Source organism: Aricia agestis, chromosome 9, assembly GCF_905147365.1.
Source record: "Aricia agestis chromosome 9, ilAriAges1.1, whole genome shotgun sequence".
In the NCBI taxonomy this organism is placed as follows: Eukaryota; Metazoa; Arthropoda; class Insecta; order Lepidoptera; family Lycaenidae; genus Aricia; species Aricia agestis.
Window position 1 is genome coordinate 6,463,343 of NC_056414.1, and position 553,819 is coordinate 7,017,161.

The 553,819-nt window shown below is 36.5% G+C and overlaps 8 protein-coding genes and 2 long non-coding RNA genes across 22 annotated transcripts; 5 read left to right on the forward strand and 5 right to left on the reverse strand.

Moving 5' to 3' along the window:
- Positions 1–9,494: 9,494 nt before the first annotated feature.
- LOC121730337 (odorant receptor 46a-like) lies at positions 9,495–13,831 on the reverse strand. Its single transcript, XM_042119342.1, has 5 exons — positions 13,068–13,831; positions 12,443–12,542; positions 11,234–11,335; positions 10,109–10,264; positions 9,495–9,551 (listed from the first exon to the last, which is right to left on the reverse strand). The coding sequence occupies exons 1-5, from the start codon at positions 13,826–13,828 to the stop codon at positions 9,495–9,497; spliced, it is 1,176 nt and encodes a 391-aa protein (XP_041975276.1). The 5' UTR covers positions 13,829–13,831.
- A 26,684-nt stretch (positions 13,832–40,515) lies between these two features.
- Positions 40,516–44,915, reverse strand: LOC121730681 (odorant receptor 42a-like). Its single transcript, XM_042119823.1, has 5 exons — positions 44,176–44,915; positions 43,343–43,442; positions 41,828–41,929; positions 41,098–41,253; positions 40,516–40,587 (listed from the first exon to the last, which is right to left on the reverse strand). Exons 1-5 carry the CDS (start codon positions 44,913–44,915, stop codon positions 40,516–40,518), a joined length of 1,170 nt encoding a protein of 389 aa, XP_041975757.1.
- A 23,381-nt stretch (positions 44,916–68,296) lies between these two features.
- On the forward strand, positions 68,297–87,165 carry LOC121730506 (queuine tRNA-ribosyltransferase accessory subunit 2). Its single transcript, XM_042119578.1, has 7 exons — positions 68,297–68,624; positions 69,071–69,339; positions 70,169–70,350; positions 81,933–82,102; positions 83,343–83,545; positions 85,765–85,890; positions 86,813–87,165. The coding sequence occupies exons 1-7, from the start codon at positions 68,508–68,510 to the stop codon at positions 86,997–86,999; spliced, it is 1,254 nt and encodes a 417-aa protein (XP_041975512.1). The 5' UTR covers positions 68,297–68,507; the 3' UTR covers positions 87,000–87,165.
- LOC121730507 lies at positions 71,475–72,234 on the forward strand. Its single transcript, XR_006036115.1, has 3 exons — positions 71,475–71,652; positions 71,732–72,011; positions 72,170–72,234. It is a non-coding gene; the product is annotated as an uncharacterized LOC121730507 (long non-coding RNA).
- A 3,085-nt stretch (positions 87,166–90,250) lies between the features above and the next one.
- Positions 90,251–417,118, reverse strand: LOC121730503 (very low-density lipoprotein receptor). 12 transcript variants are annotated; one of them, XM_042119564.1, is made up of 17 exons: positions 416,709–417,111; positions 401,250–401,372; positions 128,878–129,000; positions 126,218–126,337; positions 125,448–125,570; positions 118,946–119,172; positions 115,483–115,750; positions 113,249–113,500; positions 112,085–112,385; positions 111,567–111,785; positions 110,211–110,355; positions 109,158–109,367; positions 107,685–107,883; positions 98,301–98,381; positions 96,251–96,366; positions 91,997–92,155; positions 90,251–90,690 (listed from the first exon to the last, which is right to left on the reverse strand). In XM_042119564.1, exons 1-17 carry the CDS (start codon positions 416,842–416,844, stop codon positions 90,646–90,648), a joined length of 2,847 nt encoding a protein of 948 aa, XP_041975498.1. In that variant the 5' UTR covers positions 416,845–417,111; the 3' UTR covers positions 90,251–90,645. The 12 variants fall into 12 exon arrangements, with proteins under 12 accessions (XP_041975498.1, XP_041975503.1, XP_041975504.1 ...); XM_042119569.1 differs by lacking the exons at positions 401,250–401,372; positions 416,709–417,111 and adding exons at positions 139,285–139,467; positions 152,117–152,231; XM_042119570.1 differs by lacking the exons at positions 401,250–401,372; positions 416,709–417,111 and adding exons at positions 139,285–139,467; positions 152,178–152,216.
- On the reverse strand, positions 142,368–163,906 carry LOC121730508. The gene is made up of 3 exons (XR_006036116.1): positions 163,893–163,906; positions 157,236–157,240; positions 142,368–142,510 (listed from the first exon to the last, which is right to left on the reverse strand). It is a non-coding gene; the product is annotated as an uncharacterized LOC121730508 (long non-coding RNA).
- Positions 344,906–349,277, forward strand: LOC121730505 (G-protein coupled receptor Mth2-like). The gene is made up of 8 exons (XM_042119577.1): positions 344,906–345,422; positions 345,884–346,037; positions 346,379–346,561; positions 346,713–346,791; positions 347,399–347,583; positions 347,789–347,957; positions 348,344–348,526; positions 349,042–349,277. The coding sequence occupies exons 1-8, from the start codon at positions 345,030–345,032 to the stop codon at positions 349,193–349,195; spliced, it is 1,500 nt and encodes a 499-aa protein (XP_041975511.1). The 5' UTR covers positions 344,906–345,029; the 3' UTR covers positions 349,196–349,277.
- A 51,474-nt stretch (positions 417,119–468,592) lies between the features above and the next one.
- On the forward strand, positions 468,593–492,445 carry LOC121730513 (facilitated trehalose transporter Tret1-like). 2 transcript variants are annotated; one of them, XR_006036119.1, is made up of 5 exons: positions 468,593–468,779; positions 487,185–487,325; positions 489,150–489,406; positions 490,569–492,052; positions 492,433–492,445. XR_006036119.1 is itself a non-coding variant. In XM_042119587.1 (4 exons), the coding sequence occupies exons 1-4, from the start codon at positions 468,734–468,736 to the stop codon at positions 491,526–491,528; spliced, it is 1,404 nt and encodes a 467-aa protein (XP_041975521.1). In that variant the 5' UTR covers positions 468,593–468,733; the 3' UTR covers positions 491,529–492,426. The 2 variants fall into 2 exon arrangements, 1 of the variants encoding a protein (XP_041975521.1); XM_042119587.1 differs by lacking the exon at positions 492,433–492,445 and having other exon boundaries at positions 490,569–492,426.
- A 19,823-nt stretch (positions 492,446–512,268) lies between these two features.
- LOC121730114 (facilitated trehalose transporter Tret1-like) lies at positions 512,269–531,945 on the forward strand. The gene is made up of 4 exons (XM_042118972.1): positions 512,269–512,734; positions 528,621–529,018; positions 529,775–530,536; positions 531,647–531,945. The coding sequence occupies exons 1-4, from the start codon at positions 512,683–512,685 to the stop codon at positions 531,833–531,835; spliced, it is 1,401 nt and encodes a 466-aa protein (XP_041974906.1). The 5' UTR covers positions 512,269–512,682; the 3' UTR covers positions 531,836–531,945.
- LOC121730113 (myrosinase 1-like) lies at positions 531,710–550,737 on the reverse strand. Its single transcript, XM_042118970.1, has 7 exons — positions 550,578–550,737; positions 547,890–548,014; positions 546,913–547,491; positions 545,523–545,617; positions 538,326–538,631; positions 537,426–537,667; positions 531,710–532,117 (listed from the first exon to the last, which is right to left on the reverse strand). The coding sequence occupies exons 1-7, from the start codon at positions 550,616–550,618 to the stop codon at positions 531,913–531,915; spliced, it is 1,593 nt and encodes a 530-aa protein (XP_041974904.1). The 5' UTR covers positions 550,619–550,737; the 3' UTR covers positions 531,710–531,912.
- Between the last annotated feature and the right edge of the window lie 3,082 nt (positions 550,738–553,819).

Here is a 553,819-nt window from a genome sequence, read left to right on the forward strand (position 1 = left end):
TTGATGCGTTTCGCGAGGGTGTTTAATGTATTAAAAATATTGTACAAAATATATTTAAGATAGAAAAAGAAAAAAATAAACCTACTCTTGTTAATGAAATCTTGTTGATACTTTAACGCCTATGCAGATAATAATTATTAATTACATTTGTGGTTTCTAAAAATTTCACAAAAATGTGATTATTAAAAGATCTATCAGCTTTTAATCACATTTTTGCGATTCTTTTTTCACAAAAGTCTATTTAAATTCGAATAGCTCGTAACTTTTTAAATTTTGGTCTTTTCAGAATAACTACTAAATACCCTTGAAATAGTAAAAATAATTGCATGTCTAATGAAAAGGCTCGAAGTAATACCAGGAATAACAATCATTCTATTCTTTTAATCCTTTTAAAACGATTCAAATACAAAGAGCGAAATATAACACCTCCAAAGGCCATTTATAATAAAATAATAACTGAAACGAGAGTACATTTCCGGAGCTCCGACTAAGGAATCACTAAAGAACACTCCATTCTCAATGTCAAAAAGCAATTGGTGTAACATTGTCACGAAATTGAGATTTCCTCATACTTAATTAATTTAGTCGAGTCGTCCACGGCCAAGCGAAATGGACCCTTAAGGGGTAGAAATTAAAATAGCAATGGGTTAAATTTAAATTGACCCAAAATATTTGGACCCTTTTATACCCGTAGTGCGCCGTGAATGCTAATAATGAAGGGTTGCTACTTCAAATTTATGGAATAATTAAAGTTAATTCTCTCGAATAAATTGTACAATTACATAATTTCTATTCAGTGTAATGTCCGGGGCAGTTGAGTTATATTTTAAATTATTAATGGCTTTTTTATTTTATTAATTACGGTTTAATGTTTATTTCAGTGAATTTTGAAGAGTGTTTCGGGAATAGCCTTGGAAATCAAATAACAATTTAATTTTTCTTATCTGGAGATTTTTACGTTGGTTAGGTTACGTAAATCCTGAATTACACATTGTAACTTTAATTTAACATACTTGTAGTAGGTATTATTAGATGCAACAAATATATTTAGTCAACGGCACGATTTAATTTAATTTAATTTACCAACCTATAACCTTTTTAGGATCGCGTTTAGCAAAACCCCACCTATTATTAAATAAGGTAAAGCTTAGGAATAACCAACCAGACTACTACTGTAATAATAATATTATACTCTATACCACCCCTAAATAATACATCTATAATCTATATATATATATAAAACTCAAAGGTGACTGACTGACATGGTGATCTATCAACGCACAGCCCAAACCACTGGACCGATCGGGCTGAAATTTGGCATGCAGGTAGATGTTATGACGTAGGCATCCGCTAAGAAAGGATTTTGATCAATTCTACCTCCAAGGGGTTTAAATAGGGGATGAAAGTTTGTATATAATAATACTTCTTAACGCGAGCGAAGCCGCGGGCAAAAGCTAGTTATTAAATATTTACCTTATTTAATAATAGAATGAATAATATACTCTATACCACCCCTACTTAATATATATAAAGATAAAATACCAAATACTTGACTTCAGCCATAAACAATGTTGAGCCGTTTGATTAGTTGAACCGGTTGAGCCGTAAGCCGGAGCCGGGGCTGAGAGGGGAACGATGTACTCTCACCGCAAAATGTTTGGATTGATGTTGAAAACTTTTACTCCATCCCACTCCGAACCTTTCTTTCGCTGTCTTGAGTGCGGAATACATGAATACAAGATAGTGTCATTAGGTTTTAGGTCAGCGCTGAGAGTTTGGAAAAGTGAATTGCTCAAATTGAAATGTAGATAATGAAATTCGATATTAAATTGATTAAGTAACTTCAATCGAGTCGGTAATCGATGCCGACTTAAACTTTTTAGTAGGTCTAAGAATATTGATTTTGAAATCACAATATAATTAAATCACAGAAAACCGGCGTGAAACAGCGCTTGCGCTGTGTTTCGCCGAGTGAGTGAGTTTACCGGAGGCCCAATCCCCTACCCTAATCCCTTCCCTACCCTCCCTTATTCCCTTCCCTTCCCATCCCTACCCTCCCCTATTCCCTCTCAAAAGGCCGGCAACGCACCTGCAGCTCTTATGATGCTGCGAGTGTCCATGGGCGACGGAAGTTGTTTTCCATCAGGTGACCCGTTTGCTCGTTTGCCCCCTTATTTCATTAAAAAAAAAAAATTTACTCATAACAAAAACAAGATCAAGATTCGAAACTCGAATATTACCACAGAATAGATAATAGTATATTACATAGAAGTCTCTCCCTTGAAATTAAAAGTATAAAGTCTGTTTTGGCGTAAAGAGAAGCAAAAGCTAGAATGCAACTTTTCTACCAATAATAATCGCTTTATAATATCTGATGTCCTTTTTCATGGTCGACTCTATATCTGTGCCAAAATTCACCAAAACCGGACAAGCCGTGTTTTACTTCCAATCAAGGGAAGTAAGGATCCATTTTTATACTCCTGCATAAAGATAAAGGTCTGTGTGAACACGCCCTAACCTACGTCTGTATTTAAATGTCCGTTTAAACCTTTATATTGAAGGACGGATACCGCGCATTGATTAGAGGCCCCGGTCCGGTGTGCCCGTACGGCCGGATGCCCCCGCTGTCCGGAATGGGCCCCTGTGGTTTCCGGAATTAGACGCTGATGACTTTTCCCGTATTTCTTTTAGTACAAATGGGAAACCGCTTATTAGTGCGACGATAGTGATTAAAAATGGATAGACTTTATAAAATTCTTCTTTTTTTTCGTTTCAAAAATAATAGCGATATTGTGCTTTCTTATTTATCTTTATGTTTGACTGTTTTCGCTTAAAGAAGTAACTCTATACGCTTAAACTTTTAAATTTCTTGACTTTTATTATATTTAAGTCCAGTATGGAATAGTTTTTATCCCGGAAAATATAAGTACAATTCTTGCGATAAGTGAAATTGCGGGCAAATCTAGTTACCTATTACCAAGAGCTTAAAAATTTTCTGAAACATGGTACGTGTATTAAATAATTAAATCGTTAAAATTAAGGGTAGGTAATAAAGAGAGATTTATAAACGTTTCTTTTGCTAATCCTTTCTCAATTACCGTTATAAATTGTTTAAATGTCTTTGTGAAAAATAACAATGCGAAACAAAATTCTTATTTTCTAAATAAACGTTGACTCAGCAACTTTAGCACAATCGTTTTTTTTTGTTTTTTTTTTTAATGAAATAAGGGAGCAAACGAGCAAACGGGTCACCTGATGGAAAGCAATTTCCGTCGCCCATGGACACTCGCAGCATCAGAAGAGCTGCAAGTGCGTTGCCGGCCTTTTAAGAGGGAATAGGGTAATAGAAGAGGGTAGGGAAGGGAAGGGAAGGGAAGGGAATAGTTGAGGGTAGGGAAGGGAATAGGGTTAGGGGATTGGGCCTCCTGTAAACTCACTCACTCGGCGAAACACAGCGCAAGCGCTGTTTCACGCCGGTTTTCTGCGAGAACGTGGTATTTATCCGGTCGAGCCGGCCCATTCGTGCCGAAGCATGGCTCTCCCACGTATAAATCGTGTTAAGACTACAGAGTCAGATCTTATAATATAATGTGAATACTAGATGACGCCCGCAACTCCGTTGCCCAAAGTCCATTTATCGCGCGAGAACCATACATTTTTCCGGGACTCAAAATATCTCCATACCAAATTTCAGCAAAATCGCTTCAGCAGTTTGGGTATGAAGATAAACATACAGACAGAGAGACAGACAGACACACGCATTAATAATATTAGAATGGAACCTCGCGGCCCTGTATACTGAGAAACCGGAGACTGAGAACCGGTCGAACTGACCGGAGGCTCGCGGATACTTAATTTTTACTAAATTTTTGACGACCTCTGTGGCTCAGTGGTGAGCGCGTTGGTAGTTCAAGCCGGGGGTCGCGGGTTCGAATCCCGCCGACGGAACAAAAAGTTTTCAATGTTCCCGGGTCTGGATGTGTACCTATTAAATATGTGTATGATATAATAAAAATCTTAAATATATGTATGGTATAAAAGTATTAAATATATCCGTTGTCTGGTACCTGTAACACAAGTCCTTTAGGTACTTAGCACGGGGCCAGACTGACGTGGTGTGAAGCGTCCATAGATATTATTATTATAATTACCAAGAAAGTTGTAGTCAATAATTTATGTCAGGCTCTTCGGTTCGGGCTTGCACATCCGAAGAGCCTGATATACCTAAACCAAACCATATCAAGTGCATCAATTTCATACCTTACTTTAAGAGGCTAACTATACCACTGCTGGGCAAATTAAGCCAACCAAGGTCTTCCATCTGGCTCGTTCTAACGCCAGCCTGTCCAGTTCATCTCGCCATCTTTTTCGAGGCCGTCCACGGCGGCGTTGTCTATCTTCTAGTACCCGCTCTGTGGTGACTGGTGACCTTCGCGCAATGGTCAGGATGCATGCGGCTGGTATGGGCGGGTCATACCAGCAAATAATAAAAATACGGGTGGCACTCGGGGACTGCCGCGGCAGTCCCCGAGTGCCGCGGTAAAGAATTCGCATACGTCTAGTCCATAAAGTTAATATACCTATATATTAACTTTATGGTCTAGTCGCACGCACACAAGCACATTAAACGATGTGTGCATCATTTAACGTGTTTGTGTGCGTGCGACGGTATTGTCGGAGTGGTGGGTGTTAGGTTTTTTCGTTACGGAATTTCTTGATTCAGTCGCCGCGCTCAAAGTCCGCGATAAAAGCTATGCAATCAGCGTTGCCATTTGGCAACTTTGGTTGCCATTTTGGCAACATTTGACCCTTCGTGGCAACCAAATCACAATAGACATAAGGACCAGTAGTTCGACTGCAAAGAGACGGACAGGTTTCAATATCTGTCAAATTCGTCGGGTTTCACTAGGATTATAAGCGGAATGTGCCTCGCGCTGGCTGATATAATTTATTTTTAAATATTTAAAATAAAGATTTCGAAATTGGATTCTGACAATTTTAATCGCATGCGCTAAAACACAAACAACAATACGACCAAAGAGGAACACGTCCACCGAATATGTCATAGTTTTAAATTCGTAGATAACAAGTTAACAACCCTAGCGACGATTTTCGTCATAATACGTCAAATTTAAAAATTTCAACATCAGTTCTAAGCCGGCATACTCTATCATTCTGTCTACTCTGACCAAATGGCAACCGAGCTCAAATGGCAACTTTTTGGCAACTTTTCGACTTGTCGAGTTGTCACGCGAATCGCGATCATCGGTAAAAAAATATCGAATATATTTCGCAGATGAACAGCTGAACTCATCGAATTGAACAAAATCAAAATCTTGAACGCATTTTTATTCCCATACCCATATTTCCAAACAAACTGTACCCATATTTCTACCAACAAAAGGTCTATTTTGGTGAAGCTAGAGATACAAGTAATTTTATGTAAACAAAAATGGAAGAAACTGTGACCACAGGGCAGATAATTAATACGTAGTGTTTTAAATAAATTCTTTGTGAATTGTGTGTGAAAAAATTTGTGGAATCAATTATTTATCAACCAAAAGGATTAACATTTTTTGAAAACATGATTTTTTTCCATTTAAATTTTTATCAACCAAAATGCAGAGCAATAATACAGTAGGTACTCAATATCTATACTAATATTATAAATGCGAAAGTATCTCTGTCTGTCTGTCTGTCTCGTTTTCACGCCAAAACTACCGAACCGATTGTAATGAAATTTTGTATACATATAGTCTAAAGCCTGAGAAAGGACATAGGCTACTTTTTTACAGGAAAAAAAGTTGTAAGGGGTGAAAATACGAAAATTTGTTCAAATTAAGTTAGTTCCAAAAATTCATACTAGATGGCGCCGTGCGTCTCTTACATTGCGCTAACGCTTGCTTAACATCTTTCTATAAGAGGTGGTATCATCATACATTTGGGTTTCGATTTTTTTCGATTGTTATTTCTTTTTTACGTTATTTAATAAGTCGGTACTTTATATTATATACAGTGACATAACCTTAAACCATCTTAAACCTATCAATGATAAATAGTTTATGTGTAAAGTTGTGTAATTGGGGGGCTAAATAAGCTTTAAAATTTGGCATAAAATATAAAGTTTAATTTTAAAAAATGAAATATGTGCACACTGCACAGCTGTTTTGATTTAAGGGGTACCAGGGTTTTTTTATAAAAGCTTTTGACACCAATTTTGTTGACATCGCGCGCTATAAACTGAAGTCCACGCGGACGAAGTCGCGGGCAACAGCTAGTAATAAATATTTTTATATTACTAAAAGGCACAGAACGTTTTTTTACAGGTTTTTTTTTCTAATGGCAACATTTGGTTTCAGATGGCAACATTTGAACCTACAAATGGCAACCTGGGCTGAGTATACTCTGGCAACACTGTATGCAATAGCTTAAAAACCTTTAAAAGTTGGCACGTATGAGCTTTACGGCTCAAGATCCATTTGAGCGCGCACAATTAGCCATGTTTTTATACGAATTAATTTAGATAGCGAGTGTAATGCCGGCTAATTTCGGCTTAGAGCAAAGGCGTGTTTTCATAGCGGAGATACTCCAAAGTTATTTAACTAATTTTACATGCGGGGTAAGTTTCACCCCACTATATATTTGCGTTAGCGCTACGAACGTCTTTCCTAAACGAATTTGAACTGCAAGATAAACTGGGACATCCTTTAGAATTAACATACGTCTCGTTTTTAAGCAAATATTTAGGTTTCGAACGTGATAGAATTTTCTAGTTTGAAAGGAATTGGTTTAGATTTTAAATTAAAATGCTAGAAGTGGGTCGACGTGTTAAATTTTATTTTAGGTCTTACCATATTATCTATTCTGTGGTCTTACGGAGATTTTCGTCATAAAGAATGACTTGTGCGAATAAAGTAAGGGCTAAATACAAACTTATATTATGGCACTAGCTAGCCCGGCCGTGTTTTTGAAACAAAATTAATATAACCTAAAAAACAAGCTGGTTGTGTTGTTATTATGTTTTTTAATCTTATCTGAAATGTCGCTAATTAATAATCCTTTTTTTTTTAAATATTACGTGTACGCTCGGTCTGGACGAACAAGTGTTTAGACACGTTTAGTACATAATATTGTACTTTATACGTGAAAACGTACAAGCAAAATTGTCCATTAATATAGAAAGACAATAATTATGGAATTTAGTAAAATAATCATTAAAATACAAAGCTTGTAAAACACCCAAACCTGAAGAAAAATGTTCGTAATATGGCGAAAAACGCGCACCACGTACAGTAGTTGTAATATAATAAATTCCAAGTTAAAGCACTAAAGTACTTACTATAAATAATTCCGAGCAATAAAATCCGAAATTGGATGGTTTCGAAAAGAATAATCGCAACACGAAAATGTAATTCGAGGGGCTATTACATGTTGTTGGGTATCGATGTCTATAAAGTGTTTGTGATCATCAGAGAATTGAAGACAGTTGGCGAGCTTACATTGTTTGGTCGAATTATGTCAATTCAATGTTTGTCGTGATCTATCGGCCAGTTTTGACATATTATGGCGACCAAATTACTCAGGTGATAGGTCCACCTAATGACTATAATTAATCAACTTCTATGATACGCCTAATAGATGTCGCTATGTGACATATCCATGTCGCTATGCGACAATAGTATGTACATAGTTTTGAGCTCTTACGCATTTTGTCGCAAGCTCATTTCTGACATTTTAGCTACTTTTCAGCGGCCTTGGTCACGGTTGGACCCTACGTGGTTGGACCTGTGTGAACTGTTTTAGACGAATTATGGTTTTTTAACCAAATGAAGCGGTTTTATTGATTTGACATGTCTCTCTGTGTGTGTCTCAATTCCAGTTGCCAGCATGCCAACATCCAAGGAATCGACTAATTTTGTACTAGTTTTTTTTTGAAGAAATTTCAAATATTTGAGAGTTACTTAGAAGTAATTCATCATCGTCAGCCTGCACTAAGCAGGGAAATTTGGGTTTATCTACTTCATTAATGCTTGTTAGCAATTTTTAGTGATTTGATCGGATCAATTTTTACACCATGATGCAGGGACACTTGTTACAGTATTGTTTTTCAAGTTTCCTAATTCAACGTTATATTTTTATGGACATTGGCCGATCACTGCAACACCTGTTAGCCAGATGCCATATCGATCGCTATGTTTACGTAGTAGTTCTATCGATGTCATCCGCTGAGCGTGTCATAATGTATGTTTTAATAAAAGACTCTCAAGGGCCAAGGCTTATTTTACCATATTTCATAGATAAAATGTGAGATTCAAACAGCACTTACAAAGTTCACCTTATAATAATTTTTGATAAGTACTAAAGATAAGTTGCTAACAGACTTTTTATTCTCTTCAGAGTTGTGTAGACAATCTGAATGGACTTAGAGTGGCCAATGGAAAATACGCAGATGTCAGCGCAGATGGCACTACTAGCACATACAGTAAATAATGCGACCAAAATTCGACACGTTTTACAATTCACACGTCGTATCAGAATAATGACAGAAATGTTAATAACTAATAATAATAACTCCCACACCGATTTCGGTGACGGTGGCCGATTTCATTGAAACCGAGGCCAGTTACGCAGGAGTAATTTTATAGTGCCCAAGTGTGTGCGCAGTACACAAGAGCACTCTCTATTCCTTTTACTCTCATAACTCAGTGGGACGGAAGATCGACACGACTGGCGAGAGATTAGGCGCAGGAAAAACTTTTTACATGCCCATCCAACGCATGAATCATCTTACTTGTCAGACAATCAGGTGATCAGCCTTTATTGTCCTAATCAAGCTTTGAAATAACATGTTTCCAACGCGGGAATCGAACCCACGACCTCCAAGTCAAGAGCCGAGCTCTGAACCACTGGACCACGGAGGCGTCTGGGGGGACAGAAAAAGTCATAGAAGCAGGAACAAAACTTTTTGTTACTGTATATTATATGCTGGTGCTGCCCCTAACGTTATAGACTATGGTATTGTAGTAATATAATATCCTATTCGGATTGGCAGATACTTCAAGATAATGATATGTAGAGTACATTTCACTTGACATAATCTTGTGCTGCAACATACAGTACCCGGACGTTCCCTCATATTTTTATCCAACCGCCGCTCCATGAGGTAACATGACGTCATCAATTTAACCCTTCATTAGTAACAAAAATAAGAATCACGTGGTCATACATCGGAGCGTGCACCCTCGTCATCGTGACGTCCCTCTTGTTTGCCCCGACAAAATCATTGTGTCCCTCTCCCCCGGACATTCCTTATTACCCGGATAACAAATGAACCGCTTTTGTTCCTTTTTTTCGCAACCATAATGATTGCCTAATTGTTTTCCTCTGTTTTTTCGACAATTTGACAATGAGCTAAATAAAAGAGAGAAAAATAATTAATGTTTATTTGATAAGAATTTTAATAATGTGTTGAAAATAAGAATTTGAAATGTTGATTATTGGTTTTGTACGTTTCGTAGTAGCGTGAAAAACGAGTAAGCGGAATTCATTATCTGAAACAAAAAAATGTACTTACATTATATTTTTACCCAACTATGTTATACATTATATTTTTAGTTTTTACCCGACTAAATACGACTAATAATTTAATTAGAATGAATGGTAATCTTTGTAAGTACTACTCGTATATAAACACGTACCGCTGTGTATCAAAATTTATTATACATATGCTACTATAACTATTAAATTTCAAAAAATTCTTGATTAAAACCCGGGTACAAATTTTGAGTCACGATATCTATCCAAATCATAAAGTGAATCTAGCGGAATAGAGAAACAAAGGCCTGAGCAAGAGAGACGTGTGATACATGACAGCAGCACTCTTTTTTTGGCGTCCAGTCGGCACGTGCCGCACGTTGACAATTTAATCTCATAGAATTCATGTTCAATCATGCTTGTATAAGTGTATACGTAGACATATTTTTCACACAGATGAAAACCAATTTTGGTGTCGTTTGACAGCTCCAGATTGTTGCTCTATTCCGCTAGGCATATTAACTTTATGATCCAAATAGACTTGTGAACCTGCGATATTTTTTTTGTGACTTACCGAAGTAAAAGTATTCAACGACAGCGGAAACATTTTCCATCCTGTGATGGACAGAGGTCTGTTGGCTCTCTCCACGAATAGACGAAGACTACTCTTGAACGGTCGACGTCTGTCTGTCCAATTACAGTTGTAAATAGCCCGGGATAGGAGACAGCTCTGAAATAATTTAGGTTATTAGAAAACCGACTAAAATATTCTAATTTATGAATAAAACTAGGTGATGCTCGCAGCTCTGTTCGCCAAAATTCGGTCATCGCACGGGCACCGATAATTTTTAGAGATAAAAAGTATCCCATACCAAATTTCAGCAAAGTTGGTTCAGTGGTTTGGGCATGAAGAGGTAACAGACAGAGAGACGGACACACTTTCGCATTTATAATAGTAGTATGGATACGTATGAGAATACAATATATCACATCATCATCAATTAATAAAATAATAACTAACACACCGGTTTCGGTGACGGTGGCCGCTTTCATTGAAACCAGGCCAGTTACGCTGGAGTAATTTTATAGTGCCCAAGTGTGTGCGCGGTACACAAGAGCACTCTCTATTCCTTTACTCTCATAACCGAGTGGGACGGAAGACCGACACGACTGGCGAGAGATCAGGCGGAGGACCGACTTTTTACATGTTCATCCGACGCATGGATCATCTTACTTGTCAGACAATCAGGTGATATACCTGCATTATAACCAAACTTGTAAAAAACATGTTTCCAACGCGAGAATCGAACCCACGACCTCCGAGTCAAGAGCCACGCTCTTAACCACTGGACCACGGAGGCGTTATTAATTAATAAGCTAAGCCAATAAGTAGACAGACCATCTGATTGTAAGTGATAACCGCTGCCCATGTCACTCTGATAATAAAGGAGTTACAATTATTAGGTACTAATCTCAGCAAGATTCCTATCTAGCTCAGATTAGTACCTAATACTTGTACTAATTCTCCATATCATAATTACAATTTGTAGGGCCTGTTTCACCACTTTCTGATAAAGTGCCTGATAGACTATTCACAACTATTTTGACAGAGTCTCCATACTTGATCTGTCAAGTTAATTGGTGGATAGCCTTATCAGGAAGTGGTAAAACAGGCCCTAAGTACAGTAAAATAAAATACCTTCTCCATAATACAGGTGCCGAACCAGCAGGGTATCATGATCTGGATAATCATGATGAACAGGTACGTGGCCAGGAACACGAGGTAGTTCGCTGGGGCCGGCTACAACATTAACATTCATGGAAATACCAAGATGCATTCGATACAATATTATTACGAAGCAGCTGTGAGACAACAGTGCCTGTTCTTAGGGTTCCGTACCCAAAGGGTAAAAACGGAACCCTATTACTGAGATTTCGATGTCTGTCCGTCTGTCTCCAGGCTGTATATAAAAAACCACTATATCTAGACTTCTAAAATTTTCACAGATTGTGTATATCTGCTGCCGCTATAACAACAAATACTAAAAACAAAATAAAATTAATATTTAAGGGGGGCTATCATGAGAGCCCCACTTAAATATTAATTTTATTTTGTGACACAACAAACGTGTTTTTTTTATTTTCACAAAGGCCTAAATAATATTATGTTGACTTCAATAATGGGCATTGTCCAAAAAAAATCACATGTACTTTTTATATTTTTTTTCGTTAAAATAGGGTATTTTAAGAATATAAATTAAATAATTTTGAAATTCATTGGCTAGTTTTTTCTCAATAAATTTTTAAAGTTTCGCTCTGACGTCATCATCGGCCGCCAATTGACCTCTGCATATGTTTTAAATTTCCTTTCAATCTTATTTATAACTAGCTGTTGCCCGCGACTTCGTCCGCGTCAGCAAAATGTGATAACGAAGATCATAATAAGAAAGAGAGAATTTTCCCGAACAAAATATATAAAAAAATAAAATATATCCTGCTCTGCTGCTATATAGATGTAGTAAGAAACGGTTCTTTCAATATTACAAACAGACACTTCAATTTTATTTATATGTATAGATGTATAGATGGCTAGTTCGTCAAATGCAAGTTCTCATTATGTGAAAGCTGATACGAGAAGCTTACCAAAAGTTCGAAACATAATATTGGTCGAATTTATTGCTAATTTAACGCCATTGAAGGTCAAACTAAGGTTAAACGTATTTGTTCAAAAATATAAGTAACTAATGGGTATTTTTTTCGTTTATATACAGAAAAACGATCACTGAACTTATTCCTCGAAATGTTTTTGTAATGAGCAAAATTAAAAAAAATGGGCAATCCCCATTATTAAAAATTTTTGCAAAGTTGGTTCTTCATAGGATAGACCCTAAAAATCGTAGAAACTCACCATAGTAAAGCGAAACAAACACACGCATATAATACAGGATGCCATGGTTAACTGCACAAATAAACTTTTACCAAATATATCTTGAATTAAGGCGCAGAATCTGAAAACATTTTTTTTATTTAATGACAAATCTGCCTATTAATACTAGTTGGTGCCCGCAACTTAATTGCGCTGAAATTTTTTATGGCTCGAGAATTGCACATTTTTCCGCTGCCATTCCCGGGATCGAAGGTTTCCTCATGAAAATCACTATAGCGACTACAACATGGAAGACGTAGACAGAGTGCAGACAGACAATTCTTTATAACAGGGGTCACCAATTAGTTTCACTTGGGGTCCGTTTTGAGAGATAAAATGACCTTCGCGGTCCACACATAATTACAAACGTAATTACGAAAATTGCAAAGGTATTTGTATCAATGAGAAAAGTTAAAATTTTTGTTGCTCCATGTTCATCAGTATGTCTAGACCGAAATTATTTTTTAACGAAGTTCATCTTCGAACATGCTTGGTCCGCAGTCCGCACACAATGGGTTAGCGGTCCGGATGCGGACCGCGGTCCGCCATTTGGTGACCCCTGCTTTATAATATTAGTAAGGATGGATAAGGAGATATCGGCACATACTCGCTTACGGCTTGATAATGATCAATAGCTTTGTTCAAATTAGCTATCGATTTCTGTTCAACTTCGTTCCGAGTGTTCTTATCAGTTGTACTTCCGATAGCAACAGCTGTATCCGTAAGCTTTTCTTCTAAGATCTCCAGCTGTGCGATCACAAAAATCATAAGCCCCAAGAAGAACGTGTCAATATTCAAATTGTACAGCACTTGAAAATGTATGCCGAGACATTGATAAATGTATATCGGGTATTGGAACGTCGCAAAGAGGTTTTCAGACAAAAACGAATAACTAGAGACCGGGAACTCCAATTTGGCTGATGCAAAAATATGCGCCAGCATAGGCGAAGACATATGCGTCAAGTTGGACGTAAAGGAGACGATCGCTACGATTTTCCAATACCGAATATTAAATTTTTTCGCTGCCTCCACTATTCGCTGTCCTTTCTCTGTATCAGGCTGAAAAACGTCTCCTTCTAGTGTCTCAAATGTCTCAACAATTTTGTCCTTTAAGAAGAACAGTGTAAGTACTTTGGACATCACAGAAAACTCTGTAAAAGTGAATAGCATGTCTCCTATAAATTGATCTATGTTTCTGGGTATGAAATAGAAGTTGATGACGGCCAGAAAATCGTACATTATAACGAAAGCAAGAATAAAAGCGACAGAGTAATGATAGTAGTAGCGATGTAGGTTTTTGTTCGGAGATACTCCTAGGAAGACCCAGAATTTCATATTGCGACTAAAGCAGTCAATTTGCTTTGCCATGGTTAGTATTAAGCCTTATTTCTACTAAATATGCCTTCGCCTTTTATACGGATAGAACTGGTTGATTAGAAGGCACATTAATTGTGCAATTATAGCACACCTTGTGCATTTATTTCGTTAAAAATTCACTCCCAGTGGATTTTCAAAAGAAACTCCAATAGGTTCTAGCATATGTTCAAACGGCTATGTGGGTTAATTGCGGAGCTGTTTTTTAAATGAGATGCAATTAGTGAAGGTGGCGGCGGCCGACCACGACTCGGCCAGGACCCCAATCATACTACTTTAATGCAACATTAATCCAGCTTAGATTCTTGTTCACTTTGATCCAGTCCGTTTCTATGAAAAAGTAAAATATTAATATAATAATATCTATATGGACGCTTCACACCACGTTAGTCAGGCCCCGCGCTAAGTACCTGAAGGACTTGTGTTACAGGTACCAGACAACGGAAATATATTTAATACTTTTATACTATACACATATTTAAGACTTTTATTATATTATGATACACATATTTAATACACATCCTTGACCCAGACACTTTGAAAACGTTTTGTTCCGTCGGCGGGATTCGAACCTGCGACCCCCGGCTTGAGCTACCAACAGCCCACCAACTGAGCCACAGAGGTCCTCATAATATATCAAACGAGCAGTACAAAAGAGTACGTTATTTCACATTTCATCTTTACTAATATTGTCTTCACGTTTAAACGGCTGAATCGATTTAAATTAACTTTGGTATGGAGATACATTGAGAGACAGCATAAGAAGAAAATTTGTCTGCAACGAGATAAACAGTTTCCACGCGATAAACAAACGGCGCAACGGAGTCGCAGGCATCATTTAGTGAGAATATAAGTAATATTGTTTCTGTTAATGTAATTTTGTTTCTACTTTGGAAATTGCTGCTTACCCAAGAAATAAAGCTGCATCAATGTTTCATTAAAATGGTGGAATCAGAGTACAGGACTTCGCTCCAATTACAAGGCATGTTTTAAAACCATTAATGTGAATTGTAGAGTCTATTCCTATTGTGCAGTCTGAGGAAGTAAATAAAAGAGAAGATACAAAAAGATTTAGGCTTGAAATATTATCATTTATCCTAATAATTTTGAATGGATTGAAAAACAATAATTATGTCAACCAACTTTTAATATACCATGCGATATAGAAAGTTTCTGAAATTGCCTATTAAATTACATTTTCAACGTATCATTTACCTTGTATAAGTTATAACTGATGTGTGTTATTTGTAAGCAAATATGTTTTCCAAATTTAATACAATTCAATATGTTATGAAGAGAAAATAATATTAGATTATAATTTTTCTTGCTAATAAAGATAACATCATAATATTGCAAATTGCTCTATTATGATTTAGGTTAGGTGTATACTGTATAGTATTATATACCCTATTCTATAATCCTACTAATATTATGAACGCGAAAGTCAGTTTCTTTGTTACTTTTTCACGTAAAAACTGCTGAACCCATTTTGCTGAAATTACTTTGAGTCCTGGGAAAGGACATAGGATACTTTTTATCCCGGAAAAAATGTGAGGTTCCCGCGCGATAAACAAATTTCGGCGCAACGGTGTTGCAAGCGTCATCTAGTATTATTATATTAAGTAAAAAAACTATTTTAATAAAATATTCATCTGTTTCGCTTATTCTTAGTAAGGCTGTGGTTTCATCCCGGAAAGTCTGTACTGCTCATTTATCGTGTTGTCTTTGCCGTCTTATTTTTATTGTTCCGTTTTAAATTTCCTTTCTCATGAAAATATTGTCGCAATCAGTTTCCTACAAACATGCCATGCAAATATTTAAATGTTTGCCGAGATTGCGAAGGCGTATTTATGTTCAATATTTTTGTGCTGTTTTTATTGTTATTGTTACAGAAAAATATTGCATATCCAATATGATGGAGTTAACTTCTATTTTATTGTTTTGGTGCCTGGTGGTTATAGAAACCGTACAGGAACTGTAGGGTACTTATAGTAAATAACCAAAAATAAGATTCGGATTAATGAATTAATTAATTTAAAAAATTAATGATACCAGTTCTCAGCTCTATAATTGCGCACATTCCCTATACAATGTCGTTCGTGTAGCATCCAAAGTTTTACTTGAAAGCTCTGTTACTGATAATTTATTTTTAACTAGATAACGCCCGCAACTCCGTTGCGCCAAAATTCACTCACGCGGGAACCGTACATTTTTCCAGGATAAAACTATCCTATGTCCTTTCTCGGGACTCAAAGTATCTCCATGCCAAATTTCAGCAAAATCGGTTCAGCGGTTCGCGCGTGAAGAGGTAACAGACAGACAGACAGACAGACAGACAGACGGACAGACAGACGGACAGACAGACAGACAGACGCATTTATAATATTAGTATGGATGATGATTATGAAAACTATATGCTGCATCGCATCCACATCCCCATGATAATTTTATTCAAACGCCAAAACATCCTGCTTAACCCATATTTGCTTCAAATTTTACTTTGTTTCAAAAATTTATAGCACATCACTCGGTACTGAAGTGTGTTTTAGTATTATGGATCATGTGCTAACTCCAGAGGTAACTTTTAGTAACTGGAATATTCCACAAGTTGGCAGCGTGTGCTATCGCAACAGGAGTTTAGCGGTTTTCAGTTTCGCCAACTTTGTAGAGCAAAAATTTAAAGACACATTTAGAGTTTCGAAGTAGTTTATTGGGTACGGTTTTGAGGTTAAATTTTTCGATATACGTGACATAGTGCCAGATCCTGTTAGATCAGATGATAAAGCATCTAAAAAATATTGAATTGACTTTTGTTCGACGTTTGACACCGTTTCTGTCAATATTCTGATATGACGTGTGCAACTTATCCAATTTTGGCCGAATTATATTTTACTGTATGTGCTAGTAGTGCCATCTGCTCCAACTTTTACGTAATATTCGCTTTTAAGACATGGTTAGAAATCTTATATTATGACAATCGATTTTACAGTATTACAGAATTACAGTATACGAAGAATAAACTTTGCGGGTGAAGTACTAGGAAATTTCTAAGAGTCGACGGTGTTTTTCCACTTTTAACCGACTTCCAAAAAGGAGGAGGTTATATGTTCGGCTGCAGATATATATATATATATATATATATATATATATATATATATATATATATATTTTTTTTTTTTTTTTTTTTTTTTTTTTTTGTTACCTGTAAGTAAAACGTTTCTAATTTTCTACATTATTCATACATTTATACGTGGGAGAGCCATGCTTCGGCACGAATGGGCCGGCTTGACCGGAGAAATACCACGTTCTCACAGAAAACCGGCGTGTTTCGCCGAGTGAGTGAATTTACCGGAGGCCCAATCCCCTACCCTATTCCCTTCCCTACCCTCCCCTATTCCCTTTCCTTTCCATCCCTACCCTCCTCTATTACCCTATTCCCTCTTAAAAGGGCGGCAACGCACTTGCAGCTCTTCTGATGCTGCGAGTGTCCATGGGCGACGGAAGTTGCTTTCCATCAGGTGACCCGTTTGATCGTTTGCCCCCTTATTTCATTAAAAAAAAATTCTACGATTGAACGTGAATCTATGAGGCATTGTTTTTAACGATAAAACAATAAAGAACATAAGTGTTATTAAAATCTAGGTATTTACCTAGAAACTGGGTTGAATTATGAGGATACGGGCATACGGTAAGGAACGTACGTACGGTATTCCTGCAGTATTTTCCTTTATCTGGGTTTACAATATTTTGTTACCACAAATGGAAAGTAATATTTTCTTAGTTAATTAGGCTCATCGGAGTATTTATTGATCTTCCTCTGAGCGCCGGCTGAGCCAATATTGACGGAGCCGTGCAACACAAATAGCTGAGAAAATCAGCACTTGCATTTTGTGTAAGTAGCTGCTTTCTGTGGCATAGATTACGAGGAACTAGAGACCAATGGTACAAATGGATTCGTAAACTTGATGCCTTCCCATAAGCACCTCTCCGAAGAACTATTATGCTGTGCAATCTTTTTTTTGATAGGTAGACTTAGGAGTCTTTTTTTTGAGAGGTAACTTCTCTTAACGTGCAATTCATTTAATGATTCATACTAAGCAATTCTTTTGTTTGACATTTTTCTATGAAAAGTCGTAAAAATGGTCCAATAAATCCGCAATGCTTTTCTGTCAAATAGCAGAATCATCAAATGTTACTAAAAACGTCATCTTTGATCTTAGAACTACTCGTAATAAATACATTATAGAAATTGTTTAACTAAAGAAATTTAAAATTACAAAGTCGGTTTCAAACATGACTAAAGTAAAAAATGATGATAGCATATAGCATGGCTTCATAACGTTATCGATTACTAGAAAAATTACCGTTACGTACCGTTATTTTTATAAAGGTAGCTTAACGATATTTTTAACGATATCTAGTAGGTAACATAATATTTAAATATAGTTTAAAAAATGCCGTTATTATTACCGGTAAAAATATGGTATGCGACGTTGCCAGTTCGACGCGACACATTTCTTTAATATTAATACAAGTCTGTGGGTAACATTTTTAGATACCTATAGGTATAAAAATAACGTTATTAATACTGATATTTTTAACGGTAATTTTTGGTATGCAACGATGCCAGTTCGACGCGACACCTTCCGTTCATGTTAGTAGACGCACGAAATCTCACTCAAAGCCCAACTTCGAGCACCAAAGTTTTTTCGCAAGATTTGTGCTTACCTACTTTTTAGGGTTCCGTAGTCAACAAGGAACCCTTATAGTTTCGGTCTGTCAGGCCGTCTGTCTGTCTGTATTAAATTTTACTGTGCCAGATGCGGACATCTATACTTACCGTCTTGTACCGCGTTTGAAATTACGCGCCATTCCACGCGAACACGGACATGTCATACTTGTTCTTATTTACAGCGAACACTGCACAGTGCACGCGGGTGTGCTCGTACTATTTATTTACGCGCAAGATTGTTGATTAATTTAATTATTCAGTGAACCGTGAGCCGTGGCCCGTTTGCTCGTTTGCCCCCTTATTTCATTTAAAAAAATCGACATGACGCATATTTTAGGGTTCCGTAGTCAACAAGGAACCCTTAGGGTGAGGCCAAAAGAGCGTAATTTTGTGAGTCGCGAGTCACCTGATGGAAAGCAACTACCGTCGCCCATGGAAACTCGCAACATCAGAAGAGCTGCAGGTGCGTTGCCGGCCTTTTAAGAGGGAATACGCTCTCTTCTTGAAGGTTTGCAGGTTGTATAGGTCCGGAAATACTGCTGGTGACAGTTCGTTCCAGAGTTTTACAGTGCGCGGCAGAAAGTTACGCAAAAAATGCACGGTGGAAGACTGCCACGTCTCATCAAGGTGATGAGGATGGTAAGTATATTTTTCGCGTGGGGCGATGGCGAAAAGTTGCAGGAGGTATGATTCCGAACAATTCCTCAGAGCACTCCCCGTGATACAACTGATAGAGGATGCAGAGTGAACCTACATATAGCCCGCCTTAAATATTTAATTTATTTTGTTTTTAGTATTTAGTATTATAGCGGCAATAGAAATACATAATGTCAGAAAAACAGATGGATGACCACATTGGTAGCTCAAGCCGGGAGTCGCGGGATCAAATCCCGCCGACGGAATAAAAAAAATCAATTATTTTTTAATATTTATAAAAATATAGATATTTTAAGAGAGCCAAAAACTAAAAGAGCTAAGAAAGCTTTAATAAATGTCATTTCCGATTAAAATTAATCAGCGACATCTTTGGGAGAATTTTGCAGTTTGTGAACATGTTTTAAAAATAGTCTACTAGATGGTGCATTTATTTATTGTATTTTTTATTTGTTAGGCTAATTAGATACACTCAACGCCATCTATCGTTCAGATGAGAACTAAAAACTGCAGACACGCTGTTTTTTATGGGATTCAAGAGTCTTATGTATAATTGGTCTGTGGTGTGATGGTAGTGATGATGGTGATGATGAATGTAATTTACATAGTAGCATAATAATATGCTTTCTTCGTAAAACAACGCCGGAACCCCCAAACTTTTATCTATAAGGAATCCGGAGTTCTCTTAGTATCTTCGGAACCATAGCATACCTTGGTGCAAAATCTTACTTTTTGGTAGCATAATATGCTTAGGATACTTCTCTTTAAATCAAAATCACCATTATCATGTTTCCATATAATTAATAATTTCAAGTATCGGTTAAATTTTCATATTGTTATATTGCGGCAGCAACGTTACGAAAATATAACGATATTTGAAGATGATGGTGAAATTATTAAACAACATTTTGTTTTTAGTTATAAAATGATTTTAATGAACAAATATACAATAAATGTACAGTTTAATACATAAAATATAACAATTATATTAAATATTTCGTGCATCATTCATAAAATCATAAATAAATGTAGAAAAAAACCGGTCATGTTCGTTTTTATGTTTTTCAGAATGGCAATACAGTTTCAATTATGAATCTGCTAATGAATTGAATTGCCATTGACGTTCCTACGTCAATGGCAATTCAATTCATTAGCAGATTCATAATTGAAACTGTTAACTAACTGTGGACGTTATTTTACAAAATTAGATGAATCACCGACGATATTTGCTCGTAATATCGTCGCTGAATTGATTGAGAGGAATTGCTAAAAGTTACCATTTTAGCCCCGCTGATCTCCGATCAGATCTCCGTCGCGTATCATCGAAGCGTATTAAAATGATACGCGTATCATGATACGCCACGATCGGTATATTAACCGCGTATCTGACACGTGTCGTACGTGGGAGAGCCATGCTTCGGCACGAATGGGCCGGCTCGACCGGAGAAATACCACGTTCTCACAGAAAACCGGCGTGAAACAGTGCTTGCGCTGTGTTTCGCCGAGTGAGTGAATTTACCGGAGGCCCAATCCCCTACCCTACTCCCTTCCCTACCCTCCCCTATTCCCTTTCCTTCCCATCCCTACCCTCCTCTATTACCCTATTCCCTCTTAAAAGGCCGGCAACGCACCTGCTGCTCTTCTGATGCTGCGAGTGTCCATAGGCGATGGAAGTTGCTTTCCATCAGACTCCTGCAGCCATTCTTTCGACAGCTTGAGTTACGTTAACTTTGTCTATAATTATGCATTTAAAAAAAAACATTCTTCTATTTATCTTACTCATTAGCTAGGCTCGTGATACATGCACTATAGTTTCCGCTTACGCCTTCGGGGCTTATGAAAATTCCGCGTATGTCACACAAATTGTTCCCCTCCACTTTTGTTATAGTGACAAGCCTCTCACCACGAGAGCACAACAAAGAATTAGATTGCTACTGTACTTACAGCTCGCCTAAGGCACACAGATATGAAAACATTGTCAAACGAGCATTGTAATTAAAAAATATATATTTTGATCATAAAAACCTTTGTGCGTGTTTTACATTTTGATTTATATTTGTGTGTTAGTCAGTTTATGTGGTCTTCGCGATGGCCCATCACTCATGAATCATGATGAGTGGCAGTCTTCCACCGTGCGTTTTTCGCGTAACTTTCTGCCGCACACTGTAAAAATCTGGAATGAACTGTCACCAGTAGTATTTCTGACCAATACGAACTGCAAACCTTCAAGACGAGAGCGTATTCCCTCTTAAAAGGCCGGCAACGCATCTGCAGCTCTTCTGATGTTGCGAGTGTAGTTTTCATTAGGTGATCCGTTTGCTCGTTTGCCCTCTTATTTTATAAAAATAAATGATGGAACAATACAAGCGATTACCCTCTAGGCCTCTAGGGCATAATATTCGCCTTAAATTGCCCATTATTATCGACGTATATTTTGAATGAGACAGCTTTGTAATCGTGGTGGCATTGCACGCAGAAAGAGGCCTTGAAAACAAAAGAATATTATATCATCTTTGCACATATCCTAATACTAAATACCTAATATTATTTTAATTCCAGGTATCAGAATTAGTTAGAAACCCCACCTTTAGCCTCACCGTTTCTTCAAATTCACATGACTAGTGTCAGTTACATAAAGCCTGTATCCAGACTTTCTAAATAAATTAACTCTTAAAATATAAAATAACATTTTACAAGTGGCCTGGAAGCGGTATTAAAAGGATAATACTATGAATATTTTAGGAGCAGTAACGATTTTTGTACAGCTGCGCCCTTGACAGTTTAAATATTTAAGGTTTTTTAAAGCTACGTAAAATAGTTTTAAATATTTATAATTTGTAAAAAGCAGATTGTGTAGGACTTAGGTACTTTGGATACTTTCATCATAATATCGAACTAGATGACGCCCGCAATTCCGTTGCACCTAAATTCGTTTATCCTGCGGTAACCATACATTTTTCCGGGATGAAATGTATCATAATATGTCCTTTCCCGAGACTCGGGACTCAAAGTATCTCCATATACAGGTAGAGGTAATAGACAGACAGATACACTTTCGAATTTATAATAATTGGTATGGATTTATCCGTTGCGAATGCAGCGTTGCAACAGTGCAACGCGCCATTTCACCATTTCCTTTCTTCTTCATCTCCTGTCCGCTGTTACGTCAAAAAACATCAATGCCACGTTGCCAATGATAAGCCAATGTGTTCCATATACCATCCTCATAACCTTGTTGAGTGTCAGTCTTCCACCGTGCGTTTTCGCGTAACATTATGCCGTGCATTCTAAAACTTTGGCGCGAACTGTCACCAGCAGTATTTTGAAACCAATACGACCTGCAAACATTCAAGAAGAGACCGTATTCCCTCTTAAATTCAAGAAGAGACCGGCAGTGCACCTGACGCCTTTCTGATGTTCAGAGTGTAGTTGCTTTCCATCAGGTGACCTGTTTGCTTGTTTGCCTCCTTATCTTATATCTTTAAACAAGCAATTCGTGTATATATATATAATTGGAATCTCGGAATCGGCTCCAACGATTTTCATGAAATTTAGTATAGTAGATATAGGGGATTTCGGGGGCGATAAATCGATCTATTTAGCTAGGAATCATTTTTAGAAAATGTCATTTTATTCGTGTTTTATCTAATACCGAGCAAAGCTCGGTCAAATAGCTAGTTTTATAAAAAACGCACTCATATCGCAACGAGAATAGGGGCCTATCCGAACTCCAACGTGACTTCAAGCAGTGTTCTCAAAAAATTTAAGCCTTGACACTTTGCCGCTTTCCTCACAGCGCTTGATAAACAAACAAAGCCTCCCTCGGCTCCTCAAAGGTGCTCCACGTTGTTCCAAACACGCACGCCGTAATGACCAGCCTCATTAGGCCAACTCTCCCGTGTCTTCAAGAGGAGTGACAGCGCTAATATACTGGATACGTGACCTAAATGAAATTCTAAGCGGGATGAAGTTATCTTGAAAGAAAGCGCGAATGAACACTGTGATAATATATTTTACTAGCTGTCCCGGCAAACGTTTCTTTGCCATATAAAGTACTAGCTGTTGCCCGCGACTTCGTCCGCGTGGACTTCAGTTTATAGCGCGCGATGTCAACAAAATTGGTGTCAAAAGCTTTTATAAAAAAACCCTGGTACCCCTTAAATCAATACAGCTGTGCAGTGTGCAAACAATAAGTACTTCATTTTTGTATGTTAAACTTTATATATTATGCCAAATTTTAAAGCTTATTTAGCCCCCCAATTACACAACTTTACCCATAAACTATTTATCATTGATAGGTTTAGCCCCAATTTCACCAACGTCTGTTAGTGTTAACAGCTTGTTAAAATATCCTGTCTTCTCTTTCATTCATATGAAAAACAAAACAGCTAACGTGATACTAATTCGAGCATTAACTTTAACAGTCGTTGGTGAAATTTGGTCTTAAGGTTACGTCACTGCCTGCACAGATAAAGTACTGAGTTATTTAATACCGTAGAATAGATATAACAATCGAAAAAAATCGAGACTTAAATGTAAGATGATACCACACCTCTTATAGAAAGACTTTTGAGCAAGCGTCAGCGCGATGTAGAAGACGCACGGCGCCATCTATTATGAATTTTTTGAACAAATTTACGACCCTTACAACCCTTTTTTCCAGTAAAAAAGTAGCCTATGTCCTTTCTCAGGCTTTAGACTATCAGTATACAAAATTTCATTACAATCGGTTCGGTAGTTTTGGCGTTTGGCGTGAAAGCGAGACTGACAGACAGACAGACAGACAGAGATACTTTCGCATTCATAATATTAGTACAGATTATGTGCACACTGCACAGCTGTTTTTGGGTATTTTGATTAATTAAGGGCCGCGCTACACCGGAATGGCAGCGGCGAGGCGAGCACTTTCAGCGCTGCCATTCCGGTGTAGCGCGGCCCTAAGAGGGGCACCACTTACCAGGGTTTTAAAAAGTTTTTAAATTTGACACACATTTTGTTGACACCGCGCGCTATAAACTAAAGTCCACGCGGACGAAGTCGCGGGCAACAGCTAGTTATGAATAAAAACAATAATATATAATAAAGTAAGTATGATTAGTTCTGTTATAATAATGAAGTAAAAAATAAAGCGCCATCTGTTTTCATATATTAGAATTAAAATGTTGATTGCATTGATATATTTTCTGGATGGAATATAGGCCAACACAACACACTCGAAGTCCTTAGAAATGCAGTAGGAGTTCTATAAGATAAGATAGATTGATTATTATTATAGCAAGTGATAATATTATTAAACATAATATTCTAACGTATTAAAAACTATAAACAAAAACATAATAACTAATAAGTATGATTAGTTCTATGTTCCAACGAAGTAAAAAAAAAGCGCCATCTGTTGAATCGTATTAGAACTAAAATGTTCATTGCATCGCGTCGATATATTTCTGGATTTTTTATAATATTATACATAAAATATATTTAAGATTTTTGAAATATTATTTTAATACACATCCAAGACCCAGGAACATTGAAAACTTGTTCCGCCTGCGGGACTCGAACCCAGGACCCCCGGGATGAGCGCTGGCCTGCGCAATGCGAATAAATTTTCATCGATATTTTCATGGAAATAAGATATTTTCCCACATCAAAATGTAGCCTATGTCCTTTCTCAGACTCTAGAATAACTGTGTACAAAATTTCATTGCAATCGGTTCAGTACTTTTGGCGTGAAAGCGAGACAGACAGACAGACAGACAGACAGACAGACAGACAGACAGACAGAGATACTTTCGCATTTATAATATTAGTATAGATTTCGCCCGTATTATTTTATTGAAGTGTCTAAATAAGTATGTCACCATGATAACGTCCATCGCTATCCCGTCGCACAAACGATGGTCGCCGTCAGTCTCGAGTTGTAATAATTTACTATTATTTATTCAACAAATGCACTTATCAATATAATAAGTAGGTACCCAGTAGCCGATTCTCAGACCCACTGATTATGCATATAAAATTTGGTTAAAATCAGTAAAGCCGTTTCGGAGGAGTACGCGCCACGCGGCCTAACATTGTGACACGAGAATTTTATATATAAGATTTACTTGTTCTCATACAGAGAGTCTTAGTGTTAAGGTACAATTAATATGTACTCACTACTCATATACTAGGGATGGAGGCCTGGTGTCTTAAAATACAAGCAGGACACTGCTTAGTTTGAGATTCCAGTCTCGCCGCAAAATACTGAACTATTTCATTGTTATGATATTATAAATGTAATATTACTATTGTGGTGAGAGAATAAATAAAATATTATAATAATTATTATTATCTATACACATAATAAAACTGTAGAAATGACAATTCTGTACATTAAAGATATCCAAAAAATAATAAGCGGGGGCTGTTACTACATCGCTATAGAAGCCAAAACTGTGGTTAGTTTTTTGTCTGTCTGTCTGTATGTTTGTTCCAGCATCACACGAAAACTACTGATCCGATTTGAATGCGGTTTTCGCAGATATATTTGTCTTCTCCCAACTTAACATCTGGTGTACAAAAATTTTTCCCCCCCACCTCTCCAAGGGGTCAAAAGAGGGGGTAAGATTTTGTACCAAACTTTTTTCTTTAACACGAAAACTACTGATCCGATTTGAATACGGTTTTCGCAGATATATTTATCTTCTTCCAACTTAACATCTGGTGTATAAATTTTTCCCCCCTCACCCCTCTAAGGGGACCAAAGAGGGGGTCAAATTTTGTATCAAACATTTTTCTTCAATGGACTAACTTCATATTATTAACAGTATTTTCCAATTTAACATCTGGTGTATAAAATTTTTCCCCCACCCCTTTAAGGGGGCTGAAGAGGGGGTCAGATATTGTATCAAACTTTTTTTTTAACTTGAAAAGTACTGATTCGATTTGAATATGGTTTTCGCAGATATATTTGTCTTCTTCCAACTTCATATCTGGTGTATAAAATTTTTCCCCCCCACCCCTCAAACGGACCAAAGAGGGGGCAGATTTTGTATCAAATTTTTTTCTTGTATAAACTTACATCATATTATAAACTGTATTTTCCAATTTAATATCTGGTGTATAAAATTTTTCCCCTCACCCCTCTAAGGGGACAAAGGAGGGGGCAAGATTTTGTATAAAACTTTTTTCTTTAACACGAAAACTACTGATCCGATTTGAATACTTACGGTTTTTGCGGATATATATGCCTTATTCAAACTTAGTATCTGCGCCGCCCCCCCTGGTAATGTTGCCAAGCAAAAACATGTTGCGTCGTTAGTGTTAAGTTTTAATTCTCCTTTAGGATCAAACAAAGTTATTTATTAAAAGTGAAATTAATCTAACCAAAACTAAACATACAGATTTTGAGTGTCGTTTGATTAACATGCGGGAGGCTTTGCCCCCGACCGGTACTTGGGGGGGCTGCCCCCCCCCCCCCCCCCCCCCCCCCCCCTCCTGGTAATGTTGCTAAGCAAAATGGTGTTGCGTCGTTAGTGTTGAGTTTTACTCCTCCTTCTTTAGTGAAATTAATCTAACCAAAACTAAACATGCAGATTTTGCGTGTCGTTTGATTAATATGCGGGAGGCTTTGCCCCTGCCCTTACTTGGGAGGGCTGCGCCCCCCAAACCCCCCGCTCCTGGTAATGTTGCCAAGCGAAAACGTGTTGCGTCGTTAGTGTTGAGTTTTAATTCTCCTTTAGGATCAAACAAAGTTCTTTATTAAATTGCAATTAATGTAACCAAAACTAAACATGCAGATTTTGCGTGTCGTTTGATTAACATGCGGGCGGCTTTGCCTCCGGCCGGTACTTGGGAGGGCTGCGCCCCCCCGCCTGGTAATGTTGCCAAGCAAAAACATGTTGCGTCGTTAGTGTTGAGTTTTAATTCTTATTCCTTAGGAACAAACTAAGTTATTAATTAATAGTGAAACATACAGATTTCGAGTGTCATTTGATTAATATGAGGCTTTGCCTGGATATGGACAGACGGACAGGCTGATATTATATATTTGTACTCGGGTCCCGTTTTTTACCATTTGAGTAAGGGACCATAAAAAAGAGAGAATTATCCATTTCCGTTATTATACTATGCTAACGCCTACGAAGTCGCGGGAAACAGCTATCCATACTAATATTATAAACGCGAAAGTTTTTTTGTCCTTTCTTCGCAGCCTAACGAAGCAACCAATTGACTTGATTTTTGGCATCGACTTAGTTGAAAGGATAGAGAGTAACATAGGCTACTTTTGGTCTTGGAAAAACATCATGTTTCAAAAGGAGATTTGCAAGAATATTCGTATTGTACACGATTTTCGAATTTCACGCGAGCGAAGCCGCGGGCAAAAGCTAGTTGTCTATAAAACTATTTCAAAATAATAAAAAAGTTTATCAATTGTCATAGAGCTAAATTTAGGAAATCATTTATATTTTATTCCTTATTTGAGGTTACTAGAAATACATCCTTCGTAATAACAAATTATCTGATGATTAAACTAATGATAGTATCCTCAAGTCCTTATAGCTCAAACCAGCAAATTACCTCTCATCCGCCGCCACGATCTTACCTCGAATGACGCTTCAATCTGTAAAGGAGTGAGCACACTGAGACGGGCCGTGCCGGGGCTCAGCGTGCCGGGGCGCATCGCAAAAATCCGCCTACATACAATTTGTATGGAAGCGGATGCACGTATCGCACACTGTGCCGGAGCGCATCGGCGCGGATTTTTTCTCGGCGGATTTCCGTCAATGCGACACGACCCGACAAGACCCGCTGCGCCCTGGCAATAGTGTGCTATAGCAAGCGGCGCGCTGATGAGATGCGAATGCGATGCGGCCCGGCAAGCCTCGGCTCAAAATCCGTCAATGCGTTGCGCGCCGACCCGCCCCGGCACGCCCCGGCACAGTGAGCGTTAAAATCCGTCAATGCGATGCGACCCGACCCGGCAATAGTGTGCTATAGCGCATTTTGCGCTGCTCTGCGCCCCGACCCGCCCCGGCACGCCCCAGCACGCGCCGACAAAGTGAGCGCGAACCTTAAAGGTGCCGGTTGGCAGCGGGCGACATGAAGCGGCGGCAGACGACGTGTCGTCGCGATACTGGTTTCTACGTATTTCGAAAAGTTTCGCTAGCTGCGGAGGGTATTTCATACGAATACATAGGAACCAGTAGTGTCGCGAGTCGCGACGACACGTCGTGTGCCGCCGCTTCATGTAGCGGCTTCCAACTTGTACCTTAACACTGAGACTCTCTGTATGAGAATCGGCTGGTAGGCGGTGATTCATGGAAGATAGTTTAGTTACATTCGATAATCATAATAATATTTATACGCAAACGAAAAACTTCGTAACCCTTTTTACGAAAATGGGGAAACGTAGGTGCATGAAATTTTGCACAGTTATAATTTTATTGGTGAAGGAGTGCATATAGCTAATATTATTTTGAAATTATACTTTTAGCATACATTTTTTTAACAAATAAAATATTACACACACTACAACACACACACATATAGGAAAGATGATAGATTTTTGAGTGACAAGCCTGTACATACGAATTATACTCTTTTATTTATGGTTGAAGTCTGTTGACAAATTGAAAATGGATTATAGTTTTTTTTTATTGAATCTATGATACTATTAGACAATGCTTACACGGCCAGTCTGAGATCACCTGAGTCCCAAAGACAAGAGTTGAAAAAATATGATAATGTCAATATTTTTTATTTACAAAATATAGGTAGTAGTCCTAACGTCGTTGAAACTAAGGTCGAATTTCGACCATTGGGCGATCTCTAGTATTAATTATTCGACAGCGGACCCTGCTTGACTCATAGTCAAACCGCACCAACAAGTAACAACGAAGTTTCATAACGCTTGTGATGCGAAGTATGTACAATATCATACTTGAGTATTGAGGTTACTATTATAAGACAAATCGAATACAACTTGAACCTCCCCCGAATACGACACTGAAGCTATACTAGCTAAGCTATAGTACGGGAGCCTAGAACATTTTTTTTATTACTATCAAGCTATTTTTTGTGAGTAGCTTCATTTTGATAAGACGAACAACATTTTTATTTAGGAAAAATCTCGAAAGTGTAACAGAGATAGAAAGTATTTCATACTTTGAATTGATGGTCCTAAATATGGACTGTTTTATTTATAGGGACAATGTTACTTTTAAATTATATGACTGAATCTATCAATATACAATATACATACAAAAAATCAGCTCGTTGGGGTTCCGTTATAGGGTTTTGTAATCAACAAAACTTAGTTGACTACTGAACCCTAAAACGGAACCCTAACAAGCAGATTTTTTGTATATTGATAGAGTAATAGTTATACAATTTACATTTTCCTACAAATAGAACAATCCATATATTTTTAAGTAACATTAAGTAACATTTTCCTACAAATAGAACAATCCATATATTTTTAGGACCATCAACTCAAAGTATGAAATCCCTTCTATTTTTGTTACCTACCACTTTCAAGAAGCTACACACAAAAAATTTGCTTGATAGTAATAAAAAAAATGTTCTAGGGCTCCCGTACTATACGGCAATATGGCTGCCAATTAAACAGGCGATTACTTAAGTAATTAGCGCCACTCGTTGCCGATCTCAGTCGTTTTAATAGACGTCAATTTGAAGTTCGCTAATGAGCGCTGCCAGCTGTTTACAGGTGCTACCAACTACTGATAGTTAGTAGTTACGCTTTTACGTGTTTGATTGCCGCAACTCCTAATTACAGCGTATGTTACGTCAAAAGGCCCTTTGCCTAAATGCATCTCTGTGTTGGCTTATGATGGAACACCATGCTTATCAGTTATCACCACGCAACCGACGTAGATCTTGGGAAGATTTATGCGGCTTTCCACGTTGGCTCACAAGTCATAGACCAAGCGATTACCTAATGGAATGGTATTTTCATCTATGATTAGAACTCGCCCGCAACTCCGTTGTCCCAATATTTGTTTATCGCCCGAGAACCATACACTTTTTCGGGTACAAAAAGTATGTTCTTGCCCGGGACTCAAAGTATCTCCATACCAAATTACAGCAAAGTCGGTTCAACGGTTTGGGCGTAGAGGTAACAGAGAGACACACTTTCGCATTTATAATATTATTATGGAAATGTGGATTGTGTTCAATACGATATTGGAGACAGCTGGTGAAATCATGGTGTCAATCATGGTAGGACAATAGGATAAAGAAAACTCATCTAGTTACTTATATTTCAACTACTTAATCTCCATTTATACATTTTGATCTAAAACTTTGCATTTCAAAGTGAAGTGTGTTCGTAGCATAGTTTTTGTTGCGAAACTTCCACTTTTTCTTTGAAACTTACCTGCTACGGGAACTTATGGAAACTTTCTTAAGACTTTCCATGTCTTTGTTTCTTGAAATGGGACAATTTGAGATGGATACTTTACAATGAGTTCATATTTTATTCCGCTACTAATTTTTCTCTATTCATCATTTCAGTTTTTACAAAAGAATGGTTTATAGTTATTCGTTTCTATCTTCTTAACCCATCGATCGTGGAATAACGAGACACAATAGCTTTTCCACTGTTATCGCGGCCGGATGCGGCCGCTTAGGTCTTCATGATCATCAATCCCTAAGCTAGCAACCCAGCAACCGGCTGCCGCGTAACAATTAGAAATCTATTGTACCTGCCATACCGATGATGGAGGTGTTAATTCAAAAATGATTGTCGTGAATGCTTATATCTTCTTCTCTAGCTCTTCAGAAACGGCTGGACCGATTTCACGAGTAAGTCGGCCAATCTAACTGTCATACCCCAAATAACTTATATATTGCAAAACAACCTTTGCCGAATCAGCTAGTCTTTTAACAATATTTAACTCTTGCGGTTACAATATGGCCAGCCAAGAAATGCACATTTTAAGCTCTGATGATGAACTAAATAGTAAGAAGTTATTACGAAATCTCAACTTGCAATAAAAGGGGCATAAAACGCTCCACCGAGTGCCGACTGCAAGAAAATTGTTTTTACAGCTATCCACGATCCACGACTTTTGAAATTAATATTTCAATCAAGTATAATGTTACTATGCGAATGAGACCGGCGTAGCTTGATCTGCGTTTTATACTTCGCGCTGCGTTATATCACAGTATAAATAGTGTACAGTAGTCAATTTTCATCCAAGACTGCCGTGATCGAGATCACCCACACGTTAACGTGATTTCAGATAGTTTGAAAAAGTAGAAATATGAAGTAACGGCTCGTTGTAGGAACAAAGATCCCGATGGCATCTTAGCATTGAAGGCGACATTTTTTCTAATGTGTGTGCAATATACGAGGACGCTCTATGTTCTTGCTGATCAGCTTACATAGTCGCGGTTAAAGATGAAAAACAACATTATTTGTGGTCACACTGCAGAAATCGAACCAACCTTCTCAGAGTAAGGCGCTAAAATACTAGATTGGCAAAAACAATTACAGTATCACACACTAAAATTGCTAGACACTTTCAAAAACATGTTTTAGTTGCTCTACGGCTGTATTTACACTGTGGTTTTATAGTGCAGGGGTCCCGTTATACTGGATGGATAATATCTGTATTACGGCTATAGCGTTGGGCTGTGTAGTAGATTAAGACAATGGACGTGTTTGCAATGGAGATGCACCCTTTGGGCGCGTTTTAATTGCAGCTGAGTTGGGGAAATGACTTAAAATCTTCCGCATTTCTTTCAGTTGATAGTATGAATGCTAATTTGTACATACGAGGGGTGAGACTAAAGGTCAGTTCACATAGCGACAGTCGTTGCAATGTATGTTGTAACCGGTGGTAGGCCCCAGTAGCAACAACGTTCGGAAAATGTTTGAAAAACCTTATTCTGAATAATTTTTTTTGACTTTGACTTTGACTTTGTAGTTTTGGCGCGTAGTCTTATTAGTCCATGTACTTGTGAGTGTATGAAAAAGAATACTCAGCTGACTTTCTTAGGATTTCCGAAACTTCCGAACCATGGTGTACCTCGGAGTAAAATGATCTTACTTGTTACTTTACACGAAACTAAAGTCACCACATGTTTCCATATACATTTTTAGGAGTTCCCTCGATTACTCATGGATCCCTTTATCAGATCACCACTTTTGTGAACATGGTACTAAATTTGGACTAAGCCACATTATCCACAAAAAAAATTTTGCAAATTTTATCAGTTAACGAACGGCGGAATAATCGATGAAAATACAAAAAAGAACATAACACCTTCTCCATTTTGAAAGTCGATTAAAATTGTAGACTTTATTTTATTCAGATGTTTAAGCTATATTATTGTAAAGTTTCATTCAAATCCATTTAGTAGTTTTTGCATAAAAGATAAAAATATCCATACAAACTTTCGCCTTTATAATATTAGTAGGATTATATGTATTTTTCTCCATCAAAAAATCGGTCACCGATTATCCAAGTGGGCAGTCACCCAGGCCTGGCCAGGTTAGGCCTTACAGCTGTTGTTACGTACTATATGACATTCTCTTTGCTTACAGTGTAAGTTTTAATTATACAGTGTAATGTAGCAACAAAACATTTACGTCGATGCATTAACATATTTTAACGAAGGGCTTATGAGAATTGTTGACACAACTCTGTCCCTCGCGTTGTCATTTAAATTGAATCATTCCAAGACTGTACCGTCAACTATTTTATAATGAGTTTCTGCAAATTATACATTTTAATTAATGCGACCTTTTCAATATTTAAGCGGGGATGTAAATATTTATTTGTATCGTTTCATTCATTTTACGAATGATCAATTTCGTGATAGAACAACGCAACTACATGTGCGCTTCGCACAGAAGCTTACCCCTTTTTTGGGCAGTAGATTAACGCTGTGAAGAGATTTATTGATGAACGAGCTTTTGCCCGCGGCTTCGCTCGCGTTAAGAAGTATTATTATATACAAACTTTCATCTCCTATTTTAACCCCTTGGGGTTGGAATTTATCAAAATCCTTTCTTAGCGGATATCTACGTCATAACATCTACCTGCATGCAAAATTTCAGCCCGATCCGTCTAGTGGTTTGGGCTGTGCGTTGATAGATCACCATGTCAGTCAGTCACCTTTGAGTTTTTAACGTTGTTCGTGGCGGCCGAAAAGGAAGATCTTCCGACCGAGCGAGATAGCATATTCGGTCAGGCCGAAGCCCACTGACGTCATTTCAGACGTTGTATATATCTTGCCGTTCTCCGAAACTTCGATAGCGCGATGCAGGAATGTTAGGCGAATTGTGGGTACCGCCACAAGTTTTATATAATATATAGATTGAAGATTGATATAAACTTCTAAATGATAGAATACATCGACTTCAATTTAGTGATAGAACTATAGAACCAACAGTGACTTAAATGCATCTGCCATCAACAAAGTTATACTCTTTCGCACTAAGAGAAGCTTACTTTCATGCCATATTTAATTAAAATCAATTATTTAGATTAAAATAAGTTTTGGTGAGGAAATAAAGTATATTTATACTCTTACAAACCTTATGATATTGGTGTGATCAAATTTGATTAGTGCGATAGAACGGGTTTTTAGTTTATTTGATTATTAAGAGGAGTCCACACCGCCCTTTTTTCCATACAAACGTTGTCCCCTGTTTCCTCCCTGGATAATGCTAGTAGAGTTATAATTTTTTTCCTGAATATCTACGGCCACTTATACAATGTCCCTATGTTTTCTTTTTTTTTCATAATTTAATTATTAAATAAGATATGAACGTTCAAAAACCCAAAAAAATGGCCAGATTATCCGCTGTGTTCAAACGTCCAGAAAACAGATTTGGCTAGATTATACAAAAAAAGCAAAACATAGGAACACAGCTCAAGCCTTTTTTAAATCTTTAATAAAAAAGGACTTAAATCGGTTAAGTTTTGGAGAAGGAATCAGGGGACAAGGAATCGTTGATTTTCTGGATTTTCTGCAGTTGTCTCTATCGCGTTCTGCGGTATAGGCTTGAGGTAAGGGAGACAGCTATAGATATTACACGTACTTTTTTTTCATTTCTCTAGCCCCTGGTGTATCCTCTTAAGCCGCCAATCTACCGCAGTGCACGGAGAGACTACGCACGTGCTTCGCTTTGTAAGAAAATATATGTGACTGTGTCCACTTCAATCCACGGACACGCTACGCACGAATTGACTCACGTAGCTTGCTCGAATATGGTGCACACGTAGCTCAACGCTGGCCACGCTACGCATGCTGTGCACGGGATACACGGAAGCGTGTACATAGTATTCAAAACTGTGCTGCGCTACAGTTGTACATAGTCGTAGTCGTGTGCATAGCGTGTGATGCAGTGGAAACGTTGACCCACGTAGTCAAACTAATAAATCCGTGCGCCGCGTGGCCGTGCACAGCGTGTGCCGCGGTGGAATGGCGGCTTTATTGCTTATCAATTTAGTTTCTTGCTATCCAGAGATTGTTGCTGAAGTAACACATGATTTATTTAACCACATGCACATTATTCAAACAAAAGAATAATGTGCATGTGCAAAGAAACCGCGTTCATGGGTTTATGTGTCAGCACGGTGCTGGTTGATTACTCATGCATAGCACGTACAACAACTTTCTTAGTGAGAAAGAGTAGATAGTTGACTTTTTCTAGAGTTCAGTAGCATTATCCATTATATAACTTGTATTTCAGGAATTAAAATTAATTATTAGGCTTATTTTCATACGGATTTTTTAAAATGATAACAAAAATATTTCCTTAGCATAGGTTTTCTTAAGAGATCATTAATATCCCATATGGATTAACAATACCTTGACGAATTCTTATGAATCTTATGATATTCTTCATGTTCATTTATTAGGATAGGTACTGATACAACAACACTAATTGATTAATTAATAAAATATCATGTTTAAATATCTTTCGTAACATTTAGGTATTCATGAAGACTCACTCACTCTACAAAAGTGTGGAGTGAAGAGTGGTGTAGATGTTTTGACTGCGTAGTGCGTAAGTCCCAATTGCAACCAAATTAGTTTTGATCGTTTGTGTCGTCATGAAATGAGCGAATAAAGATTCGCTCTACAAATTCTCCTATTTAGGAACACCAGCCGTAGAATTAGAAAGAACGTTCTGCTACACATAAGGCATTAGCTGGAGGTTCAATCTGACGATTTATTTCCGACTGCCAAAGCGATAGATGTGTCACGGCGTGATTGATGCTCGATGAAATAATAAAACGTCCATCAGAATGTATGCATTGAATCCAGTTGGCGATGATAAAATGATTTTTTCTAATCTTTGTATAAACAGCTACGAATAATAAAAATTAAATTAAGAAATTAAAAAAAAACCTCCGCCAAACAACTTTAAAAAGTAATGAAATAATATTTACTGCCTGTAAGTTCAAATAATTCCTAACTTGTGTAAAGTAATATTTTAGTCCATAATTGTTGTCACGGTGTGTCGGGGGACCGCCAAGTAAACTACAACCTAGAACCGCCAAGTCGCTGATTATCTCCATTCGATTCGCTGTGAATTAGTGTGAACAGATCCTTAAACTCTAATGTTATGTGAAATCAAACATCTACATTAGCGGTCCCCCGACACACCTTGACAACAATTATGGACTAAAATATTACTTTACACAAGTTAGGAATTATTTGAACTTACAGGCAGTAAATATTATTTCATTACTTTTTAAAGTTGTTTGGCGGGGTTTTTTTTAAATTTCTTAATTTAATTTTATTTCATACTTTTTAAACTTGTGTTGGTTATAGTGCAGAATAATTCCTATCAACACAATCATATTCTCATGATTACCATATTCTATCAATTTCCATTTCGATAAGGCCGTTAATATGAGACCAAACATGAAACCTCCACATTGGGTTCATACGAAGCTCGGTTCCTATAAAATCCAGGTGATGCTGCAGCAGCAGCATGTAAATATTTACTGTCTATCTACTTCTTACTGGTTGTCGCAATTAAAATGAGCCCAAACACGAAACCTCTGCTTTAAGTTGGCGAGGAGTTGGATATCCTATTGATTACCAGGTGATGCTGCAGCACCAGGTCAACTTTTCATTAATATGTGTATACGTATATTGTATATTCACAAATGTCACGAACTACAATGAAATATAAAACCCATCAAACGACTGCAAGTTGCTAACGGCCTTTCATGAACCAGATAAACCCTGATTGTCCAGCACTGAGCAGGCTGATAATGATGAATTATAGCTAAGAACACTCTCGATCATGTCAGCTTTCAAACAAAAAAAACTAGATCAAAATCGGTCCACCCGTTTAGATGCTACGATGCCACGGACAGATACACACACAGACAAACAGACAGACAGACAGACAGACACGTCAAACTTATAACACCCCTCTTTTTTGTCGGGGGTTAAAAACTAAGGAAACGTAACTCCCATACTATTTAAAACGTTTTTCAATCTGTCATGTAACGTCAGCCTGATACCGCTCAAGGCCACCTAAATATTGCAAATGTATTCAAAATGTGTATCTAGTGCCGGCACTCGACATAGGCGAACGCGTTGGCCAACGCGTTGGCAGACGCTTCGGCCCAACGTGTAGAACGGGCGTTCGCGCGTTGGCCGTAGGTATTTAGACGTTGGCCGACGCGTCTGCGAGCTTGCCGTGCGGGTCGGAAATGTCGGCAAAGATCAAAGGACATTTGTCGCAAGCTTCGTGCTTCATCCACACATAGGCCGCGCGATCAGTTCGCCCGGAGTTATAGTTATGATAATTATAATAATATGTAATAATTTAATAAATAATAAGTAGGTAATAAAATAAATACTTATATTATTTTAATATTATAAAATATTATGTAAAAGTGAGTTTATTTCTTTGTTTGTTACGTTTTCTCGCCTTTTATTTATTTATTTCGAGAATACCCTTTAAAAACTTTTTCTTGTCCATATTTACAAAGTAATTATATGCTGTGAATAAATATACAGCTACAGCTGTTAGCGACTCAACATCCATTTTGAATCCGTCCGCACATTGGCGCGATCCAAAGCATACTGAGCGACCTTCCTATGTGTGGATTACTCACAAACGCCGTTGCAAGCGCACTGCCAACGCGTCTGCGAACGCGTTGGCCAACGCGTTCGCCTATATGGGGAGGCGGCCTATGACCTAGGTACACTTTTGTGAAAAGTATTGTAAAAAACATGCTTTTGACCAATGAGTTTCTAAAATACTTAGTAACATAGAATATCATTGCTTTTGACGGAGTTAGATACTTTTTCTTAGTTTTTATTATTCGTAGATGAACAGTCTTTAATTAGACACACTTTAACGCTCTGTTTATTAATGACTAGCTATTTGATGGAGCTTTGCTCGGTATTAGATAAAACACGAATAAAATGACATTTTCTAAAAATTATTCCTAACTAGATCGATTTATCGCCCCGAAACCTCCTATATACTAAATTTCATGAAAATGGTGGAGCCGATTCCAAAATTCTATATATATATATATACAAGAATTGCTCGTTTAAGGATTTTTTTTTATGAAAAAAGGGGGCAAACGAGCAAACGGGTCACCTGATGGAAAGCAACTTCCGTCGCCCATGGACACTCGCAGCATCAGAAGAGCTGCAGGTGCATTGCCGGCCTTTTAACAGGGAAATAGGGTAATAGGGGAGGGTAGGGAAGGGAAGGGAATAGTTGAGGGTAGGGAAGGGAATAGGGTAGGGGTTAGGGGATTGGGCCTCCGATAAACTCACTCACTCGGCGAAACACAGCGCAAGCGCTGTTTCACGCCGGTTTTCTGTGAGAACGTGGTATTTATCCGGTCGAGCCGGCCCATTCGTGCCGAAGCATGGCTCTCCCTTGTATACAATTATTTTAGGGACTACTGGGCGTTAATGTCCTTTACGTCGATATTCGTAGTGACAGACATCGACCTGGTTATTTTAGGGACTACTGGGCCTTAATATTAAAATATTCGTGAAGGTTTATATTAGGAGGTAGGTAAGGGATTCAAAGTTCTCCGGGTCATCAGCTGCTAGTTAATTATAATAATTTAATTTAGGCACACTTATAAGTGGTTTATAAGCTATCAGTGGCGGAGGGTGAATATTTTCGGAAGGGAAGCCGGAGTAAAAAATCTACTTACCAAAACGCTCAGCACTGATGTTCAACAATGTTCGAGTTTCAAGTTTGATAATGATGCCTTTGAAAAATGCCTTCTGAGTTAAGTTGTATGCGTGACGGCACATATGGTCAATTAAAACTAAGTTTGGAAAAGTTTCCTTCGACAGCAAATAATCTGTCAGACAACAGTCTCAGCTGTACGAGTCAAAATTAACAAATCACAATACAAATTAATTTAAATTCGCGACACTGCACTCTTCTTAACGCTAAAATAAAATAACATTCGACAATTAAACACAAACCAAACAAGTTGTTTACAAACACTCATCCGCCATTTGACTCATAACAGTTTTACTTCATGAAGTTCATCTTTCTCGCTCGCACTTGTGCGTTGCTAATTAACCTTTCTCCGTAATAACTCGCCGAGTATCGGCTTATTTCCGAATATATTGGCGCGTGGTAGAACGAGACAGAACATGACGATCAGTTCACAGGAATGAAAAGGACAGATGCTTACTATGAAATATCGTTGTATGAAGAAATAACCCGCTAATTTATCGGCTTCAATCGGAGATGGCCTGCACGTTGCATTGCCTATATAAATTTGTAGGCGATTAATTATTAATTCAAACTATTTCAAGTGAGAGAAAAATTTATTGCATATCAAATTTTATAGGCGTTTAGTGAATTCAAAGTTTTTTAAGTATGTAAAATATTTATTAGATAAAAATGAATTTGGCCCATAAATTCGATTTTCCAAAAGGAAAGCCGACGGGAATCGGGTTATATGGACTCTTCGCCACTGTAAGCTATTTCATTATGCATAGCTTTTGTTGTTTATTCTTTCAAGAAAAATAACGAAAATAAACCTTTATTCGTCTAACGTCGTTTCAGTTCGGCAGACTTCGGCTCGGTGTACGTGAATTATAATTACATAAGTTAATAAAAATCGGCCAAGTGCGTGTCGAACTCGCGCACGAAGGGTTCCGTACCGCTATAGAGCAAAACTAGGGAAAAAATGTGTTTTTTGTATAGGAAAATATCCTATCTGTTGGCGACACGACGAACCCGGCGGGGCCGTGGTCGCCAGGTGGTGGAGCGGTGGACTGTATGTTGAGGGTGAAGGATGCCGGATGAGGGTTCTTCCTGGAGAAGGAGGTGCAGGTGGAGGAGACGAGAAGGAAACACAGGAGGAAACTTGGAGTTGCTTGGTGCGGAGTGTTGGGGTTGGTGGACAGAGCTTAGGCAGGCATCTGCTTGACTTGTAAATTGTGAATGTTTTTGCACCGAGAAAGTGCGTATTTATATATGAAATTTGTACCGTTAGAGCCCATGGGGTCTATCGGATGTTGCCGAACGAATGCAGTCCGTTTATTGAAATATAAAATTTTACACACATGACATCAAATGAGATTCTTATAAGCTAATACAATATAGTAAACAAACATTCTTATAAGATAAATTAACAATAAAATGTGTAAATAAAGTTATACAAAAAAGAGACAACAATAACGTTCGAGTGCAACTATGCAGGAAAGAGACAGCAATAACAATTGTGTGAAACACACTACGTTTCTGTGCGAAAGGGACAGCAATAACATAAAAATGAGACACAAGATAATACATTTTCCAATAAGAATTAATACGAAAACTTAAATCTATGTGTAAACGAAAAGGAGGGAATAAAACTAAGCTATTATTTACACTATCCTAACCCTTCAATTTTTATTTTATTTAAATATTATTATAAATAATTAAGTACACATATATTTAAGGCCTTTGTGAAAATTTCAAGTGCCTACCTGTTGCCATTATTGATATCGAGCAAAAAAGGAAAAAAAATCACGCTTGTTGTATGGCAGCACCCTTAAATATTAATATTATTTTATTTAAATTAGTATTTATTGTTATATCGGCAACAGATGTATATCTGTTGCCGCTAACATTACACAATCTGTGCAAAATTTCAGAAGTCTAGCTATAGCGGTTCTTGAGATACAGCCTGGCGACAGACAGACAGACGGACGGATGGACAGACGGAACAACGAAGTCTTAGTAACAGGCCGTTTTTACCCTTTGTGTACGGAACCCTAAAATATGCTATGCAATACCGCGGCAATACCCGAGTGCTACAAGTTTTTGTTTTCTTTAATTAGGTTTCACTTCCCGATCTTGTACGGTACGGATGAGAGTGAAGAACGAATACGCTGTTTTGATTATCTGAAACAAACAACACCATCTTAATAAAATTTCATAGAAATACATAAGATTAGAATATTATATACAGTTAGACAAGACTTTATTTGATCGTGGCGAGAAAAGGAACGAAACGATTCTATCATACAAAAACGTCATTTTTGACATGTGTTTGACAGTTCTCCTTTACCAGCAGCGCTCCCGTCAATGTCACCCACGTTCAAATAAAGTCTTGTCGAACTGTACTGTACTACCGTAGTCTACACTACAGTAGTCCTAAAAAGCAAATAAATTTTTATGCTCTATTTGTACTACAACAATAATAATTCAAAAGATATTAAAAAAGAACAGCAATCTTCCGTCACAAATATGGATCATAGATTTTTTTAATGTCCGGTATTGCAAAGCCATAATAAATGTATTCGCTCTTCATCAGGCAATCTGGTTACTCATTTGCCCCCTACTAAAAGCGCTTACAGACGAACGGTCGACACGTGCCGTTCGTCTGTAAGAAGCTTTAATATAAAATCTTACCGAAACAAAAGTGTTTAGCGACACCGGGAACAGCCTCCATCCAGTGAAAGTGATCTGGACCATGGACTGCTGGAGGAACAACTTCAAGGTGCTCTTGTAGCCCTCCGACCGGGGTATCCACTCGCTACTGTATGCTGCGAACGCCAGTTTCTCGCTCTAAAAGAATTAAATTCCAAATTCAAAATATTTAGTGCTTAACTATGGCCATGTTTGGCGATAGATAGCGGTCGGATGCGCTTGCTTGCGTTGGATGCGCTCTCTAGAGTTGGATGCGTTGCTTTCGTTGGATGCGCTTGCTTTCGTTATGCGCTTGCTTGCGTTGAATGCGCTTCCTTGTGTTGGGTGCGCTTGCTTGCGTTGGATGCGCTTGCTTGCGTTGAACGCGCTTACTTGCGTTGGATGTACTTGCTTGCGTTGGATGCGCTTGCTTGCGTTGGATGCGCTCGCTAGCGCTTATTTTAACTGACTTATGTCACGGCTGTTTACTGACTTCAATAGAGCTGACACAATCCAGCATTTTGATAAGCAGTAAACTGACAAGCCATCGCGATTACGAGTATGGTTAGAAACAAGTCAGGGCGCATTTCTCACTAAACAGCCAAAAATTCCAGATTAAAGTGTGACACTAAATAAAATCCGCTTTCACTATTCTAGGCCTAAGCAACAGCTCTCAAAACCTAACATTGTGATAGCACGAACTCTACATTTCTAAAAATATGTACAACCTTACCTCATAAGCTAAATAAGTGCCAAGCCATGCGGGCAAGAAGATCTCCAAAACAATCACCACCAAGTAGGTGATCATAAACATGAAATTTTCCACGGTAGATGGCTGAAAAAATAATATTATAAGTAAGTATATACGGGAGCCCTAGAACATTTTTTTTTTAATTAAGTACTATCAAGCTAATATTTTGTGAGTAGCTCATTTTAATAAGACGAACAACATTTTTATCTGCGAAAAATCTTGAAAGTGGTAGCTAACAGAAATAGAAAGGATTTCATACTTTGACTCGATGGTCCTAAAATATGGATTGTTCTATTTGTAGGACAATGTTACTCTTAAATTATATAACTATTAACCTATCAATATACAAAAAATCAGCTCGTTATGGTTCCGTTTTAGGGTTCAGTAGTCAACCAAGTTTTGTTGATTACAGAACCCTATAACGGAACCCTAACGAGCTGATTTTTTGTGTATTGATAGATAAATAGTCATATAATTTAAGAGTAATATTGCCCTACAAATAAAACAGTCAAAGTAGACATAATATTATGGTGTCTATACCGTTATCAGTATTTATTCAAATTGAAATTCAAATATCTTTATTTCAGACTACAGTGTTTTATTGGTTAGTATTACATAAATTAAAAATTATTAGGGTTAGTTAAAAAGAACAAAACATAACTTAAAGTAAATAATTAAAACTAAACTAAATCATGCACCCCAATTAAAACTATGAGCGGATGTAGCCTGGAGGTCCGCTCTCGAATTCGTTCATTATCTGCACATAGTTCCTCAATATAGGTTTTTTTTTATGAAATAAGGGGGCAAACGAGCAAACGGGTCACCTGATGGAAAGCAACTTCCGTCGCCCATGGACACTCGCAGCATCAGAAGAGCTGCAAGTGCGTTGCCGGCCTTTTAAGAGGGAATAGGGTAATAGAGGAGGGTAGGGAAGGGAAGGGAAGGGAAGGGAATAGTTGAGGGTAGGGAAGGGCATAGGGTAGGGGTTAGGGGATTGGGCCTCCGGTAAACTCACTCACTCGGCGAAACACAGCGCAAGCGCTGTTTCACGCCGGTTTTCTGTGAGAACGTGGTATTTATCCGGTCGAGCCGGCCCATTCGTGCCGAAGCATGGCTCTCCCACGTATAAATGCACGGTGCATGCGGATCATCTGCCACAATCTTCAGGATGCTGTTGTCACTTCCCCTTACGTGATTTATTAGAGATGTAGCTTTCTTGCGCATCAGTGCCCGGAAGCCATTCGTTCTTGCTTATGCAAACAGCCATTTATGAAAGTGAAGGTACTTTGACACAAGATTAACAATAATCTACACTGGCTCAAGTGGTACTTAATTAAAACTTTCATTTTATAAATAGTCTTTTTTTTTGCCAAACTCTTGCGAAAGTGCTGGACAGGTTTTACCAAAGATAGACATAGATTACCAAAGGTAATTTTTATAACAAAACAACGTTACACTAGATTACTAGAAGTTGCATAATAACAATTTTTATCTTACCAAGGTCAATCCAGTGAGAACAACGCAAATAATCATAGACGCCATGCTGAATTGCACAAACAGAGTTATACTTATGATATCTTGGAGTGTGGAACAGTATCTGGAAATTCCAATACCCATAGAGAAATATAATAAGTACACGTGACAATACCTTTCAAAACATAAACGTCTTAATAGCGGCTATGCAAAGGTCGCTACGTCTAAAATACTATTTTACAGTAGAGAGCTAGTAGGCTAGAGGTCAGTGCAACATACGAATACATAATTATTATATTAATAATACAAGAAGACGTGAGTGGAAGAATCGAACAAGTAACATTTCGTAACATACGGACAATAACTCATTTTTTCCCTAATTATTTTAATAAAACTTGTAAGTTATCTACTACATAACCTAGCTAATATATCTGGCTACACATGTAATCCATATTTTTTATATTTCAAATAATTTTTCCGACGCTAAAGCCTCCATTTAAGCAAAAAAACGGGAATTTTGTTACTTACCTTATTCTTCCAATCACGTCTTGATTATTATAATGACTAACTGTTCATTGTATCGTTATTTATATACTTAATATAATCTTAAAATTTTGATTTAATGGTTAATGGGCAAACGGTTGGTTGGAACAAAAATTTCCATTGGACAAAAAGACTAATTTTCCAAAAAAAACTGGTGACGACTTTTATGACCGACAACGACTACAAAAGTCGTTGTCGGTTTAATTCAAGTAAAAATATGTTAAAGTTTCTAAAAAAAAATATCCACAGCCGAATATATAACCTCCTCGTTTTTTGGAAGTCGGTTAAAAAGGGTACCAAAATAAAAATCTTACTGTTTTAGAACTTGGTAATGCTTCAAATATCTACGGAATTTAGTCAGAACTTCCTTCTCATCATTTATTTCGCTCTTCAGGTTGAGAAGTTTACGATTAAGTATTTTAACTTGAACTATAGCCATCAGTATGAAACCAGCCATCAAAGTATCAATATTCAAATTATACTGCATGTGACCGTATATACCAGCAGACTGGTAAAAGTACCAAAACGCAAAATATTTATATACCACTTCGTTGCTCAAAAAATAATACTTGCACACAGGTAGCTGCATAGTCTTATTCGGGAAAAAAGCAAGGAATAGAAAGGGACAGAAAACTAAAAAAGAGTAGCAGAAATTCGACCAAATTTGCAAAGCTTTCCATAGGATTTTGTATTTCGATATGTGTTCGGTCATAATTCTTCTAGATTCCTCATCTTTGTCATTGAATATTTCTCCGTCTAGTATATTCAACGCTTCTAGAATCTTTTTTCGCATTAATATTATCATGCAAGCTTTAGCGATAACTGCAATTTCAGTGAAATAGAATATAACTTCCCTGATCCATAGATCAACTGTCAGGGGTGTGGCCAATAGATTTAAAGTGAGAAAGATGTTATATATAATTAAATTAATAATAAGGAATATAACGGAATATAATTTGAACCATCTTGTAGATTCTTTACCGGGCCATAGAGCGAAAACTTTTAGTATTTTGAAATTTACGTTGAAGCAGTCTGACAATTTTTCAGTAGACATCGTGTTGTGATGGCTTATACCCAAATAATGAATAACTGGAGCGAAATGTGACACTAAAGGGTAGTTTAGGGTTCCGTTAGATGTTTATTTCTTTACGTTGACTAGTTGACGTTAGATAAAAAAATAATATCGACACTTTTTCATACATATTTTAATATTGTAAATGCGAAAGTGTGTCTGCCTGTCTGTCTGTTACCTCTTCACGCCCAAGCTGCTGAACCGATTTACTGAAATTTGGTATAGAGATACTTTGAGTGACGCGAATTTCGGCGCAATGACGCTGCGGGCAACATCTAGTTATATTTTGACGACCTCCGTGGCTCAGTTGGTGGGCTGTTGGTAGTTCAAGCCGGGAGTCGCGGGTTCGAATTCCGCCGACAGAACAAAAAGTTTTCAAAGTTCTTGGGTCATGGATGTGTATTAAATATGTTTATCGTATAATAAAAATCTTAAATGTATGTATAGTATAAAATTATTAACTATATTTCCGTCGTCTGGTACCCGTAACACAAGTCTTTCAGGTACTTAGCACGGGGCGTGACTGACGTGGTGTAAAGCGTCCATAGATATTATTATATACTAGAGATCGCCCATGGTCGAAATTCGACCTTAGTTTCAACGACATTAGGACTAAAAATATTGACTTCATCATATTTTTTTCAACTCTCAGACTGGCCGTGTAAGCATTGTCTAATAGTATCTAACATTCAATAAAAAAAAACTATAATCCATTTTCAATTTGTCACCTTGTTATCAATTATAGACTTCACCCATAAATAAAAGAGTATAATTCGTATGTATAGGCTTGTCACTCAAAAATCTGTCATTTTTCCTAGTGTGTGTGTTGTGTGTGTGTAATGTTTTATTTGTTAAAAAAATGTATGATAAAAGCATAATTTCAAAATAATATTAGCTCGATGCACTCCTTCACCATATAAACTACAACTGTGCAAAATTTCATTCACTTACGTTTCCCCATTTTTCGTCAAAAGGGATACAAAGTTTTTGGCTCACGTATTAATATATTATAGATACCCACATACTCTTAATTAACCCATATCATAGCTACCCAAATTTTCAACTAGAAATACTGCAATTTGCGCCTATGAAATTTCAACTTAGTAACTTCACTAGCCTTAATTTTCCGGCGAGCGCCACAATGGAATGGCCCGCAGTCATCATTACACTACTTGCAATCCCGGAGAATGCATAAAACTCCACCATTATTAACTTTTGTTTAAATAAAGTTTTTCATGTGTATTGTTTCGTATGCGGCGAAACTGGAAAATGTGATACGAAAAATTTTGGCGTTAAATGAGGTGATAGTGACGAATATTAAGAAAATGATCCGTCAACATCCCAAAAAATGGATTTAAATAATATTGTTTGGATGGCAGCAAGTTCGTATTTCGTCATGAGTGGAATGATTAAACTGTTTCGTCAATATCTTTCACAAGTAACGTCCGGTAAAAATATCTAAGTGTCTTCATACCTGACATTTATGCATATTACTACAAGAATATTCTTCTGCTTAATATGCTTAAAGCCCACAGGAATAAAAATAAGAATAAGAAAATTTTTATTTTGTCACCACACAACACATGTAAATCAAACAAAAACACAGCTGAAGTGCTTATTTCTACAATACCTACAATTCATACATTGTGTGATGTCAATATTGGCCCAGGCTCAGCTATACGCAGCAAGCTAGCTCGCTGCACTGGTATTCTGCCAGGGCCAATGAGTGACTTCACCACAAAATAAGGCTTAAAATCTATACTGTACCTATTAACAAATAAACAAAAAAAAACAAAAATAAGAAAAACAATACTCTGTAGCTAATACTGTTGACAACATTCTAAGATTTCAGAGTCTTACTAGCTGTCCCGGCACGTTGTTTCGCCATATAAAGTATTTTGCCCATATTATTTTGTTGAAGTGACTAAATAAGTATGGCACCATGGCAGCGTCCATCGCTATCCCGTCGGACAAACAATGGCCGCCGTCAGTCTCGAGTTGTAATAATTTACTATTATTTATTCAACAAATGCACTTATCAATATAAAAAATAGCCAGTAGCCGATTATCAGACCTACTGAATATGCATATAAAATTTGGTAAAAATCAGTAAAGCCGTTTCGGAGGACTACGGTAACTAACATTGTGACACGAGAATTTTATATAAGTAATATAAGAGATCAGATTCTAATCATGACTTCTAAATATTTCGCATTGTCATAATATTATTATCCTATTTGTTAAGGAACCAGTTGTATCATAAAAGGTATTTGAAAAACCTAGTCATTATAATATGACGAAAGTGTTTATTATTTTAACAAGCAAATTATTGTGAAATTGCTTAATTGAATGGTGTTATTTTATAATTACACACCAAGGAATATTGCAGTTGAAATAGAAATAACGGAGTATGAAAAAAGATAATTGGTGTTTTAACACTTTTTGTGACTAGAAAAAATGCCAAGTGTGTCTCGGGACATTTTTTTGTTTATACTTAACTAGAAGTTGCCTTAAATAACCTACCTACCTATAATATTATATATTTAAGCATTTTTTACCCGTCCACCTCAGTTATCAGTATGTATGTACAACAAGAGCTAAATTTTCTAGGTTCGTAAAGAAATAGATAATGACAAATTTTATCATCATCATTATTGTTCACACAAAAATTGTAATAATTATGTGTCCATTGATAGAGTTCTATGTGAAAGAAGCAGCGCTCAAAAAGATACTTTTTTAAAGATTGTGCAGGAAAATATCAAAAGATACCTACTCTTTCTGTGCGGCTACTTTCACAATGAGTTATCGCTTAGTTTTATTATACCATAAAAACAACAACCATATAAAACCGTATAATTTTTACAACCATAAGTAACTATATAATGTATATTGCAGGGGTTCCCAAAGTGTGCGCCGCTGCGTGGCGCCCTGGTGCGCCGTGCAAAGGCAAGAGGGGCGCCGTGAGTCGATCCTCCATTATTATCCGAAACCACAAATATTATAAAAATAAATTATAATATTTATTATGTAAAGCAGGTAGATAATTACATATTTGCTATTTATCTGCTTAACCTGACTATAATCATAATATTAATACGCGAACGAAAAACTTTGTAACCCTTTTTACGAAAAATGGGGAAACGTAGGTGCATGAAATTTTGCACAGTTATAGTTTATATGGTGAATGAGTGCATCGAACTAATATTATTTTGAAATTATGCTTTTATCATACATTTTTTTAACAAATAAAACATTACACACACTACAACACACACACATGAGAAATGAAAGATTTTTGAATGACAAGCCTATACATACGAATTATACTCTTTTATTTATGGTTAAGTCTGTTGACAACAAGTTGACAAATTGACAATGGATTATAGTTTTTTTTATTGAATCTAAGATACTACTAGACAATGCTTACACGGCCAGTCTGAGATCAGCTAAGTCCCAGAGACAAGGGTTGAAAAATGATAAAGTCAATATTTTTAACAAAATATATTAGGTAGTAGTCCTAATGTCATTGAAACTAAGGTCGAATTTCGACCATTGGGCGATCTCTAGTAACAATAATCATTAAAGGTGTTTATTAATGTATCTTTTCTAATAACTAGGTAGAGTAGGGCGCCGTGCCAAAATATTACGATGTCTAACTGCGCCGCAGGCTGAAAAAGATTGGGAAGACATGGTATATTCTATAATTATTTCTTTCGCGCGCCTTGTAATAAAATCTTTTTTAATTAAGTTTAAGTAAGGCTTGTGTTTTTTTTGCGGCTACCGCTGTTGTACAAATTGCCAGCATTCAGTCACTTGTCTTCCCCAACGCTTGTGTTCGCAAATGCTCGGCTTTAAGATGATTAATTTGTTAATTTCCATGAGTTTACTCGAATTAGGTCGACACTCAACGGAAAAAAGGTTTTAAAAAACATTTCAATTAAGTACCGAATTATAAATTATAGCTGTGTACCTGCTAAATTATAATTATTATTGTGTTCATTTTGTTCTAAAGTCAGAAAAGCTGTACAGAAGTGCTTTGAAAGGGTTGAGTTTTATCAACAAAGCGTTCTAGAAAATACTTTAATACAGATTTTGCCCTCTTAAGAGACTGACCCAAAAAATTAAAACATCGTCCTTCTCTCTTCACACTCACACCCGTCTTTTATATGCCAGGCGAAAAAGGACGACGTGGAATCATCGCCAAATTAGTTTTACTTGAATAAAAGACGAACTCTAATGATTATGAAAAAAGTATTTTGAGCAAATTTAGGTTTTATCAATGCTTTTTTAAATATTAAAAAATATTAAATAAAAGACAGCAAACTTCGAAGATCCGGGAAAAATCTGCGATCAAGGAATAGAATGAACTCCTCGAAACAACGACACAAAAGTGATTACCAGCAAAGGTTGACATCCTTATAACTTAAACATACATTCACGCAGACGAAATTGCGGGAAACAGCTAGTACTTAATATTATTAATGTATGTTCTTAAACCAATGGACCAATTTTAAAGAAAGGTATGTAGACTGTAGAGGTATTAAACGTAGGATAATTTTTATCTCGGAAAATCGTAGGGTTTCCCAATCGAGTAGCGTCAACAATTGGTAATATTAGAATATATTATAATGGTGTAAGTTGCATTCTTTAGTACATAAATGACTAACTGAGTAATTGAAAGACTGTAATAAACATTTTTGTAAAAAGAAAGTTGCGCATAGCAAGTGTATTCCTCTTCCCGCAGATCGGCCCAATGTACAAGATTGTCGGACAAATCAGTACCCCTTCTGAGCAAAATTTATTATCCTCCCGCTCCGAGTAATTACTCTTATTTTATGAGCAAATTGTTCATTGTTTCTAGTTGGAAACTGTAGCTTTTATTGCGTCCGTATTGCGCCATTTCTCAATGTGAAACATGAAATAAATAAATTAAAAGTTATTGGAAATTGGTGTTTATGTAAGTTTCATTGGAATCATTAGAAGTGATTAACGTGCGTATTATAAACAATAGTAAACGACATTAAACTCGTTTTCGTTTCGTTCAGTGAAAAAAACCGACTTTCATCATAGCAGTAGGTTTTATGATATACATTTTATAAAGTCTTAAAATTTCTTCAATTTTCTACCACATCCTATTAAAAAATAAGAGTAAGGGCCGGGACACATAAACACGATACGTCATACGACGTCGTGTCGTACCACGATGCGGCGTCGTTTCACGATGCGAACGAATCTACGACGAGCATCGTAAAAAACTACGTCGCAACTTCGTAACGTGCCACGATACGACGTCGCGTCGTAGAAACTCTCGATGCGTTAACAGGAACGCATCGTGAGTTTCTACTTTTGAGTTTCTACTTTCTACTTTTGTTGAATTTTGAATAACAATTACTGTGGCACTGACACAGGTCAGTGCCACAGTTGTTATTCAAAATTCAAAGATGACGCATCGTGAGTTTCTACGACGCGACGTCGTGCTATGTATCGTGGCACGTTACGAAGTCGCGACGTAGTTTTTTACGATGCTCGTCGTAGATTCCCACGACGCGACGTCGCATCGTGAAACGACGCCGCATCGTAGTACGACACGACGTCGTGTCGTGTTTATGTGTTCCGGCCCTAAGAGTCTACTATAGCTCTATAGCTCAAACGTAGCATACAAAACACCCCAATTTCCTCTCCACCAAACGGCGTTTCAGTACATTTAAATATCCTAATCCATGTACGGGCAGTAATCAGTCCGGTGCCCCTGGGATTTAGTATCAATCAGGGCGCCTGTGATTAATGCATACTAAGTAGAGTCATACTAGTATATATTCTGTGGTAGAGTGCTCCCAGATAACCTCACGACTTTTGCGCAAATGCGAAAGCAAGTGAGTCCTGAAAACTGGGATTTCGCACAAATTGGAAAAATGGAAAACTCACTTGTACTAAACTAACTTCAAGCTTTTTAACCCCCAACAAAAAAGAGGGGTGTTATAAGTCTGTCTGTCTGTCTGTAGCTTCGTAGCATCCAAACGGGTGGACCGATTTTGATCTAGTTAATTTATGAGTGGATTTGATTTTCAGAAATTAGGTACGTTTTATCGTAAATTATTGGTATTTTTAATATGCTTGGTATGTTATTGTTTGAATATAATAAATGCATTCTTTGTTAGTTAACAGGAATAACCGTAAGTTTTTAAGAATGCACCTGACCCTAACTTGACTACATACTTAAACCTAGATCTCAAAATCCGTAAGGTCTAGAAAACTGATTTTTTTACACAAGTAACTTGATCGCAGATTTTTTTTAATTTTCTCTACACGCTAAATAGAGCGAGCAATCGAAGCTTAAGCCCCGCATTGAATCTTTTCATGCATGTAAGCTAATTAGCACCTGTATAAATCAAAATTTGGCTCGATTCAGACACGAATCTGATCATTGGCTGCTGGGAGAATATTTTTAGCCTATTTTCTGCTGAACACGCGGGTGATCTATAGACTGCTAATGAACCCAGCTGCTGTTGTGAGTTTTAGATTTGAAAATAATGTATTTAGGCTTGCTGCTTGCAGGTATAATATAGGATCTGAAATTCTGTACCTAGATTGTATCGTAACGAAAACGTGTTTTATAAAGTACGTAAAAAGCATAGCATAGAACCTCCTCGTTTTTTGGATACCTAAAAATATAATATTCCAGAAAGAATACCTATGTTATATGCATACCTAATAATGGATTAACATAAGGCATTTCAATTTAGAATTTGGAATAGGTACGGAGATTTTTCAAATTACCTAAAGGATTTTTCAGCTTAAATAAAGGACTCTTTCGCCTCGCTAATGCAGACAAAGAACCATGCAAAAGAGCACCTTTTGTACACATACAATCGGTGTCCAAAGTAACATATTAAAGTTTTTCCGCAAGCGAGGAGTACTTTTTGTGAGACTGAAAAAGTGGAGTAATTTATTTTCCCCTGGCAATATTTAGTGCTGTCCATTACTTGAGTCCGACCGCCCATAACTCTCTTTTTCTAACGTGGTATATTAGCTTTTTCATATTCCGACACTTTATTACATTCCTAGTTATTGCGTAGCGATTGATTTTCGCCAAATGGATGATTTTTTGAGGTTAGGTTGAAGCTTTTAGTTTTTGCTGGTGAAAGATCGATTACACCCTTTTCCATGAATCTATAAACCTTCCTTCCTATATTTTTTCTATTAACGAATGATCGTTGGAACACTCAAAAGTCAATACTGTTGAAGAATCTTTACTAATATTATAAAGCTGAAGAGTTTGTTTGACCATTTGATGTCGCGATTTACTGGATAATTTTTTATGTAATTTGGCATAGATAGAGATCTGACCACGGGGATGGATATAGACTTTTTGCGAGATAATCTAACTACTGGTATCATGAAATTCAATAGCTTTGTCCACACTGTGCCTTTTTCTGCTCGTCAAGGGCATGCGTTATAACGCAGTCAAGAGCGAACGTGAGGCATGCCCGCGACGCATGCCCTCTGACGGTTGACCGTAACCAAAACTTTCGCTTTGTTATTACAAATGACAGTTGACGTTGCGTTCGTTGACGCATTCAATTATTGAATGCATAGACATAATATATACGTTATAGGTTTATGATTGAATGCGCCAAAACGAAAGTTGAATGAAAGAAGATGACGAAAATTTAAGACGAAAGCGCATAGTGTGGAGTGTGGACATAGCTATCTTACCTATAGTTTCTTGGATGGAACTGAACCGTAATTATCACAAAAACTACTCAAAAATTATATTACCTCTGATAAAATACTGGCAACATTTTGAAAAGCTAATAATTTTTAAATTTAATAACGTGGGGGCACGGTTGGGGCGTTTTAAAAAGGTAATATGCGGGGATGTTTGTGTTGTTAAAAGCTTGGAGTGTTGTTACTGCCAGGCGGACGTCCGCCGGCGCCGCATCACTAATGCGACTTGCACTTAGCCCGGTGCTGCCAGCTCAAAATCTACCCGCAAAATGGGGAAATTTTCAAAAAATATATTTGATTAATTTGACTAAGACCCAATTTCACCAACCTCTGTTTGTTAAATCCTAACAAGGCATTACTTAACGGACCTTGGACAATTAAACAGACTGTTAAAATACTTATGTCCCACAGTAAAAATTTAACAGCGGATTAGTAAATGCAATGTTAAGTGAACAACGAGTGAACAACTATCAATTCGTTCATTCTTGTTATAAGGCGATGAAATTGCAATGTACAAGATTAATACGACATGTTTGCTGCAATGTGTCACTTTCTTCCATAGTAGTATAATAGTAGATAAGTAATGCGACCAAATTAAAATATCACTAATCGCATACATTTGTTACGCTATAATAGTTCTTCTTAATTTACCGGATTATAATTATTATTTGTCAAAGCTGAAAACATGAATCATAATACAAACTTTTATTTACTTATTTCGGTTTGGTAATTTTGATACAAGTTAGTATATTTGCAATGTCAAGGAAAATCCGAAGGCTGAATTTTTGACAAAGTGAAAATAAGTAATTATTCATAACTATGAAAATAATTAATAATAAGGACGTAGCGTAAACATGGCGGAAAGACTCAAAAGTCAAAACAGATTCTTTTATTGATATTGCATATTATTGTCTTTGAAAGTTGTTATTTTGACTCATATAACAGCCTGTTAAATATTTAACGGACCTATGTGTTAAATTTAATTCCTGCTATGGAAGCAGGAATTAAATTTAACACCGTGTTAGGTGATTTAACATGACATTAGGGCATGGTGGAACGCTCGATAGCTCTAACAGGCCGTTAACTGATTTAACAAGCCATTATTTATTTAACATTGCTTGATGAAACTGGGTCTTAACGAAATAAATTAAGTATGTTTTGGCGTTGTACAAACTATGGATGGATTAAATATCCACAACACCGCGCATTATCAAAAATTAAAAAAGTAGTTCGTTGTTAGTTTGTTACATTGTCAAAATACAACGTTATGAAAGTTTGAAGCTAAAACAAATTTTGCAGGCTGCAGGTTTGAAAATACTTTAAAGATACATATTATTTATTTTAAAAATCCTTTCTATAATATAGAAAGGTTTTAAGAAAACAAAAAAAATCTTTGCGAATTACGTTTCCCTTCATGGCAACACTTTTATGTCCCCTCGTTTTGTGACATGCCTAGTGACATGTTAAAAAGCAAATATAAATAAATTATTGTGTATTATAGTGCTCCAAGGCTTTAAACGAACGTGGACGGGGCGCTGCCGGTAAAGGAGAACTGTCAAAAATGACGTTTTTGTATGATAGAAGCGTTAGTTCCTTTTTTCGCCACGTTCATTTAAAGCCTTGTCGAGCTGTAGGTAAATGCTACATAATAATATTATTCCAACTGTGAAACCACTTTCCTTGAATCGCACGTCGCATTGTGAGTTGTGTCATTAGAAAATAGTTTCATAGGCAGCGGAGAGTACGTTATATTTTAGTCGGGTAATGTCAAGTCAATATTAGTCGTTTTGTCACCTGGGTCCGACACAACCCGACCAAATGACGTAGGTCCTCCATCTGCTGCATATGAATCAATTCCTCTGAAAGTATATATCACTCGGTGACCTCGGGGCTCGGTCACATGATATTATATTAGCAATAAATAAAATTCCCAAAAAACATCTATTTTGGAACCTCATTTGCCGGGAATGTCTCGTTTCCGGATTGAGGCTTTTACGGTCTTGTGAATATTTCCAGTAAGACCGATGTTACATAAAATATCTTATTTTCCGTAAAAATAATAAATATTATTGTAGACTTTTTGCCTTAGAATTATAGCAGCAGCAGCAGGAATATAAGTACCTATCTATTTTATCATTTACAAAAGTTTACTCGTAGTCTTGTCACACGGTATTTGTTACGAAACTCCTCCAAAAGGGCTGGACGATTTTGATGAAGTCGCAAAAGTTGGTTGAGAATTTGCCAACATCACACAACATATTATGCCAAACTAAGTATCTAAATAGTCACATGGCAAAACAACGTGTAATGCGTCAGCTCTATATGAATTAGTCGAAGCAGTAAAATTATTCCAAGTAACATTTGACTTAAAAGTACTTTTAGATAACTACGAAATCGGTGGCTTTTGCGATTTAACTGACGATAAACAAATTTCTGTTCAAAACATTCCGGTTCATAGCGGCTTACGTAAAATCCAGGGTTGCCACTAGACAGACCGGAATTGCCCACAAAATATTATTAGGTGTAACAACACTAACTGGCAACTGCAGTAGGCCAAACATGGTCTATTGAAGCTAGTCGATGGGCTTTCTGTGGAAACATAGGTTGTAGGAAAACATTATTATGCAAAAAGTGTTCATTTAATCATTTTATCAAAATTGGTGCAATTTTTTAGGGTTCCGTAGCCAAATGGCAAAAAACAGAACCCTTATAGATTCGTCATGTCTGTTTGTCTGTCTGTCCGTCCGTATGTCACAGCCACTTTTCTCCGAAACTATAAGAGCTATTGAAACTTGGTAACTAGATGTAGTCTGTGTACCGCATTAAGATTTTGATACGAAAATGGAATTTTAGGGGTCCCCATAGGTACAACTGAAACAAAAAAATTTCATCTAACCTATGCGTGAGGGGTATCTAAGGATAGGTCTTCAAAATTATATTGAGATTTCTAGTAGGTATCATTTTGTTTAACTTTCATTAAATCAACTGAAATATAAAAATAAATCTAAATCCTTTTTAACCCCCGACAAAAAAGAGGGGTGTTATAAGTTTGACGTGCCTGTCTGTCTGTCTGTTTGTCTGTTTGTCTGTGTGTGTATCTGTCCGTGGCATCGTAGCATCCAAACTGGTGGACCGATTTTGATCTAGTTTTTTTTGTTTGAAAGCTGACATGATCGAGAGTTTTCTTAACTATAATTCATCATCATCAACCTGTTCAGTGCTGAACAATCAGGGTTTATCTAGTTCATGAAAAGCCGTTAGCAACTTGTAGTCGTTTGATGGGTTTTATATTTCATTCTAGTTTGTGACATATACAATATACGTATACACATAATAATGGAAAGTTGACCTGGTGCTGCAGCATCACCTGGTAATCAATAGGACATCCAACTCCTCGCCAACTTAAAGCAGAGGTTTGGTGTTTGGGCTCACTTTAATCGCGACAACCAGTAAGAAGTAGATAAACAGTAAATATTTACATGCTGCAGCAGTGTCAGTCCCCCGACACACCGTAACAACAATTATGGACTAAAATATTACTTTACACAAGTTAGGAATTATTTGAACTCAAAGGCAGTTATTTCATTACTTTTTAAAGTCGTTTGGCGGGTTTTTTTTTTTAATTTCATAAAAATAAACATTATTGCTGCTGCGGAACCCTTCATTGGCGAGTCCAACTTTTTTTCTATAAAATATATGTGATCTAAAGAAAAAAAAATAGTATAATTCGCAAGCTTTTTGCCAATCCCAAAATAAGTGCACGACGCGACGCTAGGTTTTTTTAATTTGACAGTTCGTAGCAAGATGGCGGTTCGACTGCCATAGTGAAGTAGCGATTTGAAGCTCTCATCAGGCGATATTATAATATTTCCCTGCCTGACCCATATCCGTAATATCGAGCTTGGCCGAGGTTGAGATTTATTCGGTACTTCAGGTTGACGATATTTTGTTCCTTATAAGTGGAATATTTACACAATAATTTAAGTATACTAATATCTATCATAATTATATTTAAAAAATAAATTTTGTTTGTCTCGCTAAAAATTGAGCACGGCTAAACTGATTTGCTAAATTAGTCTTGAAATATTCGTAGAAGTCCAGGCAAGGTTTAGAAATAATATTATACCGCTCATGAAGTGTAACGAAGTTCAGGGGATCATCGTGTATAGTTATCCGTCCGTATATTGTATGCGTTTGAGATTGCGGGGGTAATTATGCGGAATTTCCGCCGCGTAACTTCGGCACACGTTTTTAGACATATTATAAGTTATATAGATTGAAAGTCAGTTTGTTTGATACAAATTCGTTTGATACAAATCATACGTGGGAGAGCCATGCTTCGGCACGAATGGGCCGGCTCGACCGGAGAAATACCACGTTCTCACAGAAAACCGGCGTGAAACAGCGCTTGTGCTGTGTTTCGCCGAGTGAGTGAGTTTACCGGAGGCCCAATCCCCTAACCTATTCCCTTCCCCTCCCTACCTTCCCCTGTTCCCTTCCCTTCCCTCCCCTATTACCCCATTTCCCTCTTAAAAGGCCGGCAACGCAGCAGCAGCTCTTCTGATGCTGCGAGTGTCCATGGGCGACGGATGTTGCTTTCCATCAGGTGACCCGTTTGCTCGTTTGCCCCCTTATTTCATAAAAAAAAAATGTTTTCGTCATTTTTCAACACGGTCCATGATTTACAATAATTATTTTTTTAACATACTTACAAACTTAATTTTAATTTCAACTTATAAGCGTTCATTTTTTTTTAAAGCGCCAATGAAAACGTTAGAGTATTGCGATTCAGAAGTTTTTAATTAAACGAGTTATTAAAGTGAAAAACGACCAATTAAAAAAAATAAACTTGAACACAGGTGATTATTAAGTGATTACTGTAATATAATGTTAGTCGCCGGTTTCATTTTGTAGCTATGCGGAAGGAATTTCTATAGTGCCTAAGTGTTTGCGAAATACATTTAAGAATTAAGATACGTGGGAGGGCCATGCTTCGGCACCCTTCCTTCGCTTTCATAAATCAGTGGGAAGGTGAAGCCTTCCCAGGGAAGGCCAATGAACACGATCTATCCCTTAAAACCTAGGTTTGTAGTTATATCTATTATGACGACATAGTACTACTATCAACTATATATAATATAATTAATAATTATTATGTTAGTACTAAGTAGACGTGGGAGAGCCATGCTTCGGCACGAATTGGCCGGCTCGACCGGAGAAATACCACGTCCTCACAGAAAACCGGCGTGAAACAGCGCTTGCGCTGTGTTTCGCCGAGTGAGTGAGTTTACCGGAGGCCTAATCCCCTACCCTATTCCCTTCCCTTCCCTCCCTTATTCCGTTCCCTTTCCATCCCTACCTTCCCCTATTACCCTATTCCCTCTTAATAGGCCGACAACGCACCTGCAGCTCTTCTGATGCTGCGAGTGTCCATGGGCGACGGAAGTTGCTTTCCATCAGGTGACCCGTTTGCTCGTTTGCCCCCTTATTGCATAAAAAAAAAAAGTTCTAATTATTATGATAGTACTAAGTAAGTAACGTAAAAATGCTTTTTACGTTACTTGCTAACTTAGTTTATGATACACTAGTCACTAGACCGTCGCACAGGGCCTGGTTGTGTCAGATTGACCCACTGACAACAATGGCCTCAAATTATCCAGATGGGAATTACTCAGCTCTGCATCTGACTTCGAATTACTGAGCAACGAGTCATTTGATTCGAAGCATGTAATCGATTTAGTCGCATAATCATTATGCCATAATACACAAATGTGTGTAACAAAAATAAGTGATAATACTTTAGGGTGTGTACGTGTTCCTTGTAGAGAGTTCACTGTGAAAGTAGCTGCTCTGAAAGACGTTTTTTTTTCACTTTTGTATGGGCAAGGGCCCGAGCGTCACGAGTTTCCCCATATAAAAGTGAAAAAAAAATTGTGTGAACTCTCTACAAGGAACACGTACACACCCTAAAGTATTTTCACTTATTTTTGTTACATCCTGTATAATGGATACAATGTTTTTTTTTTTAATTTCTACTTGTTTGATACAAATTCTTTATTGATATTTCACAAGATGCCGCTAATTCTTCCTTCAAAAGCCTTCTACATCTGTAATTCTAAAATCTCAAAATTTAAAACGGCGTTAACTTTTAAAGTGTGATAATTAAAAGTTTATAAGTACCTCAAGAAATAACAAGTAAGAAGTATTAAAAGCATAACAAGCGTATGTATATCCGAAAGCTCAGTTCGTAGGTGTTACAACTTACAACTGCTTCAGATATCCAGGCCAACACAAAAGCTTTCAGACTTTTAACCGACCGAGCGAGAGGATATCTCTGTACAGAATGGACAACCGTTTTGTGCCTAACCGAGATTTTTTGTAAAACTACTAAACATTAAAAAATATAAATGTAAAGTTAGAAATTTTAATAAGCGCACAAATTTCTATATTAGTATTTGCAAAATAAGGAACAACAGACACTTGTAATGAGTTGTTAAAAAATAAGCAATCAAGACAAATAAAGAATTTTAACTAAGTTTTTAGTAAGCTAGTATTTTAGCAAGTATATTCAATGAATTTACTTATTAGCTATAACATATTATTATATTCCCATCTTCAAGAAACCGAATAACCTGCACTTCATAATATTTGTAGATATATTTTTGTACCTTTAACAACAAACGCCGGAAATTAAGCGGATATTGAGAATATTCAAGAGCATTTGCTTCTTCATAAATTTATAACTTAAGGTTATTACAGATATTTTGCGAAAGTTCAACCTTAATGAAATCAGGACATACAACGATAAATATTTATTGTTATTATTATGTGATCGTACCCTAATAACTTTAGATTATACTCAAAATACTAACTTTGATAACTCTTTAGGCTGCCTTCACACTAGTGTTTGTCCAGTGCAGCATAGGCGTTCGATGAACGTTCAACGTATGGGCAGCGCAGACGCCGCGACATCGCGGCGTGTGCGTCGCCGCTTCTCTACTGCAAAAATCAGTACGCTGCGCTAGCGCCGCGTACTGATTTTTTCTAAAGGGCCCATTCACTGCAGTCCGCCGGCTTACGCAGAATTGTGAATGGTGTCGCCGGCCTGCATGACGGCCGGCCTGTGGGCTGTGAGTCACAGCCTGTGACACCATTCACAATCCTGCATAAGCCGGCGGACGGCACGGCGGACTGCAATGCAGGATAGTAAATGGGACACTTGAAGAAATTGTGTCGTCTGCGCCACGCTAGCGCAGCGTTTAATTAATTCTGCAGAGGAAACGTTACGACAACGCGACGCACGCGCCCCGTTGTCGCAGGGTCTGCGCGAGTCTGCGCCAATGCGCATACGTTCATCGAACGCCTACGCTGGACAAACGCTAGTGTGAATGTTACAGTTATACTATAACATAACATTGTAAAATCTACCACCGCTCTTACCGCCGCACTCAGAAACGAATTTTTAAATGAAGATTTTGACTTAAGTCTTATTTTCCTGCCCACATTATCTGTCAAATTCATCATTAAATGTCTCTGAGTGCGGATTTTAAATAAAAACTTATCAGGATCCTTTGTCATCACTTTTAAGTGACTTATCCAATGTGTCAGACACAGACAAGCAGACCTAGTATAGGTTTTCACAGTAGGGGGCCTGTTTCACCACTTCCTGATAAGGCTATTCACCAATTAACTTGACAGAATATCAAGTATGGAGAATCTGTCAAAAAAGTTGTGAATAGCCTATTAGGCACTTTATCTGAAAGTGGTGAAACAGGCCCTAAATATTTTGTATTATACAAGGTGTAACACAACTAAGTGATAAAACTTTAGGGTGTGTATGGGTTCCTTATATTATAGATTTCGCCGTGAAAATAGCAGCTCTGAAAGAGTGGCTGGGGTTGCTTGCCCATACACTTGAAACGCTGGGGCACTTGCCAATATAAATGACATACTTAAAAAATGTTGCTCTTTCAGCGCTGCTACTTTCACAGTGAACTCTCTACTGCATGTACCCATACGTATTACTTCCCCTTAAGTGTTATCGTTTATCACCTAGTTTTGTTAACACTCTGTATAATATTAAAGGATATTAATTATTATCATATTTTATTAAGTTATCTACAGTAACATTAATTGACTGGCCACGCTCTATATGTCTAGATAAGACGTGTTTAGATCCTTTTTATTTTGAACCAACCTTCTGCTTTTTGGCTATAATTCCTAAAAGGGTAGTTATACTTTTTTATAAAAATTGTCGCCTCTACGATCAGTGTATAATCTTTGCGGGAACTCGTTATGGGCACGAGTGGGCGTGCAGGCTTGCATTAACTTCTATAAGGCATTAATGCAACGCGGTGTGTTAAAGCGGCCACTCATTTGCGATCGATCGTTTCGATCTATCGCAAAGGAACATCATCGTGCAAAAGGCAATAAATAATAAATTTCAATCTTATTCAATGTTAATTATTGTGATATGGGTTTGACGTAACGCGACCAAACTACGTAGGTCCCTCATCTGCCTAGGAATCAACTTCTCTGATAATAGGTACTATCTCTAAAACATCTATACATAATTATCGAGGAAAGCTATAGGCTATATTTTATCACGCTAAGACTAATAGGAGCGAAGAAATAGAGGAAAATGTGGAAAAAACGGGGGAAATTATTTGAAAGGGCTAACTTGAACGCGCTAATCTCAGGAACTACTGGTCCGATTTGAAAAATTCTTTCAGTGTTAGATAGCCCATTTATAGAGGAAGGCTATAGGCTATATTTTATCACGCTAAGGGAGATCGCAGACGACAGACTTTTTGTGCGATAGAAATAAAGACTAAGACTAATAGGAGAATGTGGAAAAAACGGGGTAAATTATTTGAAAGGACTTATCTCGCGAAGTACTGGAGCAATTTTTATGTTATTTGGCACAGATAAGAAGTAGACCACGTGAAGGATCATAGGCTATCGATTTTAATCATTTCAGTGGCTATATATTTTACACCCGTGCGACGCCGGGGCGGGTCGCTAGTAATATATAATCTTATATAAAATAAATCTAACTAAAAGGCACTAAGTTTGTATTTATGGACACTATTTGATTATCAAATTGTTCTTTTAAGTCTTTGAATATCTCCAATACTTATCGGTACGATATCGAATATCGTTATCGTATAATATAATATCGTATCGCACAATGTGAGAACGCTCTCAGTCCGTTCAACTTCCAACTTAGGCACTACTTACACAGATTCTACCCAGCAGCCGCCGCGCCGGCCACTGATTTACACAAATTAACGCTACAACATAAAAAGCAGTTTTGTCGTACGTGGTTCGCATTGTTCCAATGTCTTTGTGTGTCGCGACCTAAGGCTATATTAAAAATCAAGAATATGAGACACGGAAATTACAGTAGAAATGTGCACAGTAGAGTAACTAGTTAGGGTTCCGTACCCAAAGAGTAAAAACGGGATCCTATTACTGAGACTTCTGTCTGTCTCCAGGCTGTAACTTAATAACCACTATAGCTAGACTTCTGAAATTTTTACAGATTATGTATTTCTGTTGCCGCTATAGCAACAAATACTAAAAACAAAATAAAATTAATATTTAGGGGGGGCTCCCATACAACAAACGTATTTTTTTGGTTTTTTTATCGTAATCAATAATGGCAACAGCTAGCTAGCTAGAAATTTTCATAAAGGCCTTAGTTATATGTTTACTTTAATAATTAAGTAATAATAATATTTAAATAAATAAAATAAAAATTTAATCCCTTAAATTTTTATTTTAATATTATTTTTCCCATAAAAAAACTCAATTTTTGGCCTATTTTTCATCTATAACGGTACGGAACCCTTCGTGCGTGAGTCCGACTCGCATGACTGATTTTTAATAGACCGGTACAGGATGTCGTATATAGAAAACAAATAGGTATAGGCCAACAATGTCGAACTATCGACTAAATCATTTACCAGTTCTTTCGATAAATTGCGATTTAACAAGGGACCTACAGTGCGATGACCAAATAAAAGAATTTGCACAAAAATGCTGAAAGGTTGCTTTATAATTTATCTATACTTAATACTTAATATTATTATAAAGCGGAAGAGTTTGTTTGTTTGAACGCGCTAATCTCAGGAACTACTGGTTCGATTTGAAAAATCCTTTCAGTGTTGGATAGACCATTTATCGAAGAAGGTTATAAGCTATATTTTATCACGCTAAAACTAATAGGAGCAAGGAAATGTAGGAAAATGTGGAAAAACAGGGGAAATTATTTGAAAGGGCTTATCTCACGAACTACTGAAGCAATTTTTCTATTATTTGGCCTAGATATACCAGTAAATCACTACAGAAAACAGTTTCTTATCAAAATGGCCATTAGTTGAGTAACTAGGTAGAGCCCCTAAGCAGTATTAGCCCAGGGCCCCACAAATTCAAGATCCGCCCCTGCATGTGCGTACTGCGTTCGAAGTTTTGTGAGAACATAATGTGTGCGACATTAACGTGACTTTAGTTAACTTTACTATGCAATGAAATAAATTAAACAACTGTACCTACACATAGGCATTTCTTAGATTTAAGATCATGCCCACTTTGATCCTTCGCCAAATCACGTCAAAAAATGCATCTCATTATGCGAGTAAACCTTGTCTCTGCGTTCAGCGTGCTAAAATGCAAAGAGTCAACTGAGTTACTCTGCTGTATGAAATTTATATTGTGCTGAAACTGTGGATTTTATGCGGATATTAAAATATGAGAGAACAAAATGAAACCCTACTTATGAATGTTTTATTTTGTCGCTGCACATTCGTAATTTTGGCTCCGGCATTACTTAAAATATGTATAATTTCATGTGCCATTAGTCATTACTCAATATTCTCATGAATAACTCATGACATGATACACCATACAGCTATAATTATAATAATATTTTGTAGGGAACTAATTATTAAAAACTACTTATTAAATTCAAGATTTTTTATGCTGTATTTTAAAAAGATAAAACCGACTTCAAAATTATACGTAATTGAGAATTAAAACTACTGCACCGATTTTTATGAAACTTGCACTGTTCCCTAAGTCAAACAAAATCTAGTAGGTACAACAAAAAATGAATTAAGTACTGAAATCGGAATGGTAGTTCCAGAGATATGCGAACACAAACATAAAAACATACATACATACATATTATACATACACTTTTGAAATTTGACACATTTGTTCAGACGCTGATATAGACTAACATAATATAATATGAAAATTGGGAAGTTCTAGAAATGTTACAATTTACATACATACGCGTCGAATTGATAACCTCCTTCTTTTGAAGTCGGTTAAAAATAGGTTATACTTACTTCCATTACTAATAAAAATGTTTACACAGCAAATAGCTGCTAGTTACAACAAGGCCTTTTATTTTTTTTCTCTGGGGGAATAGGGTTTTAGTGGGTAGTCCCACTAAAACCCCAACGGAGTTCCTGCTCCTGAAGGTGGAAAAACGATACACGACCGCAGCACCACCACCTCTGCCTCAGCGGTTTTAGTGGGTGGGACTACCCACTCAAACCCTATTCCCCCAGAGAAAAAAAATAAAAGGCCTTGTTGTAACTAGCAGCTATTTGCTGTGTAGGCAGAGGTAGTGGTGCTACGGTCGTGTATCGTTTTTCCACCTTCAGGAGCAGGAACTCCGTTGGGGTTTTAGTGGGTAGTACCACCCACTAAAACCCCAACGGAGTTCCTACCCACTAAAACCCCAACGGAGTTCCTGCTCCTGAAGGTGGAAAAACGATACACGACCGCAGCACCACCACCTCTGCCTCTTCAGGCTCAACTCGTGAAGTTACAACATTAAGGCCTGCCTGTCTCTTTGGTATGTTGGAAACACAGGTTGGAAACGTCACATGACAACGCCAGTTGACAATAAAATTATTATTAGCAGAGGCGGCGTGGCGTGGGCGGTCTCGCGGTCCATGGGGATTGGGATTTGGAGCCTCTTGCCCCTTGGACCACGAGGATTTTTTTAAAGGATTAACGAGTTTTGATACTCATAATATTTTCATAAAATATAAAAAGTTTTATAAGTACTTAAGTAAGTACTTAAATAACAGATTAAGTATCAAGAAATTCTTTCTCTCAAAATCCGTCCTCTCGCAAAATATATTATTGCCCACATCAAATTTAGTTCTAGCCTCGGCCCTAGCCACATGATTATTATTAGTAAGTAATGTATTTATTTGTGAGAAAGGTAATTTTTACCTACTAAAATATGCATCGCTATAATAATCCAAATCACGAGGTCACAAAACTTCATAAAATTGTAGTCTCGTGATTCCGACCAAAAAACCCTAAATTAAGTTTATATTTATATACTAGCTGTTACCCGCGACTTCGTCCGCGTCAACAAAATGTTAAATACATAGGTAAAAAATAAAAAAGTAAAAAATGTCCTCTTCCTTTTTGGAAGTCGGTTAAAAAGTAGCCTAAGTTACTCCTTATTACATCAGCTATCTGCCAATAAAATTCCCGTCAAAATCGGTCCAGCCATTTTGGAGATTAGCCGGAACAAACAGACAGACATACAGACAGATAAAAATTCTAAAAATTGTTATTTTGGTGTAAGTACCGTATAAATATTCATATGCATGTAGTAAAAAACGGTTATTTTAATATTACAAACAGACACTCCAATTTTATTTATAAAAATTCTAAAAATTGTTATTTTGGTGTAAGTACTGTATAAATATTCTGCATGTAGTAAAAAACGGTTATTTTAATATTACAAACAGACACTCCAATTTTATTTATATGTATAGATTTTAAACGTTAGGTTATTATTTCTTGAGAAATTAAGCAATAAGTCTGTATCTGAATCTCATTGACGGGATCGAACTAAGAACTGCAAGGCTGACCGTTGCATAATTTAGTAAAATTGGGGTACCTACTGGTATTCCTATTTACCTTCTTTTCAGTAATTATTAACCAACTGTTTCCCATCCGTCAAACATTACCCTATTGTTACGTAAGGACTGCAAGTAAATATATCACAAAATTAATACTATGAAATTGCCTTGAGGAGAAGAAAATTTGCAGTGTTTCCAAATTGAGGCAAGTGTGTTAGAGTAAGAGCCAGTGACAGCCAGTGTTTCATCATTTTATTAAAGCTGAAAGTTTACCTGTTATGACCCCTATAGAGGTAAGAAAGATCAGCAACTATGGAGTTTCGGTCGCAGTTACCTTATAATCGGTCATAAAAAGGTAAACTTTCAGCTTTTATAAAATGACTAAAGTCTGGTTGTCGCTGGTTCTTGGGCTATGTAGTGTGTACGGTTTGAAAATGGAATGCTTAGCCTAAGCGCCTTCGATGACAAAGGTTCATCAAAATCGTGATTCAAGGAATCACTGTTGACTAGGTCTACCGTCCTATACTAACGCCTTTTCTCCGGATTTAGCTGTAGCTGTGGAATATTCTATTATTATTATTAGTTAATACCTGAGCCAATAATAATATAATAAGTATATTTTCACCCTGAAAAAACGTTCGGTTCCCGTGCGATACGGCGCAACCACAGACATATTATAGATCAAGATAGATACCGCATGTGTATGTACTTCTCGTGCCATAATATACCTACCGTTCCCAAACGACGAGCAATACTCGTCTTTCGAAAGTCTTTTCTTTAGTCTGCTATCGGAATCGGACGTCAATCGGAATTTTAAAAATGCCTAAATGCCTAAAAGTGCCGTATTGAGCTGTAGAAATTCAAATAGAAACGTTGGCCTTGATAATTGACACGTTTCTTATCATCGGTACGTTACAGTAGGTAGTAAAAAACGGTCGTTTTCATACAAATGGAGCGACATGCGGTATCTATCTTGATCTATGTCTGTGGGCGCAACAAAGTTGCAGGCAAAATCTAGTTTCATAAAATATTATGGCAATTAAAATTGACCAAGAGCACTGTCTTGCCATTCTGTGACTCTACTCGGTAAGTGTAATCAGGCCCTAATATCCTTTTATCCTCTAATACAAATACCTATTTGGTATTACAAAATGAAGTCGCGTTCGCCCCGCTATAAATAAACACAATTAATATCGTCTTTATTATGTCGGGTAATATTCGCTGAAACAATAACCTAGGGGAAACAAACCCTTTCGATATAAAATAAGGGTGAGATTCTATCGTAGGGTACTAATAATTAATTGAGAACGGATGACCGACTTCAAAAAAGGTTTGCAACTTTTATATTTTGAGTGTTCCATTCGGCCTCTGCAATGTAGGCCGTAGGGAGATTTTCGTGGTGCGGGCAGAAAAAAGTTGCTAGTTACCAGGTAGTCTCTTGAGTTTGAGTTTAATATTCATCCCAATCGGTAATCAAGGTAAGTTATAAACCCGAGGAATTCAGAGCTGGGGCCTGACTATACAGTGTGTAACAAAAATAAGTGATAATACTTTAGGGTGTGTACGTGTTCCTTGTAGAGAGATTTTTTTTTACACTTTTGTATGGGCAAGGGCCCCAGCGTCACGAGTTTCCCCATACAAAAGTGAAAAAAAAATTTGGTCTTTCAGCGCTTCTACTTTCACAGTGAACTCTCTACAAGGAACACGTACACATCCTAAAGTATTATCACTTATTTTTGTTACACCCTATATATTTTATTATAATATTATGTATTCAGAATTATATCTATGGGGCCTGCTGCTAGAGTGGTGGGGTGGGGGCTATCCGCTGGCACTATTACGTACTTACTTAGTTTATAATAATAGTATCTAATCTCTTTGACTGGCACCTTACTATTTTAAATACCTACAGTGATTCCTTGGAGCGTGCGCATAATTTAAATGGCAAATAGATATCTTTGGCAATTATTACAACAAGTAAGTCTACGAATAATAAAAACTAAGGAATCGTAACTCCCATACTATTACTGTTTAAAATTTGGTTCCTTTTGATCTGCCATGTAACGTCAGCCTAGTACCGCTCAAGGGCACCTAAATATTGCAAATGTATCAATGAAATGTGTACTTAATAAGGTAATAAGTATTGTGGAGCATGTTTTTTGACGGAGTTACTTTTCCTTAGTTTTTATTATTCGTAGAAGTAAACTTAATATTTTTTTTTTATTTTACTTAAATATTTTTTTATTATTAAATACTTAACTATAAGTTGCTGTAAAATATAGACTACTCAAGCAGGTGATTAAGTATTGAGTGGATTCGACTTAGAGTATTCTCTCTCGCATACATTTTATTTCGTATAAATTCATTTGATTGAAAATTGGATTGAAACAACGAGGAAACAACTTATCTACAAGTTAGTTAGCCATAATATACGTTTGAAAACTTGTAGACAAACACAAAATAATATTAGTATTATCGTGTTGACCATAGCATTAATGGTGTTCAGTGACTATTATATAGCTCTCAAAATATTATGGACCCATCACCGAAGGACAGAGGTAATACTTTTGTTGGCAAAATTCTTTGCTGTTTAAAACGTACAGAATAAAAAATAATATGTGTCAAATTTGTGTCGCCATTCGTCAAACTGACTTCTGACTTCTGGCGCCTGTTGATTTGACATTGACAGTTATGTATTGATTTAAATTATTATTTATTTCCCATGCTGGTTTTTGTTTGAATTGAATAATTTAAGGTTGCAGTGATAAAACATAATATTTCCGATAATTTAAATGCTGGACATATTGTTGTTCTAACAGAACATTGAAACATCATTTAAAGTCCTTAAATATTTTTACCTGTGATAAGTTCGCTGTGATACGATTTCCACCTGTTTTAGTTTATTTATTTTTTAACTATAAGTATCTTGCCCTTGAAGTAGGTAAGCATGCGGTTTATAATAAAGCATACCGGTCGAGGTGGGGAAAGAGTGGGCACACTTTCCGGCTTCCTAAAGTCTCCAAATGCCGTCATCGAAACACCCACGGCCGCTCTTGAAACTAAAGTAAGTTCTGTATATTTTACACATCAGATTATAGATTGTTTACGCAGATTTGCTATACTGTATACAACCTTTGTTTTTAAAAGAATACTAATGATGTTAAAATGATGATTATAGCGCATGATACTTTTTTTACAAAGTTTGTTGGTCAAAACCGCAGGGATAGTGCCAAAATTTCTTAACAATTTTTGTAATATTATGACTAACAGACAAAAAGGCGACTACCACTTATTAAAACTTATACGGTCTTATTACAAAAGATTTAAACACCTGTTGAACATTTGATTAGAGAAAAATTCAGTACAAAAATGGTCTCAGAACAACTGTTCAACAGATGTTTAGTTTTTTGTGGTAAAACCGATAGTATTTTTGAACTATAGAAAAAAATTATAGTGCTAAGCAATAATTATACACACAAAGCATTTACAGACAACATTTATTATTTTCAGGGTGGCAGTGTAATACACATAACCGCAGAAGTATTAGCCAAAATATTTACCGCTCCACAATTGCTATGGCTGCCACTATCAAACTCAATTCAGTTAGAAACTGGCTGCAAACTACAAAATGAAGGTGTGGCGAAGTTTGCTGGTCTTCCAGAGCATGTCACATTGGCTTCCCTCCAAAATGTAAGCGAGGAAACTTCAGAGGGTCATTTTGAGGGTGATAAGGTACCACTATGGACAAGACAAGGAAAAGTTATGATATCTGCTTCCAGGTATTATTTTACGTTCTTAAACTGACCATAGATGGACCGCAAGGTGGAGTCGGGACCAACTGCTCTAGAATGGTCCCTTTGAACAATTGCTCCGACCACTCAAGAACTGCTTGAGCGGTCCGTGTTTATCCGTGTATTACGGAATGATAACTGCAGATTGCCATGCAGTCTGTCTTTTTTTTATGAAATAAGAGGGCAAACGAGCAAACGGGTCACCTGATGGAAAGCAACTTCCGTCGCCCATGGACACTCGCAGCATCGGAAGAGTTGCAGGTGCGTTGCCGGCCTTTAAGTAGGAATAGGGGAAGGTAGGGGATTGGGCCTCCGGTAAACTCACTCACTCAGCGAAACACAGCGCAAGCAGCGCGCTGTTTCACGCCGGTTTTCTGTGAGAACGTGGTATTTCTCCGGTCGAGCCGGCCCATTCGTGCTGAAGCATGGCTCTCCCACGTCTATGGCCGGCCTCTCCTCTACAGTACATAAATTAGTTTTATGTAGTTTTTCCAAAAAACAAATCCATCTGCTTTAAATTATTTATGGGTTGTTCGCAGATAACCAGGCAAAAAAGTGAAGATTTTCATTTCAATTCTTTATTTTATATATACATGAAGTGTTATAAACAAGAATGGGAATCTTTTTGTCCTGAAAAAATTAACTTACTTGTAGGAGGTTATATACATAAAGATCATTTTTAGTATTGCTTATAATTTTATATCTGTTGTCATTTCTATAATATCTTCAACGTGTAGCTAGTGACTACTGTTCTTAAATAATGAATGCAACAACCTGTAATGACAATGTTTTAAATTATTTTGTCACCTGTTTTCAGATATATGGATGTGATGGAAGTATTCAAACCTGATATAATTTTGGCCATTGCAGATGGTCATACGTCTTTGGAGGAACCAAATAAGAGGATTGCAAAGTCCGTTGCTAGAACCAGTAATATGTTTGAGGTTTGCGTTGATCGATATAAGGCCTCAACTCAACTGAAAGATAGCAGTCTAATAGGTAAATTAATACTTCTATTGTGGATTCTTGGAAATGCTATTGTATTCTATTGTTGTCGCAATCACCGGTGCTCTTATGGGGTTTGAAGGAGTAATCACACTAAGTTAAGACTTGTTTAAAAGTATTTACTATCAGAGAAGTTGATTCCTAGGCAGATGGGGGACCTACGTATTTTGGTCGCGTTACGTCAAACCCAGCCGACAGATCACAATATTTAACATTGAATTGACATGATCTGACCAAATGACGTTGGTCTGTCAACTGTATAGGAATCAATTTCCTCGATGGTACATTATATTATACTAGCTGTCCCGGTGAACTTCGTGTCACTTAAAAACCTTCCCTGGACTTCTACTAATATTTTAAGACTAAAATTAGTCCAATCCGTTCAGCCGTTTTCGAGTTTTAGTGTTACTAACACAATTGGAAATCCATTTATATATATATATAAATATATATATATATATATGTATATAGATCTAAGGATAATTAAATAACTCTCTAAACTAAATAGCATAAGATAAGTAGGCAACAATCAACATTTTAACAACATCTGCATAAGTCTCTAGCCTAAAAGAAAACTTGTTAAGAGCGTTTACGCCGTTCACGCTCAATTTGGCTTAAAACTGTACTTTTAAAACTTGAATAAGTCATCAACCACTTATCTTTATAAAAATGTTGATTACTTATTTTTATAGGAAATTTCACTGTCCTTACAGTAAGTAGAGAAAAAAATACGATTTTTAGAGTATTTGTACATTAAATCTCGATACCTTAACAGAGGTTTTCTTAAATTCCGTTTTAGTATCAGTTTCGAAGCTTTTAATTTACGAAACCAGCGACAGATCTAATAAGAAAAAAATAATAACCTATTGACAAGATCTTTAAGCAAACAGTTAGGAGAAAAAATTTTTTCATTTTGTTATATTACTATAAGAAATTTCAATTCAAAGAATGAGAAATATCAAGAATTTAAAACCTTATTTTTACCTATTGAGCTTACTTATTTCAATATAATAATAGCTTCATATGATAGAAGAACACTTTAATTAAAAACATACATTTTAAAAATCAACAAATATTTTGTCATTTTTTTTCTATAAATATTTTAAAACTACTATAAATCGCTGCGCGCAAAGCAATTCAAATTAGTCCGCCGCGAGGCTTGCTGAAGGAAGGACGTATCGCTCCGTGCTGCGCATGACCTTTGTTGACCCTTGTCGCGCATACCAGACTGGTGAACATTTATAGCGCGATCGAAAAATCTTGGTTCTTTGGTAAGAAAAATATTTTATTTTGTTGGTAAGTAATATATTATATTTTATGTATGTATTTTTTATGGCGGAAAATAATTTTACTATTAAAATACATTACATTACAGAACTAATGGGAAACAAAATGAAGATGTTTTTAGCAAAGAAAAGAAAACGCAAAAATGTAGAAAATTTGGAAAGTTTGGAAAAGGCAAGAGAGGCCAAAATGTTGCTATAATTATCACTGTTATCCTTACTTCAACTTATTTTTTCATTTAATTACTTACTTAGTCTTACAAATAACATGTTTTGTGTGCTTTCTGTTTGTATTTCAGGCAATATAAAAGTAAATCAACTGAAGAAACAATAACGGAAAAAGATGAATGTGAAAACCAACACGCAGAAAAGGTACCTTTCGTATTTGAATAGCAGTATTTTGACCAACTTCCGAAGTTTAGTACAGTTAATAGAATAATATGTGCTAGTTTCATGCCTAAATCATATCTATCTGCAAAGCTGAAAGCTATAAGAAAACCTGAAAGTTTGCCTGTTTGTGACCTCTACAGAGAAAAGAACGACCAACAACTATGGAGTTTTGGCCGCGATTACTTAAGGAGGTATCCAGTTCTGATGGTCTACCTGACCTTCGAGGAAGAGTAAAGCTGAATTTCATAGCTTATATTATTTACAGTAAGTGTAGCAATCACTTCTTTCAGTGCCGGACATTTTTAACCGACTTCCAAGGAGGATGTTATATGTTCGGGTGTGGATATATATATTTTTTTAATTTTTATTTGTGTATGTTCAACGATTACTCCGCCGTTTGTGAACCGATTTTTCAAATTTTTGTTTTGTTGTATGAGGTTTCACTCCAATTTGGTTCCATTTTCACAAAAGTGGTGACCTGATGATGGAAACCATGAGTAATCAAGGGAACTCCTCGAAATGTATATGAAAACATACAGTGATTTTGGTTTTATAAGAAGCATCCTAAGCATATGCTACTAAAACGCAAGATTTTGCACCGAGGTATACTATGGTTCCGAGGATACAAAGAGAACTCCGGATCCCTTATAGATACAAGTTTGGGGGTTTAGGCGTTGTTTTAAGAACTGAAAGCATATGCTACTATGCAAATTACATTCATCATCAGCATCATCATTACTACGCTGTCGTAGTAATGATGATGCTGATGAATGCCGACTTCAAAATGAAGATTGAGTACAGAAATAGTTGATTTTTAGCCGAATCTGGAAAAAGGCACTATTAGATAGGAAAAACTATTTTATACTTTTTAGTTCATATAATATGGATGTTATTATTGTTTTTACTTTGGAAGTCGGTTTTAATTTTTTGTTAAAAATAATAATTAACAGTTGTTTCCCACTGCCAGGCACCCTTAAACCTTCTTAAAGTATTAGACTTTGAGTCATGAGGGTGTCTGGCAGTGGGAAACAACTGTCAAAGATGTCCAGCTCTGGAAGACGAGATTTCTCAACTAACTGCGAAGAATACAAACTATGATATTGAGCTTTACTCTTTCTCGAAGGTCAGGTAGACCTTCAGAACTGGATACCTCCTTAAGTAACCGCGAGTCGCGACCGAAACTCCATAGTTGCTGGTCATTCTTACCTCTGTAGTGGTCAGAAACAGGCAAACTTTCAGCTTTTATTAAATGACAAAAGTCTGGCTGTCGCTAGCTATTTATGAATGCTTCACGACACATCAGTCTGGTCCCGTAATTGAGTATTTCAGAAAAAAAATAATTATTGATTTTTTTAATGTATTTTAAAACCTTATTATTAATTATATTGATATTTAATGCAAAAAGCTTAAAAAAATGTTTACAAAAAAATGTTGTCAAAATACATCATATAAATTCAAAATAACCATATGTTCCTATTTGAATATCAAGGAGTCACCTCGATTTCTCATGGTTTCCATCACCAGACCACCACTTTTGTGAACATGGTACCTACTCGGAACAATACAATGTGCAACAAAAGAAAAAATTTGAAAATCGGATCACAAACGGCGGAGTCATCGTTGAACATACATAAAAAATATATCCACAGCCGAACGTCTAACCTCCTCGTTTTTGGAAGTCGGTTAAAAATAATTGTAAAAAAAATATTATGATATTTTATGATATGTATTTAATTTAAGAATAAAATATAATAAGTATACTATGTGTGTTGTTTACTTTCAATGTAAGGGCTGATTTACCAGATAGATTTTACCTGAGTAATAAATAAGTAACTTTATAATGTGTTATGTGTATATTATTTACCCCTATAAGAACCTCATGTCATAACATATCCGACGATTGAAAAATAATTCCAAACGAAAACTTTTCAATCGTCACCTTTTTTTGCCAATTAAAATTTATGATACCTAATTTGAAATATAAAAACTGTCAAAGTTGCATATTATTTATTTCTTATAGAAACTCAGGTAAAATAACTCGAACGGACTATACTATCGATAGCAAAATACTATACTATCGATAGTAAAATATACATCACTAGCACACGCACACATTGACAGATCGAAAATGGTCACGCATTTTCGGGTTATCAGGTGGTCTATACGACAGTATATACCTATTAAGTCTATGGTAGTAATAGTATGCTAAAATGTAATAGTAAATCATAATCAATAATAATAAATCGACTCGCATCGACATTGCATCCGCATTCCGCACGGATCAAAATCTTTTGATTTGACTATAATGAACCAACTCACGCACACAGTCGCACTTGCTTCTGTGTGAATAAAAGTGCACTGAATTACATGAAACTTGAATTTATGCGTACGACGTAAACGCTCTTAATTTGTCTGGGTCCAAGTTCCAACCATGTGTGGATTTCTTCTTAAAGATTTCCTTTACTGTATAATTCTTATAATATAGTACTCAAAATGTACAAAAAGTGTATGTAATGTATCAAATTTTTGAATCTATGTTAAAATAAAGGTCACAGGCCACAGCACACACACATATCAACTCGGAAAGGGATCGTCACCGTGTCGCCTTTCGCCTCGCCGTCAACCAGGCGTCAACCTATGCACGTAACCAAAGCGTATCAATAGCGCCTGCACGTCAACTCGGCCACGGCTAGGCGACGCCTCGCTTAAGGCTCGGGGAAGGGGAAAGGGGCAAGGGTGGACGAAGAAACGTAAGCTTGAGTACGGAGAGCCGTAGGCGGGTGGACGACGAGCCGTAAGCGGGGGGACTGCTAGTTGAGCACGCGTCGCATCCCGGTTCGGAGCCTGTTCCGGGGCGAGGCGATTACGTTACGGTTTCGCTTAGTGTGCGTTGCAGTAGAGAGTTTCATACAAACAATATTCAACGGCTCGAGGCGATACGGTGCCGATCCCTTTCCGAGTTGATATGTGTGCTGTGACCTTAAGACTGTTCAACTAACTTAAATTTTATTATAGTATATGTTGGAGGATTAAGAATCCTTACCAGAAGCCTAACTGGGCACTGCAAGCTCAACAAACACCTAAACAGAATGGGTTTTTGTAGCATAACAACTTGTAGATTCTGTGAGGAGGAGGATGAAACACCTATTCATCTTCTCCTCGACTGCCCTGCTCTACTACAGAGCAGGAAGGAACAGGCACCTTGGTCGCCACGAGTACTCGTCCACAGAGGAAATTCGTGGCACCAACCCCAACTTAAAAAAAAAAATGTTGGAGGATAATTTTGTTCAAAAAAGCAAAATCTTATATCTTTAAACGAGCAATTAACTTACTGTACCGTAATTCAAAGCCAAATAATGAGAGTGGCAACACTATTTTTCGTATGTGTGGCGGAAATAGTACCTAAACGACTTCTATATCCTCCTACGTCACCCGCTTTCTGCCTCCCTATTGGTTGACGTTTAGTTCTAAGTTTTTCCACCAGGTGGCAGAGTTGAGCTTTTAGCAGCACAACGGATTTGGAACCATTGGCGGTTATTTTTCGTGCTGTGCGGACGTGTATTAGATTACGCGTAATTTCATATCTTTTGTTTAAATTTGTGCACGTGGCACATCAATTTTACTTTTCGGTTTACCGAACGACTTCTTAATAATTCTTAAAATTAGAAATAATGGGTTCGGATAAAAATATTAGCTCGAGTTCCGAATCCGACCCTCTTGCGCGAAACAAAAGGAAGGCCGAAACGTCGAGGAGCAGAGACCAACGTAAGCGTCGCCGGACATCCGATATTGAGTTAAGTAAACTCGCTGAGCAGGTGAGTCAAATTCAAAGTTTTTTGGCTCAATCGTATTTTCAATCGACAGGCTATAATAATTACTTTCCAGCTTGGCAGCCGCTCGAAAACATACCCTCGCATAATAATTCCGATGACAACCGGTGTTTAGATGTTTGCGGCGAATTATTTTCCGATAATGATAATGAAAATTTAGCTTCGAGCTCCAAACAAGTTGAAAACTGTGTACATTTTTCGATTAATGCAATATTAAAAGAGTCCTCGTTGCCGAGGTCATTGCAAGATCATTTAGATTTGCTAATGTCGGCGCAACACTTCGACACTCCCGAATGGAGTGACGTGCGCTATTCCGATGTTAAATTATATTGTTCTACGCCCGGATTTCTCGAAGTCGAATCTAACGACGAAATAAAACCTTTCGATAAATAGGTACCCTAATTTGTGTATTGCCGAACGCAGCTATGCGACTATTTCGCAGGCAGTGCTAAAACAAAAAGATGCCGCGCAGGCAGGTTTTGAATCGTTTTTAAATTGGGTCGTGGAAAATTCCGTCGATTTGACTGTGTCTTCTATAAAAGATGTAATGAGATTTTTGTGGAAGGTATGTACACAATAAAATTTCTTGCGATATGTTTCAACTCGCTTGCGGGCTTAGGGCAGATATGATAGGACAAAGAAGGGATGCTATTTTAAGATCTGTTAAAGATACGTTTTTACGAGCGAGTTTACGCAAAATACCTCCGTCTTGCCATAATTTGTTCAAAAAAGAAGTTTTTGATTGGCTGTTGAAAAACCGGGCGGTAGTAGTAAAATTTGTTGGCCGATACAACCTACAATGCAAAAAACGGCCGCGCAGGCTAGCTCGAGCTCAAATTATAAAACACCCGCGCAGGGTGCTCGCTTTCACCCACCGTGGGGTTCATACGACAGATTAACATCTGTTTTTGCACAAAATGCACACCCGTATCAATATCAACCGATTCAAACACTACCTTCGGGACCTAATTTTAATAATTACCCGAATTCAAACTACCCACAACATGGGTACACACAAACTAAAAGGTTCGCGCAGAACCAAAATAAGTCGAGGGCCGATGCGATCGGATCGCGCCAGAGATCTAATTTTGACAATGCTAAAGGGTCAATCTAAGACCACACAAAATAAAAATAGTTTCAAATCGAAACGTAGTTTTTGACACGGACGAACGTGTTGCATGTCGCTTGCATGTTGCATTTTGTTCACGCTTGGCAAATTTTGTTCATCTCGGTGCTCCAAAAACTGTACTAAAAATTATCCAGGGATACAGGATTCCTCTAAAGAAAAAGCCACCGCTGTGGGTACCTTCTTCGACTTGTCAAAGATTTCACAATCGAAATTCAACTCAAATGTCGCTCGCTATAAGTAAAAACTTTACTACAAAACAGTGCCTTGGAGAGAGTACGCAACTCCCCGAGCTTTGTCTCCCCGATGTTTTTGACATCCAAGAACAACGGCAACCTGAGGCCGATATTCAATCTGCGATTTTTAAACAAATTTGTAATTCTAAGCAAGTTCAAATTAATAAACATGCAAAAAGTGCCCAATTTCTTACAACCATACGATTACCTTGTCCCCGTTGCGGCCTCTCACAGGAGGTTCCTGAGGGTGATTTACGAGCAAAAATTGTATCAAATGACCTGCCTCCCTTTCGGTTTGGCGACGGCGCCTCATGTTTTTGCGATGTTGAGCAATTGGGTCGCGCAGACCTTGCGAAACCGAGGAATAAGAACGATATCTTATTTGGACGATTATCTAATAGCCAATCAAGACAAGAACCGTACTTTCGAGTCAAATTCATTATACAGTAAATTTACTGAAAAGCTTAGGTTGGCAAATCAATTTAAAAAAAAACAGTTTTAACTCCTCAAAAGGCCCTGGAATTTCTCGGGATCTGTTGGGACCCATGGCTCGGCCTCAAATGGCTTCCTGTAAAAAAAGACGCAAACTTATCGATAAGTGTCGACCTATAATACAGCGAAAAACTGCGCATTTACAAGAAATCCAAAGCCTAGTCGGTCTAGTAAATTTTGCCAGCTTCACAGTCCCTCGAGGCCGCTTGAATTTTCGGGAGCTTCTGCGATTTTGCAATTACCTTTTAAAACTTCGCTCCTGTCGTCGCTATGCAGTCCCAAACGTGTAGTACTCCGCGATCTAGAATGGTGGATAAAGAATTGCAATGTTCAATCTCGCCTGCTTTACCCCGCGGCCGAGCATTTTCTCTCGACGGACGCTTCTGAAATAGCATGGGGCGCCCGAATAGACAATCACGAAGTTTGCGGTCCCTGGACATCTCACGAGATGATCTTGCACTCCAACCAGAAGGAGATGCTCGCAGTGCTTTACACATCAAAAGATCATTGTCTTTACCTAGCCAATTCGTCCACTATGCTTCAGACTGACAACAGAACTGTTGTAGCCATAATATTTGAAAAACGAAGGGGGCTCAAAATCTCCCGAACTCATGCATGTCGTTCGCAAGGTCTTCGCCCTGCTCGATACTTTCAATATAAATCTCGTAGTTCACCATATCCCCGGCAAGATGAATTGCGAAGCGGATCATCTATCCCGCTACCGAGCGGCTCCGGAATGGCACCTGCTACCGGAGATAACTCGAATTTTCAACAAATGGGGAACCCCAGAAATCGATTTGATGGCTTCGAATTCGGCTCATGTCGTTCCATCTTACGTGAGCCTCGACTTGAAAGACGAACACGCAGTGTTCCACGATTGTTTCAGCCAGCAATGGAACTTTCATTTGGCGTGGGGGGACCCACGCCAAATGAAAGTTCCATTGCCGCCTTTTCTCATCCCCAGAATTCTAGCTCACTTGAACTCGGAAAAAGGGGTCTATTTAATCGTTGCTCCTCTTTAGGAAAAAGTGTTTTGGAGGCCCGACATCAAACGACGAGCCCCGTCTCCACCGTTCACGATACATCGCCTCCATAGAGTGCTGGTGGACACGTCGACCGGCCGGGCCCCTCCAAAGGTCGACGAAATGACCCTACAAGTCTGGAGATGTGGGGGTGGACGTCATCATTAAAAGATTGGACAACGGAACAAAAGGATTTATTAAAATCAGGCTGGCGGCCTTCCTCTATTAAAACTTATGAGAACGCTTGGACAAAATGGCTAGAATGCTGTAAAACTAACAAATTAAATGCACCTAGTAGTAGTCCCACTGGCTCTCAATTTGCTAGATTTTTGTCGAATTTATTTCAAAAACATAAATTATCTTACAACACAATTTTAGTATATAAATCTGCAATATCGACGCTTTGTGATCCTGATATTTCTGAAAGATTAAGTTCTCAAATACTCGTAAAGAAAAAATTATTTTGTCTATCTCTAATCAACGACCTAAACAGATCAGTAAACTTCCCATTTGGGATGTCGATGACTTGAGCGCTTGGCTTCTTAGCAATGATACGAATCATAATAATTTGTACCAATATTCTAAAAGAGCAACAACCCTTCTGCTACTTTGTTCGGGACGTCGAGTCCATGACCTAACACTACTAACGCCAGATGACAGTCATTGTAATATTCCAGATGACTCTATCGTATTCTGGCCTAGACTCGGGTCAAAAACTGACAAGTCCGACGTAAGACAATCGGGATGGCGTCTAAGTAAAAATATTCAACATAGAAATATCGATCCAGTTTATTGGGTACAAGTTATTAAATTATCATCTGAAAGGAGAGCCCAGTGCAGTAGCGATAGGTTATTCATCACTGCTTGTGGCGAACCGAAACCGGCGTCTCGCGCTGTGATCGGTGGATGGGTGCGACGACTGCTGCATGAGGCCGGAATCAAGGCAAGTGCTGGCAGTGTCAGACCCGCAGTCGCGTCAAAAAACTGGGTCCTAAACTGTCCCTTAGATGAAATACTAACTAGAGGCAATTGGATATCACAAGAAACTTTCAAAAAGTATTATTGTCGTGAAATTAAGACAAAACAAAACCAAACAAATGTGGTATAAGCTATGTTTTCTCCCATAGCAAATTGATTGTTTGCTTAATTTAAGGAGATAAGTATATTAATTTTTTTTGTTACTGTATTGGAAAAAAAAAGCTTTTGCTTTTGTATTGGATAATTTAACAATCACTATTTGACATATTATTATGTAACTAATTAAGTGAAAGCGATAGTTAATTTAATCCTTGGATTGTAGATTTATGGAAACCACATGTTATTCTATTGTGTCTCGCTCACTGGTGACTGGTGAGCTAATGGGGCTTGATGGGTTAAAAATTAAAATAAGGTTAACCTTTCGTTATGGAATTTGGTTACATCACTATGCATCTTTAAGCTATAATTAGTAATTAAAAACTTAACATAACTAAAAGTTAAGTACTAAAAGCAAAAATTGTATAAAATGCCAGGCAGGCATTTGTTTTTATTTTGGTAAAATATTATCTTTTCTTCTTTAGTACCAAAATAATGATTGTTTGAATATGCTTAAAAACTACTGACAGTCTTACTGTATCTTATAATATGAAAATATATTATGTGTGTTTTCAATTACTTATCCATTTTGGTATTTCTTTTTATACTACAAAATCATTTCCATTCCATCACCTATGTAAGCTTTTTTATTGAATCAATTTAAGTTTAATTCAGTTATCTTATCTTCTTCCACCAGGCGATATCAGACAGCTCTCATTATTTGGCTTTGAATTACGGTACAGTAAGTTAATAACAGCGTTTTACCCTGCAATAAAACGCTTATTAACTATACTTACCTAATTCAAAGCCAACTTTAAATTCTGCCTGGAGTTTTCAACGCAATGGTTCCAAATCCGTTGTGCTGCTAAAAGCTCAACTCTGCCACCTGGTGGAAAAACTTAGAACTAAACGTCAACCAATAGGGAGGCAGAAAGCGGGTGACGTAGGAGGATATAGAAGTCGTTTAGGTACTATTTCCGCCACACATACGAAAAATAGTGTTGCCACTCTCATTATTTGGCTTTGAATTAGGTAAGTATAGTTAATAAGAGTTTTATTGCAGGGTAAAACGCTGTTATTCTTGTATATAAATGTTATATATATAAAACTCAAAGGTGACTGACTGATTGACATAGTGATCTATCAACGCACAGCTCAAACCACTGGACGGATCGGGCTGAAATTTGGCATACAGTTAGATGGTATGACGTAGCAGCGTTGCCAGACGTCCCGATTTTGGCGGGACGTCCCTAATTTTTCATCAAAATCAAATGTCCCGAGCGGGACAGGCTCAGTCCCGCTTTTCGGGGAAAGCCCGAACGTACGTGTAGCGTTCTGAGAAAGAAAGGTGCGTAATGAAGATAAGAGTGTGGGAGGTAGAGGTGTGGATTTTTTTTGGCTACTTTAGCTATCTATTGTCACGTAAACGTTATTATAACGCAAATTAAAAGATAAAAATTACAGAAACTTTGATTTTATAAGTTCCAAAGTCCCGACTTGGCACAAAAAAAATCTGGCAACGCTGTGACGTAGGCACAGGCGCGGTCCGAGGGGGGGGGGGGGCCTTAGAAATCTAAGGTCAAATTGACAAATCTCAAAATCTTGCTAAATAATAAAAGAAAATTTCTAGCTATCCCCTAACCACCACTGCGTCCTACCTTAGACAGCTGTCAACCTAGAACAGTCCGAGGGCGCAGATAAAACAAATTATTTAGTATAGTGACTAGTGAGTGACCCCCCCCCCCCCCAAAAATTTCAGGATGCGACCGCGCCTGCGTAGGCATCCGCTAAGAAAGGATTTTGACAAATTCCAACCCCAAGGGGTTCAAATAGGGGATGAAAGTTTGTATATAATAATACTTCTTAATGCGAGCGCAAAAGCTCGTATATATATATATAACTGGAATCTCGGAATCGGCTCCAACGATTTTCATGAAATTTATTTATTTATTATTATATAAGTAGGGGGTTTCGGGGGCGATAAATCGATCTAGCTAGGAATCATTTTTAGAAAATGTCATTTTATTCGTGTTTTATCGAATACCGAGCAAAGCTCGGTCAAATAGCTAGTTTATAATTTAATTGTGAAATAATATTTACTTAAGTAATTTAAAAAATTTCAGGTGTAGTAGTGGGTGCAGCTAATTTGAAGAAGTGCGAGGAGAGTCTACAGAGTGTGTTGAAGCATGCGGACGTAATACAGGGTGTCGCTCTTGAGGGTGTGACGGACGGGAAGGGGAAAACTATGGACATAGATTATGATGACTTGAAGGAGATATTCGAAAAGATTGGTGTAAGTATTTTAGATACGAAGCCTTCTAATGCATGCCAATATTATAAATGTAATAGGCTATTACTAATAGTCTTTCAGTCTCTCTGTTCTCTCTTCGAAGAGTGAAGACCATCCACAGGGTAATGTCGCAACAACTGTACCAATAATTTAGATAGAATGAATTTCCGAAACCGACACAAAACGTTTTTTGAAACCGAATTTCGACGCAACGAAATTTCAAGCAACATCTGTACTTAGCCAAAATATACTTTAACGGCCATTCCCAATATTCAATCTATCTCTGGTTTGACATACAACCGATCGCAGCTAACATTTAATTGACATAAAATATATGTCTCTAATGTCTAATGTGAGCTATTCCTATCTCTAGTAGGGCAAAACCAGAGATAGATCAAATATTGGGAACGGCCGTTAAAGAATATAAACTATTGATAACTCTCATAAAGCATGTTGACGTGTTCTCTTGTTCTGAAAGGCAAAGTTGCACACAAATAAATATGAGATCAAAAGTATCTCTTTTTTTATATATAATATCTATGGACGCTTCACACCACGTCAGTCTGGCCCCGTGCTAAGTACCTGAAGGACTTGTGTTACAGGTACCAGACAACGGAAACATATTTAATACTTTTATACTATACATACGAGTATATTTAAGATTTTTATTATAATATGATACACACATTTAATACACATATGACCCAGGAACTTTGAAAACTTTTTGTTCCGTCGGCGGGATTCGAACCCGCGACCCCCGGCTTGAGCTACCAACAGCCCGCCAACTTAGCCACAGAGATCGTCGAATCTCTATAATACTTTATTTGTTTGTTAGGGGGATATTAGATTATCATATATATTGGATCCGAGATCATTGATTCAATGATATTGGATAATGTAATATAGACATATGATTCATTTCTTCCTTGATCATAGATTTTTGACATTTGCTGAGAGATTGGATCCAATACGGTCATAGAAATAGGTGTTGCCAGTTATTTAATATAAAAAAGAGTTTTTACCTGTCAGCGTTAGCGCTCTCCATTGGCTATTAAAACCACATATGACGTAATATGCAGATATGATCAAATGATCATATATATTGGATCCTATATATGATCATAGAAATGATCATATATAAATGATAATGTAATACCCCCCTTAGCCATTAAAAGTGTAAAAGTTCCTTGACAGACAGACTCAGCAACCAACTTATGTAATAGAACTTAATGTACAATTACAGAACGCAATACCTAAACATCTACTGCGCATATTCGAAGGCGCGTGGAACCCTGCTCTAGTGGTGTCCGCTATAGAACAAGGCTGGGATGTTTTCGACGGTTCATATCCTGTCAGCCTGACGTGTGCGGGCTATGCACTGTGTCTAACATACGATATGAATAAGGAGAAAACGCCGTCGTATCTCCTGGATTTGAGTGATGAAAGGTAGGTAGTCTATTTGAAAGAAAAGTTAATTATTGATGAAATGTTATTGAAACTTGCCATAAAATGTAAGGCTTTGTTATATGGTAATGCACATTTGTCAGAAACGTACGCGCCGCATTTTAAAATTCGTTGCATGTAATGATAAAAACCTCGCACATTCACCCGCTCGACAATGCGGCGCGTACATTACTGATAGATATGGGATCACCTTTATTTATTCATATAGAAAATCTCATTTACTGAGCACCAGATAGCGTGAGGGCTACTGGCGTCTGTGTGCATTGCACATATGGTATGGTAGCTCTGCCAGATAGAGCTTTCAGGAACGCGCGAAAAAAGTATTGGAACAGGTCCTAAATAACATACCACTTTCGATGTCAAATACAATACATACATTTTTTATTGCTAAAAGTTAGTTCACATTGCGATGTGACGAGGCGTTGTAATACGGTGTCTGATAAATAAAAATTAAGAGCTTTATGGCTGTGTAAGGTAGTTACCATCGCAACGCGTTTATGCGATGTATTTTTAAAACTGAATTTTATTTAATATTCAAGACGATGTATACCAGGTGTAACAAAACTTAATGGGGGACCCATACAGACTTCAATATGCTTTAAAGTCTGTATGGGTCCCTTATACAGGGTGCAATTAAACCTTCCTGCCAAATTTTTTCCAGGGCTTAGGTATCAATAGGAGTCTATTTAACTTAAAAAAAGTTGGGTATTATATTTTTTTTATTGACATATTTTATCCAATTTAAAATCGTTGCAGAACGGTCACTCGCGGCGTGGGGGAATGAGCGGGGGTAACGCGGGGGAGGCGCGCGTGCAGGGTTTCATCACGCGCGGGCGTCGTGTCGTGTCCATTAATTGTAGTGTTTTTTAGGATAACTTTCGGAAGCTATTTCTCAATATTTTAGTACTGAGTGATTATAAAAGAAAAAATACGTGTATTTTTATTTTTAACAAGGATCAATATATCAAAATTTGGCAGGAAGGTTTAATTGCACCCTTTAAGTGGCAGCACTAGGTAGTTCTAATTGGCTTATAATTAACTGATCACCAGAAATAGTAACATTTCACAGACAAAAATAGTAAACGATCACCAAAATACAGACCACCATTTTAATGTAAAATGATAACCAAAGATTTAACATCTTAAAACCAAAAATAGTAAATGATCACCAAAATAAGTAAATGATCACCAACATTATACTATCATTTTAAAGTAAAATGATCACCAACATTATACAAGCATTTTAATGTAAAATTATCACCAAAGGTTTATTATCTCGCTATCCTATTTATGAAAAATTACTCCAAATAAATCATTGTTACTTAAACCAAAAGTATTAAACGATCACCAACATTATACGTTAGCATTTTAATGTAAAAATATAACGAAATATATTTTTATTTAGCAAATATCCTAGTAAAGAGAAGACAGATAGACGGACAGACATACATCGAAGTCTTAGTAAAAGAGTCCCGTTTGTACCCTTTGGGTGCGGAACCCTAAAGTGACTTCTATGTCTGTCCGTCTGTCCGTCCGTCTGTCTATCTCTAGGGCCTAGGCTGTATCTCAAGAACCCCTCCAGCTAGACTTCTAAAAATTTCACAGATTGTGTATATCTGTTGCAAGTACAAAATAAAATAATTATTTAAGGGGGGCTCCCATACAAAAACACAATTTGAGGTCTAAGTTTGTTTTATAACGGTACGGAACCCTCCATGTGCGGCTCACACTTGGCCGACTATTTTGTTAATAATGTGCTTGTTACATGTTTTGTCAATCGTAGTGATTTATTTGGACAATAATATCGCATTGATTTGCTCACAAGGATTTGGTGATCATTTACTATATTTGGTGATCATTTACTATATTTAGTGATCATTTACTATATTTGGTGATCATTTATTATATTTGGTGGTCATTTACTATATTTGGTGATCATTTACTTTATTTGGTGATCATTTACTATATTTGGTTTTCGATTACAATTATTTGAAGTGTTGTCATGACTAAAATAGCTGGTAGTATTGCAATTTTAGACTTTATTTTTTTAGTGTTATCTTTTTTTGGTAAACAAGTTTAGGGTATCAGTGCATTTTTTGGTGGTCATTTTATTTGTTCCCGTTCTAATTTTCACCGCGTTTCAACAGAGCCATATAAAGGTATTAATACCATGTAATAAACAGTGTCATATAACGTTTCAGCTACGCAGAAGACTTTACACCTATAGCTAAAGGTTGCGAATGTTTGTGCTGTCAGAAGCACACGCGCGCCTACATACGACATCTCATCAACACACGGGAGATGCTGGCCTCGGTACTGTTGAGCATGTAAGTATATTACCCGACTACAGCAAAGACGGAAGGAAAGGCAGTCCATGTACCATAGATATTCATAGACAGATGGCGGACCTAAGTCATTGATCGGGCTATATCAATTCAATGTCAGTCGTTATCAGTCGTCTTAGTGTGATATAACGCGAAAATACGTTGGTCTGCAATCTGCCATTAATCTTTTTTTTATGATTTATTGCGCACAAGAAACATTTACAAAAGAATAGTTAACACAGTAAGACGACACAAAGGATCTACTTATTTCTAATAGAAATCTCTTCTGTGCTTGTACAAAATATATTTGTTCAACTGCAGTGTTTAACTTCAGATACCCAAAATGTGTGGTTTATGTAGTCGACAATCTGGTTATACAATATAGGTACATTGAGAATAATGTTTTGCTACAGTTTATTCTACATCAATGCCAAATTTAATAAAAACCAGTTCAGTAAGGTTGGGTTGCACCAGAGACGTGGTTAAAGTTATGGTCAAAGTTATGGTTATAGTTAAGGCTAATTTAACTTTAATCTTAACTTTGACCACAGAATTTGACAGAAGGCGTTGCTGGTCCGACAAGGCTTTATAAGAACGTGGGGGGCGCTGCTGGTAAAGGAGAACTGTCAAAAATGGCGTTTTTGTATGATGACAGCGTTAGTTCCTTTTTTCGCCACGTGCATTTAAAGCCTTGTCGAGCTCTATGGTTATGGTTAAATATGGCGTCTTGATGGCGTCCATTTTTAACTTTCACCAAAGATTTACAATTTTGCATTGTAGTTACAGTAATAGTTAAAGTAAGTTGGTGCAACCCACCCTAATAAAATCATAACAAATAAATTGACAAACCTTGTTTATATACTAGTAGTGTTAAAACTCCTTGTTATAACTTTACATTTTACAATGATAACATGTTTCTTTACAGACACAACCTCTACCATTTTGACCAACTGTTCCATCATGCGCGTCGTCATATTGAAAATGGTACATTCCAAGACTTCAAGAATTACATCATAGAGCAATGCAAAAACTGCACAGCGTCTCTATACAAGTTCAAGCCTACACACGATAATAAAGAGAATATAAGAGATCCGAAGAAGTTACGTACTTAATAAAATATTATGCATATAATAATTAAGGTTACTTACCGCAACGCAATGATGCTTGAAGATGAGAATGATGGGCATCATTTTTAGGGTTCCATACCCAAAGGCTTTAAACGGCACCCTATTACTTAGACTTCGTTGTCTGTCCGTCTGTCTGTCTGTCCGTCTGTCTGTCTCTGTCTGTCTGTTTGTCTGTCTGTCGCCAGGCTGTAACTAAAGAACCGCTATAGCTAGACATCTGACATTTTCACAGATTGTATATATCTGTTGCCGCTATAACAACAAATACTAAAAACAAAATAATATTAATATTTAAGGGGGGCTCCCATACAACAAACGTGATTTTTTCCTCTTTTTGTTTGATTTCACAAAGGCCTCAAATATATGTTTATTTTAATAATTAATAATAATATTTAAGTAAATAAAATAAAAAAAAAATTAAAATTAAAAAAACACAATTTTTAGCCAATTTTTGCTCTATAACGGTACGAAACCCTTCGTGCGCGAATCCGACTCGCACTTGGCTGATTATTACTTATGTAGGATGTAACAAAAAGAGTGATTAATACTTTATAATTGTCTATATAATGTGCCCCATAATATTTAGTTTACTGTGAGTGTATCAGTTTACACTGAAAGAGTTAATAATTTTAACTTATTGTATGGGCAAATTCGTTACGTTGGGACTTGGGGCGTTTCTCACAGAATGGAAGTAAAAAATATACTTAGATAATAATATTTTAAGCTTTTCGGTCTATTATAAGACATTAACGTTCTAAAAAAGCTTCCACATATTTGACAGACAACTTTTTACCGTGTGTAGATGGACACACAAAAAAACTTACCTGCCTATTATTTATTAAGTTAAGTGCCTATGACATCCATCTATGGTTTTCAATCATTGTCGTTGCGTCTCAGTTTAAATATCCTTACAGTAGGTATTAGAAAAACTAACCAAAGTTATTTGATGTTTAGCTGGCTGTGTTTTCGGGCTATTATAAGTGTTTACCTTTTAGGTATATATTATCTACTATTCTTATTTTCTTTCATAAGATGAAAAGAGTATAAAAATTCAAAAGTAGATTAATTTAGTTTTCCAACAAATGCAGAAGGTTTATTGCATTTATTTATTAATTTTAAATTGTGCCTTCTTTCACGTGTTAAATAAAAAGATAATAATATTAGAGAAGTATTTTAAGGTAAGTACACAATTAGGTTGTACTGTACATACAAATAACATGATTTGTTACAAATCATTTCTAAAATATAAAATGTTTTACTAGTGTATGCTGTGTAAATGTACCCATACAAACTTTATAAAATGTGCAATATTTGTAAAAATAGTAAAATAAAACATAAGCGATTTTGCCATAAAAGATCATGATGTAAGTAATTGACAATTGTACTATTCATTGTGTTAAATATTAAGTTGTATTACTATGATTATATATTACGGAAAACCTTTGATGGCAAACATTTATCGGTGGATCCGAAAAAACAAATTTAATAGAGCAATACAATATCTGTTCCAATTTTTTTATTCTTTTTTTCAATGCCAGCTGACTACTATGAAGAAGAAAAGAGTATTAAATGTTAATTCCTCATCACCTTCAATCTCTTGAACTTATGCTCTCCTGGTACTTTTATCTGACATTTTGTGTACTATAGTTACGCGAATAAAAATCAATTGAGGGTAGTGTAATTTAATGTTTAGGCCGCATCACCGAAATCTCCTGCAGTTTGTACTCTCGGTACTTTCATCTGTCATTTTGTGTACTAAGGGTGGGTTGCACCAGAGGCGTGGTTATAGTTACAGTTATGGTTATAGTTAAGGCTAACTTAACTTTAAACCTTGTCGAGCTCTGCTTATAAGGGGTTCCGTAGTATATAATTATTTAATTTTCTTGAGGTATTTTGTATTTCATAAAGCGTCATCTAGGGGCAAATAGTAGATTTGCTTTTAACGTAAAGCTGGTCAGGCGGCCTTTTTGACATCCAAACAATTGATTGTAAAACAAAATTGTAAGGTTTAGAAAATAAAAGAAAATATTTGTTCATAATATTTTACTGATAATATTTACACAATTTAGTGACCACACTTATTGAGCTAGGTGTATCATATGAAAAGTGCATTAAGTATTGTAATTACATTACATTAATTTAGGATTTGGCAGGATTTTGTTAAAATAATACATGTTTCCACAAAAAATCCTAATATGCACATACAGAACATAAGTGTACAAAACAACAAAAAATATATATATCGGCAAATAAAATACAATTCAAATAAACCAGACATCAAGGAAAATAAAAAAAAATGTCATAGGTAATTTAAAATTAAAAAAGCATTTTTTCTAATTTGCACTGACAGCTTATAAGCTGTCAAAGAACATGCTTTAAGTCTACAAGAATAAAAGGCGCATCAAGCGCTGATAACTACTTACAAAATGACCATAATAGGAATCATGTCTAACATGTAAATAAATATTTTACTGACCACACCAATTCCTGAACCCCTGCTATACGTGTGTTGGACTCAAATAACATTGCCACAGATAGAAAACAAAAACCATTGCCAGATATAAAAAAGCCAAAGTAAAAATTATTTCTTTAGTGAATTGAGTAAAGTTAAAATCAATCATAAGACATATTTTATTCTGATGATTACTTTGTATTGGTACTTTTAACATAAAGTTTAATTTTGAACATACATTCACTGTCTTACCACAAAAAACGAAACATCTGTTGAACAGTTGTTTTGAGAAAATTTTGTACTGAATTTTTCTCTAATCAACTGGCATTTCAATCGTTTGTAGTTAGACCGTAAAGCACCAAATTATACTTATTGGTACCAAAATACACTATGGCAATGTGAAGTGAGTCCTTACAAAAAATTCCCTTTGAGCATATAATATACAATTTGGCGATCATAATCTAAAATTGGCACAGCTTTGTAGACAAGCCTATATCTAATACAAAACGCATTAGTTTATAAAACATTCACAATTTTAATAAATTAATAATTCTATTAAAATATTTAGGTTAAACAGCTCAAAATTATTTTACATTAATTTCATTTCGGAGTATATTGTATACATTAATAAGTACGTAATTGATATGAGCTTCATTAAATAGACATTTTATATTACAAAAGCGTTCTATTTCTAAATTAAAAGTGGAATATAAAATTTTATATTATAAACAATGACAATTTTAAAGCTATGAGGTTTATATTGCGAGTCGCATGTCATTTATTTTCAGAAGATTTGAATGTGTTGCCAGAACTAAAACCTAGTTTGTTCTTGTTATTTCTTACAATAGTATTTATTCAAAGATACATTATAAAATATTATAATTTAAGATTAATAGATTTGTTTATAAGCCCACAAAAGAGCGAAAAACAATATGGGTATATGGAAAATTTCTCGCAATACAAACCCAGTCCAGCATGTGATATATATCACAGACTAAAAAACCGGATACACTAATGTGATACTAATAACAAGCAAGATGTATTCCGTATTCGACATTTTGAGATCCCTTGAAATGTTCATAGCACTAACAGTTTGCACTGGTTCACTTGTATCACATGGTCCGTCTTTTTCTTTTCACATTTAACGCCATACTAACATATTTACTCCCGGCTCGAGCACTATACAAAGTCATTTGTACCGGGTGTGTTGAGCGGTTCTTGGGCCTGGAAAAGAAAAAAAAGATGAATATAGTTGAAAATAAAGAAAGAAAAAGGAGGGCAGGGACACGGTAAATATTTTTTTTTTCTTGTAGTGAATTTTTACAAGTACCAAAAACCTTGCTATGCCAAAACATAGTAAGTGTAAATTTGCATATTTAAAATTTTAATTTTGCCAAACTTATGTATTTACATCAGCTGAAGTCTTGTATCACATACATAATATGTGATAGAAGGCTGAAGTGTAAAATCTGTTTAGCTTGTTGTAATTTATTTCAATGATTATTTAATATAACGTAAACATACGATTGTGCGCTAACTCATAAATAATAATTGTGATTATGTAAGCAATTTAAGATTATTTTACAATTTACTTTAAATAATTCAAACATTATATTATTATTTTGTTAAGACATTGATAAATAAAAGTAATTACTTTATTTGGAAAAATTTACACAAAGAAAATCACAACTACACGTGCGTAATATTTGTCATACAACCTTATTCAAGTTTTCTTTTTATAGTAATCAGCTGCTTAACAAAAAACCGGATCTATTATACGAACATCAACAAAGTTATTTTTTTACCATATCAGCCGTGTTTTCGGTACAACTCTAATAGTTGCGTTACTCACCATAAAATGCCCTCGTATGTGCGTGAAAAAACAATCGACAATGTAATTATCACATATAACTATGCAAATTAAATAACAACGTTATATTCCATAGTGTTATTTACAAAATTACATCTATATAACATTTGGCAACTATTTTTTAATACTGATGCGGTAAAAATGTTTGGCACATCACTTACAGCTAGAGAAAATATTTTCTATAACTTACAACAATCCTAAATAGTCTAAATACATCAATTTCAAAACGTCTTTCGACTTAAATTTACTATTTTACTCCTTATTTACACATAATTTTGGCATTATCGGGGTTTGTATATTTTTTATAAAATTATTTGAAGCTGATTAAAATAATAATAAACGTAACTTTGGCACTATCCGACATTAGCATAATAATAATTTAAATAAGTAAATTAAAGGAACAAAATGTAAAATTATTGTAATAACTAATAAGTATCTAACATAAAAAGTACATTTGAATTTTTTGTGAAAATGTACTTATGACCTTGTCGTCATTGCCAGCGCAAACAAATTTTATTCGATTTTTATATAAAAAAATAATTTGAATTTCGAAAACCCGGCACAAATAGGGTTGTGCATTTAAAACCCCGTTTCGTTGCTGACTTATCTAAGACTGTTCTGTATGTTGAGGGTGCATTCCATAGCCGTCAGCGCTCTTACCTCCTCTCCCACGGTGCTGGGGTATAGTTTGCTGCCCGGTGCATAGCCATTCTGCTCCAGGGCGAACTGGTTCTCAGTGGTTTTGCGGTAGACAGGGTTGTCGAAGTTCATGGAAGTGACGTTCCTGTGCACGTAGTGGCGGTACATAACAACCGCGATCTGTAACAAGGGTAATGACGTGAATTGATGTCAATTGTGATCGTTATCGATGTCAATTTAGTGTCCTTCTGTCGCTAGGGTTAACGTATGCACGAAATTGGTTCTAGAATGATCGTTTAGTGAGGTCCTTTAGAAACACACTCTTTAATTCATTTTGATCTAAAGTATGTAAACAAAAAAATTTGAGCCGCTAAATTCATAGGTTATTTTTATTGCGCGGTAAAGTGTCATTTAAACTGATACCATAGCTTCAGCCAACGCCTCCGTGGTCTAGTGGTAATTGGTATAGAGCGCGGCTCTTGACTCGGAGGTCGTGGGTTCGATTCCCGCGTTAGAAAAATGTTATTTCCAAGTTTGGTTAGACAAGTAAGATGATCCATGCGTCGGGTGGGCATGTAAAAAGTCGGTCCTGCGCCTGATCTCTCGCCGGTCGTGTCGGTCTTCCATCCCACTGGGTAATGAGAGTAAAGGAATAGAGAGTGCTCTCTCTCGTGTACTGCGCTCACACTTTTGCACTATAAAATTACTCCTGCGTGGCCTGGTTTCAATGAAATCGGCCATCGTCACCGAAACCGGTGTGTGAGCTATTATTATTATATTATGCTAGATTCTGATCTTTGTTTACAATGTAAGTAGTCTGATATATATTCTACATTACATTATCTATGAGCGGGAGTTGGATGGAGTTTGCTATGGTGTTAAACTTGTTACTTCACTTTTACATCAAAATCAATTGAATAGTAATTGTCACTGTCAATTTTAAACTACCCACTTAAACTTTGGTACCCGGAAGCGTTCGTCATCGCAACTTTGGTCCACTTTGGTATGACAGGGTTTCTAATCAGACTACACAACTGTTTAAGGCCATGTAACTACAGGTCTGATTGTGACTAGAATTGAAAACGTGAGTTAAAGGACACAATAACTAACATTTTGTAACATACGGACGTTTACTATTTTTTTCCTTTATAATTGGAACAAACCTTGTAAGTTATCTACTTCATCGCGTGGCTAATATATCTGGTTAATAATAAAATGCAGTTTTTATTTTCAAATAAATTTTCCGGCCCTAAAGCTTCCACTTATGCAAATAATCGGCCAATTGCGAGTTGGACTCGCGCACGAAGGGTTCCGTATAATTATTATAGAGCAAAACTAGACCAAAAATTGTGTTTTTTGTATGGGCGGGCGCCCATACAAAAAACACCCTTAAATATTAATTTTATTTTGTTTTTAGTATTTGTTGTTATAGCGGCAACAGATATAAGTACATAATCTATGAAAATTTCAGAACTCTAGCTATAGCGGTTCTTGAGTTACAGCCTGGAGACAGACGGACAGACATCGAAGTCTCAGTAATAGGGTCCCGTTTTTACTCTTGGGAATCTTACGAGCATCGTAAAAAACTACGGCGCGACATCGTAACGTGCCACGATTTACAGCACGACGTCGCGTCGTAGAAACTCATTCCTGTGTCAGTGCCACAATTGTTCTTCAAAATTCAAAGATGGCGCATCGTGAGTTTCTACGACGCGACGTCGTGCCGTGTATCGTGGCACGTTACGATGTCGCGTCGTAGTTTTTTACAAGTTTTTTTACGATGCTCGTAGATTCCCACGACGCGACGTCACATCGTGAAACAACGCCGCATCGTGGTACGACACTACGTCGTATCGTGTATATGTGTTCGGCCCTAACTCGTTTCTATTTCGTGAAAATAAAAGGGACAATTTAGTTTGGAGTCACAAATTCTACGTGCACTACGGAGTAAGTAGGTTTACTAAATTTTAGGTGCTCTGGGACCAGAAATAATGATGATGAGTGATGACTTATAGAAAGTCATAATTACTTAACGTTCTAATCACATATTATGAACTTAAAACGCAAAAATTAAAATTAAAGTGTAGAACTTTACAAAAAGACAAACACTAAAGTACTAAGAAATTGACTAATGTACTAAATTACTGGTATCGATTGAAATAAAAGGATACAATGAATGTAACAAGACCCTAACCACAGGCAGCAACAACGAAACAAAACACCGCTGATAATATTACACAAACACAACTCAAATTCCCAGAATGCTATAACGCATTTAGTAATACTAATAGCGGGAAACATGGGTACACCGTACATCAGTGATTCTCAAACTTTTTTGTTGGCGAAACCTTTTTAAGAAGTGACATTTTTGACGGACCCAAATCCAGAAAAAATAATGTATATTGTCTTTGAATGAATAATTGTCTCCATGCAGGTGTCTCATGAGTCATGACTCATGAGTCAAGACAGATAAAAAAATAATGTATTATTTAAACTAAGTAAATAATTAATTTGAGAGATATACCTCCAACTTTATAAGATAACTATAAACAACAACAACAAAACAACAGCGACAAACACAGATTTAAACTATCCTGTGTCACACAATTCCCAGCTAAGCTAATATTTTTAGCAGCGGAAGCGAACGTTTATCTAATCTTTATTTTGAATAGCAACTAAACAAATATTAGTTAGGAATTAGCAATAATTAGATGACACACTTTGGTCTTTGCCAGAGCTATTTACAGAGTAATGGATAGTAAAAATATCGTTTTTTTTTTCTCGTTACAGTCTATGTTACAGTGATATATTTTTTTAATATTTTTTAGGGTTCCGTACCCAAAGGGTAAAAACGTGACCCTATTACTAAGACTTCGTTGTCTGTCCGTCTGTCTGTCTGTGTGTCTCCAGGCTGTAACTCAAGAACGGTAATAGCTAGAGTTGAAATTTTCACAGATTTATGTATATCTGTTGCCGCAATAACAACAAATACTAAAAACAAAATAAAATTTATATTTAAGGGGGGCAGCCCCCCTTAAATATAAACTTACAACAAACATACAACAAACTTTATTTTTTGCTCTAAGTATATCAATAATGGCAACAAGTAGGTACTTGAATTTTAACAAAGTCCTTAGTTGTATGTGTATTTGATTATTTAATAATAATATTAAAATTAAAATTAAAATCCCATACAAAAAACACAATTTTTGGCCTAATTTTGGTCTGTAACGTACGGAACCCATCGTGCGCGAGTCCGACTCGCACTTGGCCAATTATTTTGTTTTTAGCCAACGTATGTATTTTTCTATTGAAAACATAGTTTAGTACATTCCAATCACCTTTGGAATATACCAGTTATTGGACAAAGCACAAAAACACAATATTTATAAAGGTTGCTTTAAAAACTGCTTGTTTTTAAAGTAGTAAAACGCCTGATTTTAAAGAAAATAGGTAGTTTTTAAAGCAACCTCAATAGGTACTTAATTATAAGTACTTATGTTTTTTGTGCTCTGTCCAATGACTAGTACTGTCCAATCACTAATCATGTTCACCCTAATAGTGTTTCCTTCCGCGCAAAAACAAATTAAAGTAATGTTAGTAAAGTGTTTGTTTTTTTGAAGATGATTGCTTTGCTTCCAATGGACGTCACACTCATAATAATATTCTTGCCGGTATGATTCATAAAATGTATTTTTAAATAAAAATTCAAAAAAATTAAATTTTTGTTGTCAATAAATTAATTTTGTTTTATTAACATAACAATTAAGTAGCCAAAAATGCATAATATTATGGTACTTAAATGCAATGGAATTTTCCTCAACAACTATTTATTACCATAATTTGAATGGTTGCTTTGCTCAGTAGAACATAATATTATACAGCCTGTTTATATAAAATTGTGCATGTATGTTTTATGTTTCAATTTTTGACAGGAAATCGAAGCATTTTCCGCTTAATCTCTACCTACTGACATTAGGGGGATTACCATGTATAATCGATAATGTAGTCGTAAATTATGATATAATAATATATATATAAAAAGAAAATGATAATCGAAAATAATCTTCATATTACCAATATGTTGCCAATAATTATATTCTTAATTCGCTTAGAGCGATAAGGCCGCCCTTGCCCACATTAATGTCTTAGTTTTAAGTACGTTAAGTCTGATTGTATACCCATTTTTTATGTGAGCAATAAAGTGTTTATATATCTATCTTCTTAAGCCCAAATATGTATATTTTTTTTTAAATAATTAATAAAAATAATTACCAAAGCAGCAAGAATGATGATTCCGGAGACAACGGCTACCACGATACCAGCCACAACGCTGGCATTCTGGCCATTGCTTGAGATTCCTGTTCCTGGCTTGGTAGATTCTGGTACACCTGAAGAAAAATAAATTATTTGTTAATAAGGTTTACTCTCTTTGATAATATTATGGGAATTTTGGGATTTATTTTCATTTACTTTTATTGTCATGTATAGGTATTTTATGTACAAGAAAATGAGTTCCTGTTTAATTATAATGATATAAATATTCAGAACAAAAATTAGGAGTTCTCTTTGCACACTTTGTTAAACCTTAGCCTAAATATGTCATACCTAAATCATAATACATAGTTTGACTATGTCAAACAAAAAATTCAGAAATTATGGTATATATCTTTTTTGCAAGTCAGCAAGAATTAATTATGCTATTGAATAAGAGTAATTTAATTACTTATTATGCTAGTTTTTTAGTCACACACATCTTATTACAACGAAACTACTTTTCTAATAGTTCTAGATTTTTTAAAAAAGACTAACAAAAACAGTGATTGCCAAAAACCATTAGAAACATAGTTATGCTGTACTAAAATATATTAGTATACAATAAGTCTTAATTAATAAAGATTATTTACATGACCATCACCAAGCAATGTTAGAAAGCACAAGTCACCTTTTAAAACATAGTGCATAATTATTATTGTTGTTACTTCACAATATAGTGCTAAATAAGTTTTTAACGCTAAATTAAAACTGTCTATAACTTAAATTGTCTATAACTTTAGCTGTCTATAACCATGTCCATGTTGTAATTATGAGTGATTCTCATGTCCATGACAGTTGTGTTGTAACACCTTGTCGTAACTGACTTCTATTTAAAGACTGGCGTATGTGCCAAAGTTAACTAAAATATCTTCTAGCCTTTCTGCATTTATATATAATATTTTTACTACACCTGGCATAAAATATCAGAGCATTTTTCATAATTACAATGTTTACAAATACTTATCCAGATAAAAACAAGATTACTAAATAACTCAAATGAGAGTAATTCAATGGTTATAAATAAACTTATTAACAATTTTGTTGTACATAGTCATTATGATAACTGCTAATGTTACTGCAAATGATAAAATGATTGCTTTGAACAATCCAAGGTTTTTAATGAAAACCGTGCAGATATTTATCAGTCACTATATAATTTGCCAGACCTATTGTAATCAGTCTTTAGAAAACCACTGGTTAGAACACCATAACCACAGACTTTTTTAAATATGGAACAATGTGTTAGCACAGCATGCACCCAGCTAAATCTGTGTGTCTTCGCTAGCCAAGCGTGAACTTGGCAAATAAAAAATTAAAAATAATACTTTACCCTTATTATAGTTTTTTAGGCTTTCAGGTAAATAAACATTCCTTAACAATTCAAAGTTAAATGCAGATTCGTGTGTTGGCTTTTCAGTTACATCGGGTATCCTGTCTAGAGATTCATCTTTGAGGAACAAGTCTATGAAGGGTTGGTTCTTATCGTCGAACTTTTCCTTATCACTTTCCCAGTAAGCCTTCATTGGCTCAAGACTGTTGGTGTCGGTCGCGGGAGCTTCTTCTGGTACGTCCTTGGTGTTGGCCACGGCGTGCTGCAGTTTCAGGAGAAGGCGGAGCCCTTCTCGCGGTATATTCACCATATGTTACAAACAATCCTTTTATTTCCCTTGCGTTCACTATTGTCACATGTATTGGAATGTCCTGCGAATCAACGAATCCTAATTTGAAGACACACAGATAACTCACTACGACGTGTTAGTACGAGACCACAAGCAGAAATGACGTTATTTTCAGCCCACCACCAATTTATAGTCAATTAATGACAATCTTATCGGTTATCGGACAAGATGAATGACTCAACCCAATTTTATTAGACGGCGAAACCGGCGGCATCGGATTAAAATCAGGAAATAACTTGTTTATCACTCTCTTTCGATTGATTGATTCGATAGCCGCCGGTATCACTATTCACCAAATGCAGGGTAGTCTTGCTAAATAGTATACTCACTGGGCACAGCCTTTTCCGTAACTACTGGCTTTATCGTATCATTTGTAGCTTTGGGCACCTCCACATCTGGTTTAATGGTCTCTGTAGATATTGTTAAAACAAGTTTTTAAATCCTCTCGTAGCAAAATTAACATTACACTTTCGAAATTGAAACGCAAAAATAACAAGTAACAACACGCGCACTGCCGACGAGGACTGGAAGTGGAAATGACAGCTCGAAACTGAAACTCGTGGTCGGGTCGGTGGTCGCCCCCCCGCCCGCGAGTTCATTCTTGATTCTGCCAACGGTGCACGGACCATTCAGTGACGTTGTACGTAAAGCTTACTATTCACGCAAATTTTGGTCAACAATAAACTTGAGTGACAATTTATTGGCAGCTGAATGACGCAGTTCAGAAATAATAATATTATTATGTAGATACCTACTGGAGGTACGCCGTACACAGAACACCGTTATTATGTGCGTATTATGCATGATGCAAGAAAAAAATATTTACATTATCTTTTATATTTATCAATATTGTTACATTATAAATAATAGCTAAAATTATTGCTTTCTAAAAATAGATGTTGACAATAACTAGCCAACGCAGTGTTGACTGTCCATTAAATATTGTTTACAAAAACCCACGTAACCTTAATGAGAATAATAATAATATTTTTGTTTATATTATATACCTTTTGGTAAGTATCTAAAGATATACAGAAAAAAATCCCTAGTAGACAGACAGATACCTACGTAGTTTTTTCGCGTTACGTCAACGGTCAAACCCAGCCGAGCCGATAGAACACAATATTAATGTACAATGTACATGATCCAACCAAATGACGTTGGTCTGTCAACTGCCTAGGAATCAATTTCCTCGATGGTACGTATAGCCCACTATGCAATTATTCTGATTCAGAGCACATTACATTTAATTATTTTTTTTAGAAATAAACTAAATTAAGAAAAATTATTGGTCTTTAAGCTAAAGTACGAATTTTTATTTTTTATTTTATTTTTTATATTATTTTACCTTGAAACATACAAAATTATGTTTTTATAAAAACTATCAGTTTTTAAATAATATAATACAGAAACCTCATTAAAATATGGAATAATTTACGAGCTACAATTCTTTAAAGTAAAGTCGAATTAAGGGTTAATACCTAACTAAAGACGAAATAATTAGTAACTAAAACAAAAGTAGTTCAAAGTGATTCGTGAATAGCATGCTTTACGGCGATCACCGTCTGCAGGTCTAGCTGTCGGATAAATTAATTCTGCGGCCGGCGCGACGCGGCTTTATTTCATTATTTTAATTTATTTTCTTAAATTCCTTTAAATGCTTTCACATTTCTGTGTTATTTTAACAATAATAAAAGGCGCAGTCTATGTGTAATGTTTCATGTAATTACAATGTTTTACGATCGAGTTTGGCGCCTGAAAATAATTTGTTTCGCCGAGGTCGTTTCAATAGGAATTCCAAGAGGCGCGTCGCGCGATTGACTAACAAAAGGTGGCGTGATGTGACGTCACATCGCGTTACTTACGAAACGCATTCCTATTGGCGGGAAACGTGAACGCCATGTGAGCGCTTGTGACTTTTACCTTTGTAGTTTGTACAACGAAAAAATTGTAGACATAAAAAAAAATGAATAATCGGAAGACATAAAAGCGTTGTTTTATGTTTAAGAAGTTAATTATTTCTTGGGTACTTACATAAAATAAGTAAGTTCTTAAGTAAAGTAAGTACCTACCTCATTATTTGCCCTGGATATCTTATTTACTTACTAACTTACTTACTTAATTTAAAAACTTTAGTTAAACGTAAATCTAGATTCTAGAATAATCCTTGAAAATAAAAATTACTTACTTAATAGTTAATACTTACAATAAAAATTACTTAAGTAATTAATTTAGAATGTCCAATAAGATTACGAATAATTATTGTTTACAAGGAAACTTTTATACTTACTTACTTACTTACTTACTTACCTACTTACAGGTAGGGATACGCTTATCAAGTAAGAGTAGGTATAAACATAAATTATTTACTATTAATCACGCACGAGTACCTAGTACAACGATAGGAATTCGTTAACGTTACGTCGTTATTATAAATCGATAAGTTATCTTTGCAGCTGACGAGTAAGGTGACGTGTTCGATGTATGGAAATTCTGGCGAATGACGACGCGCGGCGCGGCAGCGCACCGTGGGATGTGATAAAAAATAATATCATACGATAGGTATGGCGTCATTGACAGGATGAGTATTAAAACAGTTTGTTTACAATTTATCCTTAGTGATCGGGTGACCTATTTTATGGATAAGACCGGAAAATGCTCATTTTAACATTGTAATAAAAACAACGGGATAACAAGTGCGTTGTTTTTATTTTTATCTCTCTGATTTCGAACTTTGAGCCTAAGTACTGATTACTTAGTACCTTACTACGTGTACCTACCTAAGTTTAGGTTGGTAGTTACCCTGAAACGCTGGAAGCCTCGAAACTCGAAACATAGTTGGACCATCCCTTTCAAGAACTTCGGTTTTTGATGAGACGCGTCACGCGAACGTGGTGTTGTCCGATTTTCTTTCATTCCTTGGACTTTATGCAATTATTGTAGTGCAAGTGAAGAAAAATAAATATGTAGAGATGTGCCGACAAGTCGCCGACGGCCGACTAGTCGGTAAAGTCACAGAATATATTATATTAGTTGGTAAAGTTGACTATCCGGCCACTTTTGTAGTCGGCGAATAGTTGGCAAAAACCGCCGACTATCCGGCTTTTTTTATTATTTAACCATTATTAAAATTTCATTTAAGAAAAACCTTGATTATGTTGAAATTAAATGAATTGTTTCTGAAATTACTTGCTGGCAAAGAAATTCGATATTACCTACCTACATTTAGATATTAATGAAAATTGTATCTTAAATACAAAACATAACGACATAATATCTTCTTCGAATTTCAATGAACATTTATAACGAAAATCTATTCTTATTTAAAATACATGTACCTACTTAATTATAAAAGATTCGGATTTTGTATTAACAAATGAGTTAATTATTAAAGCAAGATTGCACGTTGCACATGATGTACTTACATAATGTAGCTATAGTAAAAATATAACTGTATCATGATTTATGACGTGAACATAACCAAAACACGATCCGACACGTTCGCAGGCTGCGTATGCGACTTACCCCCGAAATTCGAAAAGCAGTAAACGAAGCGTACGTTACGGAAACATTATCGGTTAGACCGACTAGTCGGCCGATTAGTCGGCTTCTTTGCAACCGACTAATCGGCTAGTCGGCCAAAGTCATAATACTGTTATGTGCTAGGGTTAACTACGGTTCGAAGGATAGAATTTTGACGCAAGACTGAAAAAAAAGGTTGCATACGCACATGAAGCTAATATGGAGTAGCTTGAAGCTTCATGCATACGCACTTCTCACTTTGTTTTGACACAGTTCTTAGTAAAATAATATTCGCATTTTTTTTGGCATAAAAACAAAAGACCTTTCAATATTTTCAGCTGAGTAAGTAAGTACTTACTTAAGTTTGTTTTTGCGAAATTGACGCGCGTTCTTAACATACGTCAATTACCTACTTATTGTGTTAAAAATATATATTTTTAAACCAATTTTTCATTCAAGTAATTTTAGCCTATTAAAAGTATCTAATCCATATTTAATCGACAAATTAACATATTAATACTTATGTAATATGTATTTCCATTCAATACGAATATATTACGTTTGAAAATGAAAGTAGTAGTATTTGCGTAATTTATTTGTCTTACTAACTTCAGCTGTTTCTTTAGGTTAATTCCTACCTACCTACCTACTACCTACCTACCTAATTCATGCCATCATTAAGTACTTGACTAAAATTAATCCCAGTAACAAAAAATATTGGTTTCCTAGTAAGTAACAAAAGTTGGTCCCAGTAAAAATCGTCTCAATTAGAAGGAACGTAGAGGTTAAGTGTATGTGGGTCAATAAAAATCGTCACAAATTGTCAATGGCATCCGTGATTGTATTACTAATGATTGTGCGGGGCCTCTTGATAATATTATTATTTTCATCATCATCATCATGATGGGGCGATTTCCTATAAGTTAGTAGGTTGTCCAACGTCCACTATCAGCGCCTTATAAATTATAGCTGGCTTATGGCTATTGGTACCTACCGATTACCTGTATACTTATTACTACCTTTTCTATTAGGAATTATGTCAATAAATCTTAAAGAAATCATTAATTCCATATTAATATGACAATTTATTGAAAGCGCCACGCTTCACGAATCACGATGGTCGCCCAATCGTTTATTAAACATTTAAAACTTTAAAAGTGATCATGTTTTTCAGCGAAATTTAAATCTGACCATGTTTTTCAGCGAAATTCAAATGTGACCACGTTTTTCAGTAAAAGTTAAGAAGGTACGTGGCGTACTTACACACCTCTCGTTTATGAACGAAATCCTCTGCTTACATCAACGGTTTACACCAGGCTACCGGCTATGACCTATAAATGATCACATTGCAGTTAGCGATTGAGTCATCATGACCTCAGTATGGACCACAATATTTGTATTACAAAGCAATGACGAATATCGTACGATTTGGTTTCAAATGAGATCAGAGATAAAGTGGGCGGTACCACAGAATATAAGTATATTAGTAGTACCAAGCGGTACTCAGTTTCTAGTTTTAAAATTGAAACAGATTTAAACCTGACTAATCTTTTTAGTTCTGGTGTGCTGGTCTGTATAACTATCACAAAGTTAGTTCTAGACCAGTGGTACTCAACCTTTTTTTATATGGGCCACGAACACGTGTTGGTATTGGCACAGATTAATATTTAGTTATGGTATTGGTGTCGCGGACCGGAAACAAAATTTTTTTAGTGTTAAAAAAATAACCTTATAAATAAGCGTTAAGACGCTTATTTATAAGGTTATTTTCAGTCGAAAAATTTTCACGTCTTTCACGTCGATTTTGCTTCAAAATTCCACGCGTGTTACTGATAACTGATAAGTGATAAAGTGCCGGCGCGGTGGGCCGCAGCCCGCAAGTTGAGTATTAGCTGTTCTGACTATTGAAGTGCCAAACTTTACAATATTCTTGATAAACTGTTGCAACAATTTGACACCGAACTACCTAGGTAGTTCGGTTTTATCGCCAAGCTTGCCGTTCGGAAAGGTATACGAGGAAAATAGTTTAACTGTGCCTTTGAAATTTGAATCGCTTTTACGCACACATGAATTATTTTCGCGATTCGCGACTTATGAGTTACGAGTCACTAGGAAATACCGAAATACGTAGCTATGAATGTAGGTTGAAAATTGAAATAATTTGAGGCCAATTTTGAATATTTTAAAGCAACAATTTTACTAGTAGTATTTACCCACCTATTAATCCCACCAAAAACATGTTAAGTATAATAGGGCCTAGTTCCTATCGGCTAAAAAAAAGGCCAAAAATTAGCCTATAGGAACTAGGCCCTATTTTAGCAGGTATGTTTTTGGTTACCTATTTCTTTCTTTTTGTGCCATGGCCTGCCACGCCCAATATAAACAATACTTTCGATAGATGGCGCTAGTAGTATTTGTTAAACTATCAACAGAAGCCAAATTTTTAAGTAAAGCTTTATTCCTAGATAGAATTCTAATCGACGACGATGATGACGACTAGTATCTTATTTGTTTTATTGTTATGGTATCCTGTGGCTGAATGATGATGATGATGATGATAATGATTGTAATGTAAATGTTGTATAGTATTTTTATAGATATACTATTACAGTACAATAAGTAATAGTCACTGCCACAGCTGTTACCAACTGATTACTTATGTTAATTATTGTAAATATAGATTGATGAATAATACTGATTTACATTAATATATGTAAAACTATAGAAGTGGACGTCCTGTGACTGATATGATGATGTTAAACTGAAGTAATAATAATTATGCAATAGTTGCTTTTTATTGTCAAATTCATTTTTCGTAAATAAATAATTCACTACAAACAATTTTTTTTTCTTTTGACCCCTGGGATAGATTTTCGAGCGCTTTGGTTTACAGGTTAGGGTTGGCCTGAGGAACAAAATGCACCATGGCTTCATTGTGGGCAGCACTTGGGCCAACTTCCATATAAGGATTGGCAATGTCCTTTCTTATTTTTTATTAATATATACTTATAAAACGCAAACTGTGTGCCTAATTTTATAACGCTAGGATAATTGGAAGTGGCCTAGAAGTTTCGATTACCGTTCAGTGAGCGAGTGAGTGCTAAAATTAGCTATTTTTACAAGGATATATTATTTTAGGGTCTACCGAACATAGACCTATGAAATTGGGTATACTGCTTAAGTACTAGTACATATACAATTACGTTAGTATAATTTTATCTTTGCATTCGCTATAGACACTGAGCTACAGGAGATCAAAAGTGCGTCAAACGGTTCCTGTAAATAGTGCACGGCATGCGCGTGGCCTGCTGAAACTAGGCCTGCGCACTTCCGTGCGCTTTGATAGTTACCAGTCACCACTCACCGTTTGATGGAAAAAAAATTAGAAAACGTTTGAAAATTGACCTCTACTTGTACGTAAAAAGTACCATGGTAATTTTTATAAGACATTGGATTAGGTAGGTGCGTAAGAAGCTCTATTTCGTTATAAGTAATTATAATATGCGTACTTGTTTAATTAGGTACTAGATAAGGAATGATTCATTATATTTTCTTAGATTACGCACATCTGCTAGATTGAAAAACAAATTAAGTAATCAATCATTTCCCGAAAACATTTCGCTACAAAATGGAAAATACTATCGTATGGTGTAGGTAGGTACAAGGTACTTTTAACTTTGTTTATGTAACCAATTAAAATATTTACTTACTCGTGGGTTCCTAATGCGTAGGTAAATTATAAAATTTCCACGGTTGTTTGTATAGTAATTTAATATTAGCCAGTATAAAAAGTTAATTCAAGTATTATGTTGACTGGTTGGTTGACTGGATGACTTATGAAATACATGCCATCTGTCGGAGAGCTGCAGTAGTAAAGACAACACGTTTTCTTACTCTTTTACTAGATGGCGCTAAACGTATATTTTTAGTAATTCAAATTACAGTTGTTAGGGTTACGTACCCAAAGGGTAAAAACGGGACCCTATTACTAAGACTTCGATGTCTGTCCGTCTGTCCGTCTGTCAGTCTCCAGGCTGTAACTCAAGAGCGGTAATAGCCAGAGAGTTGAAATTTTCACAGATTATGTATAGGTACTTATCTATTGCCGCTTTAACAACAAAATACTAAAAATAAAATAAACATTTAAGAGGGGCTCCCTTAAATATTTAATTTATTTTGTTTTTAGTATTTGTTGTTATAGCGGCAACAGATATATACACAATCTGTAAAAACTTCAGAAGTCTAGCTATAGCGGTTCTTAAGTTACAGCCTGGAGAGTGGAGACACACACACAGACGGACAGACATCGAAGTCTTAGTAATAGGGTTCCGTTTTTACCCTTTGGGTACGGAACACTAAAAACAATAACCGTTTGCCTTTTGCTGCTGCTGTCTAAATAATATAATGTTGCATGTGTCCTTGGCTTTCGCTTAATTATTCCATCAGGTAAAACATCTTTTCGTAGATTGCCTAACGTTTTAACTTACATCTAAGATTATGCAACATGATAATATATGATACACATTACTTATATGCTTATTATATCATGTAATAACACTTCCATAATAATGATATTATTATCCACTTAGACCCAATAAATAGATAATGGGTATTTAAATTAATTCCTTAATTTTGTAACACCGCTTAACGCCGGCATTTATTTATTGATGCAAAGATAACTTATCTTTATAAACAACCAAATATTACGACTTAATTTTACCTAATCGTTAAGTAACGCTTGCGACTTTACCTAAAGATATGCAAAAATAATTATCATCTTTTTTGCGCATTATTTTCAGTGCATTTAAAAAATTCGCTACGCAATATGCGTTTCATTTTATGCATCTTAACCAAAGACTGTGTAATAAAATTATAATGTTGTTGGTTCCAGTTCATTACGTTATCAAGTCCCAAGTATATGAATACCTAGGAAGTAGGAACATTGTCACTTATCAGCTATGACTTAGGAATATTACGATTATTAAGAACACAACGTAATTATTATGTTTTACCATGCTAGATTTTAACAGTGATAGTTAAATTCGAGACGAATTCATTATGAAATTCAAGTTTTGAACTCGTCATGCCCGACGCGCCAAGTAGTGTAGAACAGGGTTTCTCAAACTTTCGGCTCCACGAACCCCTGTTAAAATTTCCAGGTGACAGCGAACCCCTTCCCCTTACTAACTTATGAAATCCCCCCCAATTTACTTTTGAAGAAAATATGGTTTCTATTTGAATAAAAGGTAACACATAAATTGCCAAAAGAAATGTCTTTCTAAATTAATGGGATGGGTTTGCTTGTTTCTTGTCGCAAATGGAATCAATGCTAGGAGTAATTTTGGACAATTTTAACCTTTATTCTGACTCGGTATCAAGTCGATTTCTGTATTTAGTTCTTACCAGTACTCATCGAGCTAGCACGGCCACCAGTAGAAATGCGAAAGTATGGACAAACTGTGGACATAAACTTAAGGTGGCGTACCAATCTTTACCGCGGCTACTTAAGTATGTTGTAGCAAGGGTAAAAGGAAATTCACCGCTTTGCGTGAGAGTTCAAAATACTGTGCCTGTCTAGCTGCCCAAAAATCAGTCAAAGACATCCTTTTGAAATCAGCTTGAAGAGTTTCATCTACGGACATTTATAATAATGACTCCTGTTGCTTGATACTCAAACTAGAAATTATGCTCTCGTTAGTGACCGCAAATGAGTAACGAATCCAGCCATCTTTTCCAGCCAGTTATCAAGCCATTATTACGTAAATCTTGTCGCGAACGCCCTGCCGTTGAATGGCGAACCCCACTTTGGGAAACCCTGGTGTAGAGGGCCGAGTGTAAACACTCACTCGAGTCGTTACTGCCGCAGAAGTATTCAGGGCAATATTGCCGGCAGCGGGGAGCAGCGGCAGTGGCTGAATATTAACGTCCCATATGGATTTTAGTAGCAGAGCCGAATTTATATTATTTTTTATGATTAAAGGCCACTTTAAGTTTGCCACCTCTATAATATGTACTAACTCTGCCTCCATCCCAGGACGCTTCCGCTCGCCCTAGGACGTCAGAGGACGCTGCCGCCAATAGGCCTATACTGCCTAATATGGGCGGCAGCGTCCATAGGCAGTATTGGTCTATGGGTATAAATCCACAGCTGCTTCGTAGTTATAGTGCAAAAGAACAAGAAAAGTACTCACTGTCTTCCGCGCACATCTGGTTATCGGGCAGCAGTCGTAAACCGGTGGGGCAGGCGCACGACACCCGCGGGGAGTGGGCGCCGATGCGGGGCGCGGGGAGGCACAGGTGGGAGCAGTGGCCGTTGACGGCGGCGCAGTGGTTCACGCCGTCCGGCTGCCGGTACGGATGGTAAACGTGGATCACCATGGGGTTCTGGAGCTGAGGGGAAGAAAATTACCATTATTATTATATATATACGAAACATTAGACATATTCTAATCCGGGCTAATGAGAGTGTTTGAAATTCTATTTGCTACCAGCAGGCGTAGCATGGTCACCATAGAAACAGTTTCTTTCTACGGAAGAATAGACAAAGTGACAGACAGGACAAACTGACAGTTACTCAATGGAAATCCGCCATTTCGTCGATAAAATCTGTCAGTATGTCGATTCTTTCCCATGTCCCTGTATCGTGTCAAATAGTCATATTATCGTGACACATGACAGCTATATCGTGAGTCGTGACAAATGGTATCAGTTTCACACGATAGACCCTAAGGTTAAATAGCGGCATCTGGTGGCCTGGTGGCTCACTAGTCTGGCACTAAATAATTAAAAAAAATGTTTGTTATTTTGGGAGCGCATGAAGTTTTAATCCTTGTTATCGAGGAAAATAATTAATAATTTTGTGTAATGTTTCTTTAATTCATTGAATTTCCCTAGTGATCTTATAGTTGTATCCACGACCCTAACCCTTACTCTTAACCTTAACACCTAAAATTTGACAAACAATTTGATCGCTTACAAGGCACTGTACTCGTTTACAAGTACCTAATGAGGGTTGCTGCGATGTAGGGCCGTCAGGTCTATCGCATCAAACCGCTGTCATATGTCACGATATAGCTGTCATGTGTCACAATAATATGTCTATTTGACACGTTAAGAGGATACACCCAAGGGCGAGAGAAATTGAAAATAGGTATTGCTGTCTTATCAATCTCAAGTCTCTCACCGTAGAGCGCGATAGAGACAACACGACAAAAGTTCTAATAAAAGAACAGAAAATCTTCGATTCGTTGTCCGCTGATTTCTTTTCCAAAACTTAACCGATTTAAGTACTTTTTTCATTAAGAATTAAAACAAGGCTTGAGCTGTGTTCCTATGTTTTATTTTTTTGTATATTTTAGCCAGTTTTGTGCTGGGTGTTTGAACACAGAGGAAAATCTGGCAATTTTTTTGGGTTTTTGGACGTTCTTATCTTTTTAATAATAAAATTATGAAAAAAAAAGAAAACATAGGGACATGCTAATAGTGGCCATAGATATTCAGGAAAAAAATCATAACTCTACCGGCATTATCCAGGGAGGAAACAGGGGACAACGTTTGTATGGAAAAACGGCGGTGTGGACTCCTCTTAAGACTATGTATCGCGGCACCTGGTGGCAAATAGAATTTCAACAACCCTTAATATGATGATAGCACTGATAGCTCACCGTATGCGTAGACGTGATAGCGACGACATCTTTCCCGTTGAACTTGTTGGCGCGGTACACTGCGGTTTTATCCCAGTCGGTCCAATACACCCAGTCTTCGAAGGTGGTGATGGAGAACGGATGGCGCAGCACGTCCGTCGAGTACAGGATTACCCGGCGACCGCTCCCGTCGTAATTGCAAGACGATATCGTATTCAGTTTCGCGTCCACCTGAGCAATAAAGATATATAAGTGATATAATAGATGATCAAGCTCTCATACTGATTACACGGTTTTCATGGAATTGCAGCGATTTGGTTGAAATATTCACAAACGATTAAATAATTATTAACCTTAACCGATTTGGTGTTAAAGATCTGTAGGCCTACTACGAAACCGTTTTGAGACTCAAACAATCGGACGAGTATGCCGCGTCCTGCTCTAACAACGTCATTTCACGTTTGTTAGAGTCACGCAACATTCTCGTACGATTGTTTGTGTCTCAAAACCATTTCGTGGTACGGGCCCTGACACTAAAATCGGATAAACTTAATAAATCTGTCCAGCGCTCTACGGTACTAAGCCTACAGCTGCAACCTCTACAGTAGGAATAATTTCAAAAGGGCCTATGACGTGTGTGCAGTACGCTTTTCTTCTCATAGTCCACTGAGGCTGGCAAGAGATCAGACACAGAAGTTAACTTTGCAGCTAGGTAGGAATAGAATAGAATAGGCTTTTCAAGACTGAAGTGGCTAATAGAATTTTCATTATCTATATATATATATATATATATATATATATATATATATAAAACTCAAAGGTGACTGACTGACTGATTGACATAGTGATCTATCAACGCACAGCCCAAACCACTGGACGGATCGGGCTGAAATTTGGCATGCAGGTAGATGTTATGACGTAGGCATCCGCTAAGAAAGAATTTTGATAAATTCCAACCCCAAGGGGTTCAAATAGGGGATGAAAGTTTGTATATAATAATACTTCTTAACGCGAGCGAAGCCGCGGGCTCGTACTAACATATTTACCAAAAAAATAGCCATAGCTTTAACTTACCCAATACACTCGTTTCCTCACAAGATCCAAGGTTAGACCATTGGGCCACTTCACATCGTACGACACGATAGTCTGCCGGTGCGAGCCGTCCATCCCCGCGCGCTCGATCTTCGGCACCTGGCCCCAGTCCGTCCAGTACATCCAGCTGAAAAGAAAATATAAATAAGATCTTTGTAGGTCTATTAATTCCTATAAATAATGTCGGGCGAGGCTTCTTTGCAGCTCAAGGCGCTGGTAATGTTAAAAAAAGGACGCCTGTGGTGCCCTTTTTTCTCTGCTTTCGGCGCCACTTTATAAGGTACCGGCGCCTTGGGTGAGATTTTTCGTCGCCCAGGGTAGAGTTAAAAAAAGGGAGCGGCGCCCCTTTCAGTCCGGCACCCTGGGCGGACTCCTAGCGTCGCCCCCCTTAACGCCGCTACTAAAATACTTGTAGGACTGCTGTATGGCCAAATTAATAAAAAAGGCGTTATTTATCTAAACTGTTTGGTCCATCTGTTATATTAATAAACCTAACAGTTGCAGATATTATTATGTAATTTAAATTAATTATTTACCTACATTTGAAATCTTCTTTGGTTCAACAAATTATTTTTAAACTTGTTTAATGTTTATAATATACAGAATACAGTAATTAATTATTATTTCCTCACTAGATTAAAATATATGAAGTAAAAAATAAAACAAGTGTTTGTTTATAAAAACAAACGATACTTACTGCATACCTCTGATATCTTAATATTCTTTTAATGATGTAAATATTTGTGTAGTTAATCATTAAACGGTCCAGATAATGACACGGGTGAATAATAAATGGAATAAACGATTGTTTATTTATAAAGATTTATCAATGAGGTAGGAACTTTTAGGGGCATTCACACGAAGATAGAAGCAGTAGCGGCGTTAGGGGGAGCGACGCTAGGAGTCCGCCCAGGGCGCCGGACTAAAAGGGGCGCCGCTGGCTTCCCTTTTTTTAGCTCTACCCTGGGTGCCGAAAAATCTCACCCAAGGCGCTGGTAGTGCTAAAACCGGCACTATGTGTTACCTAGTCGATTCTAGATACAACGCCTTCCGTTTCAACACAACTTATGTATCTACAAGAAAACTATTTCCAGGTATGTGAAGATAAGTTTGACATTTCTTTTTAATATCTCCATCCTATCCACGAGTGGCGACAATCTCTCACCATCACATCCTTCATTTCCTGATTCCAATAGTGGCAATGAGGGGGGCTAGGCGACCAGGGCGCTGGATAAAAAGAGGCGCCGCATGTGCTTTTTAGGCGAAGAAATCTCGCCCAGGGCGTTGGTAGTGATGAAACAGGCACTGCCTGATTCATTAAATAAAAGTCAAACTTACCCATCTAAAGGATTAAGCGCGATTGCCCTAGGCTCCTCTAGCTTGTCCCTGATCAGAATCTTCCTCATGTTGCCCTGAAGGTCGGACAGCTCAATGTGGTTCTTGCCGGTATCAGTCCAGTACAGATGGTTGTAGATCCAGTCCACCGCCAGCCCGTCTGATGTGATCAGCTGGTCGCCTATCACGACTGTCCGTTGGCTGCCTTCGTCGATAGGCGCTCTGAAATAAGATGGTGGTGCTTAATGATGTTTATAGACCGAATTTTCTGTTTCAGAACAGAGATTTCTAGGAATATAGCGATGTAAAAGCCGTCCTCGGCACATACAAGTGTTCAATTTCCCAATATATTTTTCTAATTAAAAAAAAACCAGGACCACGTCTCATTGCCAAAACAGATTGATATAAGTACTTATTAGTTATACCGTACTGAGCCGTGCTTGATAGATCGACGAAATTATACATAGCAATTGAGTAGACGCCCGGCATAACTGTTAAGTGATATGTAACAGAAAACTTACTTGTATATTTTCTCATCGGTGACATCACTCCAAAATATCATTCCAGTTCTGAACACATAGTCCAAAGCAGTGGCGGATTTAGTTTCGTTGACGATAGCGACCATTTCGTGGTGATCCAGACTGATTTTCCTGATGTCGAATCGCCTGGCGAAGAGGAGGGAAGGATGACCTTCCGTGGCCTTGCATCTGGTCCTATCTCGGGGGTCCCTGGCGTAGCCCTCGTGGCATTCGCACTTGAAGGTTCCCTTTTCGTTGATGCAGATTTGTGAACACGCCCCTGGGTCCATGCATTCGTCGATGTCTGAAAAAATTGTGTAAGTGACTTTAGTGACTAGGGTTGGGGAGTTAATGTAGATCGAATATCGGTATCGACTATCGATATATATTATTTATATTATAATTTACTAAATTATAATAGTGAATATTACGCAAATGTTTGAGTAGAGGGCGCTACTAGCACGTACAGTAAATAATCCGACCAAAATCCGACGCGTTGTCAAAACAGGATATTGACAAAAATCTTGTCAAACATCGAACAAAAATAATTTACTGTCTATGCTGGAGCTGCCTCTATGGTGAAAACATTGCTGTAATATGTCTTATTCAGTTGATTAAATGCAAGGAATGTGACAGATTACCTAAAATTATTATGGATTAATGAAGGGGTAGGCTAACAACTAAACAGAAACGTAATCCATACCGCGTGGATTTGAATTCAGTGAGCGTAGCTTATAACATAATATCACGAACTGTACTCTCTCGTTTAATCTCCATCCAGCAGCATTGGGTGACGTTTATTCTAAGCACTCGCCAATACACGGCTTAGCGTTTTGGATTGAATCATGCTAATTTCCCTCAATGCCTACCGAAGCGGCTAATACAACTCGACGCTCGTCTGAATTGTTCAAGTATCCCGATAAATAATTTACCATTCCTAATGAGCGTGGAAGTATTTTGTTTAAACATTTAAGAAAGAAAACTGAAAACTTTCGCGTTTATAATTATTGGAATCTTCGTTTAAATAAACTGTTGCGTTGAAAAGAAAACGAAACCAGGTCAATGACGATACAGAGCTGAAAAAGTCGGCTAGACTTTAATCTTTTAAAGTAGTTCACCTTGGGCTCACTTAAAGGGTAAGTTAGGGTGCCTAAGGGCCAATCTTACCTTGACAGGTGTTGTTGTCTACCAGCTTATATCCCTTTTCGCAGTCACAGTAGTACCCGACGGGAGTGTCGACGCATTTTTGCGAGCATCCGCCGTTGTTTTTGGCGCATTCGTCTTCACCGCATCGGCTGGCAGGTTCATCTTCGAAGTTTGGACAGTCGGGGTGCTTGTCGCAGACCTTCGATATCGGTATGCACATGCCACCACCACAATCGAATTCTGTCTTCTTGTCGCATAGAGGTCTTGGACGCGCTGAAATAAAAAAAATAAAATTGAAAAATTATGTTATGAATTTTATCGATAAAATGTTTCTACATCACTAAAAATAACACGAGACTAAAATAGCATTTAATAATTTGAACATTATTTTATGAGTCTGTACTTTTATCGCCCAGATAAAGCTAAATTTAATAATTTTGAAGGTCAGGTTTTAGAAATAAGTGTTGCTATTAAACTTTATACAGTAATTAATCTGAAAGACTTATATTTTATAGTCTAATAAACAATGAACATAATATTATAATTAAACTTATATTTAATATCACTTTGAGCAATTTACGTGCAATGTGCATATTTTAAAGTTTATATAGAACTTATTTAACATAATTATTATATAACTGAACACCAACAAAACACAATTTACGTGCACTTTTTTCCAGTATATTAAATATTTTTTTAATTAAGTAAGTACTTTTATATTTGACTTTGTAGTGGGAAAAAAGTGCACGTTAATTGTGTTTTATTAGTGTTTAACATGAATTTCCACCAAGAATGTACGGTACAATATACTTAGTAGACATAATACTTAGGTATGTAACCTACTAATTACTATACATATTTAACTGATTCTAAAAGATATAAGAAGTATAGTTATATTATGCCGTAAATTACGAAATATAATTGAAAATGCCTAGCATGGAACTGATTTTACATAGCTTGATCTACTTACTAGCTAATACCACAGAATAGATAATAGTACAAGTACTAATACTGCTTTGAACCAGGCGCGGTCCGAAGGAGGGGGTCACAGGGGACATGACCCCCCCCAAAATCTAAGGTTAAATTGAAAAATCTTAAAATCTTGACAAATTAAAAGGAAATTTCTAGCTATCCCCTAATCACCACTGCGTCCGACTTTAGATAGCTGTCAACCCAGAACCGTCCGAGGGCGCAGATAAAAAAATATATTATACTTAAGTGTAGTGACTAGTGAGTGAGCCCCCCCAAAATTGCAGGCTGCGACCGCGCCTGCTTTGAACCAGTTTAAAATGTATCATTACATTACGAAAGCGCTGTTATAAATTTGCAATTCTGCAAGTAAATTATGTAGTCTAGTCTATTAATTATGTATGAATTTAAATTGACTAACAAGACATTTAAATCTAGTTAGGGCATGTTTCACCACTTTCTGATAAAGTTCCGAATAGGCTATTCACAACTTTTTTGACAGATTCTCCATACTTGATCTGTCAAGTTAATTAGTGGATAGCCTATTTGTCACCAGGAAATGGTGAAACAATGGTAGTGAATTACAAATCTTTTCTACTTTGTTCTCTATCTTCAATCAGTCAGATATGAGTAATTCATATTCAATTCCTGGTAACGATGTTGACCCGACACTGTCTCTACTTTTTTTTGTCGTTCAACAACAGATATCCTAAAATCCGTGTCATTTTACAGTCACAAACTCACAACACAAAGTTTTGCCTGTGAGCATGCAAAACACCTGTCTTATCGACTCTATAGTCCGTGCAATCCACGAAGACGCGCCCCACCACTTTTTGGGTGAGCATCTTTCCGTTTTACCGTGACGCTTTTTCCATAGTATGCGCGTGCACTCATTTACAATAATTAGTGTGTACCGATAACACTCAAACATTGCGAAAGCTTGCACACGTCATATACTATAAACGATTAGGAGTGGGGCGCGTCTTCGTGGATTGCACGTCCTATACCTAGATTCTAGGTAGAGTCGATAGAGTAATATTCTAGGTCCTAGAATATTATCGTTACCAGCAGCAGTATTTCCGGACCAACACGACCTGCAAACCTTCAAGAAGAGAGCGTATTCCCTCTTAAAAGGCCGGCAACGCACCTACAGTACTTCTGATGTTGCGAGTGTCCATGGGCGACGGTAGTTGCTTTCCATCACCCGTTTGCACATTTGCCCTCTTATTTTATATTAAAAAAACTCAAATATTTTAGGATATATAGAAACATCCAGAAAAACTCACTGCAATTCAACTCATCGCTGCCATCCGGACAGTCCTTGTCCCCATTGCAGTACAGCGCCCCGGGGATACAGCTGTGGTCCTTGCACTGGAACTGGTCGAGCCTGCACGTGACGTTGCCCCGGCAGATCTCCGGGGCCTCGTCACCCCCGTCGGGGCAGTCCTTGTCCCCGTCGCAGACCCAGGCGCGGTGGACGCACGTCATGCGGTCGCGGCACTCGAATTCCGTGGCGATGCATGGGGAGGTGATCTTGGGAGTTGTGGAGCAACCCTGTAAAGATAGTTTTCATTGTAGTTGCAGATCTATGGATTATGTTGGAGTGTGTTAAAAGTTGGTTTTTTTTTTAGCACAAATATATCAATCAAGTTCTATTTAATTCCGTTATCCCCAACAAAGCGATACAGACATGATGACAAACACCTACGTATAATATAAAATTCTAATACATAATATTATGTTTTTGTCGATTGTTACCAATTTTCAATATTTGCCTGCTTGGTGCGTCATAAATATAGCAATAATAATAATAAATTATATGTGCTTATCTCCATACAACGCTAAGGAAGATATTTCATGTCTTTGAAGCCAAAAAGCTTGAAATAAAGCTAAAAATATAATATATTTGTATAATATCTCCCACGGCAAGTCATCAAAAGTTTATACCCCTAAAATTTTCCTCCCCTACTTCAATAATAACACTGATTGATCAGTTTGGAGCGTGACTTATAAATTACAAACTTCGGAAACTGATCAAATCGGAAGCTAAGAAACATCCACCAAATTGATTCATAAATAATGGACTTCCGAGAAGTTGGTCTGAGTGCTAGTGCGGAACTTTGTTACGTAAAATGTTATCTGAATTATGAATAGAGCTTCAAAGATTCAGAGCACACTATCTGCCGAAGGCTTCGGGTTCGGGCTAGTTGGGTCAGTCAAAGAAAAGGCAAGATGAGGCACGAAAATGCATTACAACCGCTTTTTTGATTTTGTGTTGCTATTAAAGTAGGCTATTTGACATCTCAATTTTGGGTTCTTTTTGCCTTGCTAGTTTACGTCTCGATTTATCTCTCTATCTCTATGTAAACTGATTATTGTACAAAAATTACAATTTTCAAAATAAAAATAATATTTCCTGACTACTGCGCTCAGCTTGAGAAGAAAAATATATTTATAGTTTGATAGGTTGATTTTTTGTTAAAAAGGTTACAGTACGCGGTCGCCGTATAAGTCCAAACATTTTGACAAAAAATATTAAAAAACATCATCCCTCGATGACCAAGCACAGTATTAACCGTTCTTCTGCCTTTAAAAGGTCACGTTTATTCCATTTTAATTCCCTCCACTTTTGCATTGTATTTAAAACGTTCCACTATTCTGAATTACCGCACTTTATCAGTTAAATTGGCAATATCGCTGCACAGTATTTACGTAACTTGCCGTTAAAAGCACCTGTATTGCGATCGGAAACTATCTTTTATACCCGATTTTACACCAGAAGATATTAAAAGGCATTTTAATGTGAAAAAGTTGTGAAAGTTAAATGTACTGTATTTTTATTTTATTAACAACAATTTCTTTTGTTTTTGTCTTTTTAGGGTATTTTTGTTATAATATGTGTAATAATAATATTAAAATAAAATAAAAATTTAAGGGGGCTCCCATTCAAAAAATCCAATTTTTAGCCTATTTTTGCTCTATAACGGTACGGAACCCAACCTTTCGCGCGCGAGGCCGATTATTTATGTGTTCGTGTGTTTTTTGTAGTATGTGCAAATAAATAATTTATTATTATTATTATTCAGCGTAAAAACGCTGAATAATAATAAGTATTTTTAAACACTATGTTTGGACCATGTTTGGAATTATGGTTGGTAACTTGGTACCTAACTTCTCAACGGATTTTGGTTGGTTCGAATAATAATAAAAACGCTAATACACTAATACACGAGTATTCTATTGGCGTCAGTAGGTAATCGCTTACCACTATGTGATCGGTGTGCTAGTTTGTCAATTGTCTGTCACAAAGAAAATTTACACGGCTTTTTAAATAATTCCATATCATACAGGGTGTAACAAAACTAAGTGAAAAAGACTTTAAGGGCGTTAAGGGCGTGCATGGGGCCCTGCTGTGAAAGTAGCAGCGCTGAAAAGTCAAGACGCTCGGGTACTTGCCCAAATAAATCACAAAAAAATTGCTCTCACAGCTCTGCCACTTTCACAGTGAACTTTATACTATAAGCGACACATACATAACCTAAGTCCTAAGGTATTATTCCTTAGTTTTGTTACATCCTGTTTATCTTCTGCTCATGAAATGCGGATCCGCCCTATTCTAGAATACCGAATTTCCCCAGACAGACTTTAATTCCGTTATAAATGTACCAAATTGTAATAAATTAGATAGAGCTCAATTAGGTACGCATTCCCCGCGGGGACAAGATACAGTACATTTACTATCTAGAATTACGTACATAATAATGTAATTTATGTTCTTTTAAATTAGTGATCATTTCACAGGGTTCCCTACCCAAAGGGTAAAAACGGGACCCTATTACTAAGACTTCGATGTCTGTAACAACAAATACTAAAAACAAAATTAAATTAATATTTAAGGGTGGCTCCCATACAACAAACGTGATTTTTTTCGGCCTTTTTTGCTCTATATCAGTAATGGTAAGTGGCATCAGGTAGGCACATGTTATTTTCACGAAGGCCTTTATTGTATGTCTACTTTAATAATTATTAATAATATCAAAATAAAATAAAAAATTAAGAGGGACTCCCGCCTCCCCTACAAAAAATACAATTTTTGGCCTATTTTTGTTCTATAACGTACGGTCTTCGTGTGCGAGTCCAACTCGCACTTGGCCGATTATTTTGGTCTCCTATTTTATTAAGACTAAGGAACCGAAATAATTTCTTCTGGACAGATAATAATGTACCTGCAGGTAAGAATATCTAGTACTAATTTTAATATTTCCAGAGAAAGCCAGAAAAAATGAAGAGTATATTGAATCTCTGGACTAATGCAATTGACTGAACATAGGATTTGACAACTAAATATTATAATAATAGGTATATACTTTTGTCGCTGAAACTCATGCGCTCGATTTTCAGCTCTATTTAACTTTCAGCTATATTTTCACATAGTTCTATCACACTGATTTTTTACTGGAAGCAACATTGATCGCTCGGAGCAGTCCAGTGACATACACACGTACAGTAGAATTATAATATTACGGGACCTATCAGACAGAGAGCGGTCACGCGGCCAAGCGTTCAAGCGGTCTTGCGTTCTTTGTGTTGTATAATGTATTACCAAATAATAAATATATATTCTGTGGTATTACGTTACGTTACACAGGGGGCCACATCAGAATTGCTCCTGTGCGACTGACAGCTCGAACGCTTGAACGCGTAACTGCGCTCTGTCTGATAGGTCCCTAAAATATATTTCATACGCACCGTTTCATCACTTCCATCCGGACAGTCTATATCGCCGTCGCACCGCCATCTCGCCGACACACAGTGTCCGTCGGCACACGAGAAGTGACTGTTGGGCTGACAGGTCGGCGTCGGACACTTGACCTCGTCGGTCCCGTCGCCGCAGTCGTCGTCGCCGTCGCACACCCATCGCTGCTGGATGCACTTGCCGTTGCCGCACGTGAACTCGTCGGACCGACAGGTCTCGTCTAAATATTGATTTTAGATGTGACTTCAGCCTATCTAGCATACGCCAACGAGATATCTCACTCTACATGTTTTCTCGATGTTTGATGGTTTGTCTCTTCATCTCTATTCACCCTAGCATGACAAACATTTTTCTCGCGTAGATTTTTATAGAGTTTGGTCGAGATCGAGATTTTGACATTATGAGACGAGTAACTACTCGTTTTATAATGTCAAAATTTAATTATCTCGAGAGTGAGATATCTCTATGCTACGCTAATGTGCTATCGAATAAATTGATTCATAGCCGACCTACTTTGGTTGGGTTATGTCAATTAAATGCTAGAGTACGGTTACACGGTAAGTCTGGCATCCGTTCAGTCCTGACGTCTAAGACTGACGCCAGAAAGATGACCGGACAGTACAAAAAAAAAATAATGATCAGTTCGTCAATCAACGGTTACACGATCATTCTCCCGACAATCTAGATCAGACTGGTGGACTGATCTGATGCCAGACTGACCGTGTAAACTATGTCTTAGCCTTGATCTGCTGGGCTTCGCAAGACGCGACTAAATGACATGGGTCCACTATCTGCCTATGACACTGACCTCCATTATTCAAGTACGCCGGACTTACGATACACTGTGAAATGACAGCTATTTTTTGTGCCTATTTGAAGTGGAATCAGCGCCTCCAATGCGGGGGAAGGGAACTAAATCTGACGTAAAAATGACGTTTGAAAGTCACCATATTGGCGCTGATAGCAGTAGTGGGAGTACTTGGAACTAATACTAGTTTCTACAACCAATAGCGATTAAGCGGCCATTTGCAAGTTATATCAGATTTAATTCTCTTCCCCCGCATTGGGGGCGCTGAATCCGTTTCAAATAGGCACAAAACAGTTGGGTATCATAAGTCCAGCGTACTTGTATAATTCAGCCTATGAATTTCTCTGACAGTACAATATTAGATGACACGCTGAATTACATTAGGGCGGCCGCTGATTTGCCGAATATACTGGTACGTACTGGCTTCTTAGAAAAATATTATGTAAGAAAATCCCCAAAAGGAACCACTTCATACCAGCCTTTACATAATTATGCCAAATATTTTGGAAGATTTTTACACAAGATGTCTTGTGATCTTTTCTCAGTAATTTCTTAAAAAATAATTCCCAAGCATGCAATACCATTCCCACAAAAGCTTAACAATAACGCTTATTAAATAACATATTGCAACGACAAAAAAGCATTACACAATGAGAAATTAATTTCGAAGAAATGGCTCGAGAAAAGGTCTGGAATTAATAAAGCATTACAGGCGAGTCAAGTGGCCGACAATTAGTGAGGAAATGTAGCATTAGAATGAGAAAAGCGAAATGTTAGCAATAATGGCCTTGGCTGTTAAGGTTACCTTACACGAACAATGAAACAACACCCATGTCATTATATAATATTCTTTCGTAAACGTCGCTTTCCAGATATTGTTTTCATATAATTATGCACTTGCATGCACTAAAATCTTACTCTTTTAACAGTAAGTTTTCAGTTGGAATGTTGAATAAGTGTACGTTTTCGGTGTTGCCATGCTACGAATAATAAAAACCGACAGTATATATTAAATCTATGATAAAAACTAAGGAAACGTAACTCCCATACTTCAACCGTTTTAAATTTGGCTCCTTTTCGAACACTAAAATATGACAATTCAGATTTTCGCCAAGGTCGTATCCCAGGTAACGTATCATAATATTGCGCGCCGGACGACAGCCTGTGCGGTTGTCATTGTCATAGTTATGAAACAAATAATTGTCAAAAGCGGAAAAGCGTCATAGGGCAAATGCCGCACGACAGTCGACACATCCCTGAAAATTCATGTAGGTTTTGCTTATGCACAGAAAATACTATAAAACATAGAGTAAGTTAACTAACCCCTTACAAATTTTGACATTCAGGGCCAATCCACACGTACCATAACCACACGACAACCGCAACCACACGCCAAACACACGACGTGGTCGAGCGTATATTTCGTATTGTAAATGAACTGGACCATTCACACGTACCACATTTTGCAGTCGTTGTCGACCACTTGTAAAATACCGACCACATCGCAACCACGTCGCAACCACGTCGCAACCACATCGCAACCACAAAGTTGCGTCGATGCAACGACACGCCGCCCGCGCTCTTCCAAAGCAAAAGTTGGTACTGAGTAACGGGTACGCCATTTAGTACGTTTCGTTACTCGCATTTTTCGTTGCCGTATATATTTTTTTATTTAATTTTTTTTTTAAATATAATAATAATAATATTATTATTATTATGATTTTTTAGGGTTCCGTACCCAAGGGGTAAAAACGGGACCTTATTACTAAGACTTCGATGTCTGTCCGTCTGTCAGTCTGATTCCAGGCTGTATCTAAAGAACCGCTATAGCTAGACTTCTGAAATAGTAGCAAGGATACGAACAATAATGTGTCCTCTTCGAAATCCATGAGTTTGGGCAAGACGTGTTTCCGCTATAAAAGCGGAGTCGAACTACAATAGTTCGACTTTCACACGACGCAACCACGTCGCAACCATATCGCAACGTCATTTTGTCGGTACCACAACGCAACCACAAAATGCTGCAGCGACACCATTCACATGTAACCACAGCTCGACGACATTTTGTCGTTGCGATGTCGTGTGGTTGTGGTACGTGTGGGTTGGCACTAAGACACGCCTTACAATGTCTTATCCTTGTCCTATACGTTGGCAAAACATTGTAAAAGATAATTATTAATTATTTATTGTTACTACTTAATCTATATACATATAATAAAACTGTAGAAATGACAATTGTGTACATTAAAGATATCCAAAAAATAATAAGCGGGGGCTGTTACTACATCGCTATAGAAGCCAAAACTGTGGTTAGTTTTTTGTCTGTATGTTTGTTCCAGCATCACACGAAAACTACTGATCCGATTTGAATGCGGTTTTCGCAGATATATTTGTCTTCTTCCAAATTAACATCTGGTATATATATATATATATATATATATATACTTATAATCAAACTTAGCATCTGTCCCCTACTTGGGGGGGGGCTGCGCCCCCCCAAACCCCCCCTCCTGCTAATGTTGCCAAGCAAGAAGTTGTTGCGTCGTTAGTGTTAAGTTTTAGTTCTCCTTCTTTAGAATCAAACTAAGTTACTTATTAAAAGTGAAATGAATCTAATCAAAACTAAACATGCAGATTTTGCGTGTCGTTTGATTAATATGTGGGAGGCTTTACCCCTGCCCCTATCTAAGATATTAATTAATAGTGAAACATGTGAAACATACAGATTTCGAGTGTTTTATCTTATATCTTTAAACGAGCAATTCTTGTATATATCTATATATATAATTGGAATCTCGGAATCAGCTCCAGCGATTTTCATGAAATTTAGTATATAGGGGGTTTCGGGGGCGATAAATCGATCTAGCTAGGAATCATTTTTAGAAAATGTTATTTTCATCGAATACCGAGCAAAGCTCGGTCAAATAGCTAGTAATTATTATATGAGGGAGGCTTTGCCTGGTTATGGACAGACGAACAGGCTGATATTATATCTTTGTAATCGGGTTCCGTTTTTTACCATTTGAGTAGGTAAGGGACCATAAAAAGGAGAGAATTATCCATTTCCGTTATTATACTATGGTAGCGCCTACGAAGTCGCGGGAAACAACTATCCATACTAATATTATAAATGCGAAAGTGTATTTGTTTGTTTGTTTGTTTGTCCTTTCTTCGCAGCCTAACGAAGGAACCAATTGACTTGATTTTTGGCATCGACTTAGTTGAAATAATGGAGAGTAACATAGGCTACTTTTGGTCTTGGAAAAACATCATGCTTCTAAAGGAGATTTGCAAGAATATTCGTATTGTACACGATTTTCGAATCGATTCGAAATTCGAGCGAAGCCGCGGGCAAAAGCTAGTTAATTTATATGTAAGGGGGTTAAATGTTTTTGTATTTGTAAAGGAAAATGTTTATGATTGGTGTTGTACGTATAAATAAGTCTATATAATATAATATGAGCCAGTGTAAGAGTTTCTTAATAACAAAGAAGTAATAATCAAACTAATAAACAGAACGTCATCAAGAGAAACAATTCGGGACAAATGTTGGCAATAATGATAAATAAGTTAATATTCAGCCTAATCAAGTTACTTTTATTTCGTCTCATTTCTCATCTATGAAAGCGACTGCCAGTTTTCGTAATTCATTCAATATACAGTATGTAACAAAAATAAGTGATAATACTTTAGACACCCTAAATAAGTGATAATACTTTAGACACCCTAAATAAGTGATAATACTTTAGACACCCTAAATAAGTGATAATACTTTAGACACCCTAAATAAGTAATAATACTTTAGACACCTAAAGACGAAAATTTTTTTTCACTTTTGTATGGGCAATGGCTCGAGCGTCACGAGTTTCCCCATACAAAAGTGAACATTTTTTTTGGTATTTCAGCGCTGCTACTTTCACAGTGAACTCTCTACAAGGAACACGTACACACCCTAAAGTATTATCACTTATTTTTGTTACATCCTGTATAACCCAAACCCGAGATTTATAAGGTCTTCGACAGCCGAAAGGAATTATTCCACAAAAATTTCTTAGAAATACTCAGGAAAACCACTCCGAGAAATTCTTTTGCTATCGACAGGTATAAAGCAGCATGAAAAATGTAAGGTTATATTACTTAAGAGTTTCCTTTGTAACCGCTTCGAAAAACAATATTAAGATTTCAGGAGCAAGTCCCCGACTTAAAACAACTTAACTCTTGCATAGGAAAAAGTCTATTTAAGTACTTCTCGGAACCGAGATTTTTGCTCAAACTTTAATGTAGTGGCTTTTTTGTGAAGAAAATGAGGCTACTTCCTTTTTATTACTTGCTCATAATAAAAAAGTTAATTGTTTTATCGCACAAAACAGCCACCGTCGATAGAACGAAGAAAAATTCTGACAAGGAAAATACATATACTGAAAATTGTATACAAAAGCTACGAAAATGTTTGTTTTCATGGGTTTAAAAAGCGAGAATCATTGTAAAGGTATGTGTTTATATTTGGTTTTTCTTACAAAATATTCACCGTAAAAGCCGTTTTGTTTTGTTACTTTTATGTAAGTACACAGTACATTATTGATGAACACTCTTATTTCTTTCATAAAGTCACAACATTAAAATCTTATTTACAAATCACTATCGTTTCTTATTATAAAATGTTTCTTAAAGCATAATAATATTATTCTGGCCTTCTCTCAACATTATGCTATAACATAATAATTACCGAAGTACAGAACTTGATACAAATATCTACTTTTTAAAGGAAGTTCGGGCCTCATCCGCTGTTGGAACTTTAAGCAGATAATATTATAAATAAATACACTTTTGAGTTAAGCCACGCTTTATTATAAGCCTTTTAAAATTCATCTGTTAATCTGACGACTGCCATCTAATCCAATTAAATTGAATTCGAAAACAAAACAATTTCTACTCAAATAATGTAAAGTCATTCAACACTTCATTTGTTTTGGAGTCTGTGGATTACAGCGAAGATTAAATTTAACAACCTCAAAACGTTAATAGAAAACCCGAGTTCGATCAACAAATCCAATGATTGATTGATACCCTCATTTTCATAATTTTCTGAGCCTTACTCTGTTGGTATAGGGTTCAGTTCGCGCTCGGGTAGGCATAAGAAGAGTAAACATTGTTGATCGAGTGTTGAAAATTGTAATTCAGGGTCTAATATGTTGGGGTTTCGGCACCCTTTCCACCATTAGAATATTGATGGCCTACATATTTTCATATTTTATGTGTCGACTATGCTACTTATCTTAACAATATTGCCAACTTTGTCGTAGTTGGATAAAAAGTACATTTTATAAGCTAAAAGAGTGCAAATTGTTGTTAATATGAAGTGAAACATGCACCGCAAGCAGAACTGAGAGTCGAAAATACCAGCAACGTTTTCTAGTCTTTGAATATTCTTCTAGACATAGTCTTGTAGAGTCTCTAAAGTCTCTTGAGTCTTCTAGAATCTAGAGTATTATAAAGAGTCTCCAAAGTCGTCTAAATGTCTCTATAGTTTTCTAGAATACTATAAAGTGTCTCTAAACTCATCTAAAGTCTCTAGAGTCTTCTAAAATATTATATAGAGTCTCTAGAGTGTCTTGATTATTCTAGAGTCTTCGAGGAAGATCTAGTCGACGTTACTGGCGTTTTCAACGAAATGAAATGGGTCTTACTGCAAGCCTTCTCGTCGGAGCCATCCGTGCAATCCATGTTGTCGTCGCACATCCACGTGAGAGGAACGCACTCCCCGTACTTCCCTCTGCAGGTGAACTCCTCTGGGCCGCAAGCCTCCACTTCTGTTGAACCCATGCACATGCTTAATACCCATATGAAATGAGATACCATGATTAGGGTAACTTTTCCAAAAACGACGCAAGAGGTCATGATAGTTTTACTAAAATATCTATAGGTAATCATGCTAAATCATGAATCCAAAATATGATTTGTTTTTGGAAAAATTACAGGCAAACGTAAAATCCTAAAGATAGTCCCTAGATGACAATTGACAACCGTTTCAGTTTGCCCATGAATGAAATCATACAGGCCCTAAACATCGATCCTTCGAGTCCGCATCGTGAATGAAACAAGACAATCCCTGCTAAGTTTTAGTACGTCTTGTATGTGAAATCAAGACAGGCCCTACTAAGTTTGAGTCCGCAATGAATGAAACAAGACAATCCCTATTAAGTTTGAGTCCGTACCATGAATGAAACGACAGGCCCTACTCAGTTTGAATCCGCAATGAATGAAACAAGACAATCTATGCTAAGTTTAAGTCCACAATCAATGAAATCAATACAGGCCCTGTTAAGTTTGAGTCCGCAGTGAATGAAACAAGATAATCCCAGGTAAGTTTGAGTCCGCTATGTATGAAACGCCCCTGCTAAGTTTGCGATACCAATCCTTGTTTGCATGACTTGATCCCATCGTCATGCTACCTTACCACAGCTGTGCTCGTCGGATCCATCTGCACAGTCCGGGGAATCGTCACAGTGCCAAGCTCCGGGTATACACTGTCCATTGGCACAAACGAAATTGTGCGCTGGACAGTCGCGCTTCGAGCCTGCGAGTTTACATAGCATGTTGACACAACTGATTGCCAATCGAGAGTTTATTGGGATGATATCTGGAGTAATTTTATTGGTTCATAATTTAAAATGGAAGTGTAAAATGATCTGAAGGGTATTTTAGATCCTATCACATTTTCATGAGTAATGGGGACTAAAGACAATGGTTACAGAACGTATTTTAAAAAATTAAGGCAGTAAAACAGCTCGGACCATTGTAGTAATTGAGACTTTAAAACAAATACAATAAAATGCAAAGTGGATAAACGGGGATGGTACTAATTTTACGTCTCCACTGAACTCGGAAAATTTAATGTAATTAATGTTACTAAATTCTCGTTATTTCTGGCATAATGTCGTTTTATGTCTTTACATTTAAATAATACAATCACGGGTTAAGCACTTGGGCTGTTTAGTAAATATATTAAAAGAAAACGGAGCGCCTAACGAGTAAGTACCTGGGTAAATACTAGGTAATTGTTATATTAGTCTTACCCTGGTAATTAGGTTTTCTTGTTGAGCTTAGAACATTATCTGTTAATCTAATAATATACTCAAGGTTTTAGCTATAAGCCTATTACAAGGTAACGTTTATATTGTCTTCTAGAAGCAATATTTTTCCAGGATCTACTTAAAAGTTAAGTACACCTCTTGTATCAAGGAGAGTAGCTTATGAAATAAGAAAGTTGAAGTGGAAAAATATTGAATTACTCTATGTTACTACTTAGTATTATGAGAATTTAGATGTAGAAATGCAAATGTAACGAACGGCCCTGGACAAAGTATCTTTCGTTAAAAACGATGACGAAATACTGTCTATCAAAAAAGTCATGAAATTAAAAAGTGGCAACATCGTAGTGTTTTTCAAATCAATCTAAAAAAAAAAGGGACGACACTACGATGTTGCCACTTTTTAATTTCATGACTTTTTTGACACACTGTACGTTATCAAAATGTATGTGCGGTTTGACATAAGTCATCGCTAAATGACATTTCGCTTGCGAAGACTAATGTCAAATTGTTAACGAATTTCGTCATCGTTTTTAACGAAAGGGACTTTGTGTTGTGTACAAACTTGGTAGTTTGGCATATTTTTGTATTTTATATTACTTTAGCTTTAACTTTATTTTATCACGTTATTAAGCATAAAGCAATAAGGAAAATGTCTACCTAATAAATACAGCGACTACCAAGGCGACTACAGTAAGTTCAATTTTCTTCGCCGACAGTGAAATATCATTCGTCGCCAACTGCTGTCTTCGCAATATCGCACTTTCGTACCTTATATTTATTTAGTACCAATCTAAAATTGGAGACTTTAAGTTGATATTCCAATAAATAACCTTTACAAAATATTGACTAAACTTAAAGTGTAAAATCAGTATACTATATAAAACACTTTAAAGCCTAGACTTCAGCTATCGAAAGTACCTAATAATAATTCTATTCATAATTTAAATTCATTCGAAAAAAGTAATTTTAAAATAGGAACTGTCAAATCCTTTGATTGACGTTTTGTTTTTTTATTAATATTGTTGGCTGAGACTTATGCTTTGTCGATTGGCAATTTAAAACGTTTAGAATGAAAGGGCAAAGATTATTACATTAAACGCAAACTTCCTGGCCGTAATTAAGATTTTAATCCACGTCGAGGGCGGCCAGAACAACAGAGGAACTTCCTTCATAAATTGTTAGATTATCATTTTTCGGGAGTACGTATTTTTGAACATACTTTGTGAAAATGTTTTTTCATTTTATGCCTCTTGTTTTTTCAACTTTTTGATTTATACCTCTTTTTGGGTTAATTTGGATATTTTTGCGTCAATTTAATTTTAGGAAGACGGATTGGCTAAGAAACAGAATACAGTGCGACAAGGCTTTAAATGAACTTCGCGAGAAAAGGAACTAAACGCTTCTATCATACAAAAACGTAATTTTTGACATGTGTTTGACAGTTCTCCCTTACCAGCAGCGCTCCCGTCAATGTCACCCACGTTCATTTAAAGCCTTGTCGAGCTGTACATCATCCAAACGCAGCGTTTATAAAATTTGGGGTGAAAATACGAGTGTGCTTGTCACTGGGCGTTTCTGAACGACGGAGGCCGAGCAAGGGGTAATCAGCCGGCATAGACAAAAAGAATTTCCCCGCATTTCCTTATTTGGGGAATTACACCCGAACCCTTTGTTTATTTACCCCAGTAAGTTACTGACGTCCCAGCAGTTTTAACAATTTTGGGCGTTGTCCGCAAACTTGGACGTAAATATTTGGAATATATTTTGAGGTCTTCGTTCGCCACTTTGCGTTGTATTTGTTTAGTAAGCCTATAAATTGTAAAATAAATATAATGGTGCTTTCTCCATCATATTAATCTGTCGCTAAAACGCATATACAGCGCAAAAATACAAAATCCTATAATAGCTAGACTAACTCGTTGATTGACTATGCTAGAATACTCAATGCTCTTCGAATACTTATTCTAGATTTCGTTGAATATTTGGATTAGAATATTCTCTCCTGGAATGTTCTAGAACTTACTGCATATGCTGGGTTCCTCGTCGGAGCCATCGGAGCAGTCCTTCTCGCTGTCACACCTCCAGGACATGGGTATACAGCGGCCGGTCTTGCAGCGGAACTCTGATGTTGTGCAGGTACGGCTCTCTGGAAAGAAGAAAAAACAATTTAAGTATCGTGAAACGCGTGAAACACAAAATTATTAGTAGTTAAAGAGTTTATACTTCGGAAAGTTTTTTTATTGGCAATCCCAGTATTTTCTGACAACAATCTAATTTGCGAAATTACTACCAACGATAGAGTTGTTGCCCTTATCTATTATTTGCCCTTAGGACTGAATAATATTATGTTAGGAAAAATTTCTGGAAAATTAATACAGTGGATGTGGAATATACCTACTATATTATATAGATAATAGAAATTGAGTTACCGACATAAAGAAATTATTTGTTTTGAAAGACTTGAAAAATTGCCAATAGAAATCAGACACCAAAATGATAGGAAAGCAATTAAAACAACCAAACAAGTTGCCAATAGGGTTGTCCAAAATTAATTTATTTTGTCAGTATTCGTAATATCTCCAAAATGCAATATATTTATGAATCACAGAACTCAATAATAGTACTTTCTTTGCATAATATGCAACATTAAAAAAAAAAACAAAGCGCACTGCGCAAATAAACTTGTGAATGGTGACGTTTTCGCAGAAAATTATTTCAGCTCTAAAAATACTGGCTGGTGTTATTCTTTTTATGAAAAATATCGTATGTTACTAACATAGACAACCTCTTTCACGTGTTTAATCCACCGGGACACGAATATGGGTCTTCCCAAAACTTGTGTTTGGAACTTAGCCTTGGATATCTTTGAATAAAAGCAAGGGCGCTTGTTATGGCAACGTTTTGAATTCAATAACAACAGTATTTTTAAAGCTTCTTTCGATAAAGACGTATAATAGAGCTATTTGATCCTAATTTAATTATTTTAACGAGGTTTCATGGCAATGCTTTTAGCTGTAAAGAAATTTACAAGGATCATTTTATTACCACAACAAAAACATTGTAAAAAATGTAAAAAACCTAATCTGTCATTGTGTTTTCCGGTTCAGATCTTATAAAAGCCAAGTCCTGTTCAATTTATTTTGTAGTTTTAAATCGACATTCAGTGCCTGTATCAATAATTTTCGTCATTTTATAATCATAGTGACTTAGCAATGACTATTGACTATATTTCAAATTTTGTTAGTCTCGCTAAAACTCAAGAACGGCTGAACTGATTTGGCTAATTTTGGTATTTACAAATTTGTGAAAGACCAGCAAAGGTTCAAAAGTAATAATATTACGTAGTTGTATATGTAGTTCACCGGATCATCTAGTAAAAAATATTTTTGCGCAGAGTGTAACTATTTAAAGACGTTTCCAATATGTCAGGCAACGACCAGCAGACCTATAATAAAATTTATTAGGTACTAATAAACATAATATTAAATATTATGTTTATTAGTAAAGGAGTTCGTCGTTTCTTTTCCTAACTTTATAACATTATTCCCAGTTACACAATAAGCTATAGTAGCAACCCTAGCATGTAATAAACCGCTACGTGTTGGTCGGCCATTCCCAGAACTTGAAACGTACCTACTTAGATTTTCACGAGTGTTGCCCGTAAACTTTACGTTATATAATTGTTCTCATGCATATTAATTCGAAACCTACAGATATTACACAATACTAGATGATAACCGAAGTTAGCTGTTAGAGACTCGGCAGTGTCTTCGAAGTTTGGGCATTTTTTTAAATCTTTACTTTCAAAATATCAATTCTTAAATAGAATTAAGTAATTATTTTTTTAATAAAATATTCGTACCTACATTATGGGGATTGTCCATTTTTTTTTTAATTTTGCTTATTACAAAAACATTTCGAGGAATAAGGTCAGTGATCGTTTTTCTGTATATAAACGAAAAAAATACCCATTAGTTACTTATATTTTTGAACAAATATGTTTAACCTTTGTTTGACCTTCAATGGCGTTAAATTAGCAATAAATTCGACCAACACTACGTTTCGAACTTTTGGTAACCTTCTCGTATCAGCTTTAACATAATGAGAACTTGCATTTGACGAAACAGTCATTATAAATAAGATTGAAAGGAAAAAAACATACTGCAGAGGTCAATTATTGACCGCCGATAATGACGTCAGAGCGAAACTTTAAAAATTTATTGAAAAAAAACTAGCCAATGAATTTGAAAATTATTTAATTTATATTCTTAAAATACCCTATTTTAACGAAAAAAAATATAAAAAGTGCATGTGATTTTTTTTGGACAATGCCCGTAACTCTGGTAGAGTGCCATAATAATTAACCATTAATAAACCATTGTACTTTAATCGCTCTGACATATTTTGGAATTTAGTCCTATTAATTAAAACTTATTTATTTAATTATAAGACAATTGCTTCTTTAGACGACCATTCTTAGAAATTAGAATCATTATCTCTCGCTTAGTAGCCTTTAATAATTTCTTTTCTTTTTAAGTCTTAAAACTTCGTAGTTCTTTTAAATACTCAAGAGTTTATTTTTTATTAGAAGATTTTTAAGTGCCTATTAAAATTTGTTACTGTTCTGTACAATCTCTATAATAATTAATTAATCATATTGTATTTAATATCAATTTTAAATACTATTATCTTCTGGCATTCTATTCTAATTAATTACTAATTAGTAATTACGAACAACTTAAATTTTAAAAACTAAATTAAAAAAAATATGCGTCAGCTTGTTCTTTTTATGAACAATATTTTAACTTTAAAACTTTTATGACTATTTAAATATATTGTTGTATAAAAATAACCGTAAAACCGCTGTAATTGTAACAATTTCGTTTATCTTGGCGTTTCACGCGCCCTATTTACAAGGAACGTGGCTTCTAATATTGGGAAATAGGACCCTTTACCTCGGAGCTTTTAGGAAAATGAACCTTATGTCATCGTCGTAAAGGTCTTGTTAGGGGTAAAATAACTTGGAACGTAACACCGACGTAATAAATTCAGCTTTGCCACCAAAGATTTGTGTACAAAACGCTGATAAGTTGACGTGAAATTTTTGCGACGTGTCTTTGCCGGAAATATCGCTGACGAAATGAAAAAATGTGGGTAGATACTAATAGAGTAAATAATGATAAGTAATAATAGAGTAAATATCTAATGATAATAGTAGTTTTTTTTAGGTGGTAACTGGTAGGTATTAGGTAGCTAGTAGATATCAATTTCTAATTACTGTACTTATAAGAAATATAAAGCTATACTTAATACAAAATATATTTACTCTGATGCAACGTTACAGAATAAATGATAAAAGTAAAAAATAAATTCAAATAAATCAGAACTTTCCTTTTAATGTAATATTTAGCTCGTACAAAACTCGTTAAATTTTGTATATCGTTAGACCAAAAAAGTGGAAAAAAACCTTAAAAAATGTAAGGTGAATATTTTTATAATCTCAATTTACATTCCAGCCAGACAGGTCGATGCACTGAGAAAACTCAACAGTATTCTTCACGGATTAGTCTATTTGACTTAGGGGTTACTTAAACTGAGGTGAGTATTCAGCTTGAGACCTCATTAAAAATAATCGGCCAAGTGCGAGTCGGACTCGCGCACGAAGGGTTCCGTACCTACCATTATAGTGGAAAAATAGGCGAAAAATTGTATTTTTGTATGGGAGCCCCCCTTAATTTTTTATTTTATTTTAATATTATTCTAAAATATTGAAGTAGACATATAATTAAGGTGTTTGTGAAAATATCAAGTGCCTACCTGTTGCCATTATTGATATCGAGCAAAAAAGGCCAAAAAAATCACGTTTTTTGTATCGGAGCCCCCTTTAAATATTAATTTTATTTTGTTTTTAGTATTTGTTGTTATAGCGGCAACCGATATACACAATCTGTGAAAATTTCAGAACTCTAGCTGTAGCGGTTCTTTAGATACATCCTGGAGACAGACAGACGGACAGACGGACATCGAAGTCTCATGAATAGGGTTCCGTTTTCACCCTTTGGGTACGGTACCCTAAAAAGGAATACTTAGTTTTAGTATGAAGATAAGATATTATGATAATAGTATGAAGTTTCAGTAAAAAATAGAGAAAGGTCTCTATTTACTTCTTTATTTATCACAAAGTCATATATAATATATATTAATGTTTTCGGGAGCGAACATTTTATGCCAAACGGAATCAAAATATTCAAATGTAGATCGTAAAAGAAAACTTGTGAGGTCAGGTCGTGCCCTTCTTGCCCTTAGCAGGTATGAAGCTCACATAAAAAAGTCATAATTCTCCGCGCACCGGTTATGGTTATTTCATGAAACATCTCTCAGGGGATTTAGGTGTGACGTAAAATCCGCTTTCGTTTCGTGTGTCAATTCGGCTCTAGGTTCAGTTTTAGACACATTTTGTTAAAAGAGAGTTTAGAAAAACCTACGGGCGTTAGTCCGACACCATGGCCGAAACTGCCGAAGGTAAAAGGAAGGTGGATAAACGTTGAAATTCTAGTCTTATACTCGAACTGTTGTTAGCCTAAATATTTGTGTAATGGGCATTGTCCAAAAAAAATCACATGTACTTTTTATATTTTTTTTCGTTAAAATAGGGTATTTTAAGAATATAAATTAAATAATTTTGAAAATCATTGGCTAGTTTTTTCTCAATAAATTTTTAAAGTTTCGCTCTGACGTCATCATCGGCCGCCAATTGACCTCTGCATATGTTTTAAATTTCCTTTCAATCTTATTTATAATGGCTGTTTCGTCAAATGCAAGTTCTCATTATGTGAAAGCTGATACGAGAATCTTAAAAAAAGTTCGAAACGTAATGTTGGTCGAATTTATTGCTAATTTAACGCCATTGAAGGTCAAACAAAGGTTAAACGTATTTGTTCAAAAATATAAGTAACTAATGGGTATTTTTTTCTTTTATATACAGAAAAACGATCACTGACCTTATTCCTCGAAATGATTTTGTAATGAGCAAAATTAAAAAAAAATGGACAATCCCCATTACGATCGATTTTGAAGTGCGTCTAAACTTATTGGCGTTGAATTTCAACTCCTTTTCTAGGCGAACAATTAGGCGATAGGAACTAGGCCACCTTTTTAGCAGGTATGTTTTTGATGGGATTGAAATTTATAAGTTGGTGGAAAAAACTTGACCTTCGGTTGCACACTGTAGTTTATAGAGAAACCACTTTAGTTATGTTACCATTTTAGCTCTAACGCAATATCTTATTTTACGACTCTTATAATATAGAGACTGCTTACATTATTAGTTCACATTCCAAAGGTTAGGGCTGTCAATAAAGCGCCAATTCACTTTATTCTGGAAAATATGGAAATATCGTGAATATTTCAGGGGACAATGTCTTCCGTAATTCGGCAATGGTGGAATTTTTTGTGACATCGTTGATGGATATGGGTAGACGTATGTCTTAATGTCGTCAAATGGAATGGTGGAACAGACACGTCCGGAAAACGTTTAATCGGTTATGTCTACCAAAATAGAAAAGAATTTCTTTTTGAAAAAAACCGAGAGTGAACTAGATTATTTGTTATTGATGTTGTAAATGAGAATAGTTGACTCTTTCGTCCCATAAATGTTAGTTCCAGTGGGACGAATGGCTAAAAGCAATTTTTTCTCACACGGCGATTTGTCCCACTTTTATATTTCATTGTTTTCTGACAAAAAACATTGAAGTAGTGTCGTAGTCGTAGTCGCAGAACATTCCAACATTCCCTCAACCAGTCATAGCCTAATCATTTGGTCTGGGGAAAAAGAGTTTAGCCTACTTGTGCGTATAGTTATTTTATTGTTAAGGGGGATACGGGATACCGGATAGTGTATAGAAAAAACGCAATAAAAAATCACTGACACCGATGTGTATTGTCACAGTTTTAATTAACATCCAATGTACATGAACTATGTATTTATGAACATGGCATACAAAAGCTACCCTATTGTGACGCCGCCATGTTTTTCCACATTCATTTCACTCTTTTTATATCCCAGCTTTATAGAGAGAACATTTTATTTTGTTTGTGTGATACGCAGATAAATATTATAAATGCGAAAGTGTGTCTGTTTGATACCTCTTCACGGCCAAATTGCTGAACCGATTTTGCTGGGTAAAGGACAATAAGAAAGTACATAGTATACTTTTTATCCTGGAAAAATGTAACGTTGCCGCGCGATGGACGAATTTTGGCGCAACGGAGTTATGGACGTCATCTAGCAGTTTTATATGTCACGGAAAAGTGTATAAATAGGCTAATATTTGCGAATAGTTTATGTAAAGTAGTAGTTTAAATATAATAAATAGTTTATTGCCACTTAATTTCTTTTGGGTGCATTAATCAAAAGATACGTCAGAGAAAATGTCGCGGCGACTTTTTTCATACACACGGCCTTGAATCGGAGTTATGTACGTAGTAAAGTGTGCTCGTAACATTTACACTGTAACGTACTCAGGGACAACTGGGTAATAGAATTTCCGCGAACCCAGCACCATCTTGGGAACAATTTCGTCTAACACCACATCTTCGTTGTTTCTTTGCATGTCCCATATTAAGGTTGGTTCATATTACGACGCGAGGATATTGTAATACTATGCATTTTTAATTTGAAACAGAACTATATCCATACTTAAATTATAAATGCGAACCACTGCACAGATTTTGCTGAAATTAGGTATAGAGATACTTCGAGTCCCAGGAAAGGACATAGGATAGTTTTTATCCCGGAAAAAAGTAAGGTTCCCGCGCGATAAGCTAATTTTGGCACAACGGAGTTGCCGGCGTCATTTTACTATGTAACAAGAAGTAATAGCTTACAGTAATAACACGACGTCGAACTTCTTTAGCATATTTTATTCAATTATTTTGGATGGGTAAAACCTAAAAAATGTAAAACTTGTCACGACACGTGACCCGATCGAAAATTCGTAAAACGGAGGAGAGTACTGCCGTCGTATCGTAAGATATAGGAAATTTACCGCGCGACCAAGTAATATTATGCCTGTTTTCATTCTGTTGACACTTTTGGCTAACGGGTCGCCAAAAGTTTTTTCATGTACACAAACCAAATCAGTAACATTAAAATAATGAAAGCGGCAGCAATTAAATATTATTGTTTAATTACAAAATCACAGCGTCGAAGCTAACGCAAACAATTTATTTTTCATTACAATCACTGCTAATGAGATGGCTTTATTTAATTCGGTTCTGTTAATGGATATAATCGAATAAAACCATTTGCTCACTCATGTTTTGCATATCGGGTTTATCCTATAATGGACTCTTTGAAGATCAAATGGAATGTGACGTCATAACAGCGAGAGCGAAAGAGTGTAAACTTTATATTATCTTGTAGTGTACTGTATTAGATTCTTATTTCTTTTGAAAACGCCTCCGCGGCTCGATAGTTGAAAAGTTGAGAAGTTGTGGGTTTGATTCCCGCGTTAGAACAAAACAAGCTTTATTATGATAACGCAGGCCGATTTGATTTTCTGACATTTAAGAAAACCCAGTTTACTGTCCTGACTACTCGTGTCAGGACAGACCTTCTGACCATATCGTGTCAGCCATCTGACCCACTGGGTAACGAAAGCAAAGGAAAGAATTAAAAATAATCGATTCATCCACTTAGATTTAAGGAGCTACAATAAAATTTAAGGAGCCACAGAAAGACAATTCAAAATATGCTATAGAAGACGCTCGCAAATCTGGTGAGCCAAAACTCGGTTATCGCGCGAGAACCGTATATTTTTCTGGGATAAAAGTATCATATGTCCTTTCCTGGGTCTCAAAGCATCTCCAAATCTAATTTCAGCAAAATTGTTTCAGTGGTTTGAGCGTGAAAGTGTAACAGACACACAGACAGACACATTAGTATAGATGTAAAAAATATGTTTTCGTTTTAACATTATTGCGCAATGCAACATATTATATTGCGTTCAACGAAACCAATACAGAAATGCAGCTGAGTTATAACGTAAGTGCATTAGTAGTTAATTGAGTTTTCTTATTTACTTAGCGAATTAGTTGAAATTAAACTGGTTTAAGTGTAAGTTAGCTCCATACGGAACTAGGTCGTGTTTCGATGGACTGAAAACATATTTCGAGTTGGGTAATTTGAATGAAATGTTAGGCTGTAAAACATTAATTGGAATACTTGAGTACATTCATATTTAATACATATTTCCATATAACGGGTTATACAATAATGTATATTATTAATCAATAATGCATAAGTCTAAACTAATATTGGCCATGTGAAATTGTATCAATTTACGATTACCGTTAAGCTGATTTTAGTGTCATTGATATTTTGAGTCCCGGAAAAAACAAAATCTAGTTTTTAAGGCGAAGTTCTAAGGTTTTGGAGAGGGAGGAGTTTATGTATTTACTAGCTACTTTTAGTTAACAATTGACAACGCTAGGCAAAAGATAAACTTATGTGAAAAAAACACATCATCACAATCACACATCACAGCATCTCATAATATTGACGAGAAACCTTTATTTACTTCAAAGGGATTGTATTAAGAGTAGGTTACATATTTATAGATTTTCATATACCTATATATATACTGGGACGAACATTTGTGGGACGAAAGACTCAACTACTTGAGTAGAAGTCCTCAGCCTTTGCCCTTATTTTGATGCGCTAATGATAAATTTTGATTTTTTTATTGCCAATAATATTATTTAGATTAGTCTCAGGACTCAGGAGTCGCTCAAAACACTTTTCTCTTAATTCAAAAATTATAAGATTCGAATGTATGGCCATTATTTCGCGTACCATGCGCATTTGTTTACGCTGTCGCGTATGGAAAAAGGGATGAAGAACATTTTCAGTATTTTTATGAAAATAAACGCTATTGCGAGCGTTTAGAGTTCAATTTAGGTTAAATTTGCCTCACAATGTAGCTCCATGCTATTGTATTCCAGTAGTTTGTATTTCAATAGTTACACAAGGGCTATTTGGGCTGAATTGGTTACACGGTACCAAACAACAGGTTACATGATGAACTAAAACTATTAATAGTTTTATTTACCGAATACCGCTTGGATTGAATTGTTGATTTGATTGGTGGTGGTGGAGTGCTTTTAAGGTCATAACAACTTTAAGATAAATTTAATTAGGTACTCGAGATGCAAAAGTAATATTAACGAGTCTATTGCCAGTTTATTCTAGGAGTTTAGACCTATTTTATGTAAAGAATTGTCTTCATCACAGTGGTATAAATATTCTAAATTTCTATGAACAAAATGTTAGAGCTTGTCTAATTTGAAATAACGCGCCCTACACTTAACTAGTTGATATAAATGAAAAAAAAATGTACTTTGAATACGAGGGAGAGGCGCGTTATTTTAAGTTAGACAAGCCATACTTGTGTTATTTTTAATACAATCCCATCTCGGCTACAGAAACGAAAAAGCTTTATCAAGGGTGGTGACATCTGTGGTTCAGTTGGTGGGCTGTTGGTAGCTCAAGCCAGGGGTCGCGGGTTCGAATCCCGCCGACGGAACAAAAAGTAAAAAAAAAGTTCCTGGGTCATGGATGTGTTTTACATAATTATATGTAAGTACATAGCATATACTTAATAAAAATCTTATATTTCCGTTGTCTGGTACTCTGGTACCTACCCGTAACACAAGTCAGGGTTCAGGTACTTTGCACCGGGCCAGACTGACGAGATATTATTATTATTATCAAGGACTTCTTTGGAAAGAATCAAAAACACCGCAGTGACATGTCCGGTTACTGCGAAGAAAATCATTGGTAACTTTTTTGGCAACCGTATACAAACTTATTGTTCGGAAAGTTAATCCGTAAAGTGCTTATAATTCGATGCAGTTACTGCTTTTCCTCTCATTATTATTTCAAAGCCAATCGTGATTCGTGTCCTTTTATTTCTTTCCTCGAGCTGAAACCGTATTTAATTCATTTCTATTTAATTTCCTTCTTTTATTATTTCCACGGATCATAAGGCTTCTGACTTCTTCACATCACAATAATCTTATTGAATTGTCAACATTTACTTGTCTCTAGTAGCATTTTGTCCTCTTTCTTTCCCACGCAAACAAAAATAACTTTTATGTTCCAAAAAATATATACAATTTTGTAAATAGCAAAAACCTCAGAATTATTCTTACAGATTTTGGTGTATTTTAGTTCTTACTGTCGATATGTTTCCCGAAAAATGATTAACATTCCGGCTTAATAATATTAAGGCTTATATATTACTTACACACATAATAATTACTAGCTATTTGACCGAGCTTTGCTCGGTATTCGATAAAACACGAATAAAATGACATTTTCTAAAAATGATTGATGATGATGATGAATAGATTATATTCTAGAACTTACCCGAACTTGCGTAGTCCGTTGCTTTAGTGTATGTGTCGTATTCGTCGTCGTATATAGAGCCTTCGATATTCATCAGAAGGCTGTAGATAGCCAGCCAGAACAACCACCAATACGCCATATTGCACTGTTTTTACACTATCACTTTTCACATAGAGTCACTGATCTATTTAATAAGTAAAGTACCTGTAGATGTGAAAATGTGTTTACGTATAATATTACATATCTACTTAACACTCTAGCAGTTAATTGTGTGTTTTGTATTATAAAAAAGGGCAAAAGTGCTTAAACTACGCTTTGATTGCCGTTACCATTGGTGAGGTAAAGTTTTCAGCATGAGCGTGATTTGCTATTTAAAAGATTTATAAGGTAATGGACCTTTTAACCGACTTCCAAAAAGGCGGAGGTAATATGTTCGGCTGCGGATATTCTTTTGACAACTATGGTAAATAATAAATATAGTATAATATGTATATAATTATAATAATTGAATGCCCGCTTTGATAACCATAATATAGAGTAAAATATTTTTGGTTATAATAATAATAATGGATCTTCCAAGACACAATTTTTAAGAGGATACACCAGGGGCTAGAGAAATGAAAAAAAGTACGTGTAAATATCTATAGCAAGCCCTTACCTCAAGCCTATAGGTACCGCAGAATGCGATAAAGACAACTGCAAAAAATCAACGATTCGTTGTCCCCTGATTCCTTCTCCAAAACTTAACCGATTTAAGTACTCATTTTTTCATTAAAGATTAAAGAAAGGCTTGAGCCGTGTTCCTATGTTTTATTTTTTTTTTATAATCCAGCCAAATCTGTTTTCTGGATGTTTGAACACAGCGGAAAATCTGGCCATTTTTTTGGGTTTTTGAACGTTCATATCTTATTTAATAATTAAATTATGAAAAAAAAAAGAAAACATAGGGACATTGTATTAGTGGCCGTAGATATTCAGGAAAAAAATTATAACTCTACTAGGATTACCCAGGGAGGAAACAGGGGACAACGTTTGTATGGAAAAAAGGGCGATGTGGACTCCTCTTAATCTCGGTTAGTAAAACAGCCGAATCGTGCTCGTAGACTCGTAGCTCTTTCATAGCAGTGCTACGATACTGTAGGCCTACTACGAAACAATTTTGAGACTCAAACAATCGGACGAGAATGCCGCGTCCTGCTCTAACAACGTCATTTCACGTTTGTTAGAGTAGGACGCGGCATTTTCGTAGGATTGAGTCTCAAAACGGTTACGTGGTACGGCCCTAGTTTCGTGGTAAGGCCACATACATTATTATAATACTATTTTCTATACCTATTTAAATATCACTTACAACTATGAAGAAAGGCGTTATTTTTTCATTGCAGCCTCCGTACTACCTACTTGGGCATCAATATAAATCAAACTCTTACCTGAATATTAAAAAAAAACATTTCAATTACGAAAAATAATCCTCTTTGTTTCGGCGAATGTATTTATTTTCAGTGCCGAGCTTTTGTTAAAAAAACATTTGCTTTTCCGTCATTCATTTGAATAGAAATTTAATCTCCTTTAGTGTGTTAATATCACTAGCGGTTCAAAATTAAAACTTCACTTAAATTAAGAGGATCTCAAAACATATCGTACTTTCTTTATCATTCTGAAGTTATCGGCAAAATGATAGAGAGAAACTAGAGTAGTAGCTACTAATTAGCCCATAAATCCTATCACGAAAGTCGCAGTACCTTTTTACCGAACTTCATCAAAATCTGTTCAATCAGTATCTTGACACTCTACAGACAGACAGACAGGCACTTTCACATTTAAAATATTAGTATGTATTATTATAGATGCTCTCCTTTTGTGGAAACGCATTATAAATTCACTAATACTACAGTAGATTAATAAATATTAACAGTCAAAATAAACACAGTCATAAAATAGGGGTTAAATATATTATGATCTAGTGAGCTATTTATGGTATTCAATATTCATGTATTATGGTAATTAGAGCCTACAGGCAAATTTAGTACCTACTATTACTGTGAACTACAGGGTGTAACAAAACGAAGTGATTTGACTTAAGAGTGGGATATGACGTGGGAGAGCCGTGCTTCGGCACGAATGGGCCGGCTCGACCGGAGAAATACCACGTTCTCACAGAAAACCGGCATGAAACAGAGCTTGCGCTGTGTTTCGCCGAGTTGCTTTCCATCAGGTGACCCGTTTGCTCGTTTGCCCACTTATTTCATAAAAAAGGGTGTGTATGAGACCCTTGTATAGAGTACATAGTGAAAGCAGCAGCACTTTAAGAGTAACATTTTTTTTTATTTGTATGGAGAAATTCGAGTAATATTTCTCTACTGTCCTCCTTTTTTCACAGTCGAGTAGTTAAGCGAAAGATTAAAAAGACCGTACTCAAGTATGAGTGTGGCAGCAGCTTGTAATGTAATATTTTTTTATCTATCTTATATTATTATCTCTCTATCTATCTTGTATGTAATATTTTTTTATCTATGGAAGCTTCACACTACGTCAGTCTGGCCCCGCGGTAAGTACCAGAAGGACTTGTGTTACGGGTACCAGACAACAGAAATATATTTAATACTTTTATACTATTAGATATGTTTAAGATTTTTATTATAATATGATACACATTTAATACACATCCACGACCCAGGAACTTTGAAAACTTTTTGTTCCCTCGGCGGGATTCGAACCCGCGACCCCCGGCTTGAGCATCCAACAGCCCACCAACTGAGCCACAAAGGTCGTCAAATAATAATACTACAAAGATGTTTTGTAAATGCCATTTTGTAATTCGTTACTTAAGACACTGTTACACACCCATGTCATGTCATCTAAGATGTTAAAGAGTATTTAATTAATCCTACAAGGATGTGTTGTAAATGTCATCTTGTAATTCTCTTGTACTTGAAAGACTATTTCACACTTTCGTTTTTGCCAATGTCATCTAAGTGTCATTTTGCGTGTGGCAAAATATTATTAACCAGCCCCTCTAGCATACGCCAACGAGAAAATTTTGTTTACACGTATTCTCGATGTTTGATGGCTTTTCTCTCCATATCTATTGACCCTAACATACATTTTTCTCGTGTAGATCTGTCGTCAAAATCTAGCGACATAATGTCAAAAAATGATTTTGACATTATGTCATTATCGACAATATAACTACACACGAGAGTGTGATATCTCGAGATTTTCTCGTTTGCGCATCTTAGGCCGGCTGCTTACACCATTTTTAGTGACATTGTCTATGTCGAATACGTTTTAAAAATAGAGTGACAGCCAAGTACAAATCATTAGCCTATTATACAGGACACAAAAAGTAAAAAATAAAATGTGTATTAATATATAGATATTATAGCAGCTTAGAGCTGCTATAATATCTATATATTAATACGCGAGCGAAAAACTTTGGATCCTTTTTGACGAAAAATGCGAAAGCGTAGGTGAACGAAATTTTGCATAGTTATAGTTTATATGGTGAAAGAGTGCATCGAGCTAATATTGTTTTGAAATTATGCTTTTATCATACGTTTTTTTAACAAATAAAACATTACACTCACTATAACACACACACCCTAGGAGATTTTGATTGATGAGCCTATACACACGAATTGTACCGTACTCTTTTATTTATTTATGGTTGAAGTCTGTTGTCAAATTAAAAATAGATTTAGTTTTTTTATTGAATTTTAAATACTGCACTAGACAATTATTACACGGCCAGTCTGTCATCATTAATTGACTTTACTAATCTGAGCCTGTCGCAAGAATTATGTCAAAAAAATTATAAAGTCTATTTTGATACTAGAATATCAATAGAAAAGCGTTGAAGTTTGAAACTTATAATTTAAGCCCAGTGTGAATCTTTTTATTCTTAAAGGGCGTAGAATTTTATCAAACACTCATGAAAGTCTTACAACAAATAAAAGCGTTAAAAATCTCTGAAACTAACACACCTTAGTCTTAAATTACCTTTTTTGATACAAAGGGCGTTACAAGGTTTACAGTGCTAATATAAACTCGATGTGAGATCAAAGAGAAACTGTACAAGTGTATTTGACGTACGATTTAGATGAAACGCAAAATTTCCTTTACACCATTAAAGCGTTTGAGAAATGGTTGATTTGTGCCGTCGTCATGTATGTAGAGTGAATGTCTTACAATAAATATGGATGTAGACTCTACATACAATATGTGACATTATTATTATAATTTACACTATTTATTATAATTTACAGCGATACACCTTGTTCTATACTTGGTTTTTATTATAATTAATGAAATTAATTAATTATTATAATAATAATATTGAGATTGTCAAAGACTAAAATTGATATTATCAATTAATGTATTTGACAATCTCTTGAGTTTATTTTGCCGCCATTTTATAAGTATTAAAAGTTTGAAATTAACATAGATGTAATTTTTACCTATATAAAATTTTCTTTCTAAATTCTATCTTATCAATCCTGACTTTTGAAATCTTTGATTTACTCTATCATAAAAAGTTAACTTATCAGATATCAAAAAGGCTTTCTAATTGAGTGGAATCGAGGGGCTCTATCTTGAATCGGCGATTCTCTGCCGTTCTGCCATCTGCCAAATAATTAATACCTTCTGTCAAATTCACACCAATCACAGCACGCCCCATTTGGGGTGAAACAAACGACCAAAGAGGTCCTTTTAATAGAATTATGATTAATGTGTATGATCGAAACGATTTATAAAAGAGTTTTTCTCTTATATAAATATATATTGAACTATTTGTGTAATGTTCAATGTGTATTTATTTTGCCGAAAAAAATTAAGAAAATAACAGATCTACAAGGGTTGAAGCGGTTGGATGACATCATTCATGGCGTGGATGCAAAACAGTAGACACTCAAAATGATGACATTTTACACCATTAGCAATAATTCCTGATTTAGTCAGATCATACATGCAAAATGATTATTGGATGACAATGTTGTTAAGAGGGCGTAAATGTGAAAAAGTTATTTTTTCAAGTGTCACTTTATAAGATAGTGCTGCTGGTAGGGTTATATTATATCACATAGTCAGACGACTGCTGACTTAATTTTTAAATAGATAGGTTCAACTACGCTTAATGAATGAAGTTAACTTGACAAACTATTTTCTTGCATTCTATTGTGTCTTTAAAGTACATTAACGATTTTTGTTGTCACATTTTCAAGAATACCATGTCATAGGTCGGATTGTGAGTTACAAATCGATAGTATTTACATACAATGACTGTATAAAATTTATGTACGTAATAATATACATTCTAATTAGTAATTACTTTGTTATATTAGTCACACGAGTATTAAAATTTCATTCAAATCGGTCATCCAGTCCACTAGTCTTCCTCTTCAAGTGTAACAAACATCTTTACATTCGCATATTTTTGAATTAGTAGGAGGATTAGTTACGAAAAACATATTGCAGAGTTTGTATCTTTTATTCTTTCTTTTAACTTATGGTTTCTATAAATATCATGAGCTGCCTAGGCGTCGGGTTGGCTAGCTATTTAATAAGACTTGAGATCGCCCAATGGTCGAAATTCGACCTCAAATAAAATTTTTTATTATAAGTTTCAAATTTCAACGCTTTTCTATTGATATTCTATTATCAAAATATTGGCTTTATTATTTTTAGATATAATTCCTGCGACAGGCTCAGATTAATAAAGTCAAATGATGACAGACTGGCCGTGTAATAATTATTGTCTAATGCAGTAAGTATTTAAGATTCAATAAAAAAAAACAATCTATTTTCAAATTGACAACAGACTTCAACCATAAATAAAAGTGTACAATTCGTGTGTATAGGTTTGTCAATCAAAATCTCCTGGTGTGTGTGTTGTAGGGTGTGTAATGTTTTGTTTGTTAAAAAAATGTATGATAAAAGCATATTTTCAAAAAATTATTAGTTCGATGCACTCCTTCACTGTGCAAAATTTTAATCACCTACATTTCCGCATTTTTCGTCAAAAGGGATCCAAAGTTTTTTGCTCGTTTAATAATTAACCGTATTAATATATAGATAGCTGCAAGGAACCATAATGTAATAGCCGTATTGTGCTATGTCTATTTATCAAGTATCGCTGATAGCTAGTAGTTCATGTAAGCCGAGCATAGATGTATTATATCAAGATTAATAGCGCACGGTATCAGTAACTTGCATTAGGACTTTACATATACAACATAGTCCAAACACTGTATCTCCATGATGGATCGACACTACCATCAATTCCAATGATATACTACTACTAATAATATCAATGCGAAAGTGTGTCTGTCCGTCTCCTCTACACGTTATTTGGAAATAGGAGCTTTAATGACCTTAAAATGTACAGTTGCTGAGAGTATATAAAAACTGGGGGCACAGATAGTATTGAATAAATTATATTCTTGCATAAAATATGTATGAAATCTAGGAAAATTAAGAGGAGTCCACACCGCCCTTTTTTCCATACAAACGTTGTCCCCTGTTTCCTCCCTGGATAATGCTAGTTGAGTTATAATTTTTTCCTGAATATCTACGGCTACTAATACAATGTCCCTATGTTTTCTTTTTTTTCATAACTTAATTATTAAATAAGATATGAACGTTGAAAAACCCAAAAAATGGCCAGATTTTCCGCTGTGTTCAAACATCCAGAAAACAGATTTGGCTAGATTTTACACAAATAATAAAACGTAGGAACACAGCTCAAGCCTTTCGTTAATCTTTAATGAAAAAAGTACTTAAATCGGTTAAGTTTTGGAGACGGAATCAAGGGACAACGAATCGTTGATTTTCTGCAGTTGTGTCTATCGCGTTCTGCGGTATAAGGCTTGAGGTAAGGGAGACAGCTATAGATATTACACGTACTTTTTTTTTCATTTCTCTAGCCCCTGGTGTATATCTTCACGCGTTCATAAAAATGAATGAGCATTTTATATGACTTAAAATATGTAAAAATATAATATTAGTGATACTAGATATTTTAATAAAGGAACGCCGAATTTTAGGTAAACATTTTTACATAATATTCAGTTTCTCTCAGACTCATAAAGAACTTAAATATTTGTGAATATACTTCATTTTTTACTTTATTAAAGCTTTCTAAAGTAAAACGCTATTGTACTGTGTTTTTGGCTTTTTCGTTATATTTATAAAATACTAGCTGTCCCGGTGAACTTCGTGTCGCTTTAAAACCTTCCCTGGACTACTGCGAATATTTTTAGACTAAAATCAGCCCAATCCGTTCAGCCGTTTTCGAGTTTTAGCGCGACTAACACATTTGAAAATCCATTTTTATATATAAGGAAATGCCTTAAATAAAAATTAAACTGGCCAAGTGCGTGTTAGGCTTTATAGCATAGTTATATTATGTGATTAAACTACGGAAAGTCCATACTTCTATGCTATACATGCAAAAGTGTATCTGCCTGCCTGTCTTTCTGTCTGTCTGTTTTTCTGCCTGTCTGTCTATTACCTCTTCCAGCCTCCAATCCCTGAACCGATTTTGCTGAAATTTGATAAGCAGATATCAGCATTTCACCCTGGCAAAATTCACGGTTCCCGCTCGATAAACGAATTTTAGCGCAACGGAGTTGCTTAATCGAAACCATATCGAGTTTGTATTAAGACCCAGTAGTTCCTAAAATAAGCAGGTCGATGTCTGTCAGTATGAATATCGACGTAAAGGACTTACGAGAAATATCGCTTGATAATAGGAAATAGGAGAAAAAACCTTTTGTTTTTAGTATTATACAAATCAAATAAGTATATCAAATAATTTAGGTTAGGTTACGACAAATGTACTATATTTTTTGTTTTTACTAGAAAGTGTGTAATTTAGCCATAAAATGATTTAATTATGAAAAACAGCGTTATAACAGTCATTTTTGAGATTTTCTTCTATCGAGCAGAATTTTTAAAATTGTGTACTGATATACCTTTGCGTTTAGGAAATTTTCTCAATTTTAAAATTGTACTTTTTTATACTTAAATAATGACATTTTCTTTACAAAAAACATTATTTAAAAAACTCATTTTACGTAGTTGCAACAACCACAGCGCCTTAATTTTGGATGAAACATCTGTTGGGCGCCAATATTAATGTTGCCAATAATTCTAATAATGATCTTTGCCGCTCTTTGTTCCTGGAACGGGAGTTTGAGTACTTCAGTTGGACACAATTGCCTTTATCAATCAAATGACACGTCTGTATCCATGAATCCTCGAAGGATTTTGCGAAATCTATACCAAGTCGGTCTTAACTTTGGTATTCAATTTAAAGTTTATATCTACCACAAAATTTTAGGGAGAGAACCTTTTATTGCAAGATTTGCGAACCACACCTACAAATTTTCTATTCAGTAGAATTATTATCATGTTAAAGCTGGACTGCCCTAAATTTTGGTTGTACCACAGAATAGATAACAGTAAGTACAAGTAGTTGTACACGAAATGAAAAAGCCTGAGTCCGGTTTTATTTAGAAGCCTGGGAAGCCTGGAATTACCATTATAGAAAGCTATTTTAGGTCTTATAAACGAATCTAAGAACATAGTACAATACCTATATCGCGTAGGGTAAAAGTATTGTACCCAAATAGAGCGTTGGGTACTTTACCCAAATAGAAGCTCTCGGGCACAGCTATTTGTTACATTCGTAACACATTACCCGTCACAGGAACCACAATATAACATACACAGTAGTTTAACACTGTCGAACATTGAAATAATTTTTACGCATGGCAAGATAAACTGTATGAATTTTTATTACTTGACGTTTGGACGTTAATTTTTTATTTATTTAATTTTTTATTTCTTTTAGCTAACTCGATAACAAACATAATATTTTATTCATTCACGCTCAGCATTCCATGAATATACTAAATGTACTTCGTATCATTTCCCTGCTAATATTCACCTTCCCTGGACTTTCACGAATATTTCAAGACTATAATTAGCCAAAATTTTGCGAGACTAACAAAATTCAAAATTATTTTTTAGACAGATAGAGCTCTCTAAAGTTATATTTCGTAATCATCATTTATGTGTGTGTGGATTCGATTTCAGCAATCAGAGGTTTAGTATGAAGATGGTATAATGAAGGATGGTAATACTTTTTTTTTTTATGAAATAAGGGGGCAAACGAGCAAACGGGTCACCAGATGGAAAGCAACTTCCGTCGCCCATGGACACTTGCAGCATCAGAAGAGCTGCAGGTGCGTTGCCGGCCTTTTAAGGGGTAATAGGGGAGGGTAGGGAAGTGAATAGAGGAGGGTACGGAAGGGAATAGGGGAGGGTACGGAAGGAAATAGGGAAGTTTTCTGTGAGGACGTGGTATTTCTCCGGTCGAGCCGGCCCATTCGTGCCGAAGCATGGCTCTCCTACGTCAGGCTTTACTTTTTGGAAACAACGTGGCATGGCCCTTTAAGAAAATTGGTGGGGTCATAAACGGCTATTTAATTATTTGGGTGTCCCGTTTTGTTTTAGTTAAAAATTCACGCCCCTTATTTGCTAAGATTTATACTCAAAATATATAAAACAATTTTGTGATCGTGGTCATATTATTGTATAGCATCAGTCATCACGTATCTCTCGTGTGGCACGCGTGTCATCTCCACTGCGGGGCTAAAATTTTCACATTTAGCAATTATCCCTTCTTCTTCTTTTTGATTATGGCTCCTTGGTGAGTTGCCAATGTCAGAGAAATTATTCCTCTCAATCAATTCAGCAAATGAATTGTCAAAACTGACAAATGTCAAACTGACAAATGTCAAATTAATACGAATTACTAGACATGAATTGCAAGCAGACTTGCATTTTGCAATTTAAAAAATTGTCTCCAAAGCGACCATTTTAGCCCCGCTGGTCTACTGTATACTATTTATACTGCGCAGGAACTCTAGCGATGCGGATCGAAAGCGCGTTTTTCTTGGCTTCGTAAGTAAACTAGGCGAACCTTACTTGACTTACCCTATATTATTGTAGGTTATCTTTCACTCGTATTTAACTTGACCTTTTTCATCAGTGTTTTGTTTAAGTTGTTATTGAGTTTTGATTGAGCTGTATTGAGCTGTCGTCCTTTGAATTAAAAAATCTTTGACAATAAATTTAAAACTTGAAGCCAAATTATGGAAAGAAAAGCGATATTAGGATATAGCGTATCTAAGCTGTGACACATAGGTGTATTTTTTAAGTCGCCTTTACATCCATAGCCACGAATTTGCTATCAAATCCTTATCAATGACATACTTAAACAGCCAGGATAGCTTACATACCTATTATCTATAATTTACAAAAAAAAATCTACAGCCGAAAATATAACCTTTTTAAGAAGGCCATTAAAAATAAATCCCAATCTCACATGGTCCCGGTATTACGCCTAAAGGGCTAAAACGATTTTGATGAAATTGGTCACAGAAAAATAATGGGAAAAGACATAAGTTACTTTTCGCGCTGAAATTCACGGTTTGTGACATTTTATTTTGGGCGGGAAACAACTGTAAATAAATATAACGAAAAATCCCTAAATATCAGTGAAACCTGTATAAAAGCAGTTTCCCCGGCGTAATTTCCAATTCGTTAGGCCGTCATTACTGTCGCCGTCATTATAATCCCGCAATCGGTTACTTTAGTAGGTCACCTGATGTGAAGTGCGGCCAGGCTCGCCGGTTCATTATAAAATTGTGAAATTTTGACTTGGCACATTTTATGCTAGCTGTGCCTCGTGGTGTTAAACGCGGTTTATTCGAGAAAGGGAAATCCCAGAAAGGGACATAGGATACTATTTGTCCCGGGAAAATGTACGGTTTCGGCGCAACACAAATATTTGCGCAGCGGAAGCGCGTTGTACCTACAGGATAACATACATAATATTATATAAATCCAGATAGACATAATATAATACTAGCTATTTGACCGAGCTTTGCTCGGTATTCGATAAAACACGAATAAAATGACATTTTTTAAAAATGATTCCTAGCTAGATCTATGTATCGCCCCCTAAACTATATGCTCATGAAAATCGTTGGTGTCGATTCCGAGATTCCAATTATATATACCTATACAAGAATTGCTCGTTTAATGATATAAAATACTCCACAGTTTTCTTTTTAATACGTACGCTAAAATTATTGTTAATATACTATGTAATATTGAGTACCTTATTTACATCAACAATCACTCTACACTATAACGACCGACTCTAAGGGTCCCCGCAGATATACAATTTCAAGTTGGCCGACCATCGTACAAACCACAGAAATAGATCAAGATAGAAGCGCCATGTCGCTACAATTTGTATGAACACAAGCGACATGGTGCTTCTATCTTGATCTATTTCTGTGGTTTGTACGATAGTCGGCCAACTTGAAATTGTATATCTGCGGGGACCCTAAATTGCCAGACAAAATCAATAAAGCTATAAAATAACGCTGCTTATAATGCTGTAGGCATCTGGCAAGCATCAAAATGAGTATTATAATAATGCACAACTATATTAATACTTAATATAACAAAATAATATCAGAATATAATATTATAAAACATAGAAAATATAATAAGATTTTGCTTTAATTTGTTCGCGAAGAAAGCGATCGCCTGCGTAGTTCTAGAAAAAAGTAGGATATCTTTTTGAAAATCCTAAACCGATTTCATTACAATCTGTTAAAATTAATAGTGAATATTTTTATAAATATTTAAAGCTAAACTATTATTTTTAAGTGTTAAGAAAATTTTGCGAAATGTAATGTGTTTTTTCTTATTACATTGTGTCTCTTACATAGCAAATTTTACTGTTAAGTGGCCTTACTTAGTAAGTATTAAAATTTAATTAACATTAGCCTATAGCAATGGACCAATGGTGCTCGTTGAATTATTTTATTGTCATTGATGACCAGCTAACCACGTTCATAGAATATTAATAGTATCATGATGATGCATTCAATATGTAGAGAATATGTTATTTTGAAATTAACAATTAAAATAATTAATTATTATAGTCCAAACTACATTTATTTTAACAATATGCCTACATTAGCACCGCTCAATTGTATTAATATTATTTAAGATTCGATTTTATAGAAATAAATAATTATACAAGCTTAAACCAATTGTTGACTTTAAAAAATTTTTAATCAATTTTATTTTTCCGATTAAAAATAATAGAAAATACTATTTCTATTATCTTTTAGTCGTAACGCATGCTTCATTTTTAATAGGTTTCTATAATTTATTATTATCAATTAGAGTTTGTTAGATTATTAATTTTGTTTATTCGTCCTTCTTGCTATTAAGTAATAACATTTGACGAAAATATGCTTTAACGGGGTTTACGAAAAATTAAAAAACTTTTCAATGGAGGCATTTTGAAAACATGATAATTGAAAAGAAAAGAAACAAAATTATTTATTCTTTAGGTTACAAACCTAAAGAATAAATAATTTTGTTTCTTTTTTTTTGGGTAAGCCGAATTTGCTACTACAAAAATACTGATATTTTTGCTTCAAAATAAAATAATACTCAGCACAAAAATATCAAGACGACTCATTAGCATTTTGTTGGTAAACAACCGAAATTTTAGCGTGAATTGTTTAGAAATAACAATTGAATGTAATAGAGCTTCTCCGTCGAGAAGCACTGTACTTCAAATAATATCCTTAAATTTCACAGCTCCGAAGCATTCATAATTATTCAAATCTCATTCGATATTGTTAAACTTGCGGATATTATACGAAACCATTTTCGCAAAACCTCTTTATATAACAACGAAAAACAATACAACTATTCATTTAAATCCAACTTTTTTGGCCGATTTAATACTTACGATTATACAAAACACACAATCAAAAAATCCTAATATTTTTCACAAACACAACTCCACATACACTTCAACGCGTAACGCTCGACGGCGGGGGAGCGTGTAGTCGCGTCGATGTCTCGGACGCGAATGCGGGGGCGAGCCTCCACCGACACCCGGCTATCCCCCCTCCCCCCTCCATCCCCGTGATAACCTGCTACTTCGGAAGTCACTAAACTCCGCAATGAATGTCACCCAGGCACAACTAAGTCGCGAAGAAAATGTGATTTTTATTGAAAAGGGGTCGGTATCACGATCGATCGCTCAAAACGATATAAAGTGCGAATAACTCCAGGGTGACTGGTTTACGTTTCGCGGTGAGCACGTACAAACTTAAGATGGGGATTGATGAAATATGTAAATGCTTTTTCGGGAAAAACAACTGGTTTAGATGATTAAATTTTAAATATTGGAAAGAAAATCGTGTCATTATGCCCTTTCTTGCGCCATACAAGCCTGAAGATGGCATAGACAGATACAATAATATAGACTGACGCACTTTATTCCACATACGTGGATGAATTGTCATAGCTTATTAATAAAAAGACATACTTTATTAATCAAATCATCCAAAACTCTGCATCAAACATAAAATATAAAAGTGAAAAAACCCTATCAAGATAAAAACAACGTCAATCCATCAGTTACCCAGAGATATATTGTCGGGGATTCCCCTAACTAATGAAAACTCCTTTTGTATGACGTATAACAATCGTTGGGAATACGCAACGTTGGCCAGCGGCCAATGTAGGTGAGGTCGCGGGTCCAGTGAAAATATACTTCAAGAAATAATTCCATCCTAACATTTAGATATATGCGTATATTATACAGTTTAATGCATTTAAGAGTATATTATATGTATAGATATAGGTGTAACAAAATTAAGTGATAACACTTTTGGGCATGTGTCCCTTATATTATAGAGTTCACTGTGAAAGTAGCAGCGCTGAAATTGCAATTTTTTGTGATGTGTATGGGCAAGCGTCATAGCGTCATGCATCACCCAATACAAAAGTAACAAAAAAAATTAGAATCGAAAGCTCTAGTGGAAAGATAAAATAATTTTGCAAGAAACCTCAAAAACATTAAGATAAATGTACATCCGAATGTTTAGTGGGTATCATTCCACTATTTACGCATTTTCATACTATTACGCATCCATATGGATCTTAAAATAACAATACAATCTTAAAATAATAATATTATTAACAATATTGTGTCCACGCATTTTCATATTTTGAGGAACATAATCTACTGCCAAATCTTTTTAACGCCGTCACAATAAAAACTCTAAGGGCCTGTGCACATTTCCACGTCACGACGTCGTCAACGTGGAACGGTACGGTAACGTGGCACGGTACGTCGACGTGACGTGCAAATTTAAGTTAACGTAACGTAAAGTGTACATCACGATATAGCAACATTATACGTCGCCATCAGCCATGGCCCATGCCTTGTGAAATTGCTACATTCTTCACAACAGAACTAGATGTGGACCGCACAATACGTATTCTGCTTTTGCTATAATTGTTAAAAAAGGAGAAAGAGAACATAAAAGACGTACATTTTTACGTTACGTTGACGTAAATTATTTACACGTCACGTCAACGTCGACGACGTCGTGACGTGGAGATGTGGACAGGCCCTAAGGTGTAATAAACGAAAGCTCTGAAAACTTTTTGAACTGTGCTTTCACGGAAACTTAAAAAGTCAAGAACCTCATTTTAAGCAACATAAACGTATCTATACAGTTTAAGAGCAAACTCTATTTAAGCTCTACGGATGACTGGGCTTTAAACTTCCAGTAAAAGCACAGTTTTTCCTACAAAAATTTCCATTGACTTTCCAACGTTTCCAAACACGACGGGACAGATAAAAATATGATGGACAATTTTAGCTTTCAGAACATTTTGACTTGTGAGTTGTGACAGGTTGCTCTACCTTGTTATCTGAAGCTGTAAAAGAGAATTTTTATTAACCGACTTAAAAAAGGAGGTCATCAATTCTACCCGTATCCCTACTGATATCCCTACTAATAATATTATAAATGCGAAAGTGTGTATATCTGTCTGTCTGTTAACTGTTCACGTCCAAACCGATTTTGCTGGGTATGGAGATACTAATGGACTGGATCGACCAATAACTGGGCTGAATTAAACTTTTTAATCGGGACTTAACGCGACTTATTTAAGTAGTAATGCTACTACGAGTACATACTTTTTCTCGACGTTTCGGCCGTGTTGCAACGGCCGTGGTCACGAGGGGACTGCAGGAGCGCGACGTCTTCGTTTGCACCGGGCGGTCGGTTCTACGACTACCCTCGAATTGTCCAATATTTGTGTTCCAATACACTGAAAGTCAGTAGGTTCACTGCGACACACAACACTAACTGTATCCGGGTTTACACTTATAGACAGAGGTGACACACGCGGTTTGCACTTATTGATCACTGGATTCCAGGCGGGCGACAATTTAAATCCGTCCTCACGATTGAAATTTTTGTACTTTTTAATTTCAATTGCTTCACGTATTACTCTCGTGTGGTAATGACGATCCGTAGAGAGGATTTTAGGGTCATGTAGCTCCATCCAGTGATTAGTCCCCATATCAAGCAGATGTTCTGCTACCGCGGATTTATTTGTCTGGCGATTTTTCACTGCGGCTATGTGCTCTTTCACTCTTTCGCCAATAGTCCGTTTCGTTTGGCCAATGTACGAACTACCACAGCTACAATCTATTTTATAAACCCCAGGAGTTTGGAAAGGTAAGGAATCCTTTGGTGACCGAAGTACTTGTGATATTTTACGTAACGGAGTATACACAGTCTTAATGGAGTATTTCCTCAGCTCTGTTCCAATTTTGTCCGTTACGCCTTTGATGTATGGTAAAAATGCTGCTTGACGGTTCACCTCTGGATACCTCGTTTTCTCCTTCTGTCTTCTCAATCCCCTCGACACCTTATACCCGTTACGTCTAAGTACCTCCTGAACATGTGTTAGCTCCTTGGGTAAATGTTCAGGGTCACAAAGGTTATGAGCTCTGTTTGTTAATGATGATATAACAGATTGAAGATGCCGAGGATGATGATGAGAAGATGCGTGTAGATATCTGTCAGTGTGTGTAGGTTTTCTGTACACAGTGTGGGATAATGTACCATCCTCCTTCACTTTGATCTCCACATCCAAAAATGCGAGGCATCTGTTTTTCTCCATCTCGTAGGTGAACTTTATTTTTGGATGGATTGAGTTAAGGTAATTAACATACTGTTCTATTTCCTGTTGACCTCCATTAATAATGCAAAAAACATCATCAACGTACCTCTTCCAAAGCTTCACAGCAGCATTTTTACCATACATCAAAGGCGTAACGGACAAAATTGGAACAGAGCTGAGGAAATACTCCATTAAGACTGTGTATACTCCGTTACGTAAAATATCACAAGTACTTCGGTCACCAAAGGATTCCTTACCTTACCAAACTCCTGGGGTTTATAAAATAGATTGTAGCTGTGGTAGTTCGTACATTGGCCAAACGTAACGGACTATTGGCGAAAGAGTGAAAGAGCACATAGCCGCAGTGAAAAATCGCCAGACAAATAAATCCGCGGTAGCAGAACATCTGCTTGATATGGGGACTAATCACTGGATGGATGGATGGAGCTACACGACCCTAAAATCCTCTCTACGGATCGTCATTACCACACGAGAGTAATACGTGAAGCAATTGAAATTAAAAAGTACAAAAATTTCAATCGTGAGGACGGATTTAAATTGTCGCCCGCCTGGAATCCAGTGATCAATAAGTGCAAACCGCGTGTGTCACCTCTGTCTATAAGTGTAAACCCGGATACAGTTAGTGTTGTGTGTCGCAATGAACCTACTGACTTTCAGTGTATTGGAACACAAATATTGGACAATTCGAGGGTAGTCGTAGAACCGACCGCCCGGTGCAAACGAAGACGTCGCGCTCCTGCAGTCCCCTCGTGACCACGGCCGTTGCAACACGGCCGAAACGTCGAGAAAAAGTATGTACTCGTAGTAGCATTACTACTTAAATAAGTCGCGTTAAGTCCCGATTAAAAAGTTTAATTATAATGCAACGCGAAAGTTTAAAATGTTAACTGGGCTGAATTAATGTTTTGTAATTAAATTGAATACATGTGCTGTTTTGACTATATAACAATTTAATTATTATTCTTATGTTATGATTTCTTGTCAGTCGAAAAATTGCTAAGGGTCTAAGCGCGTGTCACGGAATAAATTTTAAAGGATAGACGGTGCTTTTATAAATTGGGATCTAGCATGATTAAAGTGAAAAAATTAAACAGAATTATATTTAAACTTATTGTGCTAAATGAAAGTTTCTAAAATGACAAACCCAGCTATATAAGACGTTAGCGATCACGAAGGAATCGGGCACTCAAAACAAACTATTCTTTGTGCTTTCATAGAGCTTTAAATATGACTCATTTCATCAAAATCGGCTCAGTAATTAAAGCGTAATAAAAGTCGAATCTGTTTGTCTGTTACAAACAGATTCGACTTTTAGTACACTTTAATATACTTTTCTAAGTATCAAAATATATTTAACTAAATACGATTAAAAAAACCAACAATACCAGAAAATCGTAAAGAATATGGTACTACGTTGTAAGATGAATGTAAATGTTTTAAGCTCAGTGGAGTGTTGCATCAGGCAATTCACTTTTTGTAAGTGCAGGTTCGACTAAATATAGGTTGTTAACTCCAAGTGGTCTTATACGATTCCCAGACTACATTGCATCAGACTCTGTCATTAAGGGCTTGAAGGGATTTTCCTTGACTTCTGGAATTAATAAGCGAAGGTCAATAAATGAGCATGCGAATCACCTGATAGATCATTCGACGACCTCTGTGGCTCAGTGGTGAGCGCGTTGGTAGCTCAAGCCGGGGGTCGCGGGTTCGAATCCCGCCGACGAAACAAAAAGTTTTCAATGTTCCCGGGTCTGGATGTGTATTAAATATGTGTATGATATAATAAAAATCTTAAATATATGTATAGTATAAAAGTATTAAAATATATTTCCGTTGTCTGGTACCTGTAACACAAGTCCTTTGGGTACTTAGCACGGGGCCAGACTGACGTGGTGTGAAGCGTCCATAGATATTATTATTATTATTATTATTATCATTTTTGCTGCTTATTGTTCATGAATACAAGCAGTTCTAGTTCTCACAAGTAAGTTATTTGGCGAAAAAGAAAGATATTAGAATCAAAATAATGATGCTTAATAAGAGGATTCCACACCGCCGTTTTTCCATACAAACGCTGTCCCCTGTTTCCTCCCTGGATAATGCCGGTAGAGTTATGATTTTTTTCCTGAATATCTATGGCCACTATTAGCATGTCCCTATGTTTTCTTTTTTTTCATAATTTGATTATTAAAAAAGATAAGAAGGTCCAAAAACCCAAAAAAATGGCCAGTTTTTATCTCTGTGTTCAAACACCCAGAAAACAAAACTGGCTAGAATACACAAAAAAAATAAAACATAGGAACACAGCTCAAGCCTTGCTTTAATTCTTAATGAAAAAATTACTTAAATCGGTTAAGTTTTGGAGAAGGAATCAGCGGACAACGAATCGAAGATTTTCTGTTCTTTTATTAGAACTTTTGTCGTGTTGTCTCTATCGCGCTCTGCGGTGGGAGACTTGAGATTGGTGAGACAGCAATACATTTTCAAATACCTATTTTCAATTTCTCTCGCCCCTGGTGTATCCTCATAATGAACAATCCTGGCATCGGCGAAATTTTATCGAATAATTAGATGACGCCCGCAACTCCGTTGCGCCAAATTTCGTTTATCGCGCGCGAACCGTACATTTTTCCGGGATAAAAAGTATCCTATGTCCTTTCCCGGGTCTCAAAGTATCTCCGTACCTTTCAACAAAATCGGTTCAACGGTTTGCCGTTTGGGCTTGAAGAGGTAACAGACAGACACACTTTCGCATTAATAATATTAGTATGGATATTAGTGAATGTTATAACATTAAATGATATCCATTAGGCCGAAATGTAATATTACATCGAAGCGAAAGATTAAATTTCGAAGAATTAATTATTACAGCGAGAGCTATTAATTAATCACTCCCAATAAAATTACATGCGATCTCTTTATTGCGAACATTGCTTCTTCATTAAGAATTGTATGTTAATATTATTATTTGACTACTAGATGACAGTTGACACCCGCAATCCCGTTGCGCCAAAATTCGTTTATTGCGCGGTAACCGTACATGTTTCCGGGATAAAAGGTCCCATGTCCTTCCCCCAGATTCAAAGTATCTGCATACCAAATTTCAGCAAAATCGGTATATTATAGCGGTATGAGTGTGAAGAGGTTACAGATTGACAGACACACTTTCGCTTTATAATGTTAGTATGGATATAACTGCAATGTTTTCGTACTAGATCATAAAGTTAATATACCTAGCGGAATAGAGAAACAAAGGCCTGAGCAAGCGAGATGTCACTATCAGTAACACTGCGTGGTAAAAAGAGACGTGTGATACATGACAGCAGAACTCTTTTTTTGACGTCCAGTCGGCACGTTGACAATCAATGTTCAATCATGCTTGTGTAAGTGTATACGTACACATATTTTTACACGCAGATGTAAACCAATTTCGGTTTCGTTCCGCTAGGCATATTATGTATAGATGTAGCACCGGCACAGACAGTAATCAAACAGTTTTGTTCAACGTTTGACAATATTTCTGACTTTATTCTGATAACATGACGTGTGCAACATTTCTGATTATTTACTGTTTGTGCTATACGTCCTCTGTTCCGACCATAAAGTTAATATACCTAGCGGAATAGAGCAACAATCTCGAGCTGTCAAACGAAACCGAAATTGGTTTTTAAATGAAATTTTTTTAAAAATTTTAATTAAAAATATGTGTAGGTACGTATACACTTACACAAGCATGATTGAACATAAATTCTATGAGATTAAATTGCCAACGTGCGGCACGTGCCGACTGGACGTCAAAAAAGAGTGCTGCTGTCATGTATCACACATCTCTTTTTACCACGCAGTGTTACTGATAGTGACATCTCTCTTGCTCAGGCCTTTGTTTCTCTATTCCGCTAGGTATATTAACTTTATGATTCCGACCATTACGTGATATTTCCTATTGACGTAGTTAATGTAACTTTATCAAGCATGAGTATCTAGACACGTCATAGCTTATCCTAAGTTTTGGAGATCTAAGGCAAACTTTTGTTCTATTTTGTTGCAGACCCTACTTAGAGATGAATGAAAAAATACATGAAGGATGAGATAGGCGAAAAGGGATCGCATTCATTTGTAAACCTGAATGAAACATATTCAAATTACCTTGGAGAAGATACTAATACATACTTCAGAAACGCTATGTTTAGGCTAGCTATATAGTCTAAATGGCGAATCGTGGCACAAAACTTCAAACGTCAAAATTTGTACGAAATGTTGTGTCTTGTTATTTTGATCGTAGCTGTTTTAAAGCTTTTTAAGTAGGTATTATATAACAAAGTATGGACGTAAGAATTCATATTTAAATGCTTTATTGCTGCAATAAGTAGGTACCTAGTACGGATACCTATTATTAAACGTATTAGGATTAGTATTATAGTAGAGGATGCTATTTTTGTGGTCACTCGAGCGTCATGGAGACCTAGTAGGTTTTGTTCATTAGGTCAAGCTGATAAAAAAATAATAAGAGCGTTTTTTATTTTAGTGGTGGGTTCAGAAACTGCAGCCATTTTAAAGTTTTGAAAAAGAAAATATATTTAGAAAATTGCTTATTTATGTCAGTAATAAATATATTTTAGACAACAAGGACTAAATCACTTATTTTAGTGTAAAATAAAATATCTGCGAAGCTTAGGTAGGAAAATATGAAGCTTTATTTTTTTATATTTTAAAATTTCCCTACAGGCTTACTTAACCTTTGAATCGTCAGTGCTTTCTTCGATGTCTGGCCGTCTGTCCGTCTGTCTCCAGGCTGTAACTCAAGAACCGCTATAGTTAAACTTCTGAAATTTTCACAGATTGTGTATTTCTGTTGCCGCTATAACAGCAAATACTAAAACCGCAATAAAATTCATTTTTAAGGGGGGGCTCCTATACAATAAACGTGATTTTTTTAGGTTTTTTTCGCTCGTATTCAATAATGGTAACAGCTAGGTACTTGAAATTGTCACAAAATTCCTAATTGTATTTATACTTTAATAATCTGTATACATAAAACTCAAAGGTGACTGACTGACATGGTGATCTATCAACGCACAGCCCAAACCACTGGACCGATCGGGCTGAAATTTAGCATGCAGGTAGATGATATGACGCAGGCATCCGCTAACAAAGGATTTTAATCAATTCTACCTCTAAGGGGTTAAAATAGGGGAAGAAAGCTGCGGGCAAAAGCTCGTTAATAATAAAATTAAAATTAAGTAAATATTTAAGGGGGGCTCCCATACAAGAAACACAATTTTTTGCCTACTTTCGCTTTATACCGGTACGGAACCCTTGGTGCGCGAGTCCGACTCGCACTTCGCCGATTTTTTATTTAAAACATAAGTATAAGAAAGTATGGCTCAATTCTTTTGATTGACACCTCTTCTAACACCATAACAATATTGATTGTATAAGGTCAATGTCCTAGCACGTGTATCAAACTTCAGCAAATAAATCATACTAGTCAGGTCAATAACCTGCAAATAGTTACAAAGAAAAACAACAGAGCTACGTGAAATAAAATAGGAAGAAAACTTGAGCTGTTTTTCTAGATTTTATTGTAACAAACAAAGTAAATAAGTACTTTAGGTTTGACTGTGTCTTTTGTAAAGATAATACCGTGAAATTAGCGGTGCCAAAAGTGGTAGGTTGCAAGGTTATCGTCAAATATGGCGTCCATTATGGACTTTAACTAGGGATTTGACAGTTCATTTGACATTTTGTTATAGTTAAAGTTATAGTTAAAGTAAGTTGGTGCAACCCACCCTGTTTTAAAATTTTGTATGGGAAAGTTATTTACCTATGTCCTTGGCATAATATTTCTCATATAAACATAGAAGTCAAAAGTTACTCTTTTAGCGCTACTACTTTCACAGTGAACTCTATTTATGGGACACAGATACACCCCAACGTATTATCACTTTGTTTTGTGTATTATTTGGAAATTTTTAGGGTTCTAATATTAAAATTGGAGGGCATAATTGCCGAGTGAAATTTGAGTCTACTTAGTCTAGAGTCTAGACGCTAGAGACTTGATATTTTCTGTTTTAAAAGTATTTAAAAGGTTTTGTCTCATGCAATTTTAAAAATTTGATTTTGCTAATACAGGTACTCTTTTATTTAGTTACCTTTTTTATTTTAGGTGTAGGTACTAAAGAAAAAAGTATAGTTAAAACAGCTAGTAATTAGCTAATAATTATATAGAATTAAGATACGAGAATTTCCGATTCCAATTATATATATATACAAGAATTGCTCGTTTAAAGATATAAGATAAGATATTATATAGCTTAACTCTAAATAATTATAAACGGCCCAAGGCGAACGATCACACGAGCATGATTTCAGATAGATTGAAGAAGTTACTAGTACTACATTACTACTGCACTTCGCAAAGGTGTAACAGTTGTCTCTGTATTGAACTACTTTGATATAAAGGACCGGCTGATATAGTCTACTGAGAAACTAAGTAAAAGACAAAAAGAACAACAATACCTAGAATGGAGAGACGAGGCGTCAGCGATTATTGTTCTTATATACTTACTAACTGTCCTGGCAAACGTTTCTTTGCCAATATAAAGTATTTCACCCAAGTGACTAAATAAGTATGTCACCATGGCAACGTCCATCTCTATCCCGTCGCACAAACAATGGTCGCCGTCAGTCTCGAGTTGTAATTATTTACTATTATTTATTCAACAAATGCACTTATCAATATAAAAAGTACCCAGTAGCCGATTCTCAGACCCACTGAGTATGCATATAAAATTTGGTTGAAATCAGTAAAGCCGTTTCGGAGGAGTACGCGGCCTAACATTGTGATACGAGAATTTTATATATAAGAGATAGTCAAAATAATTTAAGGTGGCACTAGCAAATCTGTTAACTAAAGAAAAAAAAATTACTCTTAAATAAACACAGACTGTTATAGATTCATCGCAAAACCTCTTGGTAACTGTAAGTATGATAATCTCCAACTATTCATGAGTTCGAAGTGGTTATACTTCATTCTCAGTTCACATCGAGTATGCAAAATACGATATCGCACTTAGACTAGAAACATCTGTCACTTCATTATCAATCGCGGTTTGTATAGAAAACGATGAAATATGACAAGACGTTTCGCACGTGTCAAAACAGGGGTCAATGACCACTACGGACAGAATTCGACAATTTGAAAAAAGTAAACTAGAATGGAATAAAATACAACCCAGTAGAAATAATTCTTCACAAATTTAGATTTTTCTCTAGCGACAAAGACCTGCTTTCCCAACGAAAATGGGAAGCAATTCCCTATTACTCTTCACGAGATACTTTCTACGGCGGACCGGTTCGTAATTGAAGGCGCGACATTGCATCAGGTATAATTACTGCAGCTACCGGCTACTTTTCTCGTTCCTAGGAACTTTGCATTTTCTTTCATCACCATAATAGGCAAAGAATCTGGAAGACAGGATAAGTAGAGCATCAGAACTTTTCTTAAGTTTTGAAGCCCCTAACTAGTGCAGATGGATAGTTAGGGGCGTGAATGAAAATACTCAAAGAATACTGGTAGTTTTTTTTGTACTTAATTGTGTATTTTCTCGGTATTCAGGAATCGGTACATATCGTGATGAATGACATGGATGACAATTTTAATTAGATGACGCCCGTCACTCCGTTGCGCTAAAACTCGCTTATCGCGCGGGAACCGGGCCAAAGTATCCTATGTCCATTCCCGAGATTCAAAGTATCGCCAGACTATTAAGTCTGGCGATACTTTGAATCTCGGGAAAAAATTCGTCATGCCTATTAAGGCATGACGAATTTTTTTTCTTGTTGGTAAGTGAAGGACCATTCAAAAATAGGAATATCGGTGAAAAAATGACTTTGATAGCTTAAAAACTCTCCAAGATATCCATACAAAATGTTAACTGTGACCTCACGCTTAGGTAGTTTGTTCGATAGCTATGTTAAATATTGCGTTTATGACAGTGGTTTCATAAGATTTTTTTATATAAATTGCATAACTTATCGAATGGTATACAAAAATTAAGGCATTTTATAAAAAAATCGACTTGACTATCCAACTTTGAAGGCTCATAACAAAAAAAAATACATAAGTTATGAAGCTGAAATTTTGGAAATACTTATATTTTATAGCTATGTTTTTATTTTATTAAAAAAATCAGCTAATCTTTGACCTTGTCGTCATCCCTATTGCAAAATCGGTTCCGTGGTTTGGGAGTGAAAAAGGAAACACGAAGACCTTTCGCATTTATAATATTAGAATATCTAGACCACACTTTTCCATTAGAATACAACTAAGGACCAAGTATTACAATAACTATTTTACGAATGAACTGACACAAATTACGCGTAGCATATTATAAGTACAGAGGGATTTAACATTATGTTGTGATTATAATATTCCAGCAGTCATCGAAGATAAAGCCGTCAGAGCATAAGCCAAAATGAAAACGGTTAAGCCGAATATGTTTACGTACGTAAGCTTAAACCTGACAGCAAAAGTGTTTTAACGAGGATTTTTACATAATCTCAAAATTAACATAATGTGCGAAACGTGCGTTTTATTTTATGGAAGTTTCGGCACTTCGCTAATGCAAATGTTATCAAAATTTGAATCTTAGTTATTAAGATTCAAATCTTGATTGTGTGTAGCATAACGACTTGCAGATTCTGTGAGGAGGAGGATGAACCACCTATTCACCTTCTCCTCGACTACCCTGCTCTACTACAGAGCAGGAACAGGCACCTTAATCGCCACGAATACTCATCCACAGAGGAAATTCGTGGCACCAACCCCAACCATATAGTTCAATTTATGAGCAGTATTGGGATGGGGATGATACTCTAGTGCAAAGGAGTCACAATAGATCCTCATGGGTCGCAGACGTCAGGGCTACAGAGACCTGCCTTCTTTAAAAAAAATCTTGATTGTATTTTCTAAAATAGTATCAGGGTCTAATCTCATGACTAGAATACTATGTCTAATGTCAAATTTAATACTTTTTAAATATGTGTAATTCTTGTATTTATTCATGCCGGCGATCTCAGAAACTTTCTTGTCAAGTGGCGTTCGAGCGAAGGGTTATTTGAGCAAATAACATGGGATTTTGTATAAGAAATCGCGATATGTCTCTTACAGCAGCACTAAAAGACGAATATTAATTACGGATTACCTAACAGTAATTATATGAAGAGTTTGACAGATAATTGTTATGTCAAATTCTTCATTTTTAAGGAATTAATTAATATTTTTTTCTGAGTGCGGCGGATAGGGACTTATGTCATCTACAGCACATTTTTGATTTCCAAATTATTGAAATCGTCTTGACTAAACAATTAGGTTTCTTCATAAAGTGGTGAAAAATATCACCATAAGGACTCCCAAACAAAACACCGGATTCGCATCGCATCGTAATGTCATTTTTATGAACTAGCTGTTGCTCGCGACTTCGTCCGCGTGGACTTCAGTTTATAGCGCGCGGTGTCAACAAAATTGATGTCAAATTTAGAAGCTTTTAAAACCCTAGAACCTATTAGGCCTTAAATCAAAATACCCAAAAACAGCTGTGCAGTGTGCACATAATATTTCATTATTTTAAATTAAACTTTATTTATGCCTAAAACTTGAGATGGTACCACCTCTTATAGAAACACATAAGAGCAAGCGATAGCGCGATGTAGACGACTCTTAGCGCCATCTGTTATGAATTTATTTAACTAACTTAATTTGAACAAATTAATGCATTTTCACCGCCTTACAACCCCTTTTTCCAGTTAAAAAGTAGTCTATTTCCTTTCTCAAGCTTTAGACTATCTGTGTAAAAAAATTCATTACAATCGGTTCAGTAGTTTTGGCGTGAAAGCGAGACAGACAGAGATACTTTCGCATTTATAATATTATAGTATAGATTATGTCGCTGATATTAATAAATAAATATGCCATGCGATGCCAATTCGCAGTTCTGTGTCCGCCCGTAGCCGCAGCTCGCAGTCCCACTCCCACTCCCACCCCACGCGCTAAGACGTAAAGCTATTTTTGTACCAGTACCCCTGAAATCTAAATTACTTTACCTGAATTTTGCACGAGACAATGTAACAAATAGGCTAGTTTTCCTCACGTAACGGACTTCAATCAAACTGAGGCCGAAAGTTAATCGCCTTTTACGATGTCCATTTACGAGTAATCGAAATAGGAATCGCAAAACTCTTATAAACAACTAGTAACTAGATAAATGCGTTCGCAAACAATATATAAGTATGAAAACGTACGTTTTGTGTTATTTATTGCGGTAGGTAAATGTGTTTGCCACAATTATGATAAATCGACAATTCCCGTGGTATTTAACTCTGTGTCAAAAAAAAAAAAACACTCCAGGAGCGTATATGTAGATTCTTGTTGCTTATCCAATGAATATATTTTTTACATACAATATTAGATTTGTCCTATAGCATATTTTGAGGTGGCATTGCCCTTTCTAGTCTAGGAGCTATGTGAAAAATGCTCTCACTGTATTCTGATAACTTAAGAAATAAACTGATGTCTTAGACACAGGCTATTATAGATTAATTGGAAAACCTCTTGGTAATTATAACTCTAGAATGACAATCTCCAACTATTTATCAGTTCGAAGTGATACGAGTATACTTCATACTCAGTTCACATCAAGTATGCAAAATATGTCTATATCGCCCTGACTAGAAACATCTGTCACTTCATTGTCAATAGCAGTTTGTATAGAAGACGATAAAATATTATGACAAGTTTTTTGACAGTAGGTCTATGACCGCTACGGACAGAATTCAGCAAATTGAGAATAGTTTTTATAAACATGCACATGTAAAAGTATATTATTTAGCTACATTATTTTTTGCTTTAACCATCTTGTGTAGTAATTAGCTACACGAAAAACAGGGAATTTGGCAAATGGCAAAAGGTCAGCCATTTTTGTGGTCGTTAAAAGCGTTTCTTACTCGCAATAAATGATAATTTACCCAATGATAATGAAGACAAATTATAGTGGAGAACTGTACATTTATATAAAAATCTACTTAGCGTAACAAAATACTACTGTAACTTTGGACACAATGTTAATAATAAGATTATGCTTAAAAATCTTATGATAATACAGTTTCAATATAGCAGCTTCGATGCGACCTTGAAATAATATTTTATAGTGCCCAAGTATGTGCGCAGTACATACGAGTAAGTACTCTTTATTCCTTTAACTCTCATAACTAAGTAGGACGGATAACTGACACGAGGCGAGGAGAGATTTTTTTACATGCCCAACCGACGCATGGACCATCTTACTTGTCAGACAATCAGGTGATCAGCCTGTATTGTCCTAAGCCTAACCTAATTTCGAAGCCACAATCTGTCACTGGACCATGCAGGCGTCTTCTTATCTGTATATATACGAATAAAATGATAAAACAGGAATAAAATGTCATTTTCTAAAAATGATTCCTAGCTAGATCGATTAATGGCCCCCGAATCCCCCTATATACCAAATCATGAAAATCGTTAGAGCCGATTCCGAGATTCCAATTATATATACTTAATATATAATATACAAGAATTGCTCGTTTAAAGATATAAGATAAGATAATACAGTTTCGATATATGTATAGCTTCGCGGATGCTGTCTCGATATGATACCAAAGGATTCTGATTTGGCTCAACCGTAGGTAAGTACTTAGACAAAAATTTATTTTTGTATCGCTTACCTGCCGTATTAAACGTAAAAGGTTACTCAATACTCACGTCACCGTGATTTAAGTAGCGTTTGTATTTATTTACCTGCAACAAAAAAAAAAATTGTTAATTATACAACATTTTCCGAAAGCATAACAAAATAAGTTTTTTGAAATCATTACAAGATCGTTGTCCGAATACATCTTTATTAATTTCATCTTAAAATTTTCACGTTTCGTTCAGGTAGGTACTACTTAAAAAAAATCATCAAAATACCAAACTGGAACTGCAAATGATCTCACAAACAACCCCTCATGCAGCATACTATCTACACTAAAAGAACACTTTTCTCCCCCAGCTTACCCTCTTGGTCTAAAGTAGACAATAATAGACTTAAGTACTATGTATGAATCCTTACACATCTTCTCTACATTAACAGATGAAGCTAAACAGTCCGAAGGTCAGTTCAGACACTATCCATGAAAATATTATAAATTGCGAAAGTGTGTCTGTCTGTCGGAAACATGGCGGGCATCATTAGGTCAAGCGTAAACATTTTTTAGGGTTCCGTACCCAAAGGGTGAAAACGGGACCCTATTCAAGAGACTTCGATGTCTGTCTGTCCGTCTGTCTGTCTCCAGGCTGTATCTCAAGAACCGCTATAGCTAGACTTCTGAAATTTTTACAGATTGTGTATATCTGTTGCCGCTATAACAACAGATACTAAAAACAAAATAAAATTAATATTTAAAGGGGACTCCCATACTCCCATACAACAAACGTGATTTTTTTGGCCTTTTTTGCTCGATATCAATAATGGCAACAGGTAGTCGCAAGTGCATATAATTAAGGCCTTTGTGAAAATATCAAGATATTTTCACAAAGGCCTTAATTATATGTCTACTTCAATATTTGAGAATAATATAAAAAAGAAAATAAAAAAAAATAAGGGGGGCTCCCATGCAAAACACAATTTTTGGTCTATGTTTGCTCTATAACAGTACGGAACCCTTCGTGCGCGAGTCCGACTCGCACTAGGCCAATTTTATCTTAAATTATGTCAAGATAAGATTTCTGATTGTTAACAATTTTGTGAGCCAAGCTTCTGACATTGTATCATATAACATAGGTAAAGTTTCGTCGCATATTGCCTCGCTATACATCATATTATTATTATTATTGCCTCTGCATTGAGTTATCAGTTATTTATCGGTTCATCATCAACTTATACAGGATGCTCAATTTAAATATTCATGTTCGTTCATTTCACAATAATTATTATTGTCATGACTCATGACCTTCTTATTTTTAATGTTACATAGCATAAATTAATAATTATTATTGATGAATATTTTTTGTTACGCTTTATAAGTAACAAGTTTCGGAACTTCTTCAGACATAGGATACTACACCTATAATATAATAGCTGTGTAGTAGCCCATGTCCAAAGACCAAGTCCAAACTTCCAAAGGCATCTTATAATTTATTTGTTTGCATTGAATAAGCTTCCACATACAGCCTGACGACAAAGTCTAATTTTCAGTTCAATAATAGAAAACACTAGTATTGGTAGATCAACAAATCAACAAAAACTAGGTCCACATAGCCTACAGACGTCCATAAAATATTCGCATAGAGCTGATGAAACTCGCAAAAAGCTAGGGTCGTATAAGATACTTGGCTTATCAGTTATCAGGGCAACGACGCATGATAATAATACCAAGTGTCCTATAATTTAGCGAACAATAGGACTGGGTAGCGATTAACATTGGCTATAGCAATATGTAAAACCCCCAGAGAGGGACCCCAATTTCGGCGTATTTCGTTGCGAATTTTGATAATTTCCTTTGTACAATCAGATTGTTGGACGTAAATAATGAGGGTTATGAAAAACAGGCGCCATAGATAAGCCAGAAGATGATAAATTCACTAAAAATGCTCTTTTATACGCGAAAACACAAAAGTCATGAAAGATTTAAGCGTTTTTTCCAGTGTAAATAATGCTTTGGGATAATTTTGGTTGTGTTGTCTCACATTTATTTATATCAAATATTTTGTTGTTTATTAAGCAACTTTTTTAACATGTCAGACTAGTAAAAAACGTTATATTTGCAACTGCACTACGCATATTGTCTTAAGAGAGCCAAGTTCAACTAAAGACAAAATAAATTAAGCTAAATGAACGTCAAGTTCAGTCTTGACTCTTGCCTTCCAAAAACATGCCATATCAAAAAATAACCTGAATTTTTCCCTTTTTTAAGCCAAAAAAAAATTGTTTATCAATAAAATGTGGTTTATCCGTCTGTACAACGTAACAAAATAAACCAAGGATTAAAAATAGGTAGCATATCTTTAATTTGTTATCAGTACACAGAGGCAGCGGGGTATAAACTCGGCCAAAACGACAGGATCGGGACACTTGACTGACTCCCCCGTTAATTTGATACAGACATTTCGTATAGCACACGATTGTGAACCTTAAAATTTAAACCGCGGTACAGAAATCAGCGAAAATCCCGTGCATTGGATACTGCGTAATATTGCCCGACGTTTACGTTTCAGATAAAAATGTCTAGCTGGTGCAGGATCAACAGAGGTTGGGCTAAATGTACCGTCACTTGATAAAGAGAGTAATGATGGTTTTTCATGTTTTGAGTATGGTAGACATGAGTTTACAGCCATAGTATTTATCGATACTCGATACCGACTGCGTAAATATTTAGTATGGAGATTTTAGTTCCGCAAGTAACCGCTAGAGGCGCTGTAAAATTTGCCATACTAAAAATTTACGGTAGTCGATATCGAGTACCGAAAAATACTATAGCTTTAAACTCATGGTATAGAGCTACTGAGACGATCAAGATTAGCTCGACATACATAATATACAGGGTGTAACAAAAATAAGTGATAATACTTTAGGGTGTGTACGTGTTCCTTGTAGAGAGTTCACTGTGAAAGTAGCAGCGCTGAAAGACCAAAAATTTTTTTCACTTTTGTATGGAGAAACTCGTGACGCTTGGGCCCCTTGCACATACAAAACTGAAAATTTTTTTTCGTCTTTCAGAGCTGTTACTTTCACAGTGAACTCTCTACAAGGAACACGTACACACCCTAAAGTATTATCATTTATTTTTGTTACACACTGTATAAGTTTCCTCAATAAATAACTATTATCTATACTAATATTATAAATGCGAAAGTATCTCTGTCTGTCTGTCTGTCTGTCTGTCTCGCTTTCACGCCAAAACTACTGAACCGATTGTAATGAAATTTTGTACACAGATAGTCTAAAGCCTGAGAAAGGACATAGGCTACTTTTTAACTGGAAAAGGGGGTTGTAAGGGGGTGAAAATGCGTAAATTTGGTCAAATTAAGTTAGTTCCAAAAACTCAAAATAGATGGCGCCAAGAGTCCCCTAGATCGCGCTATTGCTTGCTCATGCGTATTTCTATAAGAGGTGGTACCATATTAAACTACGTTTTTCGATTCTTTCGATTGTTATAAACTCACCTACCAACTTAGATTAGATATCAAATTCAAAAACAACCGCGCCAAAACTACTGAACCGATTGTAATGATATTTTGTACACAGATAGTCTAAAGCCTGAGAAAGGACATAGGCTACTTCTTACTGGAAAAAGGGGTTGTAAGGGGGTGTTTATGCGTAAATTTGTTCAAATTAAGTTAGTTCCAAAAACTGGAACAGATGGCGCCAAGAGTCGCCTAGATCGCGCTATCGCTTGCTCATATGTATTTCTATAAGAGGTGGTACCATGTTGAGTTAATATTTCGATTCTTTCGATTTTTATACATGTTATTAAATAACTCACGTACCAACATTGAAATCAGAAACAACAGTCTACCAATAATACATACTAAATAGTTTATGGCCTATGGGTATTGGCTATTGGGCAAAGCTAAAGTTGTGTAATGCATTATGCAGCTAAGTTGTGTACCGCTAAATAAGCTTTAAAAGGTATAAAAAAGTTTAATTTAAAAAAAATCATATTATGTGCACACTACACGGCTGTTTTGGGTATTTTGATTTAAGGGGTACCAGGGTTTTAAAAAGCTTTTGACACCAATTTTATTGACACCGCGCGCTATAAACTGAAGTCCACGCGGACGAAGTCGCGGGCAACAGCTAGTTACTTATATATGTAATTGTAGGTAAGTAGTAAGTAAGTAACTTTGCTTCATGCAATGAAAAGTTAAAAAATAATATGATCTAAAATTTTTCTCTGGTTTGACAATTTTAACCTTTCGATCGCGGAAAAACGAAACACAATAGCTTATCTATTGTTATCGCGGCCGGATGTGGCCGCTTGGGGCTTCATGAATCTTACTTCAACGTAGTTATGTCTATTGTGCTTCAACAGCTCAAAAGGGAAGAATGGAATTTGACATAAAGCACGGTAGAGATGGAACACTCACACAAATGTTGCCAAAATAACCCTTATCTTTGTTATAAACAAGCAAAATATTATAGACTATATAGATATCTCCAGAGACCAACAATGGGGATTGTCCATTTTTTTTAAATTTTGCTCATTACAAAAACATTTCGAGGAATAAGGTCAGTGATCGTTTTTCTGTATATAAACGAAAAAAATACCCATTAGTAACTTATATTTTTGAACAAATATGTTTAACCTTTGTTTGACCTTGAATGGCGTTAAATTAGCTATAAATTCGATCAACATTACGTTTCGAACTTTTGGTAAGCTTCTCGTATCAGCTTTCACATAATATGAGAACTTGCATTTGACGAACCAGCCATTATAAATAAGATTGAAAGGAAATTTAAAACATACTGCAGAGGTCAATTGGCCGCCGATGATGACGTCAGAGCGAAACTTTAAAATTTATTGAGAAAAAACTAGCCAATGAATTTCAAAATTATTTAATTTATATTCTTAAATTCTTAAAATACCCTATTTTAACGAAAAAAAATATAAAAAGTACATGTGATTTTTTTTGGACAATGCCCATTATGAACTATCTGGAAGTTCGGAAACTTCTTCAAGTCCTTGACCTTATTTAGCAAAAAGACAAAGATGTTACAGAATATTCAATATACTATGGGCCTGACGAAAGATGGGGGAGTAAAAAATTCATACGCGTACGGTTAGGCCAAGCGTCTGAAAACTTTCGCGTACACGTTTCACACAAGTTCATAGTTATTTTGCCTATAACTTGGCTTTAATGCAGATGGCGTAAGGTTTATTTTCGTAGAAACTTGGAGACAACCCTGTATGTACTGTACATGAAGGACGACATTACGAGGGTTTACGAGCGAAAACAGAAAATAACGAAAATCTTGTTATATTCCCTGGATCAACTGCGAAGTCTTATGAGGTTTTGACAAACAAGATATTAAAAAGTTTCAGGAAAGCAAATCGAAACCTTCTAACCCAAGATTACTTCCATTCACCATAATAAAATTGATTCATATGCAGGTTACCTACGGTATTTGGTCGAGTTGTCAAGCCAATGTTAGTCGTGATCACAATTCACAGCAGTTGACATAACCCGGCCAATTTACATATTACTGCCATTTGCTATGAACTAAGTTTTCTTACAGTACAATGTCAGCAGCTTTTATCTTAAGAGGATTCCACACCGCCCTTTTTTCCATACAAACGTTGTCCCCTGTTTCCTCCCTGGATAATGCTAGTAGAGTTATAATTTTTTTCCTGAATATCTACGGCCACTAATACAATGTCCCTATGTTTTCTTTTTTTTCATAATTTAATTATTAAATAAGATATGAACGTTCAAAAACCCAAAAAAATGGCCAAATTTTCCACTGTGTTCAAACGTCCAGAAAACAGATTTGGCTAGATTATACAAAAAAAGCAAAACATAGGAACACAGCTCAAGCCTTTTTTTAATATTTAATGAAAAAAGTACTTAAATCGGTTAAGTTTTGGAGAAGGAATCAGGGGACAACGAATCGTTGATTTTCTGGATTTTCTGCAGTTGTCTCTATCGCGTTCTGCGGTATAGGCCTGAGGTAAGGGAGACAGCTATAGATATTACACGTACTTTTTTTTCATTTCTCTAGCCCCTGTTGTATCCTCTTAAGGAGAGGCTTCATTTAAGAATTTTAAGACGGAAGACCTCATCCAACAAAACTTTGTGATTCAAAAATTACACGATTCTCGTGAATTTATCCTACCAATAATTATCCCCCCCCCCCAATCTACCCTGCCAGAATTTAATACTACACAATTCATGAAATACTGTGGTATTTTTTCCGAGTTGCTTGGAAGTGTTAACATGATAGCCACGTCGATACCTGCTGAACACCCAGTTACAATATTTAGAGAGATTTCCACCGTACTCTATACCTTATATTCCGTAACTTGTATTACATTTTCTTACTCGAAATTAATTCGATTTAATTTTCAATAAATTGCCTCAAAACTTTGTTTTAAGCAAGGAAATATTTGTGATTTTTTGACTGAGTTACGTAGATTAAAAAATATATGGTCAGTTTCGGTAAAATTGGCACATAATTATATGGTCACGGAGGACATGGCTATTTTATAAAGCGATAAAATGTAATGTTCCTGCCCATCTACGACTAACACGAAATTAAAGTATGGTAAAATACATTTAAAATGGCATTACTATTATAAACGATAAAGGCAGACAATTATTAATGACTCTAAAATTAATCCTGTACTGTAAATCTTTTATTCTGTGCTGTGGATTTTCGAAAAACATTCCGGCTCTTTCAAAAAGTCCATCGAATTCCACATTACGGTTATTTTTAAAGCTTTTCAATTTATTAGCATAATGAAACGAACTGTTTTCCTGAGCAGGGATTCAAAAGGCTTTAAGGCTATCGCTTGCACTGCGGTGGCCCAATAAAATCTGTTGGGCTTACAATTCCGGGGTTTTCAGGGTTCCGTTCTATAATAATATAACGAAATTCTGCTGAGACTAGTATGTGTATATGTGTCTGTCCATCTTTCACGATTTTAGCCGTGACATTTGAAATATTTAAATAAAGAAATCTATTGTTATTCTATTGTGTCTCGCTCACCAGTGAGCTTATGGGGATTGATGGGTTAAAAATTAAAATACATTAAGGCCCGATTCGACCAAACTTGAAGTTACACGAGTATAACTATCATGAGAATAATTTTACTCCTTTAATTTACTCTAGGATATTATCGATTGCATTTTACCAAGTTACTGAAAGAGTATGAAATAAAATGTCAATTATAGTTCACAATGACACCGACTGTGACAGTTGACACCCTGTTGTGCAACTATTCTCAGTTTAATATTTACTCCACCAAAATAGCCCATGTAAATATTTACTTCCGTGTAATTACCTCATTCTTGGATTAGAAGTTGGAAAAACGCAAAACCAGCTTACTCTTAGATCAGGAAACAGTTATACTCGAGTAAAATTTTACTCCAGTTTGGTCGAATCCGCCCTAAATTTTTTTCTGTTGCCGCTTTAACTGTTGTTAAAATAATATGTGCATTAAGGGGGCGACTAACCAAAAATTGACGATTTTATAATTATAGATACCATTGTGCGTCGTTACCATATTTAGACTAAACATTATACATTTTTGTTAGGAGACTTTGAGAAGGGAGACAACGACAATTCTCGGAAAAATAATTGGTTCCCGGATTATTTAAAACGAATTTTAACGCAACATAGTTATTAGTTATATTAACATCTAATAGTAAAGGATATTATTATAATTAATATTTAGTTTGGGCTTGGGCTAAATGTTATACAAATATGGATAAATTTAAAATTTATCGTATTAAAAAAACCTTTTGAAACAACTATCTTAAATGTTTTTACCTACGTTTTTACGGAACTCTTCATGCACTATTCCAACTCACTCTTGGCCGGTTTTTCTTATATTAATGCATGAAATATGTTAGTAAATATTGAATAGTAACTATTCAAAGGGGGGATTTTGAATGCATAATATTTTCAAGCGCTTTTAGAAAAGCGTTACGGGTATTAGAGGTTTATTTTTGTTCAAAAGGGAAAAATATTGCTATGGAGTTTACATACGTATATTTTAGTTTAATTTTTCTCTATGTTATATTTATTTTACGACATAATTATGTAGTTCATTTATCGCGCGGGAACCGTACAATTTTCCGGGATAATTATGTATCCTATTTCCTTTCCCCGGATTCAAAGTATCTCCATACTAAATTTCAGCAAAATCGGTTCAGCGGTTTGGGCGTAAAAAGGCAACCGACAGGCAGACACACTTTGGCTTCTTAAATTTTTGTATTGATTGAATTGAATTAATCCTTCGATCGTGGATTCTTGGAAATCTACTGTTATTCAATTGTGTCTCGCTTACCGGTGAGCTTATGGTGCTTGATACCGAGCTTTGCTCGGTATCCGATGAAAATGACATTTTCTAGAAATGATTCCTAGCTAGATCGATTTATCGACCCCGAAACCCCCTATATACTAAATTTCATGAAAATCGTTGGAGCCGATTCCGAGATTCCAATTATATATATATATACAAGAATTGCTCGTTTAAAGATATAAGATTACAAGGAAAAAGTTTGTTTGAGATTGTTACTTGTTCCGGAAAACCTACTTGATGGATTTTTATAAAATGTAGTATAATTTAGTCTCTGGATTAATTCATAGTTTACTTTTTAACTTAGAAAAGTAATTACTGTAATAATTAAGTTTCATAAAATCTAGAAAAAGTTGCATATTATTATTTACATAATATTATTACAATAATTAGATACCAATTATTTTCTAGAGGTCTTAAAATATCTCCAAGTTCTTACTGAAATAGATTGAAAACACAACATACTGTTAAGAAGATTCGAATTTCGAAAACATTTACGTACTTAGTACGAACGAAACACTACATACTGGGAACTCTAGACCGCTTATGTCTAGTGTAGCTCCAACCTCAGGCTACAACTTACAAGTGATTAGACACTACACAGTATAAATAATACACATTAGCATACTTTTAAGGAGGACTGGCAAAGGAGAAAGTTTCTTAGGGGGCGTCCACAAATTACTTGAGGTGTTTTTTCACATGTTCTGACCCTCCCTCCCCCCTGGTGAGATTTCGTGAGATTTTATTCAACCCCCTCCCCCACCCCCCAATCTCACGTGAGATTTTTAAAAATGTGTGTTTCTTACGTAAACGCGTTGGATAGACGTGACGTTCTATAAGTGTTAACTTTGTTAAAACCTATTTAGAAAAAAATATTTTTGATTTTGATTGTTTGACAGTCAGTCGATGTACAACGTAAAAGTATGAATGAAATTATTTTCTTTCGAACGAATTAGTACATGATCTTAATTGTATTACGATTACGATTAAATCTTAAGCATACGTACAATCTGGATGAATGAACCAAAACAGTACATTATTTTTTGTAACAATGATTAAAAAAATACGTGAGATTTGCCGAGACTCTCTCCCCAACGTAAGATTAGATGAGATTTGACTTGACCTCCTCCTTTAAACATCTCACGCAATTTGTGGACGCCCCCTTACGTTTCAACTACTTTTCACGGCGACTGAAAAGTAGCCGAAACGTCAGCATTAAAAGTGTTTCTCGACAAAATCTATTAGCGCTTCTAAACTATAAACGATATTCACGTAAACCTAGAAAATCATTATAACGTACACGATCCTTATAATATACGTATGTTTCAGGCGCACATACACAGCGTGATTAAAGATTAGTTGAAGAAACAAAACAATTTAGGAGCACGCAGCGCGTGCGTAAAACTTATCCCTGTGTTACGCGAGTTTAATTTCGTAGAGACGCTAAAGTTACTTTACTGTATAATAATATTATTGTGTTAGACTGTATACACTACAGGCTACAGCTAAGTGTTTGAGCGTTCAGGTCGATTATATGCAAAGCTGTCTACTATTTTTAGACAACAATACAAATAAACGAGAACATCTTGGTTACTGGTAACCTCTTGATATAGGAATTTCAGTAGAGATAATATTTAGGATGAGGTAAGTATTGCCTAAAATTATATTAAACTAGATGAAGTCCGGAACTCCGTTGCGCTAAAATTCGTTAAATGCGCTGGAACTATACATTTTTCCGATAAAAAGTACCCTGTGTCCTTTCCCGAGAATTACTCTACTTGTGCTTTTTTTATATATGTATTGTATGAGCTCTATGAGATCTTTTCCTTATCCTTTCCCGAGACTCAAAGTATCACCACACCAAGATTTTCAGCAAAATCGGTTAAGCGGCTTTAGGGTGAAGAGGTAACAGACAGACAGATAGACAGACACACCTTCGCATTTATAATATTAGTATGGAAGTATGGAAGTATTCTTTTTTTTTTTTTTTTTTTTTTATTAAATAAGGGGGCAAACGAGCAAACGGGTCACCTGATGGTAAGCAACTACCGTCGCCCATGGACACTCGCAACATCAGAAGAGCTGCAGGTGCGTTGCCGGCCTTTAAAATTTATAATTCGATTGAATGGTGTCATTCAATGAATACGCTAGTCATTCAATCGAATCACAGATTAAACCAGATGACTGCGACATATCCAAAACTCATATCCTCTCTCCAGTTACTACTTATGACAGACTACATGACAGTTTTACCGGTATAAATCAAAGGGAACTTTAAGTTTCAGGATGTGTCGGATTAGTTTCAAACTCGGGCTTTTAATTATTAACATTCAGGAATGTAAACTTGGTGTTTACGTGTTAACATTGCATACGTATTCGCATGCATATTTTAAAGCATTTGTATCCAATGCTGCCTTTCTTTCGGTTTGATGGGACAAGCATAATTATACGCCCCACACCGATTTCGGTGACGGTGGCCAGTTTAATTGAAACCAGGCCATTTACGCAGGAGTAATTTTATAGTGTTCAAGTGTGTGCGCAGTACATAAGAGCACTCTCTATTCCTTTACTCTCATAACCAAGTGGGACGGAAGACCGACACTACTGACGAGAGATTAGGCGCAGGACCTACTTTTTACATGCCCATCCGACGCATGGATCATCTTACTTGTCAGACAATCAGGTGATCAGACTGCATTTTCCTAACCAAACTTGGAAATAACATGTTTCCAACGCGGGAATCGAACACACGACCTCCGAGTCGAGAGCTACGCTCTTAACCACTAGTCCACGGAGGCGTACAAGCATAATATGCATTATACAAACGTGTCGAGACTCGAGGCATATCGTTCTATGATTCCCCATGATTTACATAGATTACGCAGACAGCTTCGCAATTATGGATATTGGTTTTGGAGGAGGCCTTTAGATTCCAAAACATTGTTGTTGTACAGTGTACTGGAGACTATAGAGTAACAGTGTACTGGAGACTATAGAGTATTAGATGGATAGAGTCACGGGCATAATGGGCGTTATTCAGATGGATATTGGATAAAATAATATGTAAACTGTAGATACATAGATGGGAGAATGTCTGGGCGTTTTCGGCATCTGTCTGTCTGATCTGTCCATCTCTATTTGAGACGGATAAAGGAGTGAGCACACTGAGACGGGCCGTGCCGGATGTATATGCGCGTATCGCACACTGTGTCGGGGCGCAGCGGATTTCCGCTTCCATACAAATTGTATAGTGGCGGATTTTTGCGATGAGCCCCGGCACGCTGAGCCCCGGCACGGCCCGTCTCAGTGTGCTCACTCCTTTAGGGTGCGTTTCCCCCAGAGGTGCATTGTGAGGAACGTGTTTAGACCAGTTATAGAATCACTGCGCTCATCGAGGTCAATCAAATGAAACGATTCCATTGGTTCTCAAAATATATCCCTTGCATCGCTCCAGTGTAAGCGCACACTTGCACCTGCAAAATGCAACAGCATTTGCTCATGGCGCATCAAAGTCGTGTCATACAAACAATGTTTGTAAACACATGAGTAAAAGTGTAGTGCGTAGTAAGTTATCTGTGATCACCTCCGGATACGACCTACTTGGGCACGATAGCGGGGTCCCACTCTACGATAGCCCTATTCTGTGCTCTTAATTTCGGATTATATAATCACGCAATTAATAAATGTTTGCTGATGAAACTAAAACGTTTATTTCTAAGTCTAATTAAAGAAATCGGGTGAAGAGGACACCGATTACGTTTTTGTAGACCTTTATTTACAGCAATACACAGCTGCTACTAGACAACTCTATAAAATAGTCTTAGTCCACATCATATCTGCCTTTATGTCAGTAGATTATTTGTTTATCTAGAATTCTAGATATTAACACAGTAAAGCTAACTCAGCCTAGGTTTCATAGCCTAAATAATCTGGTAACAAAAAAAAAAATGAAAATTAGAATGCTCCGAACGAGTATTAAAATGTCAATTTGAATTTCGAATGCAATCGAAGAACTTCAATAATTCGATATCAGTGCACTATCGTAAGACAAACGAACTAAGAAAGTTCTGGCGAATTAATTCAAAGATAAAAGAACTCGCGGATGTCTTCTTAAAAGTTTCTTGGTTCTGGCTAATGAAAACCGATGTGCCTTTAACGAAGACGGAGCGACGCAATCGCAATATAACTTATCCAATAACTCAGAATTGTCTTCGTAATTCCGGTTTATAGGTTACGGGGCGGATTGAAAAACTCTACATTGATAGTCTCATAAAAGTTGACACGCGCGACGGAAAAAATATTGGAAAAGTTGTATGTGTATTTAATCTATCTATGATGTACTGTTGCTGATAACTTTTTGCGTCCTTTTATTTACCTTTTAGGTAATATTGCATAGGTCTTTAAATATTCACCTTTGCATCATTACGTACCCAAATTACTTTTAGCTTCATAAAGAGCTATTCGCTAACATATAAATTATTCCTACATGGCACTGCATACAAAAGCCGGAGCCATTTATCGAATAAAAAAAAAGCAAATTGAATAGTGCATGTATTCCGTTTTAGCTATCTGTCGGAAATAGCATGTGACCTATGACACTGCGATACGGTATCGGCTCGGAAACCGCCGGCATATTTACTTATCTACGTGCTTTAGGCTGGATTTGACTGGATCTTTAGGATAATTTGGAAATTGGGCGACTTATCTGGGCGAGCCAGAGACGTTTGTGAATAAATTGGTTTTTGCCTTCGCTAAATGAATTACACTTTTTGGTTAGGCTTAAAATGTTCGAATTTTGTATTCAAATTTCAAATTAAGAATCGAAGGGATTTTCCCAACAACATTTCGTTAATAGTTAACGATAATACTTTTGAAGTGGGCAAGAATACGCCATATTTAAAGCAAAAAATGCGATCTAAATTGAGAACCCTAATTTTCGTGGAAAAATATTCGAGGAAAATCGAGGGAGCAAAAGGTATAAGTTAAATTGAACGGTCACAGTACAGGCGGCTATTCCCAAAGATAATAAATTTATTTCCCTCCCATGGTCTACCATAATTTTGTATGTAGGTCAATGGTTCGGGCAGGGATTAGGTTTTTATGTTAACATTTATTATTATTAACAAAATGGAATGGTGTCTCTACGTCAATAATTTTAACAATCAGCGTCTAAAATAAGAACAATCAGTATAACATTTCATCAAACATGTATTATACTTAATAGTATTGGATCCGACCGTAAAATCCTGCAGGAATCGTTTTTTTCGATCAAATATATTTTAAAATAATCTTCAGAACGTATAGAATGGATTAATGTTGGGTTGCCTTGTCAAAAGTAGCCGCAAGTACCTTTAATTAAGTTTAATGTTCATGAGATAAATGCATAAATTTGAATGTATCTTTTTTTTCAGTAAATTTTACATCATTTGAAAGAAATGACGTGACAAAATAAGGTATAAATGGTTGCCAGCTCTAAGTCGGCCGCAACCTAGGGTTGCCAGCCCGTAAACAGACATAGTTATTCATCAATGTTCAGGCCTACAATTATTATGCCTGGCTTGAGGACTTGAGGACGTCGAGAACCCGCAGGATTGCTATTTTTATTTAACACGCGTTTTTATTTTTATGCGTAGTGTCCTGTCATTCCTCAATGTCATTCCTTCTTAGTTCTTACTTTTCTATTGAATTTCATTTTGCTCAATTAGAGGTACTTGCGGCTACTTTTAACAAGGTAACCCAACATTAATCCATTAACGAAGAAAAAAACGATTCATGCAGGATTTTACGGTCGGATCTTGGGATATAAGGTATCCCCCGAGCAAACCACCTTGACCATACCACAGTATAGCAATATTAGTTATGTCATATTGCTATACTGTGACCATACATTTGACGCGTTACCGAGATCGCAGAAAAATCCTATTTTGTTTACTTATCTGAGTTCAAAATTATTGATGTAAGTAACAAAATTTAAAACGGGGAATATGCAGTTAATTAAATTCTCTATCTATTGTCGTGTGTTTTAATAAACGTAATTTGTAAATACTAGGGAGATGCTGAAAGTATGCTTCCATTTTAATAAATTGGTATTACTTTGGAAGCTAATATCATGAGTATAATAAACAAAAATAGAAAATTTAAAACGGGGAAAAATGTTGATATATTGAAGATTATAGCTGTATTTTATTATAACTTTGTAGCTTTCAAATTATGAGTTTATAAGGCTCTAAATACGGTAAATAACGGAATCTCCGTAAGGGAAGGCCCTTAAGCTGCTAGCAAAGGCGCCTTAAAGTCGTAGGTAGTTAAACAAAAACCTAGACGCGGTTTTCATACATTATTTTGTATTCCACTTATTTCACTTTGTGGTTGTCTAATAGCGTATTATATGAAATATTTGGTAACTCACTATGATATTAAACACTCGTTATTAAGTTTGCGGGACATGCGTAGTAAATATTTAAACAAAAAGTAATTATATGGGTACTGCGGTTGTATTTCAGAAATATACAACCTCTCTTTCTAAAATACAATTTATGTTTATACTTTATATCTAATACATTAATAATATAAAATTCTCGTGTCACGGGGTGCGTGGTGGAACTCCTCTGAAACTGCTCAACCGATTTTCATGAATCTTAGCGAGCATATCGGCTAGGTTTAAGTATCGGACATCTACTTTTTATATTGATAAGTGCATTTGTTGAATAAATAATCGAGACTGACGGCGATCATTGTTTGTGTGACCGGTGACGGGATAGCGATGGACGTTGCCATGGTGACATACTTATTTAGTCACTTCAATAAAATAATATGGGCGAAAATCTAAATATTTTATACGGCAAAACAACGTTTGCCGGGACAGGTAGTTTATTTTATTATATAAACATTTATCTTTTAGATAACAATAAGTCCGCGGTGTTTGTCTATAATGTGTTTTCTAATATGCCAGACGGAGACAAGATGACTTTGAGTTATTCGCTGTGAAAATACTTTTGATGTTAAGTGATGAAACCATTGTTCATTTTAAATAACCTGCTTAGGGCCTGTTTCACCACTTCCTGATAAGTGCCGAATAGGCTATACACCACTTAACTTGACAGTTAAAGTATGGAGAATCTGTCAAAAAAGTTATGAATAGCCTATTCGCCACTTTATCAGAAGGTGGTGAAACAGGCCCAGTTTTAAAATTGAATTAAAAGGCTTAAGAGGCAATTACAAATTTGTGTTTGTATGGGCGGCGCCCTGCACTCCGGGGACTCATCAAACTCTGACGTACACCCTTTGTCCAGCCCGCATCGCATAAACCTTCACAAGTTATAATATTATTGTGGCGGTCCGCGGTACCCACAATTCGCCTAATCCTACATCGCGCTATCGAGGTTTCGGAGAACGGCGAGATATATACGTCTGAAATTACGTCAGTGGGCTTCGGCCTGACCGAGCATGCTATTTCTCTCGGTCTCGGATCTTCCTCTTCGGCCGTCACTAACATCGCTAAAATATCTAATTATTCTTCATAATCAACAGATCTATTGTCTGATCCTTGCCTATGTTTTAAGTCCCAAGTATGTTTGTTTAGAACCAACTGACATTACAAACACAAAGTAAATAGTGTCCTTTGAGGAAAAAGCTTTGAGACCACTGAACGTTGTCTTAACCTTTGAACGAGCAAGTTACATTCAATTTAATATAAAGAGCGTTCACTCACGGAATAGATATCAAATAATAAAAATATAGTAATAAAACACATTAAATTTTATTGTAATTTGTTGCAATTGATTTATACATAAACAATACACATTGTTGCTTTCCTAGGTTACTTTTCCTAGAGCAATAGTATCATAAAGTATGATTAGTTTAATTATATTTTTATTAGAGATGTGCCGAGTAGTCGCCGACTAGTCGGTAAAGCCGACTATCCAGCCACTTTTGTAGTCGGCGACTAGTCGGCGAATAGTCGGCAAAAAGCGCCGACTATCCGGCTTTTTACTTTTTAAATTTTTGCTGTAATTATTGAAATTACATTATAAAAACCTTGATTATTTACAATGTGTTCATATCACACTTCATAAGTCTTACACATTTTAAAATTAAATGAAGTGTTTCTGAAATTACTTGCTAGTAAAGAAATATTTTTTTAATATAGTTTTTAACAACAAATTAGGTATGTATTGATAAATCAAGATTGAAACAAGAATTAAATAGAACAAGAATTGTATCATAAAAAAATAACGTACGCGAAGTAAATATAACACGATCCGACACCTTTGCAGGTGGCGTGTGTGACTTACCCGAAACACCCGACTTACAGAAACTTCCGAAACCATGATCGGCTTGGCCGACTAGTCGGCCGATTAGTGGGCTTCTTTGCAGCCGACTAATCGGCTAGTCGGCCACAGTCACGATCGGCACATTTCTAATTTTTATTAACATCACAATAATTTTGTAAACAGTAGACCATCTTTATACTATGTATCCTGAATCGGCGCACGCATTTATGCGGGATTTCAGACACTAAAAGAAAGTTAAACAATGCAGTGTCTTTGGTCTCTGTGTATTTCGACCTCTCAATGTTGGCCTAAGTAGCACCAATACAAACAATTACGAACGTATACAGAGGTTTAATCATTATAGTCTCTGGTTGGCAATCATAGTATGTAATGGATTAATGATTATAAGTCAAAGTGGCAAAACATGGAAAGTGTTCTTTAAAGTGAGTTTGGTTTCAAGGACACGACTAAGTTAATTTACTGTATTTTATTTTATAAACATCGAGTAACGACTAACGAGAGATAACAGGAGCAACAAAACTATAATACGCGTATGACACCTTATCTACGCAAGAGGAAATGAATAATGCTTTGCTTAATCACATAACTATTACTGTAGGTTAAACAAATAGAAATAATGAACAAAACAAGGTGCCCGACTATGACCGCGACTTTTCAGTAGGTACTAAGTATAGTAAGGGTTATCTATATAGCATTATATAGATATAAGTATTTCACCTCAGCGCCTCCGTGGTCCAGTGGTTAAGAGCGTGGCTCTTGAGTCGTGGGTTCGATTCCCGCGTTGGAAACATGTTATTTCCAAGTTTGGTTAGGACAATGCAGGCTGATCACCTGATTGTCTGACAAATAAGATAGTCCATGCGTCGGATGGGCATGTAAAAGTCGGTCCTGCGCCTGATCTCTCGCCAGTCGTGTCGGTCGTCCGTCCCGCTGGGTTATGAGAGTAAAGGAATAGAAAGTGCTCTTGTGTACTGCGCACACACTTGAGCACTATAAAATCACTCCTGCGTAACTGGCCTGGTTTCAATGAAACCGGCCACCGTCACCGAAACCGGTGTGGGATTTATTATTATTATTTTAGTATTTCACACCTAAAGGAAGGAGGGGGTCGATGAAGGGTGGCGTTAAAACGAGACGGATATAACTCCTTGAGATCTTGCCTTTGTCAAGCAGTGGAAAAGTATAGGCTCTTGAAAATATATTTCATATTTAAATATTATTATTATAGACATTTTACTTATTCTACTTAATTCTTAAACCATATCTGGGTTTTCTAAATCTATCTTAATTCAAAATGTCTTTTTCGAGTTAATCGATTATAATCTAAACCCTTCTGATCGCAAAGTCCTCAATGTGTGACAAATTGAGGACTTTGTGACAGCATCAATCAGATTGCCTGTGTCCTGTGGGCGGACCCTTGTCCTACGGGTGATTTCATACGTCATGTAAGTGGGAGTAAATATTATGTGAGTTTTATGTACACTTGACTGGATTGTAGAGGGTTAGTTGCTATTTCTGCTTTCATCGCATTCCTTTTATTTTACCGGACTACGTGAAGCTTAAATAGATGGTTATTGTCAGTCTGTGTGTATAATATAATGTGTGTATATATTTTAAATCACTGGTTCGTATTAAATGTTTTGTGGTAAATAAAAAAATATATACGTATGTTTATTCCACTGTAGTGCCTAAAGTATCTGATCTGATTTAAATGGACGAGATGAAGATTCGTAAAAAAATGTGTCTACAGGGTGTAACAAAAATAAGTGATAATACTTTATCGTGTGTTCGCGTTCCTTGTAAAGAGTTTCCTGTGAAAGTAGCAGCGCTGAAAGATGAAATTTTTTTTTCACTTTTGTATGGGCAAGGGCGTCACGAGTTTCCCCATATAAAAGTTAAAAATTTTTTTCGTCTTTCAGCGCTGCTACTTTCACAGTGAACTCTCTACAAGGAACACGTACACACCCTAAAGTATTATCACTTATTTTTGTTACACCCTGTAGACTCGTAATAACATTAATTAGTATTCGTAAAAACAAATTTTGTTTGAACTTTACTAGAAATGCGTTAGCGTTTAATGCGCAAATAGCTTACTCTTGTACACTAAACTAGTAATTAGTAGGAAACAGCATAACAGCGTAATTTAACATGTCCCATTCTGTATGTCATTTGCACTAGTTGTTTGTTGTCTCGGGCCAGTTTGACACTTTGTTTCGGAACGGAACTTTTTCTCAATTTCGGAATTTCCTAACATGGGAATGTTTGAATTTAGAACGCTATTTTGTTTCGGAAATGAAGACATGAGTGGATGAAGTGGGTAACTCACAATTTGAAAACTGTCGATTTTTCCATAAATGGAGGCTTAGATCAAAAAATGATAAGAAAAAAAATATCCTATGTATATCTAGAAATATTAGCTAGATGATGAAGTAGATAAGTTACAAGATTTGTTCGATTTGTAAGGGAAAAAAATAAGTAATTGCTCTTATTTATATATAAAATTCTCGTGTCACAATGTTAGTTACCGTACTCTTCCAAAACGGCTTTACTGATTGTTACCAAATTTTATATTAAGTATGCTTATTCAGTGGGTTTGAGAATCGGTTACTGGGTACTTTTTATATACTTTTTATATTGATTTAGTGCGTTTGTTGAATAAATAATAGTAAATTATTACAACTCGAGACTGATGTTTGTGTGTGTCGACCATTGTTTGTACGTCGGGATAGCGATGGACGTTGCCATGATGACATACTTATTTAGTCAATTCAATAAAATATTATGGGCGAAATACTTTATATTGCAAAACAAAGTTTGCCGGGACAGCTAGTATTATTGTAAAATGTTAGTTAAGTACCCATTATGTCTTCAAATATTGATGTTAATTTACATTATCCTTCTGGTTATTTTACCGGTAAAAAACATTTGGGATGGAAAAATTCGTGCTGTTTGAGAAGTTTATAAACTACACTCATCAATTTTTGGTTGGTCTATAAATTTTTGTTCCTTTTTATGTACTCCTGAGAAGTTTGAATTTCCAGTTGTTTGTGCTTTTTTCAACCTCCCTTTCATAATATCCTAGTTTGTTTTGATAAGCCTACATTAAGTGACCTCATTTAGGACAAACAAAATTTGGTATTTTCTTCACATATTATAGCCGAACATGCCTGTCGCGGGGTTGGCCGGAAAGGGTAAAAAGCCAGACATCTTGCATTGAAAAAATTATGTTATCTAAACATAACGTATTTCCTAAACAAACGATATAAATTTTACATGTTTTGGTGGCAAAATTTTCCATAAGGATCAGGTTTTAATGCAAAAAAAAACCTTGACACGTAACAATCAAAATAATTTAATTTATGTAACTTTAAGTATTTGAATTAGATTTTAGAGTCTATAAGCAAGTGAATGACAATAATTAATAATTGACCATCTTGGCTTAATCAACGTTTGACACTCACTCTTAAGTCTTAGGGCCCTTCCACACGACGTTTTTTTACGCTCGTTTGTATCGATACAAGCGCAAGTTGCACGCTCAGCAAACGTAAGGAAGCCGACACGTTTAAAGCTTTATATAGCTGCCAAAACGCGTAGAAGACAAGCGCATCAGAAACGCGCGTCGTCAGTGCGCTAAAAATGCGTCGTGTAGAAAGGCCCTTATGTACGTTCACCAAATTATAAAAAGCCGGACAACCAAACAGCCTAGAATCCGGCTTTAGCCCCTAGCAGCCCTACGTACCTACTACCTACCTAGGTAGGTAGGTAGTAGGTAGGTAGGTACCTAGCAACCCTAATAATAATAGTATTATTCATCTCAAGATAAAGTGAACAAGAAACTGGAGTGTACCTAATCGATGAGTAAAATAACAAAGAGAAAAATCCTATGTAAATATCTCCATAATAAAATGTGCTCCTTGTTCCATATAAAACATATTTGCAGATCCCTATTGAGATGTTACGTAAACATAATCTTCTGGAAGTCCGGAGTCAATATGAATTAGTATTGGATGTGTACCAAATGTTTATGCTAATAATGAACAGTCTGCAAACCGCGTTTGCGGAATTATCAATATACTTTCAATGCTTGCAGTTCATTGCTGAGATAGAAAAGTGGCCAATATTCAGGGTGTTTCAAAAGTGGTATAGTAAGCCGAGAGGGGGTGACTCAGGGAGTCATTCTGAACAACTTTTGTTCAAAGACATTTGAAAATTCGCGAAAAAAATTTTGCTTTTCTGCTATATGTGCATTTCCTAGTATATAGCCTGGAGACAGACAGACGGACAGACATCGGAATTCTCAGTAATAGGGTCCCGTTTTTACCCTTTGAGTACGAAACCCTGAAAATGCGCCCCGTCACAATGTGCGCGAAGCTTTAACATAACTCTCAATATTCTTCCACAAAAATATCACATCAAACAAAAGCAAGGTTTGTACGAAAAACGGCAAACATGTTTCTCCCTTTGTAGTTCCTGCCCAACGATAAGGAAAAGGGGCCATTTGCATAATTTCATTTAATCATTATTAACCCTAGTTACCGCTATATATCATGCTTAATGTGCGCTTGTGGATCTAATGTCTTAATTTATACAAATGAGTGAGGAAACATTTTTTGTTTGCACAGGACGGGCGAACATAAAGTGATTGCAACGAGAGCTAAGGTTCAGTAGTTATTTAACTTATGTTGAACCTAATTTTCTGGTGTATTGTACATACAGAAAACGAGCTTTTACCCGCGGCTTCGCTCGCGTTAAGAAGTATTATTATATACAAACTTTCACCATGTCAGTCAGTCACCTTATATATATATATATATATATATATATATATATATATATATATATATATATATATATATATATATATATATATTTGCTCGTATAATGTCTGTCAAAGTTTTTCAAGATCATTTTGTATACGCCTCCTGCATCGGGTGGGTTGGCACACGCATCTCCCATAGAACACCGGCCACCGTTCAGATCTTGCCACATCACCATAGGAACTTCCCAAACACCTGAACATAAAATAATAAGAGCGATTGCTATTTGCTGGCAAATAAATTTGTAAAACAAATGACAAAATTCAAATTTCAGTTAAAAATAATCATAATGAACCCGTTGGAAAAATTACCTGGATACGATTTTGTGGGGCACGGTGGAATCATACAGTCATGGAATAATTTATAATCAAGAGTATAAGGCCAGCTCGGTGGTTTATTCTCATAGACCGGTAACGACGAATCATACGTGAAGTTGGAATCGTATAACATTTTGAACATTTTGTTTCCACCGACTGATAAGAACGGAGCTCTCATTCCTCTGACGTCCTCGAGTTTGACACCACCGTAAGCTGATAGGATTTCTCTTTGTCCTCCTACCTCTCTATTCCATTTCTTTTGCGAAAATTGTTCTCCAAAACTATGTCTGAAATCATATTAGATATTAAAATTTCAGAGATAACACAGGAGGTTAAGAGTTAAATGAAAAGTTAATTTGAAAGAACTTATAAAGGTAATAAATTAATTAAATATAAAGAGTTTGAAAGTTTAGAAGCTATTAAATAGTTTTTGCATGCAAATTACAAGGAAAGTAAAGTTACACGAGACACAATTAATTGTGTACAAAAATGTTTGATTCAATTTCGTCACAAAATATAACAGTGTGCAATTCTTGATCGTGTGCCGTAACAACTCTTAATGACTATGATCCGGACATTTTAGAAGTCAGTATGCTGTAAATGTGTACAAAGATGTCTTATTTTTATGTAGGCGCGCCAGCTGTTTTTATGAGTTTGCTCATAAAAAAGTTAAAATAAACGGCCAAGTGCGAGTTGGACTCGCGCACGTAGGGTTCCATACTATTATAGAGCAAAAATAGACAAAAATTTGTGTTTTTTGTATGGGAGCCCCCCTTAATTTTTTAATTTATTTTTATTTTACTACCATTTATTAAAGAAAAAATACAACTAAGTATTTTGTGAACATTTCAAGTGCCTACCTGTTGCCATTATTGATATAGAGCAAAAATAGCAAAAAAATCACGTTTGTTGTATTATTGGAGCTTGTTGTTGGGAAGGATGTTGTAAGGGAGTAAGAGGGATTAATGTTCTTACATTAACTAATTTAATTAAAGTGTAATGTTAAGTACTCACATGCGGTTTTGCTCCATAGTTTTACTCTAAATCGAATCGGGTTTTGCTCGACGTTATTGCTCGATCGAGCAAAACCGTATGTGAGTACTTAGCATAAATCATAATGTAGTAAAATGGTCAATAATTCCTTTTTGCGCGCACAACGGATGCGAACAGCATCAAGCAATAATTCCCGCTTCTAGGTATTATGTAAAGCTCTTGCAAAGCCATAGCCACAGTACAAGTAACACAAACAGTAGAGTAACTCAGCTGTGGATTTAAAAAAATCACTAAACGCATACAAGACGTGGTAGGTATTGAGTTTCGCTGCTTCAAGTTGTCTGAAATCTCGCCTATGTGTGCGTGCGTCATTTGGGACGGTCAAGTGTGTAGATGGATTCCATACTTCCTTTTGTCTGTTACCTCTTCAAATTCAAACTGCTAAACCGATTTCGCTAAAATTTTGTATGGAGATACTTTGAGTCCAGGAAAGGGAGTTAATATACTTTGAAACCCGCAAAAATGTACGGTTCGCACCCGATAAACGAACATAGCATCTAGTACTGTATATTTTTATATTGTGGCTGTATCGGTAACTCTATTGTATATTCATTGAAACATAAAACACGCCGACGCGATGACAATACTGTGCAGATTTATTTCGCACACTGACAATGACTGACATTCATTCAGCCGGGGAAAATGCCAGGGAAAATGTAGACTGATGCAGCTGACGTTATGATAGGCATTGTTAGCAATTTTCTCAATTCGACCGTATATTATATAATATATTTTTTTGGTTTAAACATTTAAAAACTCACGATATTGTGATACCTACTGCATATAGTTTTTAAAAAGGAAAATCTGAAAGTATAGTATACTTTTTTTGCATTAAAAATATGAAATCCACGTCTGATTAAAAATTGTACTTAATTTTAAAACAATCACGAAAAAAATATTTCATTAAAAACTCCATAAAACAAACAAAGAGCGCAGTAAAAATATATTTTGTAATTTCAGTGAACATAAAACAAATTGTCTATTTTTATTGAGGAATAAAATCGGGCGATAAAATTTTAACAGCAGAAGTGGAACATCAAATCGACAACCCATTGAGGATGTTTACGTAGACGATGTAAAGTTTAATCGGTTCTTTATTCATCATCATCAATGGTGCGAACTTGTTGATCATCAGCAGGGCCGGTTTTTGCACTACCAGCGCCCTGGGCGAGATTTCTTCGGCGCGGCGTCCAGGGTAGTGCTGAAAAAATTGGCGCCCCTTTTGTTTGCCTTCAGTGTCCCTTTTTATACGGTGCCCTGGGCGGTCACTCCGCGGAAGCGGCCACACTTTTTTTGATAGTATTCATTTTATACGTTTATTCCAAAGAATTCTATTTAAACTGTTTAAATAGAAGTCTTCTTCAATATTATTTAGAAATACAAGTCTGTCGATATTTCAGAATTAAATTTTTACAGTTAAAAAAATAAGTATCAGAATATTTTCAGACACCATTCACATTGTAAAGCACACTCGTTGCTTTTCTTCTAGACTAGATGATAAAGCAATAAGCGACATGAGGAATAAATTATAGTAAAATTCGTAGCACATAATGTATGACCTTTCAACACGGTCGCACTTTGAAACTTCAAATGGCAGACGATATAAAATCGATATTCTAAACGGTTTCGTATTAATTGTTAGCAATTATGTTTGATCGTAATTTTCGACTCAAAGGCATACCAATTTCAACATTGGTTCAGTGGTTTAAGCCTGAAGAGGGGACATACAGACAGAAAGGCAGACTTTTCATAATGTGAACGGATAGATCTATTAAATGTTTCTCCCAACTTTGTTCGCGAAGAAAGTCTTTCATCACGCAGGACTGCATTTTTTATGGCAAAAACTATCGCAGGGACTCAAAGTCAAAAACATAGTAGGGGAAGGGAAGGTGCTAATTAACCGACTTCTAAAAAACGAGGAGGTTATAATATATTCGGCTGTGGATATTTTTTTTTGTATGTTCGACCACTACTCCGCCGTTTGTGAACCGATTTTCAAAATTTTTGTTTTGTTATATTAGGTTTCATTGTGTAGTCACTCGAGCGTCATGGAAACCTAGTAGGTTTTTACAGTAGGTAAAACTGATAAAAAATAATAACAGAGTTTTTTATTTAAGCGGTGGGTTCAGAAACTGCAGCCATTTTAAAGTTTTGAAAAAGAAAATATATTTAGAAAATTGCTTATTTAGGTAAATTATAAATATATTTTAGACAACAAGGACTAAATAATTTAGTTTAGTGCAAAATAAAATATTTGCGAAGCTTAGTTAGGAAAATATGAATCTTTATTTTTTTATATTTTAAAATGGTTACCTAAACTTCGAATCTTCTGTGCTTCATATGGAAGCTTCTGGGGTATACTAAACATCCCCTATCTTAATCTGACAGATCCGATGACATTTCAATATTAAAAAAAAATTAACCCACCACGTGAGAAATCTGATTTTTATACCATGATAAGTAGAGGCATATCGGAAGCCTATACAAGCTTAATCTGACACGCTCGAGCTTGTCCCGAAATCCCCTCTTCCCCTCCCCAAATAATACCAATACCAACATATTATAGATAGTCCTCCGCATCTACAATATTACTATAAGGTTTGACCGCAATTTTTGAGGATTTTTGAGGATTTAGAAAAAAGTTTCCTATGTGTCAAAGCTTAAACGACCACTATGCAAAATTAAAAAATGAACCGTTCACCAGTTTTATATGAATGAATAACAAAATATATACCTACTCACAAAACGTACTACCTATAGTAGCTAGTATTAAATATTACTCTTCTTTTAAGTTGTCTCTACGTTATTATTGTACCGCGTATGGCATACTTTACGTGAGTGCAGAAAATATGCATTTAAATAATTTCTATAACATAAAGCTGGAGCGGACGGACGAGCTCTTTGTTACGGAATGAAAAGTTCATACATCAAGCGATGTATAGTGAACAAGGTAATTTCTAGGAAAATATCCTTTCATTAGACTCCTTACAGCGTTTGATGGATGGTGAGGAAGAAGAATTTACAGAAGTGAAATGTTAAAATAGCATAAACGCCATTAAATGTTATAAACTGTTGACTTTGAGAGTGATATTTTTTAATATGTAACGGCCAACGGGTAAAGACCAGTGTCATGTTATCATGTAATCTCTAAGAGAAGAATAAATAAAGCATGCTATTCTTTCCCGATTTACCTGACTATGACGTAACCGTAATGTATAGTTACGTTATTTATAATTAGTATGAAGTATACCTTGTTGCTTGAGCTGCTAATAAAGTGCCTGATAGACGTACGAACTAAAAGTACGCGGGTTTTAAGTTCGCGAACTTACTCGGCTCGCGTCGGTGACACACGAGAATCGCTCACCATGCCCCCGGCTCGCGGCTCTCGGCTTTTTGCTGACACACAGGCGATTAAGATCGTCGAGCCATAAGTCCGCGCACTTACTCGCACGTCTCTCATCCTTTTAAGAATTTATTTAATTAAGTCGGAATAGATTCCTTCTTCGCCATCCATACTTCCATACTAATTTACTAATATTATAAACGCGAAAGTGTGTCTGTCTGTTGCCTGTTCACGCCTAAACCGCCGAACCGATTTTGATGAATTTTGGTATGGGGATACTTTGAGAACCGAGAAAGGATATAGGATACTTTTTATCCCGGAAAAATGTACGGTTCCGCCGCGATAAACAAATTTTGGCGTAAAGGGATTATAGGCGTCATCTAGTGATATTGTAATTATTCGCAGGCACATTACACTTTATCTTGTGATAGCCAGCGGGGCTAAAATGGTCACATTTAGCAGTTCCTCTCAATCAATTCAGCAAATGAATTGTCAAAACTGACAAATGTCAAATCAGTACAAAAATACAGAAACGAGTTGCATTTGCGATTTTAGAAAATTGAATCATATTAAGATTCATATCATTAATGACGATTCTTCAAAGCGACCATTTTAGCCCCGAGGAAATTTCTTAGAACTCACCACACATCAGTTTGCATTACTGGGCATTAGTACGTTCCAGGAAAACCGCTTTTCATTAGCATTTATCTAAGGGTAAGGGTCTATCTCTCCTCTCTTCTATCTCTGTCTCTTTCCCTCTCGCCTCGTTTGCTCCATACAAATTGGACAAACGGCCGTCCGTGTTACGTAACTCCCTCGATCAATCAAACACATCCATTTATATCAATGGAACCAATGGAACTTACATGAATATTGAAGTGTTGAAATACGTTTTGGTACGGTCGAAAACACTTTGAAAGTGCTTGTGATTGTATTTGAGTGCCTGTAATTCTGACCGATTCGCAGAATCTGAATGTAAAGCAGAAAGAATATAATTTCAGTGCAAAATACTCCCAAAATGATTTTCGTCATTACTATGACGAAAATCATTTTAAGAGTGCTCGAAATTACATAGTGGTTATTCATATTAATTTGTAACTACGATAATATTATTATAAATTATCAATATGCTCAAACTCATGAACTGAAACGAAATGTTGAATTTTACGAGTGATACGCGAATTTGCGCTTTGAAAAAGGAAACAATAATTATTCTAGTAAAGTGTTATCAGTATTGGGGGGGGGGGGTCACTCACTAGGCACTACACTAATATAAGTATATTTTTTTATCTGCGCCCTCGGACGGTTCTGGGTTGACAGATGTCTAAGGTCGGACGCAGTGGTGGCTGTGGTGGTTAGGGGATAGCTAGAAAATACCTTTTATTATTAGGCAATATTTTGAGATTTTTCAATTTGACCTTAGATTTTGGGGGGGTCATGTCCCCTGTGACCCCCCCCCCCCTTCGGACCGCGCCTGGTATTTAAAAATCCATACCTACTAATATACAGTGTGTAACAAAAATAAGTGATAATACTTTAGGGTGTGTACGTGTTCCTTGTAGAGAGTTCACTGTGAAAGTAGCAGCTCTGAAAGACGAAATTTTTTTTTCACTTTTGTATGGGCAAGGGCCCGAGCGTCACGAGTTTCCCCATACAAAAGTGAAAAAAAAAATTTGGTCTTTCAGCGCTGCTACTTTCACAGTGAACTCTCTACAAGGAACACGTACACACCCTAAAGTATTATCACTTGTTTTTGTTACACCCTGTATATAATATTATAAATGCGAAATTGCGTCTGTACCTCTTCACACTCAAACCGCTGAACCGATTTCACTGTTTGGCATGGAGATACTTGGAGTCCCGGGAAAGGACATAGGATACATTTTATTCCGGAAAAATGTGTTTCCCGCGCGATAAAAGAATTTTGGCGCAACGGAGTTGCGGCCTGCGGGCGTCATTTATGGCTGTTTCACCACTTCCTGATAAGTGCCGAATAGGCTATCCACCACTTAACTTGACAGATGAAGTATGGAGAACCTGTCAAAAAAGTTGTGAATAGCCTATTCGGCAATTTATCATAAAGTGGTGAAACAGACCCTTAGTTTAAAATAAGCAATAAATAAGGCATCGTTGCGGCATATATCGCTTGAGTTGTACTATTATCTATTCTGTGGCTTGAGCAACTTTGCTCACTTGTTACTCACATAGTTGATTCTAGGACCAATGAACTTTGTCCTTTATTTAATTAAAGTGCCTAATTTTAACGTCAACAGCACGAGACTTTTAATTAAACGTTGTAATAACCTATTAATCAGAGGTTCGGTAATTACATTAATTGTTTGGAAACGCATTTAAAGCTGTATTGAAGTCGGTTTACGGTTTTATTTCAATATGAACAACACTGAATCATTTACTGACACGGTAAAAATATTTGTTATTTCTTTTAACATATCGCTGCCTCTTATATCGTTATATTATGGCTAAACTAGCGGGCCCGACGGACGACGTTCTGTCATATTATATAATAAAATATATTATATGAAGTTGAAAATTGTTAATAGTGTAATGACTAATGAGTAATGACATAATTCTATATGGTGGTAAGGTCAAATTCTTAAATTTTCTAATTATCCACGGATTTTCTCAATATACAAAGTAGATAAAATCCTATTCTCAGGCCTAAAGAATGCACATACAAAATTTCATTAAATCGGTTGTTCGCGCACAAACACCGGGACACAAGAAAGTAAATTCCCTTTCAACGTTGGAACAAGACCCAACCATGACCAAAGCAGGAGAACCAAGTCGGCAAATATCATTGTAGCGTCCAAAAAAAAACAAGCAGGTGTCATTATTAATTGCAATCACACCCTAATGACAGTGTCAGGCTATGCTTGTAGGTCTGCAAGCAAATCCAATTCAAGTAAGCTTAGTGTAACTAAATAAATATAACATGCAGGTAACTTGGAGACAAAGCCAAACTTCCTCACAATGTACCTTTCAACTCCACCTGCAAGTTATAATTCTTAAGTTTCCGATCAAAGTGGCTGTGATAATATACGACCGAACAGACAGACAGACATGAAGAATTTTATAACGGTTCTATTTTTTGGGGATTTAGCTAGCTAGCCTTAGCTAGTGATGCTATAATTGTTAATTGCATCGCATCTACATCCTAATGACAATCCATGCTTGTATACAAGCAAATCCAATTCAAGTAAGCTAGACTAAATTATACATAACATGCAGGCAACTTGGAGACAAAGGCACACTTCCTCACAATGCCCGTTAAACTCCACCTGCAAGTTACACAGTGTTCCCAACTTGAATAGGGAATACTTACAATCTTTTATTGATGGCTCAAACAATGCTTTAACTTCTCCGTGAAGTCCTACTTTATGACTTCGATATGTACTGAATAATGTGAAACTAACTAGACTGAATATGTTATTAATTTAATACAATTACAAAAAAATACACTAAACACACGCTATTAGATAATATTAGTTATTATGTGGGCAAAGGCGATCCTATCGCTAAAAGCGATTTCTTCCAGACAATCTTTGTGTTAACTGGAGAACTTTAATGTAAGCGGAAGTATAACCGGAAACGCACCTGCAACTCTTCTGGTGTTGTGAGTGTTCTTGGCCGACGGTAATTGCTTTCCATCAGATGACCCGTTTGTTCGTATGGCCCCTAATTTTATAAAAAAAAAGGAAGCGAAAAGACAGAGATGTCCTTTTTAGGGTTCCGTACCCAAAGGGTAAAAACGGGACTCTATTACTAAGACTTCGTTGTCTGTCCGTCTGTCCATCTGTCTGTCTGTCTGTCTATCTGTCTGTCTATCTGTCTGTCTCCAGGCTGTAACTCAAGAACGGCTATAGCTAGACTTTTGAAATTTTCACAGATTATGTATATCTGTTGCCGCTATAACAACAAATACTAAAAATAAAATAAAGTTATTATTTAAGAGGGGCTCCCATACAAGAAACGTGACTTTTTTGGCCTTTTTAGCTCGTAATCAATAATGGTAACAGCTAGGCACTTGAAATTTTCCCAAAAAACTTAATTATATTGTTACTTTAATAATTAATAATAAAATTAAATAAAAAAGTAAATATTTAAGGAGGGCTCTCATACAAAAAACACAATTTTTTGTCTACTTTCGCTCTATACCGGTACGGAACCCTTCGTGCGCGAGTCCGACTCGCACTTGGCCGATCATTATTTTTTGTATCTCAGGCTAATCGTAGATTGATCTGACATCGCTGAGTTTTTATCTTAACATAATAAACGAACCCGTTACTAAAATGGTTTTAGTGATAATAGGTACAAGCAGCCAGTGAATGTCACAGGCTATGTGTTTTAGCATAGCGCAAAGGAAAAAGTTAATTTAGAAAGTAAGCTATTAACTTTGCAAAAATATAGTACAAAATTAATTAAACAACCTAGTCAAACTGTCTCTAAAGTTTTGTCTACTATACTTTTTATAAATGGGCGCTGTTAGTGTAATATCCCGAAAAAAAAAACGTATAAAGATATGAATGCAGTTATGTTCTAAAATCTAAATCATCTAAAGAACAAGACTGCGTTTATAATTCAACGACCAAATATTTTGTGGATTAGTACACAAAATTAACAACGACCATAATACTTGTGTAAATTTTACATGTTATACTACTCTACATCTCTTTTCACATATAGTATAAAAAGAAACACATTAAAGTAATAAAATTGAGTAAAACCTCTTACATCTTACGTGAAAATAGTATTTCGCCGGAGAGCTTGTGACAACTTTTTAGGAAACCTTAAAGAGGCTTATAAAGGCAACTTCATTTGGACTAGTGAATTTAGTTTTGGTTCATTTAAATTCATGACTGTATTATACCTTCAGTTTGAGCATCCATGCTAATTAATAATTATAAATAAGAAAGTTTGTCGGTCTGTTACTTCTTCACGCCCAAACCACTGAATCGATTTTGCTGAAAATTGGTACGAACATACGTTTAGTCCCGGGAAAGGACATAGGATACTTTTATCTCAGAGAAATGTACGGTTCTCGTGCGATAAACTAGTTTTGGCATCTCGTTCATAATAATTACTAGCTATTTGACCGAGCTTTGCTCGGTATTCGATAAAACACGAATAAAATGTCATTTTCTAAAAATGATTCCTAGCTAGATCGATTTATCGCCCCCGAAACCCCCTATATACTAAATGTTATGAAAATCGTTGGAGCCGATTCCGAGATTCCAACTATATATATATATATATATATATATATATATATATATATATATATACAAGAAATTGCTAGTTTAAAGATATAAGATAAGATTAACAAACAGCTTTATAAAACGTCTGTATCGATCAAAAATGTGATTTAGTAATTTTATTTGTTTTAACGTAGAACATATTATGAATTCAGAACATAAAATGAATAATATGTCAGAATATTAAAAAAATATTTGCTGATTTCAAATGCCAATCAATTGCGTTGTGTTCAAATAGGGTTGCCATCACCCAAATTCCCTTCGCCGGTCAGGCACGACAAAATTCCCGGACATTTGGCCGAAATGTGGTTATTTCCCCGGACACCTCTTAAACAGTATTTACGATAACGTCTTGCCAATTTTTGCTTTTCCAACAAGAATTTGTAAAAATCTGCCTAACTCAAGTCCGTGCAACCGGACACTTTTCAAAAACCCGGCCGGACGCACCCCGGACGCCCTTCAAACTAGGACAAATTCGGGGAAATCCGGACGGATGGCAACCCTATGTTCAAACAATGCAATAGGAGCACACAAAGTAAAAAATTATGGAATCGGAGCTAAAAATGCATTCAATGCAATTCTTTGTATTGCTGTTTTAATTAAATGAGAGCTGTATGTGCTATGAATAGTTATGCAATTTTTTATTAATATGCTTTTATTATTTTTTCGTTATATTCTATACATTCAAAGATTTAAAAGTTAAGATTCCTACCACGTATTTCTGTAAAAATCTTTGTATATACTTACATTATAACGTACAAGTACATTAAAACTGTGAAACTCTCCATTTTAATTAAGTTTAGTCTTTATCAAATGAGTACGGCAGTAGTAATTTAACTATTTGTAATTGCAAAATCATTTTTATATCTACGTTGTACCTACATACGTGAAAAAAAACACGTATAAAAAGCTTTTATCGGTTTTCCGTAGATAATCGCGCTAAAAGTAAACACACCACAAACACACGCTCCTGAAAATTCTATAGTGGCTTTCCCTGTTGATTGGGCTATTGAGTTTGTTCGAGAATCTACTAATGAGTTCCTTTGTTTTCCGCACGTGCGTATAAGGTATTGTTTGTTTCATACCCGATAAATAAATGACAGGAAAATTGGCTGATAGTCTCTTTGTTTAAGGTAGGTTTTTGGTCATCGCGGGAAGACAAAAGTTCAAAACAAAAGCTACTTCAGGAACTAGGCTATACAAGGAGTAACAAAGCTAAGTGATAATACTTAAGGGTGTGTACGTGTTCCTTGAAGAGTACCACTGTGAAAGTAGCAGCGCTGAAAGACCAGAATTTTTTTTCACTTTTGTATGGGGTAACTCGCGACACTAGGGCGCTTGTCCAAAGATATAAAAAAGATAAAAATTGACAGCAAAGTTTTCATTAATATCTTATTCATTTGCATTATAACCTTATATAGGTTTCTAAAATGGACAGTACAAAACTGCTATTGTCAGCTTTAAGACAAAGGATTTAGATAATATTATTAAACTATCGAAATTAGATTAGATACGGCCCATATTTTAGTCGAAATTGTAGCTTTGAATAATGGAGAGGCTTATATTCAAAGTTCTAAGGAAAGTTAAGCAGTAACTGGACAGTGACTGATCCGTTTATCTCTAGATCCTTGATCCTGTGGCAAAATCCAAATATTTGACCATATTAATTAGATTTTTTTGTTAACAACAACGACTTTAAATCTGCTCTATTAAGGAGTGAGCACACTGAGACGGGCCGTGCCGGGGCTCAGCGTGCCGGGGCTCATCGCAAAAATTCGCCTCCATACAATTTGTATGAAAGCGGATGCGCGTATCGCACACTCTGTCGGGGCGCAGCGGATTTCCGCTTCCATACAAATAGCGCGTCAAGTTGTCAGACGGGTGTTTTGAAGTGTACATAACTAGACTTCTTTTTAAAACCTTTTTTATATTATTTTGTACAACTCTTTAGTTTATAATTTTTTGATTTGTTTACGTTTTGATAGATTGTGTCATGATATTAAGGCACCTACCACATGTGCATGCTTGAACACAGTTTTGCTAGCGCATGCTTCTCGCATGAAAAGATGTAAGACTGACTTATCTACCACATGCATGCGCAAGTTACATTCTTGCCGAGATCGTCGGCGTAGAAACAATGTTTCTCAATGAAGAACTATTTCTTCTGCGTTAATTTTTCCAGTGTTTGCTAGTGACAAAATTGATAATGCATAAATAAAATATATTTTTATATATATTTTATTTATGCATTGCATGCATTTTTTTTATTCCTGTCAGAATAATCTTTCGATTTGATCTTCCACAGAGCGAGCAGAGATTTTTATAATTCAATGAATTCAGTTGCAAACTGACGTTTATAATATGTACGTAAATCTGCCATTTTATAGCAGCGTGCGCGCATTTTAACACCATATTTTGACTGACAAAGAGCGGCTTGAACACTGAACTTCCAACCACACGCGCAGACAAGTCTACACGAAGGCATGCCTGAATTTCAAGCAAGTTTAAAAAACAACAAGACAAACTTTGGGGCTTGCGCGTACAGCGTACTACAGTTTTACCAACTACACGCACACTGTTCAGTGTTCAAGCCGGCATGCGCAAGCAAATCTGTAGTCAAGCATGCACGTGTGGTAGGCGCCTAAATTAATTCAACTTGACAATTGTAGACGTGTTTTATTCCTCTGCACCTTCCAAATCAAAAGCAAGCTTAGCATCTCGCAACCCTCATGTCCGTCCGTCCGACGCATCGGACTCTGATATTAAGTATGAGGATGTCATTACCACAACAGTTAGCATACACCAGATAAAGTCGCGCGTCTTCAGTGACTGTTCATTAACAAATGAAGTTTGACGGTTCGCGCCGTAGTCGCGCGTGTGCACGTCCAGTTTCGCGTTGCAGACGCTCCCGTATCGCGTATCGCCTGTCACTGACGCGTAGGTTTGTTCTATAGCATTATACTTTCATTTATATAAAGTTTACGTTTTAATTTGGTTCCAAAAGATGTTGTTTGCAATGGAATGCCTCAAAATGTCGAAAAAACTGCTATTGTAGCTGTTGAACTGTGTGTATTTATTATTTATATTTTACTAGATGACGCTGGCAACTTCGTTGCGTCAGAATTCGTTTATCGCGCGAGAACCATACATTTCTCTGGGTCAAAAATTATCCTATGTACTTTCCCTGGACTCTAAGTATCTCCACACCCAGCAAAATCAGTTCAGAGGTTTGGGCGTGAAGAGGTAACAGACAGACAGACAGACAGACAGACAGACAGACAGACACACTTTCGCATTTATAATATTAGTATATGGAAGTATAGAAGTACACGTACACGTGACTTAGTGTGCGTGGGGAGTGGGGACGATATATCTTCCATTGCATGCTTGGTCAAGCGATTTCGTGTGTAGTATAACTGTGTACCTACAAGTTTCGTGGGTGTTAGGTGCCCTTAACGTAAATGATAATATTTTTTTACTGGTTTTCTGAGCTAAGTATTTTTTTTTTAATTGGTCTTGACAACAATTTTTTAAGATGAATGCCCAAAATGTATGGACCAAAAACCCGTAATCGATTGAAACCATTTATATGTGGCATAGTAGACTACTTATACTGTATCCCAAATACAATGTCCTTTTTAGATTAAACAATCACCGAGTACTTTAAAAACGATCGTAAATAATTGACTTTTCTTATAGGAATCTATATGATATTCAGGACGACGCGATGCTACAAACGATAGTGTGGCGATTAGTTCGTAGTAAAAACATTTTTAATACAGATGTACAGTGTTGTAATTATGTATTTATGAATTTAATGTTTAAATATTTATCACTTTTATATCTGACAGTCACGGACGTAAAACTTTTTTTACGTCTGTGCTGACAGTATAGAATGTTAGTTTGGTATAGAAAATAATCTGTATACAATATGTAGGTACTGTTTTTTAGGATTATTAAGTACACGATATCGGTTATATGATCTTTTTTTTTTAATAAAATAAGGGGGCAAACGAGCAAACGGGTCACCAGATGGAAAGCAACCATACTGTCGTCCATGGACACTCGCAACATTAGAAGAGCTGCAAGAACGTTGCCGGCCTTTGAAGGTTTGCAGGTCGTATTGAAAAAATAGTGACAGTTTATTTTAGAGTTTTACAGTGCGCAGCAGAAAGTTACGCAAAAAAACGCATGGTGGAAGACTGCCACTCATCAAAGTGATGAGGATGGTATATTTTTTGCATGGAGCGATGGCGAAAAGTTGCAGGTGGTATGATTCCGAACAAATTCTTAGAGCACTCCTCGTGATACAACCGATAGAGGATGTAGAGTGAAGCCACTTGTGATTTAGTTTATTCTTAAAATATATTATATTTGACATACTTTTTTAGGGTTCCGTACCCAAAGGGTAAAAACGGGACACAGCTATTACCGAGACTTCGATGTCTGTCCGTCTGTCCGTCTGTCTGTCTCCAGGCTCTTACTCAAGAACCGCTAAGGCTAGACTTCTGAAATCTTCACAGATTGTGTGTATCTGATGCCGCTGTAACAACAGATACTAAAAACTAAATAAAATTAAGATTCAAGGGAGGCTCCCATACAACAAACGTGATTTTTTGCCCTTTTGGCTCCTAATCTATAATGGCTGTATTATGTAGACACATTGTTTTTTTTTTTACGAAATCCTCAATTATGTGTGTAGGTACTTTAATATTTAATCGCAAAATTAAAATAAAATAAATTAAGGGGGGCTCACATACAAAATACAATTTTTCCCTACTTTCCCTCTATAACGGTACGGAACCCTTCGTGCACGAGTCCGACTCGCACTTGGCCGATTTTTTTCTATTTAATTGTATATGTCTATCAACATCGCTATCTCGAGAAAGATCACAAAAACAAAGGAAATAACTAGTTGATTCGAAGTAGATTCCATACTGTGTATCTCAGATTTATTTTTTCAAATTATCGGTTTCCGTTTTGGTTAAGAAAAAAATGAATTGCATATTTTCAATCTACTACTTATGCTCTACTTTGCTGTACATCAATTATTTTAATCGACTATGGGTTTTTTTTTTGGGCATAGTCCTTTAAAACATATTTTCAGTCTTTAAAATTTGTTCCTATTCATGATCTAAGCATTATAATTACCTGAAAGGAATCTTGGCTTTACAGGCTTGCTCGGGTTTCTAGAATAATTGCTAGCGATTGCTCAGAAATAGCAATTACTCGAGAAATTACAGAAAAAGCTATTACAGCAGCCATTGTCGTCAAGCTGCACGATAAACCTTGCTGGATATACGAGCGGGCGCCATTGCAGCAATTTATTGCTCGCACTTAACCGCTAATAAATAGCCCACGTGATTGTTGTCGGTCCTAATGGCTAATGATTCCGGCTATTCTTCTTCCGTCTAATCATCCAGTCAAACGTTGTGATTAGTGTCATTTAAGAAGACGACTTAAGCAAAATTGTCGATTTTATAATTCATTTTTATATTTGAAAATAAGCCCCGAATTGTTTAATTTTTTAAACAAAGATACTACATTATATTTCCGAGGGTCTGACCTAGCGAAAACACGATATCTTAAGATTTTCTCCATAGAAAAAAAAATCACAAAGATGCATGTATTCATCTATCTATTTTTCACGATATTTTCATATAATTATGTATTGTCAAAACCGTGCATTAAACTGAGTTAATATTTTACATCGTTGTATTAAATTCTATTACCAAGGGACTGGCCTGGCGGATTTTTAAAATGTTGTGTATTTATGGAGTTATTAAGAAAAAAAACTACGAAAAAACTAACTTGGCGATGATTCCGCGTCGTCCTTTTTCACTTGGCATAGTAAATGAAACACGGGCGTGAGTGTGAAGAGAGAAGGATGATGTTTAAAAATTAAATTTTTGCTTTCGCCCTCTTAAGCTTCGAGGATATTGTGACGGAGCGCAACAAAACAAGGCGTATTTTTGAAGACAAACATGATAATATTTTGACCAAGGATATTCATTATTCAATGTGACGCATTTGGGCACAGAATACTATTAGTACAAATATTTTGGGTCTAAATCTTCGTGCACATTGTAACGTGACCAAGCAATAGCACCAAACCTATCGTGCATAGAAAATACTAATATTATGAATGCGAAAGTGTGTCTGTCTGTCTGTTACTTTTTCACGCAAAACCGCTGAACCGATTTTGCCGAAAGGTATGGAGATACTTCGAGTCCCGGAAAAGGACAAAGGATACTTTTTATCCCGGAAAAATGTACGGTTCCCACGCGACAAACTAATTTTGGGGCGGGCGTCATCTAGTTAGGTCATAAAACATGTATATTATCACAATGTGCAGAAAGTTCAAGACCCAAACGCGTCATGTTGAAATCGTTCGTCAAAATACTACACCTTTTCTTTTAAGGCGCTGTGGTTGTTGCAACTACGTAAAATGGGTTTTTTAAAACACGTTTCTAGTAAATGAAATGTCATTATTTAAGTATAAAATAAGTACCGTTTTAAAATTGAGAAAATTTCCTATACGCAAAGGTATATCAGTAGGTACTTACACAATTTGAAAAATTCTGCTCGATAGAAAAAGATCTCAAAGATGACTGTTATAACGCTGTTATAACAGTAAATATTTTCCTACCAAAAAAAAAAAAAAATTTAAATGTAAAACCTGTCATATAAACCTTTGATATTGATAAATTAATGACTAAAATAGGAGTTGTACTTAAATAGCAACCGAAATATAAAATTGGTCAGAAAATCATTAAATTAAAAAACAATAATTACATTAAATATAGATCAACAATTCAATTTAAATGTCCTATAACTAAAATAAATAAATAATAAAATTAAACAATTCATAAATGTCAATCTTTATATAAATAATGTCATAAGATAATAAATTCATATAAATCATGTCAAAATAATGCCAATGTCAATATATAAAAAAATTCTAATATCTAAATTAAAATGTCAGACTTAAACTAAAATTATGTCCAAAATATTAAATGTTAAGTATCCTGTAATAATATAGAATTTGAGAGGCATATCTGATCGTTAAGAAGATTCCCATATTTCTTGTGTCTATTTATTTCCAGCGCTTCTAATGCATCCATCTTCCTGCTTTTTGGTAAAACGTGCCACCTAAAAAATAATGGCCATTTCTTCGATCCTGATAAAGGCATTGAATATCTACACGCATTGAATATTGTTTTTGGTAGAAAATTGTACTAAATGGTAGAAATTTTTCATGACGCTGACAACCCTATTTTTGTTTACCAATTATTTAAAAATTTAAAATTACCCGCACTACACCTGATGATGATTTTATCGAAACCGGTCGTGTAAAACATATTTTTTTATTAATAAAAGTGGAAAAAGTGCATGAAAAGTGTATATTATTACTGTGAAACATGAATTTCCACCAAGAAGTTACGGTACATTCAATATCATATATAAAAGGTTTTTACTCCTATTTTCTATTATCATGGCACGCGGCGAGCGCGTAACCGCCACTGTACAAGGCGCGCTGATATGAATGTTATTTTAATGTCCTTAACGTCGATATTCGTACTGACAGATATCGACCTGCTAATTTTAGGGACTACTGGGCCTTAAATAAAAACGTACAATAATAGAGATTACTTGATACTATAAAGCTTTTATAAGGCGTATGTGGGCCTAAAGCTGATTTAAAACGGTTCACTCTAGATATTTTTTCGAAAGAATAAATATTTTTTCTTTGACTCCACTCTACGCTAATGTGTTCATACGCATTTGGTGTTTAGACGTGTCACTGGAAGAACAAGATACAAAATGAAAGAAGAAAATTAACAAAAACTTCCTTACGGAATTTTGTCAACGTCTCAAACATAAGTCAAGCTTACAAAACACATAACAGAAGCAATCTTCGTGAAAACCAATCAATTTTCTATTTCACCAGATACGTAAGGCCAAACCGCCTATGTATTTCCAATTCGGTGTACTGCTAAAGATAACAGCCTACGTTTACACAATATATTCCAGCAAATTTTCTTTTTTAGCTTTAAATAATATTAACTTTAGTTTCAGAGTGAGGAAAATTTGCTGCTTTTCTTCGTTTTTCTTGATAAATGTTTACTTAATTTAAATTTGAGTTTTATGCATAATTTCGATGTAATCTTGGAATTTTATATATTGTTTTTAGGGTGACAGTTATCTCTCATCATCAAGCGGTTATTCTCCTTACTAATATTATAAATGCGAAAGTGTGTCTGTTTGTTACCACTTCACGCTTAAATGGCTGAACCGATGTAGATGAAATTTGGTATGCAGATACTCTGAGAGACAGAAATAGGCTTATGATAGTTTTTTATTAGGAAAAATGTACCGTTTTTGCATAATAAATGGATTTCGGCGCAACGGACGGGCGGGCGTCATTCTATAAAATATCCTTTTTGTTGAAGGCGCCACTCCAAGCAAAATATTTCACTGGGGCTAAGCAAGACGGATTACACAAATCCCTTTACATAAAGTATGAAAATGGACAAAAACAGCCGCCAGCTCTAATAAGCTAAGGCCGATGCAAAAAAATTCTACGCATGTAATAAATGTAGGAGAGATTAATGCTTCAAGGTTTAATCGTGTTAGGACGTGGACTTTTTGTATCATGGTAGGTATCTCTTTCCAGATATTAGTTAGATTGCATTGTCATTTTATTAAACTAGTAATGCACTTATTTTTATGCGCAGTATGGATAGAAATCTATATAATAAATAAAACTCAAAAGTGACTGACTGGCTGATTGACATAGAGATCTATCAACGCACAGCCCAAACTACTGGACGGATCGGGCTGAAATTTGGCATGCAGGTAGATGTTATAATGTAGGCATCATCTAAGAAAGTACTTCGATAAATTTCAACCCCAAGGGATTCAAATAGGGGATGAAAGTTTGTATATAATAATACTTCTTAACGCGAGCGAAGCCGCGGGCAAAAGCTCGTCTATTGTAAGATTAAAAGTACGAAAGTATGTTCATGTAGCTATTTGTTTGTCTATCACATTATTTATGCTGAAATTGTCCAACCGATTTTGATGATACTTTCATTGCGGAATTGGCATGCGCAAGCAAATCTGTAGTCAAGCATGCACGTGTGGTAGGCGCCTAAATTAATTCAACTTGACAATTGTAGACGTGTTTTATTCCTCTGCACCTTCCAAATCAAAAGCAAGCTTAGCATCTCGCAACCCTCATGTCCGTCGGTCCGACGCATCGGACTCTGATATTAAGTATGAGGATGTCATTACCACAACTCAGTTAGCATACACCAGATAAAGTCGCGCGTCTTCAGTGACTGTTCATTAACAAATTAAGTTTGACGGTTCGCGCCGTAGTCGCGCGTGTGCACGTCCAGTTTCGCGTTGCAGACGCTCCCGTATCGCGTATCGCGTCCCCTGTCACTGACGCGTAGGTTTGTTCTATAGCATTATACTTTCATTTATATAAAGTTTACGTTTTGAATTTGGTTCCAAAAGATGTTGTTTGCAATAGAATGCCTCAAAATGTCGAAAAAACTGCTATTGTAGCTGTTGAACTGTGTGTATTTATTATTTATATTTTACTAGATGACGCTGGCAACTTCGTTGCAACAGAATTCGTTTATCGCGCGAGAACCATACATTTCTCTGGGACAAAAATTATCCTATGTACTTTCCCTGGACTCTAAGTATCTCCACACCCAGCAAAATCAGTTCAGAGGTTTGGGCGTGAAGAGGTAACAGACAGACAGACAGACAGACAGACAGACAGACAGACACACTTTCGCATTTATAATATTAGTATATGGAAGTATAGAAGTACACGTACACGTGACTTAGTGTGCGTGGGGAGTGGGGACGATATATCTTCCATTGCATGCTTGGTCAAGCAATTTCGTGTGTAGTATAACTGTGGTAGTACCTACAAGTTTCGTGGGTGTTAGGAGCCCTTAACGTAAATGATAATATTTTTTTACTGGTTATAGCGCGCGACGGTGTGCAAACAGTCTGAGCTAAGTATTTTTTTTTTAATTGCTCTTGACAATATTTTTTTAAGGTGAATGCCCAAAAATGTATGGACCAAAAACCCGTAATCGACTGAAACCATTTATATGTGGCATAGTAGACTACTTATACTGTATCCCAAATACAATGTCCTTTTTAGATTAAACAATCACCGAGTACTTTAAAAACGATCGTAAATAATTGACTTTTCTTATAGGAATCTATATGATATTAAGGACGACGCGATGCTACAAAAGATAGTGTGGCGATTAGTTCGTAGTAAAAACATTTTTAATACAGATGTACAGTGTTGTAATTATGTATTTATGAATTTAATGTTTAAATATTTATCACTTTTATATCTGACAGTATAGAATGTTAGTTTGGTATAGAAAATAATCTGTATACAATATGTAGGTACTGTTTTTTTAGGATTTTTAAGTACACGATATCGGTTATATGATCTTTTTTTTTAAATAAAATAAGGGGGCAAACGAGCAAACGGGTCACCAGATGAAAAGCAACCATACTGTCGCTTATGGACACTCGCAACATTAGAATTTAGAAGAGCTGCAAGTACGTTGCCGGCCTTTGAAGGTTTGCAGGTCGTATTGAAAATATAGTGACAGTTTCTTTCAGAGTTTTACAGTGCGCAGCAGAAAATTACGCAAAAAACGCACGGTGGAAGACTGCCACTCATGAAAGTGATGAGGATGATATATTTTTTGCATGGAGCGATGGCGAAAAGTTGCAGGTGGTATGATTCCGAACAAATTCTTAGAGCACTCCCCGTGATACAACCGATAGAGGATGTAGAGTGAAGCCACTTGTGATTTAGTTTATTCTTAAAATATATTATATTTGACATACTTTTTTAGGGTTCCGTACCCAAAGGGTAAAAACGGGACACAGCTATTACCGAGACTTCGATGTCTGTCCGTCTGTCCGTCTGTCTGTCTCCAGGCTCTTACTCAAGAACCGCTAAGGCTAGACTTCTGAAATCTTCACAGATTGTGTATATCTGATGCCGCTGTAACAACAGATACTAAAAACTAAATAAAATTAAGATTCAAGGGAGGCTCCCATACAACAAACGTGATTTTGCTCTTTTTGGCTCCTAATCTATAATGGCTGTATTATGTAGACACATGATTTTTTTACGAAATCCTCAATTATGTGTGTACTTTAATATTTAATCGCAAAATTTAAATAAAATAAATTAAGGGGGGCTCACATACAAAATACAATTTTTCCCTATTTTCCCTCTATAACGGTACGGAACCCTGCGTGCGCGAGTCCGACTCGCACTTGGCCGATTTTTTTCTATTTAATTGTATATGTCTATCAACATCGCTATCACGAGAAAGATCACAAAAACAAAGGAAATAACTAGTTGATTCCATACTGTGTATCTCAGATTTATTTTTTCAAATTATCGGTTTCGGTTATGGTTAAGAACAAAATGAATTGCATATTTTCAATCTACTACTTATGCTCTACTTTGCTGTACATTAATTATTTTAATCGACTATGGGTTTTTTTTTGGGCATAGTCCTTTAAAACATCTTTTCAGTCTTCAAAATTTGTTCCAATTCATGATATCTAAGCATTATAATTACCTGAAAGGAATCTTGGCTTTACAGGCTTGCTCGGGTTTCTAGAATAATTGCTAGCGATTGCTCAGAAATAGCAATTACTCGAGAAATTACAGAAAAAGCTATTACAGCAGCCATTGTCGTCAAGCTGCACGATAAACCTTGCTGGATATACGAGCGGGCGCCATTGCAGCAATTTATTGCTCGCACTTAACCGCTAATAAATAGCCCACGTGATTGTTGCCGGTCCTAATGGCTAATGATTCCGGCTATTCTTCTTCCGGCTAATCATCTAGTCAAACGTTGTGATTAGTGTCATTTAAGAAGACTTAAGCAAAATTGTCGATTTTATAATTCATTTTTATATTTGAAAATAAGCCCCGAATTGTTTAATTTTATAAACAAAGATACTACATTATATTTCCGAGGGTCTGACCTAGCGAAAATACGATATCTTAAGATTTTCTCCATAGAAAAAAAATCACAAAGATGGATCTATTCATCTATCTATTTTTCACGATATTTTCATATAATTATGTATTGCCAAAACCGTGCATTAAACTGAGTTAATATTTTACATCATTGTATTAAATTCTATCACCAAGGGACTGGCCTGGCGGATTTTTAAAATGTTGTGTATTTATGGAGTTAAGAAAAAAAACTACAAAAAAACTAACTTGGCGATGATTTTAAATTTTTTAAATAATTGGTAAACAAAAAATTTAAAATTACCCGCACTACACCTGATGATGATTTTATCGAAACCGGTCGTGTAAAACATAATTTTTTATTTATAAAAGTGGAAAAAGTGCATGAAAAGTGTATATTATTACTGTGAAACATGAATTTCCACCAAGAAGTTACGGTACATTCAATATCATATATAAAAGGTTTTTACTCCTATTTTCTATTATCATGGCACGCGGCGAGCGCGTAACCGCCACTGTACAAGGCGCGCTGATATGAATGTTATTTTAATGTCCTTAACGTCGATATTCGTACTGACAGATATCGACCTGCTAATTTTAGGGACTACTGGGCCTTAAATAAAAACGTACAATAATAGAGATTACTTGATACTATAAAGCTTTTATAAGGCGTATGTGGGCCTAAAGCTGATTTCAAACGGTTCACTCTAGATACTTTTTCGAAAGAATAAATATTTTTTCTTTGACTCCACTCTACGCTAATGAGCCCATACGCATTTGGTGTTTAGACGTGTCACTGGAAGAACGAGATACAAAATGAAAGAAGAAAATTAACAAAAACTTCCTTACGGAATTTTGTCAACGTCTCAAACATAAGTCAAGCTTACAAAACACATAACAGAAGCAATCTTCGTGAAAACCAATCAATTTTCTATTTCACCAGATACGTAAGGCCAAACCGCCTATGTATTTCCAATTCGGTGTACTGCTAAAGATAACAGCCTACGTTTACACAATATATTCCAGCAAATTTTCTTAGCTTTAAATAATATTAACTTTAGTTTCAGAGTGAGGAAAATTTGCTGCTTTTCTTCGTTTTTCTTGATAAATGTTTACTTAATTTAAATTTGAGTTTTATGCATAATTTCGATGTAATCTTGGAATTTTATATATTGTTTTTAGGGTGACAGTTATCTCTCATCATCAAGCGGTTATTCTCCTTACTAATATTATAAATGCGAAAGTGTGTCTGTTTGTTACCACTTCACGCTTAAATGGCTGAACCTTGGCTGAACCGATGTAGATGAAATTTGGTATGCAGATACTCTGAGAGACAGAAATAGGCTTATGATAGTTTTTTTATTAGGAAAAATGTACCGTTTCTGCATAATAAATGGATTTCGGCGCAACGGACGGGCGGGCGTCATTCTATAAAATATCCTTTTTGTTGAAGGCGCCACTCCAAGCAAAATATTTCACTGGGGCTAAGCAAGACGGATTACACAAATCCCTTTACATAAAGTATGAAAATGGATAAAAACAGCCGCCAGCTCCAATAAGCTAAGGCCGATGCAAAAAAATTCAACGCATGTTATAAATGTAGGAGAGATTAATGCTTCAAGCTTTAATCGTGTTAGGACGTGGACTTTTTGTATCATGGTAGGTATCTCTTTCCAGATATTAGTTAGATTGCATTGCCATTTTATTAAACTAGTAATGCACTTATTTTTATGCGCAGTATGGATAGAAATCTATATAATATATAAAACTCAAAAGTGACTGACTGACTGATTGACATAGTGATCTATCAACGCACAGCCCAAACTACTGGACGGATCGGGCTGAAATTTGGCATGCAGGTAGATGTTATAATGTAGGCATCATCTAAGAAAGGACTTCGATAAATTTCAACCCCAAAGGATTCAAATAGGGGATGAAAGTTTGTATATAATAATACTTCTTAACGCGAGCGAAGCCGCGGGCAAAAGCTCGTCTATTCTAAGATTAAAAGTACGAAAGTGTGTTCATGTAGCTATTTGTTTGTCTATCACATTATTTATGCCGAAACTGTCCAACCGATTTTATGTACCGACTACCGGCAAAGGACAAAATAATAGTTTCATCAGGAACAAATTGGCATAATAGTCGGGCAAAATATTGTACGATCTAATAAAATAACTCTTCGTTTCGTTGTTAGCCTGTTACCTGTTTAATATAGCAATCTGTTATATTACCTGGGTCAAGTACCTAAGTCTGAGGACTCGGCCATATTGTTACGTGCTATTGTTCTCAATAAGTCGAACAAAAAACGGCCAATCCCCGTCCGGCCCGGGGGAAATGAAGACCATTCTAAAAATGCAAATTTCTTTTGTTGATTCAGAATTAGCCTTTGTACATAAAGAATAAAATTATGCTCGAAAAAATGAAATAGGTCATTTTAGTGAAACAACAGAAAACAAGGGCGGATTGAAAAGAAAAATGTTTTGTGACGGCTCCATTAATGAGGTTAAAAACTGCAGTCATTTCACGTCTGACTTAGTTTGAACAATTGATGTTTAAAGATGGCGTGATTTTATGTTGAAAACTATGTAAGGTAAAGGACTAGTAGATTGGACAGTACCAGTCATTGGAAAAACACAAAAACACCATATTTATTAATGTTGCTTTAAAAATTTCCTGTTCTTAAAGTAAAAGAACGCCTGTTTTTTTTAAGAAAAACAGTCAGTTTTTAAAGCAACATTAATAAATATGGTGTTTTTGTGCTTTTTCCAATGAACTAGTACTGTCCAATCTACTAGTCATTTACCCTACTATTCGGAAAATTTATTATTATGTATTTAGGTAGAAGACAAACCAACATAGTTTAGTTGGTGTATGTCAAGACAAAGATTTGTCAGATTGCTGACAATCAGGTCACACTACTACATGTTCCACTCCTCCTATCTTCTTCAGATTTTTTTTCCGCGGGTCCCAAGAGAGCTTTAGCATGTCCCTCGGGCTCCTGGAGATCATAACAAAGGGTTTTCGTTATGATCTCCAGGAATCCTGGCGACTCAGAAAAAAAAATCAGGAGATACTCTACCAAATTACGTAGGTCCGCCATCAATCTATAAATAATTTTCTCTAGAAGTAATTGTAGAAAGAATTTTCTACAATAACGAGCTTTTGCCCGCGGCATCGCTCGCGTTAAAAATTATTATTATATACAAACTTTCGTCCCCTATTTTAACTTCTTGGAGGTAGAATTGATCAAAATCCTTTCTTAGCGGTTGCCTATGTCATATAATCTACCTGCATGCCAAATTTCAGCCCGATCGGTCCAGTGGTTTGGGCTGTGCGTTGATAGATCCCCATGTCAGTCAGTCACCTTTGAGTTTTATATATTATATAGATATCTAATTATTAATAGGTTTATCAGATCCAAAAGGTACTGAAAAAAAGGAAAAAAATAAAAGCACGAACAACATAAATTATTATTTACTTAAGCTTAAACTGTTTTTATACTGCAATTTTTTTTTTATGAAATAAGGAGGCAAACGAGCAAACGGGTCACCTGATGGAAAGCAACATCCGTCGCCCATGGTCACTCGCAGCATCAGAAGAGCTGCAGGTGCGTTGCCGGCCTTTTAAGAGCGAATAGGGTAATAGGGGAGGGTAGGGATGGGAAGGGAAGGGAATTGGGGATGATAGGGAAGGGAATTGGGCCTCCGGTAAACTCACTCACTCGGCGAAACACAGCGCAAGCGCTGTTTCACGCCGGTTTTCTGTGAGAACGTGGTATTTCTCCGGTCGAGCCGGCCCGTTCGTGCCGAAGCATGGCTCTCCCACGTATAAAAATTATCTAATTTAAGACTTTATTGTAGAGAGAAAATCTTACGACGTCACAATCTAAACGTTCTAGCGCCCTGCACGATATTAAGATACGTTCGCCTTTATGTCCGGGATTATGGCGTGACTCTAAACCCGAATGCAATATAGTTCGTGGAACAAATTCTAAGCTAGTTTCACTTTGGTACCGTATAAACTTAACACGATAAGCTTATTTTATAAGCAAGAGCTATTTTCTCTTACTTGCCTGAAGATCATCATCAGCTCTTTTATTGTGATATGGTACACATACTTTTAAGAAAAAAAATGGTAATATAAATTACAATTACCTACAATATTCAAATTACCTTCTATTTAAACAAATACTAGCTATTTGACCGAGCTTTGCTCGGTATTCGATAAAACACGAATAAAATGATATTTTCTAAAAATAATTCCTAGCTAGATCGATTTATCGCCCCCAAAACCCCCTATATACTAAATTTCATGAAAATCGTTGGAGCCGATTCCGTGATTCCAATTATATATTTATATATATATACAAGAATTGCTCGTTTAAAGTTATACTAGCTGTTTAACCGAGCTTTGCTCGGTTTTCGATAAAACACGAATAAAATGACATTTTCTAAAAATGATTCTTAGCTAGATCGATTTATCGCCCCCGAATCCCCCTATATACTAAATTTTATGAAAATCGTTGGAGCCGATTCCGAGATTCCAATTATATATATATATATATATATATATATATATATATATATATATATATATATATATATATATATATATATATATATATACAAGAATTGCTCGTTTAAAGATATAAGATATATATATAAGATTATGCAGTTGTCGCTGACAGAAAATCATAAAGGGAATAAATAATATTAAATTATTGAACAACTAGGTGATCCGGTGAACTTCGTACCACTTTCCTTCTAATATAAACCTTTTCTAGACTTCCACGAACATTTCATAACCAGATAATAAAATTAGTCAAATTAGTTTAGCCGTTATTGAGTTTTAGCGAGACAAACAAAATTTTAAATTCGTTATTATTTATTTAGATAACAGATATCTAAATAAATAAAAACTCAAATGTTAATTAATTTTATTTTCCTAAACTCCCATTTTCAGGGACTAGGGTCGAATGATAATGATTTGTGAGCTCTGTCATAAAGTCAATGACGACTGGGAATTCTACTGACAAGGGTCACGTAAATTATTGATCTGCACTTTCTGAAATACATTTTATGTAAAATAAAAATAAAAAATGCAACAAAAATTTAACCCTTGACAATTGACAAAATCAGAAAAGCGGACGAACTTCTCAGGTCTCTTCCGCTTTTACCCTGAATTGTGGAATCAGAAAACGGACGACCTCCTCAGATCTCTCCCGATTTGACCCTGGATTGTGTTAGGAGGGCACAAGGTTATGAAAAGAAAAGACACGAATTCTTTTAGTTAGCTACGTCAAAGCGCAAATAACCTACTTACATTTTTTTCCGCATTTATGACGTTGAAATTACTAGAAGAGCTTTCTCAACAAAACTCTGGTCTGAATAAAACCCATAAAGTTAATATACCTAGCGGAATAGAGAAACAAAGGCCTGAGCAAGAGAGATGTCACTATCAGTCAGCAGCACTCTTTTTTGACTTCCAGTCGGCACGTGCCGCACGTTGACAATTTAATCTCATAGAAATCATGTTCAATCATGCTTGTGTAAGTGTATACGTAGTACGTACACATATTTTTACACACAAATGAAACCAATTTCGGTTACGTTTGACAGCTCGAGATTGTTGCTCTATTCCGCTAGGTATATTAACTTTATGGTAAAACCCTAACATACTAAAAAGACGTAAGAAACTCGCAAATGAAATAAAGTAAAATTATATTACTGCAATTCAAATTAACACCACAACCGGGTCAATTGTAAGCGGGGCGTAACGAAGCAGCCACATAATTGCATGCTCTAAGTTGCCTTTGTTTTGAGGAGCTCCCTAAGTAACCCGCCGCATTCTTAAATTGTTTTCGCACTCTTTGTTTTGGAGCGTAAAGCTTTATGGAGTTAGTTGGAGACGAACCCTGGGGATATGCGAAATATTCGTTTGGTATGCATTTTCCTGCCTCCTTTATTTAAATACTAAATATTTTTTTGTGTTGCTGAAATTTTCTACCCAAACTTTTTTACACGTCTAGTGTCTACCTTTTTTTTGGTCGGGAAATGCTATTATGCATCCTCGGCAGCGCTGGGGAGATCAACCAGGGTATGGGACTCGCTGCGGCCGATGGATGGTAATTAGTGGCCGCAGCTCTACCCACTAAAACCCGATCGTGTTCCTTTCTGCGCTCCTACTGGCAGAGCCACGGGAAATGTGGGGCCACCGCAGTCCTATTACCGGGCGTCTGCCTGGTCGTCGGCAGACACGTCTGTGTGGGGGCGTTTAGTTGCCCCCCAGGTCGAACAGAGACCCTACTAGAGCTTGTCTAGACCATTCCTCGGTGTTTACGTCGACCTGCCTTTGCTAAGTGTAATGCTTATACACTTACAGATTTTTTTCGTGGGGCACTTATCTAATTCCCTACGTCACACGTGGAGCCGCCGAATAAATCATCAGGAATAAGAAAAGTGGATAAACGAGCAAATGGGTCACCTGATAGAAATAGCAACTACCGTCGCCCATGGAGACTCGCAACATCAGAAGAGTTGCAGGTGTGTTGCCGGACATTATGAATATCGCCTAAACCTGAGATTTGAGAAATCATTTTGCTATGTATACAGTATATTTTTGACGGGCTCCAGACCCCGAAGGTGGTGAATCGATATCTCCGATTACCAAAATAGATTCTCATATAGCCCTTACTCTGGTATGTGAACACCTATCCGAGTTCCCCACATAACTCAACAGGCTACAACAATTTTAATTACACAAGACCCTTACCTTTAATCAAACTACAATCACGGTGATTGAGAATCCTTTGTGCCAGTCGGAGTAGGGATAAAGCCAATTGCTAATTTGTTTCTATTTTCAGACCGAACAAAACTGTAAGTATACAATTTATGGAATGGAAAATGCTGAAGCAAATGTTGGTTTGAAAATGTGATACGCAAAATGAAAACTTGCAAACCATAAATCATCCTTTCTTTGAATTCGCTGTTTTTAATGCCCTGCCTTATTAAGCTGATAGACATTTGACATCTTATAGGTTTAGAATACCTTTATTCAGAAACAACCTTGTTGTTCCATTGAACTGCCCGATATATTCTAAATGTTCTAGGTTTAGCAACTGAATGTAATTTGGTTAAGCACCTGCAATCTCCCTTTTGTCCGCAACACTACTATTATTATATTGTCTGTATCCAGGACTTGATTTTCGTATCTTTTATGACGCTTAGTTTTTATTGCTCTCTCTACATTCTGTCTTACGCGAGAATGAGACAGCTTACAATGGACGCGACATTAGCCGGCCAATAGACAATCAATTGTGTTGTGCCATATCACGCTTCAATTTTATTGAACAGTTTATTTGACAATTAGATTGAAGGCGCGCGATGTTCAGTATCAACCCTAGACGATCAATAATATTACGCAAGACGTGATATTGCACAATAAAATTGCTCGTCTAGAGGCCCGCTTATAAAAACGAGAATCCGATCGTTGCGGTATTTGTTTTAAATATCCTTTTAGAGACTCCACTACGTGTGAATTGGCTTCCTTATTTTTCTCTAGTCCAGCAGTTTTAAAGCTAACAATTGTCTTGAAAACGGTGAGATATTAAGCTCATGTTTCACGTTTTTGTAACGAACACTATAGAGTGTAAACACCAGACTGCAGCGAAACGGACCGGCATACGAATGAGTGGACTTGAGAGTTCCGTTGCTTTGACCACTGACCGAAACATAAAAATGTGGCGATTATGAGATGTATGAGTACTTAGTACTACCACATTAGTACATAATATTATAATAGTACAGTGTCTTCTACTTGGTAGTTGACCTCAAAAACAATGAATGGAATATAAAGTTTCCTTCGTCTGTGCCTAGTGGTTGTTTCAACGCTGACGATTATTTATTATTATTTATTTATTGATTAGCTATGTTGTATTTCTATCCTATATTCCTTAATTTAACTAGTACATCAAAAGACTATACGCGGAGTATTTATTTTCACAACTAGCTACAAATTAAACATTCGGTTAAAACTCCAATCAACACAAGGGGTTGAATAAAAAACAGTGTACATAAAATCAGTGGCGGGAGTAATCCGGGTTGAATCGGACGAACCCCCATTACCTTGATTGATTCTCCGCACTATAGTCCTTGTTACAAACACAAAGGCGCAGCGTTTTGGGCTTTCAATTTGCGCTGAGCCGCTTGTCTCTATTTGCGGTCAAAGCGCTCTATCTTGACTGGCTCGAAATAGGCAGTACCAAATCTTTGCCCATTTTGAGTTAGGGTTGGGACACAACAAAAAACGCGACGAGACGAGACAATCTACTAATAGAAACCGGAAATGTCTGTCTATCTGTGTGTTACCTCTTCATGACCAAACCACAACCGATTTTGCTGATATTATATAGTATGGAGATACTTTGAGTCCCGGAGGAGGACATAGGAATTAGGATATAATTTTATCCCGGAAAATGAACGGTACCCGCGCGATAGACGAATTTTAACGCAATCAAAAAATTTGCAGGCGTCGACATTTAGTACAATCATAAAGAAGCCAGCGTTGGGAACAGTCGTTTCTCGGAGCCGAGCAGCCTGTGGGCAGTCGACGAATGTAGACAGATGATAGCACGACGACGTTTTAAGACGCGGCCTTAAAGCTCACACTGCACTCTACTCAAGGACACTGACCCTAATTTAGGGCAGTGTGATGGGATTTAGGGTAAGGCTTCCTAAATTATTCTGTAATGCGCCACGCTATGACGTATTATCGTAATTAAAACATCAATTGACAGGTTTTTCCTTATGCAGTAATAGCTAATTTAAAGGTGCATCGGTGCGATACGTTTCGATTCTGTGAGAACTCACCTTTAGATAGGAAGGTCCTATTAATTAATCAAACACAATTATGCTCTTATGTCGTCGTAAGCAACATCATCACTACAAAATAGTTTTTCTTAAAATGTTTGATGTTCGTGACCAAGACTATATTTTTACAACTTTGTATAGATCAAGACAGTAGAAACAAAAAGTATTATAAAAAGAATATACTGTTGAAACTTTCAGAAAATTGAAATAACATCTCTGTTACAGTTTTGCGAACTATTTTCAACTGTAACGTTTGACTTGTAACGTTAATCGGTCGACTTCACTTCCTGCATTCGTTCCACTGGCTCCGATTTCTTTGTACTTTGATTTCTTTGGACTTGGTTCGTTAACAGATTTGGAAAATGTTGTTTATTCAGGACTCACTTTTACCGTTCAGAGTTCGAAAACTTTTCTCTCGACTTTGTTTTTGACGAAAATCGAGTTAATACTTTTACTGGGTATTTAAATTTTAGTAATTTGATTACTAAATAGTTTTGTAAGTCGTTTTTTTTAATCAGGGGTCGTTCATAAATTATTATGCCAGAGGTTTTTAACATCATACAAACCATCCTCGAAGAGAATCTATTATGATAAATTAAAATCTTTATTCATATATTAATCAAATTTCTAAACAGAAAATTATATTATTAAACGTAAAATTTATTATCTTTGTACTCAATAGGTCCCAATATAACAGCTTTTCCTTTGCATAAATAATGTATCCCAACACGGTCCCAACTAATAATGGACAAAACACATAAAATTAATCAAAGAGACGCCCACTTTGTTATTATAACCGCAGCAAATTTCACAGCCATTTAATATCAAACGAACTAGCTATTATTATAGACTCTGGTATACTACAATTACGCGTTCACTGTGTATTATAGTATTGTACACTGTGTATGCCTGAGTATCTGAAGAAAAAGAAAAAATAAACATAGTGGTATAGGTCTACCAGAATCTGATGGCAAAAAGTGAGAAAACAAATTGACTCTAGCAATACCGGGGTAATTGGAATAAAACATTTTGATCATTTTTTTTCTTATAGCGGCTTATTCTGTGTGTGAAACATACAAATGTAAAAAATTATCCAATTATAATAGGATATTTTTTGAAAATTTGCCATCAGATCCTGGTAGACCTATAGCTACTTCTTATATTTTAAAGTAATAGTTGTACAGGTTCTACGAGTATCATAATCAAAACGTAACTTAGGGACATTTATCTCTACTGTTTGCGCAGGGTCTAATTCTATACACTGCAAAACATACCAAGAAACTATTGACAATCTGTACGGTTACCAAGTTAGGTACGTATCAACTTAGCAATTATTATAGCCGCATGAAATTGACTACTCGCTATAAAGAGAAAAGGCCATCGTGTGGCCAATAATCACTGTCTTCTAGTGTAGACCTGCAAGTCTGCCACGCACGACCAGAATTCTACAGAAACACACCTGCGGGGCTAAAATGGTCACATTTAGCAATTCCTCTCAATCAATTCAGCAAATGAATTGTCAAAACTGTCAAACTGACAATTTTTTTTTTTTATGGAAGAAGGGGGCAAACGAGCAACTTCCGTCGCCCATGGACACTCGCAGCATCAAAAGAGCTGCTGGTGCGTTGCCAGCCTTTTAAGAGGGAATAGGGTAATAGGGGAGGGTAGGGATGGGAAGGGAAGGGAATAGGGGAGGATAGGGAAGGGAATTGGGCCTCCGGTAAACTCACTCACTCGGCGAAACACAACGCAAGCGCTGTTTCACGCCGGTTTTCTGTGAGAACGTGGTATTTCTCCAGTCGAGCCGGCCCATTCGTGCCGAATCATGGCTCTCCCACGTATAAATATGTGTTTTCGTTTCGTATTCGTACTAATGTCAAATTAGTACGAATTACTAAATATTATGAATTGCAAGCAGACTTGCATTTTGCGATTTTAAAAGAATGAATCATAACATGATTCATAATATTATGATTCTTCAAAGCGATCATTTTAGCCCCGCTGGTTTTTCCTTTTATTCCCTTCACAGTTGGATAGGAAACGCTCTATCTTTCTTTAAGTCTATGGTACCCCGGATTCACTACTACCATAATATCTCGTGCGGATTAGATTACGTCAAGCTGGGGTGTTGTTGACACTGATGCTATTACTGACCAGAAGAGTGTTAGGGGACCTAATAGGGGACAGTCCTTAATTTGGTGCGTGCAGGCTTCGCCGGAAACTATGCTACATTTTAGTTATCATCGAGTAACGGGAGAAAGATACATAAAAAATTATGTTACGGAAAACGTAGAATTGTTAATTAGTATTTTAAGTGTTCATAACTACAGAATAAAAAGGTGACAATAATAGGATGACTGTCAACGGTGAGCTAGCTTGTCCTAATCGTCTGAAGACGAATTTTTTACAAAGATTTGGTAAGAAGATATTTACGTCATTAGATAACTTATAAAAGTATTAAAAATATTTACCTTTGCAAGCTATTTCAATGGCAGCTTTCAGAAGAGCACCAATGCTTTAAGTTTGAACGTACCTGTAATAAAAAAGAAACTTATTGTTTTTAAATGTAAAAAAAATCTACTGAGGTATTGAACATCTGTTTGATGTACATACATACATACAATTTGAAGACATCGGTCGAATAAAAAGGTGCCAAAAGCTTTTTCCACACTCTTTCTCTTTCCACTTCTTTGTTCCCAAAGGAACGAAGCAATAAACTCTCACATTCACCTCAGTAAAAGTGTCTGTTATACAGACGAGGCGGCATTTACTGCCTCAGGCGTCATTAGTCTAAGATTAGCTCTGCAAACAGCTACCATATTGATTATCCCTTACGCCAGATCAAGTTTGAGTTATTACGTAAAAGGTAGATAGACACTCAACAGAGTAAAAGTAAAAGTGAGCAATATGCTTATACTAAGGTAGGTACTTAAAGTTGTAGATTAAATATAGAGGCGAGGCTTAATCGTTTAATTCACTAAAACTTGAGATGTTTTAAATATTATGTCGGTTTTCAAAGCAGCGTTCGGTAAGGTACAGTGGGCCATTGACAATTTAATAAAAGAGGAAGCTAATTTTTCGCCCATTTAGCATTAATAGGAACAATATAATCAAACCTGTCTCTATCACAAATTACTTAAATGACGTCATCAATCCGTGTTGTCGCACACAAATTGCGTTGTTTCATACGCAAATCCTCTACGTGTACCGTGCAAACTGTCCTACGTACAAAAGCTGCTCTGAAATTCATAACATGTAAGGGTTTCGCCGTCTGATTGAGGCATTTCAGATATGTATTCAAACACTGCTGCAGAACGGAATACAGATGTTGAAGTTTTCGTCTGGTGCTTTGATTGGAAGTGTTGGCACAGCGGTTAATTGCACATTGTGCATGTAAAGCATGTTTTAAAAAGTTAATGACTCTTTATAAAGCCAAGTCGGTTATGCAGGAATTATATATAGTATGTGCAAAATAGTACTCTTTTTTCCGTTACTCTCCTAATATAATCTAGTGGAACGTATGGGATATGGCCGAGGCGACTATCGAGCTGATACTGTAGGCCTACTACGAAACCGTTTTGAGACTCAAACAATCGGACAAGAACGCCGCGGCCTGCTCTAACAGCGTCGTTTCACGTTTGTAAGAGTAGGACGCAATATTCTCGTTCGATTGTTTGAGTCTCAAAACGGTTTCGTGGTACAGGCCCTGATCTCTAGTAGCGCAGGACCATCGCAGGACCGAATTTACACATACCGATTCTCTCATGGACTTGATTGTCTTAATGACCATATTTTTTAGACATTAAGAGGATTCCACACCGCCCTTTTTTCCATACAAACGTTGTCCCCTGTTTCCTCCCTGGATAATGCTAGTAGAGTTATAATTTTTTTCCTGAATATCTACGGCAACTAATACAATGTCCCTATGTTTTCTTTTTTTTTCATAATTTATTTATTAAATAAGATATGAACGTTCAAAAACCCAAAAAAATGGCCAGATTTTCCGCTGTGTTCAAACGTCCAGAAAACAGATTTGGCTAAATTATACAAAAAAAAGCAAAACATAGGAACACAGCTCAAGCCTTTTTTTAATCTTTAATGAAAAAAGCACTTTAATCGATTAAGTTTTGGAGAAGGAATCAGGGGACAACGAATCGTTGATTTTCTGGATTTTCTGCAGTTGTCTCTATCGCGTTCTGCGGTATAGGCTTGAGGTAAGGGAGACAGCTATAGATATTACACGTACTTTTTTTTTCATTTCTCTAGCCCCTGGTGTATCCTCTTAAAGGTACAAGTTGGAAGCCGACTACATGAAGTTGCAGCAGGTAACGCGTCGTCGCGACGCTACTGGTTTCTATGTATTTCTAATGAATGAGTGTCGCTAGCTTCGTGTTGCTAGCTGCGGAGGGTGTTTCATAGAAATTAGAAATACAATATTATACAAACATTGCGACACGTCGTCTAAGCTACATGTTGCCCGCAGCCAACCGGCACCTTTAGCTGCTTAGGATACATTGTCCTATCCAAGGTTTCAAATAGCAATGCTGAAATCGAATGTATACGCCTATACAATAAAATGCCAGAAAATGTTCAAAATCTACCTTTAAAGAAATTTAAAAAAGCAGTTAAAGAACGTTTGTGTGCTAAAGCGTATTATAAAGTCAATGATTTCATCGAGGACAGCACACCTTGGGAATAGGGTGGCTCCATGCAGGTTACTTTTCTCTTATTTTTGTTACATAGCTGTAAGCCATAACATTGTTGTGTGTATTATTTTATTTTCAAATTGTAATTTTCCATTTTTTAGTAAAAGATGGCCCCGTGCGAGTTTTTTACGCCGGTTCTTCTCGGCGGGGTAGTTCCCGAACCGGTGGTAGGCAACGTAGTTTCTTCCTTCTTTCTACGACTTTCAAAAAGTCTATCATGATTCATGATATCCATTTTGAATAAAAATATATTTTATTTTATTTTAAACCTGCGAACTTCGATTATTATACATAGAGCTAAATCTAACCAAACAATGTTTAGGAACTTAAGGATATTATTATACAGACACTACTAAATAAAACGAAATACTGAAAATTGCTCTAATTGAATAATCCTAAAAAAATCCCCAAATGTGAATACAGTCCTAATTCAATTAACTCAGATTCTTCGAATGCGTTTCAACAAAATTGAAAGGGATTAAGCATGGAGTCACGTTCGATTTCACCTAATTTTCACGTTGACTGAAAATTAAAGAAGTCCCACGACTTCCAATTTCACGGAAGCTGTAATCTTGTTAGGGACGTCTGGCATTCATTAACATTATACGGTTCCGCTGGAGAAAACTCTGCTTTCTTGGAGTAAGCTGGAGCTTGAGAAACATTGCGATCTTTTGTTGCATTAAAGAATGAAAATTAAAGCTTCAGAGTTAGATAATACTAATTTTATTAACTTTGTTGTTTATAATTGTTAATTGTTAGTTAAAATTCGGACCTTCCATAAACTTTAGTTAATTTTGTCTGTGAATGATTGGTAGGCTCCAAGTGAGAAATAACGAGAGAACTTATAATAATTCGGGTATCCAAATATTTTGCTTATTTTTATATTTATAGAAATGATTAAATATAGCTTGATTTCCTTAAATAAATTATATAATAGGCAGGCGCACTAATAAAATAAACAACGTCTTTATTTCAGACGCTGTTTATTACGCTGATTTCAGAAACTTCAATAGTGCGATTCAAGATTGACACTGTTAATTCTCAATTTATACATACTACCACTACTTATCATCATCCTACAAGTGAAATATGAACCTACAACGGCTAATTTGTTACCCTATACTTAAGAACTTGGCAACATTATAAAATATAGGACCCATTCGAAGCCACGCGTGTAAAAGTTTGCGCTAATCTAAATTCGTATCTCTGAGTTGCAGCACAGGTGCAAGAGTAGCTTCATACACTATTTTGAAAGTTCCAATTTATGCTAAAACTTCGATACTTGAGTATTATTAATAGCTCGTACGGCGAATGAATCGTACACTTAATATATTTCCTTTATATTCTCAAATACTTCGGAATTCAGGCTGATTTATGGAGTTCCGACACGATACCGATTATTCAATGTATTATGTATTAAGTTTTCTAGTTGTAGGTCCACAAGCTTTAATTCGGCATGAATTCACATATTAATGATGCCGACGAAATGGTATAATAAGATCTTTAAATATTTTTTAGGTAACTCTCCTACATATCAAGCGGGGATAAAAATTTTGAACCCCAACATGTCGTGTGTCGTTGGATAGGTTTTTTTTTAAATATTAATTTTGGATTGAATACAGAATGTAGAATTGGATCCCTGAATGGGAAAATTTTAATTTTCTGATTTAGGGATCCATTTGTGAAATACTTTTTCCATATAAACCGCGATTGGCAATGAAGTGTCAGATATTGCCAATCGTGGTTTTATATGGAAAATGACAAGTTTTTGACAGGGAGTCGATGACCGCTAGCGACAAGTTAGCCCGAGTGGAGTATAGTGAAATATGAACTTTTAAAGTGGAAAAAATCGTTGGACTCCAGTATTTCCCCTTCCACCAGCTAAAACGTTGCTTCTGAAAATGTGCAAAAATTCACGGGAGTAGAAAATATGCTGAATATAAAAGGAAAACTAATAAAGGAACTTTCCGTTCAAATTCCTTTAAACGTAACTGAGATGATGTTGTTAGCAGTGTAAAACACGTTATTCATTGACCATTAAAAAATATCAAAAACTAGCGGTACTACGGAACCCTATATCGCACGTGGCCCGACACGCACTTGGCCGGTTTTTCAGTTGTAAGATTTGTCAACCACAACGCTTATACGGGTATTATGACGTCACTCTTGTTACCGAAAAATTTAATTTACGACATAATCCTTATTCATTAGTATAATACCGTCTATATTAATTTCACCCTTAAACCTCCTCTTGACCCATCTAAGCTTAAAGAACACTCATAAGGCTGCATTGGACGAAAATAGATTAAAATCCTTTGATGAATTGTCGCACTCGTATTAACTTGATGGTGATTATAACAATTTAATCGCACATTTTGTTGGGCCGTGGGTAGTTATTAAACAAAAATCATATAGCACAAAAACATTGAGAATCCATACTTACTAACTTTATAAATGCGAAAGTGTGTCTATCTATCTGTTACCTCTTCACGCCCAAACCGCTGAACAGATTTTGTTGAAATTTGGTATGGAGACACTTTGAGTCCCGGAAAAGGACATAGGATACTTCAGACACTAAAAAAGCACAGTAAGTGCAAAATCATGATTCGGAGAAAAACGCGTTTAAAGTTTAAAAACGTAAAAAATTGATTAAAATGTATTTGTTTTGTTCTTTTTCAACTTTATCTCAAAGGGAATAACGTAAACTTAATCCTAGACGTAAAGAATGTCCTGAAAACCCCATGAATAATTAATTACAGGCATTAATATTTTTGGGGCCGCTTTACTGCACAGAAGAAAAACGAGAATTACATATTAAAACGCAGTAAAAAAGGTGCATTACTGCACTTTAGTTAGTTTTGTGTTCTGGAACAAAAAAGAAGTAGTGCATACAAATGAAACAGCATAATAATTTAATTATGAAAATTTTATTTTTAATAATCAAATAGGATGCGTTTTTCATTTGAACTTCGTTTCTAAGCTTAAAATTTATTAAAAGTCTGCATTTTTGCATAAAAAACTAACAATTATTATCTTCTCTTAGTACGTTAACATCGTTATTTTGAAATAATGCTTAAAACTGTCAATACCTAGTACTATATTGAAAAAAATACCATTTTTATGTGCATTAGGAATACTAAGCACTTCATTATACAATTAATCAGTCCATAATTGGCACTGAAAGGAACACAAAAATCTATAAAATGGTGGAACTGAGAAATAAGTGGTATATTAATAAGTAACACATTTTTTAACTTATCAATTGTCAATAATAAGAATTAAAACCGGCCAAAACTAAGCGATTACACTTATCGTTAATTAATATGGTGTCATTTTAACCATTGTTGATATAGTAAAATCTAATATTGACCTCACCATGCAATAATAATCATTATAATTGAATATCAAAATACGATTTACAATAGCCTGCAAGTACTTATATCTTTTTGTAAAAGATAGTTGTACGAATTGCATACTGTATACAACTCTTTCAAAGAATACTATACAAATACTGCATTTTAGTAAGTAGTATAAATTATATCGATATAGCAATTAACTTTTTAAAATGCAGTATTATACCTAAATTAGTAATCACTAGTACTGATTAAATGCAGTAAAAACTGTTTGTATGGAGTTAACATATACTGCGTTTTAATTAGGTTTTCACGTGACTGTATGTGTATACGGAACTATTTAAAAAACAGTATTTTATTTGTATTTACTGCGTTTTAATCTGAAATCACAAAAAAATCCTTGCAGCAAGTGATTTTACTGCGATTTATATAGCAATAATGTCTTTTTAGCGGTAAAATGAGGTCGTTACTGCATTTTTATACGTGGGAGAGCCATGCTTCGGAACGAATGGGCCGGCTCGACCGGAGAAATACCACGTTCTCACAGAAAACCGGCGTGAAACAGCGCTTGCGCTGTGTTTCGCCGAGTGAGTGAGTTTGCCGGAGGCCCAATCCCCTACCCTATTCCCTTCCCTACCCTCCCCTATTCCCTTCCCATCCCTACCCTCCCCTATTACTCTATTCCCTCTTAAAAGGCCAGCAACGCACCTGCAGCTCTTCTGATGCTGCGAGTGTCCATGGGCGACGGAAATTGCTTTCCATCAGGTGACCCGTTTACTCGTTTGCCCCCTTATTTCATTAAAAAAAAAAAGAAAACTTTATGGTTAAAAATAAAATACTTCCATTTAACGTAGGATAATGTGAGTAAGCCAGAAATAAAGAGAAAAAAATGTAGATTTAGAATATATGAAAAACGGAAAATCACCAAAATGCGCCTTACTGCGCTTTAGTGTCTGCACGGCAGATATTCTCTTTTTTTATCACACATTTTGATAAAACAAAATTTTAGGTTTGGAACACCAAAGCGATATTATTTTTTTTACTCCGCAATAAGACATTCCCGCGGTATTTACGCGATAAAGGACAAGAGCCGTTTAAAAATGTTTAGAGTGATCCAGAATACTCGAGTATTCCACAGCGTGATTTATCTCACGAAAGCTCTTGACTCTCTATTTCCGCCAGATCGCTGTGTGGGGGAACCCCCGGTAAATGGAGTTTAGCTTCCTTTGTCTTATAGCTCTTGTTTTGATACTTTGGAGTAGATGCGCAGTATAAATTGTGTACAGTAGCGCAGCGGTCCTCATACTTTTATTGAGGTGCAACTCTTTTATGAACAGTTGTTGACATTGCATAATTTTAAGCTGTATCTTAACCGTAAATAAACGTACCATTGTAAAATTTATTTTAAAAGATTAATTTTTTATCTTACTTTTGTTTGGTAATAAAAGTGGGCCCCATGCGAGTTTCTTACGCCGGTTCTTCTCCCTTAGGAAATAACTTCTCCCTTAGGGATAGTTCCCGAACCGATGGTAGGCACCGTAGCTTATATCAACGTTCTGAAAGTATTTTCATAAAATCTACTCAGAAATAAAACTATTTTTATTTTTATTTTATTTATTTATTTTAGAAGTGACGTTTTTGACGGGCCACTAAAAAATAATATTTTGTCTTTGAATGCATTGTCTCCGTGGTGTCTAATGTCGTTTGTTGCTAAAAACAAATTTATGCATCGCTCGTCAAGTCCCTACTAGGCCTTTGCTCCGCGAAGCACACTTTGAAAGCGGTTGCACGAGCTCACAGCAGCTGTTGTTTTAGGGTTCCGTAGTCAAATGGCAGAAACGGAACCCTTATAGATTCTTCATGTCAGTCTGTCTGTCTGTCTGTCCGTCCGTATGTCACAGCCACTTTTCTCCGAAACTATAAGAGCTATACTATTGACACTTGGTAAGTAGATGTGGTCTGTGAACCGCTTTAAGATTTTGATATAAAAATGAAAAAAATATTAAAAATTTTAGGGGTCCCCGTCCCCATAGATACAACTTAAACAAAAAACATTTTTTTTTCATCTAACCTATGCGTGTGAGGTATATATGGATAGGTCCTTAAAACTCATATTGAGGTTTCTCATATAATTTTTTTCTAACCTAAATAGTTTGCGAGAGACACTCTTCCAAAGTGGTAAAATGTGTGTCCCCCCCTCTAACTTCTAAAGCATGATAAATCTAAAAAAAATATATGATGTACATTACTACAAAAACTACCAACGAAAATTAGTTCAAACGAGATCTAGCCAGTAGTTTTTTTATACGTCATAAATGGTAAACCTTAATTTAACTTTCATTAAATCAACTGAAATATGAAAATAAATCAAAGACCTCTTAATTTCATAAAAATAAACCTTATTGCTGCTGCGGAACCCTTCATGGGCGAGTCCAACTCGCACTTGGCTGGTTTTTTAAATCTAAGTTCAACTCAGACAATAATTTTGCGCGTTCAAGTTGTCTTTAGCAAACTAGGCCAAAGGTTATCTAAATCACGCTAATGTGTGCGTGCCCTCTTAGTTCGCGTTTTTTTATTAAAATGGTCTACACTCTACTGTATAATATTTTAAATACTGCGACAGGTACTCAGTTCATAACCGTTTATTATTCACCGTATAATTATAGTACCGTAACCATCGATTTACACATAAACACATAAATACCTTGTCTCGCTAGTACATTGCACTAAAAGTACAAACTAAAAATATTGTGGCTCCTACTACTTGTACTTTTATCTATTCTGTGCTCCTACAAATACATATTCATTATAAGTAACATAATTGATGAAATTCTACATAACTCCAAATATGAGAGGCAAAAGAAAATTCCATTGTAAATGTTAAAAAGAAATTGCTGAAATGGACTCCAATTTTCTTTGCACCGCTATTATCAGGCGTGAAACTGCAAAGAAAAGACAAAAGAAAGCTCGTTCTTAGTGCCATTTATTGAGACCATTATACCACTTTTTGTAACAATGAACAAAAATGTGATTGCTTAAAGCATTGTATGTTAGTGTAAGATTAGTTTTATTGTATTACTAAATGTTGCCCGGAAATTTGTTCGCGCAGTAACCGTTCCTACATATTTTGTGCCACGGAAAGGTCATGGAATAAAAAGAATAGAAGTTTAAAATGTTATGGTTTCTGCGAGATAAATTAATTTCAGTGCAATGAAGTTGAAGCTTATTGATAAGAATTTTGAATTTAGAATGATGACGTCACTAATATTAACTCTCCATTATGCTGACAAAGGTCGCAACAATGCTCTAAAAGGGTTATGAAATGAAAAGACTGAAAAAATGGAATTTAAATGAAAGGGTATGCTAATCACACAACACAAAGCGTTTTACTTTTTAATGTTGAATTAAATATGGCTGAAATAGACTCGGAAATGTTTGTATGGAGGCTCGACTTTTCGCTTTGTTTAGAGTTGTGTTGTTTCAAACCATTGCGGGTCCCATAGTAAACAAAACCCTTTTAGTTTCGGTGCGTCTGTTTACTTTGACTGTATAGATAACTGTAATTTGTTAAAGGTATAAGAAAACTATGTTGGGAAAGCGAGTTTAGTTTGACAACGACAAGTAGATAATGTATCTCGACAAAAATAGAGGTAAATTCTATTAATTAGGTATTCAAAGTTTTTCCAGAGCCTCATTTTATTATGAAACTATTTGCAAGTTTTGTCGTCATATTTTTTACGGTAGGAGCTTTTTACGGACCTATGTCTACACATTCTCATCATGCTACTCTTGTACGCCAGCCAGTCATTGCATACTATTGTAGTCGGAAAACCTCACTAAACCATTTAGAACCTTAGCACCTAGCCAACACGTTTTCTATATCAGAATCGTTGATCAAAATGTATGGTATTGACATGACACAAGTAAAATGTCGAATTTATATTATCGACCGGCGATTCTATTAAGAAAACGTGTTGGCTAGAGATCGGAAGCTGATTGCTGCGTAACGGCTGTAAGAACCGGGGCGTAGTATACTTTTAATACGCAATTGAGGGGATGCGGAGTCCCGCAGCCACAGTATAGCAATATTAGATGTCATATTGCTATACTGTGCCGAAGCGTAGTATACTTTTAATACGCAATTGAGGGGATGCGGAGTCCCGAAGCGTAGTATACTTTTAATACGCAATTGAGGAGATGCGGAGTCCCGAAGCGTAGTATACATTTAATACGCAATTGAGGGGATGCGGAGTCTCGGAGCGTAGTATACTTTTAATACGCAATTGAGAGGATGCGCAGTGTCAGATCGTAGTACACTTTTAATACGCAATTGAGGGGATGCGGAGTCCCGAAGCCACAGTATAGCAATATTAGATGTCATATTGCTATACTGTGCCGAAGCGTAGTATACTTTTAATACGCAATTGAGGGGATGCGGAGTCCCGAAGCGTAGTATACTTTTAATACGCAATTGAGGAGATGCGGAGTCCCGAAGCGTAGTATACATTTAATACGCAATTGAGGGGATGCGGAGTCTCGGAGCGTAGTATACTTTTAATACGCAATTGAGAGGATGCGCAGTGTCAGATCGTAGTACACTTTTAATACGCAATTGAGGGGATGCGGAGTCCCGAAGCGTAGTATACTTTTAATACGCAATTGAGGAGATACGGAGTCCCGAAGCGTAGTATACATTTAATACGCAATTGAGGGGATGCGGAGTCTCGGAGCGTAGTATACTTTTAATACGCAATTGAGAGGATGCGCAGTGTCAGATCGTAGTATACTTTTAATACGCAATTGAGGGGATGCGGAGTCCCGAAGCGTAGTATACTTTTAATACGCAATTGAGGAGATGCGGAGTCCCGAAGCGTAGTATACATTTAATACGCAATTGAGGGGATGCGGAGTCCCGAAGCGTAGTATACTTTTAATACGCAATTGAGGAGATGCGGAGTCCCGAAGCGTAGTATACATTTAATACGCAATTGAGGGGATGCGGAGTCTCGGAGCGTAGTATACTTTTAATACGCAATTGAGAGGATGCGCAGTGTCAGATCGTAGTACACTTTTAATACGCAATTGAGTGGATGCGGAGTCTCGGAGCGTAGTATAATTTTAATACGTAGTTGAGAGGATGCGCAGTGTCAGAGCGTAGTACACTTTTAATACGCAATTGAGGGATGCGGAGTCTCGGAGCGTAGTATACTTTAAATACGCAATTGATGGGTTGCGGAGTCTCTACTCCTCCTCCATCCTCTTAATTGCGTATTAAAAGTCTACTACGCCCCGGTCCTTACAGCCCTTACGCAGCAATCAGCTTCCGATCAATGACGTGTCTCGTGACGCGTGCGTGGGGTTATCACGGTGTTATCAGCGCGACAGACGACCGTCTGACCCATATCGTTATCGCTCAGCTGTCGATGTGCGTTGTAACTTCACGTAAACCTTGAACCCTGTTTGTTATGGCTGGAGCTGAGGAAATTCGGAGTTTTGATAGCGATGGCGTCAGATGAAGTAATTAGCAGAATAACCTTTACCTACTCATATCATTAACAACATTACCTAATACATTGTCAAGCACAATATAAATTATTCAGTTAATTTTATACGTGGGAGAGCCATGCTTCGGCACGAATGGGTCGGCTCGACCAAAGAAATACCACGTTCTCACAGAAAACCGGCGTGAAACAGCGCTTGCTCTGTTTCACGCCGAGTGAGTGAGTTTACCGGAGGCCCAATCCCCTACCCTATTCCCTTTCCTACCCTCCCATATTCCCTTCTCTTCCCTACCCTCCCCTATTACCCTATTCCCTCTTAAAAGGCCGGCAACGCACATGCAGCTCTTCTGATGCTGCGAGTGTCCATGGGCGACGGAATTTGCTTTCCATCAGATGACCCGTTTGCTCGTTTGCCCCCTTATTTCATAAAAAAAAAAATGGCAATATGCAGTATCTTTTAGATACTCTACCTTTTTTTATCAGGGCCACAAACATGTTTTAGTCTTGGTGTCGCAGGTTAGAACCAAAATTATTTAAGGTTAAAAAAATAATATTTTTCAAAAGTATCGATTCTTGCGGGCCACTGGCAAAGTGCCGGTGGGTCGCATGTTGAGGATAGTTTTTTCAGAATGATAGAACATCGCCAACAAAAACTAATTCATCTATGAAACTATACCTTTATGAAAAGATAATTGAAAGTCAGCCAAGTGCGAGTCGGACTCGCGCACGAAGAGTTGAGTACTGTTATAGAGGAAACATACACCAAAAATTGTGTTTTTGTATGGGAGCCCCCCTTAATTTTTTATTTTATTTTAACATTATTCTTAAATATTAAAGTAGACTAATAATAATTAAGGGCTTTGTGAAAATATCAAGTTGCCATTGTTGATATCGAGCAAACGGGCCAAAAAAATCACGATTGTTGTATGGGAGCCCCCTTTAAATATTAATTTTATTTTATACACGATCTGTGACAGAACTTTAGCTATAGCGGTTCTTGGGACACAGCCTGGAGGCAGACAGACGGACAGGCAAAAAGACATCGAAGTCTCATGAATAGGGTCCCGTTTTCACCCTTTGGCCATGGAACCCTAAAAATATATGAACCTACGGATAAAAGAGAACTTTTTTAAATTAGAGTCAGCGTACACTACATTTAGATATACGCTCACCCTATAATCGTTCGGCCAAAATGATACAGCTGCATGATATTGCTATCGTGGGTCACACATACGAGTGCTTACATAACAATATATTTTTTTTTTATGAAATAAGGGGGCAAACGAGCAAACGGGTCACCTGATGGAAGGCAACTTCCGTCGCCCATGGACACTCGCAACATCAGAAGAGCTGCAGGTGCGTTGCCGGCCTTTTACAAGGAAATAGGGGAGGGTAGGGAAGGAAATAGGGGAGGGTAGGGAAGGGAAAGGGTAGGGTAGGGGATTAGGCCTCCGGTAAACACACTCACTCGGCGAAACACAGCGCAAGCGCTGTTTCACGCCGGTTTTCTGTGAGAACGTGGTATTTCTCCGGTCGAGCCGGCCCATTCGTGCCGAAGCATGGCTCTCCCACGTATGTGGGAGATAATTGTTCTTGTCGAACTATAGAATATGTTAACACATTTAAATATTTAGGACTTTACGTTGATGTAAATTTTAGTTGGATAACGCATGTAAACGAAATCTGTAATAAACTTAGGTCATTATTAGGAAGATTTTATTCTCTAAGCAAAATAGTCAGTAAACATACATTATTAATTGTTTATCATGCTCTAGCTGAGTCATTAGTAAACTATGGTATGGTCTTATTGTTTATGGCCGTACTTTCAACACACATTTAAGTAACATTAAAAATTTAAAAAGTTAGACTCATTAAATATTTAGTAAGCAAAACAGAAAAACTTGAATGTAGCAAAAATTATGATCTATTATTTAAAAAATGTAATTTACTACCAGTACATAAAAAAGTTGAGTATTTAATAAGTATTGATCATTATTACGAAAAAAACTATAAAGAAACAGTTACACATACGCATAATACTAGAAAAAATACTTGTGGAATGCTAGTCCAACCACAAATTACTAATTACTATGGTGAAAGGACGAACAAATATCTAATACCCAACATTTTCAACAGACTTCTTTTGTTGAATCAAAATCCCAAGGTTAGTGTTAACATGCTGAAAAAGAACTTAAAAACTATGTTATTAGAGGAACTATAGTAAATATTATGTCAAAAATATATGAAAAAAATAGCATTTGCTGCCGCACTAAAAGTGGAACATTCATTACTTAAATGTGATTAATATATATGCCCCTGTATACATTGTCCGTCAAGCTCTTCATTAAATGTATAATGAAGAGCTTGACAGACAAACCTATTATTAACTATTATTAACCTTCATATAAAGGTTAATAATAATTAAATGTCTCTGAGTATGACGGTTTGTTTTTAAAAACATTTTATTTGATTTTTTTGTGTTTGAAAACATAATATATTTTTGTTTATCTTTGCTTTGTTGTAACAGGATATCGAGATAAATATTTGTGTAATAATATGCGATTAGAAAACTTAAATTTCTTAAGTAATAAATGTATAAGTACTAAAATATTACGGTTTGAAGTTTATTATATAATTTAGTTTTAGAGATATAGATTAGTTTTGTGTATTGATAAATTAACAAAATGTTAAGAGCGCGTACCTGCCAATAAACTTTTTAGTTTGGCGGGAAACTATTTTAAGCCACTTTTGTATTTTTGATTTGGAATAAACGTTTAAAAAAAAAAAGATCAGGCCCGACATGATTATGAATTTACGATACAAATATGAATAAAAAATTACAATACAAAAATAAAACTTAATTTTATCACGCTATTTAACCTTTCAATTTCATGTTCCTTTATTGCAGTGTGCATTGACCTTTGAATCTAAACACGTAACGGCTAAAACAACCCCCCCTGTGATAGCAAAATCCGCTTAAACGCACTCCGCGCGGCGGATTTGTCGGGCTTTGTGGATTATAGCTTCCTTTTTATTTTGTTTCTATTTTTTTTAAATTAAGAATATTTGCTCGACCTACGTGGAGCTTATAGGCAGAGCATATAATAATAGCTCCCACACCGGTTTCGGTGACGGTGGCCGGTTTCATTGAAACCAGGCCAGCTACGCAGGAGTAATTTTATAGTGTCCAAGTGTGTGCGCAGTACACAAGAGCACTCTCTATTCCTTTTCTCTCATAACCCAGTGGGACGGAAGACCGACACACGACCGACATCAGGCGCAGGACCGACTTTTTACATGCCCATCCGACGCATGGATCATCTTACTTGTCAGACAATCAGGTGATCAGCCTGCATGGTCCTAACCAAACTTGGAAATAACATGTTTCCAACGCGGGAATCGAACCCACGACCTCCGAGTCAAGAGCCGCACTCTATATCACTAGACCACGGAGGCAGAGCATAGTTAATACAATTAGTATCAATAAAGTCTGCACTCAGAGAAATAATTAAGAATGATTACTTAGCTTTAAATTAATGAAGAGTTTGACAGAAAGTATGGAATTTATGTAAAAATCAATTAATCATTATGTTCAACATATTATAATACTTGCTACAGTAACGAAAGCCGATGGAATAAACCAACTATCTAAAACACTGACCAAAACTCATTTCAACCTCCGTATATGTCAATGAATTTTGTCGGTCGGCCTAAACATGTTTCTAATTAAATCCACTAATTGCACCACCATAATGTTACCTCAAATAATATATTGTTGCAGTCATTGGACATCCATTAAATTATTACCTGAAACAAAAACATTAACTAATTAGTTCACGATAAAATCAAAACACGAGTAAATTTTATAGCAATAATATTAACAGGATTGTTGGAACGAAATTCCTTATCGCGCGTTGCGAAAGTTTGCTAAACAGAAAAAATTAAGACGAAAAGTTGTAACGACACAAAAGTGTCGTGTGTCGTATAGCAAAAATTGTAAGCCGTGCGGTAGCGCGTGTTTCTCTCTTTATATTTTTTTGTGTGTATACGTTTTTTGTACATAAGAAATAATAAACTGGAACTTCGTTCCATCCGGGTGTCCCTTGACACCTCTCAAGTTTCTTTTATTCTACCTCCAATTTTCAACCCCAATTATGCTAAACGTGTCATTTATCGAACGGAGAAAATCTAATGTCTATAGTCTAAACACACTAGGCCGAGGTTACGCGGCGTAAATTCCGCATGATTACGCCCGCAATGTATTTTAAATTACCGATGACACACTATTACGTCGTGTTCCGTCCGTATTCTGTATGCGTTTGACATTGCGGGCGTAATCATGCGGAATTTACGCCGCGTAACTTCGGCTTAGAGTGTTTAGACACGAGTGTAACACAAAATAAACTTTATAAGTCTTTAAAACTAAATAAGATGTTGCTCACAAGTCACAACTTCGTTTGCACCAAAATTCGTGTAGGTATTGAGCTGGAAACGTAAATTCTTTTAGGCTAAAAACCATTCTCCGTCCGTCCTCGGGATTTAAAGTAGAAAGTCAAGTGACTTCATTAAATAACAATCAGAAGCTTAAGTGAATAGAAGTTACGACATACTTTCGCATTTATAAAATTTATATGGATCTCGACGTGGTTTACAAAACATAATTTTTTCAATTAAAAAAAAATCTCTTCTTACTATCATAATAATTATTTTATATATTTCTACAAAAATAGGCTATAATCAAATCGAAGTACTTGTATCTAGGACAGTAGAATTGGACCGTTAAATTTGTATTACAATTTATTATCTTATTAGGTTACGCGAATTATTATTCTAATAATAGTCATGTTGAAATAAGCAAACAGTGGCCATTCTCGGATTTCTTCCTGTATTCCATAATCTTTCGACACGAAGCTATAGCGACACTTATTCATAGAAATACATACAAATCAGTTGCGACGACACGTCATCTGCTGCAACTTCATGTAGCCGGCTTCCAACTTGTACCGAGAGTAAACTGCCAGCGCGGCGAAGGGGAGGAAGTAATATTATCATCTTTCTACCGCATGGCGAAAAAGCCTGCAGAAATATGACCCGTTCCTTCTATTCCATAGAATAAACAGTAACATCTTGTATTGAAAGATTAGGCGCGCAATTTATTTTTGGGCTTTCGTGGGGAATTTTTAGCGGTTGGTGATCCGGAGCCATTACTCACCTCACGGCTTGTGGGCACTCGGGGCAGCCCCGACTAATTTATGGCCCTTTAAGTGCCCCTAAAGTGCCCCAAACGTAACGTCCAAACTTGAAAAAAAATCCGTTTCGTGAAAATGAAATAATATTTTTTAACTGTAATGTTTGCTGGGTTTGAAATAAAATTACAGAATTTAAAATACTGGAACCTTTGTAACTTTAGAAGTAGCAGCATTTTATTTTTATATTCAGTAAAACATAAGTAGAAAAAATAATAATAGTATAAGTACACATTGCAAAATACTGACCCCTAAAAATTTTTACCCCAATTACCAAGAAAGATTCCTTTAATTTAGTTTTTCGAAGAAAAAAGGGCGAGTTAAAAAGTTATTTGTCTCAAAAACGTTCTATTTTCTACTTTTACGTTCCAATTAAAATCTATTTTCCCGTCAATCTAAACATCAAAAGCTTTATTAGATGTTTTAAGTGGGTTACAAAACAAAGGCTGGTGAGCTATTCGCAATTTGCGAACCTTCTAGGGTTCGTAATAACATTATTTGCATTTTCTGTATTTTTTATTTAATAAGCCAGGCTCTACTATTGCATAAGAACGGGAGGAATGGAAAATCTTGAGGGAGGCCTTTGCCTAGTGCGTAGTGGGACAACATAGGCGTATGCAAAAACCATTCAGAACATTTTTCATGCTACATAAACAGACAGTGATTCTGTTGAAAGATATATCGCAATTTTTGCACAGTAAAACCAGTATATAGGTAATTATACATTCAAAATTTCTGATGATAATGATAATTTATAAGGCTATCCAGTAGACTTTTTAAGTACTTAATCTTGCCCTAACAAGTAAAAAAAAAACTGATAGGAAACGCGTTCAAATATAATATCGTTTCTGCTATACCTACTTTCGGATATATTTTTCTAACACAAGAAAGTTTATTCCCATTCGTAAATAACGAGATTTCTCAATAAGAAGATCGTATTCCGACCGACCATATTCTTCTTCTTACGAGAAGCCCAAAAAACTCTAGACGCGAGCGAATTTTTCTGCTGTAGTTTCGGCTATATTTTTCCAAAGACAAGAAAGTTTATTCCAATTCGTAAATAGCGAGATTTTTCAATACGGACCATAACACCGCCAGATGTGTGCTGGTACGTGCGCGACGTGAGCTGGTGGGAACAGTTCTTTGTTTATCTCGGGAACACTAATATTCGTATTAGGAGAATGTGCTGTATGTTATATATTATAATATAGCCTGTATTAGGTAGTATTAGAGAATAGGCATTACGATAATTTTAGAGAAAAAACGATTGGAAGCAAGAAGATATACATCTAAACTATCAAACACAAAAATTAACATTAAATTTTGTTTGCCTCGCTAAAACTCAAAAACCGCAGAAACGACTTGGCTAATTTTTAACCCGAAATATTTGTGGAAGTTCAGAGATTAAGACTTGTATTAGGTTAGCGATATGATTAAATATTATATACTTTAAATGTTGGTTATTAATTATTATCATTATGTAAAAAATATAATTTTTTACTCTTTTATAGACTCAGAATAATTTTTAATTCTTGTTTGGAATAGAATAACGTGATTCTTTTTCTCCAATTCAGATTCACGTATCGATTGACCAACGTTCAAACCACAAGGATTACCGCGGTGCTATAGCAATTTAGTTGATTGGGTATTTTATCTACATGTGTAAAGAATTTTTAAACTATTATGCTAATAAAAATCAAAATAAAGAATGAATAGTTACGAACACGCTAGTAAAGAGTACAGACCAAGTATAATACGTTTGGTAGGCCGAGTGGTGCTTAATTTATATTACTTTTTTCGTTTAGGTTAAGACCTAAAGGAAAAGTCTTAGGCAGTAATTCCCAAAGTGGTCCAGGTGGACCCACAGGGGTCCACGGGAGACTCGCCGGGGCCCTACATTGTGCAAAAACTGGGGGTTCACAATCGTAAGCTAATGTACGCCATACTGCATACACGCTACGGTTTACCGAAGAGGCCGCCTGTGCAGGTATGCCTGCGCAGGCATACCGGCACAGGCGAAAGAATTGATTTTCGACTTTACTCCGGTCGACTGCGCAGCCCTAAAATCTATTATTCCCACACTCCTTCCGGTCTTCCTGCGCAGGCATACTGGCGCAGGTATTACTCTCCGGTAAATCGTAGCGTATATGGCGTACATAAGAGTACTTGTGCTCTTCCGGATCCAGAACCATTTTGAAAATGGTCTTCAAAGTAAAGGCTCTAGAGTATTTTATATTTGATCCTGACAAAAATTACTTTAGACCCGCATACTGTCTTCTGACTGGTCTATAGCATTTTGTCCATAGATAATCTTGGATCATTAATAATATTTTATTTATTGTATGTAATAATTATATTCTTATTTACTATGACGGTAAAACCGATTCAATATTTCGTTTATTTACAAGCAAAATACCCGTAATAAAGCCAAATTTAATTTTAAATCAGCGTTACGAAAAACAATTAATTATTACTGCGTAGACTGCCTATTTCCCGAAATATAGCTTTGTAATGTAAATTTATCCTGTCATAAATAATAATTAAAATATTAATGTGGACATTAAGGCCTCATTAAAATATTTGAGAGCATCATAATGATGGCTCACACGGCCGATGGATCCGCGGTAATCGACGCTTAACGGCCGATTAAATAAATCAGCGGTCAGCGATGAACGTCAAAAAATTATTTAACGACGGTAAAACAATTTTTCCGGTTATTACGCTTTACGGCGCGTTCAGACGTACGCGTTTTCTGCTGTAGCATTTGGGAAAACACGCGAACTGAATCCGCGCCGCAGAAAATCCGGTGTTCTGCGTTTTCTGGAGATCTTTTGAGAAAATTATTTATACGGAGTCTAACATGACTACAAGTTATGTCGAGACGAACCGAGGTGCAATGAATATTATAGCTAATATTATATGCAATATGCATATTTTAACCAACAGAAAATTTTAATGCCAAAAAAGCGTAACGCACAATTATTATTAACTTCAGAACTAAAAAAAATCAGACTTAATAGATAATTAGTTACGTCAGACAAGACATAGTAATACTATTAATGCTGATATCAATTATAATGTACCTACCAACTGTAGCTGGCGAGTGGCGAGATGGCATACGGCATACAGTCGCTTTGGCCTACAAACACAGATCATACTTAGTTATAATAATTTATTTCTAAAAATAGTATATCCTCATTTAAGTAACAAAGATATTTAATTAAAAAGTATAAAAATAATGAGCTAGCCAATTATTTCAAATAGAAAAATATATTTTAGATTTTTCTACAGCGGACCTTTGGCTTCGAAGACCTGTATAAACACAGTGGGTGTTAAAGTGCTTCGGTGGGCGGGGCAACGCCGACGCTTTTCTAAACGAGCAAAGAAAAGTTACTTTAAGAATAAAATGTGTAAGCCGTAGTGTGAACATGAATATACGGTCGTAAAAAATTCTGTATTTAACATTATTATTGTTGAGGGTCGTCCACATATTATATTATTATACATATCAGGTATATTTTTCTGTTTTCTTGCTTTTAAGGGTTAGGTAACAAAATATTGTGTTATATTTTACAATTACTTTCTTTTAATAAAACGCCTGAAACTGGTACACTAAAGAGTCCGCTTGTTTTTTTTTCGTACACGTTCGCCTGTAGAGCTTAGACTACAAAAATGCCCTAGATTTTACAAAATCTTCGGACAAAGAAACAAGACAGAACATAATATTATAATATCATAATAATATGTGGGACGAGATTATTAGATGTTTAATATAGTTAGCCCGGCTGCCCTCTGACATATAACTCATTAGCCTCTTTAATCTCGGAGTCCTAATTAATTGACATCTTTTATCATATTGTTACAGAAACGGGACAAGACGAGAAATAGATTATGGGTTCCGCAGGGTTCCGTATATTGCGACAAACAAGCATTTGATGGACTTATCTATTAAAAACGTATATATACTTATACAAAATTTGCGATAGATAGCAAACATTGTGGAATCTGAAAATTTCGTAATAAATAATGTCCTTCTACGTGTTCCATACCTGTGTCGTAACTTAATAGTGATTACCTTAGTAAAATTACAGTGGCAAAATGGTGGCAAATGCCACTAACTGCCACTCTCAGGTAAATATTAATTAAACTAGACGTACTTAATTGTAATTAAATAAAGATTTTGACTTGAAAATCTTAAACGTTATCTGTCAAACTCTTCATTAAATTGAAGTTGAATCATCATTAAAATATGTATCTGGTTTGCGGCCGTAAGACAGCGACTAACCTTAAATTGTCGATTTTATAATTCATTTTTATACTTGAAAATAAGCCTCGAATTGTTTCATTTTCTTAACATAGATACTACATTATATTTCGGAGGATCCGACCTAACAAAAACACGATATCTTAAAAATTTCTCGAAGGAAAGAAATCGCAAAGATGCATCTAATTTTCACGAATCTTTCATTTATTGCCATAACCGTGCATTAAACTAAGTTAATATTTTAAGACATTGTATAAAATTCTACCATTGAAAAACTGACCTAGCGGATTTTTAAAATGCTGTATATATATCGAGCTATTGAGAAAAAACTAATTTGGCGATGAATCTGCATCGTCCTTTTTCACCTGGCATATAAAAGACGAGCGTGAGTATGAAGAGAGAAGGACGATGTTTGATTTTTTGCGTTAGTCGCCATCTTATAAGAGTTTTTCATAGTATGCCTACCACCGTGAGTGTGGCCCACCCAGTATTCATTACTACATAGTACATACATACCAAATAATGCTTATAATATGCCAAATTACAGACCCCGGTTTATCCTAATTCCTAATAAGCCAATTAGTACTTAATTACTAACGTAAACATTAATTTATACTAAGATCAATTTACAGTAAACCTTCGTTATATAATTAGGTTTCTGTTTGCATGATACATAATCCAAAGGCGGCACTTTCGATACATCGTTTAGAATTCACTGGTATTTACTGGTTTCTCAAAGCAAATAATAATAACCCCCAACACCGGTTTCGGTGACGGTGGCCGGTTTCAACAGGAGTAAGTAATTTTATTGTGGCCAAGTGTATGCGCGGTACACAAGAGCACTATCTAGTCTCATAACTCAGTGGGATGAAAGACCGACACGACCGGCGAGAGATCAGGCGCAGGACCGACTTTTTACATGCCCATCCGACGGATGGATCATCTTGATTGTCAGACAATCAGGTGATCAGCCTGCATTGTCCTAACTAAACTTAGAAACATGATTCCAACGCGGGAATCGAACCCATGATTGCCGAGTCAAGAGCAACGTGTTAAACCACTGGACCACACATACAACTCACCCTTAGTGGCAGTGACATTTATTCTGTTCATTAGGTGATCCAGCTGCTCGTTTGCCCTATACAAATCGTTAAAGCCGCTCGACACAACGAGAGTATTTTCAAGTTTCACCACTACAGCGGAGGTTTTAAGTCTTTAAGCATTCTCGACTCGGAGCGACTAAAAAAATATTATGAATTCAAGAGTATTGCGAAAAACAATATGTTGCAAGTTTTTTTTTTTTAATTTTAGGACATTATATAACTTTTTAGCAAGATAAAATATATATTGAGGTTATATTATTATAAGATCGCCCGGCTAAACTTCTTTGCAATTAACCAATAGGCACATAATATTTATATTTGCTACCAGTAACGTGTGATCTTCTGATCGCAATCTACCAATGAGGTTGGATTTATATGCGCCCGCCCGAACGCGCGGTTTGGCGGCTTTACCGCGAGATCACAAACAAATCTATGTAACGATATAGGCTGGTTTTATCCGGCGTTTCGGAGCGCCGCCGTTGGAGCGCGCGCATTCGAAGCTGCAAACGTACTGACGAACGGCGCTGCTCAAGCGCGCGACTTTAAAACGCTACTACAACCCCCATGGGGATTCGAAGATGTATGATGGATACATCTCTGACGACCTCTGTGGCTCAGTGGTGAGCGCGTTGGTAGCTCAAGCCGGGGGTCGCGGTTTCGAATCCCGCCGACGGAACAAAAAAAAGTTTTCAGTGTTCCCGGGTCTGGATGTGTATTAAATATGTGTATGATATAATAAAAATCTTAAATATATGTATAGTAAAAAAGTATTAAATATATTTCCGTTGTCTGGTACCTGTAACACAAGTCCTTTAGGTACTTAGCACGGGGCCAGACTGACGTGGTGTAAAGCGTCCATAGATATTATTATATTATTATTATTATCTTCGAACGCGCGGCGCTCCAACGGCGCTGCCGAAACGCATTTTTGATTTTATAATTCATTTTTGTACTTACTTGAAAATAAGCCCCGAATTGTTTCATTTTCTAAAATTAGATAGGTACTACATTATATTTCCAAGAATTCGATCTGAGCAAATACACGATATCTTAAAATTTTCTCGATAGAAAAAAAATATTTATAACAAAGATGCATCTAATTTTCCCGAATTTTTTATTTATTGCCATAACCGTGCATTGAACTAAATTAATATTTTAACACATTGTATAAAATTCTATCATTGAAAAACCGACCTAGCGGATTTTTAAATGTTGTATATTTATCGAGTTATTGAGAAAAAATTAATTTGGCGATGATTCCGCGTCGTCCTTTTTCACCTGGCATAATATGAAAGACGGGCGTGAATGTGAAGACTTGAAGAGAGAAGGACGATGTTTGATTTTTTGGGTTAGTCGCCTTCTTAACGATGAAACCAGCCTAATAAAATAGCGGCGCGGTCGCGCTGTACTTCATATAAATTTGGTTTTGATCCTGCGGTGTATCCCGCTAACTCTACTTATCATAGAGATATAAAAATTGCATACCTACTATTTTAAAAACAGGCAACATTTGTAATAAATTGAAATCGAAAACGGATTACAATTAGAATCCATGAACATTCGAGTTTGAAACAGTTGGTATGTAAATACCAGTGTTTTGAAGTTATCTACCCAAAGTGATTAAGTGGCATCATAAAAGCTCTGAACTGTTTAATATTGAGAATGGACCCAATTTCTTAGACCTTTGGGGATTGAAGCTTATATTTTATTGATCATTTATTTCTTTGTCCCTGTTTTTCTTGGCTAGTTCAAGTGTGACATTATGCAATAATTATTAAACACTAGATGACGCCCGCAACTCCGTTGCGCCAAAATTCGTTTATCGCGCGGGAATCGTACATTTTTTCGGGATAAAAAGTATCCTATGTCCTTTCCCGGGGTTCAAAGTATCTCCGTGCCAAATTTCAGCAAAACCGATTCAGCGGTTTGAGCGTGAAGAGGTAACAGATAGACAGACAAACGAACAGACAGACAGACAGACACACTTTCGCATTTATAATATAAGTATGGATGTGATTCTGTTCGATACCAGTAGGTTCGATTCCCGGTTTTGAAATTCATCACATAATTCTATAGTTTCGGATGTCACATAGCATAATTTATAAAATTATCTCTGAAAACAATGATATTTCTATGTATAACCTCTATTATATTATGTTTCGTTAGCTGGTGGTTTTTTGAATTTTAATTTAGGCACGTCATAAGCCTCTATTAATAAAGTGGTTAGCACGGAAATAAATATCCAAGACAACTGCAGCTCGATCATGATTGTTCAAGCTTAAATATAAACGTGTATATTGGATGAAAGGTTGTTATCGTTACCATTATACCGTGCAAAACTTTGTTAGACTAACCCTGAGCCCTAAGGTGATTCTCGCACAACTTAGATCATTAACACAGCCTACATTTCCAACTCAATATTAAGGAGCTCAAAATGGCATTAACGATATCAGTAGGATAATCCCGCGATTTTTTTAATTTTTTTTCATCATGATTCATTTCATTCATCAATTAATCCAATAAGAAGACTGTGACAGTATTTAAGTATAGTTTTAAATATATATCGTGTGGGTGCCATAAAATTTAGGAAGCATTGGGGAAATTGTTACGTTGGCAGACGGGAACCTACGTTATTTGGTTGGGCTATGTAAAGTCAATATCAGTTGTAATTTGACGTGGGCGCAGCTTTGTATAAATACCTTTTTCGTGTAAACGGGTCAATTTAGACGCAACGCGACGCGTAGATGCATTTCTAAATTTGTACTGAATTGCATCAATGCATCGTGTTGCTGTCTGAATAGACCCTAAATACATGACTTAATTTATTTTCTAAGAAGCACATTACAACCAATGATATTATATGAAACACTCAAAGCAGATATGTTACTACCGCGCGCGTTGTGAAGATTCAAATACGGGGCCGTAATTGGGTCGTCTGTTCTTTAGTCTGCATTGAGCGCAGTAACGAACGTGCCACGTCTTGTCTTACATAAATAAATGGAAAATGCCATCGTGTGTTTCGAAAATGTACCAATTATGACTCAAAAGTAATCAAAACACATAGAATCTTGTATGAAATAAATACCTCAATTATTTACATTTTCAATTATTTTTTCGAACAATCTGGAATAATTTAATTTTCGTAATAGCTCAGGCGAAGATAGAGACAGCGATACGATTTTGACGCAAGAACGATAAGGATGGTTGCGCTACAACATCTAAGAGTAGTTAGTGCAGACTCGCCACATGACTGTTAGACCGTGACTTAAATGCCTACAATTGCAGTTTATTTGTATTCTATTTTATACGCTATGCGATATCATATGCAACTGTACTGCACTGTTTTTTAGGTTAGGTAAGAAAATATACAAAAAATTTCTAAGAGAAAGAAAAGAAACAAATTAAATATTTTTGAAGGTATACATTAAATATGTATTTTATGTAGTATATTCCATTATTAATTATTTCGATGTTAAAATTTTCAATAAATAAAATTAAATCTTACATAAGTTATTTCATTTCTTACCTATTAATACTGGTTTTGCACTTAATTTTGTTATAATTTAATATATTATATTTCCTTAATTTCCTTAATAACTAAATAATGAGTTCTCAAATTACACTCTGGATTTGTGTTGTGTTTGATTTCCACTGTTGAGATGTAGCTCAGTTTGGGAGTTTCTGTTCATCAACCGTTGGATGAACCTTTTACATAATATGGCTATTCACCACTGTCGGAAGAAGACGAAGAATACATATCTTTGACACTTGACAGATGACAAGTGTTTGCTGGCCGCTTTTTGCCGCGGATCGGCTTTGATGGCATTCGAGAAAATTTTGTTCTGATAATTTTTCCTTGAAAAGGCTTAATCCAGCTGGAATTTCAAGTTTTTTTGTGGTCCTTTTGTGTGGTCGGCCGACCAAAGTGCATCAAAATTCAAGAGTACTTCAGCTACGCTCCGGAGCGGACCACGCGCTATAGAAGACAATCATCTTGCTCCTACAAGATCCAACGGGCTTGCTGCTACTGCAATTGCCTGATGAGCACCCCTGCTGACTATGGAACAGGTTAGTCGGGCATGATACGGATTCCGGAGTGTTTTTTATTTTGAGAACTTTGTATTATCCCGCGGGCAATTTAGCTATTTACACGCTATTGCCTTTCCAAATACTTTTGTATCAAGTGTCCACTCTCCGGCTATTTATGTTACTCTCTACGCACAAGAAACTTTGCAGTTCGACGTTTAAAAATAGAACTGTCTCTTTTATGTAAATAGCATTTCGTATCTTTTGTTTCACCTATCTGTCATTTTGCAATTTAGTCGATGTTTGCAATTTTGAACTTGAAAATTGTTCGGAAGAGATTTAAGCCGGAAAATAGTATGAACGTAACAGATCTATAATATGTAGAATATCATTGATTACAACCGTATAACATTTATACGTGGGAGAGCTATGCTTCGGCACGAATGGGCCGGCTCGACCGGATAAATACCACGTTCTCACAGAAAACCGGCGTGAAACAGCGCTTGCGCTGTGTTTCGCCGAGTGAGTGAGTTTACCGGAGGCCCAATCCCCTACCCTATTCCCTTTCCTACCCTCCCCTATTCCCTTCCCTTCCCTACCCTCCCCTATTACCGTATTCCCTCTTAAAAGGCCGGCAACGCACATGCAGCTCTTCGGATGCTGCGAGTGTCCATGGGCGACGGAAGTTGCTTTCCATCAGGTGACCCGTTTGCTCGTTTGCCCCCTTATTTCATAAAAAAAAACCATTAAAAACTTGTCAATTGTAATAAAATTAGCCGTGATTATGACTTATAAATTAAAATATAAATCGTCGTGAAACAACAGCTAATTTTAATAGCATATTCATTGCATTATAATTAATTTAATATAAGTAGCCATTTATATGAAACCGAAGCGAATATATTATGCATAAGCCAACTTTGTCCTCTCGCTGTATTTTGGTATTTCCTCGCGAGACTTAAACAAAAACTTCGGTTTTCTCGGACATTTTGCAACTTCAAATATAAAATGCATTTACTAGTCTCCGGGAACTATTGTTTCTCATTGTAGCTTCACCCTTTAAATAAAGAGAATGCAGAAGTTATGACTATGCAATGTTTTGCTCTTGTCTAATTTGTAAGGAAGGTGACTTGAAAGACATAAGCATAGGCGCAGAATAGATAATAGGCATAGCTAAAAAGTCTTAAATCTAGGTTTGTTCGCGTAAGAATTGTTTAACGCAATCGCACATTTTGACAACGATATCAACCTCATCTTTTTCCATTATCCAAAACAGTGCAGTAGATATTACACTAGATGATGCCCGCAACTCCGTTGCGCCAAAATTAGTTTATCGCGCGCGAACCGTACATTTTTCCGGGATAAAAAGTATCCTATGTCCTTTCCCGGATCTCAAAGTATCTCCAAACTAAATTTCAGCAAAATCGGTTCAGCGGTTTGAGCGTGAAGAGGTAACAGACAGACAGACAGACACACTTTCGCATTTATAATATTAGTATGGATAGCAGCTACATATATTATAGGGATAGGTAGACTCACTATCCTATTATTCAGAATAGATTACTTTAATTTAATTCTTATTGCAACATATTTTGTTCTACCCACCGCATAAGTTTCTATAACTCTCAACGTGCGCTTTGCAATGCAAATAAACTCCTCATTATCCTAATACGGTAAGTATACGGAACTTCATAACTTTAAAAACAATGTTCAAATAAAATTCTCAAAACGGAAGCACACATTTAACTAGACAGTTCGAAATGTGTGCTGTACTAATAAAGCTAAAACGCGAAATAGTCTCTATATTAGTTACTTCTTCAGTAGGAAATTATACATTTCAAGCTTTAAAGCACATCAATTCCTGTTACTTTCGTCTCTGTGCTTCCTTATTATTAACGTAAAAATCCATAACTTATTAACGTACATAACACAGAAATAGAGTAATTATCACCCTGCCAACAAACAAGAAACCCCTAAGTTTTCAATTATTTAGGCGCTTCCTTGAGAGTTCAAAGCAACTGTATGTAGGCTACATAAGGTTAAGAGCTCTACATTATTCAGGACATGAGTAGATGAAGTGGGGAACTCAAAATTTGAAAACCGTCGTTTTTTTGGCATAAATGGAGGCCTCCAGGGACCTTCTATTAGGATCGTGAAAACTATTTGAAATATATATTAGCTAGATGGAGAATGAGGTTTGTTCAAATTATGTGGGAAAAATGAGTAGGTATTTTTCCCACATAAAATCATCTTTAAAAAAAATGAGAGGTGTCAAGAGACACCCGAATGGTATTATTATATTTAAAATGATAGTATTCCAATGCGCCATCTAGTTGACGCACAGGAATACTATCAACGCCCTCTGCTCCTACCATGCAGGTACTAATAAAAAAGTGTCGAGGTCAAAATATAATTTCTATAAGGTATTTATAATATGGGCCAAGATGCCTGACTTAAATAAAAAAATAAAAAAAATAAATATGGAGGTCAAATATCGTTCTGTCTAGCCCCCTTTACGCCGAACGCGCGATAAGGAACTCCGTTCCAAAATCTACAAAGATTTATGCCATTCACATCGGTGCATACAAAATATTAAAAAAATATACACGTTTTGCGTGTAATTGCTCAAATGTTACTTACCAACTTCATCCACTCGTGTCTTCGTTCAGTGATTGAATTATTAACGCCTCACCTATTTGCTGATGCGTGAGTGATCAAAACGCCAGCGTTTTTGTACATCAAAAGCCTCACTATGCTATTTCGAAGTCGAACTTCTATTTAGTTCGACACGTGAATGGAATTCGTTAATCTCGGATTTTGTATCACCAAAGTTCGGGCGTGCTTATAGTTCGAGTAATAAGTTTTGAAGTTTCGGAAAATTAAAGTTCTAAGGTAGTTTGAGTTTTATATGCTAAAGTAATAAATACCTAATAAATATTTTAATATTGCATTATTTACTGTGCCCCCAACTGTCGGTTCTTTCATTCTTCATTTAACATTATTTAAAGCGGGCTCCACACTCGCGGCGCGAAAGCCCGCGAAGGCCGCGAACCGCGAGTGTGGAGGGATTCGCGGCTTCGCGATCGCGCTTCGCGGCTTTCCCCGTCCGTACGTCCGGTGTCGGTTTTTTGGCCCGCGACAAAGGGCTCGCGAAGCCCGAACACGAACATCATCCACACTTGCTTTTATTTTGCTTGCTTTTAGTCAGAGCAGCAGCAACAGTGACTTCAACGTCTATTTTAATCAAATGCGCGAACGTAAATGCGAAGATTGCGACTGTAGAGGGCCGTATTTGTTCGCGTCCTGTTCACGGCGCGTAGCATCCGTGAGCCCGCATTATGGTTTTTTGGGATTGACATTTGACAATAACGGAATTAGTCTAAAACAAAATCTACCTACGTAATAACGCAATGTAAGCTCGAAGGCGTAACGTATCATTATTACGGCAGTTACGTTTTTAAGAGCACGTAAACGTGAGTGTACGGCGGAAGCAATTTCGGGCCCCGAGCGGTTGGCCCCTGACATGCCATTTCCGGGGCACACTTTCAGGTTGTCAGGCCGTTCTCGTGGAGAGGCCGTGAGGAAATTGTCTGGCCTGTCAGCCTTTTCAACCAGGCCATATATAGGTTTAATTATCTAGGTAATTTACACGTTTATTTTTTGAGCGTTAGTGAGTTTTCTATATTTTGTAAAGGGTCATTGTAAGTTAACTTTTACTTGTTACATATGGTAACCAAATTCTATGAATATTGTTTTACTGAAACTACAGGACACAAACATATTAAATGCGAATTATTTCTCTTTACTAGAAAAGGGAATATAGATTATATTACAATATAGCATAATAAATTTTATGATATACTTACAGTCAAGACTCAAGATTGATATTTTCTTTGATGATGCTGCCGTTGGTGGTGCTATATTTATGTATTTCAATTTATCGAAAAAAAAGTACACGTATTAAATTCCGGCGGAGGTTCAAATTGATTTTCCATCTAGGACAAACATTGATTCAATTATTTCCATGTTCCAACGCGTACGTTTGATTTGGAGCACGAATTTAATTATATGTTGGGATAAATTGAGAAAAAAAATTTTTTTGAATAACTGGGAGCTGGGGACTTTTGAAATTGGAACTTCAAAATGGCTTACACATGTCTGAAGTAATTTAACAGTAGTGCCGTTTGAAATTGGATTAGAAAGAACAATCTATTTTTGCGACTCGCGTGGGCAATTTTATAAAAATAACAACATTCAGCCTGGCATGCATAAAAAGCTAAGTAAATTATTTTTGAATTCTATGCAATGTAAGTATGCTAAAAGGTGACCCCGTACGAGTTTATTACGCTGGTTCTTTTCGAATATTATTGAATAATCTGTTAGGAAACAAATATTTTGAATTCGTCAAAAAGTCTCATTCAGTCTAAGAAGGCTTATATACTTACTAATTTATACAAACGTTTCATGACCAAATCTTGCTACATAATTTATGCCACAAAACGTTTAATTCTCCAGTAAATTCTAATGAAAAACAAGTTTAATGCAACACTACAGCTTTAATGCCAATTTAAAAGAAAAGTAGCGTTGAACAAGACTAGTATTAAACGGACACAGTACAATTACAGCACTAAAACTCAATTGCTGAACAAATTTATTCACTAGCACGTGTAAGTGCCAACTAAAATGTTAGGACCTTCTTTTATATGCCCAACATAATGTGTTTGCTTCCCTTTAATTTCTCTTGTTATTTCAAACGTTTATCCTCAGGTGTATTTACATTGCCCAATTTTGCAAATAGTATCTACTATACTAAAACGAATGGGAGAAAAGTTTTTTTTTTCGAAATGTACCAGTAAAATCGGACTGATCGCCTGATGGCCACACATGGACCAATACGTGTAATTCTTTCAATGTTAGAAGTTACGGTCCTAGTCCTTAAAAAAAGCGGCCAAGTGCGAGTTGGACTCGCCCATGAAGGGTTCCGCAACAGTAATAAATTAATGAAATAAATATTTTTATGAAATAAAAAGGTTTTTGATTTATTTTCATATTTCAGTTGATTTAATGAAAATTACTTTAAGGTTTACCATTTATGACGTATAAAAAAAACTACTTGCTAGATCTCGTTCAAACCAATTTTCGTTGGTAGTTTTTATAGTAATATACATCATATATTATTTTTAGACTTATGATACCCCTACTTTAGAAGCTAGAGGGGGGGGGACACAAATTTTTCCACTTTGGAACAGTGTATCTCGCAAACTATTCAGGTTACAAAAACAGTATAGAAGAAACTTCAATATGATTTTTAAAGACCTATCCATAGATATCCCACACGCATAGGTTAGATGAAAAAAAATTTTTTTTATTGGTTTAAGGATTACCATTTATGACGTATAAAAAAAACTACTTGCTAGATATCGTTCAAACCAATTTTCGTTGGTAGTTTTTATAGTAATGTACATCATATATTATTTTTAGACTTATCACGCCCCTACTTTAGAAGTTAGAGGGGGGGGGGACACATTTTACCACTTTGGAAGAGTCTCTCTCGCAAACTATTCAGGTTAGAAAAAAATGACATGAGAAACCTCAATATGATTTTTGAAGACCTATCCATAGATACCCCACACGTATAGGTTGGATGAAAAACATTTTTTTTTGTTTCAGTTGTACCTATGGGGACCCGTAAAATTTTTAATAATTTTTCCATTTTTGTATCAAAATCTTACTGCGGTTTATAGACTACATATACTTACCAATTTTCAATAGTATAGCTTTTATAGTTTCGGAGGAAAGTGGCTGTGACATACGGACGGACAGACAGACAGACAGACAGACATGACGAATCTATAAGGGTTCCGTTTTTTGCCATTTGGCTACGGAACCCTAAAAAGGCTAATAGCATTAGCAAAAATACGAGGAATAGAGACAAGTATCACTGAATTATAATAAATATCTATGGATATCTATGGACGCTTCACACCTCGTCAGTCTGGCCCCGTGCTAAGTACCTAAAGGACTTGTGTTACAGGTACCAGACAACGGAAATATATTTAATACTTTAATACTATACATATATTTAAGATTATATCATACACATATTTAATACACATCCAGACCCGGGAACATTGAAAACTTTTTGTTCCGTCGGCGGGATTCGAACCCGCGACCACCGGCTTGAGCTACCAACGCGCTCACCACTGAGCCACAGAGGTCGTCATCGTTGAATTTCTACTAATATTGATATAATATTGATAATTATTGACGGTTAATTTTTCCGCGGATGTCTTGACTCTTGATGTTCCCTTGATGTACCGCCGAAAACTTGGGTTCTGCCACTTTCTTACGTTATCTCTATCTATTAGCTATATTATATTGTATGCGTCACTATCTTGAGTCTAGCGTTTGACCGAAGTATGGTAGAGGAACTGAAACTTGAAGTGAAACTGTCAGAACTTCTCAACTTCACATAATATTATGTGTATGAAGCGGGCAACTTGAACAATACAACCACAAATAAATAATATATACTTGATCTTCTTCATACTAGATCGACTATTTTACATACGACTATATTAAATATTGAAATTATGTCGATTAGCGCACGACTAAAAGTTTCCTGTATTAAGAGCTCACCTGACTAAAAATCAAACATCGTCCTTCTCTCTTCACACTCACGCCTGTCTTTCATATGCCAGGTGAAAAAGGACGGTGCGGAATCATTGCCGAGTTAGTTTTACTTGAATAAAAGACGAACTATAATGATTATGAAAAAAGTGTTTTGAGCAAATTTAGGTTTTATCAATACCTTTTTATTTAAAAAATATTAAAGAAAAGACAGCAAACTTCGAAGATCCAAGCAAAAATGTGTCTAAAACAAGGTTTTTTGTAAAAAAGAAACTATCGAGCATTTTTTAAGTAATCGTGTTTTCGTCTTGAGCATTTAATCTTTATGAACTGAAGTTACTTGTATCAAAAAATTAGTTTTCTAGACCTTACAGATTTTGAGATCTAGGTTAAAGTAAGTAGTCAAGTTAGGGTCATATGGGCTCTTAAGTTTGATTTTAAGGACACTGGGCACTGGCCATTGGGATTTGGGAGTTAGCGCTCAATCAAAACACGAAAGTCTTAGGCTGCGTTTCCACCAGAGATGTGTTGCGAGGAATGTGTTTTTGAGAACCAATAGAATCGCTTCATTGACGTGAACTTGCCATGACAACGCTCAGCGCGGCGATGCTATTGGGTCTTAAAAACACATTCCTCGCAACACATACCTGGTGGAAACGCAGCCTTAAGGTAGACTATGGAAAACATTTTTTTCCAATGTGATGATCTTCATGAGTTTTGTATAGCAATAGTCTGGCTAAAGACTCGAGAGAGCGATAACCATATTGTATTATATTTATACTATGTAACAGCTTTGCTGTCAGGGGTAATCAAAATCTCATTTCACATCAAACGCAGTAACTGTTCCCGACATCCTACCCTTTTCGGGATATTCTCAACGACTTCACCTCGACGAGAATACGAAATTCCACGAATACCCTACAATTTGCTCGGATAGAGATAGAATCTATTTTTACCATCTACAAAACAATAACGGGTTGCACTGTAGGTGGGCCGGCAGAAGTGAAAAGAAATACATATTTTTTAAATATGTCTGATTCACCAAACGTTTTTTCTTCTATCTAGGCCCTTACTTCTACAACAAAATTAATTTAAATTATACCAATATGTATATGAAACACCCTTTTCCACCTGCAAATATCTCATTCGTACCTTCACAACCTACGTACCTATGATGAAACTGTTTCATGGTGTCATTATACCATGATTTTGCATACTTAAATTATATACTACAACCTACTACAATATAGCTACAAACTTACCCACATAATAACTAACCACATTAATATAATTGCAAACTCTTGTCTACTCTATCACATCCATATTATATAATTTTAAAATAATAGAATAGAATATAATGCTAATATTAACGCCCTCTGCTCCTACCATGCAGGTACTAATAAAAAGTGTCGTCACAACTTTTTCGGTTTAGCCCCCGCAAGGCGCAACGCTCGGTGAGGAACTACGTTCCAATATTATCATCCCTTAGTACAATTACAAAAAACTAAAACAAAATCAATCTATATATATAAAACTCAAAGGTGACTGACTGACATGGTGATCTATCGACGCACAGCCCAAACCACTAGACCGATCGGACTGAAATTTGGCATGCAGGTAGGTGATGGCATGCAGGCTAGTATAACATAAATAAAGAAAGGCACAATAATATATTCTAACGACGACTAACACAAAATTTGAAAAGTTTATAAAGCGCTCTGGCGGCTGTTGAATTCGGAGAAGACAAAATAGCATTACAAAATTCGACTTCAAAATTATAATTAAACACGAAAATAATTCTCTGCCTCGGCCCAACACGCTCCATTCAGTACGTGATAAGTTTTTCTTCTACGCCGCTCTCATCCAAAAAGTGCATAAAGCCTAAAGAAGTTTTCATTAGGTGACTTTATTTTAGTATTGTGTCGTAGTGACGAAACTACAAAAGTTCCGATAGAACTATGGAACCCAAAAAATGTAACTCCATTTCTCGTGAATTTCGCCAGCACGAAATATAAAAAAACATACGTGATTTTTGTTATTTTTTGTGGAATTCTGAGTCCCACTTACGCTTGGATGGTTTTTATTTGGATACAATATAAACACAGCAACTAGAATTAAAAAGTTGAAGAGTTCAAATAAAAGCATTGAAAAATTTTACGTAAATGCGTAAAATTTTTCAATGCTACTTGAAATGTCTACTTGAAATACAAACTTATTTATTAATAGGGAGAAGCCCGACTTACTCGTACTTAATCGTTTTTAAAAAGCCTTGAAAATTAATGAAGATTTAACCTTCTCGTAAATTAACTTTTAAGCTAGAGATTTTTAAGCGAATTCTTTTTTTATAAGTACACTGCACTGGTCTGAAAACGACATGCTTCAAGATTTCAACGGTAAATTACTTTTTTCGTACATGGTTTTTATAGTCTTAAGAAGCTCTTATATGGGCAACAATTGCGGCAATAATTGCCCGGCGACACGAATGGACCGATCTGGAGCAATTAGTGGAGCAATATGGAGCAATTTCAATAAATTGCGGCAATTATTTCGGCGATATTGCTCCAGATATTTCGTATCGCTCAATGTCGCCGATACGAATTGACGAATATCCGATGGGCTCGTGTATGATAGTATTACCAGAGTAGACAGAATGATAGAGTATGCCGACTTAGAACTGATGTTGAAATTTTTAAATTTGACGTATTATGACGAAAATCGTCGCTAGGGTTGTTAACTTGTTACCTACGAATTTAAAACTATGACATATTCGCTGGACAAGTTCCTCTTTGATCGTATTGTTGTTTGTGTTTTGGCACATGCGATTAAAATTATCAGAATCCAATTTTGAAATCTTTATATTAAATATTTAAAAATAAATTATATTAGCCAGCGCGAGGCACATTCCGTTCATAATCCTAGTGAAACCCGACGAATTTGACAGATATTGAAACATGTCCGTCTCTTTGCAGTCGAACTACTGGTCGTTATGTCTATTGTGGTATTACCTAGTAACTAGTTGATGAAGTTGCGCCATTATATCACTCAATAGTATTGCGATGTATTGCGCAATGTAGAGCCTGCTTGTTGCTGCTTGTTGCCGAAAATTGATTGATGGAGTTGTGACGTCAAAGTTGACGAGAATTGACTGGAGTGGTCAGTGGAGCAATTTTAGTTGCCCGTATTAGCCCGGCCGCACATTGTCCGAATTCTGATCAGAAACAGTTGAATTTCGCCGGACCGCCACCCCGCACTCTATCCGAAATATCCTTCCGGCGAGTTCGAGCTCACTCGGCTCAGTACAAAATGTAAGAGACAACGCGGACGTTCAACTGTTTCTGATCAGAAATTTCGGACAATGTCCGGCCGGGCTTAGTTGCGAATATTATGCCAAAAAATTCTGGTGTTAAAAGAACATACATACAATCGAAAAATTTCAAGCGGTGTTAAAAAATATAAAGAATAAATAATTTCATACCGCCCCAGTGGCTGGCGAGGAGCCAAGTCTCTTCCATTACCTAACAATCTCATACATAAGTTCCTTCGCCACCTACTTTATTCAATCATATGTGTGCAGAATACTTGAGAAACTTACTCTACCATTTTTGTATTATTGGCCGTTATTACATTAGGTCTGTATTAATATAAGGTGTTACACCAAAGTAAAGCAAGCCTACGCGTCAGTGACGGAGCGTCAAGTTGCGTCAAGTTGACGCTCTGTCACTGACGCGTAGGTTTGTTCTAAGCTTAATAATACTTTAGGGTATGTGTCCCAAGTCCCAACCCAATAGAGTTTAGGGTAAAAGTAGAAGTTTTAGACTTTTTTTTTATTGCATGGGTAAATTAATGACGTTGTGGCATTTTTATAGACACTTAAAAGTCAAAAGTCACTCTTTCAGCGCTGCTACTTTCATGGTGAACTCTATAATAACTTAATAAAACCCTAAAGCCCGTCACAGACTTAGCTATAATATATATTATATTTCTTCGCTTCATTCTTCGATATATAATTAACCAGTAGTACCTTTGTATATCTGCTTGGCATACGCGTTTTTTTAAAGATTTATGTAGGTAAGTTGAAAAATTACACGCTCACTAGATCACACGGCGTTCCGGCGTGCCTCATTCTTTGTTAACGCGAGGCAACGCGAACACGTATACTTAGTAACCATGCCAAAGCGCAGCTGGTTATTATTATTAAGATAATTGAGTCAGTGTTGTAGGTAAGTAACTAAAGTCAATGTTATTTTATCGTGTAACAAGAAAATACATGTAAGTACTATTAAATACTTAAATAAACGGCAGGCACTACCGAGGCCTAGACGAGCCAATTATATTCAATACTAACCGGCTTGTACTGCGACCACAAGTTAATAAACGTACAATGTGATGGGACTACGAGTCTTTAAAATACACAATCTATAATATTATGTATGCTTTATTTGTTTTAAAAATAGAATTATAGAAATATATGTTTGCCGGATTGGGGGAAACAACTGCAGGTGATTACTGCAATTATTTAATTAACCGGCATGTACTGCGACTGTGAGTCAATAAGTACAGTGTGTTTGGACCGCGAGTCCTTTTCACAATCTATATTATTATTTTATATGCATCGGAATTGATTGCGGATCTCTGACGATGTTTTACCTATTCTAAAAATAGAACTATATTATGTTTGTCCGATTGAGGGAAATAGTTGTAAGTTAATTACTGCAAGTGTTTAATTATGTTAAGTTATTTTATAAACCGCCATAATGTGTGGATTGACCGCGAGTCTCTAAACACAATTTATATGCATCGGAATTGACTGCGAGTCTCTGACGATGTTTTATTTGTTCTATAAATAGAACTATACGTTGGCTGGTTTGGGGGTTAACAGGGAGTTATTTTATAAACCGCCATAATGTGTGGATTGACTGCGAGTCTCTAAACACAATCCTTATGCATCGGAATTGACCGCGTGTCTCTGACGATGATTTATCTAAAAATAGAAGTATAATGTGTTGGCTGGTTTGAGGGGATTAACTGCTAGTTAATTACTATTTAAATTTAAAATATATTGATATTTTTTAAATCAACATAATGTACGGATTGACTACGAGTCTCCGACAATGTTTAAAAATAGAAATTAGCAACTACCGCGCGTTTTTCCGCGCTCTTTGTTCTATAAATAGAAAAACATAATAATTATAATATTAATATTATCTTTGCCGGTTTATAGAGAACAGCTATTTCGAGTTAATAACTAGATTGACTGCGAGTCTCATCAGTTAACTACCAATGCGCGTCCCGCGCGATCCTTTTGTTCTAAATATAGAACTACGATTATAATTTACTATGTCTGCCGATATATAATTTTTATTATTAAATAAATCTTGCATCAATTTTGGGACTCGAGATACACCGCGAGTGTATAACGAAACTTACTTAATAATATCTACGTAACGAGATAGTTACTACCCTCAATATTTTTCGTAACATATTTTATCGACATATAAGTCGATTATAACGAGCTACCCCAATATTTAATTTGGTCCCTTACTAAAAGTGACAGATATAGGTACGGAACAATCAGGTTTCGAATGAACCCGAAGCTTTCCCGAGTACCTGCACCGATAGAACCGGTCCAGATCCGGATAGATCCAGGGTTCTCCTACTGACGTTAGGTGAACCCTCTTTGGATTCGCCAGATTATTGTTTTAAATGACCCTAAAAACGATTAAGATAAGCTACTGCTTATAAAACATTCCTGATAATAAGTATTGTAGATCGATTCCATTTCGATTGATTATTATCATTATAGATTTCACCTGACAAAGTCTCGATATTATCAGACTTATCAACAGTATCTGGCTTATCTCGATATAAATTAGTATCAAACTTATCAGATAATACAATATTATCAGTATAACTTTGTAACGCAAACCTAAAACACTCAAGACTCGATAAATCTTGTCTCAATATCAGACCGAGATTATTATTGTTTCGCTGGATAATTCCAGTATTTGTTCTCAGAGACAAATTAGTACAAGCCAATCAATCGGGTACCTTTTGGGCTCTGAAAAACCCTTCCCGCTACCCGTCAAAGAAAGGGGGGGGGGGCGATAACCGTCGGCTGGCGCCGCTAGTACTGTACCGCTACAATCAACTTCCTTCGAGTTCGAAGAGTGATGGAGGCGACTAAACGCTCAACACCGCAGCAGTAGTGCTGACAGCTATTTTTATAGATATTTTATAATTATATATTACTATTATAATTATTGTGGGCTTTACACAGCTACCCGCAACCCGCGGCCCGCGGGCCGCATGCGGGCCACCGGGACTTTATTTGTAGCCTATTAGAATTTGAAATTCACGCCCACGGGCAAAATATTATACAGTCAAAGCGAAAGTCTTTTGCACTTGTAAGTCGTTATTTTTTAAACCTAAAAATGTTTGTTGCGACCCGCGACACCAAGACCAAAAATGATTGCGGCTCGCAAAAAGGGTTGGGGACCACTAGCTTAATATATTATACATCTTGACATGAATAAATTATTATTAGAATTAAAAACTATATCTTCGTGTACCCTCACCGAAGGTTACCTTATTTCAAAGATTTTCTTTCCCCCAAACAAAGCGGCGGAAAATATTGTATTATATTTTAAATTTACAATTTTTGAATTAGTTTATTTCAAAATGACATGTTAATTTGGAAAATTAACTTTTAAGGCTTTCAAGCCAATACCCAAAAGTGGATATCTACCAAATAGATTTAAGAGCCTACTTCTTGGTTACTTCCTAGTAACTCACTAGTCGATCGAAAGACTTTAATTTACTGATTATGAGCCTTAAGTCTTAACGTACAGACTATCAGATGCGCTATTTTTTTTTTTTTTCACAAAAAATATAAAGAAGGAAACTAGACCAGGCGTAGGCTTTATCACTACTAGACTTACCACGCTTAAACAATATTGACAATGTTCTAGGCGAGAATTCTTCAGCCTCAGGCGCCCTTTTTTTTGTTAACGTTTTATTGTAAATAGTGCCATGGTTGTATTAAATCCACAACAAGTATATTGTAAATATTTAAGTCTTGACGATTATAAATATATATACTAGCTGTCCCGGCAAACGTTGTTTTGCCATTTAAAGTATTTCGCTCATAATACTTTTATTATTTTATTGAAGTGGCTAAATAAGTATGTCACCATGGCAAAATCCATGATTGCTATCCCGTCACACAAACAATGGTCGCCGGCAGTTTCGAGTTGTAATAATTTACTATTATTTATTCAACAAATGAATACACTTATAAAGATAAAAGAGTAGATGTTGTCTGATTCTCAACCCTAGCTCGCTAAGATTTACGAAAATCGGTCGAGCCGTTTCAGAGGAGTTCAAATACGCATACCGTGACACGAGAATTTTATATATTAGATATATTATGTAATAGTATATGCCTATTAAAAACGGAATAATATAGAACAGTTAAATCAGTGTACTATTCGTGAGCTAACTCAACTCATAGGTGTTTTGACACCTTCATATCCTGATTTCTGACTCCCGCCGCGGAATGCAACTGGTTTTCAGCGATTAAAATATTTAATACTAAATAAAATATGCAATGATAAATACGATAACAGAATCACACTTATTCTTGAATAATTGTTAAAACATTTAGCCTGGTGGACCGAGAACACAATATTCTCGACTTTCAATCATATTAATATGCATTACATTATATGCATACATTATCGACAACCTCAGAGCCGGACCCAGCTAAAGCAGTAACCTTAAAATTTATTCTTAAATACTTTACTTTGAATTAGATTTTAGATATTTATACTCTGTTCAATCTTATTAGTTAATAGACATATTACAGAGATCTTCGTCCGCTCCATCGGAACCTTAGCCAAACAATTTGACATATAATATCTTCTACAGCCTGTGCACTGTCATTGTTTATGAACAATGTTGACATTATTGGTTGGTTACATTGGCTCAGATGAATGTGTGAAGACTGAAGCGTCTTTCGAAATAAGCTTTCCGGTAAAAATATTTGTAAAATAAATACATACTTGAGGCGTATAGTACCCGCGATCCACTTACAAATTATTTGTTTTTTTTTTCTTGCACTCTGTACCTACTGAATACGGGTCATTACTCATTGACTTAAAACTTTCTGCCTAATAAAACTCGGCATAATAAAAAATTACGGTTTTAAATATCGGTATCGAAAATCATATTACAAAGACATCAACTCCCGGGCGTGATCGGATCGGTGATGATATTAAATTATGTAATTCCTTTTTATTAAAAAAGTTTCAAGTTATATTTAAGTTATTACGCCGTGCGATGGTTATTCAAGATTATATTAAATAGGATAATGGTACAGAACGGGTTATTATTGCTAACGTTTAACGCTCCGCATAGAACAGCCAACTCCCAGTCGGTTAGTCGCTGGATAAAGCAGGTGCTGTGCGAGAGCGGGGCAGCGTTGACACGAGCGTCGATACGAGAATCGACACGAGCATCGACATGAGCGCCGACACGAGCGTCGACACGGGGACTGAAACTGGACACGATCAGTAAGACGACAGTCGACAGGCAGGACTAGCGACTACAATATTTTCGATATTTTCCTTAGCCATCATTTTATCGACGAACAAAGTTTCGCTGAATCAGTTATATTATAATATTATGTATAATCACCATGATCCCAGTGTGTTATCATTTGAATCACAAACCATAGAGGTTTCTTACGTTTCGTTTCTACTGACTGCTATTATTATTAAATTCTTTCTCGAATATAATGATTACTATTCATAATAAATATTGTTTTTCGTAAAAAAAAAAAAAAAATCTTTCTTTCGTTACTCTGAAAATCTACTGGTTAATTATATATCGAAGAATGAAGCGAATAAATATAATAAATGATCAAACGAACTTACCAAGTGAAGTTCGATCATTATTATATGAGTCGCTTCATTCGAAGATATAATCTCCCTCCCACCCAGTCTGCACGAAACTATGTTTGCTGCAGTACCCAAAGAAAGAAAGAAAGATTTTTGCATTACTTCTCTCTAAACATAATGAGGCACGCCGGAACGCCGTGTGATCTAGTGAGCGTGTAATTTTTCAACTTACCTACATAAATCTTTAAAAAAACGCGTATGCCAAGCAGATATACAAAGGTACTACTGGTTAATTATATATCTTCGAATGAAGCGACTCATATAATAATGATCGAACTTCACTTGGTAAGTTCGTTTGATCATTTATTATAGTAGCTACCAGAAATATATACCTATATGACGAAAATTAGTATAGAAAATATATAGTAATATGCCTTGCTATAAAAATATTAATATAGATGTGATATTGAATGTACTGTAACTTCTTGGTGGAAATTCATGTTCAATTAAATAATAATTATACACTTTCCTTGCACTTTATTAGATTAGATTTATAACAAAATTATTAAATACGACCGGTTTCGTAAAAATCATCATCTGAATGTGTATAATAATTTTGTCATAAATCTAATCTAATAAAGTGCAAGGAAAGTTTATAATTATTTAATTGAACTAAGTATCACTTTGTTTTGTTACACCCTGTATAAAAACCCATCTCCAAGATGGGCTATGAAGAGTGCTTACTGCTTAACCATGATTGCGAAGCTTTTTTTTTCCTTGGAGGAATGCATTTACGCATCCCCGGGGCCTGGGGAGGACCACCGAGGTATGTGGGACTTCCCGGGGCGGACGTAATATCCGCACCCGGGACTACCCACTAAAACCCCAACGGTGTTCCTGCTCCTGTAGGTGGGACTACGGGAAACGCGTGATACACGACCGCAGCCCCACCACCTCTGCCTCTTTGGGTTCCACTCGTGAAGCACCACATTCCACACCACTCCGCGACGATGCGCTGGAGCACCTAGCGCATAGTGGCCTACCCGGGACATACGAAGCTGTTAAGTACGCATAATCGACGACGAATACAGTCCATGATCATCATACAAGCATATATTAAGGGGCAACACGTAATCATTTTTTACCTTACAAAAATGCTCTATAACAGAAATTAATGAGAATAGTAAGCAATTGTATAAACCCAAAGTTCACAAGCTATCAGAAAATGGACAAAACAGATGATAGGAAATTAAACATTGATATTACAAGCAAGTCAAACTATTAGTTAGTTCGAGTTGAGCTACTCCCGTGAGACTCTAGTGAGAATTTGAAATTTATTAGAACGATGGCTTTGTTGTTTGATCTGGAGTTTCATACCATCTTGGTTTATCTTCAGCATTCAAGATGGAGTACTTATTAAAGTAATTGTCATCAATATTTTAAGTTTTGTATGCTTAGGCGTATTTGCAGTAAAGGGTTAAAGTTAACGTTGTGTTAATATATACCAAGTTATTTATCTCGTGCGGGGTTTAAGTAAATTTGGTGTTTATTTTTTAACCTAAATATTTTACTTACATGAAAAATTACCACATTCATAATCTTATTATCGTAAACGCTAACAAAATGTATGCGATTTGACATAAGTCATCGCTTCGCTAGCGAATACTAATGTCAAATCCCATACATTTTGTGGCGTTGGCGTTTACGATAATCGCTTGCCGCTTGTTGTGAATCATTTTAGTATTCGTTAAATCTATTATAAAAATAATAATCATCTACGAGTATACTAATGTTGAATATAATTATAGAAAAAACCAACCTTGCAAATTTATATAACATTTACTATTAATTCCAATACCATCCTTATTATAAGTTATAACACATTTAATACTATTTATTATTACTTGATGTTTTGAAGCAATATTTTCAAACATAATTAAACAGTAAATTTACTTAAGATAGGTAACTTTAGACTCGGATATAATTAATACCAGCACGAAATAATTTACGATGAAAAGGAATACGAGGGAAGCGGGTAGCAGGTAAAATTAATACGTTCTAAACGTATGGTAACAAGGAAAATCGTTTCAGCTTAAAAATCGATAACTGTATGTGATGAGACGTTATTTTTTTAGAATAAGTATATGAAATGATCGAAAGGTATGCCTATACATAATATATAAGGACTTGTTATTATTGTGACTTTGCCCTTATAGTAGAGGAGGGGAGGGTGCTATTTTTGTAGTCACTCGAACGTTATGGAGACCTAGTAGGTTTTGTTCATTAGGTAAAGCTGATAAAAAATAATGAGAGCATTTTTAAGTTTTGAAAAAGAAAATAAGTATATTCAGAAAATTGCTTATTTAGGTAAATTTAAATATATTTTAGACAACGAGGACTAAATCATTTAGTTTAGAGCAAAATAAAATATTTGCGAAGCTTAGTTAAGAAAATATGAAGCTTGATTTTTTTATATTTTAAAATGTCCCTACAGGCTTACCTACTCTTTGAATCGTCAGTGCTTTATATGGAAGCTTCTTTGGGGTATACTAAGCATCCCCTATCTTAATCTGACAGATCCGACATTTCAATATTAAAAAAAAATTACCCACCACCTGAGAAATCTGATTTCTATACCATGATAACTAGACACATGTCGGAAGCCTATGCAAGCTTAATCTGACACGCTCGAGCTACTCCCGAAATCCCCTCTTCCCCTCCCCAACTATCATAATATTGAGGCGGAAAAAAGTTAAATTGTCTAGACTCTATGCCAGAAATTATCTGTGGTTATCGAAGTAATTTAGTTCTTGTTTGGTTTACGCATTGTCCTAGTAATACTGTACAGTTCCGACTGCATTCTGATTATTATTATTCAAAACTCCACAATCAGTCGTTTGACGTACTTACAGTTCACTACTTTGCTGTTTGATATGACCAGCGGGGCTAAAATGGTCACATTTAAGCAATTCCTCTCAATCAATTCAGCAAATGAATCGTCAAAACTGTCAAACCGACAAATGTCAAATTAGTACGAATTACTAGACATGAATTGCAAGCAGACTTGCATTTTGCGATTTAAAAAAATGAATCATAATATTATGATTCTCCAAAGCGACCATTTTAGCCCCGCTGGGTTGGGTTGAAGCTAATAAAGAAATAATCATTAATTAACAGAGCCCTTTTGCAAGACAAGGATGATACTATGCCTCTGTAGCATTAGTTGACTTTTCAGCAAGTCATCTAATTGGGGGCTTCCGTTAAAAAACATTGTTATTTTTTCACCTGTAAGTTTCGAGCAAAGGTTTTTCGAATCTTTACGTGAACCTTCAATAATGTACGCGAAGGAAACACCTCACAAACATCGGGATGGGAGCAGGATTTATGCAAACGAGGGTATACGCCGCAAACATATTATCAGCTTGCGGCGGTGTGAAAGGACGGAATACTGTACCTGTCCGGACGCGGAGCTTACGGATACAGATGTGACAATTCTATATTTGAATGTATTTGACGCAAATATACTCTTTTTAAAATCTTTGATAAATAACGTTGTGAATACAGTAAATAAAACTAAGAGCGCCTTCACATTACGTGCGGCAGCAGCGAGATGAGATGACGACTTCTATAAAAAAAGAGTCGCGCGGCTGCCTACTTGCGACGTAATGTGAAGGCAGCCTAAGGGCCTGTTTCACCACTTCCTGATAGTGCCGGACAGGCAATCACAACTTGTCTGACAGATAGAGCATGGAGTATCTCTCAGATAAGTTGTAGATAGCCTATCCGGCACTTATCAGGAAGAGGTGAAACTGTGAAGCTGTGAAACAGCCCCTAAGCGATAATTATTTAGCATGTGAATGTGTGCCGAGTTCACTATAGAAGTAGCGAAGGGCATAGCTATGGCAAGCAGCAAAGTTTATCCATGCTGCATGCAATAGCAGTATATCTTATAAAAAATTCTTAGCAATCTCAAACGTTATGACCGCCATGTCATCATAGTCAACTCTGAATCTCAGAAGTGGTCGCACGTTTTCGAAATAGACATGACAAAGTGCTCTATACTTGTCATGTCCATTTTTCATAGATCATAGTGAATTCAACATTAAGGCTGGTTTTATAGTAGAGCGTTTCGCAGCGCCGTTGGAGCGCGCGCGTTCGAAGCTGTAACAAACGTATGGACGAACGGCGCTGCTCAAGCGCGCGGACTTTAAAACGCAACTACTACCCCCATACATATTCGAACGCGCGGCGCTCCAACGGCGCTGCGAAACGCTCTACTATAAAACCAGCCAAAACTGCTATAAAATTGAAAACGTATAGAGTGCTATGTGTTGTCGATGCTAATCCTCGAAAATGTTTAATGTATGCGTTAAAAGTGGCGCAGAATGGTTTTCTGCATTAACGCTTTTGAATAAAATAAAAATTTGAAAATTCGTAATTTTTGTAGTTTAATTTTATTTGAAACGAAAATTAAATATCCTATTTTTAGCGCGCTGATGACTTTATGTTCGAAATTTTGATTAAACCGCTGATTAAAATGTTGTAGAGGAATTATTGTGAACGAGTAGTTCGTAGAATTTTCTTCCCGCTTTAATTGTTAGCGTCGTAGTTGAAGAACATAATAGATAATATACAATATTTCCTTTTGTTATTACAGTAACTACTTTTAAGGAAATAAAGATTTGTTCATTATATACCTTTTGTAGACCTTTTATAACTCTACGGTGACTGTATATTTCTTTCAGGTTAAAAATGTGGGGGAGGAAAAATAACTACTTATTATTTATAGTCGCTTCCCGCTGGCGTTCAAACTGTGAGAAACTAACATCGGAAAATCCCAGTGTAAGTAGTAAATAGTAAAGTAGTTAGGTGATGAAGCAAAACACAACTTTTGCTTTATTTTTAGCTCGCAACTTCCCTCGCAAAACTTACTTAGCGTATTCCCAAAGTCATTTCGTAATCTATAAGTTTTTGCTTACACTTCATAACCTTTGACTAAGATTAGACTTAGGCTTAGTATAAACCTAAACAAACTTAGACTTGAATTTGAATTTCAATTAGGAGCTTTATCTGAGCAATAACGTTATTTTCGTAATGAAATTCGTACGTCGCCCATTTTGATTGGTTTCGCGAAAGTGCTTTGTATTATTAATCGATGTTAGTAATAATATTCATTGGATTTATAAATTTACTTAACCAAACAACGGATAATAGAAATTGCGATTGAACATCGTTTTCGGATGATTTCAGTAAATAGAAAATGGACACTGTTTTATTTACCTACTAAAGGTTAGGTTATATACTTACCAGAATCTCATGGCAAATTCGGATGGGAGATTTTCAAAAAATATCCTTAATCATGGATCATGGATACTTTTTTTATATTTGCATGTATCACACACAGAATCAGACGCTATAAAGAAAAAAAGTAGCGTCAATTTCTTTTTTAATTTTTTGCCATCAGATTCTGGTTGACCTATAGATAGACACATTTAACAATTAAGGTTTTTTAAACCACTCATGTGTGTATCTATTGGCATAACTTATTGTTTTCAAGTTTGATTAGGACAATGCAGGCTGATTACTGAATTATCTAAGAAACAAGAGAATTTATGCATCAGAGGAGCATATAAAAAGTTGGCCAAGCTCCTGATCTCTCGCCAGTCGTGTTGGTCATCATTCTGAGAGCTGAAGTAAGAGAGAAAAAGTATATCTGTACTACGCCCTTGGGTACTATAAATACTCCTACGGTGGCCTCAATAAAACTGGCGACAATCATAGAAATCAGTGTGTGTTTTGGAAGTTACTAAATAATTTGCGTTTCGAAAACTTTCAGTCTGGCCTAAGCTCTACATACTCTGGCACAATTAAAAAACGGCGGTTATGAAAAAATCAAAATTAGTTTCAGTATCGAGGAACAAGAGAACAAAAGCGATGAACGACCTACACATGAATAGATACCCGCGACCCGTTTCGAAATATGATTTGAATTGCAAAATTGTAGCCGCCATATTTTTTCCTAGTCTGCTCTCCGCAGATGCGAAAATAACCGAACGCGAGTGTCCTTGTGTAAAATGAAATTCTATGTACAGTCACGAACAATAAGGCGCCAAATATAGCACGGATTAAGAGTGTTTGCAGATAAAAATATACTTTTAATGCATGGGTATGTAACTGAAATTATGTATGGGTTGAGAAGTATTGAATCCCAAAATGGAGTAGTTTTGACCATAGACATAATATATACTGTTTTGACAGTCTTAAACTCATTTATTAAAAACGTTTCTTTTGCTTCTAGCCAAGAAAACTGTCGTGAAAAGTCATCATCAATAGCTATGTCCACACTATACAATTTCATCTTCAATTTTCGTCTTCAACTTTCGTTTGGCATATTCAATAATTGAATGCGTCAAAATCCGCGTTGGAAAAGTGTCATAGCGTCGCGAGCATGCCTCACGTGCGATGTTGACTGCGCTATAACGCATGCCCTTGATGAACAAAAAAAGGCACAGTGTGGACAAAGCTATTCAGGTAACGGGAGGCTAATGAGAATTTAAGTGTTGTACTACAACATTGACTTTTCGCACTGCTGTTCTTGCAATCTTGCCGAACAGCGAATTTCCAGCTACTAAGAAATTTCCAGCACAGTCCAGGGAAAAAGTAGGACAAAATGAAGACGATAAGAGGCTATCCTACGGGAGCATTGTTATGGGCGCAAAAAACCAGTTTACGACGTGCACTGGGGACCGGCGCTTAGCAACTTTATCTTACAACCGATGCCTTCAACGCTCAAAAATGCATTTCTGAGAGCTCGCTGTCCACGCTTAAATAAAAGGATGATAAACGGGGAGATGGTTTTAAAAATCTTAGAACATTTTCCTCCGTACCGCTGTAATATTAAATGTAATATCTTTAAGGTACTTAAATAGTTTTTGGGGTCTGTCTACATTACAACGTGAAAATAATCTATTCAAAACTCAAATACAATATAACTACATAGTACACACTACTTGTAGTTCAATGTGTATCTTGTAAACTAGTAGTTCCGCTCGTTTTAACACTTTTGTACACGAAGAAAAGAATATTTTCAGCTGCAATTCCCAAATAAAATTGTGGCAACAAATTGCCAAAAAGTATGGCATTCGAAAACGAGGTGAAACATGTTAAGGGCAACCTTAATTTTATTACTATTGTAGTTAGTCTGGCACGTCGCCAGGTGAACAAATCCTGTTTGCCAACTACTTTTATAAACCGAAAAGGCAATAAATGTGACCAAATTTTGTTTTTGAATATAATAAAATATATGAAAATCTAGATACAAGAAGCTCAGATGAAGAACTAAATAAAATGCCTTGCTTATAGAGCTTAGCAAAAACACGCTTTGATGCTATCTGTTACAATAATAACAAAATAACTATTTGATTAGGTTAAATTACTATCCTTGTCACCTAAAAATGCGCTAAGTCTTGGGAGGCTTCAGCGCGTAATGGCTACAAGAGCAGTTCGCGGATACCGGACGATCTCAAGGGATGCGGCCTGCCTACTTGCTGGAAGCGTCCCTTGGGACTTACAAGCGAGAGCCCTCTCCGACGTTTACTGGCGTTGCGCAGAGGTCCGCGCCAGGGGTGGCAACCCCCTACCGGACGCTGTACGTCGGTGGAGGGAAGTGGCGAAGGAAAGGACATTGATCCTGTGGGAGGAGCGGCTTCAAGAGCCGCAGGTGAGCGTTGCCCTAATAACGGCTATACGCCCGCTCCTGAAAGAGTGGATCACCCGGACATACGGCGCACTCTCCTTCCGACTGACACAGGTGCTGACCGGGCACGGCTGTTTTGGTCGGTACCTGTGTGAGATAGTAAGGAGGGAGAATGACACTAGGTGTCATCATTGTGGCGACGAAAGGGACACGGCCGAACACACTGTGATGGTCTGTCCCTCATGGACAGGACAGCGTGCGGCCCTCGTGGCCGCAATTGGACAGGACCTCTCGCTACCAGCTATCATTCGAGCAATGCTGAGTAGCGAGACCGCGTGGACGGCAGTTGACACCTTCGCCCAGGAGGTTATAGCTGCCAAGGAGGAGGCCGAACGCAGCAGGGAAAGGGAGGCGATCGACCCCTCGAGACGGCTAAGGCGGAGACGTGCGCGACGCCAGCACAATGATCCACCCTAGCCGGGGTACTCGTGGTGGCGGCGTGGGGACGCCGTCATCAAATTCGAGTCCCAGAGTGGGTCACGATGCACAAAACGCTCCGTGCATCGTGACACCAGAGCCCAAGCAAGCCCCAAGTGGGGCCTCTGTCGGCCTGCGGGGCGAGAAGCGCCCCCAAAAGAGTGTGGTCTGACAAAGGTCGGACGGCCACTGACGGAGTTGCGGTGGGTGTGTCGTGCCCGTGGCTTCGTCTTGGGTGGCGAGAGGAGCGTCGCAGAGTTTTAGTGGGTAGGGTCGCGGCACATACCATCTTCGCCGCGACGAGCCCCACATATCCGCAGCGGGAGTCCCCATCCCCTGCGTCGAATGCGTTAATGCATTTCTCTGCGTGAAAAAAAAAAAAAAAAAAAGGTTAAATTACTATTCTAGTTGCTTTAGTCCCTTTTCATTGGGCGTCAAAACTGAAAACATTTTCACTTGTGATAACAATGGAAAATAGCCTATACCATGCAATGAAAATAATTTAGAATTCAAACGATGAAAAATATTAAAATTCAGCAGTACTTTTTCCGAGACATCGCAAAAAAACAACATTTTCTTTGTACAATTTGTCTAGATGTGAGTTCAAGACATGAACTTAAAAGTAACTTCATCGAATTACATGACGAAATTAAAGAGACAAATTTTAAATGGAAAAATGTTACCATCAAAATCATTGAATGTTTTAATGTAACTTTCAACCATGAAAAGATAATATATTTTGTCAAAACAACAAACGTTTTTAGGGTTCCGTAGTCAACAAGGAACCCCTATAGTTTTGGTCTGTCCGTCCGTCTGTCTGTCTGTCTGTCCGCGGTTTTGTTTGCTCATAGACTATAGGACCTACAAAGCTGTAATTTGGCATGAATGCACATATTAATGATGCCGACAAAATGGTACATGAAATCTTGAAAAAAATACCATAAAAAATGGTACCTTCCCTACACATCAAGCGGGGATGAATTTTTTTTTTCGCGTCCACCCCATCGTGTGGGGTGTCGTTAGATAGGTTTTTTAAAAATATTATATGTATTCATTGATCATTTTCCGATTTAGAGATCCGTTTGTGAAATATTAAGTTTTAAAGTGTAAAAAATCATTACAGTCCAGTGTCTCCCCCTTCTACCAGCTAAGCGGTGGCTTCTGGAAATGTGAAAAAAATCACGGAAGTAGGAAAAATGTTGAATTTAAAAGGAATACTATCACGGCTAAGAAGACTTCATAAGTTATTGAGTAATAGTCGATCAACTAAAAAAAAACCGGCCAAGTGCGAGTCGGACTCGCGCACCGAGGGTTCCGACAGCTTAAAGGTATTATAGACCTGAGTATTTGGTATGAATTTCAATTTAATACCTCTACGCGTTTATGAGGAAATGGGTAGTAAGTTTAAAATTATTAAAAAAAATATATATTATGTGATGTAACTAAAAATTTATGGTTTTCGTAATTTTTCCTTTATCTATGCTATAAGACGTTGCTTCGTACCAAATTTCAAGATTCTGAGTTCACGGGAAGCACCCTGTAGGTTTTGATTCCCTTGCAAGTGTCGAAAATTTGCGGCATAAACGGCTGTATCTTTTGATTGCGTTGGCTTAGAAGTTTGATTTTTTCACAGCTTCAAGGGACAGTAGACCTGAGTAATTGATATAAATTTCAGCTTCATACCTCCACGCGTTCCTGAGAAAAAGGGTCTTGACAGACGGACGGACGGACAGACGGACAACAAAGTGATCCTATAAGGGTTCCGTTTTTTCCTTTTGAGGTACGGAACCCTAAAAATGTATTGTACGTAGTATATAGGAACTTTTGGTTCAAATTCCTTTGAAAGTAACTGAGTTGATGTTGTTAGTAGTGTAAAACACGTTATAAATGTACATTCATTGACCATACAAAAATTTAAAAAGAAACTAGCGGTACTACGGAACCTTATATTGCGCGTGGCCCGACACGCACTTGGCCGGTTTTTGTACCAACTTTAACTCGTTTCACAAATAAAGCATGCCTGAAGAAGTGAGCACACTGAGACGGGCCGTGCCGGAGCTCAGCGTGCCGGGGCTCATCCCAAAAATCTGCCTCCATACAATTTGTGTGGAAGCGGAAATCCGCTGCGCCCCGACACAGTGTGCGATACGCGCATCCGGTTCCATACAAATTGTATGGAGGCAGATTTTTACGATGAGCCCCGACACGCTGAGCCCCGGCACGGCCCCTCTCAGTGTGCTCACTCCTGAAGATAACAGTGTCTGTTTGTGTACTTAATTCTAAGTTGTGAACGATAAAGAGCTTGCTTCAGCTCTATACTACAACCCTCGCTTGTAATTTACGCGGCAAACTTTACTATAATCGGCGTCGATTAATGAGGTTTGTTAATAATACGTGTTGTGTATAAACAAATTGCCTACGAGCTATAATGGTTCAGTGCTTTGCGCTGAAGATGGCGGGTTTGAATCCTGTTATGAGATTAGTGTTCTCTTCAAATAAAAATGTAGATTAAAGCAATAGTTACGTACGGTTTATTCTTCGAATGATGAAAAAACAATGTAAATAAAAGTTTAATGAGCGGGAACCGTACATTTTCCGAGACAAAAAGTATCCCTTGTCCTTTCCCGAGACTCAAAGTATCTCAATGCCAAAATTCATCAAAATCAATTGAATAGTTTACGCGTAAATCATAAAAGTATATTGTACAGTAATCGTACATTTTTCTGGGACAAAATGTATCCTATGTTCGTCTTCGGGACTCGAAGTATCTCTATGCCAAATTTCAGCAAAATCGGTCCAGCCGTTTACGCGTGATGGCGTGACCACGCGAAAATGGATTCATTTTTATATATAAATAGATAATTGAAAACATTTTGTTCCGTCGCGTCGGCGGGATTCCAACCCGCGACCCCCGGCTTGAGCTACCAACTCGCTCACCATCAGAGCCACAGAGGTCGTCGAATTTCCGCGGAAAATTAATTTCCGCGGAAAATTAATTTCCGTGGACAGTACCTCGTTTTAAATAATTAAATCGACTCATGAAAAGTCAGCGTTATTGACTTGGCCAATCCGTCTTATACACTTTAATTCGAAAGAAGATTAAGCTGTAATCCGTAAGTTGAGGCAAAGCGACGTTTCCATGTACATAATTTATTTTTAACGGAAGTGGATTGTAAGTTGACTATTAAGTTGCTTATTGCCGCACTCAGATACGAATATTACAGCTGTAATCAAATAAAGAGTTTGACAGGTAATAACCTATAACTATGTCCACACTATGCGCTTTCGTCTTCAATTTTCGTCATCTAGAATATGAAGCTAGCTTCTTTGTATTCAACTTTCGCTTGGCGCTTTCAATAATTGAATGCGTTAACGAACGCAACGCCAACATTGTCATTTTTGTTCAGTTGCAGTGTCTGTCAGCTTTGTAACATGTGCGACGAGAACGATTTACTGGGTGGAATATGTGCGGCTTATTTGGTCATAAGAAATTAAAAAAAAATAGAACAAAAAAAGAAGAAAAGCGAAATTTTTTGATACGGTCAGAGGGCATGTGTCGCGGGCATGTCTCACGTTCGCTGTTGACTGCGCTATGGCCTATGACGCATGCTCTTGATGAACAGAAAAGGCACAGTGTGGATAAAGCTTATAAGGCTGTCGAAATCAGAGAGTTTACAGATTGATATACTAAAGATAGATTTATAATAGATAGACATTTTTTTTGCATTTTTAATAAGGGTGCGCTACAGTCAAAACCGATAGATTTTATTGTACTTAGTTTCAGCTTGTTCTTTTGGCTTCTTTAAAAACGAGTTATCACAAGAAAAAAAATCGTTCAAATCTCAAATATTTAAAGATAATTAAATTGCCAAGTTACACTTTTCCATATAGGTACGGTTCTGTATGTTTTACTAATTATTTTAAAACAATTTCTTATGTTGTTTTTCATCCTTAACATATAAAATCTACACAGTGATCATACCTACCTTAAAACTATTTTATTTGCGATGGATCCAACCATCCATCATATTCAGACTGAAACGCAAATAAAAAAGTAAACGCAAATGAGTTGAGTACAGGCTTAGTACAACGCTTTTTTTAATAAACTAATACACATACTTTTTCGTTTCATGCGCTTTATAAGCATTCCGCATACATAAAAATTAGCCCCATAAAAATTATTTGTACTAGGCTCGCAGACATCATCAAAGGGTCGCGAAGAGTTGTACGCAAACTAATAACTGGCCGCATGTTCACGCTACACTCAACTCCGAGACGAGGGTTAGCATAAAAGTGGTTTATTATGGACAACCTCTGTGGTTGAAATAAAACCAAGTGGTTTTTATAACTGGACATGTAGTCCACGATTTGCTGGGGAAAATCCACTTAATTCTGTTGATGCTTTTTGTTAAAGTTTAGAACTAGTTGCTGTGTTTTGATGGAGTTTGTCTATTTATCTTTAATATGAGTAAGTTATATTATTGTAGATATCCAAGAAGTTTTAATGGCATATTTAATAGCTTTAATAAAATTTTGACCTCGTTAAGTAATACACAGCTTCGTGCTCGTAACGTTATCGAACATCTGTTAAATCATATAAATGTGTGGGAGCTGTCAAAATGTTGACACGATAATATTGACACGATGTAATTTGACATATCATGCGCGCGTATATTTTGCGCGGGTGCGAACACGAGGGAATAGGGTAAAAGAGCCTACGTGGCTTAGGGCGGTCTCGCTTAAAGCGAGTCTGTCCTAAGCGAGTCCGCTTAAAGCAAGTCTGTCCTAAGTGCGTCCGCTTTAAGCGAGACCGCCCTTAGGACAAACTTGCTTAAAGCGGACTCGCTTAGGACAGACTCGCTTAGGGCAGACTCGCTTAGGGCAGATTCGCTTAGGGCAGACTTTCTAAGAGCAGACTGCGGGTACTTTCGCTTAGGCTAGACTTGTTTAGAGCGGATCACTTAGGTCGCACTCGCTTAGGGCGGATCGCTTAGGGCAAAGTTCGCTCAGGGCGACCCCGGTACAAATAATGTTATTACAAGTTAGCGACCGTCAACAAATACCGCAGTACAAACAAGTTAACTATTGTTTTCTCCCCATTAAAATGTTTTGGGCATTGTCCAAAAAAAATCACATGTAATTTTTATAATTTTTTTCGTTAAAATAGGGTATTTAAAGAATATAAATTAAATAATTTTGAAATTCATTTACTAGTTTTTTCTCAATAAATTTTTAAAGTTTCGCTCTGACGTCATCATCGGCCGCCAATTGACTTCTGCATATGTTTTAAATTTCCTTTCAATCTTATTTATAATGGCTGGTTCGTCAAATGCAAGTTCTCATTATGTGAAAGCTGATACGAGAAGCTTAGCAAAAGTTCGAAACGTAATGTTGGTCGAATTTATTGCTAATTTAACGCCATTGAAGCTCAAACAAAGGTTAAATGTATTTGTTCAAAAATGTAAGTAACTAATGGGTATTTTTTTCGTTTATATACAGAAAAACGATCACTGACCTTATTCCTCGAAATGTTTTTGTAATGAGCAAAATTAAAAACAAATGGACAATCCCCATTATGGACTATAGTTTTGGCTTTCAATATGTTTGCCGTTCTATTTCCTTAGTGTAATTTTTACAACAAATTGTCCTTCCTTAACATGTTTACAAAACTAATATTTGTAATAACACTCAATTTCTTTTTTCATTCATTTCATTGCACCTAAGTCGATAACAAGCAAAAATTCATTCTGAATATATAAAGTGAATCTTTTGTTAAATTTTCAATAGTCCACAAAAGTCAAGGGTCAATTATATTTTCAATGCAATTGTTGGGTTATCTTTATAATGGCGACACACAGTAGCGGGCGAACAAAAGCCTCGAAATGATTATTTTGTATGAACATGAATGACGCTGCCAATAAAATATTTTCGAATATGAAAATAATAATATTAGATAATATACAGCGTTCAAGACTGAAAATATTCATAATATATTTACAGGGTGATATATTATAGCGCTTTGAAGCGGAATGTATACTTAATACTTATAGCTTATGATACGTGGGAGAGCCATGCTTCGGCACGAATGGGCCGGCTCGACCGGATAAATACCACGTTCTCACAGAAAACCGGCGTGAAACAGCGCTTGCGCTATGTTTCGCCGAGTGAGTGAGTTTACCGGAGGCCCAATCCCCTGCCATATTCCCTTCCCTACCCTCAACTATTCCCTTCCCTTCCCTTCGCTACCCTCCCCTATTACCCTATTCCCTCTTAAAAGGCCGGCAACGCACTTGCAGCTCTTCTGATGCTGCGAGTGTTCATGGGCGACGGAAGTTGCTTTCCATCAGGTGACCCGTTTGCTCGTTTGCCTCCTTATTTCATAAAAAAAAAAAGCTCCCACACCGGTTTCGGTGACGGTGGCCCGTTTCATTGAAACCAGGCAAGTTACGCAGGAGTAATTTTATAGTGCCCAAGTGTGTGCGCAGTACACAAGAGCACTCTCTATTCCTTTACTCTCATAACCCAGTGGGACGGAAAACCGACACGACCGGCGAGAGATCAGGCGCAGGACCGACTTTTTACATGCCCATCCGACGCATGGATCATCTTACTTGTCAGACAATCGGGATATCAGCCTGCATTGTCCTAACCAAACTTGGAAATAACATGTTTCCAACGCGGGAATCGAACCCACGACCTCCAAATCAAGAGCCGCGCTCTATACCACTAGACCACGGAGGCGTTGCACTAGTGACTATAGTTAGTAATATAAGCAACTTTTGCCATGGTAGCGACTTAAAAAATCCTTTGTTTCATACTTTGCCAAGACGATGAGGTTATTTGTATAAAACATCAGATTTTTATGAATCAATTAATTCTTCGAATGGGGAAATTAGGCAGTTGACAGACCAACGTCATTTGGTCGGGTCATGTCAATTCAATGTTAATTGTGATCTGTCGGCTAGGTTTGACGTAACGCGACCAAACTGCGTAGGTCCCCCATCTGCCTAGAAAGTAGAAATCAACTTCTCTGATAGTACCTTTTTCAAAAGGAATTTTAAAATGGCATCTAGTTTGCGATCCTATTGAAATAAATTCAAGACATTTAAATTTAAATTTTACCATTATTTATATTATTAAAATCGAAAAATGATAAACCTGAAAGTAAACCTATACTGTACTCGGCAAAACTTGTCATTTTCTATACAAAGCCTCGATTGACAACATCTGATACTCCATTGTCAATCGCGGTTTATATAGAAAATGACAAGTTTTTGTCAGGGAGTCAATGACCGCTACCGCCATGTTTCGCCGAGTACAGTATAGCTATATATTGCACAAAAAATTAAATCAATTAGATTATCTTTAAAATAGGACAATCTGAAATCTTTCTCTATCAAGATTTCAGATTGTCCTATTTTTAAAGAAAATCACTAGTTCGGAAGATATCAATAATGCTGTAAACTCGTAATTCCATTTTCACAGTACTGCACTTCAAGTCCGTCTATCTGAAGTCACACTAACTCTGCACTTGGCGAAAACTAGAGACTAAACTCACTACAGTCACAAATTATTATCTATGGCGATTTCTGAGGTCTATATGACACGACTTTATACTATCTTTAATAGCTGTTTTGATTTGTTAATGCAGGGGTTCCCAATCTGTGCGCCGTGGAAAGGCAAGAGGGGCGCCGTGAGTCGATCCTCCATCAGTCTCCGAAACCACAAATATTATAAAATAAAATTATAATATGAATTCTTCTGCCTGAGAAGATTAAATATTTGTTTATTATTATTTACTTGCTTAACATAACTAAAATAATCATTGCAAGTGTTTATTTTAAATGTATCTTTTGGTAATAGCTAGGTAAAGAAGGGCGCCGTGACAAAATATTGAACGTGTCACTGCGCCGCAGGCTGGAAAAAATTGAGAACCCCTAACATCAATACATTAAGTATTGATGTTAACACTTGATGCCACTATTCGTCTTCCTTTTAAAAAAAATTCGCGGCGATAGTTTTTTTTCCCGCAAGCGATTATGATGTGATGCATCATACAAAGTAGGAAACACGTCGGATCATAACAATATATGATACATTGTGCCATCCATCAAATATTCCCAATAATATTGTTATTTGCAGTATATGAAATTACTTTTCTTACATTGTATCACACATATTGCTCTATTCCAGCTTTCCCCTAGTGCCTTACGTGAAAGCATTTTTAATTCAATTTATGTCATTACTTCAATACAGTAATCAGAGAGATGTAAGATATTTCTCAGCACATTTCGAAATGTTATTAGCTGTAGCTTTTAAGTTTTATCAGTGCTTCGAAGTTTATGAAATAAATGATTTTTTACCATTCGAGTACGGTCTGTTTTCTTTGATGTATTTTTATTAATGTGTGAGCGGGAACCGTTTTTTTGCGAAAACTATCCAGTTATGTCTTTTCTAGGAACTCTAAAGTAAATACATAGCAAATGTCAAAATCGGTTAAGCTATTTAAAGGTAAAAAGAAAATTTCGTTTATTATTAATTTAATACTTCGTTCGTGGGAAAACCAGACACAATGATATTCAATTTTTGTTATGCTTTTTTGGGCTTGAGACGCTAAAACAAAAAAAAATTATAGGTATGCTCTACTTTATAAGCCAAAATAATACATGCTGGTAAATAAGAATAAAACAAGTACCTGCAATTTCTAGAACATAACAATAGAACATCATAATAATAATTATTGAGTACGAACTTTGTAACATTCACGAATCGCATCAAAATTCCTAACACGAATTCAGAATACAATAATCATTCCGGAACCACTCGAGCTATCGATTTTCTGGTACTTTGGGAACTGAGGTGACGGAGGGTTAAGTACGTGTGTTAGACCTATAGGAACTAGACTTGGAGATTCGTCTTTAGCATTCGTTACTTATAATGTACTAGCAGAGAAGTTGATTCCTAGGCAGATGGCGGACGAAGTAATTTGGTCGCGTTACGTCAAACCCATGCGACCGATCACAGCTAACATTGAATTGACATAAGCCGACCAAATGACGTGGGTCTGTCAACTGCCTAGGAATCAATTTCCTCGATGCTACTTACTGTTTTGTAGCTATTACTATCGTCAACATACCTGAAAAAACAAAAATGGTAAAGATCAGAACAAAAAGTGAAAATATTTTAATTCGGATGCCTTAAAGTTAACAACACAGACAGGTATAATCATCACGAAGACTTACAAGTTTTTACGTAGTATGATTTAAAATTGTAACCACCAAAATTCTTGACAGCTCACTCATTCCATTATTTTCCGGTTTGTGAGGTTTGCTTATGAGAAGCTTATCTTTTCAACAGTTAATCATAAGCGCTTTTATATAAATACGCTCCCGCCAAAAACCTCATAATTTTTTTTCAAAGGATAAGTCCATTCCACGGGTCACGATACATAAATCATAATGCATCAATCGGCATTGCAAAAATTGATCATATTGTGCATATAAAAAGAAAACTTATTAATACATTTTGCTTCAGTATGAAATTATAAGGTACTTATTCATTATTCAGCGAATTTTTCCGATACAGTTAGAATAATTGCCACTTATTCGGGAATAAATCGAATAACGTCGTGTTATTTTTGGAATAACAAGCTTAATATGATCGCGGAGTGAATGTGTATACGCTTTTATATTTTTTCGGAGACATAAATTACTTAAGCCGGGTTCAGACACGCGTAATGTGTATTATAACGTGACGTGTGACGATAAGTATTCCAATATTTTTGTAGCCGACTTGACTTTGAATTGAATCAGGAATTTGCTACGGAGATCCTGGAAAAAACTGAGTTCCTGCTAGATAAATAAATTCAGAAGTTGCGTTTAAAATCCAGTTTCTTAAGATTAATTGTATGACAAATTATTAAAAAAAAACTGGATACTGAACAAAAAACATGGATTTTTACGAACAAATGAAAATACAGCTAATGCTAAGTACTCACATACGGTTTTGCTCGATAGTTTTACTCCAAATCGAGCAATAACCACCGAGTGGACCGCAAAACTGATAGCTTGAAGGCTCGCTTCGAGCCGGCTCGATGGAATTAAATATGTCATTTCCTTCGATTCGGAGTAAAACTATCGAGCAAAACCGTATGTGAGTACTTAGCATAACGCTATTCAATACAACCTTCAAGGAAATATGAAGAATGTACAAAAATATTGGAATACTTATCGTCACACGTCACGTTATAATAAAGATTAGTATAATATATACTTTTATAAACCAAAGAATTATTGTTATACAAGTCCGTGTCACTATACCGTAGATATCGATCTGAAGTCTGAACCTCCTGGGGCTTGCAAAATAAGGGGGCAAACGAGCAAACGGGTCACCTGATGGAAAGCAACTTCGTCGCCCATGGACACTCGCAGCATCAGAAGAGCTGCAGGTGCGTTGCCGGCCTTTTAAGAGGGAATAGGGTAATAGGGGAGGGTAGGGATGGGAAGGGAAGGGAATAGGGGAGGGTAGGAAAGGGAATAGAGTAGAGGATTGGGCCTCCGGTAAACTCACTCACTCGGCGAAACACAGCGCAAGCGCTGTTTCACGCCGGTTTTCTGTGAGAACGTGGTATTTCTCCGGTCGAGCCGGCCCATTCGTGCCGAAGCATGGCTCTCCCGCGTATGTAATGATATTTTGTATGGAGCGTATCGAATACAATGAGAATCGTTTCGTGGCTCAGTTTAATAAACTATATTATACTAGTAACTAGTTTTATTGCTAGTTATTAAGTACTTTGAGATTTCTGCTGGGTGTATTTTGATGCTGTCGAAACAAATACGTGTCTTCTTATCTTTGTACAGCTGACAAAAAGAGGATCTGTACAGAATACAGGTAGAAGTAAAACTTCAGCCCAAAATCGTCACGACGAAATATTGTATTTTATTCAAACTTTTTTTCACGATGCGAGCTTAAAATATTACTAACAACGCGCCTAAAGAAGCTTCAATTAAAAAAACATACTTGTTTTTTTAATTGAAGCTTCTTTAGGCGCGTTTATTATGCCATACTATAATTAATTTTATCATCCAATTCTACCATATAGATCTTGACGTGTCTGACCGCGCGTTTCAATTTCTACTGTCTACTCTAGCAGCAGAGAAGGTCATGGCATAGTTTTGAGTCCAGAAAGAATTCATTCTTTCAATTATAGCTACATTACAAATTCAGCGTACGGAGTTGCGGGGAAAAAATTGTTTATTTTACTAGCTTAATATTAAGTTATACTAAAACAATGTGAATCTATATATATAAAACTCAAAGGTGACTGACTGACATGGTGATCTATCAACGCACAGCCTAAACCACTGGACCGATCGGGCTGAAATTTGGCATGCAGGTAGATGTTATGACGTAGGCATCCGCTAAGAAAGGATTTTGATCAATTTCACCCCCAAGGGGTTAATATAGGGGATGAAAGTTTGTATATAATAATACTTCTTAACGCGAGCGAAGCCGCGGAGAAAAGCTCGTTATATAATAAAACGTGTGGGAGCATTGAATAACATTATTAATATTCGAACTTCGTCTCAACGTGGGAAGAACATAAAAGCTTGTTTCTGTTGGCCTCAAAATGTTCATTATTCAACAATCGCAATATTAATCCAAACATACCTCATAATATTAATTTTTTTATGAAATAAGGGGGCAAACGAGCAAACGGGTCACCTGATGGAAAGGAACTTCCGTAGCCCATGGACACTCGCAGCATCAGGGGAGCTGCAGGTGCGTTGCCGGCCTTTTGAGAGGGAATTAGGTAATAGGGGAGCGTAGGGAAGGATCGGGCCTCCGGTAAACTCACTCACACGGCGAAATACAGCGCAAGCGCTGTTTCACGCCGGTTTTCTGTGAGAACGTGGTATTTCTCCAGTCGAGCCGGCCCATTCGTGCTGAAGCATGGCTCTCCCACGTATAAAATTGTGCCAGTTATAATGAATGAACCATTTATTCTATAAAAATTCGGCTGTGTTGTGCCCAATGTCACTCTTGCGACCAAGACAAATGTAAACATATGGCCTGAACCATAGATTTACATTTCAAGATCAAATCCGACTACCCGTTTAGGTAGGGGAGTTTACACGAAAAAGCCTCCACCTTGTAATGAGTCTGTAAGACAGTGGCAGAGTTGCGGTCGGTTGTTCGTGCACGGGACTAAGCCTGAAGCGGGGAGTGGAGCACCATGGAATTTAGTGGGTAGATCCTGCGGGGCGTCCCACATACCCATGTCGATGTCCCCAAACTACCGGGGATGCGCAAAAAAATTTGCCCAGTTAAAAAAAAGGTTCCGAAGCTTGAAAAATGAACGATTTTTCCTATAATTATTGTGCGCAAGAAGTCACAGGCAGTATTTAATATAATATTATAATAATTTATGAAGGTCTTACAAATTTTATAAAGCGAAGCTTTACTTTGATAAGTCTATTCATATTTTAATGGAAAGTCTAAAACGCTGATCGATTATGAGGTTGAAAGGATAACAATAGGGCTCAAATAACGTCCAATTAGCTTATTTAACAATGGCTGGTGAAAGAGTAGCACTTCATAAACGATAGATAATAATAAACTAAGCCTTTGATAATAAAGTCACCTAAAACAATGTTCTGTCGCCTTTTAATTAATCCATATCTTATACATAAAATTCTTGTGTCACAATGTTAGTTACCGTACTCCTCCGAAACAGATTTACTGATTTTTAGCAAATTTTATATGCATATTCAGTAGATCTGAGAATCGGTTACGGGCTACTTTTTATATTGATAAGTGCATTTGTTGAATAAATAATAGTAAATTATTACAACTCGAGACTGATGGCGACCATTGTTTGTGCGACGGGATAGCGATGGACGTTGCCATGGTGACATACTTATTTAGTCCCTTAAATAAAATAATATGGGCGAAATCCATACTTCCATACTAATATTATAAATGCGAAAGTGTGTCTGTCTGTCTGTTACCTCTTCACGCCCAAACTGCTGAACCGATTTTGCTGACATTCGGTATGGAGATACTTTGAGTCCCGAGGAAATACATAGGATACTTTTTATACTTACCGGAAAAAATTATGGTTTCCGCGCGATAAACGAATTTTGGCGCAACGGAGTTGCGGGCGACATCTAGTACTTTATATGGCAAAACAACGTTTGCCGGGACAGCTGGTAATAAATATAATTAATTTTTAATTTTGTTAGTCTCACTAAAACTCGAAAATGGCTGAACCGATTTGGCAAATTTTAGCCGTGAAGTATTCATGGAATTTCAGGGAAGGTTTTTATTAGAAGAGCAGTGATACGAAGTTCACCGGTTCATCAAATATCGGAGGTAGTTAGTTTGAACTAATTATTGTAACATTTGAAATTAGGCTTAAGTTAAGTCCCAACTTAATCCTACGTGATAATATGATGCTTATGGTTATGGAGGTAAAAGACTTAGCAATCCATCCGGGATACGGGGTACAAGAATTAAGCCCAAAGTGAATATACCGGTGATAATGATGAAACGAAGAAATAAAATGAATCGCCAAACGATCCGACTTTAGTCCCCCGACGCCTGGCTGAGGCCAGGACCCGCATAATAATTAACAAGATTCTCTTCCACGACTTATTCCTGGATTAAGGCTCATTAATTAATGCTATTTGGACGAAAGGAAAATCGTAAATCTACATTACTGTTTATACATTTCCTATTTGGACACTAACCAGGTACTTTAATTACATTGTCCTTTAACACATATTTACACTCTTAACTTTGCTCGCTACCTTTTTTGGCGGAAATTATTTAATCGTGAGGTTTTTTTAAGAATAAGATTCCTGGGACTCAAGTATCTTAGCGCTAGAGATTCTTTAAAATACTTAAAACATTCATAGTATTAACGACCAGAAGGTTTTCGGGAAATAAATCACAAATTCCCTGCACTTAACTTTTATTTTTTATATATTATATATTAAGTATATATAATTTATATTAACCTTAACTATTGCAAGTTGTTACTGCTTCAAGATATGATCAACGACTGACCCGCCAATATGGCGACACTGAGCTTTTATAACTAGTCAGTGGCGCCATTTTCACCGGAAGTTCCCCCAACAGAATAATCATTAAATTGGAATATTAAATTACATTTGAAAAATAACTTTAAATGATTATTTAATTGGTTAATACATTTACAATTTATAAATGCAACAGTTACAGAATATTGTAACTAAAAATTATTAATTAATATTAAATAATCTACACCGGATGTACCGGATGTTTCATTAAAATGAAATACAACGGAAGTGTTAAAAATAAACAATTTCTAACAATCGGCCATACTGACAAAAAGTTTGACCTCAAACTTACATACTTATACTTACCTATATCGCATAATATAATATTAAAATTAAACTAAAATACAAAAATAAATTTGATAATCATGTAATTTCACTTAAATTAAATTCATGAATAACAATACAATTTTAATAATTAATAAATAATTCACAATAAAATTAGTTTCAAATAAGTTATAATTTTATACATGCAATAAAATAGTAATTAAATTTTAAATTAACAATTAAACAAAATGTACTTCTAAATCAACAAACTTAATTATTCGTGATTTATATAATATTTTATTTATAGTGTACATTTATGTTGTTGTAATTATCATTTAAACTTTGTGAATGTGGATAGGAAAGTTCATCTATTCCACCTGATATTTTAATAAAACAATACAACTTGGAAAATTTATCAAGTAAAATAAAATATATTTCTATAGTTGGATTGGAAAGGTCATCAAGTCCAACTATAACTTAAATAAATGACTTGGAAAGTTCATCAAGTCCAATATAATTTAAATAGATGACTTGGAAAGTTCATCAAGTCCAATATAATTTAAATAGATGACTTGGAAAGTTCATCAAGTCCAATATAATTTAAACAAATGACTTGGAAAGTTCTTCAAGCCATTAATAATTATTTTCATAATAAAAATAAATTAATTTCGACTTCATTATGTTTTTTTTTTTGTTAATATTTTTCTCAAATCATTTATTATTCTTCTTCACTATCGGAACTAGAGCTTTTATTGAGATGTATGTTTATCCAGGGTTTTATTTGATCAACTGCCCAAATGTTACTATATTTACGTTTTCCCAATTCTGTACCAGGTATGGTGGAAACTTCATATCTGTCATTTTCAAGAATTTTCGTTATTTTATATGGACCTGAAAACTTGGGTAAAAGCTTTCTACTTTGGCCATCATTCGAGGACACTTGTTTATTTATTTTAACTAGATCACCGATTTTATATATGGTAGGACTCTTTCTATTTTTATCAAAACGTTGTTTCTGATTAACTTGATCTTTTTCAATGTGTTCCGTTATCTCTGACCTAATCTCTTCAATACTTTGGTTAGGATCACGGGATTTTAAGAAAAGATCGCTAAACATATTTTCATTCGCGTGATTTAATGTTCGACCAAATAAAGCTTCAGATGGGGTTTTGCCAATCCCTTTATTCAATGTGTTATTCAGTCCCCATTGAATTCTGCCTAATTCCTGATCCCATTTAGTTTCGCCAAGCTTATCAGTGTAAGAAGCTAAGGAACCTAGCACCGTTTGGTTATACCTCTCAACCTGACCATTTGAACGTGGAGAGGAAACTGCGTTTAGAATATGCTTTATTTTTGAATCAGTACAAAATTTTTCAAATTCTTTAGATGTAAACGTAGTTCCTCTATCAGATATGAGCCTAGTTGGAAAACCAAATGTAGAAAAGACATCATCGAGAGCCTTTACGGTAGCAGAGGTTTTTAAATTACGAAGTGGTTTAATAATACAAAATTTTGTATAACCATCAACAATTAAAAGTAAATACATATTACCTCGACTACTTTTTACAAATGGCCCTAGGTGATCAATGTGTATAGTATGAAAAGGGATATCTGGTTTCGGTATAGGATGTAAAAATCCTTCTTTTTTACCATTCGAATCTTTGCCATAGGCACAATGAATACAAGATTTTACATATTTGTAGACAAACTTTTTCATTTTCGGAAACCAGAAATCCCTTTTTATTCTAGCTAAGGTCTTCTCTACCGAAAAGTGTCCGACATCGTCATGGTTCAGACGTAATATTTGGAATCTAGCCCCCTTTGGTACAACCCATTTAAAATCGTTCTCTCCGACTTTTCTAAACAATTTATTATCCTTAATCAAGAAATTTTGCTTTATGTCTACTAATTCATTGTATTTAGGATCTTCTAAGACTTGACGAATATGAGATATTTTGGGGTCTGTCAGTTGTAAACTCATTAGCCAGTCATGCTGAGTTATAGTCAATGTTCGCAGCATTTCAGGTTCAGATTCTTCACAAACCAAGTCCACCGGATTGCGACTGAGTGCATCCACGTGCAACATATTACTGTTAGGTCGGTAAATAATATTACAATCATATTCCTGGAGAGTGAGCCACCATCTAGCTATTCTGGGTAAAATATCTCGTTTTGAAAAAGTTGCACGTAAGGCATTGCAATCAGTCACAATGGTAAAACTGGTACCTAATAAATATACCCTAAATCTATTTAATGACGTAATGACAGCTAATGTTTCTAAATCATATGCATGAAATTTTTGTTCATCAATAGTAGTTTTTCGGCTATAAAACGCTATTGCTTTAAGAGGAGAATTTTCCGACTCTTTTTGCAAAAGAATTCCAGCTAGTCCAATTTTGCTTGCATCAGTGTGAAGCTCGGTAATATATTTTGGGTTATACAATGCTAAAACAGGTCTTTGAATTAATTTTTCCTTAAGAGTATTGAAAGACTGTATTTGGTCATTGCTCCAGTTCCAAATTTGGTTCTTTTTTGTTAAATCAGTCAAAGGACGTGCAATTACTGAAAAATCTTTTATAAATCTACGAAAATAGCTTGCTAGACCTATAAATTGCCGAACTTCATGGACATTTTTTGGGATGGGGAAATTTTTGACTGCTTCTATTTTAGTTTTACCCGGCTTAATACCTTCATACGAGATCTCGAAACCTAAATAATCTATATTTGTTTTGAAAAAATTACATTTTTTAATATTTAAAGTGAGATTTGCTTCATTTAATAATTTAAAAGTATTTTCTAATTTTTGAACACCTTCATTAAAATCTTTAGAAACAACAATAATGTCATCCATATATGCTACTGCTGGTTTATTATTCCCATCTGCTGAGTTTAGTTTTAAGGCCTTATTAATTGTTCTTTGAAAAACTGCAGGAGCGTTTACTAAACCAAAAGGCATCCTCTTAAATTGATATAAACCATCAGGGGTAATAAATGCAGTTAAATGTCTACAATCTGGGGATAAAGGAATTTGGTAGTAACCACTAGTTAAATCAAGATTGGTAAAATACTTGCTACCATTCAATGAATCTATTTGATCTTCGATACGAGGAAGTGGAAAATGATCTTTAATTGTGCGACTATTTAAGGCTCTGTAATCAACACACAGACGTTGGCCTCCTGTTTTCTTTGAGACAAGCAGAATTGGACTCGCATAAGAAGAGGAAGACTCTTCTATTATTCCATTTTGCAAAAGTTCACCTACCATGTTTTTAACAGTTTCTCTATCTCTATAGCTCAACCTATAAGGCCTATATACAACAGGAGTATGGTCCGATAACTTTAAATCCATTTCGGTTAAATTAGTACATCCGAGTTCAGAAAGATTTTGGGCAAAAGTGCTACGATAAACTTGAATCAACTGATAAACTGCATCTTTTTGTTGAGGTGTAAGTTCATTATTAATATTAATTTCTTTATAATCTATTGTTTCAAATCTAGCTTGAGTTTGTAAACACATTTTAGGTTTGTCATCAGAAATGTCAACTTTTTCCGCCCTGACTAGAAGCGTATTGGATTTGAAATAAACCGGAGTAGATGGAGCGACCACAAAAACTGAAATTTTACCTTTGCTTACTGAATAAAGACCTTCTTGTATCCAATACTCTATTCCACTATAACTACGATAACTGTTACGGATAAAAATTATTCCATCTAATATATCCTCTGTGAAACAAGGTATTAATCCTATTTTATCAATATAGGTATATTCGCAAGTAACCAACCGAACTAATGATGCTTCATCTGTAATATCAGGAAACGTATAGTTTCTATTTAAAATCTCAAGGGAATCTTTGGTTTTTATTACTAAAATATGTGGCAACTCAGTGAAGTTTTGACCAATTAAAAGGGGCACATGTAATTGTAAAGGTGCAATTACGAATGCATTTATCAAAGATTCAACCTTATCTATAGAAATTCTAAATTCCGTTTTGCCTATTGGTATAATAGTTCCGTTACCGATGCCCTTAATTACTGGCACGTTGTCGTACTTTATTACTAGTCCGTATTCGTCTACCAATGCTTTGCTTATTAACGAACAATCACTTCCAAAATCAATAAAGGCAGTGATTATCTTAGAATAATTATTGTTGATATTAACTGGTTTATAAAATTTTGAATTTTGATTTTCAGATGAATCTATGTTCATGACACGTTTTTCTAAATTATTTTTGTTTTTATTTTTAAAACAATCTTCTTTTTTATGTCCAAATTTTTGACAAGATTCACACTTTATTACAGGTTGATTACATTGATTTACTCTATGACCTTGCTTTTTACAGTTAAAACAAAATAAAGCTCTACATTGCTTTAAGGTGTGCCCAAACTTTTTACAAAAGCTGCAAGTTATATCATTATTGGAGTTAGAAGTAGATTTTATTTTATTAATTTTGTTATCATGCCTATCATTACAAATATCTTTGAGAAAACAAAGCAAATCTTCGGGTTCTGTAAACCTTCCTGATGACGCGCTAGCTTTAAGAGTTCGATCTTCCAATCCGTGTATTATACAGTCGACGGCTTTTTTACCAACTATTTCGCAAGCATTCAATAGTAAAGTCTTATCATAATAATAATTGTCCAACGATTCTCCAGTTTTAAAACGCCTTTCTAACATTTCAGTTAAAAGATTACCATAGTTAGAATCAGAGGGAAAAGCCCTTTTTAGACATTCCTGCCATTGTAACCATGTACGATTTACAGAATATAAACCCTCGTACCACCTTTTAGCATGACCCATTAAACGAGGTAATGCAAAATGTGGAATTTGTTGTTCAGACCAATTATAAATTTGAGCACATTCATTAACCTTTGCGATCCAATTTTCGATTCTATGATTTTTTGCTGTAGGATCAAATTCCGGAATCATATTTTTATCAAAATGTAGTTTTTGAGAATGCTCCGATTTCAGGAAATTATTCATAAAGTTTAATAATGCCGATAAGTTTTCATTTGATGAGCTTAAGTTATTCAAAGTGTTGGCCATACCGGAAACATCCGCGCTGCCTCGATCTCTTCCTGGAGACCGATTAGGAGAACGAGAATAGCTCGATGAAGTTGATCGGTGTCGCGATGACCTCGATCTGACGTCCCTCGACCTTCTATGATGGACGGTAGGACTTCGGAGCTCGCGGTGTCGTCGTCGCGAAGGTGACCGTTGCTGCTTTGCAGATGTACTAGGTAGAATAGGACTGCGACTTCTTCGTGATGACCGGCTAGGCCTGGCCCGGCTGTATCGTGATCGACTACGTGTTCCAGAACGCCTCTCATCCATTATTTCTCGATAGCTACGATCTCGGTCCACTGACGGACGTCTTAGAACGTTTTCTGTAGTCTCATCCATACTTAATTTCGTGTGGCGTGAAAATCCTTTATCCAACTTCTGATATTAACGACCAGAAGGTTTTCGGGAAATAAATCACAAATTCCCTGCACTTAACTTTTATTTTTTATATATTATATATTAAGTATATATAATTTATATTAACCTTAACTATTGCAAGTTGTTACTGCTTCAAGATATGATCAACGACTGACCCGCCAATATGGCGACACTGAGCTTTTATAACTAGTCAGTGGCGCCATTTTCACCGGAAGTTCCCCCAACAGAATAATCATTAAATTGGAATATTAAATTACATTTGAAAAATAACTTTAAATGATTATTCAATTGGTTAATACATTTACAATTTATAAATGCAACAGTTACAGAATATTGTAACTAAAAATTATTAATTAATATTAAATAATCTACACCGGATGTACCGGATGTTTCATTAAAATGAAATACAACGGAAGTGTTAAAAATAAACAATTTCTAACAATAGTGACTTTATTACTACGGTAATAACGCTTTATAAGTATATAATACAATAAACATACAAAAACTTAAAAAAATATATACTTAAACTAAAGTTAAACTACAATAAAAATTGGTACAATAAGAAGTAAAGAAAAACAGTTTAAATATAAAATAGGTTCTCATCCAGGCTGCTGCCCTTAGGGAGAGTGCCTAGAATGTTGGCGACATTGCCCCGCGCATTCCCCGCTTAATTTAATTTAAACTAGTTCAATGACTTTAGCATGAAGATGTAAGACACATAGGCAGATAGACAAAAATATATAAATGTTATAGTATGTAAATTTTTTGCTGACGCACAAACATGTATATTTTGTGGCAACGATTTATTTTTCCCTATCCAGATTCTCACCACGTTCATACGAAAACGAGAAGTTACTTCTCAGTTCTCGCTTCCAATTTCTGGTTTTTCGCGTTAAATTTTTTAATATCATCAATCTCAGTTTATTCCATGGTATTTTACTCAAAAATCTATCTGAAAATGTAGTGTTTATAAAAATATACTATTAATAAGAATTACCATTGTAATTCTTGTTTTTAGATTTCTTTGAATAAACATTTTAACAAGTGTGACCTACCAAAATAGTCGAGATCATATTAAATAAATATTAATTTAACTTCTAAAAGAAGATACAGGTGACCATATAATAACAAAACAATAAATCTACTTGTGTAAACAGTACCTAAACAGTAACGAAAGAAAGGGAATTTCAACGTTATCACGTAAGCAATAGGGTTCAATTGTGGAGTACGATCAAAGCTATAAATCAGCCAAGTTTGGGTTCCGACGTACACTAATCTTATCAAACATCCTCGCATACATGACATGCGATTCGCGGCGAAATTATTTGACCGAATATTTCGGTACGGGTCCGTTTTCTAGCATAAGATCTTGGATAGATGTTTATTTTTCATTTTGAACCTTATCACGTTAGCATTCATTTCATCAATATTAGGTACATATTATAATATTGTGTTTGAGCTTACGTCGTACACGACACGAGTATTATTTTCATTTTTTTATATTAATTTATTTAACCTCTGACGAATCATATTATGACGTGTCTCTGAGTGTTTCAGTCCAAGGTCTTAGCATCTAAACGATTTTGTTCTAGTTTTTTTCGTTTGAAAGGTAATATAAATAGTCCCTGGAATAATTAATTATAATTAGCTCGCTCACTGAAAAAACATTCGGTGTTTCTAAATTTCTTAATTATACTTAATGCTTCATTTTTTAGATAAATATTTTTTTCCTTGCAATTTCATTAACATTTGTAACAAATCTAATGCTAAGTACTCACATACGGTTTTGCTCGATAGAGCAATAACGTCGAGCAAAACCCGCGGCTCCGGCTTTCGTCGTTTCGGGTGGACGAAATCCCGAGCCGCCGACGAAATTTTGTCCACACAAAAATAATTGCTCGATAGTTTTACTCTAAGTCGATATATTTAATTCCATCGAGCCGGCTCGATGCGAGCCTTCGAGTTGTGAGTTTTACGGTCCACACAGTAATTATTAAGTACTCGATTTGGAGTAAAACTATATCGAGCAAAACCGTATGTGAGTACTTAGCATTAAATGCGTGTTTTACACGGAGACGAAACTCGAAAGAAAAATATATTCGAGTGTCTCTAAAAGTTCTGTTGAAATATTGGACTGTTTAACGAAGCCACGTAAGTTTTAACTAGCCCGGGAGCCCGGGGCTCAAGTTTCGGCGTTTATACACAACAAAGTTAGCTCCTCAACTTTAACGGCGCGCTCAGAATCACTGCATGGATCGATTATGCTAACTATATTGTGTGAAACCATTGAATATAATGGTATATCTACTAATTTATAAAGAGGAAAGGTTAAATTGAGTAGGCTCAGAAACCACTTTTCAGATTTTGAAGTAACGCATATTAATGATATCGCGAGAAAGACATCATAATATCATGCTATTTTTCATTGCGTAAAAATTTGCTGTTCCCGTGCGATTTCATTTTGCGCGTGTGTTCAGTGTCGCGAGAAGCAGCTAGATATGTGTCACTTAATATATAAATATATTATAAACAAAAAACTTTTTGAAAAGAAAACTTTTATTGAAATAGTCTAAAAAGAAGAAAATAAATCAGCCAAATGAAAAAATATATAATATTATACTAGATGACGCCCGCAACTCCGTTGCGCCAAAATTCGATGATCGCGTCGGAACCGTACATTTTTTCGGGGTAAAATCTATCCTTTGTCCTTTCTCGAGACTTAAAGTATCTCCATGATAAATTTCAGTAAAATCGGTTCAGCGGTTTAAGCGTGAAGAGGTAACAGACAGACAGACAGACACACTTTCGCATTTAAAATATTAGTATGGATGTATGCAATAGCATTAGCAGGAGGCACACCTGCTAGTGTCTCTCAAGATACTTAACAAGATGGCAGCTAAGTTCTAATTTCAACTTCTAACATCCTTGTAGTATTGTAGGTTATTAAGTCATGCTCCACATACCGACGACCCTTTGAGATGTATTCGAAAATTGAAAGTTTTCCAACTATGTTATAGGTTATATCGAGAATCCCCAACTTTGAGATTAATCGATGGCTAGATAGCTGACAGAAGTTCCCCCGCCCTTGGACAGTGGCGGGGCAAGACCTAAATTTGATGTGGGCAAAATATATTTTGCGAGGCCCCCTGTTCACTGATGTAAGAGGATGGAAAAATTAGAAATTTTTGATACTTACTCAAATTTTTATTTATAAAAATTACAGTATCAAAAATTATTTATCTGGAGTCTGATGAATGACGTAAGAGGACGAATTTTGTTGAGAGAAAGGTGTTGTTTCTATTTTTCAAAACTTGAGTGCTCGTAAATCCTATCCTTGTGGTCCAAGGGACGCGAGGCCCCATAGACCGCGAGTCCCTTGGCGGTAGCCCACATCGCTCACGTCTTACGCCGCCTCTGCCCTTGGAGTTGTGCCTTTGATCGCCATGTTCGCGGTCGGACTTGGCCAGTATTTGATTAATTTCTTAGCGTAACAATAGGATAATGATAATATCATCAATTTGTCTTCTGGAAATGGTTTGGAAAGCGATTTATTACTCGACCACTAGTCATTGATATTCGTGTGTAATTTAATTTTAAGTTGAAATAGTTAAGGTTTACTGGTAAAATTTCATGGAAGTTAAGGATATATTATATACACACAGAATCAATAATTTTATAGGTAAAAATATATTTAAATAGATAGAGAAGAAGGTAGGTAAACAATCAAATCGTGATTTTTCGCCGTTCTATGAATAATGATAGCGTGAAGAGGTAAAAACAGACTGATACATTCATTAGTGTGAACGTATGAGTTATGGTTTAGGGGTGGTGTTTGTACTGATTAAAGTACCTAATCTTATTATCCTGGCACGGTAGTGATATGTGCAGGAAATCAATTTACCGCTCGGCTACGTCGCAGCACGTCTGCCATTTGACTTTTTAATATACTGCGTCGGGAATGAGCGCACGACTGAAATGCAAATTCCAGCCGACAAAAGCATCGGAGATAATTTCAACTATCTAGGTTCTAGCCCTTTGTTGCCGTTTCGAGAGAGATATTGGTTTAACTGTATGAGAGAATAAATGTGATCGATAAAGTTACGAATATTATGTACGACCCGGTCAGAATATCTTGAGACATGACCTAGCGATCAGACGTGCGCGTGTTCTGCGCGGGTTGTACTATAGCGTATGGGAAAACACGCGCGCAGCACGCGCTGAACCCGCGCAGAGCACGCGCGCGTCTGATCGCGCCCTACCAGTTGGGTATCAAGATATTTTGACAAGTTTATAGAAATTATGTTCTAATCCACAGGATATTTTTTGCGCCTTTTCTGATGAAATGTAGTGTTCTATAATATACACTTTACACTCTTACCCAGTTCTAATTTTGTTTCATGTAAAAAAATTGAACCAACTGTTTTTTTCAACTTAAAAATATTATAGCTTTTAGCATTAAATCCTTTTATATGTATTTTTAGCGGGGCAACTGCTTAAATTGTTTAATTTATGAACGAGGAAGTATTGTTTAAGCGTTGAAGTATTCTGCAGTTGACGCTCTTCGCGGGCGTAATTTCCTAGAACTAAAGAATTTTCGGGACAAAATCTTTTGTATAACTTTCAATGAAAAAATTAAAACTTTATGAAATATCGTTCTGTATTTATTTATAGAATAAGAAGCTTATGAATGTACAAAAAATGTACGGCATCAATTTACAATGAATGAATTAAATGATAGGCAAAACCTAATAGGCAAAACCTAAACAGGTTTTGCCTATCATTTGATTCATTCATATGTAATCTAAGCAGATTACCAAGATTAAATTGAGTAACATACATATTATACACACAAAAACAATGCGTATCTCCTGTCGCAGTTGGGTAGACGCAGAGTATGGTTCTCCCTCTACGTAACTGCTTTTGCATTGCATTCGAAAAAACGACTGTCACAAAGGAATTCAAAGAGCTAACTTCGTTCTCAATCGGGCTTCGGTAGTAAAAACGGTGAAGTCTAAATTAGAGAGTGACGTCCACGTCAGTCGGCCGCCGGCGCTGCAGTGCGCGGGACAGATTGATATGAACTTTTAACGAAACTCGACGGTAGATTGAAAAATTTAACCACAGCCAGCGGCCGACACGAGTAATCCGTTTGCCGGAAAATTGAGTTTCCACTGTTACCATTCACTTCGATATAAATATGAAAAGCCGATCTTCGAAACTGATTTCAGTAGGACCACTGGATTTCACAAAGTCGTATGCAAATTTTATATCGCACTTTCCAGTTCGATGTAAAATAAATGTTAAACTCTCGTTCCTTTTGAACAATAAAAGCTTACTTTAAAAATGTTTTTAAAGCAGTCTTTTTTGGGACTCGAATATCTTTCAATACAATTGAAAGGATAAGAAAGGTGTAATAGTCTTGGTATAGATCTCGGAAGTCGTAGAGATACCGTTAGGGTCGCGACTATAAGACTCCATGGGAGTCAGCATATTGTACACTTAATGGGGTAACAAAAACGAAGGGCAATATGGACCCAAATGGCGAAATAAAGACAAGGAATTTTAATAAAACCCCTATTACGTATTCATAGCCACCGTTACTTTTACGAGGGTGGCAACGAAAAGTCTTCGATTCTATGACGCAACTTCGATAATATTTGAACCGCTTTAATTACTGTCTTAAGGTTCGCGCATACTTTATCGGCGCGTGCCGGGGTGTGCCGGGGCGGGTCGAGGCGCAGCGCAGCGCAAAATGCGCTACAGCACACTATTGCCGGGTCGGGTCGCATTGCATTGACGGATTTTAACGCTCACTGTGCCGGGGCGGGTCAGCGCGCAACGCATTGGCGGAGTTTGAGCCGAGGCTTGTCGGGCACACTGTTGCCGGGGCGCAGCGGGTCTTGCCGGGACACAGCGGGTCTTGTCGGGCCGTGTCGCATTGACGGAAATCCGCTGAGCAAAGGTCCGATGCGCCCCGGCACAGTGTGCGATACGCGCATCCTTCCATACAAATTGTATGGAGGCGGATTTTTTCGATGGGCCCCGGCACGCTGAGCCCCGGCACGGCCCGTCTCAGTGTGCTCACTCCTTTAGAGTAAGGCCACATTGCTTCGGTGGGATGGGTTGTCGGAAGTTAATAACGCATGGTAGCCGAAGCTGCGTTGCGGCGACGCACGTCAACACAATACAACGTGACAGCTTAAGGGCCAATTTACACCGCAACGCGACCTGTGGATGCGTGATATGTATCTTTTTTTATGAAATAAGGGGACAAACGAGCAAACGAGTCACCTGATGGAAAGCAACTTCCCTCGCCCATGGACACTCGCAGCATCAGAAGAGCTGCAGGTGCGTTGCCGGTCTTTTAGTAGGGAATAGGGTAATAGGGGAGGGTAGGAAAAGGAAGGGAATAGGGGAGGGTAGGGAAGGGAATAAGGTAGGGGATTGGGCCTACGGTAAACTTACTCACTCGGCGTGAAACAGCGCAAGCGCTGTTTCACGCCGGTTTTCTGTGACAACGTGGTATTTCTCCGGTCGCGCCGGCCCATTCGTGCCGAAGCATCTCTCCCACGTATACTACGTCTACCTGTAATTTGTCTTTTCACATTCAATCGCTTAACTGTTTTAATAAGTCACAGAAAAAAATACTTTTATATTAAAGCAGCAATTTATGTAAAATAAGAAATATATTGTTTCCGCGCGTTAAGAGCTCACCTGACTCTAAAAATCAAACATCGTCCTTCTCTCTTCACACTCACGCCCGTCTTTCATATGCCAGGTGAAAAAGGACGACGCGGAATCATCGCCAAATTAGTTTTACTTGAATAAAAGACAAAAGTGTTTTGAGCAAATTTAGGTTTTATCAATACCTTTTTAGATATTAAAAAATATTAAAGAAAAGACAGCAAACTTCGAAGATCCAAGCAAAAATGTGTCTAAAACAAGGTTTTTTGTAAAAGAAACTATCGAGCATTTTTTGAGTAATCGTGTTTTCGTCTTGAGCATTTAATCTTTATGAACTGAAGTTACTTGTGTCAAAAAATCAGTTTTCTAGACCTTACAGATTTTGAGATCTAGGTTAAAGTATGTAGTCAAGTTATGGGCTCTTAAGTACATTCATCCATGACGGCGTAGTGAAATTTAGTTGTCATTAAATCTATTGAAAGCAGAATTGAATACAAATAGCTTTGTCCGCACTATGCGCTTTCGTCTTCAATTTTCGTCATCTTCTTTCATTCAACTTTCATTCAACAAATGCATCAACGAACGCAACGCCAACTGTCATTTTTAATAACAAAGCAAAAGTTTTGGATACGGTCAGAGGGCATGCGTCGCGGGGATGCCTCACGTTCGCTGTTAACTGCGCTATATCGCATGCCCTTGACGAACAGACAAAGGCACAGTGTGGACAAAGCTGTAACTCTTCGTAGAAACCGTTAATACTTATCTCATTGTATTGGACAGTTGCTACGGCGTAGCAGTGCTACGATAACGGATTAACTCGTAGCTCGTAGCTCTACGCGGCTACGAAATTCTCAACGCGTAGCGCGTAGGCGTAGTTTTGTTAGGCACCTAATTTCATTTACAGAACAAATAAAGAAAAGTTTATGGCCTCCAGCGCTTCTGTGATTGAAATTTTCTGATAAAATAAAAATATATAAAATAAAAATATCCATCATCATATATCGTATAACCTCCTCGTTTTTGGAAGTCGGTTGAAAATATCTTTTTATTCAAAATGGGTATCATGATGCACTTTTTGAAAGTCGAACGAAGATAATTACGTTATATGAAGTAGCTTTTTTTGGTAAGTACTACGAAAAGATACTTAAAAGTACGGCGTGAAAAAAAAGTTCCGTTTTCATAATTTCAGTCAAGTCAAAACCGTTAATTTCCAATAAAACATCGTCCCATAATGCAAAAATTACCCTAATAGCACCCGGCGACCCTAAATTTTTAATTGCGGTCTCCTCATTGGTATTCCTCGGAAGGACTGGAGCGACCTTCGAACAGGGTCTCTGGTAATTAACAGTTTAATTACAGGAACTCTGTTACTGATGTAAGTTACATGTAGATATGAGCAGTGAAAGGGTTTACACACAAATGTGTTAAGTGTGTTATATTTAATGCTCTCCGCTTCTTGGTAAGCTATTAATAGTCTTGGGAGTCGTGCCTTGCTTTATGTACGCCGTAGTAAAGTCCCTTTAGTTAAAAACGAGGACGAAATTCGATATTACGGATTTGATATTAGTCTTCGCAAACGAAATGTCATTTAGCGACGACTTATGTCAGACCGCATACATTTTGATAAAGAATTTCTTCATCATTTTTAACGAGAGATACTTTGTCTAAGGGAGAGTATTATTTTTGTTTTTCACGCAGAATTCGAACAGTGATTTATTGCAAATTATCTCTTTCAGACGCACACGAATTTAATATAGCTATCTCGCTCTTACAACGATTGATTCATAGAGACATGTAGGCCGTAGCGATAAGTCAGTAGCAGGATTTCCACTAGTTTTGTCAGGGCCACAGAAAGGTTTTAGTTATATTTTTTGCTACTATTTAGAAGAATTTTAGCAGAAATGTTATTGTTTTAAAAACAACATTTTGTGCGAAATTCCGAAACGTATTAAAGGTAACCCATTAAAAAAAAATTTAGAAGTGTCAGTTGGGACACCCGAATGGAACGAAGTTATTTCTTATGTTCAAAAAACCTGTATACATAATATTATACACTCAAAAAATTATTTAAAAAAACGCCATCTTTTGACGCCCAGGAATACTAACAACGCGTCGCTGTTTATTCTCAAAAAACGCCATCTAGTTGACGCACAGGAATACTATCAACGCCCTCTGCCCCTACCATGCAGGTACTAATAAAAAAGTGTCGAGATCAAATATCGTTTTGTCTAGCCTCCTTTACGCCGAACGCACGATAAGGAACTCCGTTCCAATATTAGGAAGATTACACCAGTGGTAGACATTTTATACTCATCTTTTAGTTTGAATATAGTTTGGTATTTATAAATACAGCAGTATTGGAATAGAATAGCTATGGACGTTGAGGGATGGGCCAATAAGTCTCGTTTCGCATTCCGCGATCATCCTCCATCTCCGTCGGCTGCGGCCAATAACGTCACTGTGATATACTAAACTATTTATTTACATTAAATCTATACTACTACTTATCTTCTACTTCTTTATATAATACTAGATGACGCCCGCAACTCCGTTGCGCCAAAACTCGTTTACCGCGTGGGAACCGTTAATTTTTTCAGGATAAAGAGTATCCTATATCCTTTCCCGAGACTCAAAGTATCTCCATGCCAAATTTCAGCAAAATCGGTCCAGTGGTTAGGGCGTGAAGAGGTAACCACTGAAACGATTTTGCTAAAATTTATTATGGGGATAGTTTGAGCCTCGGATAAGGGCATAGGGTATATTTTTGTACCGGAAAAATGTACGGTTCTCGCGCGATAAACGAGTTTTGGCGCAACGGAGTTGCCGCTGTCAGATAGTCTTCTTACATAAATAAAAATGTATTTTAAATTTTGTTAACCTCAAAATCGATAACGGCTAGACCGATTTGGCAAATTTTAGTCTTGTATTATTCGTGGATGTCAGGGTAGTTTTGTGTCGGGAGGGAAGTGATACCATGTTCACCAGGTTTACCTGGTATGTTATTAAGTTGAAGAGATTTTTTGATCTCTGAAGTCTAATTTTAACTAATTTCCATATAATTTGGCAAAAAATTTGAGTAGACCACGGGAAAGGACATAGGCTACTTTTGTACGGTAAAATATATGGTTTCCGCGACATACATTATTTCAGAGTATAAAACCGCGTGAAAACTCTTAATTAAAGTTAAGTATTCATTAAATCTTAGTGAGTGTGACCACAATGTTGTATGTGAATAGCGACAGTTTATTGTGCTTTCAGGGTAATGGCGAATACGTCCGGAAACAAATAGCTGAGATTTCGCAAATTAGCTAAATTTATTAAAGTAATCTTTGAAAATGTAGAGTTGTCACACGTCTCGAGATGGAGACGCAAATAAATCTCGTCTTAGCGAGGGTATACAGTCTACACGAGCCAGAATTCCGGACTTGCGGGAGAATTCACAGCATTGCTATTAGAATTTTATGTTTGGGCAAAAGGGTTGAGAATTAAAGTCAATTAACGCCAAAGCTGGAATATTCGATAAAAACGAATTTCTAGTCAATTAACGTCAAAACCTGAATGTTCGATAATGTTGATAAGGAACTTACATGAACCATAGGTAGTAGATATTGTTTAGTAAATAATAAAGTACAAGTTTCGGCTTTGTGAATCGTGACCCACATATATAGCACTCTATGTACAAGAAAATTTTGCTAGTGGTGCATATATTCAAGTAAATAAAAGAAAAGGTTTCAGGTTGGTGACTCCAGTTTGCAGGTACTCCTTACACATTTTTCCTACTGTACAGTCAGTTAAATTTTCATTAAACTGATTTTTTCGCAACTTCGGAAATTCGCGTTTGGCCCCGCCTTAGAGCATTATGCAGGCTGCTGGTGACACATGGCTGTGGACTTCATTATCTCGGAGTTACTTTAACAAAGCGCTTTTCCCGCGCGTAATTTTATTAAAATAAAAATGTTTTGTGGTTTTAACAATTGCGAGTAATAAAGGATTACCGTGTGCTAACAATTCATGTCTCTCGAAATGTCTTACATTTTTCTTGGATGCTGCGCGGCTAAAATGGTCACATTTGGCAATCCCTCTCAATCAATTCAGCAAATGAATTGTCAAAACTGTCAAACTGATGAATGTCAAATTAGTACGAATGGAATTACTAGATATGAATTGCAAGCAGAGTGAAAATTTTGTGATTTAAAAAAAAAAGAATTATATTAAGATTCTCCAAAGCGACCATTTCAGCCCCGCAGAACTTTCATCATCATCATCATCATCATCATCATCATATCAGCCTATAGTCGTCCACTGCTGGACATAAGCCTCTCTCAATGAATGCCAAGATGACTGATCTCCTGCTACTCGCATCCAACATGGGCCTGCAACTAAGCGGAGAACTTTAAATAAATTAAAATATTACTGGTGATTACGAACTCATAAATAGCAGACTCTAGACGTAATAACAATACGGCTGTCCAATTTCAAAACCTTATAGTTTTTCCGCGCCAAGCTTCGGCACGAATGGGCCGGCTCGACCGGAGAAATACCACGGGCTTACAGAAAACCGGCGTGAAACAGCGCTTGCGCTGTGTTTCGCCGAGTGAGTGAGTTTACCGGAGGCCCAATCCCCTACCCTTTTCCCTTCCCTACCCTCTCCTATAACTCCTTCCTTACTCTTCCCTATTCCTTCCCTACCCTCCCGTATTTCCCTTCCCTGCCCTCCCCTATTACCCTATTCCCTCTTAAAAGGCCGGCAACGCACCTGCAGCTCTTTTCATGCTGCGAGTGTCCATGGGCGACGGAAGTTGCTTTCCATCAGGTGACCCGTTTGCTTGTTTGCCCCCTTATTTCATAAAAAAAAATTAGTAAGGGCCAAAAACTAAATTTTACAGGAGAGCACATAAACGTAATATTGTTAAGTACTGGATAGTGCAATAACTTGGTATTGATGCTTAAATATGTCTACTTTTTTTTTTAACGCCTCCGTGGTCCAGTGGTTCAGAGCTCGGCTCTTGACTCGGAGGTCGTGGGTTCGATTCCCGCGTTGGAAACATGTTATTTCCAAGTTTGGTTAGGATAATGCAGGCTGATCACCTGATTGTCTGACAAGTAAGATGATCCATGCGTCGGATGGGCATGTAAAAAGTCGCCCACTGGGTTATGAGAGTAAAGGAATAGAGAGTGCTCTTGTGTACTGCGCACACACTTGGGCACTATAAAATTACTCCTGCGTAGCTGGCCTGGTTTCCATGAAACCGGCCACCGTCACCGAAACCGGTGTGGGAGCTATTATTATTATGTCTACTTTTAAGAGAGTTTTTAACGCTGGTGTTTTTTTTCGGTAGGTTAGAAACTGTATGCAATAAAACTAAATAAAACGATTTTTGTAAAAAGTGTCCCTTACTTGGTTTTGAAATGAGGCAGCCGATAACTTATTAGTTATGAATTATGATAATTTATTAAGGGCCTGTTTCACCACTTTCTGATAAGGCTATCCACCAATTAACTTGACAGCTGATCAAGTATGGAGAATCTATCAAAAAAGTTGTGAATAGCCTATTAGGCACTTTATCAGAAAGTGGTGAAACAGTCCCTTAGAATAGCAGGTCCACATTTACTATTCTACAAAATATTATTATTGACGATGATCTCTCCTTTCGGAAACTATAAATATTATATCATCAACAATACATATTAATACAGTAATTAAAGTGTTAATATTATATAGCCTTCCACGAACAATGAGATACTGAATACATTAATTCATAACAGATCAATCAAGTTGAAATTCAGGGTTGCTAAATAATTACTCGGTACGAGTAATCTTGCCTCGTGGCATTTCTACTCGTATTAGTACTAACAAATCGAAAAACAAAATAATTCTAAGTTTTTTTAAGCTATAGCATCACATCTTTTATCGCGGGCTTTGAGCGTGGTGACCGTATCAAGAAATTCCGTAAGGAAAAAAACCTAACACCCCCCACTCCAACCGGCACAGAGGTGCGGTGTTGCCAGACTTCGGCACGGTGTTTGTGTGCATGTGACTAGAGGTATGCAAATTATAATTGCATAAGTTTATAAAAGGTAGTCCCTGAGTGCCACACGTATTTTTTTAGTTAAAATTTGAATTCCGAGTGCCACACGTTTATTTTTTTTGTAAGAATTATGTTTGTACTTCTAGTCAGCATCCTTTTTTTATCTGTTATGAATTTATTTGTAATTCAAATTAAACTACCTTAGAGCCTTATTATAATTTATAACACTCGCTTTTGTATGTTTAGAGGAGAATTTATTGTTGAGTTTCCAAACAACAGAAGCTGCGAACATAGCGTTCATTAAAATTTTGTTCGAACAAAGCAATTAATAATACATGCTAATGCAAACTTCCAAGACCAACTGACCACCCAACTAATAAATACAGCAATAAAGAAAACATACCAGTTGGTCATAAAAACTACCTGCACAGATAGTAAATCCAATCGTATGCAAGCCTTTAGCTTATTTATGCTCAGAGAGAATAAAATTTTCCTATACCGAAGGCAGCGTCAGTGCAAACGAGCGGCCAACAGCTGTTGACTTACGTCTATTACGAAAGGAATTAGGAAACTCTGCAGCAACAGTTCTAGTAAGGAGAGACTACCGAGTTAAGACCTCTTTATACAAAGAGTCCGATCTGATCTGACTCGTTTTGGCATTTGTCATGATCACTGAGTATAAAATATATAAACTTTCATATTATATTAAAAAGTTCGAAGCCAGTTTATTATTTCTTATATACAAAAAACCTGTATACACTAAAAAAAAAATCGTCGCTACAACACACTGTTCAATGCGAGAGTGAGAGAGAGAGAGGGACAGAGAGAGAAACACGTGCTTACAACTATAACATTTTTGCTATAGTCGTTACAATCACACGTTCCTAAACGTAAAATAACAACAATGTATGTTATATTTTTTTCCTCCGCTACGATTACATCGTTATAATATGTACTGTGTTGCCGCTACTGAGTACAGAACTAAATTCTACTACATAATGTTATATTGCATCGTGGCATATACAGGGTGTAACAAAAATAAGTGATAATACTTTAGGGTGTGTACGTGTTCCTTGTAGAGAGTTTACTGTGAAAGTAGCAGCGCTGAAAGCCCAAAATTTTTTTTCACTTTTGTATGAGGAAACTCGTGACGCTCGGGCCCTTGCCCATACAAAAGTGAAAAAAAAAAATCGTCTTTCAGCGCTGCTACTTTCACAGTGAACTCTCTACTCGGAACACGTACATACCCTAAAGTATTATCACTTATTTTTCTTACACACTGTATAAAATGTGCATCGGCATCGTGCGACACGGTCGCTCGTTTGCGTAAAACCAAACTTCTAAAACGCTTTTACTCGGTCGGTCGGATTCTAGGATTCCCCGTCCTGTTGCTGTTTACTTACTCTCTCTAGTAATTTGTGAGGACATTAATGCACTTTCAAACACTTTTAACGTGCATTTGTAGCTCATTGAATAATGGTCTTTAGTGAGATGCATTAGCAGCGGATTTTCCTTGCAGAAAAGCGTAGTGGATCCTAAAATCACTAAGTAATACCAAACATGTCCGGTAAACATACTTTAATACTTTGTAAGTACCGTTACATTATGCTATAGTAAATATAAGCGAAGTATGTACCAATAAAACTAGTATATTATGAAGGCGAGAATTTGTGTATATTATAACATCACACACGTTCGTAAAAAAATAACTGAGTATCATATTTTGACCAAGGTTAGACTCTAGAGTTTAGATCAACATAAATTATAATGTCAGTAACCCGAAAAATACCGAAACCCTATGGAATACGCATAATAATGAATATCATATTATCTAACTTCGATCAATTTTTATTACACTTGTAAAGACGTTCATTTGCATCAAGTTTATTCAAACGATTCAAAAGTAACTTCTGTGACAAAAAATCGTTACTAAAGTATTCACCAAGTACTTGGCGATGTACATTTTTATGATTTTCACGAGGAGACGTATTGTGGACAGTTTTAACGACTTTTGAAACCCATCTTTTGTTGGATATGAGATGCGTAAACTTTGCCAAAGTTAAGGGTTTGGGACACCCCTACAGATGTGTTAAGGTAACAGTTACTTGAGAAACTGTAATATTGCTTTACACGGCCGCGCTTAAGTTAACCATAACCTAAATCTCATAGTTTAAATAGTCTTAATTTATTCTAGAACAGTGTTTTCTGCCACGCAACTCATGTAAGTACAGTTTTTAGAGACCCCCTTAATAAAATAAACAGTAAAAAAAAATCTGATTAGGTATGGTCCAAAGACGACACCGCGGACCCCCATATGTATACTCGCGGACCACAGGTTGGGAAACACTGTTATAGAACATATTTTGACATCCTTAATTATTATACTTCGCTACGTTACGTAGTTAGCCATAAATACGATTTTTTAAAAACTTTGTACTTATTTTACTTTATGTACGAGGATGACTTACACGAGAGTCATTCTCGTGTAATTCATTCGGACGATCACTAACTCCGTTAAAATTATGTATCAACTTACACTTCCATCACGGCTTATTACCAATTTCAGTGTTTAATTATTTTCCGTAATTAAAAAATCAAAAAGTTGTAACACCGGCACTCGGTATCTTTTCATTAAAAAAGCTTTTCATAAAATAAATATTCAAATTTATTTCACCGAGTCCATCAGATAATTTCGAAATTAATTTCGGGTGTGTAAAATATTACGTGGTTATTTTAATACTAACGAAGAATGAGTGGGGTAAAGTGGGGAGGTGTTATAATAATAGTCTATATAATTTCGTTTCATGTTTTAACAACATGGCCTAGGCCGAAAGTGGCCGAAAGTTGATAGAGGTCATGCAAATAGCTATTATTGTGAGGTCTATTTTGGCCTCGACGATTTAATAAAACATTTTAGCTAAATGCTTAAAGCTAATTTAGGCCAGCAACGCACCTATATACGTGGGAGAGCCATGCTTCGGCACGAATGGGCCGGCTCGACCGGAGAAATACCACGTTCTCACAGAAAACCGGCGTGAAACAGCGCTTGCGCTGTGTTTTGCCAAGTGAGTGAGTTTACCGGAGGCCCAATCCCCTAACCCCTACCCTATTTCCTTCCCTACCCTCAACTATTCCCTTCCCTTCCCTTCCCTACCCTCCCCTATCACCTTATTCCCTCTTAAAAGGCCGGCAACGCACTTGCAGCTCTTCTGATGCTGCGAGTGTCCATGGGCGACGGAAGTTGCTTTCCATCAGGTGACCCGTTTGCTCGTTTGCCCCCTTATTTCATAAAAAAAAAAGTATATAATTTCGTTTCATATTTTAACAACATGGCCTAGGCCGAAAGTGGCCGAAAGTTGATAGAGGTCATGCAAATAGCTATTATTGTGAGGTCTATTTTTGCCTCGACGATTTAATAAAACATTTTAGCTAAATGCTTAAAGCTAATTTAGCTAATTTAGGCCAGCAACGCACCTGCAGCTCTTCTGATGTTGCGAGTGTCCATGGGCGACGGTAGTTGCTTACCATCAGGTGACCCGTTTGTTCGTGTGCCCTTATTATTACCCTTATTTAAAAAAAAATACATACTACATATAAATAAAATTGGAGTGTCTGTTTGTAATATTGAAAGAACCGTTTTTTACTACATGCATATGAATGTATATACGCTACATACACCAAAACAACATTTTTTTACATTTTTTGTCTGTATGTCTGTCTGTCTGTCTGTTTGTTCCGGCTAATCTCCGAAATGGCTGGAGCGATTTTGACGGGACTTTTTTTGGCAGATAGCTGATGTAGCAAGGAATAACTTAGGCTACTTTTTAACATACTTCCGAAAAGGAGGATGATATAGTTTACTATTTTTTGTATTTGTTCTCGGACAACTATGCCATTTGTGGACCGATTTTCAAATTTTTTTTGTTGTTGTATAAGGTGAAGCCCGATTTCGGTAACATGATCACTAAAGTGGTGATCTGATGAAGCGATCCATGAGAAATCGACGGGACTCCTTGAAATTCATAAAGAAACATAACTAAAGTTTACGCGGACGAAGTTGCGGGCAACAGCTAGTCTATTATATATCTTATATATAAAAATGGATTTTCAAATGTGTTAGTCGCGCTAAAACTCAAAAACGGCTGGACGGATTGGGCTGATTTTAGCCTTAAAATATTCGTAGAAGTCCAGGGAAGGTTTTAAAGTGACACGAAGTTCACCGGGATAGCTAGTATATATATAAAAATGGATTTTCAATTGTTTTAGTAACGCTAAAACTCGAAAACGGCTGAACTGATTGGGCTTATTTTAGTCTTAAAATATTCGTAGAAGTCCAGGGAAGGTTTTAAAGTGACACAAAGTTCACCGAGACAGCAAGTAATATCTAAAATAAATGACCAAAATACTAAGAACTTTACAGGCTTTATGTATGCCGTTAAACCAACAAAACTTTACACTCTCACTTATTTCCACAGGCGAGGAGAGAATAACTATGACGTGTGTATCTAAGGCCGGTATAAATAGTCAGTACTTAAGATGCGACCCGGTCTCAAGACGCTGTTCGTTTCTGTGATTGGTCCAAATTTTGACAGCCAACCAATCACAGAGCCTGAACCGTGTCTTAAGACCGAGATGCATCTTGAGTACTGACTATTTATACCGGCCTTATTGAGTGAGTCTTTGAGGTCGCTCAGAAAGGGAGGTAAGCCTTAAAGCGCGTTTCTCAATAAATAAAAGCCCAGGATATGTATGAGGAAAGTCATTAATCATGTCAGTATCGATTCGTTGGGGGGATAGAAGATCAAAACTAAGATTTATAGCTTATGTAGGTACGAAGATGTGACTATCGTACTTATTTATAGCCCAGACATAACAACTATTGAATGGCATTTATCTAAAAAATTGAATTTATCTAAAATGTTGTGCATATCTATAAGTGATGTAAACACTAGCTCTTATTTATTTAATGTTGGCTAAAATGTAAATGTTTATATTGTTGATGTGCCTAAATAAATAAGTAAATAAATAAATAAATAAATAAATAAATAAATAAATAAATAAATGGCAATGTTTACTATGATTTGTATTTGACTCATTGAAATCATTTTTTCATGCTATAGAACCTGAATTCAGGATGGTTATTCGTGAGCGGTCAGGACCGTACGCAGATAATAAAATCCTATAGATGGTGGTTAAAGGACGTATCAATGTGATTGTAAATCCACAATGTAACCTCTCTACCTTGGCCCATGAATAATGGCCATCGCATTTCATCGAATTGCCATGATCATTTCAATTCTGATTATCGATATCATGGCCCAAAGAATAGTTAATATCAAGCCAACGCTCTCAAATCCACAAAGAATCGAAGCCTAAAAATATGTTAAATTAAAAAAATATATTATTTTAAAGCAAGATTAAATTGATTAAAATTTTACCTTCTAAATACATAAGCTTCACACGTTTCTAAAGTATTCCGCGTCGTTAGAAGTTAGCCGACCAGTTTACCTCGCACAATTTATTGGGCGGACCCGATTTTTCAGAAAAAGGGACATAAAATATTTTATTTATGTTAAATGACCCAAGAGTTTGAAAAGGGATACCGTCTAATATACCGTCTAACCGGAGGCCCAATCCCCTACCCTATTCCCTTCCCTACCCTTCCCTATTACCTTCCTTAAACTATTCCCTCTTAAAAAGCCGGCAACGCACCTGCAGCTCTTCTGATGTTGCGAGTGTCGATAGGTGACGGATGTTGCTTTCCATCAGATGACCCGTTTGCTCGTTTGCCCCCTTATTTCATAAAAAATATATCCCTGAATATCCGTTAGCATAAGTACCTAATATTCGCTGAAATAATTTTACTGTAAAAGAAAAACCTCTCTTTTGAAGTTAAAAATTAAAATATTTTGCAAATCAGTACCATGCTACTCCAGTAGAAGCTTAATAAAAACTATATAATTATCTCATTTATCCGTGATAATATTATTAAAGTCAATTAATTACGTTTTTTTTTTATAAGACAAGGGGGCAAACGAGCAAACGGGTCACCTGATGGAAAGCAACTTCCGTCGCCAATGGACACTCGCAGCATCAGAAGAGCTGCAGGTGCGTTGCTGGCCTTTTAAGAGGGAATAGGGAAGGGTAGGGATGGGAAGGGAAGGGAATAGGGTAGGGTAGGGAATAGGGGATTGGGCCTCCGGTAAACTCACTCACTCGGCGAAACACAGCGCAAGCGCTGTTTCACGCCGGTTATCTGTGAGAACGTGGTATTTCTCCGGTCGAGCCGGCCCATTCGTGCCGAAGCATGGCTCTCCCACGTATAAGTTGTAATATTATGTTAAACTATGTTGTAATTTGTTTAACTACGTTGTATACGTAAGTTTCACACGAGCGCCAGGCGAGTCAAGTGCTTGAACAAATAGGGTTAAGATGCGTACTTAGTTTTGCACTACTGACATCATTACATAATTTGTCTGACATATTTATTTTACTATGAAAATATCATGTTGCCGCTTGACTGATCTAATTTTAGTCGACATGAATTCTAGTTGAGTATTATTAAAACATTTTAAGCTTAATGTTTTCGTAATATAGTTGCGCTTCATTTATCGCCGTATCGTATATTTTTTATCACATATAAAATTAAATATTTAAGTCTTCTTCTGGGACTCAAGGTCGAAGTTTAACTCAAATCGGTCCAGCGTGGAGTAACAGACTGACAGACGATTATTACGCAAATATGGATATTTATCTCTTGCTGATACACTGCGTCGTATATCGGCATAGGCGAACGCGTTGGCCGGCGCGCTGGCCCAATGTGTAGACCCGTTCTACACATTGGGCCAGCGCGCCGGCCAACGACGCGTCGGCCAACGCGTTCGCCTATATTTTTTTATTTTTTTTATGAAATAAGGGAGCAAACGAGCAAACGGGTCACCTGATGGAAAGCAACTTCCGTCACCCATGGACACTCGCAGCATCAGAAGAGCTGCGCGTGCGTTGCCGGCCTTTTAAGAGGTAATAGGGTAATAGGGGAGGGTAGGGATGGAAAGGGAAGGGAATAGGGGAGGGTAGGGAAGGGAATATGGCAGGGGATTGGGCCTCCGGTAAACTCACTCACTCGGCGAAACACAGCGCAAGCGCTGTTTCACGCCGGTTTTCTGTGAGAACGTGGTATTTCTCCGGTCGAGCCGGCCCATTCGTGCCGAAGCATGGCTCTCCCACGTTTAAATATACTATATTATGTAGTGCCGACTTTAAAAATAATCCAATGCGCGTCACCTTTAAACACTATTCGCTTTCTAGAAGATTCGCATGAAATACTTAGGAGAAATATATTCAAATAACGTTTAGCGAAGCTAGCATCTCCTTTAAATCGAACTTTGTCTCTGTCGAGATGGGATCACAAATTTATTTTCGCTGAGGAGGAAATTCTCGTTATCGCGTATGCAAAGGAAGGTCGTAAGGATCCCAACTTAACGTATATAAAATCTATACGAGTCGGTGAAATGTAAAAATTATTCTACAAGAAAATCATAAGGAAAATTGTGGCGTGTAATTATTCCAAAAGGTTTAAAAGAAACTGTTATCCCGAAACGTCGTTACTTAAATAACATTAGAATAATATATTATGTTATTCATAAGCATAACATACTATATGTTAAAGTACCTACCTGTTGCCATTATTGATGTCAAGCAGTAATGGCAAAAAAATCCACCTTAAATATACAATTTATTTTGTTTTTAGTATTTGTTATTACAGCGGCAACAAAAAAACATCGTAACTAATCTGTGAAAATGTCAACTCTCTAGCTATTACTGTTCTTGAAATACAGCCTAGAGACAGACAAACAGACGGACAGACATCGAAGTCTTAGTAGCAGGGTCCCGTTTTCACCCTTTGGGTACGGAACCCTAAAAAAGAATATCACTTACTTTCAATGAGACCTAATAATAACAAAATATCTTTACTATTTTCTTATATTGGTTAATATGATATGCTATTTATATAGCATTTAATAGTACTTAATTTACATTTTATCCTATTGACCCTTACAGTGAAACTGTCGGATAGTACGCTCGAGTAGGTACATCTGGGACAGAAATCTCAATAGACATGCCTCCAGTGGGCATTCCGACAATGCCAGGGTTAGTACATAGTTAATAGTATTAAGTGTATTACAATTTACAAACTAATAGCCATTGCAATGATTCATCATTGTAAGGTGCCATAGCCGCCATTTTGTGATTATGTATTTAAGCTCGACTTATATGCGTCCGCGCGATAGTGCGGTTTAGCCGCTATACCGTGAGATCACAAGCAAATATATATGTCACAGTCATCTGGTTGAATCAGCTATTTGATTGAATTGCTAGTGAGTTCATTGAATGAAACCTTTTAATGTAATGAATAAAGTCTAATTCGTCAAGTCGTTGGCTGTAACGTTTAACGTATTTAAAAGTAAAGGCCACCTCGTCAAGTCTTTAACTGTAAATAAAATAGTTTCATTCAATGGCTTCGCCAGTCATTCAATCAAATAGCTGATTTAACCAGATGACTGCGACATATTTAAATCAAGCATATTTTTAACAAGTAATAGGCACACTACCTAATCGTCGGTCGGTACTTCTGAAATTATTTAAACCATAGAGTAAATCTAAAAGAAGATAAATGTTATTTTTTTGTGTTATATAATCTTATATTATATTAATATAGCAATTCTTGTATATCTCGAAATCGGCTCCAACGATTTTCATAAAATTTAGCATATAGGGGGTTTCGGGGGCAATAAATCGATCTAGCTAGGAATCATTTTTAGAAAATGTCATTTTATTCGTGTTTTATCGAATACCGAGCAAAGCTCGGTCAAATAGCTAGTGAGTTTTTATTCAATAAATTCAAAAGTGTATTTTTTTTCACATTTTCGAAAGTAAAGTCTAGTCGTTCGTAAAGTCACTTACATAGAATTTTTCTGAGAAGGTATGAAAACTGTTTCTCTATCCAAGCATCTTTCCAAAGCCGGATTTTAATAGGTACTTAGGCCAAAAATATCTATTATTGATTCCATCCACTCGTTCTTCATCTTAATAAAACAGAAAGCGTGGGCGAAATAGGGACTAAGGCCAAGGCAATAAACAAAGAATAACACCCACAGGGTCGAAAAACTTGAGCGCGTTAATGGCTTCATAAAAGAGGGTTAGTACGACTGAGACCAATCCAGCTTAGCACCTTTGAGCCGAAACACCGAGTCATAAGGTCGACAAGTGGTAAGCTGGTCTGTTTTTAGCTGTACACTTCAAGACAGACACCTAATGGCCCTTCGCTGGAGATCTCTTGAACTTAACCACCGGTAACTAGCATCAGGTGGGCAGCGAACGTGTTGTTTGTGAAAACTTTCTCCGCAGTTCGTTCATAGTTTATTGTAACACGTGTCTGGTATAATTGTCAGGAAAATGTTTTTAATAATAGTAGTTGTTTGTTATAAAGGGGGAATTTACGTGGGAGAGCCATGCTTCGGCATGAATGGGCCGGCTCGACCGGAGAAATACCACAGGCTCACAGGAAACCGTCGTGAAACAGCGCTTACGCTGTGTTTCGCTGAGTTAGTTTACCGGAAGCCTAATCCCCTACCCTTTTCCCTTCCTTACCCTCCCCTACCCTCCCCTATTCTCTTCCCTACCCTCCCCTATTAACCTTTTCCATGGCCGACGGAAGTGGCTTTCAATCAGGTGACCCGTTTGCTCATTTGCCCCCTTATTTCATAATAAAAAAAATATAAAATAAAGTTTATTGTTTGTTGGTTTAAATTGAACTGCATGACGCCCGCAATAGAAATACCGTACATTTTTCTAAGATAAAAAGTACTTATTCTATGTCCTTCCCCGGGACTTAAACTATCTACAAATTTTACCGAAATCAGTTCCGTGATCGGTCACTCCAATTCGGTTTGGGCATAAGAGGGTAACACACAAACACATCACTATCGAATTTATTAAGAATAGATGAATAGACTTCGGAATTATTAGGGTGAAGCCAAACGAGCGTTGTGACTTGTGAGTCGCAGAATTTCGGCTGGCAGAAATTCTGCTGAATTAAGTTTCATACAAAAGCCCTGTTTTATTCACACGAGCGTAATTTTGTGAGTCATGATTTGTATGAAATGATATTTAGGCGACCGAAATTCTGCGACTCACCAGTCACCACTCACAAAATCACACTTGTTTGGCTTCACCCTTAGACTGATTTTATGAAATTTCGCGCGACGTAAAGTTGATCACGAATGTTATTGCTAGTTTTAGCCACACGAACATAAGCGGTTCCCGAGGTATTTATTCTCACATACAAAGCGTTAATGACATCTGGTATTGAAGTAATTAATTTTAACTGTAAAATACATTATAATTTTTTTACTTGCACCCTGACCATTATATTAACGTTATAATAAAAATTATGTTAAAATTATCCCGAGCCTTTTATGGCCGTTCCCAATATTTGATCTATCTCTGGTTTTGCCCTACTTGAGATAGGAATAGCTCAAAAATGACATAAAATATATATCTCTAATGTCTAATGTGAGCTATTCCTATCTTTAGTAGGGCAAAACTAGAGATAGATCAAATATTGGGAACGGCCGTAAAAGAGTATAGAAAAGCAGAAGAATATTACATGTGTCCGGCTCAAGCTCGACGTAATTATTTTCAGCATGGGCACATGCCACATCGACATACCATTTTTGGGAACAACACAAACTACAGACGGCAGCGACAGACCTAGTTCGGTCGCAGTGTGATACAATAATAAACAGAAGGGGTGAGCCAAAATATTTTCGTTTTCGCTTCGTGATAGAATCGCCGATGAAAATGTATGGAATTGACATAAGCGTTCGTTAATATGACGTTGACGTTGGATTCGTCTAATGTCAATTCCATACTTTTTGATCGGCGATTCTACAACGAAGCGAAAACGAAAAAGTTTCGGCTAAAAGGCCTGTTGTTTTTATATCCATATACCTACTACATCGCCCAAGTCATTAGTCTTAAATACAGTATTAATTATTATATTACCTTGTAGCATTTTCTTAGTCTATGGTATTACTTAAATTATTACACATTTGTAGCTGGACTTTCAAAGATTCAAAGATTTTATTTGCAAACTAAGTAATTAATATACAAACATTGTAAGTAAAGACTTAGTACCTTTAGTAAGGCGTTTGCTTAAAAATTGTGAACAAAATACTTTATAATATATTTTTACAATATGTTAACAATGCGAAATGTTATAATTATAACTTATGAGTATCTTAATTTAATTTTATTTTATTAGCAATACCCTTTATCAGTGCAATATGATACTCGATAGAGTTTATTAATCACAAGTCACAACAAAAAACAGATTAAAGAACTTCAAGTTAATTACTAGTATCAATCGAAGAATATAATCACTAGTATCAATCGATTAATGCATTTTGTATATGCATTAATCGATTGATACTAGTGATTATTATAAAGTTAATCTATACTAATATTATAAATGGGAATATTGGATAATATATTTATACGTGGGAGAGTCATGCTTCGGCACGAATGGGCCGGCTTGACCGGAGAAATACCACGTTCGCACAGAAAACCGGCGTGAAACAGCGCTAGCGCTGTGTTTCGCCGAGTGAGTGAGTTTACCGGAGGCCCAATCCCCTACCCTATTCCCTTCCCATCCCTACCCTCCCCTATTACCCTATTCCCTCTTAAAATGCCGGCAACGCACCTGCAGCTCGTCTGATGCTGCGAGTGTCCATGGGCGACGGAAGTTGCTTTCCATCAGGTGACCCCTTTGCTCTTTTGCCCCCTTATTTCATAAAAAAAAATGGATATATGTACATTGAATCCCTGAAAGATCAAACGATAATTTTCATCCCGGAAGAATTTACGGTACATTTAATATCCATACACGACAGTCGACATCCCTACATAAAGTACATCAATGATCTAAAATGGACGCGGTTGGCGGCAGAATCCAAGCATAGTTGCGGCACCTTTACTTGCTCGAACTTTGAACTCGAACAATGCCATTAATAGACCTGGATCCCAGAAGGATAAGACATAACTTACTCTCTGATGGATGAAACTATAGGTTATTAGTAGTGCAAACCTGCGAATAATTTACTCTAAATTATATAACACCTTAGAAAACAATATCGTATTGTTTTCTAAGTTGTTATATTAATTTATAAAATAAAAATATTGCCTTTGAAAAAAAATAGTAACAAAGTTACTTTTAAAACGTCTGGCAATAGTTTTGGTCATTGAAAAGTGTCTTACACTACATTATATTAGTTCAGAACAATTATCTAAAAATTATATGTAAATATTAGCCATTTGAAAATAAGTAAAGTGAGACTCATTTTTAGTCCACTTTGGTTCCTGGTACCTGACCAGGTGTCACACTTAGAGCTACACAAATTTGCAGGTTTTCTAAGTACACGAGGCACTACTAATAACCTATGGTTTCATCCATCAGAGAGTAAGTTATGTCTTATCCTTCTGGGATCCAGGTCTATAATGTGACGTTTCACACGCTCGATAATGACGTTAAGCGTCACTTTGACTCGCTCGACTAATTTGACGACATCGATTGGTACTATTTCTGGTGCAAATTTAATTTTACCCTGTCGAAGTAGGGTTGAGTGTAATTTAATGTGAGTGTGTGCGCGTATATTAGATACGGTTTATATGTGTGCAGTGTGGGTTTTTTATATTCCACTCGGGCTAACTTGTCGCTAGCGGTCATTGACTCCCTGTCAAAAACTTGTCATTTTCCTTATAAAACCACGATTGACAATATCTGACACATCATTGTCAATCGCGGTTTATATGGAAAGTGGCAGGTTTTTGACAGGGGGTCAATGACCACTGGCGAAAAGTTAGCCCGAGTGGAGTATAGATGATATTCATAATATGTACTTAGCGGAATAGAGCAACAATCTCGAAATGTCAAACGAAACCGAAATTGGTTTACATCTGTGTGTAAAATATTAATAAATAAGTTTATAGTGAAAGTATAGTCAGCGCTGAAAGAGCAATTTATTGTGATTTGTATCGACAAACGCCCCAGCGTCATGACTTTGCCCATACAAATAAATAAATAAAAAACTGTTTTTTCAGCGCTGCTACTTTCACAGTCAACTCAATATAAGAAATACAATATACACTCCTAAAAGTATTGTCATTTAACACTTGGTTTTGTTACACTATTTTACTATGCGACAATAACTGTATTACAAAAGTATACATAGTTTAAAAACTTCGAACCAAAAATACTGAAATATTCCAATTCAGTTAAACAAAACAATATTTAATTCACGCTTCAAAAATCAAAACCTAACACTATCAATGCAGTAAAGATTTATTTTGTGTCCATTCGTCCCCAGTGTCAGTTGACCGGGGGACATATTCGCACTTGTAGTATCAAATTTACGGCTATTTTTACTATGCGACAATACACTGGGTTTATTAGTCTGGGGTTTATTGGGCAAAATACACTTTACACCTCGTTGATGGATGTTTTGTTCGTAACAATTTTGACTGTAAAAGGCAGTTAGAGTTTCATATTCGAACGTAAAATGATGTAAATTAAAGATTGGATTTAGTTTTCTGTTCCTATTATTAAAATATATCTTGTTAGTAATTCTAATACTTAAAACTATAGAGTTCTTAGAATGTTATCGAGACAAAATCTTTCTCTATAATCTATTACTTTTTTACCGTTTAAATTATTAGGATTATCCATCTTTTTGCAATAAAAAGTAATGATTTGGGTCCAAAGCAATTAGTAATAACCTCAAAGATACAACAAAGTTTACAAGTTACCTACGAATAATAAAAACTAAGGAAACGTAACTCCCATACTATTAAGTATTACCGTTTTAACCACAGTATAGCAATATGATATAAATATTGCTATACTGTGGTTTTAACCCATCAATCCCCGTAAGCTCACCGGTGAGCGGGACACAATAGAATAACACTATATAGACTTCCAATAATCCACGATCAAAGGATTAAATTTGGTTCCTTCCGAACTGTCATGTAACGTCAGCCTAATACCGCTCAAGGCCACCTATATTGCAAAATATGTAATTGAAATGTGTACCTAAGGTACACATTTTTGACAAGTATTGTAGAGCATGTTCTTTGACGGAGTTACTATTCCTTAGTTTTTATTATTCGTAGCAAGTTACGTCATAATATAAAACCTGCAAAATAAATGAACACAATAAAAAATTCAGTGGAGATAAACCTTTTGTATTACCTTAAATATACATCTTTAGCCGGTTAAACCTCGCGAATGAAACTCATGCCGGTCATGCGTTACCTGAAATTAAAAGACCAGTATTTATAAGTGAAATAAATCTTCAAAGTACACAACCCGCGCAAAATTAAAACCACAGTTTAAAGAGAAAAGATAAACGGATAGTCATATAAAATGTTTTTTATTCCTGCTGCAGTTTGTATCGAGTTTTTCGGAGACAAAAAAAAAGAAATTACTGATAGCTGGAATGAAATATAAAGTACGGTATGTGTTTTTTATATAATACTAGATGACGCCCGCATCTCCGTTGCGCCAAAACTCGTTTATCGCGCGGGAACCGTACATTTTTTCGGGACAAAAAGTATCCTATGTACTTTCCCGGGACTCAAGGTATCTCCATACCAAATTTCAGCAAAATCGGTTGAGCGGTTTGGGCGTGAAGAGGTAACAGACAGACAGACAGACACACTTTCATTTTATAATGTTAGTATTTAGTATGGATCTACTGATAAAACCATGTGATTTTTAGGGTTCCGTACCCAAAGGGTAAAAACGGGACCCTATAACCGAGTCTGTCTGTCTGTCCGTCTGTCCGTCTGTCTCCAGGCTGTAACTCAAGAACGGTAATAGCTAGAGAGTTAAAATTTTCACAGACTATGTATTTTTGTTGCCGCTATAACAACAAATACTAAAAACAAAATAAATTAAACATTCAAGGGCGGCTGCCATACAACAAACGTGATTTTCCAAAAATTATTTGCTCGGTATCAATAATGACAATAGGTAGGCATTTGAAATGTACACAAAATTCGCGGCTGTATTTATACTTTAATATTTAATAATAAAATTTAAATAAAATAAATATTAAGGGGGGCTCCCATACAAAAAACACATTTTTTTACTATTTTTGCTCTATAATGGTAGGGAACCCTGAGTGCGCGAGTCCAACTCGCACTTGGCCGATTTTTATTTTTAAATATTGATTAAGATGTGACGCTTCGTAAAACTTTAAGCCTATATTTCATATAGTTCATAAAGTGGCACTTTATTTTAATTTTTGTTTGTCGCGGTCAACGATATCAAAATACTGTCGCGGAATGCCGTGAAAATCGGAAAGCAATCTTACCATCAAAGAATTACCTTATCTAATCTTACCATAAAAGACCTTTACTTGGCTTGGTTATATCATGTTAACATTAGCCGTGATCTGCCATTTACAAAACCCGACCAAATTACGTTGGTTCGCCATTAAATTTTTCAATAGTACCTAAAATTTTCGCATGAAATGAGTGAAAGCTGGAGTAAAATATACACGATAGGATTGAGCAAACGCTAAATAAAACATTTGTCTCTGTCGGGATTTCCCCGGCCGGGACAGAAGCGAGCTTCCACGTCACCAAACAAACAATAACAGAGAAGATGCTTGTCCACTGCCGCCGTCACCGACAAACATCCAAATAAAATGCCACTTTATGACCTAGGTCCTAGGCTATTGGGTTTCATTTTCGACCGATAGTGGTTGTGTTGGTTAAAGGAGTGAGCCCATTGAGACGGGCCGTGCCGGGGTTCAGCGTGCCGCGGCTCATCGCAAACATCCGCCTCCATACAATTTGTATGGAAGCGGATGCGCGTATCGCACACTGTGTCGGGGCGCAGCGGATTTCCGTCAATGCGACAAGGCCCGGCAAGGCCCGACAAACCCGCTGCGCCCCGGCAACAGTGTGACCACACTTCACATAGATTTCCACTTTTTGGTAGATTTGAAGTCAAATGAATGACGATTTAGTAGTCCAAAATTTTTTGTAAATTTTAATAAAAGATCGATATTACATAACAAATAATATAAAAAATTAAAATGCATAATGAAGACAGTCCGTATATACATTTTAGTTTTATTTTAGTTTCAACCACGTAGAATACATTGATTAATAAAGGTAGATTTTTGGTAGAATCTAAAACACGGTCTAGTAGATTTTAGTAGAATATAGCAACGTTTTTGATATATCGAGTCACGAGTGATTTAAGAGTGGTCACACTGGAGCTATTCAAAGAACTAAAAAATTGTCAATGCGATGCAGCCCGGCCCGGCAATAGTGTGCTATAGCTCATTTTGCGCTGCGCTGAGCCCCGATCCGCCCCGGCAAGCCCCGGCACGCGCCGACAAAGTGAGCGCGAACCTTAACACTGTTTTGTAGTAGCGCAAAGCAAACTGAAACCTATAATAGCACGGACGACACATCTATGACAGCACTAAAGAATTCTTCAGAACAGTGGCACGTTGATAAGGGATTCGCCATCCGTGGCCTAGGTCATAAAGTGCATATTTGAATTTTTATCGGTGACGTCCCGGTGATAGCGGCGGTAGAGAAACGGCCTTTCCACGTTACGATGTCGTCAACGTCGAACAGTGCGGTAACGTGGCACGTACGTTGTCGTGACGTAAAAATTTACGTTAACGTAACGTCAAAATGCACGTCACGATGTAGCAATATTGTACGTCACCATGCCTTGTAAAACTGCTACATTCTTCAGTAACTGATCTTGATATGGACCGCACAATACGTCGTATTCTGCTTCTGCTCTTGTTAAGAAGACGGAGAGAGAGATTTAAGAAAAAAAGGACGTAAAATGTTGCTACACCGTGACGTGCACTTTTCACGTTAAATTGACGTAAATTTGTACGTCACGTCAACGTACCGTGCGACGTTACCGCCCCGTTCCACGTTGACGACGTCGTGACGTGGAGATGTGGACAGGCCGTTACAGAGAGGGTGCAGTGTGACGTCACACAATGGCAACAGTTTTCGACGATTTGCTTCGATTTCACATTTTCACATTGCATTATTATGATTCGATATTAGAAAATTCGTGTCAGTACGGAGTATATTAGCAGGTTTACATCATTATAATCTACTTATTCCATCCAGTGCTGGTTTTTTTTTTAATTATAAAATTGTGGCAGTCTATGGACTGTTCGTCCATATTCTTTTTTTATTATTTTATTATTTAGATTTTTCGCATCAAGGATAATAAATTGAAATAATATTATGAATTTTAATTAATTGTGGTCCATCATCACGCCAATATATATATATATATATATATGCTGCTCCACCCTTTGCCTTTAGATGTTGTGACATTGGCTTGGTGGAGAGGGGTCACTCAAGCTGGGTGGAGTTTCTAGGGTGTTAAAGAGATATCGTTCTGTGTCGAATCTACCCGCCATGTGGCTTAGGACTTTATCGTTCCTGTCTTTTATAGCAATGGCCAGTGCTGGATTGGATCAGTGAGAAGTTTTTTCAAGATGTTTTAATAATGTAGAGTTTTTATTGTAAAGCCGGTTTAAGGATTGTGAAATTAATTTTCAAAACAATTAAAAATGTAGTTGTTATCCACATTGCAACTCTTTCTAAGATGATTTGCTGCCTCCTAGTTTTAAATTTTGCCAACCATGCTCATTGCTCATGTTAATTCAAGACGTGAGTGGAAGAATAAGGTAAGTAACATGAAAAATTTCTCGTTTTTTTGCTTAAATGGAGGCTTTAGGGCCGGAAAAATTATTTGAAATATAAAAAATATGGATTATATGTGTAGCCAGATACATTAGCTAGGTTATGTAGGTAGTAGATAACTTACAAGTTTCATTAAAATAATTAGGGAAAAAATGAGTTATTGTCCGTATGTTACGAAATGTTACTTGTTCGATTCTTCCACTCACGTCTTCATTATTCATTTCGTATAATAATGCGTTAACAGAAGAAAACCAATTCAAGGACTGTGAAATTGATTTTCAGAAGAATTAATAATGCAGTTTTAGTATTTGAATCTTAGTTTTGAAATTAATTAATCCACTTTGCAAGTCTTTTCAAGACTATTTGCTGCCTCGTATAGTTTTAAATTTTGCCAACCGTGCTCATGTTTTAAATTCATTTCGTATAATCAAAAACTTACGGTTCTGCACTAGTAAAATATTATGTGGTCATAATATAGTCATGTAGGATCATGTACCAAGTACTAGAAGAATTAAAATAGAATTTTAGCTGTCTTTTGTTTTGGCTAAATTTCTAAAACCAAATTGGTCAGAGAGGTTTTACAAAATATTTTCATTTCTACCATACGAGTTTCCTCTTTACAAAATACCTTTTAGGAAAATATTCGTCCACTACATCTATAAATTATTTTGAATAGCATTACCTACATCAGTTGGAAAGAGTTTTGCAGGAAGATGTCGCAAACAGGAAAATAACAATTCATATTTATCAGTCGTAACTAATAAAAATGTGCATAAAATCTTTTGCGTTTAATATTTATGCTGAAATGGGTGCTGTTACATGAAAATTATACCTTCATGCATACAAAATCCAAAATACAATTTGTTGGACGCGTAAAACCAGACAAGACAGCAAATATACGATTTTTCATAGGCATTGTTTGCTAAAATCCATATCCATATATAATGCGAATAGCGAATGCGTCTGTCTGTCTGTTACCTCTTAACGCCCAAACCACTGAACCGATTTTGCTGAAATTTGGTATAGAGATACTTTGAGTCCCGGCAAAGGAAAAAGGATACTTTTTATCCATGAAAAATGTACGGTGAACGCACGATCGCCGTGGCCCATAGTAACTCGCATCATTAAAAGATGTATTACGCTAACAATTTCTCCTTTTAATTCACTGTTTAAGTGTAACACGATGTTTACCAAGAGGCTTGCTTGGTAATTAACACGTTATAATTAAAACAATGATGAGTTGAGCCCATGACCCACTGACCCGGTGTATCTCAGGGTGGGGGACGCAAGAATGGCGGCAATTCCGCTGCGGCCTGCGGTAACTCACTTGCGGAATGCGGATCGAGTTAATTGAGCTACCAGTATTATTTACTTGTTTATTAAAGCAGAACTCAAGATGTTTTTTTTATGAAACAAGGGGGCAAACGACCAAACGGGTCACCTGATGAAAAGCAACTTCCGTCGCCCATGGATGCAGGTGCGTTGCCGGCCTTTTAAGAGGGAATAGGGTAATAAGGGAGGGTAGGGATGGGAAGGGAAGGGAATAGGCGAGGGTAGGGAAGGGAATAGGGTAGGGGATTGGGCCTCCTGTAAACTCGCTCACTCGGCGAAACACAGCGCAAGCGCTGTTTCACGCCGGTTTTCTGTGAGAACGTGGTATTTCTCCAGTCGAGCCGGCCCATTCGTGCCGAAGCATAGCTTTCCCACGTAAAATGTGGCAAGAACTTCCATATAATATAACAAAACAAGTTATGGTAGAACTCAAGATGTAGCAAAACTCAAGATATGGCAAAACTCAAGATATAGCAAAACTCAAGGTATGGTAAAACCTAAGAAATGACAGATAATTATGGCAAAACTTAAGATGTGGCAAAATAATAATTCAAGATATGGCAGAACTCAAGATAATATGAGCCATTTAAAACTGACCTATAATAAATATATATTATTTATTACGAATGAAGATATACATTATTTTATAGCTTTGCAGCTTGCCCGTTTTTTGGCCATTGTTTGGCTCATTCAAAAATTATCGCGTTGCAACTCATCTCATCGCAACGCCTCGCGTCGCTGCATTGGTAATTGACCCTAAACGATATTATAGTTTACGGGTAAAATGCATAAAATATCCGTATTAGACACGTTCTGGTGCAATAGAGTTTATTTCGAAATGTTTATTTCATTTTTGGTAAACTCTCCACGTTTGTGTAAACAAGCATGTTACAGGCGGTCTTGATTAAAAATATCGATTCCTGCATCGACTGTGATTATGAAGTCAGGTTAGTTCGATGTTTGTTGAAGTTGAGAAGTTGATTTCAGTTGTTTACCCAATCAGCGCAGTTTGGGTAGGTACATTGCTTATTTCAAAAACAAGTTTGATCATTATTATTGTGCAAAAACACCATTCGCTTACAACCTGAATAGGTTTTAGTAATTAAATAGGTTTCAGGTAGAGGTTTAATAGTAAAGATAAAAAAGTAAAGTCAACATTTTAGCAGTCACCGTGATTAAAATTGGCCTAGAAAATATGTTGTCTCAGGTTGTCTCCTATTTGTTTATTAAATACTGGGGTAATTAATTATTGCCATACTAAAATTAAAAATTTCATATTTTTAATGTACTATCTGAGAAGTTGATTCCTATGCAAATCGGGGACCTAAGTAGTTTGGTCGCGTTACGTCAAACCCAGCTGACAGATCACAATGAACAGTGAATTGATATATTCTACCAAATAACGTTGGTCTGTCAATTACATAGGAATCAACTTCCTCGATGGTACGATTGACTCTTCGCTTTAACAAACTCAGCCATGTTAAGGAAAAATTTTACGAATACAGTTTTTTTTTGCCTAAACGATAGGTACGAGTAAAATATAGACTTAGCCTGTAGACGCAACAGAAGAACATGAAAAATGCTTATTTTCCTGTTCTGAGATTTTAACACACCGTTTATAACTTACTAGTTTTTTTTTCCGTTAGGGTGAAGCTAAACGAGCGTAATTTGTGAATGTGCGTAGTCGCAGAATTTCAGCTGGCAGAAATTCTGCTACTCACAATATATATATCCGGTGCTTTTCCCATATCCATCTAAATTGGTTTAGCCGTTTCAGCATGAAGAGGACATGTGGGAACATTTAATTTATGTAGTGGTCAACATAAATTAAATGTTGTACATAATCTCAGCCGGCCGCACGTAGGGGCTGAGTGAACAAAATTATTTCGGGATCGGATTCAGACTCCGACTAATTATAAAACAGGGACCTTTTACTGCCTTGTCCCTAATTGACATTTTGTTTTACATAATTGCTAAATAAATACTGATATCCTTACTAATCTTCTTCTAATAAGGTATATAAAATTCTCGTGTCACAATGTTAGCGTACTCCTCCGAAACGGCTTTACTGATTTTAACCATATTCAGTGGGTCTGAGATTCAGCTACTGGGTACTTTTTATATTGATAAGAGCATTTGTTGAATAAATAATAGTAAATTATTACAACTCGAGACGGACGGCCACCATTGTTTGTGCGACGGGACAGCGATGTACGTTGCCATGGTGACATACTTATTTAGTCATTTCAATAAAATAATACGAGTGAAATACTTTATATGGCAAAGAAACTTTAAGAAGCTAGTAATATTATAAACGCGAAAGTGTGTCTGTCTGTTACCTCCTCACGCCCAAGCCGCTGAACCGATACTGCTAAAATTTGCTATGTAGATACGTGAAGTCCCGGGAAAGGACATAGGATACTTTTTATTCCAGAAAAATTTACGATTCCGGCGCGAATAAAGAATTTTGGCGCAACGGAGTTGCGTGCTCCCCTTGTCCGTAATATTTTTGCACCAACGTGTATGAATATTATTAGATATGGCAGATGCCATTAATAGCCCATAGTTTTTTTTATATTTACACCACAGCTTTATCAATATTTTTAACTGTGGCGATATTTTTTGCTTTAAATAACTTTGACTGTAAAGAGATCATTCGAAAAGGTGATTCAGCTGAGTATTATTTACCTGAGTGTATATTTTTTGTGTGGCTCATTTGGATGGGTTATATTGTTACGTGCAAGGGTTCGAGGATTTGGAGAGAAAGACCTGCTGACTCTCTTGTAGACTTTATTCACTAAGTCTAGGTCACACAAGCACACACTAGGTCACAACACTTAGCACTAAGTCCAAACAATAATCACTGGGTCCAATCACTAAGCACTATCACTGTCCTAGGTCGAAGCCAAGTCGAAGGTTTCACTGGTTCACTCACTATTGATCACTTGTTGTCACTCCTAAATCGCCTTGATGATCGCTCGAAACGAACTGAATTCCGTTGAGCCGTCTACCTGCGGCTTTTTATATGGCGAGACGAATTCCAGAAAGTTCCCGATACACGTAAACAAGTAAACAAGTGTCGGAACTTTCTAGGAGGCTCGAGCATGTACCACAATAAACATAAACAACTAAACACGTAAACACGTAAACAAAATAAACCGGTAAACACGTAAACAAGACACTTCTAAAAAGTTCGAGCACAGTCTATTCGAGTATGTACTAGCGCACCTAACGCCATCTAGTATTGAGTAGGGGATTTATGTTGCCTGTGTTCCCTCGGTAAGTTTTGCTGGTTTGTCGCTAGATGGCACTACGTGTCCGTATAATGGTATACGGAACATGGGTTCCGTAACAATATGTAGTACCTAGGTAGGCCTTGTAAAGGAGTCAGAGTTTATGCTTACAAGACATATTTTTAATGTTGACAATTCTGTCTTGAGATTATTTTCCACTAATTGCTGCCAGGAATCGCACGAAAATCGTACTTTTGTCATGATACAATTATTTACCGTGTTTTTGTCATGGTACAATTTATCGTACTTTTGTCATGATTCAATTTACCGTACTTTTGTCATTTGCGGTACTCAAAGTAGGAAATCATGTAATATTTTACCGAAAGCTGTTTGGGTGTCAATCGATTTGTGCTATAAACAAACACAATTTAGAATTTATAATAGTATCCTAAGGATAAACAACGTTTTTACTGGGATTCATCATTTATAACTATCATTTCATAAACTGACCACAAACGTTCAAAAACCCAACGATTCATATATCGTAAAATTGGAGAGTATAACGCTAATGTAAAACGCCCTTCGTGAGACCGTCCCTTAAACCCAACTACCGCATTGGCCCTCGAGACCGGCACGTTCATCGGAAAATACTTTTATAGCGGGATAAAGGTCAGAATGTATGTATGTATGGAAGTGACAGGATAGACTCTGTCCCAGAAATGTTTGCTCTATACGATAGAGCAAAGATTTTCAAACATTGTTATTCGATCTTAATTATTCTGTCATATTTTAGCACCATTTTTGTCATTTTTTATACGTCGGAGAGCCATGCTTCGGCACCGGGCCGTCTCGACCGGATAAATACCACGTTCTCACAGCAAACCAGCGTGAAACAGCGCTTACGCTGTGTTTTAGCCGACTGAGTGAGTTTACCGGAGTCCCAATCCCCTACCATATTCCCTTCCCTACCCTTTCCTACTCCCTTCCCTTCCCATCCCTACCTTACTAATAATTCCTAACTTGTGTAAAGTAATATTTTAGTCCATAATTGTTGTCAAGGTGTATCGGGGGACCGCTAATGTAGATGTTTAATTTCACTTAACAAGTTTAAGGATCAATTCACAGCGATCTGAATCGAGATAGGTAATCAGCGACTTGGCGGTTGTAGGTTGTAGTTTACTTGGCGGTCCCCCGCCACACCGTGACAACAATTATGGACTAAAATATAACTTTACACAAGTTAGGAATTATTTGAACTTAAAGGCAGTAAATATTATTTCATTACTTTTTAAAGTTGTTTTGGCGGGGTTTTTTTTTAAATTTCCTAATTTAATTTTTAATATAACACCCGCCGTTAAAAAACCCCCGCCAAAACAACTTTAAAAAGTAATGAAATAATATTTACTGCCTTTAAGTTCAAATAATTCCTAACTTGTGTAAAGTAATATTTTAGTCCATAATTGTTGTCATTTCTGTTCTTTCGTAGTTCTTTCCGTAAGAATGCTCAAAATACTTCCTCGCTTATGTTTATATGAATCCCGTACGTGATATATCACGTGATGTTTCAGGTACGCAGAGGGTACGCATTACTATCTAGTCTCTTTCTCTCATAAGTACAAAACGAGAGAATTTTTGGCCACAGGGTAAGCCAAAAAAATGTTTTTAGAAATATTCGTTTGGACTTATTGATGAATTTGCTTGAAGCAAAAACAGGGAAAATTTAATTATCCTTATATTAATAATTATAATATAACAGGAATAATGTTGCTCGACAGAGGGTCACTGGTCATTTTTAAACTGAAAGACGACCAGTGTGTACGAAAATGATATTGTTCATGATAATTTTGACTTTGTCGCCACTGGGCTTAACTAGTAACGTATCAGACTCGTCTATACCCATCGAATATATTGATAAAAGCAAAAGTGACGTAATATGTGCTAACAAGACCTGTGTTAATAGATGTTGCTCACAAGAAGAATATTTGAAGTGCGATTATGATACGAATTCTATTTGTCATTGTGAAACAAGCAATTCAAGTATAGAAACACATGATTATATGTTTTCAAATGTACAACTATACAGCAATAAGATTTACGGTGAAAAAGTTGATACTAAATTTGCGAAGGCTTTCGTTCTTGTACCATCGTTTTATCTCAATGCAAGTGATGAATTCAAAGCTACTGCTACACCAGTATTCGAACTAGATCCACATTTAAGAGCATTCCTTGGAATGGTAAGTTGTTAATAAATATTCTAATATATAAAAATAAGTCGGGTTTTCCTTCCTGACGCTATAACTCCAGAACGCACGAACCGATTTCCACGGTTTTGCATTCGTTGGACTCGGGCTCCGTGAGGTCTGTAGAAAAAAAAAAACAGAAAAAACTTCAAGAGAAAAGCAGGAAAACAGGGAAATTATTTTATGGCAAAACAAAATTTGCCGAGACAGCTAGTCAATAATAATATTATTATGTTTTAGCTACTTAATATTTTCGTTAACCTTCTTTCAACTTAATTTAACGTAATTGAGTATTTTGGTTTATAAAAAAATATCTCAATAACACCCCTCTTTTTTGTCGGGGGTTAAAAAGACGCTACTTGCAGTATAATCGCAAATTCATTGAGTATGCGTTTGGTCGTCCAGGCTTTGAAAAAAATATTCAAATCAAGGATAACTATTAAAGGTCAATTTAGACCGCAACGCGACGCGTAGATACATTCCTAAATGGCCCGTAGTAACTGTAAACGAGTGACTGTAAATTACAGTTTTAGGTGTCAAAATTAATTAATTTGGGTTATAGAATTACTATTCGAGCGACTGACTGTAAGTGACGAGAAATTAACAGAACAGCAACTTACAAATTACTTATTATCAGTAACCAACAATAACTGCAACTTTACGTGGGAGAGCCATGCTTCGGCACGAATGGGCCGGCTCGACCGGATAAATACTACGTTCTCACAGAAAACCGGCGTGAAACAGCGCTTGCGCTGTGTTTCGCCGAGTGAGTGAGTTTACCGGAGGCCCAATCCCCTACCCTATTCCCTTTCCTACCTCTTCCTATCCCTAACCTCCCCTATTACCCTATTCCCTCTTAAAAGGCCGGCAACGCACATGCAGCTCTTCTGATGCTGCGAGTGTCCATGGGCGACGGAAGTTGCTTTCCATCACGTGACCCGTTTGCTCGTTTGCCCCCTTATTTCATAAAAAAAAAAAAAAAAAAACTAATAAAGCGACTTACAAAACTTTGCTTAAAGTAAACTTTTTAGTTGTTCGTTATTTAGAAAAATCGAATCTATCCTAATATTGTAGTTACCCTCTCTGTATTTCCAGTCGCTCACTTAGTACCTAATACAAGTAGATCAGATAAAATTTGTCTGAAATGGATTAATCACAATCCACTTTCTATAAGCCCGTTCTGGATTTTATTATTAATCAATATTAGTCGTTAGTTTAGTTAATTTTTCGCTTACTCAAATTCATGCCGCTCAAGTTATTAAAACAGTATGTCATCATCAGTCGCAAAGTTATTTTTTAATCGCTCGTTTTATAATTGCCCTTTCTAAATTGTATGGATTTGACAGATTTGCGAGACGTCCCACTCTCACGAAATCTGTCAATTCAGTACAAATTTACAAATGCATCTACATTCTACGCGTCGCGTTGCATTCTGAATTAACCCTTATGGGGTTTTCTTCGTGAAATACACCCAACATCATCTAGCGTGCTAATAATTCATAAGATTTTATTTTTTGCAGGATGGGAAGTTTCAAATGGAAACTCCGAACGCTTACAAAAGATGGGATGTTTACGACACTGATAAATTTTGCGTAGATATTGTAGACGACGAAAAGATCGATTACGTACTATATAACGATATACCTCCGGATACAAATACCAAGGCCTTCGTGTGTTGTAAGTAACTATAATAATAAAAATAATAATCTATATATTAATAGATTATTATATAATCCTTATCTAAATACAATTTTTTTAAATACAATTATTTATTCAATACATAAGAACTACGGTAACTGTCATTACATCCATCCCGACAAAAACACTTCTATAGGGAATAACACACTTTTTAACAGGATTTGTTTTAACATTCAACATTTTATATGTAAAAGTAAATACTTAGAAAATTGTGACGAGGAGCCAAAACAAATACAATCGAATTTAACAAAACCACAGATATATATTATTGGAGATCAATATGCACAAGGTCTCTGTAACACTATACAGAAATATAGGAATGATAAATGGAATAATAAATATACAATATTTGGGTTGATAAAACAAAATACAACATATTCACAGTTATTGAATAATACGAATGAATCCTTGAGTAAACTTACTAAATCCGATTATATTGTTTTTGCAACAAAGGTAAATGAAAAAAATTTAACATCGCTTATTTCTCCTCTTATTCTATTACTCCCAAAACTAGCTAAGACCAATGTAATAATTGTCCCTTATTCACATAATAAAGACTCAAAGCCTAGTAGCATACAATCTGCAATGGAGACAGTTTTAAAGGATTATACAAACACTAAGATTTTAACTACAGAAAAGAGTATACATAATAGGACTTCGTTTTTAAATGACATAGGTAATAAAATTAACTTTGAAATAGACAGTAAGGAATATGACAAAACATTTATAAGTGGCTTTAAACAATATCACTGCATAAATACTAACAATGACACACCCCATTTATTATCACAAAAAATAATAATAAAATATATAAACCTGACCGAAAACGCGAAGACAAAAATAAAATAACTTATTATTTTAAAAAAAGAGGAAACAGAAACATTAGTAACAATAACAAATCTTTTTTATAGCTAAGGAAGACTATTTAACCTTATTTCACCAAAATATTGCAGGTATTCTGAATAAGCTAGATCTTTTACAAATAACTCTTTTAACGACAATTAAATCAAAAGTGGGTGAAATAGACATAATATGTTTAAGTGAAACGTTCTTAATGAAAAGCACATAAAAAAAACTTACTATTGCCTGATTATAAACTAGCAGCTTCCTTCTCGAGAAACAAAAAAAGAGGTGGATCATGTATACTAGTTAAAAATGGCCTACAATACAAAAACCTCGAAATTACAAAAACATATGCAAAAGAACGTATATTTGAATGTTGCGGGATAGAGTTACTTAATTATAATACGATTATACTATGTATATATAGAGTGCCAAAAGGGAACATAAACATATTTATAAATAGCCTCTCTTCCTTATTAACAGATATACAAAGGTTTAGTATCAAAAACCTTATTGTTTGCGGTGACTGGAACATTAACGTGCTAAAAGACTCACATGAACACACAGAATTACACTCAGTTTTATTAAATCACAATTTGAAAATTAATATAAATAAACCAACCCGCGGATCATCCAGCATTGACCAAATTGCGAGCAATTTAAATACATTTATTGCAGATGTCCATCATTTAGCACTATCTGATCACGAAACTGGACAAACAATTAAGTTTCCTGTCAAAAACAAAAATATAAATAAAAGGTCAAATTTCTATTATGTAAGAAGGCGTGATTATAATAAAAGTAATATAAATCAATTCCTAGATGCTTTGTCTTCTCTCACATTCGCTGACACGTTTGAAAATAAGGACACAGAAGAAAGTTTCAGATTATTTTACGACACATTTATACTATTTTATGACCTGTGCTTCCCCTGGATATACGTAAAAATTGACGAAAGACCCAAAAAAATACAGTGGTTGACTACAGGAATAAGAAAATCTTGTATAATGAAACGCATTTTATATTATAAATATAAACATGGGGGTAGAAACAAAAAAGAATTAATAAAGAAATATAAAACTTACTCTAAGGTCTTAAAAAAATGTATCAATGAATTACAAGTAAAACATAATAGTAATTACATAAAAAAAGCGAAAAATAAAGGTAAAGCCACTTGGACACTCATAAGAAATACTATTAACGGAAAAAATACACGTAACAACATTTCTGCAATTGAAATAAATAATAAATTATATACAAGAATGAACGACATAACACAATTATTTAATGACTATTTTATTAATATGACGAAAAATAATAATTTAAATATTAATTCTAAGACTAAACACAGAAATGATAATAATCAAAATGACATGCAAAATAATAATAATCAATTAAATTCAATATACTTATCTCCTTTAGTTCCAAATGACATTTGCAAAATGATAAATGCATTAAATAATACCCAATCCACGGGATACGATAATATTAACACTAATATAATTAAATTATCGGCAAAATATATATGTTACCCAATCTGCCACATAATAAATCTGTCTTTCGAACAAGGGCACTTCCCATCACAATTAAAAATATCCATAGTAAAACCGCTCTTCAAAAAGGGTAATGAGAAGGATATGTCTAACTATAGACCTATAACACTAATACCCATATTTTCGAAGATCTTTGAGAAAGCAATGCAGACTAAGTTGGTAAATTACTTTAACTCAAATAAGATTTTGTGTGAACAACAATTTGGTTTTACTAAAGGCAGCTCGACAACACTAGCCGGTTTCTCTTTGGTCAAAAAAATAACGCGAGCAATTGATGATGGCTTGGCTGTAGCGGCAATCTTCCTCGATCTCAGTAAGGCATTTGATTTTGTTGACCATAATAAACTATTAAACAAACTAGAAAAATATGGTATTAGGGGAAAAGCGTACAACTGGATTAAATCGTATCTTACAAATAGAAAACAACGAGTAGAAATATCTAATATTGAACAAGGCAAAGAAGTCGTCTATGCATCAGAAGATGATAGTAACGACTGCGGGGTACCCCAAGGCAGTATGTTAGGTCCCGGTTTGTTTCTTATTTACATAAATAAATTCCCAAAAGCTACAAAATATGAAAGTTTTATGTTCGCAGACGACACTACATTACTAATAAAATGCCAAAAAAATAAAATTAACGATGAAATACAAAATGAAATAAATAACGCGATTTCATGGTTTAATCATAATAACTTAGCTGTCAATTTAGAAAAAACAAAGATTATAAAATTTTATAAAACAACTTCGGATGATGATATTAAATTAGAGGAAAAGATCAGTCCTATCAAGTGTGTATCGTCTACAAAATTTTTAGGATTTGATATTGACAAAGACCTAAATTGGAAAAGGCATATTGATAATGTTTGCAACAAATTGAATAGATTCGTGTTTGCGTTACGAAGGATAAAAAATATTGTATCTACTGAAGCGGCGCTAACTTCTTACCACGGCTACGTCTCATCAACATTAAGATACGGCTTGATTCTGTGGGGGAATTCGGTAGACGTAAACAGAGCTTTTATTATACAAAAGAAATGCATTCGAGCTTTAGGGGGGGTAGGCTATTTAAGTCACTGTAAGCCAATCTTTAAAAAATTTAAAGTTCTGCCCCTGGCCTGCCTGTATATATATGAAGTATGTCTATTCGTAAAGAAATATGACTTTTTGTTTGAAAAAAAGGTACAACAAAAACTAGAAATAATAGAAATAGAAATAAAATTAACATCCCTACACAGAGATTAGCAATCAACAGCAAAAACGCATATTGCATGACAATAAAAATATACAACAGTCTCCCAGACAAGATAAAAAACGATAGTGATACATATAACAAATTTAAAAAAGAATTATTTAATTGGTTATTAGAAAAATGTTACTATACAATTCAAGATTACTTTAACGACATATTGATTGCAAATAAGTTTAAAATGAAATAACACTTGACACTTGACACTTTACCCATTTGACATCTCTTCTTTTTTCTATAATATTGTATAAATAATTTGATTATTGTATAACAATAATTTAGACGACATTAATTAAGTTATTATAAGATGTAAAACATTGTAGTCCGGCTATATTGGCATGTACTAATAATAATTTATTATGTTTCGTTTTCATATTGTATTGTATGACATTTGGTCATTTGACAGACATAACAAAATTATATTCTAGATTATTAACTGTTCATTATGTATTGTGATTTGTGGTCTAAACATTTATTTTCTTATCATCTTGACGTTAATATTATAATAATTGTTTTGTATGTGTGATTGACATTATAAATTTGCATCAAAAATAATAATTATGACTGCTGAATATCGCTAAATTTTTTAAGCATTGTTTTGAGATTCCAAATGTTTGTTTAAATAATTGGATTAATCTATTATATATTTATGATTACGATTTTAAATTTGTAAAGCTGACAATATTTCCACGCCTGAGAGGCAGAAATTTTGTACCACATAAACAATTTATACCACCTTGTAACAAATTTCTCGGAAAATAAATAAATTCTAAATTCTAAATTCTAAATTCTAATACGCGAGCGAAAAACTTTGGATCTCTTTTGCTTTTGCTTAATGAAAAATGCGGAAACGTCACCTACATTTCCACATTTTTCGAATTTTGCACAGTTATAGTTTATATGGTGAAGGAGTGCATCGAACTAATATTATTTTGAAATTATGCTTTTATCATACATTTTTAGGGTTCCGTAGTCAACAAGGAACCTAAATCTAAATTAATAACCTCCTTTTTTGAAGTCGGTTGTAAATATAATCGGCCAAGTGCAAGTCGGACTCGTGTATGAAGGCAAAAATTGATTTCTTTTTTGCATTGAAGTTTTATTTTTCAGCGATGTTTGTTTCGTCATTTTTTCTCATGTTGGTACTTGTGGTGTATGTCGTTCTACCCGACCTGCGGAACCTACCAGGGAAGATACTTATGGCCTACGTAGTTAGTCAAATAATTACATTTATTTCTCTTTCTATAATGCAACTGTTTGAAACTGTAGGGTTGCCAGTAAATTCCTGTATAATTCTGAGTAAGTAAGACAAAGTTATTTCAACATTATTCTTTGATATAATATGACCCGATAAACTCTGTAATAAACCTTCCCTATGAATATTTGAAGACTAAAATTAGCCAAATCTGTTCAGCCAGTTTTAAAGAGACTAACATTATTATATATAGATTACCTCATCCATACTAATATTATAAATGCGAATATCTGGCTGTCTGTCTGTTACCTCGTCACGCTTAAGCCGCTCAACAGATTTTGATGAAATTTGGCACGGTATGGAGAGCGTTTGAGTCCAGGAAAAGGATAAAGGGTACTTTTCATCATGAAAAAATATATGGCTCGGACTGCGCGACAAACTTTTCGCGTAACGGAGTTGCCGCAGCAACTAGTTTTATATACGTAGAGGCACAGACATAGATCAAGATAGATATCGCATGTCGCTCCATTTGTATAAAAACGAGCGTGTCACTTTTTTCCTACCTACTGTAACGTACCGAGGATAACAATCGTGTCCATTATCTTGGCCAACGTTTCTATTTGAATTTCTACAGCTCAATGCGGCACATTTAGGCATTTAGGCATTTTTTTAAATTCCGATTGACGTCCGATTCTGATAGCAGACTAAAGAACAGACTTTTGAAATATGGGAACGCGATTTGGCACGCGAAGTACATGCACATGCGGTATCTATCTTGATCTATGTCTGTGCGTAGAGGTAATTTATATTTGACTGTCTTGTGGAACAAGAGATCCTGCGACAGCCAGACCTTCCTCAGTTTTATACACCTGAAAGTTTACCTGTTTGTGACCTTTACAGAGATAAACCAGCAAATATGGAGTTTCGGTCGCGGTTACTTTAGGAGGTATCCAGTTCTGATGGTCTACCTGAATTTCCAGAAAGAGTAAAGCTCATTCTTCGCGGTAAGTGGAGGAATCTCGTCTTCCAGTACCGGACACTTTTGATACATGGTTCCTACTTCTAGACACCCTCAAAGTCTAACTTTAAGAAAGGTTTTCTGGCAGTTGTCAAAAATATCTAGCACTGGAAGACGAGATTCCTCCACTTACCGCGAATAACAAAAACTATAAAATTAATCCTTACTCTTTCTGGAAGGTCAGGTAGAGTGTAGACCATCAGAACTGGATACCTCCTAAAGTAACCGCGACCGAAACTCCATAGTTGCTGGTCGTTCTTACCTCTGTAAAGGTCACAAACAAGTAAACTTTCAGCTTTACGAAATTTAGGAAGGTCTGGCCGTCGGAGGCTCTTACTCTACTGGGCCACCAAAATAAATCCAATTTATCGCTTTCAGCTTCAATCATATACGACAGTTTTTTGTCGAGCATTTGTTGGATGAACGTTATGTCTTACGACATATTCTGGACGTTTCGGTAAGTAGGACTTAAAATATAGAAAATAGGCATAAATACATAATATAAACTTAAATAACCTGGCCAAGTGCGTGTCGGGCCACGAGCAATATAGAGTTCCGTAGTACCGCTAGTTTTTTAAATGTTTGCATGGTCAAAGAATGTACATTTATAACGTGTTTTACACTACTAACAACATCATCTCAGTTACTTTCAAAGGAATTTGGACGAAAAGTTCCTTTATACTTCGCCGAATACATTTTTTTTAGATCATCGACTATTACTCAATAACTTTTGAAGTCTTCTTAGCCGTGACAGTTTTCCTTTTAAATTTGCAGCATATTTCCTACTCCCTTGAATTTTTTCACGTATCCATAAGCAACCGTTTAGCTGGTAGAAGGGGGGGACACTGGACTCTAAACGATTTTTTCCACTATAAAACTTAATATTTCACAAACGTATCCCTAAATCGGAAAATGATTTATGAATACTCATAATATTAAAAAAAAACTTATCCAACGACACCCCACAACGATCCCCGCTTGATGTGTAGGGATGGTACTATAAAAAAAAAAGATTTCATGTACCATTTTGTCAGCATCATTAATATGTACATTCATACCAAATTACAGCTTTGTCCTATTATATATAGCTAGGTCCTATAGTATTTGAGCGTCCTATAACGCCTCCTGGTCCAGTGGTTCAGAGATCGGCTCTTGACTCTGAGGTCGTTGGTTCGATTCCCGCGTTGGAAACATGTTATTTCCAAGTTTGGTTAGGATAATGCAGGTTGATCACCTGATTGTCTGACAAGTAAGATGATCCATGCGTCGGATGGGCATGTAAAAAGTCGGTCCTGCGCCTGATCTCTCGCCGGTCGTGTCGGTCTTCCGTCCCACTGGGTTATGAGAGTAACGGAATAGAGAGTGCTCTTGTGTACTGCGCACACACGTGGGCACTATAAAATTACTCCTGCGTAGCTGGACTGGTTTCAATGAAACCGGCCACCGTCACCGAAACCGGTGTGGGAGCTATTATTATTTGAGCAAAACCGCGGACCGACAGACAGACAGACAGACAAATAGACGGACAGTCGGACGGACAGACCGAAACTTTTATTTGGTATGATTATACCAAATATTATTGCATTACCTTAATATAATTTTTTGCTCGAAAGCAATAAGTTACACAAGACCCTTCGTGCTCGAGTCCGACTTGCAATTGTTAGATTTTTAGGGTTTTTTAGGGACCCTATTACTAAATCTTCGATGTCTGTCCGTCTGTCTGTGTGTCTCCAGGCTGTAACTCGAGAACCGCTATAGCAAGACTTCTGAAATTTTCACAGATTGTGTATATCTGTTGCCGCCTTAACAATAAATACTAAAACAAAATAAATTAAATATTTAAGGGGGGCTCCCATACAAAAAACGTGATTTTTTTGCTATTTTTTGCTCGATATCAATAACGGCAATACATAAGCAATTGAAATATTCACGAAATACTCAGTTTTATTTGTGCTTTAATAATTTATAATAAAATAAATGAAATAATTAAGGGGAGGCTCCCATACAAAACACACAATTTTCAGTATATTTTTGCTCCAATGTGGTACGAAATCCCTTCTCGCACTCGCACTTGGCCAATTTCCCTACTGTTACAGGAGTTACGCGAAAGCGCGCGTGCACCGAACCGGGGAGAACTTCAAGTTCGCGATGTACTGTCTGTACGCGTGGGGAGTGCCGCTGGCGCTGACCGCCATGATGCTCATGATGCAATACGCCGACTTCTCTGACAAACCTTGGATTATAAAACCGCTGATAAACGATAGGGGATGCTTTCTTGTGGGTGTGTAGTTAGATACTATGTTTCATTATAATTTGCAATAATTTAAAATTTATTACAGTTTGTTTTTATTAATTGTGATCTGAATTATGTTACGTTATGTAAAGAAATATTTTTTCTTGGGTATACGACTTGTGGAGTTAAAGTTAATATTGTTGTCATAAGTGAGACCGCACGCGACACTACGCTGCAGCAAAGCGACGCGACACGTCACTGCCAAAAATAATCATTTGGTAAATGAAATCGTAAGAGCTAAGCTAAGCCGCACCAGTGCCATAAATAGGGCGGTGCCACCGGTGCCCAGGCACAGGGCGTAGACACTGGGGGGCGCAAAAATGGCCAAACCAGGCAGGAGTATTATTTTTTCGGTTTGCTCCCGATAATAGTTCCCGCTGCGCCCCTAAAGCACGATTCCAACAGTAAAATAGACCTATACATTGCTATGGGTAATATTATATCTAAAAAAGCAAGGGCGCAGTTGTAAAAGCTCGCAAAGGGCGCAAAAAAGATTGTTTACGGCACTGAGCCGCACTACGCGAAGCTAAGCGACATCAGTTTTATGGAACGTGAACATCGCGTCGCGTCGTTGGCTGCAGCGTAGTGTCGCCTAGTGCGGTCTCGTGTCAAGTTTCTTTTCATACGTACCAGTAACCGGAAAGTATGAAGAGGCACCAAGCTTTTAAAATTGTTAATATCTCTTTGTAGACGAACACCAATTTGTATACTTGTATGTGCCGATGCTCATACTGATATTATGCAACTGGGTGTTTTTCCTGCTGACCGTGTTCAACATCTGGCGAGTGAGCCGCGCCACGGCGGTGGTGCGCTCTCCTGCGTCCGGCAACTCCGCGGCTCATCGCGCACACAAACTCAGGTACTGCTGTTAAAAGATATAAAATCACCCAGCGAGTCTGCGGCTACTGTGACCAAACTGTACAGTAACCACAGACATAGATCAAGATCTATATTATGTCTGTGACTGTAACTCTATCAAGTGAAACATACATGTGACCATGTACTATCGTTATGTCAAACCCATCGGACAAATCAAGGCAGCTAAAGTAGCCAATACACAATGGCCCACGATGGACACGCCATTGTGCGCCATGCCTGGAAATCGTCCACCATCATACACCATTACCCCGTCCACTCAATGGCGATGGCTTTTTTTTATGAAATAAGGGGCCAAACGAGCAAACGGGTCACCTGATGGAAAGCAACCTCCGTCGCCCATGGACACGAGCATCAGAAGAGCTGCAGGTGCGTTGCCGGCCTTTTTTGAGGGAAAAGGGTAAAAGGGGAGGGTAAGGAAGGGAATAGGGGAGGATAAGGAAGGAAATAGGGGAGGGTAGGGAAGGGAAAAGGGTAGGGGATTGGGCCTCCGGTAAACTCACTCACTTGGCTTGTAGGCTTGTAGGCCAGCATGGACCACTTTGTTCATGGCAACGGCCTGAAAAGCTCTACAGTATAGTAGGTATATTGTAGAGCATTTTAGGCTTACTTTCTGCAGTCACACATGCTTCCACAGTTTCCTTTGCATCTGCAGAAAATAAATTTCATAAGATTGAAGGGGAGATCAGGAGATCTTTTCCTCAAAAAAATATCTACAAGATTGGTCTGATTTTTTTAAACAAAGCTAAAGAGTAAAAATTTAATTTTATAATAAAGTCTCACTTTTTTGCTCATAACTTTTTTTGTTATTGATTTAGGTTGAAAAGTTATATAAACATATTTGTAGGCAAAATAATTTGCAACAAATTATGATTTTACAATTTTTTTTGCAAGACGTATAGTTTCCGAGATATCGCGAAAATAGTGCTGTCACCCCTATTTTCAAGATGGCGGTCAGGGGACAAGGGTGGCAACCCCACAAATTTGAGGTTAAGCTTCTATTGACCCCCTCTACATGTTCCAAAAATAAAATTGCGTCGTCTAATAAATGCAAAGCTCATGTAACATTTTAATGGACTAATAGTACATTCCATCTTTTTTTAAGACGTTTAATGCAAAATCACAGATCAAAGAATATTATTCCGTTCCAGGTTCATCCTCTACATAAAGCTCTCAGTAATAATGGGGATGAACTGGCTTCTCGAAGTCATCAGTTCATTCTATCCTGAGCTCAACGGATGGTGGGTCACCGACATATACAATCTTCTCGTCGGCTTTTTCATATTCATTATATTTATATTCAAAAGAAAAATTTACAAGGACCTTCAGGCAAAGTAAGTTATAATTTTAAGCTGCTCCTTGTATGTGGCGTTTTCAGGGTTCCGTACTCAAAGAGTATAAACGGGACCCTATTACTGAGACTTCGATGTCTGTCCGTCTGTCTGTCTCCAGGCTGTATCTCAAAAACCGCTACAGCTGGACTTCTGAAATTTTCACAGATTGTGTATTTCTGGTGCCGCTAAAACAACAAATACTAAAAATCAAATAAAATTAATATTTAAGGGGGGCTCCCATACAACAAACGTGATTTTTTTGCCTTTTTGGCTCGTTATTCATAATGGCAACATGTAGACACTTGAAATTTTCACAACGTCCTCAATTGTATATGTAATTTAATATTTAATAATAAAATTAAAATAAAATAAATAATTAAGGGGGGCTCCCATACAAGAAACACTTTTTTTTCCTACTTTCGCTCTATAACGAGAACGGTACGGAACCCTTCGTGCGAGAATCCAACTCGCACTTGGCCGATTTTTTATTTATAATTTTCCTTCTTTCAAACAGTAGGTACTGAAATTTAGTATGAGCTCGAATTAGACCACTCTACCGTGTCTAGATATCATCATTGTATTTCAGATTCAGCAGCATCCGTCTCGACCAGTGGTCCACGACCAACGGCGCTAACAACAGCACTTCCGAGTCGAATCTCTGCCAAGATCAGGTGTCTAAACATCTACGTCATTTTGGTGGTCTGCGATCGAGATAAAAATTAGACATAAACAAAATTGCTTGAAAGACTAAGCCGTCTTTTTACTACTAGAATGTGTAACAAAGACCAAGACCGTTAAAGCACAATAGAAATAATTCTGTCTACTCTGGTTAAAGTCTTGGTCATTGTTCTTGTTTTGCTCATCAGTATAAAAATGTAATGTTACGTTTTGTATACTTATTTGAGCCGCATATAGGCGTCTCGCCTATATCATTTTTGTCCTTTTCGTTAAGGCGGGGATTAATCTCAATCCAAAACTATAACTTTGCACACAACCAAAGACCAAGCGTATACGTATCGCAATAAGATTCATTTTAGCTTAGCATAAAACTGAAGTCACTCTAGCGGATTTTCTCTATTTTTCATGTTTTTTTTAAATATCTTTGGAAAGAAACAAAATTGTTCGGTTAAAGAATTTTTAATATAGATTTACTAACAATTTATTCAAATAAAATGTACAATTATCCTAGTTAATACTTATATTTCGATGAAATAGATTTTTATCGGAGGTGAGTTTGTAAATTAATTACAGCCAAAGTATTAAGTTTTATTAAAATGTTTATGGTTTAAGGTATTTTAAATATTGTGCTTTATATCTCATATTTTTTAAAACTTCGTTATTATATTGGAACTAGGTAAACCGGAAGTCGCGGAATAACAAATTGGGGTTTATCCCCGCCTTAAACTATTTATAACAAGTAATTACTATTATTAACTATACCTTAATTTAATCTTTATCTAGTTATAGTCCACTATGGGCACTATGAAACGTAAAATATTTTTTACTATTTTAATCGTTGTTGTAATTTTTATATTATTATTTCTCATATATTAAATGTATATTGATTGTTAGTATTACACGTGTTTAAATTTTATAAAGATTCATAATCATATTATTCATTTTTTTAATAATTATATATAAATAAATTCAAATGTTAATTTCCCTTTGAAGACCAGCTCGCTACCTAAGAATGGCATTATAATTTATAATATCGACTGCAGAGTGCTGTTACGTAGGTATAATAATAAGCATCGAAAGGGCAAAATCACAACTTTCAGGTTTTTTTAAGAGCCTACGCTGTCCCACTGTTGGGCAAATGGCTTTCAGAATATCGATTTTAAATTTTTATTGACGATTTTTCAGGCCACTAGAAGTGATGAGTATTTCCGAGACTTCAAGAAAAGAGCGTATTCCCTCTTAAAAGGCCGGCAATGCACCTGCAGCTCTTCTGATGTTGCGAGTGTCCATGGGCGACGGTAGTTGCTTTCCATCAGGCGACCCGTTTGCTCGTTTGCCCCGTTATTTCATAAAAAAACAAATAAAAAAAATTTATCTAAGCCCAAGACCTTGGCTAGCTAATTAATAAACTGATGAATAGATGAGTAAAATTCACAGTTTGATGTTTGTTTAATTTGTTAGTGTCGGTGTTATTTAGGCTGTTGATATCTTGAGATTTTAATAGTTTGATTTTTTTAAATACGGAATAAGTATCTAATAAGAATCTTCAGTGCTTCCGATTAAGTTTGTTGGCAGAATTTGTACCCTATTGACACATAATTATCAACAAGGCACAAACTAAGTGATAATACGTTAGGGTGTGTACGTGTTCCTTATAGAGATCACTGAAAGACCAATTTTTTTCACTTTTGTATGGGGAAACTTGCGCATACATAAGTGAAAAAATTGGTCTTTCAGCGCTGCTACTTTCACAGTGAACTCTGTACAAGGAACACACACACACACCAAGTATTATCACTTAGTTTTGTTACACACTGTATATTATGTACTGCAACAAATTGTGTAACAAAATGTAGTAGTAGTACTTATTTACTTATATTATGTACAAAACATACATTTATATACGTTTCATCAGAAACCATAAAATATTATCGTGTGTATGACTAACTGATATAAGGTAAGTCACGTTCAGAATCGAGAGGAGAATCCAAAAATCTACTATTTTTATTGCATTTTTAATGAATATTTCTATATCCACACTCAATATTATAAATGCGAAAATGTGTCTGTCTGTTACCTCTTCGCATCCAAACCGCTGAACCACGTTTGCTGAAATTTGGTATGGAGATACTTTTAGTCCCGAGAAAGGACATATTATGTATTTTACCCCTGAAAAAAGTACGGTACCCACACAAATAACGAGTTTTGACGCAACAGAGTTGCGAACGTCATCTGGTAAAAATATGTTTGTTCTAAAAAAATGATTACGCTCTGCGTCGGATGTGGTTAGCGGTGAGGGATAAGCGAAGGGACTCACGCCGCCACGTCATGTCATTGATAATGAATTTAGCTACAATTAAACAAGAACTGATGAAGCAACTTAAAAACGGCATCGTATTAAAAAAAGAAATGCATTTTGATATACTCAGTGCCACTCACACAGCAAAGACCAATCTAACGACACCTCTCAATCTAAAATCCTGCAAACCGTTGCCACAGCTTTGCCAAACAATTATAATAAGTATACTCAGACTCAATTTCACCAACGACTGTTAAAGTTAATGCTCGAATTAGTATCACGTTACCTCTTTCGTGTTTCATATGAATGAAAGAGAAGACATGATATTTTAATAAGCTGTTAACACTAACTGACGTTGGTGAAATTGGGCCTTACGCTCGTCATACAAATACACACATACATACATAACCACAATGAGACCAATTAGCAGAGTGTCATTGTAAGTGAAAATTATTAATAACTTGCGGCCATGTGCGTATCGGGCCACGCGCAATATAATTTATATAGGGTTCCGTACCGTTCCGGACAATTTATAATGGCGCAGAGTCGAAGCGAAGCGAAGCGAATTCCCAAGAACTGAACACAGAAAATTCAACCTTAACTCGAGAGGGTAACGCATACATTTCTTCTGCGAGGCCAATCAGCGTTGGTCGGGCGCAGTCACGCGAATTCGCGCGGATGCGTGCGCCTTTTTAAATTCTCAGAAGTAATAAAGTGCGTTAACGCTTTGGAGTTAAGGTTGAATTTGTAATGTTCAGTTTTAATAATTCGCTTCGACGCGCTTCGACTCTGCGCTAATATAAATTGACCCTTAGTTTCTGATAATTTTTGTATTGTAAATGTACATTTATAACGAGTTTTACACTACTAACAACATCATCTCAGTTCCGTTCAAAGGAATTTGAACGTAAAGTTCCTTTATACTTCGCCGAATACATTTTTTTTAGTTGGTTGACTATTACTAAATAACTTTTGAAGTCTTCTTAGCCGTGACAGTTTTCCTTTTAACTTCAGCATATTTTCCACTCCCTTGATTTTTTTCACATTTCCAGAAGCAACCTTTTAGCTGGTAGAAGGGGTATTTTTAGTATCTTTAGTTTTTCACAACAGATCGCCGATTGATGGAGTTCATAGCTGAGTAAGTACTGAACTATCTGTGAATAATATACAACTACTGAGTACGGACTGTCCAGTTATGTCGATGACGAGTGAGGTGGGGTTACTCCGCGTTGAATGAATCATAATTATTTATTTGTAACAAAAACCGTTAGTTGATTAGCTTCAGAAGGAACAATATTGCTATTATCCTTATATTAATTACATAGAAATAGGAATACTCTGTGGTCATGGTACATAATATTGTTATTTATGTTCACAGTTACAAGATTTAGTTCAGTGGTTTTCCTCTCTTTATTAGGAACACATACTAAAAGATAGTCCGTGTGTATTAAAATGATATTGTTCGTTGTAATTTTTACTTTGTGGCCACGATTAGACTTAACTGTTAGCGCTGCGGATTCGTCTAGCCCCGTCAGCTACGTTGACCAAACCGAAAGTGCCATAATATGTGCCAGCAAGACCTGTATTAACAGATGCTGCGCGGAAGGAGAGTATTTGCAGTGTGACAGTGAAACCTATGTGTGTAGTTGTAATATCCATGATGTTGTTTATGACTTCTCGACTGTACAACTGTACAGCAACAAGATTTACGGTGAAAAAGTGGATACAAAATTTACGGAGGCTTTTGTTGTTATACCATCGTTTTTTTCCAATGCAAGTGATGAATTCAAGATGAACGGTATATCTTCGTCCAAATTACCACAATCAAGAACATACCTCGGAACGGCAAGTTGTTTATTAATAGATACCATATTTTTATTTTTAATTGGCATTTTCTTACCATAAAACGACCAGCAGCTATTGAGTTTTGGTCGCTGTTACTTTGGGAGGTATTCAGTTCTGAAGGTTTACCTTACCTTGGATATAGTATCAAGCCTATATCAAGCCCAATTATTTTTGGCTTACAATTAACTGATCACCAGAAATAGTAACATTTCACAAACAAAAATAGTAAACGATCACCAGATTTAGAGTGATGTCACATACCCTATCGTGCATTGTCTTCCAAACTAAACGTGTATGCAAAATTTCAGCTCAATCGGTTAAATATATCTACTTCAAAATTGAGTCCAAGATTTCACCCGAACATACATACTTACATATATACAGAGCAAGTTAAATAAAAGCTTTTAATTAATAATAAAAAAATACAACCTAAAATTATTCCTTATTTAAACTGTTTATAGGACGGGAAGCTTCAACTGGAAAGTCCGAACGCTTACGAGAGATGGACTATTTATGGTACTGATAACTATTGCGTTGATTTCGTGGATACTGATTACGACTTCTATGTTCTACTTTTGTCACTTCCGGAAACAGATAACACGATATACGTATATGGTAAGTAACCAAAAACACGACGTGTTTTCAAAACTAGGTACTAAAGAAATTAATAATTGTAGTCAGTGGTCGGACCTATGTTATTTGGTCGGGTTTTGTCAATCATTGACTTGCAATAGCCAATGTTATTGATTGTAATGTAGGTAAGGTAGTGGAAGAAAATTGTTAGTGTTGACCCGACCAAAATACACCCACCACTTGCTTAGGAATCAATGTCCCTGATAGTACTCAATTTACGAACGATTACTCTGTAAGTGCAGTTATAATATTATTATTGTACTGTAAAGTGGTAAGGTAATTCAAAGTATAAAAATAGATAATAATAGGTTTTTATTTTTCAGCAATGTTTGTTTCGTCATTTTTTCTGATGTTGGTACTTGTGGTGTATGCGCTTCTACCCGACCTGCGGAACCTACCAGGGAAGATACTTATGGCCTACGTATTAAGTCAAATAATCGCATTCATCTCCCTCAGTATGATACAAATTTTATCTTTCTTGCCGCCTATCTCCTGTGTAATTCTGAGTAAGTTAAATAAAGATATTTTACATTAGATACACTCTTATCTCATTTTCTCTGCTTTCTGTTGTTTTGTTTGTTTGGCTTTTTATGAAGATGAAAGGGACTAGTACTTTACTCAACATATTATTATACATATTTTACTATTCCATTTCAGCTGCAATCGTATATGACAGTTTTTTGTCAAGCTTTTGTTGGATGAACGTTATGTCTTACGACATATTTTGGACGTTTCGGTGAGTAGAATTTGGTACTACTAATATATATTCTGTGGTAGAACTTAAATTATAGTAACTAGGTATAAATAATAATAACTAGATGACTCAGAGAACTTTGCATCAATTCCCTCCTAAGATATTTTCTCATCTTCCCTGGACATCCAAGAATAATTCAAGTCTAAAACTAGCCAGATCAGTTCAGCTGGTAAGTCGATGGTAGGTGTGGCAGTCTTGAATTAAGAGGGGTCGGGTTCAAAACTCGGGCCAGGTGAAGTTTTATTAACCGCTTTTTTTCATGTTTCTTCTTTTGTTACAAAAAGTAATATTGGAGGCTCATTTTTAACACGTTTTTTATCAAACAAAGCTCGGTCATTCAGATATCTATAAAATAAAAATATTTTTTTAATTTTGTTAGTCTCGCTATAACTGAGAAAGCTGCTAGACCGATATAGCTAATTTTAGTCTTAAAATGTTCTAGAAGTCCAGGGAAAGTTCACAAAAACGGAAGAAAGTGATACGAATTTCACCGAGCGATCTAGATAGTGAAGAGTGTTAGCACTTTTGGCACAAAGGTTTGCAACTGTACAAGCTAGATCACATCCTTAAAATGAATTTAACTCCACAGGAGTTACGCGAAAGCACGCGTGCACCGAACCGGGGAGAACTTCAAGTTCGCGATGTACTGTCTGTACGCGTGGGGAGTGCCGCTGGCGCTGACCGCCATGATGCTCATGATGCAATACGCCGACTTCTCTGACAAACCTTGGATTATAAAACCGCTGATAAACGATAGGGGATGCTTTTTAATGGGTATTTCAATTCTATTATCTTATCATTAAAACTGAGGCTTAAAATACAAGCTAATCTGCATTGCTAAGAAGCATCAGCTGTATTATGTATCCTATTGTAGCAAGTACACTGATTTCTATAGTGGTTAATTCTGATCTTTAACTCTTAATGTATGTGACCGTTGTTTTTTTTTTTTTTTATCAACTTTTGGTGTTTTTACTTGCAGAGGGTCAAAAATTTGTGTACTTGTATCTGCCCATTCTGATACTGATAATATGCAACTGGGTGTTCTTCCTGCTGACCGTGTTCAACATCTGGCGAGTGAGCCGCGCCACGGCAGTGGTGCGCTCTCCTGCGTCCGGCAACGCCGCGGCCCATCGCGCTCACAAACTTAGGTACCTAGGCTTACTCTACATAATTGTTAAGACTATAGTTGTATCGTATACGATTAGAAGTGTGCTGATTATTGCCGTATCACCACACTTCTTGTTCATTCATATCTGTTCTGTCCGTGACTGACACACGGCTCGGAGCACACGGTTCGGAATGAAGACTGAATTGTGCATGTGTATCGTTGTCATAAGTTCAGAGTTAAGTTTGAGGATTTATAACATTTTTGAAAATTTATCCAATTAACTTATCCAATCAGTTGTGTAGTAGTGCATGGTCAATTACCATAATTCATTTGCTAAAATTTCATGTATACCACGGCCCACGACTCTTTTTCATTACGTAAGTGTTTCAATTAAATCGAAGTTCAAAAAATGTTGTTTCGTTCCAGGTTCGTCCTCTACATCAAACTGTCATTGATAATGGGGGTGAACTGGCTTCTCGAAGTCATCAGTTCATTCTACCCTCAGCTCAACGGGTGGTGGGTCACCGACATGTACAATCTTCTCATCGGCTTTTTCATATTCCTTATATTTGTACTCAGAATGAAAATTTACAAGGACCTCCAAGCAAAGTGAGTATCTCTTGCACTGTTTTTTTTTTTTATGAAATAAACGCAAACGCAATCGAGCAAACGGGTCACCTGATGGAAAGCAACTTCCGTCGCCCATGGACACTCGCAGCATCCGAAGAGCTGCAGGTGCGTTGCCGGCCTTTTAAGAAGGAGTAGGGTAATAGGGGAGGGTAGGGATGGGAAGGGAAGGGAATAGGATAGGCCGTAGGGAATTGGGCCTCCGGTAAACTCACTCACTCGGCGAAACACAGCGCAAGCGCTGTTTCACGCCGATTTTCTGTGAGCCCGTGGTATTTCTTCGGTCGAGCTGACCCATACGTGCCGAAACATGGCTCTACCACGTCACTTTTTTTCACGTTTTCGCTATCACTTCAAAATTACTTCTGCTTATAAGCAGAAGTAATTTTGAAACCGGTTTTATTAAAACCGGTCACCGTCACGGGTCACCGAAACTGGCGTTGGAGACATTATTATGCTATCATTGTAAACAAGTAATAAATATAAACGCATTTCAGGTTCAGCCGCGTCCGCCTGAACCGCTGGTCGGCGACCAACAGCACTATCAACAGTACGACGACGACGTCAGACGTCAGTCAGGACATCACCCTGCAGGTGTCGCAGCATCCTCGCGGTTCTGGTCGAGACAAAAACTTTGAGAGAAACATTTGAAAATAAAGATAAGTGCGTTTTACTCATAACTGTAACCCTTTTCTCTTACTGAGAAGCTCATTTCATCAGAATTGATTGATGTTTGAATGCTTTTCATATAATTGATTGAAGATTATCAAAATGTAAGAGCTACGCGAACTTGATAGGAATGCAATCATGTACACTGTACATCGACGTCCCGCTTTAAGCACTATTAAGGAAATACGGTTAAGATTTTGTATTTTGTAATTAGTAATAGATTGTTAAGTTACCATAAGAAGACCTAATAAAATATAGACTTTAAAGTTTATTTTTATTAATTTTTAAGTTTATGAGTAGTTCTGCCATTCCGAAATATCGATCGGTAGATCGTAGGTTCCTACCATAGACATATACGACAGTATATATTATGTCTATGGTTCCTACTTACTGTCCATATCTGTCATTCTGTTCAAAGAATTTGTCACGTCATGTCATCGTTTTCTATACAAACTGCGATTGACAATGAAGTGACATATATTTTTAGTCGACGCGATAAGTATCGTATTTTGCATACTCTTGGCATGAATCTATAGTACCTGTGTCTTTGCAAGAGTTATTTTTTTAAGTTAACTGTATACAGTGCGAGTATTTTTCATATAGATTCTAGACTAAAAAGTTTGACCTGAAGCCCGGCTGCACATTATCCGAAATTTCTGATCAGAAAAATTCGGACGCCCGCCGGAACGCACTCTGTTCATACATTTTGTTGTAGACCCCGCTTACTATCAGAATTTCTTACGTGTCAAAATATATGAGCGGGGCTAATTTTTCTGATCAGAAATTCGGATAATGTGCGGCCGGGCTTATGGCTGAGGATACCTTATTTCATTTTTACTTAGTAGAATTCATGCATACACCACAAGTAATTAACAAAAGCGTGTGTGAGACAGCCTCATATTACAGCACAAGGAATTATTGCTTGCACCGGAATAGCTGGCGTATGACAGTGACGTGGCAGTGTGGCCGAGTAATTGCTTTTCACCCCGTTTGTCGGGAATTCATTAAGTAAATGTATTATCTGTGACAGGTGAAAAATTATTATGTACGGTTTCGAAATGATTTATGTGAGGATTTATGGTTCACTTAAAACTGACAGATCAATATTCAAAACATGCAACGGTTTTTTGTTCGTTTTTGAAAAAATACTGGTAATAACTACCTAGTAATAATAATATTATGTTATGCTCATCTGTCTTGTTGTCTAAAATCGTGTTTCTAAAATAAGTTTATAAAAAAAGTTTTTCTAAAATCGCAAAAAAGCAACTGCTATTGCAATTCATTTCTGTATTTTTGTACTGATTTGACATTTGTCAGTTTGACAGTTTTGACAATTCATTTGCTGAATTGATTGAGAGGAATTGCTAAATGTTACCATTTTAGCCCCTCTGATACTTTGACAAAGCAAAAAGTACGTTTTTGACAGTAACTAACAGCAGCCGGTAAAAATATTGAATTGCGTCAATATTAAAGGGAGTACTTACTCAAAGGTCGGAACAGGAAGTGCTAGCACATAAAGTAAATAATCCGAACAAAATCCGACATGCTGCACACGTCATATCAGAATATTAACAGAAACGTTGTGAAACGTCGAACTAAACTTTATAATAATAATATCTATGGACGCTTCACACCACGTCAGTCTGGCCCCGTGCTAAGTACCTAAAGGACTTGTGTTACAGGTACCAGACAACGGAAATATATTTAATACTTTTATACTATACATATATTTAAGATTTTTATTATATCATACACATATTTAATACACATCCAGACCCGGGAACATTGAAAACTTTGTGTTCCGTCGGCGGGATTCGAACCCGCGACCCCCGGCTTGAGCTACCGACGCGCTCACCACTGAGCCACAGAGGTCGTCGACTACTTTGTTACTGTCAATGCTGGCGCTGCCTCTAGCGTGAAAATACTACAGTAATAATATGACCTATTACCTGAATAACTGATTCATCAGCGATAACAAACTTCAGACTACATAAACTCAACAAAAGCAGGGGTCACCAAATGGCGGACCGCGGTCCTCATCCGAACCGCTGACCCATTGTGTACAGACCGAGCATTTTCGAAAATGAACTTCGTTAAAAATAAATTTCGGTCTTGACTTACTGTAAACATCTTCAAGATTTAAGAGGATACACCAGGGGCGAGAGAAATTGAAAATAGGTATATGAAAATGTATTGCTGTCTCACCAATCTCAAGTCTCCCACCGCAGAGCGCGATAGAGACAAAACGACAAAAGTTCTAATAAAAGAACAGAAAATCTTCGATTCGTTGTCCGCTGATTCCTTCTCCAAAACTTAACCGATTTAAGTACTTTTTTCATTAGGAATTAAAGCAAGGCTTGAGCTGTGTTCCAATGTTTTTTTTTTTTTTGTATATTTTAGCCAGTTTTGTTTTCTGGGTGTTTGAACACAGAGTAAAATTTTTTTGGGTTTTTGGACGTTCTTATCTTTTTAATAATAAAATTATTAAAAAAAGAAAACATAGGGACATGCTAATAGTGGCCATAGATATTCAGAAAAAAAATCATAACTCTACCGGCATTATCCAGGGAGGAAACAGGGGACAACGTTTGTATGGAAAAACGGCGGTGTGGACTCCTCTTAAGAGGATACACCAGGGGCTAGAGAAATTAAAAAACAGTACGTGTAATATCTATAGCTGTCTCCCTTACCTCAAGCTTATACCGCAGAACTCGATAGAGACAACTGCAGAAAATCCAGAAAATCAACGATTCGTTGTCCCCTGATTCCTTCTCCAAAACTTAACCGATTTAAGTACTTTTTTCATTAAAGATTAAAGAAAGGCTTGAGCTGTGTTCCTATGTTTTATTTTTTTTTGTATAATCTAGCCAAATCTGTTTTCTGAATGTTTGAACACAGCGGAAAATCTGGCCATTTTTTTGGGTTTTTGAACGTTTATATCTTATTTAATAATTAAATTATGAAAAAAAAGAAAACATAGGGACATTGTATTCAGGAAAAAAGTTATAACTCTACTAGCATTATCCAGGGAGGAAACAGGGGACAACGTTTGTATGGAAAAAAGGACGGTGTGGACTCCTCTTAATATCAATAGCTTGCACCAGTTTCACTTCAAACATCAGATCTTTGTAATTTCCGTAATTACTTACTTTTGTTTAATAAATATTTTTTATAAAATGTGCGAAATGTGTAGCGTGTGCGAAGGTCAGCTTCATTCCTGAAAATGGACCCCGAGCGAAACTAATTGGTGACCCCTGCTCTAGAGCTTCAGACTACATTAACTATATTATTAATATTATAGAGCTTCAGACTACATTAACTATAGACTATAGAGCTGTAGGTCATTTAGTTATTCATCGTGCTCTATTCGGTTAAACAGCAATACATTATTTCGTGCCAATTAAATTAATGCCATATTTAAACCAACGACGTAACGTTGACACAGTCGTTAAAGTTATTACCTACCGATAAATTTTAATAACATCATACTATAAATGAATAATTAAAAGAATATTTTATAATTGAATAAAAATAACATCATTAATAAATCAAATCAAATCAAATCAAATCAAAATTGTTTTATTTCTGAATAAATTTAAAATAAATGTTTTCAGAAAGTCCTACATGATGCCTACCACCGGTTCGGGAACTAACCCGGCGAGAAGAACCGGCGTAAGAAACTCGCACGGGGCCCACTTTTTTACCAAAAAAAGTGAGAAAAAAATTAATCTTTTAAAATAAAGTTTACAATTTTGTAACTAAATATTATATACAATATCCACATACATAATTGTAAGTCCTATAATAATGAAGAAGTAGCCTTGCAAGAAGCCATCCTACTCCCAAGGTGTGCCATCGTTTATGAAATCATTGACCTTATAATAGGCTTTGGCACACAAACGTTCTTTAACTACTTTTTTAAATTTATTAATGGAAAGATTTTGAACGTTTTCTGGGATTTTGTTGTAAAGGCGTATACATTGACCTTTAAAAGATTTACTGACTTTACTAAGTCTGATCACCGGCATATCTAGCTTGTGCTTATTTCTAGTATTCCTAGAGTGAATGTCACTTTTAACTTTAAATTTACTTATATTTTTTCTAACATATATTACATTATCCAAAATGTATTGAGAAGCAACAGTTAGAATACCAATTTCTTTAAATTTATCTCTCAGAGATTCTAAAGCAGACATTTTATAAATAGAACGTATGGCTCGCTTCTGCAGCACAAATATTGTATTAATGTCGGCAGCGTTTCCCCATAAAAGGATTCCATATGACATCCTACTATGAAAATAACTAAAATATACTAATCGTGCCGTATCTTCGTCAGAAATTTCCCTAATTTTTCTGACTGCATATGCTGCAGAACTGAGCCTACCTGCAAGATTAACAATGTGAGGACCCCACTGTAATTTACTATCAAGTGTAATACCTAAGAATACAGTGTTGTCTACCAAATTCATCTTCTCATCATTTAATACTACATTGGTTTGGACTTGCCTAACATTGGGCAAAGTAAACTTTATACATTTTGTTTTACTAGAATTTAAAAGTAAGTTATTAACATTAAACCAATGTACTATTTTTGAGAGAGCACTGTTTACCTCGTCGTAGTTCGACTGTTGTCGCTTCACTTTAAAAATAAGTGAAGTGTCATCAGCAAAAAGCACTATCTCATTATTATTATCCTTAAGTAGATAAGGTAAGTCATTTATATAGATGAGAAAAAGAAATGGGCCTAATATAGATCCCTGTGGGACACCTAATTCTATTTTGGTTCCTTTGGACCTTTTACTATTAACCTCAACCCTTTGAGTCCTATTTTTAAGGTAAGAAGTCAAAAGGCTGAGAGCAGAGTCTTTAATTCCGTAGTGGCGCAATTTCCTGATCAATGTAGCATGCTCAACACAATCGAAGGCTTTGGAGAGATCGCAAAAAACACCTAAGGCATCCTGCGACTCCTCCCAAGCCTCAAAAATACTGCAAAGGAGTCCTATACCAGCATCCGTTGTGGATCGACCCTTAGTAAATCCTAAATAAGTAACACATAATTAGAAATATTACGAAATGCATGTAGAAGAGCACTAAAAAATGCTTTAGGTATTCCCCGATCGAATTAGCTATACGTAGTTTTCTTTTAATAGTGTAGTTCCTAAATCAAAACATAATTTTTAAAATATCTGAATAGCTATGTCTATTTAATTTTCGTCATCAACATATTCATATTGGAGCATTAAATAATTGAAATGCGTCAAGGAACGCAACGCCAATATTGTCATTTTTGAAGTCTTGGATATGGTCAGAGGGCATGCGTCGCGGGCATGCCTCACGTTCGCTGTTGACTGCGCTATAACGTATGCCCCTGACGAACAGAAAGTGTGGTGTGAAAGTGGACAAAGCTTATGGTTGTCAAGCAGATACGGCATTCTCGCTATAACATTATAGTCAGCCTACTCCAAAAGGAAAGGTAAATGAACTAACTGGTCATTGATACAATATCCAGGACCAATCATGTGCGAGTTTTCACGATATTTTTCTTCAACGTACAAGTGGACGTATAACGAATTTGCTAAATAAAAATTATCAGTATTTGGGGAAATGGTGTTTCGAAAGTCATAGGCAATTTGTCCAAACTATCTGAAACTATATAAAAAACTTCTAAACTATCTGACTGAGAGCAAAGAGCACTTTAGTTCAATCCCAACCCCTCTGATTCCTCAAAGGTATCCACTACTCCACTCGATATTAGAATACCGGTTTATCGTAATCCGGTGGATTACAATAAACCGGTATTATCCTAATCGATGTATCGCTCGAACGGAAAATGTCCTCGATGTGGAGTTCATTTAGCTTTTTGCAGTGGACCGTTTAACGACTGTCATTTATCTTACAGCTCGAATTGATTGCTTCGTTTATTTTTAAGGACCTAAACAAAATATATTGGTATAAATGGGGCCCAGTATTGCAGTTGTTACGTGAATGGATGTGAGAGAAACGAGTAGCCAGGGGACCGATTCTCGTACCTGTCGGTTGGATCTCAAGCTGTCCCTCTTACGTGTGTCAGAATATAATATTGGCAGGTTGCACTCGAAGCGACATTCGAAGTGGGAAAATCTGACCTCTCGGCTCCCTGGTACATACTAGAAGTTACGCAGTACAGCATGATCTCATGACTATATTTTATACTTTGATGATAGATATATTGCAGTTCTGGGGAAGTCATATTTTTGGAGGCCAATTATTATGTAAGCGTGTGTATACTGTAAACGCAATGAAATCATTATTAAAACAGTATACTGTGTGTTAGTGTAAACACCTTGAAACCATTAAATGAGCCCGTCAAAATGAACTACTTTTTCTATGAGAACAATGCTGGGAACTGAAAAGAAAATGCCGTCTTCATACCCATACGGATGCCCGAATCGGCAGTTTGTATGGGTATAAAGACGGATTTTTTTCCGTTCCCAGCATAATTATTGTTCTCATAGAAAAAATTGTTCATTTTGACGGGCTCATTTGATGGTTTCAAAGATAACGGTGTTTACATAACATCTTGTATATTCCAAGAATCTTTTGAATAACACCAACAAAAAAAGACTTTAAAGTACACACATCATCCTTCTAAGCCAAAATATTCTAGCTTTTATTTATCCGATTCGAATTTCAGATTCGGAACTTCCACAAATTCCTATCCATTTCATCCCTGAATGGCAAAAGCGGCGTCATCTGACTGATATCGTCCGTACAAAGCTCGCTGGCATGAAATATGTTTTGCTATCAAAGGGGTCTGAGCACTTTTAGATTTTTTCCAGCGGCCATCAATCAAATTGGGTAGCCGTGTATAAGATCAGTAAACAACGCGTAATCTGCGATCTGAAGTGATTTTGAACGAAAATTTGTTCCGTTTAGGGTCTTGGTAATGTTTATAAATGTTTCTAACGCGTCTCGTTTTTATTATTCGTAGGTTCCTTTTTTCGAGTATAATTATCATATTTTGTTTATTGTTTTTATTATACCTACTTGTAGGAAATCAACTATTAAATTTTAAAGACAGATTAATTAAAAGTGATGTATTTTATTTCGTTTTGTATTTTCTTTTCATTTGAAAAAAAATAACACTACTTTTGAATTGTCTTTTTTCAATACCTACATAATATTTTATAATATTCGTACTTCAGAGTGTAGGCGAGTATTTCGAGCAAAAATTTCATCAAGCAGCGGGGCTAAAATGGTCGCTTTGGAGAGTTACATACTGAATGATTCATTTTTTTAATTCGCAAAATGGTCACTCTGCTTGCAATTCATGTCTAGTTTATTCGTACTAATTTGACATTCGTCAGTTTGACAGTTTTGACAATTCATTTGCTGAATTGATTGAGAGGAATTGCTAAATGTGACCATTTTAGCCCCGCAGGACGTAAACCAAATTTTCGTTTCATATAATATAAAATAGACCGCGTCACCTAAGGGCCCGCCCACACGGCGTTTATTTACGCTTGTTTGTATCGATACAAACGCAAGTCGAACGCTCAGCAAACGCAAGGAAGCCTAAAGTTTCAAACTTTATATGTGCCAAAACGCGATGAAAACGCGCAGAAGACGATTGCATTAGAAACGCGCATCGTCAGCGCGCAAGAAGGGACCTAATGCTTATTGCATGACATTTGACAAACGATACACCAATCGTGCTCGAACAATTAGGATCTTGCAACATTCGATCTCACAAATTACGTTCAATCAAAAACTTGTCCACGTTTTATAATTGATCGATGCCCTCATTATACTCCCGGGGCGGGCTTTTTGTACAGCATTTTTGTACGAATTACCAACATTTTTCGTTCTGGAAACTTAAAATGAAAATTAACAGGCTCATTTTAATTTCAAATTTCATCAGTAGCGCGGCCCCCGGATAGTTTGAAGTTTTAAGGTGCTCGGTAAAAACTTTGATAGTTACGCGAACGGTGTTAATATTTAATACAGTAGCTTAATATTGTTCTAACCTCTTTTAGCCGCTTGCAAAAATCTGCATAATTTCAGCCCGCGTTCCCTGAGAATTTTCAAAGTGTTTTCATGTTACGTTGTTTTCAAAAAGATCAAAGGTTCGCCCTTTGTTATGAGCTTAATAGCGTTAATTTGTAAAATAAGGCATTTAATTTTAAAATAATACATTTAAAACACTGACAACCTAGACAAAACTGTAATTAACCAACTGAAATGTACAAGGCTTAGACCCAATTTCACCAACGACTGTTAAAGTTAATGCTCGAATTAGTATCACGTTACCTCTTTCGTTTTTCAAATGAATGAAAGAGAAGGCATGACATTTTAACAAGCTGTTAACACTAACAGACGTTGGTGAAATTGGGACTTAATAAATTAGTGTACGTAGTAACTATTTTTTCCGTTATATTATAATAAAACGTTTTGTGATAACAGTAAGTAACGTTGGAGCGTAATTTGCTTCACGGGAAAACCGTATTTATCCTCAAAATACTTTACCATTACTGAATATAATAAGTAGAATTGGTATTCAATTTGCAATCAGTGAAGTGAAGTGTTGGTTAGTTGATATTTTAACATAAATAAAGCTGGTGAACGCCACCTCTCCCGCTCGACGTTGAGATATTAATTTCAAATTAGACAAAGTAGGCCGGAATCTGTCGAAGGAAATTAACGTCAAAGCAATGCTTATTCTAATCTTTCAGCTAAGCCATTATTCTAATCCATAAGAAAATTGCAGTAAACCAGCCCTACAAGAGGCAAGCGATTACCGTAAACGCCAACAAAATGTATGCGATTTGACATAACATTAAGTCATCGCTTCGCTAGCGATTAGTCAAAATTAGTTTGTAACGTGGGAGAGCCATGCTTCGGCACGAATGGGCCGGCTCGACCGGAGAAATACCACGGGCTCACAGAAAACCGGTGTGAAACAGCGATTGCGCTGTGTTTCGCCGAGTGAGTGAGTTTACCGGGTTTACCGGAGGCTCAATCCCCTACTCTTTTCCCTTCCCTACCCCCCCCTATTCCTTCCCTACCCTCCCCTATTCCCTTCCCTACTCTCTCCTATTACCCAATTCCCTCTTAAAAGGCCGGCAACGCACCTGCAGCTCTTCTGATGCTGCGAGTGTCCATGGGCGACGGAAGTTGCTTTCCATCAGGTGACCCGCTTGCTCGTTTGCCCCCTTATTACATTAAAAAAATCCCATACATTTTGTTGGCGTTTACGATAATCGCTTGACACTTGTCTCTAGGCCCTGTACACTTACTTCATTTTTCTAATTTCTTTCTTCGTTCTATCAATGCTGTGTATTGCATTTGAACGATATCACTAATACTTAGATGACATTGTAAAACAGGTTTCGATGCAGTGAAAATTCACAAGACGGCATTAGTTCCTAAATTGGTCACTCTATAACATCATCGTACAGCTTACAAAGAAGACAATTCAAGAAGTAACTTTACAAAAATCAATATTAAACACTAGCTGTCCCGGTGAACTTTGTGTCACTTTAAAACCTTCCCTGGACTTCTACGAATATTTTAAGACTAAAATCAGCCCAATCCGTTCAGCCGTTTTCGAGTTTTAGCGATACTAACACAATTGAAAATCCATTTGTATATATATAGATAATTATATATAGAAGATAATACCTACCAAATTGAGTTTAAATCTTTAAAATATGCAAAAATGTCTCCAAGCCGGCACGGTAAGTTGGAGCAACTCACTATTACATCTAGTATTAAACTTTGACTCTGTTCCAACAGCTCGAAAGTCGCACTCTTGCACCTGCAAGTTTCCACACCTTGTTGCAGTAAATTGTTGAAAGAAAAGAGTTTTATTACTCAGAAGATTTAGAAAATATTTTATTTATTTACTAACTGTCCCGGTTTCTTTGCCATATAAAGTATTTCGCCCGTATTATTCTATTTAAGTGACTAAATAAGTATGTCACCATGGCAACGTCCATCGCTATCCCGTCGCACAAACAATGGTCGCCGTCAGTCTCGAGTAGTAATAATTTACTATTACTTGTTCAACAAATTCACATAACAATATAAAAGTACCCATAAAAGTAGCTGATTCTCAGACCCACTGAATATGCATATAAAATTTGGTTAAAATCAGTAAAGCCGTTTCGGAGGAGTACGCGGCCTAACATTGTGACACGAGAATTTTATATATAAGACTAGATGTCCCGCGCGGCTTCGCCCGCGTAAATTAGAAATTTTACAGAATCCGTAGGTACATTTTCCCATAAAAAATATTTCCCCCGTTTTTCCCACATTTTCCTGAGTTTCTTCTGTCGTATTAGTCTTAGAGTAATAATATAATATAACCTTCTCGATAAATGATGAGTCTTACTCGATAAATGATCTATCTAACACTGAGATAAGTTTTTAAATCGGACCTGTAGTTTCTGAGATTGACGCGTTCAAGCAAACATACTCTTCAGGTTTATAATATTAGGTAAGTAGATATAGATTTTTTTAAATTATCGCTTGACAAACTCGAGTCTCGATCTAAAAGACTATGAAATGGTATAATATGGTAGTGATGATGATGATGATGAAGAATGTAATTTGCATAGTAGCATATGCTTTCTGTTCTTAAAACAACGCCGAAACTCCCAAACTTGTATCTATAAAGAATCAGGAATTCTCTCAGCACCTTCCGAACCACGGTATACCAGGTATATCTCGGTGCAAAATCTTACTTGTTGGTAGCATATGCTTAGAATACTTCTCACGAAACCGAAGTCACTATATGTTTCCCTATAAGTTTTGAGGAGTTCCCTCGATTACTTATGGATCCTTCATCAGATCACCACTTTTCTGAATATAATACCAAATTGGGATGATACCCTATATACCAAAAGAAAAATCTTGAAAATCGGTTAACAAACGGCGGAGTAATCGTTGAATATAAGAAAACGAACATAACACCTCCCCCATTTTGAAAGTCGGTTAAAATTGTAGCCTATGTGTTATTGATTTAATATTTTAATCAGCACATGAATTGAATAACAAAATTTTTTTCAAATTAATCGTAGCACCATCTGTCAGGACAAACTAAAATTGAAATAGAATAATATTGAATGCGATGATAGCGCCGTCCGCCGGATCTAATGTAAAACATTCCAAAATCAACAACTCCTTATAAATAAGAAATTAATTGAAAAAAACATTTTCCAGTAGACCAAACTGTAAATCTAAACCATTCTCGAATCTCCACGAACACACACAAAAAATTTCATCAAAATTGGTCCAGTCGTTTAGGAGGAGTTCAGTCACATACACACGCACACAAGAAATATATATATTAAGATTTATTTTATAGACTCACCAACAGAACAGCATTTGTGACATGTTAAGATAGAAGCAGCAGCATTTAAGAACAACCTTGAAGATTTTGATGGCAAAACATGGTAATTTTAATTTTACTGGAATAGCATACTATATCACTGCAATGTTTACACGCTAGAGGTCAGCACCAGCATTGACAGTAAACAAATAGTTTCGTTTGACGCGTCTGTCAATATTCTGATATGACATGTCGTCGTTGCGCCTGCCAAATCCTGTATGTGTTTTTAGTCAAATTTTCAGGGGTAGACAATAAACTATTTTATTGAATGATTTATTAATTTATTGAATAAATTGCAGGTCTTAGTTCATACATCAATAGATTTGCCACCATACTGCATTTTTAATTTATTGATAAGTCCAACCACCATTAAATAAAATAGTTTATTGTTTACCTCTAAAAAAATTACTTAAAAACACATACAGGATTTGGCAGGCGCAACGACGATGTGCAACATGTCGGATTTTGGTCGGATTATTACTGTATGTACTACTAGCGCTTTCTGCTCCAACCTTATCGTAATATCTGGGGGCACGGGAGTGCCCCCGCCAAGATGAGCCACGCGAAGCGCGCAAGGGCACTACCTACCTTTTCTCGAAACGTTTCGTCGTATTTTTGAATTCCCTATTTAAATATATGTAACTACGGCAGAAAGAGCAAAAGATTTTGTAATTATGTAGTAGAAAAAGTGTCTCTTAACTTTTTCAGTTTTTGATGAATTTTACAAAAATGCCATATAGCTTCACTGTTAAAATAATGGTCGTGCTATTTATTTACAAAGTATAAGCGATTGTAGATAATCAACAGCAGTAAAAAGATCCCACGAGAAACTAAAGGACATTATGCAAGCCTTTGAATAAGTCAAGAAGCAGCTAAGTATCACAAGAAAATTCTTTTAAGCTCGCTCGTGATGCTCATAGAATTTGCTCAAGACTCGTATTACATTAAAGACTGAACCGTCAGGATTCAGGCATTGAATTACCACAGTATGAATACTCGTTACGAGGGCGACTAACCCAAAATTGTCGATTTTATAATTCATTTTTATACTTGAAAATAAGCCCCGAATCGTTTCATTATCGTAACGTAGATTAGTACATCTTAACATAGATATGTTAAGATGATAAAAAAATAGCAAAAATATCATGTTTGTTGTATGGGAGACCCTCTTAAATATTTAATTTATTTTGTTTTTAGTTTGTTATAGCGGCAACAAATATACACAATCTGTGAAAGTTTCAGAAGTCTAGCTCTAACGCTTCTTGAGATACAGCCTGGAGACATACAGACAGACAGACAGACAGACAGACAGACAGACAGACAGACGGACAGACGGACAGATATCGAAGTCTTAGTAATAGGGTCCCGGTTTTACCCTTTGGAACCCTAAAAATCACGAATTTTTCATGTATTTCCTTATCCGTGCATTAAACTAAGTTAACATGTGTTAAACACATTGTATAAAATTCTATCATTGAGACACTGCCTGGCGGATTTTTAAAATGTTGTATATTAATAAAGTTATTAAGAAAAAACTAATTTGGCGATGATTCCGCGTCGTCCTTTTTCACCTGGCATAATATGAAAGACGGGCGTGAGTGTGAAGAGAGAAGGACGATGTTTGATTTTTTTGGGTAAGTCGCCCTCCGACTATGCTACGAGATGCTACGAGAATGCCGCTTGCGTTTAGGCATTTAAACTCTTGTCTCAGGCACTACATGCTTTGAAGAGTGGTGACTTCGCTCTCAAAATACTGTATTGATCGTCCACAACGTATGGAAAGGCCTTATTTTTAAGGCCACATCGGAGACACTCTAGTCTACGATATTGAAACTGGAAACATCGTCTAGAATTGTAGCGATGTAAATGAATATCTATACATATTAATATTATAAAGCGGAAGAGTTTGTTTGTTTGTTTGAACGCGCTAGTCTCAGGAACTACTGGTTCGATTTGAAAAATTATTTCAATGTTAGATAGCCCATTTATCGAGGAAGGCTATATTTTATCACGCTAAGACTAATAGGAGTGAAGAAATAGAGGAAAATGTGGAAAAAACGGGGAGAAATTATTTGAAAGGGCTTATTTGAACGCGCTTATCGCAGGAACTACTCGTTCGATTTTTTTAAATTATTTCAGTGCTAGATAGCCCATTTATCGAGGAAGGCTATAGAGTAGGTATAGGCTATATTTTAGAGCAAAGAAATAGAGGAAAAGGTGGAAAAACGGGGGAAGTTATTTGAAAGGGCTTATCTCACGAACTACTGGAGCAATTATTCTGTTATTTGGCAAAAATAAGAAGTAGACCACGTGAAGGATCATAGGCTATTTTTGTGGAGTAATTTGTCTGTGAAATATCTAATTTACGCGGGCGAAGTCACGCAGAACGTCTAGTTAAAAAAAACATAAGAGTCCGAAGCCCCGAGTTTTATTTTTCCATTAGTCATGTTTTTATTGCTTGCCGTTAAATAGAGATACCATTTATTCAAAGACCAGCCGTCTTTTACAAATATTTTACATCGCGTTGCATAAAAAAATGGTGTTATCAGTTGTAAAATATATCACCAAAAGTACGCAATTTTATACTCGTGTTTTCATAGGAACATTTTTCTTCTAGAGAAAGAAGATAGGATATTTAAAAAAAAGACAATTTAAGTAACTACTAATGTGAATTGACCGTATGGAGCATTGCAAAATTGAGTCTAATTCAAGATATCAATTTCAGATCAGAGATCAGAATAACAATTTTAATGCTTAAAAGTATATTAATTAAAATAGTAAATAAGTAATTAAAAATTAATGGGTATTTACTTTCATAGATACTCGTATTATGCGTTTTATGTACCTTGTTGAAATTGTTCTGAATACATTTAAAAAGTAAAAATGCGAACAAAGTTCAAAGTTTATGGTAAACATTATGGCCTATGGTTAAAATTTCCTGTTCGTCGATTACTAGAATCCAACATAAGTAATAATATTATCTTTTCCTGAACCCCCAAAACTGTATATCTTCATGGCGATTAAACATAAAGGTCATCGACCATTCGGAATGAGAGTCACGTCTCAGAAAATGCAATTTGGTCAACCGTCTTCCATTACGGATAGCCCATCATCCTTACGAGTCTTCGGACGGTCGTTCCAACTTTCCTCGCGTTCAGCTGACGGTGAAAATATATTCGTGGAAATTACAACATTAATATGGAGCTGAAGTTTTCGCAAAAGCTTTTAGCTTAGTCTCTATATTTTGCATAGAGAAATGGCAATTTTGAATGCTTTTTGACATGAGATCTTGACACTATAACATTATGTTAAAAGAAGAGAACAAAAGAAAAGATACAAAAAGTTCTTGCCTAATCGTTTACGTTTGTCATTCACTCATTGCATTCGCAGAATAACGCGATTAATCTTTTCAAGTTTTAAACAATAATGATCATCAATATTTTTGGAACGAAGTTCCTTATCGCGCGTTCTGCGTAAATCAAATATCGTTTTGTCTAAAACGATATTTGACCTTGATTTGACTTCGACACTTTTTTATTAGTACCTGCATGTTAGGGGCAAAGGGCGTTGATAGTAAGTATTCCTGGGCGTCAAAAGATGTATGACAGGTTTTTGAACATAAAAAATAACTTTGTTCGATTCGGGTGTCCCTTGACACCTCTCAAGTTTTTTTTTTTATTATTTAGCATAGTTTCGCTTAAAAATTGCTTCTAATGCCGGCTCTTGATATAGGCGAACGCGTTGGCCAACGCGTCTGCAGACGCGTTGGCCCAATGTGTAGAACGGGCGTTCGCGCGTTGGCCGTAGGTATTTAGACGTTGGCCGACGCATCTGCGAGCTTGCCGCGCGGGTCGGAAATGTCGGCAAAAGATCAAAGGACATTTGTCGCAAGCTTCGCGCTCCATCCACACATAGGCCGCGCGATCAGTTTGCCCGGAGTTATAATTATGATAATTATTATAATATGCAATAATTTTTGTATGTAATAATTTAATAAATAATAAGTAGGTAATAAAATAATTACTTATATTATTTTAATATTATAAAATATTATGTAAAAGTGAGTTTATTTCTTTGTTTGTTACGTTTTCTCGCCTTTTATTTATTTATTTCCAGAATACTCTTTAAAAACTTTTTCTTGTCCACATTTACAAAGTAATTATAAGCTGTGAATAAATAAACAGCTGCAGCTGTTAGCGACTAAACATCCATTTTGAATCCGTCCGCACATTGGCGCGATCCAAAGCATACTGAACGACCTTCCTATGTGTGGATTACTCACAAACGCCGTTGCAAGCGCACTGCCAACGCGTCTGCAGACGCGTTGGCCAACGCGTTCGCCTATATCAAGAGCCGGCATTAAGTACATTCATTCAACCATGATCTTAATCTTCCCAGACAATTTTTAATGTTCCAATAGCTAAAATAATTTCATCGTCCACTAATACCCACATCCGGTACGGGATTGTTTCGATATTTCCGCTATAAATACCAACATTGCAATAAATATCTGGACGGATATCGGGTGCTGTCACTTCGTAAATTCTGCCCGAATCTAGGTCACCTTCCTTGAGAATTCTTGTATCTGTTCAGCTTCTAATAGTGGGGGTGAGAATTGTTCACAAAACGGTGCGCTCCGCCCTCTCTTTAGGGTTGTCCATTGTTATCTATAGCTATGAAAATCATCAAAGTGTATTAATATAATGTGATAAACATCCTCTCATAGACGTTATTGTTAGAATGGAGGTGTGATAGTTATATTAAGATGAGGACAATGAGTTTTTGTTAAATTAGTTACGGATATTTAAGATTTATTATTTATACTTTATAGATGAAACTTATGAACTGAATATCTACCACGAATCAAGATGTTTTTAAGTGTGAGCATACGATTTATACTTTAGAGAATACCTAAATGCTGCATGTGTACTTAAAATTCATATCCATGCGAAAGTCCGCTGAACTGATTTTGCTGAAATTTGGTACGGACATACTTCTAGTCTCGGGAAAGGACATAGGATACTTTATATTCCCGAAAAATTTACAGATCCAACGCAATAAACAAATTTTGGTGAAACGGAGTTGCGGGCGTCATCTATTCATTTACAAACCTCAAGACATTATTATAGAGAGTGAAATATACAATTTAAACAATACAGCAAAAACAGAATATCCGGTAAGAGGCAACCCTAATGTTGCATGATGAAGTAGAGTAAATCAACATCATTTTCGGGATTTCGTTGTATCAAATACCATTCGTTTCCGGTCCTTAACGAGGAATTTCCTTTTCGAAATTCCTCACCAAAAGTGCCTTCCAGTTCAGTATTGAGTAAATGAAGTATATTTACGTAGTCTATAAAAAGGAAATAAGATATCAAATATTTAGTAAAATTAATATGGTGTTAATAACCCAACGACTGATGAATGAGGGCTATTACTTATATAATTATAGGGCGACAACATAAAGGCATACCTCTTTATTTGAAGGTTTAATTTATCCGAATTCCTGATCAGAAAAATTTGGACACCCCGCCCCGCTCATACATTTTGACACGTCAGAATTCTGATAGTATGCGGGGTCTACAACAAAATGTATGAACAGATTACAGAGTGCGATCCGGCGGGGCGTCCGAATTTTTCTGATCCCTAGTAGACAAGTGGAAAGCGATTATCGTAAACGCTAACAAAATGTATGATTCAGTCAATATGTAACGAAATATTAAGTGCCCTCCAAATACCGTTATTTGACGTGATGAATCGTTAGGGGGGCATGTCAAGAGGTCACAGAAAAATGAAAAAGGTCGCGCTAATTGCTGTTTTTGATAAATCCAAAAAATTAATAAAAAAAATTTGAAATGCTTTTTTCTCGGAAACTATTGGTTTTATGAAAAAGTTTTTACGTTTTGACATTAGAGTGACGTCATCCGACTTAAAATACAAAAAGTAGAGTGCGCTAATGGATCAAAAAATTATTTTTTCATAATAATATAAATTAGAAAGTTGTTCGTCACAAAATTAGCTACAACTTTTATTCAAACAATTTTTTTTTAAAAAAGGTATGTAAGTGAGCGCCATAAACACTAGAAAGACCGGACTTTGCGTATACCTAGAAGGACTGACCACACAAATTAAGTTTATCAATTTTAATTTATTATTGTATTTGTTTCTACTAATATTTAATAACATTTAGAGTAAATGAAATCAAAAAAATTAAAAGTTGAAACACGAAATGAAGAAATAATAAAGAAATTTTCCAAAGCATCAATATGGGATTTCTCTAACAGGAACCATACTCCTCTGTCGCATATAGCTAGAAAATCAGTCGGCTAATTTTCCTACAATAGTCCAGTTACTTCTAATCAAACCAATTTGTCGACGCAATATAAACTAGCACCTCGAAATAGCACGAAAATGGTTATAAACTGTACAGGCGTGAGGCAATATACCGAAAGATTTACACAATGCGTTTACAAAGTCAAAATAACTTTGATCACTCCACGCCGGGAGCGATACGTGGAAAACTATTTTGTTTACCGTTTACTGCAAGCCGATACCAAAAACCTTTTAAAGTAACAATATTCGAAATGTTTATCGAAATTAATGGTAGAGCAATAAATGATTATTATAAGTATAGCGATGTTGTGTTGGATGGTTACAATATACTCCCACTTTTTTTCGGGATGAAAACACTATCGTATGTCCATAACTCCATACCCAGGTTTCAATCTAAAAATATTCTAAAAATTCTTTTTGTGCCAAAAAAAATCTGTAGAGGTTAGACAAACATACTTTCATTTGTAATATTAGTATAATTTTTTATATCTGGCAGCTAATTCAGGACAGAAAATATTGCGATAATATCTGAAGGAAGCGCCTGCATTTTCTACGTTCGAGCTCCGATAGCGCGTCAAAGCGCCTGTCGGATTTATAATAACAATGCACTGACATACTTCAGCACACTCGGGACAAGGGGCGTAGTTTATAACGATTTATGGAGCCCTTTTGTTCCATCCTCTTATCGTGTCGCGTTCACTTTTCACGCCTGATTTATAACGTGTCAGGACTCAAAAGTGTGTGAATATACTTTGTGCTACGTCACGTTGGGACCAAGGACGATGTGGTAAGCTGATTTTAGAATGTTTCCGAGTTTTAAATTTTGATCAGCTTTAGACATGGGCTGCCGCTCATGGAAGATAAAATGAACGTCAATTTTCCTGGCAAGTGGGAATTAAAAACGTGTTACCTATACTGCGCAAAATGAAGTGTTGGAAACAAAATATATATTCAGTCAGATAAATTAAAGTCAATTTTTATGTTTTTATGTTGTGACCTGTAGTGTTAGCACGGCGACCAGCGGAAATGTGAAAGTATGGACAAACTGTGGAAATAAACCTAAGGTGCCGTTCCGATCTTTTTTCGTTCCGAAAAATTCAATTAAAATGCCACTTTATGACACACTATAGTATATGTCATAATGAAGGATATTATTTGAATTTTTAGAACTATAGTCTGTCATAAAGTGGCTTTTTAATTGAATTATTCGGAACTAAAAAAGATCGGAACGGCACCTTAAGTTTATCTCCACAGTTTGTGACTATAGTCTGTCATAAAGTGGCATTTTAATTGAATTTTTCGGAACGAAAAAAGATCGGAACGGCACCTTAGGTTTATTTCCACAGTTTGTCCATACTTTCGCATTTCCGCCGGTCGCCGTGCTAGCACTACAGACCGACCGTCTTCTCGATACAGGTATGCTGCCTAGCTAGAATCCTTAAAAGAATAGCTAAAATCCTGGTTACGCCCATGGCCTTAGATAAACAACTGGAAGTGCAACTATGGTAGTAAACTTTTTTAAATGCCACTTTGGCTTTCCACTCACATACTTTTTAGTCGCTTACCGTACTAAATAATTTCAATGCTATGATATTATTTATTTCATTAATCAAACATTTAGGGTGAAGCCAAACGAGCGTAACTTGTGAGTTGTGAGTCGCAGAATTTCGGCTGGCAGTCATGATTTGTATGAAAAGATATTTACGCGACCGAAATTCTGCAACTCACAAATTACGCCCGTTTGGCTTCACCCACTGTAATAGTGTAAGATAAAACCAGTCGATCAATAGCGAAATGGTAATGATAATATCATTAGGACGAACCCCGAAGCACGCTTCAAAATGATCTCATAATATTCAGCTGACACGGTCCATAAAAATAAATCACCGATATAAACTCCGGCCGACCCGTATTACGGGTTCACTTAATCTGAAAACATCATAGGCGCTACAAGCGTTGACTTGTAGCTTTAACTAAAAAGAAACACTAAAGAAGGCCATTACAGCACATAAAAGAAATAAGTATAAATCAAGGGCGCACCATTACCGCGAGCCCAACATTATTGTGTACGCTGTCACATTTGCGGGATACAAATGTTACAGAATAATCGCTGAGGGACACGTTATTTCGCACTTTTATTTCATCTTTACATGTTTAGGTTGCTCCACGTTGGTCTATCGTAGACCTATACAAGCAACGCTCGTGTAAAAGGGTATTCTTCAATAATTGCCTATGAGCGATGCCGTATGCTCATGATGATTATCCATGCCTTTTGGGGTCTTTACACGTTCAACAACATATATTGCTAACTCCTGCAACATTTTCAAGCAAATACTTAAACCCAGAAACGCGCCCCAAAATTTTACGAATACGCTTCTTGCGTTCGTTGTTTTACGCCTTTGTTTTAAAGGCCCATATAGAGAATGGTTTCCGCTTTCATGGCCCTGCTTATGCAGTAATCTTTTAGGGTTAGGGTCTTGAAACCATTTTCTTTGTATTTTCGATAATATATAAAAAAAATTGGGAGCATATATAGCTTAATAATTAACAACGAATGTAAAAATCACCATGTACTCTACAATTATAATATTTGACATTTTGACATTTGTATTTCGAACAGGAAATAACATTCGCGCATATCAGATAGCTTTGTTCAAAGCAAACGCTAACATAAAAGCTCCTCTTAATTAACAGATTGGAGTAATAAAGCGTTATCTTAATAGAAGTGTGGCGGCGGGGGAAGAGGAGACGATGAGGGGGGAGGGAACAACGCGACATGATATTAATCAAAACGGCGAAGCAGTTACATTGTGACCTTGGGGAGTTAGTGGATCGTTTAAAATGTAAGCGTTGTTGAATGATGAGACAGAAATTTGCTATATTGGCTCCATGTGGTAAACAATCAATAATAATAAATGAATTAAAAGATGGAAATGGTACGGTAACTGTGATCAATTACATAGCAACTAAAAGATGAAAGCAATCAAACTTTGCCAGAGAGAAAAGAAACCTCTAAACAAGAATGCAAGTACTGGAATAAAGTTTACATCTGTTTTCCCGCAATTAAAAGTCACAAACATTCAAACCATTACTTCAACAAAACTCTCATAACTGTTATGTACTTAAATCTTCAACAAAGTCCCAATCTTCAGGCGAGTCCTTGTCTCAAATGGGTCAAGTTTGTTAACATGCCGAAAGTAACAAAGCGAACATCGTGTAGACATTTCGTATAAAACTTCGCCCTCACTGTAAACAATTTCCTATTACCTAGACTATTCCGTGTCATTCAAGTGTGGAGTTCCCGCATAATGCTACGTCTTATTTTCTACGGTAACTTTGACTTGAATATTAGAATAGGTATTTTGGAAGAGAACGTCAAAATAGGTGAGTAGCAATTTATAAATGAAGAAAGAAAGTAATGAAAATTGAACAGTAATAAGATAATTAATATATTATTGGTAAAGAAGATTGAAATCACACAGCCTTAATAATGATTTACAAATAAACATAGCATCACCTCGCTGCCTTAACTAAGTAAATAGAAATATTTCACAATAAATTTAAGAAGAGCTCAGGTTTTTTGATAAATAAGACTGCTAATAAGATACAAGGGAAGCTACGATTGTGAGATTAAAGGATTATCAGGTCGTTAGTTAAAAGACCAGTCATTATGTTAAGACGATTAATTATTTTGTTTACGCCATCGAATTGACCAAAATTAGTCGTCTGCCCCAAGAAGCTGTTATCTTAAGTTGAGGATATAATCGTGCATAAATCAGCTTAGCATAATTGCCTGTTATGGGCTTTAAAAGCAATTTTGGATTAACTAAATTGATACATATAATATAATTGAAGTATAACTACAATAAAAGAAAATGTTTTAGACGATAAAATAATGTAAACATAATTTTAAGAGGAATTAAATATTATTAAACTTAAACTGTAAACAATACTGTACAGAATTTGGCATATTATCAGACATTGAGATATTCCCAGAAAGTCCTATTGTACCAGAAAATCTTACACGAGTCGTCAAATATGTTGGAAAAAATTCTTTTATAATACAAATAAGTAAGAAACGACATAAAGCTTACAGAAGAAGTTTTATTCCAGGTCACAATTACGAACAATAAGACTTCTCATGCACGTCACGTAAGAATAAAAAGAAATAGGAAAGTTGTCCCAAGTAAACGTAACCTAATTTACGTAGACGTTCGCCAACGGCGGCTGCTGTTTGCGGAAATTTGTTCGCAAACGATTTTTGAAGCGGAGTTAAAGTTCGACAGTCCAACAAAAATAACTCGGCCTTAAAATGTTTTCGAAGATTTTTTCAATATTCCAACATCTAATTTATGTGCTGACACGTCGAAACTTCGGAGTGGAGAATTGATTTTGTTCACAATACACTGATATAATGATGGACAGTGAAATACTTAAAAACAAGTAGACAACAGAACCTTCATAAGCTACGCAAAATCTGTTATAGATACATATATTTTGAGTACTAAAAAGGACTTGGAAAAACGTGCAACAAAAACCTATTCGAGTGCAACGAAGATGCGGAAAACATCTAGTCTAGTCTAGTGACCTATAAATTAAAATTTCCCATGGAACTAAAAGGTTCTTCGATCGACGGTAAATTAGTTATCTCTTCGCGGTATTTTCTGTAAAATAGCCTCAATAAAACTCGAGGTGAACTCTTTTACTTTTTGCAACCAGGTGAATTATATTATCGATATTTTCAACTACACAACTGCCCCAGCTAAACCATGTTACATTTCAGCCATTAGCTCCAAGTTTAATTTACGTATTGTTCGATTCAATAGGGGATTTGTATTGACATTATGTTACTAATGAATACTCTGGCGTACATTTAAATAAATAATGAACGATTTATTTAATTCAGTCCTAACTTGGTCCGCTTCAGTAATGGTAACATTTGTTTCACTCTGGTTCATTTGTTAGGTTTTAAATTCATTATTTATTATTGTTGAAATATTTTAAGCTTTGAACACAATAATTTAGATTTCTTTCTCATATATTATTTGCATAAAGTCGTATCTTTAAAATGTTGTCTCTTTTTCTAAATATATTTAATATAGCAATATTTTGTGTTAAAACTAACTTTGCTATATTGCATTATCGCAATTTTTCAATTTTTTTCGTAAAACATTAAGGTTGTAAGTTTTGAACTACACTAATTTGGATTTAATGAAACATTTGCTTGCACGCTGCAATCCACAAATCTCACTAATAACAGTTACACTTATCCCATTGGAGTGATGATACAGGGATAGAGTTGATCCCTGCGTCAGCGAGTTAATGGCACAGATAATTCGGAGACGTGGCTCAGGGCTCATGCAGAAAGATACAGGGGATTATGCCAACCTTATTACCGCCGAGTCACGTTACGTAAACCTTACGAAGAATAATAACATCAAAATACACACAATTTTCATACACAACATTTCAGATCTTAAATATAGTCCAATCCTCTCCTTGCGTTCATAATAACTTACAGTCAATCGATTGCTTTAAAGGTAAAGGCAACACACACACAATTTTTAAGTGTAGCAACATTTTTAAAAACAAAATAGTGCATTCTTGCTCATGTTAAAAAAAAATCTAATCAGTCGACTATTTAGAAGTATTCTTATAGTAGATATTATTACCTCATGCCTATTCTCTTACAAACAATTTTTACGAGTAAGTGTTTGAAAATCAGTCGATTGTTTCTGGGTATACCTAATACTTATAGATGACTTTATGCCTATTCTTACAACCAATTTTACGAATAAGTGCTTGAAAAGGCGAAAACATCCGAAGCATGTGATTCGTTGATTGAAGCTAAGTTCTCATTCAATTTAGCATTGGAATCGATTTGACTCGGCCGCCACTTCACCCGACGAGAGAAACGATCAGAAACGAAGATAAATGGACGACACCAGAATAGAATACAATACCAGCTGAGCAATAAATAAAAATTGTCAAACGCCACGTGCTCAAACTAGGGAATACGGAATATTGGTTTACTTACATAATAATGAAGAACTTTACTTTATCTATACTAATATTATAATTGGGAAGAGTTTGTTTGTTTATTTGTTTGTTTGTTTGAACGCGCTAATCTCAGGAAGTCCGTCCGTCATCAGTAGGTCCGATTTGAAAAATTATTTCAGTTTTGAAAAAAACGGGGGAAATTATTAAGAAAGGGCTTATCTCACGAACTACTGGAGCACTTTTTATGTTATTTGGCACAGATAAGAAGTAGACCATGTGAAGGATCATAGGCTATTTTTGTGGACTAATTTGTCTGTGATATAATATCAAATTTACGCGGACGAAGCCGCGCAGATCGTCTAGTTGTGAATGAATTGGTATTTGAAACGACACCAGCTGTTTCTGCATCTCAAAAATTCTGGTATGAAAAAAGATCTTTACCTCTTTAGTCAGATTTTTTTATTTTTAAAACTCCCTAAACCATAAAAAGGTGCACACTGTGTAAACAGATGTGTATAATACTAACTGTTATACAATGTTTTATTTGTCATACAATTTTTTAACAATTTATACAAGGACAAAACATTGTAGGTAGTAAATATATAAAGTTTTCACTGTGTATGACACACGCAATGTTCACATTTTTTATAACATTTGTGGGGAGGAAAGTATAAGACACCAAAACGGTTAAAGCTAGAATATATCTTGGTATCATTCATTTAACGCGAATGGAGAAGCGACGAGAAAATCTAATCAGATTCCGAATATTTTCCACCGGCGCCATTACCATTTAAGGCGGAGGATAAAAATTTAGCATAAAATAATGCAAATCTACTGAGCTACCGCTCCTTTATTTGCTTTCTGATCTACGTACTAACGTTTTATCTTGTGCTAGTTATCTTTATTAAAACAATAAACTGATCGAGTAAATCTAGAGTGGTTTAGAACTTCGTACATATTTAAAGACGAAATTATTTTAATGAATAAAGATACGATAACTAAAGTTTTAAACAACAATCATTATTCTATGACAATATTCAATAAAACGGATCAAGAGCCAACCGAATCATAGAAATATATTACGACATATCACATATCGAACACTACTATAATAAAGTAAAACGAAACATAAAGAAATTATGAAAGTACAAATAGTTGAAACCAAATAATAGTTTAGTGTGAATCTAAGTTTTTTCTTATTTTTATGTTTTACAACGATGCAGATAAAAATAGAACAAAGGTTAAAAATAAAGATAGCTGTTTCCGTGATCACTGTTTCGGGAATGTTGCCAGAAATGCTAGTTGAGTACAAAGGATGACTTACGTTGTTGCTGCAGCTGTGAGCAACATTTAGCGGCTCAACAGAGATCAAGTTGTTATTGTAACGTACCTGAAATTAAAGAAAATAAAATTTAATTGAGTATTTATTTTAAACACAGTACTGTACATGATTCTCATTAATTTTTTGAACTAATCATCATAATTGGAGAAAATATATTTTACAACAAGGTATCCTTTAGAGTTTAAAGTCTTACAGTCCAGAGTCCTTTTTAGGGTTCCGTAGTCAACAAGGAACCCTTACAGTTTCGGTCTGTCCGTCCGTCTGTCTGTCCATCTGTCTGTCTGTCTGCTCGCGGTTTTGTATGTATTGTATGTATTCGGCGAAGTATAAAGGAACGTTTCGTTCAAATTCCTTTGAAAGTAACTGAGATGATGTTGTTAGTAGTGTCAAACACGTTATAAATGTACATTCATTGACCATACAAAAATTAAAAAAAACTAGCGGTACTACGGAACCCTACTATAATGCGCGTGGCCCGACACGCACTTGGCCAGGTTTTATTTTAAGGCGTGAAATGCTTGGCAATATACAATATTATTACAAGTAGGTACGTTACTAAAATGATATATCGTCATAATATAATTTTGAAACAAATATTAAAACTGAAGAGCGACCATTTCTAGCCACAAAGTATTAGCATAAAATGATCATAAAACAAAGCTATAAAATGTAAAACACGCTGTACAACAAACACGTATAAATAGTTATTGTGCATTTACAACAGAATCATGAGTTTTTCTTTTGTAATTGGGTTAGCTCCGTAAATTCAGGCAGCTGCGTACAATTTTACAGCATGGCAACCCCTCGGACGTGACTCGACTGGCAATGTTGCCAGCCTACAGTGTCTCCATTACAACCTTCAAGTACATTCGAAAATTTAAAGCCTACTTTCCTTACCTTATGTTAGCTATTAAAGATATACATTTGAAAAAAACTTAAAATAGTTACTTTTGGGTATGTTTTTTAGCAAAGTACAGAAACGCTATAAGCAATTATTATTTATTGTTATAATTATTACAAAATATAATTAAAATTAATTTATCATAGACTTTACGTTGACCCGGGTGGCTTCTACCATGTAGCATAAGTGCATGATCTCTTTTAAAAAATATATTTATCAAAAAACCGTACGAAATACGTTGTTTAGTGAAAAGATAAAGACTAACCCCCTTACTAATAAACGTTGTATAAGCTTTGAATAGTTATAGAGTGTTTTGTTCCTGTCACACAAGTGACATTTTTATTTGGATTGAAGAAGACAAAACACTGTATACTCGTAACTATTCAAAGCTTATACAGCGGTTATTAGTAAGGGGGGTATAATATAGGAACAGAGGGAGGAAATTTGTTTTATACTATGTACTGATATAATACTAATAAATTCATAACTACTAACCTAGTGTTACATATTTTTTGTATGGAGACACTTTGAATCATTTTTTAAACCGACTGCTTGGAAAGTATTTTATTGTTTTTTTCCATGTCTCCCGTAGAAAAAGAAATATAAACACAATTTTCAGCAAAATAATGGCCACCGCTACTGGGAATGAGCTTAGAAAACCTTTCATCAAAAATCTTTTGCACCATATTCCAGTTAAACGCAATTGTTTTACGTTGACAATAAAATCTAAATAAAGCGAAAAATTCTATAGCATTTTTAATCTGTTTCAATATGAAAAACACTCGCAATTTGCTAAGTGTTTGACTAGTTTTAATTTTGTGAGGACGTATACTATGATATATAAAATTTTTATATTATGAATATTATATAATTCTTCATTACTTTCACTTAAGTTAAAGGACTAAATAATTAAAGTGACTGTTACCATATTTTAGTATGAGTCCAACAACTTGATCACATTTAAATATTCTTGTTACCGGCTTGAATACTATACAATATACTAATAATATATAAAATAATATATAAAATAATAACTTTCTCCAACATCAAATACTGTATAATGGCGGCTCTCGACATAGGCGAACGCGTTGGCCAACGAGTCTGCAGACGCGTTGGCCCAATGTGTAGAACGGGCGTTCGCGCGTTGGCCAACGTCTAAATACCTACGGCCAACGCGCGAACGCCCGTTCTACACATTGGGCCAACGCGTCTGCAGACGCGTTGGCCAACGCGTTCGCCTATGTCGAGAGCCGCCATAAGAAGAATTGATTCATAGGCAGCTGACCTGCAACATCTGGTCGTGTTTTTTTATGAAATAAGGGGGCAAACGAGCAAACTGGTCACCTGATGGAAAGCAACTTCCGTCCCCCATAGACACTCGCAGCTTCAGAAGAGCTGCAGGTGCGTTGCCGGCCTTTTAAGAGGGAATAGGGTAATAGGGGAGGGTAGGGATGGGAAGGGAAGGAAATAGGGGACGGTAGGGAAGGGAATAGGGTAGAGGATTGGGCCTCCGGTAAACTCACTCACTCGGCGAAACACAGCGCAAGCGCTGTTTTACGCCGGTTTTCTGTGAGAACGTGGTTTTTCTCCGGTCGAGCCGGCCCATTCGTGCCGAAGCATGGCTCTCCCACGTATATTGTCAAATCCAGCCGACTGATTACAACTAACACTGCCTCCACAAACCCACGAATACGTAGGTTCGCCATTTGCGTATGAATCGATTTCTCTGATTATAATACACTAGCTGTTTGACCGAGCTTTGCTCGGTATTCGATAAAACATGAATAAAATGACATTTTCTAAAAATTATTCCTAGCTAGATCGATTAATCACCCCCGAAGCCGATATATATATATATATACAAGAATTGCGCGTTTAAAGATACAAGATTTATTATGTACCATACATAATCTAGGCCAGCCATTCTCAAAGTGTGCTCCACGAGCCCTGGGGCTCTATCACCAGCATGGATACAACTCATTCAAAGACAAAACACTTTTTTGGGGGTCCGTCAAAAATATCACTTCTTAAAAGGATACCACCACCGAAAAAGTTTGAGGACCGCTGATCTAGGTTATAGGTAGAACGATCTAGCTTACTTAAAATTAAAAAAAAAAACGGAACCAAATTGAACTTGGTGCACCAAGTTGTCTTTACCACATACATTAAAAAACCACAGCGCATAATGATTTGAAGCTATTCGAATAACACTCCCTTTGTTAGCAAATTCATTAATTAAAATCCAAATCTGCCCATTCCGTACACGTGTGCCGGAGGGCGGAATGCGAAACCAATGTACCTTTGAATGTGATCTTTTAATGGAGGGATGGAATCCGAACGGGCTTATCTTGAATTCTGTTGATATCAGCCGGATGGAAATAAACAAAGGTTTACGTGGGCTATGTAGGTCGCCGCTGAAATATTTAAAGCCGGCCCGGTTGAAATGCTACAGGCGGTACAGCAAAATAAGCTAAAGGGGTATGTTTAAAAGGTAGAATTATAAAACGTACGAGGTTGAAAACTTTCACAAGAATATTTTCTCTAAGATTCCGACGTGGAGCAAATCTGAAACATTGATGTGAATATTCCACAAATGAATATTTTAGTATTGCTAACGTTTACGCGATTTATTCGCTAGTTAAACTAGGGAACCCTAAAAATATACATATATTCAGAATGAAACCTAAAATCTGGGTAGTAAAATTATTAAGATAAGAGTGAGTAAATTTTGAAATCCTCGGTTGTGCCAACGAAGTTTAATCAATGGGAACGATAACCACAATTTTCAAAGAACCATAAAACGCAAAACCAATTTCGTAATATTCAAGAGTCAAGATGAAGGGTAGCGACTACCGCAATGAAATGTCCTGATCCGGGCTGCGAGCCACCGATATTAACTTTTACTACTCCAAGTTTTTGACCTTAAATTCTATTGGTTCCATTTGTTTAACTAGATTTCGTCCCAGATTCGAAACATACGACTGAAACTATTCTTGCTCACTCAGAATAAAAAGTAACATCAGATCAGTTAGTAAAATTTAATCTTACCTATTACAATGTAACTAATATCCGTAAAACGTTGAAAACAAAAGATTTAGCCCGGGCGCGCACTAGCGGCCAAGCCGGAGCGACCAGGCCGCGGCGGCCATCGAGATAGATACTAAAGTATGAAACCGCCATAAACCACGCGCACCTGGCCGCACGCTGTCAAGCGGCCACACCATATTTTCGATGGCCGCCGCGGCCTGGCCGCTAGTGCGCGCCCGGGCTAAGGGCCTGTCCACATGTTCACGTTACGACGTCGTCAACGTGGAACGGTGCGGTAACGTGGCACGGTACGCTGTCGTGACGTGATAATTTACGCCAACATAAGGCAAAAATGCACGTCACGAATTTAGGGTTCCCAACCCTCCCGGATTGCCCGGGACACTCCGGTAATAATGCTTAACCTCCCGTCCTCCCGGAGAACGATAATTTCTCCGGTTTTTCAAAAACTGATAATTATTGCATAATTTATAACTGACTTAGTGAAAAATTGTAAGATGAAGTTGGATTGGACAATCGACTTCTTTACGAAATTGAAATAGAAAAATTGTCCTGAAACTATATTCTTTCTCAATCCCTACAATTCTCCCGGGTTGGTCCTTTCGAGAGTTGGCAACCCTAGTCACGATGTAGCAACATTGGTGCGTCACCATGCCTTGTAAAACTGCTATATTCTTTAACGTACCGTGCCACGTCACCGCAACGTTCCACGTTGACGACGTCGTGACGTGGAGATGTGGACGGTCCGTAAAGGATTTGTCCGACTGCTTTTGACAAAACACTATTTTTGCTTGTAACAAAAGTAAAATTAGTAAAAATAGAACAAAATAGTTTCAGGTTCCTATTCCAACGTAAGAAAATATTCGTAAAACGTTAACAGGCTAAACCATTAACAAATCAAATTCTCTCAAATACAGACTGATCAAATTCTCTCAAACATTGCCTTTACGAGCAATTCCACAATTGATTTTGTTACGAAGTTCCACAAAAGCTTCATTTCATTTATAACTCCTAAGTGTGTAATTATCGAAAGTATCGGTCCCCTTTGAAAATGGGTTCATTATTTAATCCAAAATTTGCCCTTTGACTAAAACTTATAATTTGATAGGTCAGTTATTAGTTTTATTTTAAAAACTTTCTGGCCGTAAGAGCTTTTACAGTATCTAAAATCTATAAGGTGGATACATTATTTTGGAACTAAACCAACTTTTAATTTTTGACAAAATAGTAGCAGAGTAGACAGAAGTAAGGGGTACCTCGACTTCAAACAAACGGGCAAATAGACGGGTCTACACCAAGCGAGCCGCCGCGGCCAAGGCCCGCCGCGCACGGCAAGCGAGCAGCCGGAGGGCGAGACGGACGGGCGCTCGAACAGCCCGAACCATTGCTCACAAAGACACGATGGCACCGCACGTACGCACTGCCATGGTAGTGTATGCTTTTATTTTGGGGACGTAGGGACCCGCCTATTATATTACACGCGTTGGGCGCGCCGCGCGATACTACTCACTTTGAACATGTTTCCACAGTGCTGAGTACGCATAATGGCCGGTTTAAGTTGATAAGTAGTCAACTAAATTTTAACTTAATTTGAAGTGCCTGCCCAAATGTGTGTGACGAGCCCCCCCTGCCAACTTAAGGTGACAATCGTTTTGGATATGTTTTAGATCGCTTGTTTTCTATGAGAGGCTATATCAAGGCGTCACCTTTAACAGAAAATAGACGAAATTCTAATTATCTTGCTTACTTAACTTTTTAACTTGCTACTTGTTACTAAATTTTGTGTTAACATGCAATTAATAACTTAAAATTAAGTTGAAATTTAATTAACTACTTATCAACTTAATACGTGTAAACCAGCCATTATAGTTCTGCGCGCGCCGGCCGAATGCCAATATGACTTCATATAACATACTGCGTCAAACGTAGGTATTTTTCTTCTGAGTCGGCCTACTCGTTAGTTCTGTCACAGTATTACAATATTTCTGTTTACTCTGATAGTCTTATATAATAAAATTCTCGTGTCAGAATGTTAGGCCGCGTACTCCTCCGAAACGGCTTTACTGATTTTAACCAAATTTTATATGCATATTCAGTGGGTATTCAGCTACTGGGTACTTATTATATTGATAAGTGCATTTGTTGAATAAATAACTATGTACGTAAATTATTATTATATTACTAATGTAAGTAAATTATTACAACTCGAGACTGATGGCGACTATGACGTTGCCATGGTGACATACTTATTTAGTCACTTCAATAAAATAATACGGGCGAAATACTTTATATGGCAAAGAAACGTTTGCCGGGACAGCTAGTAGGTACATAAATTTCTAATATACATCTCTTACCAATCTCCATACAGGTTCTATTTTTATCAGCAGCAAACCAAATCATATAACAAGATAATCTGGACCCATTTTCCCAACACATCTCCGTTTTCCATTATAATAATGCTATACGATATTATTCATTCCATACAGAAGCCAATATAATATATACATAACCCGTTCAGGTAGAAATTCTCGTTACCATTTTTTGAGAGCCATTGTTCTGAGGAAACTCATCACTCATACTCCCAATTCATCACCGATGCCATAGGAGATATTATGAAAGAACATTTGAATATATATAGGGCCAAAGGAGTAACTAACTTAGCACTTTTATTTTATGGTTCAAATTTCCTTATCGCTTTCTTATCTTAAAGTATGCTAAGTGTATGTTGATTACGGTTACGGCGTTGCGGGGATAAAATACACGGTTGCTATTGCATCAAGGTTTTTAATAAATAATACTGAAGCAATTAATAAATATAGTTGAAGGATAAAATAGTTTGTAAAATAGTGCTCTTTTAAGTTAAAGCTTTAGGGGATGCTCTAGACCCGCTATCCCCAAGCCGCGGGCCGCATGCGGCCCGCCGCGCCGCTGGCACTTTATTTGTGACCCGCGTCATGTTAAACAATTTGAAATTCACACCCACCGGCAAAATAACTTAAAGTCTACGTGATAGTCGTTAAATTTTTTCCACTTTTAAATCGTTAATTTTGAAGAACGTTATTTTTTAACCCTAAAAAAATTTTGTTGCGGCCCGCGACACCAAGACCAAAACATGTTTGGGGCCCGCATGAAAAAAGTTTGGGGACCACTGGTCTAGACTCTAGACTAGGGGTCACCAATTAGTTTCGCTCAGGGTTGAAGAAATGCAATGACCTTCGCGGTCCACACATTTGAAAAAAATATAACAAAGGTAATTACGGAATTTACAAAGGTACTAAAAACATATCAACGAGAAAAGTGACAGTGAAAAACAACGTGATACGTCGACTTTACGTTATTTTGCCGGTGGGCGTGAATTTCAAAATTATTTAACATCACGCGGGCCACCAATAAAGTCCCGGCGGGCCGCAGGTTGGGGAAAGCGGGTCTAGACGCTCTAGTACAGCACCCGCAGACAGCAGACTTTTAGTCGCCCGATATTCTAGTCTACCACATAATCGGTAAAAAGATGCATGGAGATTGGAGGTCAATGGTTACTTTTTGGGATTTTTTTTTAAATCTACGAACGCTTCACACCACGTCAGTCTGGACTCTGGCCTCGTGCTATGTACCTAAAGGACTTGTGTTACAGGTACCAGACAACGGAAATATAATATAATAAGTAATAACAATCAATATAGTGAGTATGGCCTATGGCGTTGATTCTCTTCTCTTTTTTGTGTTTTATAATTTTAAAAAGAAATAGCATACAAAATACAAATTCGTCGCGTCTCCCGAAGAGCTAACCTTAATGCTGGTATAAAAACAAAAAACCAGCGGCGCATATTTACAAAACTCCAGTAAACTTGGAATTCAACAAAAAAGGTCTCGCCACACCAACAGCACGGAAAATACTTTACATTTCACAACCGCAAACCCTTGAAGCCAATTGTAAAATAAACTTTACAATTATCCAGCGAACCGACTGAGAAATAAATTGCTTTTAAAATTCAGAAAAACGGACAATATTAGTTTCATTGCATTCGATAAATAATTTCCATAGCAAAATGAGATTAAAAAGTAGTAAAACTCCAGTACATACCGTGTACACATTTGAACACGGTTTCATAACGCTCAGTGCGATACATAAGACTTGTTATATTTCTATAACAAGCCTCCGTGGTCTAGTGGTTAGAGCGTCGCTCTCGACTCCGGAGGTCGTGGGTTCGAATCCCGCGTTGGAAACATGTTATTTCCAAGTTTGGTTAGGACAATGCAGGCTGATCACCTGATTGTCTGACAAGTAAGATGATCCATGCGTCGGATGGGCATGTAAAAAGTCGGTCCTGCGCCTGATCTCTCGCCAGTCGTGTCGGTCTTCCGTCCCACTGGGTTATGAGAGTAAAGGAATAGAGAGTGCTCTTGTGTACTGCGCACACACTTGGGCACTATAAAATTACTCCTGCGTACCTGTCTGGTTTCAATGAAACCGGCCACCGTCACCGAAACCGGTGTGGGGAGTATTATTATTATTATATTTCTAACTTCGCGTCGTTATGAAAAAAAAATCTATATACATAAAACTCAAAGGTGACTGACTGATTGACATAGTGATCTATCAACGCACAGCCCAAACCACTGGACAGATCGGGCTGAAATTTGGCATGCAGGTAGATGTTATGACGTAGGCATCCGCTAAGAAAGGATTTTGATAAATTCCAACCCCAAGGGTAATAAAAAAATAGGGGATGAAAGTTTGTATATAATAATACTTCTTAACGCGAGCGAAGCCGCGGGCAAAAGCTCGTATAAGTATATTTTACTAGACATATATTTTACTAGACATATATTTTACTAGATGACGACCGCAACTCCGTTGCGCCAAAATTCCGGGATAAAAAGCATCCTTTGTCCTTTCCCGGGACTCAAAGTGTCTCCATACCGAATTTTTACAAACAAATAGATATTTTTAAATTTTAACACTCCCTTGTTTTCCTCGAGGGTTTAATATGTTGTACATCTTATATTTCCTGTAAAACGAATACCTACGTATAATGATATGTAATCGTTGTCTAAATTAACATGTTTCATCCATTGTCAAACCCTCGGAAAGACTCGTCTGAGCGATTCAGCGAGCATTAAGTAATCAAGATGTATGAAACATTCTGAGACGGAAAAATATATATTAAGCGAAACCGCACCCGAATTGAAGGACTTTAATTACCTACCTATATTTTCATTATTTCTTCGTCAGTTCAGAAGTTCGGGATCAAAGTCAAGACCAATTTGTTTGGGTGTTATCTATTTTTATACCACTTGAGATCATAAATCAGATATAATGGCGTTTTGTCTTTCAGACTAAAATAGTCGAAGTAATGTACACTTGTTACTTTTTAGCAATATCTAATTATTAAGTTTCACACACCATTTTAATGGTAGAATAGAGGCATCAATTAGATAAGATAACACCGTTGTGTAAGTGTGCATTCTGTGAATAAACGATTTGATTGATTGATTGATCTTGATAGCTCGACCAGTTTAACAGTCAACATCAATTTATAGCAGGGTTAGCAAAGGCCTGAACATGGCCCAAAAGGTTCCATAAAGTTAATATACCTAGCGGAATAGAGAAACAAAGGCCTGAGCAAGAGAGATGTCACTATCAGTAACACTGCGTGGTAAAAAGAGACGTGTGATACATGACAGCAGCACTCTGTTTTTGACGTCCAGTCGGCACGTGCCGCACGTTGACAATTTAATCTCATAGAATTCATGTTCAATAATGCTTGTGTAAGTGTATATTACGTACACATATTTTTCACACAGATGAAAACCAATTTTGGTTACGTTTGACAGCTCGAGATTGTTGCTCTATTCCGCTAGGCATATTAACTTTATGAAAGGTTCACGCGATGTCGCACGTCGCCTTAATTTGACATTTTTTATTTTCAAAATGTCGCGTCTCGATTCCATTGTATCTGACTTAAAGTTATAGCACTTTATGTACTCTTGTTTACTAAATCTTTGAACCTACATTTTTAATTAGGAGTAAACATACCCTTAATATGGACAAGCGCAGACACAGCCTATTTAAGGGACACATTATCATTTATTATTAATACCCAACATATTAGCCCATATTTTGTAATATGATTCAATGTTTATACGGGGCTTGAGCATGCGCGACGCTGGCGCCACGGCGTCGCCATCAATATGAAGCCAATGCCAATCAGCGGCTATACTTACATTCCTTTGATAACCTCGATCTGTCGATAGTGTTTCAGGATACGTGGGAGCTTTAACGTGACACATTATAGAGTATCAAATGTGATAAAATATTGGGAAATTAAAAAATGACATCGTCAACGGGTAAAGACATATAAAAGCCATTACGAAAAATAATAATATTATTACTTACATAATATTATGTCCAAAAAATATATTTTTTCGAAATGATGATGAAGGTCTACAGCTGTCAGCTATGCACCTGACAGGTGCTAGTCAGAATTTTTAAAAGATCACGACATACAAAAAATAATCTTAATAAGTACCTAAATAATACTTTAAATATTCGTTGTTAAGCGCGTAGCTTAAGCAGAAGCACCAATACAGCCCAATCTTTGAAGGTAAGACTCCGAATAGTAAAATACGAATCACTAGCAAACACTGACAGCTAAATATTAAAAACGCTAGCAGCTATGTTTGACCTCTCCCTCTTCTCTGTTTTTCAAAATCTTCTTTTACTCTATGCAAAATATTAATAACTTATGGCTAAAATTCCGGGAGCCGAAAAATTAACAGAAGTCACTCAATATTAAATATTACAAAGCGGACTGTCAAAAATTGGGGACCGTCCGCCGTCATATTACGCGGTTGTTTCTTCAATAAATATTAATAGGCCACCAATAAACCTTTGTTAACGGTTCAAAGAGATTTTTCGACGATATTACATTTCGGCCGCGAAATAAATTGTCAATGTTTACCGCGATGTCTTTCGGTAGAAAAGACTAGGTACTTCGCTTTAAAATATTTCGTTGACTGTCGTTTGTATTTTTTCCCTACTTTACAGTTTAATGAGGAGCAATAAACTATGTATGTATCACGTAAATAATAAATATATAGGTTTACATCTTTAACTTAGACCAGCGGTCGGCAACACGCGGCCCGCGAACGTCTTACTTGCGGCCCGTGAATGTATTATGAATAAGTTAATAGTTAAGTATGACGTATAATTCAAAAACAATGTTTTCTAATATTGCCAGTAGTAATTGCCTCTTAACACAAGAAGGGCCGGGCTTCATGCTATACCTTGAAAAGACAGCAGCGGTCAATTTGACGGTACTAGAGATTAAGTCAGAACTCTTATGAAATTATTGCAAATTTTGCATAAAAATAATATAAATTTATTTTTTATTTATGGTAAACAATTTCATCACTAAACTGAGTAACATTTCTAGCAAGTAATAGTTTTTTTTAACTCTTTTGTACATTTTCCACACAGAGCTTTTATACATATAGAGCTGTTTTCACATATTTTTTTATACAATTACATACTAATATTGATTTAACATTACTGTCTTTTATTGTTTGTAGTACATAGTTCACTTGTTTTAGAAATAGTTTCTTGTCTTTGAATCGCATTTGAAGTGGTTTTTTTTTTTCACATACTCTGCACCTACTTCTCATAAGGATAAAATCATAAGGATTTTTTTTTCTATGACTTTTTGATATAGAATTCACGGGTTTATAGCTGCTAAATCAAGTATATTGCAAAAAAACGTGAACAGGCTAGGCCAGGAAGTATATTTTGCTGGCTACTACGTCCTACTCCACTAGCGTCTGGAGGAATACAAGTCCATTCTGTGCCGTCACTTGCTACTTGTAACATACCGACTTTCGGTACTGAAGATGTCCTAGCTGATCGTCCACCGCATGCTGTTCGCAAGCCGCTAATGGATCTATCAGATTACAGATACCATTCGCGCAAAGGACGCGCCTTTGCGCGAATTTACAATAATATCTTCATTTGTAGCAGATAAATCTACTTCGAAGTCTTCTGATGAAGAAGTTATGGCTGAAATTCTGCATCACGGTTTTTACTAGCACTGCCTGTTATATCATCACTACTTTCATCACGCGACACATCTTCTTGTATATCCATAAATCGCAACAGTTCTTGTTTTATTTGAGAACTTCTGAGGCGGCGACGCATTTTGTATGACTGCTCGAAATCAATATTTACTATAAAATATAAACAAGCTAAGCAGTAACAACTTACTCAGAATTTAATTCAACATAAACAAAAACAAATATACCTACTTTAGTTTGAAGAGATCGTTCTTCGCTATACTCGCTGCCTCTATATATTATGTATGCCGTCAGATTGACGGTGCGCGGTCTTAGTAGGTATTTGTGATCGAATCTCTTAAACAACATATAGTTAATTTTTAAAATAAAGATCTAGCCTAACAATAGCCAATTAGGAAAAGTCATAAAATATGAAAAGAAACAAAAATATAGTTTGTGAAATATTTCGGAATGAGATTGCCTTGCGGTCAAATTGACTGCCTTGGTCTTTCTAGTGTTAAGAACGTAGCTGTTTGTGTCATTTTATAACAAACACTAATTATTTACCTTCATTATGTGTAGGTATACTGAGCCTTTAGTTTATTTTGCCACCTTGTGGCCCTCGCCTGCCAAAAGGTTGCCGACCGCTGACTTAAACTATAATATAATATCTAAAATTTAGTAATGTAAATTTTAATTTACTGAAGTCCAAAAGAACCTACGTAAAAAACACCAACCGTCCAGTTTGAATTTAGTAATACATTCAATTTGCACATTTCAGCAAAATGTCACAACCATTTCCCTCGTCACTAATCGCTGGGAATACATTTGTTTCCAAATACAAATTCACAAAATATAAATCCTGGTACAATTTCGCCGCCCATCGCCAGCCTGTCCGATGTCCATCAGAATTGATCATTCGTTATTGGATAATTTTAGTCACAAAAATATTTTTTTAAGTGAAAATTTCTTTAGCAGCGTTGTGCACCGTTTTGGATGGTAAATTGAAAATTCCGTAGATATGCAGGGAGGTAAAATTTCATCACGGTGTAGGAGAGAAAGTTGTCTCCTTTTACCGAGCGGGAAAAATGTGGATTTCGTTTTCTTCTCTGCCAGCACTCCCGAAGCGCAATCCGTTGTTTATTATTGGATAACATTTTGTGAGACAAAATTATATTATATTATAAAATATATGTTTGTATAATTAATTGAAGCCTATCCACAAGTAAAATATGCTATGACTACTCGTATCAACGTAAAAAATACTTCACAAATAAAATCAACATTAAATCTAAATGTTGCAACATAACCAAGGTAAACATAAATTCTTTTATGCTTCAACGTATTTTAATAGCATTCTATTTGCTGGAAAAAAAGATAATTCAAAATTAAACGGTAGTTAGCGCATATTGTGAAGTGCTTATTATATAATTCATAATAAGGGCCCTCGAGACCAGCCTCATTAGTGCGAGGGTGAACTCAACTTATTACATTTCGCCGCGGCTCGATTAACGGAACTAAACGGAAGTAGATCATACTATAATTTATTAATTAATCTGCCTTATTAATTAATCTGAGTGCATTCCAAACGGGATTTCAATTTTTGTGTGGTAGTTTTTGCCTGGACTACATTCGCTTTAGAAAAGTTTAAAATTTTCAGTATTCTGATACTTAATATATTATTATCCTGAAAATATTTATCCCATAATAAGGTAGTTCTCAGGAAATAATAATTATGATTATGATGTACTTATTTAAGAGTTGGTGTTTCATCTTGAGATGAGAGATTAACTTCTAAAACAGTTGTATCTATCGAGTACTACCGAAAAAAGTCTTTATATTATTATTATAGAATTAACAAGGTATACATGAAGCATGATATTATAATAACTTACCCACTTCTGTGTCATAATGTAACTTACAGTGCTCCTAACAGTAGAGGAGGGGAGGGTGCTATTTTTGTAGTCACTCGAGCGTCATAGGTTTTGTATGTACACTTAGTAGGTTTTGTACATTAGATAAAATTGATTAAAAAATAAAACAGATCTGATGACATTTCAATGTAAAAAAAATTAACCCATCACATGAGAAATCTGATTTCTATACCATGATAACTAGGCACATGTCGGAAGCCTAATAATTATTACAAGCTTAATCTGACACGCTGGAGCTACTCCCGAAATCCCCTCTACCCCTCCCCAACTATAAAGTGATAATGCGCATAGAAATTTTTGTAATTTTTCGGCAACGGTCGTATTTCCCGAGCGTCGGAAGACGTCGCGGCAAGCGCTGTTTTAAACTTAACTTTAAGAAAAACAGCGCTTTGCAGCGACGTAGAGGCGTCTGACGTTGCTTGGACGTTACCATGGTAACGCCGCGATAGCGTCCCGGTGAGTTATCGCACTTATGACTTATTCGACAGCGGACAGCCACCGACTATTATGATATTTACCTCTATTTCCTTTGAACAAGGTTCAAAATGCTAGCGCATTGTTTGGGGCTCTTACGTTTCATAGAATTGGGTGTTTTCGTGATTACGACAATTAGCGAAGATTTCCATGCGCATTATTAATTTGGGAGTACCTACTGTACATCATCTTGAAATCATAACCCTTTCTTTTGACGTCGTAGTCGGGTAAATGAGAACGATTATGCTGCAGCTGCATTTGCATTTTTCAATAAACATTACAATAGTCAAATCAGCTTTGTCTAATTTTCAGTCGCTACGCGGCGCGCATATTTATCAGTACGTGCTAAAACGAAACGGTAAGTAACATAAATAATTAATAGTTTGGGAGAAACGTAACGTATTATATACAACCGTTAGCTCGTGTAAGGTTTAGCTTACATTGCAACATGGCAGCATACTTACACAGCTGTTAGCGACTATTTTGTTAAATTAAATCATTTATATATTTTTTTAATACATTTATTTAGCTTTTAAGAATAAAGTACCTAATACTAACAATTGGGCCAAATGTAGTCTGAAAATTAAAAATATTATTATTAATTATTATTATAGTATGAATAGGGGATATTACTGCAAAGCTTTCACGCAAGACGGCAGCACCAGTAAAGACAGTAAACAAAAAGTTTTGTTCGACGTTTCTGTCAATATTCTGATATGACGTGCGCAACATGTCGGGTTTTGTTCGGATTATAATATTGTACTGTATGCCGGACCAAATGGCGGACCGCCGCGCCGACCTATTGCGTGTGGACCAAGCATCGACGACGAAGACAAACTTCGTTAGAAATTAATTTCGGTCTCGCCATACAGATGCCCATGTAGTAACAAAAATTGACACTTTTCTCATTGATACAAATAAACACCTTTGTAATTTCCGTAAATATGTGGACCGCGAAGGTCATTTTATTTCTTAAAACAGACCCGGAGTGAAACTAATTGGTGACCCCTGCTGTATACGCTAGATAGACCCTTCTGCTCCACCTTGTGCACAATATGGGAAATATTTAATTAACACTTTGGTATCTAGTTTATAACATGACAATAATATAATATGATAAGGATCTAGACACGCGGCAGAGTGTCAAAGCCAAGTTCAAGCAAAGGAACTGGAAAGGAATAACTTTATGAAATTACTGAAGTGATGAAAACTGGTCAAGGTTAATCTCAAAATATCCCTATGCCCAGCAAAATTGGTTCAGCGGTTTGGGCTTGAAGAGGTAACAGACAGACGGAAAGACACATTTTCGCATTTATATTATTAGTATGGATATTTTTCCGTTGAAACTTGTACAACCAGCCCTACAGCTTATTACAAGTTCAAAACACGCACAGCATATTTTAACATCACGAGTGTACTCAGCTATTACTGTGCACGACAGACAGTAAATAGTGTATGGACTATGGACATTTCAGTGAAAAATAGTGCCATTCAATGGGATGGGTTTAGAGCCAGTGTGGTAGTGCCGATTTCTGTAACCGAAAAGTGAGGGAGATAGTATACATCTCGAGCGGGCTATCCTTGTCCCAGACAAGGAAGTCCCGTGCAAAAGGGACAGCCAGAGGCGACCGTTATGTCAGGGGGCGACGAGGTAGTATAAATATAGGAAAAATAGATTTTTTTAATTATTTCGGTTACGGAGGTCGGCACGAACATGTTTATTATGTAAAATTATAGCTAAGAGAATTGTACAAATAAAACCAATGTATATTTTGTAAATTAATGTAATTTTCGTGGAAACTCAATAAATTTTCCTTCCAAGGGGGTGAGGCATGGAATGTTCTAGAAGCTGGGTACCGGGGCCGATATAAATATGGGTCGGCCGCCATAGTACGACACTCGCTCTCCAACGTTGCCCAGCTTCGGAACTACTGTGTGCTTGCTACCTGGAACAAGACTGAAAAAGTGTTTAAATTCATCTCCTCATCAAATAGTCATCATCATCATCCTCATTACTACAAGAAACGCTGACCTAGGCGATCTACGGGGAATTAGCGCAAGCTGTCCCCCACATTGTATGGTCCTTCGCAAAGCCGGATTCTACGGCCGGATTCTCTCCGAGGAAAAAAGAAAATCAAGAAGCCAGTGCGGTCAGTGAAGAAAGATGTCCAAATCGAAGGCTTCAAGCATCGCCGATGGGGCCGAACGAGCGAGTCAAACCGGAGTCCAGACGAGAAGCGGAGCATCGACGCGCCCCGCGGCTCCACCGGTCGAAGAACAGGAGGAAAACTCCAGGGAAACCGCCGAAACGTCCGAAACAGAACAAACCTCGACGGAACGAACCTCTACCACCGCCAGCGAGAAAACAGCAGTAGAAGAGGACTCACGACGGAAGAAGCGTGCGCCTCAGGGAAAGGAAAGCAGGAGGAAAATTTTGGAAGCTGAGGAAAAGCTGGCGGAATTGAAACTGGCAGAGGCACGTGCATCGCTCGCCCTCGCAGAAGCCAAGCTGGCCAGGGAAAAGGCCATGCTGGCCTGCGGAGACGAGGAGGGAAACGAGGTAGCAGAAAAGGAAACGGACAAGGTGGAAGAGTGGCTGCAAGGGCAAACCATTAACCCTGCGGCCGAGGAAAAAGAAAAGCAGAACGAAAATGAAGAAAAGAAAAATGAAAATTCGGAAAATGAACCGGAGCACAGAAAAGCTGAAGAAAAACAGAAAAGCAGCGACATCACTTCGCTGGCGGCGGCGCTCACACAGGCCGTCCGCATGTCAAGAGACGCCCCCAGGTTTCTCCAAGAGCTTCCCCCGTTCGCCGGACATTCGACGGGGTGGCTCGGCTACAGGGCGGCGTACTACGAGACTGAAGAAATGTTCTCGCACACCGAGAATACTATGAGGCTAAGAAGAAGCCTCAAGGGAGCAGCCCTCGAAGCGGTCGAGAGTCTACTCATCAGCCAACCGGAGCCGCGAGCAGTCATCCAGGCGCTGGAAAGAAGATTCGGCCGTCCAGACACACTGGCGATGGGTGAAATACAGAAAATCAAGGCGTTGGGCAGGCTGAGTGACAGCCCGCGCGAACTCTGCATATTTGCTAACAAGATAGCGAATGTGGTGGCCACGCTGGAGACACTTAAAAAGGTACACTATATGTTTAATCCTGAATTAGTGAAAAGTATTGTAGAAAAGCTGCCGCCCATTCTGCGCAACAAGTGGTACGATTTTGCCGCAAGAAGAAAAGAAGATACGTCGGACTTGAAGAAGATGACCCTGTTCCTCAATGAAGAAGCCGACAAATGCAGTGCGTATGCGCTGCCCGAGGAGACCGAACCTCACCCGGAGAGGCCCCAGAGAAGAAGACTGGAACGGGCTTTCGCCACAGAGGTAAGTGGCAGGAAAAGGTGCCCGATGTGCCAGAACGAACACCACTTGACGGAGTGCAAGCAGTTCCTCGGGACCCCTGTGAACGAGCGCTGGAACATAGCGAAAAAGAACCGCATCTGTTTTCAATGTTTGCGGAGCAACCACCGCCGAGGGGGCTGCGGGGCAAAGAGGTGTAGTGTCAACGGGTGCGGCATGGCGCACCACCGCCTGCTGCATCACTCCAGACCACCGGCAGACCAGCAACAGCCGACGGCGCCGCCACAGGCCATGGAAGCAGGGGAGGCAGCGACCGTGGAAATAGTGAGCAGCACCAACTGCCTTCAGGAACGACAAGCCTTCCTAAAGGTCGCTCCGGTCACGGTCTTCGGCAAGAACAGCACCAGAATAGACACCTACGCACTCATGGACGACGGCAGCACAGTGACACTCATCGATGAAGACCTGGCGGAGCTCCTCCACCTGGACGGGCCTCGCCACGACATGTGGGTGCAGGGCCTCAGTGATACAAAGAAGTACGAAAACAGCAAAAAGGTAAGCTTCAAGATAAGGGGGCGCCACTGTAAAGAAGAGTACGGCGTGGGGAGTGCAAGAACAGTAAAGAAGCTGCTATTCACGCCGCAGAAAATTCGCAAGGAAGACCTGCACGACTGCGCGCACCTGAGGGGCCTTGAAGACCACCTGATGTACGAAAATGCGCGCCCGAGAATCCTGCTGGGTCAAGACAACTGGGAGTTGCTGCTGGCCCTCGAGACGAAAACGGGAAGGAGAAACCAGCCGGTCGCATCCCACACACGACTCGGTTGGGTGCTGCACGGATACAGGTCGTCACATACGCAAACTATAGCCTTCTGTGGCCACACAGTAGCCAAAAAAGAGGAGAAGACAGAAGACAATATGGAAAACATGATGAAGAGGTTTTTCGACCTGGAATCACTTGGGATCGAAGCCAGAAAACAGAAAAATGACCCAGAAGAGCGTGCGCTGGAGATACTTAAGAAAACCAGTCAAAGACTTCCTGATGGGCGCTTCGAAACCGCGCTGCTCTGGAAGGACGAGAAGGAAGTCATTCCCAACAACTACAACGATGCCTGGAAGCGTCTCAGGTCCCTGGAAAAGAAGCTGGATCGAGACCCGGGCCTGAAAGAAAAATACGAAGAAAGAATAAACAACCTGCTGGAATCCGGATACGCAGTGCCAGCACAGGAGCCACCGGCAGCAGGGAGAACATGGTACTTACCTCACTTCGCCGTGTGCAACCCAGCGAAACCAAAAATCAGGTTAGTACACGACGCCGCGGCCAGATCCCATGGCCGCAGCCTCAATGACATGCTGCTCTCCGGCCCCGACCTTCTTCAGTCGCTGCCAGGAGTCATCATGAGGTTCCGCCGACACTCTGTGGCGGTAACCGCGGACATCAAGGAGATGTTCATGCGCATCCGCGTCCGGAAAGAAGACCGGGACGCACTCCGCTTCCTGTGGAGAGGTAACGAACGAGAAGAAAAGCCGCAAGAGTACCAGATGGCGTCCCTTATCTTCGGGGCCACGTCATCGCCATGCACGGCTCTGTACGTAAAAAACAAGAATGCAGAAGAGTTCCAGGAAAAATATCCGCGTGCTGTAGCGGAAATCAAGAAGAACCACTACATGGACGACTTCATATCTAGCTTCCCGAGTGAAGAAGAAGCACTGGAGACATCGCAGGAAGTCGACATGGTCCACCGGCACGCCGGGTTCGAGCTGCGAGGCTGGACATCGAATAGCGAAGCCATACGCCGACGTCTCGGGAACGACCGAGACTCCAAGGAGGTCCCTGTGGGAGAAGACTGCGCGGACAAGACGCTGGGAATATGGTGGGAGGCGCATGAAGACCTGCTGCGCTTCAACCTGAACGAGGCGAAGATACCTCGCACCATCATGAGCGAGGAGCGGGCCCCCACGAAGCGTGAAGCCCTCAGTGTCGTGATGTCATTGTTCGATCCGCTCGGACTACTGTCACCGCTCACCATGCCCGCCAAGAAGTTCATGCAGGAGACCTGGAGGTACGGCACCGGATGGGACGAGCCCATACCGGAGCAGCTCGTCCCCAAGTGGACGGCGTGGACAAGAGATCTACAACAAGTAAGAAAAATAAAGATTCCCCGCTGCTACAACCTGCAGCCTGAAATGGTAAGCGAAATGCATACCTTTGTCGACGCGAGTGAAGAGGCATACGCCGCAGCTGTCTACATTCGTATGGTGCGCGAGGACGGAGCAGTACACACGGCGCTCGTGGCAGCCAAAAGCCGCGTAGCCCCGCTGAAGCCGACGTCCATCCCGCGCCTGGAGCTGCAAGCTGTTCTACTGGGTACCCGCCTCGCGAAGACTGTGGAGAAAGAACTAGAAGTCGAGCTGGTAAGGAAAACATACTGGAGCGATTCCCGCACAGTGCTGGCGTGGATACGCGCCGAGCCGCGGGCCTACAAAACGTTCGTCGCGCACCGCCTCGCCGAAATAGAGGAAACAACGAAAGTCAGCGAGTGGCGATGGGTGCCGACGAAAGAAAACGTGGCCGACGACGCGACGCGCGCCACACCCACGGACTTCGGAGCCGCCCACCGATGGTTCAGCGGGCCCGAATTCCTGAAAAAAGAAGAAAAATTCTGGCCGAAAGAAGGAAAACCGGCGGAGAAAACGGACACGGGTGAAGAAAACTGTTTTGTCGCACGATACATCGCGCTACAAGACAGTTTACCCGACATCGAACGCATAGGAAGATGGAAGACGTTGATACGAGCTACAGGTCGTGTACTACAGTTCATTGACCTCTGTCGTTCCCCGCGAGAAACCGTGGCAGCTGTGCGACAACGCACAAAGAAGAATAAAGAAAAGGACGCGGCCTGGGACTCGCGGCGATCGAAGAAAGGAAAATCCGCGACACGAATGGATCCAGTTACGCGAAGAAAATACGTCGCACTCGACGCACGGTACCTCACTCGTGCCGAGGCACTCTGGCTGCGCCGAATGCAAGAAGAATCCTATAGCAAAGAAAGAAAACGAATAGAAGAAAACCGTTCTCCAGCGGCGGGAGACCGCCTCGCCTCGCTGAGTGTCCACCTGGAGGAGGGCCTCATCAAGCTACGGGGTCGAGTAGCAGCCGCAGAAGACATCAGCCGGGAAACCAACAACCCGGTTATCATGGATGGCAGCCACAGGTACACGAAATTATATATCCAACAGATACACGAAGAAATGCATCACGGCGGAGTAGAAGCAACCGTGAACGAGATCCGGCAGAGGTTCTGGGTGACCCGGATACGCCCCACAGTCAAGGGTGTGATCCGGGCCTGCCTAGCCTGCCGCATACGCCGAGCCAAGCCGACGTGTCCGGCCACGGGCGACCTGCCCGTCGCCCGGCTGGCGCACCACGCGCGGCCATACACCTTCACAGGGCTTGACTATTTCGGCCCTGTGGAGGTCACCGTGGGCAGACATCGAGAGAAGAGATGGGTGGCCCTCTTCACATGTCTCACCATGAGGGCCGTCCACCTGGAGGTGGTGACGTCTCTCAGCGCCGACTCCGCCATCGCAGCACTGCGGAGGTTCGTCGCCCGACGAGGACAACCGACTGAACTATGGTCGGACAACGCGACCTGCTTCAAGGCCGCCGAGAAGGAGCTACAACAAGAATGGGAAAAGTATAAGAGCGAAGTCAACGCCCGCCGCATCAACTGGCGGTACATCCCTCCGTCCGCCCCCTTCATGGGCGGTGCGTGGGAGCGGCTGGTGCGGAGCGTAAAGGAGTCCCTGCGAATCACTCTACACGAGCAGCATCCGAGCGACGAGACCCTCTACACACTCCTGGTAGAGGCGGAAAACATCATCAACTCGAGACCACTTACCTATGTCTCGGTTGACCCCGAGGAGCCCGAGGCCTTGACCCCCAACCACATACTGCTGGGGTCGGGCTGCCATGTACCTGCTCCAGGAAGATTCGAAGAAGAAAAGACATCGGCGCGGCAGCTGTGGAAGCGCGCGCAGCACCTGGCAGACGTGTTCTGGCGGAGGTGGGTGAGGGAGTACCTCCCACTCCTCCAGCACCGCCGGGAGCCACATACCCGAGGCTCCGATCCCGCGGTGGGTGACGTCGTTATCATATGCGACTCGAACCTACCGCGCAACATCTGGCCACGCGGGAAGATCAAGAGGACATATCCAGGCAAGGACGGCGTGGTACGGGTCGTGGACGTGGAGACCGCGAACGGCCACGTTCTCCGGCGGCCCACCAAGAAGATCGTCGTGCTACCGGGGGTGTCGCCTGCGCGACCGGCGGGAGAAATGTGCACGACAGACAGTAAATAGTGTATGGACTATGGACATTTCAGTGAAAAATAGTGCCATTCAATGGGATGGGTTTAGAGCCAGTGTGGTAGTGCCGATTTCTGTAACCGAAAAGTGAGGGAGATAGTATACATCTCGAGCGGGCTATCCTTGTCCCAGACAAGGAAGTCCCGTGCAAAAGGGACAGCCAGAGGCGACCGTTATGTCAGGGGGCGACGAGGTAGTATAAATATAGGAAAAATAGATTTTTTTAATTATTTCGGTTACGGAGGTCGGCACGAACATGTTTATTATGTAAAATTATAGCTAAGAGAATTGTACAAATAAAACCAATGTATATTTTGTAAATTAATGTAATTTTCGTGGAAACTCAATAAATTTTCCTTCCAAGGGGGTGAGGCATGGAATGTTCTAGAAGCTGGGTACCGGGGCCGATATAAATATGGGTCGGCCGCCATAGTACGACACTCGCTCTCCAACGTTGCCCAGCTTCGGAACTACTGTGTGCTTGCTACCTGGAACAAGACTGAAAAAGTGTTTAAATTCATCTCCTCATCAAATAGTCATCATCATCATCCTCATTACTACAAGAAACGCTGACCTAGGCGATCTACGGGGAATTAGCGCAAGCTGTCCCCCACAATTACATTACAATTTACATGTACTCTCGTGTACTCACGTGTGCAGAGTACAGCAGTAATGACAATATGCCTAGAGCAGGGTTTCTCAAACTTTCGGTTCCACGAACCCCTGTGTATAATTTCCAGGTGACAGCGAACCCCTTACTAACTAAAGGAGAAAATAAGGTTTTTATTTTAATAAAAGGTAACTCATAAAGTGCCAAAATAAATGTCTTTCTAATATCAATGTGATGTGTGTACTCGTTTCTTGTCGCAAATGGATTCAATGTTGGGAGTAATTTTGGACAATTTTAACCTTAATTCTGACTCGGTATCAAGTCGATTTCTGTTTTTATTTTTTATCATGACCAGGTGCGAAAACCCACTCTAACATATTAAGTATGTTGTAGCAAAGAGTAAAAGAAAATTCACCGCTTTGCGTGAGAGTTCGAAATACTCTGCCTGTCTCACTGCCCAAAATTCTATCAAAGACATCCTTTTACAATCAGCTTAAAGAGCTTTCTACGGACATTGGCTTTTAAAATAGTTAATATATCTATTGACATTTTGAATAATGACTCCTGTTGCCACCATTACGTAAATCTTGTCGCGAACCCCCTACGGGTTCGCGTACCCCACTTTGAGAAACCCTGGCCTAGAGCGACTATCCGTAGTACTTGTGAATTTATTATCAATGCATTTAAATCCTATGTTCAACACAATTTCCTTTATTTATTACTAGATGACGCCCGCAACTCCGTTGCGCCTAAATTCATTAATCGCGCATGAACTGTACATTTTTCCGAAGTAAAAACTATCCTATGTCCTTTCTCGGGACTCAAAGTATCTCCATGCCAAATTTCAGCAAAATCGGTAAAGCGGTTCGCGCGTGAAGAGGTAACAGACAGACAGACAGACAGACACACTTTCGCATTTATAATATTAGTATGGACTAATTATTATTAATACACACTAATATTGTGAATGCGGAATTGTGTACAGACCATAAAGTTAATATAGGCGCTTTTATGCTTTAATTATTTGGTTTTGTATTATTATTTTAAAAAACTATAGGTAAGTATATTTAATCAAATAACACGGAAATGTAATGAACAACTAAATAACCATTAATTATATAAAAATCTGCAATTTAGTTGTTAATTACATTTCCGTGTTATTTGATTAAATATACCTATGGTTTTTTTTTTTAATAATTAGTTATATCCAAAAAGGTCCTCGAGGGGTAGTTTTAACAAAATGAACAGGGTTAGTATTAACGCGTCAATATTAATTGGTATTACAAGCCAGTTGGAGCTGTAATATCTGCCGATAGAGGTAAGTCGATTGCTTTGGCGACAGCGGTACACGATATCGGCAACACCATACCACCGAATTAAATAATTCCGAGGATCAGATTCAATTTTTGTTGCAAGCGATCCACCAGAATGCATAGAGCTCAGGGTGGATGACAGAAATGGAAATTTATGTTATTTGAAAGAAGTTTTTATTGTTATTTAACATTTGTATGTCAAAAAATAAATAAATTACCATTTTAATATTGTTTTGTTTTTTACTTCCATGGTTAAATGAAATTCTAACGAGTTTTGCTAGCGTTAATACTTACCCCGTCACTGTTAATATTTACCCCCGAAACGGGGCAAGTTTTAACCGCTGACTTTAAAAAAAAATGCGTCTCCCTTCGAATTAGATTTAGATGAATTTTTAGCTTAGTATATGAAAGCCATATAAATTTCCGTTACAAGTATAAAAATAATAACATAAAGTTTTCAAATTAAGAAGATAAATGACAATATTTAAAATCTGTTAGAACTAGCCCCCCTCTCCCCTACTTGTCTAAACGAAACCGAAATTGATTTACGTCTGTGTGTAAACATTTGTTTACGTATACGGTATACACTAACACAAGCATCTTTCTAAGAGATTAAATTGTCAACGTGCCGACAAGTGCTGACTAGACGTCAAACAGATGAAAGCTTCTGCTGTGATGTATCAGTTATCAACTTATCACACGTCTCTTTTTACCACGCAGTGTTACTGATAGTGACATCTCGCTTGCTCGGACCTTTGTTTCTCTATTCCGCTAGGTATATGTATGACACACAAAGTAACAGGCAGAGAGACAGACAGACAGCTGTGTATATTTCTGTCTGCCTGTCACTTTTCACACCCAAACTGCTGAACCGATATTTTTGCTGATTCATTGGTATAGACAACTGCTACTTTCGAGTCCAGTGCGCCTAGCATGCGCATAACGAGAAAACTTTGTCTACATGTTGTGTTTGATGGTATGTCACTTCATCTAGAGATTACTCGAGTAAAAATGTATGTCATGTTAGGGTCAATAGATTGTCATCAAAATCTATCGACATTATGTGAAAATCATTTTTTGTCAAATCGACAATATAACTACGACAATATAATACGCGTATGCTAGACGCACTGATAAAGGATATCTTTTTATCCCGGAAAAATGTAATAATTTATGAAACTTATAAAATAACTGCACCCTAATCTCTCAATAAATATGAAAACCCTAATAATCAATATTTTACGCGTTCCCGTAGCTATACGCCCATTTTCCCACACTAAAATCTTAACTTATTTAATGATTACTTAACTTTAATTTAATACATTATTTTAAAATCTTCATTAAATTAAAGTAAGGTACTCCTTACTTTAATTTAATGAAGGATAAATTTCTCCTGAGTGCGGTTGTTACAGTTCTAAAATATTGATACATTGTACTGAAAATAATATTATTTACTATGAGTAACTAATTAATGTTTTACTTCAAAATACACTTAATTGTCTTTATTTAGGAGAGAGATTTATACACATACAGGATGTTTAATACTCGCGAGCTAAGAAGAGCACGTTGTTTTGCGGTATTCTGAGGCTCCAGTAAGGCCTCACTTCTCAGCGTCAAACAATTTAATTACTACACTACAGGAATTTAGACAGCGACACATAAGGATTTATAATTAGATTTAGTCGTATAAGGGTCCCCGCAGATATACTGGCCGACTATCGTACAAACCACAGAAATAGATCAAGATAGAAGCGCCATGTCGCTGCAATTTGTATGAACACGAGCGTGTCACTTTTTTCATACCTACTGTGACGTCACAAGAGCGCTTTAGTGATGGGAATACCCGTACGCGCGGAATCGATTCGAAATTCGCTCTTGTGACGTCACAGTAGGTATGAAGAAAGTGACACGCTCGTGTTCATACAAATTGGAGCGACATGGCGCTTCTATCTTAATCTATTTTTGTGGTTTGTACGATAGTCGGCCAACTTTAAATTGTAAGTCTGCGGGGACCCTAAAGGTCTTAAAAAATTATTAATGTGCTAAAGCACATCTATACTAATAATAAAGCGGAAGAGTTTGTTAGTTTGTTTGTTTGAACGCGCTAATCTCAGGAACTACTGGTCCAATTTGAAAAATTATTTAAATGTTAGATAGCCCATTTATTAAGAAAGGCTATAGGCTATATTTTATCACGCTAAGACTAATAAGAGCGAAGAAATAGAGGAAAGTGTGGAAAAAACGGGGGGAATTTATTTGAAAGGGCTTATTTGAACGCACTAATCTCAGAAACTACTGGTCCAATTTTAAAAATTCTTTCAATGTTAGATAGCCCATTTATTGAGGAAGGCTATAGGCTATATTTTATCACACTATGTCTAACAGGAGAGAAGAAATAGAGGAAAGTGTGAAAAAAACGGGGGAAATTATTTGAAAGGGATTATTTGAACGCGCTAATCTCAGGAACTACTGGTCCAATTTGAAAAATTCTTTAAATGTTAGATATTTTGCTTGGCTCCTTTTACATTTTGAAATGTTTTTGGTAGGATATACTTTATATGATATACTTACCTTTGTTTATATCATAAGTCATAACATCGCCTTAGAAAAAGTTCAGACAGACGTCGAATCAAGTAAAGCAAAATAACACGCAGTAGAATAATGATCAAGCACGCGGAAATTAACAGGTGTCTGTTAATTTCCGCGTGCTGTACTATCAGAGAAATTATTTCACGTAGATCTTAATTGGTTGGGTTATGTAGAGTCAAGGTCTGGACTAGGCTTGACATAACCAGTTAACAGACTAAATAACGAATGTCGACTAGGCATTTGACTCAATCTGATAGTAAACAAAACGACCTGTAACGCCCTAGGAAACGTCCTAGGAAGATAAGCCGCCCTGGCTTATCTTTCTTTTTTCAGACACTAAATTAGGACTTACCTTTTTTGCATTCGGCGATGTTTTCGTCGGAGTTGTCGCCACAGTCGTTCTCTCCCTCGCACACCCACGCGAGCGATATGCACTTCCCGTTCGCACATTGAAACTGCTTCGCCGTGCACACGTCTGAAACAATGATGAAGAACTATGAGGAACACCGAACAACTAGATTAATTATAATATTATGATTCGACAACAATACATATTATTATTATTATTTATAATAATATGTTTATTCTGAAACAATGATGTTCAATAATAGGAACACCGAACAACGATTGCGATTTTACGAAGGCTTTAATTAAGAATCCAAATACACGTAACCTTTTTAATAAGCCCTTGCTACGAAAGGCATGAAGTAGCCACTAAACACAGTCAGTATACAGCCTTTATAAAATCTAGCATCTAAGACTGGTTTTATTACCAACAAACACCATTGTTGAAAAAGACAAACTTAGCTTGCGCTTGGCAGAATTGCGATAGGTTCTATTGTACCCGCAACCCTAGATAATATACTTACCTTTTTTATGGGGAAATGCTTAACGCATCCCCGGCAGATTGGGGACATCGGCTGGAGTATGTGGGACTCTCCGAGGAACTATCCACTAAAACCGCTAGGGGTCACCATGGGGTTTTAGTGCGTAGTATACTTAGAGTCCGAAACAATAGTTACTATGTTTTATGATACAATATTTAATTTACTTATTTTCAACCATCTAATCTTGATCTATCAATATCAACACAATTTAATCTGCCTACAATACAAGCCCAAGAATGTATGAAATGTATTCGTTTTATTCGCAAAACAAAGTCGCAGGCGAAAGCTACTGAACAATATAAATTAAAGCGTCGCGTGCCGTCCTTATCAGTACAAATTATGAATGCGACTCGTTGTACCACAATACAAAAACAAACAGTAGCTTTACTCTGGCGTTTTCTTATGATTAAATTCAGGTTACACAGAGGCAAGTTACAAGCTCGCCTAATAAAGCTGCACTCTTTTGCGCTCTTATTTTGTCTGATCTAATCACGCTTATGTGTGTATTCTCCGATTTTGGCTGTCTAATATTAAGATATATCGCTTATAGCGATTAATTCATCAAGCCCCATACTTGAATAATATAAATTATATTGTGTCTCGTTTTTCAACGGGTTAAACCACCTTTTGTACGTTTACACTTAGTTTATATGATAGAAATCTAAATATAGAAATACAAGTAGTGCTCTACTCCCCGCTCAATGTAGAGTTGCGGCCTGCGGGTACTATAGAACCTACCGCAATTCTGACAAGCGCAAGCTAAGTTTGTCTTTTTCAACAATGGTGTTGGTAATAAAACCAGTCTTAGATGGTGGGTTTTATAAAGGCTCTACAAACGAGCTCTGTGTCCACTGTCCTGTATGTTTTGGTAGTATAAAGTATTTTCATTCATACATTCACGTTAGTCTACTGTATATTCATAATATGTATTCGTACTACGTCGCATATTTCTCGTACATTTACTACATTCTACACTCGACAAGGACGTAAAGGGAAACGCTCACTAAATTAAATCGCGCTCGAAGATACAGCTTGTTTATTGTCTATATGTTTGGGTAACACAAAATTATATAGGTGGTATTGTTCGGGTAAGGATGTAAGATGCAAAATATGATAATCATTTCAGTTTATAGTCTTGCTTGTTCTGTAAACGTATCCTTTTTTATGGTAGAAACCTAGGAGCTCAATGATCCCCTTTTTGACCAACTTATTAAAAAAGAAAAAATACTTGACAATTTTTGCTAAAAAGATATATACAGCCGAACGTATTACCTCCTCCTTTTTGGAAGGCGGTAAAAAAATGGCCGCGTACGAGTTTTTTAGGTCGGTTCTTCTAGCCGGGTTCGTTCCCGAACAGGTGGTAGGCATCGTAGACTTTCCAGAAAGAGTTTACTTCGTAACCTAGTATTTGGATTTTTTACTTGATTATTTTTATTAATGTTTAGCTGCGCTTTTTTGTTATATTATTTTATGTTAAAATAATACATTACAAAGTTACAAGTGCCCCCAAAGTGATAATGCGCTGCATAGAAGTTTTCGAAATTTTTCGGCAACGATCATATTTCCAGAGCGACAGTAGACGATATTGCATTTTCCAATTGCATTTCGTTTAAGATACAATATGTATTATTTTTTTTATTTTTTTTTTAAATAAGGGGGCAAACGAGCAAACGGGTCACCTGATGGAAAGCAACTTCCGTCGCCCATGGACACTCGCAGCTTCAGAAGAGCTGCAGGTGCGTTGCCGGCCTTTTAAGAGGGAATAGGGTAATAGGGGAGGGTAGGGATGGGAAGGGAAGGGAATAGGGTAGGGGATTGGGCCTCCGGTAAACTCACTCACTCGGCGAAACACAGCGCAAGCGCTGTTTCACGCCGGTTTTCTGTGAGAGCGTGGTATTTCTCCGGTCGAGCCGGCCCATTCGTGCCGAAGCATGGCTCTCCCACGTATAAGTATTAGTCAAAGTTCGTCGTGATCACAGGTCGTGATATTCCTGTAGCTTTTGTAACACGGTCATTTTTCACGGTCATTCATGCGCATTATTAATTTTGGAGTAAGTACTTACTGTATTTTTAATTTTATACAGTGACCCCATTATAGGTTACCGATTGAACTATGAATTGGACTTTTCTGTATTGAGTCCTCCGAGATCTCCAAACTTGTAAACTCGGCCCTCAATAGTTTTGATAGCACTACACAAGATATCGTTTTCCAAGTAGCAATAAATCTTAACTTTGGTTCCATTCGGCCATACATTAAGCTTTCTTTTGTTACTGATAATGGCTACAATGATACAAAGCACATCGGAAGTGTATTATGTTCTGATTTATTACAGCTTTGTGAGTTGCAAAAGTTTGCGCACAATAATATAGCTGGGTGTAACAAAAGTAAGTGATAGTAGTTAGGGTGTGTATATAATATGTCGCTTTAATAATTGAGAATTCATTGTAAAAGTCTTTTACAGTGAATTCTCAATTATTCACTGTACAAGACTTTTACACTTCAAGACTTTTACAATTCACTGTAAAAGACTTTTACAGTGAACTCTGAAAGATTTTATCACTTATTAGTTTTATTACAGCCTGCATACACGGTAGGTCTTCATACTAGAGTCATTTTTTTATAATTAATAATAATACTTCTTAAATTTACATAGTTTATTCAATTTGTTAATATTGATTTTAGTTAATTAATAACAACTTATATACGTCCTAAACATTTAGCCTATCAACATAAAATATTGGTTATTCAATGAAAGCCTTATTGAAGGGATGTATTTCTATTTTCTATAGTTTGCAGAACATTAATAAGTCTTCCGAATATTGTACACATTCTAAAGGACTGAATATCCGAGTACGAATTTCTACATTATACATTATATTCGTAAGCTCTTTATAAGAACTTGCATAAATAAGGTTAGAAATATTAACTTGTCAGACGAGGTTAGTAAAGGTGACGCCCAGGACGTTGATAAGAAAAAAATAAATATGTTATAAACATCTAAACATATTTGTCTAACCGCAAAATGTTTATGCCAGACAAATATTGAGAACGCGTAGTTTCAGAACAAATTCTCCTGAGTGGCGTCAATGTAAATAATGATTCATATTACACAACTCAATAAAAACTACACGCCCGCGCCACAGCCACTGAATACGAAATGAGTATAAAAGAAATTAAACAAAATGCCTAGAATAAATAAATGAAAATGAATAAAAAAGGAATGAAAACAGAAAATGTTATATCAAATGCAAAATTTTATTAACTTCCACGGTTTAAAACGAATTAGAACAAAATCATGGAAATAAATAATATTGTATTGGTTATAAGGAGGATAAGTCATGATTTATAGAGATATCATTCATTCCAGCTAAACCAAGTACTGCAGAAGTCATTTAAAAGAAAATAATGACTAAAAGTTTGGAGGAAACGGCCATTTTTATTCCTCTAACTCGCAAGGTCTCGGGCCCTGATCGAATTTATTTGGGATCAGCCCTGGAGGTATAACCTGTCCAATAAACATCGACCCATTTAAGATTTGTCGACCCAAATACATTATACGGAAAACATGTAAAATACAAGTATATGCCTCGAATTGGGTCGGCATTGAGCACATACATCAAAAAGAATATTTTCCAGCGTAATGGGTATCGGTTAATACTTAGTAGCATATATTTTATTCATGGCGAGACTTGGGAGATGATCAGCAGACAGCGTACGAATCGTACGATCGAATGGTAAGATAGGTTAGTAATAATGGAACCCACATCATAAACTCAAATACATAAAAATCTAAAAAACGAAAAACATTTATTTCTTCTTCGAATAACAAGTCTGCAATGGTGTCCCCTTAAATTCCATACTGAAATACAATAGCCAATAACATTTTAGATCATTTTCATTATGAGAGCTCTAGATGCTAGGAATCTAGGCCCTAGACGTGGACAGCGAGATTGAAGTGCTAATTTATTTAATTGATTATCTGAAAGGCACTTCATAGCATGACGGACAGTGCGGGCCTGACAGCCAATCTGTGAGAGGACCCTTGTTTGAGCCATTCAGCGTCCGAGGGACTGACCCCAACAGAATTGTATTTCGATGACTAGGGACATTTTTGTTTTTTTTAATTAACCAGACAATGATTTTAAACGGATTTTTTTTATTGATGGTGATGGAGTATGTCAGAGCATAATTTTGATCCTTCGTCAAGTGATACTTGATCAGCTATTTAGTCTTCTCTACCAGAAGAGGTCCTCCGAGGGATGTGTGTAGCATTTTTTTTTTGTATTCCTAGTTACTATTTATTATGTAGGTACTAGCTTTGTATTACCAAGTGCTTTGAATAACTATTCAAGAAAAAAAAATTGAGCAAGAGGTAATATTGCTCGAAATATTTTTTTTTATTGATAACCGCTTAAAAATCTGTATTTAGTAAAAATAGACGTTAGTTTATGAATTATGTATATTTAAGTACTTTTTTAAATATAAAAAGACTTAGAAAAAGGCATGATAATTTTTACGTTTAACATGAAGTGGAGATAAGCCTAGCTCTCCATTTTAGGTTAATTTAATTATTCTTGAGCGCCTACTAACTTAATAAAATAACACGGTTGTTTTTCGTTACAAATATATTATTACAGGTGAAATCTTTTCATTATCTAAATTGAAGCACCTACTTCACTTAGCGAAATATACAACAGAAACTTGATCATAATGTTTTCGGAATGAAAATCAACTAGGAATAATAAGTAGATAGTGAAATAATAGTTGTGACATCGTGTTATTATGCAAGTGTTCATTTGGCACTCTAGTTACTCACTTGGTTAACTAAAGAATTAGGGATTATACAAATTGTTATTATTTTTAATCTAGAAAAGAAAGGCCTTATATTGTACTTATACAATACAAATGAAATCAAAAAATCAACAAATAAATCAGCCTCATTTTAAACAATATGTCTTAAAAATCCCAGAGATGTTTAAGAGATATATCTAGAATCTTATATAATATTTTACCAGCCTCAGAAGATGGATTAGCCAAGATACTGTTAATACCGCCTACATTATAATATCAATCACTACTGAGACGCGACCTCAAGTCTGCGCCCCGGACACACTCCGTCAGTATTTGGACAATATCATTTTGGGTATTACAGATCTCACATAAGGGATTGGGAGCTTTTCCCATAAGAGGATTATACAAATTAGAAGAATAGTAATGACGCTAACAACAATGTGTTTACATAAATATTTTTTGCGTCGAATTCTCAGACAAAATATGGACGATATTTTGGGTACCATCCCATCCAAAAATGGACTATACTATGGACTGGAATAATCCAATCCGTTATGAATGCAGTTATGTTCTTTATCATTCATTTTCATTTAGAAGAAGACTGCATTCATAATTTAACAAAAAAATTTAGGTGGGTATAGTACAGAAATGCTCAATATAATCTTAATAGCGACGAAATATGATTTAATATTCCACGCTGAACCCATAGAGGCTGAGATTCGAGGCTTTGAAATAGGAAAGAATTAGAAGCAGAAAAGAAGGAATGAGAAGAACATTTTCCGAAGCGTGGGACAGGACAAAATTTACAAGGTAGAGGAGCAGCTGAAACGTTAAATAGCTCGGAAGACATCGATATCCGATAAGAAAGCGATACGGTTCAAATCGGAAACTGGATAAATACTCTGCAACTGAGCTGAGTTCCTGTGGTGGAATACAAATGAAGCGTTTATCCCCGAAAGCCAATTTGTATGCAAATTACAGGTCCGTTTAACTATTCTCGTTAGTTGCTCATTTTCAAAACGTCTGCTTTTTCTACCTTTTAAATCTAATTAGACAATGACCGCAGATGAAGGAAACGAGACCCATTTCAGTATTTTTTGTGTTAAAGAGATTAGTGGAAGTTCATAAAGTAAGTTGAGATTTTTAGATCTGAATAATATTATGATCATTGTTTAGAATTATTGTTATTATACTATCAGAAAGATTGATGAAATTCAAAGGCAGTAATTTGGTCAGACTGGAAAATATTACTGCTAAGATTGAAAAAACGTATATGAATATGACTCAACTTCTCTGATAAATATGGTACATTCACAGAAATCAATGATAAACATAAAATTTAATAATCGATTCAAAATTACGAAAGACCAAAAAGCAATACACAATAAATAACGGAAGCGACTAAATTAAAACATGAAAAGTTGTCCAGTGAAACGTTTAGAATGCGACCGTGTGGAGCAGAGGAACACCGTATTTTGTTGACAGCTTAACTATTTTACTCTATTAACATATTCGGAGTCGCATCATGCTGGAATATTGCGCTGAATTCCCGCCTCAAAACATTCAGTTATTAGAATTGTGGAAATACAACCGACACTTTTTCAGTGGCACTATTTATAAGAACTACATTCCCTTGCGCGAAATGTCATCTAGACGCAGGCATAAGAATTGTAAAACAAGCCTACTTCTAGATACCAATATCCATACTATCCATACTTCCATACTAATATTATAAATGCGAAAGTGTGTCTGTCTGTCTGTCTGTACCTCTTCACGCCTAAACCGCTAAACCAATTTTGTTGAAATTTGGCATGGAGATACTTTGAGTCCCGGGAAAGGACATAGGATACTTATATTCCCGGAAAATGTACGGTTCTCGCGCGATAAACGAATTTTGGCGCAACGGAGTTGCGGGCCTCATCTAGTTTTACTATATCTACGAGTACATTCTTAAGATTATACAGGGTGTAACAGACCAAAGCGATAATAATGTAGGTTGCGTATGAGTTCAGTGTGAAAGAAACAGCGCTGAAAAACAAACTATATTTTTAACTTTAGCATGGGCAAATTCATAACGCTGGGGGTGCTTGCCCATACAAATATTTATCTGCTACTGTACTTCTTTCTCAGTGAACTCTATAAAAGGGACGTATATAGATACATTACAAACACTGTAGATGGACATTGACTTTTTTTATGAAATAAGGGGGCAAACGAGCAAACGGGTCACCTGATGGAAAGCAACATCCGTCGCCCATGGACACTCGCAGCATCAGAATAGCTGCAAGTGCGTTGCTGGCCTTTTAAGAGGGAATAGGGTAATAGGGGAGGGAGGGGAAGGGAATAGAGGAGGGCAGGGAAGGGAATAGGGTAGGGGATTGGGCCTCCGGTAAACTCACTCACTCGGCGAAACAAAGCGCAAGCGCTGTTTCACGCCGGTTTTCTGTGAGAACGTGGTATTTCTCCGGTCGAGCCGGCCCATTCGTGCCGAAGCATGGCTCTCCCACGTATATCACTTTTGCTATTTTGATAAACTTTACAATAATTGTTGTAGGATCCAGCACCTGAGGCTCTGTATTAACAGTTCCCAATACTTTATCGGTACTTGGTACTTCTTTCTGGCAAAATTTTTCAACTAACAGGCTAACGAAGAATACTAAAATGATTTTAATTCTTCAAGCCCCATAAGAGCACCGGTGATCGTGACAACAATAGAATACAATAGCAATTCCTGGAAACTGTGATCGATAATTTGATATCCATACCAATAAGATATTATAAATACGATAGTGAGTCTGTCTGTCTGTCTGTCTGTCTGTCTGTCTGTCTGTACTTTGTTACCTCTTCACGCCCAAACCGCTGAACTGATTTTGCTGAAATTTGATATATATGATAACATTTTTTCCAAGAAAAATGTACGGCTCCCTTCGCGATCGATCAATGCGTGTATTTATGTAATAAAGCGTATCTGTTTATTGCACAAATACGCAGATAAAACCACAAGAGACCACGGTTACCGCAATCAGACGGTAGTACAGTAATGTCTGTGCTCTCACTTATGGACGCTGTATGCAAAGCCAAGAGGCAATGAATTGGTTTAATTGAACCAATAAGACAATAGTCAGGAATAGTTATCTCCAATTCCTTGACTAAACATCGTGAAGCTATCAACAGTCAGGTATCGAATGTGCTAGTAATTACTACTCCTGAATATCAAGTGTGAAGGTATCCTTACTAATATTATAAATGCAACGTGTATCGGTTTGTTGCCTCTTTACACTTCAACAGCTGAACTGATTTAGATGAAATTTGCTATTAAGATACTCGAGAGATAGGAAAGGATATAGGGATAGTCTTTGTTGCGAATAAATGTACTGTTCCCGAGCGATAACCGAATTTCGATTGCAACGGAGTTGTGGACGTCATCTACTTAATTCTAAGTAATTTGATATAATATATAGGTCCACCAGAATAGAATGGCAAATTTTGATGGCAGATTTTCAAAAAATATCCTTGATCATTGGATAATTTTCTATATTTGCATGATTCACACACAGAATCAGCCGGTAGGAAAAAAAGGATCAAAATGTTTTATTAGACCTGTAGTTACATAGTTATTATTAGTTATTTGATATACATAGTTAGATTACTTAGTTATTATTAGTAGTTAACTTAAACTTTTTATCTGCATTCTTAGGTCCATGCATGAATTTTAGCTAACTCTTGGATAAATATGCCTTATTTTATTACTTTCATAATAGTTACAAGAATTATTGAGAGAGATAAAATTATAATAGTTGGTATACTTTGTAATTTAGTTACATTTAGTAAGACTGTAATATTATATTTTTATTTAGAAGTGTCTTGTCTTATTCTTAGACAGATTGGTTCATCCACTCTAGAATGTTAGGTTTTATAGAAAAGGTATATATCTGAACTTCTAAAGTTTAAAACTAACTGCTCCAAAGCCGCTACTTATTGAAAATACTTTCATTGTTTCGCCGAGCAATTCAATCGCATTTTACTTAGAAGCTTTTCTCATAAAGATTATCTTAACATCAAAACAACTCTAAAGTTTCTAGATCATTTCATTATGAAAACTTTGTAAATAGTAGACTTTTCTATATTGCAAGCTCATGGATGACTCAAGCAATGGATATAGAATAATCAAACATTATATAATATATTTAGACCCAATTTCACCAACCTCTGTTTGTTAAATCCTAACAAGGCATTACTTAACGGACCTTGGAAAATTAAACAGACTGTTAAAATACTTATGTCCCACAGTAAAAATTTAACAGCGGATTAGTAATTAGTGAACAACGAGTAAATAACATTCAATTCGTTCGTTCTTGTTATAAGGCGACAAAATTGCAATGTACAAGTTTAATACGACATGTTGGCTGCAATGTGTCATTTTCACCTTATTCGTATAATACGTTATCTGGTAGATAATGCGACCAAATTAAAATATCACTGATCGCATACATTTGTTACACGACAATAGTTCTTTTTAATTTACCAGGTTAATAATTATTACCTGTCAAAGCTGAAAACATGAATCATGATACAAACTTTTATTTACTTATTTCGGTTTGGTAATTTTGATACAAGTCAGTGTATTTGCAATGTCAACGAAAATCCAAGGGCTGAATTTTTGACAAAATGAAAATAAATAATTATGCATAACATTAAAAATAATAAATAATATGTAAGGATGTGGCGAAACATGGCGGAAACACTCAAAAGTCAAAACAGATTCTTTTATTGATATTGGATATTGTCTTTGAAAGTTGTTGTTTTGACTATTATAACGGCCTGTTATATATTTAACGGACCTCCCCAGCAGGAATTAAAATTTAACACCGTGTTAGGCGATTTGACATGACATTAGCGTATGGTGGAACGCTCAATAGCTCTAACAGGCCGTTAACTGATTTAACAAGCCATTATTTATTTAACATTGCTTGATGAAACTGGGTCTTAGACACCAATTATAGATGACGCCTGCACTCGGTAGCGCCAAAATTCGTTCATCGCTAGGAACCCCATATTTTCTATGTCCTTTCCCGGGACTGTATCTGAATATCTTTCAGCAAAGTCGGTTTTAGCACTCCGGGCGTGAACACACAGACAAACAGACAGATACACTTTCGCATTTATAACATTAGTATGGATTTTACTCATAACTTACAAGAAAAATGTTCATCCAAATCTGTGTCTTGTATTTTGCATATCTCAGCAAAAACACATCGTTAACCTTCTATGGGTCTCGCATGGCAGTGCCAGGTCAAACGACAGACGTTTCCTCGTTAAAAACTATGGTAACTTTATTTTTCCCTGACGGACGGGTTGAAATTGAGGACATGAGTGAATAAAGTGGGTAACTAACATTTTACAATAAACGAGCAATTACTCATTTTTCCCCTTATAATCTGAAGAAACCTTGTTACTAACCTACTACATCATCAAGCTTACACATCTAGCTATACAGTATAGGTACATAGAATCCATATTTTTTTTTATTTCAAATCATTTGCCCGGTATAACAGCCTCAATTTATGCAAAAAAAACTTGAGAGGTGTCAAGGGACACCCGAATTGAACGAAGTTATATACACTCAAAAAAATTATTTTAAAAAAGCCATCTATTGACGTCCAGGAATAGGTACCTACTTACAATGCGTTGCTAATTATTAAAAAAAAACGCCATACAGTTGACGCACAGGAATACTTACTATCAACGCTCTCTGTCCCTAACATGCAGGTAAAAAAATGTCGAGGTCAAATCAAGGTCAAAATATCGTTCCGTCTTCAGATTTGCGCCGAACGCGCGATAAGGATCTTCGTTCCAAAAACGCCTGTTTCCAATTTGTTAGTTACCCACCTCATCCATTCTAATGTTCGATTGTAAACTCTTCCGTAAATCGAATGACGCCACCGTAATAACTCTAGGACCAAATGTGACGAGTGCAATTCCTTTTTCATTTTTCATGTCGACGGTTCCTTTGGGCAGAAAGCCGGTTTTATTGCCTCACAATTCGTTTGTGCTCTTTTCATCTTCTTACTTCTATTGCAAAATCAAAACTGAAATACTAGCGAATATGTATTGTGTACCTTCAATGTTTACAGCAGGAAGTTTCACAGTGAATATTGGACTAGCTGAGGTAAAATGAACTGCAGCTGCTCTCACTGCAAACTTATTATGATGACCACCTGAACACGAAAATCTGTCTGAAAACAAAGATATACCTCAAAACTGTATCAAAGCATCTAAAAAATATTTTATCTGATAGCGATGATAACATTTTTCAATGGTATTTTCCGAACGAACACGACCTATTTTCTCTTTCGACCCTTAATTTCACTCCACAAAATACCCAAGAGTGCTTTATTTGAAAAATGTATGAAAGAATACCGCAAAAGCGAACGAAATTACTACTGAAACTTAAAACTGTATTGTAGCATTAGCCCACTCGGGCTCGCTCGGAGATGCTAGGAATATTTTATCAATGTAACAGCATGATAAACAAGAAGAGTTTTGAATTGGCTTCGAGCCACGCATCTATTGAACTTTGTACTGTTTCAGGAAAATATGATAATATCTTCAGTTACTTTCGGATGTTTATGTATTTTATTTTGGTACTTTGGCAAGATGCGCCGATGTGTATTTGCTATTTGGACGCTAATTGAGTATTTGTGGATAAATTAAGATTTTAGGTACAATGTGCGCATAATGTCTGGCATTATGTCACATTAATGAATCTTTTAACATACTATGTAGTATGTATGTAATTTTTCGTAAGGAATAAGAATAAGTTTATTTTGACAATCACACAACATAATATAACATTACTACAAAAATACACAAAGAAATAAAGAACACAAATATTACAATAATATTAAATTGTGTGGCGTCAAAACTGGACCCAGCTCAGCATTAACAGCGACTACAAGTCTGCTGTACTGGCTTTCTGCTGGGACCAAAGGTGTGACATCACAAAATAAATTTTTAAGGCTAGCAATAAATCAAAATAACAAAAAATTAAAAATATGAGTGGCAGTAAGGGTATGTATGGCTGGTCTCTGGTATTAGTAATATTTTACTATCAAAGAAATTGATTCATTGGCAGATGGCGGATACTTTGGGTCAGGTTATTCTATAAAGCTACAGATAACCATTAACATTGATCTGACATAATCCAACCGAATAACGTAGGTGTAAAACGTAAAAAATATCCCTGATAGCACTTTATTTTATAACGTCACTACGATTTCCAAATTTGACTTCAATTTTTCGTTATTTTGCTAGTATAATAAACTAGAAGACGCCTGCAACTCCTTTGCGCCAAAATTCGTATACGCGCGGGAACCGTATATTACTCCGGCATAATAGGTATCCTAAGCCCTTTCCCGGGACGCAAAGTATCTCCATACCAAATTTCAGCAAAATGGGTTCAGCGGTTTGGGCGTGAAGAGGTAACAGACAGACAGACAGACACACTGGCGCATTCATAATATTAGTATGGATCTCACAAGCTTAAGTATGCTAATATCATAAGCTCTAATGTACGATAACTCCAGACTGAACCAGGCAGCCGGATAATGCGTTTAGTATCTTTAATTATGAACTAACAAACCATAACTGTATGTTGCTTCCTCGGTTAGTTAAAGTTCGCTTTAGATTATTAACTACTTTCAACGATATTCAGTTACATTATACTTCCTAATTAATATAATTACTAGCTATTTGACCGAGCTTTTCTCGGTATTCGATAAATCACGAATAAAATGACATTTTCTAAAAATGATTCCTAGCTAGATTGATTTATCGCCCCCTATATACTAAATTTCATGAAAATCGTTGGAAGCGATTCCGAGATTCCAATTATATTTATATATATATATATATACCTATATAAGAATTGCTCGTTTAAGAAAGATATAAGAATTAAGATATGTACCATCGTTTTTGGTAAGATATTATTATTGTAAGCCCGTTTATTAGCTACTACTATATAATAGTTGTGTTCTTTATCTATGTGATACTCCTTCCTTACTGATAACACTTTGCAATTACAATGTTCTCTTTGAAGTTTTGTTCTTTTACTTTTATAACACGTTATATATGTATGTATAATTAAAATATTATCTATTAAAACTTTAAAATTGGTCTTCCATGTTAGTATATTATAATTACCACTTCTTTATTGATTTAAAAATATATGTAACACTATTCGCAATTTTTTTTATTTAATAAAATAAAAATATATTATAGATTAATAAAAAAATCCTAGGAGCGTGTGTGAAATACAACGCGAGATGTGAATATATTACGTGTAGCTGACAATTTGAACAAGTGCACGATCCAATTTACAACGTCATCCGTTGCGCGGAGGCTTAAATAAATTAATTCATCAATCGTTTGTGTTTCCATGTCACATACCGAAGTTATTTGGTTTGAATCTTTTAAATTGGCTCCCAATTTCCATGTTTTTCTGATCTTTCAGTTGTTTACCTAGTTTGTTCCTAAAATTACTGCTGCTGATAAGAAGAATGCGCGGAGAAATTATACCATGACATAATTTGGCTAAGTTAATTTTGTAATAATTGAGTTCACTTGAACATAATATAAAGTTGTGTCTAGTAGGGGTTTAACAACAAAAAGCTAATACGTCTAATTCTGTAAGCGCAAGGTGGATACTGTACCGTACAGCTAGAATTACGAATACGAATTAGAGACGGCCAACTCGGTTTCTCCCCAAGTGTTCCCCGAAATCCCCCCAAAATTTGAGTTTTCAAGAAAAATCCCCCCACAAATTATAAAAGAAAAATTTTGTTCATTATGAATGGGAATTTCACAAATGGATACGATGAATGTACACTATTTCTGCAATAGCGTCCAATCTTTATAGAATCAGCATCTTCGTGAGCTCCTTGATCATTTTTATGGTTCCGTAAGTCGTAACCAAAGGGTAAAAACGGGCCCATAGTACTTAGATTTCGCCGTCTGTTCCCAGATTTTTTCCTCCAACAATCCCCCCAAAAAATTGTTCCCCCCAATTTTCCCCCCATCACCTAAAAAAACCCCCAAGTTTGGGGGGATTCCCCCCAATCTGGCATCACTGTAGAATTAGGAACTTATTTCAGTCTACAGAATAGTTATTATTTGTAATAAAGTAATTTAAAACATCCATTTTATCCGTTACATACAATGTTACGTTATTAATTTACTCAGCATCATAAGAACACAAGCAGAATATTATCAGACTTCAGTAGCCCATTACACTATTAACAAAATTAATTTCGTTATTACATTTACAAATAATTTCTTCAAATCAAACGTAAATAAATCAAGAAGATCACAAAATATAATTGGTAGGGTCAAAGAACTGGAACGTGTCGGGTATATTATTTCAACTGGCTCCCCCCGACCCCCCGCTAAGCTTACCTGTTCAAACAACAATACACGTGTAGACAATACACATTTTATACTGATAACAAACTTAAGTATTAATGATGATAGTAGCAGCAATAGTAGTAACAGTAATAAAAATTTAAGTAGTTAAAATAGTATTAATGATATTCAAATAAGTAGTTAAAATAGTATTAATGGTAGTAATATTCCCGTCTGTAATACACATTGGGATTTGGGCATTTACAAAAAAAATAAAAAACTTGATTGTGCAAGTTGTTACGAGAGATGTAAAACATAAAATTAAAACAACGATCACAAAAAACTAATTTGCATAATATAACCTTAATGACACCAGTGTTTCTGCGGATTACCACACAAATTACAAACAATACGGTCTACGAAAAGTGGCGTGATTCCTTTATCTTATCAATCAATGGCAAAAATAAAATTGATAAAAAGTCTTCATTATCTGGTAAACGTGAAATGTAAACACCACGTAACAAACCTGTTTTGATAGTAGATGACATTCTACATTATCGTACGATACAAATTAAAAATATTCATAAAATAAACAGTACGGTTCGGTTAAAAATCAACGTTGACAGTGTCTTGTTTATTAATAGTCAAGGATACACTATTCATAAGCGTAAAGATACGTAAACATAAAATGATTGTTTAATTAATTATTCAATGTTGATCAAGGTGTACTCACTGCCAGGTAGGACTCCAGTGGTGTTGTTAGCGGACACTCCAATTGTTTTGAAATAAACAGCACATAATACCAAGTACCACCACATATTGGCACAAAATTTGGGGGCTGCCCGTCGACAGCCCTCCAAAATGAACATTATTTCAATCCGAAGTAACTTTCGATAGGTATCGAGAATCTCTCACGATTTACACACAAACAATTTCTCCGTCTTCTTTTTATTTCACCACTCGCACCACACTCGAATCCTGGATTTTAGTCACTGTCTACGTTGATAATTACGAGTAATATGCGATAGACGGACGATTTCTTGCTTCTCGATCGGAGGTTTCGTCTTTTTGAGGTTATTTTTACGCGCTACTAGTGCGAGCGCGACGGCGAATGTCGGTCTTGTTCGAGCAAGCACCGCACGGGGCAGGTGTGCGGCACGCGGTGCTCGGCGCCGCGGAGAGATGGCGCTAGTAGCGCGAGCGCGGCGTGATGTTGTTTAGTTTCGGCGGGCGAGCCGCGGCACTGCGCTGCTGATTCTAGAGATTTTTCCAACGCATCGCGTGAGCGATGTGTCAAATAAAGACGTGTACTCACTAGAGCGATAGATAAGAGTCTAAAACTATTGCGAAGTCAGCATGAACATAAAGACGTTAAAAATATAGGTCGCGTTCACGAGAAAGATGGACCTATGGTGGATTTTATAGTAAAGATGTAATAAAAATACCACATTGTTACATTAAATAGTTAATTTATACAAAATCTTTTAGGATTACTACTAAAACAGAAATAATAAAATAAATTAAGAACAGAAACATATTGTGATAACAAAACGATGACGTAGTATTAAAAATGTAATTTAATCGCAAATACTTCACTAATTAGCCATTACTTGTTTAGCGATAAGGATTTTAAAGTTCCAGGTTTATTAATCATACTCGTAGTAATTAATAAGTGATTCGCAATTAGGTATCAAGCAGTAAACAAGAATACACCCTACTATTGATATATTGAAAGTACTATTTCACTATTTGTAACCAAATAGTGAGGATTCAGCTTTAAAAGAGGCAAGGATGCGCGCGCATCTTCCCAGCTCAGAGCTGCCAGAAGACGCGGGGGCGTGGCTGTTATTGACAACGCACAAACACTGATAACTGATAAGAGACAGACAAGTTCATCTGATGAGATGAAGGTGATTCTAGACGAGCCTCGCAACCCATAAAAGGCGGTGAAATGTGTCTAACCAACCATAAAGGAATTCTAAAGACCAAAAAAGAAAGTATTACTGTTCTCAGACAGGGTAATATTTCGTTTGGGAATGGGAACCATTTTAATGTCGTCTAAATCAAGACTAATACATTATATGAAGTAGATAATAAGTAATAAAGTTTTTTTTTAAATAAGCCTATAGTGTTCCACTGCTGGGCAAAGGCCTCCCCCAGGATCTTCCACTGTTCTCGCTCCTGCGCCACCGATAGCCAGCCTGGCTGGTATGCCTCCTGGCTGGTAATAAAGTTTAATGAAAAATATAATGTTTAATCAGTCATAATTACATGTAAATCGGTTTTCGAAAATCGAAGTAAAATTTTTGGAAGGTAAACATAATATTTGTCAGCCCTTAAGATTCGATGACGTGTTATAAAATACTTCTAGGATAATTAATAAATAGCCCAGTAGGGTTAGTTCAGCCTTGTATGGGAATCTGAAATTAATTATAGTCAGAAATTTTTTTGCACCAGTGTTTAGAGGAGGTCACAAATAGCTTAAATTCGAAAACTCGACCAGCCACGACGTGTGCGTTAGCCGCCATATTGGTTTGAAGGTCCAATCTTTTTTAAGCTATAGGTATCTCCTTTATTTTATATTTTTTTACGAAAATGATTAGAACCAAATTTGTTATAAATTTAATTTTCTACATTTTGAGTTTTTACAATTTTCATTGTAAAATCAATATTTACGGAGATAAATGGAAAAAACAAGTCAAAGTATAATTTCGCTTGTATGTCAATTACTATCGAATTTAGCGAAAATAATTGTAGAAACAAAGTTGTAGGTGATAGATCATTAAATTTCCTACAAATTTGACCCTTATGAATTTTTTTAGAAATCAATATTTAAGCTCCTACACCTATGGTAAATGTACCGGGACCCAAGCGATTGGATAAAACTGAATATTTCTGATCATGAATAAATTTAGACTTTTTAACAATTACGGCACAACCTACACCTGAATAATTATTAAAAAATGGCCAATTGCGAGTCGGACTCACTCATGGGGTTCCGTACCATTATAAGGCAAAGATAGACAAAAAAAAACCGGCCAAGTGCGAGTCGGACTCGCGCACCGAGGGTTCCGACAGCTTAAAGGTATTATAGACCTGAGTATTTGGTATGAATTTCAATTTAATACCTCTACGCGTTTATGAGGAAATGGGTAGTAAGTTTAAAATTATTAAAAAAAATATATTATGTGATGTAACTAAAAATTTATGGTTTTCGTAATTTTTCCTTTATCTATGCTATAAGACGTTGCTTCGTACCAAATTTCAAGATTCTGAGTTCACGGGAAGCACCCTGTAGGTTTTGATTCCCTTGCAAGTGTCGAAAATTTGCGGCATAAACGGCTGTATCTTTTGATTGCGTTGGCTTAGAAGTTTGATTTTTTCACAGCTTCAAGGGACAGTAGACTTGAGTAATTGATATAAATTTCAGCTTCATACCTCCACGCGTTCCTGAGAAAAAGGGTCTTGACAGACGGACAGACGGACAACAAAGTGATCCTATAAGGGTTCCGTTTTTTCCTTTTGAGGTACGGAACCCTAAAAATTGTACTTTTTGTATGGGAGCCCCCCTAAATATTTATTTAATTTTAATTTTATTATTGATTAATAAAGTACAAATACAATTAAATATTTTATGCATATATTTATTTAATTGTCTTAGTGCTGCTATTTTTGATAAAAAGCAAAAAAGGCGACTAAAATCCTGTTTGTAATATGGAAGCCCCATCAAATATTAAATATAATATGTTTTTTAGTATTTGTTGTTATAGAGGGAAACAAAATACATAATATCTGAAAATTTAAAGTCTCTACCTATCACCGTTCTTGAAGCCTGGAGACAGACAGACGGACAGACAGAGAATTCTTAATTTTAATTGTGGTTAATGTAAAGAGCTAGAAGTTTATTTCTGGTTTTTAACCAACTTCCAAAAAACGAGGAGTGGAGTATATATTCGGATGTGGATATTTTTTTATTATTTTTTTTTATTTTTGTATGTTCGACCACTACTCCGCCGTTTGTGAACCGATTTTCAAAATGTTTATTTTGTTATATTAGGTTTTACTCCAATTTGGTCCCATTTTCACAAAAGTGGTGATCTGATGATGGGATCCATGAGTAATTGAGAGAACTCCTCAAAATTTATATGGAAACATATAGTGATTTTGGTTTTATGAGAAGCATCCTAAGCATATGCTACCAAAACGCAAGATTTTGCACCAAGGTATACTATGGTTCCGAAGATACTAAGAGAACTCCGGATTCCTTATAGATACAAGTTTGGGGGTTTAGGCGTTGTTTTAAGAACTGAAAGCATATGCTACCTACTATACAAATTACATTCATCATCATCATCATCATCACTACCATGTCAGGGTCACCAATGTCACAACTCACATGGTTGTATATGGATACAATATACACACAACACCATAAAATATCATCAGTCATCACGTTATGTCCTTATTTATTTGGTACATTTCAAAGCAATTTTAATACAAAAAAATATACTTAATGTTGTTTCAAAATACATAATATTTCAAGTACTTACCACAAAATTGAACATAAGTAACAAATTCAACCTTTACTCCAGAGCGTAAGGCACACATTTGGGTTGGACTGCAGGAGACGGGGCACTATGGAAAAAATACTTAAAAAATTTTTCGTCAAAATTTTAACCTCTTATAACCACCCTTTTTAAATATACCAATCGATAGGGGGCACCAAGGGGAGCAAAAAAGCTCAGATAAATTTTTCTCAAAAATCAACCCCTGTCGAAAGACAGGCCGAAATGTGACCCTCGTTAGCACGGAGAAAATACTTAGAAAATTTGGACGAAAAAATTCAACCTCTTATAACCAACCACCCCTTTTGAATACACCAATCGATAGGGGGCGCCAAGGGGAGAAAGAAAGCTCGAATAAACTTTTCTCAAAAATCAACCCCTGTCGAATGACAGCCGAAATGTGACCCTTGTTAGTATGGCGAAAATACTTAGAAAAATTTGGCTAAGGTTTAGGAACCTACGTCAATTAAATGTTGGTGACATGGGTTAAGGAGGATTGTTTTAAGTGAAAAAAACTCCTACTTACCGTTTCCACCGCCAGTAAACTCTCCGTTTAGAAGAAATTCGCATTTGAGGTTTTCGTAATCTTCCGATAAGATCATCAGCTGTTTTCTGATGTTTACGAAGTATTTTTAAGGCATCTCTAGGCTGTGATGAGTGGGTTTACTTAACTACTTAGCCACGGATACCGAAGGGGGGGGGGGCTCGGGGGGCGCAGACCCCCACCAAAACAAAAACAAACACAATCTAGAAAGTTCAAAAGTAGGTTAGGTTAGGTTGGAACTTAGACCACAACACCCAGATATAGGAGCTCCGCGTAGCGGGGCTCCGTCGACTTTCTTTTCTAGTAGTTTGTCAAATAAATTGGGGTAGGTTTGTAAACATTTACCAAGATTAAGATAATATTAAGGGGTTGAAGTATTTTACGCGTTAGTAGGTAACTAAAAAGAGTGAAATTATTATTTTTAACAAAAAATTAAAACTGACTTCCAAGGTAAAAACAATAATAACATAATTTTGAAGTCGGTGCCAGTTCCAAAAGTTTCAAATATTCTGTCAGAGAACTAAAGATTCAGCTATCTGGTACCGACTTCAAAATGATGAAGATTGAGTACAGAAATAGTTGAGGTTTAGCCGAATTCGGAAAAGGCACCATTTGATAGGAAAAAATATTTAATACTTTTTAGTTCATATTATAAGGATGTTAATATTATTGTTTTTACCTTGGAAGTCGGTTTTAATTTTTTGTTAAAAATAATTTTTTTTCTGTATTCGACAATAATCGCAATACAGGTCGAACAGGTCGAAATTATACTTTGACTTGTTTTTTTGCAGTTATTTCCTTAAATATTGATTTTACAATAAAAATTATAAGGATTAAAGTTGTAGAAAATCAAATTTCCGACAAATTTGATTCTTATCATTTTCTTGAAAAAATATAAAATAAAGGAGATATAGCTAAAAAAAGATTGGACTTTCAAACCAATATGGCGGCTAACGCACACGTCGTGGCTGGTCGAGTTTTCGAATTTAAGCTATTTGTGACCTCCTCTAAACACTGGTGTAAAAAAGTTTCTGACTATAATTAATTTAAAAAAAAAATCTAACCCTACTGGGGTAAAACTTCAGAATGACATAGAAAACGAGATTAGAGATAAGAAATAGTAATTTTAATTTTGGAATTGATTAATATGTACACAGTAACTATCAAATATACAAAATGAAGTTCAATCCCAAAACCTAGTAACAAATTCTGTTTGGAACTTTAATGAAATCATTTATTACACGTCTGGAATTCTAAATAATTTGAACTTTTCAAGCCTTACCATAGTGTAATTATTGAGGTTAGACTTCGAAACAAGGTTTTTGCGGTCAAAGTTATGAGAGCTTAATTATTCTCTGCGATAAATCCCGTAATAAATCAATTGATTTTTTTATCAACTTTGGTTCAATTCTTTGCCTTATTTTTTACCTGGAAAACATAAATTGTATATTTTATTAATATAAATTACACAAAAGCGTATAGATTAACATTTTTGTATTGTAATTTACAATAGGTACTTACTTACAAAATTATATGAAGTAGTTCGACTAGTACTATATATTTTATCCTTTGTCCAGAAGGCTGAAATAGGCCTAATTTGATACAATTTATCCAAATCTACCTATATTAATTTTTGATTCCTATCCAAAGAATCCTAGTCTTTTCTCTGCTGTGTATCGTGATGTATCAGACAAGCTACTCTGTAAGAATGGATAAAAATTACGACTAACTAGACTGTAACACTTTCATTTACCATTTTAATTTGCAAGCAAATTCTCCCTTAAGCTTACTCGCATTAGGACTAATTTCATCCTACCTAGCATACGCCAACGAGATATCTCACTCTACATGTTTTCTCGATGTTTGATGGTTTGTCTCTTCATCTCTATTCACCCTAGCATGACAAACATTTTTTCTCGCGTCGATCTATCATCGAAATAACACATTTTTATAGAGTTTGGTCGAGATAATGTCGAGATTTTGACATTATGAGACGAGTAACTACTCGTCTCATAATGTCAAAATTTAATTATCTCGAGAGTGAGATATCTCGTTGGCGTATGCTAGGTAGGCATGAGTGTGCCTATTTCTCACATTAATCCGGCGTAATTAATATTTATGTACAGTCAAGTACTTACACATTAGTATAAACCCAGCTAAGCGGTAATCCTTGGTTAATCTCAGGTAAACAACTAAACACTCGCACAATATACGCTAAAAGTTATCACGAGCGGCGAAAGTTTAATCCACTCATTTTAAGTTTAGCCAATTATCATTATGTCAACGGAGTTGTTTGTTTGTTTGTTTATTTATAATTTAATCCTGGAACGTAAGTTTCTGGATAGTGAAAGCTCCTGAGTGCTTAGTCAAAATACATTCGCTAGTTTCGAAAGAAAAGTTAGATGTCAAAATCACTGGAATTTGACAACGATTCGCAAGCGCAACGACACTTAGCGAAAGCGATGTGTTCAATCAAACTCAAACTCAACATTTTTTATTCAGAGTTTTTTAAATCTTTTCTGAACGTTGATACTATAAGTTGCCTACCAAATCCCATACATTTTGATATCTAACTTCGCCATCGGAATTAAGGAATGCATTTTCACTAAGCACTCCGATCTATTGAAAAGAAACGACGAAGAAACTTAGAAGACACCTTTAAATTATAGTACCATGTCATTTGAAATATGTGTTTTATTGCCACGAGGCAAAAAAAAACAAAGTTCACCTACAAGCTCTGAATCCAGACAAACTTCTACAATGATATTAAAAGCCTTCAATTATACTTTGTAAGGTTTTCCTCCTTTCACAATATTATTGAAATAAGATCCTCTTGTTCACTAAGCTCACATTTATTATTATTTAATTATTGCTTACCCATCATCCGGTACCCATTCTGTGGTGATTTGTTTCACACTTAGTAAGTATATTTACACGATTCCAGAGTCCAGACTTCAATTAATTTTATAATTTACACTATTTGTCGCACTTTACTTTATTCTAAACATCATTTCGCTATTTTCTCTTAATTAATAATATTTATGTATATAAAATAATTTAAGGCGCAATACAGCGCCAATTGGGTAAACTATAGTTACAATAGTCTGGAAGTTCATCTGCCCCGGATCCTAGCCATGCTCTTCACCTGTAAAGGCCACTCGTACCTGCCCGAGGAGTTGATGAGGACTGTCAGTAGTTGTCCCCATAGTAAAGAACAAAACGGGAGATGTGTCTAGTCTGGGTAACTACAGGCCTATATCTCTTGCGACGGTTATAGCTAAAGTATTGGACAGTCTGCTTGATAGACATTTGGAATCTAACCTGCACCTACACGACAAGCAGTTTGGTTTTAGACCGGAGCTGTCTACGGAGTCCGCGATACTAACTGTCAAGCACACTGTCCAATTTACACCAGTGGGAACACGCCTAGTTATGCGTGTATCTTAGATCTTTCCAAAGCTTTTAAACTTGTCCAGTATGATAAACTGTGGCAAAAAATGTCAAACGGAACTATTATTTCCCCCCGAGATAATCTTAACCTTTAAATTTTGGTATAACAATCAAACCAATTATGTACGTTGGCTTGGGGCGCTGTCAGAGATGTACAGAGCCGGGAACATAAAAAACTTTTTGTTCCGTCGGCGGGATTCGAACCTTGAGTTACCAACGCGCTCACCACTGAGCCACAGAGGTCGAATTATATTCATGTTTTGTCAGTATAATAAGTTATTGTTGTTATTACTTATTAGTTATTACAGTATTAAATACGACGTAATAATGTTGTTACATATTAAAGGATAAGCTTGATTGGTTTCCCATTATTAATATCACAATCGATTCTGTATCCACCTTAACTTATGCTGTGAGTCGTGACTCAGTAATGTTTGTTAATTTCTTTATAGTAGTACAGTCCAAAATTATGGGAGCCAAGTCATCATGTAAAGAAAATATAACGTTCCAAGTTTGTTTTACACAAGCAGTTATTTTATACAAATTTTTAACACTCCAACTGAAAATAAAATACAAGAAAAGTATAAAGAAATTATCATAATTTAAGGGCGTGTATGACTTTATGGGTCACTTGTATATAATAAATAGAGTTCAAGGCTACTTCTTTCAATTACCTGTTTTCGATCACAAGAAAATGTTCTAAAAGTATTTTCCGTCGACAATTTTCCAATGGATATTTGTGGGCACATAATATACGACCTTAAAAACCACAGTTCGTTGGTTCGGCCCTTTGGGACTGTGGTGATAAAATTGCCCGTCACTTCGAACCCGAACTAACCTAATTAGTAATTACAGCTTTACGCAGAGGGCTCTCATCTCATTTATCAGATACACTTAAGAGGATACAACAGGGGCTAGAGAAATGAAAAAAAAGTACGTGTAATATCTATAGCTGTCTCCCTTACCTCAAGCCTATACCGCAGAACGCGATAGAGACAACTGCAGAAAATCCAGAAAATCAACGATTCGTTGTCCCCTGATTCCTTCTCCAAAACTTAACCGATTTAAGTAATTTTTTCATTAAAGATTAAAAAAAGGCTTGAGCTGTGTTCCTATGTTTTGCTTTTTTTGTATAATCTAGCCAAATCTGTTTTCTGGACGTTTGAACACAGCGGAAAATCTGGCCATTTTTTTGGGTTTTTGAACGTTCATATCTTATTTAATAATTAAATTATGAAAAAAAAGAAAACATAGGGACATTGTATTAGTGGCCGTAGATATTCAGGAAAAAAATTATAACTCTACTAGCATTATCCAGGGAGGAAACAGGGGACAACGTTTGTATGGAAAAAAGGGCGGTGTGGAATCCTCTTAAGTTACGAAATCTCATTCTTAACTGTAAATGGAACAAGAAAAGAATAATTTGTTTTAACAATTATGTGAAGTTTCAGAGTAAAAAGTTTGGTATTTCAGACTTATTATATCTTCTAGTGATCAAATTGCATAATGGTTCAAAAGTTCCTTATCGACAATTTTTAACCGACTTCCAAAAAACGAGGAGGTTATATATTCGGCTGTGGATTTTTTTTTTCGAGGTCAACCACTACTCCGCCCTTTGTGAACCGATTTTCAAAATTATTATTTTGTTTGATGGGATCCATGAGTAATCGAGGGAACTCCTCAAATTTATATGGAAACATATGGTCATTTTGGTTTTATGAGAAGCATCATAAGCATATGCTACCAAAACGCAAGATTTTGCACCAAGGTATACTATGGTTCCGAAGATACTAAGAGAACTCCGGATTCCTTATAGATACAAGTTTGGGGGTTTAGGCGTTGTTTTAAGAACTGAAAGCATATGCTACTATGCAAATTACATTCATCATCATCATCATCATCATCATCATCATCATCATCATCATCACTACCATGTCAGGGTCACCAATGTCACAACTCACATGGTTGTATATGGATACAATATACACACAACACCATAAAATATCATCACGTTATGTCCTTATTTATTTGGTATATTTCAAAGCGATTTTAATATAAAAAAATATACTTAATGTTGTTTCAAAATACATAATATTTCAAGTACCACAAAATTGAACATAAGTAACAAATTCAACCTTTACTCCAGAGCGTAAGGCACACATTTGGGTTGGACTGAAGGAAACGGGGCACCATGGAAAAAATACTTAGAAAAATTTTTCGTCAAAATTTTAACCTCTTATAACCACCCTTTTTGAATATACCAATCGATAGGGGGCGCCAAGTGGAGCAAAAAAGCTCAGATAAACTTCTCAAAAATCAACCCCTTAATTGTGACCCTTGTTAGTATGGCGAAAATACTTAGAAAAATTTGGCTAAGGTTTAGGAATCTACGTCAATTAAATGTTGGTGACATGGGTTAAGGAGAATTGTTTTGGGTGAGAAAAACTCCTACTTACCGTTTCCACCGCCAGTAAACTCTCCGTTTAGAAGACATTCGCATTTGAGATTTTCGTAATCTTCAGATAAGATCATCTGTTTTCTGATGTTTACGAAGTATTTTTAAGGCATCTCAAGACTGTGATGAGTGGGTCTTACTTAACTACTCAGCCACGGATACCGAAGGGGGCTTGGGGGGTGCAGCCCCCCGCCAAAACAAAAACAAACACAATCTAGAAAGTCCAAAAGTAGGTTAGGTTAGGTTGGAACTTAGACCACAACACCCAGATATAGGAGCCTCGCGTAGCGGGGCTCCGTCGACTTTCTTTTGTAGTAGTTTGTCAAATAAATTGGGGTAGGTTTGTAAACATTTACCAAGATTAAGATAATATTAAGGGGTTGAAGTATTTTCTTACGCGATGGTTAGTAGGTAACTAAAAAGAGTGAAATTATTATTTTTAACAAAAAATTAAAACCGACTTCCAAGGTAAAAACAATAATAACATCCTTATAATATGAACTAAAAAGTATTAAATAATTTTTCCTATCTAATAGTGCCTTTTTCCGAATTCGGCTAAACCTCAACTATTTCTGTACTCAATCTTCATCATTTTGAAGTAGGTGCCAGTTGCAAAAGTTTCAAATATTCTGTCAGAGAACTAAAGAATCAGCTATCTGGTACCGACTTCAAAATGATGAAGATTGAGTACAGAAATAGTTGAGGTTTAGCCGAATTCGGAAAAAGGCACTATTAGATAGGAAAAATTATTTAATACTTTTTAGTTCATATCATAAGGATGTTATTATTGTTTTTACCTTGGAGGTCGGTTTTAATTTTTTGTTAATTTATTGCGTTTTTAAATCCTTGAGGTCTAATTAGTAATTTAGTTTTTAGGGTTCCGTACCCAAAGGGTAAAAACGGGACCCTATTATTGAGACTTCGATGTCTGTCCGTCTGTCTGTCCATCTGTCCGTCTGTCCGTCTGTCCGTCTGTCCGTCTCTCTGTCTGTCTGTCTGTCCCCAGGCTGTAACTCAAGAACCGCTACAGCTAGACTTCTGTTACCGCTATACTAAAAACGCAATAAAAATTAATATTTAAGGGGGACTCCCATATAATAAACGTGATTTTTTTTTGTTTTTTTTTCGCTCGTAATCAATAATGGTAACAGTTATACTCCACTCGGGCTAACTTGTCGCTAGCGGTCATTGACTCCCTGCCAAAAACTTGTCATTTTCCATATAAACCGCTATTGACAATAAAGTGTCAGATATTGTTTATCGTGGTTTTATATGGAAAATGACACGTTAGCGACAAGTTAGCCCGAGTGGAGTATAGGCACATGAAATTTTCATAAAATCCTTAATAATACATATTTGGACTTTAATAAAATTAATAATATTTGCCTACTTTCGCTCTATACCCGTACGAAACTCTTCGTGCGCGAGTCCGACTCGCACTTGGCCGTTTTTTTTTAATTCGGAAAAATTATGAAATCAAATTATGGTCACCATAGAGTTAAAACTTGATTTTGCATAGGCACAACTAATATAAATTATTCGTAGTTCATTTACAAATGATCTCATTGCATTGAGAAATTAAAAAGCGCAGTAAAACTGAGACAATGAAACACTCGCGAGCTCGGAAGTCTATTTTCTCCAGAAGTAACTGAGAGTTGAGACTGCGTTATTAAAAATTAAAACGAATGCATACTCATTATTATTTTTCATTATTCCTCAGCGTAGGTATTGTGGATGATGAAGCACGTTTTATCGACAAATGTCCAACTGTGAAATGAGTAACATAATATTATTTTTAAGAGAAAAAAATATAAGTACTTAATATTTTTTTCGTACCGAGAAATCTCATATTATTATCCCTTCCCTAACCTATCCCTTAAATTTAAACTTATGTTTTAAGGCATTCGCAATTGTAATGCCATAATGATGACACTGTAAGGTCACTACAATGCGAATTTTATGACGGCATCGAAAGTTTTCCTAAATAACCTCACCTATTACATCATTTAATCATTTTAGATGTGACTACCGATGATGATGACAGCAAAAGGTGGAATTGAGAAAACGTAAAATACTTGCCGATCTAATAAATTCATTCGCGAACGAAATTAACGCAATAAAGGTTTTAATTTCATGAAAATAGCATCAGGTACCTGGAAACTTCGATTAAACGAAAGCAAAATGGCTCCGACTGCCATTAGGGGGCGTCCACAAATTACGCGAGGTGTTTTTTGAATTTTTGATCCCCCCTCCCTGTCTGGTGAGATTTCGTGAGATTTTATTCAACCCGCTCCTCCCACAAATCTCACGTGAGATTTTCCAAAATGTGGGTTTCTTACGTAAACGTTTGGTTTGACAGTCAGTAGATTTTCTTTTGAACGACTTTGTGAATGATCTTAATCGTATAACGATTACGTTAATTCTTAAGCATACGTACAATCTCGATGAAATGGACCAAAAAAGTATTATTTTGTTGAGAAAAAAAAACTCCCCAACGTGAGATTAGATGAGATTTGACTCGACCCCCTCCACCTTCCCCTAAACACCTCACGTAATTTGTGGACGCCCCCTTACTGCGATTAGGGTTGCCATCCGTCCGGATTTCCCCGGATTTGTCCTAGTTTGAAGGGCGTCCGGGGTGCGTCCGGGCGGTTTTTTGAAAAACGTCCGGGTGAAATCCAAACACTTTTGATGAGAGAAATTTAACTTTTAAGTCATGCAGCAATAAACGACATGCAGCAATATACGAAAGATAAAAACTCGCTAAGCATACACACGGTTTCTTGCACGGATTTGAGTTAGTCAGATTTTTACAAATTCTTGTTGGAAAAGCAAAAATTAGCAAGACGTTATCGTAAATACTGCTTAAGAGGTTTCCGGGGAAATAACCACATTTCGGCCAAATGTGAATGAATGAAAATGAATTTTGTCGTACCTGACCGGCGAAGGGAATGTGGGTGATGGCAACCCTTACTGCGATAGAAAAACGGAAATGGAATTCTTTTCTAGATTCCAAACTAAGCTCAGAGTAAAAAAATATATGGATGATGCGCTGAAATAGCAAAGGAAATAGAATGGAAATTGCGTCTTATGAAAAACAGTGTATGAATCAGAAGAATGAAGCGTAAATTCATAGAATATAATAATTAAACTATTGTCCTTAGCATCCCATAATAAACTTAACGAGGAAAACACGACAGTACACTATGAAAAATCTTGGTCTTGTGTTAATTGTCTGAAAAAGTCACATGACCGCCAGCTGAGTGCTTCGTCAAAATGCATTCGCCAGCTTCGAAAACTAGAAGTAGCATAGAAGTTAGATGACTGTCTAAAATGTGTGTGGATTTGACGTAGCTTATCGTATAAGGGCCAACCCACACGTACCACAACCACACGACATCGCAACGACAAAATGTCGTCGAGCTGTGGTTACGTGTGAATGGTGTCGCTGCAGCATTTTGTGGTTGCGCTGTGGTACCGACAAAATGATGTTGCGATGTGGTTGCGATGTGGTTGCGACGTGGTTGCGTCATGTGCCGAAGTCGAACTATTGTAGTTCGACTCCGGCTTTTATAGCGGAAACACGTCTTGCCCAAAGTCATGGATTTCGAAGAGGACACTTTATTGTTGCTATCCTTGCTATAGGCAAAAATGATATTGTTTTTATATAATATAAAAAAAAAACATTTTTGATATCAATATAATATATAATATAACAGGACGCTCATTTATAACATGTTAGTTTATCGATGTCCTCGACAAATATCAACCGAGTGTCCCATCACTATAGACCGCCATATTTAGTTCTTGGCAATATGGCGCCGGCCACACTTTTTGTAGTTATGTCGCCTCCATCTGTTTCCTTCTTCATTGTCTCATTCTCATCACTAATTTCTTTGTCGCCATTACATGCTGTATTTCACCTGTCATTGCAGGTCATTTAACCTATAAGTTACTATTGTTTGTATGTTATTGAATGTGTGAGATGATATTCTGTTGGTGAATCGAAATAAATAAATAAATATGTATTATTGATAAGAAGAAGACGACGGCGATATCAGCGTAATCGTCGAAATAGCGGTCCCGTTTTTACCTCTTGGGTACGGAACCCTAAAAAACATAATAATAATATTATTATATTTAAAAAAAACATTAAATAGTAGGCAGAGCGCGGGCGGCGAGTCGTTGCATCGACGCAACGTTGTGGTTGCGACGTGGTTGGGACGTAGTTGCGACGTGGTTGCGATGTGGTCGATATTTGACAAGTGGTCGACAACGACTGCAAAATGTGGTACGTGTGAATGGTCCAGTTCATTTACAATACGAAATATATGCCCGACCACGTCGTGTGGTTGCGGTTGTCGTGTGGTTGTGGTACGTGTGGGTTGGCCCTAAGTGTCATAGCGCTTGCCATTGCGATAAATCAAATACGATACATAACATAAAGTGAATATACCTACCTAATAGAGAGACAAAGGCCTGAGCAAGAGATGTCTCTATCAGTAACACTGGTAAAAAGAGACGTGTGATACATGACAGCAGCACTCTTTTTTTGACGTCCAGTCGGCACGTGCCGCACGTTGACAATTTAATCTCATAGAAATCATGTTCAATCATGCTTGTGTAAGTGTATACATATTACCACAGAATAGATAATAGTACGTATTACGTACACATATTTTTACACACAGATGAAAACCAATTTCGGTTTCGTTTGACAGCTCGAGATTGTTGCTCTATTCCGCTAGGTACTTACAACTTTATGATACATAATGACCAAATACAGCCTCATTTGATCTGCACATCATTTCACTAATTACTTTAGATGTTATTTCCCGAATGTTGCACGATTCCACATAATTAATCGACTTCTCCGCTCGAAATGATCCTGTGATCACTCATTCTGCATAATGCAATTGGCTCTGGCGTCATACACGACTACGTCACTGGCTGACTAGCTCATTGGCTATGTATGGTAAGCCGATTTTACTCGGACGATACTGGGAAATAAATATATTTAATACTGAATTCGAAAAAATCGATATAAGTCGGAAATTCGTAACCATGCAGGAATCGTACTTATTTTACGATCAATAAATCTCATTAAATCACACTATACAAGGTGTAACAAAACTAAGTGATAATATTTTAGGGTGTGAATGTGTTCCCGGTAGAGAGCTGTGAAAGTAGCAGCGCTAAAAGACCACTTTTTTCGCTTTTGTATGGGCAAGCGCCCCAGCGTCACGACTTCCCTATACAAAAATATTCGTTCCAAAAATACATAGTTTTGTTATACAATCATTTTGTTTAACACAAAAAAAAATTGTTCAAAAACCCAACTGTAGGTAACCATAACTACAGTTGAGTTTTTGAACCATTTTTTTTATGAACAAACTAAATATTATGACTCATAAGTCATACTGTACTAATATGTATTCTGTGGTCATCCACAGAATACCTATTAGTACAGTATGACTTATGAGTCATAATATTTAGTTTGTTCATTCTCTCGCTAGCACACTGCGATAGCCGGTCACCGGTGCACTTTATAACGAGCACTCACGCAGTTACCACGTTTAAGTGACTATTTTCCCGACCACGTTTTCATGGCTGATTCACAAGACCCCCTGCAGTAGCAGGGACAACAAGAGGAGCAGTACCGGCAAGCTGAGAAGCGCCGGCGAGAAGAAAAAGCTCAGGAATATGCGGCCAGATGTCGCAAACAGGAAGAAGAAGCTCAGGGATAACTCGAGGCAGCCTCGCGAGATGCCGCCTAAGCTCGGAGAGGTGCAGAGTGGGCTTAAGCAGCAGCGGTGGTAGCTGTCGCGGCCGCAGCTGCGAGAGCTTTCATTAGAAAATGAGTGTTGGACTTCTTCTTCCCAAACCACAAGCAAGATCTCTGATCGAACAGTGTATAAAAGTGTAATGTTGGGATGTGATAATTATTCTTTAATGTGAATTGTTAACTGCGTCTGTTTGATCTGGTTTAAAGATCAATAAATGAATATATAATAATCTTTGTTTTCCTTCACTCGTTGAGGGCAGACTGCAGAGTCAACACGTAGGCTTTGAACATTCGGACACTCCGCTTGCAACCTTAAGCTCGCAAGAATCCGGATTATGCTGGCATATAACGTATATGGCATATGCTGGCATATAACGTATATGGCATATGCTGGCATATAAGATACTGCACGGCAGCTGTTCAGCGTTAACACAGGCTGTGGTGGCTGCGGACTAAACTTAAAGCAGCGTGATCTGCTAAAGTAAACAAAGAGCCTCATCGCTTCCACTTTTTTCTACTAAAGAGAGGTAGGGGGCGGGGTAAAACTACTCTGTTTCATTCATTGACATAATCAAGGGCCGCGGTAGCGGGTGACTAGAAACAGGAAAAGTTATCGAAATGACCTGAACGAATGAATAACGCCTCCGTGGTCTAGTGGTATAGAGCGCGGCTCTTGACTCGGAGGTCATGGTTTCGATTCCCGCGTTGGAAACATGTTATTTCCAAGTTTGGTTAGGACAATGCAGGCTGATCACCTGATTGTCTGACAAGTAAGATGATCCATGCGTCGGATAAGCATGTAAAAAGTCGGTCCTGTGCCTGATCTCTCGCCGGTCGTGTCGGTCTTCCGTCCCACTGGGTTATGAGAGTAAAGGAATAGAGAGTGCTCTTGTGTACTGCGCACACACTTGGGCACTATAAAAAAACTCCTGCGTAGCTGGCCTGGTTTCAGTGAAACCGGCCACCGTCACTGAAACCAGTGTGGGAGCTAGTATTATCGAAATGACCTGAACCAGTCAACTTCATTTGGTTGTTCATTGATAACGTTATCGTCATTTAGCGACGCAGCAATTAATTTGTAAATTTATAAATTTTCTTATCAGTAAAGGCAGTTAAAATTAATTCCTCGAATACTATAAGTGGTTTAGTTTGCAACGAACCTTTGTGCAGTCATCTACATAATATATCCTCGTCCATACCAGTTGCTCGGTTCCACATTGATCATGGCTGGTTCGCAAGACTCCCTGCAGAAAGAATTTCAAGCCCGTCGCAAAGAAGAGCAGCGACCAGATCAGGCATAACTTAGCGGAAATCCATAGCTTAAAATTTAGTATGTTATTATTTTTAAGGGGGACTTCCATACAAAAAACGTGATTATTAAAAACATTTTTTGCTCGGTATCATAGATGACAACAGGTAGGCACCTGAAATGTTCACAAAATACTCAAGTGAATTTATACTTTAATATTTTATAATAAAATTTTAATAAAATAAATAATCTAGAAATCCCATGCAAAAAAAACACATTTTTTACTAAGTATTTTTGCTCTATAATGGTACGGAACCCTTCGTGCGCGAATCCAACTCGCATTTGGCCGATTTTTAAATTTAACGCGGGTGCGTTCTTTTACACCAGTTACAGTATAAATATCATGAATAATAAATTGATAATATTTTTTTCAATATGAAAATCTTCACAGCAATTCAAAAATCTGTTAAATAGTTTTATTTATAAACCGTTTCATGTCAATGATGTTACACAAACTGCTATTTAAAAACATTTTAATTAAACCGCTGTTCGCCATTCGCGCCAAGTGCTCCCCAAATTCTATAAAAACTTCCCCGAAATTCGTATTTAACAGATGTCGACGGTAATAAATCAAAGCGGACCAGAATCGTCGGAAATAAAACTTAAAAACTAAAAAGTCGTTAGGGGTCAAGTACATTACCCAGTTCCCGTGCTCGGGGGAAATCAGGCGCACTCCCGACAGTACTTTAAAATATTACTTCATTTACCTCACGTATTTATATAGGTACTGTATTTAATTTTTACAGCGGTAACTAGATTTTAAATATTAAGTTCTAGATTTTAATGAATGTTTTTATTAAAAATTATTTTCTAAACTAACATAAAAATAAAAAAGGGGTGAAACCTGAAAAAATTACATGCTAGGTACATTCAATTGTGGGGCAAAAAATAAAATGTTTGTATTTAAGAAGTAAGATCATTTTTTCTCCACAGTTACACTAGATGACCATTTTACAGTAATTGGGACGGTCCGTCTTCAGTGAAATTCCTTTCCAATTTATTTACTCCCTTTCCCTTCACAGTGACAATACACAATCATATCATACACAATCTAAAGCATTATCACTAAGTTTTATTACACTGTATATCCATACTTCCGGACTAATATTATAAATGCGAAATTATGTCTGTCTATCTGCTACCTCTTCAAGCTCAAACCACTGAATCGTTTTTACTGAAATATGGCATGAACATATTTTGAGTCCCGAGAAAGGATATAGGTAGTTCCCGTGCGATAACGAATTTTGGTGTAATAGAGTTGCACGCGTCATCTAGTAATTAATCTTTCCCCCCCTTTAAAAAAAGAAGTGTTTTTTTTTAATTTCAGGTGGTATAAGTACGTATATGTGTAAGTACTCACATACGGTTTTGCTGAATCGAGCAATCATGTAGATTGTAAAGTAAAAACCACGGCTCGGGCTTTCGTACACACATTCAGAATTGCTCGATAGTTTTACTCCTGTTCGAAGGAAATTAGCTACGAATAATAAAAACTATCAAAAAAATTGTCAAGCCGGCTCGATTCGAGACTTCAAACTGGCTCGATGCGAGCCTTCGAGCTGTGAGTTTTGCGGTCCACACCGTGGTTTTTGCTCGATTTCGAGTAAAACTATCGAGCAAAACCGTATGTGAGTACTTAGCATTAGACTGGTATACTACGAATAATAAAAACTAAGGAATCGTAACTCCCATACTATTACCATTTTAAATTTGGTTCCTTTTGATCTGTTATGTAACGTCAGCCTAGTACCGCTCAAGGTCACCTAAATATTGCAAATGTATTGAAAAGTGTACCTAAGGTACACTTTTTTGACAAGTATTGTTGAGCATGTTTTTTGACGGAGTTACTTTTCCTTAGTTTTTATTATTCGTACCTGGTATATTATGTGTAGTATTGTAAATGTGTAGTACCTCCTCGGGTGTGACCTATTACCCCCTGTTCAGGAGTAAGGAAGGGAATTACGTTATAAATCGACACTTACGCTTTTACGACCCAAAGATTGAAGGAATAAAATATATTTTATCACTCCTACTTTATAGCTCAGGCCAGGCAAATTGGGGTGTAAGGATCGTCATATTGCTATATTGTACTGTCTTTAGGATCCGTAACTGCGAAATTTTATTACTGATGCTTTAAACTTAATGTATAAAATAAATTTTATTTTCATTTATTTTATTTTAAAAACAAATCTGTTTACTTTTAAATATTTGCCATCATACATTATCAAAATATTGACACAGCGAAAAAACACACAATATCTGGCATATCTAAATATTAGAAAAATCACATAAACGACAAATATTTTGAATATTAAATCTGAATTTATTTATAAATATTTTATTAAAAGTAGAATAATTTAATTTGGGATAAAATGCAGTGAAGACTTGTAATGCACAGTTTGGAACACTTGAAACTCTCGTTAAAGTGTAGTGCACTTCTCGTTAGAGATGAAAGGGCATCGAATTCTTAATAATTAATTCTTTTCCAGTCCAAATCCTCTTCCATAAATAGTTGCAGGAACCTTAATAATGTATTTCCATAAAGATGCATCGTCTTTTCGTGAAATAGAGTCTTTCGTCACATAAAAACTCGTCGAATTCTTCTATTTTTTTCGTCGACTTTTTTTTATTGCTAACTTCGTTATCAAAATTATCAAATATACAAGTTGTCAAGTTAGTTATTATGCACTTTATACATTTCAGTATGCACATCCAAATTCGCAGAACACCGATTGGTATAATGTACTCGGGTCTCAAAGGAATGCAAAATGAATGCAACTCGACTTTGGCATTTTACTTATATCGTTTATTATATTTTGACTGTTTGATTGTTTTTTAGGGTTCCGTAGTTTTTGATTAAGTAGTACCTTTGTCTTATAAATTATTTTGCTTCTAACTTTGTTTATCGCGAGGGAATTATATTTTATGTTCCTTTCCGGGACTTAAAGAAAGTTCAAACCAAATTACATCAAAATGAGACAGACAATAATTAGACTTTTGTATGAACTGGCAGTAAGTATGCATACTTGATGCATACTTTGCTATCGTATAAGTTATTGTAAGATATAATTATCTCATTAACCAATAAATAAAACGGCTTCATAGCCATTATATAGTTACTACCTAATAATACTTATTGCAGTTCAGAGTATCCTTTATAAACCAGTAACAAATATAAATCCTAAAAGAGCATTCTAATTTATTAGTCCGTGACGGGGAGGAAATAAATTGTGAACACAGAACAGTGCGGTTTCTGCCTAAGGCGGTTACCAAATTAAAATACATAGTAACATTTCCCGAATTTACATGTACTATGTCACAATAATTTACTGCTGAATCAACAAAACAAAATACGTGTTTGCTATTAATTTAATGACGGATTTTTCCATCGTCAGTCATCACAAGTTTTTCATAATATAAATAATAAAATATATCAATGTGCGATTTCTCAGGTCTGTACTAGATATCAGATAGAAAAATCAGCAAGCAGAGATAAAAAAAACCTGCTGACGTTAAAAATGATGAAATTTTGCGGTAAAGTAAAAATCCAAAAGAAAGTGAAGACTATTAATTTTAATAATATTGTTTTTTTTATGAAATAAGGGGGCAATCGAGCAAATGGGTCACCTGATGGAAAGCAACTTCCGTCGCCCATGGACACTCGCAGCATCAGAAGAGCTGCAGGTGCGTTGTCGGCCTTTTAAGAGGGAATAGGGTAATAGGGGAGGGTAGGGATGGGAAGGGAAGGGAATAGGGGAGGGTAGGAAAGTGAATAGCGTAGGGGATTGGGCCTCCGGTAAACTCACTTACTCGCCGAAACACAGCGCAAGCGCTGTTCCACGCCGGTTTTCTGTGAGAACGTGCTATTTCTCCGGTCGAGCCGGCCCATTCGTGCCGAAGCATGGCTCTCCCTCGTCTAAACTGATTTTGATTGATTGAAATAATATTAATAATATTGATTTTCGCAGTCCATTTATGTTTTCTCGTAGAGACTACACTAGTGAACCACCGCACACTAGATAGCCCGGATAATACAGGAAACAAAAATTTGTGTACTTTAATTATTATTTTAATTCTAAAGACTCCATTTCACGAACAACAATAAAATTATATTATAAAAAATGTAGTTTGAAAGTTGGCGAGTCTTCATTTACAAATATGAAGCCGGTTGAAGTTAATATCGAAGTTTACAACCGAGCCGCGTTTGTTCCCGCACTTGCTGCAATAAACAATAAGTTACTGCAAATTAAATCCTATCAAAGTTATGAAAATAGACAAACAGTGAACAACGGAGAATATAATATGTATCCTACAGTGAACTAACTTTAAAGTTTTATGTACTACAAGACATAAGACAGCCCTTTGGAAATTACTGAAGTGAAAATAAAACTTTGATAGTTTTCTGTTTACACCATTAATCTCCCAATCAATGTAATGTATCTCCGTGGTCTAGTAGTTAGAGCATAGCTCTCGTTCGTTGGTTCGGTTCCCGCGTTGGAAACATGTTAATCCCAAGTTTGGTTAGGACAATGCAGGCTGATGGGCATGTGAAAAGTCGGTCCTGCGCCTTATCACTCGCCAGTCGCGTCGGTCTTCCGTCCCACTGGGTTATGAGAGTAAAAGGAAAAGAGAGTGCTCTTGTGTACTGCGCACAAACTTAGGCACTATAAAATTACTCCTGCGTAACTGGCCCGGTTACAATGAAATTGGCCACCGTCACCGAAACCGGTGTGGGAGTTTTAAATAATGTAATGTGTTTTATTTGGAGAATTTTGTAACTAGGATAGATATCTCGTAGGCACCATCGAGGAAATTGATTCCTAGGCAGTTGACGGACTTGACGGGCCTACGTCAGTTAGACGGCTTATGTCAATTTACGGCCATTCCCAATATTCAATCTATCTCTGGTTTGAAATACAACCGATCGCAGCTAACATTGAATTGACATAAAATATATGACTCTAATGTCTAATTTGAGCTATTCCTATCTCTAGTAGGGGAAAACCAGAGATAGATCAAATATTGGGAACGGCCGTTAATGTGATCGGTCTGGGGTTTCACTTAACGCGACCAAATTACTCAGGTCCGCCATCTGCCTAGGAATCAACTTCTCTGATAGTACATAATTAATAGGCGATAATCTTGACGGGCTAAACTGGCTTTTATTTTTGTTGGCAAAAATTGGGACGAATCCTAACTTCTCAGATTTTTTTTCTCTGACCTCTTCTTTATATGACTTTAATATCAAGCAAAGCTCGAGAACAACTTGATGCGAGCAATATATTTTCCATGGCAAATATAATCTTCTTATCTTATATATAAAAATGGATTTTCAAATGTGTTAGTCGCGCTAAAACTCGAAAACGGCTAAAAGGATTGGGCTGATTTTAGTCTTAAAATATTCGTAGAAGTCCAGGGAAGGTTTTAAAGTGACACGAAGTTCACCGGGACAGCTAGTAGGTATATAAAATTCTCGTGTCACAATGTTAGGCCGCGTACTCCTCCGAAACGACTTTACTGATTTTAACCAAATTTTATATGCATATTCAGTGGGTCTGAGAATCGGCTACTGGCTACTTATTATATTGATAAGTGCATTTGTTGAATAAATAATAGTAAATTATTACAACTCGAGACTGACGGCGACTATTGTTTGTGCGACGGCAGAGCGATGGACGTTTCCATGGTGACATATACTTATTTAGTCACTTAAATAAAATAATACGGGCGAAATACTTTATATGGCAAAGAAACGTTTGACGGGACAGCTAGTAATATTATATAAGGTGTAAAAGAGTTTCAGTATTCTTTCGGAACAGTTCGTGAAGATTGATGATTTCATCCTCGGAACTAATCTCAACTTCCAGACATCTCAGGTCTAAGTTTTAATGGATTTTTCCTCTTGCACGTTACTGCGACTGCACGAAGCCAAAATTGTTACATATTGTCTCCTCACATCACCCTTCACCTAATGGCTAATGCTTCGGATCGTTTATGATAAAAGAGAATTGCAGCCTTCATTTTTCAACAGCGCGATTTATCTGCAGAACTTCATATGGTAAGTACGAGTTTAAAAATACATATTGGATGCCGTAATCCGTCCATCGTGGGTATCGCAGACACAATAGATTTTCTATTGTTAGGCTGGCAGCCGACTGCCGCTTGGGGTTTGATAGGCTAAAAAAATGAGGGATGAGTTACTCTGCGAGGTCACCACGTGATCATGATCAATACCTACTATTCGTCCAAAATGCAATGAACTACCAGAGTATTAGATTCATAGGCATATGGCGGACCTACATAATTTGGTTACATTAGGTCAAAAACTGACATTGACTTGACAAAAAAACTACGTAATAACTAATAACGTAGATCTTCTATCTACTTAATATGTATTATTTGTATATGATAATATGTATTATTTGATAATAAATGTCACAATAATATGTATTATTATTGTGACATTTACTATATGATAAGATGTATTATTTGATAGTAAATGTCACATGGTATTCACAGAACATTCGTCTATGTTAGTACTAAACAATCTGAAGTCTGACCATAAAGGAACATCCCAACTACTTTGTAGAACGTGTTACAGTAAAAATAAGTTCTGAATGAAGTAAATTAGCAGCTGTCTTCATAAAGTGTCATGGCGGCCTGATAAACTTTCCCAGGGACAAAACGTTCAGGGAAACGGCGGACGGGACGGGAAGTCCGAGGGAATTTACGACAGGACGAGACGGAATTACGATCCACGCTTCTAATTAACGCTGTTCATATTCGCAAAGAAGTGCAAAAATGTTGAGGATGATTATATTACTTTCATAGTGTGCACCCATACTCGATAAGTTATAAGTATAACTTAAGTTATAACCGAATTATACTTATGTGTTCTGGTGCTTGTCTATTTTTTTAACGCTAAGTAGATGAAATGTAAATGTTGAGGGGACATTAAATAGTGGTATATTGCGCAAAATGTACAAAAATAAAATGATGCGATATGATTATAATATATTATGAATTATTCATCGTACGTAAGTGTTTGCAACTATCAAATAACATTATTCAGAGCTGAGAATTTGACAAGGATAAGCCAAAAACAAAGATTACATTTCACCGAGATACCGTGGTAGCGCAACCAGTGGCTGCTACCATAGACATAGAGCAATAACCAAATAGATACCAGCATTCACTAGTTTCGATAGCGAAGTATGCGGTCTAACGTAGGGTCTAACATAAGTCATCGCTAAATGACATTTCGCTTGCGAAGACTAATGTCAAATCCCATACATTTTGATAACGAATTTCGTCATCGTTTTTAACGAAAGGGACTTTGGCTACGGCCTCTTGTGTATATGTCGCAGAAATCTGGTTTAATCTGCGATTCGATTGAAGGACTAGCGTATTCATTGAATGACACCATTCAGATATATTATTTCTTAAATGTACTCAGGTCAGTAGTCTATAATATAGTTTACAGACCTTTATTCATTTTGAGGTAGCGGCAACTGGTTGCATAGCCAATCGCGGAATACTATTATAATATTAATACCCATTGAAATAATGCCGTAAGAATATTTTCCAGATTTCAAGAAAAATGAACGGATGCTTCTTCTGTGGGGAATAGTTTGAAAAGCCTTAATATTGTAGACCAAACGGCAGAATAGCCGTTTACTAGAATTTTCAATGATCCTTTTGAGCAAATTGTCCACTCGAGTCTGGACAAATCGTCGGCGACGTGGCCGGAAATGAGTTACCGTCTCCTCTACAAAGGCCACTGTAGGCTTTACGGGGATAAGGCTAAATACACTATACAGGTTTTAATACCCATATAGCCTAGTAAACGAATGCATAAAATGGGGGTCTGCTTGGAAAAGTCGAAAGCAGAAATTTTGACTTTGGTACTTTGTTTAGAGTAGTTAGGAGATAAACATACTAAAAATCCTGACCCCTCCAAGGTGAGCCCGAGAGAGGGGGGGGGCAAAGAAGGTCCGGTATTTTTGTTTTTGCTTACTCATCAAAAACGGTACTTCATACGAAATTCTCTTCTATGAGGGGGGGGGGGGGGGGATTTAATAAAAGCTAATTAAATCCCCCCCCCCCCTCCATCGGGCTCACCTCGGAGGGGTCAGGACTTTTTGTATGTTTACTAGTCTAAACAAGGTACCAAAGTCAAAATTTCTACTTTCGACTTTTCCAAGCAGAATCATTCGTTTACTAGGGTAATACTAATATTATAAATGCCAAAGTGTGTCTGTCTGTTAAATACCTCTTTCATTCGTTAAGACGTATACTGCCAAAAACGTGCAGGAAACGTGCAGGATTGTGCCGTGTAAACCTGGCCTAAGTTGTATTAAAATATTAATGTCGGCATATAAAAAATATTTAGTAACCCAAGTGAACAGAAAATAGTCAAAATTCTAATTATGTTGCTTAGTACATAACTAAATTTTAAGTTACTACTTGCTACTAAATTTTGTGTTTACATGCAATTAATAACTTAAAATTAAGTTGAAATTTAGTTAACTACTTATCAACTTAATTTACGTGTAAACCGGCCATAAGAGCAAACAACTAGGTTTATGTCAATATTAAAGTTGACGCTCATCCGGTTGCAAAAAGTTCTAGGAACAGCTTTCAGGTTTTCAGAAAGCCTAAAATAGTCTGTATATTTTTAGACAACTTCTGTATCAGTCCAGTATCATCATCAGAAAATAAACCAGTCGAATTGTGTAGTTTGGGAACGACATCTACGCATGAAAGGGGGAATATAACTCCTCTTTAAGATGTTCTAAATGGACCAAGAGCCTCGACAACCAGACTTTTCTTATTTTAGAAAACCTGAAAGTTTACCTGTTTGTGATCTTTACAGAGGTAAGAACGACCAAAAACTATGGAGTTTCGGTCGCGGTTACTTTAGGAGGTATCCAGTTCTGAAGGGCTACCTGACCTTCGAGAAAGGTTAAAGCTCAATTTCATAACTTATATTCTTTGCGGCAAGTGGAGGGATCTCGTCTTTCAGTGCCAGACATTTTTGACAGTTCCTTTCCACTGCCAGACTCCCTCAAAGTCTAATACTAAAGTATTAAAGAAAGGATGTTTGGCAGTGGGAAGACATTATGATAAATTATAGATTATTTTAACAGGCTTTAGCCCACCACATATTCCCACCGCTGTATCTCCTGTATCGCCAGGATCGACAGCGGTATCCAACCACGAAAACCCATTGATATTAACGATCTTTTTTTCGATCGAACGAACGAACGATTTAATCTGGAGTTGATTAAAAAAAAACAGCTCATAGAAATAACGGGCACCTGGACGCATAAAACTTCCCGGAATATCTTTTAGTTTTTCACAAAGCTTAAACCTTACCTGTAGAAAGTAGACTCATTCAACTTTTGCATCAGTACATCATCATCATCACAACATAATCCAGCGGAATTCAGGTGTAAACAGTAGACGTTTGGGAACAATGTCTGCGCATTAATTACCCCGCCGGCGCACCGTGCACAATTTATTACGCTTCCTTCCTCTAATGCAGTTACGTGTAATATAATCACAGCTTCCGTGCATAAAACTTACGAGGAACGTGAGTTATTTGTTTCATTAAAATTTTCTAAGGTATTTGACTAAAGTTAGTTACCCGCTTGGTAAAAACAACTGGCTTATCACCACCATGTAGTTGAAAACCTCGACGCGCGTTTCGCCCCAACGCCGGAGCATCCTCAGCATGTGGAACAACGAACAACGTCCGTCAAGTTGACGGTGTTGGGGCGAAACGCACGTCGAGGTTTTAAACTTGCATGGCGGTTTTGCATTTTTGCATTGCACGAATTTGCTAACATTATTACAACTGGCTTATGTCAAAATGTTATCCAATCAACGACGCTGTGGAATATAATATTAACTCCTTTCAAAAAAATACAACTTTATTTGATTGGGTTATGTCAAGATAATTGTAACTTTGTAACTATAGGTCTAACAGGATCTCATAGCAAATTTGGATGGGAGATTTTAAAAAAATATCCTTGATCATTGGATATTTTTCTACATTTGCATGTATCACACAGAATCAGACGCTATAAGAAAAAAAATCAAATGTTTTGCTCCAATTTCCCCAGTATAGGTAGCATCAATGGTAACTCAAACGTAAGTTACGTAAGTCCGCCATCAGCGATACGTATCAATTCCACTGATGACACAAACTACAGGCGAACATCAGGACCCCAGAACCTGTTAAAATTATCTCACGTACTATATTATCTTCTACTATTTTGTATGCAAATTGCACAACTTACTTTAACCACTTAGCTGTCTTAGAGTAACCTGATTTTACTGAACGGTACAGTAAACCACGTTGGTAATGGCTATCGATGATGACTTTCCATATCAATGACATACTGTACTTTTGTACAGCCATACAAAAGAATATATAAGCACAGTATAACTGATGGAAGAGGTCCCTACAAACGTTGTTTAACGCGGTCATAACTTTCGTGTGATACCCAATTTCGATAACAAAGCTCCTGGATCAGTTCCGTGTTGTATAGGAGATGAGATGCACAAAATGTTTTGGGAGCATGCAAAGCATAAAAATCTGTTCCCAAAACGTTTTACTTGAGTTTAGGCCCCTAAAATGTTAGTAAAAAATATTGAACTATCATATTTTCTCTACATGACTGGTATAATAATATTATACAATATCATGTATTTGAAATTATTCTTGCACTTTATCTTTTAAAAGATTTTGTATGAGAACCCTATAAATAAATAAAATGGATACCATTCTACAACGTGCAACGGTGTATGATAAAAAAAATTAAGAGCCAATTTGTCGATAAAATAAATTATGTCCGACACTAGTGTCGGGACACGTTGTATGTTTTCTTTATATTTATTAAAACTACGTACCTATTTAATTACTACCAGCCAAAAGCCAAAAGCTGGAATAATTAGGTACCAACTAAGCTACCCAATAAACACAAGATGAAACTGGAAAAAGCGATTAAGAAACTAATATTCATAAATAAATTGTTACAGAGCGGAGTTCACTTTGTAAAATCCTGTAGCGAGCTGGCCCGTATTATCGGCAATTTAATGGGTCATAAAAGGCTAAATTTACGAGTGCCGTCCAGCCTCTCGCCTCGACTATCAGATCAATAGTCGAGCACTGATATTGCTTATTAGGTACACCATGGTACGCGATACAAATAAATTGGTAATTATATCCTTGGCAGTTGAAACAATGGTTTTATGGTTTTGGTTGGTTTGAATAAGGATGGAGCAACCCTTTCTGTTCTTCTAGAAAAGAAACCTTCAAGAAGTAAGGGTGTTCCCTCTTAAAACATCGCACTTGCAACTCTTCTGATGCTAAGAGTGTGTTTGCTCGTTTTATGTTAAAAAGACATCTTGATAATTCAAAATATTCAAATGCATTATTTTAAATCTCTTTCTGTTCTTAATAAGTATAAAGATGTAAGTACCCTTAAGTATATTGCTGGCAAGTTATAGAATTTTTTTGGTCAGTCATTATCATTATCTCGCAGGGAAATAATAGCTAAAAAGACCAGATAGAGAGAAATTCCCTTCATCTTCATCTAATCACTCTCATCTGGTTCAAATAATGTGCAAATAGAAACAAGATACGAATGTTTTACGCGTGTTAAAGAGGTAAGCGGTTATTGGTCAATAGACGAATTGAAGACATGAGTGGATGAACAAAAAGGATGAATGGATGATGATGTGGGTAACTAATATTTTACAACGTAAGAGCAATTACTCATTTTTTTCCTCAGAATTTGAAGAAACCTCGTAACTTACCAACTTTATCATCTAGCTAATAATAATAGTATGTCTTCAATTACTCTATACCTAGCGACAGGAACTTATAATAGAAGTATACAGAAATAATTAAACATTATAAAAAGGGTCTATATATCCCAAGCTCCAACATATTATTGAGTCATATATGATATGAAAATAATGGAAAACCACTCGGTATAAAACCACTTAGCGAAATAGACAACACTATCAACTTTAACGTTGTTATTTTATAAAGTGTATGTGCACCGCAAACTCGAGTTTAATCTTTGCGCCGCTAACAATGCAACAGACTTGATACGCAGCAAAACATGTTCCTAATTCATTTAGAGTTGAGTAACTATAAAGTTGGAATTGAGAGTGCTTTGGTCCACTTTAATAGCCTTTTACCAGGAATTATTTATTATAACAGCCATTGGCTCATTTTCATTGGTCGATAGGGCCCGCATGCGGGGTGCAGGAGATTTCTGAAACGCATGCCACAGGGCCCGCATTCGGGGAACCGTTTTCATTAGTCGATAGGGCCCGCATGCGGGGTGCGGGAGATTTCTGGAACGCGTGCCACAGGGCCCGCATTCGGGGAACCGTTTTCATTAGTCGATAAGGCCCGCAGGGCTGGGGAGAACCTCTGTGTTCGTCGCCAGTTACAGACGTTCTTGCCATGGAAAAACAACCTGATTTCAAGGTACTAGACATAAAATCATTTGTTACAGTATGTGTCTAAGCACACTAGGCTGAATTACGCCGACGTAAATTCCTCCGCGTTTACGCCGCGTACCAAACCCATAAAAATACGGACGTAACGCGACAGACGACACACTATGCCGAAATTCCGTCGCCAGCCGAATTTCCGTCGAGCCGAGTCGAGCGTAAAGTTCGGCAGCGATTCGGCGGTAATGTTTTGTATAGCAACACACTTAGATACGCGACGGAATTATCAAAACCGAACATAGCAAATCAAACCTTAACTCCAAATCGTTAACGCACACATTACATCTGAGAATTTTAAATACTCTCTTACGCGCGCGTTCCGCAACGAAAATTACGCCGCGAAATTTTGGCTCTTCGCGTTGTATGGCGGCCATTACGAACTGTCGGAAACGTGGCAACTCGCGTCCCGCAAGCTGTACATCGACCGATGAATTTCATTGGTCGATATCACGGTCAGTATAAAGCATGCGGGCAATCCCCGCAGGCGGTGTAACGAACACGTATCGACTTGTAACTTTCATTGGTCGTTATCTCGGCTGCGGGGACTGCCCGCATGCTGTACTCGTATAACGAATGAGTTAACGACCAATGAAAATGAGCCAATATAGCAGTATTAGTAAAATCTATACATCTATACATATAAATAAAATTTGAGTGTCTGTTTGTAATATTGAAAGAACCGTTTTTTACTAAATGCATATGAATGTATACAGGGTGTAACAAAAACAAGTGATAATACTTTAGGGTGTGTACATGTTCCCTGTAGAGATTTCACTGTGAAAGTAGCAGCGCTGAAAGACCAAAATTTTTTTTCACTTTTGTATGGGGAAGGGCCCGAGCGTCACGAGTTTCCCCATACAAAAGTGAAAAAATTTTTTGGTATTTCAGCGCTGTTACTTTCACAGTGAACTCTCTACAGGGAACACGTACACACCCAAAATTATTATCACTTGTTTTTGTTACACCCTGTATAGAGTACAGACACCAAAACAACATTTTTTACAATTTTTGTCTGTATGTCTGTCTGTCTGTCTGTCTGTTTGTTCCGGATAATCTCTGAAATGGCTAGAGCAATTATGACGGATTTTTTTAGGCACATAGCTGATGTAGTAAGGAATAATTTAGGCTACTTTTTAACCGACTTCCGAAAAGGAGAAGGATATATTATTTCATTTTTTTTATAAAAATAGGGGATTTTTTTTTCTTTTTTATTATCTTTGTTATCACATTTTGCTGACGCGGACGAAGTCGCGGGCAACAGCTAGTATAGAAATAAATTTAAAAATTCGGCCAAGTACGAGTTGTACAAGCGCTGGTAGGGTTCCAGCGCTAGTACACGCGTCGGTCCGTACCACTACAGAGCACTTTCAGGCTAAAAATTGTATGGGAGCCCCTTATTTAATTTACTTAAAATTTATTATTAATAATTATTAAAGTACAAATACGATTAAGTATTTTGTGAACATTTCAATTGTCTGTGTGTTGCCGTGATTGATTAAGAGCAAAAAATAGCAAAAAAAATCACGTTTGGTGTATGGGATTAATTTATTTTGTTTTTAGTATTTGTTGTTATAGCGGCAACAGACATACACAATCTGTAAAAAATTCAGAAGTCTAGCTATAGCGGTTCTTGAGTTACAGCCTATTGACAGACAGACAGACAGACGGACAGACATCGAAGTCTTAGTAATAATAATAATAATAATAATAATAATATTCAGACAAATGTGGCACCAAGAAGTTGTTAAAATTATCCCCATCATCATCTCTTCAACCGGAGTAATACCGAAAACCCTCGCCGCCTCTCTGAAAACATTAGATCTCCACAAAAAAACATATATTCAAATGCAAAAATCCATCATCATAGATACATGCTCATTAGTCCGCCGTTTTCTAAATCCATCTTCATCTTTCCCTATGAACGAATCGTAACACATTTTTCACATGTATCAGGATACTTGGCTTAAGCCCGTACCTGAGTCATTTTCCCGGCAAACAGCCGTGTCTACTGTCTCTTTTACATAATAATAATAATAATAGCTCCCACACCGGTTTCGGTGACGGTGGCCGGTTTCATTGAAATCAGGCCAGCTACGCAGGAGTAATTTTATAGTGCCCAAGTGTGTGCGCAGTACATAAGAGCACTCTCTATTCCTTTACTCTCATAACCCAGTGGGACGGCAGACCGACACGACTGGCGAGGGATCAGGCGCAGGACCGACTTTTTACATGCCCATCCGACGCATGGATCATCTTACTTGTCAGACAATCAGGTGATCAGCCTGCATTATCCTAACCAAACTTGGAAATAACATGTTTCCAACGCGGGAATCGAACCCACGACCTCCGAGTCAAGAGCCAAGCTCTGAACCACTGGACCACGGAGGCGTTAATTCTTAGTAATAGGGTCCTGTTGTTAAACCTTTGGGGACGGAACCCTAAAAATGTTGTGACCCCCAGTCGAACATCTGATTCTCTCTCTAAAAACGCTAATCGATTTTGATGGAATTTTAAATCTAGCGAAAAGAATAGAATAAATTGTATACTTACTTACCTACAGGGAATTTTGGTGTGCAATATAAATTGTAGTTGGTCTAGCTATGAATCGATTATATTCTACAAATATCCATACTAAGAATATTATAAATGCGAAAGTCTATGTCTAGCTGTCTGTCCTTCTGTCAGTTACCTCTTTACGCCCAAACCGCTGAAACGATATTTCTGAAAGTGCAGGCGGCTAACTAGATGACGCCCGCAATTCCATTGCGTCGAAGTTCTTTTATTGCGCGGAAACCGTACACTTGTCCGTGATAAAAAGTATCCTACGTCCTTTCCCGGGACTCAATGTATCTCCATACCAAAGTTCAACAAAATCGAACGTGAAGCGGTAACAGACAAACAGACAGACACACTATCACATAAATTTTTAAATGTTTGGCAAGACTTCATTGTGTCGATAATAACGTAGACGGTGTTTTTATTAAATTATTTCTATTATAATGTTAAATAGCACTATTATTTGTCAAACAATGTAATACCTGTTACTGGCCATACTAATTGTTTCATACTTAGTGTTAATTTCCAAATTGTAATACGCTCGCGCTGTTGGTATTAAATAAAGAAAAATAAAAAAATAATAATATTAGTAGGTATGAATATTTATTCGATAGATTAACAAAGAGCGTGCCTGTTCAGATCATGTAAAACCTCAGGCAACAAAAAATCAACCATGCGATATTGTTATAAAGGATACTCTTCGATATTTTATTTATCCTTCCACTACAATGCTCTCGAATAGTCGACGGCGTCCCCTTGTTAGGATTTACGATAACAAATAGGGAAAATCGAAAACGTTACGGTTACCGTGGGCACTCTTATTGTTACGAAAGATACAGGGATTTGTCCCATGAAGGGAAAATATATGGCCGGTTTTCGATTGGCCGATACTGGAGGCTAGTTTGTTCTGGACCGTTTGATTTTAATCAAATATTGTCTTTTTGGAGAGGACCAAAGTGGACGAATACAAATAAAACGTTACTTTAAGTGTTATTAAGCGGACCTCAGCTACTAGTCAAGGCGTTTTCTTTATCGCTTCTTTATAGAATAGCCGATCAAAATTTATGGAATGGATGTAACATGCGTCGACTTCATATTATCGAACACTTATGTCAATTCCATACATCAGCTATTCTATGAAGGAGCGATAAATAAAATTTTAGGCTAGGGGCTCTCAAGTCGTAAAGCATATTAGTCGTATGAATGTCTTCCTCGTCCTTCGGTTAGAAATAAAAATTCAATTAGGAGCTCCTCGACAAACATTAATAAGTATTATCAAAAATTATCTATCCTGCTAACGTCGAGCGATGAAAAATGTTCCAATTTTCGTGTGCGTAAAAGGAAATTTCGTCAGCGTAAGACGATTTGGTATCGTTGACAATATTATGCAAATATGGTCCCTACTTCCATTTTCGTAAGCTGATACTCTTGGATATAAAAATTCGCCTGTCGCAGTAAATCCTCCTCTTATTCGGTTTTTTCATCTCGTCAATTTTTTGTTTGCATTTTGTATTAGATCGTAACTATTTATGGTACAATCTTGTACAAAGAAAGGGAGAAACGTTTCATTGGAGTTTTTGAGGTTAGGAGATTTGAAAGAAATATTAAGTGTCAGTAAAATACTTGTTGCCATATTTTTATCGATTTGATTATGGTTAATGGAATCAGGCGTTACTTTGCAGAAATCCATAGCTTAAAATTTAGTTCGTTATTATTTTTAGCAATATTCCGCGAAATAAACTTCCACCTTTAAGTAAATGAGTGAGTGTACGCATAGGCATGCGTACAGCACCTCCCTCCTCCCACACTGCCTATGCATACACTCGCCTGCAAGAACCTGCTAACACTACCACCACACAAGCAATAATGTTGGTAAATCCGTGCAAGGCACCTCACCACCATGCAGGTTGAAAACATCGACGCGCGTTTCGCCCCAACACCGGAGCATCCTCAGGATGTGGACTCTACGAACAACGTCCGCTTGACGGACGATTGTCCGTCAAGCGGACGTTGTTCGTAGAGCAACGTCCGCTTGACGGACGTTGCTCTACGAAGAGCGTACTCATTTACTTAAAGGTGGAAGTTTATTTCGCGGAATATTGCTAAAAATAATAGCAAACTAAATTTTAAGATTTCATTGTGAATCAAATAAAGGAGTTGAGTTATTTTGCAGATCGTATACTTACAGAGTATACTAATTACTATATTAAATCCGGGCTTACGATAGTTTTCACAAGTTTGGGAATGAAAGGCATAATAATATCTCGAATATAAAGTTACTTAAACTCATAACCTAGAGAAAATTTTGTAATTTTATTTAAAGTGAAAACTGGGAACTGCATAAAACGTGAATTCAGCGCTTAATTTAAGATGGTAATGAATTTTTATGAACGAAATCTCAGTCTGTTTCTATGGCTACTTCAGTAAGTACTATTCACATTTTTTTCTTCAGGAATAACTTTTTTATACGTTTATTTTTAAGCATTAAAAATATCGATTCCTGCAAGGATCAATATTTAAACTACATACTTCAAATCTAAAGAATATAAGGACATACCATTATCGAAGCGTTTTTCATTCACATTACTAATTCAACCACATTTATGTGCGACAAGTCTGCCGTATGCGGAGGCTCCAAATCCTTTTTCCCGTGAAATCATTTTATCATCCTCCGTGGAAATAATAATTTTTAACGAATGTCTGCCACGCTCTTAATGTAAATATGCCGTCACGGTAGACAATAAATTACCGTAGATAGGACTCATGTATTTTAACGGTCGCATTTTTATTTTCGAGGAACCGTTGCGACTAATGCAGAAAACACATTTGTAATTGTAATCTTTAAAGTTAAATTCCTAACTTGTAACAAAATACTGAAAACACTATGGGCTATCTAACACTGAAAGAATTTTTCAAATTGGACCAGCAGTTCCTGAGACAAGCGCGTTCAAATAAGTTCTTTCAAATAATATCCCCTTTTTTTCACATTTTCCTCTATTTCTTCGCTCCTATTAGATTAGCGTGATAAAATATAGCCTATAGCCTTCCTCGATAAATGGTCTATCTAACACTGAAAGATTTTTTCAAATCGGACCAGCAGTTCCTGAGATTAGCGCGTTCAAACAAACAAACTAACAAACTCTTCCGCTTTAAAATATTAGTATAGATACTAGATAGCCTTCCTCGATAAATGGGCTATCTAACACTGAAAGATTTTTTTCCAATCGGACCAGCAGTTCCTGAGATTAGCGCGTTCAAACAAACAAACAAACTAACAAACTCTTCCGCGTTATAATATTAGTATAGATACTAGATAGCCTTCCTCGATAAATGGGCTATCTACCACTGAAAGATTTTTTTCCAATCGGACCAGTAGTTCCTGAGATTAGCGCGTTCAAACAAACAAACAAACTAACAAACTCTTCTGCTTTATAATATTAGTATAGATATGCATAGATTTTTGCAGCTAAAAGTCCTGGAAATGAAAATTCGTTGTACACAAACGAAGTTGACGGTAATGGGAAGCCTGATGCAATTAAGCATGAAAAAAGTTTATGGAGGGTTGAAATTTAATATCTCGGCATGACGGGTCCTCTGTCTTTACGATTTAAAGTGCCACTCGCCACCAACTGCCGCCGTCCAACTTCGTCTTAAGGCGAGTATAAACCCCTATTTGTTATTCCGCGACTTCCGGTTTACCTAGTTCCAATATAATAACGAAGTGTTAAAAATATGAGGTATAAAGCACAATATTTAAAATACCTTAAACCATAAACATTTTAATAAAACTTAATACTTTGGCTGTAATTAATTTACAAACTCACCTCCCATAAAAATCTATTTCATCGAAATATAAGTAATAACTAGGATAATTATACATTTTATTTGAATAAATTGTTAGTTAATCTATATTAAAAGTTCTTTAACCGAACAATTTTGTTTCTTAATGTTTATTTCGAAAGATATTTAAAAAAAACATGAAAAATAGAGAAAATCCGCTCGAGTGACTTCAGTTTTATGCTAAGCTAAAATGAATCTTATTGCGATGCGTATACGCTTGGTCTTTGGTTGTGTGCAAAGTTATAGTTTTGGATTGAGATTAATCCCCGCCTTAAATGAAAAATTGTTATCTATATACGACTTTTATCTAGATTACTCGAATGTCTTTATTGCTAATGCTAAGTACTTACATACGGTTTTGCTCGATAGTTTTACTTCAAATCGAGCAATAACCACCGTGTGGACCGCAAAACTGACAGCTTGAAGGCTCACTTCGAGCCGGCTCGATGGAATTAAATATGTCAAATATATGTCATTACCTGCGATTCGGAGTAAAACTATCGAGCAAAACCGTATGTGAGTACTTACCTTTTAGGGTTTTTGGCTATTTTTGAAGGGTAACATGAAAAAAAGTTTTTAAAAAGTTTGGAACCAACCCTCGGAACATCAAAAGTTATTATTAAAATTTATTAAATTTCTGTGTTATATTTTAATAACGTGAAAAATCGTTGTCTTTGGGTAAAAATGTTTGGAATTGACGACGCCCTACAGATTAGCCCTTTAGAACTGTAATTTTATGACACTTAAAAGTTTTCTAATTTTTTAAACTTTGTGAAATTTGGTATAGAGATACTTTGAGTCCTGGGAAAGGACATAGGATACTTTCCGTTCCGAAAAAATGTATGACCCCGCACGACAAAAGAATTTTGGCGCAACGGAATTAAGGCTACCAACTAGTAGGAAATATGTTATAGAATTCCGAGACTAAACCAAGCCCTGATTACTTTTCGCCAAGATTAAGTCGGTCCAAATCAAATTACGAAGTTACCAGTACATAGATTGATAAAGTTGGCGCACAACCGCCAGTATGAGAAATTAACTAACTTAGATCCCGTCCTTTGGTGCAAACTTCAACTGTATCGCGTTGGCTGCATACAGATAGAGCATACGCTTCACGACTTATTTGTATAATTCAGCTTTTAATCTCCTTTATATTTTGTACTAACATAATCCTTCCTAAGCTTTTGGTACTGGAGAAAACGTTTTTATCTAGTTTGATAAATTGAGGTTCTCGTTTTTTATTTATTTCTTTCGATTTGAGGATGGAGACGAGCAGACGCCGCGCTGATGTATGCGATTGCCGTCGCCTAACTCGCAACCAGTGTACTCTGTAAGTCTGTAGGTAAAGTCTGCTAAAGAAGATATAAGCTGCTTTATACGTGGGAGAGCCATGCTTCGGCACGAATGGGCCGGCTCGACCGGATAAATACCACGTTCTCACAGAAAACCGGCGTGAAACAGCGCTTGCGCTGTGTTTCGCCGAGTGAGTGAGTTTACCGGAGGCCCAATCCCCTAACCCCTACCCTATTCCCTTCCCTACCCTCAACTATTCCCTTCCCTTCCCTTCCCTACCCTCCCCTATTACCCTATTCCCTCTTAAAAGGCCGGCAACGCACTTGCAGCTCTTCTGATGCTGCGAGTGTCCATGGGCGACGGAAGTTGCTTTCCATCAGGTGACCCGTTTGCTCGTTTGCCCCCTTATTTCATAAAAAAAAAAAAAAAAAAAAAACTTACGATAATACAGTTTCGATAGGGCTCAAGGGGCTTAACTCAATCTCGTTATTAACAAAACAACAAATTCTTTTTAATGCCAAACCATCTAAGGTAACGTAGGTACTAGGCTTTTGTAAATATACTTGGCTAATGCATACAAGATGCCTGGTTTCAGGTAATATAAATAATCGGCCAAGTGCGAGTCGGACTTACGCATGTAGGGGTCCGTACCATTATATACTAAAATTAAGCCAAAAATTGTGTTTTTTGTACGGAAGCTCCCTTTGATTTTTTATTTTATAATTAAATATTATTGTTATATATTATAATTAAATATTAAAGTACACATATAATTAAGGACTTTAAAAAAACCTATTATCATTATTGATATAGAGCAAAAAAGGCCAAAAAAATCACGTTTGTTATATAAAAGCCCCCCTTAAATATTTATTTTATTTTATTTTTAGTATGTGTTGTTATAGCGGCAGCAGATCCACACAATCTGTGAAAATTTCAAAATAGCGGTTTTTGAGTTAGAGCTTGAAGACAGACGGACAGACGGACAGACAGACAGACATCGAAGTCTCAGTAATAGGGTCCCGTTTTTACCCTTTGGGTACGGAACCCTAAAAAAGACACTGTCACGTATCTAGTCACAGCTCCTCAAACTTGTCTTTGTGTTTTTCTAGATAATTTCAGGGACACAGCGGACTTACTCTACTGTTTATTTCTATTTTGTGCGAGTAGCATAATCCCTAGCGCGACTTGAGAGTGGATTCAATTATATGCACTCGGGTAGGAGCGATTAACTGGCGCTCCTATTGTTCCCAAATCTACTCCCAACCTGTAATATTCACTGAAAATTGACTGTCACAGTTCACATGCGGAATCGCTTCCAGAAATTGACGAAATTTTCGATTGAGGTTATCGTTTAGGATTTGAAAAGAGGGTTCTAACTTTAAAATATTAAGCGTTCTAGTAAAACGAGTTAAAGATTTTTTTTTTTTATTATTATTCATGTTCCATAATATGGAAACATCTAAGAAAGATATCAGAATTAGTGATGAGCAAAGCAAGACTAAAGAAGTGAGCACACTGAGACGGGCCGTGCCGGGGCTCAGCGTGCCGGGGCGCATCGCAAAAATCCACCTCCATACAATTTGTATGGAAGCGGATGCGTGTATCACACACTGTGCTGGGGCGCATCGGCGCGGATTTTTGCTCGGCGGATTTCCGTCAATGCGACACGGCCCGACAAGACCCGCTGCGCCCCGGCAACAGTGTGCTATAGCAAGTGGCGCGTGGATGTGATGCGATGCGGCCCGGCAAGCCTCGGTTCAAAATCCGTCAATGCATTGCGCGCTGACCCGCCCCGACACGCCCCGGCACAGTGAGCGATAAAATCCGTCAATGCGATGCGACCCGACCTGGCAATAGTGTGCTATAGCGCATTTTGCGCTGCGCTGCGCCCCGACCCGCCCGGGCACGCCCCGGCACGCACCGACAAAGTGTGCGCGAACCTTTAGACTTGAATAGTCTTGGCCTTGGCCTTAGTCTTTGTCAAATCTGTCTGGTCTCGGTCTTGCTTTTTTTTTTGCAAGAACAAGACCAAGACTGCAAGACCAATACAAATTTTGTTTTTTTTTTCAATTTTCATCACTAATCAGAATCTATAGGTACATATTGATTCCAGACCATTCCATCAAAAAAAAAACGGATACCTACTTTGTTTTTTGAAAGGAGATTTATCCATAGGGTGATAAAAATATATTTTGCCTGCGACGCAAATCCCAAATATAATTCGAATATCCAATTACAACTAATAGCGATTGTCCACCGCAGCCCCGATAGATCAATATCCGGATAAAATAGATCCATCAAGCAATACAAGTCATTTTTAATTAGGTTTATTAATAATATAATTAATGCTAAATGAAGCGATTCCAATCTGCCATATTAATTTGGCTGGTGCAAACATATTTACCGGGCTAGTACGATAGTTGGTTAATCAGATACATATACGTGAATGCATATATATACAATCTATACTAATATTATAAATGCGAAAGTATCTCTGTCTGTCTGTCTGTCTGTCTGTCTCGCTTTCACGCCAAAACTACCGAACCGATTGTAATGAAATTTTGTAAACAGATAGTCTACAGCCTGAGAAAGGACATAGGGTACTTTTTTACTGGAAAAAAGCGTAAATTTGTTCAAATTAAGTTAGTTCCAAAAATTCATAATAGATGGCACCGTGCGTCTCCTACATCGCGCTAACGCTTGCCCAAAAGTCTTTCTATAAGAGGTGGTATTATCATATTAATTTTTTTTTCATTAATATTTCTTTTTAAGTTTTTTTAATAAATCAGTACTTTATCTATGCAGTGACGTAACCTCAAACCTATCAATGATAAATAGTTTATGGGTAAAGTTGTGTAATTGGGGGGCTAAATAAGCTTAAAATTTGGCATAAAATATAAAGTTTAATTTAAAAACATGAAATATTATGTGCACACTGCACAGCTGTTTTAATTTAAGGGGTACCAGGGTTTTTTTATAAAAGCTTTTTACACCAATTTTTTATTTTGGTGACATCGCACGCTATAAACTGAAGTCCACGCGGATGAAGTCGCGGGCAACAGCTAGTATTTTATAATATTTGTGATTGATTGTACTGTCGGTTATTGGTGGAAATTCATGTTGAACACTAATAAAACACAATTTTTCGTGCACTTTTTTCACGGTCAATTCGGCCACGACCGGTTTCGAAATAAATCATCATCAGATGATGATGAAAAAAAATCTGTAAATTATTCCAGCGGCCTTGGATAAGCTGTGTTCAACTATTCAATCAGCATCAAAAGAAATAAAACTGCATCGAATTTTGCTCGTTTAATTTACGCTGAATGCAATTTCGCAATACAAAAGGATCACTTAAAACCTTAAAACTCTCAATAAATTTCGAAGGATTTCGAAGGCTGGAAGATGAGAGTAGATAGCCGCAGAGGCGATCATACAAAACAAACACTGTAAATTGGAAAGTTATAAGTGGTGCATCCAAATAAATGGCAGAGGGTGAAATTATTAGTTCCTTAAAAGCTATACTCCACTCGGGCTAACTTGTCGCTAGCGGTCATTGACTCCCTGTCAAAAACTTGTCATTTTCCATATAAACCGCGATTGACAATGAAGTGTCAGATACTGTCAATCGTGGTTTTATATGGAAAATGACAAGTTTTTGACAGGGAGTCAATAACCACTAGCGACAAGTTAGCCCGAGTGGAGTATAGGCGCATAGACTTTGAATGTAAAACATAATACATCAAGATCGTCCGAAGCAATAGTAGTGCTTCGCATGTAGAGTTTTCATTCCCTTCCAGAACTAATTCTGTCCTAACAGTCAACAGAATTGCAGACAGTCCTGCCGACGATATCGTTACCATACAATATTAAAACTGGCTTAAACTATACTGCACCCTTAAACGTCTTCACTCGGTGCTTAATCCTGGGAAATTCCTCCGTGTGGTCACATTACATTTTTCTTTAGTGCCTGATAGACGTACGAACTTAAAGTACGCGGGTTTTAAGTTCGCGAACTTACTCGGCTCGCGTCGGTGACACACGAGAATCACTCACACTGGATTGCTCCCAGGCTCGCGGCTCGCGGCTCTTTGCTGACACACAGGCGATTAAGGTCGTCTGTCACCCTCTTTAACAATATTTCGGTATAAAATATATTAAATAAGAATAATTTTTAAATCTTCTTTCGACTCCTCCCTCTGTACATAACTTAATCCATTATAACTGGTAATGCTACAATGCAATTTGGTGACTTTTTCTCATTATACGGCTTCAGTTGTTGACCAAACGTTCAGTAAAAGCAAAAGATCATCGTCGGCAGCATCATCAGACTACCTCTACATAGGCGAAGATGCTAATAACATTTTGTTAAACTGCATAGCTTTTATCGCGGGTTTCGAGTGCGACGACTGAATCAAAATATGTAACGAAAAATACCTAACCCCCATCCCCCACTTCGGACCGGTCGGTGTGTGTAACTTGTGTGCGGGCAACTAGACGTATGCGAATTATAAGAAACTTGAGAGGTGTCAAGGGACACCCGAATGGAACGAAGTTATTTCTTATGTAAACTTACATATTATACACTCAAAAAAAATATTAAAGAAAAGCCATCTATTGACGCCCAGGAATACTTACTAACAAGTAACAACGCGTCGCTGTTTATTCTCAAAATACGCCATCTAGTTGACGCACAGGAATACAGAATACTATCAACGCTCTCTGCCCTACCATGCAGGTATTAATAAAAAAGTGTCGAGGTCAAATATCGTTCTGCCTAGCCCCCTTTACGCCGAATGCACGATAAGAAACTTCGTTCCAATTACATAAATTGATAAAAATGGTATGCAATAGCTTTACCGCGGCAGTCCCCGAGTGCTACACGTATTTTCTTTAGTTTTCCAGATTAACCTCCTTCCTCTCCCACATTAAAGGGGTTAAACTCAACCAATATACTCCCTATTCACTTCAACCTAAGTGTTTGTTTTGCTCCCAGCGTGGCACAACAATAAACTGGCCAGTGTTGCCGCACTTACATTATTAAAGTCCACCTTAATATGTACAACAGCGGTGCTAAATTCTGAGAACTCACACGATATATCATATTAAATATTCATATTCGAATTCCTGGGTCCATGTTGCGGTAGTGTTAAATACGGCCAAGTTAAAATATGAGATGCGCGGCCCGCGGGAAAGAGTTATTTAATCCTTGTTTCATTACTCTATGTTTGCATAGAATGAAAAATCGGCCAAGTGCGAGTCGGACTCGCGCACGAAGGGTTCCGTACCGATACAGAGCAAAAATAGGCTACAAATTGTGTTTTTGTATGGGAGCTCCTCTTAATTTTTTATTTTATTTTAATATTATTGTTAAATATTAAAGTACATAATATATAACAAAAGAATGTGTGAAATATAGAGCGAAAAAGGCCGAAAAAATCACGTTTGTTGAGTGGGAGCCCCCCTTAAATATTAATTTTATTTTGTTTTCAGTATTTGTTGTTATAGCGGCAACAGATTTGTACAGAATCTGTGAAGATTTCAGAAGTCTAGCTAAAGCGGTTCATGAGATATAGCCTGGAAACAGACAGACGGATAGACAACGAAGTCTTAGTAATAGGGTCCCGTTTTTACCCTTTGGGTACGGAACCCTAAAAATCTCTTAGTTTCTAATAGTTTGTATTTGCAACCATCAGTTCACATCGAAATACGACGCGGGACTCGGCGATGCCTAATTTTTAGGGTTCCGTACCCAAAGGGTAAAAATGGGACCCTATTACTGAGTCTTCGTTGTCTGTCTGTCTCCAGGCTGTATCACAAGAACCGCTATAGCTAGACTTCTGAAATTTTCACAGTTTGTGTATTTCTGGTGCCGCTATAACAGCAAACACTAAAAACAAAATAAAGGTCATATTGAAGGGGGCCTCCCATACGACAAACGTGATATTTTTGGCCTTTTTGGCTCGTAATTCATAATGGCAACATGTAGACACTTGAAATTTTCCCAAAATCCACAATTACATTTTTACTTTAATATTTAATAATAAAATTAAAATAAAATAATTAATTAAAGGGGGCTCCCATTAAAAAAAACACATTTTTTTCCTACTTTCGCGACACCCTTCATGTGCGATTCCGACTCGCACTTGGCCGATTTTTGGAAGCATCCGCCAAGACACGCTACATTTTGTCTGATCTCCTACTGACCCTAAGGGTCTAAACATCACACAACGGGATTTTCTTTACGAGTCGAGGCGAGGAACAATTACTCAATAGTCAATGTATATTGTCAATGTATAGTACATTCGTGGTTATTCTACCTGGAAGTTTCCATTATAGTGATCCTCATGCCTTTGTCGTAGAGATCATATTACAGGTAGAATATATGCGGATGGGTTTTAGTAAGAACCTTTGTCACAGGCGCGGTCGCCGGAGCAACAATACAAATACAAATACTAGAATGAACTCTTTTGAAACCACTATTATAAAGTACTAGATGTACCGCGCAGCTTCGTCCGCGTAAATTAGGAATTTTACAGAAACCGTACATTTTCCCATAAAAAATATTTCCCCCGTTTTTCCCACATTTTCCTGAGTTTCTTCGGTCGTATTAGTCTTAGAGTGATAATATAATATAACCGATAAATGATCTATCCAACACTGAGATAACTTTTTAATTTCTTAAATCGTTAGAATTTGATTAAAGTACTAGTAGCCATAGCTGACTGAAAGTTGGATAGACAATGTATCCATTCATAAAATACTTTTGGGGCCGTTATTGAAAATCGGTACAAAAAACTAGTACTTTAATCTAATTCTAACGATTTAAGAAATTATTTTTTTCCTTTAGTTGATTTCATTATGTCCATATCAAAGCTTTTACAAGTTGTATTTTTGATTTGTCAATCAGTTTTTGGTGTAATAATTGTGTAAAAAAGTGTTTGAACACTGGATTTTCTATTCCATCACTCTTATATCACCTATATATTCATTTATAAAGTTTTAGAAGTATTCCCACAAGGAATTACTATTTTTATTTTATATTGTTATATTTTCTTTTCACATTGGCGTACACCGTCACCAGGCGATAACAAACACGTCTCAATTATTATGCTTCAAATAACGATCAAGTGTTTAATAGCAGCGTTTTACCCTGAAATAAAACGCTTATTAAATACTTACCTTAAATACAGTACATAATACACGTGGACCGAGTCAATATGATTTTCTCCTGGATTAACCCATAAAGAAGTTTGAAGATTAACTTCTTCATGGGATATAACATCATCTGTTTGATTTTTGCGACACCACTTACTTATTATAACACAGACTATTATTGATAATAAGGTAACAGATTCAAATTCATTACGTTTTAATTACCATACCTCCACTGTACTTGCAGGCTAAAAATATTCACAGCCGAACTCCATGTAGGTCCTCCTTTTTTTGAAGTCGGTTAAAAATATAACAGCTATTTGGAAATGTAGGTGAGTTTATCTTTAATTTAGCATTGCATAATCATTTGGAATGGACGGAACGGATTTCGAAAACTTTTAGCCAGATTAACCCGTCGATCGTAGGAAAACGAGACACAATAGATATTCTATTGTGTTCCGTTCACCGATGAGCTTATGTGGCTTGATGAATTAATGAATATTTATTAATTCAGAGCAATTTCTTTTATGGCTCTCATATTATGGTTTTGTTTAATTATTTGGAGTAGTGATTTGAACTACTCAACCACTAAATACAACTGTTATAAACGCAATTTAATATATTGATTAGGTATTTGTATTTACAATAGCTATGCTAATTATCTCATGTGTACCAGTTACTCTACCATGAGTTTGAAGCTATAGTTTTTATCGACTCGATACCGACTACGTATATATTTAGTATGGCAAATTTTACAGCGCCTCTAGCAGTTACTTGCGGAACTAAAATCGCCTTAATAAATTTTTACTAGAGATGTGCCGACTAGTCGATAAAGCCGACTATCCGGCCACTTTTTTAGTCGGCGAATAGTCGGCAAAGAGCGCCGACTATTCGGCTTATTACTTTTTTAATTTTTGCTAATTATTGCAATTACATTTAAGAAAATCCTTGATTATTTATAATGTGTTCATATCACACTTAATCAGTTTTATACATTTTAAAATGAAGTGTTTCTGAAATTACCTCCTAGTAAAGAAATGTTTTTTTTAAAACAAATTAAGTATGTATTATTAAATCAAAATTGCATGTACATGAAATATTTTCTGAAAACCATCAATTACTGTATCACAAAAACAAAAAAAGTATCGTACGCGAAGTAAACATGACACGATCCGACACCTTCGCAGGCGGCGTGTGTGACAATTACCCGTGAATCAGCAGTAAAAAAGCGTTACGGAAACTTCCGAAACCATGATCGGCTTGACCGACTAGTCGGCCGATTAGTCGGCTTCTTTACAGCCGACTAATCGGCTAGTCGACCAAAGTCATGATCGGCACATCCCTAATTTTTACGTAGTCGGTATCGAGTGTCGATAAATACTATAGCTTTAAACTCATAGTAGAGCTACAGCTGTTGTGTATTAAGCAAATATTATATTATGATGTATTATGTATACTTGCAATAGTATAATGACTGCATTAGCTAATGCAGTCATTATACTTTCTTTCTCTATTTCGAGCAAGCGTTATTTAAGCAATGGAGCTTAAACATCTTTTTGCCATTGCTCGTTAAAAACTGCCAGGAACTGTTAAACTTTTTTACACCAATTAAGAATCAGCATTTTTTTAAATATATAAAAAAAACCGGCCAAGTGCGAGTTGGACTCGCCCATGAAGGGTTCCGCAGCAGCAATGAGGTTTATTTTTGTGAAATTAAGAGGTTTTTGATTTATTTTCATTTTTCAGTTGATTTCATGAAAGTTAAATTAAGGTTTACCATTTATACTGTATATTTATATTTATACCGTATAAAAAAAACTACTCGCTAGATCTCGTCCGAACCAATTTTCGTTGCTAGTTTTTGTAGTAATATACATCATATATTTTTTTTAGACTTATCATGCCCCTACTTAAGAAGTTAGAGGGGGGGGACACACATTTTACCACTTTAGAAGAGTCTCTCTCGCAAACTATTCAGGTTAGATTAAAATTATATTAGAAACCTCAATATAATTTTTGAAGACCTATTCATAGAAATATTTTTTCATCTTACGCGTGTGGGGACACGCATAGGTAAGATGAAAAAATATTTTTTTGTTTCAGTTGTATCTATGGGGACCCCTAAAATTTTTAATATTTTTTTCCATTTTTGTATCAAAATCTTAAAGCGGTTCACAGACTACATCCACTTACCAAGTTTCAATAGTATAGCTCTTATAATTTCGGAGAAAAGTGGCTGATATCTATATAGAGGTCACAATAAAAACATAAATATATATAGAAAAGTTTTATAAGAGCCTATGGTGACCTATAATTGCTGGCAAAAGGCCTCCCCCAAATAACATTGAGGATAGTACGCCTATGTAATAACATAGGCTATATAAAAGATTACTTTGATAATTCTTATATATAAAATTCTCATGTCACAACTCACAATGTTAGTCACCTTAACTCCTCCGAAACGGCTTTACTGATTTTAACCAAATTTTATATGCATATTCAGTGGGTCTGAGAATCGGCTACTGGGTACTTTTTATATTGATAAGTAACATTTGTTGAATAAATAATAGTAAATTATTACAACTCGAGACTGACGGCGACCATTGTTTGTGCGACGGGATAGCGATGGACGTTGCCATGGTGATTGGTGACATACTTATTTAGTCACTTCAGTAAAAAAATACGGGCGAAATACTTTATATGGCAAAGAAATGTTTGCCGGGACAGCTAGTAATAATATATCAAAGTAATCTTTTCAATTTGGACAAATGTTCAAACATTCCATAGTTTTTATTAGGGAAGAGAAATTTACAGGATTTGACATGCATTTGTTATGCGTTTTGACAGAGTAGACAGAATGATAGAGTATACCGACTTAGAACTGATGTTGAAATTTTTAAATTTGACGTATTATGACTAAAATCGACGCTAGGGTTGTTAACTTGTTACACACGAATTTAAAACTATGACATATTCGCTGGACGTGTTCCTCTTTGGTCGTATTGTTGTTTGTGTTTTGGCACATGCGATTAAAATTGTCAGAATCCAATTTTGAAATCTTTATTTTAAATATTTAAAAATAAATTATATCAGCCAGCGCGAGGCACATTCCGCTTATAATCCTAGTGAAACCCGACGAATTTGACAGATATTGAAACCTGTCCGTCTCTTTGCAGTCGAACTACTGGTCCTTATGTCTATTGCGGTTTTGATATCTAAATTCGCTGACGAAACTAGCGAACGCAAAATTACGCACGTCTTGTGCTTTATACCGATTAGTAATACAAAATTATTTGCGGCAGTTGTCTTGTTGCATGAAAACCACAGACTCGTAAGAAACCACAGCTAAACAGTATTAATTTCACGACGCAGCTTGTTAACAAAATGATAAAACAAGATCAGAAATAAATACTAATACATAAGTAGTAAGTAATTAACTAATTAGTATACAAGGTGTAACAAAAATTAGTGATAATACTTTAGGGTGTGTACGTGTTCCTTGTAGAGAGTTCACTGTGAAAGTAGCAGCGCTGAAAAACCAATTTTTTTTCACTTTTGTATGGGGAAACTCGCGACGTTCGGGTCCTTGCCCCTAGGTATGTGAACCAAAATAATAAATTATGTAAAAGTAAATAAATAAAGTACTTATTGAAAAACCGTTTAGTATCTTCTGTTTATTTACAGGTGGCTTATGATAGGTAAAGGACCTAAAAGCAGATGTTTTTACAAACAAACGCGTATTTTTCTTATCTGGTGACCTATTTGATAAGAGTAAGTACCTACCCTGAAAATTTCAACAACTCACTTAGCATTTCATTATAACCTATTTTTGTATCTCGATTCTTGGAAACCAACTTAGAATCCAATTCAAGGAGAAAATCATAAGAAAAAACATAAGTACGAGTATAATAAACTTATTTTGTCTATTATTTTTCTTCTTCGTACTTCAAGCAAGTTTTTTTTATAAAAACTTTAGAAAAAGCTATATTAGTAAACTTTTCGAATCACATCAGTGTCAGCACGCACCAACGGATTTACTATGTTTACTTATACTATTTATTATCAGCCACTTAAAAATGCTGAGAAGATTTAGCTTAAATATTTGACAGCGATTCATTTCATATTATTGCCCAATCATTACAATCATGTTTACTATGTTACAACTTACAATACCTACTCCGCTAATCAGTAAGCACAATATCACCACAGAATACATAATTAGTACCTACGGTAACATCACGTACTCTAGCCCGCCGTGACGCTATCAGTATCTGATAGCGTCATGGCGGGAATTACAGCTCGATTAGCCACTATATAATAGATGTATAATATGTTTCTTGTTGACTGAACAGTTTTCTAGGTATAAAACTGATATGAGGCTTTTAGTTTCAAATGGAAAAAAATCAATTTTAAAATCTTTATTAATAAAATCAAGATTAGAATATTAAAATAAGCTTCTCATTTTTTAAACCGACAGATAAAGTAAATACCACGTGCCCACAGCTAATAGGAAATAAGGGAAACGATTTTGGCAGTCTAAGTGCAACCAGCATCATTGACCTTCTGTTGATGACCGAAATCTAGCAAATCCACTTTTGACTACATGACTAGCCGATGCCATTTTGCCGTTAAGTATAGGTATAATATTATTATGCTTGACTTGAAAGCCGATCTTGCGACAGCGAGATAGACACAGACCACTTAAAGCATCCTTACCTATCTCATCAAAACGCACGCGCCAGAAATGGCAACACGCAGTAAGTAGCAACATTGACAGAAACAAGTAACCAATAGGCAATAAACCACGTTCACTGACCAGTGACCTCCAATATACAAGTACGCTGGACTTACGATACCCTTTGAAACATAAAGTTAATATACATAGCGGAATAGAGCAACAATCTCGAGCTGTCAGACGAAACCGAAATTGGTTTCATCTGTGTGTAAAAATATGTGTACGTATACACTTACACAAGCATGATTGAACATGATTTCTATGAGATTAAATTGTCAACGTGCGGCACGTGCCGACTGGACGTCAAAAAAAAGAGTGCTGCGGTCATGTATCACACGTCTCTTTTTACCACGCAGTGTTACTGATAGTGACATCTCTCTTGCTCAGGCCTTTGTTTCTCTATTCCGTTAGGTATATTAACTTTATGCTTTGAAATGACTGCTGGTTTTTGTGCCTATTTGGAGCTAAATCAGCGCCCCGAATGCGGGGGAAGAGAACTAAATTTGACGTAAAAATAACGTTTGAAAGTCGCCATATTGGCGCTGATAGCAGTAGTGGGAGTACTTGGAACTAATACTAGTTTATACAACCAATAGCGATTAAGCGGCCATTTGCAAGTTACGACAGATTTAGTTCTCTTCCCCCGCATTGGGGGCGCTGATTCCGCTTCAAATAGGCACAAAAAGCAGGTGGGTATCATAAGTCTAGCGTACTTGTATAATGGAGGTCAGTGACCACGTATGACATAAGGAAACGAAAGCATTGAAGGTAAACGATACATACCAGTTATCATACGGAAGTCAACATTTAGTTCATGGTCGTAGCGCTAACCTCTGTAATAATTATTTCCATTGTTTTACATATTAACCGATTTTTCACACTACTACAGTCATCGTTTATACAACGTCTATTGATCAATTATCACATTTTATGTCGATCATCGAATGGGTCTTTGTGGCTAATAGTTACGTAGGAACTATTTAATAATCTATACTACCTAATAGTGTGAATTGACGGAACGCCCGTTTAGAAGACATCTTCTTTCTACATTCATTTTTTCGTACTGGTCCAGTCAACTTAGGTTTAAATTAGGTAAGAATCTCGGATTTCGAGATACCCAGCTGTATGGCCAAAGGTCACAAATTTATACGTTTTTGAAGTGTTGATTAGACATTTTTAGTCGACAATACCCTCGTCAATGCAAACCCAAAAATTATGATCGTGACTCATCTATCTTTTAGACTGTCTGAAACCGTCTACCCGTCTACCGACTGTTGTATTGCACTAATCACTTATTTGTACAACTTTTTATCTTGTTGTTGTAGTTAGTTAACTATTATTTTGTTTTTATCGATTAGTGCAAGTGTTTCTGTTATATTCTTATAACCTCTGCATTCAACTCATATATCCAACTGGGCCAATGATGTAACACTGTTCGTCTGTTCTGCTCTATTCTATCCTATTTAATTCTTTTCCAACTATGCATTTAACTCTTATCCAACATTTTTTTTCCACCTCTGCAATCTGCGTACAACTCATAACCAACTGTGTCAGTGTTGTAACACTGAAGATAAGCTTTATCAAAGTGCGTTATGCGGGGGTCGATGATTCACGTACTTCGCAACCTTAAGCAGATAGTACATAATTGTAACCAACTCGGTTAAAAGTATTCTTGTATGATAGTGAACCAAAGACTGTCACTTAGGTTAGTTACAGGTTAAGGATTATAAAAGTTGTAATATCATTAATGAATGGTTCAGTTTGCACACATTGCATCGGAAATCTTCCCTGCAATACATATTATTATTATTATAAGTAATAATAATCAATATTATTTTTTAATATTTGGGTACTTTTGTTACATAAATACTTAATTAAATATTTATAGCTTGTACAATATTAAAAAAATATAAATGTCATTGTATGTTGCTTTGAAAAAATTAAATAATTGGGATAATTTTTTTTTTTTAGATTCAATGTATAGTCCGTCAAGAAAGTGAATAAATTAAAAAGTGGCAACATTGTAGTGTCATCCCTTTTTTATAAGATTGATTTGAAAGGGATGACACTACGATGTTGCCACTTTTTAATTTCTTCGCTTTCTTGACAGACCATCCATTGGTGTTTTCTGTGCTATTAAAAAAGTGCCGACCAGTGTTGAGCGAATTATTCAGCAAGTTAGGTCGACACTGATTTTGATAAAATACGGTTAATTTCTACAATTTTATAGTGCAGTAAGTATAAACATTGCTGGATAAAAAACGGTAACTGGCCGTGACTCCAATAAGATACAAAGGTCAACAGCATGGGCGCTGGGCAAATCGGCTATCGTGTAAACTCAGTCATATTGTGACGTTGTATCTGTGGTTTGACAACTGAAACCATAAACACGACGCGGGAAATATCAGCACGACCATTCGTGCTCGAGACGAAACGCGGGCGGCACGCGGCGTGACGCGCTGTCTATTTATACTCGCAGTGTAGTGCCATGTGCTGTTCGCCGGCTGACAGCTAAATGTTGATTAGCCATCGCCATGCCCGTCAGCCACAAGTGGAGGGAGTATGGAGCCGCATTCAGTGGTTTGTGGTTTTTTTTCAATGTGTCATTATTATGAGTTTTTGTTTTTTTTTTTTTTGTGAAATATGAGTTTGTGTTTGTCGAATTCGATGCACGTCTGCCAGACATCGATAAGACGCCATGCATATTTATGAGATTAATCTGTTTCGCTTATCGTGTGTTGACATAGAGTTGCAGATACTCCCCTGTTCGACAACTCGGTACTTCATTTTAATGTCGAGATTTAAAATATTCTATTCTATTTTTAAAATGTGTGACTTTTTAATTCTCAAACTTTTAAAAAAGGAATAAAATGATTAGCATAGTATGCAAATTGTACACACAAAAAATCTATACAAATTGCTCTAATAAAATATGACATCACCAAATACAAAAAGGAACTAGGAAAAAAGGAGCGGCTTCATAATGCTAAAAGAGGCCTACCTTAATTCATTTACATCATAAGTTGCAGTAATTAATTAAACAATAATTATTATTGTAGGACGTAGATATTAAAAATCATCATTGTTTCGTTAATAGAGTTACAATTACGAACATATATTTTTAAGTCTATAAGCTCTTTCGAAGCATCTTCTTTTAAAACGGACGAAAAAATTAAATGTGAAATACAGAAGAATGCACACAAACTTACCAAAATTTATGTGAATTTGAAAATGTCTAATATAATGAAAGTAACTACTAACAATAATTTAGATGTCGTAATAATCCTGGGATAATGGATTAACCTATATACATTATCAGCGCATATTTTAACAATGAATTCTCAGGTAGATAAGATTAAACACACCACGTGTTGGTAAAATTAAACATTAATATAATTATAATGTCATACTGTACACTCAGAGACGAATAATAATTGTAGTTAATTGAAGATTTTGACATAATATTAGCCACATACATAATATTATGTCAAACTCTTCATTAAATTGAAGTTTAATCGTCAATGTCTCGGACTTCGGAGTGCGGCGGTTAGTCATGCTGAAAGAAATTGGCACTTGAGCCATTGTTAGCGAGAAGGACCAGCAAAAGTATCAAAATCTTTTCTCATCGAAATACTGAATGAAAGCACATAAGCACAAGCACATACTGGGATCAATATTTTAACGTCCATTTATTTTTATTTAATACTAGACGACGCCCACAACTTCATTGCGCCAAAATTAGTTTGTCGCGCGGATCGTACATTCTTCGAGATAAAAAGTATCCTATGTCCTTTCCCGAGACTCAAAGTATCTCTATACCAAATTGCAGCAAAATCGGTTCAGCCGTTTGGGCAACAGACAGACAGACACACTTTCGAATTTATAATATTACTTAATGTTGGTCCATACTTCCATACTTATGGAAGTATGGACCAACATAAAAATAATATTATGATATATAAAATACGCGTACTCAATAGACAGTAATTACTTACTAAGGTTAATTTTATGATTTCCGTGTAAAGGCTGTTACCAAAATTACTAGCTATACAACCTGAAAGTGTCACAACCAAGATGTGATATAATATGATACAAGATGTGATATATATTATATACCTTAAATGTAAATCCAGGAAGAAAATACAAATCCCGAACATTTGTAGGTCACATCGAGTCAGCCGTTAGGCGTTCATTAAACTTGTTGTAAAATTACTAACTGTTCTTTTATTACGCTGCCAAAATTTATAACAACGTTAGTCCGAGAATATTAAAATGTTAACGTTCCTATAATTATTGTATTACCAACATTTTCGCTGAGTATATTATATTATTTACTTTTTGCTTTTATCACTTTAAGGTAAAGCTTACATTTTCTTTAATTTCGAAGCCAGATCAATCTTTATCTTTATTATTGCTTCTATCTTAGCGGGCCATCTGCTCGTCCAAAAGAGCGACCTACTGCAAAAGGAAATTTTCCGCTCTGTAAGCAAGGACCATGTTAAGAAGCTTATTCAGATAAAGTTATTTTATTCTTACGTCTGGTAATCATTGTAGGCAAAATTTCGTCGATTTATCCAACTGCGTCAAGAAAGCAATGTTTTTCGAGTATTTTTGTTTAGCACTCTCTAGACTCTTAAGCCTCAACAGTTTTACTAATATATGAGTTTGAGGGGTATCGCTAGATTCTTCTTGGTTTTGAGAGTGACTGAAAAATGCATGTCAAGCCCAGCCGACAGATTGCGACTAGCTTTAACTCAGCATAGCCCGACCAAATAAGCTAGGCATGTCGTCTGCTTATGAACCCATTTCTCTGATAGTACATCGTTTTCAAGTAAAAAAATATTAGATTACTGAAGTAACCTATATGGTTATACATATTATAATAACAGGGCTATATCTTATCCCATGCTTCAGCATGATTAATGTACTTGAAACATAACTACTTAACCGATGGTAATTAATGAATCAAACACTGTACTTCCTGTCGCCATACATTTGGCACGAGAACTGAAACATCATGATAAAGAATTCTTTAATTACTACCTACACTTAAAACCAAACCACATTACTGGTACATAGTGACTATCCGCGACTTCCTTTGTTAATTTTATATGGCTTAATTTATTTTGATCTCAATGTAGACAATTTAATCCTTATTTAATCCTGCTATTCCAACTGCTGAACGTTTGTTAGGTTTTATCACGATTGAGTTATGAGTTATAACTTACGTACACCCACATCTATATACATCTATATGCATTACTTCAAAAAGTATAATAATTAAAATAATATTAATTAACATTGAAATAATAATGTTCATTATCTCAAATATTATACATATATTATGTATTTATTATACTACTAAAGATATAACCTATGTGATCGGGGGAATAGGTAATATGAATAATTAATTTTCAGCCACATCATGGCCGCATGATTTGACGGGAAATCCATCATTTGGCTATCTCCATTGCCCTAATAGGCTAAACTATATTGACTGATCGCAAATGTCATTAGGCTTGAGCTTTGGCTATTTAGCGAGATTGGACGTATTGCTAAATGCTATTATATAATATATTTTATGATACTATATTTATGCTAATAGGTTGGATAATGTTAACGTTAACTATAGTTTTACCTTTACGATAGCCTACAATAGAAATGAGAAAGAAAAGTAGTTTTCAGTATTCTTTCACCTTTGTTTTTCATTTTAGTGACCGAATTAATGATTTTCTTTGTCAATCTGTCATTTTGTCTACACTTTTGATGACAGTAACTCTTCTTTTATCATGCTAAGTGTACATGCCGTATTCAATATTCATGTTCATGTTGACGTTCATTTCAGCGAGAACGTCCTTACACTTCACTAATATAGTCACTGTAAAAGTAGTAGCGCTGAAACAGATTTTTTTTAACTTTTGTATGGGCAAATTTATGATGCTGGGGCGCTTGCCTGGGGGGCTTACTTTTTTGCTGAAACAGATTTTTTTTAACTTTTGTATGGGCAAATTTATGATGCTGGGGCGCTTGCCTGGGGGGGTTTACTTACAAGGGGGCCCATACACATCTTGAAGTATAATTGTCACTTTGTTTTGTTACACCCTGTAGTTGTTGTATACCTAACGCACACTAAAAGAACTAATTGGAGCAATCCCAAAAACAAAATACTAGCACGTAGTAAATAGTAATAATTGAACAAATAAAGTAAGCACCAAAATATTTACACTGATGAGAATGGATCTTCTAATGACGTGTTTGTTCCCCGCTATTGTTCTCTTAATCCAGGTTAGTAGCACAAAAGGCTTTCGTACTTATTTATTTGACATTACTGTAAATCGTATGCATTATCTTACAATTACATAGGTAATTAAACTAAAAAAACTGGGAGTAAATTAAAATGGGTTTATCTGTTGTGATTTTTTATAGTTAAAAGAAATGCAATGATTTGTAACGATTATCTAAGGTTACTTTGGTTGTGGAGATAATAAAATTGTAATAATATCTAATATCTATGGCCGCTTCACACCCCACCATGTCAGCCTAACCCCGTGATAAAGATTCGAACCCAGAAGAACCCAGGGAGATCAATTTAAAAAAAGCTAATGAAAATCCATTGGATCGAATAGATCTATTTAAGATAAACTAAGATACAAATTACGGCTAGTTAATATTATATTATCACATAATATTTAACCCGTCATAATATATTATATACATAATGACACTTCGATTACATACACGTTTTGTGATATAGTGATATGCTAATTAAGTGTGGCAGAAAATCCATTCAGCCTTGTTCATTGTCGAGTAAACAACGCTATTGTCTATGGAAATTATCATTTGCCAACAACTGTTGTACTACGTCAGTAAAATTTCCAACTTACCGACACTAGCTGCTTAAAGTGTGGCTCAGTTGGTGGGATGTCAGTAGCTCAAGCCGGGGGTCGCGGGTTCGAATCCCGCCGACGGAACAAAAAGTCTTCAAAGTTCCTGTGTCATGGATGTGTATTAAATACTAGATGACGCCCGCAACTCCATTGCGCCAAAACTCTTTTATCGCGTGGTAACCGTGCATTTTTGTATAACAAAATGTATCCTATGTCGAATGTCCTTTTCCGGGACTCAAAGTATCTCCATGCAAAATTTCAGGCAAATCGGTTTAGCGGTTTGGGCATGAAGAGGTAACAGACAACAGACAGACAGACACACTTTCGCATTTATAATATTAGTATGGATGTGTATCATAGCATCATATAATAAAAATCTTAAATATATGTATAGTATTTTTAAATATATTAACTACTCCAGTATATTAAATATATTTCCGTTGTCTGGTACCCGTAACACAAGTCCATCAGGTACTTAGCGCTGGTCAGACTGACGTGGTGTGAAGCGTCCATAGATATTATTATTATTATTAAGGCGCAATGCGAAGGGAACTAGAAAATTTTTACTAGAACTTTGCTCTAAAATGATTATGAACATTTAAACATTTTTTGTAGGTTTTAAGGCTCCTTACCAATGTACTTCATTGAATTTACAATTTCTGTTGTTTACTTGCGTTTAATAGATGGGAGTGGCTTCTTGCAATATAACAAAAGACAGTTGTCGTGCATCGTACCCTGTCGTATATTGATAAGATGTGCAAATGCCTTAATAGTACTACTATATTATCTATTAATTTATCACCTAAACCTGCTGACATTACTCTAAATTAATAAATTTATTGTGACGTCGTCGATGTAAAATGCAATGTGGTATTCAGTTAGAATTGCAAGATGTTAATCTAATATATACGTGTGACATTAAAAATGAGTGATAAATTATATACTTACTTAGGGTGTGTATGACACTTGTATACTAATACTTTTATATATTTTTTATATATATTTTTATAACTCTATAAAGTATTTTAGTCTTCAACGTGTGCTTTGATATAAATCTGCAGAAGATCGACATGTAACAGTATTTATTACTTTTTAAGTCTTATGTCAAGAATATGGAATATGGTAACGGACCACACAAATTCATTGTATATACTAATGTTTAAAAAATATTAAAATTAAATCAGCACGATGTAGGTAGTTTGGCCCTGGATTAAAAAGGTCACGATAAAAATATTCATTACTTTACATAATAAAGGTATGCTCGTTGAATATAATTAAATTATATGTACAAATATTACCGACTGTAAACATATTGCGTCAAGACTGTATTTTTAGTTGCTGAATTGTATTGCTTTCATGAATATTTTTAAGGTAGATAAAACAAAGTGCAAACGTGACAGATAGCTCATTAAGAAATTTAAAAAAACCCCCGCCTAACAACTTTAAAAAGTAATGAAATAATATTAACTGCCTTTAAGTTCAAATAATTCCTAACTTATGTAAAGTAATATTTTAGTCCATAATTGTTGTAACGGTGTGTCGGGGGACCGCTAAGTAAACTACACCCTACAACCGCCAAGTCGCTGATTATCTCGATTCAGTTCACTGTGAATTAATCCTTAAACTTGTGATGTGAAATCAAACATCTACAGGGTGTCAAAAGACCGCTTCCGATAACTTCGTGGGGTTATTATAGGGCATGAGATATATCCATTGGTGCAAGAAATTTTCATGTAATCGCCAGTTTTTAAAATAGTCAAAATTTTCAACACGCAATGTATAATGCGTGCAGTTAATGCGCGATAATATCGCCCGCCGCCGATGAATGAAACCCCGGGCCGAGCCGGCCCCCCCGCGCCGCCCGCGCCGAATACCGCGCGCGCGGCTCTGCGCTAGTCATGAGTTAAGACAAAACAGCTGATCGTGGTGTGCCCTATACCCTAGCCCGTAGGTAGTGAATAAACCACCAATATTGTAATGATTATTAAATTACAATAGTTTACACGATTTAACAAAATGTTACAATTTATTAATTACCGTTTCTCAGGTTTTTACTCAAAAATACTCAGTTTTTACTTCCGGCCAAAAAGGAAAAGAAATCATAATTCACATCCGATCATCATCCGATTTACACATCTGTAAAAATACATACACAGTTACCTACTGCACCTATCAATACCTATCAATGGAAAACATACGTGATAACATGTTCACTGACCTGTGATCAGCTGTCTGCTTTTATGAAATGCAGTTCGAACTGTGCTCCATGATCCATCTAACTCGATGTAGATTGCAGAGTTATTCAACACTTAACAAAAGTAATTACAGGAGACATTCCAATTCTTTAAACACTTTTTATTCCACTGTTTAAACCGCACTATCGTCTATCGACGACGATGTTCACTTCATCGGACGTATCTTGTCACGGCCCGTTATTAATTACAAACATAAAAAAATAGTTAATAATACACAAAACAAGCAATAATATGACAACATCTAAACGTAAAATTACAAAACTTAAACAAAAACGTCACAGTACCTACACCAGCACGGCGCGTGTTAGACAGCCGACTGAACAAAATTGAAGAAAAAACTTTGTAAAATAATAGGGATGTATCCCTGTGCAATGTGAATATTTTGAGTAATCGATAATTTTTTTATCGATAAATCGTATTAATTGTTTTACATACGAGTACGTATTGATTACTGTCAAACTAAAAATAAACAAATACCTACTCAATATTAAGAAAAGCGACAATAATTAAAAGTTATTTAATTAATTAGGTATTAAAGTATTTTAGACGCGCATAACGCGTACCACGGTATAACAATCACTTTATCACGGTAATGTAGGTATCGAATTTAAAAAAATGAGATGAGATCTACTAAATAATAGTTATAATTTTTATTATTTAATGGTAATTTAAATATCGACTAAATAGTATTGAATTTATAGGGTACAACACTTAGATTGTCCTTGAAATGGATTAGCGACACGTGCGTCGGGCACCTGCACAGCGGCGCGCTTTGTCGGCGCCGCGATCAAAGCAAGCCGCCGCCGTTCGGTGTCCTTTGACTACTTCCGAAAGTCGATACACGACGAACATTATTTCAAAAATTAAAATAGATTTTTTAATTTAGTAGCCATTTGAGCATTGAGGTAATAGGTTGTTAGAGTTGTTAGGAGATAAGTTTGATTTTTTAACAATTACTTCAAGTATCAAAACGTGGTAGTATTGTGTAAAGTGTTAATAATTGATTATTATTTCAGTTGTAATAAAATACTTTGTGGTGTGATACATTTCGTTAACGAGAAGTTTTTTTGACGTTCTTGGTGGTGACTGGTCTTATTGCTTGGTGTTAAGGACTATTTTCAAAATGCATAAAGAAGTAAGAACACTTGAACTCAACATTTTTCACGTAAGTTAATTGCCAGTTTTATGTATGAGGTTTTTTCGTGTATCATCTGTTATTTCGATTGATAAGTGACGATTGCGGATAAACAGTTCATCCGCATAGGTTTCGTTACTTACGATGAACTTTTTAACTAGTCTAATAATCTTAGAAGTTTGCCATACTGTCGTAAGTTGTTACACATGCACAGACAGTTACTTACAGTTTTCTACATGAGCTACCATTAAACTCTTAACACTGCAAGTAGCTTAGATGAGAGGTCAGAGGTCAGAGTTCTAAGTTCCACGTCATGGTGACCTTCATGGGTTTGAAATTGAAAAGACATACATTAGGGTTTCTGTGTGTTCTGTCGTAAGTCGTAACTCGTAGTGTATCGTCATTCGTCGCATACGACCTTTCGACTTAGCGTGCGTAGGGCGGAGCTAACAGCTGATTAACGCGGTCAACGTTCTCGGGTATGTACTCGGAACACAAGAACGTTGACCGCGCGCTTGCAAATGCTTATTGGGGTAAAAATAATAAAATTTAAAAAAATATTTTAAAATATTTTTCTATGTGGTTTATTATCATGTTTAAAGGGTTTTAATTATAAAAAAATAAAGAATAAAAAATTAAAAAAAATTAAAAAAAAATACATATTCGTAATCAGAAAATGTAGTATAATCATACCCCAAAGTCATCGGAAGTGGTCTTATTACACCCTGTATATTAGCGGTATATTAGCGGGGTTTTTTTTTTTTCTTTATTTATAGGCCTTACATCGTAAGATTAAGTCGGCCTTAGCGGGGGTTAAAAAACAGAAAACTTTTGAGAGATCTAAAGATACTCGTATACTGAGCTACAAAGCCGACACTTCCATATCATTGTGGCTTATTAAGGACGATAATATAATATTATGATGATTGTTTAAAACTATTTTGAGCTATTTCGTTCAGCCATAATGAAATATTTCCAAAATCTGCTGCTCATATGCGAGTTGTTCCCGTTCGTCTTTAATTTTCACCTACCTTTAAATATTCTTAAGAATATAAGATAGGTGAAACTTAATGACGAACTGACGAAGAAGTAATTACTTCTTCAAAACAGCTGTAAAGGAGTCTACAACTAGAATTAACCTCCTAAGCGCCAGTGCAGCGCTAAAAAAAGTGTATGACACACAATTTAGACGGGCTTCGTAACACAAATATACCACATAGTTTATTGCACAATATTACGAAAGAATTTTAACGATATATGTAGTTCCTATATTTAGATTTTAACTGCATTCAACATGGACAGCATGGATTTTCTCCATAGCTAAACTTCTTCTTTTAAATGTCTTAAGTTTTAAAACAAGTCTCGTTTTACGCCTTTTGGATAAATTACAAAAATCAAAACTTTTTGAGCCGTGCCAATAATCATCCTGCTAGTACTGTGCAAAATGCGTCTTTCTGTTACCTCTTTATACAATTTTTTTAAATGAAATAAGGGGACAAACGAGCAAACGGATCACCTGATGGAAAGCAACTTCCGTCGCCCATGGACACTCGTAGCATCAGAAGAGCTGCAGGTGCGTTGCCGGCCTTTTAAGAGAGAATAGGGTAATAGAGGAGGGTAGGGATGGGAAGGGAAGGGAAGGGAATAGGGAAGGGTAGGGAAGGGAATAGGGTAGGGGACTGGGCCTCCGATAAACTCACTCACTCGGCGAAACACAGCGCAAGCGCTGTTTCACGCCGGTTTTTTGTGGGAACGCGGTATTTCTCCGGTCCAGCCGGCCCATTCGTTCCGTAGCATGGCTCTCCCACGTATAAAACGTAAAATGTTTTTTTAATAATTTTACTATTTTAAAGGAAGCGCGTATCATCTATTAATTTAATTTTAATAATAAAGTTTTTGCTACAGACAAGTAAGTATAGTGACGCGCAAAATTGCGTCTATAGCCTTGCAAGTTCACGGTTGGACTCTTCATTTAATTTATTGTACAGATGATAAGCAATTTTTATTCAACTTTTTACATTAAATATACAACTTGTCAAAACAGTAGATACCGAACATAATATTATTAAATAAAAAATGTGTCACTGTGTTTAAAGTAAAACAACGTTGTCTGTAAAAATACGAGGGGAAAAAAACCCGTTCATTGGATTTACTTCAGAAAATGTTGTTCAGCGTCAACTCCTTTTTTAACCGACTTGCAAAAAGGAGGAGATTATATTATGTTCGGCTGTGGATTTTTTTCTTGACAGATTGTGCCTAACCACGGACATAATCATAAAAGCACAAAAGTGCTAATCATTCGGTTTCCTTTCAAGAATAAAGTCATTTGAATAAACGATAACCCGTGCATAGATAGGGAAAAAGTTCACGGTATTTTCCTTAATAAAGCGCTTACCTATTTCAGCTGTTGCCATAGAAATAGTAAATACCAGCCTTTTTATTACAAACTTACATTTTTGTAGAGATACCTGCGCACGGAAAAGTACCTGCACAGGTAACTCCTTACCTGCTACGCCGTAGCGCGCTACGAAAGTCAAAAATTACGTAAAAAAAAAATTGCGATTAATCAACATTCTACCTGGCATCAGACATACGACCGAACTCAGGGCATTTCATCATCACTTAACTTCAACTTAATGAAGAGTTTCACTGAAAAAATATTATGCAGTGTCAAATCAAATAACTCATTAAGCTTGAATTTAAGTACCTAATAAATTAATATCTCTAACTGCCGCACTCAGAGTGGAATATTAATTAGGTACTTTTAGAATTCTTCAGTAACTCACTGTGTATGTAATGTACCTACTCGTCGACGTTCAAATACCGCGTTTCCAAGTAGCAAGCGATAACATATTTCAGTAGTATCACGTACAAAAACTTGTATTCATCAGAAACATCTCAAGGTTCATTATAATCAAAGACTTTATACGTGGGAGAGCTATGCTTTGGCACGAATGGGCCGGATCGACCGGAGAAATACCACGTTCTCACAGAAAACCGGCGTGAAACAGCGCTTGCGCTGTTTCGCCGAGTGAGTGAGTTTACCGGAGGCCCAATCCCCTACCTTACCTACCTTACCTTACCTTAACACTAATAAATTTTTGCCTTTCGAGGACGACAATCCATACTAATAATTTATGAATTCGAAAGTGACGTGTCTATCGACTATATGTTTACGGTACCTCTTGATGCTTAAAATACGTGTTTAGTGCTTAGTGTTAGTTTTAGTAATATGAATGTTATGTATGTAGTCTATAAGGTATATATAATATAGGCCAAGATGCCTGATCTAAATCTATATATATAAAAATGGATTTTCAAATGTGTTAGTTGCGCTAAAACTCGAAAACGGCTGAACGGATTGGGCTGATTTTGGTCTTAAAATATTCGTAAAAGTCCAGGGAAGGTTTTTAAGTGACACGAAGTTCACCGGGACAGCTAGTAAATAAATAAAATACGGTTGAACTGAGTTGCGGGAGTCGCGTGATAAAGTACTATATTTATATTAAAAATAAGGCTCGAATTCTTATGCCTTGAAGTGAGACATCATGAATAGTGATGTTTGAGGTGAAAGACAAGGAGAATTCATCCTCTGAATAATAGTTATGCCTTGTGCTAATTTTGTTACTGTATAAAATAATTTTATTACTTTGGACTTAGCTGGTGTTCTTAAGGTATAGACGTACTAGCTAAATTAAACCGGTTTGTTTTTATAAGTCTAAGATACTATCTTACATGTTTATTCTTAGGTACATTACTGGTTCTTGCACTATTATATCTCATTATACAAACAATTAGTCTGCCAACTTACATGAATAACTAATAATCATCGGCATTATGTTAGTAGGCACTTCAAAGTACTATCAGAGAATTTGAAGACCTACGATAAGACTGTGATATGTCAAGGCAGTAATAATAATAATATGTCGGCTAGGTCCGAGATAACTCCACCAAATCGCGTTGACCCGTCTGCCTATGAATAAATTTCTTTAAGGTACTTTCTAAATTGATGTTATTTAAAGGCTTACTAGAATCTAATTATTCTTCTTATCATATCTTCGTCCACAAATTCGTGTATGTATTGTTATATTCTTTCTTCCTTTTCACACAAGAGGCAAAATCTTAGTAAATGTTTATGTAAATAATTAAATACACTGTAAACTATATCAAACAATTAAATCGAATCGATTATTCACAGAAGTGATTAAATAATTTAATTTGTTTAGGTAGAAAAGATGGAATTTTTGTCGTAAATAGAGAGAAATTATAGATTAAATTTTCTATTTTCTTAGGACTCAAAATAATCTCCCATAATATTACATCCACACTTTCAAATATCACATTGTTATTATTAAAAAGTAATATTAAAGTTATAATAAATTAATAATATAAAAATAAATGTAAATCATTGTTTTGTTAATATTTCTTGTGCACCATAAATCATTAAATAAATAAATAATAAATTTAAGTTGTGTAATATATATTTTTTATATTCCTTTTACATTTTTATCACAACAAACAGTTTTATTGCATCATGCCGTTTATGGTAAATCGATCAATTAGTTCTGCCGGGTATGTGACATTTATAAATTAAATACTCCTTATCATTTAAAACAATCCAATCGTATTTCATGTTAAAGGTTACAAAATACATTAAAAGTTCGAAATAAAAATAAAACTCAACAATAAATCCTTAAAATATCCAGTTTCAAAACTTTGTAAAATTATTTTAGAATAGTAGGTACAAAAACGAACTATTGATAGGACTTGAAATCATTTTATTCAACTAAATATATTTCATAAACAAAGGATGCTCATTAAGAGTCCGTATACGAAATTTTGCAGAAATTTTAAAGAAAACGACAGAAATAATCTATATAGATAAAATTCTATCCAATTCGAGAAAAAAAACAATTTGTGCCAAAAAACACGATTCAAAACAACCTAAATCTCACATTATATTACTCGCCGCAAGGCTAATGTGATAATTTAGGTTGTTTTGAATCGTGTTTTTTGGCACAATTTGCTTTTCTCTTTTTTTTCTTTTTTCTCGAATTGGATAGAATTTTATCTATAGATTATGTCTGTCGTTTTCTTTTTATTAATTACAGCTCCAAATTTCCGAAACTAACAGCAATTATTCTTTGCCCATTTTCTCTAAAATTTTGCCGAGTTACATATTTTTTTACTCAACTATTTCATATTAAAGTGGTAAAATGTAAGTCCAACATTGTATTGACGACTTTCTCAACAGTACATTGTATTTTTTTCATACCGTTAAGACGTCAATACAATCCATGAACAGGTGATATTCTAAACCTTTTACAGCAAAAATCAGAAAACTGTCGAGGGTTTGAGTTGGATTATTTAAAATACATAAAAATACTTTAAAAAAATGTAGCTCCAACATTAGATTATAATTGAAATGATCTTATAAACATGTTGTGCATAATAACTTATAGAAATACTGTATTTTAACTGTTAAATCACGTCTGTTAATCAGCGAAATCGGCAAAATTTCGTATACGGACTCTTAACATCGATTCTGCTTAACAACCTTTAACCAAATACAGTTTCAATCTGGTTTCAATGCATTATTGGAGTAAGTAGTAAAGTAATGTGGCCTACTGCTGGGCAAAGGCCTCCCCTCTTTCTTCCCACAGTTCTCTATTCTTTGCTGTGTTAGGCCACTATCTATCAACAGCGCTTAGTTCGTCGCGCCACCTTTTCTTGGGTCTGCCCCTGTTTCGCCGACCTTTCGGTAGCCACTCCGTAACTAGACCATATTATTCTGTCTGGGTGATGTGCCCTGCCCAACTCCACTTTAGGCCAACAGCTTTTCTACCCGATAGTACTATTTATATAGAAGGGGGCAAACGAGCAAACGGGTCACCTGATGGAAAGCAACTTCCGTCGCCCATGAACACTCGCAGCATCAGAAGAGCTGCAGGTGCGTTGCCGGACTTTTAAGAGGGAATAGGGTAATAGGGAAGGGTAGGGATGGAAAGGGAAGGGAATAGGGGAGGATAGGGAAGGGAATTGGGCCTCCGGTAAACTCACTTACTCGGCGAAACACAGCGCAAGCGCTGTTTCACGCCGTTTTCTGTGAGAACGGGGTATTTCTCCGGCCGAGCCGGCCCATTCGTGCCGAAGCATGGCTCTCCCACGTATATCTACGTATATCACGTATATCACTATAAAATTAATATCCCATAAATCTTCGAAGTACCTGTATTGGTACTGGTAGTAAATATTATAATGAATTAGATAAGATATCGGCGTCAATGTTATCTAGCCCGCTATCGCTCCCTGTGAACACTGAAACCTAAGTATTAATAAATTATTATAGACTAGCTGTGCCCGCGACTTCGTTCGCGTGGAATAGTTATTATGGGCATCAAAATTTTGGCGAACAACTTTATAAATTGCGTCTATTTCATTAATGCATTCATTTCGACCAAATTTGATTTTTAGACCATTATTGTGAGTTAATCTTAAAAGATAGACTGTATATACTATCACATCATTTAAAGAGGAATAATTCTTCCATACATATTTTTAGGTATCTTGGACTGTTTTTGCAGCGCACGCAACGGAAGCTCTCAAAGATGAATAATTTTCCCCGTTTTTTCCACATTTTCCTCTGTTTCTTAGCTCCTAAAAGTCACAGGATGATGAATGGGCCTCGATTTATGGGCTATCTAACACTGAAAGAAATTTTCAAATAGTAGTTCCTGAGATTAGCGCGTTCAAACAAACAAACAAACAAACTCTTCCGCTTTATAAATTAGTATACTCGTACTTATAGAATATACTCGTGCCTACGACTATAAACAAAGTTCTGCTAGAGGTTGAAGTTGTCGCCAATCCGAAGATTAAAGCTGATAAATTATTTACTTTACATGTACTGAGTACTGCTGGGCTAAAATGGTCACATTTAGCAATTCCTCTCAATCAATTCAGTAAATGAATTGTCAAAACTGTCAAACTGACAAATGTCAAATCAGTACAAAAATACAGAAATGAATTACAAGCAGAGTTGCATTTTGCGATTTTAGAAAAATGAATCATATTATGATTCATAATATCATGATTCTTCAAAGCGACCATTTTAGCCCCGCTGACTGACACAAAAGTGTACACAGCCGTACGAAACTAATGAATCTGAAAAAAAATATATAATCACCAACCGACTCCTGAGGAAACAAGAAATCTCATGGCTCAGTAAAAAGGGCAATTAGTACTTGAATCTAATTCATTGCATTAGCTTCTGCAATCCCTTGATATTGAACTAGGTCAGAGTTATTAGCACTAAACGTTCTATTTTCCTTCCTAGGCACCTTGATGTCGAAGATTTATTAGTTAGACGTTTTTCTTCCAGTTAGAATAAGTCATTGATAAAATACTAAGGGCCTGTTTCACCACTTCCTGATAAAGTGCCGAATATGCTATTCACAACTTTTTTGACAGATTCTGCTTACTTTATCTGTCAAGTTAAGTGGTGGATAGCCTATTCGGCACTTCTCAGGAAGTGGTGAAACACGCCCTAATTGTAATGTACTACCATAGCTGACCAGTATATTTTGTTCGCGATTTGTCAAACCCAGCCGACAGAATATGACGTCATAGGTTAGGTTCACACGGCACAATCCAGCACGTTTCCTGCACGTTTTTTGCAGTATACGTCTTAACAGGGCGACTAACCCAAAAAATCAAACATGGTCCTTCTCTCTTCACACTCACGCCCGTCTTTCATATGCCAGGTGAAAAAGGACAACGCGGATTCATCGCCAAATTAGTTTTTCCTCGATAACTCGATAAATATACAACATTTTAAAAATCCGCTAGGTCGGTTTCTCATTGATAGAATTTTATACAATGTGTTATAAATTATAATATTAACTTAGTTCAATGCATGGTTATGGAAGTAAATGAAAAAATCTTGAAAATTAGATGCATCTTTGTGATTTTTTTCTATCGAGAAAATTTTAAGATATCGTTCATAGCTCGTAGCTCAGATCGAATTCTTGGAAATATAATGTATATGTAAAATATAATGTAGTATCTAAATTTAGAAAATGAAACAATTCGGGACTTATTTTCAAGTATAAAAATGAATTATAAAATCGAAAATTTTATTTATCTAAATCTATTTATTCCTTAAGGGGGCGACTAACCAATACAATGTTTATAGACAGTAGAACCATTCACACGTCGATTGTACTGCACGATTTGTTGCAACTTGCAGTACAATCGACGTGTAAATCACGTATACTGCAAAAAAGTGCAGGATTGTGCCGTGTGATTTGTGAACCAAGTCTTACATTAAGAAGACATAATCCGACCAAATGACGTAGGTCCGTCAACTGCCCATGGGCCATGAATCAATTTCTTCGTGGTACTCTTCTCTTCTTCTTCTCTTACATTTTGAAAGTTTAGTGTTAGGTGAACCGACTCAGCTAAGATTCGTTCATTAGTTACTTTATATTTAACTTTATGAAAAATGCTTTAGAGCTAAATGTTAACTTTGGTTCAGAGTTCAGACGCTTGCGTCTTCTTAGTGGTTTTATCGTCCAAAATGAAAAATCTTTTAGACGCTTTTGTTGTAACATCTGTAACAACTGTATAAGTGCTTAAATTTTGTTTTGTTACTACCTAGGAGCAAATATTTGCAAAAAAAGACACAATTCAAACGAAATTACAACTAGGTACACCCACATAAATGTGCAGGTGTTGCAAATGTATTATCTGTTTTAATTTAACCAATTAAGTACACATTAAACGTGTAATTACTTTTACAAGGTACCTAGTACCTACCTACTGTGCGATACTTAGCCGTGACTTAGCATAAAAATAGTTGAAACTGTTTACATCAGCAAATTACTTTAGTATTGTATAATCTTCGGAACGAGGCTACAACATTAATAGCTGTAAATTACTGTGGCATGTGACAATACTCGTTATCTGAAGCGACTTGATTATTTCCGTTCATATGAGGGCCGACAGACATAATATTATGTTTATTTCGAGGAAAAGGTTTCATAATTCTCAAATCACTTCGTCGTTATCAGCGATATTATCGAATAATTTCTACAGGCGTGTTTTGTTTTGAAAATGGACCAGTGTCATTCCTAACTAGGTTTAAATTTTCTGAATAACTCCGTGGCATGATGCAGTTTTAGATTTTTTGCGCTAAGTATCTAAAGTTTGTCCAAGATAAGTGACTATTACCCCTAATTAAATTAAATAACGAATAGGTATGGCACTATCATTCTTGCCGGGTCAGTGCGTAATGGGGAAAATTTTGTAACCAGATATTATGCGCTATTTATATTATGATCTAATACCAATAAAATTAAGGGTGGGTTGTACCAGAGGATTATAGTTACAGTTATGGTCAAAGTTATGGTTATAGTTAAGGCTAACTTTAACTTTAACCTTAACTTTGACCACAGAATTTGACAGATGACAGCTGGTCCGACAAGGCTTTAAATGAACGTGGGCGGGGGCGCTGCACGTAAAGGAGAACTGTAAAAAATGCAGTTTTTGTATGATAACAGCGTTAGTTCCTTTTTTCGCCACGTTCATTTAAAGCCTTGTCGAGCGTCAAATATGGCGTCCATTATTGACTTTAACCAAAGATTTGACATTTTGCATTGTAGTTAAAGTTATAGTTAAATTAAGTTTGTGCAACCCATCCTTATTATGTCGCGACTTGCGCCGGTGTTACGTTCGTCAAATACAAAACAACAATCAGCGAAGCGGATCATAGTAATCGCGATACTTATCGAAATAATTTGGCAAAAATCTTCCTTATTGTTTTTGTTTCTGGTTACACAATTTCCACTTTTTCCGCTGCAAATATTACGTTACACGCGCTAAATAAGCATTGGCAAAAATCCTCGTTGTATAAAAAGTTTTTGTTTCTTACTACACATTGACCAAAGTGTTCTCTTCTAACCGCTAGAAAAATTAAGTTTTCAGCGAGATTTTGTCACACATTCATGAAGTAACCACAATGTTTCTAGTGTGTATACTGGCTACTTTTTACCGCCGAAAATTTTCTGGTTGCAAGAGAATTTGTCCTTCTGTCCTCAAGTAACCACCACGTTTCCAGTGTGTACACTGGCTACTTTTTACCGCCGAAAATTTTTCGGTTGCAAGAGAATTTGTCCTTCTGTCCTCAAGTAACCACCACGGCCACATTTCCAGTGTGTACACTGGCTACTTCTTACTGCCAAAAAAATTCCGGTCGCACAAGACTTTGGCCTTCCATCCTCAAGTGACCATCACGTTTTACGAGTACGGGATTTTGTCACTCTCTCATCATAATAGCTCCCGCACCGGTTTTGGTGACGGTGGTCGTTTTCAATGAAACTAGGCCAGTTACGCAGGAGTTATAGTGCTCAAGTGTGTGCGCAGTACACAAGAGAACTCTCTCATCCTTTACACTCATAACCCAGTGAGACGACCGTCGCGACTGGCAAGAGATCAGGCGCAAGACCGACTTTTTACATGCCCATCCGACGCATGGATTATCTTTCTTGTGAGACAATCAGGTGATCAGCCTACATTGTCCTAACCAAACATGGAAACAACACGTTTCCAACGGGAGAATCAAACCCACGGCCTCCGAGTCAAGAGTGACGGGCTAAAACCAGTGGGCCACGGAGGCGTTAATCTCTCATCATGATTATTATTTTTCCAGCGACCCTGATAACGGCGGCGGCGGGGACGACGGTGGCGTGGACTTCCCCCACTATCCCCATCCTGACGGCGCCGGACTCCCCCATCGCCACCACGCCCGACGAGAGCTCATGGATCGCCTCCATGATGATACTGTTCTCAGGTGAGCATAAACTCGCTTATACGGCTTAACTCGGAATAAACCTAATACTTAATAGGTATGTATAAAGCCCTGACGAAAAAATACGCGTGGCACTGAGGGACTGCCGCATTTTTTATCAACTTATGCAATTATAATTCGCATACGTCTAGTCACACGCACACAAACACGTACGATGCACGGCAACGCCGCACCGACCGGACCGGGATCCCGGTCCAATGTCCACCCGGTCGGTGCGGCCGTAACGAAAAAACCTAACAGCCTCCCGCGGGAGGGTGTTAGGCTTTTTCGTAACGGAATTTTCTTGTATTGCTCGCCGCGCTAAAGCCCGCGATAAAAGCTGTGCAAAAACTTAAACAGAAAGATGTTGATATGGTATCATGACAGATGCCTCTTTAAATTGTTGTGGACGCCCCCTTAATAGTTAACGCATCGTAATATACACGTTGATGCATCTTATACACATGTGTCTCATAACAACATTTTTGTGCTTGCTTTCACTTATTTGGTCACGTAATATATTAGATATTATTATTTATTACAGTAAAACATCTACGGTTTACCATAATAATATTATGTCGAGCACAAATTGCGACGTGTTACGTCGCAACGTCACAGTACAGCAAAGCTAAACACATAAATTGTCTCCTGCCAAAATGATGATGGATTAAATATACTACGAAAGTACGAATCAACATAGCACTCCGCCTGCCAATTTTCCATTACTATAGATTAAAACCGAATCGATGTATTAATACAAGTTTGCAAAGTAATAAATCACTCCTAACGATTGACTGGGAGTGGTCCGTGCTTGTAAAAGTCAGCTCCTGAAGTGCTATTTCAATGTAGATTGTATGCATTGGAGTGCGGTCTATATTGGTCCATATAGACGGTTAAAGGGGCATATTCGAATAGGATTGTCTATGATCGACGTATAATGTAGATTGTGCATTACTCTAGATATGTACAGCAGCCACTGCGGCCAACAGCCAACTAGAAGAGAAGTCTTTTCGCAATATATTTAACACTGTAGCTTAGTTTTATTAAATTCGAATTTTAAGTAATGTTCCACACAAAAAATAACATTATAACTAAATGATTTTATACTTAAATAATTGACTTTAAAAATAGCAATATTACTAGTCATTTCCTTATTATTTATGCAATTGAAACTATTGTTTAAATATTTTTATCATATCGTACTCTTGTGTTTATTAATGATTAAAATTTTAATATCGTACCAAGTTTCTAATACATTCGAAATAAACAAGGAGCCGGCCATCGCTAGTGCTCGTGATTAAACCATTAAATATTAAGTAATGATAACCACTGTCAGTCTGTCCGTCTTTATTGTTTTTATTGGATATTATTAAGCCCAATTGAGACTGAGTTAAGTCTCGCTATTGTGCCAATGATTTTTTGTTTATGAACTTAAATGGTATAGTTTGAGCGACGGAAACCAATTGCAGAATGATTTTACATAAATTACGTAGTATTTTTAGAGTTCATTGTGTAAAATTCATGCAAAAGAGTAAAAATGTATAATCTCGTAACTAAGTTCCTAAAAATAGTAAAAAAATGCTTTGTTATTTATACACACGACACTTCCACGACACAAAAAATAAAATTATAAGAAAAAATAAAATTAGGGAAAATCCTCAACTGTCACGCAATAAGAAAGCCGATGTTCAGATACAAATACACAATGGACACAGGAACAGACTTGTCAATCTTATGAGTCCCCTTTGTTTTTTTCGGCGGCTAATAATACAGCAAAATACTTACAACAAAAAATACACAAAATAACATTTACTTTATCAATTCCAGCCATAAGTCCGATCCCTGCGGCGTACCTGGCTGACAGGATTGGCAGGAAGAGGACTTTACTACTGTCCGCGATCCCCTACATCATAGGCTGGATCCTGGTGATGCTGGCCAAGAACGTACCCACCATATACGCTGCAAGACTGTTCTCCGGGCTGGGCTATGGGATAGCCTACACCACGGCGCCCATGTACCTTGGAGAGATTGCGTCGAATGAAGTCCGTGGTGCCATGGCCACTCTCATCACTGTTATGTCCAAGGTAAGCAATTTTGTGAGGGTGATTTACATTGATATAGCTGTTGTTGATGCATCTTCAAATTAAGGCATTGGATCAGCATTATATTCTATAGCATTATATACCGTTGACCGCTAGGGAATATCTAGTTTCCGCAAGACTTTGTCTATTTATAATCCATCATCAACTATTCAATCAAGTCCAGGAAAAAGCATTCATCCTTATTCCTTAATGCTACCACTGTATCTAACAGTGTATCTATGTACCTAAATCATTACATAGAGCTTTAAAATTACTGGATGCTCTGCTAGATCGAAATATATTTACATAATCTTTTTGGAAAGTTTATATTGATAGTAATATTGAAAAGTCTACGTTCTACGTGGGAGAGCCATGCTTCGGCACGAATGGGCCGGTTCGACCGGAGAAATACCACGTTCTCACAGAAAACCGGCGTGAAACAGCGCTTGCGCTGTGTTTCGCCGAGTGAGTGAGTTTACCGGAGGCCCAATCCCCTACCCTATTCCCTTTCCTACCCACCCCTATTCCCTTCCCTTCCCTACCCTCCCCTATAACCCTATTCCCTCTTGAAAGGCCGGCAACGCACTTCTGATGCTGCGAGTGTCCATGGGCGACGGAAGTTGCTTTCCATCAGGTGACCCGTTTGCTCGTTTGCCCCCTTATTTCATAAAAAAAAAAAAGAAAAAAAAACTACTAAAATGAAACTAGTGATGTTGGCGCCCGCTACTGTGTCAATGTCACCAAAGCTAATTAATTCCAAGCGACAACATAATACAAAGAGAATATAATCACTACGTGACATAATATACTTCCGGGTTATGTTTTCTGAGTGTACGTATGTATTATATTTTGGCACTCTCTACAGCTTAAACGGCTGTCTCGATTGTCAGATCGTTAGAATTAGAATATATTTAGAATTTGAGCAAAAGAAGAAGAAGAAGAGATTCATGCCTAAATACAATGCGCAGCAGCCAGCAACCTAACTAGAAGATGCACTTTATTACATTACAGAACAATTAATTACAATACGTCATATTATACTTACAAGTAATACGGTTCAAATTTATTCTACACGTTCCGTGTAATGATGTTTGTAAGAAAAAGTTTTTATAAATACAATACTTACTTAAGTTCTTCTTCCTAATAGTCGTGTTTTATGTTTCAGCTCGGAATCCTGTCTCAATACTGCATCGGACCCTACGTGTCCATGTTGAACCTCGCCAGCTTCAACATCACCATACCGATACTGTTCTTCGTCACATTCAGCGCGATGCCCGAATCTCCCTACTATTTCTTAAAGTCTAACCAGTCGAGTAAGGCCGAGCAGGCGCTAAAACGGCTGAGAGGGAAGGATTTTATCCCCGAGGAGTTGGACGGCATGAGACACCTCGTCAACGAGAACATGAGAGACACGAGCCAGTGGAAGGATCTGTTTACCGTCGGCGGAAACAGGAGAGGACTCATCATCCTCCTGGGAATCTACTTCACGCAGCAGTTCTGCGGAAGCACTGCCGTTATCGCGTACGCGCAGCAAATTTTCAAAGCCACCGACAGCGGCTTGGATGAGAAAGGAGCTTGCATCATCGTCGGTGTCGTCCAGCTCATTACGTCAGCTATATCCTGCCAGCTGGTGGATAGACTGGGCAGGAAACCGCTCCTGATAACGTCAGCCTGCGGGGTCGGGCTCGCCAACATCATAATCGGCGCGTACTTCTTCATGCAACACGAAAGCAGCGAGTACACGGTCGCCATCAAGTTCATTCCTATTATTGTGATACCGATATTCATATTCTCGTATACTATTGGCCTAGCCACGGTGCCCTTCGCGATCACCTCTGAGATATTCCCCACGAACATCAAGTCGAAAGCGACGTGCGTTATACAGATATTTGTAGCGCTCATGACGTTCGCAGTGACGAAGTTGTACCAGGTGGTTGCGGACAACCTGGGCAACTACGTCGCCTTCTGGGGCTTCGGGGTGCTGTCGGTGGGAGGTGTGATATTCATACTGTTGCTGTTGCCAGAAACGAAGGGCCAGTCCTTCGCCGCGATACAGGAGAAGTTGTACAGCGAAAAAGTTGTTTACGAGAAACAAGATGAGGGCAAAGTGATGATTAACTTATAGTGAATTTAACGCAGTAGTTTATCTGTACTTAATATTTCCGTCCGTAACGTGTCAACATTCCTCCGAATGCAAACGTAACAGATTTTTTTCCTAATATAAGATCACCACGAACAACTCTCATCTAAGAAATTTGATTTTGTACGAATTTTACTAGAACATTGCGCTAGCTAGAAATTGTAATATTATGTTGTGTAAGTTCACTTTAAATTAGCCGTCGAATTGAAATATCTAAAATTATTGCGGAGCAAAACAGTTTACTTACCTAAGCATAAAATTATTTTCTAAGTCTTAACCGAATTTAAAAATATCTTGAATACGGATTGATGATTGTTTTTTCTTATGTTATATTTTATAAATTATCCCTACAACTTACAAAAAAATTAATAGAGGTGAACGAAGCAAAAGTTAGAAACCTACCAGTCGTATTGAAAGTTGGTATTGTCTTCTAAACTAAGTACTCGTATTACTGGAGGAACTTTTCGAAGCACCTCGGTAACTTTTACTGTGTCTTCATCTTTATGTCAGTTAAATTTTGTGATACATTGTGATGTTTACAGTAGTTGCAATATCAGTATTTAGTTCTAAGATTGTTTGTATGTCTGTCTGTCAAGATATAATATAGTCGTGAAAAGATATAGCGTAAAACAAATCAGAACACGGATTGCCGGAAAAGATAACAATAGGATTACTATGCCTTTGTAATTTTATTTCAATTTTATAAGCCCTTAGAACCTTAGAAGCCATTAAAAGTGACGCGGACGTTATCTTGACTGACAAGGTTTGTTAGGTAATTTGAAAATATTTAATTACGAAAAGACTCATGATTACTTAATTATATATTTTAGACTATCATAAAGTTACTAGAAACCAATCATTTAGAATCTCTGACAGGATTTTCTGTAAGGTTTTGTTGAATTCACTAATATTGATATCGTTTTTATTTTAAACTTAGATTGCGTAGCTTATTTCTTATCCTGTTAAATATATTCAGGATTAATGTATTTTTTGTGTGGTGTGTAATGTTAGAAATTGTAAGAAATTTGCCACAGCTGTCTAAAAGATACTCGTAAAATATTATGTTTCATTGGCCATTATGTTTCTGGCAATATGCAAAAAACTAAAATGAGTGATGAGAGAAATATGTTACACAATATTTTTTTATTCGTAATTAATTATTGTAATTAGGTAAATCTAAATCTCTAGCTAAAAATGTGTAAAAGGTGAAATTAACTTTAATTACAATAATTAATTTACTCAGTTTTGCATTAAGCATCACCTATAAGTTGTTATCAATTTCTAGCTTTAATACTTTTAAGTTATGTTTGTTTTTATTTTACTGGTGAAAAGTTCTTAAATGTAAATTTTATTTTTAACTTAATGAGTGTAAAATGGTGTTTAAACTTGAAAACGCACATAAGAAAGAATACCAATGATAGAACGAGGAATTGTGTGACTTTATTTTAAGTAGGTAGGTATATTAGCGAAAAAGTAAGATATTTATAATTTAATTTAAAAACCATTACTAATAGTGGTCTCAACCAAAGTAAAGTTTATTATTTCTGTACTTATCAATACAATTTTACTATATTATTTTAATATTATGAGAATCTTCGAATATAGATAATATTTTATTGTTTTGCAAAACAGTAGTCACAAATAATAATATTATATTAAATAACAATATTTTAAAAACATTCCGAGTGCCTTAAAGTAAGACGTGATTATTACATTTAAATATAAAAAAATATGTCTATACAACTACAAAGCCAAATATATTTACAGTGGTTGAAAGGAAAATATACATTTATAATAATTGATATGTTTTGTTTCATTTGTCAATGATATCGTAAAAAGTTTGCTGTTTAATAGAAAACCATGAAAAAACCCAAAAAAATGTAATTAATACTTATTACCATAGACAAAGGAAAATTACATAATAATTAAATGTTACCTTTACCTGTTAATTACTAACTAGCTATTTGACCGAGCTTTTCTCGGTATTCGATAAAACACGAATAAAATGATATTTTCTAAAAATGTTTTCTAGCTAGATCGATTTATCGCTCCCAAACCCCCTATATATTAAATTTCATGAAAATCGTTGGAGCCGATTCCGAGATTCCAATTATATATATACAAGAATTGCTCGTTTAAAGATAGAAGATTACCTATCGATATTTAATATTACGTAAAACCACCTGTTATTTTTTCATAGCCATCGTAGAACTAAGTTTTGTCTACCTAAGAATAGAAATAACAATAGACGTTACGTTATAAGTATATCATTTCGTAACTAACACACAAACAATACTATGGGCACATTGTTTTGGCTGAAATAAATGTTTTCATTCATTCATTCATAACAGTTGTACAGAAACAGTACGATAAATATATAAAGTTAGACAGTTCACTGAGGTGTTCATCTAAATAAAAAAAAATTTTTCATACACATCACGTGAAGACGAGTTATGTGAGAGAAAAGAGAAAATTAACATTAAATTAACCAGTTATTAACTTTACATATTGTAGGGACTTAAAAACATAATTCGCCATTATCAACTCATTAAAATGTTACAACTCAGGACATAAGTTTATTTGATATGTTATCATTCTATAAAAATAAGACACTGTAGAAACATATTATAATATTATGTATAGGCCTACCAGAATCTGATGGTAAATTTTGACGGCAGATTTTCAAATAATATCCTTGATCATTGGTAAAATTTTCATATTAATTGCATGTTTCACACACAGAGTAAGCCGCTAATGGAAAAAAAAGGATCAAAATCAATGATATAATAATAAAAAACTCAAAGAAGAAGAACTACTACTACTATTTTAAGTAGAATATCATTGATCCAAATGTTTTATTCCTATTAGCCCGGTATTGCTAGAGTCAATAATTTATTTTCTCACTTTTTGCCATCAGATTCTGGTAGACCTACTAGGAGTATATTATATAGGTTACTCTATGACATATACATAGGCTACCAACATCAATACTTCTTTACGTCGGGTAAAAAGATACAATATGATGCAATCATCATTCATAGACATCGTGTTTCACATGAGTCCGATTCATGACGAGTGACGACGCGATAACACTATCGTGGGTGTGTTTCAGCGTCACAGTGTACTCATACCCTAAATTCGTGATAAAAGATAGCGATAATGTGCTAAATAAAGCATAAGATTCATAGCGTGAGTCGGCGGTTTTCATCTGTGATGCGCGCCTCGTGATCTTAGCTACAATGTAAACACATCTTGATTATCTATTAATACCTTAATTGACTTGATATAATGGATCATTTCCTGAATCTGCTGTAGGAATATCGTTATTAACTACTCATTACATTAAAGTAATCATATTATATCGCTAAATAACTAGCTAAAAGCCGAACTTTGTGAGGGCTCACGTCGTCACACCTTGAGTGACTGGTGATAACTGATAACACAATTTACGTAATATAATAAAATACATTAACTGACTGATGAATGATGATAGCACGTCTACATATAAATAAAAATAGTTTTTCCGTAGTGTTGAACTGGGATATTCCTACTAGGGCTCGCTTCGCTCGCCCTGATAAATTATTTGTTGTTTTTTTTGTTGTTGTTTGTATAAATTAAATGTTAGATAACCAATAGTTTTCTCCATCTCCTCCTCTCTCGAATTCCACTTCTTCTGGTGTGGGATGGATAGGAATTTTGCCGTCAAGAAATTTAATCCTATCATAGGATTTAATTTTCTTGACGGCCTGTGCGTAAGACCATTTTGGTATGAGTTCTCGGAAATCAAAGTTTTTCATACATCGTCTGTCATTTTCATGGAAAAACGAGTAAAGCCCAGCATTGTTAATGTGAGCTTCTTGTGCCCATTTTCACCAACCGGTCCCTGTCTCAGGAGTAAGGAAGCCCACGATGGTCAAACGCAGGTGAGCACGAACGGGGCATTATATTCGTCTATGATTGCTCTGATCGACATACATAGATTGTTCATTACTGTAGGCACTGCACTGCTATGCGATCGTTGTTTCAGATTATACAGTATACTCTTCAGTAGACAGGGGCTTTTAGCTGGCACATTAGCGTTGATGTGATTTGTGACAATATACCTTTATATTCTTTTATATTTGAAGTTCCCCAATTTAATGAAAATATTCAATTTGACCTTACAATATTCCCGTCAGTCGACACACATGGTCGTGAATCACGACTCGTGATCATTGACATTAAACGGTCTTTTTGTGTATTGTGTATTTCTCATTGCTATGTTCCATTATGTAGCGATATGTGGTAGACTACAATCAAGGCTACAGAGCCTTGATTGTAGTCTGCGATGATGGTGAATATATAATATTCACCATCATCGCCGACACGAAGTCATATACTTAGCCAATTCAGTGGAGCTGGAGGTAAGATATCTATACATAATATGAGATAATGACTTAATATTCATCTGGTTTTACTACCATTTAAAGCCTTTAAGCAGTTGGTCTTTGAGTTACTACTTACTGCAGAGGTCCCAGCTTTGGAGGGAATTTCCTAAACATGACAATAACAAAGTAGTTATTTGTACTAATTGTGTTTAGGGTTCCGTACCTAAAGGGTAAAAACGGGACCCTATTACCACAGTATAAGCAATATAACATAGGGACTAATATTGCTATACAGTGCTATTACTAAGACTTCGTCTGTCCGCCTGTATATAGCTAGACTTCTGAAATTTTCACAGATTGTGTATTTGTGTTGCCGCTATGCAAAAATAGCAAAAAATCACGTTTGTTGTATGGGAGCCCATACAACAAACGTGATTTTTTGCTATTTTTTGCTCGATATCAGTAACGGCAATACATAGGCACTTGAAATTTTCACAAAATACCTACTCAGTTTTATTTATAATTTAATAATTTATTATAATATAAAAATATTAGAAATAATCAAGGGTGGCTTTTTGGCTTTTCCGCAAAAGTAAATAATAATTTTATTATTCCTTTACAGTAAAGATTTGTTATAGAGTGTAGGTGTGGGTCAGAGAGAAGTCTAAATGTTAATACAGGAAAGGTAGAACCATAGAGGAATAAATGGTCTCGTGTAAAACGTAAAAATGAAAGTGCCTACGTCTTGTTTATTTTTAGCATTTTCAATATAAACGCTTCAGCCATTTCCAAGTAACAATAAGGACTCTTAATGTCTCAAATTCCGTACTTTATTACCGTAGGATATAAATAAATATGAAAATGAAATTTTTGTATATGCATGAAATTTAATATGAATGAAGCTGTTCAGAATCAATGAAATTAAACAAAGGAATTTACTTTGAACAAGTAAAATAGACATAATACAGGGAAAAGGTGGTAATGTGGCCCCTGCTTATAATATATTGCCCCCCTTCAATATTTTAATGTTTTAACAACGCTATCCAGTATAATTTTGGTGGAACGGGATGCTCGCGGCATGCTACTAATTTAGCACCATACAAATCCAACAGAGGCTGTCAAGTTCGATTGTCATTTGATCGAGTTTAAACTTGCGACCGGTGAAACTTTTAAGTGTCTGTGATTTTATTTCGATAGTTGAAGAGCCATACGTACAGAATCAAAATTTTGACTAATGGGCTATGTAGACTGTGGAGGCTCCAAAGGCGACTATTACATTTATGATTTGTGCCGTTAAGTTTCACTTTTGCAGTATATTAATTAATGTGACATCCCCGGGGGGTCACATTACCATCACTTGATCTCAAAATACCAAATGTGATTGATTAAGAATAATTAAAACTTTTATCCTGCACGAGTTTTATTTTTTGGAGATCGTTGAAATAATAGGCAGATATTTCTAGGAATGAAACTACCACATCTTCAAAGCTCACTAAAATATAATATTTAAAAATGCGTGTTCACAAAATCTACATCTAGCTCACATCTAGCTGTGGCTGAATCCTTAAAAATAATTTCCAACAATTTGTCAACCAACTGTCATCCGTACATTTTTTTCCTCTCCAGCCTTAAAATAAGCAATAGTGTCATAGGCTACAAACTGAAATTATCAGATTTAAATAACGATCATTAATATTAATGAAAATTAAACTAATAGGTGCGACCGAGACGCCACACCACCCCACGCCACGGAGAAAGCAAACCCCGGGGGCAAACTAATCAAATAATCTGAACCGCACTTGTCTGCCAGACCTTGTTTTGTAAGGTTGTTTGGGCAGATCAGTAGAAGGTGAAGGCTGAGGAGATGAAGTAATTGTGGATGAAGGAATGACAGGGTCAGGAAAAGGTAGATTTGGAGCTACAGAGGAGAGAGGGTCATCCTGAACTATGTTATATAGCTCCCACACCGGTTTCGGTGACGGTGGCCGGTTTCATTGAAACCAGGCCAGCTACGCAGGAGTAATTTATAGTGTCCAAGTGTGTGCGCAGTACACAAGAGCACTCTCTATTCCTTTACTCTCAAAACCCAGTGGGACGGACGACCGACACGACTGGCGAGAGATCAGGCGCAGGACCGACTTTTTACATGCCCATCCGACGCATGGATCATCTTACTTGTCAGACAATCAGGTGATCAGCCTGCATTGTCCTAACCAAACTTGGAAATAACATGTTTCCAACGCGGGAATCGAACCCACGACCTCCGAGTCAAGAGCCGCGCTCTGTACCACTAGACCACGGAGGCGTCAATCTGAACTATGTACGCTGGTTTTATTCGGTCGACACTAACAGTGACTGATTTTCCCTTGATAGAGACCGTAAGGGTCTTACCGTCGGCAGACCTATCCAGAATTTTAAATGGTCCGCTATACGGTGGCTGAAGGGGTCGACGAACAGCATCATCTCGTAAGTAGATATGCGAGGCTGAAGCTAGATCCTTGAAAATAAAATTGGATTTATTCCCGTGACGAGAAGCAGGTGTCGGTCGAATTGAAGACATATGCTGGCAAAGGCGCGTCACGAAATCAGCAGGATCGCTGGAGGCAACAGGATGAAGAGGGGGAACTACTAATTCGCCCGGAAGACGCAGAGTTTCACCATAAAGCATCTCCGCGGCAGATGATACAATGTCCTCCTTAAAAGCAGAACGGATGCCCAACAGTGCCAAGGGCAGGGCAATAACCCAGTCGCCACCGTGACACATAATGGAAGCCTTTAACTGTCGATGAAATCTCTCGATCATTCCATTCGCTTGCGGATGATAAGCCTCCTTTGACCCCGAAATGCCGGTGGTACCAGCAAAGTGTACTTGGAGCTGGTGAGTTCGCGCGGGCGTTCTTAGATCTCGACCTATTCCAGTTGCGGACACGGGATTGAGATCGGTCACGTAAGCAGAGAGCATTGATCCGTTTGCTAATTTCTCGGTTTTACCCATCAAAGTGACCAAAAGATCCTGCGAAGAAGGAAAGGAGGGTAAAACGCTGGCTGACGGCGCAGCTGTAAAGAACACTGCCGAAGGTCCTAGATTAGCTAACTGTTGTGACAAATCCGGCTGAAATGTGTCACCTTCACCCTCACTGTCTGCCATATTGAGAAAAAGGAATAACCAAAACCGCGAGAAAAAAAAATTGTGCACCAAATATGTTCCAAGTTAATATACAAATGGTAACTTACAAACTAATATCTTATTAATAAAAATAAAAATTAAGTTTTTCACAAACAAATATTTACAAAGGAAACATTATTTCCCGAAAACAGCATTCAAAATTTCAAACACACAAAGAAATTCAAAAATTAAAAGAAATGTTAAACTAAAGGCAATAATTCAACGTCTGAATTATTGCCTTTAGTTTAACATTTCTTTTAAATGAACAAGAAGTCCCATAATGTATTTTTGAGCTTCTGACTGGGCGTCTACTTTTTAAATAATGCTTGATAAACAAAGTGGGGGGCCACATTACCTCCTTCTCCTATATTATTATGTAGAGTTTTCATGATAACTTTTTCATATAATTAAAATATAATTGGAATCTCGGAATCGGCTCCAACGATTTTCATGAAATTTAGTATATAGGGGGTTTCGGGGGCGATAAGTCGATCTAGCTAGGAATTATTCGTGTTTTATCGAATACCGAGCAAAGCTCTATTATAATTATTATACAGGACAATAATATGTAAAAAAACGAAGTGATAATTGATACTTTAAGGTGTGTTTGTTGAGTCCCCCTGTTTAGAGTTCACTGTGAAAGAAACAACGCTGAATGAGTATTCTTTTTGTGATTCGAATGGGCAAGCACCACAGCGTCATGAATTGGCCCATACAAAAGATTAATATGGAAAATTACGAGTACCATCTGGCATACAGATATACTTAGATATGAGAAATAATGGAAACATTGATATAAATTAGGGACAAACTCAGATATTTTCTATGTCAGCCTGCCTATCGACATGCTATCCGTGCTGGTCAAATCACCCTTGACCAATTTTCCGATGCAACTTTAATAAAATATTGAAAAAACGGAGGCGCGTTTTATCGGTTTGATTTACGGTGTTGTTATTTTATTTATTTTAATGTCGTGTTTGCATTTCAGATACGCACTGAAGTTCAATATTTGGTTTATATTTTTGTATTTCGACCTTTTAAAATTGAATGTGCCTTTCGGTATTTTTATATCTAACATAATATTTGCATTTATGATATTCTTAATTATGACCAATAGCGGCGGGATTGTGGTTTCTTTGGTCAATCAAAAGCGCGAACCCCCCTTGATGTCCTCTGCGCTTCTGACTTTTGACGCGAAAAACAACTCATGCATTTTGTGAAAATTATGCACAAATTATACCTTTACAGTATACTCGTACATGTACTTTCAGTATACAATATACGCACATTACAATTTACAAAATATGTAACTGCCATAAAATAGACATAAAATTTTATGCGACAGAGTCAGAAGTAGCGTAAAGAAGTTAGAGTCTGTTTGGCTGTATACTTCAATCACACGTCTAGCTTTTATATTGAATATTAAGTCGCTCAAAACGTTCAACACTACATCTCTAATTGAAGTAGTTTAGCGCACACCGCTGCGGCGCTAGGTGCGTTTTATTTACAATATGGCGTCAACTAGCAAATGTTTGTTGGTGTTTGTGGTTGTTTTTCGGAAAGAAAGTAGTTAATAAAAGTTACAAGTGTTATTAAAGAGACAAAAATTGTAGAGCCGCATACGAGTAAATCCAAATTTCAACAAATATTCGAGGAGAAATTACGAGATTATGAAATGGATGGACGCAGCCCACCGGAAAGGGGGGCTCGGGGGGCAGAGCCCCCCGCCAAAACAAAAACAAACACAATCCAGAAAGTTCAAATTAGGTTAGATTAGAACTGTGACTGTGCTGCGGCTGCAGCCGGCGATCGCCACGAAACACGCCTAAGAATGTTTTATTTTTAACTTTTGGTCACCTAACTTAATCCGAGAATAATCTTTCAATAAAATACAAACAGTTTTCCTATTCTCCCAAATTACACATGAAGCTAATGGTCGCCCTAGTTAATTTGCCATTAAACCAGTTGGCTAAGCGTCGTCTAGCTGTAGTGTTGAACGTTGTAGTCAACAAGTCAGCTAAACGACGTATAGCCGTGTGATTGAATGGCGTTGTTCAGTCAAAGGGCTAGCTGTTTGATTGAACGGCTATTTAAACCAGTCGGCTTACAATATAATTGGAATCTCGGAATCGGCTCCAACGATTTTTCGGGGGCGATAAATCAATATATATATAATAGCTGGGATTCGTGTTTTATCGCATACCGAGCAAAGATCGGTCAAATAGCTAGTATTATTAAAGCATCAAGGTTATCTTTTGTCATTATGTAGCTTTTTATCAAATCAGTCGGAAACTCAGGAAAATTACTCTCTCGTTATCGCATCAATCAGTTGCTAGGGTAGACTTTGTCACGTTTAAACACTAACAATATTAACCTCAATCATGTAAGTAATTGCACGTGTAATATGTACGAGACAGACTATTGTTATTTTATTATTTGTAGACATTTGTTTCGCTTGTGTAAGCACCTTTATTCATGATTTTATAGTTCTTTAGTCATGGCCATGGGCGTACCGAGGGGGGGGCAGGGGGGGAGGGGCAGCTGCCCCCCCCCTGGATCATGTTGACGTCCCTACTAAGTATAATATTATCTTATCTAAGTAAAAATTAAGAAAACGAATTTTTGCCATTTGTTTGCAATACAATATTTTTACAACTAAAAATTATTAATTTTTTATTCTTTATAAACACCTAGCTTATGAAAAATCTGATTTGCCCCCCCCTGGCCTAGAACCTGTAAATTTGCCCCCCCCCCCCCCCCCTGGCACCAGAACCTGGCTACGCCATGACCATGGGGTCATGGCTTAATTCTTTTCTACTATTGGATTGTATCCTATACATATTATGATTTTCTTCGTGTCGTCACAATTTTTAGATCTAATTTGTTATCGGTTTTATTTTATTACTAGACGACGCCCGCAACTCCGTTGCGGCATACCTAAACAGTATCCTCTGTCCTTTCCTGGGACTTTAAATGTGTCTCCATACCAATCAGCAAAATCGATTCAGCAGTTTGGGCGTGAAGGGGCAAGAGACAGACAGACAAACAAACGCATTCGCATATATTATAATATTAGTATGGATGTGGTCTAAGTTTAGGTACCATACAAATTATCCCTTTTCGATCTCCTAGTGGTATTTTGAAAAATGCACTGTAAGTCACTCACAGATAGCTGTGTGGTTAAGTGGCACAAAAAGTTAAAATCGGTACAGTATAATATTATGATCTAGAAATTACCGTCTACAACGTCACAACTCACAAGTTAACTCATTGCAAAATTGATTGAAGTCTTTGGCTTGTGAGCTGTTGAGTTTGTTTTTTCTTCTCAAATATTTTAAATGACCTTATTCTTTAATATAATATAGCAAGTATAATAATTAATAACAAATTATTGGAATTGGGAAGCCGCGACCAGCCTTGACTCCATGTCAAGTGATAATGTTGATTGATACTGTCGTAATGCGACGTTCTTCTAACGTAAGGAACGTAAACATGCGTAGGTATTAAGTGGAATTTTTAACGGCAAATATGATAGCTTACCTGAGAGTGGTGTAGGCTATCATGTTCGGCCAAACTTTCATAGTGAACATGCGTAGTACGTGGAAATTTTAACGGCTAATATAATAGCTTACCTGCGAGTGGTGTTCAAGCTACGGCTTTGGCTTCGACTATCGTGTTCGGCCAAACTTTCTGTCCGAAACTTGTACTATTATCTATTCTGTGCCGAAATTCAGAACTTACAGTTTGAAGTGACGGACGTAACCAAAATTTTCTTGAAAACAAAATATAATATGCTTACATACTGCTACACCATGGTTATAATGTGGATAGTATTTATGACCATGCCTAAAAGGCAACTATCACCATTACTTCTTCCTACTCCTCCTTTTTTCTTCTGATTAATTTCGTTGCGGGTCCCAAGACAGTTTTAGCATGTCCTATGGGCTCCCTGAGATCATATCAAAGGGTTTTCGTGGTTGGATACCGCTGTCGATCCTTTTTTTTTTTAAGGAGGGGAAATACGTTACGTATCCCCCAGCCGCTGTCGATCCTGGCGACACAGGAGATACAGTGGTGGGAATGTGTGGTGAGCCAGTACGTTCGTGTAAAAAAAATATCCACAGCCGAACATAATTCCTCCTCCATTTTGGAAGTCGGTTAAAAATAAAAATACATGTGGCACTCGAGGACTGCCACGGTAAAGCTACTGCATAGCATTATTTATCAACTTATGCAATTATGCACGCACTCAAAATACTGTGCCGAAGTCTGGCAACGCCGCCCACTCCGTCCGCCCCGACCGGCGTTCCTGCACCGCTGTGCCGGTCGGAGTGCCGGGGATGTTGGGTTTCTTTCGTTACGGAATTTATAGATTCGGTCGCCGCGCTCTAAGCCCGCGATAAAGGCTATGCAATAGCTTAAAAATATTACCATGCCTGCTGTTGTTCCGTCGCGTTTGTCTGCTCGTATTGTTTGTACGCCGGACGGGCCGGACCTACGGCATTTGATCGGGTTATTTAAGTTCAGTGTCGTCATCTCTCGGTACTCGGTTGGCTTTGTCATAACGCGACCAAATTTCGTAGGTCTACTATCTGCCTATATAGATCAACTTCTCTGATTAATTTTTAACCGACTTTCAAAAAGGAGGAGGTTTCTCAATTCAACCGTATACATATAATATGTTACTTATTTGTGTAATTTTCAGGTAAAAATTCTGTAATTTAACATTCCATATTAAAGTTCTGTTTTAATATTATAGTTATAATTTTTATGTTCATATCGAATTAAAATTTCAAATTCAGCACAAAACCTGACCTAACAAAATTATAACTTAATTCAACGACAATGAGGAACTCATTTTAAAGTCTTTTATGTACTTACTACGAATAATAAAAACTAAGGAATCGTAACTCCCATACTATTACCGTTTTAAATTTGGTTCCTTTTGATCTGTCATGTAACGTCAGCCTAGTACCGCTCAAGGTCACCTAAATATTGCAAATGTATTGAAATGTGTACCTAAGGTACACTTTTTTGACAAGTATTGTGGAGCATGTTTTTTGACGAAGTTACTTTTTCTTAGTTTTTATTATTCGTAGTGTACTTATGTAAAAATGTGGCAGGTGCAAAACGGGTAGTTCGAAATTGTCGCCGACCAATCATGAATTTATTATATTATAGTGGAAAATTATCATCTGCTACAAAATTAACAAAAACAACATCAAGTTGTACTAAATTAGGAACTATTATATTGCGGTCTCTTCCTGTGAAACCGTCCTTTCGCAGAAAGAGGCCTTGGAGCAGAGGATGATTCATCCTCCGTTCCGCTCCGCCGGCGTAGGACGGGAGTGCGTCGCCATGCGAACCTCCAATAAGTTCCGTCCCACGGGGCTCCGGGTCAGGATGGGAACCTGCCTGGCGTAGCTAGTCCCGGCGCCGAGAGGAACGCTTCAGTTTGCCGAAGCGTTCCCTGACTTTGGTGGAATTCCGGTCCCTTTTGAGGTAGACAGGCCGGTCGTGGAGGGAGTCCTGTGTTAGACAGATCCAGGATAACTTGGATTCTCTCTTGAGCTCGAGCATGAGGGAGAGAAGAGGAATAACTTTACTCCTACGCATCACAGGACAAGTGACGATGGCCTTTGCAAGCTCCGATGAAGCGTCCTTTCGTCATTACTTGAACGCTCCTATCGGGTTTGGACTATGGAGCTACAATATCATCACATCACATACTTATCACCTTGATGAGCGGCAGTCTTACATCGTGGCGTTTTTCGCGCTTAATTTCTGCCGCACACTGTAAAACGAACGGAACGGAACGAGCCGTCACCGGCGGTATTTCCGAACCAATACGACCTGCAAACCTTCAAGAAGAGAGCGTATTCCCTCTAAAAAGGCCGGCAACGCACCTGCAGCTCTTCTAAATCTAATGTTGCGAGTGTCCATGGGCGATGATAGTTGCTTTCCATCAGGTGACCCGTTTGCTCGTTTGCTCCCTTATTTTATTTTAAAATATCATGTATATATACATTAGGGGTTCCCGTCACCCGAGTCCCGGATGTCTTGATGTCTCCCAGGCCTTATCAAAGGCGGTACTGTCGGAGTACCGCCGAGATCATGGAAATAATGTTTCCATTTGCAAAGTCAGCAGTAGTGTTATTACATATTCGTAGAGTCCCTCGGCCCTCCCACGTTGAAAGACTTCCTAAGATAATTAGTTCAACCAAAACAATATCAAAACCTTTAGATTATAATATTTTAAAAGAAACCATGTAATATATTGTAATTAGATGTATGTGCCACTAAATATAGACACTTCAGGATACTACAATACTTAATGCAATTAAAAAATTTCAATGTTTCATTAAACATTATTGTTCTAAAAATGTTAACGATTTTCTGAAAATTGTGTAAATGTCATCGAGGTTCATGCGTTCACACTTCCAAGTTCCGACTCCAGACAGCACAAACATGATGTCACTGTGTGCGTTTCGTGTGTCACTCAATACAAACATGCAACGTGCCATATGCGCTAGTGTGAAAATTTACATGTGCGTAACGTGCAGTGATACATGCTTGAGTGTGTGCAAATGTGTCGCTTGTGAATTGTTTGCGGCTGTGTGAATAATTCTGTGTTTGTGAGCGTATTGGCTCCACGCTTCAAGTGACTGATCGGAGATCACGTGTCCGCATTCCGAATGACTTATATGAAAACGAACACTGCGTGGCGCTTTTTATAGTTTAATTTCCCTGTAAGCATTTAACTCTATAATTATGCTCTATAAAAATGTACAAGGTCGTTTTTAAGGTCCATAATATAGCTCTTAAGTATTTAATCTACATTTAAGTTGATATTATTAATGTGATCAATTCATTAGCTTATTTTAGCTTAAACTTGGTTTTACCTGTGGTTTTACCATACAACAGTTTGACAGACTGAGAATTATTTAAGTGTTTATGTTGAATTATGAGCTTTTTAGCACCGGTTCAAATTTAATAGCGGTTAAATAAAAACGGTATTATAAGATTACATGAACAATAATACTATCAATATTACTCATAAGAATATGTGCTCATTAAAACCAAAACCACATAAAAATTTAAATATAGAAGCTTGTAATCATTCTTATGTATAACCCCGTACGAACAAAACATTAGGTTACTTTCACTCTGTCGTCCAGCTGCACTCGAGACATTTATTACTGAACTAGCTGTCCCGGCAAACATTGTTTTGCCATAAAATTATTTTCCCTGTTTGTCTGCTTTTCTCTTGAAGTTTTTTGTGTTTTTTTTTTCTATAGACCTTACGGCACCCGAGACCTTTCCAACGAATGAAAAACCGTAGAAATCGGTTCGTGCGTTCTGGAGTTATAGTGTCAGGGCCTGTAGACAAGTGGCAAAGCGCTAACGCTAGCGCTACAAAATGTATGCGATTTGACATAAGTCATCGCTTCGCTAGCGAATACTAATGCCAAATCCATACATTTTGTAGCGCTAGCGTTAACGTTAGCGTAAGCGTTTTGCCACTTGTCTACGGGGGCTGGAAGGAAAACCCGACTTCCTACTAATATTATAAAGGCGAAAGTTTGTTTGGATGTATAGATGTATGGATGTATGGATGTTTGTTACTCTTTCACGCAAAAACTACTGAACGGATTTTAATGAAACTTTACAATAATATAGCTTATAGATCAGAAGTTATTCTGATTTTGAAAGTTGGTTAAAATTGTAGCATATGTGTTAACATAGGCTACAATTTTAACCGACTTTCAAAATCGGGAAGGTGTTATGTTCGTTTTCTTATGTTCAACGATTACTCCTCCGTTAGTTAACCGATTTTCAAAAATTTTCTTTTGGTATATAGGGTATCATCCCAATTTGGTATTATATTCACAAAAGTGGTGATCTGATGAAGGATCCATAAGTAATCTAGGGAACTCCTCAAAATTTATAGGAAACATGTGGTGACTTCGGTTTCGTGAGAAGTATTTAGAATACTTCTCATATGCTACCAACAAGTAAAATTTTGCACCGAGATATACCTGGTATACCGTGGTTCGGAAGGTGCTGAGAGAACTCTTGATTCATTATAGATACAAGTTTGGGAGTTTCGGTGTTGTTTTAAGAACGGAAAGCATATGCTACTATGCAAATTACATTCATCATTAACATCATCATCATCATCACTAACATATTATACCATGTTATTGGTACTTTTCATAGTCTTTTAGATCGAGACTCGAGTTTGTCAAGCGATAATTTAAAATAATCTATACCTACCTAATATTATAAACCTGAAGAGTATGTTTGCTTGAACGAAATCGGAGGAACTACAGGTCCGATTTAAAAACTTATTTCAGTGTTAGACTGCTCATTTATTGAGTAATACTATAGGCTAAGAGTGAGCTAAGACTAATACGACCGAAGAAACTCAGGAAAATGTGGGAAAAACGGAGGAAATATTAGAAATTACGAACTACTGGAGCAATTTTTATGGCAATATTTGGCACAGATATAGAGTAGACCAAGTGAAGGGAGTAGGGACATAAGCTATTTTTTATGGGAAAATGTACGGTATCCGTAAAATTCCTAATTTACGCGGGCGAAGCAGCGCGGGACATCTAGTATTTTTATATATTAGATATTAATTTAAGTAATTAACAGTTTTTGACTCAAAATGTGTACGTTAAAATCTTCATCAAATTACAGTTATAAAGTAATTTCATATAGATTGAGCTGAGTGCCTTTATACATTTTAAAAAGTCACTAGGCAAAGATTATATATATTGATATTGAATGACTTATACGCTGTAGGTATAGTTTTTCTTAGAGAGTTAGACTATAAGGCGACGGATAGTCATCGAGCTTAGAAGATAACCTCAGTGCAACCCGTTATCCAACGATAATATTATTATTTATTGTAAAGAAATGCTATCAACCATGTCATTCCCATATAAATTAATGAACGTATACAAAATTAATTCGAATTTTCAACGATAGCGAAGTTTTAATGAGCCCGTTTCGCCGCTGCATTGAAATCAACTCGCCATCAACAGCTTTTACGAGATATTACGTAAACTTAAACCCCCTTACTAATAAACGCTGTATAAGCTTTGAATAGTTATACAGTGTTTGGTCTTCTTCAATCCAATTAAAAATATCACTTGTGTGACAGGAACAAAACACTGTATAACTATTCAAAGCTTATACAATGTTTATTAGTAAGGGGGTAAATAATTAAAAGAGAAATGACGTCTGTATTATCACTTTATACGGATAATGAATTGGTCAAATGTTAACGACTAGAGAAAGTAGGGTCACGTTATCAGGCACGAGAGAATACCTATAATAGTACGCAATGAAAAATATTTTATTTTCAAATTGGTTCGCAACTAACTCTTTCAGAATGTCCCTGTGACAAGAACCGGTGTAAGAAATTTTCATATTTTTATATCGCGCAGTAGAACCCTCGAGCCTTAGATGATAGATCTTTCTGAATATCAAGAGGAGGAGGATTAGTTATTAATTGTGGCGGTATAATATATAATAATAATAGCTCCCACACCGGTTTCGGTGACGGTGGTCGGTTTCATTGAAACCAGGCCAGCTACGCAGGAGTAATTTTATAGTGCCCAAATGTGTGCGCAGTACACAAGAGCACTCTCTATTCCTTTACTCTCATAACACAGTGGGACGGACGACCGACACGACTGGCGAGAGATCAGGCGCAGGACCGACTTTTTACATGCCCATCCGACGCATGGATCATCTTACTTGTCAGACAATCAGGTGATCAGCCTGCATTGTCCGAACCAAACTTGGAAATAACATGTTTCCAACACGAGAATCGGACCCACGACCTCCGAGTCAAGAGCCGCGCTCTATACCACTAGACCACGGAGGCGTTATAATATATAATAATATATGTATATACGACAGCTGAAATGTATCACGTGGGCTCCGGCCTGACCGAGCATAACACCTCGCTCGGTCGGAACTCGGAAGATCTTCCTTTGCGGCCACCACGCACCATTGAACTGTAAGTGTTTATAGTGAGGTGAGGCAGGAAGTGTCTAGGAAACTTTTTCCTGTGGAGAGTCTAAAGCGCTATAGAATTTTATGACCCGCCAGAAAACACAATGCTAAAGAAGTTTATTCTCTAGAGTTTACTCTATTCATATGCTCTACTCTATAGTCCTACGAAAGAAAATACTGAATTGTTACCTAAATTGTAACAGAATTGTCACCTGAATTTTCTGACTTTAAGGTCATGTTGACCAACCATCATTAACAATATAAGTTGGTTTTCCTCTGTCTATAATAACTGTTATTACAGATAGAAGAAAACCGTACATGTGTATGTATTCACTGTGCAATAGACGTGACGTTTTCTGATATGAAAAAGTATGTGCTATATGTATAACGTCAGAGAAATTGATTCATAGGTAGGTGGCACCTATGTTATTTGGTCAGGTTATAATCACGTCCCAAACACAGCCCAATCAAATTAAAATACTATGTTAAAGCACAAATCAATTATAGGCGTGATAGTTTTTCCGTAAAGTGTAGTGGGATATACTAGGGCTCGCTTCGCTCGCCCTGATTATATGGAAATGAAATTTGAAAGAAAAAAGTTATCAACTGAATACTGAATAGTACTGAAAGGTACCGTGATATCATGCACTGTGACATCTTATTGTTTACGTTGGCAAACTGGCTGCATGCCAGAGATAACCAGGGCCATGGAGCCAATGTAATCAATTGCAATCACTATGTTTATTACTTTTTAGGAATGAATTTAATTGTTTAATTAATGACTGATGTAAAATAAAAGTGGTAAGCCTGGGAAAACTATTAATCAAAGTGAGAAAATGCGTTTTCTGATTCGAGCAATATCATAAAAAAGTGCACGCACTCGTAAGAATAGAAGACGCTACTGAGAACCTATAGTTCCCAGTAGCGTTCAAATGTTTGAAAGTAGGTAAGTTATGCCTGATTGCTTGCCTGATCTTACTCTACATGGCCGACGTATTCCAAGGACTAATCAAGAAGAAGAGAGACCATGAAGCATACTCTACAGTTTGAGAGAAAGAGAGCGGTCACGCGGTCAAGCGTTCAAGCGGTCAGTTTTGCGTTCTTTGTGTTGTATTACGTTATATAGATATAATCACACAGGAGGCGTTCTGACCACGTCAATATTCCTCCTCTTTTACATTATGCCTTTATGCTGCAGTAAGAGTAAATAAGTAAATGACGATAATAGGCTTATATAGCCTATTATCGTCATTTACTTATTTACTCTTAATATAGGTCATATAATATCATATTGATTGGGGCTTTGGTTAATCTAGTCTCTATCATTTATCATCTTTCTATTCATTGTTAAATGTTTGTCAAATTGTCTTTTCTTTTATGAATACGAAGAAAGGGGGGAATAACATCATTTGATCCTCGACAAATATTTACTTAAGCCGGTACTACCGCAAATGATTAAAGACAGCTTGTAAGTTGTAAGCCACAGGTTATAATTTGTAAATAGCCAATTTATCAGGAACCTGCACAATAAGGTAACTTGTCTGATGTCTTCACGCAAAAAACTATAAAAAACTTCCTACTTCCATGTATGAATATTTGATACAGCATAACTCAAGCATAACTTCAATTGTTTTTTATTTGTCAAATTGACCTGCTTCACCTTAGTGATAAAATCATGACATGGGCACTCGGAATTTTATAGCACGCGGTTAATTATATTACTTAAACTAATAATGTTTGAGTTATCAACGGTTCCAACAATATGAATACGATCAAATATAAAAAAATTAGCCGCGAATTGGCAAGAAGTGAGCAAGCTTATCTATCATGACAGCTTTCAAACAAAAAAAAGTGTAGATCATTAATCAGTTCATTCGTTTGAAAGTTGCAATGCATTTGACGAACACACACGAAGCCCGTCACTCCTTTTCCTCAATGAATATGTGACTTGTAGCAAAAAAACCTAGCTTTACGGTGTTTTGTACTATGTAGAGTTCTCACCCTTACAAAAGGATAATACTAACATGGCAGCTGCCAAATAACTCCAGTATAAATGATAAGCTAATATGAAACAAAAATGTAGTACAGTAAAATAAAATTGAACATTTTACACCTTTTCGTAGATATAATATCTGGAACCTACTCTTAGTTCTTAAAGCAGCAAATACTATTCAACGTAGTACGATTTAACAACATAATAAAATATGTAGGTGGATATTTACAATTTAACACTTACTACTATTTCAATAAGGCCCACTTGCGTCAATACGAATTTATGTCAGTTCCCTGCGTTAAATTATTATACAAAGAATGAGAGGAATGATAATGTGTATAAAGTTTAACCTAGGATTAACGTTAAGCCATAGTAGCTCAAGTGGGCCAAAAAGCCAATCGAACGAATTGCAATTACGATTAACTCTACATTTTTATATGTGCCCAACTACCCACATAATATGTGATATGCCTTTTGAGAATCATCACTTTTATATCATATTGAAACTGTATCTCAATGAAAACAGCTCAACTCATTCTACAACCTCAAAAGTACCATTCATTTTAAATTACCAATTGTTTGCCGCACCGAAATGACCGTCAATTGCAGTTTGCTCAAAATGTAGAGTTGTGGACGTAAAATTTTATGCTACCGAGCATTACACTCTGTTCCCAAATATTATTAGATTTGTGAGACCTATTTACCACGAGCAACTTGGCTCGAGACTTAACAATATTAAAGTTCTCGTCACGTGTTCGGACGAGTGTGTTATGAAAGAAACAGCAGTTTGAATGTCACCCAAAAAGTTTACGATTTCTTGACAATTTTGCTCGCGATGAATTATGAATTACGGTAACCATACACAGTACATAGTTTCGTATGCAATATGGCATTGGACGGTGCCAACTATCAGAGCACATTAGAGCATTGTCTCTACATGTGAGTCGTATGCAAACTGCTTGGGGTTATTTTTGGAACACGAGGACTAAAAATAACGTTGTCACTAGAAATACCCGGTCGTCCGAAGCCTGCGCGTGGACATCGTGCAGAGCTGCGGGTGTGGACTATACCGACCTTTTTCTTATCAGTTATAGGAGCTATTTGACGCGCCAGCCGACGTATCTTAGCGATAAAGTAAGAGCAAAAGCGTGCGCCCGCGCCGCTTCGCCTCATTCCGTTTCGTCGAGTGTTATCCGGACAGTTCGTTCGCCCGCGTTCAGCCGGTCTCAATCGTTCACTGTTCAGTTCTCTTCAGTTGTTCACTCGCCGCCGCCGCGTTAACAGTCTCCGTGTTTCATCGCACTATGAACCAGCAGACCAACAACACATAAACCTTCCAAGATGAAGCCCCATCGGTTATAACGTTTCTCCAAACCCATAATTTTTAGATCGAATATTTTATTTTGTGATATTTAGCTAGTATTCTTTGGTTATTTATATCTATCATGGGTTCTTATTTTCCATAATTTTTGTTTGTAACTTTTTCTTTTTATTTAATTTTAAAGTATACTTAATCAGTGCTCAATCTCATTCCAAAAGCCCAGTCTGTAATTTAGTTCGTCGTAAAAGAATTTATTAAAAATGACATCGAAAACTCGTTTACATTGGAAGGAATATGGAACAGCTCTATGTGGTGAGTAATGTTTCTAACCTATCGCTTTTTATTGACACCGACCATGTGCTTCGTGCGTTTCATATTAACATCGATTCCCCCATTATAAACATTATTTGTGAATTCTGTTTCGAAATTAAGTCGCATTATTCGTTCACGTTCCTTGGAATTATAATCATGTCGAGTACGTTCAGCGTGGTATTTCGGTCTATAGTTCAGCTGCTTGTTTACACAAATGCAAATTTCATCCTTCGAGTTCCATGTAACGGTGATGTAATGAATGATTTCCAATTACTGCGTTTTTGCCACCGATGTAGAGTTCGGTGGTTTCACTATTTATAACCTGTAAATAAACTCAAAGTGCAAGCGTTTGCAACTTGTGCTTTATTCTGTTCTATTTTTAGCTTAATAAGATCAGGCGCCAATTAATTACAAAAAATACGGCACGTCGCTTGTTAACGTTCATTTATATCAGTAATTTCAAACACAATGTCAGTACTCAGTAGGTATCGTCTGTTGCTCTACATAGAGCTTCATGTGTGTTAGTGTGAGTAAATTGCTGGGAAACATCAGATACAATATGGACGTTATTTTCCTTTCTATCATTTATAAAATGTAGTGGCATCTTGTAGTAAAATGTAGAGTTGATTGTGAAAGTTTATTATACCAACTCGGGAACGTATTACACACTTAAACTGCGATAAAACTAGCATAAACCAGCTACAGTGTACAGCCAACCTTCACGTGATCTGTGAGAAATTTCACGTGATTTTATAACTTTTACACGGCTAATGTCCATAAAGATATTCGCGAAAGTGCACTCTATGTAGAGAGATTTCTACAAAACTGTAAAACGCATCATTGCCACGCGTAGAGTCGCAAAATCGTCCGATTTGAACATGTGTTTCACTAATGAATATTAATTTGCAATAACAATACTCAGAAACGCCGGTCTCTTATCAGACTCTACTGGGCTGACGTATAATTTAAAGGTCAAATGCAAGAGATTTAAGTACGTTATAATATGTACATTTTGTGAATGTCTTAAAAATTGCTACCAAAAATACCGTTTATACATAATTATGTACTTAATATAAAATCTAAGACGGATCGGGCTAGGTATGCAGGTAGATGTTATGCCGTAGGCATCCGCTAAAAAAGGATTTTGATCGAAAGATTGTATAATATAATAATACTTCTTAACGCAATCGAAGCCGCGGGCAAAAGCTTTTGCCGTGCGCGCGCTTAGCACGTGCTAAAATAAAATATAAATTCAAGTTATAATTCAAAATCAATTCCCATACAAAAACACTATTTAGTATTTTTGACCTATTTTTGCTCTATAACGGTACGGAACCCTTCGTGCGCGAATCCTACTCGCACTTGACCAATTGTTTCCTATTCCTGTTTGGAATAACTTTTAAAGTGCGAAAATAAAATTAATTTAAACTGGTTAAACGTTCGATATTTTGCAAGATCCGTTTATTTTAACTACACTAACATTTATTTCAACTAAATGCTATACATAGTTAATTACCTTATTAATAAAATTATGATTATAATGAACGGAACTACCGTGATTTACCTGACATTTTAGCATGCTTAATGAAAAATTAGCACATTACGTGCTAATAAAACAATAATCGCTTTAGTAGTAAAAGTGACTAAAGGAACAAAAAACTCCAAATAGTATTTGAGGCCCATTCATTCTGTTTCTTTGAAGGACCATTGTCAGGTAGAGCGGTCACACAAAAGGTTAGCTAATACGCAGGTATCTCAGTTATTTTAATGATTGTTTAAAAAAATGGAATTTGATTCTATCAGTTAGAGTATAGGTGCTTCATTTTAGTCAAATAGAAATAAAAAAAAAACAAATATTTGAATTTAAATTATTGTTTTTTCGAACGATTGCAAAATATTCATTCTTTACTGATTTTAATGATTGCTGGCACTCGTAGATTGAAAAATTTGTATTTCGAAATGTGGTTAGGCATTTATCATCTCCACTATTGAGTGGTTTGAAATATATACATTTCCTGCATACGATAATGGCTTTATTTTACAAACAACATACTAAAAATAACATAACAAAAATCAGAAAAATAATTTACCTTGTAAATACCACATTTTTCATTGGAAAAATCCCAATCTTTCTAATTTAGTTATGGTAATAAAATAACTAATAAGGTATCTTACATAATTCCATCGAAATACTAATAAGTAGAAACTTACATAAAGTGGTGGACATCAGTTTTCTTGATAACATCATATATTCATTACTTAGATTAGATTCATTAATTTGGTTTTTGGAACTTCAAAAAGGTTTTTTAAACATTTAAAGTTTCTCTTTTAGTACACATCACGTCTTCGCTTCTTTACCGACTTCAGAAAAACAAGGGGGATTATTAATTTTTGAATCTTTAAGTTAAGACAATGCAGTAATACAATGCATGCCTAAAAAATTGAGTTCCTCCTGGAACACGATATAATATAAAACCATAATTTATGTAAGTAAGTACATAGTATATGTCTTTTAAAATATCAAAACATCAACATGTTTACTTTTTGTCAACCATTTCTTAGAAATGTGACGATGCAATGAATAAGAACTACATTATAATATTGTTTATGAGGTTTTTAGCTCAAATTATCATTTTATTGATAGACATAATAAAAAATATAAAACCTGGAGCATACAAAGAGTAATTTAACATCTTATTAATAATTTAAACCCCTTTTAGAATAATAATACTTAGGATTCCAATAATAAAATTGACATAAAAAATACTTTAGACTTTAGAGAAATAGCCACAGCCACCTCATGAATACCACGTTATGTAAAACTTAAACCTACAAATAAATATATTTAAAACTCATGCTGTTATAATAATTAGGTAAGTGAAACATAAAATTATGTATCCGGATTGCAGTGAGTCGTAATAAAGGAAAAACTAGCTAAGTGCGAGTCGGAATCGCGCATGAAGGACACGTTATTATAATTGCTAAAAACACGGTATAGAAGCTAAGTTAGATTTCTTATTTTAGTATTTTATCGGCTCTTCTTGTTCCATAGCGGCTTATAAAATTATGTAACTGACATTTCAATAGTCACGGAGATAGATTGGTGACGACGGACATACAGCTTAAGGCCAGGCCACAACACTGCGTTGCGGCGTCGTATCGCAAAAACAACATCGCACAGAAATGCGATGTCGCAACGCAAAAATTTCATATAGTATAGCACTCTTTACATCGTAAATTTTCACGATGCGTTCTGCGGCGTCTTAGATTTATACGATGCGACGCCTCAACGCAGTGTTATGGCCTGGCCCTTAGTCTTAATCATCCCGATTTCTACCCCTTGTGCACTGTATTCTTAGGGGGATATTTAGATATCTACGTAAGCTCAATTAGATATTGCTGCAGTAGAAAATTCTTCACGGGCTACAAAATTAAATGAGCGTGGAATATTGAGTAATTAGTTCGTACTACAATTTTGTTCTTCGATTGAACAGAACAATGATCGCACGCTTCCGTTTAACGTGGTGTGTAATGTCAACCATAGAACGCCAATTACGTACAATTCCATTCATTATGGTGCTCCATTTAAGGAAAAGATTTTTTTAGGAATTTCGAAGTGCATACCGAGAACATTTTTTATTATAAAATCGCCAGTTATGTATAAAATGATATCTTATATAATATGGATTATAATATATGCATACCTGACGATTAAGCCCTAAAATTTTTATTCACTTTTTTTATATACGGCAATATTGTGCTCTATGATATGATAGATAGTAAGCAAAATCAGTGACCACGCTTATAACAAAACACCTCGGTAAATTACATTGGTGGAACTTCCAGCTTGGAAGTAAGTAGGCAATGTTGTTTCTTTTTAATAAAATAAGGGGGCAAACGAGCAAACGGATCACCTGATGGAAAGGAATTACCGTCACCCGCAACTCGCAAGTCGCAACATCAGAAGAGCTGCTGGAACCTTCCGGCCTTTTCTATTTTGGTTTTGTGAACTTTTGCTTCAAATTCGAAGACGTCCGAATTTTTTAAATTTTAATTGTTATTTATAAATAAAGTGCAATCCAGGCTGAAATATGAATCACTTTCAATGCTGCAATAAATTATTTTCCTAAACCAGTTTCCTCATATAACAGGGACAAGGCAGAATCGTCATCTTGCCAAAACTTCCTCATGACTAGCACTTCTGAGGTTACTACGCCTATTGCTTATATCACACCTAAGAAACAAAACATATAAATATTATCTTATATCTTTAAACGAGCAATTCGAAAACGAGCAATATATATACATATATATACGTAAATATATTTTATTGCATATCAAGACAGTTCATTCTACAAAGTCTCAAAACAAAATAATTATTCACGCTATACAGGCTGTAACAAAACTGAGTGATAATACTTTAGGGTGTGTATGGGTCCCTAAAGTAGCAGCCCTAAAAGCATATATATAATAATGTTTTTTTCCCTTTGTATAGAAAATTTATGACACGCGGGCGCTTGCCCAGACAAATCACAAAAATGTTGCTCTTTTAGCGCTGCTACTTTCACAGTGAACTCTATGTAAGGAACTCATACGTCATACACACCCTGAAGTATTATCACTTAGTTGCGTTACATCCTGTATATTTTTCCTAATCATTAAATCTTTCAATTTGTAAATGTAAGTATGTACTTCATCTCTAATTTATCAGTCATGCAAATCTATTACCATCTCATTAATTTAAATCGAATAATCCGTTATAAATGATCACATCATTAAGTTATACATAAACAGCCAAAAGCATTATGATTATTTTTGATTTCGCCGTAGTTAGGTATAGGAATTCCTATGCACCTAGTTAAATACACATATCTTAGAAAAACATGTCAATTTGCTAAACATACATTAATGTAACTGTACATATTGTCGCTTTATCATTTTCACTTTTTCGACCCACGTTATTTCTTATCTGAGTATGTTACCATTAAAGATAATTAACCGCCGTACTGACAGACATTAGGATTAACATTCAATTTAATGAAGAATTTGACAGATGATGCTTAGGGATTTTGTCAAAATTTTGTTCCACTCTGAGTACTATACTCAATGATATTCTATGTTACTAATTTTAGAAACTCATTGACTATACTTATAAACTCTACATTCTTCAGCACTCTAGACTTTAGTTAACACTAAAGCATTTTTATCAATATAATGAAATCTTGATTAATCTACTACCTAAGATATAATTTATATTACAGCATCCCGAAAAATTCATGGACGTTGCAATGTGATTTGACCCTTGAGATATTGTTAATTCTAAATGCTCCTAAATAGTGAATGAATATATGGAGAGGCCTATCGGATTCTGACACCTGTTGTCCCAGACTAGAATCATCTTGTGCATTCCCTTGTGTGTACAGTGCACATAAATCTGATCAGATCGACAATCAGTCTGACTAGATTTGATAGATCTCCTCATATAAGGGGGTTTTAAGAACATGGCGCAAACTTCCTAATACTCTTTATTCAACAACTCAACGATACATTCAAAGTTATTAGTTTTAAAATTAATCTACAATATCGCCAAGTATAACGCATCCCGTTTGGGTGTCGTAAATAGTGATTTAAGTTATTATACGAACAAAGGATGTTTGGCAAAAAGTCTGACGCCCCATTACTAATTCAGCCTTGAAAGCATTGTAATCTAGCCAGTAAGACCATAACAAAAAATGTAAGTCCTAGAAAAAGTACGTTAAAAATAATAATATTCTATATTTGGTTGTAACAAATATAGAAATTCCTTCTCTGTTGGAAGTCAGTTAAAATAAGAAGAGACGAATTCAATTTAATCTTTGGAATACGTTTAAAAACATTTATTCATTCAAATGATAACTTCGATGTTCTTCTTCTCTTTCAATTTGATCCCATAAGCATGATAAAGAGATTACAAAATATTGCCTGTAGTCGTTGTGGTCTAAACATTTAATTTATTATATAATATATAACACATACTGCACACGCAAAAAGGACTCGCCAATTTTGTTACTTTTTACGTCATTTGAAACTATTACGTTTCTTTGCATTTAATCGTTTTTTTTTTCAAGACTAAGAATAACTCGCAGCTTTATTACGATGCTAATAAAGCTGCGAGTTATCTAAAACGGGTGCCAAGACACTTTTTAAAATCGATGCTAATAAGCTGCGAAATCATCTAAAACGGGTGCTAAGACGGCTGATAAGGCATCGGGCTGAATAAATGTCAATGACACCTAGCTAACAGTGCTAACAGTCGCGAGCAGCCACATGGAGAGAGGCGTCTAAACTATTTGCAACTTCGAACTCAAAGTTCGAACAGTTCACGGAAAATTGAAGACGTATGAAGTAACAATTTGAAATTTGGGGTTTTTCGCATAAATGAGGGCTTTAGGAAAGGGGAATGATTTGAATTAAATGAAAGTGGATTTTACTTACAGCCAGATATTAGCCGGATAATAAAGTAGATAAGTTACAAGGTTTGTTCTAATTTTATTAAGGAAAAAAATGAGTAATTGCCCGTACGTTATAAAATGTTATTTAACAACTTGATCCACTCACGTCTTTATTAATAGTATTCAAGTTTTTTGGGCTTTTCAATGTCTGTAAATGTATCTATACAGCGTTTAATCTTATAAAGAGGTTAGGTTTTGGAATAATTATTGTTTTCATTGATTTATACTTTATAGGCATACTACAGGATATGCGGGAGAATATACGGGATACTGTTTCACATATTACGTCAAAAGAAACTTATTTAATTCGGCAACTAGAAAAATGTAAAATTTCAGAGAAAGTATTCAAACGTTACAAGTTGATACATCACGCGCGCATTTTCTTAGTATCCTAATATCCTTAGCTACGTGAGATAAGACCTATATATCTAAATGCGACGTAATAAATGCATTATATATTATTGCAGCTATATCAAATAATTGTAATATTATAATATCTCCTAATATGTAACACCAATAAATAAGCAAATAATATGACCAGATAATTTAGATAAAGATTGAATAAGCACTTTACCGTATGTCGATAGATATGACGGAACGATCACTTTGATGGACATCTTGAAAGTACACATTTCTATACTTACACAAATCAAGCACAAAAATTATTACACGAAATATTCGGTAATGAAACAAACAAAACGAAATAACATAACCACGAAATGAAAAATGGAAAAACAGTACTTTATGAAAATAATGTACTCAAAGACCCACTATGTTTCTTTTTTATGACTTACCATAACATGCACTATGATTCTTGCTCCGTCCTAACACAAAATATATTACCTATATACTTACTTAAATAGCAAAAATCAGACTATCCAATAAAATATTAAATAACGAAGTTTAAAACTAGTGTTCGAACATGGGCGATATTGTTAAAGGTGAACACTTGCTTTCGGCGCGTGCTTTGATTTATTTATAACTTTTTAAATCCAATCTCTTCCAAACTTAATAGTTTACGGATACAAGTTTACCGAAACTAGAAAAATCTTCAATGAAAAAAGTTACTACAAAATTTGTACCTTCACAGAATATTTTGCTGTTTTAGGGGTACAAAAAAAGGTTTTTTTTCAAAACTTTTTTTGTATCTTTCTTTTTTGGCCTTTTTCCTAAATAGTTGTCTCTATATTATAGGTATGACTTTTTAATACTTGAGGCACTCCGCAAAAATTACAGTAATGCATATTATAACTATAAGTACTTAATAATTTTATTATCTATATCTATACATCCTTCCTCCTTCTACTCCTAACTACCTCAAAGTAAAATTCAATTTCCTCGGTCATGACAATCCTATACTTCGCTCTGCAAACAAACTGACTCTTGCGTTTCCTTCTCACAATACTTCATTCTACGATTCTTCTTTCACCATCTCCGCTATTCGTCTCTGGAATTCCTTGCCCGATTTTATAAAAAAATCGGAATCAATTAACATCTTTAGGAAACGTTTGAAAGTACACTACCTAGATCAGGCTCAGTCCTTGTAAAACTCTTGGTGTTTTTTGTAAAATTATTTTAATGTTCCTTTATTTATAATGTTGGTTTTTAATGTATATATGTATATATGTATGTGTGTATGTATGTATGTATGTATGTATATTTATATATATATATATGTATGTGTATGTATGTATGTATGTGTGTGTGTATGTATATGTTTTGAATGTGATGTATTACACATAATATAATAAAATATATAAATATATTACTATATATATTTTATAAATATATGAGGATATTTTTTTTTCTTTGTTTAAGTTTAGCACTTTAACATTATTTTCTGCCACCATATTTTGGTTGCCTGGAAGAAACCGCTGAAAGCGGTAAGGCCGCCTATTTGCTATGTTCCTTGCCTAATGTTGTTTTTTGTTATTTTATATTGTTTATAATGCAAATAAAGAATTTATAAAATAAATAAAATAAAATAAATATACAATATACATATTATAAAACAGTCGCTTTTTTTCTTTGTTTCCTTTAATCTTTAAAACTACGCAACGGATTTTGATGATTCTTTCAGTGTTAGAGAGAGCCCATTTATCGAGGAAGGCTATAGGCTATATTTTATCACGCTAAGACTAATAGGAGCGAAGAAATTGAGGAAAATGTAGAAAAAACGGGGAAAATTATTTGAAAGGGCTAACTTGAACGCGCTAATCTCAGGAACTACTAGTCCGATTTAAAAAAATATTTCAGTATTAGATAGCCCATTTATTGTGGAAGGCTATCCTTACTAATATTATAAATGCGAAAATGTGTCTGTCTGTCTGTCTGTCCGTCTGTCTGTCTGTCTGTCTGTTACCTCTTCACGCTCAACCGATTTTGCTGAAATTTGGCATGGAGATACTTTGAGTCCGGAGAAAGGAGGGAGGATAGGGTGGTTTTTATCCCGGAAAAATGTACGGTTCACTTTTTAATTTCTTCACTTTCTTGACAGACTACTGGAGCAATTTTTTTGTTATTTGGCACAGATAAGAAGTAGATCACGTGAAGGATCATAGGCTATCGATTTTAATCATTTTTTAAGTGGCTATATATTTTATACCAGTGCGACGCCGGGGCGGGTCACTAGTTATGAAAAATTTTCCTTTTGTCTCTCCGAATTTTGTACGTGTGTACAAAATGTCTGGATTTTAGTTGCATTTGCATATTATGCTGTGGTATACGGTATACTTACCTAAAGTTGTTACAAATAAATGTTAAGTACATACTATAACTATCCTTATAATAAGTTTATAACTTACTGCAATGACAACAAATTCGAACATCTCTTTATTCCATTTCAACTGTCGAACAATATTATGTGCGCAGTTGCAAACATTATTTGAACACTTTAAAAGTAGGTAACCTGTTTGTCACAGTTGTTTATTCTACTGTTCTTCGAAAGACATAATTGTACAAAGATTATAGAATAGAATGTTTGTATAATATAGTATCCTTGTGCCGAGTTGTATCGTGTTTGTTACAAAACTTTTCGAAAAATTTCCACCGATTATAATAAAATTTGGGAGCTTTTATAGGTTAGGTCCGATAAATAACATCCCGAAATAGCATTTAATATTATGGCAAAACAACAAAACAATAAGACAATCTAATTCTCTCTTCAAAACGGCTCAACCGATTTTAATGAAATTTTGTATCATGTATTCGTTAGAGAAGAGAATAGGTTTTTATTGAAGTACTTTTTACGATACTAGAAATAATGTATTAGGTATATATTGCAAAACATCGTTTGCCGGGTCAACTAGTATCAATATAATAATGAAATTGTATATAAACTTAATTCTAAAAGAATATAATAAGAATATCCGGCTTAATTTTTGATCCGTACCAACATTAAAAAAATATCTATAAAATGTACAATTTGCAAAAGAAAACACTCATCACAATTCACAGCTCGTATTGGCTACTGTTTGCGTCATCGCTCAACAAGTGCCGGCCCCCTCCCCTCAACCCCCCGCCGCTGACCTCGCCCGCGGGTCAAAAACATCAGACATTGATTCCGAATTAATTATCATCATAGGCGAACTTGTGACAAGCAAGTCACAAGTTCGCCTCATCAAAGTGTGTATTTCAGATCAATCCATATATTATACAGTGTGTAACAAAAATAAGTGATAATACTTTAGGGTGTGTACATGTTCCTTGTAGAGAGTTCACTGTGAAAGTAGCAGCGCTGAAAGACCAACATTTTTTTTCACTTTTGTATGAGCAAGGGCCCGAGCGTCACGAGTTTCCCCATACAAAACTGAAATTTTTTTTTGATCTTTCAGCGCTGCTACTCTCACAGTGAACTCTTTACAAGGAACACGTACACACCCTAAAGTATTATCACTTATTTTTGTTACACCCTGTATATCCATACTATTTTTTTTTATGAAATAAGAGGGCAAACGAGCAAACGGGTCACCTGATGGAAAGCAACTTCCGTCGCCCATGGACACTCGCAGCATCAGAAGAGCTGCAGGGGCCGGAGGGAATAGGGTAATAGGGGAGGGTAGGGATGGGAAGGGAATAGGGCAGGGTAGGGAGGGGAATAGGGCAATAGGGGAGGGTAGGGATGGGAAGGGAATAGGGGAGGGTAGTGAGGGGAATAGGGTATGAGATTGGGCCACCAGTAAATTCACTCACTCGGCGAAACACAGCGCAAGCGCTGTTTCACGCCGGTTTTCTGTGAGAACGTGGTATTTCACCGGTCGAGCCGGCCTATTCGTGCCGAATGGTTCTACCCACGTATAAATATAATAATATTATAAATGCGAAAGTTATGTCTATCAGCTGTCTGTCTGTCTGTCCGTCTGTCCGCCTGCAGTCTAGTGTCTATAACATCTGACTGTCTGTTACCTCTTCACGCCCCAATGTTCGAAAATGATTCAGCTGAGGCATGTAATGCTAGCACGGCGACCAGCGGAAATGCGAAAGTATGGACAAACTGTGGAAATAAACCTAAGGTGCCGTTCCGATCTTTTTTCGTTCCGAAAAATTCAATTAAAATGCTACTTTATGACAGACTATAGTCACAAACTGTGGAGATAAACTTAAGGTGCCGTTCCGATCTTTTTTAGTTCCGAATAATTCAATTAAAAAGCCACTTTATGACAGACTATAGTTCTAAAAATTCAAATAATATCCTACATTATGACATATACTATAGTGTCATAAAGTGGCATTTTAATTGAATTTTTCGGAACGAAAAAAGATCGGAACGGCGCCTTAGGTTTATTTCCACAGTTTGTCCATACTTTCGCATTTCCGCTGGTCGCCGTGCTAACAACAATGGAGACACTTTGTGTCCCAGATTTATGATTTATCACGGAAAATGTACGGTTCCCACGCGATAAACAAATTTTGGCGCAACGGAGTTGCGGGCGTCATCTAGTGATGTACCATCGAGGAAATTGATTCCTAGGCAGACCCACGTCATTTGGTCAGCTTATGTCAATTCAATGTTAACTTTAATCGGTCGATTGTGTTTGACGTATCGCGACCAAATTACATAGGTCCTCCATCTGCCTAGGAATCAACTTCTCTGATAGTACATTGTACAATATTGTGATCGTGAATCGTGATTTTGTTTACCGTTTGATTGTTATGTTCGAGATTGTAAGCAGTATTTCGGTGATTCATATTATTCGCGTTGAAAATAAACAACATATTATAAGGATATCATCACACTATATAATATTATAATTATTTTCTTTGGTTTTTCGGACCTAAACATACAATACTCAATAATATTATTTTTAACAAACGTACGAAAGTCTCTTAAATCGTTCATGATAACCTTTAAGGTACTCATGGGTAATAGTGGCAGAGCTTTTAAGCACTATTTAAGATAGCCTTGAAATAGGGGTTTATAGTTAGTTTATCTCGTACGTGCTTACGATCATTATGACACTTGATAGGGCTATTGATTAATCTAATCCACGAGAATTTCCTACGTGACTGCATTTACAAGTGCGCATAAGTCATAAATAGTCATAATGACAATATTTATATCCATTATCCATACTAATTTTATTAATGTGAAAGTGTGTCTGTCTGTCTTACCCCTTCACGCCTCATCTACCCTAGTCCCTAACTAAAACTAAAAACTAATGTAACCTCTGAAACGATTTTGATGTAACAAATAGAGCCCCTTAAAAGGATATAGAGTAATTTTTTATCCTGAAACAATCTAAGGTCGATTGATTCCTAAATCAACAGTCAAGTCACAAGTGCCATTTTACAATGCAAATTATCTTTCATTCGATTGTTATTATTCCGACATCTCAATTGAGAATTTGAGACTGAATAACAATGCAGTTCAAAGGAAGTTTTATCATGATTGACGGCAGATTCCGTTTCGTTTCCACTTCAAACACTCGACACTTATGTCGCAATAATCACTGATAACTTGCAATATTTATTCCGAACCCGCATAGAAGCTCCTGCATCGTAAGTCGTAACTCGTAATCGATAAATGTCACGATGACTCATTAATCGTCTAATATACACAAAAATTGATGATGTTTATCATCAAATTATCAAAAAAGTGATTCATGTCATAGACTGAGGAAAATATAGTATATTTTCTCTGTGTTCATTATATGCTGGTGGCGGTGCCTACGTAATTCGGTCGCGTTATATCAAACCTAGCTGATACGGCAAACATTGAATTGACATAACCCGAACAATAGACGTAGATCCACCTATGGCCTATGATTCAATTTCCTCGATGGTATATTGAGAAGACTTCTATTTTTGACATGGCATTGTTAATAACTAATAAATTGATGATAATGATAGTGATACTATTGATGGTAGTAATGAATATTTATTAGAAGGATCAAGCAAATTGATCATAGATCCACGAAAATGATAAGGGCTTTTCTAGAAAGTTGCGGCGCGCCCCTGAAACGATAACTAAACATTAATTAGGATTAGACTAAGCTTATTTGTATTGATTTAATCGTTTGTAGATAAAGATAATATTAACGTTTCATTTTGAGTCTGGTATTCTGATTAAAAGGCAGCTCTTGCCTTTTGTAAAGAGGCAAGAGCTGTAGAGGCAAGAGAGGGTGTGCACATTGCACGGAAATAGTTTGCATTGAAATATTATGTTTAATTTTTAAAAGTTAGAAAAGGACCTATCGGTTTAGGAAGAAGCCCAGCGAGAGGAAACAAACTTAATAATAATTGCAAACATAACTCTTATAATTATATAATATTTCTATTTTGTGTATTCAACTTCTACCCAAAATTATGTTTTCCCTCATATTATTATTACCTACCTTGATTATAAACATATTTTATTCTAGAGTGATTCAATCAAAATCACATATGCAACCACCTAATATAATTTTAAAAGTATATTTTTGTGTTCTGTGACCAGTGACCACCACCGAGCCGTGCCGAAAGAAATTTTCCGTCATTTTACCTTCGTCGTGGTTGACTAATTATGTACAATGCGATACTGAACCAATGCCGGCCGTGTATAGTTAGTATATGACTTATAGAGCAAACATCATGTGCCAACTGGCAAATGGCAAAATGCTAAAATATCTCAAAGAAAATGAATTTACATTTTAGACACGTTTTGGTTTGATGAACGTAATGAGCTACATGAGATCTCTGTCTTGTCTCGAGTTGGACCATACCTCTATGAGTGGCATAAATCATAATATTTATCTATTGATTGCCCATGATTGAAGTACTTCGCAATCAAGGCTGAAGGCAAAGACTTGCCTCATCAGTCTTCTCTAAGGCCTAAGCATAATAATATCTAGAAAAAGTTTCTGCGTTAAGAGGGCTACTGACCCAAAAAATCAAACGTATCGTCCTTCTCTCTTCACACTCACGCCCGTCTTTCACATTATGCCAGGTGAAAAAGGACGACGCGGAATCAAGTTATTTTACTATGAATAAAACACGAACTATAATGATTATGAAAAAAGTATTTTGAGCAAATATAGGTTTTATCAATGCCTTTTTAGTTATTAAAAAATACTAAAGAAAAGACAGCAAACGTCGAAGATCCAAGCAAAAATGTGTCTAAAACAAGGTTTTTTGTAAAAAAGAAACTATCGAGCATTTTTTCGTCTTGAGCATTTAATCTTTATAAACTAAAGTTACTTGTGTAAAAAATCCGTTATAAGTATGTAGTCAAGTTAGGGTCAGGTGCATTCTTAAACACAAATTCTTTTGCTAGCTATACTTCGCCCCAATTAACTGTAGTCTTAAATGTAAACACTAAGAATTAGGTTCACTAGAATCCAAAGTACCAAATATCAATGTGGCACTATAGTCTATACTGAAAGAGCTTTGTTCACTTTTTGATCATGAATAATTGAGGCGGAGTATAAAGTATGTACTCATTATACACAGACCACAGTTATAGAAGCACTTGAAGTATCGACAACGACAACAGAATGTCTCATTAAGGAGTGAGCACACTGAGAAGGGCCGTGCCGGGGCTTTGCGTGCCGGGGCTCATCGCAAAAATCCGCCTCCATACAATTTGTATGGAAGCGGAAATCCGCTGCGCCCCGACACAGTACCTATGCGATACGCGCATCCGCTTCCATACAAATTGTATGGAGGCGGATTTTTGCGATGAGCTCCGGCACGCTGAGTCCCGGCACGGCCCGTCTCAGAGTGCTCACTCCTTTGTACTGGAGCTCTCGTTTCCGCTGTATGTGAAGATTTAGGTAATTGCAACTCGCTTACAATGGAAGCCATCCGCTTTCGTCTCGTTACCAATTGGATAATAACCTATAACCCTCCACATTTTTATCATTAATTCCTCCCTTTGTGCTCGCGTGAAACATGTTTCAGATTCATATCCAAAAAAGCAATCGACATTTTGGCATAGTAAAATACTACGCAAATGCAAATTCTTGATTCAATATTGATATAAATAGCAATTCGTTATTACAATTTATGTGTTCATTTACTTAGGTAAAATATGTTTATAGTGCGCAGTGTTAGACTTTAGATCATGGCTGTTGATTTGGTCGTGTGCTATATTTCCTTATAGATACACTTTGTTAATTAACAAAAATGGTACCAGATATGTTCTGCTTATTACGTTGAAGAAATGTAGTTGGCTTATATCTAGTCACTTTAATTATTTCTTGACCTACTTTATAAGTAAGCGATTCTGGAAATCGAAAAAGTCTTAAAAAAGTTTAAAAGTTTACAGAAATTTCCACTAAAACGGTCACAGATAACGCCCGATAACCGCGACACAAGTGTTTGTGTGACAACATGCTGTCATTAAAATTATATTTTCCAACGCAGTAAATAAACATTTGACTTCTGGAATTTTTGTTTGCACTGGAAAAATATTTCCATGTTTTTGTAAATAAACTGTAATCTAGCCAAGCCCTGTTGTCGCAGAAGTATCTAATCACGAAGCCTTGACTTAACTTCCATTAAAACAAAATGAGGTCACAGTTAAATATTATGACTGTTATTATTAATCATTATGAAACGAAACATTGTTTATTTTATATTTATTATTATATTTCAGTATATTAATTATTATTATTAAGTATATTAAGGAAATCGAAGAATTTCGGATTCATCTGCACATAAATAATTTTAAATCCCAATGGACTGTAGCTTTGATTACCTTGATCACCATAAACTTAATGACTTCTTGGGAATTGGAGCAGCCTCGCCCACCTCGTCATTTAAAACGTACCCATATCGCATTATCTCCAGACAATCATTTTATATGGCTAGTCTAAGCTGTGTAATTAAACCTTCAAAACGCTTATAAACAAGCATACATCGCAAAGAATATCATAAAAATACGTGCATCATTTAACAGGAGCATTTGTATTTTTCAGCAACGCTCATCACTGCAACAGCTGGAACCTGCTACGGTTGGCCATCACCAACATTGTCGTACCTGAAATCTAAAGACAGTCACATACCAACGCTAGACGACGAGGGGTCATGGATAACGTCAATCATGATCCTCTGTTCGGCACTAACGCCCATTCCCTCCGCTTACTGCGCCGACCGATTCGGAAGAAAAGCTACGCTGCTCCTCGGCGCTATACCCTTCATCATCGGCTGGGTGCTGGTGATCGTGGCCAAGAGTGTTGCGGTGCTGTACGTGTCCAGAATGTTCTCCGGCCTCGGCTACGGGATCGTCTACACGGTGGCCCCAATGTACACGGGCGAGATTGCCACGAACGAAGTCAGAGGAGGACTATCAACTCTCATTACGCTAATGAATAAGGTGTGTTATCTTTGCATTTAGGTTAAGTAAATATTCAAACAAGCCTCATAAATTTGTTATTGCTAGTTATATCTTTATTTGCATGCAATTTCAATATTAACTTTCTTACCAAGATTTTATTATTAGACAAGTGGAATAAGACTAAAACAACAATACAGAATTGTTACAATTAATAAACAACTGTAAACTGGATAATATATTATCAGCTTACAACTAAAACGAAATTAACGTAAAGTAAAACAATATTAACAGCTCTTTAATTGTTATGACATGTTCAATATTTTTAGTTCTTATGAAACTAAATATGTGCATGTCTATAGACGATATATTATCAGTTATCACTACAAAAAAATTACGCAAGCTTTGAGAAAATTCCTGGTAGAAACTAGGCGTATAAATTGTAGAAAACTTCTTACAATCCTGCCCATCAATCTTTAGCAGTCAAGATGAACAAACATTAATTCATCTGATAGCACTGCGGGGTTAACGGCATGGTATACTCGGTCGTAAAAACTACACGTGGACAGAATTCCTACACATGAGGAATACGCAATAAGAGTACCTGCCTAAAATAATTTCCCCTTTTCAAAGGAAAAATATGGACCTCCATTTATTATCTAAGACGAAGACAAAAATAATGTACATCTCAAATGATGAATATCAATTGAATTGCTCAAATGTTGTTCGTACATACCCAATTAGAATTTTTATAAAAAATATTATAACTTTTACTAAATTAAAATATTGTAATTTCAGGTCGGCATCCTCGCCCAATACTGCATCGGACCGTACGTGTCGATGCAGACCCTGGCCGGCATCAACTTGATCCTGCCAATCAGCTTCGTGCTCACGTTCATCTTCCTGCCCGAATCGCCCTACTTTTATCTCAAATTCGAACGCTCAGAACGAGCGGAGCGGGCCCTAAGAAAACTTCGCAGCGGAGACATCAGGTTGGAGTTGAAAAACATAGAAATAAGCGTGCAGGAGGACATGAAGAATAAAGGAACGTGGGGCGACCTAATCTCCGAGGCGACTAACAGAAAAGCCCTTTGGATTAGTCTCGGCGTCTTCACGATCCAGCAACTCTGCGGAAGCGCCGCAGTGGTGGCGTACGCGCAGGAGATTTTCAAAGTCACGGAGAGCAAAATCGATCCGAGCCACGAATCGATGATCTTGGGAAGCGTGCAAGTAGCGACCTGTTGCCTGTCAGTCGCTCTTGTGGACAAACTGGGCAGAAAGCCCCTGCTTCTGTTCTCGGCCGGTGGCGTTGGATTGATGAACGCCATCATGGGAACCTACTACTATTTATACTTCACCAACAAAGACCTCGTGACTTCCCTCCACTGGCTGCCTATTACTTGCCTGCTCGTGTACATCGTATGCTACGCTATCGGACTTTCGACGGTACCCTACGTGATCATTGGGGAAATGTTCCCTACGAACGTCAAACTATACGCCTCTTGCGTGGCGCACATCTACACGGGAATATCCATGTTTACTGTTCAAAAACTATTCCAGGTAATTTACTTTCTTATATCCTATCGGTATTTATAGACGAGTTTATGTCGTGTACTTTAAGGCAAACTGAGCAGCGCTCTATTCTGATTTTAACAGTGGAGCAAATGAGTCATGACCTCGAGTCATCTGACAATATACTTAAAAAGTCGATTATCAAATCGATTATATTTCACGTTAAATTTAAGATTAAGATCTTGATTCATTTATCACTTGGATAATGACAACGCGCAAGCTCATGCTAACTGGTAAAATTATTGTTTTTAGGGTTCCGTACCCAAAGGGTAAAAACGGGACCCTAGTACTGAGACTTCGATGTCCGTCTGTCTGTCTGTCTCCAGGCTAGACACTTGAAAGTTACACAAATGCCTTAGTTATATTATGTCTACTTTAGTAATTAATACCTAATAATATTTAAATAAAATTAAAAATTAAGGTGGGCTCTCATACAAAAAAACAATTTTGGTCTATTTTTCCTCTATAACGGTAGAAGGGGAATCGCACTTGGCCGATTATTTCATACATAGATCGACTTATCATATAAAAGACTTCTATTTAAATAGAAGTCTTTGATCATATCTCGAAAACTTAAAAACGTAACTACGTTTTACCTTTACGTAAATCTTGAACAAAATATTTCTTTGACATTATATTGTGGCCTTTGGCGTTTGATGAAGCAAGATCATTAAAGTCTCATAAGCATTTAGACAAGTCTGATGCCGTTTGATAAATACGTTTGAGAGATTTGGATGACGCACATCATGTACAATTATTGCTTCGAAGCTGCAGATGGTTTACACTTCAAGTATAATCCGAAAAATTTTGGAAACGGCATAATTTCGATTAAGTACATACTAATTTCCCCAAAAACATTTCAAACTTCAAAGTAACACAATATCTTCTAATATATATAAAATTCTCGTGTCACAGTGTTTGTGCGCAAACTTCTCCAAAATGGCTCACCCGATTTTAATGAAATTTTGTATTTCGTTAGGCCTGAGAATAGGCTTTTATCTACTTTATATATTATGTTTATACTAGAAATAATTTATTGGCAAAACAACGTTTGCCGAGTCAGCTACTTTAAATATAATATTATGTTTGTCGTTTCAGGTCTTCAAGGACTTGTGGGGCATTTACACAGTATTCTGGGGATTCTCGCTGTGCTCCTTCCTGGGACTCCTGTTCATGCTGCTCGTGCTGCCGGAGACCAAGGGCAAGTCCTTCTCGTCCATCCAAGCCCGCCTCAAGAGGGACGTCGCGAGGGACAGCGCCAGCAAACTTAAAACCGTCGAGTATTAAGCCGTCTAGCTTAAGTTAGCTTAGGGATCGAATTGAAATAAAACATAAGGATATTAAATATTAATATAATAGCTAAGTTACGTTAGTGACAGGAGGGTTACGACTGTGAGGACAGAGGGAAGGAGGACGTTGGAACTGGAGAAGGCGGAGAAATCTGTCGGGTCGAAGTTATCGGGGAGGCTGCGCGACTTGATGACTTTGGCGTACATCTTGGCCGAGTCTTTGGGAGTTCTCGTCTTGTTGGGACTCTTGAAATCCACCAGGAAAAGACCGAAGCGGGACCTGCAAATGCATTTACACATGACGAGTGAAATTATAAACACGTTTAAAACACGCTTTGTTTTATTTCAGACCTTATTAAAGTTAGAGCGATACTGGAAAATGGGACCATCTTTATATTTTAATAATATTTCTAATACAAAATATTGTAATTAAGTATCTAATTCTAACCAGTAATCAATATCTCTACGAAAGATGATTTAGGATGTAAGATAGAGTGAGTTAACCGTTTATGTTATTTGAGATATACTTATATACTTACGGTCGTATGAATAAAAACTTAGCGAAGGTTTACAACAGCTTTATAAGCCTGTTGTAAAATTTAATATGAATAAAGGTTCTCTAACAGTGCTCTAACACCTTTTTAAGGTGACAGCTGTCAAAAAATAGCGCGCCTGTTTTAAACCTATTTTAAGAACATTTTAAGCATAATCGATATGAATAAACGTTTGCTAACAGTTGTTTAGGCGCGAAACGTCAAATAGGAGTTCGCAAACTTTAGTGAAGCCTCGGACCTACTTTAAGACCATTTTAAGAGACTGAAAATGGACGCAATATCGAGTATTATCGCGATTTCTGACATTATTGCAATTTCAAGAATCAGTAAGGGTCTCTACAGACGGACCGCATTTCAACTGCAATCCAACCGCAAATTGCAGTTCAAGTGCAGTTTAAATCCAGTTGACACGATTACGGGTCTACACAGACGGATCGCGTTTCAACTGCAATCCAACCGCAAATTGCAGTTCAAGTGCAGTTTGAATGCAGTTGACACGATTGCAATTCGACTGCAATAGAACTGTAAACCATACAGTTTACACGACTGCACGCCAACTGCAACTGAACTGCAATCCGACTGCGCGTTTAGTTTGCAGTTCTATTGCAGTCGTGTCAACTGCATTCAAACTGCACTTGAACTGCAATTTGCGGTTGGATTGCAGTTGAAATGCGGTCCATCTGTGTAGACCTTACAATAGAACTGCAAACCAAACGCGCAGTCGGATTGCAGTTCAGTTGCAGACTTGCATTTGGCGTGCAGTCGTGTGAACTGCATACTGACTGCATCTAAACTGCACCATCCTACCCGCCCGCACGGTCCGCTCTCCAGCAGTGCAGTTTGGATGCAGTCGGTATGCAGTTCACACGACTGCACGCCAACTGCAAATGAACTGCAATCCAACTGCGCGTTTGGTTTGCAGTTCTATTGCAGTCGTTTATACGTGGGAGAGCCATGCTTCGGCACGAATGGGCCGGCTCGACCGGATAAATACCACGTTCTCACAGAAAACCGGCGTGAAACAGCGCTTGCTCTGTGTTACGCCGAGTGAGTGAGTTTACCGGAGGCCCAATCCCCTAACCCCTACCCTATTCCCTTACCTACCCTCCCCTATTACCCTATTCCCTCTTAAAAGGCCGGCAACGCACTTGCAGCTCTTCTGATGCTGCGACTGTTCATGGGCGACGGAAGTTGCTTTCCATCAGGTGACCCGTTTGCTCGTTTGCCCCCTTATTTCATAAAAAAAAAAGTCGTGTCAACTGCATTCAAACTGCACTTGAACTGCAATTTGCGGTTGGATTGCAGTTGAAATGCGGTCCGTCTGTACATTGTGTCAAATGCACTAATTGTAGGCCTCAAAAGTAAAACAGAATAAAATAGTATTTTTAGTTATCTTCTCCTTCTTTTCATTATTCTTCTTCTTCTTTTATTATGGCGGCCTTAGTGAGTTGCCAATGTCAAAGTCTACTTTGCTCTTAGATGATTTATAAAATCCATAAAGTACATTTATTTTTTCTTCATTCTTTCTTTTTGACACATTGAATACAATTTTTAATCTGTGGAATACAATAAATTGACACACTGCCAACATTACCAAAAAAAATTCTTATAAAACGTCATATAAAGGTATTTTACTTAGCGAAGGCTTAGCAAGCGTTTATTCATATGGAGTGTTATAAGACGGTTTTTAACTTTAGTGAACATTTTAGTTAGAAAGCTGTTAAAACGTTCACTAAGATTTTTTTATTCATACCACCGTTAGGTTTTTCCAGGAAATAAAATTAATAATACCTAGTATGCACGAAAACAAATAACTAATATTACATTGCAGTTATACAATACTGCAAACACCTCATCAGTAAATAATCCATCGCTATACATCAACATTAGCAACAGTTAACAGATAAGATGAACTGATTTTGATAAGAACGATGTTTGTAATTACAATGTATATTTTATAACTAGTAAGGTTAAACTAATGTTATTTCAATTGTTAAACATTTAAAGTGACTAGAGATCGCCCAATGATCGAAATTCGACCTTAGCTTTAACGACAATAGGACTACTACCTATATTTTGTAAAAAATAATCACTGACTTTACAAACTTTATGAAAATAATATTGACTTTATCTTTTTTATTCAACTCTTATCTCTCGGACTTAGCTGATTTCAGACTGGCCGTGTAAGCATTGTCTAATAGTACCTTAGATCCAATAAAAAAAACTATAATCCATTTTCAATTTGTCAACAGACTTCAACCATAAATAAAAGAGTATAATTCGTTTGTATAGGCTTGTCACTCAAAAATCTGTCATTTCTCATGTGTGTTTGTTGTAGTGTGTGTAATGTTTTATTTGTTAAAAAATATATGATAAAAGCATAATTTCAAAATAATATTAGCTCGATGCACTCCTTCACCATAATATAAACTATAACTGTGCAAAATTTCATGCACCTACGTTTCCCCATTTTTCGTAAAAAGGGTTACAAAGTTTTTCGTTCGCGTATTAATATTATGATGATGATATAATTATTATACAGTAGTCAACCAAGTTTTGTTGATTACAGAACCCTAAAACGGAACCTTCCAGCTGATTTTTTGTATATTGGTAGGTTAATAGTTATATAATTTAAGAGTAACCTTGTCCTACAAATAAAACAATCCATATTTTAGGAGCATCAAGTCAAAGTATGAAATCCTTTCTATCTCTGTTAGCTACCACTTTCGAGATTTTTCGAAAATAAAGATGTTATTCGTCTTATCAAAATGTAGCTACTCACAAAATATTAGCTTGTTAGTAATCACAAAAAATTTGTTCTAGGGCTCCCTGACTATTATGTTTCACTAGTTGATGCATTTCATCTAAGTAATCATTCTGCATTCGTTTTCTTTGCTTACACTATTTTTAGTTGAGTGTAAGGTAAGCTAATTTCGAAGTTAGAATGATAAGACATAGTGATTAGCGACAAACGAACGAAGTCAAAGCAAAAAGTCTTATAAGCATTTACAACAGGATTATAAAAATATTTTAGTACCCATTTGCCAATAACAATTTAGTATTTTACTAATATCTAATACTATGCGAGTACTATTAATATCATTTTTTTTATTTTTCTGTAATTACAGCATTTAAAGAAATGCTGTAGTTACAGAATCTTTACTATTTTAATTTGGACTGTAAATTAAAAGTAATTTACAGTCCAAATTAAAATAGTAAAGATTAGTTACAATCCAAATGTAAAATTGAGGATAAACTATAAGGATAAGACAAAGTGAAAGTTTGTATAATTTAACTCTATTACTTTGTAGTTTCCCAGATAAGTACTAACGCCATTTAATTAACTTGTTCGGAATTGATTAAAGGTAAAGCGTACAAGTTTTACCTTGTGCCATATTTGGTACGTGTTGGGTGACTCAATACGAATCCCATGTGCATTCAAGGTGAAAGGAAACTCCTAGCGAAAGGGGTCATTGAGCGTTGACCAACATGAAAATTGTGTGGAAAATAAACATGCTCTTTGGAAGGAAAATAAATTTGAAACGTCACACATACAGACTTTAATCATGTTAGGCTGACCGTATACATACATTTTCCGTATTCGCCAGTTAAGAGGGCTACTGACCCAAAAAATCAAACATCGTCCTTCTCTCTTTACACTCACGCCCGTCTTTCATATGCCAGGTGAAAAAGGACGATGCGAAATCATCGCCAAGTTAGTTTTACTTAAATAAAAGACGAACTATAATGATTATGAAAAAAGTATTTTGAGTAAATGTAGGTTTTATCAATGCCTTTTTAGATGTTAAAAAATATTAAAGAAAAGACAGCAAACTTTGAAGGTCCAAGCAAAATGTGTGTGTCTAAAACAAGGTTTTTTGTAAAAAAAAGAAACTATCGAGCATTTTTTGAGTAATCGTGTTTTCGTCTTGAGCATTTAATCTTCATGAATTACTGAAGTTACTTGTGTAAAAAAATCCGTTTTCTAGACCTTACAGATTTTGAGATCTAGTTTTAAGTATGTAGTCAAGTTAGGGTCAGGTGCATTTTTAATATATTATTTTGTACTGATTCCATGCATTCGAATTTTCTAATACGGAAAACGAATTAGGAAATCGCATACGGAAAACTACTTATACTTATAGTATAAGCATTACGAAAGTTATAGAATTTTAGTTTTATACTATTGTTGAATTATTATTTCCTATTTAAGAACTTCAAGATTGATCTACTCACTAATTTTTTCAAGAGATATTATACCCCCAAAAATGTTTAGAACAGAGTCTATAAAAATCAAAAAAGCATTCATACATTAGCACCACTGCTAAAAACGAAATAAAAAAACGTGTGGCACTCGGGGACTGCTGCGGTAAACTTATGCAATTATAATTCACATAATATGTCTAGTCGCACGCACAAAAATACCGTGCCGAAGTCTGCCGAACTGAAACGACGATTAAAGATGCAGTCGATATGGGGAGAGTTATGCTTTATTTTGAATTTCTTGATTCGGTTGCCGCGCTCTCAAAGTCCGCTATAAAAGCTATGCAATAGCTTAAGAGGATACACCAAGGGCTAGAGAAATGAAATAAAGTATGTGTAATATCTATAGCTATCTCCCTTAGGCCTTACCTCAAGCCTATAGAACGCGATAGAGAAAACTGCAGAAAATCAACGATTCGTTGTCCCCTGATTTCTTCTCCAAAACTTAACCGATTATAAGTACTTTTTTCATTAAAGATTAAAGAAAGGCTTGAGCTGTGTTCCTGTTTTTTTTTTTTATATAATCGAGCCAAATCTGTTTTCTGGATGTTTGAAGACAGCAGAAAATCTTTTTTTTTTGAGTTTTTGAACGTTTATATCTTATTTAATAACTAAATTATGAAAAAAAGAAATCATAGGGACATTGTATTAGTGGCCGTAGATATTCAAGAAAAAAATTATAACTCTACTAGCATTATCCAGGGAGGAAACAGGGGACAACGTTTGTATGGAAAAAAGGGCGGTGTGGACTCCTCTTAATAAAAAACTTACGTCAAACCATCATCCCATTCCCAGTTGTCCATTAGACTCCAAGCGCAATATCCCTTAACGTTGGTCTTGTCTTCGTACATGGAGTGGAGGAGGGCGTTCAGGTAGTGGCCGTAGTATGAGACCCTCTCAGCATCATGGACCCCACTGAAGTCAGCGAAGCCGTTCTCAGTAACGAGTATGGATACGTTGTTGTATTCGTTGGACACCCATTTAAGGAGACGACGAAAGCCTACTGGTACAACCTGAAAGTGTTTTCATTGATTATGTAGTTATGGTTTCTTGTTTGGCTAAGAATTTAGATTCTACTTTTATATATTTTTTTTTTAATGAAATAAGGGGGCAAACGAGCAAACGGGTCACCTGATGGAAAGCAACTTCCGTCGCCCATGGACACTCGCAGCATCAGAAGAGCTGCAGGTGCGTTGCCGGCCTTTTAAGAGGGAATAGGGTAATAGGGGAGGGTGAGGAAGGGAATAGGGGAGAGTAGGGAAGGGAATAGGGTAGGGGATTGGGCCTCCGGTAAACTCACTCACTCGGCGAAACACAGCGCAATCGCTGTTTCACGCCGGTTTTCTGTGAGAACGTGGTATTTCTCTCTCCCACGTATTAATTATATGTGAATAAATTAGTAGAGAAAGAAGTGAAGATAAATATTAATTTATTGATTTGGTAAATAATTTTGCTGTTAATTGTTTGGATCTAATCAGAGTATTCAATCAAATGACTATATTTTATTTGAAAGAATATTATACTCTACTTTTCACTTAGCCCAAACATAGTATTAGGCTCTTGACTTTCATGCATACGAAGTCGTGACCATAAACTATAGTGTTAAATATTTTAAAAGACTTTTAATGATAGGATGCTTTGTTACTTTCTAATCAATAAAGCTATTCTTACCCTCAACCAATTCGACGAAGATTTGGACGGCCATTTTGGATTTTGGAATCTGACTATACCACAGTCGTTGGCATGGGACGGCACGGCTCCTACTTGCTTATCGGCCATCGTCAAGTAGTAAGTGGTATAATGATTCAGGCCGAAGAAATCACCAGTTCCCTTGATATATTCTATTTCTTCCGGAGTGAATTTGGGCAGGCGGGACTGGCTGAAGTTTTGCTGTCGGCTCTTCTCATCGATGATCCTGATCATTTCTGCAGGGTAGTTCCCTTCGGCTGAGTAGATAGGGTGGGTGTACCAGCCTAACTGTAAATAAAATTGATTTTATTATGCATCGTAAATCGTAATAGAAGTGCGTTAGGAAGGTCAAGCAAATTTTAACTTTTGAAAAAAATACCGAGAATCCTCGTCTTATTCTTTCAAATAATTATAATTTAAGTGAATACTGAGACAATTTCTCAAATAATTTTAACCGGCTTCCAAAAAAGAAAGGGGTTGTATGTTCAGCTGTGAATATTTTTAGGCGTCAACAAAACGCTATCACCAAAGGGTGAACTAACAAGTGAGGACACCTCTCAGACTCGGGCTCCTACAAGTGCATTACTGATCTCTCAAAACTTTTGCAACCTATTGGATAACTAATGCCAGGCTCATTCATCCTAACCACAGACATAGATCAAGAAAGATACTGCATGTCGCTTCATTTGTATGAAAACGAGCGTGCCACTTTTTCATAGCTACTGTGTCGTACCGATGATAAGAAAAGTGACCATTATCTAGGCCAATGTTTCTATTTGAATTTCTACAGCTCAATACGGCACTTTTAGGCCTTTAGGCATTTTTAAAATTCCGATTGCCGTCCGATTCCGATAGCAGACTAAAGAACAGACTTTCGAAAGACGAGCATTGCTCGTCGTTTGGGAGCGCGATATGGCACGCGAAGTACATACACATGCGGTATCTATCATGATCTATGTCTGTGATCCTAACAGTCTATTGTCCTACTTCCTACTTCCTACTAATATTATAAAGGCGAAATTGTTTGGATGTATGGATGTGTGGATGTATGGATGTTTGTTACTCTTTCACGCAAAAACTACTAAACGGATTTTAATGAAACTTTACAATAATATAGCTTATACATCAAAATAACACATAGGCTACAATTTTAACCGACTTTCAAAATGGGGGAGGTGTTATGTTCGTTTTCTTATATTCAACGATTACTCCGCCGTTTGTTACCCGTTTTTCAAAATTTTCTTTTGGTATATAGGGTATCATCCCAATTTGGTATTATATTCACAAAAGTGGTGATCTGATGAAGGATCCATAAGTAATCGAGGGAACTCCTCAAAACTTATAGGGAAACATGTGGTGACTTCGGTTTCGTGAGAACTGAGAAGTATTCTAAGCATATGCTACCAACAAGTAAGATTTTGCACCGAGATATACCTGGTATACCGTGGTTCGGAAGGTGCTGAGAGAACTCCTGATTCTTTATAGATACAAGTTTGGGAGTTTCGGCGTTGTTTTAAGAACAGAAAGCATATGCAAATTACATTCATCATCATCATCATCACTACCATAATATTATACCATTTCATAGTCTTTTAGATCGAGTCTCGAGTTTGTCAAGCGATAATTAAAAAAATCTATACCTACCTAATATTATAAACCTGAATAGTATGTTTGCTTGAACTACAGGTCCGATTTAAAAACTTATCTCATTGTTAGATAGATCATTTATCGAGTAAGACTATAGGCTATATTATATTATCACGCTAAGACTAATACGATCGAAGAAACTCAGGTAGGTCAATGTGGGAAAAACGGGGGAAATATTTTTTATGGGAAAATGTACGGTTTCTGTAATATTCCTAATTTACGCGGGCGAAGCCGCCCGGACATCTAGTCACGGATACATTTACAGAGTAATAAAATAATAAATTAACCCTATTAAATCCAATCAGTACTTAATTAGACGTGGATCACGTGAATCACGACATTATGACAAACTGTCCATGCACAATGTTTTATTACTACTAAGGATAATAATCTTTATTTACTAGGCCTTAATGCCCTGTGACAGGTAAAAGAACTCTGAACGAATTATAAAGGCTAAGTCAGAGCTTCCCAAACTGTGCGTCGCGCGACACCGTCCGTCCGCGTCCCAGGGGCATCGCATGTCAACACAACCAAATCGAGTGAGCCCCGCGTGCATTATGTCAATCATACATCCCGGGATTCCCGGGCAGTCTAAATCCCCGGTTTCAGAAGCTATGCTCAGAAAAGCAAGCGCAGCCTTCACATTAGCCAACCTTGCTGGCTTTAATATTTTTCATAAATCATAAAAATCTCTTTTAATTTTTATGCTTATGTTTTGATTTGGTCATTATTTCCTAATAAAAAATATAAATATCCAAATAGTGTTTATACGATAATCTATGTAGGCTGGTACTAAAATTAGAAAGTATTTTTGGGGGCTGGGTTTGAGGGACGTCGTAAAGAAATGGCAAAGTGCCAAGGGCGTCACAGTACAAATACGTTTGGGAAGCCCTGGGCTAAGTAATACTTGCTGGTGGAATTCAGCTAAAAAACTGTCCTAGTATGCACGAGCAAGCATGTCAAGGCGATGCCTTGATATCGGTACAATTTGAATACATTATGGTTATAGTTTTTCCTTATCTTGGTCAAATTTACCATGCCATGGCACGAATAGGTTGATTTCATGGTAAGAATCTATACTAATATTATAATTCTGCAGAGTTTGTTTATTTGTTTGTTTGTTTGAACGCGCTAATCTCAGGAACTACTGGTCCGATTTGAAAAATTATTTTACTGTTGGATAGCCCATTGATCGAGAAAGGCTATAGGCTATATTTTAACACGCTGGGCGGATTCGACCAAACTGGAGTAAACTTTTACTCGAGTATAAATGTCTCCTAATCTAATGGCGGCTCTCGACATAATAGGCGAACGCGTTGGCCAACGCGTCTGCGGACGCGTTGGCCCAATGTGTAGAACGGGCGTTCGCGCGTTGGCCGTAGGTATTTAGACGTTGGCCGACGCATCTGCGAGCTTGCCGCGCGGGTCGGAAATGTCGGCAAAAGATCAAAGGACATTTGTCGCAAGCTTCGCGCTCCATCCACACATAGGCCGCGCGATCAGTTTGCCCGGAGCGGCGAGGAAGAGTGCACGTTTCCTTCTTGTGGCGAATTAACATCCAACTTGACGAAATGGCGAACAATATGAGTATCGAGGAAACATTTAAATTTATTGGGCCCTATGGGTCTATACAGACGGACCGCATTTCAACTGCAATCCAACCGCAAATTGCAGTTGAAGTGCAGTTTGAATGCAGTTGACACGACTGCAATAGAACTGCAAACCGAACGTGCAGTCGGATTGCAGTTGACTGCAGTCGTGTGAACTTCATACCGACTGCATCCAAACTGCACTATCCCACCCACCCGCACGCTCCGCTCTCCCGCGCATGGAATCAGTAGCAGTGCAGTTTGGATGCAGTCGGTATGCGGTTCACACGACTGCACGCCAACTGCAACTGAACTACAATCCGACTGCGCATTTGGTTTGCAGTTCTATTGCAGTCATGTCAACTGCATTCAAACTGCACTTGAACTGCAATTTGCGGTTGGATTGCAGTTGAAATGCGGTCCGTCTGTATAGACCCTATCAGAGTAAAAACTGCCTGTGGAACTAAAAATCATATCAAAAGTTGCAAAAAAATAATAAGGTTATTGGACATTCTATTTTCCTCACGATGTTTTTAGGGTTCCGTACCCAACGGGTAAAAACGGGACCCTATTACTAAGACTTCAACGTCTGTCTGCATTTCTGTCTGTCCGTCTGTCTGTCTGTCCATCTGTCTGTCCGTCTGTCTGTCTCCAGGCTGTATCTCAAGAACCGCTATACTTAGCTAGATTTCTGAAATGTTCACAGATTATGTACCTATATCTGTTGTCGCTATAACAACAAAATATACTAAAAACAAAATAAATTAAATATTTTATAAATAAATATTATTAATTATTAATCATGATAATTATAATAAGTAATAATTTTTATATATAATAAATAATAAGTAATAAAAAAAAATATTTTGATATTACTTATAAAATATTATGTAAAAGTGAGTTTATTTCTTTGTTTGTTACGTTTTCTCGCCTTTTACTTATTTATTTCGAGAATACCCTTTTAAAACTTTTTCTTGTCCACATTTACAAAGTAATTATAAGCTGTGAATAAATATACAGCTGCAGCTGTTAGCGACTCAACATCCATTTTGAATCCGTCCGCACATTGGCGCGATCCAAAGCATACTGAACGACCTTCCTATGTGTGGATTACTCACAAACGCCGTTTTTCCAACTTCTAATCAAAGAATGAGGTAATTACACGGGAGTAAATATTAACACGGGCTATTTTGGTGGAGTAAATATTAAACTAAGAATAGTTGCACAACCGGGTGTCAACTGTCACGGTCGGTGTCATTGTGAACTATAATTGACATTTTATTTCATACTCTTTGAGTAACTTGGTAAAATGCAAACGATAATACCCTAGAGTAAATTAAAGGAGTAAAATTATTCTCATGATAGTTATACTCGTGTAACTTCAAGTTTGGTGAATCGGGCCTAAGACTAATAGGAGCGAAGAAATAGAGTAAAATGTGGAAAAAACGGGGGAAATTATATGAAAGGGCTTATTTGAACGCGCTAATCTCAGGAACTACTGGTCCAATTTGAAAAATTCTTTCAGTGTTAGGTAGCCCATTTATCGAGAAAGGCTATAGGCTATAATTTTATCTCGCTAAGACTAATAGGAGCTAAGAAATAGAGGGAAATGTGGAAAAAACGGAGGGAAATCATTTGAAATTGCTTATTATCTTAAGAACTACTGGAGCAATTTTTTTGTTATTTGGCAAACATGAAGAACTTTTTGCGGAAAAATGTACGGTTGCGTGAAAGTCCTAAATTACGCAAGCAAAGCCGCGCGGAACATCTATATATAATAAAATCGTAGGAAAGTTAATTCTGTACATTGAATATTTTTGTACAATAAATAATACTTGGGATGTGATCTACTATTTTAACGCGGACGAAGTCGCGGGCAACAGCTAGTGACGAATAAAAAGATGGTCTGACAGAATAATTTGAAATAGGTATTTAATTTGTTGGTCAAGTTTTCTGTTTTATATAAGCCTAGCCGCCCCATTCAGCCCATATCGAAGAGCAGGATCTCAAGTAGAATCCGGAATAATTTGATAGCAAAAATAAACGTTCGATAATGTTATGTACCATCGAGGAAATTGATTCCTAGGCAGACCAACGTCATTTGGTCGGATCATATCAATTCAGTGTTAATAATTATTGTGATCTATCGGCTAGGTTTGACGTAACGCGACCAAACTACGTAGGTCATCCCCCATATGCCTAGGAATCAACTTCTCTGATAGTACATACCTACGTTGTAGTCAATTGTTCCTGCTAAATCCACAACTTGACGACTCTAAGGGCCTGTTTTACCACTTTCTGATAAAGTGCCGAATAGGCTATTCACAACTTTTTTGACAGATTCTTCATACTTGATCTGTCAAGTTTATTGGTGGATAGCCTATTCGTCACTTATCAGGAAGTGGTGAAACAGGCCCTAAGTCCTGGCATTATTTTATGCCGGTAATCTATTAGACAATGATGTTTTTCCGTCCAATCTACAGACTACATTAACATTAACTCCTGCGATGAATAGAGCATATTATGTGTACTATGTTCTATATTATGTGTACTATGCAGCTTAAATCCTCCTACAATCGGGTGATGTATAATCTGTCTGCTCTTTTATCGATCGTATTCCCAAAGTAATTGGATTTATTCATGAAATTATTATGCATGTCGATAACTCGAAAATTTTATACTATGTATTTCGGATGACAATAAATAAGAGTTTATGAATAAGTCCTGTTGATGCCGAAGAGTAAAATTGTGGAATTATGGGCGAGACTGGTGAGAGTGAGAGAGGCCGCAAAGCAAGAAATTCGACCGGGCGAGGTGGTATGCTCGGATATGCCCGGTATGCTCTAGACTCGTGATTGATTTCAACTGTCGTATACAGTGTGTTAGTGTAAACACCGTTTTTTTTTAGTTCCCAGCATTGTTTTCATAGAAAAAGTTGTTCATTTTGACGGGCGCATATTTTAATGCTTTCAAGGATAACGGTGTTTGCACTAAAATCTTGCATAGATACCGACGCACTTGGATAGCGCGATGCAGGATTGTGGCCACCACAGTGGATATTATATTATTGTAATTTGTCTTGCTCACAATTTTATACCAGGCGGAAAACTATAATAATAATATTATGCTTTTTTCGAAGACTTAAACAGACAGACAAACAGACACCAAGTACATAATATAATGTTAGTATGGACTTACACATTAACATAATTAAGTACATTACAAATACAATACATTTGAATAATTAAATTAATTAAGTATCATACTAATATTACAAAGGCGAAAGTTTGTGAATTTGTATGTATGTTACTTCTTGACGTCTAAACGGATGGAGCGATTTTAATTAAATTTGGTATGAAGTTAGTTTATAAACCCTGGATTTACACATCTAAGGTTTCTCAACTGCTAGAAAGTATCACAATTCCCTAATTCCCTAATAGTGATACGATTAATCTTCAGTTCCTTTGTGGTGAGAGTACCGACGCATCTTCTCCCGACCTTTGAAGCGGAGGAATTCTGGCCGACTGATGTGGTTTACCGAAGGTTCCGGGGGAGACTCCGGAATGAAGCGCGCGTCACGTCGCCGTTAATTCGTGATAATGTGTAGTTGTTAAGTTTATATAATTTTTATGTATGTTAGTCATTAAGGTATATATTGTATGGGCCTACGTAGCCTGATTCAAATAAATAAATAAAAAAATAAAATAAATTAATACTAATTATATTATCTATCACGTTTGGTGTCACCAGCACGAGTCTATTTTTGACCATCATTAACATCTTAAATATTATCTAGTTTTGAATTATGCAAAAAACTTGTTTCGCACAAGTTTGACTAGATGTTCAGAATAGATTGAAAAATAAGAAAATCTAGAATATCGATAGATGTAGTATTTGACATAATATGTAGTCTTATTCTAGATTTTACAGAATTCAAACTTACGTGGAACTGTAAATATCTTTCAGCGGCTTCGCGGTCGCTGGCTGACTCCGTCTTCGGTTCCGCCCAGTTGGAGTCCAGAGAAATGGCGACTTGTCCTGAAAAACAGATACTTAGAACTCATTTATTATGTACGAACGCGAACGCGGCGAACCTACTCATAATAAAAACTAGTTTTTATTATTCGTAGATACGAACAATATACTCGATTAATAAGCAAAAGGAAAAATTAAGTATAGTCTAACTTAGAGCCTAATTTGACTTATAATCCTTTGACCCGACTATAAAGTTAATATACCTAGCGGAATAGAGAAACAAAGGCAAGGCAGGCTGCAAAAAGAAACGTGTTGTTGTCATGTATCATGACAGCAGCACTCTTTTTTTGACGTCCAGTCGGCACGTGCCGCACGCTGACAATTTAATCTCATAGAATTCATGTTCAATCATGCTTGTGTAAGTGTATACGTACACATATTTTTCACACAGATGAAAACCAATTTTGGTTTCATTTGACAGCTCGAGATTGTTGCTCTATTCCGCTAGGTATATTAACTTTATGGACCCGACTACGGCGAAGCATAAACGGAAGGATAATGATTTTGTCATTACAGTACGGTAGAATTAGAAGTGTTTAAATAAATCGATTATAGAGTCAATTATAGTTCCGAGTTATAGTAACTAACCGAAGTCATAATTTATGACATAGATTAAAATTACATTGAGTCAAGGTAAGCACGTTTTTTACACTGCCCAGCCCCTTACATGGCCCTACTTACGCTTCCGATATGAGAGAGGAAGTACCCAATGATTTAAGGTTACTAAAAACATATGTCGAACAAATTCCTGCATAAGAGAAGGGATAAGACCCTGGCCTGGTCGCAGTAAACTTGGCCAGCTGAGGCATTTTAATTAATAAATACCGCAATGATATTTAGGTAGCTAGGACATTCTTTGTGGAACCTTTTGCAATAGTTATTGCTACAACTGTTTCTTATTGCATATAATTTGTCAATTAAATTTTAGTATCAGAAACTGTTTCACATTATAAATTACGCGAATTATAATGAGCACAACAGCTGAGGGTTTAGAAGACTTTTCATAATTTTAGAATAGAAAAAAGTGCAGTAGCTCTACCATGAGTTTAAAGCTACAGTATTTATCGATACGCGATACCGGCTACGTAAATATATTTTACAGCGCCTCTAGCGGTTACTTGCGGAACTAAAATCGCCATACTAAATATTTACGTAGTCGGTATCGAGTATCGATCAATACTGTAGCTTTAAACTCATGGTAGAGCTACAGGACTATTATTATACAATGGTATTCGAACTGATATGAACCAAATTATTAATTCAAAAACTAAATCTTTAAACTTAGTATCATATCTTACCTCCATAAGTTGGCCGGTAAGTCGTATTGTAAATGTGATAGGCTTTAGCGTGCGCCTTCAACAGATTGTGAGTGCAGAGGTAGTCAGCAAAACCAGTCTGGTTCAACTTCGGAGCTCGGTACGTGTTCCCGTAGCCCTCGAGGCAGACTTGCATAGGCTCGTTGAACGTCACCCAGTATTTGACTTTATCGGCATAATTATCGTACAAAACTTTGGCGTAATCGGCGAAATAGTCCACGATGTTTTCATTCGTCCAACCACCCATCTCTTGGAGGGCCTGAGGTAGATCCCAATGGTACATCACGACCATTGCAGTGACGTTGTACTTTTCCAGCTCCATCAAAAGGTTTCTATAGTACTCCAAGCCTTTCTGGTTGATATCGTTCTTTAAGCCCTTCGGCATAATCCGTGGCCAAGATATGGAGAACCTGTAAATGTTAACGCCCAACTCGTGGACCATTTCAGCGTCTCTTTTGTAGTTGTGATAAGAATCTGCTGCCACGTCCGGAGTAGAACCATCTTTGGCAAATTTGGGATTTTGGACGTGCACCAGATGGTCCCATATACTTTCTCCTTTACCTGGAAATAAATGTGTACAATTATAAATAACAATATTATAATTGTTTTTGCTGTTGTCACTCAAATAAAAACGAGCTGCACCAGGAGCCACTATTGGTAAATGGTACCTGTAATATTATGTCTCATCGCAAACTGTTATTTACAAATCCAACGCCTTGCACTTAACTCTAGCCTACAGGATCACTAGCGCCGAGGCATTGCCTGTTCTAGCACTGGAGTTTACCTGTTGCGAGTCCTAAAACAGCTTTAGCATGGCCCTCGTACTTCTTGTGATCACGTCAAAAGATTTTAGCGGTTGGATTCCGTTTTAGCAATGGAAGTGTGTGATGGACCGACAGTCGACACCTTTTAAAAATAAGTAAAAATAACAACATAATATTACATATTGTTGTCATTACCATCAGCATCCCACGCTCCTTCAATTTGTAACGCAGCTGTACTCACTCCAAACAGGAAGTCCTTTGGAAATGTGTAGTTTTGTTTTGGGCCAGCTGACACATTAAGGCCTATTGTATCAGCATTACTGTGAAGAAAATGCACTGTTATATGCTGACTTCTTTAAGAAATCTTTTGGTTATAGTGAAATAAAATTGTGTACTACCGTCGAGAGGCGGGAAACTAAAAAATTAGAATTTTATACATATTATTATGTCTCTTTCACTCGAGAACGAATAAATTACTGCTATCGCTTTGTTATCGCACATATAATGCGATACTAATAACATACTTAACTTGTAACTTGTAACCGAGTGGATTTGAGTACGAAATGTTCTCTGTCGCTGAACTTTACGTTGTATTCGTAAATATAAGTGACCTAAGCTTACTAATGGTAATTTTTTTCCACTAACCAGAGTCTATTAGAGTAACTAACAAAGTAGAGCAGGCTAACGATGAAAATGTTTAATCATTATTAATTACCTTTCTGGTTTGATATATCTGTTCAACTGTTTATTACTTACATACCTAGTTACTACAAAATTCTTAGAATATTGTTGGATACTTAACACTTAAACAAAGCCACAATATTACTTTTATAATGATCGTTATTGAAGTAATATTGTATAATTTATTGTAATATGTATAACTTACATGTGCAAAGTAAAGGAAAAAATAGAGGAAAATAAACTTTCCCATTATGTATACATATAATTATTAATAATGTATCCGACATACATACATAATATTGGTAAAATTTTCCTCTATTTTTTTCTTTTCCGCTAAAATAAGTGTTATAAAGACCACTTCAAAATCGTTTATAATAAATCATGATCGTTGTTCCCATATTTAAATCATGATGTTATTCGGGTTATCTTAAAATTCATTCATTTTACATCTATAATGAAAAATAATGTAACCGAAATTTCCTGTGTTAAAATATAATAAATATAATAATAACACAAATTACGTTTTCTCTAGGTAGAGCTGTGACAATTCGTAACAAAAGACTTGCTAATAAACCAAAACAATGCTATAATGTTAAAAGTTCGTACTGCCGGCATTTTACTAATTAATTATTATTTATTATTAACCTGTAGCACCTCCATCGTGGGTATCGCAGACACAATAGATTTTCAAATGTTATGCAGCACCCGGCTGCCGCTTAGGGATTGATGGGTTAAGCTAGATAAATTATATTTTCACTATAATATCTTTCTTGTGTTATCAGCTAGATAATAGATCACTGCAGAGGCGTAGCTACCGTATATCTGCCATATGAATTATTATACGGGCCCTGGGCCAACGGAAGCCCATTTTATCAATGTTTTTGTTTTGTGAGAAATCTATACCATTTTGTAAGGGACTGCAAACAAATTAATATACGGGGCCAAATTATTATAATAAAATAATAGTCATAAAGTTATTAAGACATTGTGTTCCCTCTTCAAACTCTAGATTTTTAAACTTCATCACAATGGAGACAAGAAAGAGTGAAAGAAACTGGGGGATGAATTAATGTTAGTTACTTTTTAGCTGAGAACTATGTGAAATATATCTAAACAGAATTTAAGACGTCTGGCATTTTATGCAATTTCTCATTCAAACTAGTTTCAGGTAATAAAAAATAATAGATAGGTATCACAATACCATCTCGTGATAAGTACCTATGATCTTATTATTTTTTTGTGAGAAACCTTTTGTTTTTTATACTTCTGCGGAGGTCATTAATTTACCTATTTTATACTTCGGTGTTTCAAAAGCTACTCCTTACGTTGGGCCATCAATAACATAATCCATTTAAAGCATGAGACATCAATCGTAGGCAATACTAGAAGAATATTTTCCTCTATTGGTCCAGTATAACAGTACTTACCAACAATATGCCAAGAAGAAGGAAATTTGGCAAGATTACCATAATAATCACGTATGAGTTATGAACACAGGACGTATCTGATTTTTTGTGATAGAAAAGTTATAAAGGTAAGCCGTCAGACAATCGCTCATATTATTTGACCATCATTGACCAACGTGGAGGACCCGCATTATATCGAATATCGATAGGTCAAAAACAATCTGACCAAATTACAACTTCATGTCTGATTCTATAGAGCAAAATTGTAAAGAGAAAACATGACTAGAGATAGGTACGGTATATTTACTATTTAAGTACCAATTACCTATTATTATTATCTTCTTATCAGTAACAATTACAAAACATAGTTTATATTTATCTACCTGAAAAATATAACGTTTGTCTTGAATAACTTAAAATACTTAGGGCCTGTTTCACCACTTCCTGATAAAGTGCCGGATAGGCTATCCACAACTTTTTTGACAGATTCTCCATACTTAATCTGTCAAGTTAAGTGGGAACTACATAGGTATTATTTAGAACATTCCTTCCTACTACTTTTAAAATAGTCATCGTTAGTCATGCATCGTCTGTCACTAGGTACTAAGCTAACGATTGACGAGACCCATTAGCAAATTAGTTTAGCTGAATCTACGCAGAGTATTGACTATTGACAGCTGAGCAAACTCCATAAATAAAAGAATAAAAACATTGCATGCCAGTGAATGCAAATCCTTAATTTGAAGGTCGACTTAATTTTTGCGCTCTTACAAAAACTGCAAATTGCATTACTTACCCTTTAAAAACAAAAGACGATAATAGGAACAAAAATAACATTTTCAATATCACTTTGTCATTCACTTTCAGTTATCTTTTTCTCATGAATTAGATCTACACAGCCGCTAGCAAGGTGCTCAACTAAGAAGCGTGCAGTGCGAATGTCTACCTTGCGCACACTGTGACCGACAACTCATAATATCCTGTTTTATTGTTATAAGAAGCTGACAATGCTGCGAATGATAAGAAGCTAATCTTATGTCTCGTTTGAGGATAACAGCTCTATATGTATATATTCGGTTCAGCTGAAGACGAGTGAGAAGAAGGTGCATACTGCTTAAGTATGATACTTTATTAACAAAAGGTAAGGTTTACAAAGGATTGCTTACTTTGACTAGCCTCTGAAGTTACTAGATAGATTTGGATGGGCAGATATAGAGTTGACCACGGTGATGGACATAGGCTTATTGGCATTGACTTCATTTTTCGGAAAACGTATGGTTCCTAACTTCCTTATGGGTATGGTAAGGACTAAGGAGGTATTCTTTTGCAGGCACATCATCCAGTCGCGGGCAACATCTAGTTTTGAATAAGATAGAATTAGCAATAAGCATGTTCGTATTATAGGCCACCCTTCCATTTCTACCACTGCATCTCCTGTGTCGTCAGGATCAACAGTGATCCGAGAGAGTCGCGATGCGCGTTGTGTTCCTGCGCATCGCGACACAAAGAAGACGACCGGCCTATGCAAGCCCCCCATGTGGGGCCTCTGTTCGGCCTAGGGGGACAAGAAACCCCAACAGTGTGGGCCTGCTTTGGGTGAGCAGGCGAGCGCGGACGGAAGTCACGGAAGACATGTAATAGGCCCTCGCGTCTCCGTCCTGCGCGAAAGTAGGAACACGGTCGGGTTTTAGTGGGTACAGCAGCGTAGCAAGTCCCACATACCCCGGTGGTCCTTCCCTAACGCTACCGGGGATGTGTAATAGCATTTCCCGACCAAAAAAAAAAAAATAGGATCAACAGTGTTAACAAATCACCGAAATCATATTTTGATCTTGAGTTTTGAGTAAGCTTGGACATCCCTAAGATCATATTATAGTATCGTAGGCTCTATGTTTGCGTTCGGTGTAGACTATAATATAAAGTCTATGGTATTAAATTGTTATATTTCACGTTCACATAAAATACACTTTAATTTTACTGTTATTAACATTTTAATTTTATCGTTATTGAACTTCAGAAATCATTTTATTGTATTAGATTATTATGGGTCATAATTCCAGAAATAGCTTGTACCTATGCATTGCACAAGGAAGTTAGTCGCATAATATTATTGTAGTTGCACTGTGGTTTCGTCGACTCAAGGTAAGGGGAAGTTCCGAGAAAGTTTCCATTTAGATTTCCCCAAGTCGGTTTTGCTATAAGTTACTAAGGCCCAGTTACTCTAGTCTAGACCAGCTATCCCCAACACTTTACTGGTGGCCCGCGTGATGTTAAACCATTTAGAAATTCACGCCCACCGGCAAAATATTGTAGTCGTCCTGAAAATCGTGATTTTTTTTCCACTTTTAAATCTTTTATTTTGAAGAACGTTATTTTGAACCCTAAATTTTTTTTGTTGCGGCCCGCGACACCAAGACCAAAATATGTTTGTGGCCCGCATGAAAAAAAGGTTGAGGACCACTGGTCTAGACAGTAGACCCGGTCTATGTTAATTCGTGGATAAATATCATGTTTTATACCTACCTCATTCTTCAAATATTATACATAAGAAAAAGATAATAGAACAAACGATCAGATTGGTGCAATTAAAATGAGCCTATATTAAATCTAGATTATAGATACAGTTTAATTAAGCTAACGTTATCAACATGATAAAGCGTCTGAGTAAATATCGAGCACAGTTCATATATCTAAATTCATTTCTTTATTGCTATTTAGGCAAATCGATTGTTTGCCTAGTTCTATATGAATTAGACATTAGTATTCGCTAGCGAAGCGATGACTTATGTCAAATCGCATACATTTTGTAGCGCTAGCGTTAGCGTTAGCGTAAGCGCTTTGCCACTTGTCTACAGGCCCAGTTCAGCTGTGATTCTGGGTATTATTAGACAAAAATCGCGTTTCGGGGCATAACGTTTTGCATCCCCTACACTGTACTAAAACTAATATTTTTTGGTATCAATCTTTTCAGCAGATTCTAATCTACGCTTGTACGTTTTGCTTTGTTTGAAATTTTAGGTTGTTTTTTCAAATACAAACCATTTAATATGAGAAAGATTTGAGCCTAAAAACCTAGATTTCAGAAGCTCGTAACTTTCAAACTATAAAATAAAATAAAAATAAAATATCTTTTTATTCAAAATGGGTATCATGATACACTTTTTGAAAGTCGAACGAAGAAACTACGTTGCCTACCACCGGTTCGGGAACTACCCCGCCGAGAAGAACCGGCGTAAGAAACTCGCACGGGGCCATCTTTTGCAAAAAAAAATGGAAAATTACAATGTTATGGCTTACAGCTATGTAACAAAATTAAAAGAAAAGTAACCTGCATGGAGCCACCCTATTCCCAAGGTGTGCTGTCCTCGAGGAAATCATTGACTTTATAATACGCTTTAGCACACAAACGTTCTTTAACTGCTTTTTTAAATTTGTTTAAAGGTAGATTTTGAACATTTTCTGGGATTTTATTGTATAGGCGTATACATTGGCCTTTAAAGGATTTGCTTATTTTGGCTAGTCTGAACATTGGTATTGCTAACTTGTTCTTATTTCTAGTATTTACATTATGATTATCACTTTTCTTTTTGAAAATATTTATGTTCTTTCTAACATATAAGAGATTTTCCAAAATGTATTGAGATGTGACGGTCAGAATTCTTATTTCTTTAAATTTTTCTCTTAGAGATTCCAAAGACGACATCTTATAAATAGAACGAATAGCTCGCTTCTGCAGCACAAATATTGTATTAATGTCCGCCGCGTTTCCCCACAAGAGGATGCCGTAAGACATTATACTATGAAAGTAGCTAAAGTAAACTAATCGTGCGGTCTCTACATCAGTGATTTCACGAATTGAACTAACAACAATTTTGATAAAAGGAAAACGTAGAAGCATAGTTTTCACTAGAGGCAATAACATAGTGAAAAATCGTTGAAATCGGATAAGTTTTAGGGGTAGCAAAACGTTATGGCTTTTTGTATGGAGATGGACCCGGTAGTCGATCCTCTTAAATAGGTACCTCGAAACCGATCAAT

Excerpts from the sequence above, each read along its gene's own strand:
- LOC121730337 (XM_042119342.1), bottom strand. The coding sequence starts at position 13,828 with ATGGCAAAGCAAATTGACTGCTTTAGTCGCAATATGAAATTCTGGGTC. Across the intron at positions 12,543-13,067 it reads CATTATCAAGCCGTAAGCGA|ATTCTGCGCCTTAATTCAAG; the intron begins GTATGTGCCGAT and ends AAATGTTTTCAG. Across the intron at positions 11,336-12,442 it reads GTTTGTTTCGCTTTACTATG|CCGGCCCCAGCGAACTACCT; the intron begins GTGAGTTTCTAC and ends TTAATGTTGTAG.
- LOC121730681 (XM_042119823.1), bottom strand. The coding sequence starts at position 44,915 with ATGTCTACTGAAAAATTGTCAGACTGCTTCAACGTAAATTTCAAAATA. Across the intron at positions 41,930-43,342 it reads TTCTCACTGGATTGACCTTG|CCATCTACCGTGGAAAATTT; the intron begins GTAAGATAAAAA and ends TTATTTTTTCAG. Across the intron at positions 41,254-41,827 it reads GCACTTATTTAGCTTATGAG|AGCGAGAAACTGGCGTTCGC; the intron begins GTAAGGTTGTAC and ends TAATTCTTTTAG.
- LOC121730506 (XM_042119578.1), top strand. The coding sequence starts at position 68,508 with ATGCGGTTTATAATAAAGCATACCGGTCGAGGTGGGGAAAGAGTGGGC. Across the intron at positions 70,351-81,932 it reads GAAAGATAGCAGTCTAATAG|GTGTAGTAGTGGGTGCAGCT; the intron begins GTAAATTAATAC and ends AAAAAATTTCAG. Across the intron at positions 85,891-86,812 it reads GCCTCGGTACTGTTGAGCAT|ACACAACCTCTACCATTTTG; the intron begins GTAAGTATATTA and ends GTTTCTTTACAG.
- LOC121730505 (XM_042119577.1), top strand. The coding sequence starts at position 345,030 with ATGATATTGTTCGTTGTAATTTTTACTTTGTGGCCACGATTAGACTTA. Across the intron at positions 347,584-347,788 it reads TAGGGGATGCTTTTTAATGG|AGGGTCAAAAATTTGTGTAC; the intron begins GTATTTCAATTC and ends TTTTACTTGCAG. Across the intron at positions 348,527-349,041 it reads TACAAGGACCTCCAAGCAAA|GTTCAGCCGCGTCCGCCTGA; the intron begins GTGAGTATCTCT and ends AACGCATTTCAG.
- LOC121730503 (XM_042119564.1), bottom strand. The coding sequence starts at position 416,844 with ATGTTCATTTTGGAGGGCTGTCGACGGGCAGCCCCCAAATTTTGTGCC. Across the intron at positions 113,501-115,482 it reads CAGCGATGAGTTGAATTGCA|CGCGTCCAAGACCTCTATGC; the intron begins GTGAGTTTTTCT and ends TTTTTATTTCAG. Across the intron at positions 90,691-91,996 it reads CCAGCACCGTGGGAGAGGAG|GCCCAAGAACCGCTCAACAC; the intron begins GTAAGAGCGCTG and ends TTTCTTTTCCAG.
- LOC121730513 (XM_042119587.1), top strand. The coding sequence starts at position 468,734 with ATGCCCGTCAGCCACAAGTGGAGGGAGTATGGAGCCGCATTCAGTG. Across the intron at positions 487,326-489,149 it reads CATGATGATACTGTTCTCAG|CCATAAGTCCGATCCCTGCG; the intron begins GTGAGCATAAAC and ends TATCAATTCCAG. Across the intron at positions 489,407-490,568 it reads TCATCACTGTTATGTCCAAG|CTCGGAATCCTGTCTCAATA; the intron begins GTAAGCAATTTT and ends TTTATGTTTCAG.
- LOC121730114 (XM_042118972.1), top strand. The coding sequence starts at position 512,683 with ATGACATCGAAAACTCGTTTACATTGGAAGGAATATGGAACAGCTCTA. Across the intron at positions 512,735-528,620 it reads ATATGGAACAGCTCTATGTG|CAACGCTCATCACTGCAACA; the intron begins GTGAGTAATGTT and ends TGTATTTTTCAG. Across the intron at positions 529,019-529,774 it reads TCATTACGCTAATGAATAAG|GTCGGCATCCTCGCCCAATA; the intron begins GTGTGTTATCTT and ends TTGTAATTTCAG.
- LOC121730113 (XM_042118970.1), bottom strand. The coding sequence starts at position 550,618 with ATGTTATTTTTGTTCCTATTATCGTCTTTTGTTTTTAAAGG. Across the intron at positions 548,015-550,577 it reads TCGTCTTTTGTTTTTAAAGG|TAATGCTGATACAATAGGCC; the intron begins GTAAGTAATGCA and ends TTTTCTTCACAG. Across the intron at positions 537,668-538,325 it reads CTTCGTCGAATTGGTTGAGG|GTTGTACCAGTAGGCTTTCG; the intron begins GTAAGAATAGCT and ends AAACACTTTCAG.